Below are 576,716 nucleotides of genomic sequence, written 5' to 3' on the forward strand. Positions count from 1 at the left end.
TTTCCCACCAATGCATGCAGAATTACACAAAGCAAAAGTCATTAATTTTTATCTCTGACTATCTGTAGGGTTTTTAATGTGGCCTGGCTTGCTTATGCACCACCAATTACATGTCATAAGTGCTTGTAGATGCTGGAGCAGTATCATGGGCTGATGAATCACTGCCTCCTCTCCTGATTAGTATGCAAGGGGCCGTGTTCCTTTTTGAGCAGCTGGCATGCCAATGAGGATCTGGCTCTGCCGGTCAAGGCATCTGGACATGAATTCAATATGGATTGCTTTAATTAAATGGCTAAGCGCACAAGACGCTAAGAAACAACTCCATCATTGAGCGAGACTCGAAAATATAGTCAACACAACCAAGAGGGTGGAAAGGGTAGGAAGGTACTTCATCAACACCACCCACTCCACCTAAAATCCTTGAAATCCCCCTGCCTGAAGCACAACCACTTGCTAAAAGCGTGATGAATTGTGGAATCCACAGTGACACAGCAGAGGTGACTCTAGTTCATCACCCTTAAATTTAGAAACCAAAACAGCGGAGCAGAACCTCATCTCCTGCCCTTTGGAAAGGTTTTGTTTTCATAATGTGCTTGCTTGCAAACTCACGATGTGGTGGATTTCAAGAAGGAAGGGTGCCATGAGAGGTGGGGAGCAAAGTCTGAACGTACCTGTTACCAGCAGACCTGGAGGAAAGGAAGAAGCTCATAGAGCTCTGCAAGTGTCAGGAGGCCGGAGTGGCCTGTCGGTGTGCTGATTTACTGAGGAAGGAGAAGGGGAAAGGCAGCACGGATTCTCACTGTCCACCTGGTATGGGCTTTGCATAGATCAAAAAGATGAAGTATCTGCCAGTTCATGTTAGCTTTCAGCCTACCCTTTATTAGTACATTTCAATAAGGAAACAAATGGAAAATTTTCATAAGGAATAGCTGTTGCAGCAGTAACCCCAGGCTTATTCTTCTGAGCACTTAACTTTAATTCTGTTGCAAGCTTCCTCTTATTCCCACCCTCACTGTGGTTGACTTGCTTGTATATTTCACTGGGAGGCAGAACACAATTGAGGCTGCAAGAGGAGTCAGGATTCAGAGGCATCTGGACTCTTATCCCAGCTTCGTTCATGTCTAGCCATGTGGTCTTAGGCAAATGATGGGATTTCTCTGAATTTCCTTGTCCCCATCTCTGAAACAGGTATAAGAATGATACCTACTTCATCAGGACTTTGTGAAGATTGACTTAATCCACACCAGATCCGTAACACACACTGTAGACTCTCAAAAATGATGACTGCTATTAATGCTTTGTGGAATGGAAACATGTCATATTAATGTTTTACCAAACACAGAGAGGATTGGTTTCCTGTGACTGACTAGATATAGCTATGTATATTAATACCAGTAAGGATTTAAGGAAGACCTTTAAAACATGACTGTACAACCACCACCGTTCCAATTTCTACTCCTCTGCTCCCCATCAAAGATCTGGTACCTTCAGTTGATAATAATATGCACCACAGATGGACCTGGGGCTCTATTTTCTTTTTTAAATAATTTATTAAGACACCATTGTTAAAAAGACCCTGAGGCACTCTGCCCTAAAAGAAGGGGATGTGAAAACGGTAAAATAGGCTCAGCATTCTGGCTTGTATTCCTCCTTCATTCTGAGCTGAAAGCTTGATGACCAGGAAAGGAAGTTACATGCTGGTGTCTGTGTTCACTCTGTGCTTGCGTGGTACATTCTCTGAGATTTTATAAATCCACAGAGGATTGGACATTCCATGCCGGCAATATCATCAGGGCCCCAAGAGTTCCCCAGGGGCAAATGACAGAAAGAAGACTATGCGTGGTACACAAAATTCAGTTCGACCATATAGATAGAATGTGAGATTCCCATAGTAATCAATCACAAAGGTTGTGTTTCAGGGCAATTCAACCTTTGACACACTAGCCTGCTAGGTCTAAGCTTGACGCAAAGGTAGTATTCTTGAGTAGTTAAGCAAGACACTTGCTGAGTCTTGTTACTCTCTTTGGGATCTTCAGAATGGGTAAGTCCCATGTAGGTTCTTCTCAGAACATCTGTAATTCCTCTGCCAGGTGTATTAGTAAAGATGGTTGCCATGGGAAGAAGGGCCAGTGGCTGGGTCCAACCATGGACTATCAATGTTTTCAAAACTGTGGGCCTAAGTCTCCTACTGGGGAACTTGAAGAGGAGATAGAAAAGGGTTTGTGGGTGAGCACTGGCTCTGGGAGGGGTGGGAATGGGTTAGGAAATGAGTCACCATGCATGGTTTCACAGATTAATTAATTGAGACATTGGGCAGCAGTCATGCAATGGCAGGTGGGACAGAGCAGTGGAAAACAGTCTGCTGCTGCTGCTGCTGCTAAGTCGCTTCAGTCGTGTCCAACTCTGTGCGACCCCATAGACGGCAGCCCACCAGGCCTCCCCGTCCCTGGGACTCTCTAGGCAAGAACACTGGAGTCTACTTGAGTCTTAAAATCAGCTCATCCGCCATGGATTGCTTCTCCTGGATATGAGGAATGTAGGGCATACACAGAACTGAAGAACAAGTAGGCTGAAAGGCTTATTAGAAAACTGCTATGCCAACAAATGAAAACCAAAAATAGTTTGAGCGTTAAAATCATGATTGTTGGCCCAGGCTTCTTTTTTAGCTAAATGTTCTGTTTTGTGTTATTTATACAAAGCTGTTCAAAGAGGCTTTGTGAGATATGGCTTTCTCAGGAGTGAGACTTCTTTCCCAATGAATGTTTAAGTCCCATTGAATTTCTTTAGAACCACAAATATATGTTGAGAACAGTTTAAGATGTCAAGATACAGAGCTTGATGAGTTAGAAAAAGGAATCAAAGCTTTATCTCCAAGGTATCTTGGTGTTAGGTGTTTTAAATTAACCAATGTGCTAAAGACTCAAATGAGAACTAGAACTTCTTCAGTTTGTTTTTTTTAAAATAACTTTGTTGAGATAGAATTCATGTGCCATAAAATTCACCCATGTACCATATATAATTCAGGAGTGATTAGGATGTTTACAGAGTTGCACGGTCAGTATTGCAGTCTAAGTGGAGAACGTTTCCATCGCCCTAAAAGAAATCCCACAACCATTTGTGTAGTCACCCCTATCCTTCCCTCACCCCCAGTCCCTTGACAACCACGAATCTACTTTCTGCCTCTATAATTTACCTCTTCTGGATATTTCTTATAAACGGAATCATACAATATGCAGTCTTTCTTGACTGACTTCTTTCACTTAGGATAATGCTTTCAAGGTTCATCCACATTTGACATGTGGATTCAGAATTTCACTCTTTTATAGCTTCGGTTTCAAAACTCAGATGCACACACCATCCACTGTGCCCAAAGCTGGAATGTCAGCTCAGAATGAGCTTAATTTGCTGACTGTAGAACATTAGCCTGTTATTGAACTTTAGGCTTTATGTAGACACATCATTTCTTTTGGTTCTGCCATTTACATTCCTTCCAGATTCCCCAATTCTTGAAAGGTTCTTACATAGGATATGAAATATTATTCTTTATGATTTTTCCCATGTTGAGAAATACAAAGTGTCCATGTTGGCTAGTCCCAATATCCTGGATTTGTGAAATTTTATTCACATGAATTCACTTGGAGAAGAAATGGCCCCTTACTGTAAAAATGCAATGAGGTTTTTAAGGAGCTGAATGTGAAAAAAAGAAGGGCTCTGAGCCAGGAGGGAGGTGATCTGTACCTTCCTGCCACTCCCTGCACTGCAGACCTGGAGATCATGAGTGTGTCACTCAGCCTCAGCTTCTGTCTCCGCGTTGGTAAAATGTCCATGTCTCTCCCAAACTTTGAACCTCCACCAGCACCCCCGCTGCTGGAGAAGCAAATGCCAACTTCTTAACATAACCACATGAAGCTTTCCCAAGAGAGGCTCTGCTCCCCTCCTCATACCCTCACCCCTGTGCCTTTGTAGTATTAGACTGAGCTCCCTGATTTTTCCACACAGGCACCTCTCTGTGTCCCCTCCCTCCCCCTGGTGTGCCCTCCTGCCTTTCTCTTGCAGGAAAATCTTGTCTCATTCTCCCAGGCCTTACACATATGTCCCACTCCCCCATGGAAGGCTTCTCTAATTTTCCCAGGCAGAATTATCAGATTCAACCCCAGATCTTAGGGCACTTAATTCATGCTTCAATTAAAGTCATTGTATCGTGTCATAATTGTTTGTTTCCACATCTGTCTCAGCCACCTCCCACACCAAGTCTTAGCACTTCTAAGCTCCCTAATCTCACCACCACATCTGGGCCATAACAGATCCCCATAAAATGTTTGTTAAACTTACAGATTAATTTGAGGGAACTGACCTGTGTTCTCATGTCATCATCCTAGACCACACTACCATATTGCCTCTTGCCTAGATTCCTCTGAAGTCCCCTCTTTTCCTGTTTCCTTTCTCAAATCCATTTTCCACCCAGAAGTCAGAGAGGTTGTGAAAGAGTCAAATGAGACCTAATACACATGAAAGAGATTTGCAAATTCTAAAGGCGCTATACACATGTAAGGGTTTTTAATTGTTTAATTTTATGCTTGTCCGATTTTGACTTTTAGAATAAAGGTGATCAAGAGAAGGGTAAATGTCACATCCCTTGAGATAATTGGAAGCACGCTGGGCTATTGCGCAACTGGGGCTGAGAACTGAGGACGCGTGATGGCTTCCTCAAGCCTGTGCTCTACATCCAGAGCCTGGAAACTCTCCCTTCGCCCTGCCAGTCTTCATAGGTTTCTGCTCCTGATTCTCGAATCCCCATCCAAGGCTCAGAGTTCAACTGAATCCTCCTTCATTTCCACACCTCCTACCTTTCCTATTGTGTGTAAAGCTGAGCCTAAGAGTGATGTCACACTCACCCTAACATCAGTAGGCCAGTTTCCTTCCACTCACATTCCTCATTACAGTCTCCTCTTCCCCTCTCCGCATGCTTTGAGAAAGTTCCTAGGACCCCCTGACCCATTCTGTTTCCTTTGTGGAAAACTTCGCATAACTTCTTCCATCCATGGTCTTCTCACAAAACTGACCTTATTGTTTCTTCTGCCTCAAATTTGGCCATCTTCTCATGATAAACATTGTAAATCAAAGTATGGAATTGCCAATACACCATGATACCAGTGTCCACAGCTACCCAAGGAAGAAGCTGATGGAATGAAACTGCCCAAATCCATCTGCTTCTCTCCATCCTAGAATAAGGTACCATCATATCTCATACCTCAACTAGTCTAAAATTCCTCCCTTCTACCGCCTATTCTCCACACAGAATTCTGAATGATTTTCTTAAAACAAAACTTAATTAGAGCCTATCACTTAGTTGCTTAAAATCAGTTTCCCCGTAACATGTATAATTGAATGCAGGTTCCCTAACCTAGCCTGTGACCTCTGTGTGGTCTGGCTTTGGCCCCCAACTTATCTTTTACCTCTCTTCTCTGCCACAAGGAAACCAAGGACTTGGTACTATTTTCCTTCTGCCTGGAATATTCTTCTAGATTCTCTCACAGCCAGTTCCTGTTTGCCATTCAGTTCTAAAATTAAATACCTCAGAGAGCCTGTTTCTGCCAATCGGCCTGAAGTATCCTGCTATATTAGTCAGGCCGAGTGAGGCTGTGCTGTGGTGACAAGCAGTCCCAACATCTCAGATGGTTCTCCTTCTGTCCCTCCAAAAACAATGCTGCCTTTTCCCTCCACATCTTTACCCTTACTCTTCCCACCACCAAGAATGCCTCTTCCACTTTTTCTCAGGCTATCCAGGTCATTCTTTCTGAAAATTCATCCTTTCATGGTTCATCCCAACCACCATGATCACACTCTTGAACCTGGACCATCTAGACCAGGGGTTGGCAAACTGTTTTGGCAAAGGACCAGATGGTGAATATTTTAAGCAGGTCATAGAGTCTCTCTTGCAACTACTCACCTCTGCCATCATAGGTAAGAAGCATCTGTACACAAGATATAAATGAAAGGACATGGTTGTGTTTCAATAAAACTTTATTTACACATACAGGTGACAGTCCATCTTGGCCCTGTAGGTTGTAGTTTACCAACTCCCTGAACTAGGCAGTTTCTCTTTTTACTGAAGTATAGTTGGTTTACAATGTTATATTAATTTCTGCTGTACAGAAAAGGACTCAGTTTTATGTGTGTGTGTGTGTGTATATATACACATACACACAAACTAGGCCATTCTAACCTTATTATTTTAAGTAACCTGTTACTTTTCACATCTTATTTTCCAACTAAATTATTTACTCCTTAAAGGTAGAAACTTTTTCATATTCCTTAGTATGTACTTTCTTTGAAATGCACTGCATGAGATTCTATAAGTATCTGCAGGTGTTCAGTAGAGAATGAATAAGTGTGGAGCCAGGCCTTATAAGGGTCTCTGTCCCTAGATACTACATAGTTGGAATGCCCAACACAGCCCACAAAGCACGTGAGGAGTCCAGCATTTTCTGTTGTAGTTCTTCCTCCAAAACAGTTTCCAAATCAAGAGCTGTTGGAGAAGTCCGGGAGCCCGGAGCTCCCAGTGACATGACAGTAAGCCCCACACCCCTGGGCTTGCTCTGTGGGGGCCACAGGACAGCCCTCCCCAGATCTCCTGTTCAGATTCCAGTATCACAGCATCTTCCTGTCACCATCCTACCTGGCAGGTCCATGCATCAGGACATGCTACGTAACCTTATTATTCTGCTAAGGCACATTTAAATGGGAAAGTTTCTTTAAACCTAGCTGCCTCACCATTAAATGTGTGAAAAGAATATCATAAGCTGCAAAAAACTGTCCTGAGGATTCAGATGTCTTCTGTCTTTCCAGTGCCTCCTGACGTATCTCCTCTGTCTGGGCCCCCCTCCTCCTTCACATCCTTCCTGTGCATCCCAAGTTGGTCCACCTACAGGTCAGCAGCCTCTCTCCCTCTCTGAGCTGTGTGCCCATGGCCAGTGCTGCCTGCAACCTGAGCAAAGTCAGGTCTGCCTGCACGGAGCAGGGGAAAGTAAATGAACTGTGAGAGCTGGACTTTGATGCCTTTTGGTGGGAAAATCACGAGTTTTATTCCCAGCCTCTACCTCCGGGATTTGTATGTGCTTAACGATTTCATACACTTTGTAGTTATTTTGGTTCTCAGGAGGGAACAGGAGTGCAGCTGTCATGAAAAGTTGACGGACACCAGAAGTTTTCCCCCTCTCTTTCTCTCTTGTTTTTCTGCATATGGTTTGCCATGCTTATCAGGAAATGCTTGCCCACCATTTGAGGAAGAGGGATAAGGCTTGTGTTCTGCATTAGACTCTTGTAGAAAAAAGTAGAAAGCCATTGGACTATTATTCAAGAGCTTATCATGTGAAAATTATGCTTTTCTCTGTTGCTAAAGTAGCAATGGAAAGAATACTAGGTCAACAGAGAAAAAAATAATAAAATGTCAACTCCCTGGATGGAACATATCTATCTACAACCATTACCTCATTTAATCCTCCCAGCAATCTAACAGGATCAGGTATTGTTGTGTTTCCACTGTTCAGATCAGAAAACTGAGTCCAGACAGGTCACCCAGCTTGCCAGTGACAAAGCAAGTCTCTGCTGCAGAGTCTGGGGTCCTAACCCATGAGCTGTCCCCACTCCACACTGGGCTTAAACAGATTTACGAGGAAGCCAAAGCTTCCTGTTATCAAACCCTGGGAAGTAGTAGAGAGCGATATCCTGCAGCCTGAGACTCGGCAGAAGTGTGGCGTCTGAAGTGGAAAGAAGGAAACTCATGAGCAGAGTTTGCCTCTGCTCTCTGTCCTGTTCCTCGGCCCTGCTGGCTGGTGTCAGAGCTCCGTAGCCCCTCTCTTCTGCCAGGATGAAGGCTCCTGGGAACCAGATCCCCTCTGCTGGCACACAAGCATCGAGAGCATTGGCATAAAGTAGGGACCAAGTCAGTATCTGACATGCAGCACCAAATCCTCTGACTGTAAGACAGTTGTCATCAGGAAATGTGACAATGCCAAGCTCATCTTTGGCTGTTTTGGATCTCCAACCTTCACTTCACATTATGGTAATAAGATTTTCAAATAAAGCACAGCCAGCACAAGGAGGTGGGAAGAAGGGCAAAATGAGTGAGGGGCATAGGACTTTGGGGGGCTTGGGTGCCCCACAGATGGTTTACAACACACTAGGAGGACACAGTGGGATTATACTGCTCCGTAATTCCTGGCTGTCTTTTGTGTGCCACAGTGGTGCTTGCTAAACAGCAGAGAGAAATCAAGTGTGGGTAGATAGGAAGGGTTGTTGGGAAAATATCCACAGAATTATCACCACCCTTTTGACGTCAGCAGGAGGGAAACCTGTCACAACGCTAAGAGAAACGTGAAACCAGATTTCCAAAGGGAATGCTCCCTGCCAGCTCTTGTGTGATGCAATGCAGATCTGTGGCTGTCAGTGGACATGTTATATTCAATAAATAAATGCTGTGTAATGCGCCACCCTTGCCATTATTAGAATATTTCATTTAAGTGGCAATAGCTGGGCTCTGCATTATTGCAGCGGTTTGGTTTGGTTTAGCTCACCGTTGATGTTTTCTGGAGCCAAGGCACAGCTAGGTTCATATGGGATGTGTTTTTTAAATAAGGGGTGATTAGCCTGATGGGCCAGTTTGGACGATGGATTCCATATCAAACAAAACTCATTGTCCATCTTCTGAATCTCAGGTCCTCAATTTAGACACAGCGCTGAGGATCTTTCTTCTCATCGTTATTGTGTCCCTGAGTTTTTTTTTTTTTCTTCTTCTTCTTCTTCCAGACCTCCAACCTTTAACTCCTCCTCCTTTTCTCCCTCACTTGTGCTGGTTGCTAGTCTCTGTCCAGCTCTCTCTGGAGATAAAGACTTGCTTTAGCATACAGCGCGCTCTCCTTAATGCAACTGAGTTCACTCTCATCATTCTAATAGTGGACCTAAGGTATGTTGCCATGTGAACAAGCCATCACGTCACCATAGCAACCAGCCAGATTGCAGCACACCAGTCTGAGGACTGGACCTTTTTTTTCTCCCCACCCCCCCACTCCCACCCCCCCTTGCTCTCTCTCTCTCTCTTCCTCGCCTGGGCTCTTTCTTTTGTTAAATTTGCTGAAGTGCTCACAATAGGAAGATTCAGTCTGCTTTTTCAAGCGGGGTTTCGTTTAAACCTGTAAATTGTTGTATAAACAGAAAGGCCAGCGTGGCACTAGACTGACTTTCAAAGACGAGTTGATGAGGACTTTGAATGTGGACCCCACCCCCATTCTCTGCCATGCCTTACAATTTGATCAAAAAAGGGACGATCACACATATTGGTGGCATTTGGACTTAACCAACCCCCCGCCCCTGAGTTTCTTCTTCGCTTCCCCCAGCGGGGAATCCGTGACTCTCCCGAACAGGCCTGGTGACCACAGCTAAGCCCTCAACTATGCTTGGAAGCCCTTTACAGTTCCTGAGCTCAGTGGGACCCGAATTAGACCCAATTAAAGACGTGGATTCTCCTTTCCCTTTCCCTATTGCCAAGTAACCTATGCCGGTTCCAATTCCAACCACGTGGGGACAGCGGGGATGTTGAAAGGACAAATGATAAAGGGACGTGTGTCGTGTCCGCCTGCCCATATTCATCAACGTTGTTTGGCCTTTGATGCTCCTAACCTTCTCATCTTTGTTCGAGGAAGCATAAGAATCATTCTTCCAGGGCCTCACATCTTTTCCCATTTTATCCCCCGCTCTCTTGAGCATGATACATCTATTAGCTGCTCCAATCTTCCTGCATCCCCTGTGCGGAGGGTGGGCGGGAGAGGGGGCCCACCGCGCTGGCCGCAATATGCACCTCCCTCTCCTTCCATGCCTCGCCCCTTCCGCCGCATTTACTGCTACGCACGTCCTGACCAAAGCACGGCAGGCCGGCTGCGTGTGGGCCGGCCCGCAGGCTCAGCTGCAGGCAGGCCTGGGGTGGGGTGAACTGCCCTCCGTGGGCAGGAAGGACCAGTTCAGCTTTGTGCATAAAATTACAGCAAACAAGCTTCAAATAATGCAGGACACTTTCATAATTGATTTATGCAGGGGCGCTGAAAGTTCTATTACCTTTTGTTTAGCTCAGGGGGCCTGACTCTATGCAATCCATTGCTGAAACTAATTACAAGATATAATTAAACTGTGACACAAAGATATTATACCGTTAGTTTACTAATGACACCGCGAAGCTGTACCACCAGCACAGGACACTGATTACGCTTCATTTATTATTTATCCTTTTTGCTAAATGAGACGCTGACATTTTCAAAAATTACTTTGAGGTTTCTTAATTGTCGGCAGCAGGATGGACTAGAAGGAGATCTCCTTCCTCTTCGTTACTTATCCAAACCTCAGAAGCATTATTATCTGAAGGGAAAAAAAGAATAAGGGAAGAAAAAAAGCAAAAACAGTCACCCAATAGTAATAAGTAAAGCCGAATTGCATCTTTGGACATTTTTAAATTTTTACAAACAGCATTCGACAATGGGTAGGACTGCTGACCCAGGATTTAGGTCCAGGGGAGAGAAAGCCCCGTCATGAGATGAAAGGTGACTCTTATTATTCTGTAACTTGGACAAGCACGGGTGGCCCTGGATTTGTGTGGGAAGAGGCCGAGCATGCATGGCTGGAAGGAAGCTGACCCCAAGGCTCTGGCCTTTGCGGCAGGCAGAAAGCAGGTAGGGCTCTGATGCCGTATTACTGTTGGGTTCTGTTGTTTTGTTTTGTTTTAACAACTTTCCCCTTTATCCATTTCCCGGAACAAACATCTCCTTAGCAATACAGATATGGAAACTTTTGCATGTGGAAAAGTCAAGTCTGCTTATGTTTGGGATCAGGGCTAATGTAGTTCCTGGTTTAGCCTTTTCTTTGATATCTTCCATGGATGCATGGATTTCCTGTAAAGATTCACATGCCCCAAATGAATGCTTGTGCTTCTCTGTAAAGGTTTCTTTCCTCCGTTTCTGTCTCTGTCACTATCACTCTGGCTGTTGGCGGAATGTCCCCTGGAGAAGGTTGTAAAGAGGAACTCCCTCTATCAGCTTTAGGACTGGAATTCTCTGGGCCCATTTATTTACTGTCCCTACGTCTCCATGCATGAACCTTTCTTTATTACCCTCTCATTCATCACATTCTCAGAACAATAAAAGATTAATTTACTGGCTGCCGTTTGATGAGTTTTTGATGCCGCGAATGTGTGTGCTCACGGGTGTGTCTCCTTACGGCTCATCTGGGTCAGGCATCCTGCGAGGTACCACTGGCCCCAAATGGCCACTAACCTCTCTGTAACCCCAATGGTGATGCAATCACGGCAACCACTGGTCGGCTTGAGACAAGGTTTAATTTCTTCTGAGTGTAATGGCATCCGGCATCTATAATTATGCTATTTTCTCTCCTGTGCTGATTAAATACGATTTACCCAGAGAGCTAAATGATGAATATTTGAGTGGAGTGTGTTGAGCCAATAGCTGGTAAAATAGCCACAATAAATAAACTTGGTCAGGGGGAGCGGACTCTGCAGCAGCTATTTCTCTGCCAGGTAGCATGGGCAGGTGCAAGGAGAAAGAAGGCAAGATTAATACTGAAGCCAGAACAATACCTGCCCCTTCCCCCCTCAGCTTCTCTTTAAGGAAAAGAAACCCTGAAACCTGGAAATCTCACCCTGGGGTCTTCCTGAACCCCAGCAGTAGTTAAACAATCAGACTCTTCCATCAATGTTGTGGTTGACTGTTGCTTCCAGCTGCTCCCACTCCTCCCTCCCTCCAAGAATACTCTTCATTCCCTAGCATAGAGCTGAGAAATGAAATTCAATATCACCTCTCCCATCACCCTGGACCTGCTCGTCTCACCACTCCTGTGATTATTAAAAAGAGGCCTGGCTAGTCTCAGGATTCCTTTTTCTGTGTCAAAGATTCTCACAGATGGAGCAAAATGTCCCTGCTCTTCTGATGAAAGGGCCAAGCGCCCAGTATCAAAATCAGCCAGGGAGTTCCCTGTGAGCTCTTTCCTCCTCTTAGCCCAAAAAAACAAAACAAAGAACCTTTAGCAATGACCACTCCTTTTCTGCACCCCTGTTATGACTGTCATACAAGATTGCACCTTGGGTGTTTGTGTTTACTGGTTGGAAATAAGAGCCTGAATGAGGAAGCCAGCCCCCAGTGCTGTTAGGAAGTGCAGACCTGTAGGTGTCATAAATTAAGCACTTTATCAGCAAGAAGTTATCAAGGTCATCCGAGTACTAGATCTAATGGGGGAGGGGGCTCTGAAGCAGATACATGACAAGGTCCTCTCCTTCAAGACATTTGAAGCATTATTTGGTAGAATAGGCTTTATGTGTATGGAACCATTGAGAAGAACACCAAACAACATCTGAGTATTGGGTTGAATGGTAGAGATTACATAAGCCATCTGAAGCCAGAGAAAGAGCAGGTCATGCTGGGTTGGAGGCAGCAGGTGGTGACACTCAGGGTAGGTGGACAGTAAGGGTATTGGGATGCAGTGTGGGGAGCAGATAGGGAGGAGGGCTGGAAGGGCTGGGACTGCAAGAGAGGCAGCATGTGCCTGTATGAAAAGCCCAGTGTCCCATCACCTCTAGGTTTCTTGCTTAAGACCTTGCTTTTGCTGCGTATCTGATTTGGCTTCCCTTGATGACGCTTAGTGATGCTCAGAGTTATGACAGGTGATGGCAGAGAGGTTTCATGTTAGAAAACTTGCCCCAGGGGTGAGACTTTCCCCTGCTTTCTCAGATAGAACATCTTGGGTTTAGACTAGATTAGAAGCTCTTGAATTTGCTTTCCTTTCGGCATCTATCTTCATCAAGGAACAGGCAAGAAAAGAAGAGATTGTCCTCTGAGACTCTCTCCCAGTGGACTGGCCAGTGTGAGGGGCTGTGCATGGCCTCACTGAGGCAGACCAAGCAGGGACAGTCTAGGCAGGGGCCGAGGACGGTGGACAACGTTGTGTCTTCTGTATTTTGACTTTCAGGCTTAGCATCTCCTACTTCAGAGGCAACACCTTCCTCTTGGCAACTCCCAGAGGGGCTGCAAATGGCTTTAAAAGCTTCTCCTACATATTACTGTAAACAGGAAGTGAGCGGGCAATGACATCCTCATAGGGAAATGTCCTTTGAGCATATGTTGATGCAGACAAAGAGAACACCATTTCCTTAGGCACTTTGCATTTTGTTACTCATTTTGCTCCCCTTCCCTCTTTTGCTAACCTTGCTTTTCTCTTTCTTTTTTACTGCTGAAGGCTCATATAATAAATCTATTGTATTTCTATTTAGGTCTGTTTCAATGCCCTTTTTTTCAATACCTGGTCCCATGGCATGTTTTTGTGCTGCTTTTGTCTGTACTGTCTTTTTGTTTGGAAATTATGCGAAAGATGAGCCACCTAAAGAGAATACACTCTGGATGGTCCAAAGAGATGCTAGTAGTAAGAGAAATCTGGCAAAAGTGAAATTTAAACTGAGACTACCAGGAGGAATTTTCTTTTAGGAAAGGCTGTAGTAAATCAAAAAGTAGGAACCTTATCACAGGAATTACTGAAATCAGAGAAGACTTAAAAACCTTCAGAAAAATAACAACACATGTGCTTCTGCTTTTTCACCAGTTAGGAGAAGCCAAGAAGAAATTCTATGTGGTTGAATTATTTTAAACACTCTGTATTTGAAACACAAATTATCCAGTGAATATGGAGGGTGGGGGTAGAAATTCAGTTTCCTCTCAATTGAAAAGTGAAAAATGTTCGATAAATTCTTTTTCCATTGAATTGAACGATAATAGGAGGAAGAAAAAGCATTGAGTCTTATCGCTTCGGATCTGTCAAACATTGAGAAAAGTCCTAATGAGATAGGGACTGCCTGGTTTAGGAATAAACCAGCTATTTGGTAGGGGGAGGGGTCCAGAAGTGGCATCTTATCTCTCTAGCCAGCTCCTTTTCCTGCTTTCAGACGTTTCCCTCTTGATTTCACAGCATCTAGTCAGTAAAACATCGGAGAAGGCAATGGCAACCCACTCCAGTCTTCTTGCCTGGAGAATCCCAGGGACGGGGGAGCCTGGTGGGCTGCCATCTCTGGGGTTGTACAGAGTCAGACACGACTGAAGCGACTTAGCAGCAGCAGCAGCAGTCAGTAAAACATAGAGCAGATGAAAGAGGAAAGAGCTCCAAAGAACTTCGTGTATAGTCTCAAACTCTATAGCAAGACAGTCAGAGTTTCCATGCTGGCTTGGCCACTTATCAGTTGTGTGGCTTTGAGAAAAACATCTCAAAACCGGACATTTCTGAGTCTCAGTTTCCTAATGTTTAAAATAAGGACAATAAGTATACAAACCTGTGATATTCAGGGTTCTACAGAGAAACAGAAGCAATAAGGTGTGTGTGTGTGTGTGTGTGTGTGTGTGTGTGTGTGGCACACCTTAGAGCCAAAGAAGGTTCAGTTCCAGACCACTGCAGTAAAGCATGTATTCAATAGAGTGCATCACACAACTGTTCTGGTTTTGCAGTGCATACAAAAATTATGCTTACACTGTACTGCAGCTGATATGTAAAAACATTATATCTAAAAAGAATAATATGCATGCCTTAATTTAAAAATACTTTATTGCTAAAAGGGGCTTCCCTGGTGGCTCAGATGGTAAAGTACCTACCTGCAATGCAGGAGACCCAGGTTCAACCCCTCGATCAGAAAGATCTCCTAGAGAAGGAAATGGCAACCCACTTCAGTATTCTTGCCTGGAGAATCCAATGGACAGAGGAAACTAATGGGCTACAGTCCATGGGGTCACAAAGAGTCAGACATGACTGAGTGACTAACACACACACATATTGCTAAAAAGTGCTAACCATTGCCTGACTGTCAGTGAGTCATAATCTTTTTGCTTGTGGAGAGTCTTACCTGTTGATGGCTGTTGACTGATTAAGACGGCAGTTGCTGAAGGTCAGGTTGGTTGTGGCAATTTCTTAAAATAAGACAACAGTGGAGTTTGCCACTTAGATTGACTTTTTTTCTTCAACACTTAGAGTCTATTGTAGGGTTATTAATTGGCCTAATTTCAATATGTTGTGTGTCAAGGAATAGAGAGACCTGAGATGAGAGAGAGAGATAGGGGAATAGTCAGTCAGTGGCGCGTTCAAAACACTCAGAACATTTATGGATTAAGTTCACCATCTTATATGGACACAGTTCTTGGAGCCCCAAAGCAATTGCAATAGTTACATCCAAGATCATTTATCACAGGTCATCATAAGAAATATAATAATGAAAGAGTTGAAAATATTGTGAGAATGACCAACTTGTGACAGAGACATGAGGTGAATAATTTCCATTGGAAATATAGGTGCCAGTAGACTTGCTTGACACAAGGTTGCCACACATTTGCCTCCAATTTGTCAAACAAACAAATAAAGTCCACAGTATCTGCAAAGCACAATAAAGTGAAGTGTGAAAAAACAAGGTATGCCATATATGGAGAGAAAAAGGTGGAAGGCAGTGGGGAGAGGGTTGTTTGTTTTTTTTTTTTTAATAAGGAATTGTTTCATATAACTGTGGAAGTTGATGAGTCCAAAGTCTACAGTGTGGGCTAGCAGGCTAGAGAGACAGGAGAGCCAAGAGTGCAGATCCAATCCAAAGGCCAGTGGGTGGATACCCAGAAGAGCCAGTGGTGCAGATAAAGTCCAAGGCAGACTGCTGGAAAATGCCCTCTTGCATGGGGAGGCCAGTCTTTTTGTTCCAGTTTTAAGCCTTCACCTGATTGGGTGAGGCCCACCCACACATGGAGTTCAATCTGCTTCTTCATAGTCCACCAATATAAATGTTAATGTTTTCCAAAATCACCCTCCAAGTTGACATATAAAATTAACTAACCCATAAGGCTGTTGTGTTTTGACTGACACGTAGTAAGTGTTACATAATAAACTATGACAGTGAAGACAACAATGACAGGAAGAATCACTACCACTGTTACTGATACCCTTATGGAGTCTGATATACCAGGTTTCAAAATCCAGTCTATCACATATTAGCTGTGTAACCTTCAGCAAGGTTGTCAACTTCCCCAAGCCAACATTTCTTCATCTGTAAAATGAGGATAAAAGGAGATACCTCCTAGGGTTGTGGCCTTAAATGACTTTATATAGGTACAGCATTTGGAACTGTTTGGCCTGTAGTAAGCACTATACAAGTGTTTGCAGCTGCAGTTATTATGGTGACAATGATGAATATTATCATGGTTAGCATTGCTACAGTATCTGAAACATTTTTGGTCTTGGACAAGATCCTCAACCTCCCCAAGGCTCATCTATTAACTGGGGGTGTAGGTATAGCATTCTCAATTATGTTTGATGCATAGTAAGCATTATACAAATGTTTTCCACTACAGTTATTTTGCTGGTGATGAGTGTTTTTATTATTAGCATTACTATAGAATCTGACACTTTGATTAGCTGTTGACTTGAGCAAGATCCGCAATTTTCCTCAGTCTGCATTTTCTCATCTGGGAAGTGAGGTTGATACATAATAGTATCTTCATTACTAAGTGACTATAAGGAGCAAGTTAGAGCATGTGAAGCCCTTGGTACCATTTTTTGGTGCCTGACTCACAGAAAGTGCTCAGTGATTGTTGGCTGGTAGACATCTGTTCATGCATCAAGCACTAGGCATCAGGGATACATTACTAGCCATCCTCCTCTCATTTTCTCAGCTCCCCATCCATTCTATAGCAACCCTGACACACTGCTGGAAAGTCAGTGATGGGGACCATATGACATCCAAAGTTAGCCACCCCATTTTTGAACATCTCCTAGGTTTAGAAGAGTTTTCTCTTTTTTGTTTGGAAATTATGTGAAAGAAGATAAGTTATCAGTTCATATCAGCAATTAGTACCATCTCTGTGATCCAGGCTCAGGCAGAGCGTGTTTGTCCCTTTACCATATGACAGCCCACCAAATATTTGAAGACAGCACTCACTTCTCTCCTAAGCATTTTTGCCATCAGACTAAACATCTCTAGCTCTTTCACCCTTTTGTCATGTAACACAATTCCCCAACCCCTCAGTCTATTGCTTGCTCTTAGCTGGGCCTACTCCAGGTTTCCAGCAGTCACCCTTAAGCGTGTCACATGGCCTGCATTCAGCACTCCAGATGGGAGATAGGTGCACTTGCCCCGCAGCGGACGGCTACCTACCTCATTCTGGTGCAGTCTTCACTTATTAAGTCATCCTAGACTTGCAGTAGCTCTTTTAGCAGCCCCATCTGGCCTATTCATGTTATTTTGAACTTGGATTGACTCATACCCTTCATGCTAGTCATCTTTCTCCAGTCTTTGATAGTTGGAGCTCCAAACATATGTATAAATATCTCACAGTCTGCTGACATTTCATCTTATTAAGCTTGGCCTGTTTTAAACTATTGAGATAGTTTGACAGAACAGTTTTTTTTTTTTTTTTTGAAGGTAAGAAATATCACTTATTTCTTACCATTCAGAGATAACTATTATGGGCATTTTAGTAACTTCTTCCCGGTCCTGTTTCTTATATCGTTTGTGTGTATGGGGTGTGCAAGGGTACATTTGTTGTTACAGTGTTCAGATGGCATTGTGAATAAGGTTTGGATTCCTGATTTTCTATTTAATAGTATAGTTTTTTTTTTTTTCATCTTTCTCTCTCTCTCTCTCTCTTTTTTTTTTTTTTTTTTTTTCGGCTACACTGCTCGGCATGCAGGGTCTTAGTTCCCCAGCCAGGGATTGAACTCCTGCGTTAGGAGCACAGAGTCTTAACCACTGGACCACTGTGGAAGTCCTTATTTAATAGTATACTCTGAAAAATTTCCTACATCATCAGGTTGTATATGAAAGCTTGACTGCAAAGTACAAGCTTCAGATATATGGATAGTCCATAATTCACTTAACCATTCCTTTATTGTTGGAGATGAAGATTATTTCCAAGATTTTGTTGTTATAATTAATGCTTCTGTGGGCACCTTTTTCTATATCAACCTCAGCACTATTGAAATTTGGGATTGGATCATTCTTTGTTATGGGCAGCGGTCCTGGGCACTGCAGGATCTTTAGCAACATCCCTGGCCCCTACCTACAAGATGTCGGTAGTACATCACCCCCATACCCTGTTGTAACAACCACAAATATCCTCAGATGTTGCTAAGTATCTCTAGAGTAGGGGGCTAAAGTTGCCCCTGTAGAGAAATGCTGATCTATCTCTCCGGGGAGAGGGGCACAGTGGGAACAGTCTACCCTAAATTCAAAGAATAAGGGAATGTGTGGTCAGTAGAGCACTTAAAAACAATACTAAAACCAACTAGAAATTGGTCTGCTTTTTATTACCATCATGTGCTAATAATGTCAATAATAAATTTCTACTTACTACCTGGGTAGAATGTTTCCGTTCCATAACCACCCCACAATGGTTTTGCCTTTGTCTCTTTTTTTAAAAAGTCCCAAATACACTATTTATGCTCACTGAAGTATTATAGAATTTTAGCAAAACAGATCTCTAGGTGAGTTTGTCTGTTTCTCTCACTTACAGCTTTCCTGGTCCTAAGGTCACAGACCCAGCTGGGGACAGGGTCAGGAGACAGTTGCTATACTCACAATCGTCTTGTCCCTCCATACTGTTTTCTTACTGGGTCAAGTTCAAGGAGCCCAGGTTCCTGTGACCATATGTTGGAGGGTCTGAGGTACCTTCTCTAATTTTTCCAAACTATGTTCCCATTATAATATGCTTCTGTTTAAAAATAACTTTCAGTGTCTTCATTTCCATTATCAAGCATCCCTTCCCAGACGGTCAGCCCTGACTCCCCACGGTCCCCTGACTGTCCACTTCTGCTCCACAGGACCAGTCTCCTTACCACCTGCTGAGTACACGCTGGATTTCATGGCTTCCTAGATATTGTTCCAGTTCCTTGGAAGGCCCATCCTATTTGCTACACAAACCCCACCCACAGGAAGCCTTTCTTGGGTTCTAAAACTCTCATTGATATCTTACTTCTCTAAATTCTTATCTTTACCATGTGATCATATCATATAATATCATGTCATATCCTTTAGCACTTACATATTTACATGTACATTTAATTGTTCTAGTCACATAGTACCATCCCAACAATTAGAATGTAAATTTCCTGAAGGTAAAGATGTCTTATACCGGCATATTTTCTCAGAAACAAGTCTGTAAATATTCAATAAATAGCTGATAATGTATCTATAATTTATTCTCTTCCAACATTAGCTTCCTCATTTCGTAGTTTGGCTCTACAAAATTCAATGCAAGAATTTAAAATATATGTGTGTGTCATTCAGATATGTTAATTTAAACTTAAAGTTAGCCAGCTGGACATCCAAACATAAATTGCAAAAAAAGGTACCAGATTTTTCCATCACTCATCTCTCTGACCAGTATTTTCTGCAGGAGTCAAATGGTCAGTAACTTTCTGTGACTGGTTCTAGGCACTCCCTCCTGCTTTAGCTGTTTATATCTTTTAGCATTCAAAATCAAACCACCATCTAGCATGGGTTGCAGAAAGCAGAGCTGGAAAATGTGAGGGTGAGTGCTGGTTCTCCAGAACCATGCAGCTTCCTGAACTTGCTGTTCAGTGTTGCAACTTTCTAGATACCTAGTACCCATGTCCAAATGTGGTCACACTGCTCATTTGAACTAAAAATAGTGTGTGATACCTTTTGTTGTTTCCCCCAGATTTTCAATCTCTGGACTTTCAAGAAATTTACCATCATCACATTATGAGTAAAAACATTTAAGGAAAAAATTAAACTATGAATTTTGACATTCCTGAACAGTAAGAAACCAAAAAGACACCATGAGAGGAGGAGAGATGGCCAAGGCGAATAGGGAAGAAAAGAAGGCTCTTGTAGCTTGGTTTCTCTTGAGAATGATCATATTCCTCTGGTCTGTCCATCTGTGCTACTCAATGCAGTAGAGGTCAGAGGGGAACCCAGAGAGGACCCCAAGACAAAATGACACTGGTTACCGGCTTGAGAGACTCAAAGAACTGTCCTAGAGGAGAGCAAATTCTATTCTGAGAGTAGGTTTTTCAAGAAGAAGCAGATTTTCCTGTTTCGGAGAAAGAAGAGAGTTCTTTTAAGTCCAGCCTCCAAAAGCTCCTTGACCAACAACCCTTGGTGCTCACTGTCCTCTGGGGTCAGCCCAGATTGATTTAATGATTAACTCCAGTGTTTTTCTGGCTTCTCCACTATACCAGCACATTTCAGGCTTCTAAATATAGGTCAACCCAGGCAATTAGGAGAGAGCTTCTGTTTTTGAAAGGTATTCAGCAGAAAGAAAGCTCAGTTTACAAATGAGTGATCATCTCCGGCCTCGGACTGACGTGACTGACAGGGACTGCTATGTTCTTAGCTGTTTATCTGAACATGCTGGGACAGAAGAGAAGTTTCCACATTTGTCACTTCAAAGGTTATATTAACCCCAAGAAACTTTAACTTCCCATCAAAAGACAAATTTGGCAATGACCTTGTCGGCTACCTCTGTGTTAGGTTGACAATTCTGTAATCTTGGTCTTCTTACTGTATTTGACATGAACCCATGGCCCCACTTACCAGGTGGCCCTTGATAACTTGATCAGTAAAGATTTCTATTTAGTCCCCACCTGACTCTACCCCCTCCACTCACCAGGCCAGACCCCAACCACAGTGCTGTGGGAAGCTGAAGATGAGACTGTGGCCCTGTCTCAGAGTATGCCATTATTTAGGGGGCCACAACTCAAAGCCAATATCGTGCATGAACAATGAGATTCCCTTTGGGTGGGGCCTGGTAGCTATCAGTGCTGGGCCCAGGAGGTTGATTGGCCCAGATCTTATGCTCACAGAGAGTCTCAAATATGGTTTCTCATCACTGTCTCCATATGAGATGATATGTTCTGTTTTGGTGAATCAGATGTATTATTGTGTTAATACTTCCACAATTTTTGAAACTCTATTTTGACATTTTAAAAAATTTATTTATATATATATATATATATAGAGAGAGAGAGAGAGAGAGACCCAAGAGTGAAATATACAGGAACAAAGGAACAGAGCAATCTCTCCTGGGTCTGGGGCCCACATGGACAGTTGGGGACATAGGAACTTGCTATAACATAAAACCTTGTGCTCTGGCATATCATGCAGCAGCTGGACACTCATTAGAAGTGCAGACTTTCAGGCCCCAACCCACCCTTGCCAAACCCAAACCTGTATTTTAAGATCCCAGTGCCGACTCACTTCACATTTGGCAAAACTCTGATCTGGAAGTTGGCTGATGTCGTGGGTTCTGTCATCAGACTGGGGTTGCACAGACCTCCGTGCACACAGAAGCTAGGTCTGTGTGTTATTCCTGCCAGAATGCCAGCTGAATTTTACTCGCTCTGCAAAGGAAGCAGGCATAAAGCGAAATAATCTGCCGCTGTGAGACGTTAACATATCAAAGCCATATTTTCTTTCTTCCTTTCCTGTGTTCTCCCCCACCGTAATGGATATGGCTGGCATGCTAGTAGTGCTGACGATTCCTGGGACTTGGAACATTTCAAAGAAAGGGAAATTCTCGGGCATCACGGTGCTGAGTTTTGACTTCAATGCAGCCGGGAGGTCTCAAGTTGTGGAGATGATAACTAGTAAAACATAGCCAGCCAGGGGATGCTCCTGTCTAGATCAGCAAGGACATGCAAGCCAGTGAAATTTGGGAACCAACGTATTGTTGTTCCAAAGCTACAGTAGTGTCTTTCTCCCTCATCTTTAGCTTTCAAACCACTGCAACTCATCTTGGATGTCATCACCACACTTTTTCAAATCCATTGCCCTCTTTTCAGGGATCAATTGCCTAGAATCTGACCAGTGCAATGACTCTCTAACTGAGGTTTGGAAACAGATTTCTGTTGCTTTCTCTTAGAATGGTTTATTGCCTCAAAATGGGCTTTCCTCTCATCCAACAGCTTTGCCTGGTAGAAACCCCCTTTCTCCAGCCACCCTAGGGGAATTGCATCCCTTCTGAGGTCTCCGAATTGCCGCTTTTCCCTCCTTCCTCCCACGGAGTTGCTGCCATCACATTGGTGACTGTCCCCGTTGTACTGCAGTGAGCGTGGCTCTTTCCCTCTGGTCTTGGGCCATTTTTCCTAGGCTGTTTTTTTTTTTTTAATTTATTTTATTTTATTTTATTTGTGGTCTCTGTCATTCTGCTGGGGCAAGGGGGTAAAGAGATCTGACACTAAGTGCGGGGAAATGCTGAATCTGGAATCTATCTTCCAGACGGCGCAAGAATAAAAATTCATGGCAGGACAGCAGCTGCTGACACACTCCCAAAGACATATTGCAGGTAGCATTATTTATTGTGGCAAGGAGTTCATAGAAGTGCTACCTCAAAGCACCCTGAGAGATCCTGAAAAGCCCATCTCCCATCACGTGAGGCAGATTTATGGGGGCTACTCTTAGAGAGGTCAGGCAGTGCGGCTCAGGACGCAGGCTCCTTCCAGAAAGCCTGGATTCCCTTAACATATTCAGTGCCGTTTGATTGGTTCAAAGGAGGGCTTGAGTCTGTAATGTTGACCATAAAATTGCAGTGACACGCTGCTTTAGATAAGAGGGCTGGAGGAAGGGGGCAGGGACGCTGTGGGCGCGGGGGCAGCCAGCACAAGCAAGACCGGAGCATGCGCTCATATTTTAGGTTAATGTGCTGGCAGAGGAGGGGGGGATGGGACCAGGCAGATTAATGTTCACACAAAGGAAAGCTGAACCCACCAGCCTGGACATGCAGACACCCTGCGTCTGTACACATAAAGCCACGTGCACATGAACACACAGAGACTCGTGGGGACATGGAGGTGCCACCCAGACAGGCCCCCAGCCAGCATGACCTGTTCATTGTCCCCAAGTCATCGCAGGGAGAGACTGAGTTCCCCTTGACCCCTGCCGACTTCATCAGGTATCTCACAGGCTCCCCGCCAGCCCCATGTCATCGTAAATGCTGTCATTCCCTGTGCCGCTGTCTAACCAGACTCGGATGCACAAATGCCTGGTCCCCATCCTTGACTCAGACACAACCCTGAAACGAGGCTCTTCTACAAACTCAATGGGGCGGAGACTGATGGGAGGGAGCATGGGGGAACAGGGGGAGAGGGTGGGGAAGGCACTGCCAGAGAAAGGTGCTGAGTCCTGTCCCAAATTGGTGACATCCTCCCAGGGCCAAGAGAATGCTGGCCTTGGGGAGATGACCTCCAAGCCTCATGCCTTGAGTCTACAATGGTGCAGCCCTAATCAGATGGGTGAGCACTACTTACTGATTCAGAACACGTGTTTTTGACACAAATTTGCTTATCTGGGTCCATTTCTATTCATCGTGTTTCAAGGGTACCATATTTGTAGTCCAAATCTGTGTCCTCCTGTGGGCAGCTTGGTTGAGAGGTTTAATTGCTGTCAACTTTCCACATCTGAGTTAAAGAGATGGACTATATAAGGGGATGAGATGGTCATCTAAATAATTGAGGTGATTATCTTTTTCTGAATTATTCAGCTAGGACCTAAATTGTCCTATAAATTCACAGAAAGGTAGGTTTGGGTTTGAATTATACAGATAATAGCCTTAATTCTTCACTTCGCTCAAGCCTGTAGGTCCAGTTGAAAAGTGACTCTCTATTAAAACAGACACCATTTAGATCTTTGAATCCACCTGTTTAAAAACAGCCTTCCCAACATGAATATGAGGCTTTCAGGGTGTCCATTTGGTTCATAAGTCTGGTCACTTGTAGGAGGCGGAGGAATGAAAATTTAAACTTACTGAGATGACCTCCTTCTGGTTATACTCTTATCAAAGTGGAGAAACTACTTACTAAAATTTATCCATTGCTTTTTACTCCTTCAGAATCCTGTCCATTTTGAAGCAATCATGATTCATGGGCTTCCCTTGTGGCTCAGCTGGTAAAGAATCTGCCTGCAATGCAGGAGACCTGGGTTCAATCCCTGTGTTGGGAAGATCCTCTGGAAAAGGGAAAGGCTACCCACTCCAGAATTCTGGCCTGGAGAATTCCATGGACTGTATAGTCCATGGAGTCACAAAGAGTCGGACACCACTGAGTGACTTTTGCTTTCATAATTCATTTGCATACTCTGTTGATCTCCCATACCCCATCCATGATTTAAAACTATAAGCTCCTCCACTGTTTATAATGCTGACTGCTCATAACATGTAATGCAAGGCACTGTTATTTTTCTACTTGGCTTCCATACCCAGCCTCCTTGCAAACTCTGTCCTAAGGGATGTGACCATTGAATTTGCCAAATCTAGGAGGATGCCTGAGCCTCTGAGTTGCCACTGCTCAGACAGTCATCCTTGCCCATTGGCCTAAACAGTCGTTCCTCTGAGTACCACTGTTGACCCCCTGAGGTCCAACGCTTGACCTCATTAATACAAAAGGGGAGAAAGCTAAATGAATGTTTTCACAGTCTCCTTTTTCTCCAGGCCAACTGGAGGTTATCAAGGCCAGAGGCTGCTTTCTAGTTCATAAACCTGTTAGGGTATTCGGAGTCATGATTCTCTTATTCAACTGTCTGTGCTTTTCCTTGGGACAACTAATCCCTCAGCGTGACTGGTGGAAGCCGCAGTATTGATTTCTGTGTCTCTCTAAACCTCAGTTGTGTTCAACGCTTGTTAGACATCTGAAGGAATATCCAGTGGGCTCTGGGGGCAATTTGAGAGCGAGGCTCAATAGGCCTGCTCTTGAGAGAAGTTTCTGTAAGGTTGCCCGGCAAACCAATCGAATAAAATGAGAGAGAGGGTGGAGGGGCTGAGAGGGAAAGAGATGGAGAGAGGAGAGAACAAAAAGCAAGAGGAAAGAGAAAGAGGGAGATGAGAGAAATAGGATGGAGTGGGGAGAAAGGAAAGAAAGGGGAAGAAGAAAGAAAAAGGGAACTTTCTCTTGCAAATATGAATCTTGATTTTCGTCTTTCTGCTCCTTTAATCTCAACTCTCCCTCTGTTCGGAAAAGAACACTTATTTTCTGGTCAGTGCCATCTGTGATGGGAAAGGGGTACCCACCTATGTGACTGGTGCCCATGTTGTCTCTGTGGGGGTTTGTGAAGGGTGCGGACTCCGTCCATCCTTGTGGTATCGGTTTGCTTTTGGCTTCCATGGATGCTTCTATGCAAATTGCGGGTGTGGCTGGGGATGCTCCTGCCGGGGTAACAGAAGCTCTGAGAAAGAATGTTGCAAATTGCCAGATGCTCTTCAGAGTGGACACTCCTCTGAAAAGACTGCTTCTTGCAACAACAACAAAAAGCTACAATAAAATTTCTTTCCAAGGATGATAATCACAGAGTAAAAGACTGGCTCATTGCAGTAAACCACCAGGGACTTGGCAATGGCTTGTCTCCCATCTCTTAGTACTTAGTCCCTTAAAATGCCCAGGCTTCAAGGCCACTGGGTCATCTAAGCCAGTGGTGCTCGACCGAGGGTAGTCTTGCGCTCCCTACTCCCATCCAGAGGGCTGGAGACTCTTTTGATTGTCATAACTAGGCCAGCTACTGGCATTCAGTGGGTAGAATCCAAGGATGCTGCTGCTGCTGCTGCTGCTGCTGCTGCTAAGTCGCTTCAGTCGTGTCCAACTCTGTGCAACCCCATAGACGGCAGCCCACCAGGCTAAACACCTCATAATACACAGGACAACCCACTGCAACAAAGGATGATCCAATCTGAAATGTCAATACAGCCAAAGTTGAGACATCCTAGTGAAAAAGATATAGAAAATGTATGATTTCCTATTTTTTCTGTTTTATTTTCTTCCCACTTTTACATAAGACATATCCTCAGCCAGTAGTAGATGACAGTCACTTCTAGGAGATTTAAAAGGAAGAGGGAAAGAAAACAAGACAAAGATGCTTTTCTGTCCAGAGTACACTCATCCGAGTCCCTCCTAAAGAAGCTTTTGAAGATGGGGCCCAGAACCTATATTCTGAAAATCATCCAGGTGACTTATGCACAACAGACTTGAGACTCCTGGATAAAGATAAGGGGCCCCTTCGTGATACTGTCAAGTATTAAGGCTCATGTATAGATTTTTTTTTTTCAATCAGAAGTCTATTTCCTGGGTTCTAGACTTGGAGGAAGGCCCACCAGTCTGACACCGCCCAGAACAGTGCAGCTCCATTGTATCAGATGCTCTAGCACTGCGACTCATTTCTCCACCTAAGAATCATATTCTGCTCCAGAGTGAATGTGCTGGACTCTCCTCAATATCTCTTATTCCTGACCTGGGAAAGCAGCCTGGACCATTGGTCTGTAGCTGTTAGAGCTATTAGAGCCCCCATCACCTGGGCCCAGAGCTGTATGGAGAACACACCAGGGTTACCTCTGTTCCCTGGAGCTCTCCAGGTAAAATCCCCAGGGGGCCTGCCCAAATGCTCACATGCTGCCTGAAACATCAGATCCCACCTGCATAATGGCCTCTGGAGTCTTTGATTTCTACATGAAAGCTTTTCAAGGAGTCCTTTGTCTTACCAAGTGGCCCTTGGAACCTATTTCTGAAGGGACGAGAGCAAAGGAATCACACCAAGCTCGTTAACTGAAAAAGGCAAGTGGTAGTATGGCAGTATGGATTCGTGGTAGTCTGAGACCCAGTCAGCATAAAGCAGGGACTTCAGGTGATGACACGGATCATTAAGGTCTGGAAAATCTGTTTTCCTCCTGCCACCGAGAGGAGAGACAGAGATTATGGGGTTCCCCAGTCGGTGGTGGTAACTGTCCTATTTCTGTTCTTGACTGGGCCTGTGGGGAACTGACTTAGAAGCCCACGCTGCCTCCTTCCACCTTCCCTTGTCTTCCATCAGCTCCTGCGAACCCAGGAGGCCCTAGAATGTGCCTGGTGGAATACAGGACCACCTGCATAAACATGGCCAAATGGTTGACCCTCGCCAGGCCCAGCCTCAGCCTGCTCCTCCTGGGCCGGGCACTTTATTGGTTTTCTTCGTCATCTGCAGCATGGGCTCCTGCCCCTGCTCATTATCATCACCTTCCCCGAGACTCCAGCCTGCCCCTCATCAAGATTTATATCGCCGCATTCATTAGGTGATACAGTACTGTCAACAGAATCAGCGGTGGCAGCAGCGGCCTCATTATCTCCATGGTTAACCCCTGCTTCCCCAGTGTCGGTCCCTGTCAGGGATTTTAAATTCAAATTAAATTTTAATGCAGCAGCTTTGATGTTTGAGGTAGAACTGCCTCGTCAGGAGGTGGCTAGGGATGGAGACTCTATTGTTACTGTACTTCTCCCTCTTAGGAACTCCAAGCCCAGTGTTTCTGGAAAATACTTTTTCTCTTCAAGGGATTAAACAGCAACATTCTGATGCTGTAACTTACTTCATTTTCTGGTTGGAGGGATATATTAAGGGACACATATTTCAAATGGACATAGCTCATACCATATTGTCACAGGACTAGAGTATTTAAGTCCAGATGCCACATATAACCCTAGGGGCCAGCTAAGGGATCCCAGCCTGTAAAATAACCATAATGTATATTTAGAGAGGAAATGAGTCGCTTTTGAGATTTTTCTTGCCTTAAAAAGAAAGAGCCCCCTTTTCTGGATCTTTATCTTCTTATATTTCTCTGTACACAGATATTGACATTGTTCAAGATATTAAAAAATATACATGGCTTTATTTTTGTGCATGTGTGGACTGAGGTTGTCCCAACCAGACTCGAAACTCTGCAGCATAGAAACCTTGTCTTATTTCAGCTGTCATTATAAAGTAATAAAACAAATTTTCTGTGTGAAACTGGTGTATGGTAGGCACTTCCCTGATGTGAGCTTCTCCTCCACTTCCTGCATCTCCCCTGTCCACACCCCCATGCCTATCAGAGTGCCGATTCTCAACAGAAACTCATCGGCTGATTTTGCTTAGCCTGGCTTGAACCGTCTGACCTTGGCAGTGGACAGCATCATAGTTGGGCATTTGAATCACATGGTTAAGGCCCAGAAGTCTAAAATATACCCTGTGAGCTTTCTACCTAATTGCCCTCTATAACAGTCAACAATAGTGTGTCTTAAAATTGTTGATCGAAGGAGTAGAAAGCAACATGAAGTCTAAGATTAAGTTCTCACTATGTGCAAGGTATTTTGCTAAGTGCTATCTCATTTATTCTGCCAGACAGCCCTATGAGGTAAGGATGTTAGCACACAGACACTTTTCTGAGGAAAGAGCGGAGGCTCAGAGAGGTTATATAACTCGTTCAAAGTCACATGATGAAAGAACAGGCTTTGAATCCTACCTGCCTGTCTCCATAGCCCGTGCATTTCTCCTCTACTGCCTCTTGTTCCTCTCTTAAAATGAGAAGTCCACACGGTGCCAGAGCCTCTGCTGCACTATCTGGCTTCCGCATGCTGAAGAAGTCAGGTTGCAGGTAGAAGGGTTAACTTGCTTTCTGCCTGTAATATGGTTTCTTTTTCATTCACCTGCTCCATACACTGAAGCCACATTATAAATAAGGACGAAAATAAGAATTGTGTACTTGTTGTAGGGGTATGTATTTGTAGTGAGCATACTGTGTCCGAGTAAGAGCCCAAAGTGACAGTTGTCTGGGGAATGACAGTGCCTGTCAACACTCATGCAGGTTTGCTCTCAAATCTGTACCTGTATCACTAACACTTGGGCTTTGAGACTTGAGTTTGCATCCTGACTCCATTCCTTGCTTAACTTAGTGACCTTAGGCAATTACTTAACCTTTTTTAACCTCAGTTTCCATACCTATAAATCACCCTTTCTGTTTCACATGGCTGTTCTAAAAGTAAACAAGTCGATGCATGTAAAACATTTTGAATTGTGCATGGACGATAGTAGGTGCTCAGTAGATATCTATCATCATTGCCAGAGTCAATATCATTATTAGCAACATTTGGTTCTAGGCATGGAGAAGGCAATGGCACCCCATTCCAGTACTTTTGCCTGGAAAATCCCATAGACGGAGGAGCCTGGTAGGCTGCAGTCTGTGGGGTCGCTAGAGTCAGACACGACTGAGTGACTTCACTTTCACTTTTCACTTTCATGCATTGGAGAAGGAAAGGGCAACCCACTCCAGTGTTCTTGCCTGGAGAATCCCAGAGACGGGAAAGCCTGGTGGGCTGCCATCTATGGGGTCGCACAGAGTCAGACATGACTGAAGCAACTTAGCAGCAGCAGCAGTTCTAGGCAAATCAAGGCGAAGAATCTACCCATAACCAAGCCTCAGTACACAGCAGTTTATCTTGGATGACCAAGCCAGGACATGGATGTTACTTATACATCTTTCTGAATAAGAGACTAAGAAATAAAGGCAGCAAGAAGGAAACCATCAGCAGAATTGTTGTCTGGTAAATTTGTTAGACCTTCTCATAGACAAGTCAATCCTGAACATGATAAAAGAGTAATTTTCTAATTGTGCTGATATATATTATCTTCACACTAGAACAGTACTGTCTGTCCTCCGATATATTTGCAGAGCCTGGAAATATGCTGTTTCGTGTTAATTTCCCATGCTGAAGGTGTGGAAGGCACATTAAATTTCCCTTCTTCTTCCTCCCTGGACTTTATTTCCCTAATCTCCATAATTTAGTTGTAACATTGCACTTATACATTATCATACAAGGTCTTGGCTTGCAGTGATGTTTTTAAATGAGAGAATTTGGACATTTTTATGCTTTTTCAGTTATGTCTTTTAAAATGAAATTTCATAAGCATTTAGCTGGTAATATGAACCAATTGCCTGAGTTATTTCCAAACAGATTGCACAGAGGTCAGGATACTATGGTTTGAAACCCGCAGACAGAGGGGATTGTAAAATGAAAGGGCTAGAACTGTGAGCCTCTCTGAGGATGCCACATGAACTGTGGCTGAACCGCAGGACCCCAGCAGGGAGTCAGAGGGTGGCTTGGGGCATCCTTCCTGTTGTGGGTGCAGTAGACAGGAGGAGTTGCTGAGGGGAGCATGTGTGGAAAAAACTGCCTCCTGCAGAGGGGGATCCTAGCGGGCGAAGTCCCAGCACGGCTCTTGCCTCCCTCCACCCCTTCTTGTCTGTGCATCCCGGTCCTTCCACAATCCCTTGCTGTCCTAGTCCCTTGGCCAGGTGCAAAAGGATAGCCACTGCCTTGTCACCCAGCTCCTTCCACAGCCAGGGCCCAGCCTCCTCCCTGGCTCTCAGTGAAGCCCCCTTGGCCACTTCCCAGCAGCCTCTCGTCCATGTCATTAACTGAAAAGCAAATGGACTTGCTGACCTCCTAAATGCAGTTACCCAGTTCTGGAAATGGAAGACAAACAGCCCTGAAGAATGCCACACATTGCTCTGTGAGGATTTCAGACACTATACGAAACGATGCGGGCAACTCAGGAAATGTGCCGAAAGCCAGTTGTGTTGTCAGAGCTTAATTCTCAGGAGCCAATGAGAAAGGTTTAATACATGCACAAATTAATTTTCGAAAGGAAAATTCATGCCTTTCTTTACATGCTTTCTCCAAACTCCTCCCTCCGGTTGACAGCAACTGCACAGACATGGGTAACTTTTGTTTTCTGTCAGCCCCTCAGTCCTTCTTTAGCGTAAATGCTATACAGTGAGCGAAGTGGACACCAGAAGGGCGAGAAGCAGAGATTTTAAGTTGTCCCTCCCCTGACTCAATCCCTGGAGAAAGCTAGGCTAGCTGGAGAGATGGCTCATCCACAGTTAGCCATTCTGGAAGAGCATGCCACGAAGGAAAACCGAAGGGACCCACACTGGTGCCTCTTCCATGGCTAGCAGAGCTCTCCCACTGGGCTCCTTGCTCCCAGGCCTGCCACGTGTCAGTGTCCTACTTAAGGACGTCTCCCTGTATTTTACTGTCTTCACAATAAACGCAGGACCACAGGACCCAACCCCTACTTTCCTTCTTTCTTTTTTGCATATATGTATATCCACTCTTTTGTAGATTTCCTTCACATTTAGGTCCCACAGAGCATTGAGTCGAGTTCCCCGTGCTACACAGTAGGTTCTCATTAGTAATCTATTTCATACATGGTAATGGATATATGCCAATCCCACCTACTTTCTAGTTTTTAGAATTCTCACTGGTGTTTGTAGAAGATACAAGGCTCGTCAGTGTGTCAACAATGTGGACAAGGGACTGCTTCTCTAGGGAGGGGCTTTGAGGCAGGTGGCATGGCATCCACCACCTGGGTGATGTTCTTATCTTCCAGAATGTGGTTCTCAACCTTAGAGGCTAGGGAATTGATGCTCTCTACAGTCTATGAATGAACCATCTTCCTCTCAGGGACAAGAATCTGTTCAATGAATTTGTAAAATAAAACAAAGGCAGTTTACAAGTTTACAAAAACATAACCCATTGTGATAAATATCCCAACACGACCAGCTCTTTCTGTCATGAAAACATAAGTGTACATGGGAACCCAAAGCATAATCAAAATGTAAATGTATTAATTTGCAGTGATAAATGACTGTCTCGGGCACCAGAATTTGCAGTTATAGCTCTGAGCCTTCTCCTTTTTCAGAAAGCCAAGGAATAATCCAGAGGTTTTCTAATGAGCATTGACTCCAATGAAAGGCTAAACAAATGTATAAGGATGGTCTTGCCAATGACAGTGCACCCAAAAACTCAAAGGCTGTTGGCTAGTAGTCACTGAATCTATATCCACACTGGCTTTGCCAACAGGACTCCCAGGCTGTTCCAGCTCCCATGAATGGTGCTTCCTAGGCATCACCAGTGTTGTCTCCACAAATTACCTTGCTCTGTGCAGCTGTAGCTGACCAGCCCAGCCTCTGATGAACATTCTCTTCCATTACCTATATTGGCACATCCAGTGGGCACAGTCATGCTGGCCTGTGTGCCAGTCTGTCTCTTTAAGATGACTGCTTGCAGTGAAATTGTAACTTTCCCTCATTCCCAAATCCTAAAGGATCTTCTCACTATTGTCTTCATGCACCAAGAGCAGAAAATAGAATAGAATAAAGTTAATTAAACTATAGGGACATTACATATAGCAACATCTTATAAGTACTATGTATAGTTATTCCTGGATTTAATTTAAATTCATAATCCCCTTTCTAGGAGTTTGAGTGGTTTCCTCCTAAACACAATCCGTCTTTGCCCTGTTGGTGCTGGATGTTTATGTAAGGTGGCAGTGGCTGGTTCCAGATCTAGTGGGAATTGAGGTCTCTTTCACAACCTGTTTCCCAAACCCCCTGCCCTTCTGATATTGCCCGTGAGTTCTTCCCCCAGGATTCTAACCTTGGATGATGGTTTATCACACCTACCTAGGATTGCTGTCTATGCCTCAAATGTGTATTCTTCATTTCTGTAGGTGTGCCTATCACACACACACACACACACACACACACACACACACACACACACACACACACACACCAGCCAGTTTCTAGGGCTGATTCTATCCTAAGGCAAAGATAGGAGTCCCTCCCCTTTTGTTCCAGGGTAGTTAAGATGACCTTTCTCTGGAGGCCACATGATTCAGTGGAGAACACCATCCCTGTATCCCATCTGTTAGCTTCTAAAATTCTCAGCAGATTATTACGTCTACCTTGTTCAAAATTCAGGTCCCCTGTTGAGCATACCAAAATATCCCTGCTTGCAGCCTGAGGAATGCCTTCTGTTCAAAGCATGCACAGATGAAGATGGCTGATATATCTTGGAATCAGACCTATCTGGGCTCATGTGCCAGCCCCCCACCCCACAGCCTCAGGCTCTCCCTTGTGACCCACAGGCACCCAGACTCTTATTTGTACTCCACACAGACACACAATGGAAGGTATCGAGAACCAGGCAGTCCCTCTTAGATGCTTCAGAAAGACTTTGAAGAAGCTGATGGTCACAAAAGACAATCTCTTTTAAAATTATTGCCCTGTTGCCTCCAGAATTTAAATATTTGAGTTTTTATTTTAGCCTCCTGGAAGTGTCCTGTTAGAGTGAAGCCTGGCATATCTGTAATTCACAAATGCCAAAGCATTCCAGATGTGAGAAGGAAATTACAGCTTCAGATGCTGCAATGTCCCATCATCCTGGAGTAGGGAAGGCTGGAACTCCAGTGGAGGCTCTGAATCCCATTACTACAGACCCAAGACATCCTAGCATCTCCTTGAAAAACGTCTGTACCCAAAGGTTAGTAGCCTGCCCTGATTTCACTTCTCTCTGCTGTTGATTATAAAGTTCTTTCTCCTTCTAGACTTACAAACGGCAGTGGGCGATGTTTACATTTCTTTTATTTCCCATCTGTTAGATAAGAAACATGTTCGAATTTAAGCATGAGTCTTAAACAGCATCTCAGGACCTCTCTCGCATCAGTGCTTAGCAACTGCAGTTTTGGGCATGCCCTCTGCTCCTCAGAGGGGAGGTTCATGGGCCACTAGCAAGACCTTTTTTGCAAATGTACACAAGACGTCAAACCAAGCTAAAAGCAGGGAGCTTGACAAATGACTGGCACCAGAAGTTCTTCCCAGAGTATGTGGGATGCTCAGAGTCAGCTCCAAGCCAGTTAACCTTGCCAGGGTCAGAGAGAGCTCTCGTCTGGAAGGATGAAAAACCCTTTACAAAAGCATGTCAAGCAGTCTTGGAATGGCCATCATGGCTCCTCTTGATGGATTCTGGTTCCAGGACACAAATAGTTAAAGGCACCTGCCTGTTCCTTCATGGTCAGCACACCTGCTCACCAGGTGCTCATTGCTCCTAGGGAAGCTGTCCATTCCAAAGAAAGGGCGAGGGGAGAGGAGCAGATGCCGTCCACAGTGCAGGCTTTCTAATCAGGCGCAAGCAGATGCTCTGTTGAACAACTCCATGTTGAGATGTCACTAATGTAAAAATTAGTGTTTTTCTCTTTCTGCCAGAATGCAGGATTTACTTGATCCCTCACACATATCCCCGGAGGACTGGGGTATAATCTCATAACCAGCAAGGAGCCAATAAACCCTCATTCAGGAGAAAATGTGACTCCCAGAAAACTCAGAAAGCTTGCTTTCACTGGCAGCTGCCCAAACTTCTCTGCCCCATGTCAGGGAGCCCATCCCCATTTTGAGGTGCATGTTTCTCTCGCTCCCACGTGCGGTCCCTTAGCTGCCCTTTTATGGTGGTCCTGAGCCATGCTTGTGCTGGGCAGCCTGTGAAATCAGTGGGGAATGGGAGGGGAGATCCCAGGGCAGGCAGACATATACAACGGGCGTGGGGACTGAACGCAGGGAGCACAGAGCCTGGCCACCGCCAGAAGGAGGAGGGTGGGACAGCCCTGGTTTATTTAATAAGCCACATCGGTTTCATAAACTGCACATTTGTACTATGGGCTTTGGTTGGGTGTGGTGAGTGGTGGCAGCAGAGAACATCCTGATTGCCCGGAGCATCTTTCTTGTGGTTTTATAATACATCTTCCAAATTCCCCCAATCAGCTGGCAAGTCATTCACCCTACATCACATTAGTTCTCATTAGTCATCCCCAAGTGCCATGTTTTCTCTTCTTGCTTTTCACATTTTGGGTTCCCCTTTGCTCCAGCATGAGGCTCCTGGGTTTCTTTGACTAGGGTTTTATTCCACTAACTAAGGCTTCTTAACTCCCCTCCCAAGCACACAGCCAAGCCACAAGCCATGAACTTGGGAGAGCGGAGTCCAGGAGACAGGTGGCTCCGGGGAGCCCTTTTGTTGCTCCTTCCTCCTCTACCCACCCTGAAACTGCAGAGCAGAGGAGGGGGTGCCCAGGAGCTCTGGGACAGGTGCCCCGCCAAAGCAGAAGCACCACTGTGCCACGTGTATCAGGACAGAAGAAATCCGGCCTCACCATCAGTCCTGTTCCCTGGGCCAGGCCCAGCTAGGGCTTCTTTCTGCCCTTCCTCTCTGTCATCTTCCGATCCTTCTGCAAACCTTCCTGGACACCTGGGTTTTACCTAGCACTGCAGAAGGCTTTCCTCTAGGCACCGATTCTCAGCTTCCATTTCAGGTAGGAGACATTTCTAGCTGAAGGGGAGCCCGGGGCATCTTCACCGCCTTGTGTTCCTGCCCATCATGGGGCCTTTGCCCAGACCCCTTCCTCAGCCTGAATGCATTGTTACTGCTTCATGCTGACTCACTTGTCGTATCTCAGCTTCACCACAGTTCTTTAGAGAAAGAAGCTTTTCCTGGCCACACAGATGAGGTTCAGCCTCCCTATCATGTGCTAAACACTGCAACTTGATGCTCACTTCATCACTTTCAGTTAGAAGCTGTCATCTCCATGAGGATGGGCACAGAGTCTCTTTGTGCTCAGTGCTCTTCCTTGAGAACCCCTCAGGCCTAGCACAGCACCTGCCATACAGTAGACAGTTAATAGTACTCATTGAACCCTGGTGATTTACAGAAATGAGCTTATATTCTTCATTCATATATAAATATATCTATGTGCATGTGAGTGTGTGTGATTTATACTCTAGTTAATACCTATAGCTTCTCCCTTGTAATCTTCATGCTGTAACCAATGCTCAGAAGCAGCTGGTCCTCAGCTGTCCCTGCTCCACAGCCAGGGCAGGCCCAAGACATCCTCAGTAACTTTGCACAGGAGGCCTGGTGTGGGTGTCCTGCCTGGCAAGCCTGTCTACAGTGTGCCTCTGTGTCCCATAAACCCCAATTCCTGGTTCATGTCCATCATTTGATTCACCTGCTGAGTCCTTTTCTTCCCCACCTTCCCCACCTTCCCTACCCCCCACCCCAGGCTTCCCCAGAATGAAGAGTGAGCCCCTATCACTCCCTGGGACTGGACACCAGCCACCCTGGCTTTGCAGGGCCCCTCTAGAGCACTTGGGAAAGGACTGGGGTGGCTCCTCCAGTGTGTGTGGCTGACATGTATGGGGATGACTCTTTCCGTGTCTGGCTTGAGCAGCCAGCTGGGACCCTGGCTGTGGAATAGAGAGCATCACCTCTGAGTCATGAGAACCATGTCACTGGCCGTCCCCACTCCTAATCAGAGACAAGCATCTCAGGCACATCCCAGGGAGTGTGAAGATGGATGGTTCGTTCCTCTACCTTGAAAACCGCTGGATTCCCTGAAGTTGTTTTGCTTTTCTTTCTCTTTTTAATTCTGTTTTTAATTTTCTCTCTCTTGGTTGGTCAAGGAAAAAAAAACTTAGCTTATGCAGGAATATCTTTTTTGTTTTTCTTTTTTTTTATTTTAATGTTATTGGAATATAGTTGATTTACAATGTTGTATTAGTTTCAGGAGTACAGCAAAGTGATTCAGTTATTCATATACATATATTCATTCTTTTTTAGATTCTTTTCTCATCTAGGTTATCACAGAATATTGAGTAGAGTTCCTTGTGCTATACAGTGGGTTCTCATTGGTTATCCATCTTATATATAGTTATTTGAATGTGTTCACCCTAAGCTGCTGATTCATCCCTCCTCCCCCAACATTTACCCTGAAGATGTTGGTTGGAATCATCCCCTTACATTCCTACTGAAAGGGTGGCTGTCATAGCTGATGAGGGGGCCACAGGCCTCCTCCTGCCCTCTGCTATGTATAGCCGGAGCAGGAACCCTGGCATGATAGGGTTAGAGGAGCCTTAAATCACCACATGCAGTCCCACAGCTGGTTTGTTCTGTTTGGAGGGGCCCCCGTGGCCAGACGTGACATCTTCCTCCTCCTCAGCCACACGGCCCTCTAAATACCCCCATTGCAAACAGGCAGGGCCAGTGCTCAGGTGAAGGAGCCACTGGGAAGCACGGCCTTCACCTCATCTGCTGTCCACCTGCTTTTTGAAAGAGCAGGGTTGATTCAGTACTTTCGGGGCTTGGTGACGTTAATGGATCTGTTTTGTGTAACACAAAGTCGTTATTAGTGGCATTCCAGATCGTAAAAATGGTGTAACAAGAGACAAGGAGGGCTCTTCCCCCTGGAAGATAATAGCAGTCGGACTGATGTAGAGAGGGGTTGCAGAGCCGCGCTCCGATTGGTGGCTGACATGCCGCACTGACATTTCTACAGTTTCATCAGAAATTCTAAACAATCTGTGTGAAAACGGACAATTATTTACCAAAGATGTATGCACCGCATGTGCCCATAAGGCTCTGAAGACACAATCTCGGCTCCAGGAACCTCCTCTCGTAGGAGGCCTGCAGCTGCTCGCCAGCCTCAGATGAAGTGGACCCAGCCGACCGTGGGGAAACCAAGTCAGCAGGGGACTGAATACGGGGGCTTGATAACACAGAGGCTGACGGAGCCTGTCTCTGCTGTGGACAGCAGGCCCAGTAGCTAAGTAGGCACATCTGGCCAGCAGCTTTAAACAAGACCGAGGCACAGAGCCTCCCAGACCCAGAGCCTGTGTGTTTTTTCAAGCTGGTTCCCATTTTCTGTAGGTGAAGAAAGGCACCTTCAGCTCTCTGAAGGAGCAGACCTCGGAGATTCCATCCCTTCTGTTTGGTCATCAAGGAACCATCTGTGGGCACCGGCAAGGGGGTCTCAGCACCCAGGCTCATCTTTCCCTTCTCTGCTCACAGGACAGGATGGAGACACAGAACCGCACTGAAGGATGCTAGGTCCAGCTTCTGCCTGGGGCTGGGAGCGCTGACTCCCCGCTCCTGGATTTGCATTTGGGAAATGACTGTGAATGCTCTCAGGCCCCCTTTCTGTCTCCTAGCCTCACCACCCCCAGACCCATGCTTGCGCTTCTCCCCCGCCTCCCTTCAAGGGGTGGCAGGCAGGAGAGGCCGGCAGCCAGGCTGATAAAGAGCCACAGCCCCATCTTCTCACGGCTTCCTGCTGAGATTGAACGGCTAAGAGCAAACGTGCAGGGTCAGAGCGTTAATGGGGGCACAGACAGTCCATCTCTGCCTGGCCCAGATGCTCAATGGAACGTTCTCAGGCCTGGGTGTGAGAGGGCGGAACCTGGGGGAACAGCAAGACTCCTTGGAGTGAGGCTCACTGTCAGTGTAGGGGGTTGTTTTCCTGGGGTTTGGATGAGCTTGGTACTCATCAGTGTACACACACAGATACACACAGACACACACTCCTACACCCACACCCTCACATACACACATCTACCAACATTCTCTCACACACACTCATACACATACCCACACACTCTCACACACACCTATACCCCCCTACTCACTATCGCACGCGCACACACACACATGCACACACACACACACTGACTTCTCAGGGTGATCAAGATTTGGACCCTCACAGCCCACACATCCGGAGAAGGCGATGGCACCCCACTCCAGTACTCTTGCCTGGAAAATCCCATGGATGGAGGAGCCTGGTGGGCTGCAGTCCATGGGGTCGCAAAGAATCGGACACAACTGAGCGACTTCACTTTTCACTTTCATGCGCTGGAGAAAGAAATAGCAACCTACTCCAGTGTTCTTGCCTGGAGAATCCCAGGGATGGGGGAGCCTGGTGGGCTGCCGTCTATGGGGTCGCACAGAGTTGGACACGACTGAAGCGACTGAGCAGCAGCAGCAGCAGCCCACACATCAGCCGCGGGCTTTAACTTCAGATTCGGCTTTTGTCTGCCACGTCACAGCTTCATGCATCTGAGGAATGCCCTTCCTGGGTTCCAGTCACTTCCCTGGTTGGCAGTGGCTCAGTGTGTAGAGTTCTGAATTGATGCTTTTCACAGTGTTGCTTCGCCTGGTAATTTTAGCGCTACTTTTAAAACTGGGCACTCCTCTGGCACTATCATTCCACTGTTGTTTGTATCATTTATTTGTACAGGTGTTACATACAGGGGGAGGAGGAGAAAGTGGGGTGGGTGTGTGTACATGAGACGCAGAGACAGACAGATAGACTGACCACTGGGAACTACAAAGGGGAGGATGGGTTGGCTCAGCTGAAGCATTTGTATGGCAGTCCCTTCCAGAAAGGCGTGTGCGTGACAGGCTGCCTGAGATCCAGCCAGGCAGAGGCAGCTCTTCCAACACATATCATAAATTCCAAAATGTATAATAAATACACATTTTACAAAAGCAGTGTGTTTTAAAATATAATGTATGCAAACAATCTGCTAAATCACTAGGCATGACACTAGTCAGCCAAAGAGGTTTCTGGGGAAATGGTGTTGTGAGTGTGCGTGTGTTTTTAATAATGTGAAAATATGTGTAATATGTCTGAAAAACAACAGCCCAAAACCCCTTCTACCTGCCAACTTTACTATACTTATTTCCCAGGAGCCTGCTGTATCTTAGACTCTCAGGAAAATAGCAGGGGGCTTAAATAAAAAATGTAAATATGAATAAGATGGGACAGCTCCACCCATTTCAATATATATTTCCCTGATGGTCTTGACCAGCTCAGGCTTCATATGTCAAAAAATAAGCATTTTATGGTTTTCATGCAGAGGTTTCTCTAATATTATTACATGAAGTAGTCACACACATCATGAGAGAGGAGAGTTTCATCAGCTCCCCTGTTCTGACACACTTCTGGAACCTTATGCTGTCATGGTGTGTTAAGGGCTAAATGTCAGCCCAGACCATGCGTTTTGTGCCGTTTGTCAGCTAGAGACGCCCTTTGGATTTTTCTCAGGGCCGTTTTTAGTCCTGAATGGTTTAATTAGACCTCTCCTGGTGTTCAGTAGAAATGGGCACGCTGGGATCCTTGGTTCTCACAATTAACTCTCTCCCGGATCCCTTCATCCCTGCAAGTAGCTCGTTGGGTCTCATCTCCTCGGGGCTACTGCTCACAGGGCAGCAGTATCCTAGTGCGGGGCTGATGGGTAAACAATGAACGTCACGTGCTTTTCCACTCTGCTTCCCTTCTTCTCCCACCCAAGCAACCCAACTAGCAAAAGGGACGAAGATCTGTCAGGTATTGCAGCCAAATCTACAACACAGAAATGAGACAAGCACCCAAAGTGTTTTTATAAAGAAGAATTTTACGGCAAAGTGCACACTGGAGAAAAGAGTACATGCATATATTTAAATAAAAAGCTATTCATTTTAGTGTTGCTTATAATCCTGGAAAATATAGAAGCAAAGTAAATTTCCAACTATGAGAGATTCTATAAATAAATGATGGTATATACATCTGTACAATGGAATACTATGCAACCATTACGGAAAGAACATTTAGGAATCTTGGGAAAGTTTCATGAGAGATTTAGTTAATGCAAAAAAGCAGGTTACAAAACAGACTAATTTAAGGGCATTCCGTATTCTGTTACATATGTTATTGCCATCATGTGTTACTTCGTGAAGGCCGCAGAGTGTCGGAGCTGAAATGTATAATTATATATGATTATAAATGTATACTTAATGTTTTCATATATGTATATGTATATATAGCATTTTAATATACATATATACATATGTGTGTGTTTATATATATATAGTGTGTGTTTATATATATATATAGTGTGTGTATATACACAGTCCCTGGTGGCTCAGACAGTAAACAGTCTGCCTGCAATGCAGGAGACCCAGGTCTGATCCCTGAGTCAGGAGGCTGCCCTGGAGAAGGAAATCCATCCACTCCAGTCTTGTTGCCTGGAGAATTTCACGGACAGAGAAGCCTGGCAGGCTGCAGTCAATGGAGTCACAAAGAGTCAGACACGACTGAGCAACTAACACTTTCACTTTCACATATATTATACTGAATATTTTCAGGTACATGTATAGTCATATATAATTATACATTTAATATGTATTTTTAATATATATTTATATTGATAGAAAATGTTTGGAAAATTTTGACATTGGTTATCTCCAGAGGGGGGAGTTTGGCTTTGAGCGGTTTTATGGATTTTGAATTTTTATATAAGATTAGAGGGATAGCTATTATAAAACATTGACTGTGTTTCCTGGGTGTACAACACACCCCTGAACCTGTCTCACACCCAGTAGTTTGTGCCTCCCACTCATCCTGATGCCTGTGTTGCCCACCCCTGCACTGATCCACGAGTCTGTCCTCTGTATCCGTGAGTCTGCTTCTTTTATGCTATATTTATTAGTTTGTTTCATTTTTTATTCTACATATAAGTAATATCATGCAGTATATTTCTCTATATGACTTATTTCACTTAACATAATGTCCTCCAAGTCTATCCATGCTGCAAATGGAAAATTTTTGTTTTTATAGCTGAGTAGTACTTCACTGGGCTTCCCTGGTGGCTCAGTGGTCAAGAATCCACCTGCTAATGCAGGAGATGTGGGCTCGATCCCTGGGTTTGGAAGATCTCCTGGAGAAAGAAATGGCAAACCACTCTCGTATGCTTGCCTGGAGGAACCTGGAAGGCTACAGTCCATGGAGTCTCAAAAAGTCAGACACATCTTAGCAAATGAGTGAAAGTACTCCTTTGTGTATGTATACCAATTTTCTTTATCCATTCATCTGATGAGGAACACTTACATCATTCCATTTATTGGTTATTGTAAATAACACTGCTATGAACATCAGGGTGCATGTATCTTTCCAAATTAGTGGTTTTGTTTTGTTTTTCAGATATATACCCAGGAGTAGAATTGCTGGCTCATATGGTAGTTCTATTTTTAGTTTTTAGACAAACCTCCGTATTATTTTCCACAGTGGCTGCACCAGTTTACATTCCCACCATAGTATTCAAGGTTTCCCTTTTCGCCACATCCTCATCAAGATTTGTTACTTGTAGACTCTTTGATGATAGACATTCTGACAGGCGTGAGGTGCTATTTCATTGTGGTTTGATTGGCATTTCCCTAATGGTTGGCATTGTGGAGCATCTTCTCATGTGCCTACTGGCCATCTGCATTTCCTCTTTAGAAAAATGTCTGTTTAGTTCTACTGGCCATTTATTAATCAGGTTGTTTTGTTGTTGTTGAGTTGTATGAGCTATTTATATATGTTGGATGCTAATCTCTTTATTATTCAAATAATTTGCAATTTTTTTTCTTCCATTCAGTAGACTGTTCTTTCATATGGATGTCTTCTTTGGAGAAATGTCTATTTAGATCTTTGGACAGAGGAGCCTGGAAGGCTGCAGACCACGGGGTTGCTGAGGGTTGGACACGACTAAGCGACTTCACTTTCACTTTCATGCATTGGAGAAGGAAATGGCAACCCACTCCAGTGTTCTTGCCTGGATAATCCAGGGACAGGGGAGCCTAGTGGGCTGCCGTCTCTGGGGTCGCACAGAGTCAGACACGACTGAAGCGACTTAGTAGTAGCAGCAGCAGCAGCAGCCCATTTTTTATTGGATTGTTGTTTTTTTATATGGAGCTGTATGAGCTGTTTGAATATTTTGGAAATTAATCCTTTGTCAGTTGCATCATTTGCAGATTTTTTTTCTATTCTATAGCTTGTCTTCTTGTTCTGTTTATGGTTTCCTTGGCTGTGTAAAAACTTTTAAGTTTAATTTAAGTGAAGTGAAAGTCTCCCAGTTGTGTCCGACTCTTTGCCACCCCATGGACTATACAGTCCATGAAATTCTCCAGGCCAGAATACTGGAGCGGGTAACCGTTCCCTTCTCCAGGGGATCTTCCCAACCCAGGAATTGAACCCAGGTTTCCTGCATTGCAGGTGGATTCTTTACCAGCTGAGCCACAAGAGAAGCCTTAAAGTTTAATTAGATCCTGTTTGATTTTATTTTTTGTTTTTATTTCTTTAATAATAGGAGACAAATCCAAAAAAAAATATTGCTATGGTTTATGTCAAAAAGTATTTTCCTGTATTTTCCTCTAGGAGTTTATAGTATTTGGTATTACATTTAGGTCTTTATTTTGAGTTTATGTTTATATATAGTGTTTAAGAATGTTTTGATTTCATTCTTTTGCAAGTAGCTGTCCAGTTTTTCCAGCACCACTTATTGAAGAGACTGTCTTTTCTCCATTGTATATTCTTGCTTCCTTTTTCATCTATTAATTGGCCACAAGTACATGAGTTTATTTCTGGGATTTCTATCTGTTCTATTGATCTGTGTGTTTGTAGCTTTGTAGTATAGTCTTAGCATGATTTGGAGGGCAAATTTGATATCATTTTTCTTTTCTTTGCCTATTTTCATGTTTCTGCAATAAATAGAAACTGTTTCTTAGTAAGAATTTTTAAATGTATTTTTAAAGTATTTTAGTGGCCTAGGAGAATAAGCCAACAGTTATATACTTAAAATCTGCTCCATAAGATAGAAATCAGGCAGCCAAAGAAATACTAAGTCGGCAGATGTCATTATATGTCATTATAATCTGCTCCTCTGCCCTCTTCCTCCTTTAGAGAACTTTCACTGGTGGATGCTTATGTTCTCTTATTCCCTGGGCACCCCATTCACTGGTAGTCACCCCAGGACCAGGCCTAGAGAGCTACAGGGAGAAGCCAGTCTCAGGTTCCAAACTTTAAGTCTTTTCACATCGGCAACAGGAAATGGGCTATCATCTAAAGTGACCCAAATGACCCTTTCCCTTTGGTCTTGAAATGTTTGTGATTGAAGAAGGTAGGTCTCAGCACAAATAGAATCACTCAGAACTTTGATCAGTTCCTCTTTGCTGACTGGTCATCAGCCTTTTGCCTCTTTACTGATCCCACACCAGGACCTTATACCTCATTGTCATAAAATAAGTAGAATACCCTAAAGGAAGCAATACCCAAGGAAGGATGAGAATAACATTGGTAAAGAATTTCCCTGAACTCATGGATATCACGTGAGGGCAGGGAACTTAGTTTCTTCAATGGTTGTCTCCCTAGTATCAAGAAGACTGCCTGGCACATAGCAGATATTCAAGAAATCAATATTGAATGAATGAAACTAAACATTGAAAAGACAAATAAAGGACTTCATCTGGAGGGAAGCACATAAGCCAAGTAAAGGCAGACAATTCTTTGTAACTGTATCATATTTTTTAAAGAATGTGATACAGACATCTTTTTTAAAGGAGATAAAAGATCATAAAACAAGGAGGGAAGGGAGACTGCGAAGTTTAAAAGCTTGAGGACAGAAACACTATTATGGAACTCACAGGTAAATTAGAATAGCCAGGACTAAAATATGGCTAGCTAAAATAAAATTCTGATTTAAAGAAAGTGCTTAAACTGATCATGGAGAGTGCAGAGAAAGACAAAAGAGAAAATGTAATCACTGTGAGGGCAGTCTAAAAGTTATCCCACATAATGATAGCTAATGTTCCTGAAGTAGAGAATGCACAAATGAAAATTACGTCAAAGATAGAATAGCTGAAAGAATTCCCTAAAATGAGGAAATTATAATATTGAGAATAAGAAGTAAATTAATTATAGACTGGTAGAGAATTACTAGCTCCGAGCCCTATTCTGGCTAAAAAACAAAGTAAAATGGTCTAGTTTTTTCTAAAATCTAAAATAAAGTCACCAGCAAGGGGATGGAGTGTGAGTCCAACAGCCTTTGGCTTGGCTAAAGCAGCAGTCATAGGCAGAGATGCAGGTTACTCATTACAGGGAAAAGAAATGTGACTCCGGCATGGGGAAAACATAGAAAGGATAAGTCCATCTAGTTCATACATGTAGGAAAATAAGAGACACTATTTATGAACTTCCAATTTTTTCTTTAGAATTGCAATTAGGCTTTTTTCATGCTTCGTTTTGCATATCTGCTGAATTTCTTCGAGGCACTGTTGGGGGTTCCACGGATTCTCATTTGGTTGTCTCCAGGCCTGGCCCCAAATCAAGCCAGTTAATCAGGTAGGGGGCCTCTCCAGCTCCCCAGTGCCTTCCTATTTATTTTGTCTAATGAGTGTATTCCACCATACTTCCTAGCATGCATAGTTGTTAAGGGCAGATTATAGGAACATCTTAGATACTCTTAAATTCATTGTAGTATCTTATTTGTGGAGCTGGTAATTGCTTCTTTGAATCAACCACAGGACTCTGTTCTAAGAGTGGGGTTAATATTTCATGCAACCTCCTTTGAGCTATAACTATATGTCCTCATGCCTTGAGTTCTGCTTGAGAAATGGCTTCTATCACTTGCCAAGTTTCTAAGTACAAGGAATAGTGCTGTTGTTGAGAAGATCCAAACACCACATGAATGAGGAGGTGCCTTGAGTATGTCATGTGAGACCATGAGAAGTGCAGCAATAAAGAAATAATTCAGTACGATACCTTGGAATTTAGCAGCAAAAATTTCCATTGTGCTCCTCATCATCTTTGTCTTAAAATTATTTTCTCAGTGTAAAAGACGCAATGTTCTATTGAATATGAGCTCTTCCTTTTCTACGTTTAAACTATAGTGTATCGCTTTCAGATTATTAATATGTGATAAACTATAAATGCATTGTATACTGTTAACTCCAAGTAGGATAAAATACCCATTGGGCTTATTTATGACCGGTTCGTGCATCTTTTTGATATCTGGCAAAGAGAACATGATTGCTATCTGGGTCTCAGTTCTCTGAAAATGCCCTGAAGGGTTTTCAATATCTTTGACAGGTTCACTGAGGCTACAACTTCTTTCCTACTTTAACATCTATGCAGAGTGAATTAACTCTAAATCTGTAAATGAAGATGACTAGCATCTTTAATGTGTAAAGATTACAAATGGGATGTATAAACAGGGAGGTTAAAACTGCAAAGGAAACTGTATTATAATTAACTGAGAGGTATGAGATTGTCTCCCACTTAGTGGTAGGAAAAAATAGAAGAGAAGTAAAAATTCTTGGAAGCTGTCCCCTGAGAACACAATCACAACTTTCTTCCTCCATCAACATGAAGATTTTACTGCCCAAAAAAGAATGCTGGGATTTACTAACCCATTTGATTGAGACTATGATTACAACACGACAGGTGGCTCAGTAGTAAAGAATCTGCCTGCCAATGCGGGAGATGCTGGTTCCATCCCTGAGTCAGGAAGATCCCCTGGAGAAGGAAGTAGCTAACCACTCTAGCATTCATGCCCGTGAATTCCCATGGTCAGAGGAGCCTGACAGGCTAAAGTCCATTGGGTCGCAAAGAGTCGGACACAATTTAGCGACTGGCTGAGCATGACGAATGACAAAGTTGCTTAGCAGGGAATTTCCAGCAATAAAAACAACTAACACCTTATTCTAACTGAGCAGAATATCAGGACATATTATTTTTATTATGATTCTATCTGAGGAACTTCTTCCTTGGATATAAATGATCATTTATCTAATAGGAGACAAAACAGCACCCAAGAATGTTTTCTTCTGGACAGAAAAATAGCAAGACACATCTCTCTTTTCAATGTAAGCATGGAAGATGAATTTAAAGTAGAGAGCATCAGAAAAGCATCAGTGATTGCTCTCCCTGCTTTTATGAAGCATGCTGGTGGCCTTCAGACAGAAATGCTTTCATTGGGTGACAACTACAAAGTGAATAAAGTCATGAAAATTTAATTCATCCTACAATTTTGAGAGTTATTCTCCTTTATAAATGGTGGACCCTAAGGAAAACACTATTATAGTTTCGGATTTTAATAACGATTTCATATACCAACTAAGAAAAACAAATAGGATACCACCTAGAGCTAAAAGCCAGACAGTGGCCTTGCTCTGGGACTCTGGAGCCACAGTGCTGCCCTTGAGAATGATTCATCATCTTAGGCAAGGTTGGTATTAAGTAAATCTGGGGTGACTTTCAGTTTATTATGAAAATTAAATATTTTCATTAGACAGAAAACAAGGACATCAACATGCAGTCTGTTGGCCCTGAGATTTATCATGATTAAAATGCTGAGTTTGTATCAACAGTGTTTCTCAAGTCAACAAGTATTTGTCAAGCCCTCAGCAAATCTTTTTTGCTCAACACCAATAAAGTATGAGGTATAATCACTCAAGGATCATACCAGTATGTTTAATGAAAACAATTCAGGATATCCAAAAATATATTGTGCAGTTTCACCAATTTCTCCGTTTCTTTAGGATCTTTGCCTTATAAAACTTGGTATTTTGTACATATCTCACCTGTTCTAATCATCAGAAACTCCTCCTAAACTTTGAGAGATATAAAGGAGAATGATAGAGTATAGTCCTAAAGACTGACTTTTCTGTTTCTGAAAATTGCCTAGATTTAGCCCATATGATGGCATGTTTGTGCCATCCCTAAAACCTGCTTTCCTCTCATGTAAACAAAATTTTCCCGTGTTCTGGGAAAATTTGACATTTGTCTTTAGTAGTTGCCCTGTGAGAGACTAAAAATATCTACTTTTGAAAAAGTAACTAACATGCAGCAGAAGTATGGCAAGGTGATTCCACATTTAAGAACCAAAGGTATAAAGAAGGGGTATAATTCCCTTACAATTTATTGATTTCAATATTATGCAAACCTGCACCATGTAAGTAATAATACTAAAAGAAATACAGCCATTGAAAAACAATTATCATGCCAATGCCCAGTTTCTTAAATCAAACAGCACAACCAGCTAGATGAGAGAATACATATTACTCAGTGTGCTGTGTTAGAGGGAAAAGAGCTTAAAAACAGGGCATGGAAGCTTCATTACCTAATAAATCTCCAATACTATCCTTTGCTGTTCCCACCTGTCATTCTTTATTGCAACTGACTTTCGAGTTAGGTATAGAATAAAAGATGTTACCTGTAGATTAAGTCCTCCAAAGGTCTTACTACTTTATTGAGCAAAAGCATACAGTGAAAGCCTGGATTATGCACGGGGAGCTTAACAAACTGGACTTTCTAGATGTAGAACAAACCTCCACAGATCTCCCAGTAAGAGATGACATGTGAACTTGTTCCTGAGTACCCATCAACCATAACCACCTGAGACATCATCAAATAATAATTATGCCTGTAGATTCTAAGACTTTCTCTTAATAACCTAAGGTGGTGGGAGAATATGTATATACATACACACGTGCATATATACATGTGGAAGTTTTCCTATTAAGATAACATCGTGAATTCACATATTGACTCACCTCCTTGCTCTAACATATAAGATATAGAAAGAGAAAATTTAATATATGGCTGGACTTAAAAGCACAATAGATCTCCCCACAGACCAAAAACAGAACAGAAATATAAAATGATGAATGGTACTGAAGCCATGGATTCACCAGCCTCTCCAACTGGAAACAGGCAGTGGCAATTTGTGGGGTAATAGAGACTAAATCTTCTTCTTGAAATATGAGAAATTAACAGGCTCTGTGATTGAATCCAGAGTCTATGGGAGGGTTCAAGAGAGGACAATTTAAAAATAGAAGTCCTACCTACCTACTGCCTGAAGATCCAACTTTATGGGGAACTATAGACATGGCGGGGAGAGGGCAATGGCACCCCACTCCAGTACTCTTGCCTGGAAAATCCCATGGACGGAGGAGCCTGGTGGGCTGCCGTCCATGGGGTTGCTAAGTGTTGGACACAACTGAGCGGCTTCACTTTCACTTTTCACTTTCATGCATTGGAGAAGGAAATGGGAGCCCACTCCAGTGTTCTTGCCTGGAGAATCCCAGGGATGGGGGAGCCTGGTGGGCTGCCGTCTATGGGGTTGCACAGAGTTGGACACGACTGACGTGACTTAGCAGTAGCAGTAGCATAGACATGGGGAAGTAAAAGGACAAAGGTATAGCTTCTGGAGAAATGCAACAAAACTCTGCAGTTTCACTGACTGGACCTATGCTATTTCCAATATTGCAATGAGGGAGAAGTCTAAAAATGCTATTATAGTAATGTCTTGGTGCTGGCCTGATGATCCAAGGGCTGAGCAGAAAGTCATATATAAAACTAAACAGGGAGGTTGAACTTAGAGAAAGAAACAACAAAAAGCCTCTTCCTATAGAGCAAAATATCAAACAACTTGAAGATATCTAATGTCAGTGCTGCTGCTGCTAAGTCGCATCAGTCGTGTCCGACTCTGTGCGACCCCCATAGACGGCAGCCCATCAGGCTCCTCTGTCCCTGGGATTCTCCAGGCAAGAACACTGGAGTGGGCTGCCATTTCCTTCTCCAATGCATGAAAGTGGAAAGTGAAAGTGAAGTCGCTCAGTAGTGTCCGACTCTTAGCGACCCCATGGACTGTAGCCTACCAGGCTCCTTTGTCCATGGGATTCTCCAGACAAGAGTACTGGAGTGGGGTGCCATTGCCTTCTCCATATCTAATGTCAGTAAGCAAGCAAAATACACAATTAGAATATGAATTTTCTATAAATTAATATACTGAAACAGTCTGGCAAAAAAGTTAAAATTAGTATGTTTAAGGTATTCAATGATTAACAAGAATTACATCTATTAAAGATGAACATGGAAGAATATTTTTTTCAGTGAATGAGAAGCTATGAGCTGGAAAAAGATAGACATAAAGCAAATAAAATGGTTTAATATGAAAAAGAACCAATTAGAAATCCTGGCAATCAAAATTTTTAAATCATTATGAAAATGATCTCTATACTTGATACACACAAATACACACATACACAATTAATAATTCCCAAGATAGCAGATGGTGGAGTAAAACGATGTGTACTCATCTTCTCCTGCAAGAACTCCAAAATTACAACTCACTGCTGAACAACTGTCAACAGGGGAATGTTGGATCCCATCAAAAAAAGATGCCCCACAGCCAAGGGCAAAGGAGAAGCCCCGGCAAGACAGTAGGAGAGGTGAAATCTCCTTTAGAATCAAACCCCATATCCGCCAGAGACGCTCAGAGGGATCAAACAAACCTTGTGTGCACCAGGACCCAGAGGCCCCACAGAGACTGAGCCAGAAGTGTATCTGAGTGTCTCCTGCAGAGGTCCGGGTCAGCAGTGGCCTGCCGCAGGGGCAAGGGCTCTGGGTGCAGCAGAGGTGGGTACGGCATAAGCCCGCCTGGAGGTGGTCACCATTAACCCCACCATGGAGCCACCAGAGCTTACACAGGACTGGGAAACAGACTCTTGGAGGGCACAGACAAAATCTTGTGTGTACCAGGACCCAGGAGAAAGGAGCAGTGACCCCACAAGAGACTGGCCCAGACTTGCATGTGAGCGTCCAGGAGTCTCTGGCAGAGGCGTGGGTTGGTGGTGCCCTGCTGCAGGGTCAGGGGCACTGAGGGCAGCTGCGTGCATGGGACCTTTTAAAGGAGGTAGCCATATCTTCATTACCTCCACCACAGATTGGACTCAGGTCAAATAACAGGGAGGGAGCACAGCCCCACCCATCAACAGAAAATTGGATTAAAGATTTACTGAGCATGGACCCACTTACTCCTTGGAAGAAAAGTTATGACCAACCTAGACAGCATATTCAAAAGCAGAGACATTACTTTGCTGACTAAGGTCCGTCTAGTCAAGGCTATGGTTTTTCCAGGGGTCATGTATGGATGTGAGAGTTGGACTGTGAAGAAGGCTGAGCGCCGAAGAATTGATGCTTTTGAACTATGGTGTTGGAGAAGACTCTTGAGAGTCCCTTGGCCTGCAAGGAGATCCAACCAGTCCATTCTGAAGGAGATCAACCCTGGGATTTCTTTGGAAGGAATGATGCTAAAGCTGAAGCTCCAGTACTTTGGCCACCTCATGGGAAGAGTTGACTCATTGGAAAAGACTCTGATGCTGAGAGGGATTGGGGGCAGGAGAAGAAGGGGACGACCGAGGATGAGATGGCTGGATGGCATCACCGACTTGATGGACGTGAGTCTGAGTGGACTCGGGGAGTTGGTGATGGACAGGGAGGCCTGGCATGCTGCTATTCATGGGGTCGCAAAGAGTTGGACACGACTGAGCGACTGAACTGAACTGAACTGAGCATGGACCCACCCATCAGAACAAGACCCAGTTTCCCCCTCAGTCAGTTTCTCCCATCAGGAAGCTTCCATGAGTCTTATCCTTGTCTGTCAGAGGGCAGACAGAATGAAAACCACAATCACAGAAAACAAACCAAACTGATCACATGGACCACAGCCTTGTCTAACTCAATGAAACTGTGAGCCATGCCCTGTAGGGCCACCCAAGATGGACAGATCATGGTGGAGAGTTCTGACAAAACATGGTCCACTGGAAAAGGGAATGGCAAACCACTTCAGTATTCTTGCCTTGAGAACCCCATGAACAGCATGAAAATGCAAAAGATAGGACACTGGAAGATGAACTCCCCAGGTCAGTAGGTGCCCAATATGCTACTGGAGATCAGTGGAGAAATAACTCCAGAAAGAATGAAGAGACAGAGGCAAAGCAAACAAACACCCAGTTGTGGATGTGACCTGTGATGGAAGTCTGATGCTTTAAAGAGCAATATTGCATAGGAATCTGGAATATTAGGTCCATGAATCAAGGTAAATTGGAAGTGGTCAGACAGGGGATGGCAAGAGTAAACATCGACATTTTAGGAATCAGTGAACTAAAATGGACTGGAATGGGTGAATTTAACTCAGATGACCATTATATCTATTATAGTGGGCCCTTAGAAGAAATGGAGTAGCCATCATAGTCAACAAAAAAGTCCGAAATGCAGTACTTGAATGCAGTCTCAAAAATGACAGAGTGATCTCTGTTCGTTTCCAAGGCAAACCATTCAGTATCACAGTAATTCTAGTCTATGCCCCAACTAGTAATGCTGAAGAAGCTGAAGTTGAATAGTTCTAAAGATCTTCATAGAACTAACACCCAAAAAAGATGTCCTTTTCATTATAGGGGACTGGAATGCAAAAGTAGGAAGTCAAGAGATACCTGGAGTACCAGGCAGATTTGGCCTTGGAATACCAAATGAAGCAGGGCAAAGGCTAACAGAGTTTTGCCAAGAGAATGCACTGGTCATAGCAAGCACCCTCTTCCAACAACACAAGAGAAGACTCTACACATGGACATCACCAGATGGATTGATTATATTCTTTGCAGCCAAAGATGGAGAAGCTCTCTACAGTAAGCAAAAACAAGACCGGGAGCTGACTGTGGCTCAGATCATGAACTCCTTATTGCCAAATTCAGACTTAAATTGAATAAAGTAGGGAAAACCACCAGACCATTCAGGTATGACCTAAATCGAATCCCTTACAATTATAAGTAGAAGTGACAAATAGATTCAAGAGGTTAGATCTGATAGACATGAAGAACATGAAGACATGAAGACATGCCTGAAGAACTATGAGCGGAGGTTTGTGACATTGCACAGGAGGCAGGGATCAAGACCATCACCAAGAAAAAGAAATGCAAAAAGGCAAAATGGTTGTCTTAGGAGCCTTACAAATAGCTGAGAAAAGAAGAGAAGGTAAAAGCAAAGGAGAAAAGGAAAGATATTCCCATTTGAAGGCAGAGTTCCAAAGAATAGCAAGGAGAGATAAGAAAGCCTTCCTCAGTGATCAGTACAAAGAAATACAGGAAAACAATAGAATGGGAAAGACTAGACATCTCTTCAAGAAAATTAGAGATACCAAGGGAACATTTCATGCAAAGATGGACACAATAAAGGACAGAAATGGTATGGACCTAACAGAAGCAGAAGATATTAAGAAGAGGTGGCAAGAATACACAAAATAACTATATGAAAAAGATCTTCATAACCCAGATAACCACAATGATGTGATCACTCACCTACAGCCAGACATCCTGGAATGCAAAGTCAAGTGGAATGCAAAGTCAAGCATCATTATGAACAAAGTTAGTGGAGGTGATAGAATTCCAGCTGAGTTATTTCAAATTCTAAAAGATGATGCTGTGAAAATGCTGCACTCAATATGCCAAGAAATTTGGAAAACTCAAAAGTGGCCACAGGACAGGAAAAGGTCAGTTTTCATTCCAATCCCTAAGAAAGGCAATGCCAAAGAATGCTCAAACTACCACACAATTGTACTCATCTCACACGCTAGCAAAGTAATGCCCAAAATTCTCCAAGCCAGGCTTTAACAGTATGTGAACCATGAATGTCCAGATATTCAAGCTGGATTTAGAAAAGGCAGAGGAACCAGAGATCAAATTGCCAACATCCGTTGGATCATTGAAAAAGCTAGAGAGTTCCAGAAAAACATCTACTTCTGCTTTATTGACTATGCCAATGCCTTTGACTGTGTGGATCACAACTGTGGAAAATTCTTTAGGAGATGGGAATACCAGATCAGCTTACCTGCCTCCTCAGAAATCTGTATGCAGGTCAAGAAGCAACAGTTAGAACTAGACATAGAACAACAGACTGCTTCCAAATCAAGAAAGGAGTATGTCAAGGCTGCATATTGTCACCCTGCTTTAACACATATGCAGAGTACATCATGCGAAATGCCAGGGTGGATGAAGCACAAGCTGGAATCAAGATTGCAGGGAGAAATATCAAAAACCTCAGATATGCAGATGATACCACCCTTATAGCAGAAAGAAAAGAAGAACTAAAGAGCCTCTTGGTGAAAGTGAAAGAGGAGAGTGAAAAAGCTGGCTTAAAACTCAGCATTCAGAAAACTAAGATCATGGCATCTGGTCCAATCACTTCATGGCAAATAGATGGGGAAACAATGGAAACAGTGACAGACTTTATTTTGGGGAGCTCCAAAATCACTACAAATGGTGACCATGAAATTAAAAGATGCTTGCTCCTTGGAAGAAAAGCTATGACCAACCCAGACAGCATATTAAAAAGCAGAGACATTACTTTGCCAACAAATGTCCATCTAGTCAAAGCTATGGTTTTTCCAGTGGTCATGTATGGATTGAGAGTTGGAGCATAAAGAAAGCTGAGTGCCAAGGAACTGATGCTTTTGAACTGTGGTGTTGAAGACTCTTGAGAGTCCCTTGGACAGCAAGGAGATCCAAGCAGTCTATCCTAAAGGAAATCAGTCGTGAATATTCATTGGAAGGACTGATGCTGAAGCTGAAACTCCAATACTCTGGCCACCTGATGCGAAGAACTTACTTATTGGAAAAGACCCTGATGCTGGGAAAGATTGAAGGCAGGAGGTGAAGGGGATGACAGAGGATGAGATGGCTGGATGGCATCACTGACTCAATGCACGTGAGTTTGAGTAAACTTCAGGAGTTGGTGATGGATAGGGAAGCCTGGTGTGCTGCAGTCTATGGGGTCACAAAGAGTCAGACACGACTGAGCAACTGAACTGAACTGAAGATAGTTTGTGAGGTACTCATATATGTCTAATATGAATTTCAGAAAAAGAAAATAGAAGTATTTCTATTTAGAATTCTATTTAGAATATACCACTGAGTGACTAAACTGAACTGAACTGAAACTTCTATTTAGAATATTCTAAAATTTAAAATGTAATTTCTAATGTCAATGCATTGTAGATTTAAAGGAAGCTAAATAATGCCACATCAGACACATTGTAATAAAACAACAGAAAAAAATTAAACATTGAAAGGCAAATTATTTGAAAAGAAATGAAAATTAGATTGAGCACAGACTTCTCAGCTACAGCAAGAGATACCAAAAACAATCAAAATCCTAAAAAAAACCATCAGCATATGTTTTTCTACTAGTTAAACTATTGAGACTAAGCAAAATAAAGTTCTTTTTAATTATATATAAATTAGGAGTTAAACACTTTCAGAGCTTCACTAACAGAACTATTAATAGAACGTAGGGCTCAAAAAACATCAATAGGAAAAAAAGAAGTAAAATATGCCAATAAATGTAATTGTTTATATTTTTTAAATTTTTGTGTTTAAATTAAAATACTAGACAATAATGACAAGTTGGAATAGGGAAGATTTTAAAGAATGAAGTGTGTAAAGTATTGTGCCATACTCAGGAACATGATAGAAAAGTATTTTATTATAAAAATCTACAGTTAAGTTTATGTTTAAAAAATAAGTATAATTTTTAAAACAAGGGACATACAATCCATGGTTCAAAACCAGTCCAGAGCAACATGGCCAAAAAATGGCTCTTCGAAAAGCTGAGAAAATAGAAAAATCGTTATATGGCAAAACTGATGAATAAAATAAATAAAAATTTTAAAAACAAATGCAATGAATGGAAAGGGACTTAACTATAGACAGATTAAAGATTTTAATATTCATAATTTTGTGCCAATTTATGAGGGAGATTCAAGAGGGAGGGGACATATGTATACCTATGGCTGATTCATGTTGTTGTTTGACAGAAAATAACAAATTCTGTGAAACAATTATCCTTCAATTTAAAAAATAAATTAATTAAAATATATGTAAACTTTTCAAAGTATACCAAAATGCATATATAGAGACACTCATTGAAGCTTCACTTTTAAATAGAAAAAGAAAAAAATACTGTATCTAGCAAATGGGAGACTAGATAAGAGAGGTATGATATAACCCATGATAGAATATAATACAGCCTTTAAAAAGGAAGTGAATCTGAGCGTCCCTAAGATACACTGTCAAGTGAAAAATACAGAGATCAGAGGAAGTAGTTTAGTATAGGTCCTCTGAGTAAAGAAAAGAAAAGCTGGATGGATTATATATATTGTATCATGTATATTTTATACATACATTTTGATCATATAGGTAGGGAGAATGTTTCTGAACAGATACATGGAAATGACCAGCTGAGAGAAGCAAAAGCCTATTTTTTATTTTATGCCTTCCTATTTTTATTTTGGATTTTGTAACCATGTGATAAAATACTTTTTATTTTCATATCCGACAGAGGGCTTTTAGATAGTATGTTTATAGACCATTTATTATCTTCGTATTTTAATAAATGTATTTCAAGTGGTCCACAGTCGCTACATCTGCTGCTGTCTACACTGCCCCCTCCGTAGTTAGTATGTGACCCTGAAGACCATGTTGAGTATGAGGATATTCTTATTATTGTAGCTTCATTAGGGACTGATGGACTGTATAGAACAGGAATAGTGTGTCCTATCTAGAGGGATCTTTTCAAATGAGTAACAGATATTGTTTGAATTTTTTGAAGTATATTGATAATATTGATTTTCTAGCAGACATGTTTGTTTTTGTATTTATTTATTTGGCTGCACGGTGTCTTAATTGCAGCTTGCGGGATCTTGGATCTTCTATCTTCCTTGCAGCATGTGAATTGTTAGTTGTGGGATCTAGTTCCGTGACCAGGGATCAAAGCCAGGCTCCCTACATTAGGAGCACAGGGTCTTTTAGCCACTGGACCATCAGGGAAGTCCCTAGACATGCTTCTTTTTACTTATACTAAACTGTTGAAAATGGTGTTAAGCTCAGTGAGGGCAGCAATTATTTTTTATTTGTTTTGTGTCCTTTGTGGGTGCCTCTAGCACAGTGTTTAACACAAAGGAGAGCTCAGTAACTGTTGGTGAAAGAAATTAAATTAGAAGCTGAAGGACTTTCTCTTCCTTCCTTCTATTGGCAACATGTTTGCATTGGAAGATTAAGTGTCAGATTCATTGATTTAGCAAGTGTATATGGCATATCTTTTACTTTTTAATATAAATTTATTTATTTTAATTGGAGGCTAATTACAATATTGTATTGGTTTTGCCGGTGGCATATCTTTTAATACACAGTATTGTTTAGACTAAGGGTTCTCAGACTTTTTCACTTGAAAGACCGAAATCCTCCCACCCAAACAATTGGGAGCAACAAATAAAGGATGCCCAATATTTTATTTTGCCATGTAAAGTAATTTTAAAACATCTATTGCAATCTACCATCATAGTGTGCCATTGCTAAGAAAAAGGCATTTAGCAACAACAATAACAACAACAAAAGGGAAGCTATAATCTCAGAATAAAAGCCAGTTCTTTAAGTACTTATAGTTAGCACTCCTTTTTTATTTTCTTTTTTCAGCTTCAGCTGGTGAAAACTCCAATCAGAGATGAATGTTATTCCATGAGCTGTGTGTAACCTTGGCCGATGGGCTGTGACCTCAGCCTTCCTGAGGTTCAAGTTGCTTATCTATAAAACAGAGCAGTAATAATGCCCAGATCAGGGATAATTATGAGGATTAAATTAGGTGCTGTATGTAAGTAACCTACCAGTTCTGGGCACAAAGCATTCTGTTAATGTTAGCTATTAGTATAGTTGCGGGTAATGATATTATTATCTTGAAATCACCACTACAGAGGCTAAGAGGAAGCATAAGACTTCCTTTCTGCACTTTAAGAACTCAGCATCTAACTGGAAAGAGAAGCAAATGATGAAAAAATGCCCTGCAAGTGATACGAATGATGAGGGACATAAAGGTGTGGTCAGAGCCTGGAGGCAGTGCAGCGGAGTCAGGTCAGACTGGGATGAGTGGACCCAAAGATACCTGCGTCTGAGTCAGCCAGGATGGAACGACACCCCTTTTCAGGTTTGGAGAGAAATGAAAAGGGCCTGTTTGGTTGAAGCGCTTCTGCTTAGAATGATGAAAGCACTTCAGTGCCCAGGATCTATCCTTGTGGCTTATAGCCTAGACTTGGTCATTAGTGGACACCATGTAGCCACATAGCTCAACCCTCAGACACGTTCAATTCAATGCCACACTCTTTCAAACACTGATGCCTGGGCCACACCCTAGACAAATTAAATCACAGCCTCTTGAGTGAAGCACAGTAGGACAGATCAGATTTCATGGGAACGTCTTGGAAAAACAGAACATAAAATCACCATCAGCAACAAAATTCCATGCTTAGTAGTTCTTTAAAATGAGGACAGAAATCATACAAATTACCCAGATTCAGGTCCCTTGTTTCTAAGATGTCGTCAAGGGTCCTGATTGTGACCTGACTTCTTCCCTCCCCACAGAATATTCTATATCTCCCAGCACCTGCCAGGACTCATAGGGCGCCAGGCGCACGTGGGGCTCTGGAGCTTTGGCCTCACTATCTTAAAGACAATCTGTGTCTGGTCCTAGGCATCCTTTTCTAAACTCCCACCTGTTTCTAAAGATTAGCCTCAGAAAGGACCTCTGATCTCTATCCAGCATGAACACACTCCACAGGACAGAACCTCTTAGTAGTGGCTGATCAGCCTTACGTGATTTTAACATCCCCCACCATATATATGCACACCCTAGTCATGTCCACTTGGAACATGAGCCACCATCCTGCATCTGTCAATCATCAAATATTTATTGAAGGACCTGTGTGTGCTTGGTTCTGAACTGGGTACAGTGGGGAACGGAAAAACTCAATTTCTGCCCCAAGATGAGCTCAACATGTTGGAAACATTAGCAAAGAACAATTGAGAGAGTCTCAAGGCACATCCCTCATCTTTGCTATGTGTTTGCTTTTCCTGGGTTGTACATTTTTTTTAGGTACCTGGGAAGGATTTGACAAATTTCTACTAAAATGAGGTGTACGAGGACTTGCTTCCACAAGAATTGGGGCAGAGTGGATTCAAATTGATTTTTTTAAATAAATTATGATGTGGAAAGAATCTCTGCATCATTAGTCATTAGGAAGATGTAATTTAAAAATCACAATGAGTTACTTGTAGATACCTAGTCAAATGACTAATCCCTAGTGTTGGCAAGGAAGTGGCATCCATCACTGATGGGAATGCAAAATAGTGTGCAAAACCACTCTGGAAAATATTTGGGCAGTCTTATAAAATTAAATATATAACCAAGGACCAAGCAATTTTACCCCCAAGTATATACCCATGAGAAATAAAAGCATATACCCACACAAAGATTTGTACCTGAATGTTCATAGCAGCATTTTCACAGTAGCTAAAATGTTATTGTTGCTCTTCATTTGCTAAGTCATGTCTGATTCTTTGCAACCCCATGGCCTGCAGCATGCCAGACTCCTCTGTCTTCTACTATCTCCCGGAGTTTGCTCAAATTCATGTCCATTGAATTGGTGATGTCATCCAACCATCTCATCTTCTGCTGCCCCCTTCTCCTTTTGCCTTCAGGCTTTCAGCATCACAAAGTGTACACAACTAAGTCATGCTGGAGAAGCAACTGTGGTGCGTCTGTAGAATGCCATTTACCAATCAGAAAGAACCAACTATTGATACACAGGCTGACACGGATAAATCTCAAAAGCATATGCTAAGTGAAAGAAGCCGTTAACAACAACAACAAAAGAAACCTGTTTTTTGCATTACCCAATTTACATTATTAATACTCTCTGTGGGGGGCGGGTAACAGAAATAATAGGAACCAAAAGAGATCAGTGGCTGTCTGGTCTGGAACCCCGAAAAGGGCAAGAAGGAGTTTTTAAGGGTGACAGAAGTAGTTCTATATCCTGATTTGTGATCATTCTGTGATTGTTCACATTTGTTAAACTCATTGAGCTGTGTAGATTAAAAGGGTAAATTCTCCTGAATGTAAATTATACCTCTTAGAAGACTAACTTGTAAAATAGATAATTTTTTAAAATAGCCAAATTAGGATAAAGGATGCATTCTTAGAATAAGGACAGGTGCCAGGTTAGAAGGGGCTTCCCTGGTGGCTCAGAGAGTAAAGCATCTGCCTGCAATGTGGGAGACCTGGGTTCGATCCCTGACCAGGTTAGAAGAGACTAAAAGGAAACAATAACTAAAGAGTTTTCACCCCCAAAGCGCAGTCAGCCCAGGCCTTTGTCCCCCTGGATTATGTCTGTGGTGGTTCCTGAGCAATCTCCAGCACTGGATACTGTCCAGAGCCATGCTTCAGCACGCCCGTGGAGCATTCCTGGACCCACCCCGTGGCAGCTGCCACTCTGTTAGTCGTTTCCTGCCGCTCTCCATCCTCCGCTGTAGGAAGCTTGTCTTCAGGGCCGGCAACCAACCACACTCCAGGCTTCCCACTCTGGGTCCCTGTGGTTATCCCTAACCAGGGGGAGAACACAGTGTTTCAAGTTGCACCAACCCTTTATTTTAAAACAAAAGCCTAATGAAAGGGCAGGTGTGCCCTGAGCCCTCTGTGCTTAGCTGTAATTCTTGGCAGAGTGTGACCTGCTTATTCTCCTGAATGAGCACAGGGCACAAGGCATTTACCATGGTACTAATTGCTATTGGATGAGAACAAGCAGCCCCAGTATGTGGGCATGAGGCAAGACAAAACAGGTGCCAAAGTCGTTCAGAGCCATACCCTGCACTGGGCGCTGTGCCGCTGGCTGAGAACACGTTTGTCTAAATGTCAGTCTCTGTGTTTAGGGTGTGGGAAGTGAGCCTAGAATCCCACATGATTCTGGTTGAGTAAGTGGGCAGCTGCACACACTTCTTCCTCCCCTGCGATACAGTCAGCACTTGTATCAGTGCAGTTCTTTATACTTACATCAAGTTAGATGGGGAAATAATGTACACATTAAAGTATCTCCCCCCAGACTTTGCAGTACATGAAATTTCCTCTGTTAAGAGAATGATTGCTCAAGCAAAGCCACTTGTAGGCCAAGTCTAACTCATACATTGGACTTCAAAAATGCAAGTCAATCAACTCTACTTCAGTTACAAATAATAAATAAATAATATGCAAATCTAAATCTGTCTAACGCAACAGATTTCAGTGTCATTTATTGTGGGAGACAAACATGTGTACATCCTACTTCTTCATTCTTCTTCTTGTCTTCCCAACAGTCACCATAGACAGAGGGAAATGGAATTACCTAATAAACCAAGTCTTCTGAAATCTCCCAAGTATAGTAATGGAAGTCAATCATAGAGCTAATATCACATCCAATTTTATCAACAGATACACCAGACATGGTGATAAGTGACTTTATGAATTGAAAAAAATAAATAGCCTTCCTGTGGTTCTTAATTACTTTTCCTATAGTTAAAAGGAAGGCTCTGCAAGAAAGAAAATGAGGAAAAAGTTCACTTAATGAATGTTTGCTTTTCACCTTAAAGATGAATGGAAACAACATTGCTAGGTCTTTCAGCATCTACTCGGGGAGACTGGGTCTGCCCTTAAGAGGCTAGCCCAGTTTTCTCTCAAGGAACCCCAGGCTGGACCAAGCCTGTGATGGAGATCTTTGGCAGGCAGAAGGGGTGCCAAGTACAAAGGTGTCTGGGCAGGTAGTCAGGGCTCGGGGGTGGAGGGGTAGAGTGGGGTATACCATGATATCTCCACGTGATGTCATATAGGTTTATCTGCTTGTATGAAAATGACCCATGTTTCAGTGAATGTCCTATTTCAAAACTGGGATGCTAGCTACGTATGAGTCTCTGAGCCCGATTAGTCATCACTAGGGACTTCTCCATGTGCTCAAATTCCACTTCTCCCAAACCTAGCCAGAATTATCCTCCCCACTGAAACCTAGCTGCCACATTGCCAGGTTTATTAGGTGGGTGTGGGCATATGGAAGCCATGTACTTCCTGATTAAGGAAGATGACCCCCCAAGACTCTGTGCCAAGCATCATAAGAGTTGTTATTACCTAGATTTTGTGCCCCTGGGCCCAAGATGGTATTCCCCTCCTAGAAGCAGAGGGGCATAATATCACGAGAGGAATGGATAATCCCTTAAGTGCTTGGAGTCTGTCTTTGCATCTGTAAAACGGGGACATGTGGATGCATAGTTCTCCTTCTTGAAAGGCCTGTGGAAATTCTAGGTAACAGCAACACTCATGACGCTTGACACTTCATATCTGTTCATGGGTTTCTTGAATTTCAAAGAGGGAAAGAATAGGTATTATCTTGTATATAGGTTCACTTTAAAAAAGAAATGTAGTCAGTTTTTATGTGTAGTAATTACACCCCCAAAAAAACCCCCCAAAATTGCAGAATTTGTGATGATAAGGCTATTAAAAAAAAGCCTGGAATTCAGAAAAGAACCCAGTCTGAATTGCCTACTGGGTGCAACCTAGCGATAGTCAAAAAGCTCAGTGCTGTGAGTATTGTCTTTGCTTACAGGACCTAAAGGTGGCATTTGCATTTGTAATCACTGCCCTGTCACATTTTGATAAATTGGAGAGCAGCAGATCTTCTCTTTAAGAACTATATTCCCTTCACTGTGAAGAGTAAGTGGGTTATTTTCAAAATTGACTACTCAATTGCCATATTTTCTCCCTTCTTTTTTGGGAATTGAGAAAGTAGTCAGAGTTGGGAAATTCCTGCTGAAAAATGAAGTAGCTCATATGACACCCACACCCAGAAGCTGTTTACATTTTCATCATTGTCCTTGGAAACTCTTGCTCTTCCCTTCCGCAATTTGTGCTTTGGCCAGCAAATGTCAACTTCTATGAGGACTAGAACCTGAACTACCTTCTTTGGTTGCCAGTCAAAATGCTAGAAATCACTTGCACGCATTTTTATATAAATGCCCAGAAACTTCCATTAAAAGTGGCTGGTCTCCATTTGGGACAGAAGACTGACCAGGGAAATTCCAGAAGGGCTGATGAGGTCATGGACCAGTTTCCAGGGTGATGACACAGAGATTTCCTCACCTCTCTTCTAAAGCAACTCTTAAAAGTACCTAATACCCCACAGGCTGATGGGCGTGGTCAAAACCACTGTCCTCCAACCCGCATAATCAAAGCACCTCAGCTGTTTTCATTTTTAATACTTCATATATTCCCAAATTTAAATGGTAAAAGAAAGTTTTTGGTAAAAGCCTCTTTCCTCAAAATGCCCTCTTCCCCTCCCTATCAACAATCACATGGTTTTTGTTTCTTAAACAGTTCTTCAGAGCTGTTTTATGCCTTTATCAATAAGCACATGTATACATACAGATATGTATAGTCACGTATATTTTCCCCTTTTAGTCATGAATGGGAGCACACCATACAGACAGTTTGGGAGGGTTCTTTTTTCATCAGTTGGAGTATATTGATTTATAGTATTATATTATTATCAGGATACAGCCAAGTGATTCAGGTATTTCTTCAGATTAGTTCCCATTATAGGCTATTTCAAGATAGTGAACATAGTTCCCTGTGTTATATAGTAAATCCTTGTTGCCCATCTATTTTATATATAATGTATCTTTTAATCCAATACTTGTGATTTATCCCTATCCCCTTCTCCTTTCGGTTCAGTTCAGTTGCTCAGTCGTGTCCGACTCTTTGCGACCCTATGAATTGCAGCACGCCAGGCCTCCCTGTCCATCACCTACTCCCGGAGTTCACTCAGACCCCTTTGGTAACCATAAATTCATTTTTCATGTCTGGATCTGTTTCTGTTTTGTATATAGGTTCATTTGCATTACATTCTTAGATTCCACAGGTGATAATATAATATTTATAATATTTATATTATAAATGTATAATATTATATAATAACGTAATATTTATCATCTCTGCCTGATTCACTTCACTTAGTATGACATTCTCTAGGTCCATCCATGTTGCTGCAAGTGGCAAATTTCATTCTTCTTTATGACTGAGTAATATTCCATTGTGTGTACATGTTTGTATACATATAAACATACATACATACATATATGCTACAGCTTCTTAAACCAATCATCTGTTGGTGGGCACTTGACTGTTTCCACATCTTGGATATTGTAAATAGTGTTGCTGTGACAATTAGGGTACACGTATCTTTTCAAATTAGAGTTTTTATCTTTTCCGGTGAAAAATTTCTGAATCATATGGTACCTCTACTTTTAGTTTGTTAAGGAAATTTCATATTGTTGTCCACAGTTACTACCAACAGTGTAAGAGAGTTCCCTTTTTTCCACACCCTCTCCAGCCCGTGTTTTTTGTAGACTTTTTGCTGATAGCCATTCTGACCAGTGTGAAGTGATACCTCAGTGTGATCTTTATTTGCATTTCCCTAATAATTAGCAATGTTGAGCATCTTTTCATGTTCCTGCTGGCCATATGATGTCTTCTTTGAAGAAGTATCTATTTAGGTCTTCTGCCCATTTTTGATTGGGTGGGTTTTTTGTTGATATTGAGTTGTCTGCAGAGATATGAAGAAATGAAAATTCTTATAATCTCTTAGAGATAATGTAATTTACTGCAGTCACTTTGGAGAGCAGTTTAGTAATATTAAACAAAGTTGAAGATGTACACATTCTATGGCCCAACAATCCCACTGACAGCTGTGTGTCCTAGAGAAGGGCTCACACACGTGTGTATACAGACACAAACACATACGCACAGCTGTGTTCCCAGTAGTGGGGCTTGTGGGAGTGAAAAAACGGCATGCAAACTAAACATCCACCCTAAGCAGAATGCTTGGATCCATTGTGGTCTACTTATTATAATAAAATAATTAAAATCAAAGAATTAGACCTATAATTTCAACATAGAAAAAGCTCAGAAACAAATGGTTGAGTAAAGAAAGCAAATTGCAAAAGAATATGTAACCTTTAAATGCATTTTTAAAGCATTATATGTTATTAGCGGAGAAGACAATGGCACCCCACTCCAGTACTCTTGCCTTGAAAATCCCACGGACAGAGGAGCCTGGTAGGCTGCGGTCCATGGAGTCACAAAGAGTCGGAGACAACTAAGCAACTTCCCTTTCACTTTTCATTTTCATGCATTGGAGAAGGAAATGGCAACCCACTCCAGTGTTCTTGCCTGGAGAATCCCAGGGACGGGGGAGCCTGGTGGGCTGCCGTCTATGGGGTCACACAGAGTCGGACACGACTGAAGTGACTTAGCAGTAGCATATTATTAGTAAACATACTCACCTACATGTAAGAAAGTATAATATCTTTCCCAGGAAGGATATGGTTCTGGCTTCAAATTTCCTCCTCCAGGGGATCTTCTTTACCCAGGAATCAAACTCACGTCTCTTGCATCTCCTGCGTCGGCAGGCAGATTCTTTACCACTAGCACCACCTGGGAAGCACAGCTTATGGAAATCACTTGTTTTTCTTTTGATGCAGCATCAGAACTGTGTAGAGTTTCTTGTAACTCTTTACTTTTTGCTTTTTCATAGCCACTGATTTGGAAACCAAAACATCGTGGATACTCAAAGGACAACTTTAATCCTTGCTGTCATTTTCTTCATCGTTGATTTTAGAGAGGGTGAGTACCACTTCTTTCTAAACTCGTTTTTTCTAATGTTTGTTTTGGCATCACTGACACTCTTCACCAGTTGTTTTAAAAGGTTTAAAAATTGCCTCAATAATCCAGGCATGTTCTAGTTTCTGCTTATATGCGTATATGTCCAACAGGACTTGAAGGAGAAGAAAGCAACCAAACCACACAGAATAGTGAATACAAAAGGCACTGTGCTGACTTTGCTTCTGGTTCTAACTTCCCATGTATAACTGGTTGTGTGACCTTAAGAAAGTTACTTAATCCCTCAATCTCTTCCTCTGCAAGATGAGAAATTTGGGCTGGATTATTCTGAGGGTATTTCCCTAAGCTCTTTAATACTCTAGGCACGTGGAGATTGAAAAGCACTGATTTAAAGCAGTCCTTCCAGAGTATGATGAGCCATCCTTCTGCTTCTGTCATTGGGGTGCTTACTGAAAATGTACCTTCCAAAGCCCTTCCCAGATCTACGAAGTGAGAATCTTGAGACTGAAGAGCAAAAACTTGCCTTTTCAGCAAACTCCTCAGGTAAATTGGGTGTACAGTAATGTTTGACAATCATTTCTGGTCGCATGTACACTCAGTTCTGTGAGATGTAATGAGCTAGTTCTGAGCCAGGCGGAAACCAGCTGGAATCATTTTGTATTTGCAGTTGAATTGACAAGGTCGGTATCCAATGGCTATTTTATTCTTGGTTTCTTGGCTCTGTACCTTCCCTCTGGCAGAGTCCTCGACTCAGCGGTTCACTGGCCAGATCTAGGTGTCGTGTGTAGGCTCCTTGGCTCTCCTCCCCTTGGCTGCAACTGAATGAGAGTCAAGTCCTTTAGGAAATGATGGTTAAAGGATAGAATGTGCCCCCAGACTCTACTCAAAACAGGATCTTGTCAGTCTTCTCGCTCTCAGAGACGTCACAGTCATCACCACCTCATTTGCCGTTCTTCATTTGCTCTGGAGGGTTGGGCTTCGCTCCCAAGGGTGTCATCACTGTGAAATGACTAAGGGTATGTGGGTTTGAAATAAATCATATTTGTATGTGAAACCAAGATGGAGGATTCCTAGAGAGGAGGCACTGGCCCAAACATCCCACCAGACTGTGCGCAGAGATCTGGATCTCGAATCAGGAAAGCGTCCAGACTGAACTATAGTTTGACTCTGTTGCCAATACAAGATATGTGCCATCCCTGGCTTTCTGTGTTGTGTGCCTAAATCCTCAAGGAATCGCAGCCACCCCTAAAGAGACTTATGTCTTAAAGGAAAACTAAATCCTGGCTTTGAAATACAAACAGGGTCTCTCAATACTGCCTGCAGAGACTCCCCACCAGGATCAGTCTAATTGCTCAGTGGGGTGACTGTTGCTCTTCTCTGGAGCTTCTGCAGATGCTATTTTTTGGCATCAAATAAAGGGAATTGGAGCTTTAAGAACATAGTGTCGCTGTTGTCTGCTGTGAGTCAGATATGAAACTCTCCTCCCAAATCACAGGCAAGACATTGTGTGTGATGTGTTAAGTAAAGTACTAACAAGCACCCCTTCATGAGAGGACCACTCGCCCATAAAGAGCGTTCCAGACAACACCCACTGCTGGCTGGGGATGGATGTGGGCTTTATTTGATTTGGGGTTGATTTATTTGTTTGCCTTGCTTCTAGAGCAGCATAAGTTGGGTTTAATGTCTCGAATACTGAATCCAATACTTCTAGGTTCACTGACTTGTTATTATTTAGCATTTATGAAGTATATGTCAATGCACTTGGCGCTTTACAATGACTCGTAAAAAGGCATGATCCTGGCCATTGAGCATAAGGTTGCTGCTAGTTGAATTACTGCCTGTGTGGAAATGATCACAGGACAAATCTGGATCTCCTTTGTCCCCTAAACAATTATATATTCCGGTTCCTCACTGTACCTGTGCCAAAAATGAGGTATGATGGTTGCTGCTGCCATGTTGATGTCAGTGTCCTAACGAAATAGAATAAGTGTCTCATTCCTGATGCTTAGGGAAAGCTTAGCAAACACTGATGAAGGGATAAATGGATGAGTCAATGGATGGGTGCATGGATGAATGGATGGAGAGCTCTCTCTTCAGTGGACATCTGTAGTTTTCTCTTTGTCCTTCCACCCATGGCTTTGTTTATGCATTGTATAAACTAGCAGTTATAGAGCTGGCTGACTTAGAAATAAGGGAACTGTTTCTTCTTAAGTGGCTTTTTGCAATGAAGATGAGATCAATATATCTATGAGGTGGACAGAAACATAATGACAAACTGATTACCCCAAATCAAATAAACTTGTTAATGATATTATATCAATGTCAATTTCTTCATTTTAATTATATAAGATGTTACCATTGGAGGAAGTGGGGTGACGGGTATAGGTGAGTCTCTGTACTATTTTTGCAACTTCCCGTGAGTCTAGTTATTTCAAAAGAGAATCCATGAACTTCATCCTTCAAATCTTTGTCATCACATCTCACTGCCTACATTTTCCAGGCACAGCCTCCCACCCTCCACTGATAACAGCAAATCTAAGTGTTTCCATTGAGGACTCCCCAAAAAGCAGAGGCCAATACAAAATCAGACATTCTGGATATAGTGAAGCATAAAGTGAGAAGGAGAGTCTTCAACTTGCAAGGCAGTTCCAATATCTGTGAAAGGAGAGAGGGAGGAAAGAGCCTCAGACTGTGCATAGGACAGAGGACAATCTCAGCCAAGCCAGTGAGGAGTTCCTGAGCACACTGCCTGTTAGAGGAGTCCCCCGTGGGTAGGGTGGCCCGTTCTAGTCCCCCCACCATCCTTGGTCATCACCGGAGCAGCCTGACTGGGAACAAACAGCAGGTGTGTCCAAAGGTGCACAGGCGAGTGGAGGCCATCAGTGAGCTGTGCTCCCAGAACAGGTTTTCCTCAAGGGAGGGTTGAGCAGGATGCCTCCAAGGCCACATACTGGGAAAAAGGTTCTCTCCCAGTGCCCTTGCCTTCCCATCCAGCCCTCTTGTGACATTGACCCTGTGCCCCTGTCAGACTCATATTTTTCCTGCTAAACCAGAGTAAATTTCACCCTCCGCTTCCTCTGTCTGCTCCCTGCCTACCCAGCATAGTTTACGGGGAGTCGTAGAACTGAGCCACTCGACCCACCAGGTGCGTGTGCCGTGCAGCATCAGGAGGTCCTTGCTGCCCCTCGGGGTCTCTCATTTTCCTTCCCCCACAGATTCTCTGTCACATTTCTTATTGTCTTTACTGAACCCTCTTCTGCTTCCATCACTGACTTCTTCCCTTGGGTCTACAAACGTTGGCTCTCTCCTCCTGAACTCAACTGTCCCCTGATCCTTCTAACCCTCTGAACTGTCTTCACGCAGCCCTCCTTTCCTGGTCACCAAACCTCTTGCGAGATGTTTCTATACCTGCGGCTTCCTCCCCTAATCCCCTGACCCTCTCTTCCCCCCCGGTCAGCTGAAGCTGCTTCCTCACGCGTCTGTGTTGTTGAACCCAAAGCCTCACCTTGGGCCTCCCCTCCCGTGCCCTCTCGTATGTCCGTCAGCCCTCATTCTCCACATCGTCTCTTCCCTTGGCTTCTAGGCCGTGCTGCCCTCAGTCCTCAGCCTCACCGTTCATGACTCCTCTTCTCATTACCTCTTAACGTTGCCCCCAGATTCTCTCTTCATCACTCCTGAGGTGACTCCACCTTCTCTCCCTTCACGTTCTTCACCATTTTCAGGATTAGCTCTCATCGCTCTGCGGTCTTTCTAACTCCAGCTTTAATTCCCTCTCAAACGCAAATTCCCAAACATAGTCCCTGTACGTCTTAACCAGAGCTTACAATTCTATGCTTCCCATATTCTCTTCTCCTTGGGTCTTTGCCCTTTCTCTTAATGAAACTCCATTCTATCTGTCATTTGGGTTGGAATTTTGCCTCAACTTGGCCCTTCATGTCTGTTCCTCTGTCCATTCTTCCTCCACAGAGTCTCTGCTGGCCTCTCTGTGCCCACAGTCCTTGCCCATCTCCAGCCTCTGCTGCCTGCCCATGGGGTCCTATTCACACCTCTGAACTGGCCTTTCCACCTTGAGTCTTTTCTCCTTCCAGGCCCCTATAGTCACCAATGGCAGTTTTATTTTCCTAAAAGCATAGCTTTTATTATGTCCCTTTGGTGCTAAAAAACCTTCGATGGCTGTCCTTTGGGTATTCAGCTGCCCAGGAGCTAAAAGTAATCTCCTCCCAACTAAACTGCCTTTTTTTCTCTCTCTCTCTACATATCTTTCTTATAGTACTTATTACTAACTAATTACTAATCAGTTAGTTCTCCAAGCTCACTTCCCCACACCTCACTGACCCCTAAAGAAATAAATGTGTGTATGTATGTTTTACTCTTGTTTCTAACCTATTGCTGTGCATTTTCACCTGGAGTAGCCAGTCTCCCAGAAAGGAAGTGAAAGTAGAGTGTTCTGTTGGGTTCCACCCCTAAATAGAGGTCACGGTGTGTGACACAGAGCGGGGCTCTGGGATCATGCTGCCTGGGTTCAAATCTTGTCATTTTGAACATGTAAGCTACTTCCCTGAGCCTTGGCTTCCTTACCTATAAAATAGGCTAATAGTTATGCCATTGGATTATTGTGGTGACTGCATAAGATAATGCAGGGAGCAGGGCTAGAGCCACGCTTGGCACTGAGCAGGGCTCAGTGTTAGCTGTTGTCATCATCATCATTGTTACTGTTTTATCACGCTTGCAGCATGACATTAGCTACAGCTTAATTATTCACTGTTTGGCACGGGAGACTAGCTTGGGAATTATGCACAACTGGTGAATTAATATCCTGAATACTTCCACTAGGACATCAGGCTAATAATTTTTGGTACTTTAGATAACCCGTGATGGGTCCCAGAGGGTCCTGAAACCAAGCTTCTACATTTTCCCTCGTAAGAATGAACTTTTTTTTTTTTTTTTTTAGTTTTAGAAGTCTGTAGTTTAACATAGCAGCTTCCATGATTAGAGACCTGGAAGCTGAACTGAAGGAAGAGAGGAAGAGTCCTGCTGACACAGAAAATATCTGGCTCCCCACACATGAGATAACACAGATGACTCAGTTGGTCAGTGAAACCAAGGACCTGGCAAAGATGGCAAAAGACCAACAGTAGGAAGACAGGCTATCTTGGAGGAAGTTTTAAAAAATCAATGTAAAATATAGAAGTTGCTTCTGAAAAATAAAGATATTAAGTGAAAGTCGCTCAGTCATATCTGACTCTTTGCGACCCCGTGGACTTATACAGTCCATGGAGTTCTCCAGGCCAGAATACTGGAGTGGGTAGCCTTTCTCTCTTCCAGGGGATCTTCCCAACCCAGGACCGATCCCAGATCTCCCACATTGCAGATGGATTCTTTATCAGCTGAGCCACAAGGGAAGCCCAAAGATATTAAAATGAGAGTTAAAACTATTTACCTATATGGTTGTATAACATTGTGAATGTAATTAAAGCCTCTGAATTATACACTCAAAAGGATTAAAATGGCAATTTTATAATACATATATTTTTATATAATAAAAAAGCTAATAAATATACACACCAAAAAAGTTAGACAGCTAAAATGTATAGCAATTTATAAGAATATTTTTGTTTCAGAGATATATTTCCATATGATAGAGCTGCTTATGTCAGCTTAGTGTTCATTAAGTACCTACTGCATACAAGCACCATGCTTGGTACATCATATTATGATAAGCGGCTGTCTTTTATGCATCAGTACTGAACTCTCTATTACCATTAATGAAAGAATGATACCCTACACGAATGAGTCAGTGGTCATCAGTGCACTCACCACAGACTTGTGGACAAAGTACTTTTATCTTGGTTAAAAGAAAAGAAAATGAGCTTCAAAATTGTTTGAAAACTATATTCTGCTGTAAACACTGAATTATAAGCCAGCTAGCTCCTGTATTCTCATTAAGATGTTTGAAAGAACTGATGTGTTGTTTTTTCTCACCTAACCCTGCGTTAATGCGGTCTAACGACAGTCACTAAAGAGGCAGGCGCGTAAACAACAAAGTCCCTCATCAGTGACAGCAAATCCTTGGGCCTCGTGGAGGCTCCAGTTCCACTCATTGAGTACTTGCTCAGTTTTCTAGTGGCTTTTGAACTCTTCCACATATTTAGGGAAAGGAAAGGTTAGTGACTCCAGCTGATGAAAATGATCATCTTAGCATCTGTCCCTCATGACATTTCCCCATTTGGAAGACAGGAAAAAATAAGTAAATAAGAACAAAAGTAGTGATAGGGAATTCCCTAGCAGTCCAGTGGTTAGGACTCTGAGCTTCCACTGCTAGGGGCAACGTGCAACAAGAAAAAGTAGTGATAGAACAGATAGCGTTTTATAGTGGGAAGGAGATGTAAGCAGACTTATGAGGTAGAGAGACTATTAATTTGATTCAACTTGATTTGATGTAGCAGCACTGAAAAGCTTTGATAGCTGTAATAACTTGTTTTTATTGTAAAATGTAATGCATATTTGGAACAGTACATATATACAATTTAAAGTAGAATCATAAAGTATGTAAATAATCTCCCATGTCAAAACATGGGACATTGCCAGCCCCTCAGAAGCACCAGACCCCATTGTGAATTCCTTCTTAATCATAACGTCCTTCTTCGATAGAGGTCAACATTTTCTGGGATTTTATGGTGATCATTTCCTTGCTTTTCTTCAGGGTTTGTTTGTTGGCATCTTCATTTTATTTTCATTACATTGTAATATTTCACTGCCCAAAGAGAATGCAAAAAAAGCCTTGTTGATAGATACATAGTTGCTGCTATGAACATCATTCTTTTGTGTCTTGTACCCAGGGCTCACGTATTCTCTCAGGTGGCATTTCTACTTGAAAGCTCATCACCAGCACCTGGGGGGTTCACAAATGGCAGGACCTCACCCTGAGAATGTCTGATTCAGCTGCAGTGAGGTGGGATTTGAGAGTTTACACTCCTAACAAATTCCCAAATGATGCTGATACCACCAGCCAGGTACCACACTTTGAGCATCACTGCTTTAAGCTACAGAAAGAGATTTGCTGGATCAGGGGTGTGCATCTTTTCAGCTTTACTAATTAATGCAAAACCATTTTCCGAGGTAGTTCTTAACACGCCCACAGAGGTGTGTGTGTGTTTCATCGTTCTGTTATACCCATGCTAACACTTATTGTTGTCAGACTTCAAAATTTGCCAAGTCAGTGGCTATGGAAGTTTCTCTCCTTGTGGTTTTAATTTGCATTTCCTTAATTCTAGTGAATTTGAACGTTGATGTATCATTTCAGTTTTTTTGTGGAGTACCTAGTCAAGTCTCTTGCCCATTTTTCTGTGGATTATCTATCTTTTTCTTATTGATATGTCAGGACTATTAATTTAAAAGACCACAATAAAGTTTTCCTTAATTTTTGAAACTTAAACTTAGTATATAGGTGGATATTAGTAAGAGGTAAACTTAGTATAGATGGATAGTAGTAAGAGGAGCAAGTACAGAAAACTATTCTTTACGTAGCTTCTCTTTAGCAAATGGCTTGAAAGAAATAAGAACTTTTTCTCCAAACAAACTACCAACTGTAGAGGCAAAACCATATAGAATAAGTCTCAGCATTCTTCATATGTTCACTGAAAATGCGTCTGTAAGCGCAAGGCCGCCTTTGAACAGTCATAATGCAACCGAAATAGATCATTCAAAGAAAGGAGACCTATTATTGAGGCCAGCGTGGCCATCGACACTTGTTAGCTTGTCTCTGAAGAACAGGATTCTGAGCAGCAGAAGCTTAAAGTGAATGAAATTGTATCCAATTCTCAATCTAATGAAAAAGCTTTGGGCTCTGGGCCAGAGAAGAGATTTGGACCATGGAGGCGACTTTCTCCAGGGTCTTAAATTTAAATGGCTGAATTGTTTTTAAAGTATCATCCTACACAGTCTTTTGGAATGGAAATGTGTTTTTTTTTTTCCAATTAAAAAAATATATAATTTCAACATAAGGATGGAATGCAACATCTTTGTCTAGAAAAGCAGATGCTTCATTCTAATGCCTGCTCAGCGTGGAGCAATGACACCCATTACCGCCTCCCTCGACCCATGAAACACACACACGCACACACCATGCATACAGGTATACACACAGACACATCAAATGCATAGTATGCATACGTGCACAAACACACATACATGCACACGTCTATTAAATATACACTCACACACGCTCATTCACACTTCGTGCCTAGAATAATTGAGGAAAATATGCATATATTTAGTATAAAGGATGTATCTTCTACTCTGAAAACACTGACTATTGTATCATGAAGACATCTGTAACTCTCAGTATCTCAAACCAGTCAAGAACAAAGGAGCTGTCTTAGAATTACTAGTTTGGATACAACTTAATTATCTTTGGAAGGAATGATGCTAAAGCTGAAACTCCAGTACTTTGGCCACCTCATGCAAAGTGTTGACTCATTGGAAAAGACTCTGATGCTGGGAGGGATTGGGTGCAGGAGGAGAAGAGGACGACAGAGGATGAGATGGCTGGATGGCATCACTGACTTGATGGACGTGAGTTTGGGTAAACTCCGGGAGATGGTGATGGACAGGGAGGCCTGGCGTGCTGCAATTCATGGGGTCACAGAGTCGGACACGACTGAGCAACTGAACTGAACTAATTATCTAGGAACTGAAGTTAGTCGCAAATTTTAAGAGAGGAAAACTTTCCCTCAAATTGCTGCTTAACTCTAGAATGTCATGCCTGAAGAATATTTAGAGTTGTTTTAAGATACAAGCAGTTAAAAGGAAAGATGTTGTTATGGCCCAGATGCTCATTCATTCTCTCTGTCTCTTTCTTTCTCACTTAGTCTCACCCTCCCTCTCTTACGTAAATAAGGTAGTATTAATAGTAAGTATAATTAATATAACATTGTAAATCAACTATACTTCAATAACATAAATTTAATTAAGAAAACAGTAAGTAAGGATTAATTAAGAAATCCACTTGGGTGGGAAAGACCACCCACCTTCCAAAAAGTCATCATCAAGCTGCTTCCTAAAGCCTGCTCACCACCCCCCTCACCCTATGCATGTCAGAACTCAGTGGGTGGCAGGACCCAGCTTGTTCCATATGGACCAAGGCAGCCCTGATTCTGTATTCCCAATGCATCACTCCCAGACTTCTAGTCCTCAGCCCTGTGCTCACAGCTCTAACCTAATGGGGAGATCCTGCTTAAGAATACAGACTCATCTCTGACTTAGGAGCCCGACATTTGTTTCAATACCAAGCCCCAGAGTTGTGAGATTCAAAGAGAGAGCTGGTCTTTGGTGGTCCATGGAGTCCCCAGAAGGAAGGCGACCTGAATATGGGGCCCTGCTGGCAGCATCCAGTCCTCACCTGCCACTCAAAAATATTTCCAGCACATCTTTTCAACAGCTCTCCATCACAGAAGTGAGGAATCCCATGGATTCTACTCTTTAATTGTAAAGCTCTGGTTGTATGACAGGCAACATTTCCTGTGTTCTTTGAGCTCCTTCACTTTTTAGTCAATTCAGATATTCTCACATATCCTCTAAGGAAGAGGCGGCTGAATAGGGGGAAGTCCCCAGAAACCAAGAAGAATCGCAGATCTAGAAGCACCAACTTTTATTAGGAACAATGAATGGCACCACTTCCCAATCCCCATAGCGGCCAACACACCTAATGTAGCCCTCTTGAGTGACCCACACTGAAAATGGTCTTAAGAACTCCCAGCCTTTCCCATAACCCTTTCTTTCAAGGGAGGGAAGCCTTGCCTGATGCAGTTAACCTCTAAGGACTCCTGGCTATCAGCATAGCATTCCGACCTGCTACTTGAGTCAGGGGCTTCGCATCCAACTGAGACTGAGCGCTTAAGGGACTCTGATGGCTGGAACTGCCATTCCTGTCACTTAAGCAGCAACTTTTCTGGCTTTTAAAGGGTTTTTCTTTTTAACTAATTCTAGATAAGTAAGGTCGTTGCTAAACAGTTGCATTCTGAATGACCGAGATATTGCAAAAATCCAAATTAAGCCACAGAACAGACTGTACCCAAAAAGCACATTGTGTTAGATGCCTCTGTGTATCCATTGTGATCTTCCTCTGTGCCTGTAAAGTGATGGAATTGCTGAAGCAGAACCCTGATGAAAGCTATTCACAATTTAGCATTTACCATCATATGGAAATGTCAGTTCCATCCACCAAAGAGAATATTACAGGCATGTTCAATATAAAATGCAAATATAATAGCTTAGTGGGCTGGATATGTCAGCTGTGTTTCACTTAAACCTATTACCTTGGCAGATTAAATACAGTCCCAGATCTTTCGCAAGGAGGATCTTCTGATGAAGTTACCTCTTATATCAGCTTTTGTGGCTCATCAGTTCAATTGGATATGACTAGAATGGGAACAAAAATGGGTGAGGAATAAGACTGAATGGGACACAGCCGTGGAGAAATAGGAGGATCTGCCCCATGAACCTTCCTGTACCCACTGAGAAATGTTATTATTGGCTCAAGGATAGGTATCAGCAAATTTTAGCAACGATTTTTCTCTTAGGTGATGAAATAGGTGAGGATCCATCAATTCTCACCAGGCCTGCTTCACCACTTCCAAATCTTGTTACCTGCTTCTGTAATCCAACTCAACTGAGCAGAGGTGGGAGCAGCCTGAGCTATGATTGCTGGCTCCAGCATGGTGTTTCTGTAGCTATTTGGGGCACCCAGCTCCCTGAGCTGAACTCAACAGTAGTGAACCCCTGTCTCATTTGACCACAATTTGACCACACACTCCACACTCTTACCCCAGCTTCCCCTTTACACTCACACCCATGTCATACCTTGTCTTACTGTTGCCACTGTCCTACTGGATACGATTTCTTGCTTGAATGCCACAAAATCCCCATCCTTCACAGTACCACCCATTCTGCAAGGACTTCCCCAGGACTGCCCTGTCTCACTTCCCACCCCACACCAGTGGAAAGGTTGGTGGCTCCTGGAACAGACCACTTTGACCCCCACTCAGTAAGACAGACTTGGTGGAAATTAGCCAATCCATACAGTTTATCCAACACAGTTCTCTTGTCCCCTCATTGCATGATCAGTTATAATCTTTGGGGGTTATATATCCAGCAACATATCCCTATGGGCTTTTCCAAGGGAGTGCCTTGCAAATGTGTAGTTTCTCTGATTCTTTTTGCTTTGTCTTACACTAACATGTAGCAAGTATTATTCCTTGATAGCTATTTATATTTGTAACAACAAAAAAAAAGAAGAAGGAGAAATCATGCTCAATAATTCCTGCTCTAAAATAGCCTACTTGACTAATTCTCAGCAAGCACTGAGTCTTTCTGCCAAAAAAGATAGTAACCCACAGAACGCTGGTTTCTGGACTGTTGGGGTGACGAAAGTAGGGATGGGAGACAGTTGATCGCTGTAGAAGGAGGTTCTAGAAGAGATATCTTGTGTGTAGTAAGACATAGAAGACGTTCCAGAGCCTTCTTCTATCACTACCACTATCTGAAGTTGTGCCATGTGTCTCTTCTGTTTATACTCTGAATTCCTGACTTACCCCCTTTCCTGACCTCTTCAATGCATGTGTCTGTGTCTTTGGCATGTGTGAAAGAATGGCATAGTTTTAGCCCAGAGTTCTGCATCCATTCTGTGCACCAAGATGGGGATCAATAAGAAATCAGCAAAAACTAATTTCAAAGAAGCTACTTACAGTATGAAACGTTAAGTGAAGATATGACCCAAAGAAGCCAAGATTTAGCTTGAAAGGATGGTTTTATAAGACCATCATGTAAAGTCTTCTTCATAAAGGCAAAGATGCCTAACATGAGTTCATTGGAATTTTGCTGAGGCCACTTTTGAATCATAAACTTTGGGGAGGCAGTGGGAGACTTCTCCTAGCTGGCAACAGAGTCTAAGCGACCTCCCAGCCTTTGCATCTTGTCACAGCAAACCAGTTTTATTCCTCTGAGAAAAATTCACCACCCCAATCCCAACAAGCAGACAACTTGTAGCAAGAAGCATTTACTTATGCGAAGGGTTCCAAGAAAGTGAAAGTGATCTTTTGCCAGAAAGAAGTTTTGTACAAAGTAAAGAATGGACTCTAAAGTCAGACTTGTGCTGTGAACAAGGTCATCCTAATCTGTTGGAAATCCTAATCTGTTAGGAAGCAAAAGCTCTACTGTTTCATCAATATGTTCTAGTAGTACAGTCAATCCTCTTTATTTGCAGACCCTGTATTTGCAAATCGCCGACTCACTTAAATTTTTTGTAAATCCTAAATCAATACTTGCAGTGTTTTCATAGTCATTGGTGGAAGCAAACCGTTTTGAGTCATCTAAAATGCACATCCCAGCTAAGGCTGAATGAGGCAACCTTCTGTCTTGTTTCAACTCTCATACTATAACCTGGTTTTCTCTTCACTGTTTAATATCCTGTTTTTCACTTATCATGCTTTTGGTTCACTATTAAAGGTGGTTCCCAAGCAGAATGCTGAAATGCTGTCTTGTGTTCTTAAACTCAAAAAGGCTGTGATGTACAGAGAAACCATATGTACTAGATAAGCTTCCATCAGGTGTGAGTTACAGGGCTACAGGCCATGAGTCCAATGCTAATAATTTAACAATATATATTAAATAATGTATCTTTAAACAATAACACACATAAAACAAAGGTATATATTGATCAGTTGACAAAAATTCCGTGATCAGAGGCTCAAAGGAACCTAACCCATGGTTAGGAGCCATGGTTCAGTTTTTGCTAATACAAAATCTCTGGTGACTTTATAGAACATAAACACCAAGAATAATAAGAACCAACTGTCTTTTCAAATTTAAGAATTCCTAATGATGTCTTATGGAGAAGGAAATGGCAACCCACTCCAGTGTTCTCGCCTGGAGAAGCCCAGGGACGGGGGAGCCTGATGGGCTGCCGTCTATGGGGTCGCACAGAGTCGGACACGACTGAAGCAACTTAGCAGTAGTAGCAGCAGCAATGATGTCTTAAGATCCTTCTTGGGACTCCCAGGAGGCTATGATACTAGTGATTTCCTGCTATTTTCTGCCTCATGGGAGATGGGGACTTACAAAACCATCCTCATTCCTTCTTTTATGGTGTGGAATTTTTTTCCCTCACTATTCAATTCAGTATTAATTGAGTGCTCCAGAACCTGCTGCAGCAGGAAGATATGCAAAAGGAGCATTTAGCAGTCTCTGACCTGGGGGCTACTTGGGATTACCTTGGATGGAAAGACCGGTGTTAAGAGGGCAGATGCAGCCAACTCTAGAAGATCGTGGAAACATCTCAGAAATGGCAGGGAAGAGAACAAGCTCTTGGAGGTGTAGCCTAAGGGAAACGGGCTATTTTTCTAATAGTAACCTTGAACTGTTAATTTAGTGTTTCCTCCCAGGAACTCCGCAAAGGAAGTTCAGCTTTGGCCAGAGCTTCTAATTAACTCCAAAGTTTCTACCACATCCGCAAACACCTAAAGACCACCCCAGTGTTCATTTCTCACCTGACAAAAGTCAAAAAGCTGATGTAAGTGAGAACTGCACCGTAGGAAATCCTTTTTTCACTATGGGAAATGGTTGCTGTAGTTCCCTCAGTTTGATTATTTTGGGGACCTATAATCTTTTAGCTAAAATTATTTATGATACTGAGAACAAAAATAGTAATATTTATTTATTAAGTACACAGTGTATGCCAGGACCTGTGTTGGGAACACAGGAATAAAGGGCAGAGTTTCTGCCTTTAAGCATCTCACAGTCAAATAGGAGAAACTGACCACTGTAAAACTGGGGTAAATGCCCTGAGAGATGGGGGCAGGTGGGGGACTTGTGGCAGCACAGACCCGAAGTGGGAGACTTGCGAGGGGGTGGGTGGGGTTGGTAATGCCTCTTCCCGGAATAGAATCTTAGATGTGAAGAAGAAAAAGTGTAAGAAGTAGAGCTGAACATTCTAGGAGGCAGGAACATTCTGTAACACCCTAGAGGTGTGAAAGAGCTGAGACTGTTGATTGACCTAATAGCGGTCCCCAACGTTTTTGACACCAGGGACTGGTTTCGTGGAAGACAATTTTTCCACAGACCAGAGAGGGCAGAGATGTTTCTGGAATGATTCAAGCACATTCCATTTATTGTGTACTTCACTTCAATTATTATTACATCTGTGCCACCGCAGATCATCAGACATTAGACCCTGGAGGTTGGAGACCCATGCCGTAGAGCACAGAGCAGGAGATGGAAGAGGTTCAAGAGAGAAGGCTGGGGAGATGCAGGACCCAGATCATCAGGAGGCTTGACGGCTAAGCTAGGAAAGTGGAATCCACTGTTGGATTTCACAGAGGCAAGCAAAATAATCCCATCTGCACCTTCTCTATGTCACTTAGAAGTAGTACAGAGAATGCACTGTATGTTAGAAAAGCCACTGCGGAAATAAGCCAGGAGAGGAACAGTAGGAAGGTAGTAAAGGAGCAGGTTTAGATAGCAATTAGGAAAGTAGAACTGAGAGAACCACCTAAACAGCAGTTGGCAATGGGAGGAAACAGGGGAAAGGGATGCGGAGGTAGTATAGATTCAGAAACTACGGTGAGTGCAATTTCAGGGTGTACTCAGCTGGAGGTGCTGAGGGCCAGTCCAAGCAGAGGTCAATAGACAGCTCAATATCTGCAGGGTGTACTCAGCTGGAGGCGCCGAGGGCCAGTCCAAGCAGAGGCCAATAGACAGCTCAATATCTGGGGCTGACTTCAGGAGACTGGTTTGGGCTGGAAGTGATAATTTGATGATCAGTTCATAGATAACTATTGGGTTTACATTTGCACAAAGCTGAGTGTGTACAGAAGAGAGCCACAGAAGCACTCTTTGGGAGCACTAATATTTAAGGGATTAAAAAGAAAGTCAAGTCTGAGGTAACGCAGCCATAAATAAAGGAGGAAATCTAACATAGAATAGAGTCAGAAATGACAAAGAAGAAGAGTGCCACTCTTCTGAATGGTCTGAATGGTCTGTGGAATCCAACTATGCCAGGAAGAAAAGCACAGTTTAATTGGGCATGAACGACCTGAGCTTCCCTAGTGGCTCTGTGGTGAAGAATCTGACTGCAGGGCAGAAGACGTGGGTTCGATCCCTGATCCAGGAAGATTCCTTGGAGAGGGAAATGGCAACCCACTCCAGTATTCTTGCCTGGGAAATCCCATGGACAGAGGAGCCTGGTCGGCTACAGCCCATGGGGTCACAAGAGTTGGACACAACTTAGCAACTGAACAACAATAGCAAGCAATGACCTGAGCAGTTAAATGGGGAAGTAGAAATGAAAAGAGTGTTCTGTGTAGAGATGCAAAAGGGGGTAAAGACACAGCATGTGTAGACCAACCTTTGGCTAAACTGGATTTTCAAGAAAGAAGGAGAGAGGAACAAATAGCAGGGAGTGGAAAGTTTAGGAGGGTTCCTGCCACTGCCAGTTGGAACTTAGCAGTGGCTCTTAATTGCTGGCAGGACACAGGGAACATTTTCAAACTGCACATGACTACAGATTACACAGACTATAAGATGTAAATCTCAAAATCTCATAGTGAAGAAGTGAGGTGGGGGAACGATAGAGGATCAAGAATACAGGATGCATCAGGGCAGGGCTTCTGAAGAGGGTTTTTTATGAGAACCTATGACAAACAATAAAATGGAATCAGATTAAGACTCAGAGGACCCGTGAATGCCTCTTGCTAGCTTTCAACCTTAGGCAATTTCTTCACCTCTCTGAGCCTAGGATCCTCATCTATAAAATAAGCTAAATACTAACTATCTTGCCTGGTTGTGGTGAGAATTAAACAAGATAATACGTGGGAAGAGCACCCTGGAAATTGGAAAGCCCTGTGCAATTGTGTGAGAAGATGGGCCCTCTTGCTGCCCTTCATCGTTTGCTGAGGTGCCTTTTCCGGTTGAAGTTATTTCAGATGCCGTGGAAAAGCTTTCTTCCAAACTAAAGGCAGGATCTCTCTTTTCTGGGGATTTCTATCTTTATTTTTTTTTTCCTACTTACTTGCAATGAAGAGTTCTGTAGATAAATAAGAAGAGAAATGTTTTTTTAATTTTTGTTAATGTTAAAATAGGACTAATCACTATCTTCAAAATTGGTGGGGATACACATTAAAATATTCAAACATATTTCTTTCTAGATATTTAATCCTCCCAGTTATAACCTTTGTGAAAAATCTCTGTTGTGTGATCACTACCTTAGATAATGAAGACATTAGACCCTGCCTGCTAAGGTACAAGTGACCAGCAGACCAACAGGCCCTCCAAATATCCATTCCCTTCCCTGCTTGATTGTTTTAAATTAGCACTTCTCAGTCCAACAAAACACACTCCCATTATATTTGCCATGCAGTTGCTAATATCTATATTTTTTAATTAAAACATTTCTCAGAAAGACTTGGCATTTAAAAAACTACAAAGTTAACAAAAAACACCTGTGGTAGCTATTTTAGACTAAAATGAAGATTGCAAACCAGCACACTGTAGGCCCAGGCTGTCCCCACAGACAGATGTGCTTTATTTGATCTGTAGACTGTTTAGAAAATAACACTAATAACAGCCAATATTTAAAATTTGATGCTTTTTCTACTGCCTCTTGGAACATTGGAAGATCAGGCAACACAAGGCAGGGGAACACATGTAAGAATTAAAGATTTTAAAATTAGAAAAATAAAATAAAATAAAAAAAAAAAAAAAAAACAAATGGCTCTGTCTCCATGTCATCCCAAGCCCTGTGTGTGTGTGTGTGTGTGTGTGTGTGTGTGTGTGTGTGTGTGTGTGTGTGTGCGTGCGTGTGACTCAGTTGTGTTTGACTCTTTGTGAGCCCACGCCTCCTCTGGCTGATACCCACAGATCCCTGGAGATTTCAAAGTGTGTGACCCCTGGGTTAAAATCAAACTAAGTATAACACAACGGAAGGGTAGAAGTTTGTTTCTAATGATAGTGACTAAAATAAAGAAAAAGGAAGTCCAAATACCTGGGCTGGAGTACCTGATTGGTAGCTCTTAACATTCTGTCTGCCTTAGTATAGGGCTCCACAGCACTGGAAGTTAAAACTTTTCCTTTGTGTACTTAGTTGTATGATAGAGATTAAAATAAAAGCAACAACTTCCTTTGGGAAAGGCCAAAAGCATACCCCCAAAGAAAAATTTGTATTACTTCAAAAGCCAAGGCAAGCAGCCAAAAGATTCCAGAAGGCTCTTCCTAGCCTCACAAGGTCAAGAAAGTTTGATGACCTGTGACGGCATGCAAAGACATCTGGTAGACCACACTTTACAGTTCAGAAGATAAAGCTCATTCTCAGTTTTATTAACACAGACTTACTGGCCATGGCCGGTCTTTGCGACACAGAAGAAATTCCCAAGCAGTGCATTCTTGGGCTCTTGTCAAGTGGTCTGTTGTCTGTGGAATTTCCTATTCTCCAGCCCCAGAACAGAAAGCAACACCACACCCCCCCCCCCCAACCTCGGCTTTGGCCAACATGAGATTTAAATAGGATCATTTGTTTTCATTAGAGCCCCTTGAAGCCCTTCCTTCCCTCCTCATTAATGAATTTCCAGTCTTTCATCAAAAAACAAAAACAAAAAAACAAACACAAAAAGGGACCTGACGGAGGACATGGTTAAGTGGCTGGCACGCATAGCAGTGCCGGCTTTAAAGAGAGGAGACGGCCATTTACTGATTGCAGGGAGGGGTTGACATTCTTGGTTAGTATGCTAATGTCATCTCCTGCATTTAACATTCAGATCAGGTCCGTACAGGCCCTCCAGAGTAGCAGAGTCCAGGAATGGGTGGCTGTCTGCCTTGCAGCGTTGAATAGTCTCTGCATGAATTACCTAAATGCCCCAACATTCCGTCTGCTCTGACTTCACTCTCTTCCTTCCTCTCTAAAGACACACAGACCACAGAGCCATACACATGTGAGCACACACTCCACATGATGCTGTCACACGCACACACGCACACACACACACACACACACACACACACAGACCCTACAGACATAGGTCTCTATGAATGCTGAAGACATGCAGTGTAAGATTTCAGAGTTATCCACACCTGGCTTAATTTCTCCTCCTTTGAGTCTCCAAGGCACACTTCTTCAGGATGTATGTCTCCTGCTCAGGAAACTTGCAATGTACTGAGGTATCTGAAATAAGGAAGCAATATGAAGAGTAAATCCCCAGTGAAAAGGAACACATCTTTCTATTGACCTTCCAGTCCCAGAAATCCTTACTGAAAAAAGAAAAAAAAACTCTACTCATCTGTAGGGGCACCAGATAGCTCAGTTAACTGAACACCCAGAAAGAAGAAAGAGCCAGGTCATTTTATTCCTTGGGGTACCCACTTTGTCATGGTGTGTTTGGAATCCTGTGTTAAACGAGTATTTCATCCTGGCTGGTTTTGGACTCACCAAGCCACAGCTGGGTGACGAGGGAAAAGGAATCCCAAACTCGCTCCCACATGGCGGTCCAAATGGCAAAGATAGTCACCTGGCACAGTTTGCCTAGCGCCCAGACATCAGAAAACTGAATTTCCTCAGCCTCCTTTTCCTAGCATTTTTCTGTAGCATTGCAGCAGTTTCCTGGAGACAAACAAAATCAGCAGCTCCTGTTATCAGAAGACACATTTAGGGGTTGCTTTGAATAGACAGAAGCTGTTTTGAGCAAGCAGGAGCTCCAGTTAAAAGGAAAGGAAAGGTTGGTTTTTAATGTTTTGTTTTGTTTTCTCAAAGTGTGACATAACCGTGTCATCTGGCATGCCATGGTTCCTTCCTCTGGCTACTCTGGTGGACCCTGGTCCTGACCCCTGGTGCCCACACAATATTCCACTTTTGGCTGAGGAACACCAGGCAGTTCCTGTGGGAGCTTCCGACAGGAGCGATGGGTGTTTTCTCCAAGCTGCGGACTTGATTTGCCTCGATTTTTTTTTTTTTTTTGGCTCTGGTCCAAGATGTTTTCCTGTCATCATTTCACTGTCTTTTCCAGTAATCCCTTTTTTAAACATGGCCAACAATTAGTCGATTTATCTCCACCACCAAACCACCCCCCACCCCCATCTCCACGCAAACACGCACTCCACTGAGCCCCATCACTGTCTTGTTTTGCCTTGAAGTCTAAGAAATTACAGCTTCTCATTAGCTGGAGAGCACGTTTGGAACGGCTTTGGATTTACTCACTTAGTAAGTGATGCTGGCCTTTTTAATTACTCTCCCTCCGCGTGCCATCACAGAGCTGCAAGCTGTTCCAGGCAAGCCAAGCGACTGCGTGTCCTCCGCCAGGCAGTTGGAAGTAATCGTGTTTTACCTCAGTGCTGCTGCTTTCTTCCTCTCCTGTCAGCAAGCCAAGGAATCCCCCCAAAGCTCTTACGTAGGAGATACCAAAACTGTGAGTCACTTCTGGCTCCCCAAGCAGAGGGAGCCCAGGGCACCGTGAACGGAACAGCAGACACAAGATGGGGGCTTCCTCCCAGCCAAGCCCTGGGACCAGGTGTGCAGCCATGGCTTCGTCTTTCTTGCTGTTGCTCCCTCTTTCTCCTCCACCCTCATCCGCTCCTTCGTTTGCCAGCGCCTTCCTCTTTCTTCCTTTCTGTGTTGCCGACAGCCGCAGACCCAGCAAGAGCTGGGTCCCTCTCGCCTTCTGTTGTTTTTTCTCCCCTGCAGCAGGCTTTGGCTGCTACCTCTGCAAGCTGGATCACCAAAGACACACGACTCCCTCACAATGAATAATCAATACAGATATTGATCTGTGGAAAATGTTTGTAAATTCCTGAAAGGGAATCAGGAGCAGGGGGCAGGGAGGCTCGTGGGGGACGACGACTGGAGTGCCGGTGGCGGAAGGCAGCCGAACTGGATTTGGATCCCAAGGCTGGCTGGCTCCGAGGTGACGGTACCGGAATGCGTGCGAACGAGGGTGCGCGCGTGTGAGTGCGCGGGTGACGCCGGTGTTGTGTATGCCCCTTTCTCTACAGCTGCTTTCCCTGAAGAATCAAGAGCCAAATGGTCGGGAGCCCCTGTCAGTGCCATGCCTTGGCTGCGGGCCAGCACTGTTTTGTTTTCATTATCACACGCTACTTTGCAATTTGCATAAATACAGGGTTATTTTTTATCGTGTCGCCCAAAAGATAAAAAAAAAAAATAGAAGTCTTTGTTGTGTGCAAGAGGGGCTTGCTGCCTACTCATCATGGCTAAGGATTTAGCGTATGTAGAGGGCTCCAGAAGAAATACCGGCAAAGAAGTGGTAATCACAGAGGCGAAAGAATACAGGAGAGCCGAAGAGAGGAATTTAAAGATAACTGCAGGGGATTCAACTTGATGGAACCAAATATTAGGAATACGTTTTCCTCTGTGGAGGAGTGGTAGCGCCTTAGAAAGGCGATGAAGAAATAAAGACCACCAAGGTCTAACCAGTGGCCTATAGTATACACATGTCACTCTTAACGACTGGAATGAGCGATTTATCTTTGGCGGACACTGAACACAAATTTGCTTTCTCTGCCCTCATCCAAAGCCTAGAAAGAATGGGAACAGATGGAGCGTTTCCAGCAGACAGGACGTTTCAGAGCTTGGTCTGTTTTCCGCTCTTCCCTACAGCTTGAGCAGCTCAACCAGATCTCCAGAGCTGCATTTGCCCTAGTATTGAATGGAATTTGCATCCTCCCTTTGGCTTTTTCACCTTCAGGAAAGTGGGTACAACAGAGTCTTAAGCTAAATAGCAAGCTTTGGGTGGCTTTCTTCCTGCATGCTCAGAGTCCTGGCTGCAGACAGAGATGGGGCCTCCTGAAGTTATGCCCCCAAGTGGATGGCAGGTGTGCTCTCGGGTCCCAGGAAGTAGCAACTTATTTCAGAAAAGCGTCTAGCTCTCTCAGGCCTTTGGATGGCCCCCCTTCCCTTTGGTTTCCTGTCCTTTCACCTCTCGCCCACTCACTCTGTTTCTGTGATTAGGTAGTAAAACCTCTCTCGGATCAGCCTACTCTTTTCTCTCTCCGTTCTGTCTTCTCCTGCCCTGGAGACAGAAGGGAGGCGCCTCCTTTGAGATAGCTATCTAGAGTGAGACCTCTGCATGAGGACTCAATTCCAGCACCCCGGTCCTGGAAGGAGCCATTCGCTTTATCAGCCAGCAGCAGCCTCAGGAGGAACACGGGTTTTTGTTTTTTTTTTTTAATTCCTTTTCTGGCTTCTGATTAGCTCCAGCAATCCAATTAGCAGAGGAATTTATATCACACAGGCCGAGGTGCCCCTACTCATCACAGCGGCTCCAGCCCACTCTTAAATTCTGTCGATAGTACATCTTCCCGTGACGTGGATTAATTACAGCGCCAAGCCTTCCTGAGTAGGTCTACCCGTGAAAGTGCATGTGAATATCAGAATTAAAGAAGAGGCAAAAAGGATGACTTTTGTGTATCACTACATGATGCAAGAAGGCTGCGTTATGCATCCTCCTTCCTGTGGGTCTCAGGTTGGTCTAGGGTATATCAAAAAGGCCAAGGGAGTATTATGGAGGATTCAAAGGTGGCCTAATCAGGGCCCACCCATGTACTTTCTTCCTATCGTTGATTGACACGCGTATCATGAAACTTCAGAGCTCTTAGAGACTGACTAATTTCCTGCCTCCAGTGTATACTTCCCCCAAAAGAGTTAAACTGTTTAAAATAGCTCCATGGAGAGAAATGACATTATCTTCATTGGTATTCCATTCCAGTTGGGTACAATTGTGATATCATTGTACCCTTGCATCTATCTACAATTTCCTTCCAAATTTATCCTTACATTCATCAATCTCTAGCATCTATCTCTCCATTCATCTCTCTATATTCATTTATATACCAACTATTTATTCTGCTTCCCAGTCATCTATTCATCCATGTGCATCTAGCTATCCATTTTCTAACCATGTATTGATCTATGAATACCTTTCTATTACCTGTCATCTACTTGCCTATCCATTTGTGTCTCTATTAATTCATTTGTCTATATTATCCATCTATCTGTTTTTCTATCTATTCATTAATCTATTCATGTATCTAGCCCTTCAATCATCTCTCATTGGCTTATCAGTTACCTTTTTACTTTGTGCCTTTTGTTAGCTATGATCTTAACAGAATCCCAGATTCACATTCTCAATCATTTTTAAGGTAAATAACACTCAATTTCCAAATGAAGTCTATACCCACTGTGTTCTTGGTTATCTGTTCTCTAGTTTAAGAGTATTGTCAGCTATAGAAGTAAGTCAGTAAAATCGTATGGCTTTAAATGTGTTAAAAACTACAGGGAAGATATTTTATCCTGGATTTGTGGTACATTTTTCTTACTATAAGTATTCATTTCTACTCCATGGTTTAACATGGCTTTAAAAGAGGGGAATTTCACATAAAGTCTGCAGGTAAATCTCATGCAGGTTGTTAAATCTACCACTGAGCAACCTCATACAAGTGATCCAGTTCAACTGGTAGTAACTTGAGATTACTTTTATCAGAAAGAAAAACAGATACTAAACCCTTGCATGGTAATGTGGTAGTGCATGTTTGAATTTTTCTTGTATACAGACTGGGAGTTGAGTAGCATTTTAGAAACTAAAAATAGGTTCCACACCCCGCCCCCCCACCCCCCGCCGTTAGTTTTGTTCAGCGTATATTCAACATTGGACCAATACTTAAGAGTCAACACCTTCTCAGAATGACCCCTACAATTAGCTCTGAAGAAAATGGGTCCAGTGAAGCCTTATTGGGTTGGGGGAAATTGTCAGTGGATAAATTTCATTTGTGTTTGGGACAGAAACTACAGTTTGTGGCTGGGAGGGCTGCAGTGGTTGGCTGGTTTTTCTCTGTGTTTCTGGGGAATCACTTCCCAAATAGGAGCCCAAGTCAGAATTCTGATTGAACAGCTGATCATGTCTGTGACCACATACTGCGGCCATCTCTCACATACTGTTCTTGTATAGGTAGTATTATCCATTAAAGATCCAACTTTGTTTTTCTCTGAATTCTTTAACTAAACCATAGTATACTGATGAAGATAAAGCCTGTAAAGACCTCATCAGTTCTCAAATTGCCATCCTCAAAGAACAGGCAGGGACCTAAGCCATGTGTCTTCCAAGAAATCACAGATGTGAAAGCCTCCTCATTCCTCTTCTCAGATCCTTTCCACTTGTTTCATCCCTGTAGCTTCCAGGCGTGACTGTAATCAGAAATGGTACCTAGTGAGTTCCTGCACTTGTCATGGGTTTTTCGTCAGGCTAACCAAGGCTGCTTCTCTGCATGACCCAGTAGACGCAGCACCTAGGGCCCAGCACACTTTGAGGAGGCCATGGAAGTCTTTTAATCTCTTTTAAAATCATCAAAAAGGTCAACTTTTTGGTCAAAAAATTTAACATATAATATTAATATACTCAATTTTATGCCAATGCAATTGGAAAGTAGCTGTTATTGTTCAGTCGTTAAGTCATGTCCAGCCCCATGGACTGCAGCACGCCAGTCCTTCCCTGTCCTTCACTATCTCCTGGAGTTTGCTGAAACTCATGTCCATTGAGTTGATAATGCCATCCAATCATCTCATCCTTTGTCACTCGCTTCTTCTCCTGCCCTCAATCTTGCCCAGCATAAGGGTCTTTTCCAGTGAGTCAGTCCTTCGCATCGGGTGGCCAAAGTATTGGAACTTCAGATTCAGCATCAGTCCTTCCAATGAATATTCAGGGTAGAAAGTGGAAGTTTGAATACTTTTTCAGGGGGAAGAAGCCCATGATGGCAAATCACCCAGAGTCAATGAATGTGGCTTTGACATTAACCAACTGCTTATAACTTAGTCATGCTCAAAAGAGTGCAGTGGTTAAGGACCTGCTCAGGAGCCTTCCTGGGTTCATATCCTGGCATCACCACTTGTTAAAGTCATTTAAGTTCTCTCAGTCTCACTTTCCTTAGCTGTAAAGTGGAGGTAATGGTGCCTAATGCATAGGAATGCTGTCAAGATTAAATGATATTATATATTTAAATTGCTTAGCATAGAACTTACATATAACGAGGGCTCAGTGAAATTTATTATAATAATAATTATTGTTGTTTTGGCTTCAAATGTCTTATTTTAAATGTCTACCTCTCCTCATTTCAGCAGCTATACTAAATTGAATCTTTTATTTTAAAATTTTAGATTGTCTTCTAGTTACCATAGACAAAAGAAAAAGTAGTTAACTGAAATTCCCTCCCAATTCTGGGAAATTTCCAATTCCCAGAAAATTTTGTCTCCCAGAAGTAGCAAATTCTGTACTATCTATCTACCCAGAACCAGGTCTTTATTCTATAATATAAAGCTTCTCTAATAAATCAGCATCATCTCTCTTGGTTGGAGATTTGATTCTTTCCTAACCTAAAACAATCCTGCAAAAATCTTATTAAGAACCACAGGTTAAAAAGAATATTGTCAAAACTTTCTCTCTCCTTTTCTCTCTTTACTTTATTATCCCCTCATTTTTTTTGTCATTTAACTCCAATTATGAGATGCTAAGTGCTTTTGGAAATTTCATTGTTAATATCTTCTCACAGTGCTATTAACGTAAATCAAGTTTAATAGTGTCCCAGCAAGTGTAAAAGCAATCAAAAATTCAGTACTCACGAATCATTCTGTAATTTCAGCATAAAATGTTAATAGAAATAATATCCAATACCATAAAATATCAGTAAATTCAACTTTAAATATATGTGATGAATTACTTCACCATCCTATAGCATTCGTGGAATATTCTAGTATGTAGAACTTAATTGGCCAAGCCATACCTCAGTCTTGCTCAGTCTGCTAGAAGTCCCCTCCTCTGCTCTCCCGCTACTAGCCAATCCTGGAAGATTGGACAGCTCAATGACAGGCATTTTTTCATCCCAGACACGCTGAGTTATTTGGCCATAAGGAAAAATGACTCAGGATCAAGGTGGGAAGTACAGTCAACTTGAAAGAATTCAAATTAATGAGAACAAAGACACTGTAATTCAGTTCTAAGAATATTGATCAGTAGCTGCAAGGCCTTAGCTCCATATAATCAGCAAAGATGGCTAAGATAGAGGCCCTGTCCTTGGAGAGTTCACATCTCATGAGACAGGCCCAAGGCCAAGACACATACAACTTACAGTATTTCCGGCCCAGCATTGAAGATAGCTGTCAAGTATGTCCTTAAGAAGGATCCGGTGGAACAGAAGTTGGTCAGTTAATTTTAAATTTTGCTAAAGCAGGAAAACATAAATGTGTGTGTGTGTGTGTGTGTATTGACTGGTATTTTAAGTGTTTTAAACTTAAAAGCAACATACGTCTTTTGCATGAACCACCACCACAGTGCTTGTCTATGGCTTCCAGTCTTTGAAGGGAGAATTTAAGACACCCAAGAGGCCCTCAGAGTGCAGAATCCTTAAGTTAATACTTGTCCTATCCATACAGCAATTTTCAGTAACTCACCTGAATATTTTCACAGAGTTAATTTAGCTGTCATAGAAACAGCTCTCTTTGCATGCATATATCTCTGTTTTATACTTTATTCAGCTACAAATTTCATAAACAAAAATAACTCACATAAAGAGGTTTGGGGACAAACACTACTAACTCTTAGGAAGAATATGACTCAGTGGGTGGGGCCAGGACTGCTCATGTACTCTAGGGTGTGGGTTATTACCTGGAGCCACATGAGGGAATGGGCATCAGTCAGCAGGGCATCTGAAGGGCATGGAGAGTGACTGTCGGTTCAGCTAGTTAGTGAAGTGAACGTTGCTTAAAGAGGTCTAGAAGTGGAAAGGCGAGCCCAGAGACAAAGAATTTGTTGTTGGGTCAGATTCTCATGGGCTGATATTAACTTTGTTTGTTCTAGGATTATATGACGTAGGACACAGTGTTAATGGGTCTGACATCAGAGTGTCAAGTTAGTATCTTTAATACTTCTTATTGAACAGCTTGTTGTGGCTCTGACCTCTAGAAATTTATTTAAATCTTTCTAAACCTGGCTTCATTTATAACCTATAAGGGTTTCAGAAAAACAAGTCTCAAATACTTGCGCTCTGTTACAGACAATTGCACTTCCTACATTTGTCCTAAAAGAGGTTTCCTTAAACCTGTATGTCCTTAAGTGTAGGATACATAGACACAGTGATGTAAAAGATCATGTTTGGAGGTATACTAGTTAACATTTATGTCCTTATAAAATATAACAAGCATGTAATCTCATGATTCATGCATATTATCTCTTCAGTTCAGTTCAGTCACTCAGTCGCATCTGACTCTTTGCAACCCCATGAATCACAGCATGCCGGGCCTCCCTGTCCATCACCAACTCCTGGAGTTCACCCAAATTCATGTCCATCAAGTTGGTGATGCCATCCAGCCATCTCATCCTCTGTCATCCCCTTCTCCTCCTGCCCCCAATCCCTCCCAGCATCAGAGTCTTTTCCAATGAGTCAGCTCTTCGCATGAGATGGCCAAAGTATTGGAGTTTCAGCTTTAGCATCATTCCTTCCAAAGAACACCCAGGACTGATCTCCTTTAGAAGTCTGGTTGGATCTCCTTGCAGTCCAAGGGACTCTCAAGAGTCTTCTCCAACACCACAGTTCAAAAGCATCAATTCTTCAGCGCTCAGCTTTCTTTACAGTCCAACTCTCATGTCCATACATGACCACTGGAAAAACCATAGACTTGACTAGATGGACCTTTGTTGGCAAAGTAATGTCTCTGCTTTTTCATATGCTGTCTAGGTTGGTCATAATTTTCCTTCCAAGGAGTAAGCATCTTTTAATTTCATGGCTGCAATCACCATCTGCAGTGATTTTGGAGCCCCAAAAATAAAGTCTGACACTGTTTCCACTGTTTCCCCATCTGTTTCCCATGAAGTGATGGGACCAGATGCCATGATCTTCGTTTTCTGAATGTTGAGCTTTAAGCCAACTTTTTCACTCACCTCTTTCACTTTCATCAAGAGGCTTTTTAGTTCCTCTTCACTTTCTGCTATAAGGATGGTGTCATCTGCATCTCTGAGGTTATTGATATTTCTCCCAGCAATCTTGATTCCAGCTTGTGCTTCTTCCAGCCCAGAGTTTCTTATGATGTACTCTGCATATAAGTTAAATAAGCAGGGTGACAACATACACCCTTGACGTACTCCTTTTCCCATTCGGAACCACTCGGTATATTATCTCTTAGTATGAGTCTAAATTTCTTTCAGTAGAACTGTAAGTCCATTGAGAGAGAAAAATACTGTTGCAATGGAGGTGGTATAGGAATAGGACAGAATCATGAAGATAGTAGTCAAATGACTGAAGTTTAGGAAAGCCAGCTTAAGCTTTTAAGAGATATCGCTACCTTTAAGAGATGTCTCTACTTTTAAGAGCTATTTATTGTTTGAGAATTCTGCAGTGCAGCCACTCTGCTATTCACTTTTCAAGTAGAAGATTCTGAAAGTAGTAGGTGTCCATGCTCATGTGAAGCAACTTGCCGTCCTGATCTTTTGATAGTTTTCTGTGCCTTGCTGGTTTTGTCCGTTTGATTGAAACATTTCAGCTTCCGCAAAACACCTGAGAGACCTCGTAAAAGGCAAACAATTCTAGGTGGTTGGTGTAGCCTTTCGTCAGTCTGCCAACATGGAGTCCAGTTTTTCCTGTGGATAAGACTCTGTTGGCCACGGTTCTGCACACAAGCTCTTGTTTCTGCACAGGCCACACCTAGAGATACAGCTCAGGGTACTTAGAAACAGCACTTTAGGAATAGTGCTTATTTGACTTGGCTTGTCTTGCTAAGGTGAGGTCAGCCTGCTCTTCTTGACTCTGTCCTGGGAAAGTTCCATATCAAGAAACCTGATAGAACCACAGAGAAGCAACCTATCAATAGAAGCTCAGTATGCGATTGACTTGAACAAGAAATTTTTCTTTGTATTTTATATACATATTGTGCTGCTAAATCCACTTTCTATTTTGCATTTTCTTACGTTGTAATGAAAAGTCATACTTTAAATCCAAGTATTTTCAGCATGCCATTCTGTATTATTGATCTTAGTATATGACACTCACATGAGGAGAGATTATTCACACCTGGTAAGTATCTTGTTCATCTTTGGAAAATAATTATGACCAGTAGTGATGACTGCAGGGCTTATAGAAATAGAAGTGTTATAGAAATAGAAGAAAACAATGTGAGAAGCTTCTGGGAAACAGTCAGAGATGTGAAAATAAAAGGGTTCATCACTGAGTTATGCATAAGAGAATTTAAAACAACCTAAATATCCAACAAGGGGGTTGTATTAAAATAAGACATAGCTTGTCCATATAATGGTGTACTGTGAAGCCATGTTGTGAAATGATAAAGAAATGAAAAGTATATACAATGTATTAATAAGTGACCTTTTAAAGTTTAAAAACAGTATAGATAGGAGATCTCGATTTTATTTCAAAATCTATTTAAAAATACAACTTCAAAAATAAAACATATAGTCATATATAAACCATCTATCTTTATACACTAAAATTGTAACTGTGAACAGAGGTATTGCAGTTTTTTTCATATTTTCTTCTTTGTGTTCTTTGTATTTTCCAAATGTTCCGTGATGGTCACGTATCTTTTATAAGCAGAAAAAATATAACACATGGTATACATACATATGTATATATATATTTATTTATTACAAGGCAAGAAACAGGCAGCAATCTGATGTACAGAATTACTTCTATTTATGAACCATTTGGCTTTAATGCCACCAATTTTGTAATCCTAGAAGCATGTTTATCTAGTAAACCCTGTTTTCCATTATGATCATGACCATGGGTTGGGATGTTGTGATTAGTGAAATCTTCTTAGAACTATCCCACGTGGAGTACCAGTTTTCAGAGAATTCAAATATAAATACATGAAACTAGGCAATATAAAAAATAATTTAATCTTCCTGAGTTGATTCAAAAGGAATCTCATAATCCCTTAGTGCTCCAATATTCTTTTCATTTTGAATGTCAATGACCTCTGAGGGGAGGAAGCATAGAGGTGAGAGTTAATAGCTATGTCCGGTTCAATGCCCAGCTCAACTTCTCCCTGAAGACTTTCTGGCCCATGTATCCCACTGATGGCTCCCCCTCTGAGTTCTAGGGCTTTTAGAGGATATACCTCCTTCTTGGGCTTTCTGTCAGCTTCTTCCCTGCCTCTGGGTCTCCTAGGTCCTCATCCTGGACTCCCTAAGACCTTCATTCTGACCAAAGGAGAAAGCACAGCCTCAAGCTCAATCTGCCAGGGAGATCAGAATTAAGTGAAGTTCAGGACCCCAGATATAGTGGCTCAGTTACAACAACACTGTTCTGAAATGATTCCTTGTCCAAGATTCCTTGTCCCTAATGAATTCCAAGGTGCATTGTTGCTAGGGGTCAGCCCTTGGGTTCTGCTCAGGCTGCTGTTAATAAAACACAAATACCATAGACAGAGTGGCTTATAAACAACAGGAATTTATTTGTCTCAGATCTGGAGGCTGGAAAGTCTCAGATCAAGGTGCTAGCAGGTTCAGGGTCCAGTTAGGGCCCGCTTTCCCATTCATAGCTGACCCTCTTCTCACTGTGTTCTCACATGGCAGAAGGGGGAAGTGAGGTCTTCAACACCTATTTCATGAGGGCTCTAATCCCATTCATGAGGACTATACTCTTATGATCTGCCACCTCCCAAAGGCCCCATCTTCTAACATCGCCACATTGGGGATTAGGTTTTAACATATGGACCTGGTGGTGAGTAGGGGTGGGGGATACACACAAACCTTCAGTCTACAGTAATTACTTTGTTCTTAGTGACTGATCCTTCCCAGGGCTACAGCTTTCCCTAAATATGCCCAACAGTTTCCCTAGAAACTGTATTTCCCTGTATATGCCCAACAGTTCCCTAGAACTGCTTACTCCCTACATAAATCTCCCTCACACATATACATCCCCATCCCCAGTGTGCCATCAAATAGGGTTCGGAGACTCTTCTAACTATAGAGCACCTACAGGAAAGTTAGAAAATGGAGATCATTCTTGGAAGACAAACAAACACAAGAATGCAAGTCCTCTGGATAAACACAGCCCCGCAAACCCTTGGCAGGCAGAGCACAGCACACATCCTTTTCAGCATACAGCAGCTCCCTTGAGTAGGTATCTTTGTATAGTGAACACAGCAGCATTGAAGGATTCCATAGTCCACGAATTTTAGAGAATACTGCATACCGTGTCTGTCCTTTTGGGGCTTCAGAATGCACATGGGTGTGTTAAAGGGCCCTGCCAAGACCTGTACACCAAGATCTATTTGACTTCCTTTAACCTAACCTCTGACCACATTTCTGACTTATTTGTCAGTGGAGCCCATTCCTTTTTTCATGGTTTACAGTTCACCTGGCTTTTCCCCAAATATATTTTGCAGAGGAACTCTTACCCAGCTTTCTGGGACCCTGCTGCCCAGAGAAGGCAGCCTTCAAGCTCTCACCCCCCTGAGCTCTGGATAGGGCCAGTCCAGAAGCAGCCGTCACAGCTTCTCCACTGTCAGCCTTACAGGCCATTCGTTCCTTTTTGTTCAGGATCTCTTACCACCAACCATTTGTCCAAACAGTGATAGGAAATCGCAATATCCTTCAGACAAATAGGCTCACAGTCCATCAGGACCTTGGCTGTCAACTGGGCTTATTTGGGTACCTGTTCTGCTCCAAGCATCAGATCTCACCTGGTCTCCTCCTGTTGCATCGTCTGACACATCCAAAGACCATGTGCACTAGTTATTTTGCATAATTCTTTCATGAACATGAACCCATCAGGCAGTCTTGACTTAGTGCCTCTAGTGCCAGGACATGCTGACAGATGACTGAGAGTAAAATACATTAACAGTGTGACTTGTTGAAAGCAACTGCAACAACAATAGATCTGTATGTTGTTTCTACGAATTCCTGTTACCATGAAGAGAAGCAAAAATCAGATCTAAGAAGCCAAATGTCCATCAGCAGATGAATGTATAAATAGAACATGGTGTATCTGTACAGTGGACTATTACTCAACCATAAAAGGGAATGAACTGCTGATACATGCTACAATACAAAGGAATCTTGAAGACATAAAGTAGGAGCCAGACACAAAAGGCCATCTATCGTGTGGTTCCATTTATTTGAAATATCCAGAACAGGCAAATCCACAGATAGATAGGAAGCATATTTTTGGTTACCAGACCAGCTGGGGTGAAGAGGGGGTGGGGAGTGGCTACAAATAGGCACAGGGTTTCCATTTGTGATGTGGAAAAGTGCTGGGGTTAGTAGTGATGGTTGCACAACATTGTAAATAACTTGAAGCCACTGAATTTTACACTATAAAATGGTTAAAATGATCAATTTTATGTGTTCTTAGCACAATTTAAAAAACAAATCAAACTAACTCTAAGAAAGTTCTGGGTACTGTAGAGAAATTTCCTGGATATAGCCCAGCATTATTTTCCATAATCCTCATCCAAAAAGTTTCTTTAGACAGGTTAATCATTGCCTGTCTGTTGTGAGGTTTTAAGACTGAAATTCCTTTTAACTTTGTGGGCCAAAGTATACTGAGCAGCTTCCTTTTTCTTATTTGATGCATAATAGAATTTTCTAGTGAGCTATCTCTGGCCTTGTAATATGTATAAATCTCAGTAGGGCCACACCTTGTACCACTCTGGGTACCCCTTTTTGCAGGATGAGTGATTCCTAAGTTCGGGGAAATTAAAAAGACATGAGAATTGGTGGAGAGGATGGAGTGACATAAAAGCTTTCACTCCCAGAATAAAACTGGAGGAAACCGTCACTTCTGTACTCTAGAAATGACTCATGAACAATATAAATCAGCAATCAATCTTTTTCTGAAAAAGTCCTGGGATGTATAGGTTAAAAGAAATTGGATTTTTTTTTTTAGGTTAACTACAAAGCCACCAGCAGGGGGAAGTATACAAAGAGATGTCAGGACGGCCTTGGGGCCCCAAAATGTCCTGGGCTCCTCTGTAAACAGGGAGGCTTCTTTTGCGCCTTCAGTCAGAAAAATAGCCCTATTGTGAGCCTGTGAGAGAAACAACCTTTAATCCTTGCAAAGCCCAATAATATTATGTATATTGACTAAAACCCTGTAGAGTGGGCCTGACGGGGTTTTTTTCATTACCACGGTACATTGTAACCTAGCTACCTTTGAAAAGTAACCAACATTGAGAGGCACTTGACATTTGCAAAGTATTATGGGTGTCCTCTCTATGTCCTCTCAAGTTCCCAAATTTACAATGGTCTTAATTTAAAAGTTAAGCCAGGGGATCAATTGCTTAGTGTAGGGCCAGGCTGCCCTTTTTAAAACAAAACAAAAAATATCAAACCCCTGTGGGCCAGTGTGACCTGACTTCCTCATACGGCTCAGGTTTTGGTGGGTTGCATGTTGTCTCGTGTTTAATTTTAAAGGAAGGTGTCTGAAACCCCCAGTTGGACGGTCATGTTCCACTCTTCCAGGTGTTGCTGAGATGTATGAAGGCAGCAGCAGCTGGTAATGAGTTGGCGAAAATGAAAAAGGAACATAAGTAGCTTCTTTAGCAAATCCCCTGGAAATGACATGGATCCTTGAGGATCGATAACATCGATCTATTCCAGGGCTACAGCCCTGCTCCATCTGACTCATCTGCAGTGTCAGCCCGGGGAGAACAGCAACATTATTACCATCAAAACCGCGACCAAATCAACTGGGAAAATCAAACTCCAGCCTGCTTTCAGCCCCCTCTGTTTGGGCAATGGCCATGGGTCAACATTAGAGCAAGGATCAGGCTGAAATCCCAGGGCAGAACTTAAGTGGGCCATGGCCTTGCTTTCAGAACATATCTTTATGACCTTCAGTGATATTTGCACCACCGTCTACCTCCTACTGAAACTCCAGTCATTGTGTAAACCTAGACTCCTGACCTGGGAAACTGGGGAATCGAAGTTACTTTTTAGAAAATGTTCAGATGACATTTGAGTCTGTTGTAAGCAAATGGTCTGTCAATGTTTCCTATCAAAATCAGGCAGGCTGATTACTAAGCAAAAGTAAAAATTCAATTTGGTTACCATAGGCTAGTGCTTAGATTACAGAAATGAATGGGCTGACTCTTGACTCTGAAGTTCACAGTCTTTCAAGGGAGATAGATGTAATACTAGTGATATCCAGTATGGAGGCTACAGTGGTAGCAGATCGTGAGACCACTCTGGAAACCCAAAGGAAAGGAACCAATTCAGTTTGAGGTTTTACAGAAAGGCTGACATCCAGGCTGGCTTGGAATGGACTCTGAGTGCCATGGTAAAGAGTTTGGACTTGCCCTATACATGGCAGGGAGGCCATGAAGCAAGAGACTAACATAATAACATGGCAGTTTAAGATAACTGGGTTGCAAGTATATCAGTCAGCTATTGCCACAGTAGTGCTGCGTAACAAACCTTCCCAAAATCATAGTGTCTGAAAACAGCAAATGTTCGTTTTCCCCTTGTATGTCTATAGTTCAGCTTTGGCTCTGCTCTGCTTGTCTGGGATCAGCTGGGCTTAGCTCCAGGCTGTAAGATGCGTTCAAGTCAGCTTCAAGTATTTTGTCATTCTGAGACCAGTCACTATCTAGGGCATTTTGTTCCTCTAGCATGTTAACAGAGCATAAGGGTGGGAACAGGAAAATGCAGTGCCTCTTGGGCCTCTAGAGCTAGCACCCCTGGGCATGCATGCGCACACACACTCACATTTCATTAGTCAAAGTCACACATTAATTCAATGAGGAAATGCACTCCACTTCTAGTGGGAGGAACCTCAGTCACAAGGCAAAGAGTGTAGATGTATAAGCCAAATACAAAGAGGGCATGAAGAGTGGTGAACAGTGATTCACTCCACCATACCAGGAAGAGAACAAGTTGGAGTGAAGAAACCATAGGCAGTTTATGTGGAATATGCTTTGTGTAAAACAGAAGGACACAATCCATTGAGCGACACAGAGGACTTTTCTGAAGCTGCACAGTCCAACCAAGTTGGCCTCACCCATCTAATCAGAACAGGGAGAAAACTCTAGCTAGAACATTATTAAATGGTTGGTTGAAACATTTAGGAATTCCTGGTTGAATTATGGTCTTGGAAGCAGCTGCCTTCCAGACCCATCTGGTTTGAATTGGCAAAACTGCAGCTGTGCTTGTTGGTATGGGTGAGCCTTTCTTTTGAGTAATGGACCTGCATGGAAGGGGTGGAGACAGGGAAGAGAGGATGAAACTGTTGTCATGAAAAATGGGTAGAGGGAACAAGAGACCTACTACTGTTTTGCTTTGCAACATGGAATTGGGCCTGTGGTTCTGGACTGGAGGACAGATTCTTGTAGGATTACTGGGTCCCCTCTGCTTCTCTGGAGCTATTGTACCCAGTAGATGCTGTCACATCACATACTTGGGTTATGAATTGATTGTTTTGCTTTTATGAGGCTGGTATAATTAGTTTCACATTTTTAATTTATAGCATCAGCTAAGCTTTTTAATCCGTTATTTATGGCAAAGACCTAAGAACTAAATTGCCTCCTGCCCTACTCCCAGAAAGCATTTCAGTCCCACAGTTTGTAATCAGTTGTTTGGCTAAGACATGTGGCCCTCTTAAAGGAAAACTTTTCTCACAGACGAGTTGCTGCAACTTCTTTGGATTTCTTCCGACGTGAGCCCTGGAAACCTTGAAAAAAATAAAGCCTCAAATGTTTAAATGGAGTCATGTTTGTCTAAAGTCCTGCTTTAGGAGAAAGTGGAACTGGCAGGGATGAGGAAATCATGCCAGAAAAGTTCCATTTCAAGAGTCTTGTGTTGGGTCACCTTTTCTATCTTTGGCCGCCCCCTATGCAGTACTCAGGTGTACTCAGGTTGTGGTTTTTATTTGTTTTCCCCCTGAAACAACTAAGGAATGTTGAGTGTGTAAGAAGTGAACTCAGGAAGCCGGGATATGTGAGGAGAGATCTGTGCTGGGAATCAGGGGTCTTGGACATTGGGCAAGTGAAGGATGAAGCCCCCAGCAGACTCAGAAAGCATCCAGTATACTTCTAGCTGATTTCCTAGGACTCCTGAAGCATCTACGTCTAGTCTGGTTTGAGAGAGCAGCCACGAGTTTTCTGAAAACTCCTGTTGAGTAGTATTGATGGCCACACCGTAAGTCACTTAAAAAAAAAATCCCAGTCACACTTGTAGATCTGGAAAGACAGGATATGCCATAGCGCACATTCAGCTCTGTTGCTGAGGTGGCATGGGGCGGGGGACATGCATGGCTTCCAGACTGGTAGCCCCCTTGGTAGCTTGAGCTGTAAGCTGCAGTCTCAGCTTCATTCCCGACTCTGATTCTTTGCCCAGGTCCATTTGAGCTGGAGTGTTGAAGGGTTAAAGATGAAGAACCAGACTGTGGCAGGAGCAGCTTCTGCAGGACAAAGGAGGGCATTGATGCCGAGCTGGGGGTCCTCCCCCTCCCCCCTCCCCCCTCCCCCCTCCCCCATTGAGGCTGAGGGGTCTCAGTGTTTACTGAATGTTAAATAAATACCAATTGAATCGTATGTTTAATGAGGTGTATCAAACATGTAATAAGATACATATCTATTAAACAGTTGTGAAATCTCAGTAAATATGTTCTTAATAATAAAGGATGCAGATGGCTTACAGATTGGACCAGAGAACAAAGACTAAAGAAGCTTATGGAAGGAATAGGAGAGCCATCTTCTGAAAACTGAGAAGACAGCTGACTTTCAGCCAGAATTTGATACATGTATCTGCACTCAACAAGAGCAGAAATGGGACCTGGGCCCAGAGAGGAGAGGACTATAAACTTTGAAACCTAAAGACCAGGAGAAAAAGTGACCAAAATTAAAGACAGAAAAATGGTTGCTCACAAAAATGTCAGCAGGATTTTACATATACCTTCAGGTTTTAGCAGGGTACAGTTCTTAGTATCCCATATTTACCCCTTGGATGTCCCATACTGTAGGGACTAGCCAAGTATTAGAAAACAAAAGAGTCACATGATATGTAGGTAAAGGATTATTAACTTGTTTTTCTTTCTCTAAAACGTGGTAATTATCATATTATATTGCAATATGCTATTGAAGTTACATCAGAAAACTACTATTGAAAACCGATCTCTTTCTCCTTACACACATAGGTCAGGCTGAGAGTCTGGTTAAGCATGATTGTTTGCCAGACAGTTGGTGCTTAGAGTTGAGAGAAAAGAGGGAGAAAGCAGAATATGCAGGGAAGAGATAGGGTGGCTTCCAGTGAATTCTGAAATAAACATGAAGCTTATGACCACATTTCCCAACCATTCTCGAGTCTTTGCCCAGAACAAAAATTACCCCCTTTTGTTCAGCACCCTGGAATAATCAAAGCCTAGGTGCTATTGGCATGAGGCCTCTGACCAGGCATTGCCTGACCATCTTGAGGGCAAAAACAGTACTATCTCATCACACTGTATGGGAAGCTATGTCCTAGACCTTACAGAGAACTAGAGCTCCCAGACCCCCAACCTAATATTCTGTCTTTCTGATCAGAAACCATTCTAGCTTTGAAGTAGTCAAAAAGTGTGCAGATGTATATACAAGCATAATAATTGACATTTGGTTTGCTTTCTATCTGTTTGACATTGTTCTAAGTGTCTACATGTATTAACTTATTTTAATAACACAGTAACTATGAGCTCAATGTTATCATTATCTCCACTGAAGAAATGAGGGAGTTGGGGGATACAGAAAGGGACTTCCTCAATACCCCCTAGTTGGTCAATGGCAGCACTGAGGTTCAGGCCAGCTAATTCGACTGGAGAGGACATATTTGTAACCCCAGCTCTCTATTGATCCTTTCTAAGAATTTTAGGGTTGTGGGTCACAAAGAAAAGCCCAATTGTGCCATATATTGAGGTTAAACCCTGTAGGGCAGCTCATAGCCCCAGACATATGGGTGGGGACAGAGTAGCAGGTGGGCTGAGTGGCTCCACATCTCCCACTCTGGAGCACATTCACACTATACCCATGTGCTGTGGCACTGCAGACGGGAGGCCCTCTCTCTATAGCTCTCGGGATGTTCACAGCAGAGTTGTTTACAACATCAGACCAAATGCTATAGGCAGACTAGGTGCATAATAGAAGTGGATAAAGTCCGTATGCTAACATCTAGGAAACCTTTACAAAGTTTGATATAAAGGCATTTGTTGGCAAGGAGAGATGTTCGTGATATAGAACGCTGAAAAAAAAAGGACATGGTAAAACAGGATGTAGTGTTTGATCTTATTTTCATTTTTTTTAAAAAGAAGATGGATAGATAGATCCATCTAGAGAGAGAAAGAGAGAGAGGGAAACAGGCTTATAGAGTAGTCACCAAATGTTTACAGCTGTGATCTCAGGAAAATGGGCTTAAAGGTGTTTTTTTGTTGTTGTTCCTTTGTTTCCTCCATCCTTTTTCTATAATAAACATGGATGACTGGAAAGTTTTTTATAAAAAGTCACCTGTTGAATTCCTACAGAATTATTAATGCTCAGGTTCCATTTCAGTCTAAACATAGTTTCCCCAGACCAACGACTTTCAACCTTTCACTGTCCTTGTTTTAGCAGCAGAATTCTTTTTCTAATAAAATCTCACTCATAGCTTCAATATATAAAAACAGATCAAATAGGACTTCTTTGATTGAAGCCAGATGTGGGGCCCAAAGCCCACCACCCACTTAACTGCCCCCTTCCCACCACCCCAATTCCTAAATGGGCATTGTTCACAAAATGCTGCCCTGGACCACTATGTGAGAATCGTGCTAGCCTGAAAAACATGCTTGGAAGGAATAAATATATTTAAATAGTCAAATAATAATTGAGAAAATAATAGAAAACTTAATTATTTAAAAAGATAGATTCTTTGTAATTTAAATTTAAATGCATAGATTTTGCCAGATCCTACTCTGTGGACACTTTGTAGGGGTCACCAAGTGGTTTATTCATGTGGCAGCCTCCTTGCTCCAACATGACGCCTTTATCACAGATACAGCTAAGGTTCCCCTGTTTTGTAGTTTTACTTTTTCTATTTGATTTCTGCTCATTCCTATACTGTCCTTAAGTGTCACTGAACTTCAAGAAGAATTCAGAATGAAGTCCAACACGCACTTTCTGGCACCTTGTTTAAGCTTGCTTTCATGGTATTTACCTGCCTCTTAAAGAGGCAAGCAAATTGTAGTTGGTAGAAAAAGATTTTAAAGAAAACTGAATCATTGATCCAAAGAACACAGAAACACTAATTTGAAAACATACATACATCTTTGTGTTCACTGCATTTTTTATAATAGCCAAAATAGGGAAATAACAACCTCTGGGTTCATTAGTGGCTAAGTGGATAAAGAAGATCACACACACACACACACACACACACACACACACACACAATGGAATACTACTCAGCCCTGGAAAACAAAATGAGGTCTTGCATTTTGCAACAGTACGGGTGGACCTTGAAGGTATCATGTTAAGTGAAATAAGTCAAATGGAGAAAGACAAATGCCATATGATTTCTTTCAAATATGGAATCTTAAACAAAAGAATGAAGAAAGAAAGTTAAAACAAACTTAAAGATACAGAGATCAGATGAGTGGTTATCAGAGGGGAAGGGGAATGGGGCACTGGGCAACATGGGGGAAGGAGGGCAATGTGTGGTGATGGGTGGTAACTCGATTTGTGTACTCGCTTTGTCATGCATACAGATGCCAAATGATAACGTTATGCACCTGAAACTTACATAACAAAAAAGTAAGAAACGTCACCAACAATCAACATTTGTGTCTGATAAAAATGGCAGTATAAGACAGAGTAGAATCGAGCCTCAAGACTGCCCTAATGTGAACTTTGAGTCTAAGCCTCATCCTCAATTTCTCTAGAATGAACCCAACTGTGAACCAAAGAGGTATCTTTCTGCTTTTCTTTATCATTCATTCTCCAGAGGAAAGCTGAGTAGATCCCTAAGAATTAGGTGAGTGATCATTCACCCATGATCAGAGGGCTATTGTTTCAGTATCTTTGTTTCCTAACTGTTCTGGAAACCAAAATAATATTTGAAAATATACCTTTCTGAAAAAAGATGCCAAGATATCCCCACCTCTCTCTTTTCATCACTTTCTCATCTGCCATTTCTGCTGTTCTCCTGCATCCCATGTAATAGCCTCGTGACTCTTAAAAAGGATTAATTGTGACACTGTGAGCTCAACTCCACTGAGCTGAGTTGAAATCTCGTTCTGGATGCTACAGGTTATTAGGGTTAGCCGAAAGAATGCACATTTATTTACTCAAGGTACTTTATAAATCAATACCTTGTTTTTGAATTCAGGTCAATAGGAATAACTCTGAAACACAACCAACAACTACAGCAACCCTAAAACAGCACTTTCAACTTATTGATTTTCAGAAAAGTATCTTTTCCTGGCATTCTTCACACACCCTTGATAAGCAGCTCAATGCAATCAAAAATTTAATGGATTTCCAACCCCCCCTTCCCAAATATATATTTTTATATATTTTCAACATGCCTTTGAATTGCAGCCAGTTAAATTCTTAAAAAAGATAATTTGGGCGGGGAATGAAAGATGGGAGTTTGCATTTATTTCTTCCCAGTTTTATGGGGAGATATTTTGCTGATTCATTGCTGGAACACAGCTAACCAGACCCACCAGCTGTTTACCATTTAATTTCTTCAGTCTTTGGGTGCCTGTAGATATTTCTCTAACTTCACTGAAAAAATTTTATTTCTTCTTGTGCAACAGTATTTATTAAGTACTTAATTGGGGATAGTCTTGACCTGGGGCACTTCAAAAAGCAAAAGTAACCGGAATAATTCTTACCTTCCTTTGAGGCCAAGTATTTTTAAGCTGGGGTACCAAAAGTTGTTTACAGACTACCATGTGTGTGTGCATGTGTGTATACATGTGTGTGCATGCTCCTTTCTTGAAGAAAGGAGAACATGCGTGGTTCTTGGAAGAACCGTGACCCTGAAAAAGACATGAAGTGCTCTAAAGCAGCACTTCTCAAAGTGTGGTCTGGGAACCCCCGGGGTTTCCTGTGGTCTCTGAGGTCAAATGATTTACATATTAATACAAAAACATTATTTTTCACTCTTAATCTCTCACAAATGTACAGTGGAATTTTTGATATATTATACTGCAACAAATTAAATGTAGAGGCATCATCTGAAAATCCAGCTGTCTTCTCTTAAACTAGATGTTAGAGATTTATAAAAACATGGCACAGTGGCTCTCTTCTCACTAAATTATTTTCGTTTGGGAAGTATAATTATTTTTCTAAAAGTATGTTACTTACATTAATGTACAAGGGGATTATTTTTTAATGAATTAATATGTACTTTTTTCCAAACTCTAATATATCCATAAATATAATCTAGACAAACAAAACTCTTTAGCATCCTTAGTAATATATAGGATTGTAATTAAGCCCTGAGACCAAAAAAGTTTGAGAATCACTCCTTCAGAAGATGTGGGGATTTTTCTAAGCAATACTATTATAAGTAAAAATAAAAACAGTCTGATAGTTTTACACGTAGGTAGTTGGCTATACCTAATGTATTGGGTTGACTCATATGAAATTGTCAACGTGGAACCGTTATTTGCCTACAAGAATGGTCATTTCATGTGGTAAACCTAGTAAAAAGTTATCAGTCTAACAGTTGGGCTATATTTACCTTGGTCCCTCATTTCTCAAAAATTGAATCATCTCATTTCAACTCAGAGGCTCTTCACACAAGTATACTGGCTTGTGCTTCACACGAGTGTACCGCTGACAGTGTATACAGAGGGTAGTAGTGAGAATGTCTAGGAAAAGGGCAGCTTCCCTAATTCCGTAGGATAGATTCCTCGCAGTAGAACTACTGGGCCAAGAAGCTTGAACATAGATTTGACTCTTTATTGCCAAACTGTTTTCCAGAAAGTTGTGCTAATTTATATTCCCATCTGCCATGTTGTAGAGGCTGCTTTCCTTCTCTGCACCACAACTGGGCTTTCTTTCTTTATCTCTTACTCAGCCTCCTCTCTCCCTTCCTCACACCCCTTACCCTCTGCTCTCCTCTGTTTTCCAAATGAACGTAACAGGAAAAATATTATCTTATTTTAATTTGCATGAATCTGATCTTTAATGACTGGCAGCTATTGTTTTCCCAAATGTTCATTGCTGGCCACCAACTGTGCCTCTCCAGTGAGTCACTTTTATTTTCAAACCTTAATATCCCTCAGTTCAGTTCAGTCGCTCAGTCGTGTCTGACTCTTTGCGACCCCATGGACTGCAGCTCGCCAGCCCTCCCTATCCATCACCAACTCCCGAAGTTTACTCAGATTCATGTCCATTGAGTCAGTGATGCCATCCATCTCATCCTCTGTCATCCCCTTCTCCTCCCACCTTCAATCTTTCCCAGCATCAGAGTCTTTTCAAATGAGTCAGTTCTTCACATCAGGTGGCCAAAGTATTGTAGTCTGTAGTTAGAAAATGAGCTCACTGGTCTGCAGAATACGGAACACATTCTTTTGGTTTCGTTATTACCTATTTGCAAAACAAATGAGCTGATGCCAATCAAATGCCACTGTTCAAAGTATCTCTGGCCAGAAACATGAAATGTTGAAACCACAAGTAACCTTCTCATTAGACCCTGCACTGGTCAATACCCCACTTTAGTCTAATTTGGGGCCCTATAATTTAAGAGGAAAGTGAAAATTTTAACTTCAAAAAACAGGCAGTAACAGAAGAGTAAATTTGAAACAGTTCTTATTTAATTGGGAGACTAGTGCACATCATCTAGTTCCTTGCTGGCACTTTCCTCTGGCTTGCAGTCTGTAGACAGTCTCTAGAAGTCTCTGGACAGCCTTTCTCTGTGTACGTGTATCAACACATCTGAGATAGTACCTCTTAGAAGACAGAGGTTGTGTTTAGCTCTCTTCTTATAATTCTGCACCAATAGATCCTTTCTAAGCCTTCTGTTTAGTTGTATATTGAGATTGTGGCCACATGTAAGAAGAAAAACAATAGAATGGGGAGAAAAATTATTGTAAATATATTTAATAGAAAAATACTGAATACATGATAGTGAAGGAGAGGACTCCAGATGCCAGTAAGAATCTTTGAATGAAAAATCTTGAGAAATCCTTCTTATGATGTAACCATGGTATGGCCTAGACAGGAAAGGGAACAGTGAACTGTAAGCTTCCCTGGGGATATAAAGAGATCAAAATTGAAAGGGAAACACCCTGACATAAATGTCTAAAAACAGCAGACTCCCTGTTTTCCTGTGTTCTGTTGACCAGATCTCTTTATTAACTATCTCCCAGGCCTCACTAGTATCAATAGTGGTTCATAATGATGGCCTGAGGGCAGAGCAAGATCTTGAAGTGCCCTCTGACTCATCAAAGAAAGATTAAATTAAATGTATTTTGTTGAGGTCTAATTCTTTTAAAATTGGTAATCCATGTGTGGTATAGATGATAATTCCCTATTAATCCAATATTTTATTTGACCAGAGCAATCTTTGAGTCATCTATTTCCCACCCACAAGAAGGAGTTGATGCTAGTCTTTCAATGTCATCGAGCGTTCATCAGTTGCGTCTCTATTGTATGTCGCTCAAGGAATTTACATAAGCACAGCTGAGTATCTGTTGTTTTCTTGCTCTGTGATAAAAGTTCATTTTTAAAGCCTCAAATTGCGATTTGTCAAAGTCCATTTGCCAGTTCTCTAACAATTTCAGCCAAATTGTAAATTGTATAACTGTCTGCGTCATTTGCATACATAATCATGTTAGAGTGATGGTATAATCTAGGCACATCATTTATTAGAAGAGGGAACAATAGCAGCCAGCTTCCAATTCTTGGGATACTCAGAGTAATTTATTACATGGCTGATGTTTTCTTTCTAATTTCCACCAAATGATCTCTTTTAGAATGATGAGCACTAAGGACGGCTGTCCCTTGTGGATTATCTTTACTGCTTTCCTAATCTTGAATTGAGAGCCAAGATGAACACCACATTACACGTCTGCTTCATTCATACACACACACACACACACACACACACACACACACAGAGAGTAATTTCAGCCCAAACAATATCACAAGAGTTCAATGAAACATCCTCCTGAAATGGTGCCCTGTGTTAAATTAATTTGATCTCTGAGTCTAGTTATTGAGTATTCTTTTCTGTGCATTGACAATTTGCCAATTGCTTGCTTCCTATTTTTAATCAATCTTGCAGATAATTTACCAGCCAACTAAATCGTTTTACTGGCCTATCACACTTCTCTACCCGGCAGAGAGCAAAAGTAAATACAATCAGTCGTGTGTTGCGCCATAGGAAATTTATGATGACCCCAGGCAAGTAGCTTTCTGCAAGACTAATTTATGTATAGTCACATCTGTCACTGTGGCACTTGGACACATCTTAGGCTTTTTTATGAGTTATTCCTGGTAACAACCCTGTGAGATCACAAGGTGGGTCAGATATTCCCTTCCTCAAGAGGCCTCTGAAATTCCGTTCGATGCTACATTTCAGGACTCAGTCCTCATGTCAGGAATTCGGTCCAGACCACTAATCAGGGTCATCTTAAGTCCTAGGACTCAGAAGCTCTATCAGGCCCAAATTCATTACTCCATTTATTAATTTTTCCCTACAATAAATGTGGAGAGGAAATCACTTTCCTGGGGTCATAAAGTAATTTAGTTGTAGTAAGGATTAAACTTCCTTGTAAGTTAATGATTAACAAAGACTCAGACCTGGATTCTTATTCTGACTCAGCCATTTATTAATGGTGTGACTTTGGGCAAGTTGCCTCCCTTCTCTTGCAACACTGTCATCTTTTGAGAGCAAGGGAAACATTGCTTATCCTTTGGGCATTATTGTGAGTGTTGAAGTAGTAACAGGTCACTGTCTGAGTGTTTTCTGGGCTAGGCTATTTATGCTCCTTCCTGTGTTTAATCCACAACACAGCCTTGCAAGAGGTGGAGGGTGCCTCTGTACAGAACTCCTGGTACAGAATCTACACTCAGTATTATTAGGATGCTATGTGGTAACTCATTCTTAGAGTTTGTAGAGAACATCACCATGGTTGCCTTTCTTTCCTGCTGTTTATATACTAGAAACATCTTGGAATTCAGAGAGGAATCTCTTCAAGTTGCAAAATTACAGGTTAACAGAATTTGAAGTAATTTTGGCTTAAGAAACTCAAGTGTGGGCAGAGACCAACTGATGAGGCTCTCTGCTGACTCTCAGAACCAATGCGTATCATCTCAGCTTTCATATACCAGCCTGAAAACTCACCAGATCCAACAGTCTCCCGAGTTACAGAGGCACAGTTGTAACTGCCTCCAGCCAGACTCATGCTCAGGTACCACAGAGCATTATTGCTTGATGGCTGTATACACATACGCCCTTAGAATAACACATGTCCTCCACTAAGTGCTGAGTAAGCGTCAGTTAGTATTGTTATCATAAGCATTACCCTACTCTCATCACACCCACTAGTTATGTTTGCTAGATCAGCTTTCTTAATATACAAAGCTAGAAAGATTCTCCTGTCCAGAATGAGACTTGTTTGAATGGCTTTCATATTTTTATGACCAAGTGATACTACCTAACTTTCCATAAATATTTGTGGAACAGAAACAGGTGTGCATGCCCTACAGATAAGGCATCTCTAGAGAGATAAAGATGAAGATGCCTTGAATCCTAACCTCAGAGAGCTTATAGTCTGCTGAGAAAGAGGGTGGGGCCTGGTCATAATGCAAGTCAAACTGTGGGAATATTTTAAATATCGTGTGTGTGTGTGTGTGTGTGTGTGTGTGTGTGGAGTGCAACAGGATGGGAGGGGTTATAGAACTTCCAGAGGAGCTGACCATAGCGCATGGCCTTGAAGGATTAAGGTGTCCTTCTCTCCTTCCAGCCATCTACCTGCCCTGCCCCCTAAGCCCCAGGCGCCAAGCAAGAGGACTGCAGAGTCAGCGCGTGCATGATCTTGGCTGTCAAGGCCATCCTTGGATAGAGAAGAGATACAGATGTGGCTCAATGGTCACAGGAGAGCGGAGCGAGTGCCCCTAAAGAGACTCCAGCAGGGGTTAGAGGAGCCCGGAGGAGAGTCTTCTAAACTGGAACGGGAGATCAAGAAAAGCTTTCAGCAAGGAGGTGATGCTTGAGGCAGATTTTGAATAATAGTGTGAGGAGATCATGAAGAGGATAGAAAAGAAAAAGAAAGACAAGCTAGGTCAAGACGTGGAGGCAAGAAAAGGGTTGGAGCTTTATGGCACCCCAGGTAGCTCGGAGCACGCGAGAGAACTAGGAGTGGAAGCAGAGTAAGGTGGGCAGGATGTCAGGACTGCGATGGGAGGCGGGAGAAGAGCAAAGGAGGCAGCCAGACAGAGGGACCAGCAGGATCACAAGCACAGAGATTAAAAAGTGAAAGACGCAGAAAGCCAACAAGCGGTGTAGCTGGAAGAGAGGTGCGTCTGAAGGTGAAATGGGGCAAAGTCCATCTTCCTCCTGTGGAATTTCTGTCTGGCTCCCTCAGCACCATCTGGCTGGCCCAGTTCTCAGTGGTACAGTATAGTCATTCTGACTCCAGCAGCCCCAACCTCCTCCCCTGCCGTACCAATGGTTTTATGACTTTGATTTTGATTCTGGGCCAACTTGGCCATATGGCTGGGCTTCCTTAGCACAGAAACCCTTTGAGCCATTTGCCCTGAGTAAATTCATGTTTTCTTCTTAGGCTTCAGATCTCTCTCCCATGTGGCTTTTGATTGGCCTCCCATTTCGACCAGCAGTTAGCATCAGAAAAAGATGGTTAGGAAATAAATACCTAAGAGATACTTGGTTCAGAATGAAGGCATTCTTTCCACAGTACTCATTCGAGAGAATTTCAAGAGCTCAGAAATAATTAGTCTCGTTCTGATCTGGGCCACATCCATGAATTCTAACAAGGTTGTATTCTTACTTACCATCATGCTCAGGTAAGGAGTGATTGTTGGACTCCAGCAGTCATAGAATGAATAGTAATGAGCTTAAATCTCTGCATTTAAATGTCTTTTTTCAAACGATGGTCATGTGAACCACAGAAGAAGAAGTTTCTTCCCAGAGATTTATGTTCTTGGTGTTTTCTGGAAATTTTGTCAATCTTTAGAGAATAGTCTAATTGTCCATAGATTGCATTAAAGTCCTCAGAAGTACTAGCATGCCATAAATAACTTTATTTTTTTAATGTATAGTAAGCATTAATAGGGCTTCCCAGGTGGCTCTAGAGGGAAAGAACCCGCCCGCCAATGCATTAGACATAAGAGATGCAGGTTCGATCCCTGGGTCGAGAAGATCCCCTGAAGGGGGTATGGCAACCTACGCCGGTAATCTTGCCTAGAGAACTGCATGGACAGAGGAACCTGGGGGGCTACAGTCCATGGGGTCACAAAGAGTCAGTCACGACTGAACCGACTTAGCATGCACGCACGGAAGCATTGATAACTGTCAGGACTTTTTTCTAATAATTTAACCCCCAAAATGCCTAGTTTGCACCTAGCTCTTTGTCTGCTAACTTAGATGTTAGTGAAACACAGTGCCTTTCTTTAAGGAGATTGTATAATTTGTATAATTTGTATTACCTAAAATAATGCAAAACAAAAATAGCAAAGCTTCCTCACTGCTATTATTTTTAAGGATTTTTTTACACTCTTTTATTATACTAGAAGAGTCTTTCTCAGACCAAGGCAGTTTGCAAGGTCAAGTCTAAGATGTTTTAGCAACATTTTCTTCTCAAATGGGCAACAAAAGCACTAAATCCCTTTGTTTTTTTTTTGTTTGTTTGTTTGTTTTTCTATTCACCGATTTTATTTATTTATTTATTAGTTTTTTATTTTTTTAATTTTAAAATCTTTAATTCTTACATGTGTTCCCAAACATGAACCCCCCTCCCACCTCCCTCCCCATAACATCTCTGTGGGTCATCCCCATGCACCAGCCCCAAGCATGCTGTATCCTGCATCAGACATAGACTGGCGATTCAATTCTTACATGATAGTATACATGATAGAATGCCATTAATTTAGTGAACCAGGCTGAATATTCCAGATTTTTTTTTAGAACAAAAAGAAATTCATTTGAAAGATGCAGATTGTTCATAGACATAAGTAATCAGGCTCTTTAGGTTGAAACGAACTGGAACCAAACTCACATTAGTAAAACTAGTAATTTTACTAGTAATTTTAAAACATTAGTAAAACATATTAATTCATATACCAAATGCCTGAGCTAGGTGGCCATAGGCTCAGCTGGATTCACCAGTTCAAATATAACATCTATCTTACTTCCTCTCTCTCCTCATACCCTCCTAGGTTCTGTTTGCCTCATTTCCAGGTGGACTATTTGCATGTAATAGTCCTTGGCAGCTCCAGGCTCACATCTACCAACATAACTACCCCAAGGGGAGCCTCCCACTGCCAACAGCTCCAGCAAAGTCTTGGATTGGGCTCTCATTGTCTCAGCCTGGGTCCATCATTCTAGGAAGGGTAGTGTGATGTCTGACTGTCAGAGTAAGACACCCCCCACCCCGAGGAAGTTTAGAGTGCCTATTCCAAAAGGGAAGACAGCAAGTAATGCCCATTGTCCATTATGATAGCCTCAATAAATTCTAGTGTGTTCAAGTGGTACAGTCGGGTGAAGGACACAAAACCACAAACTAACGATAATAATATACGTGCCAATAAACAACTAAAAAATAAAACACGTCATCAAAATTTGAGTTTTTCTAAATTTTTAAATGCCAAGTAGTTCCTTTGATTGTATTTTCACCAACTTCAAGAAATTAAACTATGATTGGCCCAGATGACTCCTAAACACCTTTTAAGATTTTTTTTTTAATCAATAGTTCTATATATTGATTAGATTGATTAGTTCATTGTTCCAGAACCATCTAAAAATGGCTTCCAGGTCATAGAGCTAGGTAAACTACATTAATACTATATTATGTAGTATAATGTATAAACTACATTAATACTACATTAATGTAGTATAAATTATAAACTACATTATACTACATTAATGTATACTACGTTAATCGTGTAAACGATCTGATACTTCCAAGATTTTTTCTGACTATGACTTCTCTACAAAGCCAATCTAAGATATACTCCTTCAGGGGATTTTTTTTTTTTTTTTACTTAATATTATTTTATAGAAGAAGCCAAGACAGATTTCAACTCTATATTTGAGTGAAAATATATCACATCATTTTCATATGATTACTTAATAATATTGAATTCTTCCTTCAAATTTACAATCACATTCCCACCATAACTCTAAATATATGAAATAGAAATTCATGAAGGAATTTTATGAGTAAAATAAAAAGTATTCCCTAGAAATATTTAATAGCTGATTAAAATATTTAATTATAAACTTTTAAAAGCCAAATAATAAAGTCCAAATGTGAGAATAGAAATTTTACCAACTTGATTTGATTTTATTACTATGAGCCTAAGTTCCGCTTGCCTGGAAAAAAATAACATTTTTTTAAAGTTTTTTTCTCTCTTTTTAACACTGATGTGTAATACTCAAACAAAACCTCTCACAAAGGCACTTATCATTTTATTCTATTTTTCCATCATGTGCACATTTCTTTTCATTTCCATTTCTTCCATGTGGAACATTGATCACAACAAAAGGCAAGCATCTATTTCACAAATTGACAAGAGTGGCGATTTTCTTTTTAAAAAGATCGTAATAGATTCAGATTTATCAGCTTTAGGGTTATTTCATAGACTCTTTTTTTTAACTAAGTACTGCCAATCTGCAAAACACTCTTTATCTTATTTCTGAAATAAAAGTTACATGGAATTCCGCAGTGCATCAAGAATGTAACAACATTCACTTTGGAGTTAGCATCCTTCATGCTCTCATTGTGCATCTGAACTCTTGTGAGGCTCCCTTTCATCCAACCAGGCCTCCCAGAGGTACCTGTTACAGTGATAAGATTCACCAATTTTTCATCATTCCAGAAAAGATAGTAGCCGACTGTCTCTCTAGTGGACTCAGTGATCTTACCTTGAGGTGTTAAAAATCGCTAAGGGCTATAAGGACTTGTGTAAATTACAGCCATGCAGAGAGGCATTGAAAAATCAATAAGTAATGAAATAGTACTGGAGTGAAGTAGCCAAGAGAGCAATGGGTGGGAAACTCCCAAGGACACAGTTTCATTTTGTCAAAAGGTAAAAGAAGATGTTCTGATGTGTTTCTATAAAACGGGCTTCCTCGGAAACAAGAGGCTGTTGGCGTAGATGGCAGGAGGATCACTCCAACAAGCCACTAGATGCAGTGGGCTGCGAACTTCTTGGTACAACGGCTTTGTTTTAGACAAGCATCCATTTCATTCCAGTTAAGCAATAAATATGGCGTTTTCTTCATTACTTTGGCTGTCTGCCCCAGCACAGTTTTTCTATCCCCTGGATACCCAAGCATAGCCCATTTCCTCCATTCTATAAGGGACCATGCGTATTGCTTCCACACACTTTCCTCATCCTTTCTGATTGTACATTAGCAGTGTTTCCCCAAGAAAGTGACACTGCGGTTGAATCTGGACATCACTTCCCAAGGGCTTCTGCCCATTCACAGATGACTGTGGATATATTCAGCCTGGAGGCTACAGCTCTGCAGTCTAGGAACATTCATATAGTTGAGTCCCTGAGCTGATAATTAAATCTGCTTCTGCTTTTTCTTTCTTTCTTTCTAACTTTTGAAATTTGAAATGACATCATATTGATATTTTTGATGTTGATAATTTGTTTTGCGATGGTCAAACTGATTTTTATAAAATCATATTTGAGTATCACAAAGAAATAGATGCAGGGAAGGATCCAGTGCAGTCGACTTTGCTTGGGAGAACCTACTTCCTTCCTGCTGACTGGTGAAGGTCCCCTTTTATCTCTGTCCTTTCCAGTGGTGATAATGCCCCTTGCTCCTTACACAGCCATCTGGTATGTGAATTAAGCTATCTATAGAGAAGGTTGAGCCAGGCACCAACAAATCCCCCCAAGGTCTCAATCAAGAAAAAGGAAACCATAAAGATGTTACCTAAGAACTGATTGAAATGATAGGATTACAATTGCTGTGTGTGTGTGTGTGTGTGTGTGTGTGTGTGTGTGTGTGTAACTTCTGTCCTTTGTTTACAATAGAACAATGAAAATTGATCATTAGCCTCTATTTTGGGTCAGTTGGTGTCACTCAAGCTACAGGAGATGAAACCTTAAAAAAAAAAAAAGACTACCCGCCTGGAAGAGAAAAATGTAGCCGTGAGTGTTTGTACAATTAAAAGACTTGTAGTCTTGGTGAATTGAAATTTGGGTCTTAAAACACCAAATAAAATATCCTACTTATCTCCTTTCCCTTTACCAACACCCAAGTACACTTGGCACACTGACAAGCAGAATCTTTCATATCTAATGAAACCTAGGCAGCAACTAGCAAGTGAAAAGCACTGAGACGTGAACCAACTTCCAGCCTGTTCCCAGCCCATTTACGATATGTTGGGTATGTTCCCTGATAACCAGTGAACTAATCTTTTAATGTGTGTCAGATACACAACATCTGTACACACTCCATTATAATTCAGAATCTGTATATATACTCCAAAGTACTGATCACCTTAAGTCTAGCTACCATTCATCACAATTGATCCCTTCCACCCTTCATCCACCTGAACTAGTTTTAATTGTTTTTTTTTTTTTAATCTGAGGCTGTGTCTCCCTGGACCATGTAGCATGGGGAATGAAGACATATATCACACTTAGGAGAAACCTGTCCACTTCAGGTCCCAGAAAAACACTTCCTGATAAGTAGTGAGGAGGTAGTTTAGGTAGCTTGTGGTTATCTGGGAGTTTGACTTTCCTCTTCTCCGTAATTACACGAGCACATGGAATCATATCACTTTCTTCGTTCCTATATATTCTGCCGTGTTTGAATGAGGGTTCTTGTTCTTGTTGTTCAGTCCCTAAGTCATGTCCCACCCTTTGCAACACCATGGACTGCAGCACGCCAGATCGCCCTGTCCCCCACTATCTCCCAGAGTTTGCCCAAGCTCATGTCCATTGAATCGGCAAGGTGAAAAATCCAACAGACAACAGATAAGTACTTATGCTACACCCAGCTCGCTTGTCTGTCTGCTACATGAGGTACTCCCTGAGTAAATCCCTGCTGATCAGGCCCACACCATGAACAGAGCAATACCCACCTCCTCTAACAATTCATCCATTGATGCCATTATCCATTGTTTATGACATTGCAACCGCAGTAATGAATTGATATGTCTTGATCTTTGAAATGCTTAGACAGGAGGCCACACATTATAAGAAAAAACAATGTCAAGAAAACTCTGTTCCGCAGGGGTTGGAAACTGATATTGTGCAGGAAAATGCATTAAAGTTGAAGAGGGTTTTGTTTAGCATGATGGTTTTAAAGATGTAAACAATTATAATGGGCAATAACTCCTTCAATCAGAAGATTATGGAGAAGCCCTACATAGGCCAGGGTGCTGGTGTGATTCCAAGTGGTGCTACCACCATGAAACACTAGGGGTCACCATATTAATACCGGAGTCTGGGCTCCATTGCTCTCCCGAGAGCCTACCATCCAGGAGCTCTTGGCTCCCTGTTTATTCAAGGAATGTTGCTCACTGCCTATCATTCATGATGTGTGACCCTTTGCAGTTATTTCAAGCACCACTGAAACAATGGGGTAGAGTCCTCTCTAAGCCTCTTTCTGGTGAATGACATTTTTTAAGGGCCACCTAAAGAGTATCAATCCATTATTTGGGGCTAGAGGTAATTATAAGGGGTGTGTAGGCCAATTAACCAAATATAGAACATTTTCATTCAATAGCTGCACAAAATGCCAACTCAAATGCTCTGCTAAATCCTGAGTCTCTCAAACCATGTCAACACTCTTTTACTTGCCAGGATTGATATTCTGTTGAGTGTTGACTAAAACATTAATCTTTCTCTTCCTTTGTTTCTCATAATCCCCAATTCAGAAACTAGTTTCCAAAGAAGTGTAAGCAATTGTCTGTAATCTACATGTATGTAATCACCAGGCTCTATCTTGGCCTGTAGCACTTTCACTTTCACTTTCCACTTTCGTGCATTGGAGAAGGAAATGGCAACCCACTCCAGTGCTCTTGCCTGGAGAATCCCGGGGACAGGGGAGCCTGGTGGGCTTCCGTCTATGGGGTCGCACAGAGTCGGACACAACTGAAGCGACGCAGCAGCAGCAGAATCAGAATGGGAATCTGCTGGCCCAGGTACAGAGGCGGTCATAACCTCATAATGATCTTATTCTGCTCACTTCTCATTAGTCCTAAGAATCATGCTACCCACCCCACCATCATAAGTAGGAAAGCTCTAGTTATTTCCTTTGGGGTAGACTTTCTGAAGGGTAGGATTAAAGCAGTTGAAGATCTGTGAACAGCATTTAAACAACACACACACACACACAATCAATCAATATCCCAAGGGAAACAGATGGCAGTTAATACTAATGATAAGATCATAGCCTAGATAACATGCACATCTAAGTCAAAATTAATTTCAAAGCTTCTGGATTTTTAAAAACTGTTTATTTTTTATTTATTTATTTTTATATTTGGGTGCGCCAGTCTTCGTTGAGGCACACAGGATCTTTGGTTTTGACACGTGAGCTCTTATTTAGTTACAGCATGTGGGATCTAGCTCCTGGACTAGGGATCAAACCTGGGCAAAGATCGAGTCTCTTTGATTCTCTTTCTTGCTTGAGTACCTAAGCATCTTACCTTGCCATCTCTCTGGCAGTGGGGGGGAATAGAAAGATATACATGTGCACAGAAGGTAACTAGTGGCTGTGGTTTTCTCTTCCCTGTTTTCACCATTTGTTCTGTCTTACCCAAATATACCCCCTCTCCATCCACCGTTTCCCTCTCACCTTGTTCAGTCATGGTCGCATCCTTTTTTCTGCATTTCCTATTATTCTGGACTCCACTCACTCACCTTCACCCATCCTTTCTCTCTCTGTAGCCTATTTAACTATATATAATAGTGGAGAAACTGAAATATATTTTATAACCTGCATTTCTCTTCCCCACTAGGCCTTTCTTTCTCTGAGGAAAAAAAAATATTGGTATTACTTTTATTTCTGTGTGTAGCTTTCAGTCCATTTTTTCTGTGGATTATCATTTCTTGATAGCGAAAACAGAGGGTTCCCCCTTTTCTTCCTCTGGAACAATCATGGTTTAGTGGGAAAGTGATTTAAGATATTTCTATCCAGCAAATTAATTTTGCAAAGCCAATGGTACAGAAGTAGAGAAATAAATCAAAACCATACCAAAGGTGGTATTTGTTAAGAAGGTATTTGGGGAGACTTGAAATATGCTTCTGTCGAACCTGAAAATTAAACTCTTTGGGTCCAACCCTTAATTCCTACCAAATTACAATAAGCCGTACAGGATATATTCATATCAGAGGGCATATTTGCTATTATTTGTTTTTTAAGTTCTTTCAAACTCTAGCCTATAAACACCGTACGTAAGAAAGTTTTTTATCTCACTCGAAATAAGGAAACTTTCATTGTTAACTAAGGGGCTCACAACTTTGACATTCCACTTCTCCAGAGCTGGGAATTCTTAACACAGTGACCCTTGGCTATTTGCAGCTGCCAAAGGGTGGGAAAGAAGGAGAGAGAGAATTTCTCCAAGGCTCTCTCAGGGCAGCACGGGCTTCAACAAAAGTTGCAATGGCATCGTCAGAAGCATACTGCTTGAGAAAGACCGTATAAAGTCTAGCTCCAGTTCAGTTACATCATACACTTTATTTTCTTTTTGGCTCACCAGTTGATGTTACCCATAATATAATTTTCAAGTCAGATTAGCATCCTTAATATATCCAAAGCTGTGTTTGGATAATCCTGATGGCCTCATAAATAAGAAGGCAATAAAACAGACATTTCTAACCAAGGTCTATGGATCCCAGCAATTCCAAGGTTGTGTTGAAATCCCCAGAAAAACATACGTGGAATTTGGGGTTCATATTAACTTTTCTGCAGAGGGAGTCCAGAACCTTTACTATTTCCTTAAATGAGTCATGCGCCCTCCACCCCAGGAGCTTAAGAACCCACTGGACTCGAGTGTCTTCTCTAAGTGAAGTTTTCTGTAACTCTCCTAGTCAGGCTTCACCACTGCCTGAACTAGAAAATGTCATTTAACGATATAATACCCATAATATTTGCTGAGTGTTTACTACGTGCCAGAGCAGAGTTGTAAGCACACTTTTTACAGTCATTTCATCTTTATCAGGTGGAAACTACTCTTATCCACAATTTATAGCTGAGGATGCTGGAACACAGACAGGTGGGCAACTCGCCCATGGACACAAGTTGGGGAAGTGGCAGTGTTGGGACACCAGCAGGGTCTGGCCCTGTCAGTTCAGTTCAGTCGCTCAGTCGTGTCCGACTCTGTGACCGCATGAATCGCAGCACGTCAGGCTTCTCTGTCCATCACCATCTCCCAGAGTTCACTCAGACTCACATCCATTGAGTCAGTGATGCCATCCAGCCATCTCATCCTCTGTTGTCCCCTTCTCCTCCTGCCCCCAGTCCCTCCCAGCATCAGAGTCTTTTCTAATGAGTCAACTCTTTGCATGAGGTGGCCAAAGTACTGGAGCTTCAGCTTTAGCATCACTCCTTCCAAAGAAATCCCAGGGTTGATCTCCTTCAGAATGGACTGGTTGGATCTCCTTGCAGTCCAAGGGACTCTCAGGAGTCTTCTCCAACACCACAGTTCAAAAGCATCAATTCTTTGGCGCTTAGCCTTCTTCACAGTCCAACTCTCACATCCATACATGACCACAGGAGAAACCATAGCCTTGACTAGACGGACCTTAGTTGGCAAAATAATGTCTCTGCTTTTGAATATACTATCTAGGTTGGTCATAACTTTGTAACCCTGGGCTTAACCAGTGCTTACCCTCTCTGCCTGCTGCTCTTGAGTGAGAAGCCCTCCTGGGCAGGGGTTGTCCCTTTCAAAACAAAATAGAACTGAGGGTCGAAGAAAATGTGAGCACTGAGAGGTAAGGAAATAAATTTCCTCTTGCGTCTTCCTAATCCACATTCCCAGGATGCTGGCAATGCAGGGCAAGGCCGGCAAAAGGTCAGGGCACTGCTTGGTGCTGGAGAGGGCTCCAGGGCAGCAGGCAGGTCTGTGGGCCTGAGGGGTTGGTTGGTCATCTACCATCAGGGCCGTCAGTGCCTCACGTTTGAAGATCACTTCCAGTTGGCAGTCCACAGTCCCATCTCTCCTCCCATCCTGCCTTCCAGGAAGACCGGTGGAGATCATTTCAGAGACTAGAAAACTAGGGCCAGAGCGATTACAGCCTAGGCTATAGCAGGGCTGTGTCTAGGGCCCCGGTCTCCGGACCCTCTGTCTAAGTTCTCTTTCCATTTCTCTTTGCTGCCTGGCCCGTCAGTATCACTTGGCAAGACTCTGTGTGCACTCACCTCCGCTCCAGTGAGCACCTTTTTACTTGTGGCCTTTCTACTTGAGTACACATTACTTTGAACCAATACAACCACATTACTTCCACTATCTCATTTAATCCTCAAAACAACCCGGTGAGGTGGCTGTTATTTCCTCAGTTTCACAGACAGGGAAACTGAGACCCAGGAGCACAGCTTGTCAATTACAAAACTCAGACTTCATACCCAGGCGTGTCTGATTCCCCAGCATTTGCTCTTCACCACTGGGCCATGCCACCATCCAGGGAGACAGGAAAAAGCGGAGGCACAGGAAATGAACAGCCCCGCTTGTACGATGAGCAATGCTTTTTACCTTTTCCGAGGACGGTACAAACGGAAATCTGTTTCAAACACTAGCACATGAGGTTAAAATTAAAGAGGACAATTACGAACGATTAGTCACTGGAGTAGGGCTCCATGGGCGTCTTCAGAAACAGGATCAGCTCTCACTCACTTGGACCTGGCCCAGAGGAGCCGTCAGAGAAGTCTTTTCTAGGCCTGTGATTCTGTGATTAACTCTTTTAAAGGAGCCAGACTGCCAAAGCTCATTAGAAACAATGGCCCCATTTCTCAGGGGCTGTCGAGTCAAACGGGTCCTGAAGGAATTTCTTTGGTACCCAGGGATCATGAAATTAACACCAGAGCAGCTGGCACCAGATCACTCTCCTCTGCTGAGACCTCAGGAAGGGAACAGTCACTCAACCTTTCTGTCCTGAAAACCCAGGAAGCAAGGACAGTGGGTGGTTTGAATTTCAACACTCCTGAATGCATCATTTCAAACAGCCACTCTTCTTAAATTTTAATTCATTCCAAAGTCCCAGGAGAAGAATCCTCAATGAACACAGAGGGGCCAGGAAGGCTTTGAAAAGCTGGTGGGAGAAAGTGATCAGGAAGAACTCTGAGGCTCACGCGCCAGGGCTAGGGGAAGGGGTCTGTCTGTCTCTGATCCCTGAAGCAGGCCACCTGAATGGGGGCCTTCAGAGCTTCTGCATAGACCCCTGGCATGGACGGCCAGCCAGCACCACTGAGCTGCCACCAACAATGGTTCCGAAGGGGAAGGCTAGAAGGCCAATGCACTCAGTGGGTAAAACTTCTTTGTGGAACCTTCCCTAAGCTTCCAACCTTATGTCTACTGAAGAGTGTTATCTCAGCCCAGAGGAGGCCTGGCCCCCTGCAAGCCAGAGAGGCCATAAGGCTCCCCTCCAAGGGTGGCAGGGATCCCCGGGGCAGCCTCGTCCCAGACCCCAGAGTATTGGGGTTTCTCCTCCTGCAGCAAGAGAAAGCTGTATCTCGAGGTTCTCACTGAAAAAAATGGATCAGAGTGAGCCAGAGAAAGGTCTGACTTATGGCCACTGTAAAAGAAGAAAATGAGAAACTGAAAAAAAGAGAGAGAGAAAGAAGAAACAAGTGGGTGGAAGAATGTAGGGGAGGGTCAGAGTTATTTTTTTCTTCCTGCCACAGTTTCTCTTTTGGAGATCTGAAATCTGCAAGTGTTACGTCAAAGCTTTCTCCAAGTGTCTTGATGCAGGTTTTTTGTTGTGGAGTTGCTGCACTCCCGGGACTCATTGGGATGGCAGGATAAAAATTAATTAGAGGCTGTTTGGAGGGGGCTTTGCAAGACAGCCTGAGGCTACACTTCAGTCTGGTTGTTAGAAGCAATATCATCACCGCCTCCTCGCCCAGCAAACAGACCTGCGCTGGGGGCAGCCAGGGGGAGCCTCGGAACGTTCAACACAGACATCAGAGCCAAGACTTCCTCCCAGAGAGATTACTTACCACAAGCCAGTGGATCTACCTGCTGACAACCTCAGAAATATGTCTTGTTTCATTTTCAGATTTTTAAGAGGGGTTACATAGGAAGCTTACAGAATCCTGATGAAATGGTTGGTGGAGGAAGAGATACTTGCCTTCTCCACGCCTCTGACTATGACGTCCAGGCAGGGAAGAGCCACCAGGCTGGCACAAGGCAGACACGAGGCCCTTTCCAGGATCTGCCTCCTCCTTCTAGAGGATGGCAAACTAAAAAGGAGGACCCCAGGAGCTGGCACACTTCTACATGACCAAGGCTGACCCATGTTTATTTCAAATTCAGACAGTTCATAGGAATAATAATGCAGGCCCTCTTGACACCTCTTTCTCTTTCTCCATTCCCTTCCTCTGCCCTGTGGTCCTCAGCCTCCTCTCCTTTCTCACCCACATGTCACCTTTCTCTACCTGAAATACTGGTTCAGCCAGTGACCTTGGGGTTGAAATAATCAGAGCCGGCTCCTTAATTCCAGATAAAATAGTTCAAAGCCTCATATTAGTCCCAGCATTTCATTAGTCACAAGTAGCTTTCCCAGCTGTATATTTTACCCAGAAATGGAAAACGCAAAGGAAGTAGATGCCAGGGTTTCCTTCGTAAGAGCACTCTCAGCCATTATGAGAGATCCTATGCACTTTATATGTGTTTATCTCCAGATCACAGTAAACATGTTAGCTAGTTAGTCCCTATAACATTTCCTGTGATGCAAGCAATCACAGGATCATAAGATCCCTGTCTTATGGATGGAAAAACTGAGATTGTTCCTAATTCCCATGTCCAGAAAAAGGCAATCTATGTGTGAGCTCAAAGAAAATTTGGAGCATCCGAGGGCCCTCCCTGCTCCCCAGACTTAGCTGTGTCTGTTTTATTGCCTATAATTGCTTCCTTGCATCATGGTGAAGATGGGGGTGGGGTAAACCAATGGGAACAATTATCAAAAGAAAAATAGCAAGCCTCCCACTCCCCACCCCTGCCCCCTGCAAACAGCCACATCCAAAATGAATTCACCAGCTGCGTCATAATATGAAATCACACCACTGCACAATAGTTTAGCAACTTCCCTATTCGAAAAGTGCATTCTTTAAGGTGAGTCTTGTTCCCTTGAGCTCAGACAAGAAGTAATCTTGGCAGTCATCAGATCTTCAGGAGAGGACAAGAAGACTTCTTCGTGGGCAGGCTTACCATCGAACCTAAACACAGCTTATTTCAGAGGGATGTGAGCACTGGTGAGCCAAGCTGGCATCACCACTGTGTTCTGATTTGCTTACACATAACCAAAGGGACAAGACTTAGTCCCCAGTGCATGGAGACCATAGCGGCTGGTCAGTGAGCTCAGAGGGGAGCCTAGGACCACCCCTTGCCCACTTACTCTCTGCCAAAGGGAGGTGAAAGGAGCTATGTGAAGGCTGCTCTTAGAAACCAGGTCCCCGCTTAAGTCAGGGCCAAGGGGTATGGCTACATAAAGCCAAATCCGCTCCACTAAGTGCTCTCAAAACTAACCAGTCTGCCTGAAAATCAATCTGCCGCTTTATAAGCAGCCAGCATATTTAGAACCATGGAAATTAAAGATGGAAAAGACCTATTAAGTCTTCTAGATCATTCCCTAGGGCCCAGTGCAGGCTCACTCCCCGAAGTACATTTGTTAGCGCTAAGTCAGGCCTAATTTCAAGTGTCTCAAGCAATGAACATGACGGAGGCAGAGACAGTGGTGCCAGCCCACGCCAGGGAGCAATGATCGTACGATTAGAATCCTCCACTTTGCTCGCTGGCCTTTGGCATGCCCAGAGAGGGTTTGGATTCCCCAGGGCTTGGCTCAGAAGACACCAGCAGCCTCTAGAGAGTGCAAACATTTAGAGAACTTCTTACTTCTTTGTGTATAAGCAGAGTAACACCCTGCCTTTCAGGCGCATCAAGGTATCAGCCTCTCTGTAAATAAACTGCCATAAGAGGAGAAGAGAGAATCTAGGTGTGCCAGGACTCATGTTCAAATGAACTAAATCCTACCCCCCACCCCCAGAAATCCAGTCTTCTCTCTTATAAATTTTATTTTGGGTTGGTCATGGGTTCGCCAAACAGCATTTCCAACTGGTGGAACATTTTGCAAGATGCCAGGGTTATATTCTGGAACATCCAGGAGCTAGAGATAGGAAAATAAGAACAGATGGTTCACAATAGCCAGGTTTTTCTGAGAAATCATTTCTCTTTTTATCTCTGTCCCCAGCTAGAGAGGAAGCAGGTCACATTCACAATTTCAGGTGGAAGACTCTTTAAATGAGGGTAAACAGAAGCCAAAGCTGATAGAATCCAGAGAACAAAGGGATCAGAACTGAATGCAAGCTGTGTCCTTTCTAGTTCTCCATCCTGAGCCAATGGAGAAAGTCCCTTTAGAGATTTTCATTAAAAATTTCAAATCCCAGCATTGCGCAGTCCAGCTCTGTTGTAGGACACGAGCCAAGGGGGAAGGGAGGCTTTCACAGGTCCAGTGCAGAAATGACAAGTGACAACTCATCGACCCCAAAGACCTCCAAAACGAGACCATGTCCCATTTCCTGGGATAGGAATTCCCTCCAAAGAGACTCTTGTTCCCCTCACCTGGTCTCGATGACGAAGCCCATTTTCTTTCCTGCAGAGTTGAAGCAAAACCGGACTTTCCAAAGCCTGAAGTTTGACTCACAGGCCAGCAGCACATTAGTCTGTGAAGCCCCCCACCTCCCACCCCCTCACCTTCCTCTCTATAACTCTGTTCTTTTCCACTTTAAAGCATTATCTCATCTTACCATTGCCGCTTTTTTTTAAGTTCAATGTCAATAGCTAGTTAGGAGAGGGCAGAAGGGTCAGGGTTTAGGGCTCCAAACCGTCCTTGACGTTTTTCTGTAGACGGATCTGCTGTTTGCATCAGCCCCATAAAAAATAAAAAAAAAGAAATAAAAATCCCTCTTTACTATCTGAGAAAAGATCAGAACAGGAAAATGTCAGTTTGAGAGCTGACAGAATTCTGATAAGAAAGAACTGGAAATAAGAGAAAGGAAGGAAGAAACGCTGTCACTTGGAGTTTTTAATTTAATGTTTTTAGACAAATACGTTTCCCACTGAGCGCGTTTGTGTTTTTCATACACGACTCTTCCATCCCTCCACCTCTTTTCCAAATGCCCTTCTTGAGAGAAAGCCTGTCTATTTTGACTTGATTTGATTTGATTTTTACGGTCTTTCCACAACCTTTCAAAGATCTGGAAGGGTCAGCCCTCCTGGCCTGAGAGCTGTGAGCACATTCACTCCGTGGCATTTCTTCTTCTGAGCCCTGGAATCATTTCTACTTTCAGAAGTATCTCTACATATTTTTAGAGTTAGGGAGATAATTTAAATTCTCAGGCTTAATTGAACCGACAGAATAGAGAATGGACCGCTCCAGATGGAAACACTTTCTGAGTGTGACGACCTCCGAGTTCAAATTTAATACCTACATAATAAAGGCTTGAAGATAATATAATGGGCATTGTTTCTGTTGCCTCTTTTTTTTTTTTCACTTGTGTAGCAACTTTACTGTTAGAGGAAATGGCCGGTGTTTTTAAATACAGGCTACACGAAACATCAAGAAGTGACCCCCATTAAAAGGTATACTTTTCATGAAGAAAAGTCCAGGTCTTTGATGAATAAAACACTCGGTAAGAGTTAAGTGTTTTTCTGAACGGAGGAAAAAAAATCTACAACTTTTCCTGAAAACTAGGCAGTTTCCCAGTTCACATCCAAAAGCTTCACTGAGCACCTATTCTATGCCTGGTATTCTACCAGGTGCTTAATGTCATCTCACTTAGATATGACTATCCACCTTATACAGCTGAGAAGAATGAGGTGAAGAGGGGTGGCTTTGCCCAAGATGATGGGGAAGTGGCCCGAGAGACACAAGGTGCACGCCTGGCGGGATTGCTGAGCCTCCCCTGTGTGCCGGCCATGTTTGACATTTAGTGATTTTTGTTCTCCATCTTGATGCAGGGCACCTTAAATGTCCTATATTTGGCTGTTTTTAGTAACTCACAAAAGCTTGTGAGAGCTACTTTTTAAGTTGTTTACTTATTTACTTATGTATCTGGCTTCGTCAGGTTTTAGGTGCAGCACACGGGATCCTCAGTCTTCGTTGCGGCACTCAGAATCTTTAGTTGAGGCATGAAAACTCTTAGCTGGGGTATGTGGAACCTAGTTCCCTGACCAGGGATCAAACCCAAGCTCCCTGCGCTGGGAGTGCAGAGTCTTAGCCTCTGGGCCACCAGGGAGATCCCTAGAGCTACTTTTCAAATTTAACTATGTGTTCTTTTTTTTGTTTGCTGTGTCTGGCACCCCTGACATCCAGGTTGTAAGACCCCAAATCCAGAGGTTCGCCCTTTCTTCTACATGAAGAAATGGATTTTTCTGGACACTTGATGAAACAAACAATGCACACACTAGGCCTGATCTGTAGTAGTTAGGAGTGTGGGCTCTGCAGTTGTTGGGACTGCAGCCTCATCCTTGTTCCACCACTTGCAAGCTGTGTGACCTCAGGCAAGATTCTTAACCTCCCTGAACCTTGGGCTCCCTGGCTGTAAAGTGAGGATGTGGTAAAGTAAGAGTGGGGCCTACTTCATAGCGTCGTATGGAGATTTAAGAAGAGAATGCATGTAATAAAATAACCCAGTTTCTGCTACATAGTAGGGTTTCAAGAAATATTAGCTATTATCTTCAAAATCATTCTATGATAGCTCTTCAAAAGCATAACTCTGCTCAAGCATCCTTTTGCTTTAAAACATCAACTACCTGTAAGAGACGGTGCAAATCCCTTAACTCTGTCTGTAACATCTTAGGCATACTGGCCCCACCAAACTTGGCAAGCTATTCCCTACTACCACACATAGGAGACAGCCAATTAATGACTGTCAGCATAGCCTGTTGAATACAGCTCTGAATTTGACTAAGGAAAACAATTATGTTTTCAGACTAAAGTGTGAAGTCTTTTTCTGCCAAATAGGATGAACTGATAGTGGGTCCTTGGGCCTCCTTGTCCTTAAAGGTGGACTTTTGAACTGAAGATGCCAGATATCTTAGTATGTGCTGGGATCCTCTGAGCAAGACCACCACAGTGGAGTAGTCAAAATGCTAGAGAAAGTGTCAGTAGGAAGGCTTCTGTGAGGAAAAGAGTTAACGTTTTGACTGTCCACCACCCTCCAGTCTTACCACCCCTCCCTCTGACCAAGCCCATCTGAGATTACGCCTCCTGGCTTGGAAGCAGGCAGGCTATAAACACGAAGGAGGAATTTTACTGGCCCTTCCTCAACTCACTATTTTATTGTCTGGCATTTCCGCTACCTTCTCTGGAAATTGACAAAAACGTCTTCTATGAAACTGCATTCGGCTTTGCAGGCTAGCATTCGCGTCGTCAGCAAGGGCCTCCTCTGTAGCTGCATTGTCGTCTCTCGCACTTGTCACGCTGTCTTCTGGTCCCCCTGTGTTCTTGGGAGGCGCCAGCCACTGGATGCTTCCATCGCTGGCCTGGGAGACACGGAGAAGCACCAGGCCCTGGCAGTACCCCCATGCATGGGGCAAACCCTTGAACCCCGGGATGTGGGACTAGGCGGGAGGTTAATTCAGAAGGGGGGGGTGGGAAACCAGCCAAAGAGCCGGCATTCCCCCTGCAAGAGAGAAGAAGCGGCAGGCCAAAGGCGCACCCCAGTGAAAACCAAGGACACAAAACAGGCCTCTTTATAGACACATGACCTGCATCCCTGAGGCCCTGCTCTTTACGGATTCATGCACTGGCATAAGTTCTAAATTGCTGCCAGTTTCACAACTGTTTTTAATTTAAAGGCCTCCAGGCCATGATATTCCAGGGCAAAGAAAGATTTTTCGTCAAGCAGAGCAGAAGAACAAGATCAGAGCGCCCCCACGGCTTGCGACAGCCGATTTCACCCTCTCCGCTTAGGAAATCGTAATTAATTTCTCCCCATCTCCAAATGTACTTCCATTCGGAGATAAGCGAGCATGCTGGAAACCACTCAGAGAAGGCTCCGAAGGGCAGAGCAGTCAAGCGCAGCAGCTATAAACATAACTTCTTTTTCAAAAAAAAAAATAAAACAGAAGGACATCTCAGAGTTTTCCAGAAGTTAAGACAGTTGCAGTCTGAGCTATAACATCCACGATCTCCGGAGGCCAAAGGAAAGAAACTGGTGCTGTAACACCCCAGGACTGGAGTTCAAACAGACAGGGAAGGCCTGACAAATCCCTCTGCGGTGGTGGGCGGGGGGGAACACAAGCAAGGCGGCTCACCTCACTTTACAGTAACCAAGTTGCGAAAGAATAGGAGAGCGAGCCAGGGCAATTATACAGACATTTTATTATCCACCGCTGCCTTTTGAAAGGCCAAGTATGAACTTCTAAAAGTTCTAGTTGGGAATTTCTTTACTTCCTCTTCCTCCCAGCTCCAAAGAAAAGGCCAGAAGAACCAGGGCCTTGCCCAGTGTGTTCTGTACCTGCCTGACGTTTAGAAAAGGCACTCTCCCTGGAGGGACGTTGAGGAGAAGATGCCCCTACTAGGTAGGCTGCATGCCTGAAGGACTGATACATCCCATGAATGAAGAAGTTACCTGTCCCTCCAAGTGGCCACTGCCCTGTGTCAGGACACGCCACAAGGCAGCCTGATAAGTAGAACATCAGCTGGTTTCAGCCTCCATTTGTCCCGTCAGCCAGGCACACTTACCAAACCAACAAAACACCAAGCATGCACGGAAGTCCTAACAGGAACGACGCCTCCAACACACTTGTGTGACGCATTGACCTTGTACAGCTGATTGCCTCCTTCCTCCCAACCATCAGAGCCTATTTTTCCCAGGACATTTTTGCCCAATTCCCTTTGAGTGATGATTGGATATTCACAGCCAAGGGTACCAAAGGAAAGGAATGGAACTGGGGTTAAAAGGGCAAAATTTCACCCCAGCCCATTCGTCGTAGATAATGGAGCTGGTAGTGATGTGTGATGTTCAGCAGCCTCATGCAGGCCTCCCCATCCATCAGGAAGAAACCTGTGCTGCCCACATCAGAACAGAGGGGTTTGGAGTGTCAGTCTCATTCACACAGACAAAGCTGATATAAAGAGATGTACAGCTCTGAAAACAAAGCCACAACCTCGCTTTAAGCCTTCCTTGCACAAACTGCTCCTGACATTCCCAAAGAAGATCATCATATAAAGAAACAGTGGCACTGACCATGTGAAGCACCTGGAAAGACCAGGGTGGCAGAGCAGAGCTCGGGTTGCCCTGGCAACACCAATGTGATCACGCCCTAAAGGGTGGACAAGATGGGCTGGCAGAGGAAGCTTAGTGGCAACAGTCACCACCTCTCAACCTCTTTGCAGGAGTTGGCTTCACACCCACTCAGGTCTTCTATGTCCTCCCTTCTGCATCTGTGGCCTCAGGACCTCCACTGGCAGGCGGGGCCCAGAGACCAGGTGTTCTGGATCCTTTTAGTGAGTCTAGACCAGACTGGAGAGTAAAAGCAAAAAAAAAAAAAAAAAAAGAAGAAGAAATGAAATAAGAGGATCCCTGGTGAATGGATCTGAGTCCTGAATTTCTTCCCAACGTGGCTTTACATTTTCCCCACAAATATTTGGATCTGTGCATAGAAAGTCAGATTTCGTGGAGAAACTTGCTCTCTCGATGACCCCTGGGTCCAAGAGTTGGCTGGAGACAGAAACGACTGGCCAAATCCTGGATGGATTCAGCTGGGCTCAGTCCCCAAAGGCTTTGTTCTTCAATCTGTTTATACAGTTTCCCGTAGGAGTCTGTAATTTTAATCAGTAAATATCTCCCTTGATTTATCACCTTCTATTGACATAGTGGTAATTCAAGCAGTGGAACTAAAGCTGGGCCTGCTGTGTGTTTTTTCCCCTCCTTGTGCCCGGCCCTTGTTTGATTTTTCTCCATCCTCTTAGGTAATTGGTCCGCCTCTGATACTCTCTGTATGACCGGCTGTGGTCAGGGGTCAGTGGGCTCCCCCTTCCAAAGAGCAGAATATTGTAACCAATCACAATGCAACTCCATCTCAAGTTGGCAAAAACCAGAGCAGACAAACCACAGACTGATGGGACCCAGTGGATTTCGTTTTTAAAGTAGAAATCCAAGATGCTTATAAAGAACACTGTTATCCTCTCTAGCCCCAGAGACAGTGTGGAGACTTAAGCTGCTGATTTAGTATCTCTGAGTTGAACAGGGAGATCCTCCGTCCCAAACCTTCTGGACCTGCCAATTTCCACATTAACGATTGATCCTCTGTAAACACCAGGTTGGAAAAGGCCTGGAACTCAGTTCTACTTTATATTAAGGCATTTATTTATTTAGTATTTATACTAGTAAATTGGTTTTAAAAATATGCCTTAGGCCCACTGTATCTTGATTTTAGCATCATTTGACCTAAAATGATCTTGTTGGCCAAGATAAAAAAACGAGGCTTTGCTAGTCATAGAGCTGGGTGAGGGTTCAAAGCTGACTTGATATGCATTAGGGTTCTGGGCTAAGGCGGTCATACTCATGTCCACAGGTGGACTAGAACTAAAAGGAACGGACTGATATTGGAGGACAGGGTCTAGATTCCCAAAGGATCTCAGTGAACTGAAATGATGGGCTGAAACTTCAAAGGCCAAAATAAATAGGAAGTCCTGAACTTTGGTTTCCAAAATCAAATGACAAAGCACTGAACACGGGCAATCTGTTTAAGCATAAGTTTTTTGTGAAGCTGTGTGTTAAAAGTTTAGGGGTGGACAAATTCAGTAGATGCTAACTGCATTAACGGTGGCTGCCAGATTACTAATAAAATCTTAGGTTGTGTTGGTAGAAATATGGTTCTCTCCAATCATCATCTCTCCAAACTTGACTTTCATTGAAAATTTTCACCTTTTTATCCCCTATTAATAACTAGAACCATGCCTACTACTACAGAAGCTTATTTAAGTGTCATTTAGGTGGAGGGATGGATGAATAAACAGAGGCAAGGATGGATTACAAGGGAAGAAAGTGACCCACTGGTCAACACATGTCTAAGGTCCTATATCGTGTTCCGTTTTGAATGCTGATTTTAAGGATGGACATGAATAAACTAGAATGGGTCAAGAGAAGAATGTCCAGATAGTGAAGGGTTTGAGAATCATCCCTAGGGGAACAAGTTGAAGGAATTGGTACATTTAATCAGAAACAGGAGAAGGCCAAGAAATCTCGGGCTTTTCTGGTAGCTTGGTGGTAAAGAACCCACCTGCTAGTGCAGGAGATGCCAGGTTCGATCCCTGGGTTGGGAAGATCCCCTGGAGAAGAAAATGGCTACACACTCCAATATTCTTGACTGGGACAGAGGAGTCTGGTGGGCCACAGTCCGTGGGGTCGCAAAAGAGTCAGACATGACTTAGTGACTAAACAACAGCAACAAAGTGGTCTTGGCACTGGGAGAGAAGAGAGAAATGTCATCTAGATTTAGAATTGTGAAGGCAGGTGCACACGAGAGGGATCAAAGCAATTTACATTTCTTTGGCGGCTACAGCTAGAAGCACATGGTGGATTTTTGCAGATACCTACCTGTATGTCAGCTCAGAACAAAGAGGAAATCTCCACCAGTCAGAAGGGTCCCCTGGTGCCAGTAGAGAAGTAGCCTGATGCTACCAGTGGATCTTTCTCTTTCTGGTTGTCATAAGCAGCTCCCATCCAGAGCAGCTCCACCCCTCGGATGCCTCCACAACTAGCCGTCAGTTCTTCTTTCTCACTGCTTTACTTCAATAGTGCTTTACATTAGATTTAGTTTGCATGTCTGTCTCCTTCACCAAGTTACAAGTTCCTTGAGAACAAGGCCTGTGCCTTTCATATTCTTTATACATAGTAGACACTCGATCAACATTTACTTTATTTGCTGAGTTAAATACAACCTGGCTGCCCCTTTGATTCAAGTCTAATACCAAAAAAATTGTTTGGTCTAGTCTGAGATCTGTGGAAACACAGAGGCTCTGGAATGGCAATATAGCTATGTTGGCATGCCTCCAGAGTTCTGTATTTGGGGGAAGACTCATCTGTGAAGCCATTCTTCCCATCTCTAAAGTAAGGATACTTGTATTTTTGAGGTTTACAATGCTGTGTACATAATGTTTCATATTCTTTCAAGTAGAGGTAACCTCTGAATTTAAGGTACCATTATAATGATATATGTCACATTAAAGAACATTTTCTCCTTCCTGTTTACCACCAGCATTCTTTTTTTGCTCCCAAAGTTCCCACTGTGAAATCCTGGAAAATTCATTTTGGGACTTCCCTGGTGGTCCAGTGGTTAAGACTCTACAGTTCCACTGCAAGAGGCCCAGTTTCAATCCATGGCTGAGGAACTAAGATCCTGCATGCCACATCACACGGCCATAAAAAGAAAAGAAATTTCATTTCAGTAAAATCATTATCTGCTACTCATCCAAATATATATAAACTAGTGGAATCTCTTTTGCATATGAATGGGAGAGACCTTTATTTTCCCCCTTAAGGGAATTAATAACTATTTGGGCTTTTCTTAATAACTCAAATCATGAAGTAGTTTAGTCTGGGGGATATACAGATTTCACCTTCAGATCATATTAATGGAACAGACTGTCTCAAATGTGCAGATAGACATGTTTCCATGATTTAGTCACGCCAGTGGTGCAAATCCAGGTGGGGCCAAGAATGAAATGATGAAGATAGTTATACTTAGGCTTATTCTGTTGGATGAGAAGAATCACTATGATGCAAGCTTTGTGCTATTTCTCATGATTACATCATTGCCTTCACAGTGCATTATATTGCAGGGTGGGGCTGGACCAGCACTTCAGTAAGAGTTTTCTGGAAGCTCAGTTTTTATGAAGCTTATACTTCTATCATGTTGCCACCTTCTTTCCCAAAGGTGGCAGCATTCTGGTGAATGGCAAAGTAAAAGGATTTTCAGAGAAGTAATTAGTAAAGTACACAGAGGCTAAAAGGAAAAAAAAAAAAAGACAGGCTATTAATCAATAAATAATAATAATAAAATTCAGTTGAGGACATTTTCCTTCCCTGTGTTCTTGGCTATGAGAGAAAGCAAGATTCATGAAGACAGGTCAGGTGACCACATCTTAGCTCTTATTTCTACATAATTCAACATATGATCATGATGAGTGGTAAGAAAGATCAGTCATCCAGTCCCATCACTTCATGGCAAATAGATGGGGAAACAATGGAAACAGTGAAAGACTTTGTTTTGGGGGCTCCAAATCACGGCAGATGGTGACTGCAGGCATGAAATAAAAGACGCTTGCTCCTTGGAAGAAAAGTTATGACCAACCTAGACAACATGTTAAAAAGCAGAGACATTACTTTACCAACAACAGTCCATCTAGTCAAAGCTATGGTTTTTCCAGTAGTCATGTATGGATGTGAGAGTTGGACTGTGAGGAAAGCTGAGTGCTGAAGAATTGGTGTTTTTGAACTGTGGTGTTGGAGAAGACTCTTGAGAGTCCCTTGGACTGCAAGGAGATCAAACCAGTCGATCCTAAAGGAAACCAGTCCTGAATATTCCTTCGAAGGGCTGATGCTGAAGTTGAAATTCCAACACTTTGGCCACCTGATGAAAAGAACTGACTCATTGGAAAAGAAACTCTGATGCTGGGAAAGATTGAAGGCAGGAGGAGAAGGGGATGACAACAGAGGATGAGATGGTTGGTTGGCATCATTGACTTGATGGACATGAGTTTGAATAAACTCCAGGAGTTGGCAATGGACAGGAAAGCCTGGCATGCTGCAGTCCATGGGGTCACCAAGAGTCAGACATGACTGAGCGACTGAACTGAACTGAGCTGAAGAAGGATAAAAATGAGGACTATGGTTTCCTCCTATCTCTTCAGGCTTTCAGGTAGGGCTCTCAGATACCTGATCTTGGGTGTTCATGGAATAATTGCATAGACATTGATCTCTTAATGGTAGATGATGAGTTAATTCATCCCCAAACCCTTCTAACTAGACAGGTGAAGAGTTAGGAGTCACTGAAATCACTCTGCATACTCTACTATTATCATTTACATATAAATGAAAATGTGAGCCTCTCACTGGGAAAACTGGCCCACAAGCAAGAGGAAAGAATGGAGTGATGGTGGAGGGATGTGGCAGCCCCTGGAAAATTCAGAGAATTTCCATCACCAAGAGCCCAGGGTCAATACTGGTAAAAGGATGAGAGAATAGATAAATAGTTGTAGGAACTGGAGAAGAAAGTGTAGCCCAGGAGACACAGTGGCTGGAAGGTGGCTGTGGTATTAGAAGAAGACAGGTTCAGAGTTTGGATCATTCCTTTATATGAGACTGATTCAGCAAATGCTTCTTGTGCTAGATCAGGATATACACAACTACCCGTGCCCACAGGTAAGCAAATAAGAAGTGATGACAAGTTGGAAAAAGTAATATGAGGGAAATAAATAGGCTATTACAGGAGAATACTGAGATTGGGAATGAAAAGGATGGGAACCTATTTCAACAGACTAGTTAGAAAAGATTTCTAAGGAATTACTGTTTAAACTCAAACTTGAAAGCTAAGAAAGAACCTACCTGACAAAGAGAAAAAAGATGAATGGCAGGTGTCTGTGAAGGCCTTGAAGTAGGGAAGCCCTTGGCAAATTCAAAGAATTAAATGGAATGGTACTTCCATTCATTGAGCCCCAATCATGGTCAGAACCTCGTTCAGGTGCTTTATGTGTTTAAAAAGCATTTACTCCTCCCAACCCGTTGAGTAAGCATTGTGTTATTCCTAACAACAATGGGGCTAGTGTGTCTGGAATATGAAGGGCCAAAGAAAGATGGCTCAGTATCAAGCTGGAGAAGTAGGCAGGGCCCAGCAGGGTTGTCAGCAGGAAAACAGAATTAATCTGATTTGGGTTTTCTGATGCTACCTCTGGCTGCTCATTGATGAACAGACCAAAGCAGGGTGAAAGAGGAAGTGGAGGGGCCATTTGGAAGGCTTTTGGATTCTAGACGAGCATAGATGTGGTTGGGCAGGGAGATGGTAGAGGAGGTGGCGGGAAGTGGAGATTTGAGGCGAGTTTTGGCTGTGTTGAGATTTGAGAGGCAGCCCAACAGTAAGGACACAGAAAGAAAACACATGGACTCAAACCTCATACCAGCTGCCCCCCACCATGACAGCGAGGGAAGGGAGAGAGGGTTGAGAAACAGATGCTTGGAAACTGGACGATGTTCAGGCACCTAACCAGGATCCTACCTCACTGTCAATCTAAGCCTTAAAATATCCATTGCCTGCATGTTGTGGTTTGGCTGCCCTAGTTCCTCTCTTGTTTTTTTTTTTTTGTTTGTTTGTTTTTGTCAAATGGACACACACTCTGGCATGCACCCTTCCTGATCCACTGAGCTCTGAGCAACAGTCAACAATAAGGCTTGTCTCCATGCAGGGGAGAGAGATAGCTACCCAGAAAAAGAGGGGGGGAAAATGAAGACTGAACTGTGAAGACAGCTCACCTGGGGAAACAGGTCCGACTAACCTCCAGCCAATCATTAACTCTGCCCGAGGCCTTCAGGACACTCACACACTCGGGAATTTTAGGAGCCCGGAAACTCAGAGCAAAGTTTATTTTCAGAACATGGCCTGAAGAAGGAAGCAAAGGATAAACAGGGACCAAATGTTTTAATTATTTGAAATGGTTTCCACCCCAACACCATTCCCCAAGTGTTAGAAAGGCTGGCCAGGAGAATTTACGGAAGGGCCTTTCCCCCCAGCTTGCTGCCATCCAGGCTTGCACAGCCCCACAAACCCATTGGCATGACAGCCCCTCAGCAGGATGGGCCGGGTGTGCCCCTGGCTGCCTTGTGACCGTAGCCAACACCAGGCCTCGGAGCCCAGTGAGTTTCCCGGGCAGCCATCTGGAACCATCCTTGCCTTCAGAACAGTAGCCACAGTTGTTTCTCTAGGGACTGCCTCTGAGTTTCCTGCGATACAGTTCTTCATCTGGGTTTTATAGAGAACAGGGTCTTGACCCTGGGATGGAAGAGAGCACAGCCTTGTTAGCAAACTGTCCGGGGAAAACTTTACGGAAAACGAATGTGGTGGAGGCAAGGGAAGTCGGGAAGGGCTGGAAGAGGACAGGCCCGTCACCCGGCACTGGGCCCCAACAGACTCCCCGGGCGTGGCCTTCAGACCAGCGAATCAAGTTCAGATACCTCACAGAGAGCCAGAGGAGAGGACAGACGTGTTGGGGAAAAAATAACTGCTAATATGATAAAATGCCAAGTGGATACGACAGGCCGCAGACCATCGGAGATCAGAGCAAACACAGCTCGGAAAAAGTACAAAAGTCCTTCAGCGTGAGGTAATGAGGCGCGTCTAATTATATTTAAGAAAGAAACAGCAAGAAATGCTTTCAAAGCCTTCCCCTCTTTCTTCCCTTCACGAACCAAGTCCAAATCCCAAACGGAGAGACACCGTAATTTCAGAGAAAGTGAGGAATTTCCGAGAGCATCTCGGGAAACAAGGTTGTGATTTTCCCAGAACTGAGAAAAACTATCACACCAGCCCTTCCCCGCCGGCTCCCTCTTCCCCTCCCCAAAAAAACTCCCATCAGGAAACGACAGGGGGAGGAAGAAAAAAAAAAAACAAAAAACAAAACAAAACACAGGCAGGCAACCCCACCATGAGAAATCAAGGCAGTCGAAATGACATTTGACACCGCCAGGCCACAGCTGCAGAACAAGGGAAGAGTTTTAGGGTGACTGTCACTGACCCATAGTCTCTCACTCCTAACCTTGCTCTCCAACATATGTTTCTCATTTCCTTGCTTATAGCTGGTCCAAGCTAATGATATGTGTTTTGGCCGGGATCCCGTGCTTGGCATACAGCCGGGCTTGTTCTCATTGTCCGGGCTACTTACAGAAACCTCTTTCTCTGTCTCTTTCTCTCTCTCAAAAAACCGGCTTGAAAGAACAGTAAATATGCAAAACAGCCCCCGGACTCTATACAGCTACCATCTTGAACATGGCCCCCTCTACCCTAACACACCCCATCAATAAAGGCCTAAAGAGAACGTCCACGGGTGAGGGGTATGCTCAACACAAAAGCAGTGGAAATTCAAACAAATTGGCCCATTAGAGTCTCACACGGCTATAAATACAGCTCAGCTCCGGCTATTTTGAGGGACGATGGCATGGGAAAGTTCGGCCTGGAATCTTGAGTTTGTCAGAGGAGACGGGTCTCTCCCAAGACATGGGAAGAGGACGGAGCGCTCAGCCGGCCCCGAGGAAGAGGGGCATCGATTCTGGTCAGTTCCAGGGCAAGACTAAAAGTGGACGAGGAGGCGCACCCAGGCCTCGCCCCTGTTCTCCAGGGCCGCTGGCCTTGCCGTTGGAGGCGTGGGCTCTGGTGTCACTCAGAGTGTCCATAACTTTTAAAAAGGCTGAACGTGCCCTTTTGCTCCCTGGAGGTCAATGGACCATTGCACTCTTCCTGAAGGACTGGGCAGGCTGGTGGAGGAGGGGTGGGAACAAGAGTGACCCAGCGAGTCTGGGCAGGCCCCAGCCTACAACCAGCATCTCTGGCTAACCCAGAAGGAAATCCCGAGAAGCCCACTTTTTGCCAGAGACCCCAATGTATGATGCCTGTTATGTGCCTATTTGAAAACCAGGGCACAGTAGTGTGAATTGTGGGAGATAAGGACCCAGCAAAATAAGTAGGCAGACGATGCATATGCAAATGTCAAGAACTGCTTCACATTTCCCCTCAGGGTGTGTCAACAGAAGGCAATTAGCTGCTAACAGTTAGGGATGTGCTAACAGGGCACACACATCTCCTCCTGTACTGAGCTCCTGCAGGCTTGACTTTCGGAGGAACACAGACCACCCCTTGCAGTGTCACTGCTGGGTCTGACCTAGGTCCACGGGCCCCATATCAATTCCTCTTCAGAAAGCGTGCCTGGGACCTCTCTGGATTTACTCATTCAACTAATAAGTTTGAGCACCTGCTGTATACCTAGCACCTGTCATGGCCTGGAGTCACACAGACACAGACCTGCCTGCCTGGATTTTCGATTCCAGGGTACATTTAATCTGCTTTTGACCCCAGAATTTTCTGGAGCCCACATCCCATTTTGCCCAGGACAGCCCAGTTGATAGCTGTTGTCCTGGTATAGATATTAATAGCACTTCTTTTAGCGCTCCAAAGTGTCCCGGTTTGGATGATGAATTCCACAGTTACTCCGTCTAGAGTTCCTCTCTCTGAAGTGCCTTTTGGGGTCTGAAACCTAATCCACAGAGAGAAACGTGCAAAAATACAGCGCCCTCTATTTTAAAGGCTCTTTGGAACTTGCAAAAGTTAAGAGAGGGTTTCCAAATTATCAAGAAAATGGCTTTAGCTGATTAAATTTTAATTAGTTCAAGAGCAGGCTCTGCGGCATCCTGGGCTTGAGTCCTTGCCACATGCTGTAGTCGGTTCTTCCGTGGCAGACCTTGTCTGCTCTGCATTTTCCATGATGCTTCTGAAGCCTCAGAGTGACTGCCCTCTTCCCCCCTGCAGCACAGGCACAGCCAGAGCACACGAGGGCACTTGTCCCCATACAGCCAGGAGGGGAAGAGCCAATTCAGTTGCCATGACAACACCCTTTCCTGAAAACCTCTGAGTGACACTTCCTGGGGAGACAGGAAGTAAGGACAGGAAGACACCAAGGTCACTCTCTTCCCATGTCCAGCTTTCCCCACCTCCCGGACTTGTCTGATAGTTGACCTTTTCTAGCTCAGTCTTTCTTCTTCAATTGCCATCAGCTTTTGTCATGGGGGTAAAAGCAACCAACTGCTTCTGTCCCCTTCTTCACAGCCAGCCAGTGAAACCCCCAAATAGTTCAGTAATATGCCACATGGAAGTCACGAGGGAGGGAAAGATGCTTCAAAAATTAGGTGGCTGATTCCAAAGTGGGGGGAAATAAAACAAAACACTGAATTGAGTGCTTGCACTTTTGTAATCAATGTTATAAATTATGACAATAATAATTCAACAAATGTTATTGAACACTTACTGTGGGCCAAGCACGGTGGTAGAGCTTGAGTGTAGAGTATTGAATGGAATGGATAAGGTCTCTACTTTCTCGGAGCTTACTTACAGTCCCAAGGGAGATGGACACCAAAGGGATAATCCCACAATAAATCCACACCTGCAGATTGTGGTGAGTACCACAAAGGGAAAGTGCAGAGTGTGAGAGAAAGTATAAGGAGAACTAATTTCTATTTGGGTGAGCCAGGGAAAGTCCCTCTAATAAAGTAACTTTAATCTAAGACCCAAAATATGAATAAGAAGTAAACAAAGTCCATTTATGTATAGTCCATGAGTCTCTACCATACTGGGCATCACCTTAATGCTTTACTAAAATATTTCGCTTTGAGACTAGAAGAGTTTTGCAGTTATGATCTTCAAACCTGAATGTTGATAACCTGCATCAAAAATAATGCAAGGGGTAAAATCCCTCCCTTCTGGGTCGCTAGCTGTGTGTGACGTTCCTAGTGCAGAACTGTATACAGGAATGTATAAAGGACTCAGAGCGTGGCATTCACATGTCTAGAACTATTTTAGCAAATATAGGGTCTCTCATATCTGAATCCCCAGCAACTAGCATGATTCAAAGTATTATCACCAGATAGTAGTTTTGTGCATTAAGTGCTCAATATACTTTGAATGAATAAAGGAATCAGTGAATCAGTGACTTTTATAGAAAGTCTTCTATGGATCAGGCCCTGTGACAGGTAATTTCACAAATACCCTCAAATTTCAACACCATAACATTATTGTACCCATCTCAAGGCTGAGATTCTATGTGCTTAGACTAAACTAGAGTTCTAAAAATAAGTATAAAATATAACCCTAAGGATATCCGGAGAAGCAGGTAGAAGAGAAAATGCACTTCCAAGAGTATTTTGAAATAGCAATCGAAGGTGGAAGCCAATGAACTGAAAAGGTACAGAGAGTCACAGAAGTGGGATGAGAAAGCCTTTAGAGGGAGAAGAAGTGTGAGGCAAAATGGATGGGCAACATTGCTAAAACCTGAAGCTCCTGAACATTTTGTAGATGAGCATGATGTAATTGGAGTCGTCCTTGGGACATGTGTTGAATATACCCCTAAAAGTCTAGGGGTGGGAGAGTTGGGTTTGGAGAGAATGGAGATAGAATTTGGGCTCGGTGGAACGTTTAAGTACAGAGGAGCTTCAGAAACTATCATGTTAAAAGACTGGCATTTATGGGGCAGGTGGTAGGTAATATGGCCATGTTGTTAAACAAAGGTAATGAGAGGAAGTATGAAGTCAGAAGTAGCTCCAAATCTCACTGGCTTAAGAAAGAACATTGGAGAAAGAAGGAAACCAAGCAGATGATTTTATATTTTAAGAGGCTCCTCTAGTCTGAAAGAGGCAAGTCTTACTGCGAATGATTTAGACAAAAGAAAGTTTCAACAGAGGTAGTTTATTTCATCAATGATGACAGTGGGAAACAGTCATTTTAGGGTTGGAAATCTCTACATTTTAAAACCACTCATGTTAAACTGGGAATGAATGTGAAAGAGAAATGTCTGAAAAGGTTCAAGGGGGTCAGAAAACACCCGAAGGCAAAAATAATTGCCCCTTGTAGGGAACTGTGATGTTCCAGAGGATTTTCTGCAGAAACGGGCATGGGTTTAAACCTGCTGCTCTTCTGTTGAATTCCTGCAGTTCCCTGAGATGAGGACAAGTTCCATAATTGTTGTAGCTTTATTGTTTTTCTTCTACAAACCTATTTGTGAAAGTGCCATAAAATTGTCTTACCCAACGCTCTCAGTTTCAGGAAATATAATACACAGCAGATCAGGAGAAATTATTCTTTTTTCCCCCCTATTCCACAGCCTCTTGGCACAAGTTCAGCATTGAAATGGTTAAAATATCAGCACATTTCACTGGTCTTGGGTTACTCATAAACATTCAGCAAAGCAATTTCACTCAATCGCACATATTAACTGCTTAAGTTCTTCTCTCTGAGGATGTGGACTGTTATTTTATGCCAAAAGTCCTGTAATTAAGTTTGACATAAGCGCATGGATTAAATATGTGGTTGTGGGGGGGTGGTGCGGGTGGAGACGCGGAATGGAAGGTTTTCTGTCCTCGCCTTTCTACCATATGGAGACTGTAACCAAATAATGTGCAAAAATTTTTAAGAGAATTTCCGATCTTATTACTCAGAGTTGTTTATCAGGTAATTCATAAGGCCAGTACAGTTACAAAACCAGTTTTTCTTTCCCCCCATTTAGCAATAAGAACAACAACAAAACACTCCCCTCACAGCAGCCACGGACCCTCATAGTAGAGTCTTTATGAGGCAAAGAACAGAAGCTCTACTAGAAATTCTTCCAATGGGCAGGCGACTTTGGCTATAGTTTGGAGCTAATTTATCAAACTGATCTAATTCAGGGTTATATTTTAAATGCTAGAACCATGATGAGAGTGCTGCGCACTGCAGTCACATTGCACAGTGATGCTGTGCATCAGCTACATCAAGGCAGGCAACACTGGAGGTACTTTGTTCGGAAGGGACTTTGATCGTGTCCAGAATTTCCTTGTCTGAAGGGTCCTCAGGTGACTCTGAAAAGGCCTGAATCGCGTAAGTAGCATAATAACAAATTTACTTTCAACTTCTGGCCGCATACATGAAGGTTTCTTGTGGTTTCAGAGAGGAGTGCTCTTGTTCCTCCCTTCCTAAAAACAGCTGAAAATAGCTTTTTCAAATGTTTGAGAGAGAAAACATCCTCCTTGCGTTTCCCCCAAATCGGAGGGCACACGCAGGAGATTAACCCTAAAAGGGAGGTTGGGCATCAGGCCACCTGCCAGCTTCCCTCCTGGTGAATCTGCTCCAGAGCCCTTCCCCAGTTCCAGATCTTTCTCTTCACTGGTTTAACCGAGTTGGTTGCATTCTTGGTGGCTTCATCTGCTATAAACTTCTTTAAAATATCAAGAAATGTTCTTTCAAATCATCACCTGTCTCGAGTTCTTTATCCTATTGCTCTGAAAAATGTCACTGCAGCCATCCCAGCTGCCTTCTGATTTGTCTCCGTTTCTCTGAACTCAGCTCAGAATCTTTTCCTTTTGGAGGCCTACAGTCAAGGCTGCTCATAACATTGGGAACCCTGTAAATCTCCATGTTGCACTGATTTCTGGAGTGGGTTTCTGACCATTTTAGCATGTCCATTTTTATTTTATAATAAGTAGCTCACACTGAGTGCAGTGTTGAGATAAAGCCTTGATATTTGCTGCACAAGAGTGAGAATAATTTACTTAGACTCAATACAACCCTCTGTATTCCCCATAATTTGGGGCAATATCTACCTCATCATTCAAAAGCCCATCCCAAGCCCTTCAGGAATACTCCTGTTTCTTAGTTTATCTTTCTTGTTTTATAACTTTTATTTCTGCTCATTAAATTACATAAGCCTGTTACTAGGCCCACAGCCTTAATGTCTTCCAGGCATTCTGCATCGTACTCTACTTTATTATCCCCAACCTGGTACAAAATATAATTACCTTCAACTCTACTATCTGTGTTGTTGTTGGGAATTGTCTTGTTCTCTTAAATGGCTTTCACTTTTTCTTTGATATCTTATGTAGTCCTTTCTATTCCAAACCTTACTCTCTAGAGGATTCAGTTCATAAGATTTTCCCAAGAGAGGTAATGAAAGGCAAAGCCCCACCCCAGAGGTGGGCTCTTACTTTGATCATGAGGAGCAGGGAGAAAAAAACTCTCATGGTTGGCAACTCATTGAGTCCAGTCCAGTGACTTGAAATTAAGGGGACCGATCCAGGTCACTCAGAGGGTTGGGCACTTTCAGCTTTCTAACCATGTCTGGTTGCTTTTGTCATGGACCCACGTCCGTCATTTTATCCTGTCAGTGTCCAAGTCCTCCATAACAGCTCCAGAAAGAAACAAAAGCCAGTCACTTTAGGCACCAGGCTGGGTTGCACGTAGCTGATTTCAGTGGGGCCAAGTGTGGTATATTAAGAATCCAGTGGTTCCAGCGTAGTTGTGTAATCCCTCTTGGAGGCCTGTTGAAACCTTTTCTGCACTTGAGCCTTTTCTCAGCTTGGTTCCTGAATAAGAGCTTATCCCCTTGTTCCCTCTGAGATGCTGTCACATTTTGTCTCCAGGCTGAGGTCATTCCAGAAATGCATGGTCCATGCATTTCTCCCAAGCTTCTGTCTTCCCTCCGACATACTTGCATGCCTGAGAATTTGTTAGGAACTTTCGAGGCCTGTGCTCACAGGTTTCTAAATCTGACCATGACCACATTGAAACGAATGGTCATTTTCCCTGCAGTCTGTACAGAGCAGTTTTTGGTTTGTCTTCTGGACTATGATTCAAAATTACACACCCCTGGTCTTGTTGGTGGGCTTCCCAGGTGGTGCTAGTAGTAAAGAACCCATTTCCCAAGGCAGGAGACTCAAGAGACATGGGTTTCCTCCCTGGGTTGGAAAGATCTCCTGGAGGAGGGCATGGCAACCCACTCCAGTATTCTTGCCTGAAGTATCTCATGGACAGAGGAGCCTGGTGGGCTACAGTCCATAGGGTCGCAAAGACTCAGACATGACTGAAGCGACTTAGCACACACATGGATGTTGGTGAATGGGGGTGTGTAATAGTGCAGTGAATAAGAATGTAAGCTCTGAAGCCTGACACTTGGGTTCAAATCTCAGCTCTGACATTTATTAGCTGTCTGACCTCAAGCATGTTAACTTAACCCTCATGACTCATTTGCCTTATCTGTATAATAGAGAATAATAGTACCTCCATCTTGGGGTCATTGTGAGGATTAAACACATCAAGAGTTAATGAGAGTGCTTGGTGCATGGCAAACCTTCAATAAGTGTTGGCCATAGTCCAGATATTCTGAGGAATCTCAACTACCCCTTAGCTGTTTTTGGTTTGAGATGAACAGGTCCTTCAAAGATCTAAGATGCTCAAGCTCTTGAAGGGATGAGGGTTGAGCACATCCCTGTTGCACTTTACTTGGCAACATTCAAGCACAACCTTACATCAAAACTGATAGTCAGCACGTGACTCAACCTCTCACAGCCTAGTGTTATTTAAGGACATGGAGACTAAGGAAATGGAAAAGTTGGTGTGAAAATAATCATAGGACTTCATTTCAAAATTATTGTTTCCTCTGCTGCCCATGGATAGCAACTGCAGAGTTCTTAGGTGGACTCTCTGTAAAAGCCCAGAAACTCACTATGGTCTCAGGGTGGGCTACCAGGGTCTGCAACCCCCAGCAAGACTTTCAGCCAACCTCTTAACCTTCACTGCCAAACTGGGATGATTCACCACCATGCCTACCTCACAAGACTATTACAAGCAAGCAAGAGAGTATAAACATATGGAAATATAATCATTGTTATTATGAAATACATAACTTCTACTAAATTATCTTGAAATCAATAATAATACTTTTAAGATTAATTTATTTCTTCATATTTATACAGGATATTGCTAAGTACCCTTGGAGTACTCCGTCTCTCCCATCTCACTGTCCAAATTCTACCCTTTCTTAATGTCCAAATTAAGCCTCACTTCCTCTGAAAAACCATCCCTGCACATACACACAAACACAACACTAAACTTTCACCCCTTTGAACTATTAGCTCACTTACTACTGTTGTTTTCAAAGCAACTACTGTTGCTTTGACATTCAATCATCAATTCAAGAAGCTAGCAAACCTTTTTTGTATTGGTTCAGATAGTAAATATCTTAGGTTTTGTGGGCCATACTGTCTGCTATTGTAGCCCAGCAGCACCTGAAACAATTTGTAAATGAATGGGAATAGTGTTGCATACTGATAAAACTTTATTTATAGAACAAGTAAGGCCCAGAGACTATAATTTGATATTTCTAATCAATAGCCTGGCTTTATTGTCAAAAGTCTTTATTTGTGCTCTTTTTATCTATTACTCAATTAGATTGTCAGGACCTCAAAGACAAGAATCTTTGTTAGATGTTTGTAATGCCGTATTCCCTACTTTTCTGAGCCTTGCACCTGGTTCAGTACATATATGTTAGACTAGACTGTCACGTGGGATATTTTTATGAACAGATGAACTTAGGAAACCAAACCAGGCCGAATGCCCTGAAGAGTTAAGTCAGGAAAAAGAGATGTGTAGTCCTAACAGAATGAGAGATGGCCATCTGCACGTCAAACACATAAATGTGGGAGAACGTTGCCCACTGATCACTGTCAAATCCTGAGGGAAAACCTATGGAAAACACCTGAGGACCACATGTTCCTGAAATCTGAGTTCTGTGCATGAGTAATGCCATAGAAGGCCAGGAACATGGGGAGTCTGAGTCTTTGCTAAGGACACAATTATACCTCAACTCACAGATGTTCTCTAGAAGCAATTCTTCTTCTTCTTGAATTTAGAATAACTTCACTATCGTTTCCCATTTAGATTCATCTGAAAATAATTTTTTTTTTAAAAATTTGGCTGCTCTGGGTCTTAGTTGTAGCATGTGGGATCTAGCTCCCTGACCAGGGATCGAACCTGGGCCCTCTGCACTGGGAGCTCAGAGTCTTAGCCACTGGGCCACCAGGGAAGTCCCTGAAAATAAATATTTTTATTTGTAGAAATATGACACTCCAGGAGCTAGTACCATAGTAGCTTAGAGCATCAGGGCTTGGAGTGATACCTAATGCAAATCGAGGAGCCTTTGAGTATGTCACTTAACCTCTTTAAGCTTCAGTGTTTCTGTCTATGAAATGGGAATTTTGTGAGGATTAAATGAGTCCAGGTATATGAAGAACTTAGTATAGGGCTCAGGACAGAGTAAATGTCCAGTAATTATTGGCATCTATGATAGCAGCAGTAGCAGCAAAGTCACAGAGTAAAAAGTAGTTCTTTAAACATATGACCCAGGAATTCCACTCCAAAGCATATACTCAAGAGAAATGAAAACTTATGTCCACATAGAAGCTTGCACACAAATGTTCATAGCAGCATTGTTGACAGTAGCCAAAGAGTTGAAACAACCCCACTACCAATCCACTGTTGAATGGAGATGGTCTATCCACTCAATGGAATATTATTCAGCCACAAAAAGCAACAAAATACTGAAACATGTTCCAACAGATGAAAAACATTATGCTAAATGAAAGAAGTGAGTCACAAAGGCCACATATTGTATGGGATGAAGTGTCTAAAACCATCAAATTTGTAGAGACAGAGAGTAGATCAGTGGTTGCCAGGAGCTGGGGTGGAGGAGGAGGGCCCATGCACAGGGTAGGGGAGGATGAGGGGTGACTGCTAATGGCAATGAAACTTTTGGGGGGATGATGAAAATGTCCTAAAAATAGACAATTGTTGTCATTGTACAACTCTGTGAAATACTAAGACCACTTTAAAAGAGTCAGTTTTATGGTAAAAATTATATCTCAGTAAAACTGTATATTTTTTAAAGGCATTTCCTTTAAAAAAGTGAATTAACTTATCTGCTCTAATTAAAAAATAATCTGTAGTATATACCTTCTTTGCCCTTGATATGAGTTAGAAGTTTATAGTTTAAGCATGCCATTTTAAAAAATGTGTTATGGATACGTATATTTTAATAGCAGATTAGTTATCAAAGTTCATATATCCATAGTGTTTAAGTAAACTTACCAAGGAGGTATATACATAAGGTTCATTTATAAACTCTAGTTAGTTTTAAGAATTACTCACAGTCAGGAGCTGTGTGTTGAGGGTCTGCTGTATGCTGGCACATTACGTAGGACATAGGGACGTGGGAGAAGTAAAGTCCTAGAGTCATGAAGCTCAGCATTCATATATATGCAGTTTTTTTGCACAGCACACCAACCATGATGATTTGGTCATGTTCCAGTTTATGTCATAAGAACAATGGGATTTTTCCCCAGTGTAAATCATATTATCATCTTATCATCATGCCTTTTCAAACTCTTCTCTCCAGGGCACACCACCCCCATCCCCAGCTGAAAATATCAGTTCTGGATTCTAGAAACTTCCATACGTTCAGGATCTCTACGTTTTACAGAAAGAAAATGTGCACATATGTACAGCCACCAGGCGATGTATATATATAGAGAGATTGCATTTTCTCCCTAGAGAACTTGCGGTAAAAAGAGTCTCAAATTTTTATAAACATAAAAATCCCCTGGGGAGGCTTGTTCACCATGCAGATTCCCGGGCCTCAGTCCAAAGAGGCAAATTCAGTAGGTCTGAGAAGGAGCCCAGGAGACAGAGTGTTTAACAAGCACCTGAAGTCACTCTGTGCAAGAATACGGGAGCCACACTTGGAGAAATACTGCTCTCAAAGATGAGAACCCCGTGCATTGCCGGCTATATATTGAGCTCCAGCTTTCAAAGTGGCACTGTCTAGGCACTTCAGAGACACGTAGACATAGAGTGTCTCCCGCAAGGAGCTCATAATCAAGTCTGGAAAACTTGGAAGACGCAGCATGATAACTCCCTGTATACTCTGGATCATCAATAACCAGTGAGTGACTGAGACCCAAAGGGCAGGAAGGACTCAGAAGAGCCAAACCACTCTGTGAGCCCAGGTGGTAAAGAACTCCAAGAAGGAGACAGATTCCTCAGCCTAACCTTAAAAGGTAACAGTGACTATAAAGAAGAAAATGTTAAGGATCTGGAACAGATAGTGGGGGAGATTTGTCTCAGAGCAGACAGCTGTAGTGTGTTTTCATGTGGAACAAAAAGATGCCCTCGCTTGGTATAATTTTCTACTTAATTCTGCTGAAAGGATCGGAAGGATAAAGGTCAATGCTGGGCTTACCCTCTACTTGTCTGAAAGTGAGTGTTTGAAGCACTATGAAAGAAATTCATGAATAGAGATTGCTGATGAAAAAGTCTTAAGGAGATAGAGAGAAGAAAAGAAGGAAGAAAAGGAAGAAGAAAGGAAGGGAAGAAGGGAGGAAATAGGAAAGGAGAAAGGAAAGAGAAAGCTGCCTTTGTTGGCACATCCCATTTCACTGCTGTGCATTGGCAGAGCACTGCCAGTCATATAAAGACCCTAAACTATTTGGTTGTCATCACTTGTCTTCTAAACTAGCCTCCTCTCTGCTGAACTTCTGCGTGAGTCAGATTTCTGCTTCTGCGGAGGTGCTCAGCACGGTATGTCCAGGATACCGCCGGAGAGCAGACGCCTGAGTTCCCATCTCAGTGGTAAGTGCTTGGACTGCAGGCCCAGCTTTGGAAAGGCCGAAGATGCTGACCAGACACGCCCCGTTCTTAGGACATAATTAATGTGCTATTTTTTTTTCATCAACAAAGATTACTAAAATACTGCATGATTTCCTTCAAAAAATGTGACCCTCCCTTTCCTGTCTCATTTTTCTTTTCCTGGATCTGAACGTGGTTTCCATTGGCCTCACGAAAACAGTTATTTCTGTTCATTTTCCTCAACTGATCTCTCAGTCCCTTGATCTCAAGGAGTTCAGAAATGCTGAAGAAAAATATTAGCAGAGATTTAGGGGCTGCTTCTCTCCTCTCTAAAACACTTCTCCTCCTCGTGAGGCCGGTGGCTTCTTCTTTATCCGACAACAAACCTCATGGCGTTATGAAGAGCCAACTCACTAAATAACGCCATAGGAATCTTAATGACTAGGGTCATTTGGCCAACAGCATTACACAGTTTTTTCCTCTCAGAATTCAAGCATTTAAAATTATAAATATCCCATCCAATTCAAATTTAATTACCACTGCTCAAACTTTAAGAACTTTCTCCTTTTCAATTATGTAAAATTGGAAATAATGAACTGCTGCTGCTGAAAAAAATGGTAAATTGACTCCTTTTTTAAGGGAGAGCAGGAAAGTGGTATAATTGTTATCTCTTCCTGATACGATTTCTATTGTCAACTGGCCATTTCTTTACTGAACTTCCCTAAATCACGTAAGTCAATTTCTCCATATTTATCATCAAGCAAGAATGAAGTTAACCTGTGATGAGCCCTGATATCTAATTTGGCCATAGAGGCCATCCTTCGCAGAACAAAAATCTGTGTCTGAGAGCTCAAGTGATGTAAGCTTTGATGGCAGAGGACATTTTAAATAGGATTTGGCATGGGAAATACAGGACTTAACTGCTGCCATTAACCCAAACTTCTGCACCCTCTGTTGGGCAAGGAAAGAGAACGGGGTTGCAGCACCTTAAGGGGCTTCTAAAGGGTCTCTTTTATAACTTGCTCTCCTTCCTGTGAAAAGTTAGGCTTCAGAGTCAGGTACATCTAGCTATGCTTCAGAACAGGGCTGCTGGGAAGGCAGAGCCACCAGCAAAGGCTTCCTTCAAGACAGTCCTACCTGCTGGGGTGATACTGGCTTGAAATAATGATGGATTCATTATTGAATGGTGGCAGTTCTCTGAAAATCTGTTTCAGTATGCTTTGCAATATAGTCCATTGTCTCTAATGATCATCTTTGAAAAAGAAAAAACAGTCTTCTTTTAGCACCCCAAATCACTTCTTTTTTTGTATTATTTTTATTGAAGTATAGTTGATTTACAACACTTTAGTTTCAGGTGTACAGAAAAGTGATTTAGATATCCATATATGTACATATATTCCTTCCCATTATAGTTTATTACAAGATATTGAATATAGTTCCCTGTGTTCTCAGTAGGTCCTTGTTGTTTATCTGTTTTACATACAGTGGTTTGCATGTGATAATCCCAACTCCTAATTTATCTCTCCCAGTTCTTTCCCGTTTGATAACCATGTTTGGTTTCCATGTCTGTGAGTCTGTTTATATTTTGTAAATAAGTTCATTTGTGTCATCTTTTTTAGATTCCACATGTAAGTGATAAGATATTTATCTTTCGCTGCTTGACTTAATGTAATAATCTCTGTGTCCGTCCATATTGCTGTAAATGGCATTATATCATTCCTTTTTATGGCTGAGTAATAGTCTCTTGTATATATGTTCCACATTTTCTTTACCCATTTGTTGGGAGACATTTAGGTTGTTTCTGTCTTGGCTGTTGTAAATAGTGCTGCTATGAACACTGGGGTGCATGTATCTTTTTGAATTCAAATTTTTGTCTATTCCGGATATATTCTCAGGAGTGAGATTGCTGGAGCCTATAGTAACTTGATTTTTAGTTTTTTTAAGGGACTCCTATACTATTCTCAATGGTGACTATACCAATTTATGCAATGTAAATCGGTGCAGCCAAATTACTTCTTTAAATGGGACCTACTCACCTACCTATCAGTTCAGTTCAGTTCAGTTCAGTTCAGTCACTCAGTTGTGTCCAACTCTTTGCAACCCCATGAACCGCAGCACGCCAGGCCTCCCTGTCCATCACCAACTCCTGGAGTCCACCCAAATCCATGTCCATTGAGTCGGTGATGCCATCCAACTATCTCATCCTCTGTCATCCCCTTCTCCTGCCCTCAATCTTTCCCAGCATCAAGGTCTTTTCCAATGAGTCAGCTCTTCGCATCAGGTGGCCAAAGTATTAGAGTTTCAGCTTCAACATCAGTCCTTCCAATGAACACCCAGGACTGATCTCCTTTAGAATGGACTGGTTGAATCTCCTTGCAGTCCAAGGGACTCTCAACAGTCTTATCCAACACCACAGTTCAAAAGCATCACTTCTTCAGCACTCAGCTTTCTTCACAGTCCAGCTATCACATCCATACATGACTACTGGAAAAACCATAGCCGTGACTAGATGGACCTTTGTTGGCAAAATAATGTCTGCTTTTTAATGTGCTCTCTAGGTTGGTCCTAACTTTCCTTCCAAGAAATAAGCATCTTTAATTTCATGGCTGCAATCACATCTGCAGTGATTTTGGAGCCCAGAAAATAAAGTCAGCCACTGTTTCCACTGTTTCCCCATCTGTTTGCCATGAAGTGATGGGACCGGATGCCATGATCTTAGTTTTCTGAATGTTGAGCTTTAAGCCAACTTTTTCACTCTCCTTTCACTTTCATCAAGAGGCTCTTTAGTTCTTCTTCACTTCCTGCCATGAGGGTGGTGTCATCTGCATATCTGAGGTTATTGATATTTCTCCCAGCAATCTTGATTCCAGCTTGTGCCTCTTCCAGCCCAGCGTTTCTCATGATGTACTCTGCATATAAGTTAAATAAGCAGGGTGACAATATACAGCCTTGACGGACTCCTTTTCCTATTTGGAACCAGTCTGTTGTTCCATGTCCAGTTCTAACTGTTGCTTCCTGACCTGCATATGGGTTTCTCAAGAGGACCTACCTATCAAGTAGTTCTTAAAATGACCCTAACTTTTGCATTACCAGTAAATAAAATTAAAAATAAATGTTTGAACATGTGTTTGGGGCTTCCCAGGTGGCTCAGTAGTAAAGAACCCACCTGCTAGTGCAGGAAACACCAGAGACGTGGATTTGATCCCTGGGTCAGGAAGCTCCCCTAGAGGAGGGCAGGGCAAACCCACTCCAGTATTCTTACTTGGAGAATCCCATGGACAGAGGAGCCTGGCGGGCTACAGTCCATAGCGTCACAAAGAGTGACCTGAATGGACATGACTGAAGTGACTTAGCATGCACACATGCGTGTGTATGTGTATATACTCTGTATGATGGTGTAATGACATGTATCTGGAATATGTGTGTATATTATTATATCACTGCATCCATTTGAAATGGGCTGCATCTTGTCACCACTGGCAGTTCTGCTTACATGGAAGATCTAGAGATTGGGGTGGGAACTTTGTTTCCACTCAGCTTCCTCTTTGGAAACCAGAGTTTTTGTGTTTAGGAGACGCTCCCATTTTCATGTAAGAATAACATTTTTTGTACTGACCATTAAAACCTAGAGCCCCATGGATTATTTACCCTTAAGTGTGTGCTGTTTCAGCTTTGGAGCACATGGAGCTGTTTTATGGGCTACCTGGAAAAAAAAAATCTTTATACTAGAATTCTATTCATCCTTCTTCACTTCCACAAGCTTACCTTTTAGTTTTGTTTTCTTTAATGACCTTCACTACACATATCTCCCCCATTCTTCACCTCTCTTTAGTCTTACAAGGTTTTTTTGAGGGTTGAACATTTTGTATCTGACCTACAGCTTTTCCCCAGAACATATTTCTGTTGACCAAAATCTCAAATTACTATGGTAACTAACAAGAGACCCGAAAAAATGTATTTGCTTTTTCTGTACTCAACCTACGGCAGAGTCACCACAAATGGCCCCAGAAATTACATAAGAATTACATCCAGGACTTTGAAAGGAGCCACCAACCCCCATGTTATTCATTTCTTTCCATTTTAGTGTGTGTTGGGGGAGATCGAATGGCAGTCCTTGGAGGAGAATAAAATCATCTGTGCAGATTCTTCTTGTTATCTCACAGACAGGGAGAGACTGTCCAGTTGCTGTGTGTGCCTGGTCAGTGGTGCAGGAGCGAGAAGAGGAAGTGCTGAAAAACGGAACAGGAAACAGATGGGAGATGTGATCTCTTAAAACTCCCCAAATTCTGAAAAACCTCAGACAAGCCTGGTTGCTCGAAGATTAGGACAGAAGTGAGGTCTGCACATTTACCAAAGAGAGGCCAGCAAAGCCGGCACAGCAGGGAGCCATGTCACGTGGATGCCGCATCCAAGTTTCCGCAGTGCGGCCAGCGGCACCAGAAGGAAGTGAGAAAGTTGGACCATTTCTGAGTTAATTTGGCCCAGAAAGGTGGGGAGCAGACTCATGCTCTTGCAATGACCTCTTCAACTCTAACTGCACATCGAGGTCTGAAATCTCTGCAATCATGTGATTGGGTATTAAGCATACTTCTTTCTTTGCTAATAATTGGGAGGTGATTTCCTAGGAATGAAATCTGTAAGGATGGCCAGAGGGAAGGGACTCAGTCTTCTACATCTGCAGCCTTTAGGGCTCGCGTAAGGGGGCTCACGTATGGGAAAGGAAGGACAGGGTATGGAATCAGTGGGTGGGGGTCATTTTCAGTGACCCCCCCCAAAAGACAGAACTATCAAAGAATCTAAGTGGTTTCATTAACATTCATCCCAAGGGTCAGTGACTTGTCTAAAAATGATTCCTATGCCCAAGCTCAGAGCTCTGGGAGAAATGGGTGCTGATTGTTTTCCCAGGTAGGAATCCAGACTTCATTTGTTCTTTTTTTTTTTTTTTTTTGATGGTTTGGTAAGTGGGGTGCAGGAGGAGGGGAGCGAATGCTCCCTAACCACCAGAAAGCGGAACCTGCTTCTTGAAGAGATGCTAAAATCTGACAATCCAGCTGACATCTCCTCACAAAGCCCGATAGCAATGCCATCCCAAAACCCCAGACACCCCTCCCCTTGCAGGCAACTGCATTTTGCTTGTGGCCTTGCACAGTCTGCGGTCAGGAAAGAGCCTTTGAACACATCTCCAGAACAGCGGCGATTAGAGGGTCTTTGATTACTCAGCTCAGCTGGTTCTCCCTTCTCTGTGTTTCCTTGTTCCCCTCTCTCAGCCCCCTTTACCGTACCCAGTAGCTCAGGCAGGTTTGGTTTGGTTTTGTTTTTTTAATGCAACCAATTTTTCCCCCCTCTCTTTTCATTTTCCTATAGCATCCTAAACCTCAAGATGCGGTTAACACTAATCCTGATTTATTTAGGGTTTATCTGCATTATTAATTCTAATCATGAAAAAAGTACTCCAGGCCTTGGTTTGTATACAAAGTTTGGGTGTTTATTAAAAAAGACCAGTGATTCTTAGGAAACGTATTTTTCTTTAGCTATCTTTTAAATCCAAACAGCTTTCTTTTCTAGACTGAAAATATTCCTTGAGATGGGTCCCCTCCTTCACAGTTTCATTTATTATTATTTTTCCCCCAGTCAGTATCCTTTGAAGCTGCTTCCTGGTTTAATCTGGACTTAATATGGATTTAAACATTTACAATGGAAAATAATTTGGGTTAAAAAAATAATCTCCCTTGATAAAGCTCGAAAACACCACAACTGTCACCATCTCTGACAGCCAGGAATGGAATGAGATTCTTAAATATGCATATTGAAGAAAAGGAGAAGCAAGACCAACAGTGTGTGTTATATTTTATATTTGTCAGCTGTTATGACTGACTGCAGTTGAGTGATATTCAGGGTCTTGACTTGTTGTTTGAATGAATTCATCATCACTCACAACATATGAACAGTTATATGGTGCCCAGGATGTACTAAAAATATCTCCACTTGGCGTAAGAGAGGGTTGTCTTCTCAGAGGCAGCAACCTGTATCCATCACTCATGGAAAGGCTGCTCACTAATTAACTCCAGCCCCTTCCTGCCCATCCTTCCCATTGCATTCTTCGGCCTATTAACTGGTATAACACTAGATATAGAAAGTTCATGTCGCTTTGGGTAGCCACCACCACCACCCCCGAGCCCTAGCAAGACCAGTGTTATCACGGGAGTTCTTCCTGGATTTGACTCAAGGTGCGCATGAAGATTAGAGTATTTTCATGGGAATTTAAAGGAATTAAGATTAGACCTCCAAGTCTACTTTGTGAGACCTCAGCACTTAAGGCATGTTTTGATTTCTTACGAAATGAAGCTCAGCTGAATCCAAGAAGCACTCCTCTTCCAGGGATGGAAAATAGCACAGCATGGTTACCATTACTTTCCATTCCTATACCCATGGCAGACATCACTAATCAATCACAGCACCCTTTCCCACTGAGCCAGGGGGGAGCCTCTGTATCTTTCACAACACACAGCCACCTGCAGTGGATTCAATTTAGGACACATATTGAAAGCCAACTGTCATTCCTGCTGGGCCCTGAAACTCTTGGCTGATCTCCTGGCTTGTAGCATTCCCCTTCAGCCTACCTTGTACATTGCTGCCTTCTCCTATTTCTGTTCTTGATTATTTGGGGGCATGGTGTGGGGAACAATTCCAGAAAGAGGGAATTTAACCTCTGTGGCTTCCAAAATCACTAGTACTAATGAGGCATACTGGAAACCTTTGCTCAGAAGGAGCCACCCCACTCTTGTTCCTGAACCCCAGAAAGTCTGTCTCTTATGAACGTCCTTCAGCATCCCTCAGTCACTTGGGCCGGGACAGAAGGTGGCTGGGGTCATCTTCTAGGATTCAACTACTCAGAGCCAATTATACCAGAGTCAGGGCCTTCATCCAGTTCTTCAAGACCTTCTTCCAACATGCCTCTGAACACTTCACCAGCTTCGTTCCTCTTAAGGCCACCTGTGGTGTTTCTTTCTCATTCAGAAAGCTTTCCAGCCTTCACACACCCTCTGTTCCCTGCTAAGATATCTGCTCCAGTTAACTGACTCTATGTCCTTCACCATTTTTTGCTGTATACTTCATTCAAATAACATTTACCTCTTTCCAAAGTACTATAAATTAGTTAGAGAAATTTTAGAAAATATAGATATATCAAAAAGTAGAAAATTAAGTTGACTTATAATCTCATTAGGATATACAGATACCATATTGATGTATATACTTCTCTTTTTATGAAATACTTCTTTTTATTGTAAAAAGATTTATATACTTAAAGTGAGTGAATTTTATAATATCTTATATAGAAATTATACCTTAATAAGCTGATCATATATCTATATATCATACACAGAAAAAAGCATATATACTGTGCATCTGAACTTTACATGCATTTAAAAAATATTTTTAAATGTATTAAATATTTCAAATATAGATTTCACATTTAATGTACTCTCTTGAAAAATCTGTAAAATTAGTTATCTGTAAATGTTCAGAGCCTAAAACCTTCAACTGAATAACCTTAGGTGATATACCTACATTTCCAGGACTCCAAAGATATCTCAACATGTTTGCCCATTCTTTTTAAAATTTTGTAACAGCTTTATTAAGATGTAATTTACATACCGAGCAATTCACTCAAAGTATACATTTTAATTGGTCAGAGTGTATTCACAGGTTGTACAACCATCATCACATTCAATTTTAAAATGCCTTCATCACCCCAAGGAGAGCCCCCACAGCCACCAGGAGTCATTAGCACTCCCATTTTTCTCCAAACCCCCTCAGCCCTTGTCGATCACTAATATACTTCCTATCACTATGAATTTTCATATGGTGGACATTTCATAAAAATGAAATAATTCAATATGTGATTTTATGACCGGCTTCTTTCACTTAGCATGTTTGCATGTTTTCAAGATTCATCTAGGCTTGGTAGCATTCCCTCACTCCTTTTTTTTTTTTTAACATTTAAAAAAAAATTATTTGACTGTGCCTGGGTGTTGGTTGCAGCACACGGGATCTCAGTCTTCGTTGCAGCATGAGGGATCTGTAGTTACGGGCAGTGAACTCTCAGCTGTGGCATGTGGAATCTAGTTCGCTGACCAGTACCAAACCTGGGCCACCTGCATTAGGAGCATCGAGTCGTAGCCGCTGGACCCCCAGGGAAGATACTCTATTATTCCTTTTTATTGCTAAATAATATTCTATACTATTTACCCATTTTTTTAATTAAAAAAAAATAGTTCTGTTTTTGTTTTAGTGATGTTAATTTTAGTACCCTACTGAATTGAATGGCCCTGCATCTCCCATCTATGCACCCTTTATTCATTCCAGTGATGATTTTTGGTAGGATTCTACTGAACTTACCAAAAAATCCAGTTCAGTTCAGTTCTGCAGATATAAAATGCTGGGGATACAGAGATAACTAAACACAACCCTTGTCTTTCAGGAGTTTGCAATCTATTTACATCAAATCATGTGAGCAAACCATGTCCATTAGTCTTTCTGATACCTTTAGCTTTTAATAATATTTTGATTTACATTAATTGGCTGTAAGCATGTTAATGTTTTTTTCAAGTTGTGTTCTTACGTTTATACCCCTGCTATTCTGTAAGCTATCCAACACGGAATCTATGCTCCTTTATTTTCTATGATAATATTAACGACTCTATTATATTAATTAACATTAGCAGCTGCCATTTACTGTATATTTAATATGATCTACAAAACAGTTCTGTGAAGCAGTCGTTGTTACTTCCATTTGCTAATGGAGAAATTGAGGTTCAGAGTGATCAGGCAACTTGCAGAAGGTCATTCGCGTGTAAGGGTGGTCTCTGGACCATGCTACCCCCAGTTGCATGGAGGACACTCTAAGCAGCCAGTAGGTGATCTACTGGTAGCGCCTACCTACCACTCTGGCAGGCAGCTCTGCACCTTGGTCTGGGCATCCTGAACTAGTTTCTGGGCATAAAAGCTAAAGTCAGAGTCTCAAATCTTCATCCTATGGTATCTGTTAGTTGCGTTCATTCCATCATTCCCTTCAGAGTGATAGGAAGCCTACCTGCCACCCCACCCCGCCAAAGAGCTCCCTCTGCTTCGTACTGAAATCAATGGATGTCGTCTCTGGAATTCATCATTTTTGAATCAAAAATTTGATACACCTAACGATAACAAATTGGGAAGCTCTCAATACCCAAGATGTGCCCTTTCACAAAGTAGCATGGCAAAGGGCAGGATTTGAGAACTCAGGCCTTCCATTTTGGGTCTCCAGAACTGTCTGACTGCCTTCCTAAGACACATTTGGCTGTACGGTGCTGTCATCTTCAACAAGAAGGCAAGTTACCTCCGTGAATCTACATATCACAATGAAAATGCTTGATAAATATTAAATAATAATTATTGTTTCCTTTACATTCGCTGACAGGATAAAATCCCCATAAAGAGCCTTTAAGGTCTAATTACTTGGTAGGCATTGAAACCAAACTGATAGTTGAAAAATTAATTGTGGCACCTTCAGAGATGGAGGAGTAGGAAGTTGTTTTGAGAGGTGGTGTCACTTTGAAACTCCATTTAAAATGTAGAGCAATAAACACCAACGCGAGCTGCCAGGAGAGACAGGGCAAGAGGAGACTAGGTGTGCAGCTGGCATTTACTGGCTTCAGCACACAAAATATGTGTTGAGTGAGTGACCAACTGAATTAACTAATTAACAGGATATGTTGCTAGGCATATTTAGAGCAATACATAGATGGACTCTATGGTGCACATGAAGGCCCCCAACAGTTGCAATAATATATAACATTAATATGTAATAATCAACATAGCTACAAGCCAGGCCCTATTTCAAGTGCTTTATATTATATCTGGAGAAGGAAATGGCCACCCACTCCAATATTCTTGCCTGGAAAATCCCATGGACAGAGGAGCCTGGCAGGCTACAGTCCATGAGGTCATAAAGAGTTGGACATGACTGACTTCACTTTTATATTACATCATTTAATCCTGACAACAAATTGTGAGGCCAATATTCTCATTTTTAAAATGAGAAAGTAGAGGCTCAGAGAAGTTAACTGACTTGCCCAACATCACATGGTTAGTTTATTTTTTTTACTATGCCATTCTCTAATCTCTCAAGAGATCACTGAATTTCCAGGAACTTCCAAAAGATATCCAGGGATTTTTCCAGTCTGTAGTCTGCAAAGTGGTTCTTGGAACCATGAAAGTTGCTTCAGAAGTTCCATCAACAGTATTGTGTTTGTTAAATAGGGTTGAGTTTAACTCCCTGAAGAAATATTTGCTGCTTGAACCTGCTTTCCACGTGGCATTTTGTTTTCAAACAAAAGAAAGAAAGAGTGTTCCTTTGTCACAGGTTTTGGGCTGGTCAATGTTTTCTGTAATGGGTCAAATGGAAAATACTTTAGGCTTTGCAGGCCATACCATCTCTATTACAACAGCTCCATTCTACTACTGTGCAGAAACAGCCATGGACAATATGTAAACGAATGAGCATGGCCATGTTCCAATAAAGCTTTATTTATAAAAGTAGGGAGTGGGCCATAGTTTGCTAACTTCTGGTCTAGGTCATCCTCCTGTGGTCAAGTGGACCTAAACTTTCCAAATACCGGTTGTCTTGCTTACTCACAAAGAGAAGGTATGTAGTTCTAGACCCCCATATATATTAATGCCTGTAATCAGAAAGCCCAGGCCACAGTTTAAGGGAAAGGAATCTAACGTGTACTGAATGCAGACTTTGTGTCAGGTCCCCTGCTAATGGGTGAACAGCTGAATTAATCCTCATAACTGTGAAGGGTGAAGAGTAGGATTCCCCTCAACAAAAAGAGAAAACTGGGGCTTGCAGAGGTGAAAATAGTAACGAGAGGCAAGCCAGAGCCTCACTGTGTGCAATTATACCATGCTGACCTGGCTGAAAGCCACATGGCTTGTCCTGTCATGTAATAGACTGGAAGGTTATCAGTAAGTCACCCTCAGTTGATTCTTTTCTAGGAAAAACCCTTCAAGTTCACTTTATAAGCTTACTTTTCTCTCCACAAAATGTGTCACCATCTCTATTAAATGAGAGATTTAAAGACGAGTGCTACCATATCTGTATGAGTTTCCTCAAGGCATTACGCAAGAGGAGAGTAACCTTGCAACTTCAATAAGTGGTTCTCCTATTTATGCTTTCTAGTTTTTTATTGTCTATCTTAGCAGGCTGCAGAGAGGGTTGTATTACCTGGTAATCCTCCATGATCCATATGTATTTTATAAAGATCATTTTTTAATCTCTAAACTTTGTTCTCTGCCTCCTGTACTTGTCTCTCTTGAGTTCATACTATTCTGGAAAATGTTGGAACTCTAAGTCTCAGTAACTCCCTTTCATCACATATTTAATGGGACTACTAACTTGGTTATCTGGAACCACTAGATAAATCTAATGTCTTCCTCCTGCATAGATAGGATAGGTTGAAAATTTGAGGCTGAAATGTTGATGCTTGCAACACTGAATCTCTTTAGAACATGCGTTTGTTGTCTTCTTTCACATTCACCAAAGTGCCTTGGAAGAGAAGGACCTCCTACATCTACTGTCAATTCATTCTGCGTTGGTTTCCTCTCAAGAACCAGTCAGTAGGTGGTTGGTGCTTTCCCAGAAGTCAGTGACAGCATCACCTTTCATGGCTCTTGATTCCGAAAAATCCCATGTCCCCGAGCCACCACAGCCCACCTTCACAACTGAAAGGTAACCTAACTTCTTGTGAAACAGAAGAGAAGTCCCTCACATGTAGAAAACTCAGCCATCAATAAGCAGCGCTGTAAGCCTTTCAGTTGGGGACCAACCACAGAACAGGCTGTCCTTCAACAATCAAACAGTCTTTAGCTGTGATCAGCTGCTTCCATCACCTCTGAAACTGGCAGATTTCCAATAAAGCCAATAGCACCCCCCTCCCCCAGAGTAAGGTCATCAGCAGGAGGCAGGCATTGTCGTTCAGCCCAGCAATTTGACAACAGTGTTAGCTTACACTCTATTAGCCAGCAGCAATACACCCTGACCCCTGACCCTGACATTGGCCTCAGACGACCCTCTCCTGAGGTAGACTCTGATCATTTGAGGTGGCCCGCCCTGCTGGTTAGTATGAGAGGAGGCCTATCAGGACCAAGCCGGGCTCCTTGCTCAGCCCTGCTCCCCACAGGAGGCTGAAGGCTTGCAGTACAGAAACAAGCCAGAGTTGAACCCAAGATGGCAAAGGTGAAAGTTCAGAAACATATCCATCAGCAGCCTGTCACCAAAGGACGCTGTGAGAACCATGGGAGCTTTCAGCATAGGGCTAGCCGTTGTCTCCAGACAGTCCCGCTCCTTAATGGAAAAGACATATCAAAATATGGCTTACAAAATACAAAATAATGGACTGAGATGTACATTATATGAGGGTGTTAGATTGCAATGTACTTTACAGTGGGGGAATTAGATTGAAGTGTTATGCCGGAGTAGTTAGGTTGAAATATGGATTATCCTAGGAATGTTAGCCTGAGATGTGCTTTATAACACAGTTGTTAAATGAAGACATGCTCTTCAACGCAGGCATTAGTCTGAGATGTGCATTATAGCAGAATTGTTGGGGGGAGATGTGGATTCCACTTGGGGAGGGGAATAAGAGCAAGAAAAAAACACCTTGTATTGAATAGTACTCAAGGTTACAGAGAGTCTTACGCATTACATGGCTTTCAGAGGTTTGAAAGCAGGGGGAATGAGAGCATGGCAAATATGTATGCCATGTATATATAAACTATGCATATAGAATGTTCTTCCCTTCTCCTTTCTGCCCAGCCAAACAATCTGCCACTTTCCCCACTTTTCCTGTTAGGGACTTAAAGGCCTTCCCCCGCCGCCCCCCCCCCCCCCCCACACCATCAATAAAAACATTAGCTCACTAAACAGCCTGATGGCTTTTCCTTCCCTGGCTTAACCCTTCGGGAGCTGGGGTTTCCTTTGGATTTGTAAAGATATTGATCCCAGAAAATGTTTGCCTCTCTAACTCTCTCTTCCCTCGATTTGATGGATAGGTTCAGGGCGGCATCTCGGCAGCCAGCTCACCGCAGCTACCCAGGGAAAGGGGAGTGGAAAGCGAGGCGAGCGTCCTGTAGTTTAACACCCTCGGAAGGCCTTCCCGGGATAGGCAGGCAGTTACGTGGTGGCTGGGGAGAGATGCAGGCGCCGCAGTCACTTTCAAGCAGCGCGGGATTTCACTTTCGATTTTCCTCATTCTTGTCCTGACTCTTCTACCAAAATTTCTTTGGTTCAACTTTTAGACTGTTGTATAATTTCTGATTAATATCAGATGCTCTCTTGAGGCTAGCAGCCCTGAGTTGCCTTTGTAAAGTCTCCTTTTCCAGTGAAAGAAGGTGATTTTCTCCAGCTTGGTCAGCGTGGAATAAACACAGGTAGCTGGGTCGTTTGCTGGTGGCCCAGGTGGGAACAACATTGATAAACCCTGCCCTTAAATGCAAATTGTACCCAAGAAAAATAAGTGGGAAAGGATGGGCTCATCCTTTCTCTCGTTTCCCACTTGGCCTATGAAGGTCCACCGAGTGTCTCCCCAACTGTGTTTTTGTTCTTTCTTCTCTCCCTCAGCTCCGAAGATATAATTTACAGCCTCCAGAAGTCTAGCCAAGCGTGATTGGATGGTGTCCAGCCTTGCCAGAATCAGAGAGGTGAGTTCCAGCCTTCTTGTTTCTCAATGAAAGAAAATATTATACCAGGTGAGTTAACGCAATCAAAAGGCGAACCCGCCAGACAAGGACACCAAACAAAACCAAACAGTTCAAAGGAAATAAAAGTGTTACTAGACACCTCTGCATTGCTCCCTGAGGTTCCGGGAAAGAGGCAAGCGGGCAATTCTGCGTGTGTTTTGTCAGGCCCTGTTTGTCTAGCTAGAAAAATGGGTCTGAGCTTACTATGGGCGGGACACAGGAATGTGACAGAAACATGCTGCCCAGGTAGGAAGGCAGTTCCATCTCCCCAGCGTGTCTTTGCCAATTTTCCTCTCTTTGTCAGCCTTCCTCCTCCTGGTCTCTCTGAGCATTTCCTGGCTAAGCACTCCTTGACTCCTTTCTGGCGTGTTCTTTTTTGTGGTGTCCATCGCTGCCTCATTTTCTGACATCACATTTCCCTTAAAAATAGGCTTTGAGAGCTATTTCTAGCCCCTGTCAAGGGATCTGTCCAGCCAGACTCCCACGGGAGGTAGCAATGAGTTTAAAACCAATCCTTCGGGAAGAAAGAAAAAGAGAGAGAGAGTCTTGGCTTAGTCTCAGACTCTGTTTTAAAACAAATCTTCTGTTGGGCCAAGTGAGATATTTGGGGCCCCTCCCTAATTGCATTAGGGTTCTCTGGAACACCACCTAAAATCCCACCCTGAAGAAGAGGCCACGGAGTATCACAGCAGGATCGTGGTGGTCTGGTGGTTGGAAGCAGCTTTGGAATCTGCACTCCTCTACCACTGAGTTGCTTTGTGAATTTGGGCAAAGCACTGGGCTTTTCTAAGCCTCAGTTTCTCCATTCATAAAATGGGCTTAATGGTAGCATTGACCTCCAGGTTATTATGCGGCTCAAATGGCCTAATGTATATGATGCTTAGTCTGATGCCTGCCACAGGGTAGTCACTCAACAGATGGAGGCTGTCAATTTTACAATTTTAGCACCATGCCAACAGCTCACCCATTTACCATCGGGCTTCCACGGTATTGGCTTATCACATAACCACGCCCACCCTCATGCTCATTAACACATCTGGTTTTAGACACACGCTGCATCTCTTAGCCTCGGTCCTTCTCAACCAACACTGCTGTTTAGGAGGATATTTTCTGTACAGGAAGAGGGACATCCCGGCCAATGAGGGCAGAGACAGATTAGAAGGGCCTTCGTGATGGAATATAATCCCTTTCTTACTCACTGGGAACCAGCCATGATTGTATGTCAAAGGTAACAGTTCATCTCCACCATGGGGATTGGCATTTGGTTCCCAAATAGGGCCTAATGTGATCTGACAGGCCTGATTTCTCTAGATATATATTAAAACAACATGCCCAGTGCTGATGGCTCCAAGGTCCTGACCCTTAACAAGGGCTTATGACGTAAGGCAACCTGCCCAGGAGAGCCAGCGGGGCAGGAGGCCAGAGGGACAAGGTCGTCAGCTAATGAAGTGGTCAGCATTGAGTTTCTGTCACTCAGCTGGTTAACAGGAAACTGAGAGGGAAGTAGAAGAAAATGGGAACATTTAAGAAACAAAGGAAAAGACCACATTTCAGCTAAGGCTCCAAAGGTGAACTGTTGCTGTCAGAAGGCAGGGGGGATAAAAAACCCAGTCCATCAGAGCCTTCCTTGTGGACTTGTTTAGTTTAACCTGACAAACACATACTGGTTGAAAGAGGATTTGGAACAGGCTAACTCTATAGATTTTCCCTTGTAGTTCAGTCAATAAAGAATCTGCCTGCAATGCAGGAGACCCAAGTTCAATTCCTGGCTGGGAAAGTCCCCTGGAGAAGGAAATGGCAACCCACTCCAGTATTCTTGCCTGGAGAATCCCATGGACAGAGTAGCCTGGCAGGTTATAGTCCATGGGGTCCCAAGAGTTGGACACGACTTAGTGACTAAACCACCACCACCAACTCTGTAGAAATCCCAAGTCAGAATGAGAATGCTGCTGCTGCTGCTGCTGCTAAGTCGCTTCAGTCATGTCCGACTCTGTGCGACCCCATAGACGGCAGCCCACCAGGCTCCCCCGTCCCGGGGATTCTCCAGGCAAGAGCACTGGAGTGGATTGCCATTTCCTTCTCCAGTGCATGAGAGTGAGGAGGTACTAAATCAGACTGTTCTTTGGCTCAAGTTGGCTTCAGGCATGGCAAGGAAAAGTGGTCAAGAGCACCAGCCTGAGAATGGATTCCAGACTTGTTGTCTCTGGACTCCAAGAAGACTGCCCCCTGAGGTTCAGCTTCAGTATCTGGTACCCACCTCAAAGGGAGGTTGATGGAATTAGATGAGGAAGGTCATGTAGTGGGCTTGATGTGCAAATCATCCCTGTTCATTCATTCAGTTCAGTTCAGTCGCTCAGTCGTGTCCGACTCTTTGCGACCCCATGAATCGCAGCACGCCAGGCCTCCCTGTCCATCACCATCTCCCGGAGTTCACTCAGACTCACATCCATTGAGTCAGTGGTGCCATCCAGCCATCTCATCCTCTGTCGTCCCCTTCTCCTCCTGCCCCCAATCCCTCCCAGCATCAGAGTCTTTTCCAACCAGTCACCTCTTCGCATGAGGTGGCCAAAGTACTGGAGCTTCAGCTTTAGCATCATTCCTTCCAAAGAAATCCCAGGGCTGATCTCCTTCAGAATGGACTGGTTGGCTCTCCTTGCAGTCCAAGGGACTCTCAGGAGCCTTCTCCAACACCACAGTTCAAAAGCATCAAGTCTTCGGCGCTCAGCTTTCTTCACAGTCCAACTCTCACATCCATACATGACCACAGGAAAAACCATAGCCTTGACTAGACGGACATTAGTCAGCAAAGTAATGTCTCTGCTTTTGAATATGCTATCTAAGTTGGTCATAACTTTTCTTCCAAGGAGTAAGCGTCTTTTAATTTCATGGCTGCAGTCACCATCTGCAGTGATTTTGGAGCCCCAAAAAATAAAGTCTGACACTGTTTTCACTGTTCAGTTGGGCACAAATTGTCACGCAGATGTCAGCAGTTGTTACTGTTATTCCACATGCTCTTATAGCCTTGGAGAGAAAGTGTGGAGTTTTTAAAAAATGGATAGTAAGTCGTCTGTTGTACAGAAAGAGGACAGTCCTGTCAGTTTCACAGTGACAACCCCCGATGCATCCAATTGGGGGAGCACTTTCGAACCCCTCATCTGGTCAACAAGCTTTAATTGAAAATACTGCCTGCTGTGTGTTGTGCTAGGTCTTGGGATGGAGCTGTACTGAGTCAGAATCATTCTTTTTAAAATACGTATCTACTCATTCATTCATTCGTTCGGCTGCGCTGGGTCTTCGCTGTAGCGCTCGGAGTCTTTGATCTTCACTGTGGCGGGCAGGATCTTCACTTGCGGCATGTGGGATCTAGTTCCCTGACCAGGGGTTGAACCTGAGCCTTCTGTACTGTGAGTATGGAGTCTTAACTACTGGACCACCAGGAAGTCCCCAGGATTATTCTTTTCTTTTAAAGTTAATTATTTAATTAAGTGATTGATTGATTTTTGGCCATGCTGGGTTTTTGCTGCTTTTGTGTGAGCTTTCTCTAGTGGTGGCGAGTGAGGGCTACCCTTCACTGCGGTGCACAGGCTTCTCTTGTTGTGGAGCCCAGGCTCTAGGCACACAGGCTGCAGTAGGTACAGCATGTGGGCTCAGCAGTCGCAGCTCGTGGGCTCTGCGGCTCAGGCCCAGTAGCTGTGGTGCACAGGCTTAGTTGCTCTGCAGCACGTTCTCAGACCAGGGAACGAACCCTTGTCCCCTGCATTGGCAAGTGGGTTCTTACCCACTGCACCACCAAAGAAGTCCTCCCAGAATCATTCTTGACTTTGTTCTTCAGAGTCTTGCTGGGGAGGCAGAAATATCAAGACCTATAGCATAAGTGGTAGTCTATTATAAGAGTATGGCAAGGAGTGGGGACAGCCAGCTCTTCTAGAGAAGGTCAGAGAGAAGTCAAGAGTTGAGGACGTTCATATCTGTTATATCACTTGATCTTCCAAAGGATGACTTGAGACAGGTAAGACATGTAGCTTCCCCCCTTCGTCGTATGTATAAAAACGTTGAGAAGGAGATGTTAACCCTTGCCTCCTTTAGAGCAGCTCATGGCAGGACGAGACTGTTGTCCCAGCCTCCAGACTTTCAGAAGGAAGCCTTCTCGGCAGCATCAGAATGAATTGGGATCGCTGATAGCCTTACAAGGTCCAAAAACATTTCTCCTAACTGGCAGTCTCATCAGAGATAATCCAGTTCTTGGACATTTCAATGCACATAAAGGGCAGAAGTTTTCCATTCCATTTCCTGAGTTGTAAAAAGGATTCTTTCAAAGCTTTTCCCTGTCATTTCTGAAAGTGAAGGTCTATGGGTTAGGCAAAGAAGCGCTGAATGGAGAGATGGAGAACAAGGATGCTGGTCCCAGCAGTGCTGCGGTTTCCCTCCAGTCCCGGAGCCACAGGTTCATCAGGTCCGCTGATTAAGAGTTCTGTTCCCTGCCCTCTGCTGCCTCGCAAATGTCATCTGAGGATAAACTGAAAGCACTGAATCGGAGGAAACACCTTGAATGTTTAGTAGGGAGCATAAAGTTCCAATGAAAATGATCAGATTAGATCGTAGTAGCCTGGGAATAAGGAATTGGAGCATCACTGGGGCAATCAGCTCCCTGTTCCCATCATGACCCAGCAAAGCCCCTTTATCCAGATTCAGTTCCTTGGGACTTTTTTGGGTTTGACAACACTAGCAGAGCAGCAGAGATGCTCCTATGCCATTAACCAAGGCTGATCTCTCAAATGTACACCTAACATTAAGCTTTTCTCTGATTACAAAGAAAATATATAATCTCTTTTCAAAGCGATTGGTCAAAGCAGACAGAAAATTAGCATTGCCCCAAATTCTACCACCCAGAATAAACGCTGTTAACCTGAATGGCGTCTTATCAAATGCTTAGTCTGTAGACGTATACTTGTATGTATCTTTTATTTTATATCAGTGGTATCATAGTTACTTGTTGTCCAGAGCCATGTATCACACCAGTGAATTACAGATTTGCATGTTTCTTTTCAATGACTATGTTGCGTTCCAGGGTTGGATGTACTGTCAGTTATTTAACAAATCTTCTATGGATGGGTAGTTATGGTATTTTCAGCAATACTCTAAATGAACATCCTTGTGCTTGGTGAATCTTCCCAGTTACCTGTTTGGCATAAATTCCCACAAGGTGGAATTTCTGGGAATGCTGTCAACCCAACGTTAAGAAAGAATTCACATGGAGCGTTGGGGTAATAAAAGGGCAATGGCCAGCCAAGCTGAAGAGTCCCATCAATCCTAGTGGCCTGTGACACTTGCAGGAACCCTTCTCCATTCATCTCTGGGGACATGGGTGTGAGGGAAGGTGAATTCTCACATCCCTGAGGTTAAGCATCTTGCCAGGAGGGTCTAGAGCTAGATGCTTGTTTTCTGGTACGTCACACCTCCCAGGCCTTTCACCCTGGCCTTTGGATCCTCTCTGTCGCACTTTCATGCCCTGACACTCTGTCAGCCAGTGGGTCCCATTTTCCCTTGACTGGGTTTCCTTCCTGCTTTTCCCCATATGGGGCCCTGATGAACTCCTTTGAGTAAGAGTGGGCACGGAGACCAGCCAAGCAGTCAGTTGAATTGAGTGATTACATTGCAACGTTTTAATTTGCCTTTGGACAAATTCTCATAAGCTTTCCCGAGAAAATCTCCCATTAGACATAGTCATTTAATTTAAGAACAGTTGGGAGAAGAAGATGAGCTAAGATGACAGATGGAGGAATGCAGATGTGCGTGTCTTAGAAGGACTCGGAAGCACTCTGAGGATTTGGCATTCAGTCCAGCACAGTGTCAGCCTCCACTGCTTGTGTCCACGGACTTGAGAAATTTTCAAGAAATCATTAAAATACAGTGATTTTTCTCAGACGACAAGCAGATTTTTTTCTTGTCTACAAAATCATAGCAAGGTCAGTTAAAACACTGGATAGCCCCTGCACATACCCGAAGTCCACCAAATGCAAAAAATAAAAATTTGAGTAGCCTTGGAGGAAAGCAAAAAAAGGCTACTGTTAGGGAGAAATTTCCTTTGGTCACATTGCCACAGAGATCTTTTTTTTTTTTTTTTTTAATTCCATGCTTACCCTGGTTTCCTTCGAACAGATTTTCTGAACATCCTAATTTGGTGTTCACATAATTCAATGTCTATTATTGTTTTAGGTCCACAGTTATTATTTTAATTATAATTTAAAGCTGCCTAATATACCCTGAGGTTACTGGGCACCTAAAAGAAATAAATAAAAACAACGTGCCATTTTTAAAATCAGCATGTTTATTTGGAAGTCCCACGAGCCGCTCAACTAAAATATCATAAAACCTTCAAATAAACTAAATCAGAAACAAAATAAAATATCCAGTCTTAATCTCCTTAGAAGGCATGCCAGAGAAGGTTGCAGCTAGCTGAGTGCTGGCGTGAGAACTCTCAGAATGACTTTATTACTGAGTTTGGGAACCCTAGTGTATGTCTTTTTTTAAGTTATATAAGTGCTTTTTCAATTTTTTATTATTTGCTTATTTGACTGCACTGGGTCTTGGTTGCAGTACATGGGATCTTCCATTTTCATTGTGGCAAGCTGTATCTTTAGTTGCAGCATGTAGGATCTAGTTCCCTGGCCAGGGATCAAACTTGGGCCCCCTTCATTGGAAGCGTGGAGTCTTAGCCACTGGACCACCAGGGAGGTCCCTTCAGTGTATGTCTTGATGCCCGCAGTCCATATTGCAGTCTGCACAGTCCTAGTCCTTGGTGTATAATCCTTAGGCAATGAGGAGTTAGTTGGTCTAGCAATGAATCTGGTGAGGGGAAGAACAGGGCATGCCAGCGGGGTAGAAACACCCATCCACCGTGTGGAGGGCTACTCCATCCACATGGTCCATCCACATGGTGTCAGATGGCTTCCTCCAGTGGGGGTGTCAATAAAGCAGATGCAGATCTTATTAACTCTGATATTTTAAATGTGGAATTGCTGAAATATCTAAGTCTAGTGATTTTACATCTGGAAGGCTAAAGACATTTCAAAACAGTTCCATAATGTTCCTACATGTGAGTTTCCATAACAGAAAACAGTAAAATCATTTTCAAGCCATTTACTGCTCGTATTCTGCATGTAATCAGGGCTGTTATGGTTTGTTAAGCAACAGAATTATCTAGTGGGCAGGAGGTTTATGCTGTTCTAAGACCTTCAAGCTACACAAGTATGCAAATCAGTAAATATTGTAGAATCCATTGAATAAGCATAGTCAGGATTTCCAGAGGGAAGCATCCATTCCCTCCATCCCCAGAATGGTCTTAGATAGTGTTAGGTGACTCTCTCTGGGACCCAAAGAGCTGGACTATCAAAGCTGGGTCACTTCAGTTTCTAAGAACAAGGCAGAGAGTAAGTGCCCTCAGGGTAGCAAAGAGAGGTCTCCTTCCTTACTGTGGACAAAGTAAGAGAAAAAAAGAAAGAAAAAGAAATGAAGATAAGGCTAGAAGAGAATTTAAAAAGAAGGAAGTTGATCTGCAGATTGGCAAACTCTAATGACTGCAGGGATTAAGCAAAGAATACAAGTAAATGAAGTGGGAATAGTATAAGGCAGTAGGGAGGGGTGGGGACTGTGGAGGGCATGCTCAGCCTTAGAGGGCAGCAGATGCTCAATTCTAGCCAATAGTTTCTAGGCCCAGTGAAACCAGAATTTTTTATTTTTTCAAAAGAAGCTAGAAATATACTTTTTTTTTTTACTTGAAATATCTCAAATTTTGAATGTTGGTAATCAATTTGATGCAAACACCAACACGACATATGAACCAAATCGAAGATTCAACATGCCACATTCAGCTCATGGGCTGTAACTTTGTAAACTATATAGAGACAGAAGCAAGTAGTTGGGAATTAAAAGGAGCAAGAGATTCTGTAGCATGGAACAGAGAATTTATATTAAGGATCCTTTCTTTCTCTGTCTCAGATAAGAGAGAGGCTTATCAAGTCTTGCTGCTAATTCCCATCTATAAAGGAAAATATATACTTTCTCTCTCCCATGCTATCCAGTGCCCTCGAACCTAAAATAACTTTTAATTTACTTCATCCTTTGTTTCTGATTCTCTTTGTAAATATTAGACTGATGAATGAATTCTGGATGTACTGAGCCAGGCAAATGCTTCCCATCTCTTAATGTTCTGAGATAGAGATGGGTTGATGCAAGAAGTATCTGTAGAAGGTGGAAAGCTGTTTTGAACCTCTTTGCAATATTTCTTTTACAGATTATAATGTATTTAATTGGTTATTTAAGAGTATTATCCTTAGAGCATTTCTATCATTTGAGCTTAAAATTTTTTATATTTAGCACAGGTATCCATCAGTTTTTGCTAAATAATGCTGCATTTGCAAACAACCCCCAGGCCTTAGTGACTTAAAGATATTTTTTTTTTCATGTACAAAATTGCATGAAAGTGATCCTTCCATTTCATCTTTCTCCATTTCATTCGAATTAGATGGTTGTATCTTTGCTCAATTTCATCTTTATTCTGAGTCCTAGGCTGAATGAAGGAGCAGCTCTTCCCTGGCTTCAAAACCATATCCTGCTAGAAGGGAGAAAAGGAACAACCAGATGGCTTTTAAGGCTTCTGCTCACAAGTAGCATATGTCACTTCCTCTCACATCTTACTGGTGACCAAGTCATATAGCCAAGCCTGATGTTGATGAAGCAAGAGAAGTGTTACCCTCTGGCAGGGAAGGGCAACATTTAGGAACAATGAAACCATCTCCCATAGAGGGTGCTGCCTCAGGGACTTTGAAAGGGAAAAATTAGAGCCAGTTCCCCAACATCTCCTTTTGGAGAAACAAAACCAGCCCTCAGGCTCCATTCTGCCCTTGGTAGGGACCATCAAGGCCATTTGATCAGTGAATGGTTAAAAGATGGTACCTGGAGTCAGACTTCCTGAGTTCAGACCTTGGCTCTACCATTTCTTGGCCCTAAGACCTTAGATATATTATTCAACCCTCTTGTGTCTCATTTTTCCAGTGTAAGCATACATGCCTATAAGGCCGTTTGGAGGATTCAATGAGTAAAGATAAGTATTCATACGTGGAATACTTAGATCAGTGGTTTGCTCATAATAAGTACTGACTATTACTACAGTGATGATGACTAGAAAGCTGTTGGCTCAAATGCGTCTCAGCCACTTTGTCACCCTTCTCTTATAGCTAGATTACTCCGGGCCATTTTGACTTTAAGAATCCCCTGTGAAAATGCATGCACTTCCAGAAGATCTAAATCCTTAAGTTTTTATCAACTGATTCCCTGTTGGGGAACACTTTGAAAGCAGGTTTGAGCATAATAAGATATAGAAGAGGGTCCTGGAGACAGTGAGAGAGAGAAAGCAGAAATTGGGAAACAAGGACGCCCCATAATAAATTTGCCATACTGCATGGTTTTATCAAGAGCTACTCCAGAACCAGACCAGTGGTTCTTATCCTTGGCTACCCATTGGAATCACGAGGATGCTCAGACCATACCCTAGACCCAAACATCAGAATCTCTACGGGTGGGATGCAGGACTCTGAGCCTCTTAAAGCTTCCCAGGCTCTTTTTATGTAAAACCAAGGCTGATTAGCCCAGGAGCAGTGTGTCTTCCACTCAGAGCACCTGACTGCCTCCTCCTCAGTTCAGAGTTTGCTCTCCCGTGGAGCTGCCTTAACCCCAGTTTCTCCAGCATGGTCCAGATGAACTGACGAGGAGAGGAACATTTGCTGACCAAGAAGAGGGAGAGATATGGCCCAAGTTGAGCATTTGTCTTTCCTTTCCTCCTGATTGATCACTTTATACAATAATAAAACTTTTAAAAGGTTGAACCTGAACTGAGGCTGTGACTGTGACACAATTAATCAAAGTCTTGAAGAATCATGTTACATTATGTGCTTCACGCATTGATCCAGTTCACTAAAAGTTGGCCTGAAATACAACCTAGACACAAGATATTGGATCCATAAGAAATGGCCAGGATGCTGTCAATTCCTTTGTGCCTGCATGTGATATGTGGCCATGCAGCTGGCCAGACATTAAAGTGAGACAAATTCTAACACATCAGAGAGGATGTCACCAACCCCCACCTTGCCCCAGATTGCTGGGAGAAGAAGTACAGAGAAGAAAGGGCTGACTGGGGTATGATCCCCGAACCTGCTATCACTGCAACTAGATAACGATGCTACTGTCCACCCACAAGGCTCCAAGGCTCCCTACCTGGTCTTGAATTGATTACAGACAGTACGAGCATCCTCAGTACTATAAACTCTTTTTCGTGGAGGAACATTCTGTGTTTCTCTCTAAAGCTAAGTTTTATAGAATCAAATGCATCGCTCGCTTTAACTCACCAGTAATCATCAAGTCTGGAGAAGGCAATGGCACCCCACTCCAGTACTCTTGCCTGGAAAATCCCGTGGACGGAGGAGCCTGGTGGGCCGCAGTCCATGGGGTCGCGAAGAGTCGGACACGACTGAGTGACTTCACTTTCACTCTTCACTTTCATGCATTGGAGAAGGAAATGGCAACCCACTCCAGTGTTCTTGCCTGGAGAATCCCAGGGATGGCGGAGCCTGGTGGGCTGCCCTCTATGGGGTCACACAGAGTCGGACACGACTGAAGTGAGTTAGCAGTAGCAGTAGCAATCATCAAGTCAGTAAAAGTAACTAGCATCTCTGAGCAGTGCTTTCCAGTTAGCCAAACACTTAAATATCCCTAGACTCACTTGCGGAGAAGGCTATGGCATCCCACTCCAGTACTCTTGCCTGGAAAATCCCATGGTCAGAAAACCCTGGTAGGCTACAGTCCATGAGGTCGCGAAGAGTCAGACACGACTGAGCGACCTCACTTTCACTTTTCATTTTCATGCACTGGAGAAGGAAATGGCAACCCACTCCAGTGTTCTTGCCTGGAGAATCCCAGGGACGGCGGAGCCTGGTGGGCTGTCATCTATAGGGTCGCACAGAGTCAGACACAACTGAAGCGACTTAGCAGCAGCAGCAGCAGACTCACTTGAGCCTCATAACAGCCCCATGAGGTAAGTAGGTAAGCCAGGATTCCTGACCCCCATTTTATAAAAAAGGAAACTTTCTGGGGATGTGAAGTGAGTGGCCACAGTCATGGAACTCCTGGTGGAATAGGAACACCCAGGTTTAGGACTTGAATGCTATTGTTGCTGTTTGTTTAGTCTCGAAGTCATGTCCAACTCTTTGCAATCGTATGGACTGCAGCACACCAGGCTTCCTTATCCTTCACTGTCTCCCAGAGTTTGCTCAAACTCATGTCCATTGAGTCAGTGATGCCATCCAACCATCTCATCCTCTGTCCCCCCGTCTCCTCCTGCCCTCAATTTTTCCAAGCATCAGGGTCTTTTCCAGTGAGTCGGCTCTTCAAATCAGGTGGTCCAAGTTTTGGAGCTTCAGCTTCAGCATCTGTCCTTCCAGTGAATATGCAGGGTTGATTTCTTTTAGAATTGATTGGTTTGATCTCCTTGCAGTCCACAAGGCTGTCAAGAGTCTTCTCCAGCACCACAATTTGAAAGCATCAGTCCTTCAGTGCTCAGCCTTCTTTATGGTCCAGCTCTCTTACATCCGTACATGACTACTGGAAAAATCATAGCTTTGACTAAACAGACCTTTGTCAGCAAAGTGATGTTTCTGGTTTTTATTACTCTGTCTAGGTTTGTCATAGCTTTTCTTCCATGGAGCAGGTGTCTTTTAATTTCATGGCTGCAGTCATTATCTGCAGTGATTTTGGAGTCCAAGAAAATAAAATCCATATTTGCTGTGAAGTGATGGGACTGGATGCCAAGATCTTAGTTTCTTGAATGTTGAGTTTTAAGCCAGCTTTTTCACCCTCCTTTCTCATCTTCGTCAAGAAACTCTTTAGTTCTTCTACTCTTTTTGCCATTGGGTGGTGTCATCTGCATATCTGAGGTTGTTAATATTTCTCCCGGTGATCTTGATTCCAGTTTGTACTTCATCCAGCCTGGCATTTGGCATGATGTACTCTGCATAGAAGTTAAATAAGCTGGGTGACAATATACAGCCTTGATGTACTCCTTTTCCAGTTTTGAACCAGTCTGTTGTTCCATGTCCAGTTCTGTTCCTGTGGCCTCTAGCAACTTTCAGGCAACGTGGGAGAACACAGAGGAAATCAGATCTCACACTGTCCCCAGGCAAAATCTCATGACAGGCGCAGCTCCTTGAATGTCTTCTTCATCCACACACCAGCCTTTCCCTCTCTCCTCCAGTCATCCCTCCCCTTCTGTGCTGCTCCATTGCACACCCACACTTTCACTAACATCTCCAGAAGTCTCTCTGTGCTCCGCTCTTCAGTGTGTCCTATGGTCTTAGCTGTAAAAAGATGGATGTGCCCTCAAAGCCCAGCTCACCCTTGAGCCCTAACTGTGTGACCTTGGGCAGGTTACATTATGCTTTTGAGTCTCCTTCTCCAGAATGGATGATTTCTAGTACCTACTTCTTAGGGCTACATGGAGGATTATATGTGTTATATACATGAGGCACTCCAAACTGTGTCTAACATGTATTAGGCACTCACAAAGGACACCTGCTTTGGAACTATTTATATTTAGTTATTAATTTTATATAATAGATATAGCAGCTAGTGTCTTTCAAGACCTACTGTGTGATGGAATGTATTGCATTGTTCCTAGTACTTTTCTTTCATTGATTTCTTTAATTGATTTCTCATGACAGCCCTAGGAAACATGTACTATTACTGCCCCACCTTACAGACAAAGAAACTGAGACACAGGTTGAATTCAGCCAACAAGGGCTAGACCCTGGATTTGATCTAAGAGGTATAACTCCAGACCCAGAATTCTTTATTCAGACATAATCTCCAATTGGAGGGAGGGTGGGTAACAAATCTTTAATATTGCTTTTTGCCACTTGCATTTTTAAATAGCAGTATCTTTGAATTAAAAGAAATAGCTAAAAGATTTCAAAAGGAAGGAATCTGTAAGGGTGAAATATCAGCCATGATCACAAAGAGGGCAGACAATAAGTAGGAACAAGGGCTTTCTGGGTCCTGCTAAAGTTATACCACGAAGATACTTTTTAATTGAAGGAAGGAATTGCAAGAAAACATTAACAGTGTTAGTCTTTCTAGAGAGGACCAAGCTTGGGTGAGGAGAGCAGGGTTTTTCATGTTCATTTTGTATTTTGCTGTATGATTTGAGTTTTCAAACCCAGCTCTGCACATTGATTTTGTTTTATACCAACAGAATTTATCAGAACAATAAGAGTATTGCTTTATTTTGTTATTTGTTCTTTTCTTCCATGTATTCTCACAGTAAAAATTAATGAATGTCATGTTTAAAAATTATACTGTAAAACCAACCACCTGTCCCACTCCAACACCACGCCCTCAAACTGCTGATCATCTCAACGCAGAGACAACGTGCAGCAGAGTGAAGAACTCAAGCGCCCAGCGAGACGGGTTATAATTAAGTGCCAGAGAAGGCAGAGCCATCTCTTGAGACCATAGGAGTCCTGCTCTCTTCCCAAACATGGTATTTTCCCTGATGTTTTTTTTTTCTTTCTCCACCAGAAACTTTCCACTTTAATTATGTGGGTTAGGTTAGAGGAGTTCACCTTCAGAACTTTAAATGCGCAAACAGCTAATCCCTTCCATAAGACACATTTCTGGGAAAGCCCAAAGATAAATGTTTACAGCGTGTGCTGGGAGAACAGAACCCAGTGAAATTCGAAGTGAGTTAAGCATGATGTGCCCACGCCTGAAGAAACAATTTAGAGACTCTAGCCTCTATGTTCTGAAATTCTGGCCTTCATTCTCACAGAGTGGAATCGCTGGCAGTGCTCATAGGTTAGATTTTTTTTTCCCCTCCTTTTCCGGTTTTGCCTTCAACATGAGAAGGATGGTAATTAAAACCATACTTAAAATATTAAGTCTACTACCTAAAGGAATGAAGTTTGTTAAAATTGCTAGGTGTTAAGTACAGAAACTCAAAATAGCTTGGGCACGCTCCCCTCAGCATATACCCAAATTATTGTTTGCAAGGAGTGAAAGCATGAAGATGGTGTGCACACATACACACACACATCAATACATTGATATATCAATAAATGGAAGTCATTTCTCAAGTAATCTTTGAAAAGCAGAGAGCAAAGATGATCCCCCCAATTAAGGTACTTAGAACGGCCAGTTACTCAGAAAAGTTATAAAACAGCCTCAAAAGGGCACAGAGAAAATAACCAATCCTAGATACCATTTAACTTCTTTGAAACATCTTCTCTTCAATCCCAGGGGGTCAGTGATGTGTGGACAGATGCGGGGTAGATAGAAGGAGATACCGGGCGTGATCCCTAGAACAAAGGCAGGAGGTACGTCATGTCAGGCTCCTTATTCCTGGGGATCTCATGGTGGTTCAGTTGACATAAGATGAGCACTCTTCCTCCCCATGGGGCTGGCTGGAAGCTACAGGTCAATCCAGGTAAATTCCAACTATGATCGAAGAGTATTCCATCATCATCTTTTTCTTGTCACCCAAGGTCATAAGGAAAGGGCGGTGTGGTGTAGTGGGTAAAGCTTGATCCTGAGTTCAACTCACGCGGCCTTCCCGAGGGTTGTGAAGAGGCGTGCCTGCATTGCTGAATGGCAAGCGCTCATTGGGCAGCAGCGTCTTAACTGCTCTGGGTGGCTCCGGTCTCGAGGGCCTCACTCACGCCTGCACACCCATCCAGTGGCCTGCAGGCTGGCTGTGGACCAGACCACTGGGAAGGCTCACCAGTAGGAAGGGGGCTGCTGCCCCTCCCCATCTCCCATCGCTCACTTGGCCTGGGATCCCCTCTGTTCGGTGCTTTCTAAGGATTTGACACTGCAGGAAGCGCAGGAGTATCTGGAAAGGCAGTATGGACAAGAAATGGTTTCCTTATAAGTTTGTTCTCAAATTCCTTGAAGAGTTGCTTCAAGAATTTCTTGGCGCACACTAGCTAGTACAGAGAAGCTGCTCTAGAAGTGTTTATGGGGCGTTCCCTGGTGGCCCAGTGGTTAGGCCCCACCACTTTCACTGCTGTGGCCCAGGTTCAATCCCTGGTGAACTAGAGCCCCACAAGTTACGCAGCAAATAATAATAAGTAAGTTAAATAGATGTATGTTTATGAATGAACCATAATTAGTGCTACCATGTGCCAGGCCCTGTACTCCAAGAGATTCTTAACTGTCTTGTTCTAGTTCAACTCCACAAGTAACAGAAAAGCACTAGAGTGTACCAGAAAAAAGACCAAACTTTGGAATGATCATGGCATTTTCCGGGCAAGAACACTGGAGTGTGTTGCCATTTCCTTCTGCAGGGAATCTTCCCAGTCCAGGTATTGAACCCACTTCTCTTGCATTACAGGCTGATTCTTTCCCACTGAGCCACCAGGGAAGCCCTTTGGAATTGAAATTTGAACTAACTCCCCACCCTTCATTCCAGTCGGGTGACCTCTGAGAAAGTATTTAAATTCTCTGAGCCTCAGTTTTCTCATCTGTAAGGTAGACATAATATCTACCTCCAAGGATTGCTGTGAAAATTAAAAGATAAGTAGGTAAATAGATCTATCTTTTATGTATGTGTGTACAAATACCCACACACATAAAACCACATAACTCAGTGTCTAGAACCTAGAATACAACATTAAAAAAACAGATGAAAAATGGTATAACAACCCAGTGAGATGGGTTATTACCCCCATTTTTACAGATGGGAAATCCCTCAGAATAGCATCCTTTGACAGAAGTCCATTCAGTCTCTTCCACTGATAAGGAGTTTCCTTGCTGATATCATGAGTGAGTAGGGATTTGATCTGGAGCTTCAGAAATACCCAAGATTGAGGTAACAAATGGAGACAGTTATTCCAGACAGACTCAAACCTTACAGAAGATTATGGGAAGGGGTGGGGCAGACAGAATAGTGAGAGAGCAAAGGACACACGAGCTACATTTTTCTCTTCCCCTCCCACACAGAGTGCTTGAGTGCAAACCTCCTTGTAAATTTAATCCCGAGCTATACTGGCAGTCCTGCTATGTATTGACCACCTAAGCTGAGAACCAGGATAGAAAAGTGGTTAAGAAAAACTGCTCTAACGTGATCCGGCTAGGCTTGAATTCCTACCTGTCATTTACAAGCTGTGTGACCATGGAAAATTCTTTAAACCTCTCTGAACTTTGAGTTCCACATTTCTGAAATGAGAACAATAATATTAATATATCCTTTGCAGAATTGCTTTGAGAATTACACGTTAATATATGCAGAGCTTATGCCATGCTTATATGTGGTAAGCTTTCAATGCATAATAATTTTTATTGTGGTTGTTACTGTTTCTATATGCTTTATACGAACAGTCCAACTAGATTAGGATGGATTAGGTAATGAACCAAATAATGGTTCAACTACTATGCAACTACTAGACACAAGATTCTAAAACCCAATCCCCCTGTCCCAGTCAGAAGTAGTTCCGTTATGCTGGGTAACAAACAGGCCCAAAAGTTCAGCACTGTGACACAGTCAAAGATTATTCCTCATTCACACAAATGCAGTTCTGGACACATATTAGCTTAACATTCCAGGGGCGTTTGCTCTTATCCGTATGAATGCAAGCACCTATGATCATAGTGGCAAGCAAAGAGCAGGAAAGTTGTGTGCTAGTAATTAAATGTCCACCCATAAGGGACACATGTCTTTCCTACTAACATTTCACTGACCAAAACAAGTTATACAGTCACTCTTAGTTCAAGAAAGAAGCCCAATCCTGAGCACATCTTGTGTTCAGAACACAAGTTATTAGTGAACACCAACCCCCCAACGCCAGTCTCTAAGCAATGCCAAATTGATTGCACTGTTCTGCCCATGAATGGACCAGCCATTGGTCAATTTTCTCTTACTGTAGCAGTTAATTTTAATACCCCTTAAGTGCAGAGAAAACCATAGAAGTTTTAAATGAAGTAAGTAATCAGAGACTGTTTTATAAACCCAGCCTGCCTCTTGTCCCTTTCCTGCCCTTCAACATCATCCCATGGTCCATGGCTGTCCTGTGTGCCTAGTCAGCTCGCTCAAGACCAAGGCTGCCCATCCCTCCATCTGGGGGCTCCTTTTCTTCCCCCATCAATCGCCAGGGCCCTGCAATCTCACCTGTCTATGCCTAGCTCTTGCTTGATATCTCAGTTCTGGAACAGATGTGCCAGCCACTACCTGGGAAGGCTCTAGCCCCCAAAATATTTAGTTAGCAGCCATTCAGTTAAGTGGAATTGACTTTTTATCGGCTTTCCTCTGTACGGCTGCCACCAGCGAAGGCTGTTTCCTCCTTTCCTCTTCTCTGCCTGTCAGTTCACTCCACATTCCTATCGGCAGCCTTTAGCTCTGATCAATACTAACCGCTGTGTAACAGCTCACGCACGGCTGCTCTGGTTTGCATCGATCAGACCCTTCTTCCAACAGGTAGTCAGCTATTTGAGGCAATGACTTGAGATAAACACCTACTTTTACTTCAGGCTAATTCATTTCAGGTGGATTTCAAGGAGGCTCCACACCCCATCTCTGTTAGATAAGCTGAAATCATAGAGTCAAGATCAACTCCTCATGTGCTCAAGTTCCTAGGAGACCTTTCTTCCTCTCCCCCTTTTCCCCCTTCCCTTGTATGTTGTAAGTGCTACTTATAAACAAGATACCAAGACTTGGGACACTGAAAATGCTACTTCAGGAAATGTGTCAGCCAGCCATCCCTCTTTCCTCTGAGATGCGTCCGGACCACCGAAAACGTAGGGCTACCATGGAGGCAGCATTGTCACCAGGCAACCAAGCATCCTTCCGTCTTCCCCAGAACTAATCTCACTGTATCCTGCAACCCTGGTCTCTGACCACCTTAGAAGGCAGTGAGTTCACCCCCGTCCTTGTTCCAGGCTCACCAGTGAATCTGCCAGGAGCTGATATTGCAAAAACAGTTGTTATTTTGCAATTAATTAGGGATTGGTACAACTTCCTGGCATTTTGCACTATAACTCAAAAACAGGCAAGACTGGATTTTAACATGTACACCAAGTGTGGTTGAGTTGATCCATCTGATACCATCATGACCCTGTCACCCGGGTCCCAAACCTCCTGTCCTGTTTCTCTCTCTCCAGCTCACCGGTTCCCTTGTTTTGTTGAGCCTTCCCTTGCATGCAGTTGGGCAGTTCCAGTGTCCTGCATTTCATCTCAGTTGCTATCATCTTATCGAAGCCCTCCTCTCCTGATGCTTGAACCACTGCAGTACCTTATAGCCTGGCTTCCCATTGTTCCCTGATTTGCTAGTTTCACCTCGCACCTAGATTTATCTTCCTTGCAATCTGCTACAATTGCCTTTCTCTTGCTGAAAATCCTCAGTGGCTTCCCATTGCCTACCAGAATGCAGGTAAATTCCTCAGCTTCTCATTTTAGTCTTCAGCGGTCTGATCCTTACCTCTCATCTAGACTGTTTCTTGCTGTCCTCCAGAAGAAACCCCACACCCTATTCCCTCTGGACAATTCCCTACTTCCTCTACAAGAGTTTTCTAGCTCTGTGCCTAAAAAGCAAATGTCACATCCCACACTGCCTTTGAAATGAGTTCAAATCCTGGCTCTACTACTTATTAGCTGTGTGACCACAACTGAGTTATCTAACCTCTCTCTGCCTCAATTTCTAACCTATGAAATAGGGATAATGACAGTACTTACCCCCATAAGTTGGTTATGAAGATTAAATAATGTATGTAAGGCATAAATAATGGTACCTGTACATAGTAAATTCCAAGTAAACATTTTCTATCATTTTGTTATTTTTCCCAACCCCTCCAAAGCATATATTGTCCATGAACATTTGCTAGGCCATCCTAGTAAATAATTCTCCTTTCCTTTTCTGCCTCTTATAGCCCTTGGTTATACTTGAATGATAACTCATCATAATTACTGGGTGCTGGGTACATGCTCAGTTCTTTTATAGGCATTATTGCTTTTAAATCCTTAGACTGGATACCTACCATGTGCCCCAAATCCACTCTCCCTCTTATGTCACCTTGCTTTTTGCTGTAGGAAGCTGATCTGTATGTCCAGCAGCTCCCAGTTGTATTTGGCCAACAAGGAACACTGAAAAGAAGCAAGCAGGGAAATGTGTGGGTCAGAGTTTCTATTCCTCCAGCTCCTCTCAGACATGTCACTGCAGAACAGCTTCCCCCCTCAACTCAAGGTCATGGATCCTGCCAGGTGGCCCTCTTGACTCTGCTCTGTCCCTTGCTCTCAATGATCTCCTTGTCTCTTCACACCTGGGATGATAACATGGCCCTAGGGCACTGCACTCTCCCTTTTGGGTCCCTGAACCTTGACTGCTGCTGCTGCTAAGTCACTTCAGTCGTCTCCAACTCCATGCGACCCCATAGACGGCAGCCCACCAGGCTCCCCCATCCCTGGGATTCTCCAGGCAAGAACATGACTACACCTTTGTAGATACAGTTGTCCCTCTATAAACTATCCTCTAATTACCCCATGTGTCACACTAGTTAACACAGTTCTCATTACAACCCTACAAGGTAGGAACTGTCATTTTTACCAAATTTCCCCGAGATTATAGTCCATACTCTGAATCACTCTATTATAATAAAGAGCAAGTAAGGTAGCTATTTCCACACCTCTTCATCAGAATACATTAGTTTGCTTTTCACCACATGAAAAAACACCCCAAAACTTGGAGACTTCAACAACATTTATTAGCTCACCATTCTGGGGGTCGGCAATTTGGGCTGGGCTCAGCTGGGAAGTTCTTCTGCTGGATTTGCCCAGATTTGCTTGCATGGTGCAGTCAGCTGGAGGATTTTCTGAGGCCTGGTGGTCCCTGGCAATGTCACATGCATATCTGGCATAGGAGGAGTTCCACAGGGGTGACCAGCCACATGTCCCCAGTATCTAGCAAGTTAGCCTCGGCTGCTTCACATGGTGACTGTTCCAAAATAAGCAGAAGAGAGCAAGCCTCAATGTGCAGGCACTTTCCAAGCCTCTGCTTACATCAGGCTGTATAACGTCTCATGGGTATAACCCAGATTCAAGGCCTGGCAAAATCCACTCCACTTCTTTGGTGAAAACAGCTGCAAAATACTTCAGCCATTCTTTTTTTCACTCTACCACAGGGGCACTCCTTTCTGGAAAGATCTATGCCTTGACAACTTCATATCCTGTATCCTCATAACCCAAGTCAGAAAAGCAGTATGGTCAGGTTCTGTGTTTAGGGGGTGGGGAGTATCCGCTTTACAGCTTGGTGAACATCTGACACTCTTCCTGCCTGTTACCACCAGACTGAAAATAATTCTGAAAGGGAAGTCTCTTAAAACTTAGCATGAGGGAGTGGAATTTTTTTCTAATTAGGCTTCAGCAGAATTTTTAAAAGAATCTTTCTTTTCTTCAGTGGCCTCTCCCTTGTTATAAATTTTAACTCCACCCAGTGGCATACCACAGCCAGCCCTGCTTCTCCTCCCCAGGCTTCCACACCACTGTTTGCTTGGCAGCAATGCTCAACTCACTTTGCCGCAGACAGCAGTGGGAGAAGTCTTGCTTCCTGCTTGCCTCACTTCCTCTTTTTTCCCCTCCATTCCTCCTGGAGCTCAGCCTCTTCTGCTCATTCCTGCTCTGCACTCAGCCTCTCAGGATCAGGATTCTAGGAAAGGAGGAAAGGTTAGCCTATAGAACTGCTCTATAAATACATCCCCCCAGGTTGGTCACTGCACACAGTAGCCAAGAGACTCAGCCAGAAGACTGGCCTTCCAGGAAGCCCTAAGACAGATTATTAATCTAGAAAGTAGCTGTACATGAAATTTTCACTTTGAAATACCTGTGATATCATGAAATTGATGAGGTCAGCCCTTCATTAATTTATTTCACAAGTACTTATTGAATACCTACTATGTGCCAGGCACTAGAAATATAAAACATGGCCCCTGCCCTTGAGAAACTTGTAGTCTGCGGATGGCTGGGAGGAAGATAGAGACGAAGAGATCATATCAGTTAACAAGGTAAGGACTGAGTTGGCCAGAAAGCTCCTTCATGTTTTTCTGTTGTATCTAATGGAAAAGTCAGAATGAACTTATTAGCCAACCCAACTTGTACTATGTATGATGGTGTCATGAGAAGCCGGAAAGCCATTGCACCTGGCCTGGGTGACCAGGGAAGGCTTTCTCAAGGAGATAATGCCTGATTAGGCCTAGTTCAGCACTGTCCAGTAGAAGTATATTATTGGCCATGTACGTAATTTTAAACTTTCCAGTAGCCACATCAAAAAAGTGAAAACAGACAGGAGAAAATAACCTTGATAACATATTTCATTCAAGCCAATATATCTAAGTTATTGCTATTTCATTACCCAATCATTATAAAAATCATTAATGAAATATTTTACATTCTTTTTATTGTACTAAGTCTTTGAAATCTAGTGTGTATTTTATAATGACAGAACATCTCAATTTGGACACTAACTTTTCAACAGTTAAAGTAAAATGTAATCCTACCAAAGCAATAAAGTTGTGTTTAATAGAGACATATTTTGTCTTGTTCCAATTAAAAATTTTTAATCTAAATTAATTTAAATGAAATAAAATTTAAAATTCAGTTTTTCACTTCCACTAGCCAGGTTTCAAGAACTCAATAGCCATGTGTGACTTGTGGCTACCATATTGGAGAACTCAGGTTTTAAAGGATAAATAAATGTGAAGCAAACAAAGAGAGGATTAAGCATTCTTGACAGAAAAAAAAACAAAGCCCAATATCAGCAAAGGCACTAAAATCATATGGGCTTTGGACTGTGCAGTTTAGTAGTTTAGTATTACAGTGACAGAATGGGCAAGTCTAGTGATGGGGAAAGAAAGAACCAAATGTGGAGGGGTAGGCAAGACTATCAAAGTGAGCCTTGAGTGCCCCTGAAAAATCAAGGATCATATCTTTCATGAGAATGTACTTCTCATATGAGGGAAATTGCGCACAGAGAGAAGTCTCAGGTATAGGCCCTGCCTAAGGCTTCCCTGGTGGCTCAGAGGTTAAAGCATCTGCCTGCAATGCAGGAAACCTGAGTTCGATTCCTGGGTCGGGAAGATCCCTTGGAGAAGGAAATGGCAACCCACTCCAGTATTCCTGCCTGGAGAATCCCATGGACGGAGGAGACTGGTGGGCTACCAGTCCATTGGGTCTCAAAGAGTCGGACATGACTGAGCGACTTCACTCACTCAAGGGCACTAAACCCTATGTGAAGGCATCTACCCTCTTGGCAGCCTTGGAAGCTCAACAAGTCCACACCTGATATGACGGAGCTTGGCAAAACAAAGTGGAGTGGACGAAGTATGTATTTGCTACAAGCAGCAGAAATCAGCTAAAACATATTTCAGTGACCAGTGGTTAAATGATAAATTATTTACCCCAGGTACACCCAATACAGTGAATAAAGAGCAGGATGTAGACAATAAATCCTTGGTTTGGAAGAAACAGGGGGAAGAGCATAGCATATAGTGTAGAACAGAAATAATTAAGAATCCTGGCAGTAGAAGGAATTATTTGTATCCAGTATGGACCAAGGAGGATCATCCATTCCCATTTGCCCTCCATGAGCATATCTGAGAAAGGAATTGGAAGGACGTAGTCTCTGGGAATTATCTGCTTTGGCAGTTCACAACCATTTGGTGCTAGTTTGTAGGCTAGGGATTATCCTAAAGTTTGTCCTAAGATTTGAGCAATTTCAGACTGCTGTCCTCCTTTTATGGAGTGTCTGTGGCAATGCACACCTCAAGAAAAGCTAATGGGCTTTCCATCTATTGCACTGGGTAACAACCTCAGCCAGAGGTTTTGCTTGGTCATGCTTTTCAAACCTAGAAATTTCTGTTTTCTAGCCAAAAACCTCTGTGCTTTACTGATACACCTAGACTACTAGCTTTCAAACTTTTAGTTTATAACTCATAAGAAATGAATTTTACTCTACAAGCCCATGTATAATTATGCATGTATGTTATTAATATGTATGCATGTATAACCAAATCTCAAGTTTCATGCAGAAGTATGTACCCTCACTGCATGTGGCGTTTATTTTCTATTCCATTAGGAACAAAGAAGAAAGGAAAGGAGAGAAGAAAAGTTGGTCACAATCCACTAAATTGATTTTGCAACCTGCTAATGGGTCACACCCAGAGTTTTAAAGCGCTACCTTAGTTGAGGCCTAGTTTAATGGCCTCTCCTTTCATTTTAGCCTCTGCTTTGAAGGAAATAAAAACCAAAGCCTTGGATAGAGATATTCTCATAATTTCTTATCCTTCAGATTGCTACCAAATACCACTATACAAAGCGTGTGAGTCTCCCCTGTCGTAGAGACTGTTTAATATAGGATGTGCTAGGGGAGCCTAGGAGGGGTGAGTCAAAATTTTTGTCATGTTCCAAGCTCATTTCCTGGGAACCCTCTGCCCTCCCTGTTTCTGTGTATGGAAATTGAACCCATCTGTCGTAATTAAGACCTCCCTTCCATATTTGATTCCACTTCCTGTTATCTTTTCTAGAACTTTCCTTCCTGTACATTTGGGGCACTCACCTCCTTGCCCCACCCCAGTAGTTCACATAGTGGATGTATGTGATTATAGCCCATGGGAGTTCTTGCTTAATTGTAATTACTCCCATTAAAGCAACGCCTTGGATGATGCCTCATTCTCTAGGCTGTAATGTGGATGTGGGTGTGGATAGATGTGGGCCATGCACACGGTAACCCTGTGTTTTTAATTTCTAGGAGGCCACTTTGTGTAAGCTGGTAGAAGTTCTTGTACTTCCTCAGGGCTTTTGCTAACCCCCAACTAGAACTTGTTCTTTATTTCCCAACCAGGTTTATTGACCTTCAGGATATGAGGAACAGTCTTATATTATTCCTATATTCTTGTATGTTATTCTTATATATTATTATATGTCCCTTCCTACAAATATAAAACACCTTCCTTCCTCCCTCCCCCTCCCCTTCCCTGCTTTTTACCAGCTTCTTGCCCTCTCTCCTTGTTTCTTTTTTCCCTCTTTCTTTTTCCCTTTAATCCTCTCTTTTTCCTGTCATCTTTCCTCTTCCTTCCTGTTATCCTCCTTCTTCCAGCTTGTTGCTTGTCCTAACTGCTTTTTTCCTCTCTGTCTCTGTTTCTCTCCTTCCCTTATTCTTTATCCCATGGCTAATGTAGCTAGTTTGCTGCTGCCCTGTTTAATTTGTTTTGTCTTTTTGCATGGATGCCCCAAGACTTTCAGGCCAAGGGCAAACTTTGAAATCCCCTACCACAGTAGCACCCAAGGTGCAGGGCATCTGTGGGTGGCTGGGCCTGGAAGCATGTTCCCCGGGCATGGAGGAGTCCTGCCACATGTGAAGCTGGAGGGGCTGCAGACGTCCCTCACGGTCAGCCAGGCCCCAGGGAAGTGGCTGGGGACCCTGCACCAGCTGCCCTCAATGCAGAAGGAAAGTGGGTGATGTCTGGGGTTCTTCTCTCCTCTTTACCCTTCGTTAACCTCCCCCTTCCCATCTTATTAGGAAAAGTGTTCATTAAAAAAAATCCTTCCAGTGTGGCTTTGTTGTCATTCATGAAACCAAGATTCCCATAGTTGGTTGTATCACAGGTCCATCCCTACCCTCCACTTCGCTTCCACTCATTTTCTCCGTCTCCTGCTTTATCAGCTGCTCTGTGGTCTCCTGCCTCTTTTTCTCTGACTATCTCACCCTCTCTTCTTAGTGGACATTGTTCCTTATTTTTCTCTCTTATCTCTCTTGAGATGAGCTACAATGGGCAGATGAGAGCAGAGAAAAATGAAGCACTCTGGAGAGAAGTGTGTCAAATATGCCCAGGGCATTACCCAAAGCTTGTTCTAGAACATCTCTGAAAACAGAGGAGAAGGACATGGAGATACCCAGACTCACAAATCTGGGATCCTGTGGCTACAAACCTGCTCTCCAGCCATCCTCAAGGGTTTCTTGAAAGGCAGAGTCAGTGAGCTTTGGGAGTCGGGAAGGACAGGAAATCATCCTATCCTTGGGAAATCATCACCTGCTAGTTGGTATATCTGAGACTTTGCACAAGCATGTTAAACCTTCTGAGCCTTGGCTTTTCTATCTGTAAAATGGAAAGATAGTCATAATTTCTGAAGTTCCAGGCACAGGGTGAAATAGTAAACAGGACAAGTGTTTGGAAGGTGATAAGTATGCAGTGAATATTAATTTCCTACTTTCCTCCCAGAGAATATGGAAACTGCTAAGACTTAGGAAAAATTATAAAGCTTGGCGATTAACGCTGGTGAGAGCACAACACTTCGTGTAATGTTTGGTGGTTTCCTGTGGATAGCAGGAGCCTACAGGTCAATTTTTATTCTGGCTTTGCTGTAGTAACTGCATTCGTTTCTTTAATGTTTAAATAGTGCCTGCTTTTGCTTAGCTGGCATGATGGTAGACCTCCCATTAGTGTCCTTATTTATTTATTTTTAATTTCACTAGCAATGCGTGAAAGCATTCTCACGGGGAAAAAGCAAAATCAAACAAGATAGGATAAAACAGAAATGCCCCTTGGCCATCCCCAGAAGTCCTAATTCGGTCCCAGAGGTAATAACAGCTTGGCGTGTGTCCGTTCAGACCAAAAGGAAAAACTTTCATTCACATGCATATGTGTACCTACAGAACTGTCTAGATTTATTTTATAGTTTTAAATACAAAATGTATCCTTGCTGTTATTATTTTACAACTTGGCTGTTTGTTTCTTTACTGGTTTAAAGTACTCTGGAGATCTTTTCTTGTCATTATGGAGAGCCCCATCTCATTTTTTCTACCTACTGCCATATACCCCATAATCCTTCCAGAATTATGCTGTGCATCTCATAATCCTTCTAGAATTATATTCTAGCTAGAATATAATAGGCTCAATAAGAGGTGTTGTCTTTTTCATCTCTTAATCCCTTAAACCTCTAACATTACCTGTCACATAATAGGTGTTTTATTACTATGTTAAGTTATAACTATTTCTGAAAAGATTTTAAATGAATTAATATGCATATAACCACATGCATTTTTAACCATTCCTCTACTGATCGACTTTTACGTTATTTCTATTTTTCCTATTACAAACAGCAGTGAACATTCTTACATTTGCGTTGTTGTGCACTTATGCATGGATTTCTCTGGTGTAGGTCCTAAGAAGTAGAATTGGTAGGCCAAGGAAGACATCTTTTTCTAAATATTGATTGCTACAGTATCTTCTAAAAAGGCGGCACCAGTCTACAGCCCCACATTAGTATCTTTCTTTAGGTGTCTTTTTGACAGTATGTTTCCAAAATAATACTATGTTGCCCTCCTCTGTTTTGATTTCAGGAAAGGAGGAGGCATGATGATTAGAATTAGAGTAAAATGAGAGGTGGTACAGAAATTCATTCATTTGTTCATTCATTTCTCCAACTATTGATTCCATTGTAGGCCCTGCTGTAAATGCTGGGCATAGAAAGATAAACAAGACCTTCTACACACCCCAGAGGGTTTCACAGTCTGGACTGAATACTTACATTCTTAATTCTTAAAATGCAACAGCATAAAGAAACATGACAACTAAATGTAAGGTCTGATCCGGATTTGATCCTAGACCAGTAAAAACAATGTCCCAGAAAAATACTGGGACATTTGATGAAATTCAAATGAGGTCGGTGGATTAAATAATGTATTGATATTAAATTTCCTGATTTAGATCATTGTGCTATGGTTGTATAAGAGAATGTTTTTGTTGTTAGGAAGCACACATTGAAGGGTTTAGGGGAAATATACATGATTTCTCCGACTGATTCTTCAGTGGCTCAAAAATATGCTTTCATGTAACTCAGAGCTTTCCAGTGGAGCATGATGATGAAAATGTTCTGTGCCTGCTCTGACAACATGGAAGCCAAGAGTGTCATGTGACCACCAAGCATTTGAAATATAGCTAATGCAACTGAAGACTTGAATCATTGATTTTATCCAATTGAAATATAAATAGCTACATAAGGCTAGTGGCTACCATGCTGGACAGCAAGGATACAAACAGAGAGAGAAAAAAATAATAAAATAAATAAGATGAAATGTAAAGAATTGGTGAACTTGTATAAACAGAATGAGGAAATTCTTTGGATTATTCTTGTAATTTTTCTTTAGGCTTGAATTACATATTTTAAATTAAATAATAAATGCAGTGTCATCTCAGGGAAGTTCAAATTAAAATCTTACTGAAGTATATTTTATTACAATTAAAGTGTCACAAATAAAGTTATACTAACCAGGAGCCACAGAAAGGACACACTTAGACATTACTGTTAGGTGTGTGAATAGGCACAACCTTCTATCATATATACTTGCACAAGTACATGAGAAAATGTGTAAGGATTTCATAATTATTGTTCATAATATCAAAAAATTGGATGGAGTGGAAATATTCAACAATAAGAGAATGGCTAAATGTATTTTCTTTGTTCTTATTCTGGATTACTATAAAGCTCTTTTCCACACTGAGAAAAAACAATTTAAAAATTTATTTTTATTGAATTATAGTTGATTTACAGTGTTACATTAAATTCTACTGTATAGCAAAGTGATTCCGATTTTTTTTATATTCTTTCCACTATGGTTTATCATAGGATATTCAGTCTAGTTCCCTGTGGTGTACACTGTTTATCCATTGTTTCCATCCATTCTGTATAAGATAGTTTGCACCTACTAATCCCAAACTCCCAATCTGTCCCTCCCCATCCCTTCTCCCCTTAGCAGCTGCAAGCCTATTCTCTATGTCCGTGAGTCTTTCGGTTTCACAGATGAGTAAGTGATCTCTTACGATATTTACCTGACTTCATTTAGTATGCTAATCTCTAGGCCCATCTATGTTGCTGCAGATGGCATTATTTCATTCTTGTTTGTGGCTGAGTAGTATTCCATTGGGAGAAGGCAGTGGCACCCCACTCCAGTACTCTTGCCTGGAAAATCCCATGGACAGAGGAGCCTGGTAGGCTGCAGTCCATGGGGTCACTAAGAGTTGGACACGACTGAGCGACTTCCCTTTCACTTTTCACTTTCATGCATTGGAGAAGGAAATGGCAACCCACTCCAGTGTTCTTGCCTGGAGAATCCCAGGGATGGGGGAGCCTGGTGGGCTGCCGTCCATGGGGTCGCACAGAGTCAGACATGACTGACGTGACTTAGTAGCAGCAGCAGCAGCAGCAGCAGCAGCAGTATTCCATTGTGTGTATGTGCTGTGTCTTCTTTATCCAGTCATTTATTGATGGACTATTTAGCTGTTGTAAATAGTGCCGCAATGAAAATCAAGATATGTCTATCTTTTCAAATTACAGTTTTCTCCAACTATATGCCCAGTTGTGGGACTGCAGGATCATGTGACAGCTCTATGTTTCATTTTTTGGAAAGGGACCTCCATCGTGTTTTCTACAGTGGCTGTACCAATTGACATTCCCGCCAACAGCATAGGAGGGTTCCCTTTTATCCACACCCTCTCCAGCATTTGTTAATTATAGACTTTTTAGTGATGGCCATTCTGACTGATGTGAGGTGGTACCTCACTGCAGTTTCGATTTGTATTTCTCCAACAATTAGCAATGTGCAGCATCATTTCATGCGTCTGTTAGCATCTGTATGTATGCTTTGGAGAAGTATCTATTGAGGTCTTCTGCCTATTTTTTAATTGAGTTGGGGTTTTGTTGCTGTTGTTATTGAGTTGTATGAACTGTTTATTAAAAAAAAGCAATTTGCTTTTTTTTAATTAAAAAAAGATGTTTGGTATGATTGTATTTTTGTAATAAAAACACTGAAATTACACACACACACACACACACACTCACTCACTCACTCAATCACTTATTCACCTTTATATGCACATAGGAAGATTTGGAGAAATACACATGAAACAGTTACCACATCATTCTCCAGAAATTTCCTCAAGTCCTGTGGAAAGACCACCCAGCTCCATGTCTCGAGTCCTTGGGCTGGGCTGTGGAGGGTCCTCTGAGTGCCTTGTGCTATAACAACAGAGGTGCCTCCAGCCAGCCAAAAATCTCAAGCTGGTGCCCATCAGCTTGTTAGCTGCACCTCTGCGCCTGCCCCACGGAATCTCCAGGAAACGCCCCTTAGCTCGACCTGCCATTTCCAGGCACACACAGTGCCCCTCCCCATAGCCACCAGGCCTGTGGGGCAGGCAGGGTCATTACTGAGTTCCAAGAAGGGAGTGTTTATTATTGTTGTCGGTTTGATGCTGATCCCAAAAGGACCTAATCAACAGGTAATAAGACCTCATGGGAGTGATTAGAAACCTCAACTTTAACCCTGTTATACCCACAGCAGAGACGACCAGAGTCCTGGTAGGACTCTGCCCCTCACTGAACAGGGTCTGATGGAGAGGAGATGGATGGGGAAGCCAGAGAGGTACCGGTGGGTGTGCTCGGCAGTGGGCTGAAAAGGGGATCTGGGAGACGGGGGCACATGTAAAACCAAGTCTACCCAACAGCATGCGTCATCATGCTTGACGGAAGAGCGGTGCTGGGTGCACGGGGCACAAAAACAAAGAAGCCAGGGCCTGCCCCCGAGATGCTCACGGGCACAGGAAGAAAGACTTGCAATATGATAGGAGCTATGCTACAGGGTAGGTTTATTCAGGGCCCAGGCTGGTGCAGAGGCAGGAACTATCAGCCTTGTTGGGTGAGTCAGGGAGGGCAAATGCACCAGTCTAGATATGACAGCATCTGTTGGTTGCCCGGAGGACTTCCATTTAGACACTCCCTTGTGACACACACATCCCTGTGTCTTTCAAGCTGCCTTAAATCCTTTTTCTTTCTTTATAAGGTTGATTTAAATAAATAAAACTTAGTAGTAATTAATTTAAAAACAGGTGCTTAAACACTTGTTTTTGGTGTTACAAGTGGCTCTACCTGCCAACCAATGAGATAGAAAGTTAGTCTCGTCCATTAGCAAAACTTAACAATGCCTGATAAGATAACAGTGCCATGAACCATTTCTCATTACCCACATAGTGACCAAGGGTGTTGTTACATAATCATCACATGAGAACACCCTTGGAATGGAACCGACTGACTACACATAGGCACATCACCATCATTATCGATGGATAGCTGATAGATGTTTTAATTGCTTCAAGTTCCCAAAGCAGGGCCTCTGTGATAAATGATGGAGACGAGGAAATGAAGTCACGTCTTCAAAGGCCAAATCAGCCTCCGGTTTTTTCCAACTTGCACAGAATTGCAACAGCTTCTCTCATTAACTGTTGCACAAGATTTTGCATGTTGCATAAAACTAGCTGCAAATATCACATCGGCCATCTTGGTTAGGCCCAAGATCACAATCAAGAGGGTGAAACTGGACAGCAGCGTGGCCGCCATCTCACTGCTCAACCTCTTCTGGCCCTTAGAGAAGAACAGTTTGCACATTTGCAACTTGCTTAGTCCTGGGTTCCCATTTTGCTAGAACAAAAGTCCTGGACGCCAAAACCTGACACCATACAAAAACCAGGGTATGTTTAAAGTCTCAGAGCTGATAAAGAACTTCAACTTCATTAAATGAAAAAGAAACACAAAATTATACAGATTCTTCTTTCACAAACATGCACCCAGTTACCTAGCACCAGGTACTGGATGTGGGGGGAAAAGAAACAAGATCTTTGCCCTTAAAGAGCTTGCACTCTAATTAAAGGAAACAGAAATAACCAGAGCATGATGAGCTAAGTCAGGCAGTAGCAGAAGCCCAGGGGACTAGGGAAAAAGTCCTCACATGACTTGGGGCCAAGAGTCCCAGAAGTCTGCAGAGGGACATTTGAACTGGGTTTTGGATGATGGAGAGGATTCTCCTGGTTCTGGGGCCAGTGTTCTAGGCAGAGGGGCCTGTGTGTGCAGAAGCACAGAGGTTGGAGATGGTAGGTCAGAGTGTACATGGTGAAGTAAGAGAGATGAGGAAGCAGAGGGAAGACTGAATCCAAAGAAATCTCAATCGTAAAAGTCTTGAAGGCCACGAGAACAAATTTTGACCTAGAAGGCCATAGGGTTGTTCAGAACAAATTTTGACTTAAAAGACCATAGGGTTGTTCAGGTATTTTTAGAATTAGCAAACAGGAAGTGTTTTACAAAAAAAAAACACACACCGGCCAAGGATATATTTAGGTAAGAATTTGTGTCATCAAGCAGAGTGAATGGCTGAGCATTAGAAGTCGATACTTGGTAATCACGGCTGCTATGCAGGACACTCCGATCATCTCATGTGCTCACACAATGGCCCAGTGACATACTGGACAGGCCGCTGCCTTCAGGGAGCACACCATCACACAAGGGACAGACTCACGTTCACCCCTCAACAGTGTAATGATGGAAATGAACATGGAGCACGGTGGGAGCACTTTGGGGGACAGAGGGCAGGGTCTCGGGGGTGGCCAAGGAAGACTTTCTAAAGTCTGTGAGACTTGTTCTGATTTTGGAAGCTGACTAGGACTTAGCTAGATGGAGAAGTATTCACAGGACTAGTTCCCAGTTCTTAATCTGAAGGTGTGGGAGGGAGGCAGAGACGGGGGAGGAAGTGGTACTGAGGAGGTGGCGCTGGATTAGGAAGGGATGTGTTGGGAGGGATGGTCACCTGGGTGGGGGTGACTGGAGGGTTGAGGTCTGAGCTGTGGCCTGCAGAGCAGTGGTGTCATGAACAAAAGTAATGTAGTCAAAAGAAGCCAATCTCAACACAGGCTTGAATACAGAAGGAATGATAAACTTCTGTGTGGTGCCAAGTTGGATTTCTGTTAGAGCAGCAGTTCTCCACCAGGGGCAGTTTTCCCCCGGGGCAATTTCACTCTGCCTAGAGACTTGTTCAGAGGTCAGAGCTCTGGGAGGGTGTGTGCCCCTGGCATCCAGTGCGGTAGGATTGTGTGTGCTGCACCAATGCACAGGAGAGGCCCCTAAACAAAGAGGTATCTGGCCCAAAACAGTGCTGAGGTTGAGGAACCTGTCCTAGAGCTTCCCCTCAAGAGTGACCTGAGTACCCTATGAGCAAATGGAGAAACAAGGGTAATTCAAGGGCCATTAACAAACATTGCTTTCCAATGTACTGGTTTGTAGTTGTAAAAATCTTAGGAAGGGCAACAGAAAGCTTTGGTCAGGGTTCTGGGATGCCCACTTATGCTAACTACATTCTATCTCCAAAGAGATAATGTCGCTTTGCCTGGACTCCTCCTTTCTCCTGTCAACACGTTTGGTGGGATGTCACTTTCAGACCACCCCCGTGCCCTGTTCCTGGGTCCTCCTTCTATACACATGCACAGAAAGAGTAACCTGACAGAATTTCACCCATCCTCGCTATACAATAGAACAGTATCTTGTTGTTCATGGCATTTGTGTGACTCATGCCAGAAGACAGTCTTCCCAACTTTATGAGCAATTCTGGGGGGTCCAAAGTCCACCTAGAAACCCTGGGTAGTTCTTGGATGGAGCTCAGAAACGTACATATTTGGGCTTAACATTTCCAGGAACCCTGATAAGGGGGGATCAGGGGCCATAGTTGAGAAAGTCTTGCTATAAGAGTACAAAGGGGTGGGTGAAGAAGGCAGTGAAGTAGAGGGGTTTATATCAGATCATGCAGGGCAGAGGCAGGCATGACTCTGAGCTGACGGAGGTAGATCAGAAGAGTAGGGAGGTGCTGGGGACCAGTGACTTTCTGAGGTTTTATCCACAGACTCCTTTCTTTAGAGAATCCAGGGAAGTCTAACCTATAAACCACAAAAACTGGGGGATGTTCTGATTTAAGTGGGGTGAAAGGGCTCTCTTAAGCTTTGCCACTTCCTGATACTTCTGATAGCCAAATTCTACCAAAGATTTGTGAAGTTCATCAAACCCAACAGACTCCCACAGACTTTATATTAGGAAATAAATCCATAACATCAAGTTTCATGACAACAAAGAGGAAAAAAGGCACACCCAGTTAGTCAGTTCAGTTGACTCTTGAGTATCTGATGATATGAGTGACCAATATTTCTTCATTCATTTAGTAATATTTTTTTGAAGACTGGCTGTGGGCCAGGGGCTGTTCTAGAATATGAGTAGTATGGTTGGGCCACCTATATGCTGTCTGTCTTCTAATTTTTTCTCTGCTCATTAGTCCAACTCTAAGAAGTTAGGGAAAGAAACGAAATTTAACTCACAATTTGGTTGCTTACTCAGGCTTTTAGTGAGCTACTTGATGGTGGAATCCTGGAAATTACTAACAGTGAAACCAAAGGCTTCTCTCCAGGTTCCTTGTTTGAATTCTCCTTGCCCTCATCCTCAGTATAATGGGCTGAGTAGTATAGTAAGATGGCGAACACGTGGGCTTCCCTAGTGGCTCAGTGGTAAAGAATCCGCCTGCAATGCAGGAGGCAGCTGCTGATGCCAGAGACCTAGGTTTGATCTCTGAGTCAGGAAGATCCCCTGGAGGAGGAAATGGCAACCTGCTCCAGTATTCTTGCCTGGGAAATCCCATGGACTGAGGAGCCTGGGGGGCTAACATCTTAAGTCCTCAAGACAATATTCCCAGGGAAAGGAATTCCACTGAGGGACCCCAGATAGCAGAAGCAAAAAGTCCATTGCAATAATACCGAGGCATGGCAGATGATAATGGCAGACTGAGGGATCCAGATCAAGATGAACATGTGACCCATCCCTGCTCCCTCCCTCTCCTGCCCCCCGCCACTTCTGTTTCTGCTAAGAACAGGACACACAAAGCGCACCTCTTAATATTTCCAAATAATGCCATTTTAAGAATCTGGCTGGCTAGTGTGTGACAAAAATTTTAAAAAGACCTGACAACAAAAATTACTATTCAAAGTAAAGTATTATTTTAGGGTGACATTATTTTTTAAATTCACATTTTTCGTTTGTTATACCATGTAGCAGTTCTGTGAACACATAGATAAGAGGATACAATAGATATTTGACAGTGTAGTTCTCAGAGTATTTGCATATCCAAGAGATTATTTCAGCGAGTATACTTAGACTGACCCTATTAACCATTCACAATATTTTGTCTTGAATTCAATTCACACTCTGTGGACATGTCCAATTCACATTTCAGCTCTTAACGCTGTTTTCCCTCTTAGACTTTATATTAGGAAATAAATCCATAACATCAAATTTCATGACAACATCTGCTCTGGCTGACATGATTGAAAGAGAATTTCACTCATGCCAGGTTATTCTGTTTCTTAATTTGTTCTTTATCATACCTGGAGAAGCAGCATCTTTTATCAAGTCCAATATAGAGAATGGAAGCTACCGGCGCAGAATTCACAACTGGCAGCAGCCTCAGCAATGCTGGAAGGTGACTACAGGAAGTACTCTGAGGCAGCAGAGTTGACAGGGTGGCTGGAGGCTGATTTCCAGGCATGAATGGCTTTGCCACATGTGCCCAGGCCAGTTCTGCCAAGCTAACAACTGGTGCATTCAAGATAGAGGTAGATCATTGCCTAAAATGGGCAATGAAGTTTAATGAGAAAAAAATATGAGTCCCTATGTACTAGGGACTCAGTGTCTTGTACCCCAGTGTTCATAGCAGCGTCATCCCCAGTCACATAATGCAGAACAACCCACATGCCCATGAACAGATGAATGGGTAGACAGGATGCGGTATATCCATACAGGGGAACATTATTCAGGCATAAAAAGGAAGAACGCTCCCATACATGCCGCAGCATAGATGAACCTTGGAAACATGCTCAGTGAAATAAACCAGACACAAAAGTACAAATACTGTATGATCCCACATACATGAAGTATCCCAAATAGGCAAATCCACAGAGGCAGACTGTAGATTAGAGGTTTCCAGGGCTAGGAGAAGAAGAGTGTGGGGAGTTGATGATTAATGGGTTCGGAGTCTCTTTCGGGGATGACGAAAAATTTTGGAAATAGTGATGAGACATATGCAAATATAATCCCATGATTGACATCACTGGATTGTGCAACCCCCCAAAATAATTACCACAGCATGTTTTATGCTATATATGTTTCACCACTATGAAAAATTAAAGTTATATATTATATAGATAATGATTTAATTAAAAAATATATATATATATTTTAAAGCTGATATCCTAATGTTAGGAGGTTGAGGACTGTGTTCTCAACTTCTAGGTACAGGGAGAGGGAGACCATGAGCCCAACTTCACATGGTCCTGGGCCCCATATGGTTCTCATGCTTACAACCTCCTGACATTAGGATAGCAGCTCTTTTTAAAATCTAAAACCAGACAGTCAGATTTTTAAAGAAACCTATGAAAACTGTACCTGCGAAATTAAACAAACGGAAGGTAGAAAATACAGTAAGCAGCCATCTCAGAGCTCCACGATTCAAACTGTCTCAGAAAGAAATCTATCTCTTGTCTCGTCCTTGCCCAGACTTATAGCATGTGCTGGTGGCCACCTTTCCAGACCTCCTCTCCCATATGTGGGGCGACAGCGCCTGTCTCCTCTGGCCAAGCACATCTCCGTGCTAACACGCCTGAAATGAGATGAGGCTCCAGAATGTTCTGGAGGCGGAGCTGTAACACAGTGTCACCTTCTCGGCCAGCTCCTGGCACCACCTCCTTCCCATCAGCTTCAGCTCCTACCTATTGGTGGTTCCATGTTTTCAGTGGCAGGAGAGGGCCTATGGAAGCGGGGGATGTCTCCTGAGCTCTGCGGCCATGAGAAGCCTGCTCACCTCTCAGCCTCCAGCTCCTCCTTGTTGCCAGGAGGAGAAAAGGTGACTTTCTGGAACGGTGACAGGAGCCCAAAGGCAGCACAGGCAGCAGGAGCGGGCGGGCAGGCAGTAAAGTTTCCAGATCCCCAGGGGACGTAATCCCATTCTCCAGCCAGGTGCTACAAGTGAGGCTGGTGGCTTCCAACCTTCTTGGCCCGAGTCCAGAGTTTCCAGGCTTCCCTCCACCCTGAACTCCTTCCCATCATCTTTCCAACCAGAAGCTTGTTAACTGTTTTCCTGTGCTTTTATCCAGATTTCAAGGCACCCTCTGTGTGTTAAACTTCAAAGAAAGTTTGCTACAGTAAGTGCCATGCTGTAGCAAGGGGAAAGCTGCAAACAGCTCTGTTGAAAATGGTTTTGTTCAAATGAATGGGGCTGGGACTCTTTCCTCTTGCACCCACCGCCGCCCCACCCCAACACACACACCCTATTTCTTTCAGATGAAATTGCATTTGTGTCTGGATTAAGTTGCCTGGTATCAATCCTGAAATTTTTAAAGATGAAAAGCAGAACAGCCGCACAATATTTAAAATGTGAAATGATTACAGAATGGCACCGGGCCAATGTTTATGAATCACTGAATATGATCATAAAATCATAAAAAATAATCACCAAAAGGTAAATAAATTACCCAGCTTACTGCTTATTTTCACGTAGGGTCTGACACAAAAGCAGCAGCCATGAATGATTTATACCTGTTTTAACAATAATACTCATTTTACTGAAAGATGGTCAGCACTTGGACTGCTGTGGGCAGCATGCCAGTTGTCGAAAGGTTAATGTTTCAGCAGCAATACATTAAATTATGAATAATACCAGTCCCAAAATGGAAGGTTATTAGCTCAGTATGCTTAATTAGACCAGCTAGAACTTTGCCATCAAGTAGCAGTGCCCATTACTGCAGCACTTGCCTTGATGGGGGATGGCAGCTTTGGGATTCTAATGGCAGGAGCCACGGCAGGTAGAGGCAGGAGGGGTGTGGGCATGTCCTTTCTTTTCAACTCAGGGCACAATTATTAGAAGCATCTCAAAGCTGGTTTTCGGGATTTTGAGCTTTCCCATGGTTTACCCAGGAAGTCTTCCCAGCAAGAAAGGGCAGAAATGACCTGGGAGGGGCATGGTACTTAGTATTGTGGATACAGGGAATGGTTCACAGGCTGGGCGAAGCCATCAGCATTCATCCAACATGGGCATTTATTGAAAAACTACTGCCTACCAGGCACGTGCAAAGCAGTTAATGAGACCAACAGGTTCTCAGATCTAAGACAGGGGAGAGCCCTTAAACAACCAACTATGCAATTAGTGCCTTAATTACAGCCTCGTGACTGCTAGGAGGGGTGGGTTCAGAATGCTGCTGGCACCTGGACTGCAGTCAGGGTAGGGGGTTTTGGAGAAGGCTTCCCGTAGGAAGTACCATTCGCTCTGATCTCTAAAGGGTGAGTAGCAGTGAGCTAGGTGAATCTTCAGGAGAAGCTCTTTCAGGCAGGGACTAGCTATATCATGCCAGAGCCTCCGGAAAGGACGGTGCTAGAGAGAGATGCAGGCTTTGGGTAAAAGGAGTACTGACAGTGTGCTTGCCTGCAGGCCATGAAGATGCTGCTGAGCACCTCGCTTGTGTGGGTGCATGTGTCTATGTGTGCATGTGTGCCTACACCTGGCCCCACAGCCACCCATCCCCCTCTCCTCCTGCTGTCTTTGCCCTACGAGGTGCTCCCGTTTAAAACTCCAGGCTCACAGGCAGGGGTAGGGCCGGACCCACCCCTGGCCTGTCCGCTTCATCCCGCTGTCTGCACCACCGCCCAGCTCTACTTAGTACTATTAGTAGCTTGTTTTTCTAAGCCCTAAAATTCATTTTCTTTTCCCGCCTCGCTTCCAGAAAAATAAATAAAAGTGAACACATCACTCATTTAAGAAGAGGAATGGAATTTAGGTTGCGTTTTTCTTTCTATTTTTATGATTAGTTAGAATTTTCCTGGGAACTCAGCCAGGAGGGCATTATGGTGAGATAATGTCCTGTATTTAATCACGGCTGCAATGGCGAGCCGTGTTCTGTGGGGAGAAGCCGAGTTAACGCATCTTCCCTGTCGTGTGTTTTCAGGGTACTGCGGGTGGCCCAAGATGAAGACTGGGCCAAGAGGCAGCTGGGCACCAGGCCTGTGTGAAAACCCACAGGTGGACAAGATGCAGCCAGGACTGTCTTCATGCGGGACCCATCAGCCCTGAGAACCCTGAAACCCCCAAAGGAGCCAAGTGCAGGAGGCCCCAAACTGACCAAAGTCAGTCGCATCCTTGGTCCTGCATGCTGTGGACATTTCTGGCACCATCCATGTCTGCCTCTGCACAGCCCCTTGGCCTGGATGCATTTCTTGTTTTCAAGTGGGCATCCCACCCCTTTGTGACCCCAATACCATGTACGCGGGGGGAGCTCAAGGCTTCTGAGTGAAACTGGAAGTCAGCAACAGGTAGGACCCATCTGTTCCTTAATTCCCCACATGCGTGGCTGTCCAGAGACCTACAGTCCCCTGTGGGGGGGTGTCCGTGGCAGTTGACAGTTTTCTGAGTCACTCTTGTTTTCCAAGATGGTTGATCCATCACTGAAGAATGAAAGAATTGCTGGCAGTGGTAACATAGAAACAGATATCTTAGCGAGATGTCTTAGGGAGATGTCTGGAAAGCAGGAAAGGCAGATCAGATTTAACCTGGAAGAAGGGAGCCCAGAGGATATGTGGATGGATGCGGATCCACCTTTCTCGGCCAGGAAAACCAGAGAGGGTGGGGACGGGCACATGGAACCCTTCACATTCACTGTTGTCCTATTAAATGTGGCATTAGAAGGAGTAAGGTAAGGGCAGTGGAGAGAACAGGATGCCCCAAGCAACCCATAAATAGCAGGGCGAAGACAAAGTGTTTATTGCTTAGCTTCATGAAGCCCATATAAGCACTCTCCCGGGGTGCGAGAGCGCGGGAGCGTGTGTGTCCGGGGATGGGGAGTCCCAGACCCACTGTTCGCGCTTGGCTTGATTCTATGAAGGCGTCTATTTGATGGAACGTACTGGAACAGTTCATAGCCAGCACAGCAAACCTTGTGCGGAGACAGAGCTTCCTTTTTCTCTTTCCTTTTCCTGTTTGCAGTGAAAATGAGGCCTTTCTCTTCTCGGTCCTTTGCTCTCCCCAAAGTTGTCTCACGAGGTCACTGCCAGCTGACAGGCTTGCCTTTCAGTGCGAGGTTGGAATGGAAACAATGCCCTGTGTTCTGGGGGGCTGGTGAGGCTCTGGGCCTGTTCCTGACCAGGCTGCCCTAAACTGTAAATGGGTTATTGTTTTCGCAGGACTGTCAGTTTCTATAGACAATTTGGTGTATGTGATGCAAGACTTGCTCCTTCTAGTTTGTATGTATATATATATTTCCATAGACGGGAAAGAGTCCCCGGTTTGATCCCTGGATCAGAAAGATTCCCTGGAGAAGGGAATGGCTACCAACTCCAGTCTTCGTGCCTGGAGAATCCCATGGACAGAGGAGCCTGGCGGGCTTACTGTCCATGGAGTGGCAGAGTCAGACAGGACTGAGCGATTAACACTTTCACTTTTATATATGTATGTAGATGTACATACACGTATACACACCACCAGTATTGAGTGGCAGAAAGGTGATTTAAGATCATCATGCTTACTTTCTAACCAGGTTTAGCCCCTCACTCGCTATGTTTCTTTGAGCAACTGTCTTACCCTCTCAGTATGGGTATTAGCAAGGCGTTAGCATCTCAGTTCAAACAAGTCTGCCTACAAGATCCCTCCTAGTTCAAACATACTTTGACCCTGTGATTGCAAGATATTACATTACCATGTTCAACAACAAGCTTAAAAGAACTTTCTTTGAATAGCTTATCCATTGACGGACCTGATTTCTAAGAGCACTCAAGGATGTGTGCTGAATGTTCTATTGAATCCCCTGAATGCTGAAGTTAGTGGTTTGCAGATATGAATGGCAAGAAGCGGAAAGTAGAAGAGATCTGTGTTGTCAAGTTCTGAGATCTTCGTACTCAGGATTGTCAGTTACAATACACTTTGTCACCAATGGATAGTATTTGGAGAAGTAAGAAGCATTTTCAAAAGCTATATATTGGAGGTTTCTGAATGAGGACCCAGTTCTGAAAGCTCTTTTCATTGGATGAGGAACAGCAAATAGATAAGAAACAATTCACCAAAACTAAGGTTGACTATTTTTCATTGCTAATAATGGTCAAGTAACAATAATATTGCCTACCAGAGGCCTCAGAGGAAACCAGTAGGGCAGTGACAGAACCCAGCCAGGGCCAGCCTCTGGGATGCTTGGAGCCCTCTGGCACAGCCAGCCTCAGGCTGGCACTGGCTGGCTGGCTCTGTGAAAGTGTCACCGGCACAGAACTGTGTGCTGGCCTTCCAGGAAGGTAAGTGACTAGCTGGGCCAAGAAGGAGGGATTCCCCAGTGTTCTACCAGAAGCTTCACTGAGAATCACAGCCCTGCAGCCACTGACCGCCATGGCCCACCCCTTAGTAGATCGTGACGGGGGTCTCTCCCAGGCTGGCTGGTCAAAATCCCTTTTGGAGGAGGCTGACACTACCATCTGCCTGGCTAGAGGTCTTCAGTGCTTCTTTAACCTACATTTTTCCTTGCTTCCCTCCCTCCACGAGCACTGACTGGATATATACTGTTTGGCAGGCACTAGGGGAGGCCCACAGTCCTCGTGTACCAACAAATGAGTCTGAGCTGGAAGTACTTTCTGCCTCACAAGACAGATAATCACAAGTATAGTTTAGAATTCCATACACTGAGCTGAAGAGCACAGAGAAGGAAGAAAGCAGCTCAGGCTATAGAGGGTCTCAGAAGAAACCTTTATGGTAGATATCGGCAGAGGGAAACAAGGCGTTCCCAGCAAAGCAAACACAGCCTATTTAGAAAGCAGGGGTGGGTATTTTTTGGCTCACGTCCAAGACTTAAAGAAGAATCAACACTGGGGATGAGTTTGAGATACACAGCCTCAAAGCAACCATAGCCTGGGTTCAGGAATATCTCTTCAACTTATACCCTGCAGACAATTGCCTAGGCCTGGACGTTGGTGAGGAGAGGAGTAGGGAATATCCAGACCCTGACCTGTCATTTGTAAAAAGCTTGATGATCATTTTCAAAGGCTGCAGGCCATTCTCTCAGAGTGACATCCCACCTCAGACGCTACATCTGTAAGAATGAGAGCTCTGCCTGGGGCATGCATCCTGCGCAGGAATGAGTCTTAAGACCTGTATGCTGATTGCTAACAGTACCATCAGTGCAGGGTCCATGGATAGTGTGGGCGCCATATGCATGATTTCATCACAGTGGAGCCCTTGGTGTTTCTTGCATTAGCGCCCCTGCTTTGCTTTCTTTTTAAACTTTAATTTTATTGGATTGTGATCAATGTACAACGTTGTGTTAGTACTAGGTATATACAAAGTGATCTTTTTCAGGTTCTTTTCTCATGTATGTAGGTTGTCACAGAATATTGAGTTTCCTGTGCTATACAGTAGGTCCTTGTTGGTTATCTATCTTATATGCAGTCGTGTGTATGCGTATGTTCATCCTAAGCGCCTGATTTTTCCTCCCCACCACGTTTCCCCTTTGGTAACCATACGTTTGTTTTTTATATCTGTAAGTCTGTCCCTGCTTTGTAAATAAGTTCATTTGTAACTTTTATTTTAAATTAGATTTTACATATGAGTGATCACATGGTATTTGTCTTTCTCTGTCTGACTTCCTTCACTTGTTATGATAGTCTCTAGGTCCATCCATGTTGCTGAAAGTGGCATTATTTCATTTTCATGACTGAGTAATATTCTATTGTTGGGCTTCCTTGGTTGCTCAATGGTAAAGAATCCACCTGCCAATGCAGGAGATGTGGGTTGGGTCCCTGGGTTGGCAAGATCCCCTGAAGGAGGAAATGGCAACCTGCTCCAATGTTCTTGCCTGGACATTGACAGAGGAGCCTGGTGAGCTACAGTCCATGGGGTTACAAAAGAATCAGATATGACTTAGTGACTAACAACAACAAAATACCAACAACATTCCACTGTATATATGCACCACACCTTCTTTATCAACACTTCTTGGTCAATGGACAATTAGGTTGCTTCCATGTTTTGGTTATTGTAAATAGCGTTGCAGTGAACACTGGGGTTCATATATCTTCTTGGACTATGGTTTTCTCCAGATAGACCCTTTGTACAATGATATAGTTGATTTCCTATTGGCCCGTCTCTCTCCTTTTTGATCTCTCCTTGCTAAAAGATAGACATTGATTGAAGAGATCCAAGTGCATATGAAGAAGGAGAAATACCACCTTTGCCTTTGAAAGCAGGTGTATGGCTAGGCGGGCTACCAAGATCCAGGTATGTATTTTATCCACAGGCAGAGGCCCTACCCAACCCTAAGCCTTCCCATGAACCACAATCTGCCTCTGGCCCTCTCTGCCTACACCCCACCCTCACGGTCCTACCTAGGAGATTAAGTAGAATTACCTCCCTTTTAGGGCTGAGGTATGGCCAAGACTCTCCAATGACTAGCCCACATGGCCAGCACTCTAGGGATTAGAAGCCCAGCCTTCTTGTGACAAGCAAGCTCCTATTAGCAGTTCTATCTTCTGAAATAGGTGTCTCAATATCCCTGACCCCCTGAGCTTATAGATTGGATAGCCCTGAACTTCAGGACCCTCTTACTCATGTATTAAATCTCATGTGATTACCCGGATTTGTGGCCCCCACAACCTACTCTGAGGCCTAATATTCATTTGCCCCATTCATTTCTCCTTTGTGCTTCTCGACACAAAGGAGAAATGAATGGACTAGACTTGACGCTGACTTCATAGGCTATATGTAACCATGTAGATGGTAAGTACAGGTATGTGAAGTGAAAGAAATTAAAGTCTGGCTTGGCCAATAAAACTTTCTTATCCCTTACAATTTAAAACATTTCCTGATCTTTGAACCGCATTAAATCTCATAGTGTATTAGAATTTGGTGACACTATCCTTTACCACTGGAAAGAGCTCAGACTGCTTTGACATGAACAAAGTAATCTTGCCCATGAAAGAAGATGTATGAATGCCGCTTGCTTGTAGAGCCCCATGTGGTTCTTGTCGGTCATCCTCCATTTAATTAGAACTGCAATCATCTCTCAAGGGGCACCTGGAGGCTTCATTAAATCTATCAGCTTCCCTATGATATATAAAACTGGTGATGTTGAAAATCTTGGCCATATAAAAAATACTAGGAAGTTGGGGGAAATGTATATATCATCTGGGTTGTTGTCGTTCAGTTGCTAAGTCATATCCAACTCTTTGCGACCCTATGGACTGCAGCTTGCCAGGCTTCTCTGTCCTTCACTATCTTCTGAAGTTCACTCAGATGCATGTCCATTGAGTTGGTGATGCCATCAACCATCTCATCCTTTGTCGCCCCCTTTTCCTCCTGCCTTCAATCTCTCCCAACATCAGGGTCTTTTTCAGTGCTCAGCCTTCTTTATGGTCCAACTCTCACATCCATACATAACTACTGAAAAAACCATAGCTTTGAGTATGCGGACTTTTGTTGGCCAAGTGATGTCTCTGCTTTTTAATACGTTGTCTAGGTTTGGGGGCTTCAGGTAAAATGCATTCCCGTTTCATTCGTGTAGGACCAGGGCTTTCCTGCAGTCAGCATAAGAACAGCATTCTTTCCAATTGGTACATTTGCTTCATGTCTACCTCACATTCCTGGAGCCTTCCCATGTCCAGTCACATCTTTTAAAGCTGTCATTCTGGGCCCTTTATGACCGTGAGCATGGCTCACTGATGCTTCTTGTGTGCTCCTACTGAGCCTGCCTTCCTCCATCTGGGGAAGAGGAAGTTGCCCTCTGAGTGGAGTTCACCAAGGGCCTTTCCAGTAAGCTCCTTTGAGGTTAAACTTATAGCTATCAGAAATTATCTAGAACCTCTCTACTTCCATTCAGGCTGCTGTCCAAACCAGTGTGCTAAGAAGGCCTTCCAGCCTTGGTCCCCTCACCTTACCCTGGAGCCGCAGAGTATCTTTCATAGCGTTGTCACCTGTGACTTACAATGCTGTTAGTTTCAGGTGTACAACAAAGTGACTCAGTTATACACGCATGAGTATCTTTTTCAAATTCTTTCCCCATTTAGGTTATTACAGAATATCGAGCAGAGTTCTCTGTCCTATATAACAGATAGGCCATTGTTGGTTATCTGTTGATATTTTAAATACAATAATGTGTACATGTTAATCCTGAAACTTCTTAACTGAGATCATTGTTCTTGGCATTTTGAACCAGATAATTCTTTGTTGGCAGGGAGAGGCTGTCGTGTGCATTGTAGGATATTTAGCCACATCACTGGCCTCTGCCCACTAGATGCCAGTGGCACCTACCCCTCAGTTGTGACAAGTAGAAATGTCTCCAGACATTGCCAGATATCCCTGGGATGAGGAAAAAAAATTCACCCCCTTAGTTGGGAATGACTGCTCTAGAATTCATGCTGTGTAGGGCTTTGTGGCTTTTCCAGTGGAGGGAATGTTCTAGAGTGTTTGTGGCATCTTCTTTGGCTTATAAGAAACAGGAAAGACAAGACATGACCACAGGGAAAGTCACTCGACCCAAGGAAACCACAAGACTTTGCACCATCCATTTACAGTTCTTTACCGTCACTATCTTATATCTTCTATATGAGAGTTACTCAGCTGTGTTAGCAGTTCTGATGTGGAACAGGAAACGGGGGCAGTGGCTAGATCTTCTCGTCCAGCCATCTCCTGTCCTGTGGAAACACTTGTCTCTGGCATCGCAAGAGGTCTCATTAGAAAGCCCATAAGAAGCTTTATCTGCTTGTTATGCTGCAGTAAGCCAAGAGTTTTCTGAAACGCCCTTTCCTGTCTGTCTCATTTGGCCATTGCCACAGATTCTAGTAAATCTGCGATGCTTCAGAAACTGTGTCATCATTTCTCAGTGTTTTCAACACACTGCATTTCAAAGAAGGCCTTTATTCTAACAAGCTCATTTGAATGACCAGTAACTAAGAGAAAGAACTGGACCTGTGGAGATCTGTCCAGGCCCCACTGCTTCCTTCATGTCTAGGAAGCATAGTCTCCCAATATTCACTGCAGGGTCTGCTTCCATCTTGTACAAAAAGTGAAAGTAAATTAGTGGGAATAAAATGCAAAATCCATTCATTCATTCAAAGTTACCAAGTCATTCAAAGAAAAGTCACCATTCATTCATTCAAAGAAAAAGTTACCATCGTGCTAGTTACTGTAAGTTACTCTAGTTATTGTAGTTACTCTAAATACTGTGTATTTAGAGACACATAAGACACAAAGTTTAAGAACTGTTTGTCCAGTGATAGAGTCCAATGTGAACAAGAACATTCACAATACAAATTAGGGGTCCTAGAACATAAGTGCCATAGGTGTTCTGGAAAATATCATGGGAAGAGAAGATGTATTATGCATACTACAGTCCTTTGCCTGGCCACAGTTTCCAGAATACTTGTGTAAATGGCCTGTGAGAATGCATCTTTGCCATCTTGGAGAGAGTTGGTACCGACCAGTGGATCAGGGAAATATGGAAACTATTTCATGGAATATGGAAAATGCAAAAAAATATCTGGGCTTTGCTGAGGCATTTGGAAAATGACAAGTTGCCCATTTATCTCACGGGAAAGAAGACGCAAGTATGAGTGTGTTAGTAATTAGTTACCTATCGTCATTGGTGTCAGTGTGGAAAGAGACACCACCTGATGTGGAGAGAGTCACTTCTGGTGCTGCGACTCTAAGGCTTTTCATCTTGATCAGGTGTGGTTGTCATGAAGTCATACGTTGAGGATAAAGAACTCAACAAATTTCGATCGGCTGGGGCAATGCACCACAGCTAATGGGATGAAATCTAAAAACAAGAAAATACAAGGGTTTGTCTTGGATCCAAAAACCTACCTGCACAAAGGCAGGGGCAGGGGGCCAGGCTTGGCAACAGATGTTGAGAAAGCATTTTTTTCACCAGATTTTGTGCATATTAGGAATCATCTCATACCTTTGTAAAATGTGGGTTCCCAGCGGCCACCCTCAGATTGTCAGAGTCAATGAGTTTGAGGTGGAGCCCAAGAATCTGCAATTTATTAAGGCTCCTTGGCCATTCTGTGGCAGAAGGTCTGGAAGCCACAGTTTGCAAACTACTATCTTAGAGGTCTGAGTTGATAGGAAGAGAATTCAACAATAGTATTGAGTAAAGTGTAATGAGGAGGACAAAGGAGGCAAGAACCTTGCTCTACTGGGCTTGGCAGAGCAGACGTGAACAATTTACATTTAATCTTGGGCCATGACCCTGGAAGGAGAGAACCAAACTCGAAACAGGGAGGCAGGGGACTCAGAACCAGGGCATGCAAAGAATAGGTGAGGGAACTGACAGTGCCGAGAAGGATCAGAGGGAAGAGGACAGAAGCAGGGAAGGGTGATCTGCATAAACTTGCTCTGTGTGGCCTCACAGAATAACACTCGCAGCGGAGTCAGGGCCATCAGTTTCAGCTCAATAATGACCAGCTTCTCCAATAGGCAGAGGTGCACAGGGCTGGAGGTGTTCAGTAATGGACTGGAGAACACATTCTAATAATTCTTTTAGGAAGTTCGTGATAAAAAGAAGAGTGGGACATTGAACAGGTGGTAGAATCAAGGAAAGTGTTGTTCATTGCATTTTTCATAGAAGAGAATAGGGCATGTGTAGATTTCCGAATAAAAATGGATTTCTTCCAGAAAGATAAGAGTGTGATGAGGGCAGGATTCAGTGGGGACAGGAGCAGAGAGAGATGAATGAATGAAGAAGCAGGGGATCAGATGGACCTGGAAGGGTGGTCTCTAAGACCCAGGAAAGATTTGCAGTGGAAACAAGCAGAATAGAAGAAAGGAGGTGAGGATGCAAAGGCATTTTATGGAGGGAAAGAGGGTGCCCTGCAAGGCACCTTACGGTCACGCAGCAGGCAAGTTGAGGTTCTTTCAAATTATGGTTTCAAGAAACAAGCGGTTGAAATATGTTATCCAGAGTTAAGAAAGAGTAGGGTTGGTGAAGGCTTGAGGAATGTGGGAGAAGTGTGGAGTGGCAGATTTGTGGAATTCAGTGAGGAGTCAACAACCATCCCTGATTGGCTGTTGCACTGTAGAACTTTCAACTGGGTACATTCAGCTCAAGTTCCTTGCATTCCCAGCAGTGTGGATCAATCCGGAGGCTTAAGTGAGTCAGCAGGCAGCTGGGGGGGACCTGGACTGCAAATCGGCATGGTGGACCTGGGTAGGGTAAAAAACTTGAATTTCAGGCTCACAGAGATTGGTAAATGCCAAGCTTTGAGGTTCAGTGCAATGGGGTTTTCTTCTTCAGAGCCTCTGACCAAGTACCTGTCTTCACGAAATGTAGAAATTCAACACTCTAGGGATACTTACTCATAAGTACTCAAGATATCTGATTTTTATTTCAAGGGTGTTATCTCTGTGCCTCCATCTTCATCTTTATAGAACTGGGGCTGTTCTGACTTGGAGATGGCATTGTGTGCCATGTGTCCTAGAAATGTTGGGCTTTTATAAGCCCTGAGATTTTAGGAAGTGTACAGACTCTATGTCCACTGTAATTCATGTTAAGAGATATAAGCTACGAGACTTCTTACATGTTTTCTTCCAGTTTTCTCATTTATTTCCTAGTGGACTTACAATATATTTATGGAAAATAATGGCTCTGACTTGCCTGAAACTTGCAAGATTGACACAGTCTGAAAAGTCACCATAGCTGTCTTTGGCCTCAAACCCATTCAATATAGAAATCTCTTCAGATAATACCTAAATTGGTGCCGGCGGGGTGGCGGGGGGGGGGGGGGGGGGGCGCGGGGGAGGGACTGGAAACAGGCCTGTCAAAGTGGAGTCTTAAGCCTTGACCATTTGCTTCCTCATTGTTTTTGCATGATCAACTTTTAAATAGTCCTTAAACACTGGTAGAAATACCTTCTCTTTTTAAAAAGTAGATTCTTTGCAGGGCAAAAGTTTTTTCTAAAGGAATTTCATTATTGGCTAAAATCATGGGAGAGTAACTTTGTTTTTGAAAACTTGGCAGGACTGAAAAGAAGCAGGATTAATGACTCTATTTTTAAAAAGCAAAAAGGAAGTTCGTAATGTCCCAATCTGGAACTTTACCTGAAAAAAAAAACCACCAAATCATTTCTAGAATAATCTGTAGTGAATACAGTGTTGGGAACTTATATCACTTGACAGAATAAGTCCTGTCAAACCGATTCATTTCCTTCCATGAAAGAGTAACAAGATTTTAGTAGATTGAGGGGAAATGATAAATGTAATCTATATTTTATTTAGCAAGATGCTTGAACCTGTTCCATCCAACATCTTGGTCGATAAATTCAGAAAATTTGGAGACTGGCATTAGATGTCTGGGGGCAGCTGAGCTCCCATCCTGGGGTCTGGATCTAATAGCACATCCTTTTTGAGAGGCTCTGCAGCAGGGGAGAAGTTACCTGATCTGCTTTAAGAGGAAGAAATGATGGCAGCTTACTCCAAAAAGATCCTTTGAGCCCTAAAAAATGTATCTGATGTGTTTGTCATTCATGGTTTTGATTATTTAGATGTGCTGGGAAGATCGGTTCTGAATATATATTTTTATCAAGTGAAATGGATGCTGGCTGCTCACAGTCATTCATACACCCTGCTTTGTACATCCTTCTGAAAATTTCCCAAGAACTTCCTGACAGAATTGGTTCTCAGGCTTCTCTGTCACCAAAGAGGAGGGGGGAAAAATAAGAGGAAACAATAACTCTGAAAGCAAGTAAGATGTGTGGAAATAAATCTGTCAGATTCCGTAATTCCGAAAAGGGAAAGATACTTCTGGAAATTCTATCCCAGGCTAGGAAAGCGTCTGTTGCTAGAAATGGTGATGATGTTATGCCAGTGATTAGTCCTCAGACTTACATATCTCATCTGCTGCAGGACGCCCAGGTACCTCCATAACTTGCGTCACTTTTAACTATTAATCTTCATAAGAAGGAAGTCTGGCAGGCGCTTGTGTTCCTCACATTTCAGTAACTTTATGGACGGGATTAGGTATATCAGATACCTGTATACAGAGAAAGTGTGTCCTTGATGATTTCTTAATCTCTGCCTCATTTCCCAATACCAACAGATTTAACTCAGAGCCGAATCTTAAAAAGAGCAGCCCTCTCTTTTAGGGCTACTCAAACCCCCTTTGTTGAGGGCCCTCTATTTCATGCAGCACTTTCACCATCATTTGATCTTCACATTCCAAGCCAGTAGTGCAGACAGGTAAATAGTATTGGGATGACGTTCGCCATTTCTGCCATGCGTTGAACGCCTGCCACGTGTCAGGCATTGCACTAGACGTGTGCCATCTCATTTAATCCTTCAACAACCCCGTGCGGGTGTGCACTGTCATCTCCATTTTATAAGGAGAAAACACACTCTGAGGGTTGACTCTCCAAGGCCATCCAACCTTTAGTGGGCAGAAGCGGGCGTAAGACCCAAGTCTTATGTGATCTACATTATAAGAAAAGATCTTGGTTCCTCAAGGTGGTTACAGAGTTCTTTCTTATATTTGTTTCCTTTTCTGTATGCTTTAAAATCTGTGCACTGATTTATGTGTCACACATCACTGAAAGGTGTAACTGTCTCTAGCTCACCATCTTTCTTCACGTCTTGACCATAAGGCACATCTGTCTCTGCTGACCTGCCCCAAGCAGATCAGGAGAGAGGGTCTCTGATTTAGGTACCAGCAAAACACTTTCTGCTCTGTGGTCATTTGCCTTAAGAAAGAGAAATGTTAGGTAACTAAATCATGTTTTTAAAAATAGACGGATGAAAAATAAATAAATAAAAATAAAAATAGACGGATGGTAAAAGAAAAAAAGCAAGCAACTGCCAATCCACTTTGTACTATTGTTATGCCATTTTAGTCCAGCCCATAGGCTCAGGTGTTGAAGTCGGTTCTTTTAGTAAGTATTGATAATCATAGGGTAAAAAATAAAGGACCAGATCTCAGAAAAACACAGTAAAGTCATAGTATAAGTCGTAAACATTATGCATTCATTCTGTCTTTGTTAAGCATATCTCTGTGCCCAGAACTGTTTTCCTCCTGGAATCATTAGCAATTCAGTGTCGTCACTGGCGTCATCATCACCATCAACATTATCATTATCCTCCTCTTCATCATGGGCACATCACTGAGCACCAATTAGCACTGTGGGCATTTATGGAGATGTGTTCAATGGAAGCGCCATATGCTACCCTTGCAGGGGGGCGACCCATAACAAAGAATACAGATCTCTCCATAAAGCCATGCGCATTTGCACATCACTACAGGTCCTGAGTAGTGAGACAAATGGACCTTAAGGATGCTGTTTTGGCTCCTGTATAAACTAATCCAGGAAGTCTACCCAGAGAGGGGATCTGAGAAACTGGATGAGGTCAGCTTTAACACTGGGCCAGGGGGCAGGAGTCACATGAGGAGGTGAGCCTGAGCTAGGCTCAAGGATGGGGAAATCCTTTCCAGATCCCTTCAAAGTTGAAAGGTGCCGAATTGAAAGATCAAGAACCCATATATATATATATATATATATATTGCATAATTTCCCATCACGCTTGTCACTTCTTTCTACCACTGTGGGCTTCAATGGGGTAGTATAGCAACCTGCCACAGGCATCTCAAACCCACAGCTGGGAACCTGTGCTCCATCTTACTCTTTTGTACTTTAATTCAGGAAGGGCTCCATAAGTATTCATGGAGATGATAAGAATGACATTGAGACTCTCAACACCACTTTATGTGGGTTCTAAAACCACAGAAGTCATTTAATTGACCAACAGAGCCATCTGCCTCATTGACAACTCAAAACAGCAGGTCCTTGGCCTATAACATTTGGAAGTTTAAAATTAGAACTTTTACAACGTATTGAAAGCTTGTCAAAAGTCCTGGATTTCCAGCATGTCTGAAGAGGATTTAGATTCCAAAGAGACAAAATCTATCAGTGGATCTATTAGACCAGACCCTTCCGCGAGCATTGCACCTTGATTGGTGACAAGGTCTCCAGAAGGTCATGATATGACTTCCACAGTACTGGAAAGAAAATTCCTATTTCTCAAGATCTAGGAATGCATCTGAACATTGAAGACCAGTACAATCTTAATATTGTTTTAGTATCTTACTTGGTTTAGTACTGTCTTAATATTGTTTTAGTATCTTAGTATTGATTTTACTAGGGTCTTCCAACAGGACGTTGCATTTCTGATTTTCCATATAACCTAATGGTAAACTTGCCCACGAAAGCATGTTCTTCCAGTAGATTTCCACGTTTATGCCTACTGGGGATTGTATGCCCTCACCTTAAGTAATGATTACTTAATGGCCTCACCTTTGTATGACTGTCCCATTCCTCCTCTACCTCACTGCCCCATCCCAACCTACAAGGTGTGGGAACCCAGGAGGGCACAGCCTGGGGTGGCAGGTGGGAGTAAAAGGGGAGATGGCTTTGGCTAGGCCAGCCCTTCCCTGTGATTCCCCCTGGTTGTTTCACCCTCCAGTCTCCCCACCTCATGGTCTATTTTGGAGGCAGTTTCCAGAGACATCACATCTCCACCTGTCTGTAAGGATGAACAGTTTGAGGCTCTCGTGTCTTTATTAAACATTTCCTCTAAGCAGCATGCTTTGGCTCTGTGCCCATGTGCACCAAGAAAGGTTTCTGGGAGCAGCTGAACCCCAGAGCCTTGCCACAGACAGGGTTGCTTGTAAAAACAACCCTTTGAAGAGGTAGAAGGCACCTTGCTGATCGCTGGCCTTCCTCCCCGCCCCCTGGGTCTTCCCAGCTCCCCCGATCCCGGCTGGCCAGAAGAATGCGAGAAGCCTCCTGGGCCCTGGGGCAGAATGAAGGGCAGCAGCCTGGAGAAGACAAGGTGCCTCTGCACAAGGCCAAGGGCTGCTGGGACCTGTGGTCTGGCTGTGGGGCAGGAAGGGCGCCCCTGCCTGCAGCAGCGGTCGAAACACCAGAGGGGAAAGATGGAAAAGAAATAAATAAATAAGTCCTGTCTGACCAAACTCCCTGCACCTAAATCTCCAAGCCCACTGGAGCAGGAAATTGAGCGGCTGGATGGAGCTGCCTTGCTCTGCCCTCCCCCACCTTTGGTCTGGAAGCTTTTCTGGGCCTTTCTGACTCTTTTTTTTCTTTTTTTTTTTTAAGAAATGTCCAACCTATAGAGAAAGAGGAAGTGTATTTTTAAACCAGAGTGAAGACTCAGTAGCCACAGATCTGTGAGAGAATGAAAGGGGGATAAAGGCTTGTTGAAGAAGGGAAAGGAAAAGGGCACCCAGAAGTGTGTGTGTGTGTGTGTATGTGTGTGTGTGTGTAAGACAGTCTAGGAGACAGCCTACAAGGAAAAAGAAAACAAAGGAAAGTGTGACACAAGGAAGACAGAGAAATAAGTGGGAGCAGGCTTGAGTGGTGGGGGAGGAGGCTGGGTGGTGGAGAGAGGCCGGAGGATGGATGTCGGAATGCGGGCGAGCTGGGAGGGAGGGAGGGAGGGAGGCCGCACATGTGTGAGAGAGACAATGATGTCAGCATTTCCTTCTGGACTGGTCACGTGATCCTTGCCAGGTAAACAGACTGGAAATAGACTCCATAAAGGCAGAGCCTGCTGGGGGAGGCGGGGGCAGGGCGCTGCCACTTCACCCTTTCCTCTCTGAGGAGTCCTGAATGAGCCGGGTTTTTTCATGTTTGTGACAAGGTGGTCTCTGAGTGGAACTGCCTTTTTACAAGCCAAGGAATATGACTCAGGGAGGGAAAGCTATTTGCTTTTATAATTAGCTCGAGGAGTTAAAGAGACATTTTGATTTTAAAAAAGAATGGAGGTGGGGATGAATGTAAACTTCAGCTCTGATGCTGTGTCTTGTGGGGGGCTGGATTGCTTATCTTCACTTGTCTCCTTTGGAAGAGGTCAGATGGGTCTAGATTAAGGATGGATTGGAAGGCTGCAGTTTAGAATGAAAGGATCAGATGCTGTGATTATCAAGATTAAGAAAAAGAAAATGCTAACAGACTCAAGGTGAATATATTAAAGGAGTTTGATACAGCTCAGTATGTGACCGTGGTGCCACCAGAGTAATAGAGACCCCATGAAAGAGATTAGGTGAAAAAAAAGACAAGTTACTGTGACTTTCAAACAGAATTCTTTCCCCCTCAAAATACTGCTTCCTGACCAAAGCAGGGCAGAGCATCTTAAGAGTGGCAAAGGCATATCTGGAAACTTTATCTGAAAAGCGAAGTGGGTGAAACAGGTAATTTTCCCACCTGGAAATCTCTAGAATCCACAGTGGGGCTGGGTTGGGGAGAATTACTTGGCTTTCTTCAAATTCCTGGAAATAGGGCCTTTGCATCTATGTTGGAATAGCTTATTTGGGTCATTCTTTGAATAATTTTGAAGTGAAAGGAACTACCTTATTTTGGTCATAATTTTCTATGTCCTTATGGAAATTTAGCCAAAGCCTGTGAGAGGGAGGGTGGCCAACTATCTGAGTTCTCCAGGGTTGAGGGTGTTCCTAGGATGCAGTTTTAAATCTAGGACAGTCTTGGGCAAAGTGGGACTATCAGTTGGTCACAGGAGTAGGAGGCCTAGCCTAGTGGACATAGAAATAGTAACATAATTCATCCTCACCCTGTTCCATCAACAAACAAAGCAATACTCTTTTACTTTTTTTCTACTCATTTCTTCCTCTCTCCCCCATCATTCCTTCCCCCTCAGTCCTCCTTGATCCTTTCAGAGCAGGGACCACTGTGAGACAAATCTGAGGCTATGTGACTGATGCCTTGACTTGGATAGAATGGAGCCTAGGTGAGCAGTTGGGTTTAGTTGCACCTGGAAAAAGGAAGGAAGAAAAAAACATACCTCCTTGCTGCTTCTGCCTCCTCCTTGCCTTCCACTTCCCCCCATTCGTTGTGTGTCTAGGGGAGGGGTCCATCAGTGCCACAAGTCTACTTTTGGCCCTTGGGTTGAAAGATAGATATTTGATACCCCTGTCCATTAGCAAAATACGTCACTCTGACAAGACTCCCAGCCCAGAGTTATTTTTGCAGCATTATGTAATTGGATTGCTTGGTCAAGAGGACTTCTTAACAAGGCTTTCAGCAACCCCTCCATGGGGCCTGGCCAGTTTGCTGCCCAGTTACACACACTCACTCTTGTGCAGTTTCAGCCCAGATCAACCCAGAGAAAGACAGCGAGGAGATGTCAGCTGTCGCTATTGACCTTGCTGCAGAGCCCTTGCTGCAGAGCCCCTAGAAGGAATGTTTTAGTGCCTGGTGGCCAGAGTTAGGGAAGACTCACTCCCACGGCAAACCTCAGTGTCCACAAAGCAGGCACTCCTCTTCTGAGGGGGCTGCAGGCCGGCTGAGGCACAGACCCTCCCCTGTGCTCCCCCACCCCCACCCCACCTGTAGCACTGAGCTCCAGGGCCAGCCCTGGAGGGACCGGGAGACCCTCCAAAGCTGCCATTTGGATGTCACTGCCCAGTCTTCTTCCTGGTCTTGGGATTTCCTCATATTCGCTCATGAGTAACTGGTCATCTGATCATTCCTTCCTGTTAACCTACTGACTCACAGAAGTCACAAATTTGTCTGAGCTTCAGACACAGTAAGAAAATTTACAAAGGGAAAAAAAAGGGCTGGTGGGAGCTTCTCCTGGCGTGGCCAGTGCAGGCCAGCAGATCCGGCAGCACACTGGGCAGCTGTCCCGAGGCCCCAGTATGTGGCCTTCATCTGGGGGCGGGGGCAGGGGGCTTGTTCATGCTGTCCGGTTTCATTAGACTCCTGCCTTTGGGCCCTGAGACAGTGTCTTCCGTGGCCTTCAGTACCTGTCTCTCAGCCTTGGATCCAGTTGGGAATCCATAGCAAAACCAGAGAACCCATCCCAGAGTGTCTTCCTTTCCCTTCCCTCAGCCCACAGCACAGCATCCCATTTTTATTTTCCCTTGGGTCCCTGATCCTTCTGTCTTAAAAAGAGGCTGACGGTATAGTAGAAATAGCTTTAAAGCCAGACGGAGCTGGGTTCACATTCAGGCTGAGCCTTGAATAGCTATGTGATCTTAATCTCTGAGTCTGATTTCTCATTCATTAAATGGGACTAATAATACCCATTTCCTAAGGCTACTGGGAAAGTGGAATCCAAAAATCCACAAAGTATCTGCCAGGGGACTCACACACAGTAGGTGCTCAATAAGTGCAGGCCTTCAGGGAGGGAGTGGAAGGGAGCGATGGGAAGAGAAGAGGGCCAGCTTACCGGGTTCCTAAGGAGTTCCTAAGAGCTCCAACCTCTTCACTCTGCCATCCCTCTGTTCCTCTCCCAGGGAAGGCCCTGTTTCAGGCTCCCGTGGGGTGGGGGGGAGGTGGGATCAGGGGAAAAGCTGAGAAATGCTCTGCTCTTGGTCCCAGCCTCTCAGCACACCAGCATAGGGTCCCTGGATACACCAGCATAGGGTCCCTGTGCCCCTGTGGATGTTGCTTTTGGGAAATCTTCGAAGCCTGAAAGATCAACCCCCTCCCCCCCCACCGCCCATTATAACCAAGGTCTCCCTGCAGCCCCCGCCCATTCTGGGCACGGCATTCAGTGTGTTAGCTCCGGCTTTGCTGTAGGGGCCACTAAGTACCCCCAGCAAAGGGAAGAGGGACGAGTACCCACCTGTGTGAACTAGCTGGAACCAGCAAGTCCCGCCTGCTGAGGGCAACCTGAGGTATGAACAACCATGACAAGATGACCAGGAGACTAGGAACGAGGCCCCCCAGACGTGGGGGAGGGATGGGAAGAGTTACACCCAGGGCTGCCTCTCCTGAGGTGCAAGAAGGCCCTGAAAGCGTTAGTGACTCTGGCTGTACCTGGAGTAGGGGGCAGGGTGGGTGGAGGAGAGCCTGTGGTGGCCACACCACTGTTCCAGCTGGCAGGAAGCCCTTCCCTGAAGACTGTAAGTTTAACCTTTAGCATTCAAGTGTCGAGACTTAAGTGTCGTTATGAGCAATTCTTCCTGCCGCAGCATTCCCAGACTAGGGGAAGAGGGGTCGGCGCAAATCCACCCGCTTTGCTTTTTCTTCCCAGACAAAAACGAAAGGGAGGGGGACCCGCAGGACCCAAAATGCAGACAGGGCACTCTTCGAGGTGACCCCCGGCAAACCCTAAGCATCCAGTTCCACCCCCTCGGCCAGCCAAGTTTCTGCAGGCCTGAGTGTCTCCCAAGAGGTCCCTGGCTCCCAGACCCCTGGGACTGTGGCGTGTAGAACCACCGTCTGATCCCCCAAGCCTCCACTGGGAGTGTTGTTTGGGAACTCCACCCCTTGCCCTCCTGGATGCAGAGCCCCTCAACTGCCCCCAGCTTGGTGCCCCCACAGGATGGGCTTGGGGCACCTGTGTCCTGAAGGAGCTGGGCAGCCTGGCCAGGGCGGTGAAGAGGGGATGCCACCATGAGCGCTGGCATGGGGAATGGGAGGTCAAGGGAACCGACGCTGGGCCTGGGCATCTCAGGTCGTGCGTGCGCAAGAGGTGCGCCGGCTGCTGTCCTCTTTCCTTCCGAGGTGGCTGCAGGGGCCAGCACCCGGCCTGCTGGTTGTATGGAGGCGTCCCACAGGGTCGCAATGGGGTGCTCCAGTTGTTCCGTGAGGATTCATTTCCCCGCAGAGCCAGCCGCAGTGTGTTGCGCACACCTGTGAGGGTTGCCCAGCCCGGGACAGCGGTTCTGCGCCGCTGTAAGTTGCCCAGCTGGCCTCTCCAGGGGCCTGAGCGCCCCGCGCTTCCTGTCGGGAGCTCAGAGCCGTCAGGAGAATAAAGCTTCCCCGAAATGGGGCCGGGTGTGCCAGGCTGAGGGTCGCGAGCCCTGGCTCAGTAACTGTATGGTCAGTGTCTCGGGAAACTGTCGGGATCCGCGAGGTTTGTGGTTCATGGGGAGGAGGGAAAAGCGCTCAGTCTATACTGAGCCCGGAGCAGAGGAGAGCAGCCTCGAAAAGCATGCATCCCATGCCGGAGCGAGAGGAAGGTGGCGTCGAATGTCCCTGCTGCCCCGCTGGGCCCTGGAATTAAACAGGGAGGTGGCTGCTTCCACAGGGAACCACTGCCTTGCCCGCTGCCGCGGCAAGAGGCGGGGGGGGGGGGGGGGGGTGCACAGAACGTGCGCGCGAAGTCTAGCTAGCAGAGCCCCCCGCCCCCCGGCCCGGCGTACACTGGACTCTTCCAAACCCGTGGGGCCGCGCTGGGTTCTCCGCCCGCCAGCCTTAACCGAGCGAGCGCTGGCTCCAAATTTCGTGCCATTCTCCTCGTGCAGGAAGATTAGGTTTGCCTTTTTTTTCTATTTCTAAGAATAGGAAACAAACGAATTGGAAAATTTTTGCTTTGGAAAAATATCTGTTCGATGTCGTTTGGTGCTTAAATTGTCTTTTGAATTTTTTTCCTGCTTCATTAGAAAAAGAAATGGAAAGTTGATGCGCGCCCCAAACCTTGTTTCTCTTTAAACCGTCCCCTTAGACGTGCAGTTGGTTGCCACAGATGTTTTCTGGGGCAAAGAGAGTGAAATGGAACGGGAGGGAGGATGAGAACTAGGAATCTCTCATTTTAAATCTCATTAGTGGCTTTGAGTAGAGGCACAAAAAAATCAGGAAAAGATGGTTCGTCCCCCACTGATTTCCTTCACTTCAAAGATTCCCCTCGCCCCTTAAATCAGAAAAATTATGGCGCTAGGTATTTGTCAAAAAAAATTGCACATGTTTCTTCAGAATACGTACACAATATAGGTCCCTTTTACATTTCTCAGCAAAAAAAAAAAAAAAAGGGGGGGGTGTTGGATATCAGGCACTCAATTCCCAGGCTATTAAACAAGCCATGCCTGCAAGAAATGCAGGCATCGGGGATTGCTCAGCCGCGCATCCCTCCATTAGCGCACGCCTGCGTGTCTGCGTGTCAACAATGCACGTGCTACCATGGGCACCGACTCCCCACACCGGTCCTAGCGGGCTCTGGGGGGAAAGGCGCCAGGTCTGTTACCCACTCGCCGCCTTGCTCCCCAGCCCGCCTCACGTTCCTCTCAATGATTCCTTTTTCCTGCCTCCAGCTGGCAATCAGAAGCCTTGGTCATCATCCCCCCGCCCAAATTATGCTCTTGGAATTCCCCAAAGCGAATATAGCCTGACTGAGGGTCTCTTGTCCTCAAGTTGTTCACTTTGTTGCGTTAAGAGGTTAGTTCTCTCTCTCTGCTTCACCCGCCCCAGGCTTTAGATGTACTGCAAACTTCTGGCACCAGGTCACTAAAAGGGGAGTCAGCGCTTGCCGGTGGTGTGGGCGGTGCAAAACCTAGGAGAGCCACCAGCTCCCAGGCGCCTCCTGCCCCAAGGTTGGATTTCAGATTTCCATTGCAACGGTGCGGGGGAAACTAGGAATCCGACTCAAACCCTGGAACTGTCTGGTTGCCCTGCATTTTTACAATGTGCCATGTATTGGAAATGAAGGGCAGGCTTTATCATTTGCAACTCTTTCAAGGACCCGGGTGCTCCAAGTTTGGGGCTAATTCTTTAAAGGTTTTTACTTCTGAGAAATAGGGAAAAAAGAATGAAAGAATGCAATATACCCACAATCCATGTACTAGGGATGGCACTCCAGAGTAGGTTGTGGTCTCTTTTGAATCGGGAGTTCAAAAGGAAAAAAAAAAAGTCGGTTCCCTCCCCCTTGCCCCAGGGATGAAACCTCTCGAGATTCTAGCGGCCAATTTGGTTTGATTTCTGCGGTTTGGAGGCTCTGGCGGGGTAAGGGGCGGTGGGGCTCTGAAGACATCCCTCAGCTGCCTTCTGGATCAGCTGGTCCGCGCTCTTGGCCCTGGAAGCAGAAGCTGAAATCGGGGTGATTCGCCCTCGCTCTGCTCTGGCAGCTGGAGAGAGTGTCTGGGGAACGAGTCTCGGAGCCTCCCCGGCCGCGCCCTTGTATGTGGACCTCCTAGCTTCCTTCTCTCCCTAGCTACTCTTCACACCTCTCCCCCGCCCCACACCTGCCTTCTGTCCCCCAGGGATCTAGTTCCCCTGCCTGTCATTTCAAGCCAGTTCTTTTCCCACCAGAAACTCCTTTTCTTGGAGTAACTTTCCAAAAGAGCGGTCGTTGTCCTGAAGTCCAGCGTGGCCAGGGTGGATTTGGGAAACTCTTTCTCAGTCAGAGATCCTTCTCTGGGCTCCATACGTGTCCCCCTAAAGTCCCCAGACACCACCTGGGTGCTGAGACCCACCCCTTGGCGCACCTGCAGGGTGCCAAAACAAAAGGGGACTCCAGTCGCTTTGCTCTTTTCCAGTGAAATGCCTCAGAAACAAATCTGAATTGGGTTTTGGTTATCTTTCAGGCATGACAAATATTTTCACAAAAGTATTCTCCAGGCTGCCTGAGTTTGGGTGGGGGGAAGCTTTGACCAAGAATGTGAGCACAAAGCAAGAAGCTGCAAGTAATGGGCATCACTGTGTACATCTGTCCTCTACTGTGAGGAGCGCAACCCGAGTCTGAGGAGCTGGTGCCAACATCCAAAGTCCCCCATTCTGCCAAGGGCACCCCTACCCCTGATTTTTTATAAATGGGGAGCACTTTCTACCCATATCTAGCTGCTCACTGTCTGGTGCATTAAGGGCAAACTTTCTCATCGGTGGTTGAGGTTCAGGGCACAGTGGTTTTAACCGCAGGACAGACTTGCGGGTGGAGCCGTTCTAGATGCTCAGAGGCATCTCGCCCTGCACCCTTAGGAGAAAGGGGGAACCGTTCGATTTGTCTAGGGGTCAGGAGGTAGGCTGCAGGGTGGGGGGGAGGGAACGGATGGCTGGAGCGCCAAGTGCCGCTCCAGGCTGTCTCTCTCTCCTGTCTCTCCCTCCCTACCTCATCTTCTGCCATTTCCAGAGGCAGGAGAAAGGTGATCTCGGACTTGACCCCTAAATCACAGCTGCTGGTGGCTGCACCTCGCTCCGGAATGAGCGCAGCCCCTTCCCGAGGCTTGGGCAGCTTAACCCTTTCCTCCCCACGCGCTCAGGGGCCGGCGGCAGCGGCGCCTCTGACCCCGGCACTGCCGAGCAGCCCGCCTCCTCCGCGCGGCACCTTGGATCCCACCAGGAGACCACAAAAGGGCAAGACTGCGGGGCGTTGTAATGCTGGGGCACGGGCCGGTCGGCCCGGAGCGCTGCCTGAGAGCTGGAGGAAGAGCCGGAGTTAGCGGAACGAAGAGGGATGTTTGGACCGTGTTAACTACCCAGACAGATGCACTTCGGCGTGTCTGCATTTATGGAACCCATATGTTGTCGTGGCAAATGAAAGGACAGTAACACGTACGTACAACAGACTTAGAATAACAACACACATTCAAAAAGGGACCGCACATTCTTCACCCTGCAACCCTTCTCTCAGATCTAGCTCTGGAGTTGTACGGAGAAGCGTCCTCTCAACCTCCCATGCCTCCACATGAGGTTTTCTTTTTTTCTTCCTCCTCCGTTTTTTGTTTTCGTGTCCCTAGTTCCCCAGCAGCAGAGAACCCAGGGCCCAGAGCTAGGCTCTTTGGGAGTGAAATCTCCTAAGATCCCCTTCCGCTCCCTTCCCCCTTAAAAAAGACTGGCCCATCGCATCTTTGGCCCATTGCATCTTTGAGCCCAATGTGACCAAGTAACAGCTGCTCACATTGCAACCCCAGACTGAAAATTGCAGGGGAGCAGATTCTTAATCAAATTTATCATCCACATCTTCAGCATTAAACCGACATTTCTATATTATAGTTGCAAGAAAAGGAGCTTCAGACAGATCTGGAAATGGAACACCCCCAGCCCGAAAGCACACCCCTGTCCACTACCTGCATTTGTGTACACCTTGTATATCTGTGTGCACATGTACTTATGCACACACAGAGATGCACAGACATCTGAAGTCATTCAAATGTATATTTATGTACTCATTTATGCAGATATCTTTGTGTTTATATATACAACCATGCACTTGAGCGAGAGGCAGGAAAACATACACATCAATGCAGTATTTAGCCTACTTTCCACTTTCCCTTCCTACTGTAAATTGTTTAAAAACAGATTGATCTAAAATTTTCTGTCCCCTTGCCAGCTAAATGAAGGATTTAGATTCTGAATTTCTTGGTTCCTTATTTCATTCTGTACATAAAGTAATCCATATAGATGCTGGATTATCGCCTAAGCATTATTCAGTGATACGAGCTTGGTACCTCTCCTCCTTATAACGAATTCACTCAGTGAAATTAGCATAAGTATTTACCAGATTAAGCTGACATTTTCCTATACTGCAACACAAAATACATTTATATCCAGAATTTCCCTCAAATCGTTTGTACCACTGGAGAGACTGATTTCCTCCATGCAGTTTTGTATAAGAAACAAGCTACAAGTTCGCTTCTAGTACACTTACATTAAAAAAAAAATACATAGCATTTAAGTGAGATTTCAACATTTACAAGGAGAAACTGAATTCTAATACACCCTAAAAAAAATAAACAGATTTATGAAGATTTGTGAAGACAGATAAAGAAGAAGCAAATATACTCCTGAGGGTCTGAACAATTTTCCTTACCTGATGTATAATGGAAAAATTCAGAATTTACCAGTCTTCCTTCAGTCAGCTACATTTTACACTGACCTGCACTTTGGACTGAAAGGAAAAAAAAAAAAGATTAACTGTTGCCAATGAAAAATTTAAAATAATAATCAGAAACTGGACAAACTGAAGGTAAAAATATACAATGGCTACAATAAAGATAAATATTTATTTAATCAAAGTAGAAGTTGTGTTTGGACTGTAGGAATGTTTCATCCTTCCCTTTAGAAAAAAAATCAAGCAAGAAGAAAGCCAGAGTCTTTGCAGACTCCTGGAGAGTTCCCATTGTCCAGGGCTATCGAGAGCCCAGAATGGCATTAACCTCACAAAAGACACATTGTGCAGAGGACAAAAAAAAGCCCCTTCTTCTACAATAACTTTTAGCTTTTTTATTTTTAGAAAATGACAAAGGTTTTGCAAGCACTGACTGGTGAAACCTGTAGCAAGCCAGGCTGGACTTGGCTTTATTGATCTACTGTCCCGCATGGAAAGCAGCCAGGAAAAGTTTGAATGGCAATCCAGATTTGGCTCATAGAGAGGAAACCCCCGATTTCTCTAAATGTATTTTTTTTTTCTAAATAAAACAGCATTATTCCCAGAGTGAATTCAGAAGGATTAGATGAGGTAACCCTGCAAAATCCTAAACCGGTTTTCTCCTCCTAGTCTTGACTAAGAAGCTGTACGCTCTTAAGAGCATTGGGAAATCTCTCAAAATGAAGAATTCCCTTCTAATCAAACAGATTTCCCGATTAATCCCCCAATTCCTTCTAAAATAAATAATGCAGCAAGGCTGGGACAAAAAATTTTTTTCTACAAAAAAATAAGTTTTAGTGTGCGTTCTCTCCCTGATGTTACAGGGTTCATGAATAATGCCTTCAAAAACATACATGTTTTTACATTTGTTTGCAGATCATTTAAAGTGCAAATTGCATTTTATTTTATTCCAGACATTTTAATTTCAATGGTACTAGTTTATATTTAGAACTTGCATGAATGCATACTTGTCATTTAAAAAAATCTATTGCAGTAGCAGTGGGGGGAGAGAAAAAAGGGAAAGAAAGAGAGAGGGGGAGAGAGAGAGAGAGACTCCTGTTCTTCCTGCGTTTGTTTGCTTGCTTTTTGGAGGTATCATGCACCCGCCTAAGTGATGGCTTTGATGTACTAGGAATCGGTACAGTAGCAGGGTCCCTGGATGCTGTCTTTGATTCTAGGGATCTCCTTCGGGCTCTGGTGGGATGTACCGCGCCTAATCTTTATCTGAAACCCATCCTCTCATTTCAAGCCCTTTGGCTTCTGAGACTCTGCTCCAAACTCTTGGAGGTAGCTGTAAGACTTTTTTTTTTTTGCATTTAGGGAAAGAGTATGTAATTCCCACCCCCCACACCACCACCACACACACACACACACACACACTCTAGACCTTTCCTTGCTATATAAATATATTGGCTTTCTTTCTTACGAATTTAGTCTGAAATTATTTTTCACTGCCTTTATTACATCCCTGCTTTTGATGGCAAAATAGCTTCCTGTGTTTTGAAAACATCTGCTTTCCAGGTTTTACACGAGAAAATTGATTTTACTTTTCTCTTAAGTCCAGAAAGGTAGAAAGTTGGACTTGTTTCCAAGTCTTTCCTTAAGTTGCCCCCTTTCAGTTCTGATTCACTTTCCCCCTTTTATTTCTTCTAATCATCACTCCTCCTTCCCCTCCTTCTAAAGAACCAGAGAAGATTGATTGCGTCTTATTTCAGAAGACAAAATTAACATATTATATCTTTTTGTCTAGTCTATGGTACGTGTTAAAGTTTTCTCCATATTTTCTCCATTTGTCCTCTGATGGGGGGGGGAGGTAATTTTCCTCCTTTAAAAAAAATATCTCCGATTTGCAGTTTACAGTGGTTTCTATTCTAAGTCTCTGCTCCTTCCCTGTTCTTTCACTTAAGTCTTTGCTTTAAGCTGTCCCACTCCATTAATGCCCCCCCCTTTCTCTTTGAGGATGCTCTCTTCCTATTTAATTTAAATATTTCTGCGTTTGCCAAAAAATGAAAGAAAGAAAAGGAAAGGGGGAAAGAAAAAACAAGAGCGAAAGAAAAGAGAGAAAAAAAGAAAGGAAAGAAAAAAAAAATCTTAGCCAGGTTCCTATTGTTGGTTCTCTGCATTTCACTTCTCGGTGTGTGTGTGTATGTGTGTGTGTGCGCGCGCGCGCGCGCGTGTGTGTCGTGTGTGTGTGTGTGTGTGTATGTGTTTTTAATACATGCATAAACTTTTGGTGCCTCTCTCCCTCTTCCTGGGCTCTTCTCCCATCCTCTCTTCCTGCTCTCCTCGCCCTGCTCATCACTTTCCCCTGTTTTTTTTTTTTTTCCCCTCCCTTCCTCCCCTCTGCCTCCCTCCACCTCCCCCTTTTCTTTTTTGCTGAATCTTATTGATCCAGAAGGTGGCTAATTAGCCCTTCCCGTCGTGCCTGGGTAATGAAGCACATGCGCACTGAATTAATCACAGCCATTTTTTGCAGGAAACTAATTAGCAGAATAAAGATCCAAAGACTTTTTTTTCTTTTCACTCATCAGCTCCCACTTCCAGCGCGTCCCCTCCGACCGCTGCAGCCGCCGCCGCCGCCGCCGCCGCCTCCTCCTCCTCCTCCCGGCCGCAGCCGCCGCCGCCACCGCCTGCTTTGCATCCCAATTACAGCCTAGAGCCGCTGCCGCCGCCGCCGCCGCTTCTCCTCCGTGGCCCCTGCCCGCTCCGGGGGCTGTAAACTCCCCGCCAACCATGCTGCTCGGCGGCAGCGGCGGCGGCGGCTCCGGCTCCCCGGCTGCGGCCGCCTCCCGCCCCGGGCTCCGCCGAGCGCGCTCCAGCTCCGCCGCCGCCGCCGCCGCCGCCGCCAGCAGCGCGTCCTCCGCCGCAGCCGACCCCCGCCAGCCGCCGCTGCTGCCTTGATGGGCTCCGCGGCCCGAGCGCCTCTTTTCGGGATTAAAAGCGCCGCCAGCTCCCGCCGCCGCCGCCGCCGCCGCCAGCAGCGCCGCTGCAGCCGCCGCCGCCGGAGAAGCAACCGCGTAAGTGGCAACTTTTCCCTCTTTTTTTTTTTTTTTTTTTTTCCCGCCGCCGCCGCCGCCGCCGCCGCCGCCGCCGCCGCCGCCTGCTCCTCCTCCTCCTCCCGCCGCCACCGCCCGGACGCGGGGCTCCTCGGGGCGCCGGGGCTGCTTTGCATGGGGCTCGTCCTGCCCCCTCCCGGCTCCCGCGCCGGGCCGCCGCCGCCCGCGCTCCCCGCGCCCGCGCCCTGCTCGCTCTCTGCGTCCCGCTCGCCTTCCCCCTGCGCCAAACTTTCTCTTTCTCTTCTTCTTCCTCCTCCTCCCGCCGCCGCCGCCGCCGCGGGGCCCCGGGCCGCCCCCTCCTCCCCGGCCCCGCGCCGTCGCCGCCGGCTGCCGGCGACCCCCCGAGAGGGCGGAGGCGCCCGGGGCGAGGCCCGCGCGGCGACTTTGGAGGCGCCTCCGGGCAGGGCCGGCCGGGGCGCGAGCTGAGGGCGGCAGGGCGGCCGGGGTCCGGGCCCCGAGACAAAGGCGGCGGTCGGCGGGGGGTGGGGGTTCGCGGTGCCGAGCGCCCCCGCCCCCGCCGCCCCCGGCCCCCAACTGTGCCCCACCCCAGGAGGCGCCGGAGCCCCGGGCTGAGCCGCCGCGCGGGGCGCGCACCCGGCCGCGAGCCGCCGCCGCCGCCGCTGGCCGGCCGGGCGCCTTCCGCGCCAGTGCGCCACTGGCCGGGGACGCGGCCGCCAGACCGGAGCCCTGGGGCCCGAGAGAGGGCGAGGGGGCGACGTGGCCGCCCGACCTTCTACCTGCGCGCTCTCCGCCCTGCGCCGCCAGCAGCGCCGCGAGCGCCCTGAGGGGGCTCTGCCCTGGACACTAGGGGCTCCCGGGGGCTCGGGGCTGCGCGGCTGGCCGGGACCAGACGTCGCCTGGCCGGCCTCTCCTTGCCGAGCTGAGTTGAGACACCTCAGAGGATCCCTTCTTGTTTTTCTTTTTTTTTTTACTCCCTCTTTTCTCTTTCTTTTCTTTTTTTGCTCACGGGAATCTGGGATTGTTTACGTTCCGTTCCCCACTTTTACCCCTCGTCCTGTTTCATTCCTCTTTTCCATGTATTTCCCCCATTAGATGCAAAAAACCCGTTCCTGATTTTTACATTACGCATCTTCATGTCCATCTTTTTGCGTGTCTGTTGGAGAGTAGAGCTAATTTTATGCCGGGTATTTAAATTGTGTATGGGATCTGTAGGCTTTTTGTGGAGCTATTAAAAAATACATTTTACTTTGCAAATTAATCTGTTGCTCAGACTCTGACTTTGGCAATATGTTGTGCAGTTCCTTCGAATGTGGCAAATTCTTTGATTACAAGTGCTTGCAAAAAATCGCCCACTCAACTTTTCCCCCCTTGTTGCTTTGAAGCAGGGTAAATATGACAGTTTTTATTGGTCTCAATTATTGAAACTTGATCTAAGGACTATATGGAAGAAGCGGGCTGATTGCCTTTTTCTGGCCTCCAGTTCTCCTGACTTTTAAAAGGGGGGTTGTTAAGTACCTTTGAAGAATATGACATACGGTGATCGCTTGGCTGTAATGCAAATTACAGAACATAAATTCACTTTGAAATTAAAAAAAAGAGACTGGAGCCCTTTCAGTGGGGACACGTGAGGATTTATTATGTTTTTTAAAAAATTACTTTTTTTCTCCCTACTTTGGGAGAATGGCTAGTTCCAGACCAACTTATTTGGAGGTCTGTGGAAAGAGGCTTGGGAAATGGGAGAGGGGGAGAAGATTGATCACAATCTGCATAATCGATAGGGCAGCGTGCTGCAATCTTGTACCTACATTTACTGTAAATTTCTACAATATCTGCAGCGTGGGTGCTCTAGTGCCTTGCTTGGCTTCTTAGAGCAGATTTAGAAGCAGTGCAAGCAGAATTTACTGTCAGCTCTCTGGAATAATATAGAGGAAGTCCACTGGATTGTGGCTCATTCTAGAACTCCTTCATTTTTATTTTTTGATGAATCTGTTTACATGTGGGGGTTTCTGGTACTGAACCCCCAAAGTGTTGATATCCTATAGGTTGGGAGTGGAAAGTACTGGGGGGGGAAGAGGGGATAGGAATTCACTTATTGAATTACCACTTCAGCGGCTCTCTGCTTATCTTATAATGTGAGAGATCTTTAACTAGTGCAAGGAATTTAGAGAGAAGAATCCAAGAGAGAGTATTCCACCAGAGACTGAAGCAGTGTCAAAAGTAAGGATTGCTGTGTGTGTGCATATGAGAGAGAGAGAGAGAACACAGACACTTATCTTACAGTCAGGCTTGAAAGCTTGGTGGTAGGTGAATCCATATTTGGAGATGATTTTGAAATAGTCTAGCAAATGGTGCACGAGCAGGATTTCATGAAAAGTGTACACCGAGTCAGTTTTGAAAGGATTGTGGTTTGGGGAGATGAGGTGTGGGCAGGAAAACCCACTGTAGGCCGGCCGCCTTCCTCTGTCTCTGGGTCTCCTCCCTTCCCCCCTGCCTGAGTTCCAGTTTTTAATTACTTAATGCTGAAACGCACAGGGCTTATATAAATATTTGCAAATGCTCTTTCCTATTGATTTCTCTGAATAAACTGCCCTACTCAGGTCCAGAGACGAGGCAATTCAGATCTGCGGACTTTTTAAACATAGAGAGTCTCTGGAGGAGGGTTGGTCTGTGCACGCGTGTGTTTATGGGTGGAATTGTAGACATGAAGATTTTGGGGTGCTGCAAGAAGAGTCCAGGGCCTCTGTGTGGGAACTGGCCCCAAGACCTGGCCGTTCTGACACATGGGTGCACGCGCGCGTGTGCGTACATATGTGTGTGTACGTCTATGTACTGTGTGGGTGTCAACACTGTGGGAGTCTAAATGCATTGCAGTTACACTGCTTCCCCCCCACCCCGCCCCCCATTAAATATGGAGCAGTTTTCCAGGGCTTGGTGACTGCCTTCTCCTCAGGGTCACATTGAGTTTGAATCTGACCCAAGGTGCAGGAATCCTGCAACAGGGAAATAAAAGAATATACAGAATGGGGTCAGGTCAGCTGCTCAGAGGCCAAAACCCCTACAGCTGCTTTGATTTTATTTTGTGTGTGTGTATATTTTAGGCTCCTCCTGCCATGTTACAAATTGGGCCTTCCCCCTCTCAGGTGTTTGCTCTGTAGCTTAAAGGCACCATAGTCTCTGCCTGCATGGATGTCTGCTCCCAGCAAGAACAGAAAACCTACAATACCAAATCCAAAACAAAACAAGGGAGGAGGGGGAGGGAAAAAAAAAAAAAAACACCCTATTGAGTTCAGGCAAATAAGGTTGGGTCTCCAGATCCGATTACAAAGCAGCTTTGAATATGCAAGACAGCACACAGGACCAGTTATTCCAGTTACAACAAACTATTAAAAAAAGAGAGAGAGAGAGAAAAGAAAAGGCATGTTTAGGTCGTAATTTGTTAGTACAAGGAAAAGAATCCCACATAAAGCTGCCTTTTTTTTCCCCTGCCTCCCTTTGCTGGCTTCACAGAATTCACTCACCCTTTCCCGATTTGTCTATTGTATAGTTTCCTTTATTAAAATCTTTGGATTTAGGAAGATCGCTGCAAGCAACACATTTTCTGTATTTTTTTCCTTTATCTTAGAGGAGAGTTGGCAGGGGTTCTGTGGTTTGCAGTTACACAATATGTTATCATGTTTTTAATCACTAAATCATTGCAGTGGTTATAGATTTACAGTCTTGGGGTATTACAGAAAGAAGCAACGGCGGCTGTATATATATGCTTTTAAATTACACCCATGTAAACTGAGTACAGCGGCTGTGAATATGGTCGGCAGACTTCGTCTCTCCCCCGCCCCCCAGCATCTTATTTCTTTTTCCCTCTGTGATTTTTTTTCAAATCGTTCAGTTTGCTTAAAATAAACTATACCCCCCCTCCTATGTTCCTTTTCTCTTCACACCTTCCCCCCCCCAACACAATTTTTTTTTAAATGTTTTTATTTTAGACCTCTAACCCCAGATAAGGTAGAATTCAAACTCCTAAAATAAGACTTTGGATCAGGGAGGAGAGTAATAATAATTTAAAAAGTAGATTTCCTAAGAAATCCTCTTGGTTTTCATACCCACCTCCAGTATAGGGATGGAGGGCCAGTATGCAAATCTGGAGGTGGGGGTGGGCAGAGGGGAGAGAAGGCAGGCCCATGGCGCTTGCCTGCCTGGGACCTCCAGTGTCCTGTCACCATGAACCCACTTTCAGCTTCTGTTTTTCATATTATTATGTAACAGAATCCTTGGCAGCATTAAAAATTCAGTATTACAAGCTGATTGTAATGCTGCCTCATTAGACAGCACTGTCTGGCCTTGTATTAAGTGAAACACAGAGCATGGCTTTTAGATTATAAACACCAATAAATATTAAGGATCAGCAGAGGGGGGAAATAGTCAGCTGGGTTTTTGGCCCCTTCTGGTTTTATATCCCCTCCCATCGTCTTCCCTTTATCATCCCTGCCTCCTCCCATGGTACCCCACCCCCCCCCCCCCCCCCCACGGTAACTGTCATCTATTTTCTTGGCATGCTGATATGTCGACCCTGGTGACATTTTAGGAGGGCTTTTTATAGAGTTATCTTGTGTACACAAAAGGTTTGGAAGTTTGTTTTGTTTTGATCTGCAATAAACAGGCCCTTCACTTTGCTGATGTCATTTCCGTTCATATTTGAGTTGTTTATTGTGCTTCTTCGCAGGGCCCTCACATCCCTACCCCCACCTCACATTTCAGCCAGAGTCTGTGGCTGCCTGGGGAAGAGGGGACACATTTCTAAGCTGCCAGGTCTGGGTTCAAAGGCTGAGGGTTTCATGTCACTGCTTCGTCCTAGGGTTCGCCCGCTGGGGAAGATGTTTCCAGCTTCCAGTCTGGTTAAACACTCCGACATCCACTTGCCCTGGTATTTGCATGGCACGTAGTCATTCACCTCAGCTTTCTTTCTTTGAAGGATCCCCCGTACACACACACCTTGGCTATGTCTTTACTACATCCTTACTGTCCACATCTCCATGCAGCAACTCCCCCCTCCAAAAAAACCCCCCTAATCTCATAATGATGACTTTGATTCAGTTGCAAATCTGAAGCTGACTTTAGGGACTTCATGCTGTGAAAAAAAGAAAACGTTTCCAGGCGTTGCCCCACAGTCTCTCCCTCACCACCTTCTATCCTTGTTCAGTTTTTTTTTTCTCCTTTTGCGTTTATTTTTCTGTTCCCTGCCTTTTTGTAGACATAAAGGCCATTCTGGTGTTACTGAAAATGACCGCAGTGTCCAGTGTCTCTTATTTCCATGTGATCTACAATCGGAATGGAACCCCTCCTCCAAAAGAAAAAAAAAATAGAGTGAGGAGAGGAAGGAGGAAAAACTGAGTGTGTAGGCCCCCAAGGCTTTCCTCTAATAGGATGATGGGTTTTAGGTTAAAAAAAAATATTATTGTTTTGTTCTTTTAGCTTTAGAAATAATAGGGAGAGAGGGAAAAGCAGTCATTAGGAAGTTCACTGAGCTGCTTTCCAACTAAGACGGGTGAAAAATGAAGCTGCATTGACACTTGGCTTCATGTGAAAGCCCCAGTAACCTCTCCCCCCTTCCATGGCCCTGGCCTTTTGTTCCTGGAGAACGGAGCTAAGGTGCTTTTTCTCCCAGACCAAAGGCAGCAGGCAAGGAGTCCCCTTGTGTGCGCATCGCCTTTAGATGGCCTTCTCATGGTTATTGTCAATGCAGACTCCCCCAAACAATTGCTCCAGGGAGACACAAAAGCGAAAACATTTGTCCTATTTTTTTAACCTCTTTGTTTTAGATTTTTTTTTCCCACCCATTCTTTAAATTTCACAGTTTCTATTTGTCTGCAGAGAGACAAACGGAACAGCATGAAGCAAGCGCATTTTACCGTAGGCCTTACTGCCGATTGGAATGGCCTCAATAGAAATCCAGATTCTCAAAAACACCGGCTGACTTGGAGGAGATGGGAAATTTCAGCTTGGGGCTCTTAAGTGAGCTTACCACAAATTTTAGACAAAAAATGCACTAAAAGGAAAAGATAAGACAATGGGATTCTGGGATCATCCGGGGGAAGTGTGAAAAGGGTCATCTTTTGTTTCTGTCTTAGGATCCTGCCCCGAAGAAGTCGTCACTTGATAGGAAGGAATCACAAATCCAAATGCAATTTGGATTCATTAAAAAAAAATTCTGGTTCTGTTTTACTGTGCTCCTGGTGCTTCAGGGACTGCTTTTAATGCACGTATGGCAGGGGCTGTTGGTACGCACCGTGAAACTGAGGCTGTGTTGAGAATTTTTTTAAAACTATGATTTTATATGTAGAAAGGCCACATCCCCCTCCCCCTTTTCTTTCCTCCCTCGTTTCCTTTTTTCTTTCTTCTCCTTTCAACCTGCTTCCCCTCCAAGAATTCAGCGGTTTGTATCAGGCTGCGGGCAGAGGGATGGGTCAGACAGTGGGGATGGCCCATAAGCAGAATAGCCCACCTCTTTTTCCTGGGTGCAGACAAAGCACCTCTCTCCTGTAATGTATATGGACCCTGATTTTGATGCTGTCCTTAAGAATCTGGCTGCCTTTTCATTAAAATTCTCAATCTCAAGGTTTAGAAACACAAATGTAAGAATCCCCCTGGGTATAAAAGTCTTGCATGGCAAATTCTCTTGGCCCTTTCAGAAATTATATATATATATATATATATATATATATATATATATTTCTTTCTTTTTTTTTTTAAAGAGCAAGCTCCTCACCTAATGTTTTAAAGGTGTTTTAAGGCAAGGTCTTTATTTTTGCTTTCTAAAAACTTGGGCTTTGTAACTGAAATTTGAGGAAAGCTCTCCATTACAGTTTTTTTTCTTTTTTCCTTCTTCAAATGGTTCCTCATTTATATCTTTTAAAAATTGTCATTGATAGACTTAGGTTCTTAGCTGGGGAGGTTGGGGAAGTAAACCAGATAGCATTCCACCTAAGATTTGAGGGGTAAAAATTAATCTATGGCATTAGCATTGCAGTAAGAGATGGAGGCCTTGAGGTTTGTGACAGAGAAATGTGAATCAGAACATCTGTTAGGCCTTGGCACACCAGCCTCTAATCGTTCTAGAGGTGAATGTGGGCTGTTCTGAGGAAAGCGTGCATTCTGTACCATACCCAGGAGGACCTGGCCACCCAGTGGGTACCAGGCCCCTAAATACAACTGCCTAGAAAGAATGGGGTGAATTCAGGGCACACAGTGCAGTTCAGCTCCACATGTTTCCTTGCTTATTTCAGGGACTTTTGTTTTTGTTTTGTGCCCTCTTCTGGCTTTTTCTTTGTTAAAGCCTCAAGGTTATTTAAGCACTAGTTTTAAAAATCAATGTGTATGTATAATTTAATAAAAATAGAAGGCTCTGGAAGAATACCCAAATCTGCCTCGACCCAGTTGCGCTGTGAAGACAAGAGCCCAGGTTTAGCTACAAGTTAGAATGCTGACAGTCACTGTCTCTTAGCTCAGAGATCATATTTACCTTTGCTGAAGTAAGAGGAGCAGCCCTGGAGGGAGGGAGAGAGAGAGAGAGAGAGAGAGAGAGAGAGAGAGAGAGAGAGAGAGAGAGAGAGAGTGTGTGTGTGTGTGTGTGTGTGTGAGAGTGTGTGTGTGTGTGTGTGTGTGTAGGGGGGAGAGAGAGAGACTACCAGTTTGGCTGGATGGGGTCTTTGTAATTTACCAGCGCCAGGGGACTGGCCTCTGACTTGGAAAGTGGCTAAGGGGAGGAGTAGGAAAGAGGTTAGCATTCCCTGATTTATTTTTAAATGTTTATCCTTTTGGCTGTTGCCAGTTACGCTTTCCAGATGAGACAAGACTAGTTACGGAGAACTGGAAGGGAAGAATTGCCTTTTCTGAGAGTGGGTTTATTTGCCAACAGTGTCCAGGAGGCAGTGAGGAGGGTGCCCACCTGTCACTGCTGGGTAGGCTGTAGGTGTCACATCAGACTGCTGCCCTGGGAAGAGCTGGGGCCTTTTAGAGCCGGGGGACAAAATTTGCAACACGTATGTCAGAAAAACTGTTGATTCCATATGGAAGTGCGAAACTCGCAAAACTCACTGAAGAGGTATTGTTTTGGTTAGTGATGAAAATAAGTTTTGGTTGCAGTAACATGCCAACTTGTGTGTAATCCTTTATATTTCTGATGATGCAGAGGCCATAGACCACCTGCCTGTGGATTACCTGTTAAATCTGTGCCTGTAGCAAAGGCAGGCCTGACCAGGCCTTTACCTTGTCTGCAGCGTGGTGTCGAATTAAAGGGAAGGAACTCAGGGTCCTTATTGGTTCTACCTGTCAGGCCTCTGAGGTGTCTGGGAGGCAGATGCAAGTGTCTGCCACTTGGGATGGCAGTTTCAGACTGCCCAGACCTCCACAATCCTTCCAGGTGTCTAGATGGCTGGATCTTTGGGCTTTCCAGCTTGTATTTTTGTCGAAGATACCTATCTGTTGGCCCACCTGGTTTATGATATCACCAGATTAGGAGGTTTTTGCCTGTTAGTAAAAGTTAAGACAAAGAAGCAGAATTAGATTTTCTGGGAGTAGAAACATTTTTGTATTGTCTTTATCTGCTGGGCTGTGGGTTGCTTCCATGGAGGCCTGAAGTCTCCACTTGCCTGAAGACATTTCCAGAGACATCTCTGAGTTGTCTGTGCCATGTTACTTGCATTATTGCTAGCATCATCATTTTCATGTATTATTCATAGTCACTTTTTCAATTAAATTATTAATTGGTTTTCTTTAAGGTGTTCTCAACTTATGTGGCTAAAATAAATAATCGTGTTTTGAAAATACCACCTGTTCTTGGACCTGAAGTCAGGCGGTCTGTAAACAGCTCTGCAGTGGCCATGCTCTGGTTTAGAAAAACACCCTCTGCTTGTCCCTTTTCCATCTCCAGTCCCCCTGCCCCCCTCACTCTCTCATGTGTGACAGAATTTGGCTTGTGCTGTCCTTTGTCCCTAACCGGACATGATTCCCTAGAGGCAGTCTTTTCTCCCTGGACTTTAGCTGGAAAAAAATTTTTTGAGGGGGGGAGGCTCTTTTTTTGAATTAAAATGTAGAGAGGGGCTGTCCTTCCCCAACAGGTTAAGGTAGTTATATTAATTTGAGCCCAAATTATATTGTGCAGAAATGCCTTCTAGTTTTCATTGCCTCTTTCCCTCCTGCATCAGTGTGTGCTTAACGCTAATACGATTCCATACATACAGCTCCTTCGCCTCGTGAGCTTATTATATTTCTAACACTTGCACGGTTCATTATTGTGCAGTCAGAAAGGACTCTCAGGGCTGTGGAGCCAGCCGGGGTGGGTGGCTTTCAGAAAGGACGAAAGCAGGTGCCTTTCTGTGCTGAGAATCCGGAGTGAATTCAGACTGAGCCTGGGACTCCAGCAGGGAGGACAGGGGACTTCCGGTGAGATTTCTGTGGTGCTGCCTTTTGCGTATCTGAATGGAGAAGACGAACCTGGGGAGATAGAAAAGTGTCCAGCGACTGCTTTGACCAACTGGAGTGGCCACATTAAATCTGCCCCAGGTGGTAGAATCTCCCTAGGAAGGGACATGACCTGTGGCTTTTTAAGGCATGTTGTTAAAGACACTAAGGTTAATTGCAGGCTGGACTTTTTCTCTCTTTCTGTCTCCTTTTTCTTTCTTTCTCTCCCATGAAAAACTCTATCCTTAAACTCTCAATGGAGAGCAGGAGATTTTTTCTTTTAAATAAGTTTCTGCAGCTGAAAAACAGAAGTGCTCTGTAAAGCAGTTAATAGGTTGGGTGTGTGTTTCAAATAAATTCCTGTCCACATTGGCTAATGTCCGTACGCTGGAGTGGCCTGGCTGTGACGTGGCTGGGGCCCGGAGACCCAGGGCTCCGGTTCGGAGGCCCCAGGCTTCTTGTTTTGGCCGAGGGCGCGTCCCTTTCTTCTCGCCCGACTCTAGGCCGGCCCCTGACTTTTGATGAGTGAGGGGTCAGCGCCTGGGGAGGACCAGGCTTTGTTCCCGCCGGGCTGGTTCTTCGCGCGGTGCAGGCCGAGCCGCCCGGAGCTCTGTCTCTGGGCGCGAGGCCCGGCCTGCCCGGAGGCCCGTCGCCGAAGCGCAGCCGAGCGCTGGGGCCTCGCGCGCCCGTGTGTGTCCCCGTGTCTCCGCGGGCGCGGCCGCCGCGGAGCACCCGGCCTGCGCCCGGCACGACTGTAGATGTCAGGCTTTGCCCGGGGAGCCGAGCGGCGGCGGGGCTGTGAGTTTCAAATTAACCTTCCGCTTTGTTGCTGTGTAATGTGGATCCCCGAAGGCCCCCCGCCCCGCCCGCCCCCCTTCCCCGGGCGGTGCGAGCTGCAAACTGCGAGTTGAGCTTCATTTACATAAAGCGATTCCGGGCGGGAGGGCGGGCGAGCCGGCAGCGGGCAGGCCGGGGACGGGGACGCGAGCGCCGCGCCCCGTGGGTGAATCCCCGCCGCGCGCCCGGGGACCCTCCCTCCCGGGGAGGAGCGACCACCGGCCCCGGCCGCCACCATGAGCCCCCCTCCCCTGCCCCAGGCCTCCCCGCACCTAGCCAGAGCCACCTTAGAGCCCCGGGGGCAGCGGGAGGTGGGGAGAAGGCCGCCTGGAGTGGTGGGTGAGTTCGGGGCTTCGGTGCCGCTGGAATTTCCCATTGTCGCGCCCGCCGAGGCCCCCGGACCTGCGAGTGCCTCCTCCCTCCGGAGGTGTGCGGAGCCTTTGTGTGCCAGGTGAGTGCAGCCTCCCGCCCCCGGCCGGTCCGCGCAGCCGGCCTGGAGCTGCGGGCAGGTGCTGCGAGTCTGGCTGAACTTCTCATTCTCTTGGGGCATGTGGGGGAGGGGCAGGCTGGATACACCTGAACTGCTAGACTCTACTTGGAACCTACCTGGGGTGAGAGCCTCTGAATTCTGCTGGGCATAGAGTAAAGCCCTTCCTCCTTCCCTCCCTTCCATCTTTTCCTCCCCTCCCTCCTGCCTTCCTAATTTTGCTTTTGGAGTAGTTCCTGCCTTTGAATATTTGCGGTGCTGGTGTCATTTAGAAGTTTGAGTTCCGCCGCCGAAAAATACACGCTCTTCATTGCAAGAGAAGTCACTGGCCAGTTGGGAACAGTGTGAACAGTGCGCTTATTGGAGAGTAGTTAAAGGGAGAATCAGAGCTTTGGAGCCGGAAGGCCCCTTTGTAGACCGACTAAGCCCACCCTCTACTTTGAGTTGGTTGGTCCTCTGGAAAAACCAGAGCAGCCTTCATTTCTGTAGGGAGGGGGGTGGTCGAGAGAGGGAGAGAGAGAGACAGAGAGAGAGAGAGAGAACTTAGATGTTTGTCCTGTTGGAAAAAGAGGAGGAAGGCCCAAGTTAGGTCAGTAAAAGAAAAAAAAAACCCTAAAGCAATCATGGTGAGCTGGAAGGGAAAGAACTTTCTGGAAGATGGTGCTTTCTGCTTTGGACATACCTGTGTTACAATGATGAGAAAATGCCTGGAGGGCAAAGATTACAGTTCATTGCCTGGTGTGGTCTTAAGAGTGCTTTGCCTGGCACAGTGGTGCATGGTATATAAACTGGTTTAAATGAAAAGAGCTAGCAGGTGAATCCAAGAGGGTCTTCTCTCCCACCTTCTATTTGTGCCATTTAACTGGCCTTGAGGACTCTGAAAGCCACTGACGGATAATCTCAGAGAGGACACATGGCCCCACTTGGGCACGGAGAGAAGGCCTCTCCCTCAGGCCAGGGCCTGCCATGGTGGAATCCATGAAGGCAACACAAGGAAAACAACCATCAGCCTTGAAGGTAGATAGTGAGAAAGTTACATGTCATCTTATTTCATCCCATGCTTTGCGATCCTTGGGGAAAGGTCACTAAATAAATAAGAGTATAATTTCGAGCTCGCACTAGCTGGGGAACTTCATTTCTCTGCCATCAAACAGCAGGTGTGAGTTCGCAGAGTTGGCCCCCGGAGTCCCCTCATTCCTAAATTCAGGAGGTGTCAAACCCTCATGTTCTTTTAATGCCTGTGGTTTCTGGATAGGTTTCAAGGGGAAACCCTAAAAATCACGAGCTCCAGTAGACTGGGCTGGAGAGGGAAGCGTGAGTGAGAGGGCAGAGGCTGCATCTGAGAGGAAAGCATACACCTTGCAGGGTAACCTGATCAAGAAAGGCCGAGACCAGCCTATTCCTTGTTATCAGAACAGCCACTGGCAGCCTGAGGTTCTGAATTTTTGTTACCCAACCCAAAAAGCAATTAGGGAACAGAGATGGTGGAATGTAAGAGAAGTCAGGAGACAGGGTTCTAAATAATCTAAGGGTTTCAAGAATAGGGTCATTGGAGAGAGGGCCATACCTGGATGTTTGCACACCTGTATTTGTATGCACTCTCCTTTGCCGAGACCCCGAAGGCCCCCTCTCAGAGGCATGTGGCTGTGAAGGCCAAGAGAAACTTTCTCTCTCTTCCTTAAATTACAGGACTAAGGAGGTTGTCTGCATTTAGTTTACAGCATGTTTTCAGAGAGCATGTAAGTGCCTCTCAGAATGGGCTAGGGTCACATTTTGCTCTTTATTTAATTACACAAGTGTTATTTAACAACGTGGGGCAGTGGCAGAAGCAAGCACTTTTACACTTTAAAAACAGTCCTTTTGGAATCACAAGGAATTAAGTGACTTAGAGACCTCCTGTCTTGATGACATGGGTCACCTCCCTTTCCCAACTCTCTTTTGAAATGGCTGCATTTTCTATGGGATAGAGCTGCTATTTTCCAGTTCTCCTGAGAACAGTTTTGATTGACAGGAAACTATTGAGAAACACTTGCTAACTCTTCCAAAATAGGAAAAAAAAAAAAAAAATCTGAGCTGCTTCCCCAGCCACCTGAAACTTTAATTTTGGTTTCTTCCCTTCTGTCTTTTATTTGCACAAACGAATACTCAGGGAGGGTGGAAGGGACCCAAATAAAACAGAATTCTCAGCAGGCCTCTATTTGACTCTTCCCAACAGGACGCTGCCGCGCCTGCCTTCTTGCTGCTTTAGGGTTGCATTTAACTGCCATATCAGTTCAGTGCCAATTGGGCTGCCCAGTGGCCAGGAGCTAAACTAAGCGAGATTTCAGTTTTCATCATTTTAACTTTAAATGATGATTAGTAAGACACTCCCTGGCTCAAGACACTCCCTGGACAAGCCTGGCTCACCTTGGGTGACCCAGAGGTTGTTAGTTCCTTAGAATAAATCTGTGACTGCAGACTGCTAGTAAAGTCTTATCTGGGACTACATATGGTTTAGCTTGGCTCCTTCAGTTCTAGCCACTAGTGGTGTTCAGGGAGTGTATCCTTACTGTCACGGTGGGCTAGTGTTCCTTTCGGACCTTGGGGCTTTTTTTTTTTTTCCCCTTGCTTCTGAAGTGTTAGTGTGAGAGCCTAGAAATACCCCAGGCCCCAGAGCAGATCTTCACCCAAGAAATAATTTTTATTACAGGGTTGCAAACATCTCATGTTAAAAAGTAAATATTCAGGTGGCTAAGTAACATTTTATAAAAGGGTAGGGAATTGTTCTAAGGGAAAAGTCAATTGTCTTGACACCCACTTTTTAGAGGAGCTCATCTTACCTCTTAACTGGAAGGGTTTGCCTCCTGGTCTTATAGAGGAGGCAGTGGTGACTCTGGCCTGAAGAAACTTGCAAGCTCCATCTCACCCTGGCTGGTATTCTAGAGATAATGTACCTGACGCTGAACATTAGTAACCTCAAGAAGTACAGTATGTGCTGTGGTTTATACTTGCGTTTGTTATTAAAGTCATTGCTTGCTCTTAGCCTGGCCTATTTCTGTAGTGCTTGAGCCTGCTGGCCTTCTCTGGTTCCCAAGGCTGGTGTAATTAACCAGGATGGGGCATTAGCTTAAAAACACAGCAAGGAGGCAACTTCCATTACAGTGGGCTTCATAGGGGTATTGAAGGGTTCTGGTATGAGATTTTGGTTGTTAAAGGTGATTGTTTTAGAAATCACAGCACAGCTCAGAACCACCATCCTCTGCTTGGGTTAGAAACTGTGGTCAGGGAAATGGGGACTTAGTTTTAATAGAATCCAGGCAAGGGAATCCCTCTGCAGGAGCTAGTCTCAATCAAATATTAAAAGGTGCCTTTTCTGTCCAAAGCAGTGTGCTGAGTCCTCAGACTGCTCACATTGAGGAACAAACACACAGAAGCTGAGATTGAGTCAGACTGCCCCAAGGGAGAGACCCAGGCAAAAATCTTGGCTCATTGGCAGGCCACTCTCAAAGTCCAGATTAAGGAGGAAAACTGCAAAATCAACAACTGTCAGATTTCTCTTCTATATGATTTAAAGTTGGCTGCCAGATTGTTCTCTTTGAACATGTGCGAGCTGACAGTCAGATGTTAGAGGGCTTTTTTTTTTTTTTCTTTAGCTAATAAAGTAAATGACTTTTATATAGATAGGAACTGCAGAATTGACAGCAGTATTGTGCCAAAGCTTCAGAGGCAGTGAGACAGTGTGAATGCTTTTTTTCTGGTTTTCATTCTTTGGGGCCAGGGGACAAGATGGTGAGGACAGGGCTGTGAGTGGTCAGTCATAGCAGTGATGGGTATGTTTTCAGGGAATTCTTTGCCCAAGGAAGGTGGCTTGGTTTATTTATCACTTTTAAAAGGTGATTTTTTGTTTCCTTAGATGTTGCTGCCCTTCTTTCACCCTTAATTCCTGGAGTTTCTTGCTTTTGCAAGAATAAGGGTCTGAATAAAAAAAGGGAAAGAAACAGAGTTTGCTAGGTGGCAAATTTGACTTCATTTCAGAAGACTGCTGCGTTGTTGGTTTTAACCCCAGACAGGGGCCTCTTAACAAAACGCTGGGGCTTAATCTGCCTTTGGGTGAGCCCTTCTCCCTTCGCATGGGAGGGTCGCCATGCAGTCTTGTCAACACCGGAATTCATGCACGTGGGTTTTGATGTGTGCCCCTCCAGAGGGGCCTTAGCCAGCCTTCTGTGTCCTGGGGGTAGGGTCTTAGGAGGTTTAGCTCCTCTCTCTTTGAATTTCGGTGTTAACTCATGTGTCGCCTCCAAGACTTTGCCATCCTCTGCCCTCCCTGAAGTTGGGCTAAGGCTTCCAAGGAAGGGAGGAATGGGGTGTGCAAACCATATACTCCCCTCCTGCCCGTTGCCCCTTCTGGCTGCTACAGGTTTGGAACGGAAGTCATCAGTTCCCCTTGTAGGCTGTGCCTTGGGAAGATGGAGAAACCCCAGATGCTTCTCTCCTCCTGTGCTACTAATCGCATAATGGCCTTAAAGGCTTTCTTCAATGATTATCTTGTCTTTAATTTTAAGTGGGTCTTTTGGGGCAACAGTTGGGAGTTTATGGAGTATCTTCTGTCATCTTTGGGCAGACTCTGAACTGGGGAAGCTGGCTCCATTGGACGCTGTGAAAAGACGGCGGAATTTTCATCTGCTGCTGATTTCACGCGCTGTCCTGAAAGTGATTTCGGCCACAAACCTTTGATCTGGGAGTGAAACTTGGGCCCCCCCCCGCCCCCCACTTCTGTGCTTCTGGAGGCAGGAGTTGGTGACTACTTAGACCTCCTACTCTGTGTGTGTGTGTGTTGGGAGGGGTGTTAGCTAAAGAGAAGGGCTGAACCAATTACTTGTGGGTCTTTGGGAGTGGGCAAAAAAAAAAAAAAAAAAAGGCAACTTTGCTACATTCTTAGTTGTGCCGACTTTATCCAGGAATGTGACTGGAGAAAACTTCTGAGCCTATTGGTTGAGCTAGATTTTGAATGAGAACAGTTGCCCATGCACACCTCTGCTGTAGGCTCTGAGTTTCTGTGTTACAGTTCCAGGAGGCTCTCTGTCTTCTTTGAGTCTCCCTAGTGGAAAGGCCAGAGTCAGATGAGCTGAGTGAAGAAAAGACTGGGGTTGCTTAATTTGATCCTTGATTTCAGGCCTCAGCCTATCCCCCCACCCCCACCCAACCCCAGTCATATAGATCCCTGTTCAAGTATGGGGGCCTTGATTCAGTACATAAAAAGCTCTTTACAAAAGAGTTTAAACTCCTGTAAGCCTATAAAAAGTACAGATGTGTAGTCCTCAACTTACTTGCTTTCCACACTTAACGGTTTCTCACCAGCCTGTTTTGGACAACTTTTCCTGAGGAACACATGTATGCCCTCTTTTTCCCTTCTCCTCATCAACTTTTCCTGTCATTTTTTTCTTTTTTTAAACAGTTTTTCTTAACTGCTCAAGAAACAATGCAAGCTTCTGCCACCATTTCAGGCCCTCTTCCTAAAAGGCTCTTTGGCTCAGGGCCTTGGTTCTTAATGTGCATTTGGCTGGTAGGGGGAATGTTTTTTGCTTTCCCTGCAACATCGCCATGTCTCCCTGTGAAACATCTGCCCGGTTGCTAAAGTGTCAACTTGTGGACATAAAGAGGAGGCCCGTGGATCCTGTGTGTTAGAAGGTTGATGTCGCTGCGAAAGCAACTGGTTTCAGTTGCCACCCCTGCTCTGCCAGGTTCCCGGATGGTGTCACTTTCACACCAGATACGAAATGATTGTCCAGGGAAGGCTGTCAGTCTGTGTACCTGACTCCACGAGTACATGTTACCTAGGCCCACCTGCCTTACTTTTAAAAGGTAGTTGCAGGTGAAGAGTGCAGGCTTGAAGATAATAAGGCTTCCCCTCCCCCTCGCCTTTTCAGAGAGGAGGTCGGAGCTGAGTTTTCTTGCAACAGGTACGAAACCAAAGGTAGAAATGTCTTTGGGAGAAAGCAGAGAACTTTTATATCTTCCGGGAAAGAACCTTCGATTTATTTCTCACTTGCTGGTGAATCTAACATTTGTCCAGACATTGAAGATGCTGGCTGCTAAAGGAAATCTAAGTTTCTAACGGGGGGGAGATGCGGTCTTGCTTGTTGGTGGAAGGAGAGAGATAATCACGAGTATGACAGGTAGGGGCCAGGTCAGGATCAGCGTGCTGCTTAAGCCAGCCCTTGAAATGGGCATGCTGGTGTCCACACTCCATTGTCCTGGGAGAAGCGGATCAAATGAGCCTGCTCTTTGGGAAGCTAGCTTCTGTTCTCCACTCTGCTCTAGCCCAGACCCCTCTGTGGGGGTCGCAGGCATGGAGGCCCGGCTCTGTTCCAGCCTGGCAGCGTGACTGTGCACCCACCATGCAACCTCTCTGAGCCTTACTGCTTCCTTCCTTTGTGAAACGGGCATAATGCTCACCTCACTCAAGTGGGAATGAAACGAAGTAGAAAACCAGTCTTCCCGGTGCATTTTCAGCAGCCTCTCCATGAATGTCCATTCCCATCTGCATATCCTTCCCTTTGTGTTTCTTTTGTCCCCATGGATGGCCCTGGCTCCCTTCTGCTTCCCAACACCCTGGAAGAAAGAAACTCAAAGGTCCAGCATTTCTTCTGCTCTGCCCTTAGGGGCTGGGAATAAAGCCAACTCCTTTTGACATCCTGCAACTGCGTTCAGGAGTGAAAGGGTCTGAAATAGACGCAGTGTCCCCGTCCTCCCCTCACGTGCCCCCCACCCCAAGCTGACAGGCGGCCTTCGAAGTGAGCAGCCCACTCAATGACCCACCTAGAGAGGCCTTCCCGGGCTTGCTTGTATATGCTAATAGGCCTGACTTGTCCTGGCTTGTTTGTAGTGATTTGTGGAGGCATTTATATGCAAATACTATCAACTTGCTGAGTTAATTATCATGTGCCCTTCCCCCCCTTCCTGCCAAGCCTCCCAGCCTGGCTCCGCGAAAAGGGGCTGTTCACATTCATCCCTGGGTTCTTCCTGTCTTGGCCTTCTCCGCGCAGCCCTGTCCTCTTCCTGTGCCTGCAGGGTTGGTCTCAGCTCCTCCACGCCTCTGTTGCCCGGCCCAGGAACCTGTGCGGTCAGGGCTGGAGAGCTGAGCACATCAGGGGCTCGCCTCATTCAGAGCCTCCATGGGAGGTGTCTGGCTCGTGTTGCACTGAGCTTTTTTAAAAATTTTTATTGGAGTATAGTTACTTTACTGCACTGAGCTTTTAAACCCCATTTTCTATCAAATAACTTGAAAAACAGCTGCCCACACCTTTCAGCCATTGAAACTCAGTTCTCAGTCTGGTGAGAAAGTGAATATTGTTTTAACATCATTATGACTTTCATATTCCCACGTTGTGGGTACCACTAAAACCTGGGCCCACTTCCGAGCCCTGCAGAGAAGCCATTCTGCAGAGAGATGCCACTTCTAGGCCTCTGACCCTGGAAATCTGAGTTTTAAGAGTATAACTGTGCGGACCTCACATCAACCTTGCCCGATTGTGTGTGGGGGCATGGTTGACATTGGAGGCTAGATAATTTTTGTTGTCAGGGGTGTCCCTCATTTCTCCAGGTCAGATACCAGGAGTCCCTGCTCCCACACCCCGACTCCCCATCAAATATGTCTCCAGGAATCACCCAATGTCTCCTTAGGAGGCATGGAGAACCACTGGGCTAGAGACTGCATTTGTTTTCTCTTGGATGAAAACTCTTGGCAGATTCCTGCTGCCTCTGAGTTACACATATTTGTTGAGTGTTCTCTTAAGCTTGTGATTTGACCTAGCTGATATCAGTTGTTGTCATTTGCTTAATTTCATGGTCACTTTAGCATTTAAACATTAAGACTCTTTCCTTTTAAGGGCACGGCCATGGGCTGGTGTTTGAGGCTGTGACATTTTCGTCCCCAGGAGGGCCGTCCTGTAGAAATAGAACTCAGGCCCCATATGTAATGGTACACTTGCTAGGAGTCACGTTAATAGAAAAGTAAAAAAGAAACAGGTGGAGTGAAGTTTAAAATGTCTTTTTCCGCACAACATCGGGATGACTTTCTCACCTCAGCAGCTGGGGCTTGCCTTGTTGCCAGTGCTCGGGAGCGGTAGATGAGCAGTGGCCGCCATATTCGATGGCTTGGCCCCATCGGGGATGGTTTTGTGGTGGCGTCCTTGTTGGACAGCTCAGCAATATCTAGAATGACTGTGGCCCTTTCCAGCTGTGGAATCACACCATGCGAGCACGTTTTTTTTCCTGCTTTTCTTAAAAAAGAAAAAAAGAAGGCTTTGTGTTTATTCTCTACAAAGTGGGGCCTTGGCTGCACAGATGCAGCTGTGTGGAGCTGTGGCCCAGGGAGCGGGGCCTCTAATCTCCAGGGAAGCTCCCCCGGCCTCTGTGGGGGAGCACCCTGTGCTGGCCTGGGAGGAGGGTAAATAATTCCAAGGGCTCAGTGTACTCTCTCACACTGCACAGACTAATGGTTCGGGTTAATTTTGTGTACAAGGTCTCTTTTGTTGGAGAAGGGGGTGAAAGTCCGCAGCTGTGACCGGAAACAGGGGACGGGCCTACTGGGATGACCTTGTTTTGGAAAGTCTAAATGGAACACTAATGGCAAAGATCTAAGACGGGTGATGTATGTGTGTGTTTGACTGGGCCTGAAGATAAGGTGAAGAGTATTTTAAAAGTTACTTTGGTGCAGCCTCCCAGATAACCATAGGCCGAGGGCCAGTTACAATTTATGGCAAGCTGGTAGTCAGGCCTGTGTGTTGGCCTCATTTTATCTTTTGAGTCCAGGCTCTGTAGCTTAACTGGTGGTGCTCTCTTTCTTTATCCTAGTTTTTGGAGGGGGTGGGCCTTGGGGGGGCCAGCTGGTCAGGTTCTGCAGTGAAGCTTCGCGGCATTTTATCGTGCAGAGAGCCACTGGCCTTCCTGCTCCTGGGCGCGGTGTGTGTCGCTCCTCGCCATCCCTAATTATAATGCCGCTGGGCGTTGTACTGTGAAGCTTCCAGGAGCCCGGGTGTGCGGGCCCACACTTTGCACTGTGACACAGCCTGCCAAAGATGTGACCGGGGAGGAGGTGTGGAGTCTTTAATATAGCCCTGAGCCCCAGGTTTCTTTCATCTCTGAGGGCAGTCAGCCTTTTCCTGTTGCCTCTGGAGTTCTTGAACCGGTGTGGCTGGGCTGGGCCGGGCCAGCACCCCTGGCGGCACACTTTGCTAGTAAACAAGGCAGCTTTGGGCAGCGAGTTCCCGGCTGTTTCTGGACCACAGATGCGCCAGCGGTATCTTCTGACACCCTGCAAGGTCCTTTCATCCCCGAACCGAGCCATTCCCTCACACCCCCTTTCTTCGACCTTAAAGAGACCCCCGAGCTTACCAAGTCCCCATGACTGGATGCTGTCTCCTTCCTACCCCAGAATTCCAAGGAAGGACCTTGCAGACTGCTCCCAAAGTTTGTTCGTGAAAAATGTGTGTTCTTCAGTTCGAGGAGACTGTACTTCGCATGATACATTTTATAATCAGGTTTGCAGTCCCACTGGCAGCCAAGTCTTGCTTAGTCCTTATTTGCCCTTTGACTAGATACAGGTTTGTGGAGGGGTTCTTTCTTGAGGGGTGATAAGGAAACAGGAAGTTCTTTTGAGTTTGGAACCTATCTATAAAAATAACCTCTCGATTGATAGATTGGAGTAGGTTTGTAGATAGCTTTCTCTTTTTTAGAGTGGGGGGATGTGGTCAAAGGTTCCTTCAGAATATTTTCACATTACCTATCCTGTAAGCCACTGCCATCTGCTTTAAAATTTTTTTTATTTTTTCATTTTAAATCCTCAAAGACAAAGGGACCTGGAAGCTCAGACCTGTCCTGCCACATTCCTGAGTAATTTGGTTTTGATTAACCCTAGGAGAAAAGTTGGTTTCTCCTAGCGACCGAGGGGATCAAAGCACCAGGAGGGGCAGTTCTCATACACGCAGTGCCCCCCCTCACTCCCCCTCCCAGGCCTTTTCACCCTCCCCCATCTTTAGAAAGCCTGAGTAGGAGTTATTTCCACTTTCTGACTCTCAGAGAACTGGAAGTGTATCATCGAGCTTTGGATGGACAGACTGGGGAGAAATAGCCCCCCCCCCCCATTTCTTTCTTCCTAAACTCCTTTTCCCCCCACAAAGCTGCAAAGCACATTCCTGTGCTAATCCTGCCTCTGGAGGAATGCAAATGGCTGTAATTGTGTGCCCCAGGATGGGCCTTCCGCATCTGTGCAGCTTTTCTTCTCTGAGGAGGTGGCCAAAAAGTTCATTTACATGGAGAAATGAGACTGGCCCGAGATCCCTCCTGGTAGGACGGGTACTGTCTGAGAGGAAAGCGGCCGTATCTGTGTGTTCTCTGCCCCTTGCTCCCCCTTCCCTTCTTTACATACTTTACAGTGTGTGTGTATGTGTGGGGGTGGGTACCAGCGTCCTGCTGGGCATATTTTATAGGAAGAGCAGTTAAAAGGGAGAAGTCTGCTCTCCATAGTGAGAAATTCAGCCGGAGGAGGAGGCCAGCCAGCCTTGTAATGGGCAATCCTTGAACCAGACCACAATAAACAACTTTTTATTATTTTTTTTTCAAAGCAAAAAGATCGGCCTCAGACGTAATTGATAACATTTTGAAAGAGGGCGTGTCACTACACTGGCCTTGTCCAGCTTCTAATGCACAGCTGACTTTCTTCCTTCTCCTCCCCTACCCTGCCACCCCTTAATCCATTGCCAAATTGCAAGTATAAACGATTTGATTTGGATACTAAGATTTTTCAGCACAATTAGAAGTATCACTTGGGAGTCAGAACATTGTAGCTTTAGGGATGATGTTCAGAATAGAGGAGAAAATTCTTAGTCCTATTCAGGAACATCGAACTGCTGGCTGAGTCTGAAGTTGAAAGCCAGACTGAAGCTTTAGAACAGTGCTGTCCAATAGAAATACAGTACAGGAGTCACGTACATATTTAAGAGTTTCTAGTAGCCACTTTAAAACACTGGTGAAATGAATTTTAATTGTGTTTTCTGTAGCCCAGTATATCTGGAATGTTATTATTTTAACATGTAATCAATATAAAGAAAACTATCAATGAGACATTTTGCATCCTCAAAAAAAAAGAAAATCCCACGTGTATTTTATATTTGTAGCCTTCTCTCATTTTGGACGGGCCCCCTTTCATCAGCTCAGTAGCCCTGAGGGCCTAGTGGCTGACTATCAGACAGGGCAGAGCTGGCGTTGCAGGATGCCACCCTGGGCTCTTCTGAGACGTTACGCTGATGGAGCTGAGTCATCGCCCGTCTCTTGTGACTGGCTGCCTCCGTTTACTGGGGTTCAGGGGGTGCAGGCTGCATCTGCACATGGTTTCCTCTATGAAAGTCACCCGAGTCTGCTGACATCCTCATGCGATTGTTAGGAGGCAAAATGTGCAGTGCTGCCATGCACAGCTTTCATAAACTGTTTCTCGGTTCGAAGGTGGCTGGTGGAGGTCTCCACTTGGCTCTGAAGGCCATTCCAAAGAAAGAATGGCAGCAGTGGCGGCGAGGTGGTCCTGGCCCAGACAGAGGGCAGGACAGCTTGCAGCTGTGTGAGCGCTGGTGTGTTCACCGTGGCAGCCTTGTTTCCGGCATCACCCCTTCTTTGTCTGTGCCCTCAGCATGGCAGGGCTGCAGGGAGCTTCTGGAAGCCATTCAGTTCACGCTGTCCGTGGCGGCTTACTAGTCAGTGGCAGGACAGGGGAGCTTGGACTTGTGGGTAGCCGTTGCGTTCTCCTCTCGGACATCAATCACACAGGCTTCCTGGGTTAGTTGGCCTGGGCCCACATGGCGTGTGGCTTAGAGGGGGCTTTTTTTTTGGCTCCTCTGCTGCCCATGTACTGCTATTGACCTGGTCCCCAGTCCCAACAAGAGACCCCCCTCCTCTTCATCCCCTGGATTTATTCAGATTTCGGATTTCTCACATTACCTTTTTCTTTTCTTCCTTTTGGCCATACTACAGCATGTTGGTCTTAATTTCCCAACCAGGGATCAAACCCACGCCCCCTGCATTATTGGAAACACAGAGCCGTAACCACTGGACTGCCAGGGAAGTCCCTCTTACGTTATCTTAAGGCCACACAGTGGAGAGTCCTCTTCACCATCTAGGGCCAGTGGGCTTCTCTGGTTGGAGGCAGAGAAAGGGAGACGCAGAGGGTGATAAGGAAAAATCAGAAACAGCCTTGCACGTGAGGATAAGGGAAGGGATATGATACAGGCAAGGAGTCCCAGCCTAGGCTCATTTTTAAAAAAAAATTTTTTAAAGGCTGGTCATATTTTTCTTTTGCTTGCTCCTGAAGGGACTTCTGCGCGAAGTTAGATAAGTCTGACTAACAGTACAACCCCGATGTGTAGAATAGCAAGGATGGCTGTCATCTGGCTTCTGCCAGAGGAGAGCAGCTGGGAACCCTGTCCCACAGAGGGGAGGAAGCGTCTCCTTGCTGAGCAGTGACGGAGCGCTGGGGCTTCCTCACTATTGATCTCAGCATTCCTTAGTCGATGCGTGTGATAAGGACCCTCTCCCTTCGCCGTCGCTGTGTCCAGGGCACCTAGCCTGCCCTGGCCCATCCCCGGGCCTCCAGTGGGATTTGTGCCCCTGGTAAGCTGAGAGGCGAGTGTGGGTTTGGGGTTTTAGGGAAGGGGGGTATCTAATTCCTTCAATGGGCCGACCTCCTGTGCAGGCAGGGGAAAAAAAAAACAAAACTGTGAAAGTGTGAGGTTGAGTGGCCGCGGCGCCGGCCTCTGCTGGGGCTGGAGGAGCGCAGCTGTCTGACCCCGGGTGAAAAGTTCAAATCTGCATTTAAAAGGAGTGCCAGGACGCCCGCGCCGCCCCCCCCCAACCCCGCCTCTTCCCCCCAGTCAAGTTGAAACTGTTGGAGTTTAGAGGATTTGGTCAGGCCCTGCCCTGGGACGTTAAACAGCTCCTGGTTCCCTTTGGCCACAGCCCGATGATGTGGGGACTCGGGGTGGGGGTCTCTCCTAAGGTGTCGTTCTTGGATACCAGTGATGTTGAGGGACCCCCACCCGCCCACCCCAGGCACCTGGAGGAGAGGAAAGTTTCTGTCTGGTGCTGGGTGTTTAAGCCCTTTCCCCAGGCACTCTTGGCCAGGCCTTTCCTTTCTCGACCTCCTTCCTCCAAGGCCACTGTGGGGGGTGTGGGGCTTCTCCAGTGAGGGGCTCTGCTCCCCGTCTTGGTCTTGTGGCTTAAAATGCGCTGCTGGGCCCCGTCGGGGGCAGGTCTGCAGCCCGCTCCTGCTCTATGCCTGCTGGCAGTCCTGAACCAAGGGCGCCCTGTGCTTTTCTGGAAGCTTCTGTGGCCTCTGTGGGTGCAACCCTGATGGGCTGAGTGGGATCAAGGAAGGTGCCGGCTTGCCGGTGGGGAGAAGCAGGGGTGGGAAGGGGAGCCTGGCCCCCGATGGCAGAAGTGCCAGCAGCAGCCGCATTCCCTCCCCGCCCCCTGCCCTGCTACCCCGCTCAGAAGGGGGTCTGGCCACAGCCCTGCCCGGAAACCCGTCCGCTCGGGCCCTGATTTGTTTACTCGAGCATTAGGTGAATGTAAACAGTTCATCCTCTCCGATTTTATATCCCTAAAGGCTCTGAGTGTGAATACAAATGGGTATTAGGCCCCTGCGGTTTCAATGGCTGTCCCCACCCCCTCTCTTGCTAACTAGCAGGTCTTTAACCTGCCTGGGGGAAGATAAGGTCCTCTGCAAGCCCCAAGGCTTCGGTGACTCCTTTCTCTTTTTTTCTTTGGTTTTGAATGCTGAGACTTACAGAGTGGTGTTGGGAGGCCTCCATCCCTAGGACTGAACGTGGACGAGAGCAGAGAGCATGGCTTCTGTTAAGGGGAAGCCTGGTTATTTTGATCTCTCATTTGGGGGAGGAAGAGATGTTTTCTGTGTCCCTGTTGCTTTATCAAATGCACTGTGAATCTTGACTGTTTGGTCAAGTTAATACTTTCTCACAGATCAGGTGGCACCATATACCTTTGCATCATTCTTTCTGAATCTTTTTTTTTTTTTTCTTTTCCCCACAGTGTAGTTGGACATTCCTGCCGGTAAGAAGGGTGGTCTCTGGGGAAGGGTCTCTCAGGTCAGTTTCACACATCTTGTTTTCTCCCGTAATAAGGTCAGACACTTTTTTTTTTTTCCTTCAAGGGATCATGTGAACTCCTGAGGGTCATGCCAGGTTACTTCACCCACAGGTTTCTAGAACGCAGCTTCTGTTAGGGAGCACCCTCACACCCCCACTCCCAACTCCTCCCCTCCCCTCCACCCCGTCTCCTTCCAGTAAGGAGCTTCCTTCTTTGCAACCAGAGGGCATTGTGACCTGAAGGAGCAGTCACCTGTCACCTCCACCCCTGCCCCACACGTTTGCGTTCTGGTTCATGCGTTCAAGGCCAGGGCAGTTCTGTTCCTGTGGTGGCTCGGAGTCCAGTCACGCCATCACAGGGGCATTTTAATTAGCAGGGCCTTAGTCATTAGTGAGTTATTGTTTTTGTCTGGAAACACTTAAGTACTGTTTACTCGATGTCTCAACGAAATGCAAAACAGCAATTAAGCAGAAATTTGTTGTATGAGGCAGGAACCAAAATGGATTGTGAAAAGCAGGTCGTGGGTCCTCCAAGTCAAGTTGCTCTTCCCTTCGGCCTCCTGATAACTGGAACGCAGCAAGTCCTCTCTCTCTCCAGTACTTGCCCCCCCACCCCCACCCAGGGTTATCTGATAGAAACACTTACAAACTTCCTTTGCGTCTTCCTGCATCCTGCCTTCACTGATGTGGATGGTTAGGTTTGGTAAAGTGTTAATGTTTACTTTCTTCTTCCTTGGTCTTTCCACTACCTGGATATTTCAAAACCCTTTCCAATGAAGATTAGTTATTCATGAGAACTTGCATATCCTTGTTGGTGATTGCTGGAACTCGAGTCTCTTTTCTTTATGCTTCTGAGACCAAGTGCCATGGTTAGTTTGATTGGTACTTCATGAGCCCTGGAGAGGATTGGGATGCTAGGATAGATGTCCCCTTTACTTAAAATCTTTTCTATGGATTGGTGGGAAAGAAGCTAAAATGAAGAATTCTGGCTAAGGCAGACCTGGAGAAGGACCAGAATTTGAAGAAAACAGAGTTGCATGTAAATTGCCTGCAACTTGGATGGGAAACATTGACCCCAAAGAAGGAGTGGCTTCTTGCCGAGACTAATAAATAAATGGCATCTGCTTTGGTAGGGTTCTAGCCCCTCAGAACCCAAGGTTCATGGAAAATGGAATCATGTGAAAAGGCTGAGGGGGCTGTTAGGGGGTCAGGTTTACTCTGAGTCGCATTATACAGGCTTCCATTCCAGGAGACAGGTTGATGCAAAAACTCTTGGTACCAAGTTCATGATCGGGGACCCCATTTTCTAACTGCTCGGGTGCTTGTCTTGTTGCTCCCTGTCTCTTTTTTTCTTCTTTTCCCTTCAAACAATATCTTCTGACTTCCAGATTTCTGATAAATTGATAAGAGGCATTGCGTGAGTCAATAGAGCTGTAGACACTTTGCCAATATAACCCCGGCTCTATTGATCTGCCAGTAAATTAAAGTCTTACTTAGAGGCTGCCGATATTTCTAATCTCCTGCCTCACCAATTACATCTTCCCAGCTACCTGGAAAGGGGACTTGAGCCTTTGAACCTTTATTTGTTGTTGTTGTGAGCAGGCTGCTATCCTTCCATGAGCCTGAGGGCCTTTGCCCGCCTAGCCAGGTAGGAGAAGGGGGAGCACGGAGGAAAATGAGCCAGCTTGACTCCTTGCCTGGGATTGGTTTTTGTGCTCCAAGGTTCATTAGTAAAAATTTCTGGAAAACAAATTGGATCATGGTGGTCACGAACATTTTATCCACAAGCCTGCAGGTCACCCTTACTCTTGACTTTGCCTGGATTGAAGGTAGAAAAAGTGGAAAGCAGCTGCCATTGGAGGTCTCCCTGGCATGTTTCCTGGCTCTCTCTCACTTGGGGGAAAAAAAGTGTTGACAGCTTTTCTCTTGCACGGAGAGAAGGAGAGTTAGGATCAAAAGCTGGATTATTAGTGTTTATCACTTTTAAAAAAAATGCCCAAGAGTTTGGAAAAGAACAGAGGACGGGTGCCCAAAATAGGAATGGCTGGAGGCCTGCGTATGTGCTTGCTGCTTTTTTTCGGGTTTTGTTCCGGAGCTGTTTTGTGTTCTCATTGGAGCAGAGGCCTGGGGAGAGAGAATTTCCTTCTTTGTCCTTTGTCAATCTTGCCCACGGTGTCCCCTCTGCCACTCCCCTCTCTGCCTTCTCGCTCACTCATTTGAAGTCAAGTAACAATAACAAGGGCTTCAAGATGTCACCATGGAACCGTGGGGCTCATCGAGTTCCCTACCGGGGTGCCCACTTTTCGCAGTGATGGTGGTTGCAGATAAGCTCTTTCAAGTCCCATTGATGTGGTTGGCTTTGGGAAGAAATCTCCAGATAAATGCTGTGTTCTCTCTAATACTCCAGAGTGGAAAATCAATGGGAGGGATAATTCCTCCTTGTCCAACACACACCCCTCCTATGTTTCTACCTGGAGCGGCCCTCAAAAAAATTTTAATGATAAATCTAGTCCCAGAGTCTCATCTCTTCCCCAGCATTCAGCAGGAGGATGTGTTAGGACTTGCCCAGGCCCCCTTTAGGAGAAAGAATGGCTTAGACCCTGGGACCTGGGGGTCTCTTCCTCTGCTTACCTCTTGCATGGAAGAGCCGAGCGCTGAGCTAGGGACCAGGAGTGTAGGAAGCTCGCCAGAACAGTCTACCAGCTGGCCGAGTTAGGGGTGGATGGAAGGTACGTGTGGGGGCCCAGGATTGTATGTGCGGCGTTCATGGTCTCGCCTTCTGCTAGAGGGTGACCAGGCTGCTGGCTGGTCTGGAGTGGCAGAGAGACCTGCTTCAGGGCTGGTTAGGTCTCCTTGCCCGGCCTGGAGACAATCTCTCCACGTGTTCACTTGGCTCCCTTGGGCTGAATGAGTGAAGAAGATGTTAGACAAGGTTCACCCCAGGAGGTTGGGATTGACTTTCCCCTTTGTTTGGATTGCATTGTATTGTAGGAGGTGTTTAAATCTTGTTCACACCTGTCGAGACTGAGGCCTGGCTTTAGAGAGCGGTTTGTAACAAGACTTCTGTTGTTGTTGCCGAAAAGGTTCCTAGCTCACAACAGAGGAACTTTATTGTAGCAACTTGTTAATGTTCAATTAGGCAAATTCTGGGTGCCCCAGGGCAGTGGAAGGGTGTGCTGGTTCTCCCCGGCTGCCCACGGCCCCTTGTCGGCCGGGCTGGACGGGGTGGGGGAGGCACAGTCTTGTCCACCGGCTCCTCCAGGGGCAACAGGTGGGGTCCCGCGAGTCGAGTGGTTCCGAGGCATCTGAGGTTGACAGCAGGGAACAGAGGAGGTTGATGCCCGCTCTTCAGTGAAACAGTCTCCTCCTGAATCTTGGCACTTGCTGGCTCACCCACCCTTGGGTGCGGCACGGGCTGTGCACCGTGCCCAGTTCGCCTGTGGGTTGGGAGGACCCCAGACCCGGTGTGTGGCTGCTCCAGCATTAGGCCTGCCCCGGGCAGTGGAACCCTGCTATCTCTCAGAATCAGAGCCTGCCTGGCTACACCTGGGTATGTCTTCTGGCTCTGGTCCTGGCGTGATTCCTGTCGAATGACTGTCCCACGCTTCGATGGGTAGTGTTTTCCAGCTCCTGATTAGGCTGAGGTCTTGACTGCAAGAGGAGAAACAGGAAGCTCATTTCTCCAATGGGAGGCTTCACTTGGCGGCGCTTCTGTTCTCATGAACCTGGTGAGCTGGCAGTTGTCTTTTCAGGATGGAGGTGAAGAAGCCGGAGCTTGAAGGGACTGGAGGTGTGCTTTTTAAAAGGGCGAGCAGGAGATGCTCAGAGGGGCCCTGGCCCCCACCAACACCCTGGTCCACAGTCATGGTGCACCTGGGGCCCGGCAGCCTGGTGGGAGTGGGGGTGCCCTCCCCACCGCGTCAGGGAATGTCTGTGCGGCGAGGCCTGGCTGTAAAATATTGGCCCCTGTGGCAGCCTCGCGCTGCGGTGTTGAGCGATGAGGAGTGCGGGGCAGCCGGCAGTGTATTAAACACTAGTTGAGCACAGGAGGGGCAGTATATCACAGGAGAGAGATAAGCAAAGTTCTCTGATAGTGGATCAATAAAGGTTAGTGACATCATATCTCAAAGTGAGGGAACCTGCTTTCTGCACAGCCATTTATCAGATCACAGCCTGGAAGGGCCTTAACCCCTCTCTGGCTGGGCTTCTTCTTCCTGAACACAGAGAGACCAAAACTCCTCCTTGGGGGAGGGGATTGGGGTGGGGTGGGGGGGAGTGGGGGGGCGGTAGCGCAGGGCAGGTCACTCATCCCAACACTGGATTTAAGGACACTGTTAAATATATGTGTGCTGGTTTTGAAAATAAATGACTTCTGCTGTTAGTGTCGGAGAAGGCAATGGCACCCCACTCCAGTACTCTTGCCTGGAAAATCCCATGGACGGAGGAGCCTGGTAGGCTGCAGTCTTTGGGGTCGCTAAGAGTCGGACACGACTGAGCGACTTCACTTTCACTCTTCATTTTCATGCGCTGGAGAAGGAAATGGCAACCCACTCCAGTGTTCTTGCCTGGAGAATCCCAGGGACGGGGGAGCCTGATGGGCTGCCATCTTTGGGGTCGCACAGAGTCGGACACGACTGAAGCGACTTAGCAGCAGCAGCAGCAGCAGCCGTTAGTGTATTACCCCAGCAGTGGCCTGGGCGTGCGTCTGTGGAAAGTTTCTTAACTTTGAAATCTGTGCAGAAATTCCCAACAAAAGGCAGTGCGTCTATAGAAGCGTGAAGACTTGGCCAGTGTGTTATGGGTGCGCAGCTGTGTCGCTGTTGGACACCTGGGGGCTGGGCGTTGTGTTTGGTGCTGGAGGGTCAAGCAGTTTCACTGGACGGGATTATTACAGTTGTAATGAGCCTGGGAATGGTGGTGCCCATTCTGTTTGACTGTGTGGTGTTCTAGATACTTCACATCCCCCAGTGGGCTGGGATCAGCAGACTGCAAACATGCCTGCAGGCCCCATCTGGCTCAATGCCTGTTTTTGTATGGTCCATGAGCTAGGCATGGTTTTCACCTTTTAGAATGGTTGGGGGAGTCCAAAGAAGAATGTTGTTTCGTGACATATGAAAACATGCAAAAAATCTTACTTGTGTCCATGAGTAAGATTTTATTGGAAAACAGCTGGGCTTGTTCTTTTACATGGCTGTGGCAGCTCCCATGCCACAGTGACAAGAGCTGAGCAGTTGCAAACAGACACTGAAAGGCCCCAAAGCCGAAAATATTTACCTGACTTTCCACGGAAAAAAGTTTGCCAACCTCTAGTCGAGTCTCTAAGATCAAACCTACTGGTAACTAGCTGTGTGACCTTAGGTAAGTCACTTACCTTCTCTGTTTCATTTGTCTCTGTAATATAATCTTGTCCCTTACCTACTCCAGGGTGTTCTGAAAGTCAAGATTGATGAGAGATGGATTTGAAAAATAACCTGTGTTTGCATGGTGTTTATTTTTGAATTAGCAGGCCCTTCAGTATGTAAATCTATCTAAGACTGGCTAGGCCGTGGGGACTTATCTTGTGGAAACCTAGCGTCTGGCATGATTGTTAGAGCTCGTCTCATCCCTGTGTCATGCTGGGTGAAGTCTGAGTTTCCTTGTCTCCGAAAACTTGAAGACATGCATCTTTCCAGAGTGAACATCTCTGGCTTTGCAAGGGAACATCAATTTTCCTCAGCGACTGCTGAGATTTTTATCCTTAAAGAGTTGGATCACTTTTCTTTCCTGCCCACCGGTGATTTATAGATGGAGAGAGCAGGCCTTTTCCTGTAGGTCTCCGGCTGTTTATCTTTCAGGCTGGGCCCTGGCAATACGTGGGCTGGGATGGTCGCGTTGGCCAGGGCATTTGGGGGCGATCCCAACCGGGAGATGCCAGTTCCAGGGCACAGAGGTGGTTGGGGGGAGCGGAGGAGGCCGGAGGTTCCAGCCCAAAGCTAATGGGCTGGTGTCCAAGTGGAGAGTGTGTTTTCATTGAGGAAGTGTAGGTATTAGTGGAGCCTGGATTACTGTGTGATGGTGCTGTCAATACTGCCGTATTGAGTCCGCGAGAGCCCGCACAATATGGGGAAACACTTAGCTCACTACTGCTGCTTATCGAGAAGCCAATAGCAATTTACTTGCTGACACTTGACATCAAATCCATTCCCAGAGGTGGAGCTCCCGCAAACTCCCACGGCGCTCCCTCCCTTTGCTGGGGCCCTCCCGCCTTGGGGGTCTGCCAGTGTGCTGCCTCCTGGGCTGGGAGGGACCCGAAGACAGGCAAGGCCGGGAGCAAGCTGGGTCAGGGAGCGATGGGCGATTGCTCCTGTTTAACTTTCAGAGCTGACAAGAGGTTTTCTTCTGTTCCTCATCGCTCTTGTCCACATCTTCTTTCAACAAGTGCTCAGTGACCACCCCCCACCCCTTCATTCCTCCCCAGGGTGTGAGCCTTCTACATGTGGGAACTTTCTCCTCCCCTTCTTCACAAAAACATTGATTCCTAAAAATGGATACATGAGGAAATCATATGTGGGAGAAGGCCAAGCAAGGTCTCCAGAAGATGGGTGGGCATCTGGGGGAAGGCTAGGAGGATGCCATGCTGGGGGGGCAGAGACACCCCGTGGTACCCGCGGTGGGGGGCAGGGCCTCCCTGTGCCCGCAGTCTTGCCAGGGGCGGGAGGTGGTGACATGTGATTCCAGAGCTGCTGGGATGGGGCACAGCGGAACACGCTGTTCTTTCTGCAGCTGGTCGTCTGTGAGTCTGGAGTCTGTCTGCGGAACATGCGGCTGCTTGATTTACAGAGTCTTCACTTGGCCAAGCCACTTAGATGCCTTCTGACTCTGGACTCTTCTCCCAGGAATCAGCTCACAGATGTGGCTAACTGGATTCTGGGAGACAGAACCTGCCACACGAGGACTTGGGGGTGACCTGTCCATGGCTCCCACTGGCCGCTCTGGCCTCGCTGAATCCTGGTGCCGCTGAGTTTTGTCTGTGCGTCCCCATGCCTGAGGCCCCAGCCCAGAGATTTTTTTCCTTGGGTGTCTTACATGGGCTTCTCTGCAGCCCCTTCTTGCCGGTTGGGTAAGAGGATAAGATGGTTGGAGACGCTCTAACCCCGTCAGCATTGCTGTGGATGGTGCAGTGGCCATGGGCAGTGGGAGGGAAGGCAACGCGGGGAGGTCTGCACCTGTGGGGTGTCACGAGGCTCATGGAGACCAGCCGGCGGTTCCCCGGAGTCTGCTGCCGTCACGGTGCTGCCCATGGGAGAGAGTCCTGCCTCCCTCCTTCCTTGTCCCTCCCTTCCCCTCCCTTCCCCTGCTTACCCAGCCTCCTCCTTCCTCGGCCAAAGACTCGGGTGTTCCATTCACCGCAAGCAAGGCAGAGCAGCGTGGAGGTGAGATTAGGGGCCTCTGACCGTTTTACCTTCTCTCCAGTGACCTTGATCAGACCGAGCATCTGATGCTGATCAAGGCCGCCTTTGCCTCTGTGCTTGATGGTGCACCATGCTGGGAACGGTGTTCTTTAATTATGATCATGCTTTGTGGTAGGGTAACTCTCTCTGAGAAGATGACAGCAATTCAAGGAGGTCATTCTACCTGGTTTACAGATTGGGCAGCGAAAGCCTGTGTCATAACCCACCGCCACCCCCACCCTGAGCGTGTCCAGAAATGGACGAGTCACTCAAAGCTCTTCTGCTTTCTGTCACAGTCTAACGTAGATGAGACCACACTGCCTTCGAACCAACACCATGGTATGTGTTGTCAGAACGACCTTCTCATTGGTCCGAGTTCCGGGACCGGTGTAGGTGGGGGCCAAACAAATCAAAATGCGCTGGTGGTGGTATGAGGTTGTGGACCTGAGCTGTGATTCCACCAGGCTTCCCGACGCTCACTTGCCTAAGCCCCATTTTCTTTAACACAGAGGGATTGTCTTGAAGGATGCCTTGGGGTCCTTCTCAGGCCAGATTATCATGGGAGGGAGTCCAGAAGGTGCCTAGACCTGGTTGGGGAGGCAGGAAGAGTTCTCATTAGCACAGTGACATTGCCCCAGTCCTTGGGAGAGGTTGGTCTGAATCTGGCTGCTCCTTGGCTGGTGGTCTGGGTGTACTGAACATCGGGGAAGGTTCATGCGGGTGGTCAGGCTAGTTCCTGAGCACTGTGAAGATGGGGAGGCCTTGGCTTTGTCCAGGATGGGTTTAAGGCTTATAGGATCATGTGGGCACAAGCTCACACGCCTTTTCAAATTAAGGGTGGGACCTCCCTGCATTCACTTTCCTCTTCAAGGAACTCTCCAAAGCCAGCAACTGTTAGGCTGACACTTGCACTGAAGACCTGTGTTTCAGGAACATGTGGGCAGTTGTCCCGGTGTGCTTATCGTATTTCAACTGAAGTTTCTGGGACTTGGCCCTTTTCTTCAGCTCATTCTCACAGGCCTCGTCCAGGGCCCCATTTCCTTGTGGCTAAATTCCTACAGGTTCTAAGGAATCTCCAGGCTGCCCCCGCTTCTGCCTCTAGGCAGCCTCTGTGCCGGAGATTTCAAAGTCGTGGCCTGTAGGCAAAACCTGGGCTAGAGTTGAGTTGGTTCAGCAATATGGTATTTTAAAAGCAGATATATTTCAACAAAAGACTCTAGACTGGAACCTCCTCCTGGAAACAGAGGGGATTTGGCACTTCTTAGGCCTTGAGGACAAAAGCCAGCTAGTGTGGTGACCTCTGTTTTTAGAAGGAATATGTGCTGTTTAGGTCACCAGGGGTGGGCCCTGTCGCAAGTACACCTGGTGTCTGGCCAACTCGCCCCCCTGTGCTTCCGGCTGGTCCTTTGAGGTCCATGCTTTCAGGGGTCGCTCTGTGCACAGACCACTACCACATTCTGTTGGTTCTCATAGGGGCTGACTTTGCCTCCCCCTCATCCCACAGGGACATGTGACAGTCTGGAGACATTTGGGGTTGTTGCAGCCTGGTGGGAGATGCTCCCAGCAGCTGGTTGAGGGAGGTCAGGAATGCAGCTAAGCCTCCTCCAGTGTACAGGACAGCCCTCCACCCCTGTAAAGAATATGCGGCGTGTCAGTAGCGCCAAGGTCAAGAGACCCTGCTCTCTTTCCTTCCTCTTATTCTCCTGATCAGGGCCTGCAGGCGCTTCATGATGCCTAGCACTTTCCATCTGCCTGCAAGGACTTGGGAGCCTCTGGTGCTCAGCCTGCAGACTCCATTGGAGCTCTCAGAGTCCTGGCTGCCCTCCACACTGCTGCTGCCCCTGACCTCAGGCTCCTTCCTGCCCCTTAACCTTGCGTCCACTTTTTCATCAAATGTTGACATCTCGGGTGCCAGGCACTGCTAGGTGCTAGCACTCCTGCAGTGGGGGAAGGGGTAAAGGAAGCCATCCTTGTCCTCATGCAGTTTGTACTCCCTCCACTCCCTTAGTATGTGTAATTGGTAAGAAAAACGCAGTGTTTGGAAAGAAGTGAAATGCTACAGAGAAAGAGCCCAGCAGGGGAAGAGGGCATGCCGTGGAGGACAGTGCTTTGCAGGTTTGGAGGGCGGCTGGAGTGCAGAGGCTGGAGGGAGTAAGCTATGGAGAGAGCTCTGGGCAGAGGGGAGACTCTGTCAAAAATGTCCAAGGAGCAGCAGGAGGCCCGTGCGGCTGGAGCAGGCCTGGGAGGGGACAGGGCACGTCCTATAGGCCTGGGAGGTCATGGCGAGGCTCTCCCTTCTGTTCTGAGCCAGGTGGAGGGTGGGAGCACGGAGACCCCAGGGAGACGATTGTGGCCGGCCCAATGAGAGGTGGCTCTTGCCAGAGCCCTCGCGGGGCAGGGGTGAGAGGTGGCACTTCCGTATGCTGTGACTGCCAGAGTGAAGGGAAGCATCGCAAGCTGAGTGGCTTACAGAATGCGTCTTTTCACAGTCCCACTGAAGTCTTAGCCACGGCTCCTCCTAGCTTCCACCAGGCGCTGGCAGTCCTCCGCCTTCCTTGGCTTACAGATGGACCCCTCCAGTTCCTGGGTCTCTGCATGGCCTTCTTCCCTGCAGGTCCTCTCCCACTGTCAGCGCTCCGGTCCCTGGATCTGGGATCCACCCTCATCCACTATGACCTCTACTTAGTGAAGCCCGCAGAGACTCGGTTTCCAAATAAGGTCACATCCTGGGGTTCCGGGTGGACAGGAAGTGCTGAGAGGCGCTGTGAGCACTCGCCCTCTGAGTGTGGTTTGAAGGTGGGTGTGGGAACAAGGTGGCTGAAGGGGATGAGGAGACAGTGATGCTTTGGGTGGCGGGAAGGATGGCTATGAGCTGGCGCAGGGCCCCTCCTCAGCAGCGCCCCCCCACCCTTGCCCCAGCCTTCCAGCCCCACCCACTGGGCTGTGTCTTTCCTCAGCTCTAAGCCCCGCCGCTGTTTTCCTGAGCCACTACATGTGTACTGGGAATCACTGTTGAGGCCCTGAGTTAGCCACCCAAATATTTAATGGTTTAATTCTAAATAAATTCTGAATAGAAGGGAGAGGTGCTACATCTGTCTGAGGGAGACTGGAAAGGAATGTAAGTGGCTTCATTTTTCAAAGCCCCGGAGCCTGTGTCCATTCCACTAATCCCCACAGTTGTTCTGTAAGGTATGTAGGGTGGGGACGCGTCATCTTTTTTGGAAAAACTGAGAGGCTAAGTGCCTTAAGAGGCTCGCCTAGCGGTTGGTTGAGATCTGGCTTTGAACTCCAATGGGCAGGCAGGGCGTCAAGTGGAAGAGTGTTGGGAGGATGGAGTAGGGGTGGATTGTAAGGAGATGTTCTCTGCTCTCCGACCCCAGGATGGCTCAGAATCCAGACAGAGGGAGGCCTCAGAAGCAACCACCTGAGTGCACGGTGGGAACTCAGCCCCATGGCTCAGCAGGTGAAGAATCCGCCTGCAGTGCAAAAGGCACAGCAGACACGGGTTTGACACCTGAGTTGGGATGATCCTCCTGGAGGAAGAAATGGCAACCCATTCCAGAACTCTTGCTTGGAGAAATCTATGGAGCGGAATCCAGCGGGCTGCAGTCTGTGCAGAGAATCTTACACGACCAAGCGGGAGCACGAGGGAGGGACAGCTTTTCCAGAGCGAGCACAGTGTGTGGGGAAGAGGGACAGATGGAGGCGCTCCTGGCCGGGGGCTGTTCCATGTGCGAACCAGACGTTCTGCAGGCAGTGCTCACGGCGGGCACGCAGGCGACCCTGGTAGGACAGTGTATGCGTAAAAGCTCTGGTGTTTTGAGGAACCAGGGACTGGATTCTCATTCTGCTGTTACCTAGCTGTGTGACCTCGGGAAGTAAGTGACCTGGGACTCCCTGGACCTTGATTTCCTTGTGGGCAAAATAGAAGCCATGGTAGCGCCTGCCTCACAGGTCGTCCAGAGAATGAAACCAAGTATGCAGGAAGAAGATTTACCATAGTTCCTGACACCCAGCGTTAACAAGCATCAATCGGTGTAGTTGTACTTAATGAGTTCTAATGTTGTCCCCGCTTTTAACGAGATAGGGTAAGAAAGAAAAGAACCATGACCGTGCCTGTAACTCCCTAAGCCTGCTCTTAAACCAGTCAATATTTGAGTGGAGAAATGCCTGACACTCAGAGGACATTGATGAACCATCGTGTGGAACCCAGCACTGGGGGTCTGCACTGATCAGTTCCACTTGATTGCAGTTCCAATAACCGACAGGCACAGCCAGTCAGCACGGTGGGGTCCAGCTGGGGCAGCTGGTTCCGCTGTGGTTCTTCCCACGTGTCCTGCACCTCCCGCTTGCTGTGTGTTGCTGTACCACCCCGTGAGGCCACTCCCGGCCCTTCCAGGCTGGGGAGGCAGGGGGATGGATGTTTTTCTTTCAGAGTGTTAAGATAGAGACCTCTTGTTATAAAACTCCTTGTAAGAAATCAGAACTGTATCATTTCAATAGAAGGATAGCAATGGTAGGCCTCTTGATGATTTCCCCGGGCAATCTCCACTTTCATCTGATCTGAAGTTTGGTCTTGATCACCAAAGAAATGTCCTTCCAATGTAAAGTCTTTGTCTGTGGGTCATTACATGTATTTAACCAAATTTTACAATAAAGTATCCTGACATCTCTGAAGAGTAATCGGGGCGCTTGTGCCTCTTGTACTGGCGACAGTGGCCTTTCCCACGTTTCTGGGGTTTCCCCTCTCTCTCTCTCTCACATGCTCAGCTCCCAGACCAAGAATGTGAGGGGTCCATGTGAGATGGGGCAGGGCAAAGTGGATTTTGTCTTTCAGCGATGATAAGGAGCAGCGATAGTCAGTTCCCATGGAATGTCCTCTGCTCTTTCCAAAGGTTAAAGGGCTCAGTTTTGGACCCAAGCAGAGCTAGAACATACATTTCTTGAAAAAGTGTTTATGCCCTGCCAGGAATGGCAGACAGCTCTCTCATTTTTCTAACCAGTGGACTGAACAAACAAACAGTCCTGGTTGTGGCTCTGTGGAAGGAGAGATCTTAAAAAGCCTGCAGAGAGAGGGGACAGGGTGGCTGAGCCCAAGCATGTTATGAGAACCGGGGCGCAGGGCAGAGGGCTGGAGGCAGAGAAGTCTCTCCAGGAACTGGGTCAGGCCTTAGACTGAGCGTTGCTTCCTGCTAGCACTGATGACTCACACTCTTCAGGTCCATGCCCTTTAGAACAGGAAGGTCTACACAAGGAAAATGCTACTCTGAGGCTGAAGATGCGGGTGGTGTGGAGCCCAGGGTCAGTTCAGGTTTGGATGGGGAAGTGCCACTCGCTCCATGCTGCAGTGAGGCTGGGAGGGGTCTGGGGTGGGGCTGGGGGTCCAGGTAGAGACCCCCGGTGAGCACATCAGTGGGGAAGGGGCATGTGTGTTCAGATGAGGTGGGAAGATGGCAGTGGCCTCTCAAAACACACACACACACCCACACACACTGTTACTGATGGGAGAAGACTCCAGGTCCTGCACACACACACACACACACACACACACACACACACACAGTGCACACACACAGACACACTACACACATGCACACACACACACTGTGCATGTGCACACACATATTGTGCATGCGCGTGTGTGCACACACACACACATTGTGCATGTGCATGCGTGCACACACACACAGAGTTGCTGATGGGAGAAGACTCCAGGCCCTGCACACACATACACACATGCGTGTGCATGCATACACGCACACACACACACATGCACACTGTTGCTGATGGGAGAAGACTCTAGGCTCTGCTGGGATTTAGAGCCGTGCCTGAGACCACTTCCCTGGGTGTATAAAGACCAAGTTGAGAGTGAGACAGTTGTTTTCTGGCTCACTGGGCCACTTCCCAGGATGAACTGGCCACGGGATCCCTGCCTCATAGGGCTAGCTTTGTAAGGTCCCGAGTGAGTGAATCGCAGCTCTGACTGGAGGCAGGATGAGAAAGTGCCATAGGAGTTACTGCTTTGCTCTGACATCCAGTGATGCTTATGGGGAGTCTTGGGTGACGCGTGTAAAGAAATACAGTTACGAGAGTGTGATCAAGTGGCCCTCTAGATCTTCCAGGTGCCTGTTGGTGGAAATCACGGTGAGAGTCTTTGGGGGGCTGGAAACTTGGGCATGAGCAGTCTGGCCAAGTTAGCTTGGGGTTGGCTTGAGGAGGATAGCCTTTGAATGAGAATTGTAGCTCTGGGGGTAAAAGCATGGCAGACGAGGATTGGGGAGTTCAGCGCTTAGAATGTATGGAGACGGGCTTCTGTCTTCAAGGGAAAGAGCAACTTCAGATTTCCAAGGTGAGGAGAATGTGACCACACGATTAAGTGTGGGTTGATTTGTTCAGGAACCCCTGAAAATTTCAATGAAAGAAAATTCTTGTCATTTATTGTCTAAATTAATTTTTTAAAAATAAGATTTAAATTCATGAAAACATAGGTCTTTCCCTCCCAACCCTCGTAAAACAGAAAAGAAAAGAAAATTTTCAGCTAAAATGGGGAAATCCTTCCCAGAACAGAAGGGAGTAAAAGTAGGGACAGAAAGAGGGTCTGAGGAGCTGAACAGGAGCTCTGTGTAGGCAGCAGTCATCTTCTGTTGGCCTCACCCCATCCTTAGCCCACAGGGCAGTCTCTGGCACACCTGAGCCACTTGGACGTTGGAGTGCATGGACTGACCGTTCTCTAGACGGGCACTGACTATGGGATGCTAAGCTGGGAAGACTCCGTGTGGGCCCAGGTTTTCTAGCACCCTGGCATCAGAGAAGCCAGCTACAGATCAGAGAGGCTCAGGGCAGCCTTCCTGAACAGAAGAGAAGGCATTTTTGAGACGAGAGGACAGCCAAGTCATGGATGGGGGGCCCAGGGAAGTGCAGTGGGGAACAGTGTGGCTTGGCGAGGGGGTCCTTTGGGGTGGGGCCTGGAAACACCTTGGAGCACTGTCAGAAATTCCTTCTAAGTATTCCTCCTCCTGCGGCCTGTGGAGGATATTTTCTGGGACATCTTCCCATACCCCCGCCTCCCTCAATAAAAACAAAATCAAGACCTTCCCCCCACTCCCTTTAATCCAAGTGGAAAAAAAAAAAACACAAAAAACCCACAGTGTCTTGAGCTTACACACCAGTTGCCCACCCAGTCTTTTTAGTCTTGCTTTGTCATTTTTAAAGGCGCTCTACTCTAAAGCAAAAGAATACTCATCCAACTCTCTGGGGAGCGGGACTTGGGTAGGGTGCCGAGTGAGCTCACACTGTAGAGGAGAGGTGCCGCCCCTGAGCCACCCTGCTCTCACCCGGGCAGGATCCCACATCCGTGGGAGGCCCGGAGAACATGCTCGGTTCACGTAGAGGTTACAGAATGGCTGTAAATGGACATGCGTATAGAAGAAGAGGAAATTACTGGAGTCAGAGCTCTGGTGCAAGGGCTTTCAAAGAAGGCCATAAATTAGTCATAAGAACTAAGGAAGATGGGATTCTATTCCTAGGGCTGCTTTATTCTGTGAGGGGGGTGGGGGCATCAGAAGAAACAGTAGGTAGAGAGAATCTGGCCAAGTAGCCTCAAGATTTTGAATCTTGGGCACGTTAGGTATCAGTTTTGCCACAAGTCACCTTCTCCTGGACTTTGAATATTCAGAGTTGCATCTTTATTATGCAAAGGCTGAATGACAGCCCTGTGTGGAAGGTTGGTAAAACTTTTTTTTTTTTAGTTGTTTTGAATAGCACCTTGTACACATGTGCACTGAAATCGCGTGTTTAAGTCCCACTGAGGAAGCCTAGTTACCCTGGCCCTCAACGTCATGACACAGTCCTACACGTTACCTTGTGAAGCATAGACAAAGTGAGCTAGGCTGGGAGAGTATAAGCAGTTTGGAGGATGGGGAGAATTAAATAGTGTATGGGATGGAGGGTTCAGGGGATGGAAGATCTGACTTGTGATTGAAGCAAGCCCGGGTAGACCAGGGTAGGAAGAAGACCCAGGTGGGACCCTGCTTGGTCTAAGCAGTGAGAAGAATGTCCTTGGCATGATGGCCCACTTGGAGTGCACATGTGTTTCCTGACGCTGCAGTGGGACAGTCGGTTCATGTGTGGCCGGTCCCTGTGTGGGAAGCTCAAGGTGCTTGTGCCTCGATTCGGTCAGCAGTGGCCTGTACCTGTGTAGTGTGTAGAGCCCAATCCTGGAAAGCTGGCTGTTGCAGAGGTGTTGGGCAACGGGGGCCGGCTGGCAGCCAGCTTCTGATGTGGTTGGCTGCCTGGCTCACACCTCTCAGGTGCTGGCGAGATGGTGAGATCCAAAGGCCCCAGGCTACCACTGAGGTGGGCAGGATGCCACCACCTTCCAGAGCCTTCCTCTCTTTGTCTCCAGGAGTCACATGGACCAGGTCCCTGACTTTCCAGGGCTTTGGACTGGCCCACCTGTGGGATCTGTCGGGCAAGGTTGGCTTGGCCTGCCTTCAGTCCAATAAAAGAACTTTGGATCTGACCCTAATTCTTCCCTGTAGATTTTTTTTTTAGCCCGGTGTCAAATCAGAATGCCCTACACATGTACTCTTGAGTCAGCTGCTGTTTTTCTGTTGTTCTCATGGTTCATTGTGGTTATTTGCAAATCTCAAACGCAGTAGGCTGGGATGGGAGTTCTGTCTAATGCTGAGAAGCTCCGCTGAGCACCACCCACAAGTCATAACCCTTACTTGTTGCATCAGGTACCTTTGGCTTTTGCTTTTTGGTGATGGAGAAAGAGAGGATTCAGCTGGCTCTTTGAGCCCAGAGAGGAAGGTTGTGTGGATCCCAACAAGGATGACTCATTCTTGAAATTCCAGGGCATTTCTGGTTCTGTGTGTGTGTTGTCCCAGTCCCCTTTCTCCAGAGGGGTCACATTAGCTTCCAATAGATGGCGTTATAAATGACTGCAAACTTTGTGATTTAAAACAACTTTAATTGACGTCTGAACTGTTCTGGAGTCCAGGAGTCCGAAGTCACCTTCAGTGAGCTAGAGTCAAGGTGTTGGCATGGCTGGTTCCCTCTGGAACTTCTGAGTGGAGGGAGAAGCGGTTCCTTTGCCTTTTCTAGATTCTGGAGGCTGCCCTGTCCCTGGGTCATGACCCTTTCCTCACCTCACACCGCCTGTTGCTTCCACCATCACATCTCCTGTCTGACTCTGAACTTCTCCTGCAGTCTTGTTATAGGGACCCTGATACTACGTCAGATGTCCCCTCCCAGGTCATCCAGGATAATCTTGATCCCTTCTGCAAAGTCTCATTTGCTGAAAGGGTAACACTTTCTAAGGCTCCAGCTATGAGGACATGGACATTTGGGGGCCTCTGAGGCAGCCCACCACTGGAATCAGTACAGTCTGCAAAGAGGGAAAGCCTCACAGGGACCCGGATGGTGTTAGATGGCAAAGCTCAACCAGTGTCCCTGTGAAAACTGAAGCAAAGGATGCCTGTTCTGGCAAAGGAGGTTTCCTGGGGTAGAAAGGGAAGGCTTTGTGGTGAAATTCGGTAGCCTCCCTCCTCTGCCAGGGCAAATCTGCCTGCCAGTGCAGGAGACATGGCTTCAATCCTTGGATCAGGAAAATTCCCTGGAAAAGGAAATGCATCCCACTCCAGTGGACAGAGGACAGAGGAGCCTGGCAGACGCCAGTCCATGGGGTCATGGAGAGTTGGGAGACTGAGTGACTAACCAGTAACTCCTCCCCAAATATTGTGATACTGTTTTTGTTGTATTGTGTTGAGGCACCAAAGAGTAGAACTTGAGGGTTCTTGCAGACGAATCCTGACGTTGTGATTGAGAGCAGAGGTCCGGGGGAGCCCGACAGCCCCGAGAGGTCAGTCGTGGGGTGCAGTGGCCCGCAGGTGTGGGGGGTGGGGTCTCCTGTCTGTGTCTCTTGCACAGCTCCTCGGGCTGGGCGCCTCCCCTGCACGGGAGCCAGGTCTGCTGCATGTTACTCCTGGCTGCCCGGTCACGGGACCGTGGCTGTTTTGGCAGCCTCAGAGGGACGCACGTTCATAGAATGGGGACATGGTTTTCAAGCCACCATGGATGCGTTTTCCTCTAGAGCTGATAGTGCAGAGGGCACGTCGTTCCTTGGCTAGTCCCTGGTAGTGGCAGTTTGAACGACGTGCAATTGCTCATTTTTGGATTGTGTGGACTCAGCACTCAGTCTCTAAGTCATGTTTGACTCTTTGCGATCCAGTGGACTGTGGCTCGCCAGGCTCCTCTGTCCATGGGATGCTCCAGGCAGAATACTGGAGTGGACTGCCATTTCCTTCGCCAAGGGATCTTCCCGACCCAGGGATCGAACCCGGGTCTTCTGCCTTGGTAGGCCAACTAACTTTACCCATGAGCCACCTGAGAAGCCCCTTTTTTGGATTACGTGAGAGTAATTAAATATCGTCGTGGAGGAATGTGTTAAGTTCTAGGTAAGGCTCTTGAAGGTGAAGTTTTTGGAGCAACTATGGGTGATTAGGTGCCCAGATAATTATCACACCATCTGTGCCAGAATCTCAAACACTTGAGGTCAAAATGATTTCTGTCACACTCCTCTTTTTTATGTCCAGCTGCCAAGTTTAAGAAACAAGTGGCTGCACCAAGTTCCAAGGAGGTCTTACAGGATGCAGGGAGTTGCTGCCGTAGCACAGGGCCACTATCTGATGGCTGTCACGAGCTCAGGGCCACGGCGGAGCGTGGAGACGGGTGGAGCTGAGATGGTGATGTCCATGCGTAGAGCAGTTGAAACGGAGTTCAGGGCTCTCCTCCTACTGTTGGCTGTACCTGTTCCACCAGATGGGCAGTGTTGGAGACCTGAGATCAAGTTCTTAGTTGGCGGTGGCTTCAAAGCGTAGTTGAGAGGACCGCTCCTCCAGGCGCCTCTAGCTTTAGGCGGCGGTGACGTCTGTAGCTTGAATGTGCTTGATGAGCTAATAGCATGCCTCTCTCTAAAGATAGTATTTTAGTCACAATGGAAGAGGCATCCTCCCCGGGGCTGGACGGCACAGCCGGCTTCTGCTGCTTGATACAATCTCTCCTGGTGCCCCCATAGTTTGTAGGAAAATCTCAAAAAGGGCTTCCCACCAAACTGAGTTGAAGGGCATCTTAATTCCCCTTGTATCATCCCAGCATTGTTTTGGGGAGTCCTCTGAAAGCTTAAAATTCCGTCAGGGACCTCATGACACTGAAGTGTTGTGTGTTAGCCAGAGACTCTATGACTTGATTTAAACGACTCCTCATTCTGCGTGGAGCCCCGGTGCAGGATGGCCTGTGTGCGGAGAGAGTGGTTTCCAGAGACAGAGCGCTGGGCTGAGGGGCGACTTGTGGCTGCCAGCTCTGTCCTTTTAAGAGGTGTCTAGAGTCAGCTCCCCGGAGAGGAGGAGGCCGAGATGAGGTAACCTGGTTCCACAGGTCAGCAGGGGAGGCTCTGCCTTGGGGCAATGCGCCGGCTCTCTGATAATGCAGCATTTTCACTTTAATGCATCTTAAATGTGGATTATACTATTAATTACTGCTGGACAAAAAGGGATTAGTGCAGCTGGCCTGCTCTCCCCCTCTGCACTTTTACACTTCCCCTGTGCTCCGAACGGCCAAAGGGCAGTAGGTTTTCCTGTCATCTGTCTTTTGTTTTAGCACAGCCACTGCTGCTGAACCGCCTGTGCTCACCACGTCAAAGGGGAGTGGTTGGGGCCGCGTGAAGAGCCCTGAACTCCATCTGGTTCTTGGTCGGCCAATGGAGGTGGGACGCTTTCCTTCCTCGGAGCTGGGCCTTCTTCCTCGGGCTCTGAGGGTGTCTGTCTGCATGGCGTGTCCCCAGCAAGGAGAGCCTTGCAGCTGTCAGAGGGTCTTGCTAAGCCCTCCTTTCACAGCGCTGTGCCTCCAAGGGTGCTGTCTGTGGTGGTCGCTGGGTGCTGTGCCCCACCTGAAGGGGCCCTCCAGTGGTCCAGGGAAGTAGAGGATGGCTGTGACTCCCCCTGTGGGCCTCCTCTGGCCCCACTGCCAGGGTGGGGCTCTCAGGAACTAGCGGTGCACTCGTATCTTGTAATTTGAGACATTCTGAATTCCTACGTTTTGGTTGTACCATCTTGTGCTTGTATAAAACGGTATGAATTTTAAGAGGTCTATGATTACATTTTTTCCCCCCATACTCAGGCTAGTATACTCATTTTTCATCCATATGGAATGAATTTTTTTTAAATAGATGAAGCATTAAATAACACATCTCAGTAATAATACTCCCAGGAGTACATAACGTGGTAGTGTTTGCAATTACACACAGTGTAATCTGTTGTGTGTACAGGCGTGTGGGCTTTCTGTTTACTGGCATCCTTCATTATATGGTAACATAATATACAGAATTTCCCAGTTGCAGAAATTAGAAAGTGGAAAACAGATTTCTTCCACATAAATTGGAAAACCGATTTACAGAGTTCATTTTTTTCTTTCCTTTTTCCTTTCATTCTTTTTTTTTTAACTTGATATTTCAAAGTTTGTGGCAAATGAGTTGACAGTGGCATAATGCTTAAAAATCTTCACTTAATTGAAATAATTTGGGATTTGAATTCATTTTAAGTAATAATGGAGAAGACGCAACACCCGAGATGCATAATATGGAGCATTCCTAAAATGAGAATGCCGTGGTGAGGAGGTGGCGGAAACTGGGAAGTCTGCTATCCTCTCAGCCGTACATTCAGGAATTTCAGGTTTCAAAATTGTAGCCTGATAGAAACCTGACTAAGCTTTTTTGTTCCCCTTTATACTTTCTTTGCCCTGAAACTCTTAATTCTTCTGAACTTGGAGACTGCAGAATTAGGGATCATTTTTTTTTTTCCTCTTCCCTTTTCTAGGTCCAGATGTTTTATCATCTTGGATCCAAGTCTTGCTTAATAAAACCAAACTCTAAATTTCATCAAAGAAAGTATGGAAATTTACTTGGTTATATACTTAGTATATCTGGGATGGTTTCATTCCATTTATTGAGAGATGGCTTTGCTTTTTAAATTAATTTTTAAAGAGGCAATATACCCATAATAAAATTTTCAGAAGGTATAGAAGAGTATTCCTTTCCCCTCTCCTCCTCTGCTGCCTCCCCTCAGTCACTCAGTTCCCCCAGAAACACCTGCCATTAAATCCCTTGGGTAAGGCATATACTTGGATACAACCATCACAGCATTATATAAATAGTTTTTCTTTCTTTTTTTTTTTTTTAAAAACTAAGCATTAAGTACTGTTTTCTGCTTAAAAGATTTCCTCCCCTTATCAGAGTTTCTCCATCTTATTTCAGAGATGTATTTATCCTCTGTAGAATACTTAATATTAAAAATATTAATGAAATCCAGTTACTTGAAAATAAAAAATACTCTCCTAAATCACTTGGGTCAAAGAGGACGTGAAATGACTGTTACAGAATCATTAGGAAATACTGAGAACTCTGTGCATCTGAATGTTTTGGTTATTACCAAAGTTTTATTCAGGGACGCATTCATGGCTTTAAATCCTTTCATTATTAAATAAGAGAAAATGAAGATAATGAATTAAGTGTTCAACTTAAAGTTGAAAAGAATAAAGCAAGCCTAATAAGATGCAATTGATAATAATGAATTAGAAAACAGAACATTAAAGTGATCAACCTAAGAGCTATTTGTTTGGGGAAAAAGTCATGTGAATAGACTAAGCAAGTACCATATCTAAAAAGAAATAAAACCAAATAAAACTAAAAGTAAGTGGATACGTTAGAAAAAAGAGTTAACAAATTAAAAGTTATACTTGAAATAATTATTTTATGTTATAAAAATAAAATTTAGTAACTTAAAATACAGCATTTTTGAAAAATCTCAGTTGACATGTCTGTTCTAGATGACTCAGAAGTCTTGAGTCTTTAAACTAGGAACTAGGGAAGAAACTAAGCACTAAAAAAATTAATACTTTCAAAGTGGGCTCTGGATGCAAGCAGTTTCATGGATGAATTCTTTTAAACTTTGGGGGACAAAATAATTAGTTGCTCAGTAAACTGTTTCAGAGTATAGAAAACTGCTGATTTTACAAAGTTAGCACAACTCTGGGAACCAACATTATTACAAAGATTACCCAAAAAGAAGGCTGAAGATTTAGCTCAGGCATGAGGATGGATGCAAAAATGCCAAATAAAACAGTCACAGATTGAATTCAGCAGTATTTTAAAAGAATTGTGACCACATAGGGTTTATCCCAGAAATGTAAGAGGGACTTAAGTTTAGAATGTCTAGTCTCCAAATACATCGTGTAAGTAGAACAAAGAAGAAAAACATATATCCAAAAATGGCATTTGGTAGATCTCTATTCTTATTTCTAGTTTGCTTAGAATTTTAAACAGCAAAACAACTTTGCTACAAAGAGATTGCATTAATTTGATCAAGAAACCAGCAGCTACAACACTTGGAGATTTAATGGAATCAAAAGAGGCAGCGTAATGAAACTGGGAATAAAGCAAAGATTGCCCATTGTACTCATTTCTTTTTCCTGCCTTATTGAATTGGCCAGGATATACAAACCAAAGTCAAATAATGGTTAAAAAGAAACATTGAAAATTATCTGCAGATGTTATTGTCTTCCTAAAATACCCAGGACACATTTACACGGAATTAAGTATGGAGTTCAGTTACAAAGTAAAATTTCAAAAATCATTAGTTTTCTCGTATACCAGGAAAACTTGGTTGGAAAATATTACAGAGGTCACACAGTGGAATGGAATCAAATAGAAATGCGTCTGGGAAAGGTAGCATTTCAAGTAAATGAGAGGAATTAAAATAGTAGCAGCTCACATTTTCCCATACTTGTATGTGCCAGAAATTATGTTAAACACTTTTACATGAGCTCATCTCATTTAATCTTCACAAGAATTGTATGAGGTCAGCACTACATATAGTTCCATTTTATAGATGAGGAAACTGAGGTTCAGAGAGTTGCAGTAACTTACCCAAATCCCTGAAGGATTGAACACTGATCTGATTGGCAGTAAAACCAGTGACCTCCCCCCCTGTGCTTTACTGTCTCTAGTAAATAATTATAGGGTAAATAGGAAAAAATTAATTTAGATAAATAGAGAAAACTGAGTTAGAGCTATTCTTCCTAGTGTATATTATCATATATCTACATGAGTTAGAGAGCTATTAGTAAACCTGAAGTCACAGACGAGCTCAAAGAAAGGCTACTGCTGCTGCTGTTTAGCCGCTATGTTGTGTCCAACTCTCTGTGACCCTATGCACTGTAGTCCACCAAGCTCCTCTGTCTGTGGGATTTCCAGGCAAGAATGCTGGAGGGGGTTGCCATTTCCTTCTTCAGGGGATCTTCCTGACCCAGGGATCAATCCCGTGTCTCCTGCTTGGCAGGCACAGTTTTTACCACTGAACCACCTGGGAAGCCAGAAGAAAGTGTGAAAAGTGAGAGTGAAAATTTCTCAGTCCTATCCAGCTCTTTGTGATACCATGGACTGTAGCCCACCAGGCTCTCTTTCCATGGAATTTTCCAGGCAAGAATACTGGATTGCCTGGTTGCCATTCCCTTCTCCAAGGGATCGTCCCAACCCAGGAATTGAACCTGGGTCCCCTGCAATGCAGGCAGATTCTACTTTCAGCCCATAGTAGAAAGTGTAGGTGAATGTTAATCAGTATATGGAACAGGGAGGGCCATCAGGCCCGGCTCTTCTGGTAAAGAAATGATAACAAAAAAGACTGACGTACTGCATTTTAAAAAGTTCTTTATCCTGGGCTCTGGTAATCGGTTTTTAAAGGCATATGACAAACTGAGAAAAGATATTGAAAATATACATAATTGTCAAAGTTTGTCTTCAATATCCTTAATATATAAAGAGCTCTTAAAATCAACAATAGAAAAAGATAAAGAGAAAAAATGAGCAAAGAATACTAAATAAGCAAACTTAGATAAAGAATAAATTCAGATTGCCCATTTGAAGAGCCAGATAATAGCGCATTATTTTCACTTATTTGTTTACTAGGAAGATTGTGCTTTCTTTCTTTCTTTTTTTTTAATAGAGCGAAAAAGGAGTGGTTCTGATGAAGGAGTAGAAAAATTGGTAAACTCTTTCTGGAGAGTACTTTGACAATGCATGTCAGGAAGCTTTAAAATAAGATTTATTTAAATTTGTAACTTGTCTCACCATGAATTTCCTGATTCTCCTTACTCTGTCCCACTTCTCCTACCATAGCCTATTTTTGCCTAATAAAATACTAAACAATATTAAAGAATTTTTGAATTTATTACCCTTGATTTTTCTTTCCCGCTAAGAATGAAAACTTCACAAGGAGGAGAGATCTTTGCATTTTCACAAATTTATCCTTAATGTCTAGAATAGGACTGGTAACCCAGTACCTTCATGTATAATATAATATAGAGATCTCCTGTTGTATAGAAGATATTTATAAGTAAAGATTGTCATTACAGATGTCTATAATAGTGAATAATAGTAACCATCTAATTCTCTCACAGGGGACTGATTTAAACTGTGGTGCATCCATATGGTTGATTCTTAATGTGGTTATTTAAAACTCTTGTCTCATGGTTAGGAATGTGGGAAAACAGTGGTGTTAAATGAAAGGAGGCTGTGTGTACTATAGGACTTCAGTTTAATTTTTAAAAATATGCATAAGGGCAAGATTGAAGGATACCTGTAACAGAATATTAACTTGAGTGGTTACATCCAGGTGGTAGAAGTACAGGCTGCTTTTAATACTGTTTTCAGAACCCAGAGTAGTGAGTATCTGTTACTTTCATAATTAGAAAAATATATATGTCTCAATGTTAGTGAGAATGTAGGATCACTTGAGTTTTGCTGATCTGTGGCTATGTCTAGAAATATTTTAGGGATTTAAAATTTTTTGAATTAGCAAGATCCTAATTAAAAAAAAAAATCAGCAAGAATGCTTCCCACAATGTCCTCAGGCTACTTTGTCTTAATTATTTATGATCTTTACTGTAAGTGTCTAGGGTATGTGTGTGTAAAAATAGTGGAAGTCTTAGTCAGTGATGTGCATGCTTGTGGAGTCCTGCTGGAGATTCGAGAATACCTCTGCCTGTTTAACTTTCTTGGTGGAAATGGTGCATTGTCTTCCTGGTGTGTCATAGAATCTCAAAGTACACTTGGATTGCACTTGGGCGCTGAGAATTTTCAACTCCCACATTAACCAAGGGGCAAACAGTCTACCTGCTGCGACCCATCCGTGTGGAAGGACTTGGGAGGACAGATACAGAGGAAGCTGCCAGGTTAGAGGGGAAACGTCAAGGTGGGGGCAAGATCCACAGAGTGTTAACTGTGGCGCCAAAAAGAGAAGACCAGGGTTCCTGATGGAATTTTCCTAGCCAGCAGATCAAAGGTGTGTCCAGAATGTTTGGGCTGAAGTTTCCCAGATCCTTAAAGAGTCCCATGTCATCTTGGCCAGCATTTGAGTTCCATCTCTGCTGCTTTATGACTGTCAGTGTTCATTTCTTTATTGGTAGAAGGAGATTAGACCAGCTCCTTTCTTCGCTCTACTCTCATATCTGCATCCTGCAGGAATTTTGTGTGTTTTGACATTAAAGCATGTATTTTAGGTATGTATGTGTCATTTGTGGTGACGGTGAGGCCCAGGGAGTATTGTCACTTCCTAGCTGTGTGGGCCCAAATGTGAGCATGGGAGTTGAAACTGCATCGTGAAAGGGACGTTGGGCGTAAAGGATCAGTCTGGCCCAAGTGAGAATCTCAGCCCTGCCACATTCTGGCTAAAATTTTCTCCTTTTCATTTTAACATGGAGAGTGTATTTGTTATCTACTGCTGTGTAACAAACTACCCCTGAACTCAGTGGCTTAAAACAACAGTTATTATTACCCTCTCAGAGTTTCCATGGGGCACAAATCTAGGCCCTCTGCCTCCAGATCTCTCGGGAGGTTGCCATGAAGGTGCTGAACAGGGCTACGCTCTCATCTGAATGCTTCGCTGGGGAAGGACCCGTGTCTGAACTGCTCCATGCGCTTGTTGACAGGGTGCAGTTCTGTGTGGGCTGTTGGGCAGGGTGCCTCTGTTCCTTGTTGGCTGGGGACTGCCCTCAGTTTCTGGCTGTATGGGCTCCTCCGCAGAGCAGAACACAGCTTGGCAGTGGGCTTCCACTAGGGAGAGCAAGGAGTGTGCAGGAGACAGACACTACAGGGTCTTTGTAACCCCATCTCAGAAGTGATCTGTCTGCAGTTAGGGGTGAGTCACTGTGCACAGCCTGTGCCAGAGGGGAGGGTACTCCTCAAGGATGTGGATTCTAAGAGTTGGGATCAGAGGGGCTTGACCACCAGAAGCTGTAAAGATTGAGAGTGGAGGTGGTTTTCTAAGGTGTCAAGAATGTCTTAGATGCTCCTATCTGTCTCTCTGGTTTAAAAGCTGCTTTTCTTAAGGGTAGTCTGTGGGGTTGAGCAGAGTAGGCTAAAACCAGGAGGGCGTCTCATCACACCGTCTACTGTCCACTCATTGTCTTATTACACTGAAGTCTTGAAATGTCTGGCAGACCCATGACTCCTCACCCGAGCCTGCTGGGTGTGGCGCGTCTAGCATAATTTGAGAGGGAAATGGGTATTTGGCTGATGAAAACGTCCAGTGTGTGTTTCCGCAGGTTAGGCAGCCATTCAGGGGAACGCCCGGGAGCAATCTGGGAGCCTGCGGGTCAAAACATAAAAGCCCTCCTGGGCTGCCCCTCTTTGTGTCTGAATGCCACCACCTCTGGAGTCAAGAAGGTCTGCCTGGCACAGCCTCTGGGTGAGGGACACTCCAGCGGGTTGCGCTGGGTGCCAGACATTGCCACAGCCCTCGGAAATGAGTAAGAAAAAAATCTGAAGCAGAGACCTCCCCCTAGAACAAGCCGAGCTTTGTGCAGAACAGGCTCCAAATATGAAAAGACCATTGTTCCTGGATGGCTTTTTAATTAATGCTCACCACTCACACCCATCAGCTCGCCAAGAAGAGCCGCCTCCTTCCTTCCTTTCCTCTCATGCTCGTCCCCTACTCCTCTCCCCAGCGCATTGGGGACAGGTTGAGGGCCACTCGGGATGGGAGGATGCCAGGAGCAGCATTGGCTCCCTCCTACCCCTGCCTGGCGTGCTTGGATGGGGGACCCTCCACCTGTTGGAGAGCAGCCCTCTGCATTTCCAGGTTCAGGAGCCAGGCCTGTCCCCTGGGGGCTCCTGGAACGAGTCCCGGCCTCAGCCCGTTCCAGCCCTTCCTCCCAAGCTCCGCGTGCACCTTCTCTTGCCTAAAGCCAGAGCAATGAGCCAGAAGCGGACTGTTTTCTGTATGTTTCAGGTTTCCCCTGGTTATCCTGCTCTTTGAGCTGAATCTGGATGGAAGAGCTTTCTAGTAGTTCTTTCTAGATCAACCCTCTATTCCTCTGGGTAGGGCTGATGCAAATGCAGGGGGCAGGGCTGAATGGGGAGGCGAGGATTCTACCATTGACCCAGCAATGGCTTAAGGGGGCTGACTGAGGAGTTGCTGCGGGGTCAGTGTGGCTGGTGGGTCAGTGGGACCCTGCCCCGGCCTGCCCTGGCACTGGGAAGCATGCTGTCACAGACCCACTTACACTGTGCTAAGTGTCTCTGCAGGCTAGGGGTTCAGATCTCTGAGCTATTTGTTGTATTTTAAGTAGCTCTGTGACCCTCCTGCATAGATCTGGACTGAACTTAGCAAGTTTTCTGGTAACTAGTTGTAGAGAACACAGCCTCAACATCTTATCTTCTGTGAAAAATTTTCCTTCTGTTTACAGGCAGTTCCCAAACCTGTGGATTTGTCCTGCGCCTCCTTGTGCCTTAGGATTCTGCAGACATGACCTCAGTCCTTTATTCTGCATAATTTTGTTAAATATCGTGTAGATTCATCATCTGCGACTAGGGCAGAAACCATTGAGCGTGATCTTGAATTAGAGATGGGGGTCTGTCCTAGCGGAGAACACATTAACAAGGAGCTATGGACGTGGGCACCAAGGAGTTAAATATACATCACCCGGAAGATGGTGGATTTTCAAGTTACAGGGTTACAAGGATTTAAAATTAAGAAACCCTGGGGGTTTACTTGAATGGTGGAGAAGCCCTGGAGAGAAGATCTGATTGACCAGATAAGTTGTATGCGATTCCTTGAAAATCTGTTCACTCCAACCCCAGCAGCTTAACTTCTTGACATGTCACCCAAATGTAATTGTAAATGCCGTGGGAAAGAATCTTGAGTAGGGGTAAGTTCTGTGAAGTCTGTGAGTGGGAAAAACAAGCATGAATTATTACAGCACAGCCAGATTAGAGTTCTGCTTTAGGTTCTCATCGGCAGAGGAAGGCAGTGCTCTTGAGATCCCTCAGTATGGTAGCCACCAGCCACGTGTGGCTACTGAGCCCTTGAGACGTGGCCACTCGGCGTTGATCTGTGCTGTGAGTAAACAGGTACAGGTTCTCAAGGCTTAGTCTGAGAAGGGAGGGGTGGTGAAGGGGGAGATAGGTTAGTAACATTTAGTAACATTTCAATGGATTGCACTGGAAGTGATATTCTGGTGCTTCCCTGATAGCTTAGTAAAGAATCCCCCTGCAATTCAGGAGACCCTGAGGTCAGGAAGATCCACTGGAGAGGGGATCGGCCACCCACTCCAGTATTCTTGGGCTTCCCTTGTGACTCAGCTGGTAAAGACTCCACCTGCAATGCGGGAGACTTGGGTTTGATCCCTGGGTTGGGATGATCCCCTGGTGAAGGGAAAGGCTACCTACTCCAGTATTCTGGCCTGGAGAATTCCATGGACTATATAGACCCCACGACTAAGTGATCACACCCAGCCACCCACGCGGCATGTGGGAGCTTAGTTTATTGACCAGGGAGTGAACCCATGCCCCCTGTAGGGGAAGCATGGAGTCCTAACTACTAGACTGCCACGGAATTCCCTGGAAGTGATATTTTGGATATACTGGTATTGAATGAGATATATTTCAATTTTTACCTATTTATCCCTCCTCTATTCTTTCTTTCTTTCTTTTTTTTACCATGGCTATTAGGAAATTTAAAATTACCTTTGTGGCTCCCATTTTCAATGCAGGTTTTAGAGGAAGGATGGCTAAACAAGGGAGACCCAGAGATGTGCTGGTTTGGGTTCTCTGACAGTAGGCTCTGAGGAAAGTCACGGCTGGCTCCACTTGGGAGCACCGTGAGTAATGCTGTGGGAGATGATCTGTGTTTGCATTTGGGGGTTAACCCGTGCTAGTCAGAAATTCTTTTAGATTCTGTCCTCCTGGCTGTGGTCGGACTGTGAAGGAGTGCAGCAGAGTCTGTGGCTGGGAGGATGAGTCTCCCCAAGTACCTGGGGAGGCCTGGGTGCCCTGAGATGAGCAGAGGCGGTGGGTCTTAACCATGGCAAGCCCTCAGAGGGGTGGGGGCATGATTACTCAAGAGCTGGAGCAGCCCTCCAGGGCACAGAGCTCTTGCTCAATGGCGAGACCTTTAAGAGAAGACAGCTATTGCTCAAACGGACCTCTGGACCTCTGAATCCAATCATTCCAGTTGCACAGGCCCACAGGCAAGGCAGCACTGGGTAATTCTTCTGTGGTGGTAGACCTTACCCCACTTTGAGACGGAGCCTGCTGATGAAGTTGTGCCTTTATGTAAAGCAAAACTGGATTCCCATGGGTGATTCCCTTTCTCAGCATGTTTGCGGAGGGTCCCTTTGGGAGCAGAATACACCAGCTCTCTTTGTGGAGTGCCTGGGCTTGTCCTCCTGGATGGAGGGAGCCTGACAGGCTTTCTCACTGGCACAGAATGTCCAGCCTTCCTATGGGCTTCTACCAGTCAAGGGGTCAAGGGTTCACGGTACCAGTTGTCAGTAGTAATATCTAGAGGGCTAGTAAAACGAGGTTGACCTTAAGCTGCTTTTAAGTTTGTCTCTCTTGTGATCCTGCATCCAGAGTACTGGTCAAACCAGTCCGTATCTGGCTGATTATTATCAATAAAGTAAACTTAACTCTGTGGCCAGAAAGTTTCTGGCATCCGGCAGCTTAGATTTACCTGGTGAAACTGCTGTAGTGACAGGTTTGCATTTCATGTAGTGACAGGTTTGCTTCTCTTAAATGTGAGAAGCTGGGTCCACTGTTTCCCCACAGAGAAGGGGGGACCCAAACCCCTGTCCCTCTTGTCGACTCACTGCCAGTGCCAAGTCATGAGGTTGGTCTCTTTCCATAGAGGGTTGACGGATAGTTGTTAGCTATTGGTGTTTGAGAATGAATGGGTAACCGTGTGGGCTGTCGATTCCAGCCATGTATGGAGAACCTCCGTGGTACTGACTGGTGGTCTGCACACACTGGTTTGCAGAAGGTATAAAGCTGCAGTCCCTGCCTGGCAGGAAACCATGTCTAGTTGGATTGATAATTATCCATACAAATAATTACGCATGTTTAGGGGCACAGGAAGAGCAGAAGAACCTATGAATAAATATGCATAGTGAAGAGGAAGGCAAGGCTAGCACAGTGCCTCTTGAACAGAAAACTGAGAAATTCCAGAGCCTAAGGGCTTTGGCGGCCAGAATAGTATCAATGTTTATTTGCGTTTTCAGTTTGCACTGTTCTCCAGTGTGCCCATTGACCCTCTTAATAATCTCGGAGGTCGTTTGGTCAGACCAAGACATTCCCGGTATTGGCTGGTGAGCGGCTGGGACCCCTGTCAAGCTCATATGATTTCACCCAGGATCCCACAGCTCAGGAGTGTCAGGACTCCATGTGGGGCTGGGGGTGCTGATGCATGTGTTTTCACTACGCGCCAAGCTACGACCCTCACCTACAGTTTCTGCAGAAGCTTGGCATGCTCGGAAGGCTGACCGGTAGCCTCTGTGTGTTTCATGTGAGAGGAATTGGGGGCGCTGACCTCGGGGAGAAGACTGTGACAGCTGTAGTTGTGAATGCGACTGGAGGGACAAAAAAGGTGTCCATTAGAGAGGTTTGTGCCAGCGGTTTAATTTCCTTTATTTCAGAACTGGAAGTTATTTAAATTACTTTATAGACTTCCTGTTTCCTTGCAAGAGCTCATTAAGTCCAGGCGGAGCTGGGGCCTCCCCGTCACAGAGCAACCAGACCCGCAATTCCCATTCTGTCCGCCAGGGCCCCCACGGTGGCAAGGACACGCCGAGGATGGAGGAGAGTCCTGGCAGCCTGCCCCTTTTACTAGACGTCCAGTTATGACTCAGTGTCGATGGTGTCCCTCAAGGATACAGAATTACCCGGTACTCGGGACCCTGGAGACTACTTTCTGAATTTGTCCATCCCACCGGTATGTTATGGAGGAGAGGCAGGCCGGTCTCATCTGGCTAGAGGACAGGGGCCCTTGCCTACCTCTTTGGTGATCAGATGTGATGTTAGGAGCTGATGTGTGTGCAGTGAAGGCTGCAGCTCTCCCTGGTGATCAGGAACACGAGTCAGGCTTGAGTGTGGATTCCCTTAGCCCTCTCTGTTATCCGTGGAAGAGGGCTTCCAACAGGGCTTTCAGAACTGCACTCAGACTTTTGAACCCTGCTCCCAGGCAACTCTTGAAAAGATGTGTATTTGACTAAATGATTTACCTGTAAACTTGCCAAGAAAATAATTTGAGGTGACTAGGAAACACCCCTCCCGTTCCGCATCTGTGACTATTCCATCATGGGGACACCTGCCCCTCCATTCAGGGCTGGGTTTGTGGGCAGAGTACTAATGAGGAATGGTAGGAACCAAACAGGGATTAGGAGGGATTATACATAGTGTCAGCATCCAGAAACTGTCATTGGTGCCCCGTGTGGACCAGTGGTGATGCTGAGAGCTCACGGCTTACCTCCATCTGCCTGGGGGAAGGTAGGGAAGGTGGAGGTGGGATAGACTGCCACATCCCGGCCTTCCTTGACTCCATGCATGTTGTTCCCTGGTTTGAAGTTGTGTTCCATACCATGTATCTCTCTTGGTACTCAGTGGGTACTCTGTTTTGGCTGGTCCAGAAAGTCTTGGGGGAATCCCACACCTGGGAGTTGGGGAGGGGCCTCATTCCTTACTATCAGCCGGACAAGAATCTTTCTATAAAGAGAGGTAATAACGGCAACTTAAGTGTAACCTGAGTCAGACTTGCATGCCTAAGTGAGCGCTGAGTCTTCCGTATTCATTTACAACATTAAGGTCTGTAATTTCTTCATAAAAAATTCTAACATAATGAAGATGACCTGGTAGGCAAAATTCACTGGTATTTTCTAAAAGCTTTTGATAAGGTCCCTCATAAAAGATTAAGAGAGAACAAAACCACAGTGTGGCGCAAAGTCCTTGTTGTGGATTAAAAAATGATTAAGTGATAGGGAACAGAAGAATTCCGGTGGAGACCCACTGCTTGGAGTGGGGAGAGGTTAATAGAGGGGTGCCTGAGGAGTCTGTTGTTGGGGCTGGAGTTATTAAGTGCATTAATTGTTTGGAGAAGGAAACGGAGGGTGAATTAGTGCAGTCAGCTGCTGCTACCCTGGTTTTTGTCACTGGTTTCAACCCAGAGAGTCTGTACTGCCTGGAACCTACTGGGGGAAGAGGCGGTGCAGGAAAATGAAGTTTGTGGAAGTCTGTGGCCTGAGTCTATGGCTTCCCTGTGGCTCAGTGGTAAAAAGACTCCGCCGGCCAATGCAGGAGACATGGGTTCAGTCCCGGAGTCAGGAAGATCCCCAGAGGAGAGGAGAAATGGCAACCCACTCCAGTATTCTTGCCTGGGAAATCCCGTGGACAGAGGAGCCTGGCGAGCTACAGTCCACGGGTTTGTAAGGAGCTGGACATGACCTAGCAGCTAAGCAACAACAACAAATGGTGGTAACTCAGATTGGCAGAAAGTCCAGTCCACACAGACGAGGTGCAGGGCCCCCTGAACTCGCCGCCTCTCCTGAGGAAGGAGGTTCAGAAGCTATCAAGGGCAACGGCAGTTCAGCAAAGTGGCTTTTTTGGATCCGACAGAGGAAATGGGGATGGGGTGGGGCTGGAAAATAAAGGGTTTCCTTAGGAAGGATGAAGCAGGCTATTGTGCTGTGCGGTGTCTCACTGGCTTGCTGCATTAGCAAGGAGGGACACCTTTTCAGTCTTTCTGACCATGTTATCTTTTGTGCTGTTAGGTTTATTTTTAGAGTCACAATGAGGGCACCCTGCCAGTCACGGACACACTGCCTCTTGAAAGTTCTCAGTAGGGCCTTTGCACACCACTCTGACACACGTTACATACGTGTGTGGGCTGCTAGTGGGGATGAACTGTTGGATGGGTCTGGTTGAATTAAAAGCAGATGATCATGCAGAAGCAGGCTAGCAGCCTGGCATCTCGAATATTCTGAGTTTGAGGTGGGGCACCCAAGCTGTCTGGGGAGGGCAATGGTTCTGAGCTGAGTGAAGGGGGGTAGGGTGGGGTGCTTGTAGGAGCTGCAGAGCCACCCTGTGCCTCCTGCGCATGTGCGTTTCTTGTTGCTGCCTCTTTAAGGTAACTTGCTGTGTTCCTCCTGAGGCTGAAATGAAAGTTTCTTGCTCGGGGCCATTCGCCTCCAGAGCTGGTGCCTTCCTGAAAGGGCTCTTCTTCCAGGCAGGCCCTGGATTTCTTTTTTTCTCCCCTCTTCTTTACTTTCTGATTTCCTTGTGTAGCTGTCTCGTTCCCTGTCCCACTTTTCATTAAAACCTGAAAGAGTGTTGGCCTCCCTCAGAAATGTCGCCGAGTCCCTCCTTTTGGCGGTGAGCAGATGTTCTGTGTGGGTTGGGGTCCTCAGCAGCTCCACCCCCGCCCCCACACCATTCCCCCCGCACAGGGTTGGGTGGGGGTAGTTTTCGCAATCTTGGTCCAGCCTAGTTAGAAGCTGCAATTACTACTTGGTCGCTAATTACCGGGCCTCACATTAGATCAGTTTACAGAGGGAGCTTGGAGCCTGTCAGCAAAGGTCAGCCTGAGGTCCTCTCACTAAACAGCCCTCTTGGTGATAGCTGTACAAGGAAAAAGGCATTAAGAGGGAAGACTGGGTACCAGATCCGGGCTGCAGGGTCTTCGCTGGGTGGCGTGGGGGGGATGGGAGCGGGAAAAGAGCCACGGCTGACTAAAGGGGTCACGGAGGCTGATAACCCTTCTCACAGCCTTTCTCAGAGAGCCTGGAGGAAGGTGCAGCCCTTTCATTGAAAGGCTGTGCTTTAGAGAGGGCCAGGCAGACACACAGGGAACCAGCACGTGCCCGCCGCTGGCTTCTCACGCTTGACTCTGTTAGAAAGATCCATTCAGCCCCAGTTTCTGAGAGGGAAAGCAGGGCCTCAGAGAGAGCACCCCAAACATGGGTATCCTTTTTCTGTCTTTTTACCACCCAAATTACATTATTTACTTAAATTTTTTTTTTCATGAATTCCTGTATTAAAACCATAAATACCTGCTTTAGCATCATCCCAAGCAGTGATAGCAGGGGAATCACAGGTTTGGGCTAGTCATATTGGCTCAAATAAATGTTAAGTAGGTAACGATTTGAATTTAAAATGTCCACCCCACTCATCAACTTGCCTGTGGCCAGTGGTGTTGGTTGGACACATTGGGAAATAATGGTGTGAAAGACACCAGTCCGGAAGTGTGAGCACTTGTTTTCCAGGCAAGCCTTACTTTCTCGTGAGGTGTGAGACTATGGGTGAGTCTCCCCTGCTTCTCTGAGCCTTAGAAATGAGGATTTGGCCTCTGTTAGATTTTATGCAAGTGAAACGATTTTATGCAGATTCTCTGTGTATATGTATATGTGTGTATGAAGATTAATAACTGACACTAAGCATTTACTGTGCTAAATAAATACTTCAGTTATTAATCCCTACAATCATATGGGGCAAACATGATCTGTGCAACCATTATAGGTATGGTAAACCTAAAGTGGGTTAACAGTTTAAAGCTTTTCAGTGGCCTCTGTGCTGAAATGCCAGCCCAGGGCATATGCTTGTAGCCTGTTCTATACTATGCTATACGGTACTGTGCTATATATATGGGTTTTTTTTATTTTATTTTTTTGTCATTGACCCACTTCAAGCTGTTAGTCTAGAGCCTCTCTGATAGCCACTTGTGGGGCGCAGTATTAGAGAAGAATCGTTTGAAGTGATGAGTGGAAAGAAGAGAGCGTTCCGCTCCTCCTCATGGGCGGATCTCTGTATACTCCCTGCTCAGGTGTGGCACAGTCCTGAGCGTTCAGTCCCAGTCACCTGTTCCCTTCGCTGGTGGGGACAGGCCTGGGCTTCACTGCAGTTCCCTCGCTTCAAATCAGGGCCAGATCAGTATGCGGTCGGCGGGGGCCTGGCAGGCAGAGCGGGATGATATGTTACATTGATAAAGGGCTTTGCAGCCCGAGCCCTGGGATTCGAAGCCGTTTCAGAACTCCGTGTTCAGCCTCACTGCAGATACAAAGCGTCTCCCCAGCACCAGGGACTCTGGCACTGCCAGGAACCAGGAGGACATTGTGCTGTCCTGACCCTCCACAATAGTCAAGGGGCGGTGGGTGCTGGGGGTCACTGGGGGCCCTCCCATCACCTTGAGTGGCACCACTACCCCTCTCACAATTGTGGTCAGGGCTCAGGGCCTCGCTCTGGATTGGCTGAATCTGAAAGGAGCCCCACCACGTTTTGATTTATAGAACAAACGTGCAGAAAGGGAAAGGTTCCTGGGTATTTTGTATGTTAGGGAGGTTTGGCTGGGTGGGGAGGTGGGGTTGTCTACTGAGAGGGCTCTAGAAGGTCTATCCACAGACGGTTTGGAGGTAGAGCCCAGACCTCGGCTTCATGATTCCTCTTCTCATCCTGAGCCCGGGGAGTCCCGGGCCTGCGTGTGAGACATGCCTTAGAAAACCATTTTACTTAACTGCCACCCCCTGGGTGCTGACTAACACCACTTCCCCTCATGTAACTTCACATTCGTGTAATTAACATATAATTTGATACCTGGAAATTCATGCTGGGTGGAGCTGGAAAGGATTACTCAGCTTTTAGCAATTCAGACTCTTGGCTTATAGAACGCCATGTGCTGTGTCCTGGGTCTCCTGTTACTAACTTGCTTTGCCAGTATTCTTGCCACTTAATTTTTCCTTCTGCTTCTTGAAGATGAGTGCAAATGATGACACAGTATTTTTTTTTTTAATCATTTTAACAACTGAAGGGCTATAGACTGCCTGCTTCTCTAGTCAATGTGTTCTTAACTATCTTCTCTCGTCGACTGGTGAAATTCAGGGGTACCATAGTTTATTTCACTTCCTGTTTCTTAGTCAGGGCAGCACCGTCAGTGTTAAAAAACGTGCTAAGTAATTATCAGGGAAGAACAAAGATGAAAACTTAGGATTTTGCAATTTAAATTTAGAGTGTATGCTGGTGGTTCTAAGTTTTGTTAGAGAAATTACTTACTATGTTGACACATATTAATGGGACGGGGTGGGGGGAATCACAGTTTCTTAATATACATGAACCCTGCCTATTGAAAGATAAAAAAGGCTGGGTGAACTCTGACCCAGAGTAGAGAACCAGCATAGTTGAAAGCCAATCAGGATATCTTGAAAATATATCTAAATGTTCACATACTTTGAAAGAGGACGTTTAGCACAGTACAGATGGAAAATTGTATCTGATGGGAACTCGGAGAGAGGAGAAGAGTGAATCCCTTAAACCTTGATAGTCACGGCTTCCTGATCCAGTGGGTCAAGAAGGATCCAGAACCCCCCAGAACCCCGGTCCCAGGTGAGCGTGCTCTGTGAGCTACAGGGAAGGCAGGAGTGGGGAGAGTAGTCCAGAGGCTGGCCGTTTGGTCCCTGCCATGTATTGAGCTTGTGAGCCTTTCAAGGATTGAGAACTTGACTTTGGAAAGCTTCTAAATTTGTTCCTAGTGGGTTTGATTTATTTTGTTGAGGTCAAATTAGTGCTAATGGCTCTAATGGTTTACAATGCTCCTAAATGGGTCTTAGCACTTAGGCGGGCTTGGCTGGCCATTGTGGGCGGGTTTCCAAGTGTGGACCATATCATTCCGAGGGTATATTTTTTGTTGTTGTTGAAGTTACTGTTGAGAGTATAACTCTGTGTGTGTGAGTGAGATTAAAAGGTAACAGCAGAATTAGTCACACTTAATATTCTACTTTCTCTTGGTATCGGATCCAGGGATGTGTTTGTGAACACGGGCCCCCATGGGCATATGGTGCGTGACCAGGGCGTCCAGCTGGGCATTTAGTAGTTGATCATTGTCCTCTGCCACTTTCCCTGGGAATGTATTGTTCATGAAATGCAGTAATAGGGACGCCTCAGATTTCCTCCTGCCGTTCCTGGTTGCCAAGTAGTTCCTGTAAGAGCGGGTAACCAGGTTAAACTGATCTCGGTGCATCCCTTCCAGCCATGCTGTGGTATCTGTGAGTTCATGGCAAGGTCTTTGGCAAGGGGATTATACTCCCCATAAAACTGGCTCCAGTCTCCTGGTTTCTGTGTGATTGTGAGTAGGCGGAGCAGACAGGTGTCTGCAGAGGAGCTGCGTGTCTCTACTCGTCCACAGATCTGAACCGTGCGTGTGCACACACGGGCAGGCTACGCGGGCGGTGAGCCCCCAAGGCTGCCGGTGCAGCTGACTCGGGAGACTGTCAGGGCTTCAGTGCTGGAGCTGAGGTCTTTGTGCATGTTCAAGACAGGGGCATTGGTTAACCATTTCTCCAAGCTTTGATGGGAAAGAAAAAAGCTACCCCCACCTCATAGTTCTCTGGCCTATCAACTCTCAGAGTTGTGCTCCTGAAAGTAGCAAATGTGGTTTTGAAGGCCTGTCAAATTCTGTCCTGGGGAAAATCCTGCTGGTTATTGTGGGCCGAGCCAACGCTGTTGAGGGTCGAGTGAAGGATGGGGCCTTTACCTTCTCCTTCTAAAGGAATGGCTACTGGCTTCTTCTCAGAACTTGGGTTCCTTTTTTCCTTCTTGCACATTCTGCAAACACACTTTTAGTCTGCTGGCAGAGCTTGTCATCCTGTAGCTACCATACTTATCCTCAGGACCCAGTAAAATTTCCCCTGGAACGATTTGAAGAGCATTCACACTACCTGTGAGATGCTTGCTTCTATTGAGAAACATTTCCTCATTGATCTAGTTCATCTTGAAAAATAATATCATAGCATGTGAAAATATTATTACAGTCATCATTAACAGTGCTGTTAATCTAAAGACTTGGGTCTCAAGGCAGATGGCTGTATTTATAGCCAAGGAGTTAATTCCACTGTCGACAAACATGAAGCTGTTGCGTTGGGTGTGACAGAACTGGAGACATGAGCCCTGTGTAGCAGCGAAAGTCACCACTGAGCTGTGTCTATAGGAATGCATTCTAGAATCAGCGTTTGAACATCTTCAGTTAGTTCCATGGCCACCAAGTCCTCCAGAGAAATTTTAATTACAAACCAAGGTGATGTGGTTTCTTAAATGTGCTATAACAAATGGATGTTAGCTCAAGTAGCCCTGAGCAGCCCCCTCCATCAATAAAACCCCATAATTATCACATGGCGGGCTCTGAGGAGGAAATCTTCACGCCCTGAGTGTCTAGTCGGCTGGGCTTCCGGCCTCCCTTTCCTGAAGTTGGGGGCAGGGTGATGGTGTGGAAGGTCAGCCCTTTCCTCAGAGGCCCCCGAGGGTCATGACACACCCAGGACAGGCTCTGGTGCTGCCCCAGGAAAGAACATGTTCATAGCCCAGGGGTGTGGCCTGCTTTTTGGTGGTGGACCAGGAGTTTGGGGAAGGAAGGGTGGTTTAAATGGAAGACCTTGAAATGGCAAATCTTTATTAGTTTTGTAAACAGCTTTAGGAAGCACTGGGAGCATCTTGCAGGGACCCTGCAATTATCATAATAAACAGTTTTATCATCTGCTTGGCAATCAATATTGTGGCTTATGCTGCTTTAGTATCTCAGTGGTATTGATTACCTTAACAACTGTGCTGCGGTCAGCTTCCATTAACCCCTGCTCTGCCGGCAGGGCCTGTGCTTTCCTTGGTTGGATGGAAAACTGCTCTGGTCCCAGACCAGGCAAGTGCCAGAATTCAAAGGCTGGCCAGAGTCAAACATAGCCTTTATCTCAAGGCACCCAACAGAAGGAAGGTTTTTAAACAGGAAAGTTAATGCAGGTTTCTAAAGGCATCTTGTGTGTGTGTGTATGTGTGTGTAGACAGTGAATAAAATAATTATAGCAGTGGGATTTCAATGGATACTCAGGAATTTGAATGTTAAGATAAAAAATCCTGATTTTTCCCTGCCTTGGCCATGTCCAATGGTCATGTCCATTCCACCCCTCTTGACCCCATGATGGAATTGAGCACTGCAGTGTGGAGACCCTTATGTAATAGGCATTCCTGGGACATTTGGAGCATTCTGCTTTGAGATCCACAGTTTGCTTTTAGAGAGTAACCGCTTACTTGGGGACATCTCATTTTAGGATTCAGGTTCCTCCGGATCAGTGAGTGTCTGAAGTGAAATGGTCGATCATAAGATGACAGAATGCTGAAGGTAGATTTTGGTGCCACTTTAGATTACATCACTGTCACTGGCTGTCCCCAGTCTCTGGTCTGATTCATGTTTACACCCCCTTTTTCTCCTGATGAAACAAAAGCAACATGGATACTTAGCTCTAGGGAGCAAGGGATGGAGTCCCCAGACCCAGCCAGTAGTTAAGAATTAGGCAGTGGTAAGTGATAGTCATCCAGAAATTTTAAGGACAAGGTCTTTCTAGCAGCAGTGGGGACGATGGTGTGTGTGTGTGTGTTGACTGTCTATGTCATTTTTCTCTTAGTAACTACTCTACTTTGTTTTAAATGAGAAATGTGTGTATATGCATATGTGTCTGTATATATGTGTGTGTGTGTGTATATGTATTCACATATAAAATGAGTATAAATGATGCTAGGGGTGAGCTTGCACAGCATATCTGGCAACATAACCCCTTTAAACCAATTTCAGTGCAAACTGCCATGGGGTCTTTACCTTTCTAGACCAAACAACACAGGTGTGCTGTTCAACCGGAGTGACGACCTCTAGTGAGAAGCCAGCAGCTACATTTAGGAGTCAGTTTTTAAAGCTGGTGAGTTTCTCGGAGTCGCTGGGGAGCGGAGGAGGAGGAGGAGAAGGAGGCGGCAGTAGTTGGACTGGGGGAGGGTGAATCGCTTTGGCAGCTGACACTTTCCTGCCCTCCCTGCCAGGCTGCAGCCTCTGGCTTCCTAATCCCTCAAGAGGATCCAGAAATGAAAGTTTATCAGATGGGGAGGAGGCCAGTAGGTGTGTGATGAAGGCAAGGGGCTTGGCTTCTGACTGAGCTTGGAGAAGTGTAAGTAGGTAACAGGCAAGAGGGGGTGCCAGGTGTATGGGATTCCAGATCACGGAATTCAAGTCCCAGCAAATAAGGGTACATATAAGAGAGGGTCAGAAAGCCAGGTCATAGAGTCTGGGCAGCAAGATGTAAGGCTGTAGACTCTTATCTGGCGGGGTCTAGGGGAGTAATAGCGAGACATGACCGCAGAATCCAGCCGCAGGCTTGACAAAGCAGGGCTGAGCCCACAGATGGTCTTGAGTAGACACAGCCCTGTGCAGGCGAGGGAATGGCCCCAGGGAGTAACAGTGGGAAGTTGGTGAGAGTGGTTCTCTAGGTGTGGTCTGGGGATCTAACCAAGGCCAAGCTTACCCTCCTGACCCCACCCTACGAGGCCACCATCTCTTGCACTGGGGTGTCAAGGGATCCCCATCACTGTCTTGTTTTCTGTACCCACCTGCTTTAGTCTTTAGTCTCCCTGTACCCAGACTACCTTGGTTCCACAAGTTGGTAAGTTTTATTTTAAGCATAATGTTCTTCCTAAATGGGCTTCCCCGGTGGCTCAGTGGTAAAGAATCTGCCTGCCAAAGCAGGGGACGTGAGTTCCACCTGTAGGTTGGGAAGGTCCCCTGGAGAAGAAAATGGCAACCCACTCCAGTATTCTTGCCGGGTAAATCCCATGGACAGAGAAGCCTGGTGGACTGCACTCCATGGGGTTGCAAAAGAGTTGGACACGACTTAGCAACTAAACAAGAACAACATTCTTCCTTAAATAGTAGCTACATCAGTCAGACTCAGAGGGTGGGCAGTGGTTAAGTTGACTCAACTTTCATTACTTTCCATTATGATAGGGACAGTAGCTCCAAGGACTCTACTGTGACAGCAGAGGGTAGACCAGATGGCCCTTACTTTGCCACTACAGGCTAAGCAACATTCATGATGGGGATGATACCTCCATTTTTTAGTTTTATGTAGATGTGTGCATTTTGATTGGGTAATAATGCAGTAGAACTGTGGCCCAAATCACCCTTTGTGTTGCCTCACTGGTCTTAAATTGAGCTCTGCATTGATACTAGCTCTTCGAAGTTTGACCTCATTCATGAAGAGCTCCTAGATGTTGACAGCTTTTTACTTTGTTCATTTCACCAATAGCTTTTTGAGCCACATGGTCAGACTTCTGGGCAGTAGTATTGTCTATGTGGTAGAGGATGTTTTAGAGGGAATCACGTTCTATGTAAAATGTTAAGATTTACTGTCTCATATCAAGGTTCTTGGCTGTGTGGAGCAACCCGGTATTTGGTGTTATTTATAGTTTTGCTTTTTAGGTGTGAGCAGAGAAGTGAAATATCTTTTTTTGGGTCTTTGGTATACTCAGGTTTTTTTTTTTTTTTTTTCTATCTTATTTAGAAGATGAAATGTTATCTTTCAAGGGTTTGGAAAGATGATTCTTTTTCAGAAAGTGGTGTCTTCATAGAGAAAAGAACCCTGGACTAGAAACCGGAGAATGGATCCTGGTTCCTGATTTGCTGCTCACCAGCTGGTGACCTTGGGAAAGAATGACTCATAGTAGTCACTCTCCTGTTTTAGAAATTTTTTTTGAACCTGTAAAATCTGAGTTATGGTTCCTATTCTGTCTACTTAACAAAACACCATTGTTGGTGGTCAAGTGAGAAATGAATATGAGTGTTTCAAAATGTATAAACCACCGTATAAATTGAGGGAGCATTGTTATTTGTTCCTAGGGAAGTTGGTGCCGGGTGTGACTGTTTTCTTGGTCAAACACCAATGCTGCTGTGAAAAAGTGCTTTGCAAAGAGTATTTCCCAGGAAGCTGCAGCGTGACGATGGGCGTGTAAAGGCCTCCATGTGGCTCAGCCTACTTGAAGATGAGCACAAAGAGCCAGCCCCAGTGGGAACCAGCTCCATTCAGACTTTACAAAGCAATTAAGGTGACTTATAAAACATTCATACTGAGATGAAAGACAATGAGCTCAAAAACAATGGTTGGTAAATATTGCCTTATTTCGTAAATTCACTGGAAGTGTTTAAAGTTATTTTTTAACCCACTAAATCAACCAGTGGAGGCTTTTCACTTATCAGTGGGTGTGTTTTTTCTTAATCATGAGTTTGACTCCAAACTCTCAATCAAGCTCTTATGTAATCTTAGGCTGTTACATTGGGCTCATTTTTTTTCTCAGCAGTGGTATTGATAGTGGCCACGTATAAATGTGTCAGGGACTGTGCCCAACGCGTGATGCCTGTTACCCCTTCCTGTATTAGTGGTAGGATGGTGCCTCGCACCTTCCAAGGGTAGGAGTAAGGGTGGGGTCAGCAAATGTTGAGTTTTGAACAAGATTTAGAGGTAGCTGGGGCCTAAAATACTTCTTTGGAAGTCTTTTAGCTCTTCTAAATAAAGAAGAATCCATATTTCCTTGAAAAAAGGCTTAGCTTGCCATGAATATGTCAACTCAAGGCTGAGAAGCTTGGCTTTGGCCGGGGCCATTCTTTTTTCAGAAGGTGCTCCTGAACTGGATAAAGACAGTGCTTTCTTTTTTAAAGGAAAAAAAAAAAGTGTATTATGTAAAAAAAAAATAATAATAACATGATGAACTCCCTCACCTACACTTGACAATAATTCACTTTTTGTTGGGTTTCTTTACTCTTTTTGTTCATTGGCTTTGATTTTAGAGCTAATCAAAGATATCATGAGGCTTGATCATTTTCTTAGGTGGTAGTAACATTATGTCGACACAACAAAAGTAACGCATTCTTGCATGCAATCAAATATCAAATTGCTCTTCACACTTACCTGATTGTCCCCAGAATGGCTTCTTACAGTTGATTTGTTTGAAGGGGTTTCCGAATGAGGTCTACCTACTGCATTTAGGTGTTCGATTCTTAGCTCTCAAATCTAGATCAGTCCCCTTACCGTGGCCTCCACATGTGCCTCTCCCCCTGACCATCCCGTGGATTTAGAACAATGATGGGGAGTAGGTCCATGTCGTAGAAGAGGCACTGTCGTGGTGTGAAGATACTCACATCCCCTTTCTAGCTCTGTCACTGACCTTGGACAAGCCACCAACACCCTCTGGGGTCATTATTCTTATCCATAAAAGGAGACAGTGAGTCTTAATGACCTTAAACTCAAGCCTTCTTATTATGACCTCCTCAAAGGGAACACTTGCTACCTGTTCCTTATCCCAGTTGTTGTGATTGAGAAATTGTTGGTGCTAAATAATCCCGAGTGATTAACTTGTTCTTTTTCTCTTGAACATTGTGAATAGTATACCTTAAACAAGGTTATTATGTTTTCCTTCTGAACTTTCAGAAAGCTTAGAGCCAAGTTTATGGCTCAACGTGTTGGTTATTATTGTATGCATTTTTTTCTGAAATTTTAAAATTTAAGCATTTTTAATATGGACCGTTTTTTAAAGTCTTTATTGAATCTGTTACACCATTGCTTCTGCCGTATCCTTTTTATTTTGGCCATGAAGCATGTGGGACATGAGTTCCCCAATAATGGATCAAACTTGCCCCCCTGCATTGAAAGGCAAAGTCGTAAACCACTGGACCACCAGGGAGTTCCCTATTACATGCATTTTAAGCTTCGTTTTTGGCTCAGATTTTCTCCACTGTTATTTATTCTTTCTTCTTTTGCCCTGGCCTCAATTTATGCTATCATGTTGTGTTGTGTATTCTTGTAAGCAGCGTGAATAAATGACTCCATGCTGGGTATTCTCATGTGACTCTGATCTGGTCTGCAAGCTCATTCACCTAGGGTCCCTGTCTTAACTATTTTCTGCTTTGTTGAGCTGCACATTAGGTGCTCAGTAAAAACTTAGCCAATAGAGTTTAAATTTGACATATTGTCATCACTTGCGCATTTACATTTTTCCCATTTTAGTGGTGAAGAGTTGTTGGGAGCAGTATTGACTTTTTTAAGTGTGGCCCCAGTCCTTCTCAGATTCATCTTTTTATGGCAAAACTGCCAGAGGAAGTCTGGCAGTTTTTAAATGCAGTGGACTTGGCTGACAATGTTTATTTTTCGGTAGAACTTATCTTTGTCAATAGCTCCTTGCTACCTTTTCCCCCTAGGCTTTTGGTGAGTGAAGCAGTATTTGCTGGGCAAACACTGGGGACAAGGGGTTTTAAATCCTGAAACAGTAGCCATTCTACATATTCTGAAGAGTCCACCTCTGGCTCCAGCCTTGGACGCCAGGAGCGCCATTGTGGAGACGCACAGGGTGATGGAGGCGGATGTACCCCTGGGAGAAGGCAGGCTAGGTGGTCATTGAGCAAATTCTCTGCTTGGCTCTCCAGCAGCCTGCCTTGGCCTTGGGGAGGCTGTGCCTGCTCTCCTCAGTAAGGCCATGGTTCTGATGGACTCTCTCCCGTACCCGCCCCCACCCCCCCAACCTCTGCTTCCTTGATTGTCCAGGAGAGGACATCCCTCCTGCAGCTTTAGGGGAGGGTCTGAGTCTGTGCTTGTTGAGCCCCCAGCACACAGTAGGTGCTCAGTAAACACACGGGGCGTGCCTTCAGGAGCAGCTCTACAAGTGACCAGAGGACATACTTACAACTTTTGCTAGTTGCCTCCCTTTTTGTTGTTTCTGCCACTTGGGAAGGCAGTCCTCTAAGCGCTGGTTTTGAGGGGCTGTGGTTTTGAAGGCTTCTGTTCTGGGTCCCTGGATGACTTCTGTCTCAACCACAGAGAACCGAGGTGCCCTTGTTGGTTGATGGAGTCCTCCCCATGTTCTTCTCCCAGCCAGGCACCCTCCCAGGCCAGTGGCTTGGCCTTGATTCTCTCCTCCCCACACTGAGCAGACACTTCCAAGCCTCTGCTCCATGCAGACCTAGTCCAGAGGGAAGGCGAGACCCTTGGGTGAGGGGTCCTGGCTGTGGCGAGGAAGTTGAGGCTCATGGCTTGCAAGTTTTCTTCTAATGGAATTTCCCATCACTTACTGCCCTGCTGATTTCTGATCAATGAAAATGAAATTGCATCACCTCCTCAGAGGCTCCACGTATGCCTGCTGCTTCCAGCTGTGTCAGTTCCGGTAAAATAATCTCATCAGGCGTGCAAGAGGGTAATAGGAAATAAAAATAAAAACCCACAATTAGCAAGAGGCCTTGCAGCTGAGTAACACTTTCCATCCCGGAGGCAGAAGGCCAGGGAGTGAATGCTTAGGAAAGATTCCCTCAAATAAAAGAAAAGAACGAAGATTCCTGGTCTTTTTCTTCTCCCTTCTTCCCCTGAACTCTGGCCCCCACCCTTCATGTGTAGATGGTTCAAAATCGTGCACAGGTTTGTCCTGCCCTCCAGGTGAGGTCAGGAGAACAGCTGTGAGGGGGACACACGAGGGAGGGGGCTTTCACTTTTCTTTCTCCCCAGTCCACCTCCCACCCCAGACAAACACCAAATGAATTTCAGAAATTTCAGTTTTTCCCACTGACCTGTGACAGGAAACCAGATGGTTGCCGGCGGCGGGGTGGGGAGGCTGGGGGGGGCGGGCGACAACTGGAAGCTGAGTTAAGGTTGCTGAATAGGCTTCTCAGAGCTGGTTTATTTTAATTCCTAGACCTTATGCTTCAATTATCAGTCCATTAAGAACCAGACTCCCCACCTCTGCGTTTTTCTCCAAAACTCCCAGGACTGTGTCATGAACAAGAAGAAGGAGGGTCTATTGAGGGGCATGGCTTGGTCACATGGAAGCAGGCCAGCCCTAACACGTCCGGGTAAGGCTTGGGGATGGTGAACCCAAGTGTCCGAGGAGAGGCAGCGCTCGTGTGAAGGCCGGTTCGGTGGTTCTGGCAGTTTTTCTTAAGTTGTTTGGGGGACAGCACGCTTTCCTCCTGGGTCATCAGGAAATCTCAGACATCCGTAAGTTTCCTTTAGGAATCTAACTCCCTTTAGGTTCCTGACTCCCATGTAGCTTGAGGGTGAGACCCTTGAGAGAGATGAGCATGCCTGGGGGGCACGGCAGGGGTGGGCCGAGTGGCAGGGGTGTGGGCAGGGGTTATGGTATCCCCAGCACCAGAGGGGCTCAGGCCAGTTGCACAACTTGCCAAGCCACGTGTTGCAGTAGTTGAACCGCGTTTTTAAATGCAGTGGACGTCAGAGGTTGTCACAGGCCACCTCTGGTTCATAGAAGGACAGATTCTGGCCTTAGAGCAGGAAGGCTCAGGAATGCAGGGAGCGGTGGGAACCCGGATAACTGTGTTGATACCGTGAATCCGGCAGCACGTGAAGTTCTGTGCCTCCTTGAGCTGGTGCCCTGCCTGGACGGTCACCACTGTCCAGGTTCTTGTTTTGGCCTCTAATGAGAGCAAGCTAGTTGGGAGTCTGTGTCGATAACAGGGCTGCTGTGCATATTGTAGGCACTTGGTGAACATCTGTTGTGTGAACGGATAAAAATCGTTAGAGCAGCCAGCGAGTTTTTGGCCAAGCATGATTCACAGGGGTTTAAAGCTAAGAGCACCAGGGCCAGAACCCCAGTAGCCTCTTCCTTATCGTGGCCTAAGAGATGGGCCCCATTAACCAGCCAGGTTGGGTACCCCCATCTCAGCATGGCTTAATGCTGGAACAGTTTTTGTCAACTTGTTCTGGCACTGCCTGGGATTAGAGCTGCTGGCTGGAAGTTTTGAGGGGACGACCTGAGCTCTAGGTGGGAGAGGACAGAGGGTGTCACTTCAGAAGGGTGCTGAAGTTCTTGACGTCAACATGCATTTTTCATGTGTCTGTGTGTTTGTATAGATATATTTCTTTTCTTTTTTTTAAGATTTTTTGAAAAATTATTTTTTAATTGAAGGATAAGTGCTTCATAGAATTTTGTTGTACAGATATATTTCTATCCTCTCATCTCAGACACTTAGCACAAGGTCTTGATCTACATTGATCACTTTTTATGACTTGAACTGGCAATTCCCCGCCCGGGATCAGACCTAACCAGGGTGTTCAGGAAACCATTAAGGAAAAATACATAACCACACTCATTCCCAGACTCAATTGTTTGGTCATAGTAGTGCCTGGATAAAAGACTTTCCAGCATGATTAAGCCACATCCTATTTAATGTGGCCTTGGTGATTCTTCACAGCAGCCATTGACCCAAGGGCAGCATGTGGAGCAATGAGAAGAGAAAGTCCATCTGGGCCACTTGTGCTGAGTTTGTGAGGGCGTCATCATTACCCACTGTCACTTGGTTCTTCAGGTGGCTTCTGGAAGGCTAAGGCAGTGCAGACTCTTGGATCCTTACTTTTGAAGAAGGAATTTTGCTTTGTCGATTTGCCTAATTCCCAGGGCCACTCTTTGAAGTGGCTAGTGGTAAATACGTCTCAATCCATTTTTCTTGATTAAAAGTAATGGTGCAAATAATTGGTTTTCTGATTACCACTTGGGATGGAGAAGGGGCTCTGAAGAGTAGGGCACACAAGTCACTGCTCCTGTCCTGCCACCCACACACACCGCCACCCAACACCTGGTTGGGTTTTAAGCTTCAGAGTTTGGAAGTTCTTCACATACACTCAGAGGGCAGACAGAACCTGTACCCTCTTCAGTCTGTCTTGAAGTCCACTGAGGTCACCATGGCTGCTGGTCCACTTGGCCGTAAGGGAAGGAATTGCCAGGGGCCCGGCCGGACAGCCTCCGTCCCTGCTCAGCGCCTCTTGCTCCCTGCTGCTTGAAAAGCTGTTTATGCTAACGAGCCAGGGAAGATCTGAAGACCGCCCTGTGCCTGCGCTGGTGAGAGGCCCTGTGTGTGTGTTGCCCCATTAATGAGCCTTCGAAGGGCAACCCTTGTTTGTTTTGTCCTGGTGCCAACTCTGGAGCCTTGTGCCCAAGCGCGCTGCCGATGGGGAGCCCGCCATGTGGCTTTCTTCCTGCTGAGTGGAAAACACTCCTTTTTCAAAGAGTCATTTTGGAGATGCGCGTTGAGGGGGACATTCCTTCCCCAAGGCCACCTCTCACCTCGCCCTTGCCTGGCTTCCTGACCATCCCAGCATGACCATGTCCGATGGTGGAGCTTGTGGAGAGCAGAAGTTCCTCTACTGGGAAGGCTGGATGGGGTTTCCCAGGTGCTACTGCAGGACCAGAGAAAGGCAGCTTACAGGTTATTCCTTTGTTCTCACAGATCAGATCTGTGTAGAAGAAAGCTTGAGGCCCATGGCTGCTTCTACCCTGTCCCAGAAACAGCACGTGCAAAGAGAGAATCTGCCCAAGCCAGTTTCTCTTGCATCTGTACAGCCTTGAACCCCTGCAGTTTCTCCTGTGACTCAAATTAAAAGTTCCGCTGACCAATAACTAGTTCATAAGAATTCAGGAACCAGTGGACTCATGGTCCTCTTTCACTCAAGAGCATAGATGGCTTTATAGCTCTCTCCACAAGGAAAAAACTTTGTCCATACCTGATTCTCCTCATTCTGCCCCCCGAGCCCAGATATTTAGGGATTTGCTTGGCTTTCTGGATTTCCATCTCTTTGACCAGTCTGTATAGGATGACTGGAATGAGGGGTGCCCCTGTAGACTTGGAATAGGAAATAATAAACCACAAAATATTGAAATACTCAGGTGTCGTACCTGAGCCTCCAAATTAGGAGGAATGGGTCTTTGGTGGTCAATTATTTGTAATGTTGAGATCAGCGCTCTCCCACTAATATTATTTAAGATGTCTCAGAGAGAGTGCTCTTAATCAAGTTTTTACTACCTGCTTAGCACTGTGCTGGGAGATGAACAGAATTATAAGCTGATTTTCGCCTTCAAGCAGCTTATAGTCCATTGGTAGAGATAAAAGTAACCCAGGTGGTACAAGGAGGAACTGTTTTAGTGTCAGTGTGGTGGTGATTCCTGCTGGAGTTCCGCGAGGAGAAATACTTTGGTGGGTTCGAGTGATTTGCCATGTTGCTCATTCACTAAGTCATGCCTGACTCTGCGACCCCATGGACTTCAGCACACCAGGCTTCCCTATTCTTCACTATCTCCCCAAGTTTGCTCAAACTCATGTCCATTGAGCTGATGATGCCATCCACCCATCATGTCCTCTGTCGCCCCCTTCCCCTTCTGCTCTCAATTTTTCCCAGCATCAGAATCTTTCTCAGTGAGTCCATTCTTCACAGTAAGTGGCCATAGTACTGGAGCTTCAGCATCAGCATCAGTCCTTCCAGTGGATATTCTGGGTTGATTTCCTTTAAGATTGATTGGTTTGATCTCCTTACTGTCCAAGGGACTCTCCAGAGTCTGTCTTTAGCACCGCAGTTTGAAAGCATCAATTCTTTGGTGCTCAGCCATCTTTATGGTCTGACTCTCACATCCATTGATGACTATCAGGAAAAACCATAGCTTTGACTATGTGAACCTTTGTCGGCAAAGCTATGTCTCTGCTTTTTATTACGCCGTCCAAGTTTGTCATAGCTTTTCTGCCAAGGAGCATGCATCTTTTAATTTTGTGACTGCAGTTTGAATGATAGGAGGGGAGTTTTATTGCCTCTGTGAAACTGGAGCTTGTGCTTTTTAAGGGACATCCAAAGTTTGGATGAATGTTGAGGAAGAGAGAGGCCATCCACAGGTTGTGGGGCTGCAGAAACGGAGGCAAGAATGTGTTGATGGGGTTGAGACTCTGCTGTCGGAGAAGTGAGAGCTGACTGATTCGTAGTGTGGGGTCGATTTTAGAGTGTGTTAAAACCAGTCTGGGGAGCATCTGTTTGTTTGAATATTTTGGCAACTGTTTTTTGCATGAGAAAGGCACTGGGTGAAGATGACAGCAAGAAGACTAGGATGATCTTTCCTTTCTGTTTTCTAGAATCAAAGATGGTACCAAGAGCCCAGGGCAGTCGGTGAGGGGCAGTGCCGCTTGGACATGTTGAGCCACGCCAAGTGTGGCGTGATGGGAGGCCAGCTGCCTACAGACATCTTGTGGTCTACTGAAAGTATGAGATGCACATTCAGGTGATAAGTCAGGAATGGAGATTTTTGCTTTGGGAGTCAACTCATAATTTCAGTAATTGAAACCACAGAAGTAGTTAAGGTACTTGATATACACAGATAGGAGCAGAGAACCAAGGGAGGTGGTGAAGTACAATGCTGGTTAATTCTGTAGAACAGAGAGGAGAGATTGCTGGGGGTTAACATAGTAGGGCATTTTATTAAGTAACTGGAAAAGTGCACACACGTATGGTTAGAGCGGTAGGAGGAAAGCCGGAAAGCCATGTCAGAGAAGCAAGGCGGAGAAAAGATTGCAAGGGGACAGTCAGCAGTTCTGAATGCAGGGGAGATGGAAGAAGATGAGAGGAGCCATTGGCTACCCTGAGAAGGCACTGGTGACCTTGGAGAGGGAGCTGCATCTTGGAGACGTGGGGCCTTCTAACACTCCTTCCCGCAGAAACAGCGTCTAGCACCCCCTCCAGAGAGCCTGAACCTGTGTTCTGGGGTGGGGAGTGGGCGGGCCTCCGTGTGTATCTTCACTTGGGTCTACGGTTGGCCTGCTGCACAGCAAAGCTTGAGAACTGTTAATGCGATGCACTCTAGCTCTGTAAGCACGTAGAGCTGGTGGAGTCACCTGGCTTTAGAAGATCGGTGATGGGAAAGTGAGGCCGTGGACGCAGTCAACTTGTTGAAAGGAGTTGAGCCCCGAGGGAAGGACAGAGCAGCGTCATGTGCCTGAGGATGTGAATAGTCAGGTTCCTGTTCAGAAGCTTACGTGGGAGTGGAATGTGGTAGGCTGGCAAGTGGGAGGGGGACTGGCCAGCAAAACCCTATGAAGCCCTCTTAGTAATCATCGTGGAAAGGACAATACACCCCTGCCGTAGGAATAACAGGCAATTTACAAAAGAAATATCCAGTAAGTATCTGCAGATGGGTTCTCTCTTACTGGCAAAAAATGGAAGTGAGAATGAAATGCCATTTCTTGCCTGCCAAGTTGATGACTTTTTTTTTTTTTAAAAAAAAAGCAAAATAATACCCACTATTGATGAAGGTGCAGGAAAATTGAGGCTCTTGTGCCAGTGAGCATGTGTTGGAAAGGCTTTCCTAGAGGGCCGCTTGGCCTATGCCAGGCAGCCTGAAATATTCCTAGCTTTTGAGCCAGCAGTTACACTTCCAGAAATATGTCCCACGGAAATAGAGATGGAACGTTATGGGTGAAAGCCTAGGTTTTAAAGTAGGAAGGAAGGCTTATGGTTTCAAAGGTTGACTTTGGTAGTATGTGACTTGTATTAACATTAAACTCTCTAGGCCTCAATTTCCTCATCTGTAAAATGGGCTGTTGAAAGAATCGAAGGAAATAATGTCTCCTTAAAAAGTTCTTAGAGCCGTGCCTGGCCCTACTAAGTGGGTAGTAATTGAACTACTGCTTATTTTTATTATTTTGTTACTATATGTGCAGAAAAATATGTGAAGAGCTTATTGCTGTGCAGCGTAAACAGCAAAATATTAAGGATTGCTTAAATGTCCAGTAATTATGAATTATGCTGTGTCTGTAAGATGCAATGTAGCCATTAATTCTAACCTATGAAGAATATTTCATGTCCTGGGAACACTTCAATGCCTAAATTAAGTTAAAGGGGCAGTCCACTTAAGGAGCAGTGTGATCAGAGGTTGGTAAAGATCTGTAACTATAAACGTGAAGAAGGAAAAAACCTAAAAACTTCGTACCTCCCAGTGGCTCTCTGGCCAGTAATAACCTCGGTGGTTTTTATTTCAGATATTGAGTTTTTCTACAGATACCCCGAGTTTTTAAAAATAGTGTGTTCATACTGCTTTAGTCAGAAGACATTATTTAAAATAAGTCTTAACATCATGAAATGCCAGATTGAAACTCTCAACGGTCCAGATGGTACATTTTGCATCATTTCCTAACTTTTGCTCCACAGCCCAATAGGAGAAACGGAGAGATCAGAAATGGGATCTTTCAAGATGGATTTTTAGGAAATTGGAGTTGAAAAGTTTTGGGTGCTGGCACAGAAGACATTGAAGTAGTTGTTCACACTTAGGGGGAAGGTATCCAGTTTGCAGAGAAAGCACTGGAGGTTGGGCAAGGATGGAGGGGAAGAGGTACTTACCTGCCGGTAGGAGGGGCAGATGATCCAAGTGGAAAGTTCAAGGGACTGCATTTGCTGGAAGGAGGGGCTCCTTCACATCTGGGAGGGAGATCCATGCATTATGGTGAATAAATTCAGGTCAGGAGAGAACCATTCAGGCCAGTGATGGACAAAGGATACTGGCCTGTTGTTCTCAGGATATAGGGGAGAGGTCTCAGGGTAGACACTGAAGGAAGTACCTAAGTGTTGGATACAAATATTCATACAGCTGGTTAAAATGCCCCAAATTCTGGCCACCGCACCCCCCCCCCCTTTTTTTTTTAAAAGAAAAACACAGAATCAGTCAAAACTGAGTGGTTTCACTTTTCATTACAGTATTACGGGTTTGGTCGTTTTTGAACTTTGGGTGTGTCTGCATGCATAGTAACGAATCTGTTCCAGTAAATACCAGCTCCTCTCTCCTGACACCGACAGCCTGGCCTGTTAGATCTGGCTCTGCTGCGGATCTCCGGACTCTCTCCTCCTCCCCTGTGTGGCTCTGTCAGAGCCAGAATATCGCAGTAGTTGTGGATTCCCTGCAGAATGGACTGAGCTAGCAGTTTTCACTTCTAGGCTGATTTATGTTCACGCTGGAAAGAGCACAGATGCAGTTATTAGCAAACATGAAGCCCAGGGCCTGGACGATTCTCTGGGCCTTCCGGGCAGTGGTCCTCCCTGCAACACAGGAGACCTGTTCCAGCACGTGTGTGTTCCCTGATCTCGCCATAGTTACAGAATGATTCTCAAGGCTACAGGGAAATCGCTACCAAGAAGTTGGAATCACGCCTATTTACGGTTTAACACTTACTGACTTACACGCAGCAGCAATATACAAATACCGTTGTTGTGTAAAGCACAGAATGGAATTGGATATGATTCTTCAGTGGATTCCAGGCTAAACAGTTGAGGGTATTATTTCTTTGCCCCTTGAATGAGGTTTCTACTTATCTCCAAATCTAGGTTACCCTTGGCTCTCTCTCTTTTTTTTTTTCTTAGACCGTGGGGATAGTTTATTCATCATTGTGTATTTTGCTGATTTGCTTTAATCTACGTTAAGCAATGCCCACTCTCTGTAGGTTGCTGGATTTCTTGCTTTCCGTGGTGGCTATCCTTGTCATTATATTTAGAATTGCTCTTCACCAGGTTAGGGAAATCTGTCTTGATCAGGATGCCACAGTAAATAGGTTTCAGCATGTGTTACTTGAAATCCTGCCTGAATTAGAATGGCCATTTGTCGTCTCCAACCAGGGAGTTCTATCTGGAACCTTTTGGCTGAAGAAAGGGAAGACCAGTATTCTCTATCTGTCTGCACCTCCCCGTCGAAGCCTCCCTCCTGTCATGAAGCTGTGCCAGGAATGGATTTCAAATGAAGATAAGGGTGGATGATCAGGCTGGGTTGGCTGTTCATAGGTATTTTGGGAGATTCAACACATAGAGTTCCCACACTGGACAATATTTTTTCTTTTTCATTTAACATAATTTCAGATGTACAAGAAAGTTATAGAATAGAGAATTCTCACATATATTTCATCCTGTCCTCTCCCATATTATTAATAGCATTTCTCCCTTCTATCTGTGTGTTTGTTGTCATGCATGTTTGCACAGAGACATGCTCTCACACATGTATTTTCTAAGCAGTTTGAAAATGGAGACAGCATGCCCCTTTACCTCTAAATGGACCTGTGCCTATTTCTTAAAAACAAAGATACTCTCTTAATATAACCACACTGCAGTTATCAAAATTAGTAACTAACATTCATCCACCACTATTTCCCAATCTACAGACCTTAATCAGATTTTGCAAGTTGTCCCAACTGTGCCCTTTATTTGGGAAAAGTCCAGATTCTGTGTTTTGTTCATTGGTCACGTCTCTTTGGTCTGACTCTTTAATCTGAAACAGTGTGTCTTTCTGCCTCCTGACACTGAAATTTCTGAAGAGCCTCGGCCATTAGACTGTCCCCAGTTTGGATCTGTCTGCTGTTCTCTCGTGATTAGACTTGGGTTTTGCATTTTTGGCAGGCATGTCACGGAAGAGATGGCATGTTCTTAGTGCATCCTCTCAGGAGGCACAGGATAGCTACTCGTCTCATTCCTGGTGATCCTCACTTCGACCATGTGATGAAGGGAGGTGGTGCTGCCAGGCTTCTCCAGTGTAAAGTCACTGGTTTTTCCTTCTGTGATTAATAAGTGTCTTGTGGGGAGATTCTTCGAGACTGTAAATATTCTGTAACTACTCAAACTTTCGCCCACTGCTTTTAGTATTCATTGATTCTTTGCTGAATGGGTTACTACTATGATGATGGTTACCAGATGGTATTGTTCTAACTTTATCATTCCCTCTGTATTTGTTAGTGGGATTTCCACCCTAAGCAAGAACTCTGCTTTCTGCCACATTAAAAAAAAAATAAAGTATGGAATCATGGATTCTAATTTTATATATTGGGTTGTAATCCTTTACTCTCATGTAACTTTCTGGCTGAAATTGTCCCAGGCTCGGGCAGTGAGAGCCCCTGCAGATGCTCCTGGGCCTTTGGGCACACTCTTCGTTCACTCCTAGAGCACTTCCTTATGTCCTGGCTCAGAAAGGTGCTCCACACTCATCTTGCGCTCTCCCTGCCCCAGCCCCAAAATTGGCCGGCTCTCCAAAGAGACCTGCTTCCATTCAGAGGAGAAGGGTCGCACCAGACATTTCTTCAGTTTAGAGGAAAAGAAGGAATGTGTCCAGGGATCATTTATTTTTTTCCTCTCTCAAAGTGTTATCATTTCTCCAAACATGTAACTTTCCCCGTGGTCTTATTAAGCACCTGTTACATTGTGGATGTGAAAGAGGCAGAGATGAAGGAGGCATGGATCTTGCTCTCCAACTGCTCATGGCCTCGTGGCAGAAATAGACAAGTCAACACATCATCACAGCAGTGTGGTAACTCTACAACTGCAGTGTGTCACCGTATGCAAGACTGTGGGATCACAGAGGAGGAGGTTAAAGCTGATAAAGCTGACTGAATAACCCAGTGGGTCACCAGGAATGAATAGAATCTTCACCTTTCAAACGACCCAAGAGGCGGCCTGATGCGGAACCTCCTGGCCATAGCAAAATGCCCTTCTCCACGCATGAAACCAGGGTCAGCATTCGACTTGGGAACTCTAATTAATCCAGAGAAAGATTTTTGTTTATATTGAATTGAACTCTATTTTTTAAATAAATTGCCCCTCATTTACTCCTAGTTAAACCCTAAAGCTCAGTAGGAGACGTGGAACTAATCCTCATCGTATGTGGCAGGCAGGGCTTCGCGTGGTTGAAGGTGGTTGTCTTGCCCTGCAATGGGAACCTTGATTTTTTTTTTTTTTTTTTGCTCTTGAGCTGATCATGGTCAGCCATTCATTAGTCAGTACACCTCTTACCAGATTCCTCCACATGGCTTAAAACACTCTTCATGCAGTTAGAGAAAACGAGAGGGCTGTGATTCTGCTCAGTTGGAACAGATAGAGGCACCCCTGTAGCCCAGCGGCCACATCTCCGTCTTTGGCCATTGTGTCAGCTTCAGGCTGCCTCTGAATTTCTAGTGAAGGAACACCTCCAGGTATGTTTGTTTTTTGCATGAGCTCCTGTTAATCCAAGTCTCTTTAATTCGCTCTCTGTTTTACTGCTTGCTTGAACTTAAATACAAGGCTTCCTGTTTCTTTCAAAATTTCATCTTGTTTGTTTCAGCCCGTTGTTCCAACTTACCGAGATTTTTTTTAAAAAGTCTTGATTCCACCATTTAGCATGTTAGACCCCCTCAACTGATGTATGTGCTTGGTCTCATCCACCCCTAAGTGAAGGGAACCAGGGATAAGGCAGGACTTTAAGGCATGTCCCCAGACACATTGACCTTTGAGTGGGTACTTTAGGTAATAACATCTTCCAGCTATAAGAGCGGGCAGACTTTATTATCTGAAAGACATTTGGTCCCCTAGATACACAGAAATGATAAACTTTGGGATACGTTATTGAAATCAAAAAGGACCCTGTACTGCGTTTCTCAGATCGTTGAGTCTAAGTGAAGCTATTTTCCACTTTATTTTATGTGAATTTTCTTACTGAACCTACAGCTAATTGCTGAGTCCTCAGGACCTTTCCTCCCCGAGATGCTATTCAACAACTGTCGACTCTCTTCTAAAACTGTGAGGAACTTGCAGAATATAGTCTATAACACATCCTTTTAAATCTAATATATATATATACTTTATCCGAAATGACGATACACATCTTCCCTCCGCTTTCTCTTGTTTTATATTACTTTTGAGTGCTTTTTCGCCATTTAACATTATATTTATTTGTTTGCAGTCTTTCCCTACAAGAATGTAAGCTGATTCCTATTGTTGATTCTCTGAGCATCTGACACGTAATAGGTGGACAGTAAATGCTGAGTTAATGGATGAATACATTTTTTGATCTATAGTTTCTGGAACTGCCTTTTTTTTTTTTTTTCCTTCAAAGAAGTCAAGATAATGGGCCTCTTATTCCTTCTTTCCTGTGTGAAGATATCCAAGTAAGAGAGTGCATTTTGAACTCTCATCTCCTCTATCACTCCCAAGTTTAAAAAAAAAAAAAAAGAGCGAGAAATGTGTCTGTGAACTGGTAGTGTTCCTTTACACAGTCATCCTGATAACCCATGATCTTGGAACAGACCCTGGTACCTAAAGATTGAATGCAACTGTCAGATGTGCTGAAGTTCTCTTTGAGAAACAGACATTAACATAAAACAGAGAAGATGGGACTTCACCGGTGGTCCAATGGTTAAGCTTTGCACTCCCGATGCAAGGGGGTACAGGTTAGATCCCTGGATGGGGAACTAAGATTCCAAATGCCACATGGTGGGGCAAAAAAACAGAGAAATAACTAAAAAAAAAAGAGACAAGAAAACATAGTAGAATGGCTAAGAACACAGGCTCTACAGCCAGATTATGGTTTTGTCATTTAGGCTTTCATTTGTTATTTAACAAACATTATGTCATTTGTCATTTAGATCAAGCAACCTCAGTTTTCCCAGCCTCAAAATGGGGCAAAAAATAGCCCCCATCTTATGGAATGTTATAAGCATCCAGGTGGAGTTAGACCCACAGGCCTCACCATGATGCCACACTCAAGAAGTGATGGCTTCCCTTCAGATGGTTTTCATTTTGAAAAAGCTTTGGGGAAAAAAGGCGCAGAGTGGGACATGAAGTTGCCTATAACCTCATCCCCTAGCAGTTACCTCTGTAAAATTGTTTGACAGAAATCTCATGGATTTCCACATGCAGAACCTATATAGGCTTTGTTCACTCAGCATCCTGTGTGATCATTTCCCACCCACTCCTGTACATAGTTTCTTTTAAAAGTGATATTTTAAAACATCCTATGGAATGCTATGCGCTGTAATTTAGAAAATACCTCGCTTCTCCAGATTATTGCCATTTTTTTTTTTTTTTTTTCTGTTACACACATTGTGATGAATAATCTTCTATCTCTGTGAGTATCTTGGATTGTTTCCTGGAACGGGGTAATTGCTGAGTCAAAGGGCACGTGCGTTTTTGAGGTTTTTGACACCCACTGCCAAATCGCCTTCAGGAGGGTGGTGCTCACTGAAGTTCCCCTCCAGCAGAGCAGGGCACCCCCAGGAGCCCACCCATTCACTTCTCTCTGGTGAGGCTGCATGGGTTACTCACCGAGGCAACAGTTTCTCCCATCTCTGCTCTCTCTCTCTGTTTTTCTTTTCTTCCCCCCTTTGTTTCTTTTCTTGGTTTTCTGCCAGACAGCCTCTTGTGAAAGGACCGCCTAATTAACCCTGTGCTAATTAACAATTTAAAATTACACAGTGCGACTGTTGGTGTTTAATTCTCCAGGAGCTGGAGCAACAGCAGAGCCCCCTCCCCTCCCTCATAGCTGCAGCCCCTGTAACTTCACCAGCTTCCCTGTAACTGTGGCATGGAGTCCTGGCCTGTCTCCTTAAGGGAGAGTGATAAAGCTGTCACATCACGTCTTCTCAGTCGAAAGAGGGAGATGGATGACTTTGTTAATGGGGGGCCCCCCGGGATAACAGGGTGGAGTCTTACCATTTTTTAACCGTCTTTGAAAAATAAAAGACTGAGACTGGGGAAAATGCAGGGGTTTTACAGGTAGGTTCGAGGAAACTGTAACCTGTGAGAGGAGCAAGAATGGGGGAGGGGTTCCTGATGAAAATGTTAGAACTTTTCTCCACAGGAGGACTTCTCGAATGGCAGAGGAAGGCGCTCAGCAGAGAGAGTGCTAGGCCACTCCCGTTAACTCTCTTACTGAAGAGATGTGCTCTGTTGAAATCTAACTGAATTCTTAAAACCACCACCACCAAGAAAAAAAAACAACCCATGCTGAGTCCAACACTGGTGGTCTTGTGTTTAAAGGGGATTCGAGGGTACAAATGGCTGGAGAGAGAGGAGCAGGCGGCCAGAAGGGGTGAGGGTTTATGGTGTGTGAGCCAGCCCCAGCCATACTGAAGGATGAGGAAGGGGTGCAGAGCCGGGGTAGGGGGCTGCCTGTAAGAGCATGGGGACCTGCTGGGTTCCCAGGCTGCCCTCTATAACTGAAGATCATTGATTTTACGGGAAACCATGTTTACAGACAGAGTGCTGATCGACCTCGAGTTGACTTCTGCCTCCTTAAGTAAGAACTACCTTTTTCTTATTGACTGGCTGATAAACAGAGCGAAAGGAACTGCTGGCTGGGTGGGAGAGGGCCTGAGATCCTTGGGGCTCAAAGGTGGGGCAGCGTTAAGAGATTCCTGCATCTCTGTACTCTGGTCCCCTTCTGGCCCCTCCATCCCTGCACCTCCCAGGGACTGGTAGGTGCCCAAGACTGACCCTGCCTGGTTACCTGGCAGCATAGTAGGCTCCAAGCGCAGAGGAGCAGCGATCTGTCATAAAGCAGAGTGTCTCACTCAAGCTTCAGTAATGCACAGCCCATGGGGATGGTATTAAAAATGCAGATTCTCATCTGGGGTAGGGCTGACAGCCTGCATTTTTCACAGGCTCCCTGGCGAAGACAGGCTCTTTGGCCTCGAACCACACTTGGCTTAGCAAGGTGGCAAGAGCCGCCTGCTTACCCTGGCCAGCAGGCACTGACAGGAAGCCCAGAACAGGTGCTTGGGATCCCGAGCAGGCTCCGTCTTTCCCACCAGCATCTCAGTGGGCTGTTGCCCCCTTGCGAATGATGGGTCCCCTATGTGTGCCCCCTCATGGGGCAAGTGTCACCTGCTGCCACAGATATCTGTCTTTGCCCACAAGGTCATCTTTTCTTGACATCTTTTGCTGAGGAATAGAAAATAAAGTTGGGTGACTTTTTAAAAGTCCCAGTCCCTTAACCAGATGATTTGTGGAGGAGGAGGAGGAGGAGGAAGAAGAGAGCAGAGCAAGAAAAGCCCACCAATTAATTGGTAAACGCTTTGTAGGTTTCTCAGCCCAGTCCAGGCTGGAGAAGAGATTGGCTTTGCTGTCAATACACAAGTCCCTGGTGAAGCATCAAAGCTGTTCTCCTTTATCAATCGTGGCCTCCCTTTCCCGCATGTTCCTGTAACTTACCAAGCATTTATTACATTGATTTTACAATCGGGCTGTTAACCCTCCCGCCTCTTCAGGCCTGCCAACCTTTTTGGCCCAAGCTGTCAATCATATATCATCCAGCCAATCACACGCGTCCTTAGGGAAGAGCCACCCTGGATTCTCACCTGTATCCCAACTGAGCCTTGTGAGGATGTCTCATCGCATTTGCTGTTTGGTTTGGTTTAGTGTAGTTGTGTTTGTTTAAAATCAATATTTCTTTTCTAAGGCACATGAAACTTTGTTGTAATGGAATTTGAGGTTATAAGCTAAGAGCTGGTGTGTGTGCACATGCGTGCTTGTGTGTTAACAAAATATGACATGTTCTTCCAAAAAGTTGTTTCTCCTGAAACTTCCGGTAAACCTGCTTTCCCCATCTTTTCCCGAGAGGGAGCTATTGGTTCACTGTGCAGTTGAGAATCAAGCAATGAAAAAAAGAATGGGAAGATGGAGGCGGGGGTTGGGGGGAACAAACCCAGCCAAAACCTTCATCCACTGTGTGTGAATGAGATGGTGGGTGGAGAAGCAGCCAAGTGTTCTCCAGGAAGGAGGCGTGGCAGGGAGGGTGGCCTGGGATTCACAGTGAGCACTTTGAAAACCTTGCGAGGCGCTGAGTTGCCTGTAGGAGCGGGGCCAGACAGAAGAAACGCTCCTGTGATGATGTTGCCACAGGAGCAGAGCAGAGGCAAGCGATCTAATGTCTCCCTCCCCAGGGACATGAGGTCTCAGAGGGCAGATTGAGCTCAGTGGCACTTTGGAGTCGGAAACGGAAAAGCCCCAGGGCTGAAGGACAGCTGCTTGGGTAACGACTAATAAGTAAGAGGCAGGTGTGGAACTGGGGCTGGCGGAGCCCAGCTGCCATCTCGGCTCGCTGTGAGATCCTTGACAGCAGAACCCACCCAGTCAGTGGTGAACATGCTCCATCCAGGCAGGGCGAGATCCTCCCTGCTGGCGGCAGACTCAGCCCACCGAGAGTCTGGGTGGATCTTCCTAGAAACATCACGCTCATGTTTTGCACCTCTGTATTTTGAGTCTGAAGCCAGCTGAGTCACAAGCGTGTTCTGTGGGTTGCGGGGAGGAGATGGGAATTGAGAATGCTACCTTTCTTAGTGTCCCGGTGGCACTGGAGTTATTTTTTAGATCTAGGGCCTCAGTTTTACTACTTGTAAAATGAGACAGTGTTTTCAAGACTGGGACAGGGTGACTGCAGCCACGGGGCCTTTGAGGGGCTTCACAGAGCTTGCCCAGGCCCGCACACTTGCCCTTGACCCCTGCAGCCCTCAAACACTTCTCTGTGAATTTCTCAAACTAAAAATGTGGTCAGTAAGAGCAAGGGCACAACTTCGCTTCTAAATCAAATGGCATGTCCCCGCCCAGGTTCATCATCCTTTCTCTAGGGCTGCAAAGTTGTCTTTCTCCTGTCTTTCTGTCTGTCCCAGGTGTTCCCCTGGCCCACAGACAGTGTGGGCAACGGGGGTGGCTTTGTGTTGCCATCTGTGTGTGGTGGGGCCACCGTTCTGTGTCCCGGCAAGTGGAAAACAAGCCTCGTCCTGACCCCTGCCTGATCGCCGGGCCCTGACTCTTTAACGCTGTGCTTGCAAAGATCTCAAATTCACACTGGTCTCCAGGGGTGCAGCAGCTGACAGTCTGAAGACAGAAAGGGCTTCTCCTGACGCCCCTTTCCCCGACCCCCCCTCCTCCTGTGACACCCAGGGGCACCGCCCGCCCGCTATGCCTGGACGGGGTGGGGCGACGGCCTGGGGTCCCTGCTGCCCCGCCGTCTCTGCTGTGGGTGTGGAAGACAGAAGCCTGCCAGGGCAGAGTGCTCTGTGCAGGACCTTAGCCTCGGCCCTCCTAACCTCTTTCCTTTTCTCTCTCTCTTCCCCCTTCTCTCCCTCCTCTCCCCCTTGCCTCCGCCCTTCAGGTCCGATCCGTACTGGGTGCAATGAAAGCTCCACGCAGGCCTTACCATGGAAGGCTGTGACTCGCCCGTCGTCTCGGGGAAGGACAATGGGTGCGGTATCCCTCAGCACCAGCAATGGACTGAACTCAGCAGCACCCACCTCCCCGACAAACCCAGTAGCATGGAGCAGCCCGCAAGCGAGAGCCACGGGCCCCTGGACGGCCTGAGGGCCCCCTTCAATGAGCGCCTCGCGGAGAGCACCGCCCCGGCCGGGCCCGCCGCCGAGCCCGCCGCCGCCGCCGCCAAGGAGGTCAGCTGCAACGAGTGCTCGGCCTCCTTCGCCAGCCTGCAGAGCTACATGGAGCACCACTGCCCCTGCGCCCGCCCGCCGCCGCCGCGGGAGGAGAGCGGCAGCGACAGCAGCGAGGAGGGGGACGAGGAGAGCGACGTGGAGAACCTGGCCGGGGAGATCGTGTTCCAGCCCGACGGCTCGGCGTACATCGTGGAGAGTCTGAGCCAGCTGACCCAGGCCGGGGGCGGCGGGCCCGGCCCGTCGCTCTTCCTGAGCTCCCTCCCCTCGGCCGCCCCCGCGGGGGGCAAGCAAGGGGACCCTTCCTGTGCGGCACCCGGCTACCCCCAGATCATCAACACTTTCCACATAGCCTCATCCTTCGGGAAGTGGTTTGAGGGCCCAGACCAGGCTTTCCCGAATACCTCAGCCCTGGCGGGGCTCAGCCCCGTCCTGCACAGCTTCCGCGTATTCGACGTGCGACACAAAAGCAACAAGGATTACCTAAACAGCGACGGCTCTGCCAAAAGCTCCTGCGTATCCAAAGATGCCCCCAACAACGTGGACCTGTCCAAGTTCGACGGCTTCGTGCTCTACGGCAAGAGGAAGCCCATCCTGATGTGTTTCCTGTGCAAGCTCTCCTTCGGGTACGTCCGTTCCTTTGTGACCCACGCGGTGCACGACCACCGAATGACCCTGAGTGAAGAGGAGCGGAAGATTCTTAGCAATAAGAACATCTCCGCCATCATCCAAGGGATCGGCAAAGACAAGGAACCCCTTGTAAGTTTTCTGGAACCAAAAAACAAAAACTTTCAACTCCCTTTAGTTTCCACCGCTAACCTCATAGGCCCTGGACACAGTTTTTATGGGAAATTCAGTGGCATTCGAATGGAAGGGGAGGAGGCTCTCCCCGCTGGCCCCACCGCTGGCCCCGAGCAGCCCCAGGCGGGTCTCCTGACCCCCAGCACCCTCCTGAACCTTGGCGGGCTCACCAGCTCCGTCCTGAAGACCCCCATTACCTCAGTCCCCCTGGGGCCTCTGGCCTCCAGTCCTACCAAATCCTCAGAGGGCAAGGACTCCGGGGCAGCAGAAGGAGAGAAGCAAGAAGTGGGTGATCCAGACTGTTTCTCGGAGAAGGCAGAGCCCGCGGAGGAGGAGGCAGAGGAGGAGGAAGAGGAAGAGGAGGCGGAGGAAGAGGAGGAGGAGGAGGAAGAAGAGGAGGAAGAAGAGGAGGAGGAGGGCTGCAAAGGACTCTTTCCAAGCGAGCTGGATGACGAGCTGGAGGACAGGCCCCCCGAGGAGTCTGGGGCCTCGGCAGGTAGTAGCAGCAGAAAGGACCTTGCTCTCTCAAACCAAAGCATTTCTAACTCCCCCTTAATGCCTAATGTGCTCCAGACCCTGTCGAGGGGCGCAGCTTCTACTAGTTCTAATTCCGCTTCTTCCTTTGTTGTCTTTGATGGTGCGAACAGGAGGAATCGTTTAAGCTTTAACAGTGAGGGCGTCAGGGCCAACGTGGCAGAGGGCGGCAGGAGGCTGGACTTTGCTGATGAAAGTGCCAATAAAGACAATGCCACAGCACCAGAACCAAATGAAAGCACAGAGGGGGACGAGGGGGGCTTCGTCCCCCATCACCAGCACGCTGGCTCCCTCTGCGAGCTCGGGGTGGGGGAGTGCCCCTCGGGGAGCGGCGTGGAGTGCCCCAAATGCGACACGGTCCTGGGCTCCTCCCGCTCGCTGGGCGGCCACATGACCATGATGCATTCTCGCAACTCGTGCAAGACACTCAAGTGCCCCAAGTGCAACTGGCACTACAAGTACCAGCAGACGCTGGAGGCGCACATGAAGGAGAAGCACCCGGAGCCGGGGGGCTCCTGCGTCTACTGCAAGAGCGGGCAGCCCCACCCCCGGCTGGCACGAGGCGAGAGCTACACGTGCGGTTACAAGCCTTTCCGCTGCGAGGTGTGTAACTACTCCACAACGACCAAAGGCAACCTCAGTATCCATATGCAGTCCGACAAGCATCTCAACAACATGCAGAACCTACAGAATGGCGGGGGGGAGCAGGTGTTCAGCCACACGGCTGGGGCGGCGGCGGCCGCAGCTGCAGCGGCCGCTGCCGCGGCCAACATGGGCAGCTCCTGTGGGGCCCCCTCACCCACCAAACCAAAAACCAAGCCCACCTGGCGGTGCGAGGTGTGCGACTACGAGACCAACGTGGCCCGGAACCTGCGCATCCACATGACGAGCGAGAAGCACATGCATAATATGGTGCTGCTGCAGCAGGGCATGACGCAGGTCCGGCACGGCCGCCACCTGGGCCTGGGCGGCCTGCCCGCCCCCGCCGAGGCCGAGCTCTACCAGTACTACCTGGCCCAGAGCGCCAGCCTGCCCGGCCTGAAGGTGGACGGCGCGGCCCCGGACGCCCCGTTCGTGATGAGCGGCTTCCAGCTGGACCCCGCCGGGCCCGTGGCCGCCATGACGCCTGCTCTAGGTGAGGCTGCCCCGTGTGTGTCTGTCCTGAGCGATGGGAGTGAGACCGGGGAGGACGTGTGCGCGGGCCAAGGTCCCCGCCGACTCTCTCGAGTCCCATGGATTTCGTGAACCTTTGCTGTCTTGAGAGTCGTTCTGCGCTCTGCTGGAGCATCCAGTCATCACATCTCTTTTTGGTTCTCTAGAATCCCCTGAACTCTTGTGTGGAGCCCGTGGACAGTGGTTTGGGTTCAACATGAGACACAGGTGCCCTCCGGCTCCACCGAAGTGTCGTGAAGTTTTGAGTGTTTCCTCTAGTATTTGCCTCTGGGTCAGCTTTCCTTCCTGTTCTCGTCTCCCCCCTTTATCTGTCCCTTTCTTGACTTGAAAAATCACCACAATTCCCCTCTACTTGCGGGTTTTGTCAAACAGTTATTGAGATGTACAGGAACGTGTTGCTGTAGTTTTCAGTAGGGACAGCCACGTCTGAAAGAGGATCCGAGAACTGTGGTGTAACCTATTTACATAAGCCGGGTCTGGTTGTGAGCAGACCAGGAGCCACCCAGATAAGTCTCCCAAAGTTCTCCAGTGTTGTTACTGGGATCTTGATGCTTTAAAGAGGTGGGTTCTTTTTATTACCTTGTGTGAGTTGCCAGTGATTAGTATAGTTGGGAATCGGGTGACCAGGGGGACACCGTGAGGAGAGATGTGATAGATGAGTAACATGTAAGTTCTAAAACTGCACATTAAAGAAAGCCTGATTCTAGTGTCAGATCCTTGTTAACGGAGCCTTTGTTGCCATGGAGTACATGGCTTCATGTTGGAAAACTGTCTTACCCGTTGGCTTCATTGAGCCAGAATGGGACCAAGAGGACAGGATTTGGATGCCAAAAGCCCCAACTCTTCATGTAAAAAGAACCGTGACCACTTCTAGGGAAGAGCTTCTATAGCAAGCAAATGTACAAACCAGTTTCTCGAGCGCCAGCGTGGTGGTCGGGCCCCGCCTGCCCCAACTACACACGCCTGGGTTCCCTGACCCAGCTAACCTCTTGAGACCAGCAGTGATGTCCTGAATGACACACGACCCCCTTACTGACGTGGGAGTAAGTCGTGCTTGGCAACAGAGCATGAGCAAGCACCTTTATCTTACAATGGCTCAGGTTCACACAGAGGGCTAAACCTCCCCAGTGGGCACATCTTTATTTGTGCGGTCTTTCAGTGTTGATTGCTACGGATGAGTTGTATTTCACGGCATCTAATTTGTTTTTCCTGCCGTGCATTTAAATTTGAATCCTGGCAATTTTAATCTTGTTCTCCATTTTGGAGCACTGAGTGGTTGGTCCTTTCTTACCACGCAGTTTGAGGATGTTTTACCCACTGGTCAATCACGGATGCACAGGGATCAGTCATTCTGTTTGTCTGAAGAGTGACCGTGGGGGTTGCGCACCTATGAGTGGCATCGGTACTCACGAAGACTGTCCTGCTTCTAAAGCCTGTGGGGGGTGGGGTTTTCTTCCTCTGGAGATTTAGAATCTTGGGGAAGCAGGTGTTGGAGTAAATCAAATATAATGTAAGTGAAACGAAGACACAGGAAATGTATGGGTTCATACTGGGTCAAAGTGAAGACTTTTTAATTACCTTGAAAACCAGTAATCCTGACTGCGGCTTGAATTGAGTGGTAGATAAATGGCTTGCTTTTAGCACCCACTGTCTGTGAGTCTGCGGGACACTGTGCATCATGAGCAGAGGGCAGATGTGAAAGATATGAAATGGGTCCTTGAGTTCTGCACATACATAGAAGATCCGGACTTTATTTCTTAAAAGAATAGTGTTCTTCCTGCTAAAGACTTATCCAGGTAGTCAACGGAGGGCCCTTGAATTTCCAGCATCACTGCTTGTGCCGGCCTGAAGCCACGAGCGCTGTTGAGATGAGGGTGAGAGTGACAAAAATACTTGACGCCAGAAGCCTGCGTGCCTGTGGGAGTGATAGAATGTGTCCACCCGGACCCGTTATTTCAGTCGTGGGACCTCAGCGGAAGGCAGCGTAGGCCAATAGAAAGAGCGTAGCTTTCAGTCCCGCGTGCAGCCCGGCTGACGGGTCCCTAGGCGCGCTGGGAGAAGGCTGTGGGCGTTGTGAGGCATTACTGGGCTCTGCAGGGGGACGTGGCGGTTGTGAACGACACCCCTGCTCGCATAAGTCAGTGCTCTCTTCCTCCCTTTGATGGAACCTCCACTGATCCTGGGGACGTGTGCGTTCTAGACTCTGTCAAGGGAAAGCTCGGCGTCATTGGTCTGGTCTGCTTGAATTCGCGCCACCCTGTAGGTGAGATGTTAGGCTTGCGTCCAGATGACCATCCTTCCAGACATCTGTCTGCATTATAGTCTAGCACAGCGTGGAGAAATGGGTGGCTCGCCAGGCACCTACGTGTTTCCTAAGTAGCCAGCTGGCCATGGGACATTTGCACCAGGTTTAAGAACTCCTCTGATTCTGCTTTTGATTGTAGGAGGTGTCTTTTAGTCCCTGTGTCTCTCTGAGAATGTGCTCAGGGCGGAACTCTGTGCCAGGGTGTCAGTCTCCAGCCTTAAAATTAAATGTGGCGGGCTATGGGGTCCTCTCCAAGACCATCCATCCGGCGTGACTCAAGAGTAGGCACTGGCTAAGTTCTCAGTGTGCGCTCTCTCCCCCCACCTGACCTGCCTGTGAATTGGGTGAGGTTCCTCCACTTCTTGGGGACTGAATTTGTTCCTTCCAGCCCAGTGGATGTGTGGGAGCCCAAGCCCTGTGTGTGGTTCTCCAGGGTATAGTTCTCAGAGCGAGTTTTGGCTTGCCCATCACCCCCATTTCACTGCTTCTCTGCTTCTGTCTTGGATTTCCATTTCATTTTTACAGCTTGGGATGGAAACAGGGACTTAATTCGTTTGTGTGTTCTGAGGACTTCTCACTCTCACTCAGGCACCCAGCAAGTGACAGCTGAATTTCTCTTTGGTGCGGTATTGATGTGTTGAGGTTAAATTTTAAAACTGAAGAAGATTTGATGCTTCAGGTGGTCGGCATCAGAAACAAATATATGTTTGCTCCTTGTCTTACCCTCCGGGCAGTTTCTGCTTTCACTGAACATCGAATGTGTTTTGTGGTTGCTGCCTGGCCTGCATCCCTATTAAGGGATGGAGCTTTTAGGCTTTTTTTCCCCCATCTCTTTTTCTCTCTTGTCCTAAGAAGAATGTCATAGCTATGGCTCTCTCACCAGGGGAGATGGCAGGAGAGAAGACAGGCAGAAAGCTTCCCAAGTCTTCCTGCACGTGTATGCAAAAGATTTCTGTGGCTTGCTAGACTGTCCGCAGGCTTCAAATCCTGCCACTCTGCTCAGTCGAGTCTGGACTGAGCTCCTCACTGAGAGTACCTCATACAGCAGAAATAAGAAAAAAACAATTTTTAAATAGTAACATCTTTTCTTTGATTAGCTACTAAGTTGGATTCTAATCAGTCATCAAAACAAAAACAAAAAACCTTCAGCCCAGCCACATGTGAAAGGTCAGGTTTAAATATCAGTTGGGGAGTGGCACGGGGAGACATAGCTCGAGTGTGTGTGTGTTTAGGGGAGAAGCAAAAAATAGAAGCCGACACTCGGCATTCTGCTTGACTGTAGGCTTCTAGGTAATGGAGGGAAGGCTGCTCTTTCCAAGGCTTTCTCGTGACAGAAATAAGAGCTCACAGTATTAGCGCTAGTGAGTGAGAGCCGGCCCTCGGTTTATGCAGGGCCATGATGGACTGAGAAAGAGCTGGGGTGGAGAGGGAGGAGCAGAGCCGTCTCAGACCCCGTTTTTTCCAGGGCTGTGAGCTGACCTTTGCGTTTCACTGCTCATCTCCACCCAACTTGCCAAACCTGTAACATTTTGGCTGCTCTGTACCCTGGCTGGCATGGCAGATTTTTGGGCCCCTGTGTGGAGGGCTGGGTACTCTCTAGAGGTTCAGCAAGGAGAAGATTGGATCCTTGTCCTAAAGAGGCTGCACCTGTATTGAATGGCTGAGATAAGGCCAGAGGGGAACGTGACAGGTCCCAGAGTAGACTTACGTTCCACGCCGTGTGGGGGCTCATGGACAGGAAATGATTGTACTCTTGGGGAGATGTGGGAAGAGCCAGCGCCTCTGACAGGCAGCTGTGCTCAGGAATAAGATCATTCTGGAAATCTCAGATTTAGAGCTGCGCTGTCCACTACAGTAGCCACTGACCTAACTGTAAATGAAGTAAAAATGAAAAAATGCAGCTCCCCAGCTCTATCCTAGCCACGTGTCAGGTGTCCCATAGCCACGTGACTAGTGACTTTCACATTGGACGGTCCAGATACCCAGAGTTTCCTTCTTCACAAAAAGTTCTGCTAGGCAGTGCTGCTGCTCAGCCCAATTCTGATTCACCGTGAAGGCTTGGGGGTCTTAGAATGCAGCTATGACTCAGTTTGGGGTCTGAAGCCTCAGATTCTCCTACGTCCAGTGAGTGATGGCTTTTATGTCTGTCTTGGATCTGAGTGAGGAGCTGAATTCAAACATTCAAGAGATTATATGGTTCCTGCCTTCTTCTAGGCATTCTTTTACAAAAGAATAAAACAAACATAACAACACAACCTTCCGCACATTTCAGAATGTCCATGAGAGAGATCTGACCACATCAAGCTGATTTTCGTTGTAAATTTCCGCAGTGGATAGCACCTTGTGATGCTTGAAATGTGATCTTTTTGTCTGCTGGAACCTGGGTCAGGGATGGTGGAGGGTGGGCAGGGGCTCAGGTAGGAACACTGCGAGCCCGGCCTCTGATTCTCTCCCTTCTCTTTCCCCACAGTGGGCGGTGAAATCCCCCTAGACATGCGGCTTGGGGGCGGGCAGCTGGTGTCGGAGGAGCTGATGAACCTGGGCGAGAGCTTCATCCAGACCAACGACCCGTCGCTCAAGCTCTTCCAGTGCGCCGTCTGCAACAAGTTCACCACGGACACCCTGGACCTGCTGGGGCTGCACATGAACGTGGAGCGCAGCCTCCCGGAGGAGGAGTGGAAGGCAGTGATGGGGGACTCGTACCAGTGCAAGCTCTGCCGCTACAACACCCAGCTCAAGGCAAACTTCCAGCTGCACTGCAAGACGGACAAGCACGTCCAGAAGTACCAGCTGGTGGCCCACATCAAGGAGGGCGGCAAGGCCAACGAGTGGCGGCTCAAGTGCGTGGCCATCGGCAACCCCGTGCACCTCAAGTGCAACGCCTGTGACTACTACACCAACAGCTTGGAGAAGCTGCGGCTGCACACGGTCAACTCCAGGCATGAGGCCAGCCTGAAGCTGTACAAGGTAAGCCCCGGACTGTCTCTGGAAGGAGCGGAGCAGATCCCCTGGGTGACCTGAAGGCTGGGGGCAGACGGACACTTCGTGCCATTAACTGGAGGGACTGGCTGGTACCCTGGCATTGAGAGGGGAGCTGGTGACATGGTGGAGGGCTTCAGCTGGGAACTGAAGGATCTCTCTGCAGGGTGCCTCATTTGGGGGCCAGGTTGTAGTTACAGCAGCCCAATACTATGCATTGTTCCACCTACCTTCCTTAGAACTGACTTCTTTCCTAACTCACCATTGCCATTTCCCTAGTTCCCCCTTTCCCTTTGTGCTCCTGTGTTTCCCTGCAGGCTTTCTGTTCTCCTTTTCCATCTGGTTATTCCCCCGTTTTTAGCCTCTGTGCCCTGAATGCCCCCTGGGGTGCTTTGTTTATTTGTTCATTCATTCATTCATTCAAGAGATACATGTTGAACCCCTCCCATAACCCAGGCCCTGTTCTGAGCCTGCATCCATGCACAAGGCAGACAAAAAGTCCCTGCCCTCCCAGAGTGTCCATTCTTTTGGGGGATGGGTGATAGACACAGTAAATAAATTATATGGTAGGCTAGAAGGTGGTGAGTGCTATGGGGAAAAACACGGTCAAATGAGGGGCCCCTTTTTTCTTTTTTCCCGTTTGCTGTGTTCTATGCCTCTGTTCTCTTCCTCGTATTTTCATTTATTTTTTTTTTTTTTTTGCTGGGCTTCTGCCTTCCTCCTCCTCCTAAGTCCTCTCCACCTCTCATTCCTTCAAATCCCTCCTTCCTCACCCCAGCCCTCCTTTCTCACCCCTCCCTGCCCTCTTCCTTCTTCCCCTCAGTCCATAGACGGTAACGAGGAGGAGGTGCTCGGATACTGTAATAGTCCTTCCACTTGCACGGCAGAATTGCTCCAGACGTTTCTATTGATTTTCACTGGACTTAAAGCCTCACCTTTTTCTCTAATCATCCCATAATGGCTTTAGTATGAACAATCAGGTACAAATCGCCATAAATCTGCCCAGCCTCCCTCCACGTCCCTTCCACGCCCTCTCCCTATCTCTCCGTTTCCCTCCCTCTTGTTATCAGCCTCCCCACTTTCATTCACACGGATTCCCACATCTGTGGGCCAGGTTGCCCCTTACCCTGAGCTCCCTGAATCCCCTCTCTGCTTATAGTGATTTTAAACGGAGACTCCAAATAAGGAAGACGCTGACCCTGTCCCCACATCAGCCTCTGCTGAGACTGAAAAGTGCGGTTCATTTCACAGTTGCTCATTCTCAGCTTGTCTAGAGGCCTGGCTGGATGGGTGAGGAACCATTTTCGGGAAAGGAGGAGAAAGCAGGCACAAGGTGGTGGGGATAGAATGTTCTGGAATTGACTGCTGACTCAGGCATGAATGGGCTCAAGCGGTGCAGAGGGGAGGGTCTAGACACCAGACAGCCAAGCCCGCCCTGTTCTCCGTGAGCTGGACCCTCACTGGTTGGCTTCCCTGGGTGCCACCCTTGGAAAGAGAGGCTCCTGGCCATCAGTTTAGATCGGAGGTTCTTACTGGCCACAGGGTGGTGCTGGTGTGGTCGTGAAAACCTGATGGAGATACCCATGGGAAAAGAAAAAAAGAGTTTCTAAACGACCCAACTGAGCGAAAATTAGTACGAAGGACTCGGTGCGGCCCTGGAAGGTCGTATGCAGCTTTGAATGCGGTCCTTTAGAGGGGGCATGAAGCTGGCCTCTTCCATCCAAGGAGAAACATTGCCTTTTAGGTTATAGCGTGTGTGGGGTGGTCATTAACTGTCCACACTGGGGCCTCCAGTAAGAGCAGCCTTGGGTTTGCTTCCTTCCAAAGGGCCTGGCACTTGGGGGATTCGCTGACTGCATCCCTTGCTGGTCCCCACTCCTTGTCCTCTGGGCACACCTTGAGAATCGGGTAGAGGTGGTGTTCAGGGCAGGTGTGAGGGAAGCGACTGGAGCGTCACCCTTTGTGCTTTGCTTAGCTAGCCCCGAACGCTCATCCTCCCCTGCCGTAGTTCTCTCATCTTTTTCCCTTAGTAAAGATGGAGGAGTCTCCTGCTCAGAAAAGGCAGCGTTGCAGAAGTGAAGATGTGGGAATGCAGGGTGGGATGCGGGGACCAGTGCTCGGAGGAGAGGTGCCCAGGCAGTGTGGATGGCTGGCACCCGCCAGGGGTGATCTCCACCCACATTCAGGACAGAATTCCCTGGGTCAGGAGCCGAAGGTTGTTAGTCTGGTCTCATTAGCTTGGGTAACAAATGTCCCCGTGACTCTGCCATGGGGGGCGGGGAGCTCTCCCACCCACTCCCAGATGTGACCCAGAATCTTACCATTTCAGTGCCTGCCTCAAGGCCTTTCTGCCCCGCGATGTGACTGAGATAAACTTCTCTCGCCACCGAGGGGGTCCCTAGCACAGGGTCTTGTCAGACCTGGGATTTCGGGTGGGGATCGGAGGTGGTTCGAGAGTCAGCTTTTCTGTAGGCCCTGGTGTGGCCTGTGGTAAATGGAGATTGATTGCATGTTATTTTTCCTCTTGCTAATGTAATCCATTAGCCCAGCACATGCATAATCAGTTTAGAGCACAGTTAACTGGGTATAATCGAGTTCTTTACTGTCTGCTAGAGAAACAGCTCCAGATGCTGCTGACCCGGGGAGGGCCCCCAGCTTCTCACACACGGCCCTCCTCACTGCCCCCTTCCCCATGGCCCGCCCTCGCCCCTGCCCCGCCCCCCTGCCGCACCCCATCTTGGTTCCCTGGCAGATTGCTCGTGGATCCGTCAAGGAGATGCCCACACTTGCCTTCTGCTGCATCTGCTCCAGTGGCCGTGATGGCTTCGACTTCCTCGCGGGTCTCCCACCCTCTCCTCTTCCTTTTCCCTGCTTGAGGAGGCAGACCAGCAGTCTCAGGGGCACCAGCAGAAGTGTGGCTTTCCGGTCTGTCACTAGGTCTCAGACAGGTCCAGAGTCTCTCCCTCTTGGTGTCATAAATCCCGGCGCGTATGTTGCTGGATTAGGAGTGAGCCGTCTGAAAGCATGAGATAATTTCTTATCCGGACACAGGAGAGGGTTGGGCTGATCAGCAGAATGGGGAAACTGGTGATTCTATCTCTCTTGCCTGGGACTGTCTGGTTAGTTTGGATTATTGTGTGAGAGTGGTTTTTAAATCAAGATTAATGTTCATCGACTTCTTTATGCCTCCTGGAAGTGAAAGAAAGTAGAGTTCAGGTGGAGCGCCCCTGGCATCAGATGGAAGCTGTTTCCATTTCTGCTTGGATCCCAGGTTAATTTTCTGAGATGCTTGTGATTGAATTCCTCAAGTCTTTAAATACATTAAGTCCTCCTACATATAAACAAGTTCCACTCTGAGAGGGTGTGTGTAAGTCCAACCAGGTTAGCCTAGGTACCCAGCTAACACAACTGGTGATATAGTACTGTACTGTAATAGGTTTATAATACTTTTCACGCAAACATTAATAATACGTTTTTTAAAAAACACAAGAATAAAACAGTTTTAATCCTACAGTACAGTATTCTATACTATAAGCTGTAACAGTTTACTATTACAGTGCACCATCTGGCACACAGGGCCGGGCGTCGAGTGAACAGGCAGGAAGAGTTACTGATGGAGGGGGGAGAGGAGGCGGGAGGTGGTAGAGCTGAAGGATTGTCAGCAATAGGCGACGGAGGGCCGGCTGCAGTTTCCCTCACGCCTGGCCTTGGTGGAATGCACGTTCATGTCTTTGAAAGTTCACGACTTGAAGGTTCGTGCGTAGTGGACTTACTGTCGTGGTGGCCCTGGTCCAGCCCCTAGTGGTCGTATATCCATACCCTCACGGCTGCCATCACGAGCACTGTGATTGAGCGACGCTGTGATGCAGCGGGAAGACCAGGGACCCCAGTCAGGCTTAGAAGCCGAACTCTTTGTTGTTTTTTTCTTTCTTTTTTTTTTTTTGTCTATAGCGATTCATCAGAGCCAGAATGGAAGCGTGTTGTGGGTAAGATGCTTGTCTCTCATGAGGGCTTGAGGTCTGGAAGGGGAATTCTGTACCTGACTGCTGTCCCACATAAATGTTTTCACTTTTCTCCTGGAGGACCTGCTCCTGGGCCCCAATCTCCAATTCCTTCCCCCTACAGCAATGCAGGGTGCCCTTGCTTGTCTTAAATAGTGGTGGTGGTGGGGGGGGTGCAGCAGGTACTGATAACGCCTGCCCTCCAGTCTCCTCTGTGCTAAGCAGATCATGAGCCAGGGAGTGGGTTCAGGGCTCACATGAGCCCTTCTGTATTTATCTGGACTTCCCTGCTGTCCCTGGCAAGCTCTCTGAACATTGAAGTGTTTTCTGCTTGGGGGAGGAAGGTGCCGAAAGGGCAGCTGGAGATCAGTGCACACCTGCCAACTATCAGAGTCTGGCTTTCACTTTGATGTTTTTCTTCACCTGAGAGTCATTGGGATGGAAATCCATCAACTTGAGCAGATAGATTAAGACCCCCACCAGAATCTGTTACTCCAACAGTTCCCAGCTGACTTTCCTTTGATTGGGCCCAGCCCCAAGTTTTCATATTAATCTTAAGTTGTACACAAAGAAGCTTGTCTTCGCTCAGAGTTGAGTCTGGACCCCATGTGGGTTGTGTAGGGTCCCCCAGGCAAACCGAGGGGGAGACACCAAGTCTCTTTGGCCTAAACAAAGAAGTAGAGTGTGGAACCAATTGACTGAAAGATAGGTACCTAGATTCTCTACATAGTGGACTTCGATGCTGTTCAGATTATTTGAGGTAGAAGGAAGGAAGAAACCCTCTGCCAGACTCTGCATTACTTTGGGATCTGTCTTCCCAGTTATTTCCCTGACGTGTAAGAAACTCAGGGTTCACTCTCCCAGCAGGGCAGTAAGTTCACCAAAGGATGGATGGACAGATCAGATGTACAAGTTAGACAAAGAGATTTGGGCTGAAGGTTGCATTCTTCATGCCCTTTTATGGGTGCACAGCATAGGGGGTCTTAGGCACGCAGCTGCACACTTTGTGCCCACACATGGTGACTGGCAGCCTTTGTCCTGCTTGGGAAGCAAAAAGCTGCCCCTCCCGCCTCACTCCTCCTCCTCGCCGCCCTGATGTGGCTTCGCATCTGAAGCCCTGCTACAGGTGTCATCTGGTTTACATCGTCACTCTGGAACCAGTTTCCTTAAACCTTGTTTTCTCATTAGGGCGACTGTTTATTTATTTATTTATTTTAAGTGCATACCTCTGCCTTCTTCTCTCTATACTTTGGTGCCTTCAACCAAAAATGAAAGGCGGGGAGTGTTTTCCTGTGGCTGATTTAGAAGGTGTGAAAGGCCAGATGTTTTGGTAAATCTTAGCACATTTCGCCTTCATGCCTTCCATCTCCCAGCACACCCGGGGGTCTGAAGTTCATTTCCCTCACTTGATGGCTGGGCTTGCGGAGTTGAGGCTCCTGGGGCTGGACTGGGAGACTGTGCACGTGGGTCCCCTGGTCACCCCTGGAGAGCTGGGTGAACCCTGGCAGTGGTTCTGGTCACCAGCTAACTTCCGGGGGGCTCTGGGAAGGTGGAAAGATGGAATCTTTTTCTTAGAGGCAGGGCTCATACTGGGACAGATTGAACCCTTCAGCGCGGTAGGAACTGTGGCCAATACGTGATATAGGAGTGCTTGGCCAGCAGATGGCTGGTGGGTGCTGTGTGGAAGGTCGACACCGCACTGCAGCCTTGCCCTCCCTCCATAACCATCCTGCATCTGCAAATCCCTCCAGTGTACCATGTGATTCAACACATTCCCTCAGCTGATTGGCTCTAAGCCAGGCTTTGCCCTCTGGTTACTGGGCTGCACAGACTTTCACGCCAGGAAGGTTGGATCCCTGTTCACCTTTTGGCTCCACACTTTAGATACCGAATAATGGAATCGAAGTCTTACTAGCTGTGCCTGTTTTTAATCTGTCCAGTAGTAAATATGCCACCTTGAGAGTCCCTGGCAGTCCAGTGGTTAAGACTCAGTGCTCCCAATGCCAGGGGGAATGGGTGTGATCCTTGGTGAGGGAACTTAGGTTCCACATGCTGCACGGCATGGTCAAAATAAACAACTAAATATTCCACCTATTGAAAGACCAGTTTTCCATAACAGTTCCTCCTTTTTCCCCCCAAGTACTTTTAATATTTTTATTAATATTTTCTCTCACCCTTCCTGAATCCTTTTTGTGGATGGTAAAGAACTGAGGAGACTCCTTCAGAATATTATTATTATTATTTGTTACAAGACTAGCATTCTGAGTTTACCTCAAGTGTAAATGAATAATAAAATGTGGATTCCTTATTTTTTTATAGTAAAAATTATTAGTATGAGTAATGTGTGTTCATTGTAGAAATTTTGAGAAATCCAGCTATGTATAAGAGAATATAAGTGAAGTGAAGTCACTCAGTCGTGTCCGACTCTTTGCGACCCCGTGGACTGTAGCCTACAAGGCTCCTCTGTCCATGGAATTTTCCAGGCAAGAGTACATGAGTGGGTTGCCATTTCCTTCTCCAGGGGATCTTCCCGACCCAGGGATCAAACCCAGGTCACCCGCATTGCAGGCAGACACTTTATCGTCTGAGCCACCAGGGAAGCTCCAAATCATTTGCCTAACTCCATCAAAGAGGATAACATATTTTTCTTTCTTTCTTTTTGATTTAACAAGATGGGTGAGGCATCTTAGAAAATTGGAATTATGTGGCATGTATACCGTATCACACCTTAGCCCTTCCTCACACCTTCAAGTACTTTTCAGCAGTCTTTGAAGTGGAAGTCCTTTTTCTACTCTCCAGCTCTTCTGTTGAGATACAGATTAGGTTATCTAATTATCTCTTTTGGGGTTGTTGGGTTTTTTTCCCCCTATGCTTATAGTGATAGAAAGTGTGCCTGAGTGTATACATACATTTTATTCCCTTATGAAATCTCCTGGACACACACTATGCTTTTGGTTTGCTTTTTTCATGTAACCTATATCCTGAAAATCATTTCCGGTTGTAGCATATCGATCTCGTTCACTCTTTTTAGTGGCTGGGTAGTTTTCCACTCACTGACCAGGCCCTTGCTGATATGCGTTCATGATACCTGCAGTTTTGAGCTTATGGTAGGGAAGTCTCTCCACACTTGAGCTGTTCCAAGAAGAAGGCCCGCAGGTTTTAGGGTGCTGTGCCCATAGATAGAGTCCTCCCTAATGGCCCTTCAGAAAGAAGACCCTTTCAGAATATTATTAACATTATTAAGAATATTTTAAACATTAAGTTTTAAGTATTTTAACTATTAAACATTTCAAGTTTTATTAAGAACATTTTATCCCCTCCCTATAATAGATGATATTCAAACTCCCACATGGTGACCAACACAGTCTTATTTTTCTGTTTTCATGCCGTTTGTGAATTTGTCCCAGTGTGTGTCTCTTTAATTGTTAGGGTGAAGATGTTTTCATGCATTTATTGTCCGCCTGAATTTCCTTAGTGACTTTTCTGTTCACAGTCTTTCCCCCGTTTTCATTCATTCTTTCATCTATTTTGGTGGGTTGGTCTTGTTTTTTGGTTGATTTGCAAAAGCTGTTGGTTTATCGGGGCCAGCAGTTCCTTCTGTGCCGTGGATATTGCGGTAGTTTCTGCGGGTCTGTTATTCATCTTTCACTTAGCTTATAATATGCTTCAACCTACAGGAACTTTTCATCTATGTGCTGTCCAATCTGCACATCTGTTTCTTTATGGTTCTGACTCTTTTCCCAGGGGGGCTCTGTCTTGCTGCTAATATTATAATAAAAGTAATCGCTAGCTCTTACATGACACTTACCACTAGCAGGTATACAGGTATTCATTGATTTATTCTTCTGTTGACCCACCTGTTTTCAAATGGGGGAACCAAGGCAGAGGGCACTGTAAGTCACCAGCAAATGAGCGTTGTTGGAGTCGGTCTTCAAACCCAGGCAGACTGGCACCGCTTGATTGATAGTTTCTTTAGTACTTTCTCCCCACATTGAAGACTTTCCTCTGAGAGGTACATATGGTATATTGGAGGCCTCTGGATTGTGTGATTTAGAACTACATTTTCTTTCAGATTGGATGGTCGGTTGTTCAGCAGTTTCTCAGATAGCTCTTCTTCCCTTGCTGATGTGAGAAGCCCTGTCCATTGTCCCCTGTTTGTAGAGCTTATGGAGCACCCCCGAGTACTGTGCAGATTTGGGTCAGTCTGGGCATGTTTACCAGGTACTGCTGTCAGAAGCACTGAAGTGCAGGAAGAGGGAACAGAGACAGATGCTCTCTTTTCCAGGCCTGTGAAGGCCCATGGATGACGTTTGTTCCTCTCTCCTTTTCCTCGTCCTCTCCCACATATTCTCTGGGGTGGAATTTCTTGGATTAATTACCTTCATCAAATTCACCAGGATGAAGGAGTCTCTAGGAGAGAAGGGGGCTTGAGAGAGGGGCCAGTTTTTTTTTTTTAATTGTTTCTTAGTGAAGACTATGGGTCTCACCATTTATTTAATAGTGAAAGAACAAACACTGAATGTCCGAGAAGTTTGCTTTTCCGAAGTTCTCATTCGGGTAGTGTGGAGATGGCATGGCTGTGTCTTCTGGTTTCCAGGAGGGGCTGTCTTCAGCTACTGGTGACAGGTCTCCTGGGTTCCAGAGAAGACGGACCACGGCCCTTCACCCCAGCTTGAGGAGTTGGGTAGTCTAGGAACTATACCACTTTGTCGAAACATTTAACCCTCCCATCTCCCCTCTCCCTCACCCCAACAAATCCTTGAGTGAGCCCTAGACCTTCTTGGGAAAGAAGAATCTCAAACTCTCCATCCCCCACCCCGACCCCAGCCCCATACTCCTAGTGGAATTCTTTTCATGGATGCCATCTGCTGTCTTAGGGGTGGTCTGTGACCCTTAGGAGAATTTTGCTGCAAATATTCCATTGCCTCTACATTCCAGAGTAATTCCATGTGCTGAAGTTGCTCCAGGTAAACCCCGTCTGGAGGAAAGCTGTGCCAGCTCATAGCGGGCAAAGGCATAAACCCAACTTTGAGTCCTTTGAACTTGCCCACGACTTGGACTAAAAGGGCAAATTTGAATACATTTAGTCCCAACAGGTGTTTCTGGTTTTTTATTTTGAAAGGGAAATTATAAGGGAACAATCAAGCATTGTCAGGAGCATTGTTGGAAGGCAAGAGTTTTTAAATAATTACATAATACACCTGAACCGAAGCCTTGAGTCTTTTTTTTTTTTTCCAACATAACATGAAACTATAAATACTATTTAAGTGTAGGGTGGGAAAGGCTGTTGCTATGAAAACCATTTTGGTAGCACGGAGTCATTTCATACTTTAATATTTAATAAACAGGTTTCCAGAGCTTTTTTTTTTTTTTTAAAGCAACCAGGTTTTAGGGTGAAAGTTAAAAATGTTACAGCCCCCCCCAAAAAAATTCTATTGCTCACAGAGATATTGGAGGTTATTGAAACCAGCAGCATCAGACTGGTGACCCTGTGGAGCACTGGAAATGGCTCAGGGATTTCCCTGGTGGTCCAGTGGTTAAGAATCCACCTTCCAATGCAGGGGATGTTGGGTCCATCCCTGGCCGGGGGACTTGGATTCCACATGCCTTGGAGCAAGTAGGCCCATGTGCCCTGGAGCCCAAGAGGCTGGGAAAAAAAAAAAAAAAATATATATATATATATATATATATATATGTGTGTGTGTGTGTGTGTGTGTGTGTGTACACATATGTATATATGACTTACCTTTAAAAATACCACTGCAAAGACCTCAAGGCCAAGGTGCCAAATTTAGCAAATAAAAGTATGAAATACCCAGCTAAGTGTACATTTCAGACAAAGACACATAATTTTTATTATAAGTATGTTCCATAAAATAATAATCCTATTTCTTATCTGAAATTCACGTCTTCCTGGGCACCCTATATTTTTGCTGGCAACCCTTCCTCCAGATGATGAAGAAATTCTCTCACAGTCCTATCAACTGGCCTGACGGGAGCATGAAGAGAGATAAGTGGCTTCCGTGTTGGTAAAGCCTTTTTTTTTTTTAAATGGGTCCCAACAAAAGAGGAAAATTATAGAAGCCTCTAATGATGATTTCCAATTTTTGTTATTTATAGAAAACTGTCATATCAGATTTTCGCATTTTCTACATTAAATAAAGTGCTTTTCCTATAATGAAATCTGAAATTTTCTCCAGAGCTATTTGTTAAAATTTGCTTCTCAATAATTTTTTCATTATTCCCGTGTATCTGAAGTGCTCTCACATCACACGGTGGGATGGATGACAGCATGCCCAGCTCGGTGCCTTGCGGCTGTGTCCAGCGCTTGCACTCTCCTTGCTCTCGCTTGGCTCCTCGGGCCTCTTCCTGCAGGTGTATCTTGTATGTAGGTGGCAGAAATTCACAGCCCTTGGGCACTGGCAGTTTTGCTTGTGCCTTCCACATGTGGGATGCTCATAGGAGAGCCTAAAGTGGCTTTGAATCGGGACTAATCATCAAGTGTGAGTAGTAAACCTCCTCTAGGGTCTGTGTCCTCATTCTGTAAAAGCCAAACTAGTTGGAAGGTTAGAACTGTTTATCTACTGATAATATTTGATTTGTAACCTGTTAATTAGCAGAGCAGGTTCCCAGGCCCAGGACGGGGGCCTCTAAAGCATACCTGGTCTCTTAGGTCAACACTTTTAACCAGTGTTTTCATTTGCCTGTCGACCTGTGCATTGGAACTGTGGGAAGAATTTCTCATCTCCTTGCAGTCCCTGCTGAGTTTCTCTCTCTCTCTGACCACAGGCTCCTTCCTGAAGCTTTCTGGGCCCCTGTAGTCACTTTTGCGCCGACCCCTGGACTTGTCTGGGTGCCCTGCCACACCGCGTTGTCCTTGTCTGTCTGCAGGAGAGGAGGCCCCAGGGCCCCTGGTTCCAGGCTGGTCCCTGCACCCGTCACCTTGCTGCCCTCTCCTGCTGCGGGCTTGGACCAAATAGGGCACTATCCCCTGGCTTCATCTCTAGGACACCCATAAATGAGAAGGGTTTTCCTTCCTGTGGGTCAGCAGCTTGTATTGAGTCTGATTTTGTGCTGAATCCTGAAGTAGGATTTTTGGCTCAAGCTGATAAATCTTGTGAAATGTTACTTAAACACCTTTTCTGGGTGGGGAGCTTGTAGTGAGCGGCAGGCACTGGGAGCATGTTTCACCTCCGGTGTCTGTCCTCTGTGACGAGGATCCTAGTTCCTGTCTGCCTTTCATGTTGCTCTTTTTTTCCGAGTCTTCTTCCCTTTGGAAGAGTGCCCAGAGAATATGAACAGACACCAGGTGTACTTCTGAATTAGGAGAAGGTCATCATTCCAAAAACTTGGGGCACACAAGTTGTCACATGTTCCTCCTGCACCCTGGGCTTGTAGGGTTCGGGAAGATAAAAGGTCATCCCAATTGCTCACCTCCAAACCAGGATGGTTTTCAGGGTAATTGTCCCACTCTTGCTGGGCCTTCATGTTTCTGTATTTCCTTTCTCCTACCAGCTCTCTCATTTTCTAGAATCATCAAAGATGGAGCCTGGGGAGCATTCCTTGGTTCCTCCAGTCAGCTGAGCCAGCAGGCGTGGGTCCCGGCACTGCCATTTCCTCAGTGTCCTAGACGTGAGTCAGCCAGTGTGACTCCGCAGCCAGCTGTGGTTTAGGAACCCCTGTGGGGAAGGATTTGGCTGGAGGCATCTGCTTGCGTGTGTTCTTCCACTTCTGGTTCTCGGAGTAGAATCCAACCATTTGTATTTATTTATTTTATTTTTTTTGCCCAGTCTGAGTTCCTGTTAGTGATGGCCACAGCTGCCAGTGTGGAAAGATGCAACTGTCTCTCCAGGGACTGGAGTTCTGTAAGCTTGTAAGCTTGGTCCAGGCTCGTCGTGTCCAACTTTGAATCCACACCCACCCACCCTTCTCATCCCCGTCCTCTTGCTGTGATCATATTTGCATTTCTGGGCCTTTGGTCCTTTGAGTTTATCCAGCGTCCAGGCTCGCAGCATCTGTGGGTTTGTTACAAGGTAGAGAGTCCTCAAGTCATTCTTCCTTCTTGACTTTTCCTCTCTGATGTTCTAGGACCCAGAGGACCTCTAAAGTCCTTGAGACACTCCTCCATTCTCACCACCTCCCACAAACACTGTCGCGTGCGTTTCCCCCTTTGCCTGGCCTGCTCTTTCTTCCTCTTGGTACATGGCAACTGGAATCCAATCTCACCTGGGGAAGTCTCAGACAGCAATGACAAAGCCCAGCTCCACTGAGGGAGACTAATTACACAGCTAATTAATCCAGCAGATGTCACCGTAAATGCTCGTTTCTTTATAATTTGGATCCACATCTCCGAGATAGGCTTTGGGCCCTGATGAAAGTCTTTTTTTTCTTTTTTTTTAATTCAGACTTTAAGGGGTAGCAGGTTTCCTGGCCCGCCTTTACGTTCTGGTGACAGATCCCTGGTTTTCCAGAGAGCTCTCTCCTGCTACCGCAGCCACAGACGGTTCTCCTCCCCGAGTGCGTGTCACACCATTTGGCACCAGGCTCAGGCTCTGTGTTACGTGTCAAGTTGTTTCTCCAGGAAACCTCTTCAGAATACAGGCTGCCTTAACCAGCAAGTATCTCTGGAGAATGCCCCGCGACACAAGGAGACACCTGCAGATGCTTACTGATTTCTTCCCCACCGCTCTCCTGTCTTTCCCAAAAGCAAGTTGGCTTGCCACAAAGGTAGCCGAAGAGTATTTGAAAGATGCCGTTTTGATATCGAATGGTGAAAAAGTACAGAACACCCGTAATTTGGCGAGTGAAATGGAACAACTCACAGATAGGACCGAAAAAGGGTTCTTGAGGTCGGAGAGGGATGTTGGGAAGCAGGAGCGAGGTCGTGTTCGTGCTTCCTCCGCCGCTCAGCGATAGGAGTGGATCAGGCAGACCGCAAGGCTTGGTTTGCTGCAGGTGACCTGGGGGCGCTGTGGACCTCACAGGTGGTCCTTGACCTCAGGCTGGCAGCCTGTGCCTGCCGAAGCTGGTTCCTAGTGGGGACGGGTTTCCCCCCCCCGCCCACGCCAAGGCCGGGATGACAGTTCTCCCTGCTCACACCCCCTTGCCCTCCCTTGGTCATGCCCACCTGTGAGTGAAATCACTGTGTCCCCTCCTGGCTTCTGCGACACCAGCCTTCTGGTTTCTCTGGTCCCTTCCTGTCCTGTCTCCTTGGTCTCCTTGCTGGCCTCACTTCTGTTATTTACGGTAAATGCTTAAGACTTCAGAACTTGGCTCAGGCCCGCTCCTTTTTTCCTCTGATAGTTCTCCCCCAACAACATCTCGCTTCTGGTGACACTGGAGTCTGCCCTTGAGCCCTGCACTCCCCTTCCGTCTGCTTCTGCACTGGGTGTTTCTGGTCGAATGTTTGGTAGCTGACCCCCAGACTTAGCATGGCCTGAAGAGCCTTCTTGCTGACCATATCACTGCCAAGCCCCCTCTCCCTCGGGCTCCCCCACCCCAGTCAGGGCTGTCGCCAATCTACCGTTCACTCAAGCCTGAAAGCTGGGAATTATTGTGGCCCCCTCCTTCTTTCACTCCCCTCTAGCCAAATCATCACTAAGCCCTGTCAGCTCCACCTTCAAAACATGTTTCCACCACCTTCCCTGCCGTCTCTCCCCATGTCAGCTCCCTCCTTGCTGCGCCTCTTGCCCTTGACTGTCCACTCTCCACGCAGTAATTTCATGAAGAGGAAAATCAGGTCATATCACTCCCTTGCAAAGACCCAACAATGGCTTTCCGTCCCTCAAAAGACATGCCAGCCTTTCAGCACTGGCTTATAAACCTCTCCGTGATCTAGACTCCACCCACCATGCCAGCCTCATGTTGTAATCCCGCTTCCCTTCCCGTGACACTTCAGCTGCACCAGCCTTCTTGCTGTTCCTTCAACGGGCCAAGCTTGCACCTCCTGCTGCACCTTTGCACTTGAGGTCCCACTGCCTGGCGTGAGCATCCTTGACCTTCACATGCAGCTCTGGTCCTCAGAGAGGCAGCCCCTTGACCACCCACTCCCAAGTAGTTACTGAGAGGAGCTCCATCTGAGCCTGCTTCCCTGCATTGACAGTTATTATCTATTTTTCTTGTTCGCTCATTTATTTATTTGTCTACCAGAAGATCGGCGACCTCGGTTGTCTTATTAATGGCTGTATCCTTGGCATTTAGAACAATGTCTGACACCAGCTCAATAAATACTTACTGAGCGACAAAAGCGCTTGCAGAATGTGCCCATGGTTTCCTTCAGTTATAAGACCTAGCGTAGCAGCCCGGTCTGAACCCCTGACTTTACATAGTTGTCAGTCCAAAAGTGTATGTCAGAATAAACTGGATGTCCTGTGTGGACCAGAGCTTTCCAGAGCTGTTTATAACCATGCTATTTGCTGTCAGTTTTGTGCAGCTTTTTTTCTGTACTGACCCACTGAGTAACAGTCCTGGGACAATTAGCTTGTGTCCAAGTATTTTGAAAATTCTCACTTGCAGCTGGCCTTGGCTCTGTGTCCCCATGTTTTATCAGCCAAAATCACAACTGTTTCTATCAGCAGTCACAGAGATTGATGTTGAGGTAGAAAAAGTGGTGGTACTTTGCTCCTGCTTCATAGTATAGCCAATTTTTATAGTGGTCTGTCTCCTCTACTCAATTGCAAGATCCTTGACAGCAGGATCTGTTTATTTCTCGGTGGCTCAGATGGTAAAGCATCTGCCTGCAATGCGGGGGACCCGGGTCCGATCCCTGGGTCGGGAAGATCCCCTGGAGAAGGCAGTGACAATCCACTCCAGCACTCTTGCCTGGAAAATCCCATGGACGGAGGAGCCTGATAGGCTACAGTCCATGGGGTTACAAAGAGTCGGACACGACTGAGCGATTTTACTCACTCACTTACAGCAGGATCTGTTTATTCTTACCCAACTTGGTATCCTTCCCAGTCCTGCAGGTATTAGATGGACAGTTAGTATCAACTGAAGATTTGATACCCAAGGACAAAAATCTTAAATATAGAAACTTAGACTGGGTTCTTCTGTTCCCTTCAAATCTGCGCTGTTCACTCTCCCCTCTTTGCTTCTGAATAATGCTAGTTAGCCCCAGGAGAACCATGTGGCAAAATGTATTCTCAGTAAGAGAGAAACTCCAGTTCCCTCTCCTCTTGCCCCATGTTCAAGCCATACATCTTGGAGTACCTTTAAGGAGCAGGATAAGGGTACTAACTTCTTTATGGTGGTGTTTCTAAACTTTGTAAATTTTGTTGACTAGTGTCCAAAAAGAGATACATTTTAATAGGTGACTAAGCACGTGTAGGAGTGATATTTTGTATATATAATTGAAACAAAAGTTTTACAAAATAATTTTATGCTTATTATATGAGCTACATTGTGATACTTTTTGCCCTATTCCCTTGGTTTTTACAGAAATGCTGGTTGCATTTAGGATACTGATTTTTATGACCCCCTGAAGGCAATGGCACCCCACTCCAGTACTCCTGCCTGGAAAATCCCATGGATGGAGGAGCCTGGTGGGCTGCAGTCCATGGGGTCTCGAAGAGTCGGACATTACTGAGCGACTTCACTTTCACTTTTATGCATTGGAGAAGGAAATGGCAACCCACTCCAGCGTTCTTGCCTGGAGAATCCCAGGGATGGGGGAGCCTGGTGGGCTGCCATCTATGGGGTTGCACAGAGTCGGACACGACTGAAGCGACTTAGCAGCAGCAGCAGCAAGGGCTCTTCTGGTGGCTCAGACATTAAAGAATCTGCCTGCAATGCAGGAGGCCTGGGTTCCATCCCTGGGTGGGGAAGATCCCCTGGAGGAGGGCCTGGCAACCCACTCCAGTATTCTTGCCTGGAGATTCCCCAATGGACAGAGCAGCCTGGTGGGCTGCAGTCCATGGGGTCACAAAGAGTCGGACATGACTGAGTGACTAAGCATAGCAGAGCAAGGGATCTTAGGAAAGGGGTGAGGGGGACTGCCTGGCCCAACCCTCAGAGACTGATTCATTGACTGTGGGTTTCTAATGTTTAGTTCCGGATTCAGAGCCACACCCTGAAGGATCAGGACCTGTAGTTTGAAAAACACTGTCATGCAGGATATATAGAAGAGTTGGTTGGCACTGGCAGATGTGTACATGAAAGTTACCCAAGTCTGGGAGGAGGTAGAGGGAGGGAGGAATCACCTCCGGTGGTCAGATCAGAACAGACCTCCTGGAAGGAGGAGGGCTGGAGTGTGCTTGGACCAGCTTTGGAGAGGGAGTGATCACGTAGATGGGCAAGCCAGACAGAGGACAAAGGCAGATTCATTTCTTCTACATACTAAACCCGAGGCCGTAATTCTAAACTGATTTTAGTGACTAGCACTTCCTTTCATGCACTTGTGGTTACTGTAACTTCTCAAAAAGAAAAAGAAAAAGAAAAAAAAATTTGTTGTGAGCCAAACATTTCATACTGGTAACACAGTGGAATTGGGGCCTTTTAAGTATTTTACTAGTAAGAAAGTCCACTCAAATAATCTGTTCAGATAATAAAAAAGTATTTTTTAAAAAGTACCCCATAAATAGGCTTCCCCAATAGTTCAATTGGTAAAGAATCTGCCTGCAATGCAGGAGACCCCAGTTCAATTCCTGGGTTAGGAATATCCGCTGGAGAAGGGATCGGCTACCCACTCCAGTAGTCTTGAGCTTCCCTTGTGGCTCAGCTGGTAAAAAATCTACCTGCGATGTGGGAGACCTGGGTTCGATCCTTGGGTTGGGAAGATCCCCTGGAGAAGGGAAAGGCTACTCACTCTGGTATTCTGGCCTGGAGAATTCCATGGACTGTGTAGCCCATGGGGTTACAAAGAGTTGGATATGACTGAGCCACTTTCACTTTTCACCCCATGAATGAATCTTGAACTGTAGTTAATACTGTGTGTAAAGTATTGGGGAGGGGTGGTAAAGTTTATTCATGTCTGCAGTTGACTTTGGAGTGCATCAAAATGGAATCATCATTGATAGATGGATAAAAGGATGGATACATAATATATATAACAAAGTGTTTTATTTTTTAAGTTATTTTAAACGTATTATTTATGGCTGTGCTAGGTCTTAACTGTGCCTTGCGGGGTCTTCAGTTGTAGCACTCAAGCTCTTGGTTGTGGCGTTTGGAGTCTAGTTCCCTCACCAGGAATCGAACCCAGGCCTCCTGCACTGGGAGCGTGGAATCTTAGCCACTGGACCACCAGGGAAGTCCTGTGTTATATTAGTTTTAGCATCAGGGTGAGAGGCATCTACTCTATTCTTTTTTTTTTTTTTGAGTAAAACTCTTCTCTGTTATTGAAATTTTCATGATATAACTTTGCAGAATACTGAAACCTGATGGCCAGGTGGTATTTCCACTGTGAGTCCACACATGGAAGCTGCAGGTTTGCTGTGAGTTCTCTTCTTCACCCACACTGCCTTCCCCTCCAGCTTCCTACGAGAATATTCTGTTGTGTCTCTGAAGATTGGGCTCAGGGATTTCTGCTCTTTTGCAGAAGAGCAGAAGCACGAGGCAGAAACAGACCCAACTGAGCAGTCTCAAACCACACAGGAGAGGCGATGGGAGTCGAACAGGCTCTTGGTCATTCCAGAAGTGTCAGATGCTCACTAGGTGCCAGGCGCTAGGAAACTTCAAGATGGGATACCCATGTGCCTCCAGGGAAAATCAGGTAGCTCTCGGGGTTTTGAAGAGAGATATAGGCTCCTTGGTGTCTGTTCCAGAAGTTTCAGATGCTCATTAGATACCAGGTGCTAGAAAACTTCAAGGTACGATGCCCACGTGTCTTAGGGGGAACCCAGGTAGCTCTTGGGGTTTTAAAGAGGGAAAGAGGCTCCCTGGTAGGCTGCCAGCATTTGAATCCCAACTCCTGCCCTTCACAGATGTGCGGCTTTGGACATGGAACGTAATCCTTCTGTCGTCGTCTGCTGTGCAACAGGCTACTGAAATGGCCTGCCTGGCAGGACTGTTGAGCAAGTTCCGTGTGGTCCTGCCTGGGATGTACCTGCGTGCAGTGCAGTTAGCGCCCGGCTCAGTACAGTGTGCTCTCCTCTAGGAATGTCACTTTCCTGCCTTAGGTTTCCCACTGGCATATGCAGGCCAAATAGGGAAGTCATTTTATAGTTGGTTTTCATTAGCTTTGAACTTGGCACACCTTGGGTTTGGGGAATAGAAAGGCTGGTGGGTTGTTTCAGTTTTCTAGAAGGGAAAAAGCATTTGTCTTAACAGATGTGACCAATGTGTAGTGAAGACTTTGGGCAAGTTACTTAACTTCGGGTAATCCGCCGTGGTCCCACTGGAAGAAAGAGGGGCTGCGAGAGACCACTGGGTTCCCCTTCAGCCCTGAGAGAGTGTGTTCGCAGGAATTGTTTTTTTTAAAGAATACATCCATCTCTTCTGTAATGGAGCAAGAAGTTATCTAGTGAAGTACTTAGCAAAGTTAGAAAGTGGTCCAAGTACAGCTTTATTTTTGCTACTTCTTCTTTGACCCCTTCTCTGAGCTGTGAGAGGAATGATCAGTAAAGTTACTTTTACTGACATAATTTTATAATAATATTCTGCCTAACCTGGGGACTTTAGAATTTGATTTAAAGCAAGGCTACCCCACAAGCCCCAATAGACCCACATTTCCCTTATGTGACCAGAATTAGGTTCAAGTAAGAATTGAAGCTTTCCCCATTCCCATTTGTGTATGTATATGTATGTGCGTGCTTAAGTCGCTTCAGTTGTTGTCAGCTCTTTCCAACCCCATGGACTGTAGCCCTCATCTGTCCATGGGGATTCTCCAGGCAAGAATACTGTAGTAGATTGTCATGCCCTTTTCCAGGGAATCTTCCCAACCCAGGGATCGAACCCTTGTCTCCCACGTCTCCTGCGTCGGCAAGCTGGTTCTTCATCATAAGCACCACCTGGGAAGCCCGTTATGTATGCATATCCATCCATACATTATGTAAATATATAGTTTTCAGATTAAAAAGCTAATGCAAGTTCCCACTAAAGAAATTATAATACAGAAATGCGCGGCACAGAGCGTGAAGATTGAAAAGTGAAAGTTACGTTCTAGTTAAACGGGAATGGATCTGGTTTTGGCATCCCTCTAATGTCTTGTATTTGTGTCTGTTTATGTTTTGTAACCTTGGCGATACCACAGATTGTCGTAAAGGGGGAGCAGCATCTGAGCACAAATGAAGTATTAGCCAGAGCTGCAGAGCTGCTTTACCCACCTTGCCTAAGTGGGTTCGTTTCTATTGAGAACCACCGTGTTGGGGGCATGGGTGGCTTAACGTTGCCTTAGGAGTCTTCTTTCAGTGTTTACATTCGTGGCCATGCTTATGGCTGTACCATCCTGTCTCCATTCACTGTAGCAAACACCTGCAGTCAAATGCGCAAACTGTTTCCATGGCAGCCATTTGTTACCCATTAATTTACAATATTCCAAAATTTTTCTTCAGCTGAAACTTTTTTTTTCTTTAAACTGTGCATTCCTCCTCTCCCCTTATTTGTATGTTGGAAGTTAATCTCCTTGGCTACTCAAGTTATGGATGTTTTCTCCCTTCCTCTATTCTTTTGAAAGCTGATTTTTTTTTTTTTTTTTTTTGGTTTAATGAACGAAATGACTAAACCTGGGACAGCTCTGATTACAGCTCTGAGTCAGTAAGCAGGAGGAGAGGCCTCTTTCCTTGGTTTTAAAGAGGCAAGACCTAATATGAAATAGTCTTTAACAGCTGGAAACGATGTGCAAAAAAGTATGTGCAACAGAAAAATCTCACCAAGCTCATTGCCTGCCTGATGGTTAGGTCAGCATGAGCGGACCTGGCAAGTACAGTTGAGAAACAGAGCCGCTGTTTGTCATTTGAATGGTGACTTGAATGACTACTCCGAGGACTGAACTTGTGAAATGTTGAGTTTCATGCTGGTGTCCACAGGCGCATGAGGAAGGTGTCCATGGCTGATGTTAGGAAAGACCAATGGAACGGAATGCAAATCAACGGCAGTAACATTCCAAGTTTGCAAATTTGGACACAAATGAGGAAATGCAGAAGGAAGTTTTGCATAACAACACTCACTTCACATGTGGTGATTATTGCCACCAAATGCAATATTCTAATACGAAGGACGTGGGGCATTATCATGCGCCACAATTATTACTCCTTGGGTGAAATTTTACATTTTATAACTATTGTATGTGGATCTTTTGCATTTCTTACACACTCAGATGTTGGGGATGTTTCCGTCACTTATCTTCAATGTAATCATAACCTTCCTTATTTTGGAAACTTACAGACATTATCTTGACTTTCTTCTCTCGCAGGATTTATGGGTATTTCTAAATGTTATTGATTCTGAGCTGTTTCTCACAGTTGGCAGTGGCAGGTGAAGGCAGACACCAGTTTGGTTTTGTTGCTGGAGAGCTGGAATTGCTGTCGTCTTCCTAGCTATTTCCGTTTTGAAGCGTTCTCACTGTTTGTTACATAGTTGGTGTCCTGGTCATTTTGGGTATTAGGACTTGTTGGCTTCCACACGCTGTCGACTTCGGAAGCCACTTTCTAAGAGTAGATCACACGGAATTCACTGCCCCCCACCCCACCATCTAAAAAATAAACTTACCTTTGTTTTTCTTTGTTTTCCTCCAATTTTTAATAGTTTGAGTTTTTGGAAAGAATCTTAAAGGAGTACTTTATCAGATAGCACTGCTGTCTCATATGGAACGACAGCAAGGGAGAGCTGGTGAGGGGAGCAGGTGTGAAGTGTGTCATATATACATACATAAGCGTGCTGGGGAGCAGGTGTGAAGCGTGTCATATATACATACATAAGTGTGCTGGGGAGCAGGTGTGAAGCGTGTCATAGATACATACAGAAGTGTGCTGGGGAGCAGGTGTGAAGCGTGTCATAGATACATACAGAAGTGTGCTGGGGAGCAGGTGTGAAGCGTGTCATATATGCATACATAAGCGTGCTGGGGAGCAGGTGTGAAGCGTGTCATAGATACATACATAAGCGTGCTGGGGAGCAGGTGTGAAGCGTGTCATAGATACATACATAAGTGTGCTGGGGAGCAGGTGTGAAGCGTGTCATAGATACATACATAAGTGTGCTGGGGAGCAGGTGTGAAGCGTGTCGTAGATACATACATAAGTGTGCTGGGGAGCAGGTGTGAAGCGTGTCGTAGATACATACATAAGTGTGCTGGGGAGCAGGTGTGAAGCGTGTCATAGATACATACATAAGTGTGCTGGGGAGCAGGTGTGAAGCGTGTCATAGATACATACAGAAGTGTGCTGGGGAGCAGGTGTGAAGCGTGTTATATATACATACATAAGTGTGCTGGGGAGCAGGTGTGAAGTGTGTCATAGATACATAAGTGTGCTGGGGAGCAGGTGTGAAGCGTGTCATAGATACATACATAAGTGTGCTGGGGAGCAGGTGTGAAGGGTTATATATACATACATAAGTGTGCTGGGGAGCAGGTGTGAAGTGGGTTATAGATACATACATAAGTGTGCTGGGGAGCAGGTGTGAGGTGTGTTATATATACATACATAAGTGTGCTGGGGAGCAGGTGTGAAGCGTGTCATACATACATACATAAGTGTGCTGGGGAGCAGGTGTGAAGTGTGTCATATATACATACATAAGTGTGCTGGGGAGCAGGTGTGAAGTGTGTTATATATACATACATAAGTGTGCTGGGGAGCAGGTGTGAAGTGTGTCGTAGATACATACATAAGTGTGCTGGGGAGCAGGTGTGAAGTGTGTTATATATACATACATAAGTGTGCTGTGCTGCGCTTAGTTGCTCAGTCATGTCCTACTCTTTGCGCCCCGTGGACTGTAGCCCACCAGGCGCTTCTGTCCATGGGGATTCTCCAGAAGAGTATACTGGAGAGGGTTGCCATGCCCTCCTCCAGGGGAACTTCCCAACCCAGGGATTGAACCCAGGTCTCCCACATTGCAGGCAGATTCTTGACTGTCAGAGCCACCAGGGAAGCCCCCGCCCCCCCCCCCCCCCGGCACGTATATGTACATATATACACATTTAATAGATGTTTATATATATATAAGTGAAGGTTTACTTTCCTCTTGTCCCCCTTTTCGTGTTGGGGGTCCCAGAGCCCAGCACGTTCCTGTGACTGTACTTGATTCAGCATAATTGATGCGGTCTCATTTCCCACAGCTGATGAGGATTATATCAGCTTGGTTTAACAGTCTCATTTTCTGCTCCCAGTGCACACTTGTTTTAATGTGTTTCAGTTAATGAGGTAGAAGAGAGAACGAGGTGTTACTGTTTATACACAGACAGTGAGTTTGAACGGGGATCCCTGCCACAGCCCATGTGGCCCCAGACATCCTCGGGGGCAGGTCCCACAGAACGAAGCCTCCTTTTTGGAGCATGTTTTCTTTTTGTGGCTAATGTTGATAATGATCATTAGCTATAAGCTTTCCCTGATATTAATAGTGCTTCTTGGTGTGTCTCTGAGACAGGTATAACTTGTCTCAGAGCTTGGGGTGCATTCAAGGGCATTGATACTCCCCCCCCCCCCAGCCCCCAAAGAGAGACAGGTATGAGTTCCTGGGTCGGGATGATTCCCTGGAGGAAGGTACAGCACCCCACTCCAGTACTCTTGCCTGGAGAATCCCATGGACGGAGGAGCCTGGCAGGCTGCAGGCCATGGAGCCACCCAGAAGTGGACACGACTGGAGTGATGTAGCACACACATGCCCACCACAAACCTTTGTTAACCTCCAAGTTTCATCCGCCAACCCCACAACCCTAGGTGGATCCTTCCCCAGGTAGCTATCAGTTCATTAGAAATAATGCAAGTGAAACTATTTTCAGAAGTCCAAGAGCATCCATGCCTGTGGGCAGGGAATACTGAGTCTGAAACGGCCACTAAGAATTTGTGTATTATGAGCCATAGGTCAGAACAGTGCTATTGGTCGGGACGGTAGGAGACGTGGAAGAAACTTCTCGGGTGATTTTCTGTGAGTCGGGAGTCTGGTTTGGGTCATGACTTTGCATTTACTCCTTCGGGAGGTGGGGTCCCGAAGGGGCTGGCATATTTGAGGTGCAGAATCAACCAACCTGCCTTCTGCTTGGTGAGCAGACTGCTGCCGCAGAGCAGTCAGGAAACCATGGCTGGGGCCCCTTTTGTATGTATTCAAATCTCCAGCTTCTGGGCACGTGGGAAATACAGGGAGTGCGAGGGTGGGGGCAGCAGCAAGGACCTTTCCCTCGGGGACTCCCACTGAGCCGTTTTGAGGAAGGACACAGCTCGGCCGCCCACGCCCGCTCCTGCCGCGTTTCACTGAAGCCCGTTCTTTCCCCCTCTCCCTCTCTCACAGTCAAGTGCCCTAAATGGTTAAAGCTGTCCCCCGGCCTTGGCCTGGTGCCAGCCCCCGTGGGGCACTGTACCAGCTGGAGGCCCCCAGCACACCCCGGCTTCGCAAATGCTCAGCGGCCCTGGGCTTCAGCAGGAATTAAACAATTACTAAGTCTTAGTCCTCCCCACCTTCCGTGGATTGACTCTATAAATTGTCAGCCTGTTGACATTTTAATGCGAATTATGTCATGTGGTATCCCCTTTGATTTCGACATGCCTCAGTTTGTAAATACATGAGCCACTGAAAGGCTTGTGGTTAGTGTACACTCCGGAGGCCTCAGGCTTTTTGGTGGGGGAGAGAGCGCTGCAGCGCGCACAGCGCTGGGAGCCTGCCCGGCGTGGAAAGCCTTTCAAGCTACCCTGGGCGGCTCGGAGGTGGGTGGGCGGGTGGGCGTGCACGGGCCCTGCTAGGAACCCCAGCGCCCTGCTAGGAACCCCAGTGCCCTGCTGCTGCCCACCCCCCTGCCCCACTTCCAGGCTGCCAGGAAGGCCACAACTGCCTTTGGGACCAAGTCACAGGGTATCTTTTATGGATGGCCAAGCGCTCCCCCAATGTCCCTGTGCAGCTCTGCTCCTCCTGCGCGGCGTGTCTCCTCCCCTGCTCCCCAGGTCCCCAGGACCTGGAGAAGGGCCGCCTTGTTCCAGGTAACTGCAAATCAGGAGGGCAGGGGAGCATTCCCCTGGAGAGAACTCCACTGCCCCAGTGGGGAAAGTGGTTCCAGAAGGCTTTTTAAAGAAATGATTGACAGAGATTGTGAAGCTGCGGAAGGAGAGAATGTGTAGAGTGAGGATTATTAAGGTATAGAGAGGAAAGGGGCAGACTGGCCATTTGTGTGGGAAGGGAACGGGAGATACCAAATGTTCAGAAAAATCCCAAAAGTGAAACCAATGAACGAAATGTTGAAATGGCTTTTAAGAGGCCATTCTGCTGCAGGAACAGTCCAGAAACCCTGTGCTAGAACTCTGCTCCAGCCCACTGTGCTTGACACCAGCTTCTGAGCTCTCCTTACTCGAGACTTTCCTTTAAAACTAGTAACCCCAGAGGAGCTGACTTCTTGGCAATGCTTTGCATGTAGTATGTCAGTGCTCACAAAAGCCAGAATTAGCCATTTTGAGGTTGGATGTGTTGTGCCTGGACGAGATTGGCCACGATGACGTCACTGATAGACCCTGAGGATGGACCAGAAGGAGGAACGGTGGTTTCTACTTTGAATGCAGTCATTCCTCCTCCAAATCCAGCAACTGCTGGGCCTGCTGTCTGTGTTGCTGTTTGGCTGACTTACAAAAATGTCATGGGATCCTTAATGGCCATGGGTGGTCGGGACCTATTTCCCACGTGCTGAGTAATTCCAGTTTCATGTGTGAATAATGCCCATATTAAAGCAATTTGAGCTACACACAGTCTGAAAAGGAGAAAGGGACCCAAATTCCTGTTGATCACATACACTTGCAGCTCGTTGATTTCTCTGGTAACTTCCCTGAGTGCTGGGGGAAGTTTTATTTTTTTTTTCCCCTTTGGATTCTAGATCTTAATTCATTTTTGGAAAGTTGTAACACAAACAAGTGATTGGAAAGTGGAGTTGCTGCCGAGATCCCTTCTTTTGCCTCCTCTGTGGATTTATCTGGCTTATATTACTTGGTGAAGGATGTGAGTAAGAGGGTGGGATGGAATGAGGGAGACAGGGAAGAGAGAGTGTGTGTGAGTGAGAGAGAAAGAGAGACGTACACTCCTTAGGAGCACTGTTTAGTTGGTTATCATGAGAAATCATACTTGGTCCCCTTCCAACATCTAGCTAGAGTTTAGCAGTAAGACTATATGTGAAATAAAATGACAAGAGATTATAATTATATGGCCTATAAGAACATTACTCTTGCCTAATTTAAAAAAAAGTCCCAATTGGTGTTCTTTTCCAAATTAAAAAAATAAAAACACAGTGGCTTCCAGTCTTTAAAATGAGCCCTGTGCTTTGTAAAAAGATCATAAAATGTTGTTTGCAACAGGTACATCTGTCTTGGTTACCTACTTCCTGTATATTGCAGTTAACTGTTTATATGGGAAATGTTGGAAACATGCTTTGAGACATAAATTTAGGGCCCTTTCCAACAACCTGACATGTATTCTATAGCTTGTCTTAAAGAGGGAGGTTGGAACTTGTGCTTCTTGTCCTGTCTTTCCTGCCTTTCAGAGAATGTAAAACTTATGATCTCTGCCTGCCCTTGGCAGAGATTCCATCCCCCTAGAAAATCGATCTGGAAAGGATTAGGCGACATGGAGACAGTTGGTTTCTCAGCCTGTAAATGAGAATTCTGGGTGATCATAGCGTTGCAATTGAGGGCATCAGTGAATTTACTTTTGTTCATTTCTTCCTTTTTCCTCAGTCTTAGCTCTTCAAAAATCAAGGCAACCCACAGTGTAATGGAAGGACCCAAGAATGGGTTAAGAGTTGGGGGCCGTACTTTGGCATAGCCGGGAACCGTCATCTTCAGAGCTTCCAGTTCTTCACCAGTGCCTGGTGTGTCCTTGACATTGCCACTGTGGTTGGGGGCAATTCAGGTTGACCTGCAACATGCTCATGCCCCATGAAGTTTTCTGACTGTAGACTGTAGAACTCTCATGCCCATAATAGAGTTAGGAGCCCTGAGATTCTTTTTATTGGACCTTTTTTTTTTTTTTTTTTTGAAGTCTAGCTAGCTAGCTACCTAGCTGATGGAATAATGACGAATGAAAATGCAGTGGGCTCTTGATGACCGAGCTGAACTCAGGTTCACGCGCAGTGGCCGAGGCTTGCTCAGAAGGAAGAAGCTGGCCAGCCCCCGGGCAGCCAGGGAAAATGGGCAGTGACTGACCCATTCCTATGGCACAGCAATGGCTTTGTGTTCACTCCACATTCCAGCTTGTTCCAGCCCCACAGGTTATTTGCATAGCACACAAACAGCGGATTGTACAATGCATTACAGGTATCGCCGGCCTTGGCAATGGACCACGGACATGAATGGGATCTGTGTGTTCCTGTTGTGAGACCATCCCAAACCACCCCCACAACTGCCTGGACAGAGTCCAGACTTGCTGGGGGATGGGGTGATGCCCAACCCATTGGCATTCTCACTTCTGAAAATGCATTTATAGAAAGGGTGGGAGGAGATGGGATGAACATCCTGCGGGGAAAGAAGCGCCCTGAGGAAGAAAACCCAGGAGGTTAGTTTAATGAGAAGAGAGAGAGAGAGAGAGAGAAAAAAAAGAGGGATGTTTGAGGGAGGCGGGGGATGCATGAGAGAGTGAATGAGAAGAGTTTCTGACAATTAACTAATTCTCCTTGCTCTAACCCATGACAGAATTAATCACACATTAACACACTGACAGCAAAATTAATGTCATATGCAAATTAATAGTGCAGGCTTGGCATTCAACAGCCTGTTGGCTTTTTAAGGCTGGCGTTGTCGTCACACCCTTCAGCCCCAGCCCGTAGGCTGCTGCTTCGGTGCCCCAACCACCACCTCCCATTCTGCCTGAAGATCCCTGGCACAGCTCTGGTAGCACTGAAGCAGCATCCCTTCCGCTGACTTGAAACACCTTGCGGTGAAACCCAGCAGCCAGTGGCGACTGTTTGCTTCTCGAGGAGGGAACGGAGTCAGGGAGGCAGCAAGTGATTGGTTAGGAACCGTTTGGGGCTTGCCTCCGCCATGGTTTTCCCAGCAGTGACTGCCACTGTGAGAAAGCAGTGGTAGTTTTCCTGAAACGCTCCGAGGAAGCTCCTGCCATGTGGCTTTAGAGGTGCCTCCACAAAAAGACGCCTTGGGTTGAAGTGTTGTGTAGAGTACAGTCACATCTGAAGTCATTCTAGTTTTGGTTGTGCGCTACTAAGTTGAAAATCGTCGTCTGTGGTTCCAAGAGGTTTAACCTATCGAAACCAATTCTAAAGGAGAAAAAAGAATCACCACCAGAAGAATGAACAGTCTGTTTCAGAACACTCTGGTGGCTGAACTTGAGAGCCCAGGGCAAGTGCGAGCCAGCCCTGTCAGCGCCGATGACTAACCCACTTGTGAATTTGCCATCGGGGTAATTATTATTATGACGCCTCCTGAGTAATAGCACCGTGAGGCGGGCGTTACAGGGAACATACCGACAGGAACCTGCCTGGGAGGCACTCCAGGAAGGACGAGGCTGCTCAGAGGAGGATAAAAATGGTCAACTGTTGATGTTGATGTGGAATGAGTATTGGCATTTTCTTAGTGGTGCTTTTTCATTAGCTCCCACTTCATCTACCACCAGGGGGAAGGGACTTGAGATTGATGAGGTCGGGACAGACATCTGGGGCACAGCACTGCTGGCAGTGGGATAATGTTCATTCCTGGGGGTGTCAGTGCTTCTTTTCATTGCGCATTTAAAACGACCCTGGAGACTGCCTGGCCTGAATCAGGGCCCTAGACATGGAGACCCTGGAAAATCATGAATGCAATACCTGATTTCATAAATGGAACAAGGAGTTTGCCTGTATCAGGGTTACGAGTATATCCCTTATGTCCCTGATACCCGGTTGAATGGATAGATGATGGGTGCGGTTTATGTATATGTATTTAATGTGTAAATAGATACACATGTAAATACACACATACGTGTATATATTTGCTGTAATTTTCATGTACAATATGGTACCTTAGATACTTCTAAATTAACCAGTCCTTACAGTGTCTTCACCATATATGAGCTTAATACTCATATCTGAGTGACTTGGTATGGACAGAGCAGGGAACTAGATTGGGAAGTGGGAGTCTATTTTGTTCTTAGTTCTGACATGTACTGGGCTTCCCAGGTAGTGCAGTGGTAAAGAATCCACCTTCTACTGCAGGAGATGCAAGAGATTGCAGGTTTGATCCCTGGGTTGAGATGATCCCCTGAAGAAGGCAATGGCAGCCCACTCCAGTATTCTTGCTTGGGACATCCCATGGGCAGAGGAGCCTGGCGGGCCACAGTGCATGGGGTTGCAAAGAGTCGGACACAGCTGAGCGATTAAACAATAACGAAAATGACATGGTCCAGCCTCAGACCCTGCACAGGTGCCTTAATAGCATCTGTAAAATGGACCTGTGTACCTCCCAGTTATTAGGATTGGATAAATGTGATAAATTTGATAAATGTGAAGGAGTTCCAAAAATGGTACAGCACATAGCAATTGAAAGCAAATTTCTTATGATTTGTATCTAATCACACAGAGCAGTTCCACAGTTTCATTTTGGTTGTCATGCCTCCTGCTTGGCTTTCACTGGCATGCTGGGTTAAGCAGAATGTGGTGAACTTAGGCTGACAGAAGGAACAGTTGACAATGGCCAGAGGGAAGGTCCTCCAGCACGGATGGTCCTGAGCTGGTGCCGTGGTTGGGAGATAATGGGAGCTCAGCCTATTTAGCAGAGGGGTCGCCGAGTGGAGCGGGCTTGTCGAAACAACTGCAGAGGGAAGAACCAGCGTGCAAAGAGAAGAGTCAAGATGTGGGAGTCTTGGGCATCACTGCCTGGGATTAAAGTTCTCAGGACAACGGGGTGTGCACTTCCGGTTATCACACCCCTGACTTGTGGAGAGAGAATCCGACCTTTCTATTCCATGGTGGCAGGGCAAGAGGCAGCAGGTGTGGTGGAGTTCTGCAGATGCCGCAGGGCCGAGGAGGAGAAATGAGACCACCTCGGTCGCTGGGGCCCCAAAATGCCTTTCGGCAGAGCTTGGTTTGGGGACCAAGGGCCCTGGGTCTCCCCGTGCCTAGCTGGGAGCTAGGCCTACTTCAGTTTCGCATCTGTGCCTGTGGCCATTTTACTTTTTTCCTGGACACTGCCTGCTGCTGGCAAGTGTTGCTAGGAGACCAGTGGAGACCCATCTTCTTCCTTAGGACAAGGCCTTAGCCAGCTTCCCAGGGCCTGGAATCAGCACACATCACAGCACATGAGAGCCAGTCTGGATACATGGCCCCTCTCTGCCCTCGTCCTTTCTTTCCCGACGCCTCACCTCCTTTCTGCACGTGGTGGCCTTTGTAGCATAGAAGCATCCAGCAGAGGCCAGGCCACGTCCCCCATCTCTGTCATGCCTGACTCCTTGGTATTCAGATGCTTTATCAGGGAGCAAGGGTGGCCCTAAATCCAAATGACAGTGAGATTTCCTCTAAAGATTTTTCTAAGGTCTTTCTCAGGTCACACTTGAGCAGCCCAGCCCCCCTCAGCCCTGTCTGCCCCTCTACTGCCTCATGGTCTCCTGCAAGAGCCCCCTGTATTTCCGGCTCCTCGTGCCTTCCAAAGGAAAGAGAAGCTGGAGGAGTTTGGGCCATGGAGTCATGGAGAGAAGTCACTGGTCACATTTCTGTGAAGGGCTCCTGCAAGTCCTGGTGGCCACATCTTCCAGATGTTCTGCTGATTGTCACCCTGTTGCCTCCCTGTGTCTGAGCCTGGTGCTGGGCTCAGGGGCAGAAGGAGAGGACCGGCGCTGCAACTGAGACCTCGGCCCTGGAGTCAGAGGCAGAGAGTGTCCATGCATTCTTCAGGAAGGTTTTCTTCTGATCTTTGATAGATTTGCTTTAAAATTTTAGAAAGTTGTCTTTTTCCACTTGGGGAAGCTGGTCTGCAGGTTGCACACAGACTGGCCGTTTTCCCTCTAAATGTTTATCATCTTCCTACTTGTTAGGGGACCCAGGGGCCTGTGTGTCCTGACGGTAAGCGTGCAGAAGAGTGTGATTTTCTGCCGATGTGTAGTGGCCTTAGGTCTCTGGTGAGGCACTCTGACTTCTGGTTGTTGATATGCTTTTGAAATGCTCCTCATTACACCATTGCTTATCTCAGGTTTTCTTTTTGTTTTAAGTTGGCAAACTGGTCATTGGGACTGCATGAAATCATTACTGTAAATCCTTGCTGTGGATTACTATGCAGGTGTTAAAAATGATGGTGTGTATGTATCTTTAGTTGAAAAGATGATCTCAACATAGTGTAAAAATGCTACATATATAGCTTATTTCATTTATGTGAAATTGTGAGTATTCTGCGTGTAGATTAGAGATGTTTAGATGGATATTGGCTAAAAGTGAAAGTGAAAGTTCCTCAATTGTGCCTGACTCTCTGTGACCCCATGAACTATAGCCAGCCAGGCTCCTCCATCCATGAGATTCTCCAGGTCAGAATACTGGAGTGGGTTGCCGTTTTCTTCTCCAGGGGCTCTTCTCAACCCAGAGATTGAACCCAGATCTCCCGCATTGCAGGCAGATGCTTTACCGTTTGAACCACCAGGGAAAGATTCATCTTAATGACAGAATTTGGTGATTTTTTTTGTTTCTTTCAATATATTGCCTTCAAAAAACCCCAGATATTTCTTAAAACGTATTAAAGATTTCACCTTACCAAGGGTTTCTGAACCTCATTGCGTGTCAGAATCAGCTGGTGAATCCTTTCAAGTATAGTTTCAGGAGTTTTGCCCATGAGTTTGATTCTTTGCATCTGAGTTGGAGAAATATTAATACAAGGGATCTGTGTTTCTAACAAGCTCCTGGGTCTTTGAAGGGCCTTTAGGAAGTACTGACCCTGTTGAAGGAATGTCCTGTAGAAATACCTCTAACCAGTGATCGTGGAAGTCTCTGAATATCTCCACTCTCTACGTGCAGGACTCGAGGGGCCATCTTTAATGGTCAGACTCCTTTCTGTTGAGACACTGTCCACTCTGTTACCTGCAAGGGGAGAGGCAGTTGTTTCCTGTTCCTCTCTCCCAAAAGAGGAACATCTTCCTGCTGATGCTGTTTATCACATTCAGTTCAGTTCACTTCAGTTGCTCACTCACGTCCGACTCTTTGCGACCCCGTGAATCACAGCACACCAGGCCTCCCTGTCCATCACCAACCCCTGGAGTTCACTCAGACTCACGTCCATCGAGTCCGTGATGCCGTCTAGCCATCTCATCCTCTGTCGTCCCCTTCTCCTCTTGCCCCCAATCCCTCCCCACATCAGAGTCTTTTCCAATGAGTCAACTCTTCGCATGAGGTGGCCAAAGTATTGGAGTTTCAGCTTCAACATCAGTCCTTCCAGTGAACACCCAGGATTGATCTCCTTCAGAATGGACTGGTTGGATCTCCTTGTAATCCAAGGGACTCTCAAGAGTCTTCTCCAACACCACAGTTCAAAAGCATCAATTCTTCGATGCTCAGCTTTCTTCACAGTCCAACTCTCACATCCATACATGACCACTGGGAAAACCATAGCCTTGACTAGACGGACCTTAGTCGGCCAAGTAATGTCTCTGCTTTTGAATATGCTGTCTAGGTTGGTCATAACTTTCCTTCCAAGGAGTAAGCGTCTTTTAATTTCATGGCTGCAGTCACCATCTGCAGTGATTTTGGAGCCCCCAAAAATAAAGTCTGACACTGTTTCCCCATCTATTTCCCATGAAGTGATGGGACCACATGCCATGATCTTCGTTTTCTGAATGTTGAGCTTTAAGCCAACTTTTTCACTGTCCTCTTTCACTTTCATCAAGAGGCTTTTTAGTTCCTCTTCACTTTCTGCCATAAGGGTGGTGTCATCTGCATATCTGAGCTTATTGATATTTCTCCCAGCAATTTTGATTCCAGCTTGTGTTTCTTTCAGCCCAGCATTTCTCATGATGTACTCTACACAGAAATTAAGTAAGCAGGGTGACAATATACAGCCTTGATGTACTCCTTTTCCTATTCGGAACCAGTCTGTGGTTCCATGTCCAGTTCTAACTGTTGCATCCTGACCTGCATATAGGTTTCTCAAGAGGCAGGTAAGGTAGTCTGGTATTCCCATCTCTTTCAGAATTTTCCATAGTTTATTGTGACCCACACAGTCAAAGGCTTTGGCATAGTCAATAAAGCAGAAATAGATGTTTTTCTGGAACTCTCTTGCTTTTGGGGTGATCCAGCAGATGTTGGCAATTTGATCTCCGGTTCCTCTGCCTTTTCTAAAACCAGCTTGAACATCAGGAAGTTCACGGTTCACGTATTGCTGAAGTCTGGCTTGGAGAATTTTGAGCATGACTTTACTAGCATGTAAGATGAGTGCAATTGTGTGGTAGTTTGAGCATTCTTTTCATTGCCTTTCTTTGGGATTGGAATGAAACAGACCTTTTCCAGTCCTGTGGCCACTGCTGAGTTTTCCAAATTTGCTGGTGTATTGAGTGCAGCACTTTCACAGCATCATCTTTCAGGATTTGAAACAGCTCAACTGGAATCCCATCACCTCCACTAGCTTTGTTCGTAGTGATGCTTTCTAAGGCCCACTTGACTTCACATTCCAGGATGTCTGGCTCTAGATTAGTGATCACACCATCGTGATCATCTGGGTCATGAAGATCTTTTTTGTACAGTTCTTCTGTGTATTCTTGCCACCTCTTCTTAATATCTTCTGCTTCTGTTAGGTCCATACTATTTCTGTCCTTTATCGAGCCCATCTTTGCATGAAATGTTCCCTTGGTATCTCTAATTTTCTTGAAGAGATCTCTAGTCTTTCCCATTTCTGTTGTTTTCCTCTATTTCTTTGCATTGATCGCTGAGGAAGGCTTTCTTATCTCTTCTTGCTATTCTTTGGAACTCTGCATTCAGATGCTTATATCTTTCCTTTTCTCCTTTGCTTTTCACTTCTCTTCTTTTCACAGCTATTTGTAAGGCCTCCCCAGACAGCCATTTTGCTTTTTTGCATTTCTTTTCCATGGGGATGGTCTTGATCCCTGTCTCCTGTCCAGTGTCACGAACCTCCATCCATAGTTCATCAGGCACTCTATCTATCAGATCTAGTCCCTTAAATCTATTTCTCACTTCCACTGTATAATCATAAGGGATTTAATTTAGGTCATACCTGAATGGCCTAGTGGTTTTCCCTACTTTCTTCAATGTATGTCTGAGTTTGGCAATAAGAAGTTCATGATCTGAGCCACAGTCAGCTCCTGGTCTTGCTTTTGCTGACTGTATGGAGCTTCTCCGTCTTTGGCTGCAAAGAATATCATCAATCTGCTTTCGGTGTTGACCATCTGGTGATGTCCATGTGTACAGTCTTCTCTTGTGTTGTTGGAAGAGGGTGTTTGCTATGACCAGTGCATTTTCTTGGCAAAACTCTATTAGCCTTTGCCCTGTTTCACTCTGCATTCCAAGGCCGAATTTGCCTGTTACTCCAGGTGTTTCTTGACTTCCTACTTTTGCATTCCAGTCCCCTATAATGAAAAGGACATCTTTTTTGGGTGTTAATTCTAAAAGGTCTTGTAGGTCTTCATAGAACGTTCAACTTCAGCCCCTTCTGCATTACTGGTTGGGGCATAGGCTTGGATTACTCTGATATTGAATGGTTTGCCTTGGAAACGAACAGAAATCATTCTGTTGTTTTTGAGATTGCATCCAAGTACTGCATTTCAGACTCTTTTGTTGACCATGATGGCTACTCCATTTTTTCTAAGGGATTCCTGCCCACAGTAGTAGATATAATGGTCACCTGAGTTAAATTCACCTACTCCAGTCCCTTTTAGTTCGCTGATTCCTAGAATGTTTATCATATGATGAGTGTGTGCATCTCCTAACAGGCTGCTGTGAGACTTAGCCACATCTGCTGTGTCTTACACCACTACGTATTTTTCTACTGCTTGTATTTGAGCAGGTGCACAGGGCACCCCAGCAGGAAGGTGCCACAGTTTTAATTGAGCTTTGTGCTCCCACCTCATTTTGTCGTTTGGCCCCATGTGTGTTCCTTCTCCTTTCAACTGAGTACCCATCTCTGATGTTTCTAATTTTTCCCATGAAGTGGTTTCCAAGCTCTTTATCATCCCGGTCCCCTGCCTCTGACGTGTTTGCTTGTGGACGCTTCTTCAGGGTGACGAGGTTTATTGTGGGATGTCTTCTTGGTGAAACCTCACTGGTTGGTTACAGAGTCTCTCTCCTTCCTTGATGTAGATACCAAGTCATTAACTTTCTATCCTTTTCTTAAGGAGCCACATCAAACCCTTGGCTTCTATGGAATGTGGGGTCTCCTGCAAGGAGCAGGTTTTACTGCTGTTTTTATTTTCATGGAGCTGACAGTTACCAGGCCTCCCTGTCCTCCAAACCTGAGGACAAGACTTGACAAAAGGCTGTTTTCCTTCATCCTCTTGATTCTGTTTTTCAGCCCTGCTGGTCACCATCCCACATGTATAATATCTGGAAATGTGAACGTAAAGTCATCCTCTTCTATAGAAATTTTTCCACTTTCATTTTTCAGTTCAAAAGTATTTCTTGTCTATTTTTTTTAAACTTCTAGAAATGCAGAGAAGCACAAAAGGGAAAAACCTCTAATTTCACCCCCCAAAGACAGTTTTAATTTTAACCACTTTGGCATACATAATTTTAGCTTTTTCTGTACAGGTGGGATGTTATTATTTTGTAGAATTTGAATGATGTTCTATCTTGTAACTTGCTTTTAACTTTGCCATGTTTGCTTTTTGTGATGTCACTGAGTATGCTTAAACCACATGATTTTTAACAACTGGACAAGACACTGCCATAGGAAGATGCCACAATTTATTCAGCTGCTCCTCCACTCAACATTCATATTGTTTCTAGCATCTCACTATTGTAAATAGTATTTTGGCAAGGGTATAATGTAAATAAACAAATTAGAAGAACTCCTTTCGTATAAAAAATGCTAAACACGTGTTTGTTCTGTTACAGTTTCATTCCACGCCCCCCCAACCTTATTCATCATTATCTTTTAGTGTTTATATGTTTGAGATTCCCAGGTTACAGATTTTTATATAGCAGAGTCTTTTCATTTCTGCTTCCTTTGCCTTTGTGACGTTTAGGAATCCCTTTCCCCTGCCCACACCATGTTCACATCAACGTTCTGTGTTTGCTGTTAGTTCTTCCGTGGTGTTTTGACACTAAACACGGTCATCCATCTGGAGTTTATTTTGGTATATGTCATGAGGCAAGGATTCCTCCATGTTTATTTTTTTCTCAGTTATCTTCCCAGCCCCATGTACGAAGCAACCCACCCATTCTTTCCTTCTGCACTTACACGCGCCGCCATATCACACACTAAATTCTTATTTGGATCTGTTTCTACACTTTTCTTGTTTCATTAATTTGCCTTGACTTGAGCCCATAATGAACTATTTTAGTTACTTACTTTCGTTGTGTAACTAAATGCTGCCTGATATTAAAGTGTTGTAATTGTCATCAGTCATCTTTTCAAAGTGTCTAAATTTCACCTGTTTATTGTTCTCCATGACTTTTAGACCATGTTTGGGGGGTGGGGTGTTGATGGGCAGAACCTCCATCTCTACTCACCTCCTATTGGAAATGTGAGATGAGAGAGATCCAATGAGGTCACTGTGATTTCCTGTAGACATTTTTTTTCCAGGTGGGCTTTCATTTATGATCAGTGTCCTTTCTGCCACATTCCTAAGCACAGAGACACCTTACCATATTAGAATCAGATCATGCTGTTTCCAGATTTTTCACAAGGATATCATGAGAGACAGATCAGATGTCATTAATTTCTGATGACCCACCAGTTCAGTATTAGTAATAAGAGCAGTAGTGACTTTCGTTTCTTGAGGGGAAGATGAAGCTGAAAGTCACGGAAAGAAAGATGTTAGCTTCTTGTTCTGTACTTGATGAATGTATGTTTGCTTCTCGTGATTCATTACTTTTCTAAGTGCTTACAAACATCTGCTTAAGTGACTTTAGATGTTTGCCAACATCATGCTCCAGTCCATAAGTTTTAGATTTGGGGGCCATTAAAAATCAGGAAATGTGCCCCTCTTGGATAGGATTCTATTTTATCCAACCAAAATAAAGCATTGAAATGTATGAGAAAGAATACACTGAAATGTTGTACAGTTCCATCTAGGGTGGTTGGTGATATATCTGTTTTATTTTAGAACAGGCCTGAGAACCATGGCCTGCACATAGTAAGCACCCAGATATCTGCTGTTAACACTCTTCTGCATTTAATAAAATGTGTAGACGTGCTTTTAAAATGCACACTGAGACTCCATCTTGAGAGGAAGGGTTCTGTTTTCCCCTTAAGATCTAGCTTGATGGATGTGTTTAAACTGAAGCCAACCATGCTGACCTGGAAAATCTACACTTAGACAGCTATCAGGGGTGGCACCTTCTCTTCCCTGTTCTGTGCTTCTAGGTGTCGATGAAAGATCTGCTCTCTGTCCATGTGTGAGATGGGGTCAGGGTGTGGTTAGAATTGATGTGGTTCTATGTTAGTGTCCATCTTAAAGGCAAATTTTTGCAGGTGAATCAGTTGGAGAACAGTACAAGCGAGAGTTAGATGGAGAGGAAATGAAGGGGCTATTTAGAGAAGGCAGTGGTGTGGGGTGGGCACCCAGCAAGGGGGGAAAGGAATTGCTCCCTGCTCACTTCGTTTTTCTCTGTGATGAAGGGTACTGATATAGATCTGTGTGGGAACCTGAGTAACGTGGGCGATCAGGGGAGAGGTAGCTGTCCACACATTTCTGATTCCTTTCTTGTTTTTCTAGAAGCAGTGCATTTCCCTGTTTCTTTCTGGTGTCAGGATATCACATGATTAACGGCTGGGATTAAATAAGCCCATGTTGTAGATCAGGCAGGTCATGGGCCCAAGTGTCTCCCTCCCCACGCACCCACTGCACATCTGGGTGGCTGGCTCTTTGTGAGCTGGCATCCTCTCTCCCCCCAGACAGACAGACTCGCTCCAGCCCTGACCTTTGTGCTCTGTTGCTGACTCCAGAAGTGTCTTCTGAGGGTGTCACAGTGAACCCTCAGAAGAGGAGGGAAAGTGAATGTGGTTGGGAAGAGGCAATTCCAAGCTGGTCTCTGTGACAGACGGGCTGGGGTGTCAGTAAGCACTGTGGTCCGTGGATTTTGAGCATCTTCTGTACTTGGGGACCAAGAGAATTCCTTTGACCTGCTCGGGTGTCTGGCATTTCCTGCCTCACTCTAAGGGTAGAGGAGGACTGTCTGCTGTTGAAACCCTGACCTCTTCCCACCCAGAGCACCTCGGTTTTGTTGGGCCACTTAGCCCTGGAGTGCAGATCCTCGGAAGCCACTGTGACTGTTCTTCTGTCTCTCCTTTGGTCTAGACATCCTGGCCCAGGTCGCTTTTCTTTGTGAATTACACTTTGCTGTGCATTTGACTGTCCTGAACTTGTGAAATTGTATGTTGAGAAGCAGGATTACAGAGAGCTCTCTAGACTGCCTGACCTCTAGAGCCAGGAGGCGTGAGTTCAAATCCTGCCCCACCATTTAATAACTGTGTTCACATGAGCAAGTGATTGTGCCACCTTTGTGCCACCTTTCTCCACTTGTAACTTGGGGTCGATTAATATAATGTCACAGTGCCACTTTCATCAGGCTGTTTTAAGGATTAAATGAGTTAATATGTCTTAAGTGGGCAGAACACTGCCTGGCACAGGATGAGGACTCTGCAGCTGTGGGCATACATTTGTCTGTGTCATTAAAATCTAAGTATTCAAAAGGAAGACAACAGTTCTGACTTTCTAGATAGACATCATCCTTAGATACTTCTTTTTAAATGAAGAGAAGGTTGTCTCTTTTAGAAAAATTTTTAAATTTTATTTAACAACATAGTAACCAGAAGGTGGAGCTTCATTCCCTTCCTCTTGACCATGGGCTGGATTTAGTGACTCACTTCTGATGAATCAAGCATGGAAAGGAAAAGAGAATAATTTGCCAGTGGGGCAGCCTGGCAGGACCACCCTCTCTTGAGTGATGAAAGTTAACGTGACCGGTGAATAGTCAGTCATGTTGACATCATGTTCCCCGGAAGTGATCAGTAACCTCAGTCAAACTGTAAGAAAACATCTGACCAATCAGAATCGAGGGAAGCTCTGCAGACACCTGCCCAGTTCTCTCCAAAAATGATGAAATCACCAGAGACATAGGCAGGAAGTGGCAGGGATTGGAGACGTAACATCTAAACGCCGGGTGGCATCCTGCTTTGGATCCTGGCACAGAAAAAGGGCATGAGTGGAAAATACCATAAATGTGCAAAGTCTGTTCTTTAGTAACAGCTTTGAGCCCACGTCTGTTTCTTGGTTTTGACAAATGTCCCAGATGTTAAGACACAAGACCTAAACAGCAGGAGAGGCTGGGTGAGAACACGTGGGAACTCTGTACTCTGTACCACATCTCTGCTGTTCTTCTGTACATCTAAAATTATTTCAAACTAAGAAGCTTAAAAACAACAACAACAACAAAAACTAGTTAAAAAAAACACAACTCATCCTACCTGCTTGTTTGAAAAATGTCTTGAGTTTTAAAGAATATGAAGAGTGGAAGGCCCTGCACTGCCTCTTGTTCTGTCTCCACGCCTCTCAAGGGCAGCGGCAGTGAACAGGGGTGCTCCTCCTATAGACCTCCTCCTAAAGGCACGTCAAGTCAAGTCATGTCCCACTCAGTCGTGTGACCCCATGTACTGTTACAGTCCATGGAATTCTTCAGGCCAGAATGGAGTGGATAGCTGTTCCCTTGTCCGGGGCATCTTCCCAACCCAGGGATCGAACCCACGTCTCCCTCATTGCAAGCAGATTCTTTACCAGCTGGGCCATGAGGGAAGCCCGAGGGCATGTAAACATTTGCATTAAAAATTGTAAAAAAGTCTTTTTTAAAAAAAAAGCTCCCATTCTGCTTATATGCCTTAGACTGTTGGAAACCTTTTCATTTTAGTACAACTATTTTCCAGATTCCTTTTTGGGCACATTTTGGCTCTTCCGAAAGATTTATTTAAAGCGGCGTTTGTTTAGCCAGTGCTTAATTTTATTTTCCACTCCGACTTCTAACCCATCCAGGTCCCATTTATATTGCCTCTGCCCTTGCCAGTCTTGAGAAAGCCTCCCGAATTAGCATCATCTGAGAATTTAATTAACTTGCTGTTTACTAACCCTCTCCTTTCAAGATAATTAATGAGGATGTGAAGTGACACCAGGCTCGACATGGCTCCCAAGCGGCACCTGAGCAGCCACCTCCCTGGGCAGGCCTCTCGGGGGTGCCGGCTCCCCCTTGTTTACCCTTCAGCCCTGTGGCCACACTGGGTGCAGGTACAGATGTCCAAAGTTTGCTCAAAACCGGCCTCTTGTGCCTCACCTTTTATCCACCTGTTTTTCTGCTGTGTTAATTAAAGAGCCCCATTTTGCTTAGAATGGAATGCTTATTTTTGTGTGTGCTTTTCCCTCGGCAGAGCCTGCATTACCGGGCCTGAAATTAAACTGGCTGAGAGAGTCAAGAGTTACAGTTCCCTTTTGCTTTCTGTAAAAGTGGCAGCAGAGCATCTCCCTGCCCCCAACTTTATACTTGATCCAGAAAGTAAAGAGGTTGTCCTCAGCTTAGAATTCAGAGCTGTCTCTGAACCTTTCCCCGATGATGGACGTGTTCCGTGTCTGCTACCGCTTGGTAGCCACTGGCCACAGGTGGCTATGAGCACTTGACGCACAGCCTGCGTGGCTGAGGAGTGGAACTGCAAATTGTATTTAAGTTAATTCAGACACACATCATCACAAGTGGCCAATGGTTGCCATATTGGACCACCACTGGGTACTTCTTTTTTAATCTGCCTTGGGCTATCTGTGGCAGCTCTGAAATTCCCGGCAGTTTCTATACCCTCCCCAACAACTTTCTTCTCTGGCAGAGAAGGTAAACTGATTTCTCCATCACATTCGGTAAGCTGTAATTAGGAAGGTAAGTTTTCCAAGGGAAAAAGATGTTACTTTCTAAATCCAAATGTAAATGACTTGGATTATCCGTGTCACTGAGCGCTTCATTCATGCAGATAATTGAGAATTGACAGTGTCCTTTTCCCTCAATTACTTCCTGATAGTTCCATGTGTAGCAGTGGGAGGAACATGGAGCTGTTTCTAAATAGCTATGTTAATGTCCTCATTAATTTTACCTTTTCCTACCAATTAACAAATATTAACACCAGTGGCAGAATTAAGCTGGCTTCCCTCATGAAGCCACATTCATCCTGCACACCCTTCTCGCCTGAGCGTGGTGCAGCTTAGGTTTCCGCCTTTGGTTTTTTCAGTCCAGTGCTCCCAGTAGAGGCACTGGTTTTCAGGGGATCTTTGCACTGGGTTATCCGCAGTGTAGTGCAGTGAGGCACCAGATCCAGGATGAGAAGACCAGGGGTCAGCTTGTGTGGCCCCCAACATACAAGCCCCATTCTCATTTACAAGTGGCAGAAACAAACCCGAGAGCCTACAGGAGCCGTGCAGGCATCTGCTGTGGGTGCTATTGCTGGCTGGAGAAAGCCTGCCCAGTCTTACCCAGATAACTGAGGAACACCGTCTGTAAGTCTCGGTTGCACGGATCAGAATGTGTTAGTCCTGAAGTTAAGTTTTTAAAACTCAGTTTCAAAAACAAAAACTCAGAGTTTCGAAGCTCATACCCAGCCTCCTCAGTTATGGCCAGTTTCTCATCTTTGACCTAACGTTCTTCTCTGTCCATGAGACAGTGAAGAAAGGCATCTGTATATCCCTACCTTATTTCACAAGGTAGTTGTGAGAACCAGTTGAGCTAATGAAGGACCAAGCCCTTTGAAGTCTGTGCAAGGCTAGATAAACATGGATGGTGTTATTGAGAGAATGTTTAAATATTTTATTTCTCTAAATCCAGACTTCCTGATTACTCATTGTTGGATGTCAAGATCATTGCTGGCATTCTCCTTTTAAGAGATGCTTAGGGAACAGAAGCGTGGTGTGCAGGAAGATACACAGGGACGATTGTGACCTTTCACCTTTTCGTTTTGCTCCCTGGGCTCTTTAAACACAGGTTATTTTCAGCTGCTAAAGGGCACAGAGGATGCCTACTTTTTTTTTTAATTGTCATTAGTAATTCCATCATTAGATTGGTTAAAATTTGAATCGGTTACAGGTATTGTTTAGTTCTGAATAAATGTATAACCTTAACTGTTACGTGGTGTTGTTCACAGTGGTTATAGACTGAGGTGTGGAACTTGAGAACAGGTGCTGCCAACTGCGGAGCACGTTTACCCACATGGTCTTACGTTCAAATGTCTGAAAACAAGGACGAATTGTTCTGGAGTGACTTCATAATTCCAAGTTAAATGGTACTTGAATTACTGTTGACCTTCACTTTGAAACAGCTTACTTTTATAACAGGTTTGCATGTCTGGCTCTTACTGGGGTTTGACGAGTTGGAAGGAACTTATTTTGCTTAAAAAAGTGTGTGTGTGTACACATGACTATGTATTCACCTCTCTTCATTAATATTCTGAATGATTGGGTAAAGCTTTCACAAAGTTTTACATCAGAGGTTAGCACATGGCTACTAGATGGACAAATCCAGCCGGTTACTTGTTTTTATAAATAAAGTTTTATTGGAACACAGTCCATCACTGCTTTTGTGCTTTGGTGGCCGAGTTAGGCAGTGACAACAGAGACCAGCTGGCCCTCAGCCTAAAAGGTTTACTGTCCAGATATTTACAGAAAAAAAAATGGCCGACAGCTGATCTAGATGATAAAAATATGTCTTTTAAGAAGTTGTATTTTTTAATAAATTCTGGGGAAATTGTGGATTAAGAAATTCTTTTATCCTGGTCCATCCTTAAAAATGCAGTTGTCAGCTCGATCTGCTCTGGTTTATTTCTGTGATCTCAAGAAGTTGCGTATCAGATGTTGGATGCAGTGACCCTGGTTTCATGGTAACTAAACCTGCATCAGCTTCTTGCTAATGTACTGCTAGTCATTTTATTCAGTAGACTGAGTAGCTTTCAGTGTTTCTATGGGAAGGACACTGCTCATTAGTGAATATGTTCAGCCTTCAGTTCAGCTAAAATCTGAGTCCCTTCTCAACCTGAAACAGGCAGTATTATTCTAAACATTAAGTAATCTAGCTGTCCACAAAGACAGAGTGCTTCCCAGTCATTACAAGCTATGCACCACCATCATTCCTCACCGTAATGTCGTGAAGTAGGTTCTTCATGTCGCCATCCAGATTTTATCACCGGAGCGGGAAAGGGTGGCTTTCTGAAGGTCACATAATGAGAAAGCCCACTGGCAATTTGTGTCATCTCGTGAGTCATGTTGGTGCTGGGAAATGAAGCTGGCACCAGTGGGACTCACACCCAGGGGCTAGCCGGTCCTCCTCACCCGTTCCTGCCCAGCAAGGCCGACGGTTTCATTAGTGAGGTGAGTGAGCGGGTGATCCAGTAATTAATTCATCTCTGTCTAGACTTAGGACCCCAATGAAATCAGATGGTGGGGAAGGCTTCCCAAGTCTGCAATGCCCTCCTCCAACTGATTCTCATCACCCAGCAATGCTTTTTCTTTTAACTTTGCCTGACCGTTTATGTAGTATATTCCTATTGATTTACTTTCTGGATCCTCATGGCCCTGCATCAAATGATGGCCTTATTCCATTTGACAACCTGAGGAGAGAGCTCAGTGTCTGAGCCCCCCCTCCCCCGCATGGCCCCCAGCTCCCAAGCCTGTGTTCTTGCTGCAGAATGACCTGAATGATGTGCATTCGTAGGAAGGCACATGGTCCCTGCCTTCAGGAGCCTTCCAGTCTCGTGGGAAATATGCCACATACGTAAAGCTGGTAACTGGCCTTCAGGGTCTCAGTGGGAAAAGATGTGCTATGAGGTGGAGGCTTTGAGGTCTGAGGAGAAAGAATCACGGTGGACTGTGAAATAGGGGTGGAGGTGTGATGCTCAGAGAGGGGAGCAGGATTTGGCCGAGCTGGGAGGGAAGTATGCACGGGAGGGAGTGGCATGAGCAGTATCTCTCTCTCTCACACACACACAACACATGCGCGCGCGCACACACACACACACACACGAGCTGGAGCTGGGAGGGAAGTATGCACGGAAGGGAGTGGTGTGAGCCAGTATCTCTCTCTGTCTCTCTCTCTTTCTCACACACACACACACTCGCCTGCACGCACATGAGGCCACTGAGGGATTGAGTTCAGGAGACAGCAGAGCTGGCTGGAGAAGGGGGTGGTGCAGCAGAGGTGAGAAGCTGCTCTAATGGAGGACCTTTCTCATGTACAGAGAATGATGGAGACAGTGATTAGAGAAGATGAATAGTACCTCTGATTGTTGTGTGAGGAAACAGGAAGCAGGAATGTAGATAGACAGATGGGGAATGAATGGGTCCAAAGCTGGCAGAAAGACCCCCACTGTAACCATATGTGTCACCAGAAACCAGGCTGGCTGTTGGTTCCTCTGGCCTCATGTTATTATAGAGTCATCTGGAAGGGTCATTGAAAAACATTCATTTCAATACTTTCAGCCTTTAAAGGACTTCCCTGGTGGCTCAGACGGTAAAGCATCTGCCTATAGTATGGGAGACCCGGGTTCAATCCCTGGGTTGGGAAGATCTCCTGGAGAAGGAAATGGCAGCCCACTCCAGTATTCTTGCCGGGAAAATCCCATGGATGGAGGAGCCTGGTAGGCTACAGTCTATGGGGTTGCAAAGAGTCGGACATGACTGAGCGACTTCACTTTTCACTTTCAGCCTTTAAAAGGATGATCTATAGTCTATATTAATACAGAGCAGACTCCTGGATCTGAGATTCCACACAGCTGCCACCCAGCATGTTGAGGTGTGGGGAGTGACCAGCCACGTCCTTATACTGGGGCCCCAGGAAGCAACCGCACACTGGTCTGTATCCATGTGTCACCATGCCCCAGTCACACAGCCCCTACTAATGTGTAGTGTGCATCAGAGCACCCTGGTGCCCCAGGGCTGGCAGGATCTCAGCCATCCTCTCCCTAGTCCTGCCTTCTCCAACATCCCCCTAACCCCTCCCTCCCCGCCCCTTACGCCCCATCATTTTGCTTAAGGAAATTTCCCCAGTTGCCAGCTTTATAGATGCAGTTTTCTGAAACTTGGATTTTACTGCAGAAAATCCCTTGCAGTTCTCCAGCAGGTTTTGTGAACCATTCATCTGTCCAGAATGAAACTGCCCATGCCCCCAGCAGACCTCCTGTGGGTCCCACCCACCTCACACTGGCTCTTGGACCTGCTGGGCCAGAGTGAACTTGCTGAAGATGAGGAAGGGATGTTTTGGTCAATGTGGGCTGGTTGGTGAAAACCCTCCCTGTATTTCACCATTTAGAAATACGTTTTGAAACTGGCCTCACAGCTACATTCTGTTGGGAGGTTGAGAGCGGAATCAGGAGGTGTGGTATCTCTGGACCAAGTCATCCTGGGAAGGGTCTACTGTGAGCGGGGCCAGCCAGTCAGAAGGCTGAGAAGCCTGGAGCTTGGGCATAAACTGGAAGGGTAGGGGGACTCACCCAGGTATTCAGCGTCTGAGCCCAGGTGGAGAACGGTTCCTTCCTCAAAGGTCTCAGAACGTGAAAACTGATGGAAGTGTAACATATAACCGGTTCCCTGGGGTCCGGATAGCAGCGGGTCTCGGCATATAGGAGGACAGGAAATTTGGGAAGAAAGTAAAGACGTATGTGTGTATTTGTGAAAAAATGAACACATCCTCATCCTGGTGCTTCAGATCTGGAGATAGTCAAGTTGCTCTGTCAGGCGTGGGGTAGGGGTGCCCACGCGGCCACCTCCTTCCAGATACCCGAGCATTGTCCTGTCACTCCGTGGGCTTGTGGGCGTTTCCTGTTAGAACTAACCTGTGTCCTAAGCTGTTTTCACCTACAGAGATGCCATCGACGCCTGTACTCATCCTTGGAGCCGTCTCGGCCAGGTTACTTGGCCTGCAGAGGCGTCTGTACTGGGTGCTCTCTGCCCCCGTCTCTATGATCGGCCGGATGTTCTGGCTGCTTTTAGTCTCCCCAAGTCTCACAGCCCCTTGTCAGTCTAGTAGTAAAAGAAGATGGCCATGCTAAAGCCAGGTGAACACAGCAGAGGGCGTAGGTGAAACAGAGGGTGGGATGGCAGTGACTGAGCTGACCTCTGGCTGGAGAGTGTTTGGCTAGTTTGGTGGGAGAAGGACAGCACTTCTGCGATCCATAGGCTGAAATAATGAAGTCACTAAACACAGCCATTTATAATAATGATCTCCTGCCCCCCAAATCTTATTTAAACAAACGGTGTATATTAGCGAACACATTTATTCCTCAGCCCCAGCATCCCACCTGGACTGCAGACTCCCACATGGGAGTCCAGTGGAGCATTTGCTGAAAAGAATGGCACGTGGTGGGCGTGGGCAGGACCACCTGTGCTCTGACATCCCAGAGGCGGGGAGATGGGGTTCTGGCCCAGGTGTGAAGGGTGCCCCTCGCCTGCTCTAGCTGCTGTGCAGCTTGTCAGCAGGTAGAGGGGTGGTTTGGGGAGGGTCTCCAAGCAGGAGAGGCACCAAGACCAGAAAGGCCAGGGCTGGTGGGTAAGGTGGGAACAGTCAGGCGTCTCATGTGTGTGGGTGTGGCATGGGGTGGAGGCTGGACATCTGAGGTGGAGGAGGGAATCAGATGTGACCAGCTTTGTCTGGAGTGACAGCCGAGGACCAAGAGCAGCAGGAGAGCATTAGAGGAGTGTCTCAGTTTATTCAGACTTTCAGCCAGCCATCTTTCAGTCCCTGCCGTGGGCCAGGAACTGTGCCCTGAACCAGGATTGAAAGTTCTCCCCGCCTGTGAGGTGCTGTCCATGGTGTGGCAGAGGAGTTGGAGGTGGTTTGAAGCACAGACGAGTCTGGAGTGGAAGCTGCTACAGTGGGCTTTGTGGGCCCAGAGGAAGGAGGGGTGGAGCTGGGAGCTGGGAAGGGCTTCGGAGAAGGTGTGGCCTTTGCGCAGATATTATTTTCTTTTTTCTTGCTCATCCCTGCTTCAGTCGTGTCTGACTTTTTGTGACCCCACGGACCATAGCCCACTAGGCTCCTCTGTCCTTGGGATTGTCCAGGCAAGAATACTGGGATGCGTTGCCGTACCCTCCTTCAGGGATCTTCCCGACCCAGGGATTGAGCCCATGTCTCTCACATCACCTGCACTGGCGGGGGTTCGGATTCGTTACTGCCAGCGCCACCTGGGAACATGGTCCTTTCTGGAGGACTTCCCCAGCAGTCTGTCTTCCTAGCCAGTCACAGCAAGAACAAGTGTGCACACCCATGCACGTGGCCTCCAAGGGAGGTAAGATGGCTCTCCAGACTCCCCAAGAGCCCTCCAGGTTATCTCATGGGAATTCAGACTCCTGTGATGCCTGTGCAAATGGCATAGATGCTGGGATGGGTGAAGTGGGATTCTAGACTCTTGACTTCCTCCCCGTCTATGAGGGCTCACTCATTCCCAGGACCAAGACTTGATCTCAAAAACTGGCAGCAGCCATGAAGAGTACCAGACTTGTTCTCGTCTGGTTTGGGCCCGCGGCCTCCCAGTGTGGTCTCCCTTGTCTCCTTCTGGGAGAGGCCCCTCTTGTACCTGGGAGACGTCATGCTGGGGATGCGGGCACTAAGAGCGACAGCCCCCAGGGAGGCCAGCAGACACCCAGAGATCTTCCAGCTCTCAACGGATGCTCCCAGTCCTTGAGCTCATGCCCATTGGAATGATTAATTGGCGTCCTCCACTCTGCTGGACAATTACGGAGCGCAGGAGAAGGAGGGAAAGGTCTTCAGTTGGACCCAATTTGGCACCATATTGTTTTCTGTTAATCTATTTTGTTTTCTGTCCGTCTGTCCCCAGGGACGGGGGCCTTGCTGCTTGCTGAAGCATGCATAACTAATGTCCTCATTAAGGGCTGATCTGTTTACCAAGGCCAGGCGAGGAAGCCAGCCTGCCAAACCTAGGCGCAAGCTGGGGGCCGTTGCCTCCCTCTGGGCCTTAGCCCCACCTCATTAAGCTGGTCCAGGCTATTGATTGGGAGCCTGTGTTTGGAAGAGTCTTACTTACTCCATGCATTATCTTGACAGATTGATCAGACCTGATTGAGAACCTCTTAAAGAAACGAACAGCTGTAATGGGAAAGTTGGACTCTGTCATCCGTTAGGATGATTCTGGGAGCAAGAAGAACAAGTCTGACATCTTGGAGCAATTGTATTTACAATTAACATGGCTGAAAACGATTGCCTCTATTGATCCCCCTTCCTGCAATTACAGCTCCATTGTTTACATTCCAGCACTTCAGTTATAAAAAGGAAATTCAATAATTATTGCATTATTTAAAGTTAAAGTGCCACAGAGTTTGCTGGCTACGCTTGCTGGTTGATTTAACGTTCAGTAAAATCCATGCTGAGCTCTCCATCTTGAGGCCGAACAATATCGGCTTTTAATGAGACTTAAAAAGCTGGGAAAGGAGAGCAAAACCTAGTGTGCAGGGTGTTTGTCTGGGTTATTTATGGGGGGGGACCCAAAGGCAGGGCAGAGAAACACGCCATGTCATCTTTCACAAAAGTATGTCCCCCCTCTTGGCAGCCGTCTCCTGGTCTCTCGACTCCGCTTCCTCAAAGAAGCACTTCTCTCTCAGTCCCTTGTTCCCTTCCCACAAGGGTAACTTCTCAGCCATAAACAAAATCCACAGAATTTAGGGAGAAAGGGTGAAACGTCTTAGCACCGAAAAGGAGCGACACGGAAGGCTTTTGTTTCAAGGGAATTTTTCTCTTCCATGCAGTCATTTTCCCATTTTCTGATTCGAGGGGAAAAAAATGAAATAAAAAGGAAGCACCCCCCCCCTCGCCCCACTTATGAGGAAGAAAGCCCTGCGCGTGCTCACTGCCCCCCTGCCTGTCTCACGCTGGCGGCCCCGACCCCTCTCATAAGGCGGGTGATGAGAGTGTTGGTCAACAGATGCTGGGGGCTCGAGAGGTGCCTCCAGGTTGGAGCACCACACTCAGACTCCCAGCAGCAGCAGCAGCAGCTGCAAAGTTCAAGAGCATGGGAGGAATTTTAAAGACCATTTTATTTTTCTCATATTTGGTGGAAACTCTCCGGTGGGCTGGGTTCCAACAAGACATCTGGACAGGTGTGCTCAGCGGGGTGCCAAGCTCGCGAGGAAAAAGTGATGCCTCATGCCTCGCCATCAGGAGTCACGCTTTTAGCCCCAGCCCCAGGAAATTTGAGACTGCAGGTGTGAAAGAGGAGAGGAAGATGAATGGAGCCAATTCCGACTTTTATAAAGTATCTGGAGCGGGCCGGTAGCAGGCAGCTGCTTCCGTGGGCCTTTTTCATTAAAGAGGTGAATTCTTGAGTGCTGGCACTGCGTGATTTATCGAGGGCAGTTTGCTAGCATCTGAAATGCTCTTTGGGAAAGGGTGGGTGATGCGGAGATTTTAGGCCTGGGCAGTTTTCCTTCTTACGAGGAAATACCTTCAGGGGCTCCAACTTGGGTCTCTCCTCCATGGTGGTTGCTGTCCCAAGCAGCTGTTCTCAGGAGTGTGACCCCAGGCCACCAGCACCAGGGAGGCGGTCAGGAATTCCCCCTCCCTACCCCGAACCCAGACCTGGTGAATTAGAAACCCTCAGGGTGGGTCCTGACGCTCTGCGGTGGGACACCCCCACCTCCCACCCCAGGTGCTTCTGAGGTATGCTCAAGCCAGAGGACCGCAGAGCTGGAACGTGTCTGTATCTTTAACTGCTGAGCCTGTGGTGTGTGCCTGCCAGCCAGGTGAGGAAGCAATATCCAGGCTCGGGGTAGAAAGATGACGCCCGTGCCAGACGTTTGGGCAGTCCTTCCCGTCTTCTGAATCTTTTTCACATTTGTTTGCTCACGTGGTTTCCAAATTGCCTCCGAGGAAGACAGGGCAAGTATAAACGTCTGTGTTTCACAGATGAAGTAACGCACCTGTTTTGACCACCAGACAAGTATTTCTTCCTTTTTTTTTTTCTTTCTGCTGTGTTGACTGTCATGGGATTGGAGATACAAATAAGCAAATCCTTCAGCGTGGATTTGGGAAACCAGGGATGTGTCTGTTTCAGCTCAGTTCTCCTTCCCTGGTCCTTACCTGGGGTGTTGGCAGATGTGCTAAAGAACAAGGTTTCTGATTTTTCACTATTTGGGTGCCGACAGACAGAGAGATCCAGTAAACAGATGTGGTTCTGGAGCAAGGGCCTGGGCCTGGGGTGAGGGTCCTGACTCTGCTGCACCAGCTGTGTGACTTTGGGCAAATGACCTAAAATAAGAATTAGGGGCCTGTTGTAAGGAAGAAGTCAGTCCCATGCAAGTACAGTTTCCCCTCTGTTTCATCATTTCTGCACATCGAAATTTCTTTACTGTCAACGAGCAATTCTGCTTTGGGACTGGGGGTGTGGGGTGGCGGTTCCCAGGGAGGGGGCAGGACAGACTGGCGTGAGGAGGGAAATGTCAAATAGGTAAATTCAGTAACATTCATTCCTATCCCTTATCCCAAAAGCCTAACCAGCTTGGAAAGTAATGATAGTAATAATAATAACCTTATTAATTATGAAGGCAAACGTACAGCAGGTGCCGTGTTAAGCACCTTTGTATGAATTATCCCACTGACCTCTCCCACTGGTACTGTGAGGGGGTCCCTATATTGCAGATGAGGAAACTGAGGCCCAACCCGTGTGTATGTCTTGCCCAGAGTAGCACAGAGGGAGGGTTTTCCCCGGCCTGCCTTAATCCAGAGTGCTTCGTAAACCACTGTTACGGCAGGAGCGTGACCTGGAGTTGAACGGGGACCAGCTTGAGTAGCACAAATACGGCGGCCTTTGTTTCATGTGGGGACTTAAACCCGTGGGAGCTGAAGAGTGGCTCCAGGGAGGAAGCGTATCTTCACGAGTGAAGAAAGTCACCATTCCCCATGCCCTGTCTTAACGGAGGGGTGACCTTTGGACTCGAGGAGCCTGGGCTCATTCCTGGAGAATGGTCAGGTTGATGTTAGCCTGGGGACCTACTCTTTTCCTCACCATGTATTTCCCTTGGCTTCCCAGCTTATGTACATGCTCCTTTGACCATCTGGAAACGAGCCCTTATCTTGCTTGATACCCTGTGCTCTGATGGGCCCCCTCCTTTAGGAAAGATGCCTGCATACCCTGAGAAGGTTCGTCTCTGTGTGGTTATGCCACGCCCCTTTCTGGAGTTTTCCCAACAGAGGGAAATGAAATCTGTTAGTACCAACATTCCACAAGAGCCCACATTTGGATTTCTTCTAGAAAAGACTCAAAGCCGAGTCTGATGCACCCTCTCAGTGGCTGCAGATTCATGCTTATTTTACTTCTAAAATGTATTGTGCTTCTCTCTAAGGACCATTCATCTTGAGACTTTTGAATGAGGAGATGTCATTCTTGCGAGCCAAGAGATCCAGGGTTGGAAAGCCTGAACTCCGGCCTTGGAACTCGGATGCCGAGAGCGAACAGTCAGGGCTTGTTCCAAGGCGTGAGGAGTCTGGCCTAGAAACCAGAAAATAGGTCAGAGATTGATCTAAGGGAACGTTTTTTACTTCCTTTCACTTTCTCTTGTAAATTGTGGTCGGAGCTTATATTTTAACGCTGTCTGCTGGGCTCCTGCAGTGAAATAGGACTAAATTAACATGTGCCAAGGTTGAGGGCTTGAGTGGGTGAAAAGCCAACAGGAAACCGAAAATACGTATATATTTAGGTTGACCTTCCGGAAGCCTTCCTAAGAATCTGACATTAAATCTGGAACGGTAACACCACCCCTGATTAAAAAATTGGCCACCTCTCTTCCAGGTTGAGTTACACCTGAAACAGTTTCCTCTTTAGATGTCCCAGGTGAATATCTGGGTCTGGGGCGTCTCGGGCCCCATGACAGCCCCCTGCAGTCAGTACAGCATTGCTGGACGACCATGGACCTGGCCTCCAACCCCGGGTTCCAGTCCTGTTTTGTACATTCTGTGGGAACTCATGGGTCAGGGGAGGAGTCACGTGACCTCTCAGAGCTTTGGGTTTCTCTAAGGACAGGAGCCAAACACCGCCCACCTCAGGCTGTAATGAGAAAATGAAGTGTGCGGAGGTGCCTCCTCAGCAGTACCTGCCGTGCAGGGTTACGATGGTGAATTAACCCCCCGCACGTCTTCCTTATTCCATCTTAGTGGGTAATTAGCGGGCTCACTCCGGACCTTCATCTTCCTGTCCCGTCTCACCGGAGGTGTTGTTGAGACTTCTGCAGCGCTCTCTCTGAGCCCCTGGCTTGCTCTGGTTAACAGTTTTCTCCTCCAGAGGTCTGATGGAACAGCAGCCTCTTCCATCAAGGCCTTCCATGTGTGGGTTGTGGGGCCCTCCCTGCTAGATGTAGGTCACCCCCAGGGTTGCCCACGTGCCCCAGGAGGGGTGGATCCCTGGGAGCCGCTTTACCTCACCCTTCACGGAGCTTCACCGTTTGATCTGCCCTCCGGGTGCGGTTGCGACGTATCCGTGGGAGAATGTGGTGAGCCGGGGTGGCCGTTTGTGTGTTCCTCATGACAGGTATTATATTCCCCGCGGAAGCCTCCTACGTGAATCCTGTGTGTTTTCGTTTGTAAGAGTGTGTGTGCGAGTGTCAGAGTGTACTTTGTCCATTTCTACTTTAAAGGGGAGGCTTTGACAAAACCTGATCAATATTTTGCATTCCATGCATGAAGAACCAGATGTTAGAAGTTTCCTCTTGTTGGGGAGGAGGAGGGAGCCGGGGCCCCTCCAGATTTATATAAATCGATGTTCTCTGACAGAAGTTGGTTAGTTTTCCTGGGAAACAAGTAACAGGAACACATTTTTTTGATTTTCACGATGAATTATTTTCTAACAAGAGCCCTCTTCTCATCTCTTTGACTTTCAGTTGCTGGCCAGGGTGAACGAGCCCAACATACTAATGGGGTGAAATCCCACAAATAATGCCAGCCGGCTCCTTTCCTTTCTTTTTAAATTATTCATTTCCTCTTCATACCCGCCCTCACGTGCCAGGCTCATTATCCGAGATGCGTTTTACTGTATTGAGGTCTTATCTTTTCCAAGTTCTTCCCCCGGAACCAGACCCAGAAGCAAGTCAAGGAAGGGCATCTCCACGATGAGGGGAATAGGCACGCCTCTCCCTACATCTCCAGGTCAGGGGCACAGGAGTGTCACCTGCCAGCTAAACCCAGCCCAGCATTTTGTTGATAAAATATAAATGCTCCAACAGGATTGGACTGGTGGACAGGACAGGGTCCCTGGTCAGCATGAGGGAGCCCCCTCGCTCATTTCCAGCGCAGGTGCTGCTTACCCAGCATGTGCCAGTCCAGCTCCTGCGCGCTGAGGGCCATCTGTTATCTGCTGCACCGTGGTCGTTTGGAGAAGTTGGAGTTTGCAGAGTTCTTTTCCTGCTTCCATTTATGAGTCACACCGGGTACTTATTTCCTTTTTGTGGGTCCTTGTACTTCTTTGTGCTTGCAGGAAGTAAATCCTGTTGCCACGTGTAGAACTTCCTTTCAGTGGGAACAACTGCACACTTGCAGTTCCTATAAGCCAGTGTTTTGCAGGCACTGTTTTTAAAAAGTATTTTTTTTTTTTGATGCGTTCCATTTTTCAAAGTCTGTGCTGAATTTGCTACAGTATTGCTTCCGTTGTTTATGTTCTGGATTTTTGGCCATGAGGCATGTGAGGTCCTAGCTCCCTGACCAAGGATGGAACCGGCACCCCCTGCATTAAAAGTCCCAACCACTGGATTGCCAGCGAAACCCTTGCAGGCACTTTTTAAAACCAGACAGTAAGACCGGGGAAATCAGAGAAGCCCTTGGCAGTTCAGTATTCAAGGTTGTAGGAGAGGCTGGCTGGACAGAGTGCTGGACTGGACCTTGGTTTCTGCTCTTCCTTTAGCTGAGTCGGTCGCCCTTCCTTGACTGATCTGTTGGTCCTGCTTCTTCATTACTCACTGGTTGGTTTTTCTTGAGTGATCTGGTGATTTTCCCGTGCCACTGGAGGAAGTGTTCTCACGATGGCAATTCACACCAGAAGGTTGCCCTCCGCATATCTCTTGGCCTGTCTGCCAGGTTACCACCATCACTGCCTCGTTACTTGCTGGGTCAGGCCCTCGGGTAGGGCATAGTCTGTGTGTCTTTGTGTGTGGGTGTGTTTACACAGTATGTGTTTCCATGTGTTGTTGACATCTAGAATGGAACCAAACCCTGCCCAGTGGGCTCAGTGACCGTTTTCCTTTGGGTCCGCATGTAGCACACACGTCTTACAGCACACTGACCACAGTTGAAGTTATTCTTCTGTGTTCTTATTCTTTATTTTGTATTTTTAAAAAGCGTTAGTTATTTATGGCTGCATCAGGTCTTAGTGGCAGCGCACGGGATCTTCATTTTGGTGTGTGGGCCTCTTGCTGCGGGGTGTGGGTTTCTTCCCTAGGTGGGGCATGCAGGCTCTCTCATTGAGGCACAGACTCAGCAGTTGTGGTGCACGCGCTTAGTTGTCCTGGGGCATGTAGGATCTTCGTTCCCAACCAGGGATGGAACCCGCATGTCCCCTGCCTTGGAATGCAGATTCTTAACTGGTGGACCACCAGGAAGGTCCCCTGTTTTCTTTTTTAGACTGCACAACTGACCCGCTAGAGGTGAGCATAAAGAAATCTTGAGCATAGAGTTCAGAATCTTGAGCACAGAGTAAAGAAATAAATGGAAACAACCAAACCAAGACTTGGGTCCTCCTACCTGAGGATGGGCGAGCTCTGTGATGGAGGGGGAGAGGCTTGGGGGAGTCCAGTATCTGTGTGGGAGAAGAATTTCCTTCTTGCCGAGAAGAGCAGGAACTCTGAGAGGAGGCAGCCCCTTCACTGAGTATTCCACTGGGCTTTGTGCCTCGGTGGATTCTTCATATATTACAGTGAATTTAATTAAATACATTGTGATCCCAACTGAGGGTATCCTAATTAGCTGGGTCAGGAACAAATCATTCTCCCTCCTTCTCTAGATGAAAACATCTACTCTCTCCTGCAGGGAAAGCATTTCTGGGGTGACGGGCTGGCCCTGTGAAGTCAGTCTCTCCAGTCCTGCCCCCTCCTGCTGCTTCTTACTAGGCAAGTTCCCAGGGTGGAATTCTGGGGATGGGCCAGCGCATCTTGGGAGGGAGAGGGAGCCCGGCCACCAAGGTCAGGGCCTGGACCCACTGAAGACCTGGGAAGGGACCAGATGGTGCGGATAAGTCAGGACCCTGTTGCTGGCTTTGGACCCCCGTTTGCTCCATGTTGGACAGCCTGAAAACTGCCCAAGCGGGAGCTTATAAGATGTGGTGAGAACAGGGGCACTCACGTGCAGGTGGACCCCCAGAGACTCCAGTTGTGAGTGGAAGTTCGGGTTGGGGTATAACCTTTATGAGCAGGTGTTTCCTAGGAATGGAGAAATAGTTTATTCTGGATTTCCATGTGTATGTCTTGGAGAGTGAACTTGGAGTGCACAAGCAAGCTTGGAATTTTGAATTAAGCTTTTGTGCAAGTCCCTGAGAGGGGACCCTAAATGTCTGCTACACCGGGCTCAGAGGGAGAGGCCTTGGCTCTGTTTTCCGCATTTTTTGCTTTTATTCTTGTCTCTACCATTTGTATTGGGCACCCATTCATTTTCTTTCTGAAATGGTTCTCGCATAGCAGACCAACAGGATTCCTGGTGGCAGCAGAGATTACCAGTGACTACCAGGAGTCAAGTGTGGTGGTTTAGGGGCATCATCATTGTATCAGTTATTTTTCCAGCAGGAGTCCCCAGTGTGATGTTTATTTCAGTTGAGGATATATACAGCCCTGTCACCCAAGAGCCCCTGAGTCTGAGGATGAAAGACATCTGACATCTCAGCTCCCATCCAGCTCTTTCTGGCCGTGTTATCCTCTCTTCTGGCTCAGAGACTAGAAACCCCAGACTTTTGGAAAAGAACCCTCACATCCATATTAAAATCTCATGTTTAAGATTCAGAGCCTTACTGCCAGGAAATCCTGTTTCATGAGAAGGTAATGGGAATTCGGGGTTAAGGCTTCAGTGATCTTTTCTGTAATTTCGTAGTTTACGATACCACCAGAATCCCTTGCTAGGACTTATCGCTTTGGATTCCATGGTTATTTTCCCTGTTACCTTTCATTCAGTCAGTTTTTGTTGAAACTTTAATAAATGTAATGTGTTGGGACTTGGTGATCCAAGGTGGCCTTTCCTGGCTCCTGTATAAGTTCCCTGTTCCTCAGTCCCAACCCTAATGCTTGCTCCTGAGAATATCCGGGTTCCATTTTTGGCTTTCAGGGGTCCCTATGGAGAATTTGGGTAGAATCGGCGTGGGCAAGCTCATTTTGTTTTCCTTTCCATCCAGCCCAGCAGTCTCTCTCCCCGGAGTCCCACCCTCCAAAAAATGTAGCTTTGGAGCTTTCAATCCTTGACAAGGAGACATAAGTCAGAGGGGGCAAACTGAAGAGAAACCATTAAAAACAAACAAACAAAAAAAACAGCTCAAATTTATTTCAGGAAAAGTAGCTTTGTGTTTTTGGTGGTTATACTCTGACAGCTAGCATTGAGCTTGCTTGTTACTTGGTCTCTTTCTGGCTGTGATTGCTGTAGGCCAGCTCTTACTGGAGGCAGGGCCAGGGAAAGGCTTATTGTTTTGCTCCAAGGCTCTGCACTTGAGTGTGTTAAGTCACCCATTTCTGGGAAAGAAGGGATTGTTCTCTGCTGTTACCTGTGAAGCCCTTCACTGTGTTACCTGCAAGCTGGCCTCAGAGCAAAAGTTAACGTTGTGTAGCCAGCTTACATGGTCGAGGGCCTGCGCCCCGCTCCCCTTCTTCAGCCCTCTGTTGATGCATTCATATTTCCTCTTCCAATGAGGTCCAGACCTGCTTCTGGGATGTTCACACTTTTTCCATGAACATAGGATGTGTACATGTGAACACATGAGCCTCAGAGCTGTGTCATCCAGTAGGGACAGTTGGGCCACTCTTGTTAGCATTGAGCAGAGTGCAGGGCATTGACCTCTGTGCTTCCTGAGTGTCCCACAGTATCATCGGGACAGGACAGAGTTCCATGCAGGACCAGAGATGGTTACCAGGCACGGGTGTCAAATAGAACAAGTGTGGTCAGAAAGGAGACGAGCAGCACAGAGCAGCCCCAAGGCTTTATTGTGGTTCCTTGGGCCAGGCTCGGGGGACTGGAGGTGGGCGTAGGGGCGAGGAGAAAGAAGGAAGGACGGGTGGTAACACGAGCCCATAGAATCCATGATCTCAATTTCCTCCTGCAGAAGGATACTGGAGCGGATGCTGCCAGATTCTAGTTCTCTTTCTCCCATTAACTAGCTGTGTTAACTTGAGTCAACCACTTAAAACTTCTTGGGATTTTTTTTTCCCCCTGTTTTATGTGTACCCAATAGAAAAATTCCCTCTTCCCCTAAAATGAGTCATTTGAAATGAAGGAGGTGGCCTTTCTATTCCAGGAGCATGTCAGTTCTCTAATTCTTAATAAAAGGGTCCATAGCTTTCCACGTGTTCTCACAGGGACCCCAAAGGATGTGAACGTTATGCTTGGATACAAGTCTTCTTCAAAATGCAGAAGCCTGGGTTCTGCCAACTCCATGGCCTCCACTGGTTTGTGTACCATACTTTTATCCTGTTGCATCTGCTTCATGGGCTTCCATGTTCTGGGATCAAAGTTCTGTATCCACACAAACACAACCCAGAGTGTAATTTTGACCATCTGAGCTCTAAGCCAAATGACCTTGAGATGTTGAGAGAGATCTGGTTTGGACAAATTTATTTTTCTTTTCTTCCTAATCTAGGGGAAGACCTAATTTCAGGTTCTCCTAATAGACTAGTTCTAAATACAAAAGCTTGAGTTATATTTCTTGTGAAATAGCCACACAGCAGCTTTGGCGCTTCGTTACTGACCTAAGATTCTGTGCAGGTAAGGTGACCACCCTGTAGGCCACCCCCTAAAGCAGGCGCTTGTCACTTTTTCCATGAAGGTCCAGATAATAAGATTTTAGGCTTTGCAGGCCACGTAATCTCTGTTGGAACTGTTGAACTCCGTCCGGTGTTGAGAAAGTATCCATCGACGATGCACGAACCAACACATTTTGTGGCTGTGTTCCACCGAGACCCTATTTGCAGAACCAGGCAGCAGGGTGCACTTGGCCTGTGGCCATAGCTTGCCGACCCCTGTTCCACATAGAGCAGACACTTTGGAGATAAGCGGAAAGAGGAACCTTGGATTATTGTGCCAGGAAGCCCAGTTTTATGCTGGGAGGGTCGGATCCGTCAGCATTTTCAGCACTCTGACACACCTGGGGGAGGCAGGGAGAGTCACCTTACTCCCTGTCCTCATCAAGCTGCTGGAGGAAGGGCCCCCTGGGAAAACCAAGTCACCCCGGAAAGGGGTTGTCGGGCGGCCAGCAGGGCGGGCGGGCTCGTGGCGGGGCCGGGCTTGGTGCAGCTGACCAGGGCGCATCCCTCTCTCTTACCCTCGCAGCACCTGCAGCAGCGCGAGAGCGGCGTGGAGGGCGAGAGCTGTTACTACCACTGCGTCCTGTGCAGCTACTCCACCAAGGCCAAGCTCAACCTTATCCAGCACGTGCGCTCCATGAAGCACCAGCGCAGCGAGAGCCTGCGCAAGCTGCAGCGGCTGCAGAAGGGCCTCCCCGAGGAGGATGAGGACCTGGGGCAGATCTTCACCATCCGCAGGTGCCCCTCCACTGACCCCGGTGAGTGGTCTCGTGGGCCGCGAGTGGCCGCTGTGCTCTGGGCGTGGGGGACACGCAGGGACTGTCACTTTCCTCTTAACTATTAAAGTTTTTTAGAGGAACCTAGCACGACTTTTCTTTGCACGTCACAAGCCACTGCCCAGTGAGCCAGCCAACAGACCTTGTGTTGTTGTCCCCTCTCCCCAGGTGCGTCCGGCGTGCATTCTAGATTCAGTCTTTGGGTTCAGATCGACGTAAAGAAAATGCTACAGTATGTCTTGCTCAGAATTGAGATTGGGCAGTTTGTGGCCTCAAGTCTGGTCTGTAAGAATGAATTGCAGAGGTGATCGAAGAGTGAGTGCTTATTAAAAACATCATGACTGTTCCGAGCGCCCCGGCTATTCCTGGCTCAGAGCTGCCCCTTCCCTCACAGAGAGCATGGGGATCTTGCCGCAGCCCTTGCCCCGTGTCTGCTTCCTGCCTGTCCTCTAGGCTGCAGTCCCTTCTCCTGTCTTTCCCATGTGACTTAACTCCCGTGGGAACCTCGTACATTAGACTGTCCCCTCTCTCTTACTTTTTTCAGCCTCCCAATCCGTTTCTCTCCACTTGGGAGCATAGGACAGTCAGCTGACTCTTTAAAAACCATACAGCAAAAGCTCTCCCTTAATCCTGAGTTCCACTGTCTGTCTACAACAGAATCTTCAGATTCTTGAAAGAACAATCTGTGTTGGTCCATCTCCAGTTCACATGTCAGCCTATCAGAGCCTGTTTCCTCTCATCATCAAACCGTGCTTGAGAAGGAACCCTTGACCTTGGATGTACCCAGTCCAGTGGCTATGTGCTGGGCTTCTTTCTTGGTCTCTGAGGTCGCTGCCCAGTGCCTTCTGGAAGCACCCTTGCCTGGCCCTGTTTCTGTCTTGTTCTTTGACTGCTCCGGACCATCCTGCATGCCCCTCCCTGGCTCGTGGTCCTTGGTCTGCCCCCCAGGCCGGCATCACAAGGCACTAGGCCTGGCCCTTGGCTCCCAGCCTCTTGAAACTTTGCTCTCCTGCCTTTGGCACATGCCCTTCGGGCGGCTCCCTGGGTTTCTCACTGGGGCCACCTCACAGGCCTGGGTTCACGACTTCTCCTGCAGACAAACCCCTTTGCTCATTCCAATGGCATGTTGCCACACGACCTGGCCAGGCTGCAGACTCAGGCGGGCCCTTTGGTCTCTCTGTTGCCTGCAGCACCCTGTCAGCCATTGAGCTGTCATGGCCGTGTGGGGTTTTAATCCTAATGTTATCAGATTGCACATTTTTACAGTTTTTAAAGGCAAAGAGTTATATAAACCTTACTGTGAAAAATGGCATGGCCCTCCCCAGTGCCATTCCCCAGAGCCCTGGCTTTCAAGTTTAATTGTTCCTTTTGTTACTCATGGCCGTATTTCTTAACATGCCTCTACTATTGTTGCTTGAAATTGTTTTTTTTTTTTTTTTTTTTGGCCAAGTGTTAGGATTAACCTATTGGCTTTCTACATTGGAAGATAAGGATTTTACTCATATGCCATTCTGCAAGCCCACACACTCATACCTACTTACACACACCACATCCACAAACTCACGCTCCCACCCCACCCTCACTCTGTACACACCCTCTTGCACACAGACTCGGTACCCACAAATCCCAGCCCCTCAATACATTGTCTCCCCCTCCAATCCGTCTTCCATTATGATTAAATAATAATTTGGGGATATATTAATATTCAGTATTTTCATTATTCTAACTCTATAAATATTAATCACAGCTGAGCCATGTAGAGTTTTATAATTTCATTTACCTTCTTGTACAACTTTTGTTTTCTCTGGTTTTCTAGGTACCTATGATTAATTCATGGCTGGGTAGACGTTTTCTCCACTCTGAAGGCTCTGCTATATCGCTCTGTCAGCTTCGTTTCCTACTGGAGGCATTGCTCCAGAGCCCCCATGGACCTCTCTGCCCACAGCTTCTGTGTCCATCACCCAGCTGCTTCTCTTCCCCCTTTTTCTGTATAGGTGGAGCTAGATTCCCCAATGATGGGATACACCAGAATTTGAGAATGTTTCCTCTCTGCTTGAGTAGGATTATCACAGAGGAGGGGCCAGTCCTCCTAGCAGTCAGTCTGAATTGTCACTTTGTGAAAGTCCTGGGTGGGAATCAGGGTGATTTTTGTCACCCCCAGGTCACTGCAAGATGGACTGTGCCTTCCTGCGTGTATCATGGATGCCTCTTTTGTTTAAAGTTCATTCTCCACCTCTGGGGCTTGTGTTTCATGTCTGACCCATGGTTCTGCCCTGGGATGGGACCCAGCACCCACAGACAGGCCAGGGCTCCAAGACTGGGACCGTTGCACCATCCGGCTGTGGGGTCCCCGCTCCCCACGAGGGCATTTTGGCCTGTTTGTTCTGCCACTCTCTTTATTCTGCTGTTGAGTCATTTGACGGGGTTCTTCTTCCTCTACCAGCATACTCAGACCTATTTATTTCAGGGTTTAATTTTTTTTTTTTTTAACCAGCTTTGCATATGTCATTGTTTTAATCTTCCACTAAAAGCTGGTCCCTTTTGCCCCCTCAATTCTTTCTTTCACTCTGCTCAGAATTCCCTTTTTATTAATGAGGTGCCCCAAACTAAATAGTGTACAGCTGCCATTTCACCCAGGGTCTATGAGCTGGAACAAACAGTCCCCTGTTTTATAATGTAATACTTCTATTTATGCAGTCGCTGTGGAATTGCGTTCTTACACCACTGCCTTCTGGGTTTCTCTCATTTAATGCGTATTAGTGTTTTTTTTCTCCCTCTCCGAAGTGTATGAGCAACTTTCATCTAGATGATAGACTCCCTTTCTGTATTTCAGAATCCTTTTGTGTTGTCTTCGGCCTGGAGTCATGCTTTCACTCTCCACCCACCTCCCTCCCCACCCTGTCCCGCCCTTCCACCCATACGCTCTAGCTAAGTGTGTACTCTTTACTAATGACAAAGGCATAAATTACTAGGTAATGTTCGTATTGACGTGAAGAGTAACTCGGTTCTGTTTTAGAAACTCCTTCAAGAAAACTCACCTTAAAACGTATCCTCCTCCCTTGTACCAGGAATGGGCTCTTACAAACTTCTTGGAAGAATGTCTTCAAGAGAAGGGCAACACGGGCCTGGTAGAATTAAGACACTGAAAGTCATCATCTTCTGGTTTTGTAAACACAGACTTCATAAAACAGGTGTCCCTTGTTCTGCCATGCTCAGAGACCCTGCATCATCCTTTTACAGATGGAAGGTTCCTGGCTGCCCCGCTTGGAGCAAGTCTGTGGGTATCATTTTTCCATCAGCATTTGCTCACTTTGCATTTCTGTGTCACGTTTTGGTAATTCTCACGGTATTTCAAGCCCTCCACCAGCAGAAAATATTTCGACCCCCTGAAGGCTCAGATGATGATCAACATTTTTAAGTACTGAAGTGTTTTTTAATTAAGATATTTATTTTTAATTTATTTTTATTAAGATAGTTAATATACTTTTTTTTTCCCGACCTTAATAGACTACCATATAATGTAAATGTAACTTTTATACGCACTGGGAAACCACAAAAATCACGTTAGCTCACTTTGTTGTCATACTTGATTTATCACAGCATCTGTGAGGTGTGCCTGTAATTCCCACTTCTCTCCTCTGGAACATAAAGGTTGGGGCTCTGATCCTCAACTGGCAAGGTCGTCCATGTGGTGTGAGGAGGCCTCAGGGCACCTTTGGGCACCTGTCGGGAGCCCTGCGTTCTGACTCTAAGCCGCGTGTAAACAGTGGTGGTGTCTAGGGTTTTCCTTCCTGGCATTCTGTCATCACCTGGTTAAAAGACAGCGTTCTCTCTCCTTTCCTTTCCTCCTGTCTTGTCCGCACACCAGAGAGATTTATACAAAAGCTACCGGAAATGACATCCTCCCCTTCCCTGAGCCCAGGGCCTCAGAGCTCAGCCTCCTGTCAGCTTCTGCAGCGGCGGGGCGCCTCTTGCCGAGGCTGATGGAGTGGACTGTCCCGTGGTTTCTCGCCTGGGGGGTGACAGAAATGCCACTTCTTCAAACCTTACTTGTTAGCTCAGTCCCACATGGAAGTGCAGAGAAGGAGAAGTGGTGGAAGTCTCCTCTGCCTTCAGAATTTCATAGCAGTGGCCGAGATTCACACCCACCACTGGCTCCCTAAGCCCCTCGAGAGCCCTCATGACCAGTCTTAAAGCATCGAGGTCCTGCCCTGCTCCACCAAAGGGCTGAGTCTTGGTTGCTGACCACATGCTAATCCCTAGCCCACCCTCCCCGACACAGTCCTGCTTGTGGTTGAGCGCCACCCTTACTTGCATCAGTGAGTCCTATGGTGTATTGTTTTTTTTTTTTTTTTTCCACCAAGTGCAGTGGTCTTTGTGGTTATGCTTGCCACCCTCACCTCTGCTAGAAACACAGACACACACACGCGGCCTTCCCATTTGAAAGAGAACGTCTTGGAAATGTACATCTCACAGAAAAGAAGGTAACCACACTACTGAGATTCTTGCCTTCCCATCATTTTTTGTGTGTGACCTGGTCTTTTGATTTTGGCTTGAATGTATTTTCTGCAGGACCAAGTATTCTCTCGACAGTGTTGGGATTTGGCCTTCCTGTTTCACTCCCACTCCTTCCCACATGCACACGGATAAAGGCAGACAAAGCTCGCTGCTGCGGCGGCACCTGGGTCATATCTCCCAGCGGCTGGCTTCGGCTCCTTGCCTCCCCTTAGTTGACCAGAAGCCCCTGGAAGATGAAACGCAGCCGTAGGTGGATCATGTGTAGGATCAGCTTCCCTGTTTGCTTATTAAAAAGGCATTTCTGGCTCCCGGCTGAAACTGTAGTTAATTTCGCTCCATCAGTGCCCTGAACCTCCAGAAGACAAGAGGCACTTTGTGTTTCTGCCCTCGGCCTTCCTCTCTTTTCCTCCTCCTGTTTCTCTTACCCTCCCCTTAACTACTTCTCACACGGGGACGTGGCCCTCCAAACATTGCACAGAAGTAATGACATGACTCTTCATCGAGCACCTACTTTGGGTCGGGGGCACAGCTGATGCCGTCTCTCAGCTCTTGGTGTGGATACGTTGTTCTAGACGCCAGCACAGGCGTTCAGGGCAACCGATGATGGCTCAGCTTACAGATGGTGTGCTCATTCAGAATTTAGGGGAGTATTTTGCTTGGAGCAGAAGACAACAGCCTCCTACACTGACACATCTTTGGCGCTCAAGGTAGTGAATTCCTGGGGTCAGGGAGCCGGCCAAGTGACGATGTGGTTTAGACGACAGCCTTTACTGAAACACTCACCGGCCTCACCTGATGGATGATTTTTTTGAAGCAAGTTCTGGGGAGTTCTACTTAACTTGTACAATTTAAGAGACTAAGAAAATGCACTGTTTCCTAGTTCATCATTTGTTTTTGTTTTGATTTTTCAAAACTGGCATAAAGCTGCCCTCTGAGTATTAAGTGCAGTTTTTTTTGTAAATAGCTAAATTATACGCTATTTCAGTATAATTTTTCTTTTAACACTAAAATATGTTGCGACCAGTTCTGCAGTTCTAAGGTATTATTTTCGTAGAACCAGCAGTTTTTTTCCTCTGTCCTTTTCCCTTTTGATTGTATGTCTTGTCCATGAGGCTTGGGGAAGCATAGGGATAAAGTAATTCTGACCAGAAAAGTTAAATGTGTAAAGGGCATCCAAACAAATTGGGGTGACTGAGAATTTGAGCACTCATGAAGGAATAAAGAAAACATGACTTTATCTGTTTTAAATCCATTTCCTGATGAGGGACTACTGGGATGAAAATTAGGAATTTCAGGGTGCTTTTTCAGAAAGCTTCTTTTCAGTGCAAGGCTAAAGAGACTTCATTATATATTGACATGAAGAGAGAATATAATATTGTTGAATGAAAAATGGAGTTTGCTCAATGATGTATACTTTGATTTTGTTCTTTTTTTCTAAAGCTTTAAAAATAGCCATTCAAAGCAAAGTTTGTAATTGGCGTTTCTGACTGCTTCATGGGTGGGATCTGTTTATATGGAATCTAATAGAGTGCCAGCCACATGGCAAGAGCTCAAATAATGGCCAAGCTCATTGACAGAGATACTAGCAAAGTTACTCACAGGAGACCAAGGGGTGAACCTTGCTGGTCTTTTGTTCGTGGAGACCGTTTTCCTTCTGTCAGTGTAAAGCACATGTAGTTTGATTACCACCTGATTCGCTTGCATTTTGCACCCACATGAAGAGGACAGGAGTGCTTCTTAGGGTGTCTACAGTCTTGTTTTTTTGTTGGAACAGAGTTCCTGATTTGCCTTAATTAGTCCTCTAACAATCTACAAAGGTCAGTGCCAATTGCCTGTTCATTTGCATTTGTAATTGTGATGGCTTCTGATTACATATTCCTTGTCTTAGTCCTTCCTCTGCTGCTGCTGCTGCTGCTAAGTTGCTTCAGTCGTGTCCGACTCTGTGCGACCCCATAGATAGCCCACCAGGCTCCCCCGTCCCTGGGATTCTCCAGGCAAGATCACTGGAGTGGGTTGCCATTTCCTTCTCCAGTGCATGAAAGTGAAAAGTGAAAGGGAAGTCGCTCAGTCGTGTCCAACTCTTAGCGACCCCCTGGACTGCAGCCCACCAGGCTCCCCCGCCCCTGGGATTTTCCAGGCAAGAGTACTGGACTGGGGTGCCATTGCCTTCCCAAGTCCTTCCTCTAAGTATATGCTAGTATGTCTGCTCCTCCTCTCACATGTGTGTGTGCACACACACACGCACACACACTCCTCCCCCCTACCAGTGTGGAAGCTATGGCTCCATGTCTTCATACAAGACAGCTTTGTAGTGATAGCACCGCCTTCCCTGCAATGTCAGAGTCTGTTATAAGAAGCATCTTGGAGAGGCTGTTGCTTCTAAGTTAGGAATGTCCTGAAGCCAGAGTCAGGGCAATTACATGGATACCAGGCAAGACCTCTGAGAGCCATTATCCAAGAGCTGTTTTGACTGGAGTCATTGTTATTGTTCAGTCGCTAAGTTGTGTCTGACTCTTTGCAACCGCATGGACTGCAGCATGCCAGGCTTCCCCGTCCTTCACCATCTCCCTAAGTTTGCACAAACTCATGTCCATCACGTCGGTGATGCCATCCAACCATCTCATCCTCTGTCGCCTCCTTCTGCTCTTGCCCTCAATCTTTCCCAGCATCAGGGTCTTTTCCAGTGAGTCAGCCCTTCGCATCAAGTGGCCAAAGTATTGGAGCTTCAGCTTTAGCATCAATCCTTCCAGTGAAAATTCCCACCAAGCTTGTTTCCTCTCTGTCTTCTCCAGAAGAGATAAGCACATGTGCCAAGACATTCCACCTTTTAGAAATGATCTGAGATCTGGCTGCAGTAGCCTGAGTTACAGTGATTATCATTCATTTACCCATTCGTTTTTCTGGATCCACCATTTAGTAGTTGCTTTATTTTTATGGGAGGTTCAAAGCTGCCAGGGTTTTGGGTTTAATTTCAGTGTATGACACTGGAGCATATGTTCCCCTATATAATACACTGGGCTGTATGTATGACTATACATTGCCTGTCCTCCTCGTTGGGGCACTCGAGCTGTCTTACGTGCTGTCCCCTCGGTAGGTAGTGGTGGGTTCCCTCATGGCCACCCCACACTGCCCTCTCTGAGAGGTGCCAACACTGTGGCTGCTGCCTTCTAGGAGGGCTGATACCGAGTGGCCCAGCAAAATGTAGATGAACGTAAAAAGGAGAGACCATGAGTCCTTTTGGAGGGGGGTGGTGGGTATTGAGGGTGAGCATTAGGGGTCTCCTGTTCAGGGTTGTAAGCATGCCAGAGAGCTCAGAAACATAGGGATCCCCACGGCAGACAGAGAATGTCATGTCCCACCTGGTGTTATGTCAGGGAAACATTTATGGGGGGTCCTTTTGAAAGGGGGGATCCAAGAAGCTTGAACGAGGGAAACTTGTCCCTCAGGTGAACATGGGAGCTAGCCAGCAAGTTGGGGTTGGGGCTCTGTGCCTCGGTGGGTTGGGGATGGTGGTCATCACCCACTGCCCCCTGTCTCATGGGCATGTCTTCATTCCAGCCTCTTCACACCATCCTGTGCTGCTCAAATGTAATTTTTCAAGAGAAACAATGATTTGAACTTGTTATGCCTTCAGACATGCCTGAAGAATCCGTTTCTTGGGCCACTTACGCTCTATATTAATAAACTTGCTCCTGACCTTGGTAGGGGGCCCAGGAGGAAAGTGGAGCATGCATTGGTCTCTCTGTTCACAGAAATAGCTCAAAGCCTTCTCAGAGTCACGGATGTTAAGGAACCCCCTTCAAACTGTGACCCAATTAGGCGAATTATAGTCCTGCATGACTTTTTTTTTTCCCAAACACTGACTAGCAGTGGGAAGTTTTCTGACCGCCCACATCAGAGTAGGCGCAGTCCAGAGCCTCCTGCTTCTGGGGTTTCTCGACCCTCTGAGAGCAACAAGGGAGCATCTCCAGGTTCTCATCCTGTTTGGCGCGACAGCCATGAGCCCCCTGCGGCTGTTTAAGTTTAAATTAATTAAAGTTAAATAAAGATTTACAATCCAGTCTCTCTGTCATACCAGCCAGATTTCAAGGGCTTCTTAGTTACACGTGGTTCATGGCTGGCTTAGGGAAGGGGACCGATTCATCGACCAGTTCGGGAGTTTCTAGTGGACCACGCTGGCTGGCCACGGGGCACGCGATACGCTTGCCCTGGCGCTGGTTGCCTCACTGGGATCCCGCTGGCCCAGCCTGGATTTGGGCTGCCCTTTCCGTAAAGAAACAGACGTGGTGCCCACGTGCCTCCTGCTTCCTGTCAGGCTGAGTAAGGTGTGTTCTGTAGCGCCTTCCTGTCTCTGTTTCTGCTGTTTACCACTCCCCCCTCCTCGATTTTTCTCCATATGAGAGAAGCACGTTTTCAAATAGGCATTTACTTTTGGTTTTGCCACTTAAGCCTAATCCATTAGCAGTTTTGAGGGAGTTGGAAAGGACTTTGTCAAGATGTAGCCTTCAGAGTGGATGTTAAAGGGCTTTTTATAGTTTTACACTTCCAAACTATCTTGAGACCTTTTGTGTGTCTGTTAATAAAAAAGAGCTGTTTATCACTTTTAACAGATACTTGACTTCTGCTCTAATCAGAATATTAGAGGTTGGATAGTATGTGATTACTCTGGGAACAAGCCTGTCTGTTGTCTTCACTCAGCTTTATCCAGATCTGTCGTCATCTCATGAAGACAGAAAAAGAATCTATGTGCTTCCCTCTCACCATTTTGCTCAGTTTAAAACCCTCTGCTTGGGACAGGCTTTTTCCTTTCAGACTGCCTTAGTTTGCTTAGAGCTGCCGAAATGAAAAGCCATAAGCCGAGTGCCTTAAACAATCCAAGTTCACTTTTGTGCAGTTCTAGAGGCTGGAAGTCCCAGATCAAGGCGTTGGGAGGTTTCATTTTTCCTGAGGCCGCTCTCCTTGGAGCACAGAGGGCTGTCTTCTCCTCTTCTCACAGCCTTCGCCCTGCTCTCAGGCCTGTCTGTCTGTCTGTCTCTCTCTCTCTGTGTCGTAATCTCCTCTGCTTATACGGACGCCAGCCAGGGTACCCTAATCCAGTCTATCACTCATCTTTAACTTAATCACCGTCTTAAAGGCCCTTTCTCCAGATACAGCCACATCTGAGGTTCTGGGGGGTTACAGCTTCAACGTATGAATCTGGGGAACACATTTTAGGCTGTAACCACCCACTTCCTGACATCTGAGTTCAGTGTCTTGTTCCTTTTTGGATGTGGAAGGAGGACAGGAGGCAGGGGCGGAGGGTGACGGGGAGACCCCGGACCTTCCTGCCACGGGGTCGGTGCCTGCTGGCCCCTCCGCAGCTTCCTGCTCCCAGATCTTGGTCCTAGGGGCGGGCCCTGGTCTGTGAAGAAGCAGAGCAAGCTCCCTGGCAGGGGGCTCTGGAGGAAGTGCCCCCTGCTTAGGTCAGAAAAGAGGTCAGAGCACTGTGCCCGCTGAGCTCATCTGATGGGGAGCAGCGCTCTGCCTGGCTTGTCCTAACACCGCCTCCATCCAGACCTGCCACTGATGAGTCCCAAGGGCACAGCCAGCCCGTGGAGGGACATTCTCGCGCCTGTGAAACTTGGCGACCTACGCCCCAGGACAGCTTGCCCCTCTGTACACCAAGGAGAGCGGCCTCAGGAGAAACGAAACCTGCCAATGCCTTGATCTTGGACTTCAGCCTCTAGAACTGTGGGAAAGTGAACTTGGGTTGTTTAAGGCACTCGGCCTATGGCTTTTCGTTACGGCAGCTCTCCAGTACACTGTCGCCTATGAGGCTCAAGTGCAAGGATTTACATAAGGAGCCTGTCCTGTCTGTTACCCACTGGCACTTTTAAGAATAAGCACAACCCCCTTATGGATTTGTGGATGGTGTTCAGTGGTCTCGTTTTTTGTTTATTTGGGGGGTGATTTTTTTGCTCTGGTTAGAGTAAACGCCACCCCCCTTGTCACCTTCTGTGACCTGCTTTGGAGAATTCCATACCATGTCTATTGGTTGGGCTTCCATCCAGAGGATCCCAGTTGCCACAAGTACGGAAGGCTTCTGACTCCCTGGTTTTCCTATGTTGGTGTTGAGTCCTCCAGACCTGGCACTCTAGAAGGGCCCTGGTATGTAAGCCTTCACACTTCCCATTTAGGGCCCACCCCTCATGTGTAGCCCTAGGGCAGGTCCGTCTTCACCCCCCAACCCTCATCTTTCCCAAATGCAAGCCCAGGACCCAGGCTTCACAGCTGACCTCCCAAAGGGCCTTCCTCTATGAGAGTGTAAAGCAAGGGCGTGTTCATGGCTTCTCAGCCATCATAGGTCTCAAGTCTCCAGGTTCCCAGATTGAGTGCTTGTTGTAACACGTGGCTGCCATACGAGACGGTACAGACAGAGGGCATCTCTCTCGCTGCAGGAGTCCTCGTGCGCTCTGCTGCTGTCCATCAAGACTCTTCCCTCAGTGTCTTGCCTTCTCGCTGGGGGCTGACAAACTCACCCAAGGGACCAGCAGCACTTTGCCCCAGGGACAGGGTTCTTCGTGTCCAGAAAGGACTATGATCCACTGCCGGATCCTTTCTGGGTAGAAACCAGGAAACCTGTAAGGCAGGGCAAGAAGGGGCAGCAGTCATTTGTGACTCTCCAGCCCATCAAGTGCAAACCTCAGTCTTCTCTGAGAACTGGCAGTGATTTAAGTGGTTTTCCTAATATTCAGAAAACACTTTGATGATTTTCCTGTTCAGGTCAGTCCCAGTGGCACTGGAAACCCCACAGTGTGGAAGGGCAGCCCTGCTCTGGGGGCCGGGGCTTGGGGGTCTGTGCTGGCATGACTCCTGGCCTTGTGAGACACTCGGGATGAGGGTGTAGCCTGGTCATAGGCCATGTGTGTGTGTCCACCCCAACGTTTTCATGCTAATTTTGTAGTAGGCGTGAGTCTTAAATTGTTAACAAAACTGTCAAAAAATTCAAAACTGTATAGGCACTTAAATTCAGAGCAAATAAAAATTGGGGCTGATTTTGGAGTTCAGGAGGGAGAGCAGGGCTCAGGAGGGGCCACTTGCTGAAGAGTTTGCAGATAAAGAGGCAGAGATGGGGCACTAGTCGGGGAAAGATGTGCTTGACTTTCCTGCCTCTTTTAGACGAGAACCACGGCTGGGGAAAGAGTGACTGGTTCGAGTCCAGGCGTGGAGTTCATTAGCCCTGTAGACACGGAGTGTCCTGAGTGTGGCCCATGACGCTCTGGGCTCTGGGAAAGCTGCCAGCAGGGAGTGAACACAAAGTCTGGACTTTTCCCTCCAGTGAGGGGGAGACAGACGCCAGATAAACAAATAGAGGATGTCAGGTGTGCAAGGTGCTATAAATACAGAGCCCGGCAGGGAGGGCGAGATGGGTCAGTCGTCTTACATAAGGTGCTCTGAGAAGTCTCCCTGGGGAGGTGACATTGGAGCTGAGTGGAGTGGCCCTGGCAGAGGGCCCAGCGGGTGCACAGCCCCTCAGCCATTTGGAGGGGCAGCGGGAAGGTGGGCAGGGGAGCTGTGGGCGCTGGCAGGCTGCAGGGAAAGGGGGATCAGACTTTGCTCCCATCAGGATGGGAAGGTTGGAGCAGGGCAGTGACAGCGTGACTTCTTCCACTGTTGAAGCTTCCATGGGAACTTGACCTGCACGACCCCTGGTCTCCCTCCCCATCGCCCCCAGGGAAAGGAGACCCCTCAGGCAGGGAGGGGAGGGCCACCGCAGGGTGCAGTGTGTGCAGGGTCCTTGCAAGCAGGGATGACTGCAAGGAGAACGGGCTGTGTTGACCTTGCACTGCTTAGAAGCCACTTTCTGGGATCAGTGGCATTCTTTGGAGCTCTCTGGTTTAGCCCAGGGGTCAGTGGTTTTCTCATAAAACAAAATCTGTTTCTGGTGACTCATGACACAAGTGCGAAGCGCAGGACAGACTTGTGTCCTTTGGACTTGAGGATGCATTGTCTCTGCTACCGAATAAACAGCTGAGATGAAGAAGGGGAAGCTGGCTCTGCTTTGGGTGTGTGTCAGGCTGACTATAGTGAAGTAAGAACCTTTCTCCTCCTCCTTCCCTCCACCTGCCGACGGGCAATTCCACATTCCCTGCAGAGCCTTGGTATGTCAGAGGGCGATGCGTTTTTCCTGGACTGGAATTCCGTTCCACTACATAGTATCATAATCCAGAAAGTGCTCGGTTCCCAGGAACCTGTGTTCTCTTCGCGTCCCAGATGCTGCGTGTCAGAGGTCATTATCCCGTTCTGGGAGGGCCGAAGACCTTGTTCTGACTTGTGTGTCTGGCCAGCCTGTGACAGACAGGCCTGGTCTATTTCTGCACCCGTCTTCCCCTCCATAGGGATGTGCCCATACCCCAGGCAGATCTGAAGACGTCCTTGGAACACATAAGACCAGGGAGATTTGTGCCCCACTGGTCTGTTTTCTCTGGGCTTTGCTGTCATCAGGAATGCAGACTGGGGTGTGTGTGTATTTCCAGTAGATGGTGTGCAGGCACACAGCCTTCCTTCCCTCCCATGAGTCAGAATTACACGGCTAATTGGGAAATGGTGCTTCTTTTTCAATAAAAAGGGGCCACGCCTCCCCCCTCCGGGTCCTGGTCTTTCTGGGATTGTCAGGCTTGCATGGAAAGGCCCCTGGAGGGAAGGACGTGGGTTATACATATCACGGGATATTTGGAAAGAATGTTTCAGCCACACCTGGCTGCCGTGTGTGAGGACAAATGTAATTTATTTTAAAAATTTGGCCACAGGCAGCCTTTTCTGTCTGTTTCTTTGGGGCGGGGGGAATGAGCAGGGGATTGAAGAGAGGCAATGAAGTGATGGTTTGCATTTGTTTTCTTCCAGATTTGACTAGCCAGCAGAAGAGAGATTATCTCTAACGGATATGAAAGGTTTAATCATTTTAATTTTGTTTTTATTAAAGTTTATCATAACTTTTCCCCCCAACGTGCCCTGGTAGAACAGAGCGAGAGAAGAGGAGGTAATATAAATATACACAAACCCCCAAGCACTTGGTTAATAAACTCTCTCAGGGGCGGGCCCGTGTGGGGAGGAAGCGGCTGGCTGGCTGGGGACAAGTGCTGACCCGGGCATGCCGTGACAACCCTGAAAACGTGGTCGGCATCTCCTAAGCATCCCAGCCCCTCTCCAACAGATACTTGCCACGGGGAGCGCAAGGCTTTCATTAAGCGGAGAGAGGAAGCTTAACTCTTGTCTTATTCTATCATGATCCTCAAGTGGGCTGGATCCCCAAGCCATTTCTAGCTATAAAGAAGCCTGAATTTGTAGAGAATAATAGAATTCATTTCCATTAGATTCTTCTGCCCCTTATCATAACAATGAAAATATGTGAACCTGGATATCCTGAAGACTTACTTTTGGTCAGAATCCCTCAGATCTTGTCTGTGTGTGTTGTATGGAACAGCAAGGTTGGGATAAAAATAGTCTTTCGTTTTGGGGTAGGAAAACTGTCCTATGCATGATGGTGAAACGGAGCAGCTAGGATCCTAGATGAACAGGGCTGTTGGCTCGTTTTCCGTTCAGGGCAGTAAAAATAAGCTTATGTCAGAGTCAGTTGTCCCAAATCACCTGTGTGTGACTGGAGTCCCTTGGGCCCTCGTCTCCTCCATGGCTGGAAGACCCCATGGAGGCAGGGGTTTTTGGAATCCCAGCACCTAGACCAGGCAGGATGGTGCACGGCCTGAGAATGAGGAAATGGTGTTCGTGCCTGTGTTCATGAGGCTGGAAATCTTTCCTGCACACCTGAACCACTCTTTAAAGCAGTAGAATGAAAGCATTGTCATCTTGTTAAACCTGACTTAAGCAGATAGCTCACTTAACCTGGGATATGTACCAGTCCTGAAGTTCTGGGCTACGTCTTTACAGCACTTTCTCTGCCATTGTTGCGGAAGGTGGTCAGTTCATCAGTAGAGAAGCAGCTTTCCTAGTGGCGGCTGCACCTCTCCTTCCTTGAATCAAGTAGAAACTGCAGAGAGGCGGCTTTGCCTCAGCCGCTGTGTGAGAGTGAATGACTGGGCCCCACACAGGCTGTGTGGGCAGGCACGTGCTCCATACAGGTTCCCTTAGCAGCTGCTGTGAGGAGCACGGTGGGTGGAAGGCTTCCAGAAACAAGCCTCCCTTCTGAGAAAGAAACCCAGAGCTCAAAGGCTGTCCCAGGTTTGCAGGCCTCTGCCGTGCCCTTGCCAGTGTGCTCCATGTGGGAGAGAATGCCAGCAGCCCAGCGGCCTGGCATTTTGGAATTCTTTTATGGGAGTTCTTGAACTGGTGAGGGGCAGCTTTCCTGGTCACACAAATGCAGGCCTATGTCATTCCCTGCAGGCTCTTACCCCGCCCCTCCCGCCGCTAAGCTGCCCTCCAGGAGAGGAGAGACTCAGATACTCCCTCATCTGGACTTTTGTCTCAGATTGGACTGGATGGCCGCAGAACTTCTGGTTTGTGTATGCGGCCTTAATCTCACATATTCAAAGCTTTGTATAGACTATGAAGATAGTAGAAGGTGGGGAAACAAAACATATGTATATTCTTTTATCTCATAACTTGAACCTGTGAGCCGCAGAGCCACCCCAGAAGTGTCTTAAACAAATTAGGGGTTCCATTTTCCCTCACATAAGCCGACTTGGGAGGAGGGCAGTCTAGTGCAGGAGTGAAGGTGCCGCAGGTCAGCGGGGACCCAGCTTCCTTCCATCTTTCCTCTCAGCCATCCCCATGGTCTCAAGGATGGCCACGCTCCATCTGTGCCCTGGGCAAGGGGAAACAGGGAGGGGAGGAGTGCACTTGCCACCCGAGTTTGCCCCTTCCAAGAGCTTTCCCCGAGCACCCAGTTACTTCCACTTGCATCTCATTGGCTGGAATTTGGTCACGTGACTCTCTCTGGACTCACAAGAGACTGGGAGATACTGATTTTAACTAGAGGGCATTGCCACCCCAAATAAAGTGAGTGCTCAATTCACAAGAAAGAGCAGTTGTCAGGAAGGCAGTTAGGAGCCTCTGCCACCCATCATTTAAAAGATGAGGAAGGATTAAGTAAACTGTGTTATGAAAATGTAGTGGAAATCTGGGTGGCCATTAGGAATAATGTTCTTGATTAATATTTAAGGACATGGAAGAAAGCTCAATAGACAGGGAAGCAAGACCCCAAATCATATAATTGTCCTAGTTTCCTTTAACGTATATATAAATATACTGAGATGTTATCACTGATTATGGGCAATTTTTACTTCCTTCGCACTTTTTTGTATTTTCAAGATTTTCAACAATAGGCACTTATTGCTTTTATGATCGGGGGGAAAAGGCAAACTCTAAGTGTAAGGAATAGAGAACTTGGTAATTACTATCTCGTGTATGAAATATACTTGATGGAAAAAATAAAATGAGTAATAAAGGGGAAAATCTATAAACCTGTAGTGATAATGGAATGATGATGAGTAACTGTAGTGCTATGGATTCATCAAGAACAAATCCCATCATACTAATAAGATAAAAGGAAATAATGTACATCAATTCTCATTGTAAAGGGAAGTTGTGTTGTGCAAATGCAAACTTATATTCTGGAGGCTGTAAATGTACTTCAGAGGCATCCTCCATCTCCAAGCATGCTTTCAAGGTGACTCAGGCAGGGGCTATTCTTTGCCCTATTTTAACTCTGGAAATTTGGGGTGGGGTTGTTGAGGTTTGCAGCTGTTCAAGCTCCAGTTCATTGTAAACACTAGTTACTGTGGAAAAATATAACAGAATAAGAGAAACGACCCCTGCCTATCATAGTTTGGGAAGATATCACCCACCCACACACATGCATGCATGCATGCAGGCATACACACACACACACATATGCACATGATTAACACAGTTCACGGTGGTCCGTGGTAATCACGATAGTGGGGCAGGACAATAAAGACCCTGGGCCTTCTGAAGTGTGAGGAATTCTTGGCTGAAATCATTGGGGCAGCTCCAAGGAGCAGGTGAACCCAATCCTGGTAGCTGCAGGTAGAGTAAGATGCTTGGGGTTCTGGGCAAGTTCAGGAATTTGGTTGGGGCCGGGGAGCAGGCCATTCAGCTGAAGAAGGAACCCTGGGCAAGCACCACAGGCTGCAGACCCATCTCCTTCTGTTGATCATATCTAGTTTCTTCCACTTTCCCCTGCCCCACACCAGTATGCCCCTGTGAGAGGCAGACAGAATTGCGAGTATGAATATCATAGGTGTATTACAAACAAATACATCAAGGACTTCCTGACAGTCCGGTGGTTAAGACTCTGTGTTCCCAATACAGGAGACACAGGTTCCTTCCCGGGTCAGAGAACCGAGATCCCGCATGCCACCTGGTACTACCAAAAAACCCCAAAAAAACAAAACCATACCTAAAAACTACTGTTTCTCCCAAAACCTCCTAATCAAATTCTCAGCCTAAAGAGAAATGTTTATATGTGTTGAATTCTGACTACAAGAAAGACTGATAAGCAGGGATAATACATTGATTTCTAGGCTGTTCGTGTTGAGGGGAACTGCACGTGCTGGTGCTGGCAAGAGTTCTGTTTTTATCCAACATTTTCAGTGCTAACTTGAAAACAAATAGTGAATGAAATTTACATACAATCTAAAATATTTATGCAATAAAGTGTGTAATTGCGAATACTAAAGAATACAGAAAATATATAATGGGACTAGAGAGGTTAGGAATCTTACTGCATTTTCTTTTCAATTTGTACTTTTTTTTTTTGGTCCATGGTTTTCCAGCAGTTAGTTGTGATTTTGGTGTTTTCATGAAAGGGGGTGAGCTTACTTCCTTCTACTTGTCTCTGCCTCTCAATTTGTACTTAATTTTTTAAAAATATAATGTCAGACTTACAGAAATGTTAAGATTAGGAAGAATTCCTGTGTATCTTTACCCAGATTTCCCAAATGCTAACATTTAGGCACATTTGGTTGACCCATCTCTCTCCTCCTCACACACTCTCACTGTCTATATGCTTACTTAGGACACACACACACACACAGATACTCATTGCTATCTCTTCTGCCCATTTCAGAGTCAGTTTCAGACATGGTGCCACTCGATTGCTAAATATATTAGTGTATTTTCCAAGTGTATATTTGGAAATGTATATGGGAGAGGGTGATGAACAGGGAGGCCTGGCGTGCTGGGATTCATGGGGTCGCAAAGAGTCGGACACGACTGAGCGACTGAACTGAACTGAACTGATATTAGTGTATATTTCCAAAGAACAAGGGCATTATCTTACATAACTGCAGAAAAGTTATCAAAATAAAAAAATTAACATTAATACAGAAGCACCAGGTCGTCTGCAGGTTGTCTTCAAATTTTCCCAATTTTCTCAGTTGTATTATTTATATGAAAAAAAAAAAACCACACAGGCCACAAGCTGTATTTGGATGTCCAACTCTTTTTAAAAGAGTCCTATAATCTAGGACAGTTTCTCATTCTTTCCTTTGTCTTTTACAGACTCAACATATCTGGTGAGGACAGGTTAGTTAATTTGTAGAGTGCCCTTCAACTTGAGTGTGTCTAACGTTTCCTCATGATTCGAATTGGGGTTTGCATGTTGATAGAAGTTCCCCAGAAGCGATGTTGCTTTTCTTCTAGTACACTGTATCAAGAGAGACGTGGTATTGATTTGTCTCTTTATTGGTGATGTCAACTTTGATCAGTTAGATGCGGTGACAAATACTGATTAGTTATGTTAGTGAAGAATTAGTAGTTAACAGTGATTATTTATCCATTGTAAAATTACTATTTCCCCCTTTGTAACTTATGAGGATCTAGTAAAAGGATACACTGAGTATATTTAATAAGGAATTGAATTTTTTAATGGAATTATTTGGAAAAATATATAGCGAATAAAAATCAATAGGAAGAAATCTTTGGCAAAAAAGTAGTATAGTCATTAAAGTTGACTTTTCAAGCTTATAATTTATCAATTTCGATAATCCAAAATATGGAAGGAGTGAAAAGAATTCTCAGAAGTGTCACTTGATGGTAGAAGTGAATGAGAAGCATTGAAAGTAACTAAAGGAGAGATCCTAGTGAAAGAAGGAAGCGTAGCATTAGGGAGCCAGATCCTGAAGAGCAGGGTCTTAGAAATGTGCAAGTTGGGGCTATGATAAATCTAATTCAATTCTAATCCCATTGTTTAAGGCAAGCGAGCACCTCTTGATCTCATGAGTGTACTCAGGAGTAAGCGGGCCCCTGGTCCGGGGGTCCCTGTCAGGACAGGGTCAGTAGACGCGTGCAGGGTGCAGAAGGGAAGGGGGGCTTCTGTGTCCACCGGCTGCTCGGTGTTTCTGCTTCCCTCCGCTCCACAGTGCTCTAATGTAAGCCTAGGAAGGGCATTGATGAGCTTTCACTTCCTCTCAGCCAAGCCTAATAAAGTTCTCGGTCCTGGTTCCCTGCTGTTCATCTCCTCTCTCTGAGGCACGCAGGGGAAAAGGCCCCTCTCTGCCCTGGGATGGCTTGAAAGTACAGCCTCGTCTTCACCTTCCACTCTTTCCTCTGACGGGCTCTGGTGGAACCACAGCCTCCTCATTTTTCTTCTTCATGTATCAAACTGCAGGTAGCTTTCCCCCCTGTCCATTGTTAGAATCCCTGACCCACTCTTACCTGTCTTCCTTTCCAGAGGTGATTATTCCTTCTCTCATCTTCAAGGCTGTACAAACCGTAGGGCCCTGCCTCCCAACCCCTTAAGTGAACAGAGGTCTAGTGAGCCTTTAGCGGAACAAGCGAGATGGAGAAGCCGGATGGGACGTGCTCTATGCCCAAGGTGGCTCACTGTCTAACAGAAAAAGATCCTTACAAAGACCACTGGCATGGGCCCGGAACTCTGCTGATAATGTAAAGGGCTTGGGGATGTTCTCGTGGCCGTATCCTGAGTGTGAACAGATGGAGAAGGTGGAAGTAATCCCCCAGTGGGATCAGCATGAGCCGTGTTCTCCACGACAAAGGGAGCTCAGACTTCCCTCTAGGGGAGCTGGGAGCCATGAGATGCTTAGCAGAGTCACATGACCTCACCCTCTTTTAGGCAAGCAACACTGGCTCCTGGGTGGAAGATGGAAGGGTTTGAGCTGTGACAGATGAGGATCTGAGCCAGTGGAAGCAGGGAGTGGGGGTGGTGGCACGAGTGAATGCTCAGTGCTGTCGAGGTGGTTCCATCTGGGACACGTGGAGGGCAAGCAGCTAAGGATAGTTGTACGGTATCTGGTGGGCACTGGTACTCCAAGTAGGAGAGAGCAAGTCGAGATGGAGGTGTGGGTGAAGAAAGAAGTTGTCGTTGAGCCCTCTTCATCTGCCTCATCTCCCAGTTTTCGTAATGAACATAATGAATATAATTCTTAATCTCTACTTCAGAACCTTTCACATAATTATAATTATGTACTGTTTATTTATCTCATACTGTTATGAAAAGATTTGACAGCCTTGTCTGGCTGATTATTTAATACCTGCTTACTGTTCATCCCCAGAATCATAGACGTCTGTGTAACACGGGCCCTCGTCTTAGGCTGCTTGTGCGGCGCCTGGGCTGGGGCTTGTCCGGGTGAGAGGCAGCTCAGCCAGTTAGTGTCCTCCTTGCTCGAGTGCTTCGGGTCCTGTGGCTGGCTGCGAGCCTGCCCCGCCCCACACACGTGCTACGCCGTGTCCTCACTGCTGCTGCCTCTTCCCTGCATCTCTAAGTGGCAGCCCCCTTTCTACAATTAGTGAGAACTCGCCAGGCCTGTGCCCTGACTGGGGGCACCTTCTGAAGAGGAAGGCTGCCACCTTGAGAAAGAAGTACCTCCCAATCACGTCCGGCGTCTTCTTGTTTCTGGGAACGATCATCCTCTTGCAGGGTCCACTGCTCTTCACCTTGGCCAGAAATTGGGCAGGACGTGACTCCACGAGCCAAAACAGATGATCCATCCAGAACAAACGTGGATTACAAGTTTAAACCGCCGTCAGCAGCAAACCGAAGGAGAGTTGAGCTGATCGTTGGCTCCAGGGGGCCCTAGCGCTTAGCAGCATTGCAGCGTTGCTCCTTACGGTCTTTGGAGTTGGACGTGGCTTATCTTCCGAAGGTTGCGTCTTCCCACCCTCTGCTAGAAGGGGGCGCCCTTGAGAGACCGTGCTTGTCTTCCTTCTCAGGGTGACCCGGAATGCGCCGCTCTGCTTTGATGAGGTGCTCATTTCCGTTTTCCTCTCATCTGGGCAATGCCATTCTCGGACTTCCCCCAGCCCCGCTTGAGGAGGGCTGCTGTTTCTAAATTTAGTGAAGCTACTCAGGGGTCTGTCACATAACGTGCTACCCTGCCGTCACTCACTGTGTGGAGTAGAACCAACCAAAGGTGTGCTTTTGTCAGCAGAGTCGCGGGTGACAGGGCTCCGGAGCGTTTAGGGCTGGGGCAAAGAATCCCGACCTGACCGGCTTATGCTGTGTTCCCGAGACTTAACACTGAACCCACCAAGCCATTTTGGCTCAGCCTGTAGCTGGGAAACATGAATTCGTGTCATGAGATGCAGTCTCAGAGTGCAAGCAGCCTCCCTCCAAACTAAGGATGCGAGACATGCTTATCATTTTTAAAATTGCAGTGCTTATATAAGGGGTTGAGAAACCCCACACCTTTAAGGATGAGGCCCCCTCCCCCCAAAGACAACAGCTATTCATATTTTTCAGGGTTTCCTTCTAGAAAGACTGTAATTTAGGGAATCTGAATATCGAATGCTTATTCTGTCATTTCCAGGTCGTTTTTCTGACTTCAGGTAGAGCTGGGCTACAGTTGGTGGGTTTGTACCTGTGTCCATGATGGAGGGGGGGAATGGAGGTGGGTTCCATGAAAAAAAAAGTCTCTCGTACACTGAATGTTTTCAAAGAGATGAGATCGCTTTGAAGCAAAGCGTGGGATGGGGTGAAAAGGCCCCGTGAATAGCGTAACCGTGACCTTGGCCCACAGCATTTGGCTCCACCGAGCGGTGGAGATGCGGGCTCGCTGGTGGAACTGGGGAGAGCCCGTCCCAGCAACGAGAACACTCATTCGTTCTGGGTTGAAGGTGACCCTGACCTTCCTACTCTGACCCAGCGCCCACCTCCTCTCCTTCTGCGTCTCCTCAACTCCAAGGAAACACCCAGGTTCTCGTCCTCTCTCTCACAGCAAACACAGGGGGACTTTCAGATCCGACCTGGTTTCAAGACCTTTTAGGAGTCGCACGGTGGTTTAGATCCCAGCTTTTCTGAGCTGGCTGACTTTGGTTAAGTTACATAATCCAGGCATTCTTCGCCCTTCTGGGTAATCTGATACACGAAGTGGTCCCTCAGCTCAGGAAAATGCCCGGATACGAAAGATTCTATGTGTCTGCTTCCGGGACTCCCAACAGCACGCCTCTGAAGCATCAGTTCTTCTGTCTGCAAGCGAGGGGCACTCATTCACAGTTTGGGGTCTGTCTCTAATTCTCTCATGACGGTTAAGTGAGAGAAGACATATAAAAGGGTCATCCTTCACGTGAAGTCCAGCACACAGCTCAGCCACGTCCGCTCCTTTGTCCCTCATTCGCTGTCACTCTCCGCCTCTGTCCCCCACCTGGCTGTGCCTTGGCCTCCAGTACACTGGCCAGGGGAGGGTTAGTCTCACTTCAGTTTTGGGTCATCTGTTGGGATAGAACCCTGCCAGGTTTTTTTTTTTTTTGGTCTGTCCACAATGATTTCTTTGTCCTGTCTTCCCCGCCTCCTCTTAGGGCATCTCACGGCCGGAAGCATCGCGTTATCTCTTTCGTCTGCAGCTCTCTGATACCCGTTTCTTTCCTGCAGGAGGGACTGAGCTCAGAGAAGCTCCCTGTCCTCCTCTTCCACTCCCACTGTCCTGGAGTCACGGAGTCCCCACGGTGGCGTGGCCTCTACCCTTGAGGGCAGTGGAAGCCCTGCTCCAGATTTCATGCCTCAAACAAGCATGAATAGTGTAACCGTGACCTTGGCTCACAGAGCACTGGGCTCCAGTGAGCAGTGGAGATGCGGGCTCACTGGTGGGACTGGGACTGGGAAGAGCCTGTCCCAGCAATGGGAACACTTGTTTGTTCTGGGTTGAAAGTGACCCTGACCTCAACTGTAGCATCTGACATTTCCAAAAAAGCTTGCCCTGTGGTTGATGTTTTTTTAAACATTTTTATTTAATTTACGTAGGCTGCACTGGGTCCTTACTGCAGCATGCAGGCTCCTCTGGTTGCGGTGCATGGCCTCTCTAGGTATGCCATGCATGCTTAGTTGTGGCATATGGGATCTAGTTCCCTGACCAGGGATGGAACCCGGACCCCCCTGCATTGGGAGCACAGAGTCTTAACTGCTGGACCACCAGGGAAGTCCCAGTGTGGATGACTGACAGCTTTCATTCCTGGCTCAGAATCTGGCTTAAGCCATGGTGGTTGGAGCTAGTAGTCCTGGTGCGCACCTGCCAGCGTGACTTGGTGACATTGAAGCCATTTGCAAGGTCGGCTGCCTGTCTGCCAGCACACTATGGTGCTTCCTTTGCAAGATTATAGGAAGGTTTCAATACTTTGTGTCTTTTGATATATGGGAATCTATTGCCAAGATAGTGTTCAAACTTTCGAAATGGCAGGGGGATACTTTTGTGTCCTACCAAGGTGTGGGGTGAATGCCCCCTCAAAACTGTACAGATACACGGGAGCGTAGCACTGTGAAATGATGTCCAGTGATTTTTATGGTCATGCTTGTACCCGTGCCTGTCTGTTTTTTGTTGTTTATTTCATGCACCTTCCTCTGTGCCAGGCACCTTCAGAGCCCTGGGACATGGTGGTGAGCATGGGATGGCAGGCTAAGGACCCGGGCAGCTGCTGTGTCCTGGGGAGGGGAGAGGCAGAGGGCATAAGGGCATTGGACCTGCCTTTTATAAGCAGGTCCTGAGTTTGGGGCTGAGGGGCTATGGAAGGAGATATTGAAAAGTGGCCTGATGTGATTGGACTTCCTCAAAGCTTACCTAGTATACAATTTGTCACGCATTCCTGTCCTCATAGAGCTTACCGCTCCAGAGAAGACCAGAAATGAGACAGAAACTGGTGACATCTGTTCTTGTGGCAAAGTTTTAAAACACATGGACTTCCGTGTTCTTTTGCCTCTTGCTGACTTTGCTTTTTCAGATCGGGCTTTTCTTTGATGTGATCTTTTGGTCCCAGTCGCTGCTTTGCAGGGAAGCATATGGGGATTCCTTGTGGGTATCAGGTTGTTCTCTTGCTTTTGTGAGACTGAAATACCTCACTGGTGTAAGGAAACGTGTATATGAGTGGGGAGTGGTCTCGTTTTTCAAACTTGGAAGAGTATTCCGAGATCCCACTTGGGACCCGTTCTCGTGTCTGGGGCTGCACGGCCGTGGACAGCCCCGTTGGGGATGCCTGCGTGGCCGTGCTTGTGCCAGCCATAACACATGAGCCTGTCTGCGTCTCAGTTGCTATTTGCCCTCGTCCTGGGCATGAAATTAAAAGATGCTTGCTCCTTGGAAGGAAAGTTATGACCAACCTAGACAGCATATTAAAAAGCAGAGACATTACTTTGCCAACAAAGGTCTGTCAAGTCAAGGCTATGGTTTTTCCAGTGGTCATGTATGGACATGAGAGTTGGACTGTAAAGAAAGCCGAGCGCCGAAGAATTGATGCTTTTAAACTGTGGTGTTGGAGAAGACTCTTGAGAGTCCCTTGGACTGCAAGGAGATCCAGCCAGTCCATCCTAAAGGAGATCAGTCCTAGGTGTTCATTGGAAGGACTGATGCTGAAGCTGAAACTCCAGTACTTTGGCCACCTTATGCGAAGAACTGACTCATTTGAAAAGACCCCAATGCTGGAAAAGATTGAAGGCGGGAGGAGAAGTGGATGACAGAGGATGAGATGGATGGCATCACCAACTCAATGGACGTGAGTCTGAGTAAGCTCCAGGAGTTGGTGATGAACAGGGAAGTCTGGCATGCTGCAGTCCATGGGGTTGCAAAGAGGTGGACACGACTGAGCAACTGAACTGAACTGAATTCGTCCTGGGGGTGACATTCACTTCACTCACTAATGTGAGTGGTTCCACCACATTCTTGGAGGAGAGATCTTAATGTCCCTTTATCTTTGCTGATATTACTCTTGGTAGAGAGATTTGGATCTGCAGAAGGGGGGGAATAGTGTATGACAGTCTGTGACAAGACGGCCCTGTGACTGTAGGGACCTGTAGCTACCAAGACGCTTCCAGAAGAGCGGTGTAGATGTTCACAGCGCAGGGGACTTACATGTCAACACTGCCGGCTGGACGTGGATTAGAATTGTTTGAATGGGAAAGGGATGGTGGTGGGGAGCAGAGAAAGCCAGCTGGCTAGTTGCTGTCAGCGAGGTAAGAGAAGGTGAGGAAAAGAAGTGCAGGTGGTATGTGTAGCTTGGGAAACCCTGCGCGGCCATAAAGGCAACTTGAGAGACGTCAGAGGAATAGCCAGGCTTGGGTAAAGGTCTGGAAAGGAAGGGCGACCAAGCCTGTCCTGTGCAGGAGGGAGATCCACAGGCTCCAAAGGTGACCTAAAAAGTTTGCAAATTATGACGGATGGAGAGAGGGACAAGTTTTTATTGTTGATTAAGTGATGGGAAGGGAAAGCAAGAGTGAACTTAGCAAGTCTTCTAGAGTTGTTAAATATGTGGATGTGCAGCTTCCCAGAGGAAAACGGAGACATTCGAACTAATCCACGATGAATCTAGAGGAGGTCTCTGAGCACCACCCCAACCCACTCTCTCAGGGTGCCCTGCTCAGATGGGCTCCACATCTCCCCAGTTTTCGACAGAAGGTAGATTTTCTAGATGGGAATCTGCATCTGTTAAAAATAATGGACAGAGAGCCTAGTATGATTTATCTAAGTAGGGAAGGCTGAGAGGGAGGGACTTGGTTTGGAAAGAAGAGGAAAAATTTCTGCTGGTGGAGAACCGACTTCTTCCCGCCCTGTGAGGGGTTGCAAACGTCTGTCACATGGGAGAGGCAGGCAAGTAAGAACTCTCAGCCCCCATGCGGGCCCCCAGGTAGGGCCTTTAAAGTAAGTTTCTTTCTTCCTGGTGTGTGTTGTTATTCATCACCTGTTTCTGTACACTAGGCTTTGAGCCTCTTGCCTGCAGGTCAGTACCACCATTGGGGCTGGGGCCTCCCTAAATAAACCCTCCTGACTTCAGGCATATGAACAAGCAGCAGCTGGACAGATGTGTTCTTACATCCCTGAGCAGAAGTGGCTGAAATCAGAGTGCCTTGTTCCATCTGACCGGTGTCCTGTGTGTTCTCGTGTGACTGGCCAGCCCTTTGTAGACTGCAGAATGGTGCCCTGGACTCTGCCTGGGTTTTCATGAAGATGGCGAGCTTCAGCCCATGGTCTCTTGTGCTGAAATTCATGTGAAGTTAAAGCTATATTTTAAATTCTCATAGTGTCTACATTTCCCTCCATGGGAGACAGAAAAAAAAGAGGGGCCTTGTTGATGGACCAGCAGATTTCCAGAGATTTTCACCACAGCTGTAGAAGGGAAGTTGCAGGAAGGAAGCTGAGGTGGTGATGGGCGGTGGGCTTTCGTCTCGTGGCCCCATGTGGCCTCGCTGAGAGGATGATGGTTGTCATGGAAACCTACACCCACAGACAGGCCTTTGCCCCGTTTCCACCCACAGGGACTGGAATGGAGAGAATGGCTGAGTTGGTGAGAGGGAGAAATAAGGAGGATTGGTCCAGCCATTTATTCATCTGAGTTGGATATTTCTGGAGAGAGTTAAGTCAGCATCTTTTTGGTAGAAATGCTGCCTTAAAAAAAAAAAAAAAGACAGGCAACTTCAAGGTGAAAGTTCCCTTTTTGGAAACATGAAGTTACATTGTCTGGTTGGAGTCCTCCAGTCAGCGTGGGGGTGGGGGGTGCTTACAGGGAGAAGGCAGCAGGGGAGAGCGTGGGGGCCGGCTTGGGAATGGCCCCGCGTGGCAGCCCCGCCCATCTGCCAGAGAGGTGGCCTTGGGAACCTGCTGTGAGAAGCAGACAGAGGCTGAAGCTGAGCTGGGCATAGCTTTCTAGATTAGCTCCCCCAAATGGCCCTGTGTGGACTGGCTTGGGGCTGAGGAGGAGGCCAGCCGGCTTTCTGGAAGGGGAAGCCTGCCCTGCTGGCCGGGCAGGGACTGCACTGCGCACACCTCTGCCCTCCACCTCGCCTGGGTTGGGGCAGCTGGTGCATAAAGGGGGCAGCCTGTCCACGTCTCTCCTTGCCTCTGCACAAATTGGAAACGACTAACCTTGCCATATTTAGTGCAGTGCTAACGGCCACTCGCCTCTAAGGGGTAATCATGCAGGCATAAATTCGGAAAGTTGCTAAGCTATGAGCGGTCTTATGAGCATTAAAAGTGTCCTCTTTGCCAGAAAGGTCATTCATAACTTGGCTACCCTGCTGATGTACAGTCAGTGATATTGATTGATTAATGTATAAAAGCACCAGATCCATTTGCTTCTATGAAAGAGAATAAAGTGCAGTCGACTTTCTCTGTATTTTCACCTCATCCTTTTGTTTGAAGGACATTTTTCCCCCTTCTTTTTGTTTTGCCGGCTAGGTTTAAGGGGGTTACAGAAAGCCAGTTTCTGCCAAGTAATGTGTTCACAAAGGGAACATTGATTCACATCAGTGTCGCTTGAATTACCCTTAAAGGTTTGCCAAGGAGTTGCTCTTACATTAACCTTCTGTTCATGAAGGAAGAAGTAAATATATAAGTCATAAAGTCAAGTTCATCGCTTTGGATTTAGTTTTGGACCCGATCTAAACTAATGTCTTCCGTGGCTGATTGGGTTGAAGGGCATTGCCCAGAAAGTCCCCTGTTCATTTTGGGGAGGGGTACGGGCTGGGAGGGGGTAAAGGGAAGCAAGTCCAGCCCCACTGCCTGAGCCCTCCTGGGAACCAGATGAGGGAACCACTGCTGAGAATGTACTTCCAGAGCAAAGGTTAGTTCTGTTTGGCTGCTCACGTTTAGGCTGAGACGCTGTGCTCCCTTCCTCACTCTCAAAGCAGTTCATACAATCAGATGGTGGAAATAGCAAGAAAGACCTTTCTTTGTCTGGAAGGTGAAGGATTCTGGAAGGTGGCTGGGCTTCTCGAGTTCAGTGGGATGAGTTAGCTAACCGGTCTTGAGAGCCATCCTCGCCTTTGCCAGTTGTTCACAAACCTAGCAGGGCAGTAGGCTGCAGTTGGGAAAAAGAACTCTGCTTTTTATTTTAACCTCACATTAAGTGTATTTAGTTATACTTGTTGTTGTTTTAATTTTTCCATTATCCAGGCAGTCTGGAAAGTTTCCTGTTCTTAAAAAACCAAAATGGTGTTGGTGGGCTCTGGGACCTAGAGCATATTGATCGCCATGTAATTTGGGGAGCCGTGGGTATTCTGTAGGGTAGAGCATTTTGCCAGCTAATGGGCTCCTCCTGAGGTTTCTTGCAGTGACTTATGAGAACTGTCTGGAAGATAGCCCTGTGCTGGGCACGTCTGAGGGCGTCTGTCCGTTCAGCTGACCGGCCATCTTGGATTCTTCAGCATCTGCTGTGACCATTTGCAGAGTTGGAGGCATTTCCAAAGAGTGTCTGAAGGAGGCTAGGAAGCCAAGGGAAGGTGGAACTCTGGAACGTAGGCTGCACTGAGCTTGAGGGAAGTGCTGTCTGAAGCATGGCCTGCAGGTGCTAGTGTGGAGCTCCTGGATCGGCTGCCCTGGTCGGGAATGAACGCTGGTCAGTCGGCCTGTCTGTCCTTCTAAGACTTGGCGAAATCTCCTTTACTAAGGAGCTGTTACCAGATACCAGAGCTGTTACCTGATAACAGCTTTTACTTTGAGCTGTTCATTCATGGGGCCCAGCAGAGGCTGGCCGCCTTCTTTCTCTCCAGGCTCCTGCATATGCTGGAAGAACCAGTTTTAGGTCAGTTTGCAGCTCTTGGGCTCAGAGCGTTGGTGACTGGGAGCCACCGAGGAGTTTTCTCTGGGCTTAGGGAGCATCATCAACACCTCAGTCTTCCCTGGGAATCCGGGCCCTGGGACCCAGATGCACCTTCCCTCTGCTGTGGGCCGCCACCACCCAAGGGTGCAAAAGCAGCAAACGAGCAAGCAGTTGGCTTCTGTTTCCCTCCCAGAGGGGGTTTGGGAGTCTGAAGGTTTCTAAGCACCTGAGAATTCCTCCTAGTTCAAAGAAGCCTCCTGGTGAGCTCGCTGCAGCTGGCCTGTGCTTTGGTAGAGGGCCTTCACCATTTGGGGGCACCGGAAGCCCCCCATGCCACCCCCAGACACTCTTGAGTGATCAGGCTGCCGATGGCGGTGGTCTGCCCAGGGCAGCCACTCTGCCAGTCTCAGCGCTTCCTGGTTCCAGAGTGAGGCAGGGAGCCGCAGGCAGACAGGCCCAGGGTAGCTCTGTAGTTACACGTAGGCCGTCCTGGGTTTCTTCCCCTTCACAACAACCAGAGCTCTAAATGCTCGTTGCCAAGCTCACCCCAAGACATCGGGGAAGTGTTGGCCCATATGGGGAGCCACACGAACTTTATGTAATTGTTTAATTAAAACCTTGGTTCTCTAATTGCAGTCTAAATGTACACGCCTTTTGTTCGTGAACGGCAGCGCTCTGTGCTTGGTGATCTTGTGCACAGCGCTTCTTTCCTGGTTCTATTTTTTCCAAGTTGAAAATCGCCATTTAAGTTCCCGCCATGGGGAGCTGGCAGGTGGTGCTTCTCACCACTGGGGGAGATGTGCCAGAATTCCTATTGTCAGTCTTGGTCAGCATCTTCTCTTGGCCGCGGTTGCCTTTCTGATTTCATGTTGCAACGATTCAAATCGGTAAGCCCCTTCCAGGTATACCTGCTGGAATAATCAGAGAGAGCAAACCCCCCAGGTTTCTCTGGCATAAGCATCATTTTCCGTATTCCTGGTGTAGGTATTGAAACAGATATGTTTTCATGTTTGCTCTTTAAAGGAGAAAGCCTCCCCTCCTCGATTTCCAGATGAATCCTGGCACCTTTTCTGCTCCCTCCTCTCTCTGCTGAGGTGATAGGAGCTGGCTCAGAGGATATACTGAGAATGAATCCATTTTCTTTCCTCTGTCTCTGCAGAATAAATTAGAATTTGCCTGATTTAATAAAATGGCCCCATCTCCCTGCCGTCTCCCCCATCTCCAGAGTATTCCTTCGTAGCGGCCTGCTCCTCTGTAACGATCTCAGCGCCGTGTCTCCTCATTGCAGGAGAGTGGTTTCACATGTTGTGTGTTCCCGTGCACTCTCAGGTGGGCACGGTGTCACACGTGTGTGCACACGCCAGCTTTGGGGGATCCTGGTGGCTGAAGGCATGGAAATGTGGCACCAGCCCTCCTCCTTTCCATGGTCAGGCGTGATGGTTGTAATTGGTGTAGAGGTCGGTGCGATTTGTCGTCCGTCTGTCATTAACCCAGCCTCCTGGAGTTGATGTGACCACAATGTAGAATGTATTTTGGAGGGAAGAGAGAGGTCGAAGATGGAGGTTTGCAGCATAAATCTTCTCACCCTGCCCCAGCCCGTCCTCTGTTTAATTGGAACATGTTTATCTGTGTGGATGGTGGAGGGCTTTGCCATCTCCCTGTTACTCTCAGATGAACAGATGGCAGTTTGTTGTTGAACCTGGGGATGATTTTTCCATTTGGAACTCCCCCTACCCCTCAAATTTGTGTTTTAATATCTAATTCCTAGGTTGATTTTTCCCCCCTTTTCCTTTCCATTCTGACACTAATTATGCCAGCCGCATTGGGAGCCCTCACTGCTGGGAGGTACCCAGCTAAGTGTTAAGAAGGTTTTAAAAACAGGCTGAACTCTTTCTTAATGAGGCTCAATCGGGCTCTCCTCCGGGTGGTTTTGTTTTGCTGATCTGTCAGTTTTTCAAGGATTTAATTGCACTTTTTTTCGTATTAGTCTTTGAAATTGGCCTATACAATCTTGCTATAAAATAACATTTTTTTTTTAAAGCAGAAAGTTAGTAGCTTTTCTCTTCCCTTCTTTTATTGTTGCTGGGAGTTTTATTTTCCCCGTTTATCTCTCTGGACCATCTTCTACCCATCACCTTTGGGAGCCAGCAGTAAGTGAAGAGCCCAGAATAGAGTGTCAGGAGCGGGGCCACAGAGAGCCTGACGTCCAGGCCCCACGGGCAGTTTTCCCCGTTTCTTCAGCCTCCCGTCTTTGGGACTTTGATAAGGCAACTCAGCTTATGTCTCCGCTCCAGGGTCTGCTCTGGGTCAGGGAGGCAGGAGGGCTGTCTCTTTAGGCCGGAAGTGACAGATTCCACCCAGTGGTGCCAGGTCAGCTAACCAGCATCTGGAGTCCTCAGCCACGGGAATCGGAGGAAAGGAAGAGTGCAGAACACAGAAGTTGCCAGGCAGGGGAGGGGCAGGGGAAGCAAGGCCATATCCTCTATGCTATTATCTTTATGGCGTCGAGAAACATGCTTGAAGCAATCAGCGTGAAACTCTTAATTGCTTCGCTTACTTCTGCTCTTCTCTTGGGACAGATTGTGCAGATGCCGGAGCTGCCAGGACCCTCATGTTAGCGCACTGTCCCTACTGCACACACTGTTTTTAACTAGTGCTTTGTTTTGCAAAGATGCACAAAGCTTTTTCTTTCCTTTTTTTTTTCTTCCCTAGGATGCTAATAAACAGCAGAGGCAATAAAGGGCTGCTCTAGCCACCCTGACAGCAGCTCCACTTACTAGGCTGTGTGTCTCGCTCTCTCCTCCTGCCACCCTGCCTTCTGCTTCCTCTCTCTGGGTTTCTTCATTCCCTCCTATGCAGTATGCTTCGAGCTTTAAAAAAAAAAGACTTTTTTTTCATTTAAAAAAATTTTTGCTTCTGAATTTATCCTGTGAACCAACCAACTTCCCTTTTCCCCTTACCACCCTCCTGAATCTTATTTGCATCCCTCTCCTTCTCTCTCTTCTGATGTGTATCTTCCTCTTTGAGATTTCCAGTCCCCTCTCATGAGGATGTAAAAATCCAAGAACCAGATCTCGGAGATTTCAAAATAAAATAAAAGTAAACTCTGCTTAAAAAACACTTTAGCAGGAAAGCCAGGCTAATTGTAAATCAATGGGTCTTAAAATGCAGCATCGATCTCCAGTTAGAAGTTTGAAGGGGAAAGCAGTAATTACTGCAGCAGAAGGTAGTTTTTCCTCTTAGTAAGTTCTGGGCAGAAAGAAGGCTCATTAGGGCAGCACTTCGGAATCAGAGTAATTAGTTTAAAAAGTACTTTTGTGGTGTTATTCCCTCGGCTAGAAATTATTGGAGTCTTCACAGATTTATAGCTCAATTCTGATAAAATTTGATTTATTATCATGTTTGGTGTGAAAGAATCTTGATACAAAATCACTCAGGTGAAGACTCAGGAAAGTGTGGATTAGAGCCTTGGGAATGAAGAGCCTTTTTAGAGTAAGTGGCATTTGATTCTTTCAAGATTCCTACTGTTCCCTGAGAGTATTGAATGTGGCCACCCTGGGACCCTAACATGGGAGCCTGCTTAGACCAGTCTTGGCCAAGCTCGTCAGCAAGCAAGCAGAAATCTTAGGAAAGGAGATGATTTTCCTGTGTGAGTTTACGTTGACTTGCAGCTTCAGTGACCAGGTTGGGTGTGACACAGCCATCCTGTCGCCCAGCATGGGTATGCTGGGGCATAGTTTCCGTGAGGACAGGAATATCTCCTTGTCCAGTTGGATCCACAACACCTGGAATGTAGTAGGTACAAACTAATGGATATGTTTCATGACTTGATGAGTCAGTAAATGAACAGACACATTTTCTTTTCTGTCTTAGAGAGCTTCTAAGCTCTTGTCTTTGGGGGGAGAAAACCACCACGGAAGCTTTCTCTCTGGGTAGATTATCAACCACCTCTCTGAGCGCACGTTCTCACAGAAGAAGCAGACAGCCCTTTCTTAAAGGGACTCGGTTTTTGCTTCCATGGAAGGTCATCCAAAGGACATTCTGCTCCTTGATTTTTTATTTTTTTTTCTTAAAAAGAAAATGCACATTGAAGAGTACTTTTACGTCAACTGTGATCTTACACCAAGGCATAGCACCCTCCATCTTCCTGCAGTGTCTTTCTCATGCTAGGCTGGTGTGACTGGCAGGTAACACGTACATCAGAGTGCTTTGTCAACGCAGAGCTGTGGGTTTTTTTAAATCTTCCCAGAAACTTCAAGTTTTTCCACATTGTTTCCCAGAGAGGTTGTCTGAGGAGTACCCTCCGCTGTTGATCTAGAATTAAATAGCAAATGAAGCACTGGTTTGTACACTTTTATTAGTGGAGCCCCCTTTCTTAAAAAATGAAAACTTAATTTGAACTAGGTAATTTTTTAAAAAAGCTTTGTAACTATAGTTATTTTAGGAGTTTTAGTTCAGTTCAGTCAGTCGTGTCCGACTCTTTGCAACTCCATGGACTGCAGCATGCCAGGCTTCCCTGTCCATCACCAACTCCCAGAGCTTGCTCAAACTCATGTCTGTTGAGTTGGTGATGCCATCCAACCATCTCATCCTCTGTCGTCCCCTTCTCCCGCCTTCAATCCTTCCTAGCATCAGGGGCTTTTCAAATGAGTCAGTTCTTCACATCAGGTGCCAAAGTATTGGTGTTTCAGCTTCAGCATCAGTCCTTCCAATGAATATTCAGGACTGATTTCTTTTAGGATGTACTGGTTTGACCTCCTTGCAGTCCAAGAGACTCTCAAGAGTCTTCTCCAACACCACAGTGCAAAAGCATCAATTCTTCAGTGCTCAGCTTTCTTTGTAGTCCAACTCTCACATCCATACATGGCTACTGGAAAAACCATAGCCTTGACTAGACGAACCTTTGTTGACAAAGTAATGTCTCTGCTTTTTAATATGCTGTCTAGGTTGGTCATAGCTTTTCTTCCAAGGAGTAAGCGTCTTTTAATTTCATGGCTGCAGTCACCATCTGCAGTGATTTTGGAACCCAAGAAAATAAAGTCTGTCACTGTTTCCATTGTTTTCCCATCTATTTGACATGAAGTGATGGGACCAGATGCCATGATCTTAGTTTTCTGAATGTTGAATTTTAAGCCAGCTTTTTCACTCTCCTCTTCCACTTTCATCAAGAGGCTTTTTAGTTCCTCTTTGCTTTCTGCCATAAGGGTGGTGTCATCTGCATATCTGAGGTTATTGATATTTCTCCCAGCAGTCTTGATTCCAGCTTGTGCTTCTTCCAGCCCAGCGTTTCTCATGATGTACTCTGCATATAAGTTAAATAAGCAGGGTGACAATACACAGCCTTGATGTACTCCTTTCCCAATGTGGAACCCGTCTGTTCTTCCAAGTCTGCTTCTAACTGTTGCTTCTTGATCTGCATACAGATTTCTCAGGAGGCAGGTAAGGTCGTCTGGTATTCCCATCTCTTCAAGAATTTTCCACAGTTTATTGTGATCCACACAGTGAAAGGCTTTACTATAGTCAATGAAGCAGATGTAGATGTTTTTCTTTAATTCTCTTGCTCTTTCTATGATCCAAAAGATGTTGGCAATTTGATCTCTGGTTCCTCTGCCTCTTCTAAATCCAGCTTGAACATCTGGAAGTTCTCGATTCACATACTACTGAAGCCTGGCTTGGAGAATTTTGAGCATTGCTTTGCTAGCGTGTGAGATGAGTGCAATTGTGCGGTAGTTTGAGCATTCTTTGGCATTGCCTTTCTTTGGGATTGGAATGAAAAGTGACCTTTTCCAGGCCTGTGGCCACTGCTGAGTTTTCCAAATTTGCTGGCATATTGAGTGCAGCACTTTCACAGCCTCATCTTTTAGGATTTGAGTTTAGATGTGTAATATTTGTGTATCAAAAGAATAATAAAGCAGAGCTGATCAACCCTTTGGTCAAAATTAAGAGTTAGATAGTCTGGACAAAGCTTCCATTTTGTGTATTTTGTTTGGCTCCATTAATTTTCAAATCTTCATATGGAGGAGTAGTTCCAAATGGTAACAGTTTTCAGCAGGCTTTTAGCCTTGTAGTCTAAATGCAGATGTTGTTTGACTCGGAGGCCTACACAAAAACTAGTTAACTTAGCTGTGCAAGTTAATGCCCTGGCCTCCAGTGTGTTAGATTTTGGCATATGTCACCATTGAGTATGTTTTATTATTGCATTTAATAATAACCATTAGCATTTAATAATAACCAGTAATTTAATAACCAACTTAAAATGAAACTAGAATCAGAATTTGCAGAACCCCTGCAGCATCCCGGGGTTTCCCGGAGACAGTTCAGGCACTGTTGCACCACAGAAGTCTACCTCAGACACATCCTGGGTCTGTATCGTTGTAGCAGCCTAAGGCTGTCCTTGCTGGAAAAAACCACTGCGGGTGTTGAATGACTAACGGAGGGCCTCCGGTCTGGGTATCTCCGCATCACTTGGATTGGATGACAGCTGCCATGTAGAACGCAGCCTTCTGTGCCACGTGAGGAGTGGCTTCGCGGGTGAAAGGGACCTCAGCCTTGGCTCTGCAGCCTCTGCTCCCCTTGCTGTGCTGTCTGCGCCTCTCCACCCTCAGAGAGGCTCGCCCGCCGGGGCCTTCTCTCTCTGGCCTCTGTGTTGGTCTGTTCAGTGCTTGCCTCCGTCCTGTGAATATGGAAGTACTAGCAGTCCACGTGGAAAAATGTCACTTTCTATTTATAAATGAGAGGAAATATTTCTACTGTTTATGCTAGAAGCCCCGAGCCGTGCTTTCAGACTCTGAGAATTATGTCTCTCAGCCGTGGCCTTGCTGGCCTCCTGCGCTCTGTCACCGCTCCACCCCAAGCTGCTTTCTTCCCCACCTCCCCACCCCCTCCTGCTTTTCACCACTTCTGGTTGCCGGTACCCTCTCTCCTCGAGTTAAATGTTTGTGCTTGCAAAGTTTATTAATAGCACCAGCACCACTGAGTGGAATAGTGATTTGCTTCCCCTTTTTAATTTAATTTATTTTTGGCTTTTAGTAACAAATCTGCAAGAATATTTCAAGCTGCTCCCTTTTGAGGTAAACTCCAGTTAATCCCTTTAAGCACATCTTGGGGGTCAGGCATTCCTGGAGTACCCTCTCACAGTCGTAGGCATCGCAGCTCATCCCCTCTGTGGTGGATGCCCCGGTGATCACTGTTCCTCAGAGGGGTTCCAGTTCTGGATCCATGATCTGTTCTACCACACACTCCCCGCCCCTGAGCCTTTTCTAATATAACCTACCTAAAGACATGTCACTGCCCAGGGAAATTTTTTTTTCCCAGCTGTGACTTGACAGTGATCTTAGTGCCGTCTAAACAATTCATTGTGCGCCTTTCAGCAAACATCAGAATGCCAGGCGTGGACGTCAGTTTACTGGTGATGGTGGGGTGGAGTGGGGTGATGGTAGAGTGATGGTTCCTAGGCGGCAAGTCCTTCTCATACCTGGAGCTTGGGTTCTGAGATCAGGGGAAGATTTCCTAGCGAGCCCGTCTGTTGTAGGCGTTGAGTGATGGGGATGCCTTTAGGTACGGTCGGCAGGTGGGATTGTGGATCGGGGGTCTTGGCTGGCTTCCCCAGGTGAGCAGAGGGTCTGTCACGGTGGTTTGTGTCTTTCGGCTGGTCCCGTCATCATCTGGCCTATTGTCTAATGTGCAGTCTGGAGACCTAATCACCTCTACCGGAGCCTCATCTAGAAGCTTCTCACGGCCCCTGCGGCCCTCTCGTCTGCTCTCACAGTCCCCAGCCCCTCACAGCGGTCCTTCTATCTCATGTGTCCTAAGAGAGCAGTACTTCTGTCACCTTAGAACATGGAGAGGTGATTTTCAAATGGAAGTGGGGGCGGGGGTAGATGTGATCTTGTTTGTTTTTATTTTTTTGCCTTGATAGTTGAGCCCCAAGTGGCAGAGAGACCACCTGGAGGTCAGTTGGGAACCGGAGACTCTTGAGTGAGGGGGTGCTCTTGACATGGCTCTGTCTCCTACCTCTGAACAGCCCGGGGAGCGGACGACAGCCGCTGGCAAGGAATTGATTGCATTAATTGATATGCCAATAAGAGAGCTTGTTACATCCGCCATTGGTTAGGAGGCCAGCTAACAAGTCCTCTGATCAATGGCACCAATAAAGGTTTCATCCATTAATGAGCAACATGGTAATTAATGTTACCCATAAACCAGTTAGCCTGGCTAGCCAGCGCTCTGGTTTGCGCCACGGGTGGCAGTACCAAGAGTGTCTGGGCAAACACCCTGTTCCATGTGGGGTCCGTGTGGGCTCCAGGCAGGGTCACGGGCTGTGGTGAAGGAGCCTGAGACCCTGGAAGGTTTGCTCCCGGTGGAGCAAGATAGGAAGGCCTGGAGTGCTGAGAGCCTTGGCTGAGCAGAGAAGGCAGATGGGGCCCAGCAAGGGGCAGCTGTGCCCGCCTCGTCCCCATACCTACTGGGCGGAGAGTGGGCCACACTCATCTCTTCCGACTCCTTTGGCTGTAGAGCTTTCCCACGCGAGCCTCTCAGGGGCTGTTAGGGGCGTAATGGAATGACTGCACTCCCGGGTCACTCCAGTCCCAGCTGGGCACACGCTCCCCAGGGACACCCCTTGTCAGTGGCTCACACGCACGGCCCTGTGCTCCTGGAGCGCGGGCCGTGGCCTCTTCTGGGAACCATGGACGAGTGGTGAAGCAATTAACATCCCCCCCAACCCCAGCCCCTGCCTCCGTGTTTCACTAGGAAGAAACATTTTGCTAGAAGAAAGAAAGAAGGAAAAACAGATGATTTGAAGCTGTGCCTCTTCCCCTCTACCCCCACCTTGGTTTTTTGAAATGACATCAGTGGCTTGTTTGCCAAGCATAACCTGGCAGCCTGGCGGCTCTGCCTGACTGCCTGAGATTTCTGGGGACCGTGCAGCTCGCCAGCTCCAGCCGTGGCAGCGTGCCAAGGTGACGTTCCGTGACTAAGCAGAAACGAGGGAGAGGGAGAGAGGGAGGAAGAAGGTATGTGTGGCTGGGGAGCCGGGGGAGAGAGTGGTCCCGGGGCTGGGTTGGCGTGGGGAGATGTGGAGGCACGTGCGGGGGCATCCGATCAGGAGGGCGGGTGTCGGGGGAGCGCACTGGTAGGGACTGTCCCTGTGGCCCTGGGTGGAGGCAGGGGGGAGGGGAGGGCAACAGCCACACATGCAGCCTGGGTGGTGGCCAGAGGGGTCTGACTTCAGAGGGAAGCGAGTGAGCCAACGCGAAGGTGACAGCCCCGAGGGCCTGGAACTGCTGAGGAGGAGGCTTAGGGAAGGTCTTCTCGGCATCAGGCCGATACTCCTCCGCGGAGTTTCCTCTGCATTGTTAGGTATTGACCCTCCAAGACCCCTTGTGGATTCCCTAATTGAAAATTAATACTAGATCAATGCCATGGGCAATTTGCATATTGATCATAAACAACTTTGAAGGCAGCGAGTGTGCTGCAGATCAATAGGGCCCCTGAACAGGCTGCAGAGGGAGCGCCTCCCAGTACAATGCACTCCGAGAGGTTAATGATTCAGGAAGTTCCTCAGCGCTCAGCGCGGAGCGGCCCCCACACCACACAGCGTCGTTGGCCAGAGCAATTAGTCGGGACCTGGGCCGCCCCCCCAGCCCCAAGCCACCCGGTCCCCAGCAGACGGGAAGATGGCTGAGCTGGTGCGAGACAAGGGCTGGCCACAAGTGTTTTTATGGTTGCCTTTTTTGGTGATGGATGAAGTCTTGGGGCAGTTTATTCTGGGAAGCGTACTGTAAAAGGCAGCAGCCAAGTGAAGGCTCCAGTCATTCTTCCGGCCCCTTCCCCAAAACACAGTTCTCCCCAAGACTTGAACAGAACGACCTGAGGAGGGGGCTCTCTTCGCCCAGCGTCCTCCTCTGTCTTCCCATTCCTGGAAGCCTGAGTTAGTGCTCGCTTGCGGCAGTGATGCACTCGGCCCCATTTTGCATAAGTCCTGTTCACCTCCCAGTTTCTGGCTTTGGGCTCCTCGCCCATTACTTACCTCTGTCCCCTGCCTCGTGTCTCCTTATCCTGCTCTGGCATCAGGTCTTGCCTTTCTGGTCCGTCCCGGGGTGCCCCGTGGGTCCCCAGCAGGCCTGGAGGGTGCTCCTCCAGGTGGGCCCCCATCACCTGTCCCCTGTTCACTTCTTTTGTTTTCCTCTCTTCTCCCTCTGGCCTATGTCCGGCTCCTCTTGTCTCCTGGCCGTGGAAGCAAAGTGTGGATGGCTATCCTGTGGGTGCTGGGGACCCCCTATTAGCATTCACAGCAAAGCTCAGAACGCTTGAGAGCCTGACTACTGATTCTCTCTTCGCGCTCCCAGGGTACTTTGAGAAGGCTGGTCTGAGGATCGGGGCCAAAGGCAACCTGCAAAGACGGCTGATGGCTGTTTGCCTGTACCTGGCTACCTGGCTCCAGCCCCTAGACAGTGGAGGGTGGTGGTGCGGGTGGTGGTCACCAGGGGGAGACACCTCCTATAGAGAGTGAGTGGAGCAGACTTTCTTCCACAACAGCCCTGCTCCCACCCCTCACCCCAGCCCCCCAAATTCATCTGGTACTGAGAAGAGCTAGCAATATAATAGCCCTGTCAAGGTGACAGAGCTTTCAATGGCTATTAAGCTTGCAAAATGCATCGAAATTCATGGAGGTGAAGGGGCAACATGGTTTCAGAGAAGGGGCATGCCGAATGGCGGGTGTCAAATTTCCAGGCTGGCACTGCAGCCCTTCTGAGCCTTGAGCCCTTCACCCAGTGCTGTTCTTCAGCTTCGCAGGGAGGTGCTTTGGCCCACGCTGGTGTGGTGGGTACCCTGGTGTACGGCTGTTGGGCCCGTCCTCGTGCTGCCACATCAAGGGATGGTGGGTGTTCCCTTTCTCTTTGTGGCACTGCCTCACCGCAAGGCCAGCTCCTCTCCACTCCCCAGGAAAGGAAAGGCTCAAGGAGAGTTTATCTCTGCCTTCATTTATGTATTATACATAGACATCTGCTGGGAGCCCCTCTCAGGGCAGCCGTCAAGCTGTATAGATGGCCCACACGTGCACAGCCCTCTGCTCTGCTGAAGGGGGTGAGCGGGGGCCCAGGCCGCCCTAGATTCGACCCAACTAGCAAGACAGCGAGTCCAGGGTCTCATCTGCCCAGAGGGAGGGGTGCCAAGGGGGGCGCGGCTGTGCTCTGATTTTCACACGAGTACCTCGTGTGTTCGCGGTGCCTCTAGTCTTGTTCACAGCTGTGTTCAGTGCCCAGAACAGGTGCTCTGTGGATGTGTGGTGGGTCGGGGGGTGGGCAGATGGCGCAAGTACAAGGTAGCTTCTTCAGGGAAGCCCAGTTAGTCTCAGCTCTGTGACCTTTGCCAGGTCTCCCGCCTCGCTGAGCCTCAGTTCCCTCATCTGGGAAATGGGGGTAGTGATCATACCTGCTTTGGTTGAGAAATGACTGTCCCACGACCATTATGATTATTGTTAGATAATAATGACGAGCACGTGGGAGCTTTCAGAGGTGGCTGCTGTTGGTTTCCACGCTCAGGCTCTTTGCAGTGAAGGGTTTTATCCAGGCAGCAGAATAGGAAAGCAGCAGGCATGCTGTGCTGATCAGTCCCACTGGGCTAGCCCCTTCCTCCTCCTCCTTGCAGTCAGGGCCCTTGTGATTAGGTCACAGATGTCATCCTGGCCAAGGGCTCCTGGGGCAGGATGGGGTGACCTGACATGGAGCCTGGGAGCCCACGGGGTGGGATGGGTGGAGGGTCAGGGGAGACTGGAGGGCCCACATCAACTAGACTTGGGGCCAGGTGTGGCTGCAGCCCCACAGCCTGGTGGCAGGTGCCGGGCCGTCCCCGTGCATGTGATTCCTTCATTACGGGGCCTTTCATTGACTCGGCCGCACCGTGCTGATGAACTGAGTCTGGGGACAAGAGCACATAATTGACAGAAATAAATTCCCATCACAGGCCTGGCTGCAGCCAGAAGTGAGCGTCCACCTGTGTGTGTATGTATGTATGTGTGTATGTGTGTGCGCGTGCGTGAATTGGAGTGGGCGGGCAGGTGTTCACTTTCTTCTCTGGATGCACCTCCCCTGCCCTCCTTCCCTTCCAGAACCTTCCCGGCACTGCCTGTGGGCCCAGCGAGCGGCCCTGCCTCTGTGTCCCCTGCTTGGAGCCTCTTGCGTCCTGTGCCGCAGCCATTGCATCACCCTGAGGGACGCGAGCCTGCAGGCGGGCTGAGGGGGTGCGCCTGTTCACACACCTATCCTTTCGTTCAATCCATCTCCCTTCGTCCGTTTGTTTGTTCACCTTCAGCGCTGTCTGCGCTCTCTGCTTAGATCTCCGTGAAGACAGCGAGCAGGGAGCTATGGGGCTGCCCTTCTTAATTGAAATCGCATTTCATTCATCTGGGAAATGAGGCAGAGGCGGGGGCGGGGCGCTTTTCCACTGGCAGCCGATTCGACAGGAGGCCAGGCTTGAAGATAAGCAGCCCACGAACACACAGCACATCTCGGGAAAGAATTTAGGAACTAGAGCCATTTGCCTAAAACTAAACGAAAAACCACATAACCAGCCACATGGTTTTAACCACCACCACAAAAAGAAAAAGTCCTACTGTAATGCATTTTCTCAAAACCAGGAAATTAGTGGTTCAGGTCACCAGGGCATCTGAAGCTGGTCATTACTAATCAGTTGTTTACAGCAAAGAGATTTTTCTTCGTCTCCCCCAGTGTTTTCTGGGCCTTCAAAAGCGTTTCCTGGAATCCTGAGTGAAGTCGGTGTGTGTGCCGGAGACTGGTGATGCGCTGGGGTGGCTGGTTGCCTCAGTGACGAAGAAGCTCGGGTGGCGTGAAGGCGGAGCAGAGAGAAATGGAGGGCCCTCACTTGACACCCTCTGACCTCAGCCAGTGGAGCTGAATACTGGAGAGCCAGGACTGAAATTGCAGTCACTTTAGATTATTTGGAGTGAGGAGAGGCAGGGAAAAAGGGTCTGTTGACTACAGGAAGCTGAATTCTTCCTCTGCTGAAAAGCTTATTAGTGGAAGGGGAAAAAGCAATTACTTGGCTTTTGCTAGTTCTCTCTGGCAGGGATCTGGGGCCGCGGTGGCCCCTTGGCCCTCCCCCTGGAGCCAGAGACTCTCAGCCGGGCGCCCACCCTGAGCCATTTTGGGACAGTGCTTCTGGGATCCCCCTCTTCCAGAAAGAGCATGGCGGGGGGACAGATAGAGAAGGAGAGGGAAGATGAATGAATGGGAGGAGACAGAGAGAGGCAGGCTCGTCTGGTCTTTAACATGATGTTTTTCTTTAGGTACCATGTTGCCACTGACAAGAAGTTAACAGGACAATGTGCTTAGAAACATGGATACTTGTGTTCTTAGGGGCTGGTCTGTGGTTCATTTTGGTTAGGGTGAGACCATTTTATCCATGCTGTGTCTTTTGTCTCATCATTTAAAGGACAACTGGAAGTCACTTGAACCACTGTGATACCATATTAGAATCCATTTTCCTCAGTGTCGCAGCTTTAATTGAGGAAGGTTCCCAAGGAGCAGACTGCCCACGCCTCTTCATGCTTGGCTTTGAAAGTGGCATCATGACCGCTTGTCCCCTCTGTGGCTGGTGCCCCTAGGCCTCACTTGGAGACCCTCGTTGGGCTGCCTCACTCAGTGGTCTCGGAGCCCTTCCCTTCTCCAGGTCCTGGTCTCCTAGTTTGTACAACTGAGGTGCTGCAGCTCCTCCAGATCCCTTCAAGCAAAGGCAGGTCCTTCTGATGACCGGGTTGCTGCAAACGCCATTATTTTTCTTTCCTGAACCTGTTTTTACCGTGTTCGTGCCTTTATGCCTTCTCTTGTTTGGACTCCCTACCTATCTTATATTTTACACATTTACATTTATATCCTTTTAGAATTTCTAAAGCACAGATATTTTTTATTTAACCACCTTAATGGTATTGAAATAAATTTTGCATACCTCGATTTTTTTAGTCCATTGACCTATTTGTCTTTCTTGCTTTTGTCTCCGTTCTTCCACTTATTTCTCTTTAAGGCCCAGTTTTCAGTCATTTCCCTTCTCCTAGAACAGCTCCTGTGCTTTCCAGCCTGCCACCAAAGGATTTTAGTAGTTGAGTCAGTTCACAGACTCTATTCAGAAATTGATTTTTTTTCCTTCCGTAATATGTATTTAATTTTAAGATATACTTCCACCTAGGTAATTTTTAAAATTCATTCATTTTTAGTTGGAGGATAACTGGTTTATAATGTTGTGATGATTTCTGCTATGCATCAACATGGATCACCACAGGTGTGCACAGGTCCCTTCCCTCCTGAACCTCCCTCTCACCTCCCTTCCCATCCCACCCCTCTGCTTGCCACAGAGCACCAGTTTGTGCTCCCTGAATCATACAGCAAATTCCCACGGGCTGTCTGTTTTACATATGGTGTACATGTATTTGTTTCCATAGTACTCTCTCCGTTCATCCCACCCCGTGTCCAAAAGTCTGTTCTCTATGTCTGCGTCTCCATTCCTACCCTGCAAATAGGGTTATCAGTACCAGCTTTATAGATTCCATATATATGTGTTAATATATGATATTTGTTTCTCTGACATTACTTTACTCTGTACAATAGGCTCTAGGTTCATCCATCTCATTAGAACTGACACAAAATGTGTTCCTTTTAATGGCTGAGTAATATTCCATTGTATATATGCACCACAGTTTCTTTATCTGTTTATCTGTTGATGGACATCTAGGTTGCTTCCACGTCCTAGCTGTCATAGTGCTGCAGTGAACATTGGTTACCTAGGTTATTTACTTTTTACCTTTCTCATTGTGTACTGAGTCCTCCTCTTAACTCTTCCTCCTTTCTGTGTTTAAAGATGTTGCTCCCTAAGTGAGGAGTCATTCAATTTTTCTTCCTAATCATCAGACCATCTAATCTTTAATATTGTACTGCTTTTTGACTACTTTTCATTTACACCTTTGACTGGTTTTTACTACTTTATACTTACAGAATGAAGCAAACATTTTTTTCTTGGTGAGGGTTCCTTTCCTTATTGGCTCTGCATAGGATCCATAATTCACTTAAAAAAATTATCCACTTCTAAAAGTTTGGGTAGGAGTCTAACTTAAACATTTCCCCTTCTGGTACTTTCTCCAGTTGCAGTGTGCACACAGAGGAACTTAAACCTCCAGAATCGTTTCTTTAAAGTGTGACTGTGGGCTGCAGACTCTATCCCGACTGTCCAGAGACTGTCTCTCACAGAGTCGTGCTTTCTGTCCGGTCCTTGCTGATGTTCTCATGGCATGGCAGCGTTTGAACTCTCTTTGAATTCGTGTTTTAGTTGCTTACAAATGTCCCCACCATTAAAGGGAATGGTATGAGTCTAGAATTTAAGTTCTTTGTTTGCCTTAATGACCATAACTGTGTGTCTTTGTGCCTTGAGATATATTGCTGTATAAACTTGGGGGTGTGCTTGGGTGCCTTGCTTTTTAAAGGATACCAGCCTGTTCTTAGGTCTAAGAAACATCTAACAGGAAGTAAAGCTGAATAGATGCTCACAGGGTCCTAAGGCTGAGACTAAAATACAATTAGTACCTCTGGCAGATTCCTGGTTGGGTTGCTGTAGGTAAAATCACTGTGAGAAGGCAGGGGTGTGTGTGTGGGCGGGGCGGTGGGTGGTTGTCAAACCCTAGAAAAGGACCATTTCATTGTATAGGATCCAGATTTTTAAAATATGGAGTCTTTGTATTCAGCCATTGGCATACCTTTGGAAGTTTCTCAAAAGGAGGAAGAAGATCAAGAATTTTCTTTTTCCCTTTGGACACAAAAGAACTGTACAAGGTGCATGTCAAAAATGCATGATGATGCATCAATCCTAGTGTGGCTGGCTAATACAGTGTTTACGAATTTTGCTTGTATGTTCATGAGTTAGATTTGTCTGCAATTTTCCCCCATAATGCCTTTGTCAAGTTTCGTCGTAAACGTTATGCTGGCATAATAAAATAGCAAGCTTTAAAAAAAATGACCACAATTTAGCAGTTCCATCTGCTTTTTCTCCCGTTAATGCAGGAAAGCTCTTGAACATAAATCTCTGGGTTTTCCCTTCACCTCGCTTCCCACTTCACTTTGCAGTTTCCTAGGAGATGTTAACTCAAACACGTTGCTTCTGTCACCCAGTTGTCTCAGACTGAAGCGCGTTTGGGGGCTTGATGGTTTTGGGGGGCTGGCCCAGGTTTGGACTCTCCACGTGGAGGCGCACCACTTGATATCTCGAGCGTGACTGTAAGTGCTCACAGCAGAGACAGGCTCTTCACCGCTTGCACCAGGCCATGAGCCTGCGGTAGGCACCCGAGGATCCCCAGCGTGAAAGGAGGGCTGAAGCTGTCCTGAGCCACCACTGGCTTCATGTGCGTTTCTAAGGTTGCATTCTGGGACATGCCAGGCCATTACACACACAGTGACCTTTGCACAGCTTGGGTCTGGCCAAAAGAGGGCAGGGCGAGCCAGTGCTTTTCTGGACACAGCATTGTCTGAAGTTGGCCTGATGTCTGTTTCCCAGATTTGGTTTGGAAAGTGTAAGCCTTTGTTTGTGCTTTGTTTTTATGAATCAGCTGGTTTTCCCAGCTGTGCATATAAGTGGCTTATGATCATGCAAAATGAAGCTCATTGACAGTCAGCCCCTCACACCGCCCTCCACAGACAAGCATAGACTAATATTTCTGTGTACACCCTGTGCTTCACAGGGCAGAACTCTTTCCTTACTAGGCTGAGCCCCTTCGGACGGCATGGACATCAGAGTGAAGCCACAAAGGGGCTGGAGACTCAGGTCCTTCATTTGTGTGTCCTGTGGCTCCAGCCCCTGGCGTCACGGTTTCTTCTTTTTCGGTTGACTGCAGTTTGTTTTGGGGCCAGAAACAAACGTTGCCCTGTGCTGCGTTTGGTTTGCTTTGTCACGTGCCCAGGCCCCCGTATTCCCTCTTTTCCTTCAGCGTTGTCCAGTTCTGTCTTCCCCCACCGGAAGGCCTCTGGTCTGCATGGTCACCCCCCACCCGCTTCCTTCATTCCCGTACAGATTGCGTCCATCAGCGATGGCATTCCCGTCATGAGAGCCCTCCCACAAGGTTCACTCATACCCATTAGGTTCTAATCACCATCATCTAATATCACTTCTGGTACATCCTGTTCATTTCCCATACACCTTCATTTGTATATGGATACTTAAGTACATTTATAGGCCTGCCTTGATTTTTTTTAATCTATATAGTTCCAACATTTTTTTCGTGTAAAAATAAATAAAGTAGGAACCACATCATATATATGTATATACATCTTTTTTTACGTTAAACATAAGATCTCTCTCTGACAAGCCTAGTCAGTTTTGACTCAGAAGGTGATACCAGCCTTCTTTAATGGAAACTGTTAATCTTTTCTTTTTTTTATTTACATGCTTTCTATCACTCATGTGTGTTTATCCATCTTGTCTTCACCCTCCAACCATGGGAGCCTGGCAGTGTTTACTTCAAACAGGGTGTTACTGAAAGACAGATGCTTGAAGGGACTGCTCAGGCCTCACACCTGGAATGCTAAAAAGCTTTCAGGCAGATCAGTTGGGTTGAAAAACGTCCCTTTCCATGGGGGAGGGGAATGGGGGAGGGGGATACCCCACCTGAGAGCTTCCCTTCCGCAGCCTCGTGGTCGTGACCCACCCCACCCCGCCCTGCTTCTGACTTACATCCGCACCCTCAGAGGATGCTTTCAAATCCACAAAATGGTTTATTCCGAAGAGTGAGCTTGAGGGGCCCTTTTTCCTCCATCAAGACCCTCCTCCCCTCCTGCTCACCCTGGCTTTTCTCACCTTTGCCTATCAAATATTCTGCCCGTAAGATGGGGCCGTTTACTCTCCATCCTCTTTCTCAGTAGTAGTCCACTGAGTTAGAATCATTCTTCTTCTCCATGACTTTGTTTTTAATGGAAGGAGGGGAAAACCACCCTTCTTGGTTTCAAGGACCTTTCTATTTTGCTTGCCCCCTTCTTTCCAGAACATTCCAGTTTGGTGCGAGGTTAAACTGTGCAAAATACTGTTTGAAAGAAGGGAGAGAAAGAGAAAAAGCCTTGTCAAAATGCATTTGTTAGATCACGTTTTAAACGAAGTACAATTGAAGGTAGTTTTTGTCCAACGAAAGGAAAAACCCCTGCAAATGCGCTGAGCTCCCAGAGAGCGCGCCTCCTTTGTCGTCGCCCTGACATTGAAGTGTAATTTTTCATGGTTATTTGGACTGGAAAATGGTGGGGGGGGAGGGAAGGGGAGAGATGGGCTTGCGATTATTTCCCATAAATGACAACACAATCACATCACGCTCCGCTACAAACATGCTCGGGGAGTTTGCCTCTTTTACATTTCGTGTGTGGAAGTAGCAGCAGCAACCAGGGCTCTGTAGAAACCCAAGGGGATTAATCCCCCTGAACCTGGTGTTCCTCACAGTTCTGGCATGGAGCTGGGTTTCTGGTTTAGTGCGGGTTCCCCAACCAAGTCAGGGCCAGGTTTGGTATTTTAAAACCCGGAATGCACATCTTTCAGTATTTAAAAAGGAAAAAAAAAAAATCTTCCCGGGAACAGCCACCAGGCGAGTCAGCGACACGTTCGTTCCGGCGCGCTTTGTCACCGCACGCCGCTTTCATCCTTTCTGCGTTTCCGCAGGGGGCAGCCCAGGTGCTTTGGCTGAGAACACAGATAAATAGAGCTGGTTGCAATCCTGGCTCTAGGCGTTTCCTCCCTTTTTCTCCTCTCGTGACCCCCACCCACCCCCTTAATTCCAGTGAGGTTTTGACAAACTGTTCAAATGACCGAATGGCCTGGCCCGGAAGTGGGGAACTGGCAGGAGGACCCTGGCGGGTGACGGTGCTGCGTGCGCAGCCCAGGGCGGGCGGTGTGCTCCAGGCCCAGAGATGCCCCTCGTGTACACGCTCATGATGGATGCAAAGCACGCTGGCGCAGGGCTCCCCCAGGCGAGCCTTCGGGGCCTCACCCTCTCCAGCAGGGGCTGTGGCCCCTTCGTGTCCACACTCACATTGGAGGTGAAGCACGTGGGCGCAGGGCTCCCCCAGGCGAGCCTTTGGGGCCTCACCTTCTCCGGCAGAGGCTGTGCACACAGGCTGCAGCTTCCCAGGCTCCCTCAGGCTGCCCAAGCCCCATTTTTCTTGTTTCTATAAACAGTGGCAAGATCTTCAAATATACAAAAGCATAAATGGTCTCTATTCTCCAATTAGTCATTTTAATAATACCCGGCATTGCCTTCAGTGTTGACTCTTGCAGCCCGGTGCCAAGCCAGGGGTGGTGGGGCAGGGGCGGGAGAGAGGGGCCTGGCCAAGGGGGCCACTTGCTTCCTCACCACTGGTGTGCCTGGGTTTAGTGGATTTTCCGGCAGAGCGTCTCCCGGGCCCGTGTTGAGGTTGCTGGGCCTCCACCGCCTCACAGGCTCGGTCCAGAGACTGGGCCCAGCGGTCCCCAGTATACTTGGTGAATGAACCCAGCAATGAAAAAAATTCTTGTGGGAAAATGATCATTGAAAGGAAAAGAATATGTCAGTGGAGGGCAGGAGTGGGTCTGATCTTCTCCATGTCCTCTGTTCCTCTCCTTCTCACATCCTCTTATCTCTCAGAGGACCGGAACTTGTTTTTATAAATGTCATCTTCCAGAGGGCAGTTGCATTTGAAACAGCTAGTTAGCACTTTGGTCAGTTTTTTTTTTTTTTTCCTTAAGCTCCTTGGAGTGGGAAGAAACTGTGGCTTACTGGCGACCCTTCACTCCAGCAGGTGGAGAAGGGTCTTCAGCAAGATGGCCTGGCCGGCAGAGAGCTTAGATAGGGGGGAGATGGGAAATGCTAAGGACAAGGGTGACCTGGAGGGGGCTACACACACCCCCTCCACCTGTCCCGTGCTGTGTGCTCCAGACTTGGGCAGGCTGGGATGCAGGAGGTCCGCGTGCGAGAACGTACTTTTCACCAAACACCTTAGTCTCTGTTAGCGCCCTGGAGTTCTCCTGTCTCTGGAAAAGAAATGGCAACTTACGCTTTATGCATCCAGATCCTGGATGCATAAAGTAGCACGCCAGTCTTGGGGCCCCTGCCTGCTCCCCTTTCCTACCTTCATCCTTCACCCCTATAAGGATTCCCACCTGAACTGTCACAGTTGCTCAGAATGTTTCACTCACCAGCTTTGATTTAGACCGTGGACCCTTCGTCTTGTGATTTGACTTCTTCAAGTAATCTCTACCCTGTTAAGATGTAGGAAACAGAATGGCCAAAGTTTACCAACATTAAAAATAATATTCGGATGGATTACCCACAGAGGACCTCCAGGGAGGTGTGGAAGTTCCCTCTTTTGTGGGCAGAGTGAGAATGTGCAGTCACCTCCACCACAATGCTAGGTCTAAGGACTAGGGTGTTAGAAGAACAGTTTGCATTGTGGTAGGCAGAAAGCAACCTGATTTAAGGGAAATTTTCTGGGGCTGTGGTATTGTTACTTAGAAGACCTAATTGCTTGAACTACCTCTCAGGCCGTTTGCAACCATGTCATCAGGACTAGAAAGATCCCATGGACTAAAACCACAGCATCAGCATTTGAAAAAGTGTGTTTGGGGACGTTGTGGAGTAGAATATCGCATCCTGAGTCTGGGAGTCACTGTGCGTTTGAGGTGTAGCCCAGGGCACACGGAGTGTCACCTACTGTAGGACCTGAGGTCACTGTTCAATGGGATCGCACTTGCCAAAGTGTCAAGAGGGAGAATGGCTCAGTTAGCCACCCACCTCTTCCTCCGCGGCCTAGAGAGGGTGACGAGCGGGGGGCAGCAGAGGCGTCCGTCCATCAGCATTGCAGGTCACATCCTGCTACAAGTTATTCTTGCAGCAGAATTTTAATGCACTGGATATTATTCAAAATAAGTGGTCTAGACCTTAGCCATCATCTTTCATATTGTAGGATCTGATTTGACCTCTGTCTGCAAAATAAAGCGTGCATACTTTTGTAGAATATGACCAGCCGTTAGAGGTTTCCTGTGGAAGCACAAGGGGCCAAGAGGGTTGGGCAAGCTGGACTGTTTGGCCCTCACTCTCCAGTTGTGCCATTTGGTCCTGCAAGAGGACAGGGCTCGGCCCAGGTGTCCTGTGGGGTGAGTCTGTAGTTACAGGTGCAAGGGGACAAGACACGGTGATGGATTCCCCTAGCCACCTACCGTGGAGGCTCCAGCACAAGTGGCTGCCACCCTCTGCGTCCATCCCACTGGTCAGAGCGTGCTGGGCCTTTCCCGTCCGCTTCAGCGCTTGTCCTTGGTTAATTAGGTTGAAAATGGGGAAAGGAAAAGCTTGAACCCTATCTTCAAAGTAAGCAGATTGGTTATTTTGTTTTTCAAAGAACAGGTCCAATATACAATTAAAACTTGTTTCTGGTAACCCTCATTCCAGGAAAGACGAGCTTTTAACAAAAGGCTTTTGACAGCTGCAGGCTATTTCATTTTTTTTAATGCCGAATGAAAAATCAATACATTTTTCTGGGTTATACATATTCAGAACAGGCCTGATATTTCCATTATAATGGAAAGTGGGTGTCTGCGCATCTCGCCTGTCAGAGCTGCACAGCCGCGTTTTCCAAGCCACTGCTAAATATTTCAAACCCGATTTGATTGTGGTTCATGACAGCTAATGTTTCTCAGCTCTTGAGCCTGCCGACAGGCAAACGCACTTTAGTTCACCCCCCACCCTCAAATGTAGCTCCCCCCAAAGAAAAAGGAAAGAGTAATTTCATTCTTCAGTGTATCAGTGTATTCTTTAAGTAATGTGATCGCCGGAGTTCTGGGAACAGCACCCTGGTTCTTAGGAGAATTTCCAAATTCCTATCATCAAGGCCCCATGGCAGGGCTTTGTCAGGTTTGGAGGAAGGTTTGACTTAGTCTTCTCTGATAGCTCAGTTGGTAATGAGTCCATCTGCAATGCAGGAGACCCCGGTTTGATTCCTGGGGTGGGAAGATCCACTGGTGAAGGGATAGGCTACCCACTCCAGTATTCCCGGGCTTCCCTTGTGGCTTAGCTGGTAAAGAATTCGACTGTAATGCGGGAGACCTGGGTTAGATCCCTGGGTTGGGAAGATCCCCTGGAGAAAGGAAAGGGTACCCACTCAATTATTCTGGCCTGGAGAATTCCATGGACTGTATAGTCCATAGGGTCACAAAGAGTCAGACACGACTGAGCGACTTTCACTTTGACTTAGCCCACATTATCCTGTTAAAGAATCAGGAACAGCTAAGACTAGTCTCAGGTGTTGATGGACTCCCCTTTCTGCAAGCCTGTGATTTGTACAGCACTCCCCTGGGCCCTAGTTATTTGGTGAACGGTGCCCTTCTAAAGGGTGTGTCTTGGGTGGCACACTCAGTGCATGGTGGCAGGTGCTGACTTCGTGCTGATGCCGCCTCTGTTTTTGCTTCAGCCTCGTGCTCCTTCCACAAACCAGTTTCCAAGTGGTTCATAAAATCGTTGTGAATCCACATGGGGTTGCTAGTTGGCACACGCACCTCCTTCAGAAGCAGATGTTTCCACAAATCAGGAAATCGTACAGTCATGCTCACCAACATGATGAGTGTAAGGTGTGTTGAGAGAACAGTGTGCATTTGTGGCAAGAAAGCCACCTTAATTGAGGGAGCATTTTTTGGAGCTGTGGTATCATCACCTCCCCCCACCCCCCCCAACTATGCTGCCCTTGGAACCATTCCCTTTTAGAATGTATTATCTGCTGAAACGGGGCTTCCCTGGTGGCTCAGTGGTCAAGAATCTGCCTGTAATGCAGGCGACCAGGGTTCAGTCCCTGTGTTGGAAAGATCTCTTGGAGAAGGAAATGGCAACTCACTTCAGTGTTCTTGCCTGAAGAATCCCGTGGACAGAGAAGCCTGGCAGGCTGCAGTCCATGGGGTGGCAAAGAGTCACGACTCAGCGAGTAAACAACCTTTGCTGAAACCCTCATACCCGAGGGCTCAGCCCTTAACCAGCAGACATGAGCGAGTGCTGTCTGGGAGAAGCAGTTGTACAAAGAGGTAGTGATGGAAATAGGTTTTTGAAAGGCCTTCAGCCAGTGTTTTATGTGGAAACTGAAGACGGAAGGGATGCCAGAGGACCTCACAATTATTTGAGATTTGCTTCTGTTTCCCTGAACCCTTTAACATGAAAATACACCCAGACAGGAGGGGTGCTCTGGTCTGAGGGCTGCTGTGGACTGTATCCATGAGGGTGGGCGTCTGCAAGGGGTTTGGAGGCCTGGCCTCTGGAGTCTTGTGAGCAATAGACCATCTCATCTGTCTGAGACATGCAGGGCCTGCTGCTCTGGCTGGAACAGGCCAGGCATGAGGGGCAGAGATGACCTCCTCACCCAGGCGCTGGCTGTGCCCCTGAGAAAGCATTCCTGGTGTGTTCTGGTTAGGTTCTGAAATAGCGTTCAACTCTTTGGGGAGAAGATGGTTTTGATTTGTCTTTTTTTATTTGGCCTTAAAAATGGCACAGTGGCTGTTGTGTTTCTTGGGGAAGAAAAGTAACTTTGTCTTCTGAGGAAAAGACAGGATTTCCCAGATAAAACCGATCATCGTCCATCAGGTCTTCACTTCCCACCATCTGTCAGTAGCTGACACTATAGGGGTTGGGGGTGGGGAACCACTTCTGTAATGACCTCAGCCAGTTGCCACTGACTTAACTGTGGGGGAGAAATGCGTTCCATGAACACCTCCCCTCTGCTCTGTGCTCTGTGCGCATATGGGTATCAAATACACATCCCTAAAGGAAGCGTGGCCCACCTGGCCAGGCCCAGGGACTCAGAGCTGGACACCCTCCTGCCCCTGGCCCCCACGCGCTCCCAGTGCACGGAGCCCCAGGCCCTGCCCGTGGGTGCCCAAGGCCCGGTCTCAGTGACGAAGCTGGAGACTTTGGGGACCAACAAAACAGACCCTGTCTGCACAGCACTGTGGGCCCGAGCTGTCCAGATGAATTCGTAGTTTACATCTCTGTTTTTTAATCATATCTCTACCTTTATTGGTATTCAGAGCTCACAGTTTTCTGGTTACTGTCAGCCTGGGCTTTCATCCATTTTAAAAAGCTATTTTTCCTCTTGCTGTTGATGATGATGGTATAAAGACAGATGGTGTAACTGCTTATGAATGTCCTATTTTATTTCCCCAGGACCAGACAGTTCACTTGAAGACATATATTATTTCCACATGCTCAGGTTAGGCGGCCCAGACAGTGTCTGCCTCCTGCAGCTAGCTGCCCTTCCAGGGCTCGCCTTGCAGAGGGCGACACCTGTAGGTCACATGCGGAACTACAGGGAAGCGCCTACAGATTTGGGGTGTTTTAACATATCAGAAATGATATTAACTCTAAAAACTCAGAGAGAAGAGGAAAGTGAAAGTGAAGTCACTCAGTCGTGTCTGATTCTTTGCGACCCCATGGACTGCCACGCTCCTCTGTCTGTGGGATTTTCCAGGCAGGAATACTGGAGTGGGTTACCATTTCCTTTTCCAGGGGATCTTCCTGACCCAGGGATCGAACCCGAGTCTCCTGCATTGCAGGCAGGCTCTTTACCATCTGAGCCACTAGGGAATCCCTTTCAAGAGAAGAGGACTTGATTTTTAAATCTTTAAGAAGAAAAAGAGATGCAAAAGAAATTCCTGAGCCAACCTTGGTCGTTCACCCTCTCACTGGAGCTTGGTCATAGTCATTTTCCCACCCTTAGCAGGGCAGGGAGGGAAGAAAGCAGAAGCCCAAGCGGGCTCATAGACCGAGGGCCTGGGACAGCCGCAAAGCGCCATGTGGGTTCCTTGCTTGTTGCGAGAATGCTGTGCTCATTCTTCAGTCTGTCTCTGGATAGATTTGTCTGAAAAGGTTCAAAGAGCTGGGGTCAGTGCCAGAGTGACCGTAAGTTCTTAACTCTCTGCTTGGATGGCTCAGCCCACATAGCACATGGAGAGAGGCGCTGGCCTTGGAGCTGGCCTCCCAGTGGCTAAATTCCTTCCCACCTCTGCAGAGCAGCACCTCCCGACACTGCTCATCACATCGGGATGTCCCCTGTGTGTAGGTGTCAGACTCGCTCCACCTGGGGTGGTGTGTGTGTCCTAGAGAGGAGGGGTCATCTCTTTGCATAATCGCATTTGATGAATGTATGGGTACTTGCAGGTATTTTGTATCACAGGATATATTTGGGCAAATGAGTATATTTTAAGAGACTTTGCTACTTTGGGTAGTCCCAACTTAATTCTGATCGACTGAATGCTGGTATCACCTTTCAGAAGTGGATTTTATAATTATAGTGCTGAAAAATTTAATCAAAAGCCAAAAATATGCATTGACTATTTGGCCTGAATTAAGATGGCACCTATAGCATGCTGTGTAACTTGTTTATTATTGCTCAGCTAACACTTTGTATGTATTTTTTTCCTCCACTAAAGGCTGTAGCGTGTTAATATGGTGCTGTATATCTGACTGACTTCAAACTATGGTTGCATGCTTTATCTTTGTTTGAACTAGGAGTGGGCGTGGGAAGACTTGATGTTGACTTGACTGTGCAGTGAGACAGAAAGGCGACATAGAAATTATTTGCAGAAGCCTCTTAGTTGAAGAGGAAAACAAGCAGTATCTCCTCTCATGCGTGTTCCCCATGACTGACTCTTACATGCCCTCTTGGTGGTAATGAAGAAATGTTCCCCGACCTAAAGTTCCATCTTACAGCTCTTGGTCTTTCATTGTCTTTTTGGGAAGAGTTAGGAGAATCTGGCTCTAAACAGATACTTTCTTCCTCAAGTGCTTCATAAATCCTCTGAGGTCAGCTTACTTTGAACTCTTTTTACTCCCTTTTATGAGATGAAATTCAGACACTGTTTTCTGGAGGGTCGTTAGTGTCACACCTTGAAATGTTGAAAAGTGGAGTTGGGGCTAGAGAGACCCAGGGTGATGTCAGAATAACCCCAGGTCCGTGGGCCACCAGCCTTAGTCCCATGGATCTTGTCTGGCAATGGTCTTGGGTGACAGATGTGGGCTTCAGTGTCTCCACACCCAGGAAGCCGTGCTCTTCAAAGTCTAACGATTTCATCATCAACCTACTTTGGTTTGCTCGCCTTATTCATTCATTTAGCCTGTTCTTATTGAATGTTTTAAATAATGGTCCATAGGGCCAGGAGAACAAGCGAAAGATGCCCCACTTCCTTTCCCTCAGCATCCCGAGTGTTTTACCCTCTTCTTCCCCACTTCGGCAAGCGAGTGGCATTTTACTTTGTGATTAACCTCATGTTGGAAACAACCATTCTTTTTCCTTCACTAAAGTAGTGTGTGTTGAGCTGGAGAGAATTTCCTTGGTTTGTTTTAAGCCAGTGGCGGGTAAAGAATGGAATGACTTCAAACAGGAGTGTATGATTTGGATAAGGAATTGTTTCCCTTTCTCTACAGATCTAGCTTCTCGCCACTGATGCCTGGTGAACCCATAGATGTTTGTTTCCTGGACCTCTGCACACTGATGAAATCATATCACTGATATCCTGTGACTCTTCAGAATATGAATGACTGTAAAAAAAAAAAAAAAAAAAAACCACCACAATGTGGCAGGTGCTCAGGCACCACAAAGCCTTATGCAAGGTCCAGTTCAGTGCCAGCTCTCAGTGTGGTCAGAGCTAGGCAAGAAGCAAGCCTGTGGCGCTTTTTGCATCCGCAAGTGTTGAAGACTTGCATGTGATTTCAGAACTCAGTTGGAGTCATTTCCTCAGCAGGATTGGCTTTTCAATAAGAAAAGCTCAAACGAGGTATTTGGAATCCATCTCAGAATACCGAGCATCTGCACGTCTAGGCCAAGCTGCAGTCTCCTGCCAGTGAGCGGGCAGGAAGGTTCCCACCACCGCCCCCAGACCGCGCACCCCTAGTGTGGCCGGCCTCTCGGGGCTCACTGTGTGGCTGGGGGACAGTCGTTGGCTGCCTGCGTTTTGTGACGGGTACTTCTTTGGAGTAGCAGCCAAGAGTCCTCCATCTTCTGTCTACGTTTAGTCCTTGACGTTTTCATTTTCTTCCCTTGCAGAGGAAGCCATTGAAGATGTTGAAGGGCCCAGTGAAGCAGCTGCTGATCCCGAGGAGCTCGCTAAAGACCAGGAGAGTGGAGGCGAGAAGGACCAGAGCAAGTGGACAGGTAGCGTGTGTGGCTGCCCTCCAGCCCCCATGTTCCTCTCCTGCAGGAGGGCGGCAAACAGGCCAGGGGCAGGCGCAGCCTCGGCTCACTCGCAACGGCTCGGCTGGTTCTCTGCGGGTGGGAAAAGGATTGTATTCTTGCTCTGTTGCAGTGTTCACCTTCTTTCTCCTATTACTTTATATTACGGAATTTTAAAAGTTGCTTGAAATGGCCACAGAGCCAGCTTACTGATTGAGCAGGCATCCGGTGGCTGGCGCTGTCCTGGGGCTGCTGTGTTTTGGGGTCACGTTTCCTTCACACCTCCTCCCTGTTGTTGTCTTTGCCCTTGGTGTGATTCTTCCTCCATGGAAGATCTGGGGTCCTGTCCCACACTGCTCACAATCCGAGTGGAGGGACTTGCCACGTGGAACTTAATCAGGGTCACCCCCAAGTCTCTAAGGAGTCAGCAGTGTGGAGGGTGGGCTTCATCCTGCATTTGGGGTCCCAGGCAGCCTCTTTGTATCCCTGGTGTCCTGCTTTGGCCCAAAGGGGAGGCAGGGGGACGTCTAAGCAAAAGCAGAGGAAATGGAAGAAGTTAGGAAAGGAAGTGCTGTTTCTGGAAAAGGTGCTGTTGGAGAAGTGGGGAGTGGCCTTCTCTCAGGATGACAGGGTTTCTGTATCGAGGGAGAGACTTGCTGAGACTTAGAGGAAAATCTTGGTTCTTTTTTGAGGAGGAGCAGATGGTTTCTGAGAAGACTTATCAGGCCAGAGATGTCTCCCAGAAACACCACCGTAATTAGAGGATGTGATGTGACAAGCCACAGAAATCATTGTATTTGGTCAACCTAGTTCTTACTGCCTTCCATTATTAATATTGTAATACTTCGATTTTTTTTTTCGTTTGAGAAAATATTTGCCTTCTGGAGTCTGTATTGGTTGGGCCTTTGTTACTTTTCCAGGCATGACTGTTCTTAAATCACGTTCAGTGTTGGCCTTTACTATTTAAACAAGATACAGAATCTTGGAGGGAGGCCAGGGGAGAGCAATGAAAATGACTGAAAGCTGAGCAATACCACCTGAGAAGAGGCTGAAGGAATCGGGGCTTTCAGCCTAGAAGAGAGAAGTTCGAGTGTGACAGCGTCTGGGCATCAAGGGATGTCACTGTCCTGTTCCTGGGCGGGTTTTCCCTTCCCTGCTGCACATCCTCCCCCTTTGCACTGGGCACTGTGGTGTCCAGAGGCCTGTGCTCATGCTAAAGCCGAGGGCCAGGGTGAGCCCCCTAGGACGGTCTGGAAGGTAGGACCAGGGACTAGGGGATGGGCATCCACACTCGGAGGCCCTGAGCATGCGGGGAGGGTTGTCCTGTGTGCCTCCCAGGGGTCAGGATCCCAGACTCTGCTGTAATGTTCAGATGAGGTCTACACAGACTTCGCTGACACACATCTGCCCGGAGGAAGTGAGCTGGGTTAGGGAGATTTTGCAGACACAGTCTGAAGTCTTGAGTTGCCGTCCAGGCCAGTCCATCCTTTGTTTTCACAATTTGGGTGCCTGGTTTCTAATCCTGCCCCTGGGATGTTCTGGCTCAGTGACCTTGCTCCAGGCACCTTTCTGCACCTCAGTTTTCTTCTATGAGATGGGCATTAAGAAAACCCCCTATTTCCATAGCATTGCTCTGAGGGTTACTTGAACCTGGGAAGCTTGGAACAGTGCCTGGCATAAAGTAACTCAGTATCAGGAGGGTTTTTTTTGTTTCATTTGTAGTTTAGTTAAATAAGATGAGGAAACCTAGCGGCATTTTCTCTTTGGATCCTCCCATTTGAATGTAGAACTGTTGCCAGGCAGTTGTTTTGAGAAGCTGGGGGAAGTAGCATAGGATTTAGTGTGCTTGTGCAAACGGCAGGTGGTACATGCTTCCTGCATTCTGTGAGCAAAGGACCCTGAGAGAACAATGGAACCATTTGCAAAGCTCCTACTGTGTGCCAGGCGAGCACTTGGTATGAGCTTCTCTGATCCTTAGAGCAGGTTAGGGTAACCTTTGTTGAGGGCAGTTCCATTAAATCTCATTCAGAGTAACTGATGGCAGGAGGAGACAGAGGATGAGATGGCTGGATGGCATCAGCGACTCAATGGACATGCGTTTGTGCAGACTCCAGGAAATGGTGAAGGATGGGGAAGCTGGGCATGCTGCAGTTTGTGGGGACGCAGAGAGTCCCCACCTAGCAACTGAACAGCAACAAACAGCAGAGTATTTGTAATTCAATAGGAGTATGCCTTCACTGGACTGGTGGACAATGCCGGGTGGTCATGAGACTATATGAAGACTGGAAATAAGCACTGAAAAGTGCCACTGTCCTTAATAAGACTCTGCTTTCTCATTCAGTCATTCAAGCAACAGGCCATACTTAATCTTTATCTCTAAGACAGAGGCAGAATGAATAACTCAGAGATGCATGTTGCCAGTAGCATAGAAGTAAAGAAAGAAGGGAAAATTCTTCCATGACTCCTGCCAACGATCCTCTCTTGACCTGAAGCTTAAAACTGTCTTTGTTGTTTGCGTGTGTAATGACAGGCTTTATTAAGGTGCGTTGGGCCAATTTGATCTTGGAATCAATACAGGTGCCAGCAGCCTCTCCTGAGTTTTCTTTGGGATTCTTAGTATTTTATAAAAAATGTCTGTTTGTTCCATTTACTCCCTAAATTGAGCTGTTCCTCTCTGATTAAATATGATGGGGAGTGCTTCCTCCCAGCAAATAAATAAGTAGCGATTTCACAATTTGTCCTGTTGATTAGTGGCTGCTCAGGATGCAGATTAGTCATATTTGAAATGGGCCTGGATAATTGGCATTTTCTCAGCTATTGATTATGTAATTCAAGGGTTTGCACAGGAACAGATAATCTTTACTAAAATTTGTTATTTTACTTTGGGATGGGACTCCTGATTTCCTTTTGATGTTTGGTGAGCTTCTTTCCTTGAGGAATCAGGTCTTTCACCTTGAGCGGCAGCAAGACAAACAGAAGAGAGACTTGAATCATGGGGGCATCAATCCCACAGTCAGTGGTTGGGTCCCTACCGCGTGCCGGGCACTGAGCAGAGTCCCACTGATCCCAGTTTCCTTGAGATTATGAGCCTTGCCTTCAGGGAGTGTAACACTCCACAGGAACGCCCAGTCATCAAACAGTGTTACTCCAGATCAGCGCGGTCGCGGGGAACTTCCTGCGTCCATAAAGATGCTCTGCGTCTGCACTGTACAATACAGCAGCCACTGGCCACCTATGGCTGTTGAGTACTTGACACGTAGCTAGTACCACAGAGGAGCAAGCTCAGCTTTACATTTTATTTCATTTCAACGAACTTAAATTTCAACAGCCTGTGGCTAGCAGCTAGCATATCAGCCGTACAGATACTCAGGAGGAGCAAAACTGACCCTGAAAGACTGTGCCCCAGTTCTCCCAGTACTTTCTAGTTACTCCTCAGGCTACGTTAAGCTGTTAACTGTGAGGCAGGCACTGGTCTCCAGCGTCACGCCGAGCCGGTAAAAGGCTCACAGGTACCCATCTCCACCGCCCTTGGGTGTTCCGTGGAGGCAGGGGACCATGCTCAGGCCAGGGGCACGTGTGCCTTCATCTGCTGATACTGACTTGCCGTTGTTTTCTGTGTGTCCTGCCTTGTGAGGAAGTTAGGCAGCACTGCCTTATATACGTTATTTCATTTGATTCTCACCCCCTACTCTGTGACATACAATAGATACTGGAAGGACCCACTCCCTTGTGCCCCCTTCCACCATTTTCCAGATAAGTAAGTGGAGTCCCATGGAGCTTAGCAAGTTGCCAGAAGGCATACGGATGGTTTGGGTTTGCATATGGGCTCTTCCATATATTCTGATATAGGGTGCTAAGTTTCCTATTCTCCTCTCCAGGAATGCTTTTTCAGTCTACCCATCTGATCCAGTTTTTACCCCCCTTCTGAGTGTAGAGAGTAACACTCACTCTTCTAAAGTGGTGCAGTGGGAAACAGCAACATGACCGCCACCTGTGTGTTCAGCTTGAGTGGGGCTGCTGGCCATGAATGTGCCTCATAGTAAGAGCGTGATGCTCCGTCTGAGAGCAGGTTGGTAGAATGGAAAGACCTCTGTAGGTTTGGAGTCAGGAAGCCCACCAGTTAGTGAATGATCTTGGCCTTTGGGAGGCTTGAATGCCTCCCCTTGAAAACACAGACAAGTGACACCCACCAGCCGGAACCTGGGTTTCATGATGGGATGTGGTGGCACATGGACAAGCCCTTGGTAAACACTTGAGAGTCACATCTACTCAAGGCAAGTGTGAAGCGCTCCTCTGGGTCCCTGGAGCATGCAGGAAGGGTCTTTGAAGCAGAGCCTAATGCACAGCCATTTCCACCATCCAACTCTGTGGTTTTCTCTTTTACAATGTGAAAGTGATCGCTTGTTCTCTTTCAGCAGTGTGGATTTGAAAGTGCGTGCTGTAGACTGAAGAGCCCCCAGTGTCAGCAACTGAACAATAATTAATGCAGTGATTATCCAATCAATCATTAATTGCTATAAATTAAGTGATATACAATTAATGTGATGCTTTATCACCAATAATTAGGAGAAAAAATTGAACTCTTGGCAAAGAATCATGGCAGGATGGTTATTTAAATCTTGTAGCCGCCATGGTTTCCAGGCTTGGAGCACTAGGCTGGGTCTAGTTAAGCTAATTTGAGACAGGATGATTGGGGATATTAGCGCTTTAAACAAACAAACAAACAAAAGACGGGGCAACAATCCAACTTAAAATGACAACATGGTAACACTTCAGAAATCCCTTACTGAAGTTCATGTTTGCATTTTTGTAACATTTGGAGTTAGAATTGTAGCTAGAGCTTTGCTCTTCAAGGGGAATGGCCTGAAGGGATTTTATTTTATTAATTTTTTTCAATCCATGATGCTCACCTAACACACAGCAATTAGTGCAGCGGAGCATCCCTGATTTGAATCTATGGAAGATTGCTATTAAAGGGGGGTATTAATGGGCTGGCAAGGTCTGGACGGCTGTTGGGGAAAAGTGTGTTTATGGAATATGGTGCTGGCAGGCATGATTTCAATCGGATTTGACATGTTTAACATAAATGTATAGTGTACGGCTCTTGCTGCATATGAATAATTCCTGCAGACCCACTGCCTTTCTAATTACTGAAGTTGAAAAAAAGCAGGTCAGGCACATCCTGGTGGAAATCTATTACCAGCCCTCCCCCTCTTCTCGCTGTTGTTTACAGCTTTGTATAAATAGGAATGCCATTGTATGGGGAACTGAGTGGCTGAAATGTAATCTGTGGCAGAGAAAGGAAAGAGGCTGAAACAATACTAAAAAAAAAAAAAAAAAATTGAGTTCATAAAGACAAAAGGAGGTATGTGCTGAGAGGAATCGCTCTGTGCTACCAGGAGGCAGAAGCCTGGGGCTCACTGCCTTGGTTCCGCCAGTCTTTAGTTATGTGACCTCTCGTCTCTGGACCTCCGTTTCACGGTTTGTAAAGCAGCCGGTTTGGACTCAGTGGGTTCTTGTGTTTCTGGGACTTCTTAAAACTGTGAATGGAGGAGGGACAGTTGTACAGTGGTGTAGAATCTTGGAGAATCTTCATTTCTAGGGTCAGAATGCTCATAATTTGCGAGGATGTTCCTGGTTTCCAGATAGTGGAGAAAGCATGGCTCAGGAGTGGATTAAGAGTCCACACGGCCCCTCAGTCTTTTTCTGTGGTAGGCCTTTCTTGGGGTTGCAGAGAGTCGGACGTGACTTTGTGACTGAGTGACAAAAACAACACTGTCACTTTCACCTGGCCCCTGTCACTGGGCACGTCACACAAACTGTCAGAGCCGGTGATGACAATATCCCTGGGGGAATCTTTGGAGACTCTTGTGTCACCTCTGAGTGGATCCCCGTGTCCCAGACCTGTTGCGGACTGGAAACCAGGCCCTTTACCACCTCTACGAAAATCATTTTGGTCTAATTCTGTGTCCTTTCAGAATCTGGTTCCATCTCTTCACCTGACCCTAAAATAAATTTGTCTTTGCAGTAGGGTACATGAGAGGGAGTGCTGGGAGCCTGGCTTGCATGGCCCTGGTGTGGTTCCCATCCTTGCCGACGGAATCCATTTTTGGTTTTACATTTCCACACGCAGATGGGAATTGTGTGACTAAGTCAGCTTTTCCCTTCCTCCACCCTCTTTTTTTTTTTTTATTCCAGGCCACTTTCAGTATAACTTGAAGGCTTAAGTCACTGCGGGCAGATTTCTGTCTCACAGTTGAAAACAAACCATTTGAACTATTTTTATGTTGAGAAGCAAAAATAGATACAGGGTATGGCGTATATCTGGACTTGCCTGAATTCCAGTAATTCAAAGGTCTCAGCTTTGAGAATTTATATAAAGTCATAAGAGAGAGAGACACCACATCAACTGAGCAAATACTGTTTGTGCAGATGTGGGATATGAAAAAAAAAAGTAGTTGGAACTCACTTTCTAGAAAGGATGTCATGTGCAAGCATATAACTATGGTAATGGTGTGATGAGAATTATCAAGGCATAGTTAGAAGGCAGTGAACCTGGAGTTGAAGGAGTAGATTGTTTTCATGGCTGTAGAAAATAACTTATAGGTTTGCCTATTATTCCTGCAACTTGGCCATGTTAATCTTCCTGCTTTATTTCAGTGTTAGGTGTTGTCCTGATAGGGGAAGCACCTCAGTTACTAGAATCATGACCATGATCTAAAAATACAAAACACACTGCAGTGCCTTTCTCAGGGGATGTCAGAGCACTTTCGTTAGGGTCTCACATTCTTCCCCAGGTGCAACATTATCTTTATTTATCAGGCTAGAGAACCAAAACTCATCAGTGGGGAAGTCCTGGCTGTCAGATTTGTGATCAAACGGTGATTTGCCTTCTGGGTCAGAGTATATTCCCTGGATTATAAAGCTGAAGAACCATATGACATAGGAGCGTTCTCTTAACTGTATGAAGATTGGAGAAGACTTGAAGATCCTGTTTCTCTAGTTGTCAAGCAGAATTGTCAGCTCTTTATGGTTAGGGGCAATGGCATTCATTCATATTTTTGTGTGTGTTTTAAAGACATTTCTTAGTGCTGCTTTAGGTTTACAACAAAATTGAGAGGTACAGAGATTTCTGATATACCCTCTGCCCGATCTCCAATCATAGCTTCCCCCATTATCAACGTCACTCACCAGGATGCACTTTTTTTTTTAACCAATGAAGAACCTACTACACTGATCTATCCTAATAATCCAGAATTCACAGTTCACCTTATGATTTACTCTTGACATACATTCTGTGGGTTTGGACATACGGCTGTCACTATAATATCCTACAGGGTGTTTTTGTTGCCCTAAAAATCTTCTGTGCTCTACCTGTTCACTTGTCCCCAACCCGACATATGCATTTTTATAATTTCCTCGCAAGTGCTTAATACGTCTGAATATTTCATTAACAATCAGCTGGTGAAATAGCATAACCATAAACATTTTCAAGTGCAGGTTATTTGGTTTTATGTCTTTTAGATATTAAGCCCACAGTGGGAGTAGGATTCTCCTGCATCGATTCGCAGAAAAGGTGGATGTAGGATGCCTGTGCTTGTCCTCAAAGCCAGGCCTCTGTCCTCACCCTGTGGTTCCATGGCTGTCCGTGCACCTGTATTATTCCCTAGAGATGCTTCTAAAGATGAAACCCATCGTAACAAATGTTTGTATTCTCACCATGTGCTTGGCTCTGGTGGGCTTCATGTGCCTCATCTCTCCTCCTGGCCTCCCGGAAGCCCTGTGATTGGACACTGTCCTCCCACCATCAGACGTGGAGCTGGAAGTCCACTGTAGTCAGTTGAAATGCCCAAGTTCACACAGCAGGACTCCAGCCAGGTCGTAGCAGCCCTGCAGACCGTGAGCTCTGTTCCTTAGCAGGGGGGCTGGTACCTTTGTGTAAAGAAAACTTGGCCGGGGAAGACAAGAGTTCTCAAGGAGTCCCCCCAGGTGCCCTCGAGCCATCTGCCCCACCCCTTCACACACCTTGTCCCTTCTGGGCCCTTGAAGGCTGTGCATAAACTGAGCTGGGGGACAGTGGGGAGTGAGAAGCAGTGTTCAGTGTGGGCTCCCCCGCCCCTGCTGTACAAACTCCAGGGGGCGACATCTCCAGGCTGCCAGTGTTTGAAAGCCACAGGGTAAAGTGGACTGCTATTCCCATTTTTCAGTCCTTCCAGGGATCCGAGTCAATGTCTTTCTCCTCCAGCGCAGATTGTCAAACTCCTGCCAAACCTGGACGAACCAAGAGCAATCCTTGGTGGGTCCCAGGCACGTTGATTCGTCGGCGATGGGGGGCGGGGGGTGTGTGTGGCAGAGAACTGAAGTGCGGGGCTCTTTGTATCTGTCACTATGCTGGACACAGATTGTGTGTGTTACACGAGTGCCGCCTCTTAAAATTTAGTGAAGTATCTTATGAAGATGAAGATAGGTTTGAAATGGAGAAGGAACCTGGAAGAGTATCCTTTTAGCTTGGTCTCTGGGAGCCTGTGCTGTGTTGGGGCTCAGAGGCCCTAACTAACCTCATTAAGGTTGGATCTGATACGGGTGGGATGAGCTTGTTAATTAACTGTGGTCTGGTCCCAGCATGACCCACATTGCCTCCTGTTTTGACCTACATCTCACACCTCTGGATTTTTTGCTGTCAGTTCAAGTGTCTCTAAGGTTCTCCCTGTTCTAGTTTTTTCCCAAGTCCATGGTTGTCACAATCTGTAGTGAAGCCAGAGGGCAGAGTGGTGATGCAGAGCCCAGGGTGCCCCCAACTGGGCACCGTGACCACAGCTGCAGGGGGCATCTGTGCACAGCCCAGCGGGCTCTGCCGGGAGAAGATGGGCAGAGCTGACCAGAGCCCAGAGGCAGGCAGACAGATTTGATACCGCTAAGTGAGGAATTCGGTCTTGGCCTCTTTCGTCCCTGCCTGCTGGCCCAAGCCAGGCTCCAGGTGGCAGCCCCAGGCTCAGAAGTTATTATCAAGTATCCTGACAGCTGCTGTTGGTCTAAACGAAGTGGTGGCTGGTGGCTCTGTTTTGACTGGTGGTTCATTTAGAAACTTGACACAGAGGGTGCAAGGTATCTTGAAACTGAATTGTGGGACGGCCTTTTGGGAGCGTGAATCAGTGTAGTTAAGCAGCCTTAAGCATATTTCAACATGGAATTAGTACAGCAGATTGATGCCTCTGATGTGGGACTTAGCACAGTTTTTTCCCTGAAGATGGAGACAAGCCACAGCAGCCGGCACTCAGCATGGACTCGCCATCGCACCCTGGCTGCCTGCTGGGAGAGCGTGGCGTGACACCTGTTCCCAGAGTGCTGACTTGATGACACGGGGGCTGGGGGGGGCCTCTGCACCCTTCCCAGGGTCCAAGCCAAGGGAGCCTTGGCTGGTGTGGCCCACACGTGCCAAGACCAAAAAGATGCTGCCTCCTTCTGCAGAGTGGAGAGATCCTAGAGGTGTTTGTCCTGTTCACGAAGGTTCTCCAGGACATGTGGAATGACCGAGACTCTGATAGCAAGGCAGCCTATCGTCATTCTGGGTTACACAGCTGACAGAACATGTGGAGGTTACTCCTTCTGATTTTCTGGCTTTGAAAGTGTGTTTGTGTTGGCTTAGAGCAGGCACATTCCCTGAGGGACAGCCATATTTAATCTTTCACCTTTGGCCTGAGGGGGAAAACATCGAGCTTTGAGACCAGGCCCAGCTCTCATCCCCACATGTGGATGATGAGAGTATCATTTGCAGCAAGAATCATTTGAAAGTGGACTCCCTGATCACCTGCACCTGCCAGGCCCCCGTATTTCATTCTAGTCCAGCCGAGAAGTGGTATGGTCCCTGCCGATTACAGAGAGCTTCAGCTCTGATGGTGGTTCTCAAGAATGTGGTGGGACCATCGGCATCACCTGGGAACCCACTGGAAATGCAGGTTCTCTGAATCAGACCTGTTCCAGGGGGTGGGGGCTGCCTTTTAGCAAGTTTTCCAGGGGATTTCTGGGGCTCATTTGAAGTTGAGAATGTTGGGGCTCTGGTCTCCGTGACAGGTGTGAAGTTTGAGACCTATTTCTCCTTTAGCTGGATGGCAGACCTCTGAGTCCTCAGCATATGAGGGAGGAACTAAGCTTTCCTATAAGACAGAAGTGTGCAGAGGTGACACGAGTTCTGGTCTGGCCAATGGAATCTAGATTGTAGGAATGGGAGGGGGGAGACATGTGGTCATGATGAGGAGTGATCAGAGACCTGGCACTCTTTATCTCAACCCTGGTTAAAAAGTAACACTTGGTGAAGGGGGAACAGACCTCCCTGTACTATTCTTGAAACTTCCTATGAATCTATATTTCCAAATAAAAATCAAAATAACAATAGCAAAGAGTTTCTGGGTTTTCAAAGTGCTGAGCTATCTGGTTCACCTTCGAGGTGGTGGAGAAAACTAACGAGCCATTCCCCAGCAGCAGTCACACCCATCTGTAGTAGAACTCAAGCTTTCTTTGAAATGCTCCATGGAAACAGGAAGCTATACGTGATGAGTCCATGAGGCCTGTGTCTTGCTACCTAGGTGTGCTCGTCTCCCTTTTTGAGTAGGTGTCTGAACTTCTCTATCTAGAGATGTACAGAAGCAGCGTAGCCTGCAGTTACTCACACTGGGACTGTGTTTTGAATAGAAGGCTCTTCACCTCACCGGGCTGGACTCTAGGACAGAGTTCTCGGGGAAGGGCACCGGCCAGGGCCTGAGGACCCCCACCGGCTGTGCCAGTGCTCACCTTCGCCTCACACAGTCTGCTGATTCCTCTTTGAAATGACTTTAAGTGCTTGGCTGGAGGCAGAATGAGAACTGTGCATGTTCAACAACCAAGTTGGCAGCAGAGCAGACCCTTTGGAGGAACCGTCGTTCGCTATAGTAGGGAGGCGAGAGAGTTTAGCCAGATCTCTGGCCACTTATCAAGTGTAGTAGCTCCGCAGGATATGCAGCACAAAACCCTAGCCTCTGCTCTGGGGAGGGAATTGCAAGCAGATGGCAAGAGCGGCCCCGAGCCAACGACAGTGAGGAGCACAGAGCGTCCTCTGGAAGCCGTGCACTTCTGCTTTCTAGAGGGGAGTGCGGGGCCTCTGAAAAGCTGGGTGGTTGGCTGTGGAGAGAGCTCACTGCCCCTTGCATTGCATTTTTGTTATGAGCCGAATGACCATTTTCAGGTCTGGTGAAGCTTCTGTGACTAGTGTGCTGGGGTCATTATCTCAAACTCAAGCATCAAGTCTGGAGTTGTACGAATGTGGTTTTTTTTCTCCTTAGTCAATGGAGATAGATAGAAAAGATTGCTGTAAATTTCTGGGGCAGGTGGCAAGCTGGTTTACGGAACACAAGGCAATGAGAACCTCTGGCTTACGGAAAGTAGCATGAATTAATAATCATTTAATTGGCTCCTCCATTATGTTGCTGGTTTGGGAGATGGAAGTTTAGATGGAGGGGCTGTCAGTGGTGCTTTAGCTTAGAGTCTGATGGCTGAGAAGTGGGGGTGGTGGCTGCCTTTGGTCTTTCACAAGGATGACACTTCAGGCAGCCTCCCAGGCCTTCACTGGAAGGAAAAGGGTTGGCACTTTGGTGGAACACCACTTCCACCATGCCAAGAAGGGAGGAAATGAGCGTGAAGACCCCCACTGGCTGTGCCAGTGCTCACCTTCACCTCATAGACTCCCAATTCCTCTTTGAAATGACTTTAAGCGCTTGGCTGGAGGCAGAAGGGAGCTGTGCATGTTCAACGACTAAGTTGGCAGCAGAGCAGACCCTTTAGAGGAACCATCGTTCTCTACAGTAGGAAAGGGAGAGAGTTTAACCAGATCTCTGGCCACTTATCAAGTGTAGTACCGCCGTGGAAGACGCGACACAAAACCCTAGCCTCTGCTCTGGGGAGGCAATTGCAAGCAGATGGATGTCCAGCAGTGTGGACGCTCAGCACAGGCCCTGGCTTCCTCAAGGGAGGACTCTGGCCAAGTGCAGGCCTGTGACAAAGAATGTCCACCAGGCAAACACCACCACTGATGTGGTGAGTGACGAGCAGGTGAATTTTGCTCATGAAACGAAAATTTCTGGTACTTTTGATTATCTTGGAGGACGAGTCAATGTCTTGGGTAATGACTAGAGAAAACCCAACACTGCGTACCATAAGGTTCCATTTCTGTTCCATTGCCAGTTTTTCTTCAGGTTTCTTTTTCAGGAGGCAGCAAATCTCTGCCCTCCTTGGCTTGAGTTGCACAGCCACCTCACTAGGTGAGAAAGTCTGCAGGCTGTCCACGGTCTCGTGAGTACAACTCTGAAGTTTTCTGCCACCAAAATTTCAGTGACTTGGATTTTAGTTTACTAGTGAGGATTGGAATTGGGTTAGAATTTGTTCTGTAAAAGTGGTTTTATCAAGTCAAGTTAAAGGGGCTGTGTATTTCTATCGTACCTGACCACCTGATAAGCTCCCTACATGATATTATTCTTGCCTATTCTTCACAGTTAGTCACCTCCTGCCTGAAGCCCTTTACTAGGCTTGTTTTAATTATTCTGTGTGCTTAGAACAGAGTAAGACCATGTCTTCAAAACTGCAAATAAAACTTGCTTGAATTCAGATCACCTCTCTTCTGTTCCTTGCTCCCTCTAATTAATATGACAGGAGAAGTAAATTTTTAAGTCATTACTTTTAGGTTAAACACTCCCTAAGCAGATGGGGAAACAGTGGAAACTGTCAGACTTTATTTTTGGGGGGTTCCAAAAACACTGCAGATGGTGACTGCAGCCATGAAATTAAAAGATGCTTACTCCTTGGAAGAAAAGTTATGACCAACCTAGATAGCATACTGAAAAGCAGAGACATTACTTTGCCAACAAAGGTCCATCTAGTCAAGGCTATGGTTTTTCCAGTAGTCATGTACGGATGTGAGAGTTGGACTGTGAAGAAAGCTGAGGGCTGAAGAATGGATGCTTTTGAACTGTGGTGTTGGAGAAGACTCTTGAGAGTCCCTTGGACTGCAAGGAGATCCAACCAGTCCATTCTGAAGATCAGTCCTGTGTGTTCTTTGGAAGGAATGATGCCAAAGCTGAAACTCCAATACTTGGCCACCTCATGCGAAGAGTTGACTCACTGGAAAAGACTCTGATGCTGGGAGGGATTGGGGGCAGGAGAAGGGGACGACAGAGGATGAGATGGCTGGATGGTATCACTGATTCAATGAACATGAGTTTAAGTGAACTCTGGGAGATGGTGATGGACAGGGAGGGCTGGCGTGCTGCTATTCATGGGGTTGCAAAGAGTCAGACATGACTGAGCGACTGAACTGAACTGAACTGAAGCAGATATGTTACAAACAAAGAATACCTGTTTGTTGATGTCACAGAAGTGGTTTTAGTTTTTCCTCAGGAAGCCATGCAGTGACTACTGTCTTTCCTTTTGAAATGAAATTCTTCTGCCTGGAATGTAGAGGAACCTCAGAGAATAAAACAGAGAGTCATCAATCAGGTCTGCCTCCCTCAGCACCCATCTGTCTCTTACAGTGGCCAGCGCATCCCAGTTTAAGGGGGAATGGGGGCTTTCGGCCCAGAATTCATTTTGAATTTTGTGTCCTCCATAACCACCACGTGCAGGTCCTTTTTGTGCCTCACCAGTCAGTTGGGTGGGGCAACCTCAACCCCTGACAAGTTGACCAAGTGTTTTATTCATGCCTGTGAAAGTCTGCATGGTAAGGAAGCCACAGCTCACACTGTCAGGCTGTGGTTGGGGTTTGACCCAGCATTTCACTGTCCCAGCATCCCTCTTGCCTGGCTTTACAGAGTATGTCATCCACGGCGCGTGCACTTGTGTGATTCCTGGCCATGTTTTTAAACCTTTTGAAGTGCCAGGAGCCCAGCATGTTGCCTATGGAAGATTCATTGAGATTTAACACATATTTTCATATGACACAGCTGCCAAAATGAGGAAAAATTGCTTTAACCAGCAAAGTAAAAAATACCACCCAAGGTTTTGCACAGTATGGATCCAAATATCCACATTTTCATGGACAGTTGAATTTAAATTCTGAACACTTTAATTATAATATTAAAAATAATATAACTGCATGACGAAATGGGGAAATGGTCTATGACCTAAATTTAGGTCCATCACCTAAATACAGCAATCATTTTCATTCGGTCTTTTTCCTAATCCCTGTTTTTTTACAGAGCTGTATCATGGCATAATACACATTTTGTTTTTTTTGTTCCTTCAGATTAACATTCTCAAGGACTTTTCCACATTGCTGCATAGCTATCATATGTAACCTCATCTAATACGGAAGAAGCTGTCCCTTGGTTTACTTAACCATGCCTTTTTGTAAAAGATCTAGCCTGTTCAGTTCTGCTAACTGAACAGGTGGCCAACATCCACTCCTGTTCAGTTTGTCTTTGTTGAAGAAGCCACTACAGGTTGTAACCCTTCCAGTTGTGACCAGTATAAACCAGTGGTTCCAGGCACTGCTTGTCTCTGGATGCATGTTTGTATTTTACTGCTGTGATGTCATAATGGCCTTCAAGTGACCACTAATTAATTTTTTTTAACAAATAAAATGTTTTCTCTAGACTTGTGACATCTCTTAGAATTTAAGTTAGACTTTTGGAAAGCCTTCAAACCACATTGCTTTTCCTTTTGGTATTTGTACTACCTCATCTACTGATGGCCCACAATGGATGCTAGTGACAGAATGGAAGTAGGAGCTGACTTTAGGACTCTGACCCTTGAGTTGTTGTTCAGAGAGAAGAAGCTTGAGAAAAGGTTAGACTGTCATGGCCAGGAGTAAATCCTGTTTCAGCCTGCTGACAGAGAAGTTGCACAGCTGTTTGCCCATCTACAGAAATTTCATGAAGGCTTTGGCACCATGGTTTGATAGGGACTGGCATTTTAATGTCTGGGGTCAGGCTGGGAGGAGGCCTGTCAGCCTCGTTAAACTAACTCTTTGGAGCAGTCCCCACATCACCCAGGGATGCACAGTGGAATTGTAACTGGGTGTTAACAGACTCTGATATGAGAAATGCACGGCTTTATCTTTAGAGAAGAAGCCTAGGTGGCTAACGTCCACTTCTAGACAAATCTGATCTAATAAAAATGCAGATTGCCCCAGACAGAAGTGGGATGAGCCCTGGAAGTTTTTACACCAGTGGATGCAGGGTTTTGTATTAGAGCTGGGCTGCTGTGTTGCTCCAGAGAAAGAGGAATGAGTGAGTGAGTGCTGATTTTATTTTTTAAAAACACTTTAGAAGGACTCCTTAGCTTGAGCATACAAAGGAAGCCTTTAGAATCCCAGAGCAATATGAGAGAATGGCGGTGGCGGGGTGGGGGTGGGTAGTGGAGATAATAAAAGTCCCCCTCTTCATCCAAAGGGAAAAGAAGAGTGGCTTCTGAAACCAGAATCCTCACCTCTGCAACCTCTTCACAATTCATCACACGTTCAGCACTGAAGGAAGAGGATGGACCCTTTGGTCATATGAGGAAACTAATGCTGCACTGGGTTACCCTGGGTTTGCTTTTTTCAGTGAGTGAGACGAGTCTGGTGGTCTCAGCCTCCTAGTTGTTCATCACACTGCCCGTCAACTGCAGGGCTGACAGTCATTCTGGGCAGGGCAGGGGGTGGGTGGCATAGATGGAGGGCACTGACAAGGTGGCATCACAGTCCTTTAAAAGCAAGTGTTGTTTCAGGTCAGGCAGACTAACTAAAAAGACGGAGATGGGTGTTCAGAGGAGAATTCTGTATCCTGGCTCGCCCCTAGAGGAAGGGAGAGCCATACGGCAGCTCCTTCCTAACTGTAAGCCCTGAATCCTACAGACTGGAGGTGGAAGTGAGGAAGGTGGACAGTGGCTCTAACAAACAGGCATCTGAAGTATCACCTAATGCCTCCAACACATGGAAGACAACCAGTAAGCAAAAATGAAAAATGATGGAGAATAAGGAATCTTCTGGGGAAAGGAAGATCTCAAGTCCCTGAAACATTAATTAAAGACTCTTATTGTGGGAGTGTGTAGGCAGCAGCCCATCACACTCAGAGGTCTAAAACCCATGACACAGGGTTTCGAGGGATCAGGGCTGAGGGGGTCTGGGAGATGGGAAGTGGGCCATGGGGGAACCAGACTAGAATGTTACAGCACCTAGTTAATCGGCAGCCCGTCCATCACATTAAATATCCAGCCGTCATGTATTACCTTTCAAGTGAAAATGAATAACTCCCATTAAGAGCAAAATGGGTTTGAAGTCGATTCGAGACAGATTAAAGTACTGTTATGAATGTGTGTGTTGGGAGGAGGAGGGGTCTGTATGTAATATGCTTGTCCTTGTACTTTTTAAATAATAGATGTTCTACGAACTTATGTAGACCAGGTTACCAAGATACTGGGGTTAAAGGTCACAAGATATGCATTCTGGGAAGAGCATCCACTTCCTGGAATATTTCCTGCATTTCACTTTTTTTTCCCCTCAAAATTATTGTGTGGCCTTATGGTTTTAATGAACAAAATTGATTTTTTACAACTGTTTATTAAAGCACACATCTGTAATGACAGCATCTTGTGTATCCACGTCAGAACAAATCTCAAAGCTGGAAACACATGCTGGGTAACTAGACTGGATGAGACAGAAAGCAGTCTGACCGAAGAGTAGAAATGAGGCTTTCCATACCAATGGCCTCTACGTGGAGTCAAATGATTTTTCAGTGAGGGCAGCGGGCAGTGGGTATGTCTTGTCTCACTACCATTTTTAGGATTCTTCTTCTTGCCTCTTGTAATGAGATTCTGAAAAATGGAGTTCCCCATCCAAAACAAGTGAGAGGGCCAGCCTTAAGCTACTGACCAGGTTTCAGAATAACCAGATCTGATCACTTGAGGATTTGTGTTTATGCGAGAGGAGCTCTGCTTATTTATCCTGGTTAAACCTTGTTGCCCCAGCTGTTTTCTCATCCAGATCTTGCAGGTCTCTTTCTGTGATTCACAGAACTCCTTCCGCCACTGCTCTGTGCCCACTGTTTGCTGCTTAAGCCTCAGGTGGCCCTCCTCCCTCGTCAGTGTTTTGTCTTTTTTGGTGACATAGGGGTGAGAGGGCATGGTCTGGGCCAGCAGATAGGAAACTCTCTCTCTGAACCACCCACTCTGAGTAAACTCTTGTGTCTGGAGCGTTGGCTCGTTTATAAGTTGGATTCATGCCCTGCCTAGTTCCGCTCTTAAGTTACGTCTCCCCGCCGAAAGCAAGTTGCTGAACCAAAGCTTGACTTTTTGCATGTGAACAGATACATGCAAAAAATCAAGCTTTGGTTCACATTGATCAGGTCTCCTTTGATTTCAAGAGCTGTGACAATAAAGTTGGGAGCATACCGTTGATTACATCTATGAGAGTCTATCTGGTTCCTGGGTTGACTCGTGGTTGGCAGAGCAGTTGGTGAGACTTCCCCAGCCACCCTCATGAGCCAGCAGGTTGTGTCTTGATCAGCGGGGAGGGGGATCAGAACAGACTGAATGTAGGTTTATCCAACTCAAAGCTTTTTAGTTCATTTCTTCACCTTTTTTCCTTGGTGTTCAGTTGTTAAAGTGGTGTAGTGACAGAAATTCATAGGCAACGGAAAGCAATGCCTGCTTCTTTCCCACCGTGCCCGATAAACCCATCCAGATGCTCATCCTCCTTTAACCTGGGTGTTTCACAAACACCCTGAGCTATGAATGAATGTTGACTCTCACCCAGCATGCACCCTCTGGGAGCTGGCCTGGCCTGGCTGCTGGATTACATCTTCTGCTTTTCCTTCCAGCATCATCAAGCCAAGCAGAGAAGGAGCTGACAGATTCTCCCGCAACCTCCAAACGCATCTCCTTCCCAGGTAGCTCAGAGTCCCCTCTTTCTTCAAAGCGACCAAAAACATCAGAGGAAACCAAGCCGGAGCAGGTGAGGCTTGGAGGGGCTGTGCTGTGGGAGAGTATTTCAGATACCTGGGGGGAGTGGGGTGGGGAGTGAAGTCTCAGGTGGGCGGGCATGGGACAGACACTATTGCCGCGGGAACTGAGAAGTCAACCGACGGGTGGCTGTGTCCCCCACAGATGTACCAGTGTCCCTACTGCAAGTACAGCAATGCTGACGTCAACCGGCTGCGCGTGCACGCCATGACGCAGCACTCGGTGCAGCCCATGCTCCGCTGCCCTCTCTGTCAGGACATGCTCAACAACAAGATCCACCTCCAGCTGCACCTCACCCACCTACACAGCGTGGCGCCCGACTGTGTGGAGAAGCTCATCATGACGGTAAGGCAGCCGGGAGCAGCACCTCTTCTCTCCCCAGGGGTCAAGGGTGGCACTGTGACGTGGACAGGATGCTGTGCAGCTGGACGCCAGAGCCAGGACAGAGCTGGAAATGTCAAAGATGGTCCTGTGACCACTGTCAACCTTAGTCTTAGCATGATGGTGACCCAAAGGGCTCTGTGTTTCTCAGCATCCCTCATCATCCTCTCCCCTCCAAATGCAGAGGCCTGGGGGGAGTTAACTGCAAGATGTTATTCAGGTTCTCTAGGCCTTTACTGAGCAAGTCATATTCTAGGTTGTTCTTAGATTCATTATGTTTCATTTCATCCTCACAGCCACTCTGTTTAAAAAAAGGCTTGACACGTTTACATTATGGCTGAAGAAACTGAGGCTCAGAGAAGTTAACTGCTGTGAAAAAGTGGCAAAGTTGAGATCTGATCCCAGATTCTCCCACTCTAGGAATGCAGCCCCATGACAGGGGAGTCCCTCGGGTGGATGCTTTCGTTCTCAAGGCAGGAAGATGCTCATTTGGGTAGCATGTGTTGATTCGTGAACAAGGGCTTTGCATTTTGAACGTGAAGTTGCTATACTTGGCGGGGCATGGCTCTAAGTGGCCACTGTAGACATGGCCCAGAAGATTAGTACACAGATTTAAATATAACATAATGTGAAAACTTTTCAAAATTCTGCAGGTGATACTAATGTATGTCCTAAGTGATGTTTCGTCATGAGGAATATACACTTGTTGCTGCGTCAGGGGAACTTTAGCAGCCAGTGTGAAACTGTGGTGACCTATGTGCTGCAAGTGTGACTTTCCATGGGTCTTTTCAAACAGATTGGTGAACATGTTGAAAGATTCTCTGTAAGTGGAAACTTACTTTTGTGGATGGTGGGTTTCTGTTACAAGTTTCCTGGGAATTCTCTCCAGCCGTGGGATTTTCCTCAGGCTGTCATACTGGGTTGGCCAAAAAGTTCATTTGGGTCTAAGTAAAAATAAAAGACACATTTTCTCATTTTCACCAAAAACTAATGAACAACCTAGTTCCTAGATGAATGGACTTTTTGGCCAACCCAGGACTTTCCACAGCTGACCTGGAACCGTGGGAGCCTAAAGAAGCAGGAAGAGATGTGAGGAGGGAGGCATTTTCAATACATTATTCTTTTGCTCTGGTGATTATTTTTCCTGTTTAATATCACACTGGTTTAGGAAATACTTGCCTGTAGTAATCTGTATGATTGGTTTACATTAGACAGTGTTTCATTTATATATTCTTAAGGACCAGTATATAAATTTTATCTCAAATAGCCATTGTTTGTCATATTAATTATTTTATAACAGCAACAGTGTGGTACAAGGTAGCAAGTTTGGTGGTCATTTGAGTCTTCTTCATTTAACAACAGGATGTTACTGCTGTGTTTGTTTGGGTACTAAATTCCTAAGGTACTTGGGGGTGTTACTCAAGCAGTGATTCTCAAATCCTTTTTGGGGGAGACTGGTGAATATGATTCAGTAGCCTACTGGGTATTCTATGAATGCTAGTTTGACATCCGTTTTTAAGAACTCTTTCAAGTATTCTGCATGTACAAAATTAAAAAAAAAATTACTTGGCTACACCAGGTCTTAGCTGCAGTAGGATCTGCAGTCTTCAGAGTAGCATGTGGGATCTTTAGTCATGACATGTGAACTCTTTATTTGTGGCTCGTGGGATCTAGTTCCCTGACCAGGGATCAAACCTGGGCCCCTTGCATTGGGAGCGATAAGACTTAAGCCATGGGACCAACAGGTACATCCCTACATGTACAAAATTGTGTGTATAATACCAGGGAGCATAAGGGTACCCACAGTTCACCCAGGGAGCCAGGTTAATAATCCCTGTTTGAGAAGACTCCCCAAGAACATAATTGTGTAGGAGAAATGTGCTCCCTAAAGGGGCTGTGCTTGGCACCTGTTCAGAAACCCCTGTATACATACCTCATTTTCCCACAGCACACAGTGGAGGTGTTTTCTAGACATTTCTGAAAAAGTGTGCAAATTGTGGGAAATGTGCTGACTATAGGAGGTTCATTTGCTAGCAACAGGAGACAGTTAATGGATTCAGAAATAAAGTTGAAAGTTGTGGGAACTGTAATCATGTAAGGGTTTTACATTTGACTAAAGGTGTCTGTAAGGTCAGTCTGGTACCCTCTCTTTGCTTGAAGATGGAGTTACTGCATGGCTGTCGGAATTGAACTGGTTTCTTAAGTCATGAGGATGTTTTGTGTCAAGTTAAAGGAAGCAGTTCCATCTCCATCCTTTAGCAGGATCAGCAGGAAAAAGACAAGTAGCCAAGGTTGGAGGGGAGTTTGTGGCCATACTTTGGGGTGAACCCAGGCACCCTATTTGAGGGCTGGACTGCTCATCTTGGTCTTTACCCTAACAATTAAGTAGCTGCCACTGTCCTCCCTCTGAAAAGTATGGTGTTAAAATGAAATTTTGAAATTGTTTTACAACTGTTTATAATGAACCTGTGGTTAGAATCATGCCCCCGGAGGCTATTTTTATGGCAACTTTATTAGAAAACTGTCCAAGGGGAAGTATTGGTTAGACTTTATGATGGTGTATCTGTTTGTTCCTGGCCATCTAGAGCAGGAAACTCTGAAAACAGCATGATGAGATATGCCCCTCAAAATCAGAGCTCCGTTTTCTAAACTGTATCATTAAGCAATGGTCAATGTCCAGTCACTCATCCTCCCAGAGGAGAAAGTTATGTCTGAGTGGCTCGGATGAATGGCAGTGAGAGGAGTGAATCTTCTTCCTTGCCAGATGATTTGACTGAATGCACTGCCTTTGGAGCAGATGAGGAAAACCTGGCAAAATCTACCAAACAGACACCTCCTGGCAGATGTGGGGTGTGTCCATGGTATCTGAAGCTGTAAATTCTGGTAAATATTTTTTGCTATCTGGGCCCAAGGTCTCAGGATCTGGCTTGAATTGGGTTTCAGTCTCTCTAAAAGTAAATTCCACCTTGATAAATGGAAATAGATTACTTTCTATACAACGTCTTTCCGTTCAGTTGTAAATGGAGAGTGTTTTGAGGAGGCTTCATTTAATAATACCTTATCAGACAGCTTTCAGGAACCTGCAGTGTCTAATATGTCTGTTGCTATGGTAACAGCTGCTTGCTTATGCTCTGCATCTCATATCTGTGTCCTCCATGGGCCCCCTTCTTTTTACTGATGAAGGGGCTTGAAAAATATTCTCCACTGGGAACAATTGCAGCTCTGGCCCTCTGCTATGGAAACTGCACCCACAGCAGTTCATTCTGCTGGGCCTGTGGGAAACAGAGCCCCAAGGTTGTCTTTACACACATGGTAAGAAAGAAGGAAATCTATAAAGCTTAAGACAGTGAGACAAGTGCCCCTCCAGGCCCCACTGAGCGGCTGGTCCCCAACGCCAGTAATATAGCGCTCTCACCTAGTGACAGAGAAGTTCGAGAGTCTGAGTCAGTGATGGGGGTATAGGAGCCACTGCTTGTGCCACCTCTTTTTGCTCACTTTTCCAGGGGAGGAGGGTTGAGGGCAAGGGGGCCAGGTTTCTAGCCCCTAAATGAGAATAGGAAAGACCACCTACAGTAATTTCCAGTGGTCCTGAATTATTCTAATTGATCACTGTCCTAAGTGGCAGGACACACCACTGGGATTGCAGAGCATTAACACAGGGAAACTGTCTTTGTTCCTCCATCACTTAGCAAAGTGTGACCTCATTGCAGAGAACGGGGCTAAGTCTGGAGCAGCCAGGAACACCTTTTTCTCTAGCTCTTCATCTTTGTTCCCTTTAGTAGTTCTTAATTATCCTGTATGTTTTTTGTACATGCACTGATTCCCTTTCACAGCTCCTGGACCCATGCTGCCTGCAATTCCACAGCTCCCAATCCCCCACACCTCACCCCACCCTACAGCTGTCTGACTCCTGTGATGTTTTTGGTCAGCATCTCTCTCTGTGCTCACCGTGTGCCCGTACATCTGAGTCTCCAGACCAGGCTGGCCGCTTAGCCCCCCTGCACCGGGGCTCTCAGGTGGCCACTGGCCCTGAGGCTGTGGCACCCACTTGGGTACCAGCTCTCACTTTGTCTCCATCTCAGAGGAAGGTAATGAAAATAATCGGGCTTCATTAATTCCAAGTCCTGTGAGATGATAGCCATTTGGAGCCTGTTTGCCAATTAGATGGTCTAAATTAGAAGTGACCTTGGTATACTGCCACTGCTTGCCTCTCTGAGTCTAATGAAGCTTTTCTCTCCAATTCAGTCTCCTTCTCAGCTCTCTTCTCTCTCTCTTCTGCTGTGTGTGTGTGTGTGTGTGTGTGTGTGTGTGTGTGTCTGTGTGTGAGAGAGACAACTGTTCATGTGTTTCCAGTTCTCCCACCTATCTCCTTTTTTCAGTCTTTCTGATTCTTAGATTTTAAAAATCTGGTTCAGGGCTACATTTGTTTCTGGCCATATGAATGTTAATATTGCTCTACAATTTTTCTCATGGGTTTTAGGTTAAAAAAAAAAAGCCACATAGATGACATTTTAGAAGGGAAATGAGACAGAGAAATGGCCCTCTGGACACCAGGGTCCAGCGCCCAACCTAGCACAACTGGAAGGTAGTAGTAAAAAAAAAAACAAAACTCTGAGGCTTTGCTGCCAAGCAGTGCCTGGCTTGCTGGCTGCAGGCGTGCAGACAGCTCCTACATCCTGGCAGCCATTGAGGTCAGAGGAGGAAGTGAGCAGCTGGACCCTCACTGGCACCATCAACTCTAGATCCCCCACTAGCTAGAATGCTAAGGTCTGGAAGCATTGGCTTTCAAAAGAATAGGACGAATACCTCATTCACCAGGTGTACAGACTAGGCAGGTCTCTGCTGGGAAGGCCTGTGTCTGAGGTTCTGTCTTTCCCTCTGTTATCATTCCCTCTTTCTTTCCCTTCATCTGAGGCTCTTCAGTCTGTTGATTTTTTACTGAAATGTGAAGGATTTCAGTCTCTTTGGGAGTCTAGGTTTTGGCAAACCTGTCCTTTCACTTGGAATAGTGAGCCTTTCACAAAGCAACTCTACTCAGGTGAGCACTGCCAAGGCTGTGGGGATGAAAGTCTGAGAGAAGTGAGGTGCAGTACTTGAGTCTGAGAAGATACCTTTGCTTGCCAGCATGTGGAACTTGTTGGTTGCATTGATCTAACCTCAGGGTGGCCTTGAGGAATGAATTTGCATGAACAGTCCCGTTAAGAATTTAGCAAAACTTATATACCCCTTGGTTGCTCAAGGTGTTGTATTTGGCCATTTCACATCCATGACCCAAAGAAAGCAAGGAGTGTGGCAGCTCCTTATAATCCAGCTTCTTCCATTGAGAAAGTAAGTATCAGCGGCCCCTCTTGAATGTCACAGTGGGGACCAGACCCACATCTAAGACTCTGGCTTTTATAAGATGCGTCCTTGAGGCTTTCAGGCCCACTCATGTCACAGAAACTTGAAAGGCACTAAATCATAATCCTAAATAATGGTGAACTGAACAGGAGGTATTTACAAAGCCATGTCACCTTTCCTAGTAGTTCAAGGGCAATTAACTTGAGTCCAGGAATTTCTCTCTAGGGAGCCTGTGATTTCCTGAAATAATCTGCAATAGTCTGTTTGAAAGTATTTTTTCTAGGAGCCTGCCACTTTCATCAGATTTCCTAATGAGTTTATGATATCGAAAAGGTTAATTATTCTGGATGTGAGCTTCTTGGGCCCAAGGACCTGGTCTTGCTCTGTCTCACAAGCAAGTGGCACAGGGACCTTATTCAAAGTTTAGTGAATGATGGTCAAATGAATGGACAAGCAGAATCACTTGAGGCCCTTCCGTCTCATCAACTGAGTTGTTTTGGAATTGCTTAAGTGTGAAGATTTTTATTCACGTGAAGAAGTAGAACGCTTCTACTTCTATTGCCATATATGAAAATTGCTGAAACTTGAAGATTTCCAGCATCAGTGCAGAACTCCCCATTTCTCACTCTGTGTGAGACCTGTTTACCTGTTTGGAAGGTTCTATCCCTGCTCAGATGATGCTTTGTTCCTGAGTTCCCATCAACTCTGCATACCTGACTTGGCTCAGAGAGGCAGGAGGAAGGCGTGTGCTATCCAGACCACCACCAATCAAGAGAGACTCAAATTCTGAGGAAGTCATGGCTCTAAGAGATTGAACTTTCTTACCTGAAAAACTTGGACTTTTAGTTAAAAGTCTGTTTTCATAGTCTTAAGTCCTGTTTATACATTAGTGTCAAGTATGGGAGAATGTAATTTAACATACTCATTGTGTATGGGTGTAAGATTACTGGAAGAATCAATCTACATGGATGTCGATGTAGGATGAGTAGGCGTTTGGACTGATAGTGTGGTCTGGCCAAACCTTAATCTCTTTGTTTGGCATTTGAGTCTGTGGTTGGGGGTGCTGGGACAGAGTGTGTAATGGAGGCATCCAGTGCTTGGGGGGTCTGCAGCTTGGACACGTTTGGTGGGGGCGGGTGGGGGCTGGTTATGCTGTGGGCAGGTTTTTTCCCTTCACCTGCCAGTGTGCTCTGATGCTCCTCGTGAGAGGAAGGCCTTTACAGAACTGTGCTTGACACTGGTCAGTGACCGCCTTTCCCAGGGACCTCCAGCCTGGCTGGGGTGGTTTGAGCCTTCCATGCTGCACGGCAGCCATATCTGATTGGGAGACAAGGGGTGCTGAAGGAACTCTGCCCTTGGCCGACTTACGTCATCTTCTGTGAGCACAGCTCCTCAGTGAGGCATTGGCAGGACTGTACTTTTGGCTGTTGACCAAAAAAGTGTGGAAACTTTGAGTGACAGGGTTGAGAAGCTGGTAGGAGAAAGAGGAGTGGACACAGACACAGGAATATTTAACGTCCAAGAGCTGACGTGGGGCCTGTCACTGTCCTGCATAGCAAAGAGGCTTCCATTGCCATCTCTCTGTTCAGACACATGGGCAGATAGACCCCGTCACAATTTCTAGATCCTTAGGATTCCCTTCAGGAGTCTTTCTCTCAGTCTCCTGGGAACTTCTTGTCCATTAAGATTTTATATGCTGAATCTTTTTTGTTTGCTTGCTTTCAGGGAGAGGTTGGGTACACTATAGATGAGAAGATGCAGGTAGATAAAAGTAATTACTTAAATACATACGGGGCAAGACTTGCAGGTTTGGAGGCCCAGATTAAGATGCAGAGGAGCATGTGAGGTTGATGATTATATTTCGGGGAGAGTTAATTGATGGAAGGTGAAGGCAGACAAAGAACCGCTGCTTACTGCCTTCTTGAATCCCAATCAGGAATTATGATTAAAGTCGCGGCGAGACAACAGAGGGCTGATGAATTGGTGTCTTTTTTTTTTTTTTCCTTTTTTGCCGTCATTCACACTTGATTGACTTCAACCTTTCAAGTGCAAAAGTCTCTCTTTTCCATTATTATTCATAGCCATCTGAGTTTTTCTAATTAAAGTGTATGAAAACAATTACTGATCCGTCGTACTGAGTCTGTTAGAGGGGATGTCTGCCTTACTGTAATGCGTATAAAGAGCCCACAGTTTTCTATAATGATGTGCAGCTGAGGTGTTAGATAATTTTATTCTTTTTTACTCTGTAGGGCTTTTTTTTTTATTTCTCATGATTCATTTTTCATAATTCCTAAAGATCCCAGGAAAGGACTGATCCTGCAGCTACAACTGAGAAAGGTGGTGGTGGGGAGTCCTTTTTTCCTTTCCCTTTCTCCCCATCTTGCCCCCAACCTCGTGGTCCCCCTTGGTTGAGGACTATAAATTAATCGGTGACCTTTCACTTCTTGGATTCCCGCTGGACTCCCCAACCACACTGGTCAGAAATGCTTTCTATTAAAAAGAAAATAGATGGAAGGAGTTTGGCAATCTCTGCTCCATTCCTAATGATTCATCAACAGCTAGCCTTAACCAGCTGCCGGCAAGCTTTGTGTGAGGATGCAATGTCTGTGCAAGAGGGGTTCTGTGTCACTCATGTGCACCTACCATGCACCTGCTGTTCATAAACACAGGGCCCCTCAGGGTCCTTCTCCACAGTGCCTGTTGCTTAACTTCTGCACCTTTGGGCATCTGGGTTGCTGAGGTTATCCTAACACCCTGAAATGTAAGGGGGAGTTACCTTTTTGGTATTTATGGTGACAGCTGTCCGAGTTTCTCCTTGAGGTGGAATCTACCACTGATGACTCTAGTGAATGCATCAGCAGCGATTTTGAACAAGGCCAGAACCCTCAAGCCATTAAAAATTAAGAGTAAGATTTATTTTAAATATTTAATTTTGCACAGTCATCTAGATGTTCCGGTCTTTGCAACAGCAAGAGAAGATACTATTTCAGTGGTCATGTTTGATGAGGAAACAGTGTCTCCAGGTGGGCTGGGCACCATGTAGAAAGACTAGTGGTGACTGTATGTTTCTGTTCCTGTTAGTTCAGGGTCAGTTCATGTCTCAGGCTGCATTCAAACGGGACGATTTCTGATTCATCTGGGAATATCCTCAACTACCTTGCTGTCCTGTAGCAGGCCAAGGGGCACTGCTTTTTAAACGAAGAGGCTTTTAGCCTTATGTTGCATACTGAGGGCTTCTTATCACATTAATGGAAGGCAAATGGTAATGTGTTTGGACAAGTTTCTGGCCAGATGGCAGGACAGCCTGGAGAAATAAATCCCTAAAATCTGACCTTAAATTGTAGCTCTTCTGACCCAGGTTGCTATATTGGGCAGCAATAGCCGTGGCCAAGATGGGGCTGCCCTGTTGTAGGATGCAGGACACCCTCCAGGCTACCACACAGGTGGAAGTTCCCTCTGATGCTGTGTACCTCAGGCAGAGACCCTGGGAGAAATCCTGACTGAAGTGAGTCTTAAGAAATGCTCATTTGCACTTGATCTCAGTTTATAAAGGGTTACAAAATGTTGTTTCCTAGAAAATCTGCCAGTGTGTCTGCATGTCCTTAGCCTTCCCTTTGTTCTCCTCTCTTCTTACCCTTTCTCTCGCTCATTCCCCTCCTCTTCTTGCCTGAATACATTTTGAAAATAGTACTACAATGCTCCCTGCTTCAAGATTACAGTGTACTTTACTAGGTATGATTTAATTAGGGCCCTTATTATGTTTTCAGCAGCTTAAGGTGGGCCTTTCAACTTATCTACCTAATTGGTTGCACAAGAAGTTTCACAGCCCATGACAAAACATTGTCAGTGATCAAAGTCAAAATTCTGCATAAAGGAAAAATATTAATAATAAGATTATTCTTCAAGTGTGCGCTGCTAATTATGTCCAGAATGCAACCGTAGAAACACTTTTGACTGATGTGAGCTTTGTCTAATAAACATGAATCTTCAGTGAGCTATGGAAAGTGACACCTCCAGCCTTAACACTGGTGAAGGCTAATATTGCTTATTAAATAATTTCTACACCTTTTCCTATTTGGGTCTCTTTCCTCTCCTTTTGACTTGCCTCGTGTCTCTGCCGCTTTCTCTTTAGGTGACCACCCCTGAGATGGTGATGCCCAGCAGCATGTTCCTCCCAGCGGCTGTTCCAGATCGAGACGGGAGCTCCAGTGTGGAGGAGGCAGGAAAGCAACCTGGTTAGTGTCATGACTCTTGACCTTGAGGAGAGAAACAGAATGTCCATAGGGCAAGAGTGCCGGAGATCCCTTACTGTACTCCTAAGCTGAATGGAACTTTTCAGGGGACGAGGGGCGCTGCTGTCAGCACTGGGTACTCGGGCTCTGAGTGGGTATCTGTTGCTCTTCATGTGGTTTGAAGTAAGAACAGCTCAGGTGAGAACCAGTGAGGTTCTGGTGGACACAGGTCCCCTTAGACTGTACAGTGAGGAAGTTAATGGCCAGAGACTCAGTCAGTACACTCATAACTTACCATCCATCCTAAGCCATTACACATTCCCTCTCTGAGGACTTAAACATGAGGGACTTGTGGAGCACATGGGTGATCTCAGGGCACTGGATTAGGTATCTTTCTAGGCACTGTATCTGCACAGAACTCTTCTCTGAGACTTCTAGGACTGTCTCATAGGAGGCAGCAGAAAGGAGCATTTGGAAGGGACGCTGTTGTAGATATAGATGCTGGTGGTGCCCTGTGGTGAGTCCTCGCTGGGTGGGACCTCGGTTTATGAGTCTCTCCTCCATCACTGACATCCTGTCGGCAGCTAAGATTTAAGTTGGGAAGAGCTCTGCCCCACACGACTGCCCCACCTCCTCCCTTATGATGTCTCCATACTAGGCAGTGTACCACTGACCTGAAAAAAGGTCAGAATATTTATGGATATGATGATCTCATTGTAGAAAAAAATTTTAATGTATTATTTTCATAATTGGCCACTTGAACATTCATTGCTTATTGAATAGAGAGGACAGTCAGAAGTCACACTGTAACAGGAAATTTAATGCCTAAGAAATATACCCAAAATTTGTTACAATGGACAGCAGTCCTTACAAATGCCCCACATCTTAGCAGGGCACTAAAATCACATATTCTACAGTTTAGATCCATGTAAAAAGGGTATCCTTTAATTTCTTGAGAAACTGAAATGAATATTGTTTAAAAGACAGATCTGTGTGATGGTATAGGCCTACTAAGAGTTGAGACTTTCTGTATTTCCTTTTCTTCCTCTCTTCTTCCTGTGTGTCTGCAGGTTGGGTATTTCCCTCATCATCAGATTCTGTGTTCATGAGGCCCTGCTAGGTAGGCAGCTCGAAGCCCTCTTTATCACTGGGCTTGATTTCTATTTTCTTTACAGAAACCTCAGAGGATCTGGGAAAGAACATCTTACCCTCTGCGAGCACAGAACACAGTGGAGATTTGAAACCTTCTCCTGTGGACTCGGGCTCTGTGAGAGAAGACTCAGGCTTCCTGTGCTGGAAGAAGGGATGCAACCAGGTTTTCAAAACTTCTGCCACCCTCCAGACACACTTCAACGAGGTTCACGCCAAGAGGCCTCAGCTGCCAGTGTCGGATCGCCATGTATACAAGTACCGCTGCAACCAGTGCAGCCTGGCTTTCAAGACAGTGGAGAAGCTGCAGCTCCACTCTCAGTACCATGTGATCAGAGCTGCCACCATGTGCTGTCTTTGCCAGCGCAGCTTCCGAACTTTCCAGGCTCTGAAAAAACACCTCGAGACAAGCCACCTGGAGTTGAGTGAGGCCGACATCCAGCAGCTTTATGGTGGCCTTCTGGCCAATGGGGACCTCCTGGCAATGGGGGACCCCACCCTGGCTGAGGACCACACCATAATCGTGGAGGAAGACAAGGAGGAAGAGAGTGACTTGGAGGATAAACAGAGCCCGACGGGCAGCGACTCTGGGTCAGTACAAGAGGACTCGGGCTCAGAGCCAAAGAGAGCTCTACCTTTCCGCAAAGGCCCCAACTTCACCATGGAAAAATTCCTGGACCCTTCTCGCCCTTACAAGTGTACCGTCTGCAAGGAATCTTTCACTCAAAAGAACATCCTGCTCGTGCACTACAATTCTGTCTCCCACCTACACAAGTTAAAGAGAGCCCTTCAAGAATCGGCCACCGGTCAGCCAGAACCCACCAGCAGCCCTGACAACAAACCTTTTAAGTGCAACACTTGCAACGTGGCCTACAGCCAGAGTTCCACCCTGGAGATCCATATGCGCTCTGTGCTGCATCAGACCAAGGCCCGGGCAGCCAAGCTGGAGGCGGCGAGCGGCAGCAGCAACGGCACTGGGGGCAGCAGCACAGCGCCCTTGAGCTCCTCTACCCCGAGTCCCGTGAGCACCAGTGGCAGTAACACCTTTACCACCACCAACCCAAGCAGTGCTGGCATCGCTGCGAGCTCCAGCTTATTGAGTCAAGTGCCCGCTGAAAGTGTAGGAATGCCACCCCTGGGGAACCCCATCAGTGCCAACATTGCATCCCCTGCAGAGCCCAAGGAAGCCAACCGGAAGAAGCTGGCAGACATGATTGCATCCAGGCAGCAGCAGCAACAACAACAACAAGCACAGACACTGGCCCAGGCCCAGGCCCAAGTTCAAGCTCACCTGCAGCAGGAGCTGCAGCAGCAGGCGGCTCTGATCCAGTCCCAGCTGTTCAACCCCACCCTTCTGCCTCACTTCCCCATGACCACCGAGACCCTGCTCCAGCTGCAGCAACAGCAGCATCTCCTCTTCCCCTTCTACATCCCCAGTGCTGAATTCCAGCTCAACCCGGAGGTGAGCTTGCCGGTGACCAGTGGGGCTCTAACGCTGACTGGGACGGGCCCAGGCCTGCTGGAAGACCTGAAGGCCCAGGTTCAGATCCCGCAGCAGGGCCACCAGCAGATGCTGCAGCAGCAGCAGCAGCAGCAGCAGCAGAGCCAGCTCCCTCTGCCCCAGAGTCACCCTGCCCTCCTACAGCCCGGCCAGCACACTGAAAAGAAAAACAAACTGGTCATCAAAGAGAAGGAGAAAGAAAGCCAGAGAGAGAGGGATGGTGCCGAGGGGGGAGAGATCAACTCGGGACCAAAGGAATCACTGCCCGATGCCTTGAAGGCCAAAGAGAAGAAAGAACTGGCCCCGGGGGTTAGTTCTGAGCCGTCCATGCTCCCTCCACGCATTGCCTCGGATGCCAGAGGGAATGCTACCAAGGCCTTGCTGGAGAACTTTGGCTTTGAGCTGGTCATCCAGTACAATGAGAACAAGCAGAAGGTGCAGAAGAAGAATGGGAAGACGGAGCAGGGCGAGAACCCAGAGAAGCTCGAGTGTGACTCCTGTGGCAAGCTGTTTTCTAACATCTTGATTTTAAAGAGTCATCAAGAGCACGTTCATCAAAATTACTTTCCATTTAAACAGCTAGAGAAATTTGCCAAACAGTACCGTGAGCACTACGACAAGCTGTACCCCCTGAGGCCTCAGACCCCCGAGCCGCCACCCCCGCCTCCACCCCCGCCTCCACCCCCGCTGCCGGCAGCACCACCCCAGCCAGCATCCACCCCAGCCATCCCCACATCGGCCCCACCCATCACTTCACCCACAATTGCCCCGGCCCAGCCGTCCGTGCCACTCACCCAGCTCTCCATGCCCATGGAGCTGCCCATCTTCTCGCCACTCATGATGCAGACGATGCCACTGCAGACACTGCCGGCTCAACTGCCCCCTCAGCTTGGACCCGTGGAGCCTCTGCCCGCGGACCTGGCCCAGCTGTACCAGCATCAGCTCAATCCAAGTCTGCTCCAGCAGCAGAATAAGCGCCCTCGCACCAGGATCACAGATGACCAGCTCCGAGTCCTGCGGCAGTATTTTGACATTAACAACTCCCCCAGTGAAGAGCAGATCAAAGAGATGGCAGACAAGTCCGGGTTGCCCCAGAAAGTGATCAAGCACTGGTTCAGAAACACGCTCTTCAAAGAGCGGCAGCGGAACAAGGACTCCCCTTACAACTTCAGCAATCCTCCCATCACCAGCCTGGAGGAGCTCAAGATCGACTCGCGGCCCCCTTCACCAGAACCTCAGAAGCAGGAGTACTGGGGGAGCAAGAGGTCTTCGAGAACAAGGTTTACCGACTATCAGCTGAGGGTCCTGCAGGACTTCTTTGATGCCAATGCTTACCCAAAGGACGATGAATTTGAGCAACTCTCTAATTTACTGAACCTTCCAACCCGAGTCATAGTGGTCTGGTTTCAAAACGCCCGACAGAAGGCCAGGAAAAATTATGAGAATCAGGGAGAGGGCAAAGATGGAGAGCGGCGTGAGCTTACAAACGATAGGTATATTCGAACGAGCAACTTGAACTACCAGTGCAAGAAGTGCAGCCTGGTGTTCCAGCGCATCTTCGATCTCATCAAGCACCAGAAGAAGCTGTGTTACAAGGATGAGGATGAGGAAGGGCAGGATGACAGCCAGAATGAGGACTCCATGGATGCCATGGAAATCCTGACACCCACCAGTTCCTCTTGCAGCACCCCGATGCCCTCCCAGGCTTACAGCACCCCAGCACCCGCGGCCAATACAGCATCCTCTGCTTTCTTGCAGCTTCCATCAGAGGCTGATGAGCTGGCCACCTTCAGTGCAAAACCAGAGGTGAGTGATGAAAAACCAAAGCAGGCTGAACCTCCCAGTGCACAGCCGAACCAAACCCAAGAGAAGCAAGGACAACCAAAGGCAGAGCTGCAGCAGCAAGACCAGCCCGAACAGAAGATGAGCACTGCCCAGCAGAAGCTCCCACAGCTGACGTCCCCCATGCCGGTACCTACGCAGCCTCCTCCACAGGCACCCCCCCCTCAGTGCCCCTTGCCCCAGTCGAGCCCCAGCCCCTCCCAGCTCTCCCACCTGCCCCTTAAGCCCCTCCATACGTCAACTCCTCAGCCGCTGGCCAACCTACCTCCTCAGTTAATCCCCTACCAGTGTGACCAGTGCAAGCTGGCCTTCCCATCATTTGAGCACTGGCAGGAGCATCAGCAGCTTCATTTCCTGAGTGCACAGAACCAGTTCATCCACCCCCAGTTCTTGGACAGGTCACTGGATATGCCTTTCATGCTGTTTGACCCTAGTAACCCACTGCTGGCAAGCCAGCTGCTCTCTGGGGCCATACCTCAGATTCCTGCAAGCTCAGCCACTTCCCCTTCAACTCCCACCTCCACGATGAACACTCTGAAGAGGAAGCTGGAGGAAAAGGCCAGTGCAAGCCCTGGAGAAAATGACAGTGGGACAGGGGGAGAAGAACCTCAGAGAGACAAGCGTCTGAGGACAACTATCACGCCAGAACAGCTAGAAATTCTCTACCAAAAGTATCTCTTGGACTCCAATCCAACTCGAAAGATGTTGGATCACATCGCACATGAGGTGGGCTTGAAGAAGCGTGTAGTCCAAGTCTGGTTTCAGAACACCCGGGCCCGGGAAAGGAAAGGACAGTTCCGGGCGGTGGGCCCAGCGCAGGCCCACAGGAGGTGCCCTTTCTGCAGAGCACTCTTCAAAGCCAAGACGGCCTTGGAGGCTCATATCCGGTCCCGTCATTGGCATGAAGCCAAGAGAGCTGGCTACAACCTAACTCTGTCTGCAATGCTCTTAGACTGTGATGGGGGACTGCAAATGAAGGGAGATATTTTTGATGGAACTAGCTTTTCCCACCTACCCCCAAGTAGTAGTGATGGCCAAGGTGTTCCCCTCTCACCTGTGAGCAAAACCATGGAGTTGTCTCCCAGGACTCTTCTGAGCCCTTCTTCCATCAAGGTGGAAGGCATAGAAGATTTTGAAAGCCCCTCCATGTCCTCAGTTAATCTAAACTTTGACCAGACTAAGCTGGACAACGATGACTGTTCCTCAGTCAATACAGCGATCACAGATACCACTACTGGAGACGAGGGCAATGCGGATAACGATAGTGCGACGGGAATAGCAACTGAAACCAAATCCTCTTCTGCGCCCAGTGAAGGGCTGACCAAAGCGGCCATGATGGCAATGTCTGAGTATGAAGATCGGTTGTCATCTGGCCTGGTCAGCCCAGCTCCCAGCTTTTACAGCAAGGAATATGACAATGAAGGTACCGTGGACTACAGTGAAACCTCAAGCCTTGCAGACCCCTGCTCTCCAAGCCCTGGTGTGAGTGGGTCTGCAGGCAAATCTGGAGACAGTGGGGATCGGCCCGGGCAGAAACGTTTTCGCACTCAAATGACCAATCTGCAGCTGAAGGTCCTCAAGTCATGCTTCAATGACTACCGGACACCCACCATGCTGGAGTGTGAAGTCCTGGGCAATGACATTGGACTGCCAAAGAGAGTTGTTCAGGTCTGGTTCCAGAATGCCCGGGCAAAAGAAAAGAAGTCCAAGTTAAGCATGGCCAAGCATTTTGGTATAAACCAAACGAGTTACGAGGGACCCAAAACAGAGTGCACTTTGTGTGGCATCAAGTACAGCGCTCGGCTGTCTGTACGTGACCATATCTTTTCCCAACAGCATATCTCCAAAGTTAAAGACACCATTGGAAGCCAGCTGGACAAGGAGAAAGAGTACTTTGACCCAGCCACTGTACGTCAGCTGATGGCTCAACAAGAGCTGGACCGGATTAAAAAGGCCAATGAGGTCCTTGGACTGGCAGCTCAGCAGCAAGGGATGTTCGACAACGCCCCTCTGCAGGCTCTCAACCTTCCTACGGCATACCCGGCGCTCCAGGGCATTCCGCCTGTGTTGCTCCCCGGCCTCAACAGCCCTTCCCTGCCAGGCTTCACTCCATCCAACACAGGTGGGTTCTGCTCTCAGTGATTCTCCCAGTAGTAAAGAGCCACCACACAAAACCTGAGTGCTGGGCAGGTGGGAGGCTCCACATTCCTAGTTCTCTAACTGCAACAGAATTTCAGGTCCCTTCCATTGAGTCTCCCGAGAGCTGTGATGTACATGACCCTCCACTTCCCAGTCCAAGAATGGGGACCCTGGAGTTGGAACGATCTCCTGAAACCATAGTTCTGCCTGGTGTTCAGCACAGACCAGGGTGTATGCTGTGGGCATGAACTGGAGGGTTCTGGTGTACTAGATCCTGGGGTGTTTTTGAGACAGCAGTTTCCATTATGGACCTTCCATTCAGTCTTTGTGGAAATGCAGATCCCATCTAGAAATCTATTGAAATTATAAAACATTTGAACATCCTAGCTAATTCTGGGTTGTGCCCTCTGGAAACAGGTTCAAAAGAATTTAAATAAACTTTTTGCTGTCCCCTGAGGTCCCGCCTCCTGTTTCAGAGACCTGTTCTGGCAGGAGAGATGCTACCAGGAAGTAGCTCTCACAAGCTGGAGCCTTACTCCTGGGGTTCCCTTTGATTCAGAAACACAGTGGTGTGTTAGTCTGGGGTTTTGGCTGTACCATGTGGCATGTGGGATCTTAGTTCCCTGTCTAGGGATTGAACCCACACACCCTGCAGTGGAAGCATGGAGTCTTAACCACTGGACCGCCCTCTAGTTTCTAATTAGACTACCTCTATACTGGAATGCACTGACCAGGAACTTGTATTGTGCAATGTGGTTCTGAATTATGACGTGTTTTATAGTCGTCTAAACCGAAAATATTTATTTTTAGGGGTGTTCAATCACCTCTTCATTTCCTTCTGCCCATTTCCCTTTCTAATGCAGAGTCACACACTTGGTACTCATTTTTCTACCTCATAGGGAGTTCCACAGTTCTTCCTGTGTGCCTCTCTTGTTCCTCCTCCTCCTCCTCGTTCTTCACCCGTCTTCTCTGGATCCAGCTGTCTTTCCTAAATTGGACCCTCACCTCTAGGAAGGACCCTGTGAGGCTTAGCATGAGTTAGTAAGTCCCCCACAGCCTGTACTGACCAGTGCACATTCACTAAAGCAGAGCCCTTCAGTGTGCCTCCTTATCTTCGAAACGTCCCAGTTCCCAGGGGCTCTAGCGATTCAGCTGCTTCCCAGAGCGGCTCTGCTTTCTGGCTGAATTAAATCCAAGTTTTATAACTTTGGCAGTGGTTTTACAGGACACGAAGCTACCTCATTCCTAATCCCACTTTCTTATCCTAAGAGAAGAAAGCATTCAGATACAGAAGTCGCTGCTTACCTGTGTTGACAAGCAGTATCACAGAATGATGATAAGAGTCAGCTAGATAGAGTCGCCAGGAAACAGGCGACGGGAAGTGGCTGAGTACTGAACTACTCCCGCAGCCTGGGACCTCGGCAGAGGGGCTTGGGAAGGCCCAACATTTCATAGTAATGAGAAAGAATTAGAATGTCTGATCTGTTCCCCTTGTTTTACAGATGAGAAAACTGAGGCCCAGAGAGGTCAAGACCATTCAGCAAGCTAGGGCAGGAGCCAGAGCTCCCGCCCAGGCCTCCAGGCTCCCAGTGCTATGCACTGTACTCCTTCCACAGCACCCAGTATGAGCCAGTCAGTCAACGGGTATATGCTTAGTGCTCCTCAGGTTCTGATCACTTACACTGGACTCCAGGTAGGAAGATATGCTCTTAATCATTCAAGGCAGCCAGGCATGCCCCAGTTACCACCACCGACTGAACCACAGCTCCCAGGAGTACTGCATCTGGAATTAGGAAAGAAAGGAGTATGTCAGGGCCAATGGTAAGCTCTTCCCACACCCATCTACTGTGGAAAGCCAAGCTTCCAAGCACCACATGGCAGACGTGTCAGCCACAGTCCACACCGCATCAGGAGATGCCTCAGCCACTCCAGGAGTGTACGACTCGTGTGGTTCTGACCTTACAGATGAGAAAACCAAAGCCACAGGGTTACTGTGAGAATGTATTAAGCTGCTTTACTGAGTGAACACACCTAGTGCAGAGCCTGGTAAATAGCAGAGGTTCAGTACATGTTCCTTAAAATTGAATCTCTTTTGTCCTATCAGTTCTTCTCTGGGAGCCTGATGCCATAGGGATGGGGCAATCAGGAGGCATTTCTTCTCTGCCCTGCTGAGCCCGTGGCTCTGGCTGCAGCTCCAACCTAAAACCTAGAGCAAGCCTGTTGCCTCGAAGTAGACAGAGCCATGTCCAGAGTTTGGAATTCATTATCTGGTCTGTCCCTGCCTTGTTTGTGCTACCTTAACTAACAAACCTTTACTGGGTTTTTCTAGTGAGACACATCTTCTCCTCTGATTTTGATCCCTTAACTGCATTCAGGAAACTAGATGACATAATCTCAGCTGTCCCTTTCTGTCATTTTAGAAGTGCCAGTTAATGATGTCATGTGATGCTGAGGGAAGCATCCTTCTCGCTATCCCGAAGTTAATGCATGTTTTTTTCTGGGATTGGCAACTGGAGGCAACCTTGTTCTCCACCCCTGAAATTTGAGGGTTTTTAATGCAGTGTGATAGCCCAGGGCACCATATACCACTGGAGCCAGAAATCAACATTGTGTTCACCTGGGTCTGGCCTTCGGGAATGTTTACTCTCATGAAGACAGTGCCTTATTTGGAACCCCCCACCCCAGCTTTCTTGCTGAAGGTGGTCCAGATGAAGAGGAGGGATGCCTCCTGTCTAGTGTTTGGGATGTGGTCAGTGCTGTCCTCCAGCACTTCGCTAGCCTACATGAACCAGCAGCAGCCTTCCATCACCCTGGAACAGAAGGGTCAAACCAGGAGATGGCGAAAGGTCAGGGAGGATGGCAATCTCTAGGCTCGATGGAGGCTTTACAGGAGTGGTGGGTTAGGCCTGAGTGGGACTGAGAATGCAGCTCTGCCCTATGTGGGCCTAGTGCCGTGGCCTGCCACCCGTAAGCAGTGGGGCCTAGGTTGTGATGTGTCAGGAACTGCTGGGGCCAGCACTTGGGCTCTTCTGTTTCTGACATTGCTTTTCCCTCTTTCTGTGTCTGGTTTCCAAACCTTCCAGTCAACCAAATAGGGGCAAAAGAAAATGCTCATTTTTCCACTGGACTCCAGAGTCCTACTCCTAGATGTTCAACAGATTTGTTAAAGGAGGTCAGCTGAGTCAAAGCAGTGGCTCTGTTTACCTTGAGTGGATTGTTTTCATTTCTTCCCCTTCCTCCTGCCTCCTAACACATCCATTCAGCGGCAGCAGTGGAGGTCACAGAGGCACATGTGTAGAGCCTGTTGTGTTTATTCATGTGGTCTTGGTGCCTGACTGGGTTTCTTGCTTTTGTTCTCTTCTCCATTCTGTACATACTGTATTACTTCTACAGGGGTTTTGATAAATGCCATTGGTTCAGATGGGTCCCAGCTGGCAACAGCTAGTCTGAGGGCCTCCAGACTAATTGCCTTGGGCAGAGTGAATGGAAAGGCTTCCCTGGTGGCTCAGTCATAAAGAATCTGCCTGCAATGCAGGAGACGCGGGTTTGATCCCTGGGTCGGGAAGATCCCCTGGAAAAGGAAATGGGAACCCACTCCAGTATTCTGGCCTGGGAAATCACATGAACAAAGGAACTTGGTGGGCTACAGTCCATGGGGTTCCAAAGAATTGGACACAACTTAGCGACTAAGCAACAGAGCGAATGGTAGCTGGGAGCATGGCAAAGAAAATATGACCCAGTGGGATGGGTGTGGCACGTTGGGCAGGAAGGTGTTAGGAGTTGTTTAGCTGATAGGGACAGTATGGGAGCTGACCCAGGGTGGGGTCCGGATTAAAATACAGGTTGGCCAACCCTGGGCCTGGTGAGAAAGCTCTACTGAAAACGTTAAATCAACAGAGAGGATCCTTTAAGTTCAAGCTCTGAGCTCTTAGACCCTGTGCCAGTGACACAGATGAAACCTCCCGAGCAAAACCTCCCAAGCTTCAGCCTCGCCACCCAGACTGACATATGACTTCTGTCTCCATTCCTTTCAGCTTTAACGTCTCCTAAACCGAACTTGATGGGTCTGCCCAGCACAACAGTTCCTTCCCCTGGCCTCCCCACATCTGGATTACCAAATAAACCGTCCTCAGCATCGCTGAGCTCCCCGACCCCAGCACAAGCCACCATGGCAATGGCCCCTCAGCCAGCCCCTCAACCCCAGCAGCCACAGGTGCAGCCGCCACCGCCAGCAGCCCAGCCACCACCTGCACCACAGCTCCCGCCACAGCAGCAGCCGCAACGCAAGGACAAAGATGGTGAGAAGGTCAAGGAGAAGGAGAAGGCACACAAAGGGAAAGGGGAACCCCTGCCTGTCCCCAAGAAGGAGAAAGGAGAGGCCCCCACGGCGGCCGCAGCCACGCTCTCAGCGCCACTACCCGCCATGGAGTATGCGGTGGACCCGGCGCAGCTGCAGGCCCTGCAGGCGGCCTTGACTTCAGACCCCACAGCATTGCTCACGAGCCAGTTCCTCCCTTACTTTGTACCAGGCTTCTCTCCTTACTACGCCCCCCAGATCCCTGGCGCCCTGCAGAGCGGGTACCTGCAGCCGATGTATGGCATGGAAGGCCTGTTCCCCTACAGCCCTGCGCTGTCGCAGGCCCTGATGGGGCTGTCCCCGGGCTCCCTGCTGCAGCAGTACCAGCAATACCAGCAGAGTCTGCAGGAGGCCCTCCAGCAGCAGCAGCAACGGCAACTACAGCAGCAGCAGCAAAAAGTGCAGCAGCAGCAGCCCAAAGCAAGCCAAACCCCAGTCCCCCCGGGGGCTGCTTCCCCAGACAAAGACCCTGCCAAAGAATCCCCCAAACCAGAAGAGCAGAAAAACGCACCCCGTGAGGTGTCCCCCCTCCTGCCGAAACCCCCCGAAGAGCCAGAAGCAGAAAGCAAAAGTGCGGACTCCCTCTACGACCCCTTCATTGTTCCAAAGGTGCAGTACAAGTTGGTCTGCCGCAAGTGCCAGGCGGGCTTCGGTGACGAGGAGGCGGCGAGGAGCCACCTGAAGTCCCTCTGCTTCTTCGGCCAGTCTGTGGTGAACCTGCAAGAGATGGTGCTTCACGTCCCCACGGGCGGCGGCGGCGGTGGCGGCGGCGGCGGCGGCGGTGGCGGCTCGTACCACTGCCTGGCGTGCGAGAGCGCGCTGTGTGGGGAGGAAGCTCTGAGTCAGCATCTCGAGTCGGCCTTGCACAAACACAGAACAATCACGAGAGCAGCAAGAAACGCCAAAGAGCACCCTAGTTTATTACCTCACTCTGCCTGCTTCCCCGATCCTAGCACCGCATCTACCTCGCAGTCTGCCGCTCACTCAAACGACAGCCCCCCTCCCCCGTCGGCCGCCGCCCCCTCCTCGTCCTCGTCCTCGTCCTCCGCTTCCCCCCACGCCTCCAGGAAGTCTTGGCCGCAAGTGGTCTCCCGGGCTTCGGCTGCGAAGCCCCCTTCTTTTCCTCCTCTCTCCTCATCTTCAACGGTTACCTCAAGTTCATGCAGCACCTCAGGGGTTCAGCCCTCGATGCCAACAGACGACTATTCGGAGGAGTCTGACACGGATCTCAGCCAAAAGTCCGACGGACCGGCGAGCCCGGTGGAGGGTCCCAAAGACCCCAGCTGCCCCAAGGACAGTGGTCTGACCAGTGTAGGAACGGACACCTTCAGATTGTAAGCTTTGAAGATGAACAATACACACAAATGAATTTAAATAAAAAATTAATAACAAACCAATTTCAAAAATAGACTAACTGCAATTCCAAAGCTTCTAACCAAAAAAGAAAAAAAAAAAAAGAAAAAAAAGAAAAAGCGTGGGTTGTTTTCCCATATACCTATCTATGCCGGTGATTTTACATTGTTGTCTTTTCTTTTCTCTTTTAATATTAAAAAGAAAAAAAACCCTTAACCCTGTTATATTGTGTCCTTTTGAAGGTACTATTGGTCTGGGAAACAAGTCCACAGGGCCTCCCTATGTCTTTGGAGCTTAAACCCCTTGTATATTTGCCCCTTTCCAATAAACACCCCACGTCGATAGCACAGAGGAGCCCGGCATGCACTGTATGGGAAAGCAGTCCACCTTGTTAACAGTTTTAAAAAATTTCTTGCTATCTTAGCATTCAGATACCAATGGCTTGCTAAAAGAAAAAAAGAAATGTAATGTCTTTTTATTCTCAGGTCAATCGCTCACACTTTGTTCTGTTTTCAGAATCATTGTTTTATATATATTATTTTTTGGTTTTTTTTTTTTTTTTTTGGTTTGTTTTTATTTTCGTTCCAGAAAAGATTTTTTGTTTTGTTAATTTAAAAACGGGCAGAAAGTATTTGAGAAAAACAATGTGAACTGCTTTAGCTTTCTGGGGATTTTAAGGATAGCTTTTCTGCTGAAGCCAATTTCAAGGGGAAAAGTTAAGCACTCCCACTTTCAGAGGAAAAAAAAAAAACCCACACAGAGTGTTGAGGACTTGTAGCTTAAAAAAAAAATAAGTTTTAAAAACTGACTTTCTGTATTTATGATAGATATGACCATTTTTGGTGTTGAGTAGATTGTTGCATTGGAAATGAACTGAAGCAGTATGGTAGATTTAAAAGGAAAAAAAAAAACCTTTTGTGTACATTTAGCTTTTTGTATGGTCCAGCTGACAGCTCCTCATTTGATGTTGTCTTGTTCATTCCTAGCAGATAGATTGCAATCCGTTGATTCGCCTAAGCTTTTCTCCCCTTTGTCCCTTAATTCCACTTTCTCTTTCCTCCTCCCACCCTATAATCTCCCATTTAAGGTAGCTGCCTTCATTTCTTAGAAGGTAGCTGCAGAATTATTTTATAAAACTAAAGAAAGAATTTCAAAGGGTTCTAGGGGTCATTAGGATCCTTACAGATTATTTTTGGTTGGGGAGTTGAAACTTTTTAAAGGCATATAATTCTAGTTATCTATGTCTGTTAGCCTTGTACATTTAGTTTTTATTTATCCTTCTTTTGGTTCTTCTTTTCACCCGATTTTCCCCCTCCTTGTTTGGTAGATGCTTCAAATATTCTTTTCTTAAACTAAAGCATTCGTTTCGGTTTGTGTAATTGGGCTGTGTGCTTTTCTTTTCTAAAAAAGTTTTTGGTTAGGGGTTTGGTTTCTGTGTTTTTGTTTTGTTTTCTTTCCTCTCTCAGAAAAAGAAATTTCATGCTTTAAATAAAATCCAAAGACACACCCTTTCACTGCTGAGGCAGAAAAAAGGGAAAGGGTTCTTGTTACTTGAGAATTTGTTTCTGATTTAAACAAACAAGACTTAGTTTAATAAAAGAAAGAGTAAAACAAAAGATTCCCAGGTTGTTATGTGCTTCTTCTGCAAGCAGAGAGGCAACTGTTAATGAAATTCCATATACCAAAAGACACATTTTTCACTTCAAAGTTTTGTCCTTGTGTTAGGCAGTCTGAGCGGTGAGTGATCCAGAGCGCAGCCAACAAAGAAGCAGATAGCACTTGTACGTACAGAGAGCAAAAAAGGAACCGTGTGTGAGGCACTTGTGTTTATGTTAATATCCATATTCCTGTACCACACAACACAACGCAACATACACCCTTTCTCATCTTCAAAAAAAATGCGGTCTGAACTTTGAAAGGAAAACTTTGTGCTGCTATAACGTAGATTTTGGAGACAAATAGATGCTTTGCTGTTTCACTTTCATAGCCAAACATCAACCGAAAGAATCTCCCCTTACCCTGAAAGTTGAAGTCCTTCTCCCTTTCATTCTCTTCCTTCTGTTTCAAAAGGGAACTTTGAAGACTGTGAATGCAGGTTCCATCTGGTCACCTTTTGGGCTTCTTTCCCCAGTGCAGAAGCCACTCATCGACTTTGCAAAAAGACTGGAGCATTCCAAGATCTGAAAATGGATTTCTTTTTTTCTCTTTTTCTTTTTTAGCCGGGACTATTTTATTTTTATGAATTTGTTTTTAGTTTAATGAAAGAGTAGATCCTGAACTGTTGTATATATTTCTAACTAGGCTGATTGATGCACAGTGCAAATTCCTTTTTTAATTTTTTAAGTAGAAATACTAAAGAATACCATCTAACTATTCATACCAGTATACAGCTGTAGCATAAGGTGTCAAAAACAAGTACGCAAAATATTTGCTGTTTTAGCAAGCTGTTTCTTTTGACAAGAATTCTTGTATTTCTCCCTGTGTTTGAGATGAACATTTTTAAATTTTGAAGTTGTACAGTTTTGTTTTCCATTATTTTATCTTGTTTGTAACTCTATGAAATATATATATATTTTTTGCCATTTAACTGTTGTATGTTACTCTGTGTCTGTATCATATAGAAAAAAAAATTGTTTGTTTTTGTTTTTGGTTCTCTATGTGATACCAATTAACAATTTAATACTAGCTTTACCTATCAAATTCTGCTAGGTCTTTTCTGAAAACTTTGTTTTTAAAAAATGATAACTGCTTGGTAATAGTGCAATTTCTACCCCTTTTCCTCCCCCCTCAACTTTAAGTTCATTTCCTTGTAATTTTGCCACCTTCTCCCCAATGGCTTTTTTTTTTTTTTGGAGCTACTATGCCATCCTCCCTCTGTGAGGCAGAGTGACTGTCAGTGTTTTGGTATGCCATGCCTCGACTTGTGGGTGTGTTTGGCAACAGCAAGGTGGTTGGGTAGAGTGGCTAAGCCTGCTTTCGCCCACCAATGTTCCCCAGAGGGGTTATGTGAGTGTTTCAACCTGGAGTGGGTTGCATGCTTAATGCTTTCCTCTACAACTGTACCACCCACGTGTATGTTCATTCAAAAAGAAAAAATAATTCTTCTCAGCATTAACCCAGAAGTAGCAAAGCAGTCAGTGATGGTTGAAGCTTAGAGGTCAGACATGAGCTAGTTGATGTTTGTGGGCTGACATCCACCGTGGCTGTGACCAGAATCATTACAAAGCATGAATTCACTACAATGCTCAACTGTTTAGACTGGTCTCACTCAGAGAATTTATTCCTGTAGGTAGCTGAATAGGATATCTCAACTCACTTTTAAAATTAGTTCTTCACCTCCATTAACACTTCATATTTTGGTTGGTTGGTTTTTTTCTGACTTTCCACAGTGTGGGTTGGTGCTGGGCACCGTTCAGTCACAGCACCAAATGCACCCACAGAATGGGAGTTATTTCTTCCATCCTCCAAAAAGAAACTTAAGAAGGAAACACACACACACGGAAAAGTTTAATAAATCTAGGAAGTTTTTTTTTTTAATTAAAAGCTATTTAAAGATATGAATGTGGCCAAAGTTTTACACAATTGAAAACAAAGTAAAACAGACGGCATGTGTTTAAACCTGAGTTTATCAGGCATGGCAGGAAGTTGCAAGAGAGAGAGGCAGTGACCCAAGCCAGTGCACTTGATGTTCATGGACATATATTTTTTTTAAATAATAAATTAAATTAAAACATTTTAAATAGGAGCATAAATTGAGTTGGTTGGTTGTTGGCGCTGAGATACTGCCCACTGTGAAACAAAGCTTTGACTAGTTCTTTTGTTTATTTACTTCCTTCGGGGGGTGGGAGGGGGGCAAGTTTGGGTAGGAAAGAGCATACATGAACGTGACCCTGAGGTGAAGAGGTATATGAACAGCCTTTGCAATGTACAAAAAAACAAAAAACAAAAAAAAACAAAAAAAATAGAGCAAGTGAAACCAAAAATGATGTTCTTGGTGTTTTTCTATAATGTAGTCTTGTTAGCTTTTTTGTTACTGTAACAATGCTGATCTCGAACTGTACCAAAATACATGGAGACTAACAGAACCACATGGAACTTTCAAACTGAAAAAAAATTTGTCACAAAAACTTTGTTGTCATAGTTAAGTTGATTGTAGATGGTAATTGAATATACTCCTTTGAAAATATTTCATCAAGTATGTTTCCTGCTCATTGTGATACATTAAAAAAATATGAGCAAAAGTTCTTGTCTCTGTCACCAGATTTTGTGTGTGTGAGAGAGAGGCTGATGGTTGATCCTGAGGTTGTGTAAACAAGGACACTAACTCCAGGGCACACAAGCTCTTTGATATTTCTGAGTGTCCTTGTCTCTCCTGACACTTAAGAAGGTGCAGGAAGTGTTGGTGATGGAGCTGACTAGCTTATTTCCTTGAGAAGGGTAAGCCTGACAGCTTGGATGATATTTGGCCCCAACGAGTTCTAATAGCATTGATACTTTTAATTCACGTTTATACGCAAATTTTAGGTACCTGGGACAACAAGAAGCAAGGAAATTTTGCTGACGGCGAGGAAAGAGGTAAGATTAACTTCTCTGAAATGGGAATCAGATCCACTGTTGACAACGCAAGGATACAAAAAGTGAGTTGAATTAAATGAATGATTGACTACATTTACCGTTCCTAGCAAAGGGCTTTTAAACTCTGTTAGAGTAGAATTTGAGATAAGAAGAGTCTTCAAAACAGTAATAGCACTAGTAATTCGTATATATAAGAGGAAATTTGGTACGCTTATCAGAAACCCTCCCTTCCAGCAGAAAAGGTGTGAAATTCATTAATAAGGAGTACATCCAAGATCAGACCCAAAGGCCCTTCCACTCATCTCTAATTTACAGCCAAAGCCCGTAAATAATTTACGGAACTCGAGCAGTGGGCCTGGATGGCGCTGCAAGAGAGCTGTCTTCTTGCAAGGTCTGCAGCATCTTTCCTCAGCCAACAAGGGTTTTTTTGCTACACCAGGAGTTGAACTATGAAACCTGCTTCTATTGGCTCAGACAGCCATTGTCTACCAAGTCTTTTTCCTTAGTTCCTACCGCAGGCATTCAAGCAGCAGCAGTGACCCTATTAACTCAACATCTCAAAGAATCCTACAGTGGGTACAGGCATCACTAGAAGCTGGTTCCCTCACTGGTAGCTGGAACCTCTGTGCCGAGCAGGTTATGCCACTGTCCCTAAGGAAACCCTGCTCTTTCTCCAGGCACTGTACTTCTCCTGGGTGTTCCTGCAGAGGCACATGGCTTCCATCTTAGTACGTGTTCCTGGCACACAGTTAGGTCACTGATCTTTCTTCTGACCCCACAGAAAGGTACACACAGCATGATAAAAACTGTTCAAACCCAAAGCCACGTCTGCCTTCCTAGGCTATAATTATTTTAAGATATGGCAGGATCACACTGAAATGTTTTAAACGGAACTAGTTTCGCAGTGAGGTTTTTGCTGCTTCAGCTCTTTGCAGGAAGGTGACTACAATTCAAATTCTTAAGATAAATTTTTAATAAGAAAATAAGACAAAACCTTGGTGATGGTTAGGGCCTTTGTATCAGAAAAACCTCTAAGCACCTAAATTACATTGAGAGAGGACTGGGTAAGGAGGGACTCCGCCTGTTACTAGAAAAGTTTTACACAAAAGGGAAAAGAGGTCTTCTAATCCGGCTGCAATATCATGCTCATGTGGATATTAATCTACTTGGAATTAACATTTTTCCCCTGGAAAATGTGAAATGGCAACATCTTAGAATGGCTGATATGTGTTAGTCAGGTAGCTGTTTCTAATTTTGCTTTAAAGAAATGTCTGTAGTGCCTAGCTCCTGTTATAGACTAAGGACCTTACAAGTCTCACTTTTAACAAGTTTAGGCTTTAAGTTACAAGAGCACAAGCAGTTTAAGAGTCGAGCTGAAGGATGAGAAGTTTGCACCTGCTGCTCTGCTCTGTAGCCTTAATTACAGGACAGACATGCCCGCTCAGTCTCTGTATATTACTGCTGGGTGCAGACCAGCAAGGCTTTGGCAAAACTTGCAAAATTAGTCATCTCAGGGCCATTAAAGTAGCCAAAGCTTTCCATTACCTTTATTTCATAGCAAAGATGGTAGGTATCTTCCTTACTTCTTTGTTCTCTTTTTTTTTTTTTTTCAGAGAGGCATGTTTTTTAAATGTCTTACCCAATTACCCTAGATTCCTCTCAAGCTATCTTCTGGAGTTTTTAAATTCCAGATACAAAAAAATTGTTCTTTATCCTTTACGACTGCTTCATTTCTTATCTATATGGAACAAAGAGGCTGTTTAATCCAATTTAGGGATCTCTTATTTATGTAAGAATGAAAGAAAGAATGATAAACTGTTTCACTCTTGGAGCAAGATCCTCTGGCCTGAGAAGTGAGTGCTAAGAAACAACAAAGCCCAGCATATGAGAACGGCAGACACTCTGTCTCTGTAACACTGAAAGCTGCTTAGGACACTCACACTGCCTTGCCCTCCAGCACAGCCCCCTTGGCACATCACTACTGTCTCTTAGACCCCCTCTGTAACCCCTTCTGTTAGCATGGCACTTAAAATACACTGTGAAGGTCTGCAAAATTACTTCCTGCTTATTCCTCAAAATCATCTATAAAGAAGGCAAAGCGGGTGACATCGATGCCAGGTGTTCAGGATGGTGAAGTAATGAGTGAGGGGAGAAGGCACTGACCATGTGTTCAGTCTCTGTCCGGTGTTCCTCCTCCCTCCATAGTTCGGAGACGGTGGTTGAGAGAACAGGAGTCAGTCTGACAGGCTTCACCACTGTGACCTGGATGGCATCACTTACTCCCAGTAATATGAGGATAAGGGTACCCACTTCATAGGCTTCTTGTAAAGATTAAATAAGTTAATATCCATAAAATGCTTCAAACCCTGCCTGGTGCATACTCAGTGCTGAGTATCTGTTGCTCCTATCATTGTAGTATTAACTCTCCAATTGTTTGCTGTAGATCCCTTGGAATCACAGCTCTCTAACTCTTGCTTTACTTCAAGACTGTGGGGACTGCAATCCCATCAAGTCTTTGCTTGATGCATGTTTGCAGCTGATATGTCCCTGTCTGTACATATCTCAGAGGGCATAGAGACTCGTCAGGGTGTTTCTGCCCATGCGTTGTACAGGAGGACTGTACTGAGTCTGCACTTCATTCTCTCCATGCCCAGCTTCTAATGATTAATGTGGTCACAGAAAAGGATGGCTTGTAGTTTGCTTCTGTTTGCCAGAATAGGCATTCCTGACTCACCATGCTGGTGGGTCAACAGCTTAAATGTCTGGGGTTACAGAGACAGACTAGAAGCAATGGAATAGGATGTCACAACTTGCCCACTGCCATTGCCTTTTTTGAGGTGGTTTGAATACACAGGTTGGGAGCAGTAGTATCTAAAATGAGACTGTGAGAGTAAATGAATCATATGTGAAACAAAACTGAAAAAGGAAAGCACCAAAGGAATGCAGCAAGATCTTTCCAGCCCAAAACACAGGAAGAGCTTTAAAAAAAAATACTATTATTCTAGTAACCAGCAAAATAAACATCAGGAAGAGGCATGGGAACAACTGAGTAAAAACTACACTAGCAGAGAAAAGGCTTGAGTAGACGATTTCTATGATAGCCTCTGCATATATGAACTCCTCGGGGACACAGGTTTTAGAAGGCTATGGCTCTGTGAACTTTCTCCATTTTTAGTCAGAAACAGCAATGGTACTGGATATAAGATTGCTGATATTGGTATGAGAGGGCTGGTAAAGGCTATGGTGGATGGCTGGTGAGCCATTTTTCTTTCTCTCTGAGGATAACAACATATAAATGAAGCTTTGGTATACTGCCTGTAGTTAGGACATTATCATATAGTATCTGCTTTGATTTCTTTGTTATATGGTTCTAAGTTTGATTTTTGAATAGTTTTCAAAGTCTGACTTGTAATCAGTTGAACTTATTTGTTTCTTTCAAATAGTGTAAAGATGGTGTTCCACTGTTACCTCATTTGAATTGTTGCCAGTAGGGAATCTGCTGCCATCCTTATTTTTAATGTATTTGGCAGGAATAGAGACACAGATGTTGAGAATGGACTTGTGGGCACAGGAGGGGAAGAAGAGGGTGAGACGAAGTGAGAGACAGTAGCACTGACATATACACACTACTGTGTGTGAAAGAGACAGCTAGTCGGAAGATTTTTCTCTGTACCACTGGTTTCATCACGTCATATCCTGATGTGCTTTGGTGTAGTTGTAGTTATGTCTCTGTGCTTGGGATCTGTGGGAGCTTCATGCATCTGTGAAGTACTACTTTTTGTCAAAATTGGAAATTCTTCAAACATTTTTCAAATCTTTTTTCCATCTCTTTCCCTCCTTCTCTCCTTCACCTTCAGGGGTTTCCATTATATATGTATCAGGTCACTTGAAGGTACCTCATAGCTTACTGAGGCTCTGGTCTGGCGAGGTCACTTTTTCACTGGCAAGGTGTGGGGGCAGGATACACCGCGCTATGGTGGCTCCTACAGGGAACAGATGCGCTTCATTTTTGATCTTTCATATCTAAACTTCAACTTCTGAACATATCAGTAACAATAATTGCTTTACTGTCATCCTCAGCTAATCCTAAGATGTGTGTAAGTTCTAAGTTGGTTTGATTATTTTCCTCATTATGAATTGTGTTTTCTTGCCTCTTTACAAGACTAGTAATCTTTGATTGGATACCAGTGATTGTAAATTTTATCTTGTTGGGTGCTGGACATTTTTGTATTCCTATAAACTTCCAATTTGTTCTGGGATGCACTTATGGTATACAAAACAAGTTTGAGGGACTTTCCGGTGGTCCAGTGTCTAAGACTCTAAACTCTCATTGCAGGGGGCCCAGGGTGGATCCCCAGTCAGAGAGCTAGATCCCACATGCTGCTACACCACAACCAAAGATCCCACATGCTGTGACAAAGATCTATGATCCTCATGCTGCAGCTAAGACCTGGCACAGCCAAATAATTATACAGAAAAAAAAAAACCAGTTCGATCCCTTCCAATCTTATGTGTAAATTTTTTTGGGCAGGACCAGAACACTAATCAAGGGCTAATTATTCCCCATTACTGAAGAAGGACGCTTCTGAGATCTCTGCTCAAATGTTCCATGAACTTTTCCCAAACCCTGTATGCGCATCAGGTGCTGTTCCCTCTTTCGAGCTGGTTCTTTGCCAGCCTGAAGTAGTTTGCTAACATCATGCGTAATGAGGACCCTGTGAAGATCTCCAGAGGTCGCTTCTCTGGTACTCTGTCCTGCAAATTCTAGCTGCCTTGGTTTCTCCAGACTTACCTTTCTCTCAGCTCAGGCTATCTGCTGGGTTCCACCTATGTTCCTCACCCTGTGTCGCAGGCTGGAAACTCTCTTAAGGTGGTAAGGTGAGATAATCAAAGGGCTTACCTTATTTCTCCTCTCCCAGGGATCGCTGTTCTTCACTGTGTGGTGTCCGGTGTCTCAAGAACCATTCTTTCATCTTTTTTTTCTTTGTCTTTTTAGTTGTTTCAGCTGGGAAAGGTACGTCTGGTTGCTACTGCTCCATCTCAGCTGAAAGCAGAAGTCAGGTTTAGTTTTTAGATAGTGTGTAAGAGTTCTGTGTAACTTTCTAAGTTGTTACCTGTGTTTATGAAATTTCCCAAAAGGTCTGAATTAACTTAGGAGTCTGATCTCCCCAACAGATTTCCCTGGACATGATAGATGCTGACTCACTCTTAGAATCCAAGGTTGCAACTACTTCATCCTTCTGCTTAATTATGTGATGAGAGTTAGAAGAAAGGTACGTAAATGCATAACTGTAGCCACTTTTTACCTTGCCATAATGCCACATAGAGTGGAGAAACCACTTCCTAGGTTTTGAAGTGTAAGTCAGCCCATGGAGCAGAGGTATGACTGACAGTAGAAACACTATTTCTGCTCTTCCCCCTTGATATAAGGGTTATCACTATTCATAAAGTTATTTCCAGTCTTGGAAAAAAAAATCACTTTCATTTCAATGACATCCCTTACACAGATAATTTTTCAGGCTAACCAAATGTGGCTCAAGGAAATCCATTAATGTGGAAATATGATTCTCACTCAGATGAATTCATTGCACTAAGTAATACAGAAGAATGATAAAAATCAGGCTTCAGCAGACACTAGTCATTCTTGCTAAAGTCAAATCATGTTTTTGTTTGCTATTTTGACAGAAATTTGATCCTACTTAAATTGGGAATACAGTAATACATCCATAATAAATGAAAAGCTTCAAGTGTTAACTCATTACCCGCTTTTAAAAATTCAAGATTTGTTTCAGGGTACTTTTCCCACTACACTTATCTGCAGATAATCTGCTCCACTCACCAGTCCACCTTCAAAGCACACCCTGTACTCATCACTCTATATTTAAAGGCTTAGCTAGTGTCATTCACTCCATGACATCTATGTCATCACATCTGTCCAGTCCCTTTTCTGACCCCTCACAGCAGCACATGCCTTGTGTGGCACTGATTTGTGTAGGTATAAATGTAGATGGCCTGCTATCCTACATTTACAATTTGAATGACCAACTAAACGAATTAAAGAATGAAGCAAAGGGTATTCATCCTCATCTTCATCCTCATCCTTCACCTTCATGGGAGGCAAGGTCTCAAATGAGTGAGTACACACATTAATAGAATTATATAAAATGAGGATGGAAAAACTCAGAGTTTTTTTCTGTCCCCAAACTTTCTGCAAAGTAAAGGGAGAGGGACGTCTTTCAGCACAGAGAAATGGAAAATAGAAATCAATTTAAAAAATTAGGTTGGACAGGATAAAAACTATACCAGACAAATGGTTTTTCTAGGAGAGAAAATAATTGCAGTTAAAAAAACAGTCCAGGAATTTGGAAGTACTAGTTGAAACCCTTTGTATCTTTGTCTCCAAACTGAAGGGCAGTATTAAACGGTGGTTTGAAAAATAAAAAACAAACAGTTGTTTGAAAGGAGTTACAAGGTTTTGTTTTGTTTTAAAGTAAATGCAAATGTTTATAGAATATTTGAAAACTAGGCCTCACCCCAAACCTGGGGGAAAAAAAATCAGAATATAATCCTAATAGAGTTAGATATTTATGAAATTTCAGATTTGTTTTCAGTTTTTGCTACCTGGTTTCTTTGGTTGATGCATTAGAAAAAAGATGCATAGAATATTTTTTATGATTCTCTATCTGTAAAAATCGCATACTAGCACAGATATTCCCATGTGTCATTCATGTATAAGTGCAGCAGAAAGAAGCCGAGTACAGAGAAAAGAGATGTAGACTTCCAGAACTCCATTTAATGAGCTGAGCTATATAAGGCACCCTTCTAACTCTGAAGACTATTTTGTTATCAAAGAGCTAATCATGAGTGCTTGCTCAGTTGCCTCAGTTGTGTCCGACTCTCTGTGACCCCATGGACTATAGCCCACCAGGCTCCTCTGTCCATGGAATTCTCCAGGCAAGAATACTGGAGTGGGCCGCCGTTGCCTTCTCCAGGGGGTCTTCTATCAAAGAGCTATACAAATAAATATTCCCCCTTTTCCCAGGAAAAGGAGCAGGTCCAGAACGTTTCATGGATAACTTTTACCAAGTCGTTAAGGCCAGTGCAGAGGCAACTTCAAAGCCACTAGAGAAGAATAATGGACTATAAAGAGAGATTTGGGTGGGTCTGGGAGTGGAAACTTTTCACATAAGCTCCAAAATTAAAATTCCCAATCACATGAAAAAGAAAATTTACAAAGATAATTAACAATAATCAGATGGATTTACTTAAAATCTAATGGCCTATGATATTAATGACTACTCTTTATGAAACAAGAGCAGATTAAGTATGACTGAAGAAAATAATCTAATTAAAAATCTTATATATGGGACTTGCCCGGTGGTCCAGTGGTTAAGACTCTGAACCCTTAATGCAGAGGGGGAGGGTTTGATCCCTGGTCAGGGAACTAAGATGCCACATGGTATGGGCAGGAAAAAAACAAAATCCTATATGAGAAAAATAGAGTAACAATTTAATTCAATAATAAGTGATATCAGTAGCACAATGATATGGTTGTTTTCCAGAATGGAAAAATATTGTCAGACTGAAAGTACACATGACATACCAAGAAAGATAAATGAACTAACCTGACACTGAGACATACCCCAGTGAAATTACAGGTAATCTGTAAGCTACTTTTCTCCCTGATGGCTTTTAAGATTTTCTCTTTACATTTGGCAAAGATAAACAATTTGACTATGAGAAGTTGTTTTTTTTTTTTAATCATTAAGAACAGGCACAGGAGACAATGGAGTAATAGCCACAAGGTACTGCGAGAAAAGAACTAATAATGTAGGCTTCTATATCCTGCTAAACTATCATTCACGAGTAAGGATAAAGAAATTCTAGAAAAATTGTAATGGAAGATAACTTAAAATCTCTCAAAATCACCCCATGAAAACAGAATTACTACAGTAACAAAACCAAAATCCACACAGTATCTTCACAAACCCCAGATATGAGTAGAAAGGGACAAACCATCAAAGCTACATGCCCTGCATAGCATCAAGTATCTGAGAAGAGGAATCAGATTAGCTTGAGAAAAGGGAAACACTAAAATAGCGAACCAGTACTCATGAGAATGGCTAAAACAAGGAGAGGTTTTGCAGGTTCTCCTTATGGGGTCAGGGAGCTGGGGAGCAACGCAAGGTAAGACCTGAAAGGGCTGGAATTAAAATGCCATATTTAGGAGAAACTAATCAAAAGGATTAAAACTAAGCAAGACATGGATGGGCTTCCCTGGTGGCTCAGATGGTGAAGAATCTGCCTATGATGCGCAAAACCTGGGTTCGATCCCTGGGTTGGGAAGATGCCCTGGAGGAGGGCATGGTAACCCACTCTAGTATTCTTGCCTAAGAATACTAGAATCACCATGGACAGGGAAGCCTGGCGGGCTATGGTCCATGGGGTCGCAAAGAGTCAGACACAACTGAACAACTAAACAAAGCACACAAAGCAAGACATGGTGAATAGGGAGTGTAAGGAGAAAGGAAGAAAGGGACAGAGAAAGCATATGGGAGAGAGCTAGCATGAGAGCAACTGATAGCACCCACTGAATACCTACTGATGTACTCGATTCAGCAGCACATATACTGACATTAGAATGATACACAGGATGCCCACACTCACCACTTCTCATCAGCATAGTGTTGGAAGATAGAGCCATAATAATCAAATGAGGAAAAGAAAACGTATCCAAATCGGAAAGGAAGGCATAAAATTGTCATTATATGTAGATGACATGATAATCTAATAGAAAACCCTAAACACTACACAAAAAATACTAGAACTGATAAACGAATTTAGCAAGGTAGTAGGACGTAAGATTAAGTACAAAAATCTGTTGGGTTACTTTATATTGATTATGAAATACCAAAAAGAGCAAGTAAAAAAATGATCCCAATTAAAAATCACATCAAACCACCCCCCCAAAAAAAAGATCCTAGGATTAAACCTAGCTAAGGAGGTGAAAGATCTATATACTGAGAAATAGAAAACAATGATAAAGGAAACTGAATATGATTCAAAGAAATGAAAGGATATCCTATGTTCTTGGAGTGGAGGAATTAATATTGTTAAATTGGCCATACTACCCAAAGCAATACACAAATTTAATGCAATCCCTATCAAATTACCCATAACATTTTCCACAGAAGTTTAGAAAAAATTCCACAGAATTTTAGAACAAATAATCCTAAAACTTATATGGAAGTACAAAAAGGTCCAGAATTATATACAGATGGCAAATAAAACAAATGAAAATGTGCCTAACATCACTAAAGTTCAAAGTGAAGTCATTCAGTCGTGTCCGACTCTTTGCGACCCATGGACTATACAGCCGGCCAGGCTCCGCTATCCATGGGGTTTTCCAAGCTTGAATACCGGAGTGGGTTGCCATTTCCCTCTCCAAGGGATCTCCCTGACCCAGGGATCAAACCCAGGTCTTCCACACTGCAGGCAGACTCTTTTACCATCTGAGCTGCCAGGGATGCCCTAACTAATTATTAGAGAAATGCAAATCTAAACTACAATCACCTCACATTGGTCAGAATGGCCATCATCAGAAACTACAAATAAATGCTGGAGAGGAACCCTCCTACACTGTTGCTGGGGGTGTAAATTGGTACAGCCACCATGGAATACAGTATGGAGACTCCTCAAAGAACCAAAGATAGAGTTGTCATATGATCCAGCAATCCCACTCCTGGGCATATATCCAACAAAAACTGTAATTCGAAAAGATACATGCACCCCAATGTTCACTGCAGCACTATTTACAATAGCCAAGACGTGGAAGCAATCTAAATGTCCATCAACAGATGACTGGATGAAAGATGTGGTGTGTGTACACATACATTCAGTGGAATGTTAGACATAAAAAAGAATGAAATAATGTCATTTGTAGCAACATGGATGGACCTGGAGATTATCATACTAAGTGCAGTGAGAGAAAGACAAATATCATATGCTATCACTTATATGTGAAATCTTAAAAAGAATGATACAAATGAACTTATATACAAAACAGAAATAGACTCACGGACACAGAAAACAAACTTATGATTACCAAAGGGGAAGGTGGGGGGAATAGATTAGGAGTTTGGGATTAACATATACATACTACTATATATATTGGACTGCAAGGAGATCCAACCAGTCCATTCTAAAGGAGATCAGTCCTGGGTATTCACTGGAAGGACTGATGCTAAAGCTGAAACTCCAATACTTTGGCCACCTCATGCAAAGAGTTGACTCACTGGAAAAGACTGATGCTGGGAGGGATTGGGGGCAGGAGGAGAAGGAGACGACAGAGGATGAGATGGCTGGATGGCGTCACCGACTTGATGGACATGAGTTTGAGTAAACTCCGGGAGTTGGTGATGGACAGGGAGGCCTGGAGTGCTGCAATTCATGGCGTTGCAAAGAGTTGGACACAACTGAGCGACTGATATATAAAATAACCAACAAGGAACAACCATATAGTACAGAAAACTATACTCAATATTGTGTAATAACCTATAAGGAAAAATAATCTGAAAAAGAATTTATACGATATATACATATTTACATATATCACATATGCATGTATAACTGAATTATTATGCTCTATCCCTGAGTAACACAACATTGTAAATCAACCATACTTTAATTTTTTAAAAAATGTAGAGGAAAAAAAGAATTGAGAATTGCCAAAGCAATCTTGAGGTAAAAGAACAAAGCTAGAGGCATAAGCTTTCCAGATTTCAGATAATATTACAAAGCTATAGTAATCAAACCAACATGAAACTGGCACAACATTACCAACTGAACAGAATAGAGAGTCCAGAAATAAACCCATACACCTATAGTCAATTAATCTTTTGACAAAGGAAGCAAAAATATACAATGGAAAAAAAAGTCTCTTCGATAAGTGGTTCTGGGAAAACTAAACAACTACATATAAAAGAACAACATTAGAATATTCTCTAACACCATTCACAAAAATAAACTCAAAGTGGATTAAAGACCTAGATGTAAATTGAGATACTATAAAATTCTTAGAGGAAAACAGGCAGAACACTCTCTGACACAAACTGCAGCAATATCCTTTTGGATTCACTTCCTAAAGTAACTAAAATAAAAACAAAAATAAATGGGACCTAATTAAATGTAAAAGCTGCACAATGAAGGAAACCATAAGCAAACAAAAAGACAAGTCACAGAAAGGGAGAAAATATTTGCAAACGAAGTGACTGACAAGGGATTTCTTTCTAATATACAAACAGCTCGTGCAGCTCTATGTAAAAAAAAAAAACAACAAAAAAAAAACAGCAACCCAATCAGAAAATGGGCAGAAGATTTAAATAGACATTTCTCCAAAGAGGACACAGATGGCTGAAAAACATCTGAAAAGATGCTCATCACCACTATCTATCTAGCAGAGAAATGAAAATCAAAACTTCAATGAGGTATCACCTCTTTTTGGTCAGAATGGCCATCATTAAAAAGTCTACAAACAATAAAAGCTTGAGAGGGTGTGGAGAAAATGGAACCCTCTTATACTGTTGGTAGAAATGTAAATTAGTACAACCATTATGGAAAACAGTATGGATGTTCCTTAAAAAAACAAAAATAGAATTACCATATGATCCAGCAATCTTACTCCTGGGCATATATCCAGAGAAAATTATCATTAGAGATGAGGGACTTCCCTGACAGTACACTGGTTAAGACTTCACATTTCAATGCAGGGGGTGCGGGTTCAATCCCTGGTCTGAGACCTAAGATTCCACATGTCTCAGGGCCAAGAATCAAAACATAACAGAATCAATACTATAAAAAATTCAATAAAGACTTTAAAAATAATCCACATTAAAAAAAATCTTTTAAAAAAGAAATGATACACGCACCCCAATGCCCAATGCATCACTGTGTACAGCCAAGACATGGAAGCAACCTAAATGTCCATCAACAGAGAAGTAGATAAAGAAGACTGTAATACAAGTATACAAAGGAATATTACTCAGCCATTAAAAATTACAAAATAATGCCATTTGCAGCAACATGAATGGACCTAGAGATTATCATGCTAGGTTAATAAGTCAAACAGGGAAAGAGAAATATCATATGGTATCATTCATAGGTAGAATCTGGTTTCTAAAAATGTTACAAATTTACTTATTTACAAAAGAGAAACAGATTTACAGATATGGAAAACAAACTTATGGTTACCAAAAGGAAAATGCAGTGTGAGGGGGAGGCGGTGGCGGGTGGGGGAGGTTAAAATCAGGAATTTGGGATTGACATATGCACACAACTATATATGTGCTTGTCTGTGTAGTCACGTCTGAGACTCTGTGACCCCCTGGATGGTAACCCACCAGGTTCTTCTGTCCATGGAATTGTTCCAGGCAAGAATACTGGAGTGGGTTGCCAATTTCTTTTCCAGGGGATCTTCCTGACCCAGGGATTGAACCCGTGTCCCTTGTGTCTCCTTGGCCCATGGAGAGTAACCAACAAGGATGTACTGTATATCACAGGGAACTCTACTCATTATTCTATGATAATCTATATGAGAAAAGAATCTAAAAAAGAATGTATATATGTATAACTGAATCACTTTGCTTTGTATCTGAAACGAACACAATATTGTTAATCAACTATATTCTAATGATTTTTTTTAAATTGGTACAGCTACTATGGAACACAGTAGAGAAGTTCCTCAAAATATTAAAAACAGAACTACCATATGAGTCAGCAGTTCCACTTCTGGCTATTTATCCAAAGGAAATGAAATCACTATCTCAAAAAGATATCTGCAACCCATATTTGCTGCAGCATTGCATTAGACATGAAAACAATCTAAATGTTCCTTAGTGGGTGAATGAAAAACAAAAATGTGATGCATATATACAATGGAATATTACTCAGTTTTAAGAAAGGAAATCTATTTGCAACATGTTCAGTAACCTTGAGGGTATTATACTAAGTAAGTCGAAGAAGGACAAATAAAATTAAGCTCCAACTTATAGGTGGAATAAAAAAACAAAAAACGAACTTAGAGATACAGAGAACAGATTAGTGACTGCTAGAGACTGGGGAAGTGGGTGGAATAAGTGAACTAAGTGAAGAGGGTAAAAAGGAACAATCTTCCAGCTAGAAGATAATTACATCCTGGGGATGTAATGTATAGCATAGTGACTATAGTCACTGTATTGTAAATTTTAAAGTTGCTAAGATAGTATATCTTAAAAGTTCTTATCACAAGACAAAATCTGTAACTATGTGAGGTGGTGGGAGTTTAGTCATTAACTCATATCCAACTCTTGCGACCCCATGGACTATATAGCCTACCAGACTCCTCTGTCCATGGGATTTCCCAGGCAAGAATCCTGGAGCTGATTGCCATTTCCTTCTCCACTCTACAAAAGAAGAAATTCAAAAGGCTGATTAACATGTGAAAACATAATCTCAGGGGAATAGAGATTAAAGGCAAAAAATGATTCTGATGTCACATATCCACAAGATTAGCTACAAATCTGACAATACCAAGTATTGCTATAGATTTTGAATTCTCTTAAAAATTAATGTGGGCATGTGAACTGGACAACACTCTGGCATTATACAGTAAAGATGGAGATATGCATGACATATAACTCAGCAATTCCACTCATATTTGTATACCCTAAAGAAACTCATCCGTAGGCATTCACTTGCAACAGAAAAGCATTCTTCTAGCAGCTCTTTTTGTGAAGACCCCAAACTGGAAATTCTTTCATTTATATATCTATACTTACAAAGAAAAACTTTAGAGAAGACAAAGAATGGAATTTCCATGAAAGCCAGGACAGTGATTATGTTAAGGGTGTGATGACAAAGGGGCATGTGGAAAAAAGAAGGTGCTTCTGGATTTCTGGGGTTCTATTTCTTAACCTGGGTGATAAGTTTTCCTTTATATGATTCAGTTAAACTCGACTTTTAAGTTCTTTAAGTCCTTTTCTGCCTGTGTGTTTTCCACAGTAAATATACAAGATGGATTTTTAAATATTCAAGATGCAGCACAGATTGTGTAATAAGCTAGTTTATATATATATAAAATACACAAATAAATAACACATATATTTACTTTATACATATATAAATCTATATGTACAAGAATGTGAGTATGTGCACAATGAATATCTGATGGATTCAAAAGATACGAATAACAGCGGTTGCTTTTGAGGAAAGTGGGAGTCAGGGTGGGAGAGAGAAAATTTTCACTGTATTCCATTTTAACTGTTTGAATTTTTTCCCAAATATATTACTTTTACAAAATGTGTTTTAAATGTTATTTAAAACATAACAAACAACAAAAGAAAAATCACACCTTATACCAAATGAGCTTAGTATTACAGTGGACCAAGAAAAGTGGGTCCATGTCAGGTGCACCCCAGTGGAGAAGAGGCTCAGATGCAAATACTGCCTCACGCAGGCACACTGTGCCTCTGTCGGCCTAGAGCCAGCTCACAACCCTGGTTTTGCATGTTCTGGCACAGTGACACTGTGATGAGCTTCATTACACATCACGCTAGTGATGAAAAAGTCACTGTGGTTCTGGAAACAATGGAACCTGAACCTGTATCAATGTTAAGAACTTTGAGGCTTAAAATTGTGACACTGACCTATTTTGGGTTTGATCTTGATATTTTGGGGGATGAAGGTATCTCTTTCCCATAAACCTGGCGATGTACTCCCACCCTTATCACTTGGACATCACAGCAAAGCAAATCCACTGAGGCAAGTACCCAGAATCAGGAGGTGCCTGGCACACTTACAGAACTTAAACAGTTCTAAATTTTTCTTAGAATGTTCTGTTCTTTCAGACTAAGGTAAGTGATTTATGATGCGCTTTTTAAACACTCAGAAAAACTTCTCTGGATGACAACTGGCACAGGAGGAAAAACTGAAAAAATCAGACTATTTTGTTTAGTAATTGAGTAAAAATTTAATAATTTCAGTAAGGTGTTAATGCAAAGAATATGATAGAAAATTTTAAACAATAGTTAAAGCTAGATAGCTGAGAATACTTCACTTAATCCTCTTTCTAAAGGCCCATTATATCTTATGTTTCCATCCAGCTCCATTCTCTTGCCTATTCCTTAACTTGCTGTCTGAAATCCCTTTTTCATAAGGACTATGGGAAAAAAAGAGAATCAAAAAGCAAAGGAGAAGAGGAAAGATATACATATTTGAATGCAGAGTTACAAAGAATAGCAAGGAGAGATAAGAAAGCTTTCCTCAGTGATCAATGCAAACAAATAGAGGAAAACAACAGAATGGGAAAGACTAGAGATCTCTTCAAGAAAATTAGAGATATCAAGGGAACACTTCATGCAAAGATGGGCTCAATAAAGGACAGAAACGGTATGGACCTAACAGAAGCAGAAGATATTAAGAAGAGGTGGCAAGAATACACACAAGAACTGTACAAAAAAGATCTACGCGACCCAGATAATCACGATGGTGTGATCACTCACCTAGAGCCAGACATCCTGGAATGTGAAGTCAAGTGGGCCTTAGAAAGTATCACTACAAACAAAGCTAGTGGAGGTGATGGAATTCCATTTGAGCCGTTTCAAATCCTGAAAGATGATGCTGTGAAAGTGCTGCACTCAATATGCCAGCAAATTTGGAAAACTCAGTGGCCACAGGACTAGAAAAAGTCAGTTTTGATTCCAATCCCAAAGGAAGGCAATGCAAAAGAATGCTCAAACTACTGCACAATTGCACTCATCTCACACGCTAGTAAAGTAATGCTCAAAATTCTCCAAACCAGGCTTCAGTAATATGTGAACTGTGAACATCCAGATGTTCAAGCTGGTTTTCGAAAAGGCAGAGGAACCAGAGATCAAACTGCCAACATCCTCTGGATCATTGAAAAAGCAAGAAAGTTCCAGAAAAACAACTATTTCTGCTTTATTGACTATGCCAAAGCCTTTGACTGTGTGGATCACAATAAACTGTGGAAAATTCTGAAAGAGATGGGAATACCAGACCACCTGACCTGCCTCTTGAGAAACCTGTATGCAGGTCAGTTAGAACTGGACATGGAACAAATAGACTGGTTCCGAATAGGAAAAGGAGTACATCAAGGCTGTATATTGTCACCCTGCTTATTTAACTTCTATGCAGAATACATCATGATAAATGCTAGGCTGGAAGAAGCACAAGCTGGAATCAAGATTTCCGGGAGAAATATCAATAACCTCAGATATGCAGATGACACCACCCTTATGGCAGAAAGTGAAGAAATAAAGAGCCTCTTGACAAAAGTCAAAGAGGAGAGTGAAAAAGTTTGCTTAAAGCTCAACATTCAGAAAACTAAGATCACGGCATCCAGTCCCATCACTTCATGGCAAATAGATGGGGCAACAGTGGAAAGAGTGGCTGACTTTATTTTTTTGGGCTCCAAAATCACTGCAGATGGTGACTTCAGCCAGGAAATTAAAAGACACTTACTCCTTGGAAGGAAAGTTATGACCAACCTAAACAGCATATTAAAAAGCAGAGACGTTACTTTGCCAACAAAGGTCTGTCTAGTCAAGGCTATGGTTTTTCCAGTAGTTATGTATGGATATGAAAGTTGGACTGTGAAGAAAGCTGAGTCCCGAAGAATTGATGCTTTTGAACTGTGGTGTTGGAGAAGACTCTTGAGAGTCCCTTGGACTGCGAGGAGATCCAACCAGTCAATCCTAAAGGAGATCAGTCCTGGGTACTCAATGAAAGGACTGATGTTGAGCTTAAACTCCAATATTTTGGCCACTTGATGTGAAGACCTGACTCATTTGAAAAGACCCTGATGCTGGGAAAGATTGAGGGCAGGAGGAGAAGGGGACGACAGAGGATGAGATAGTTGGATGGCATCACTGACTCAATGGACACGAGTTTGGGTAAATTCTGGGAGTTGGAGCATGCCAGGCTGCAGTTTATGGGGTCGCAAAGAGTCAGACACGACTGAGCGACTGCACTGAACTGATGTGTACACACTCCTCAGCTTGCACGCTTTCTTTTGACTTTTCCTTCTTTTCCTCTCCTCTCCCTCTCTACCCCCTTCTTCTCACCCTCTTCTCTTTCTCTCTCTCCTTCCTTTCCTTCCATGTATGTGCTTTGGGATCCCATTTACAGTGACTGGTTATAATGCCTTTCCTTACAATACACCAATGGATATTCATTTCTTTTTCTATATTTTAAAAATTCAAGTAAAGTAGTCATGCCACTCAAGCCTTTTAGTAAATGTTCTTTTGGTAAATATACCATATCATAGTGTGATAAAAATAAGTGAAAGAAATCTACAAAAGGAAATGAAATATTTTCTGAAACTTCACCTACTTTCAAAAGAGTAATTTACATCGTAGTTTTTTTTTTAATTTGAAGGTCCACTAGATATAAAGACTTCCTATAATAACATACTCTTGCGTGTGAATCTCTAACAAGAATTTACAAATGATTTCCTACATTTTGGTACCTAATTACAACCACTGCAGCTACAATTTATAAAGATAAGCACTCAAGATCAAAGCACCCCAGTTTAGTCGGTTTTAGGTTTGGACTCAGCACTTTAAAACCATGTTCTTCTTTACTGAGTGCCAAGAAGTGAATCACTACAGATTCTTGGCTCATGTGGTTGGGAATTTCATCAGTGGTCATTCCTTGTTTAGAGACAAGTGAGATCCAAAGGCCAACTGTATTTTTTTAAGTAACCACCTTGTTCTTGTCTTCTCTACCATAACTATAAGAAATTATGAACTGTGTTAATCTAGAATATGGCCTCCTCTGATTGCCCAAGAAAAAGAGAAAATAAATCCCATGCTAATAAGATATTCTAATCTATAAAGCAACAGATCTTTCAGGACTCCAGGCAACAGCTGGAGGGCTGTTAAGAGGAGCACCAAACCCAGGCAAGACACCCAAGAACATCCACTCTGGGCTAATCCTTGAGCTTTCACAATAGGAAAACATATTAAAAGAAGAAAAAGAAGCCAGCAGACATACCAGGGACAATGGAACATCATGTCTATTTACACTTATCCAGGGGTCCATTCAGATAAAACCTCAAGTTTTTAATATGTTTTGACAGGACATTTGCCTGAAGTTATAGGACATCACTGAAAAGGACCTTGGTCCTTATTAGCAAATAATTTTCTAGTTGCCGAACACAAACAGAAAAAGACTAGCTTAGACCACTTCTGCCCTTTCTTTACTTCTTGTTTGTCTAGGGTGTTGCTGGACTCTCTTGAGGATACAGCAACTGCTCCACACCTTAGAGTCTGTGCAAACATAAGGACAGAGCCGTAAAAGAAATCCTTCTTATAAAACATATTTCTTCCCAGAGAAGTCTGTGCTTCTTTATGTTTATAATTGTAGGCAAAGGAGCTTGGGATTTGAGAGACTGTAAAACCTGACAAAGAGTCTGCAATTCTAGTGCTTGAGGCTCCCAAAGCAGCCATGTAGCTCATTTGCCTATCTTCCAGCAAGAACTGTCCTCTGATATGTTGGAAAGAAAGGTGGCCATCGTGTGCAGACCCTTTGTGGACTGGCCCTCTACTTGGACAGCTGCACAATATTGCAATCTTTGATACTGTGTCTAGGGAAAAAATTTTCTCAGCTGTGCAGGTACCAGGTTATCTTGTAATACAGTGAAATAAACCATGAAGTATTTCTATTTGGTTATTGGACAGAAAAAAATGACTCTGCTTCCTTAAAATATGGTTTGTTTCCCATTTCTGTTACCTAACCAGTTCTTCAACATGGGGCTGGAACTGATTGAGACTTCAAAATGCTTTGTTAGTCCTTGTTTTCCTAAGCAGCACAATGGTTCACTCCCTTTGGAGGCAGGGGCCCCATGTAATGAGCTGATGCTTCTGTTAACTCTAAGAACCCTTAATTATTTCCACCATTTTCTCCATGTGATTCCTTCGCTGTGTGAAATCAGAGGCAGGCTGCTGGTTGTCAGAGACTGAAAAAGTCACTGGCCTTCCTTGTTGGCAAGGAACTGAATTCTGCAGCGTCTGAATTCATGGCCAGAGCATCCTGTCTCAGAGTTAGTGCAGCACCTTCTGTTTTCAGTTTACTGGTGATCAGCGCACATCACAAGAACTTGGAGTATAGCTAAAGCCAAATCAGACTTGACAGAAAATTATTAGCAGGGTACAGAAGGAAAAAAGATCCCCCTTCCTTTCTGTAATCAGGTTAATATGTGCATGGAATGTTTCACTTTAAAAGGTAGTGTGTTTTGGCAAAGCTGGTTTCTTAAGTAGAATTTCAGTTCCCATTATGCGAGGCTATCCATTGCTACTCTGGCAGGGCCTTTGATCAGTGAACTCGGTGGGGGAGAAGGGCATAGGCATATTAATAACTTCAACATGTGGCCCTTCAGCCCAGCTGTACCCTTGTCTTGGAAAAAGGCCAACTGGAAAGGGTTTTCTTAACACAACCTATGTATGCATATTTTGGAAAGGGGTAAAGGGAAGATAGGGGTTTAAAGAAATAAAATCTGGTTTTATGGTGGTTTGTTCTTTTGTCCCAGTTCCCTTGTTGGGACATTTTGCTACTACATATTTGAATCCTATGGATTCTGGCTCCATCCTTGACTTTTACTATCTTCATTTTTTCTGCTATAATGTTATAAAGATTAAAGCTGTTGGTTTAATTTACATACCAGCTCAGGCAAAGTTAGGGACAGGCAGAAGGCTCTGTAAGTCTATAGGGATGAGAGATTAATGGGAACCAGGTGCCTGAAATGGGAGCCCAGGGTCCTTTTGCCAGGACTGTATCTTTTGCCCTTTCCCTATTGCATTGGTACTTTTGACTTTCATTTTAACAATCATAGGCTTTAGGCCTCATTAATTTATGGCCACAGACTAGAGCCTAGCCTACTCTTTTAGTGTGTTTCCTTGTATTATTTCATACCATCTTCCTTTCATCTTCTTCTTCTGGGATGCCCATTTGTCTGGTCCTGAAAAGGTTCATGAGTGACTCTACACCACAGCCGTGGAGAGCAGGCTTACCTCCTCACAAGCGGCTTTTCAACAATGACCTCTGCTGACAATCATCTCTTGTTCCCTCTCTCCTCCTCTTCCTCTTTCAATTTATAATACTGTTACCATTTCCTTGATCCAAATCGTCCACATTGCTAATTCCCTAACTGCCTGACACCAGTTTGTCACACAGGATTAGCAAGGAGTAATCCCAGGGATGGGACGTGATACCCAAGGGTATCACTGTATTACCCTAGGATACAAATATTACTTCTGTAACAAAGGACGAAATAACAATGATTTAAACAAGGTAGCAGTTACTTTTTGTGTCATGTTCACAGTCCAAGCACAAGCAGCATGGGGCTGAAAAGGTGGCACCATCATCTCAGACACCCTGACCTCCTCTCTCCTACTGCTTTCTTACTCTCAACACACAGTTTCCATCATTTAGTCTAGGATCGCTTCTCCAGTTCCTGTCCTCACATTTCCATTCCTGCAGGCAGGAAAGGAAAAAAGTGAGGGGAGGGCATGCACCTCCCTTTTTAAAAGTATTATGTTGTACTTAGTACTTCTCCTATTTTACTGGCCAGAACCTAATCACCTGGCCACAGTTAGCTGTCATGGAGACTGGGACACAAATTCTTCAGCCGCTGGTGTTCTTTGCCACAGAAACCTGCTTAGCCTTGTGTTTCAGATAACTATGGGCATTGAGAAACTGTGAGAGTTATACACTGTACTAGCACAACTATGCTGTTTTCTTGGAAACGTGAAAATTAGAAGAACAAGTAATAGAATATTTGTTTTTGAACTACTGTTCTCTGATCACCTCAATCACTTATTTAATCAACAAAGCAAGCATGCCAGATACTGTACAAGACTCTGAACTTACAAAATCACCTTTAACAGAGGACTTGTCTTTGTGTATCTTCCTACGTGAAGCAGTCAGACAAAAACGCCAATATGCATGAACATGGAACTTCAGGGGGACTTTCAAAAGGAGTTTGTTTGGCAGACAAAAGGAAAAAAGTGAAGTAGAAAAGGGATAATTAAAAAAAAATCTTTTATGTCAGAATAAGAAGATTCAAACTTAACCAATAAAAGGCAACAGTGAAATACCAAAGATAAATTAACAAGAAATAACATAAATAGATTTCATTTTTAAGGCTATGATCCTTCTTTAAAAGAGATGCTTCATCAATTTGACCATATGAAAATATTTTTGAAAATCTACTTGTGGAATAGATTGCATCAAGATGGTGGAGGAATAAGACATGGAGCTTACCTTCTCCCACAAAATACATGAAAAATACATTGACATGTGGACTGATTCTCACAGAACATCTACTAAATGGTAGCAGAAAATCTCAGACTTCCAGAAGAGTGAGAAAAATCTCCACATAACTGGGTAGGACAGATTAAAAAAAAGAAAAGGAAGAGGGGAATTGGGAGGGTTCCTTGGTGGCTCAGTGGTAAAGAATCCGCCTACCAATGCAGGAGAAGTGGGTTTCATCCCTGACCCGGGAAGATCCCACGTACCACAGAGCAACTAAGCCCATGCATCACAACTGCTGAGCCTGTGCTCTAGAGCCTGGAAGCCGTGACTGCTGAAGCTCTCGTGCCCTAGAGCCTGTGCTCTGCCCGCCAACAAGAGAAACCACCACAATGAGAAGCTTGCACACTGCAATTAGAGAAAAAGTTCATGCAGCAACAAAGACCCAACACAGACATTAAATAAGTAAATGAAAATTAATAAAATGGGTGATTTAAAAAAAAAAAAAGAAGGGAATTTGGATGGGTGCTGTGCCCCTGTGAGGGAACTGTCAAAGAGGAAAGCTTTCCACATGCTGGGAAGTTCCCTCACTGGCAGGGAGATCAACCAGAACAGAGGAAGAACTTCAGAGAAGAGTGCAACAACCAGTTTGCAGGTAGCAAAGTGAAGAGAGACCTGCATAGTTGGTCTGTTCATGCTGCCACCCGACACTCCCCAGCCTGAGACACTCCCCAGCCTGAGACACTCCCCAGCCTGAGACACTCCCCAGCCTGAGACACTCCCCAGCCTGAGACACTCCCTGGCTGGGGTGGGCAGGAGCTGGTGCTGAGGCTTGAGCTTTGGAGGTCAGACACAGGGTAAGGACTGGGGTTGGTTGCCTGGAGACAGCCTGGGGAGCTAGGGTATGGTGCGCCACAACCAACGGAATAAGGAAAGAAGCTTGGGTCCACCAGAGAGGCACGGTGCCATTGTTGTGGGGCACACGAGGAGAGGAACAGGACTGCTATAGGAGTTCTTTTCTCTTCATGTGCTCTCAGGAGGCAGGGTACTACCTACATAGGCTCCAGTGGCAGGCATGAGATGCCAATGCCATCTCAATCTCCAAAGGCAGGCATAGACCATTGCCACCACTGAGGATCCCATAACTCAGTGGCAACCACAGGCCCTGCCTCCCTGGGAACGTGCAAAGGCTGGGCACCTGCATGCCACCTATCAAGGGGATAAAGCCCAGCACAAGCTGAGGAAAGAGATGGCAAGCATCCAAACCAAAAACAGCCTCAAACCAAAAAAAATTATTAAACCCACATAAGCTATGCAGGAATACTAACACACATAGCTCTCTAAGCCTATGGTAGATAATTCTTTCTCCTAGACTTACAGAGTGGACTTCCCTGGTGGCTCAGAGGTTAAAGCGTCTGCCTCCAATGAGGGAGACCCGGGTTCGATCCCTGGGTCAGGAAGATCCCCTGGAGAAGGAAACAGCAATCCACTCCAGTATTCTTGCCTGGAGTATCCCATGGACGGAGAAGCCTAGTAGGTTACAGTCCACGGGGTTGCAAAGAGTCGGACACGACTGAGTGACTTCACCTCACCTTACAGAGTAAGAGAAATAAAAACGAAATGAAGCAGCAGAGGGGGCACTCCCAGTTAAGACAGAGAGAATTCTGTTGAAGGAACAAACAATGAAACAGACCTCTTCAGAATAACAGACACCAAGTTCAAAAAGTAGGCAATGAAAACACTGAAGGCATTAAGAAGGGATATCAACAGAAATGCAGATTAGTGTAAAAAGGAACTAGAAACTAGAAACTATAAGGAGCCAAGAAAAATCAGAAAACTCATTTGCCAAGATGAAAGCTGAGCTAAAGGCTCAGAATGAATAAGCAGAAGAAAGGATAAGATACCTGGAAGACAGAATAATGGAAATTACCCAATCAAAACAGCAGACAGAAAACCAGATGAAGAAAAAGGAAAGCAATATAAGAGACTTATGGGATAATATAAAGCATGCCAACCTATGCTTAATAAAGATTCTAGATGAAGAAGAAAAGAGAATTGAAAATGTATTTCAAGAAATTCTGGCTGAAAACTTCCCAAACCTATATAAGGAAACAGATATCCAGATGCAAGAAACACAGGCTGTCCCAAACAAGTGAACCCAAACAGACCTACACCAAGACTTATTATAATAAAAATGCCAAAAGTTAAAGGGAGAATTCTAGAAGCAGCATGAGAAAGACGAAGTTAATTACAAGGGAATTCCCATAAGGCTGTCATATGATTTCTCTATAGAAATGCTACAGGCCAGATGAAGTGGCAAAATATATTCAAAGTCTTGAAATGGTAAAGTCTGAAAACTAGAATACTCCACCCAGAAAGATTATAATTTAGAACAGGAGAGGAAATAAAGAGTTTCTCAAATAAACAAAACTAAAAGAATACAGCAATATTAAAACTACCCTAAGGGAAATAGTGAAAGGTTTTCTCTAAATAGAAAAGAAGCAGGAACATAAAGGAATGGAAAAATCAAAATTGGAAACTAAATCACTTAAATTAGCCAGTATACAGATCAAAAAGGGGAAAAAAATCATATTTGTGAAAGTGATGATAAAGACAAGAACAGCAAAAGGATAAGCACGAAGATGTGAAAAAGGCAATCAACATCATAAACTGTGGGGAAGGACAGTAAGAAAATGTAAGAGAATTCTTCCTTTTTTAGGACACATTTGAGCCTATATGACTATCAGTCTAAATAAAACAAGCAGATATATTTAATACGAACGAGTTAACATACTTGAAAAGCACAAACTAAGACATACAACAGATCTACAAAAACAAACATCCAACTCAAGCATAAAAGGAAATCATCAAACCACACACAAAAAAAGTAGAAAAAACACAGAATCAACTAGAAAACATTTAAAATGGCAATATATAGCACTACCCGAGAGCCGGCGTGGTGCATTAAGCGCAGGCGGCTGTGAGAGGAGCTACCCCACGTCTGAGGTCAGGGGCAGCAGCCTGAGTGCCAGGCTGCAATGGCGCAGGAACAGCCGAGAGCAGCTACCCTGTGTCCGAGGTCAGGGGCGGCAGCCAAGAGGAGCTACCCCACATCCGAGGTCAGGGGCGGCAGCCGGGAGGAGACACCCCGGGTCCGAGGTCAGGGCGGTGGCCAAGAGGAGCTACCCAGTGTCTGAGGTCAGGGGTGGCCGGAAGGAGACACCCCACTTCCGAGTTCAGGGGCGGCCGGGAAAAGCCACCTCGCGCCTGAGGGCAGGGGCGGTGACCCTGAGGAGCCACCCCAAGCCGGAGGCCAGGGGGGGCAGGTGGGAGGAGCCACCCACGCCCGAGGAGAATCCCGAGGAGCGGTGGCTGCACAGGCGCAGGAGGGCCTAGAGGAGCTATCCCACATTGAAGGTCAGGAATGGCAGCAGTAAGGAGATACCCCTCGTCCAAGGTAAGGAGCAGCAGCTGTGCTTTGCTGGAGCAGCCATGAAGAGATACCTCACGCCCAAGGTAAGAGAAACCCAAGTAAGATGGTAGGTGTTGCAAGAGGGCATCAGAGGGCAGACACACCGAAACCATACCCACAGAAAACTAGTCAATCTAATCACACTAGGACCACAGCCTTGTCTAACTCAATGAAACCAAGCCATGCCTGCGGGGCAACCCAAGACGGGAGGGTCATGGTGGAGAGGTCTGACAGAGTGTGGTCCACTGGAGAAGGGAATGGCAAGCCACTTCAATATTCTTGCCTTGAGAACCCCATGAACAGTATGAAAAGGCAAAATGATAGGATACCAAAAGAGGAACTCCCCAGGTCATTAGGTGCCCAATATGCTACTGGAGATCAGTGGAGAAATAACTCCAGAAAGAATGAAGGGATGGTGCCAAAGCAAAAACAATACCCAGTGTGGATGTGACTGGTGATAGAAGCAAGATCCGATGCTATAAAGAGCAATATTGGAATGTCAGGTTCATGAATCAAGGCAAATCGGAAGTGGTCAAACAAGAGATGGCAAGGGTGAACGTTGACATTCTAGGAATCAGTGAACTAAAATGGACTGGAATGGGTGAATTTAACTCAGATGACGATTATATCTACTACTGCGGGCAGGATTCCCTCAGAAGAAATGGAGTAGCCATCATGGTCAACAAAAGAGTCCGAAATGCAGTACTTGGATGCAATCTCAAAAATGACAGAATGATCTCTGTTCGTCTCCAAGGCAAACCATTCAATATCACAGTTATCCAAGTCTATGCCCCACCCAGTAACTCTGAAGAAACTGAAGTTGAACAGTTCTATGAAGACCTACAAGACCTTTCAGAACTAACAACCAAAAAAGATGTCCTTTTCATTATAGGGGACTGGAATGCTAAAGTAGGAAGTCAAGAAACACTTGGAGTAACAGGCAAATTTGGCCTTGGAATGTGGAATGAAGCAGGGCAAAGACTAATAGAGTTTTGCCAAGAAAATGCACTAGTCATAGCAAACACCCTCTTCCAACAACACAAGAGAAGACTCTACACATGGACATCACCAGATGGTCAACACTGAAATCAGATTGATTATATTCTTTGCAGCCAAAGACGGAGAAGCTCTATATAGTCAGCAAAAGCAAGATCAAGAGCTGACTGTGGCTCAGATCATGAACTCCTTACTATCAAATTCAGACTTAAATTGAAGAAAGTAGGGAATACCACTAGACCATTCAGGTATGACCTAAAACAAATCCCTTATTTGTTTTGAGAAATAGATTTAAGGGACTAGATCTGATAGATAGAATGCCTGATGAACTATGGACGGAGGTTCGTGACATTGTACAGGAGACAGGGATCAAGACCATCCCCATGGAAAAGAAATGCAAAAAAGCAAAATGGCTGTCTGGGGAGGCCTTCCAAATAGCTGTGAAAAGAAGAGAAGCGAAAAGCAAAGGAGAAAAGGAAAGATAAAAGCACCTGAATGCAGAGTTCCAAAGAATAGCAAGAAGAGATAAGAAAGCCTCCTTCAGCGATCAATGCAAAGAAATAGAGGAAAACAACAGAATGAGAAAGACTAGAGATCTCTTCAAGAAAATTAGAGATAGCAAGGGAACATTTCATGCAAAGATGGGCTCGATAAAGGACAGAAATGGTCTGGACCTGACAGAAGCAGAAGATATTAAGAAGAGGTGGCAAGAATATACACAAGAACTGTACAAAAAAGATCTTCACGACCCAGATAATCATGATGATGTGATCACTCACCTAGAGCCAGACATCTTGGAATGTGAAGTCAAGTGGGCCTTAGAAAGCATCACTATGAACAAAGCTAGTGGAGGTGATGGAATTCCAGTTGAGCTATTTCAAATCCTACAAGATGATGCTGTGAAAGTGCTGCACTCAATATGCCAGCAAATTTGGAAAACTCAGCAGTGGCCACAGGACTGGAAAAGGCCAGTTTTCATTCCAATTCCAAAGAAAGGCAATGCAAAAGAATGCTCAAACTACCGCACAATTGCACTCATCTCACATGCTAGTAAAGTAATGCTCAAAATTCTCCAAGCCACGCTTCAGCAATACGTGAACCATGAACTCCCTGATGTTCAAGCTGGTTTTCGAAAAGGCAGAGGAACCAGAGATCAAATTGCCAACATCCACTGGATCATGGAAAAAGCGAGAGAGTTCCAGAAAAACATCTATTTCTGCTTTATTGACTATGCCAAAGCCTTTGACTGTGTGGATCACGATAAACTGTGGAAAATTCTGAAAGAGATGGGAATACCAGACTACCCAACCTGCTTCTTGAGAAACCTGTATACAGGTGAGGAAGCAACAGTTAGAACTGGACATGGAACAACAGACTGGTTCCAAATAGGAAAAGGAGTTCGTCAAGGCTGTATACTGTCACCCTGCTTATTTATTTAACTTCTATGCAGAGTACATCATGAGAAATGCTGGGCTGGATGAAGCACAAGTTGGAATCAAGATTGCTGATATCAGTAACCTCGGATATGCAGATGACACCACCCTTATGGCAGGAAGTGAAGAAGAATTAAAGAGCCTCTTGATGAAAGTGAAAGAGGAGAGTGAAAAAGTTGGCTTAAAGTTCAACATTCAGAAAACGAAGATCATGGCATCTGGTCCCAACACTTTATCGCAAATAGATGGGGCAACAGTGGAAAGAGTGGCTGACTTTATTTTGGGGGGCTCCAAAATCAATGTAGACGGTGATTGCAGCCAGGAAATTAAAAGACACTTATTCCTTGGAAGGAAAGTTATGACCAACCTAGACAGCATATTAAAAAGCAGAGACATTACTTTGCCAACAAAGGTCCGTCAAGTCAAGGCTATAGTTTTTCCAGTAGTCATGTATGGATGTGAGAGTTGGACTATAAAGAAAGCTGAGTGCCGAAGAATGGATGCTTTTGAACTGTGGTGTTGGAGAAGACTCTTGAGAGTCCCTTGGACTTTAACGAAATCCAACCAGTCCATTCTAAAGGAGATCAGTCCTAGGTGTTTATTTGAAGGAGTGATGTTGAAGTTGAAACTCCAATATTTTGGCCACCTGATGCGAAGAGCTGACTCATTTGACCCTGATGTTGGGAAAGGTTGAGGGCAGGAGGAGAAGGGGACGACAGAGGATGAGATGGTTAGATGGCATCACCGACTCAATGGTCATGAGTTTGGGTAAACTCCGGGTGTTGGTGATGGACAGGAAGTCCTGGCATGCTGCAGTTCATGGGCTGGCAAAGAGTGAGACACGTCTGAGAGACTGAACTGAACTGAATGGAATTTATTCATCAGTAGTATGTTATAGGAAATATACATAACCTCTCTTAAAAGAAAATAAAAACTTGACATATTATGTTCAAATTTGCTAATGCACCATATGTATGGTGTATTATGTGAAGACTGTGGGACAGAGGCACTCAGAGGAAAAAGTATAGAAGTGAAAGGAGCACTTTATAATAAAGACAGGTAAATAAACTCTAAAATAGCTCCCAATGATCCCTACTTCCTGGTATTGATGCCCTTTTGTAATCCTCCCCATTTAAATGTGGGCGGGACCTAATCACTCTCTTTTAACCAAAAGAATATGGGAAAAGTGATGAGATATTATTTCTAAGATTTTATTACAAATAACTGTAAATTCCATCTTGTTCACTCTTTTGATTTTTCCCTCAGTCACTCTGAGAAACTCAGAGTTGCTCTTGGGAGAGGCCCACAAGGCAAGGAGCTGGAATTGCTAGCCCAATGACCTGCCAACATCATGTGAGTGAGCCTGGAAGTAGATCTTTCCACAGTTGAGCCTTAAGATAAGCACAGCACGAGCCAACAATTTCATTGCAACCTTGACAGATTCTGAGCCTGAGGACTTAGCTTGGCCACATCTGATTCCCAACCTACAAAACCTGGAAGACGACAAATGTTTGTTAAAAAGACACTGAGCTTTGAGCCACTCTGTTACATGGCAATAGATGACTAACATGCATTTCCATAACGGAAGTGGGGTGCTGTTTTACGTTTAGAAGTTGGCGTGAGTAGAAGTTGGAAGGATTTTGAGAAGCATGTTAGAGAAGACTTAATTTGCCTTGAGTAGACTATCAGTAGAAATATTGACTTTAAGGATACTGCCATTAAGGACACAAAAAGAAGTGAAGAACATGTTCGTGATTATGTAGAAAAAGAGGGATCATTGTTATGTAGTGGTGGAAAGCTTAGCAACACTACTGCCTTCATTAACATGGAAAGCAGGATATGTGTTGAATGAACTGGGTGATCTACCTAAGATTTTCAAACAATCTGCTGAGATTACTAATTTCTTCTTGCTTATTTACAACAAAATGAGAGAGCAGATAGATATGTGAAAAGTACAATGGTTAAACAAAGACAAATGAGAACTGGATGTGAGAGTTGGACTTTAAAGAACTGAGTGCCAAAGAATTGATGCTTTTGAGCTGTGTTGTTGGAGAAGACTCTTGAAAGTCCCTTGGACTGCAAGGAGATCCAACCAGTCCATTCTAAAGGAGATCAGTCCTGGGTGTTCACTGGAAGGACTGATGTTGAAGCTGAAACTCCAGTACTTTGGCCACTTGATGCAGAGAACTGACTCATTGGAAAAGACTCTGATGCTGGGAAAGACTAAAGGTGGGAGGAAAAGCAGGTAAGATGATAGAGTAGGAAGCACCAGGAATTCATCTCCATACCTAGACAACATCTTTCCTGGAACAATCTGCTTGGTATAACTGTTTTGGAACTCTGGAGTCTATTCAAAGGCTTACAACTTCCACAGGAAGACTGGCCAGTATATTAATTTAGGCCAACTTCAGCTCTTAGCTCACAAGCAAACCTAGTGGCAGGCAGCCATGAACATGTTCCAGGAACAGCTTGCAGAAGCTTGCAAGAGTCAATGTACGCAATAAGAACCAAGTCCTCCAACTATCAGGGATCTATGCTCTGATCACTGATTTCCGTTTTTATATGCAAGGGTATAGACAAAGAAATGTGTACTCATGGTTGCAACCGTCACTATCACTGCTGCAAGCCCATCCTCTCCAGCTGAAGCGGCTTCTAGGAGATTTAAATGGTGGGCCCATTTCCCCACTTTCATTTTTCTTTCCCTGCTTATGAAGCCAGACGAGACTATTCATAAGGCTCAGCTACCTCCAAGTCAGATAAACTCAAAGAGGATCATACACTAATCAAATAGTTAAAATCAAAAGACAAAATCTTGAAAGCAGCAAGAGTGAAGCAACTCATCACACATAAAGGATCCTCAGTAAGATTATAAGCAGATTCAGCATCAGAAATTTTGGAGGCCAGAGGACTGATATATTCAAAGGTCTGAAAGAAGAAAACTGTTGACCAAGAATCCTATGTCCAGTAACTCTGTCCTTCAAAACTGAGAGAAAAATAAGACATTCCCAAATAAACAGCAGCTTGCTACCACTATATCTGCCCTAAGAAATATTAAAAGCATTCTTTCAGTATGGAATGAACTGACACTAGACAAAAATATGAAATGTTATGAAGAATAATAAATGTCTCTACAATACTGAATACATAAGTAATTATAAAATCTAGCATTATTTTAACTATGGTTTGAAATTCCACTTATTTTTGATGTAATTTAAGAGACTAACACTTTTTATATTAACTTAAAATTTTTTAATTCTATTAATTTAAACTAAAACAAAAGACAAAAATAATTAACCTATTTTAAGAAAACAATTACTAGTCTAAAAGTTAGCATTATTATAATTTTGGTTTATAAATCCACCTTTTTTTCCCTGGTTTAATAAACTAAGGCATAAAATCATTAGTCAATGTTTTCAACAGAATGTATTAAGATATAATATTGTAATATCAGTAAGTAAAAGAGGATGGGAATAAAGTTGTACAGGAGCAGTTTTTATATGTTATTGAAATTCAGTTCAGTTCTGTTACTGAATTGTGTCCAACTCTGCAACTCCATGGACTGCAGCATGCCAGGCTTCCCTGTCCATCACCAACTCCCATCGCTTACTCAAATTCATGTCCATTGAGTTGGTGATGCCATCCCAACAATCTCATCCTCTGTCGTCCCCATCTCCCCTCACCTTCAATCTTTCCCAGCATCACGGTCTTTTCCAATGAGTTAGTTCTCTGCATCAGGTGACCAAAATATGGGAGTTTCAGCTTTAGCATGAGTCCTTCCAATGATTATTCAGGACTGATTTCCTTTAGGATGGACTGGTTTGGATCTCCTTGCAGTTCAAGGGACTCTCAAGAGTCTTTTCCAACATCACAATTCAAAAGCATCAATTCTTCGGCACTCAGCTCTTTACAGTCCAACTCTCACATCCATACATGACTACTGGAAAAACCATAGCCTTGACTAGATGGACCTTTGTTGGCAAAGTAATGTCTCTTTAACTTTTTAATGTCTCTTTAGCTTTTTAACGTGCTGTCTAGGTTGGTCATAACTTCCCTTCCAAGGAGTAAGCATCTTTTAATTTCATGGCTGCAGTCATCATCTGCAGTGATTCTGGAGCCCCTAAAAGTAACATCTCTCGCTGTTTCCATTGTTTCCCCATCTATTTGCCATGCAGTGATGGGAGCAGATACCATGATCTTAGTTTTCTGAATGCTGAGTTTTAAGCCAACTTTTTGTCTCACCTCTTTCACTTTCATAGAAAGACTCTTTAGTTCTTCGCTTTCTTCCATAATGGTGGTGTCATCTGCATATCTGAGGTTATTGATATTACTCCTGGCAATACTGACTCCACCTTGTGCTTCAAACAACCTGGCATTTCAAACATGATGTACTCCACATATAAGTTAAATAAGCAGGGTGACAATACACATTCTTGATGTACTCCTTTTCCTATTTGGAACTAGTGTGTTGTTCCATGTCCAGTTCTAACTGTTGCTTCCTGACCTGCATACAGATTTCTCAAGAGGCAGGTCAGGTGGTCTGGTATTCCCATCTCTTTCAGAATTTTCCAGTTTATTGTGATCCACACAGTCAAAGGCGTTGATGTAGCCAATAAAGCAGAAATAGATATTCTAGAACTCCCATGCTTTCTTGATGATCCAACGGATGTTGGCAATGTGATCTCTGGTTCCTCTGCCTTTTCTAAAACCAGCTTGAACATATGGAAGTTCACGGTTCATGTACTGTTGAAGCCTGGCTTGGAGAATTTTGAGCATTACTTTGCTAGCGTGTGAGATGAATGCAATTGTGCAGTAGCTTGAACATTCTTTAGCATTACCTTTCTTTGGGACTGGAATAAACACTGACCTTTTCCAGTCCTGTGGCCACTGCTGAGATTTCCAAATTTGCTGGCATACTGAGTGCAGCCCTTTCACAGCATCATCTTGTAGGATTTGAAATATCTCAACTGGAATTCCATCACCTCCACTAGCTTTGTTCATAGTGATGCTTCCTAAGGTCCACTTAACTTCACATTCTGGGATGTCTGGCTCTAGGTGAGTGATCACACTATCGTGGTTATCTGGGTCATAAAGACCTTTTTTGTATAGTTCTTCTATGTATTCCTGCTACTTCTTAATATCTTCTGCTTCTGTTAGGCCCATACCATTTCTGTCCTTTATTGAGCCCATCTTTGCATGAAATGTTCCCTTGGTATCTGTGATTTTCTTGAAGAGATCTCTAGTCTTTCCCATTCTATTGTTTTCCTCTATTTCTTTGCATTGATCGCTGAGGATGGCTTTCTTATCTCTCCTTGCTTTTCTTTGGAACTCTCCATTCAAATGGGTATATCTTTCCTTTTCTCCTTTGCCTTTTGCTTCTCTTCTTTTCTCAGCTATTTTAAGGCCTCCTCAGACAATCATTTTGCCTTTTTGCATTTCTTTTTCTTGGAGATGGTCGTGATCACTGCCTGCTGTACAGTGTCATGAGCCATCATTCATAGTTCTTCAGGAACTCTCTCAGATCTGTACCTTGAATCTATTTGTCACTTCCACTGTATAATCATAAGGGATTTGATTCAGGTCATACCTGAATGGTCTAGTGGTTTTCCCTACTTTCTTCAGTTTAAGTCTGAATTTGATAATGAGTTCATGATCTGATCCACAGTCAGCTCCTTGTCTTGTTTTTGCTGACTGTATAGAGCTTCTCCATTTTTGGCTGCAAAGAATATAATCAATCTGATTTCAGTTTGAACATCTGGTGATATCCATGTGTAGAGTCTTCTCTTGTGTTGTTGGAAGAGGATGTTTGCTTTGACCAGTGAGTTCTCTTGGCAAAACTCTATTAGCCTTCGACCTACTTTGTTTTGTACTCCAAGGCCAAATTTGCCTGTTACTCCAGGTATCTCTTGACTTCATACTTGTGACTTCCTACTCTTGACTTTCCTTCTAACTTAAGCTAGTGTAAATTCAAATTAGAGTGTTATAATTTAAGAATGTTAAATTTAACCCCATGGTAACCATAAAGAAAACAGCTATAAACTATACACAAAAAAAATGAGAAGGAAATTTTACTTAAAATAATATAGAGAAGAAGACAGAGAAACAAGGGATACAAAGCTATAAGGCACATGATAACAAAGAAAGTGACAGGAGATGGATATCAAATACAGTATCTTCTCCAAACACAACAGGAAGATTTAGAAATCAGGGGAAAACTAGGAATATTCACTAATTTGTGGAAGTTAAACAACACATTCTTAACCAATGGGTCAGAAATTACAAATAAAATCAGAAAATACTTAGAATTGAATGAAAACCCAAACATATCACACCAAAATTTATGTCACAAAGTGAAAGCAGTGCTAGAGGGACACTGGTAGCTACAAATGTGTCTATTAAAAAATATCTCAGATCAATAACTTTACAGTTTAAACAAAAACAAACTAAACCCAAAGCTACCAGAAGGAGGGACATAATAAAGACTAGTACAGAGATAAACAAATTAGAATAGAAAAATAGAGAAAAATGAAGGAAAAGCTGGTCCTTTGAAGAGGTTACAAAACAGACAAACCTTAGCTAAAGAGAAAAAAAGAGAGAAGACTGAGATGAGTAAAATCAGACGTATAAGTGGGGACATTACTACCAATCCTACAGAAATAAAAACAGTTATATGAGAATACTATGAGCTATTAGATGTCAACATATGGGATATCCTAGATAAAAAGGACAAATTCCTAAAAACACAAAACCTATCAAGAACAAGTCATGAATAAATAGAATATCTGAATAGACCTATAACTAGTAAGGAGAGTCAATCAGTAATGAAAACTTCCAGATTAAGAAAAGCCCTGCATCTGATTATATCACCAGTGAATTCATCCAAACATTATTAAAAGATTTAATACAATTCTTCTCAAACATTTACAAAAATTAAAGAGGAAGGAACATGTTCTAACACATTCTATGAGGCCAACATTGTCCTGATACCAAAGGCAAAAAAGGCACTACAAAAAAGCTAAAAATTAAAAGTCTGTATGAACATTGATGCAAATATCTTCAACAAAATACCAGCAAATCTAACTCAGTTTGTTAAAAGGCTTATACCTCAAGACAAAGTGGAAATTATCCCTGGAATCTAACTTAATATGAAATTGATTAATATTCCACACTAACAGAATAAAGGGAAAAACCCACATGATAATCTCAATTGATACAGAAAAAATATCTGACAAAATTCAACATCCTGTAATGTTAAGAAACATTTATCAAACCTGGAATAGAAAGAAACTATCACAATAAATGTCATACATGAACAACCCACAGTAACATCATCATACTCAATCATGAAAGATAGAAAGATTTTCCTATAAAATCAGCAACAAAGCAAAAAGTGCCATATTTGGGCACTTCTATTAAACACAGTACTGAAAGTTCCAGCCAGAGCAATTAAACAAGAAAAAGAAATCCAGATTAAAAGGGCAGAAGTCAAAGTATCTCTGTTCCCACGAGATGAAATCACTTATGTGGAAAGCCAAAAATATTCCACCAAAAAATTGTCAGAATAAACAAATTCAGCAAAATAGCAGGATACAAAATCAAATTAAAAAATCAGTTGTGTTTTCACAGTATAACAATGTAGAATTTGTAAAGGCAATTAACAATTCCATTTACAATAGCATCAAAAAGAATAAAACACCATGGAATTAACTAAGAAGGTTAAGTGTGTACATTGAAAACTATAAAACACTGCTGAAAATAAAGAATTTATTTTTATTTTGCTGTGCAAAGCTTTTTTAGTTTCATATATTAATAGTGTTTGATATAGCAATCCTAAATAGCTGAAATAATCTTAAGAAGAACAAAGCTGAAAGCATCACATTCTTGATTACAAAATTACAGCAATCAAAACAGTATGGTACTGGTATAAAGACAGACACACAGACCAATGAGACAGAATTGAGAGTCCAGAAATAAACTGAGGTATACATGGTCAACTAATATTTGACAAGGGAACCGAGAATATTCAGTAGGGAAAGGATAATCTCTTCAAAAATTTATTGGGAAAACTGAATATTCACACATAAAAGAAACTTGACCCATATGTTATACAGCTCACAAAAACTACCACACAGTGGATTAAAGGCATTAATGTAATAAGGCCTGAAACCATAACACTCCCAGAAGAAAACTGCTTGGAGAAAGTTCCTTAGCATTGATCTTGGAAATCATTTTTGGGGCATAAAATCAAAAGAACAAGAAACAAAAGCAAAAATAAATAAGTGACACTATTAATACATCAAACTAAAAACGGTTTGGACAGCAAAAGAAACGAAAAGGAAACCTACAGAACAGGAGGAGATATTTACAAACCATATATATCTGATAAGAAGATAATATCCAAAGTATACAAAGAACTGCTACAACTCAACAGCAAAGAAACAATCTGATTTTAAAAATGGGTGAAGGACCTGAATAGACATTTTTCAAAAGAAGATATACAGAGGAACAATAGGTACATCAAAAGATGCTCAGCATCACTCATCATGAGGGAGATGCAAATCAAAACCACAATGAGTTATCACCTCATACCTTTAGAATGGCCACTATAAAAAAGACAAGAAATAACAAGTATTGGCAAGGATATGGAAAAAAGGTAATCCTTGTACACTGTTCTTAGGAATGTAAATTGATTTGGAGAGTATGGGAAAACAGTGTACACGTTGCTCAAAAAACTGAAAATAGGACTACCATACAACCCAGCAATTCTACTTCTGGGTATTCATCTGAAGGAAATACAATCACACTCTCAAAGGGATATTTTGCACATCTATGTTAACTGCAACACTGTTTACAATAGGCAAGATATGGTAATAACCTGTGTCCATCAACAGATGAATACATAACGAAAATGTAATACACACAATGAATTATTATTCAAATCATAAAAAGAAAGAAATCTTACCATGCAAGAGCCTTATACTTGGTGAAATGTCAGACTGAGAAAGACACTGTATGATCTCACTAATATATGGAATTTACAAGAACTGAACCTGTAGAAATAGAATAGGCTGGTGGTTGCCAGGAGCAGGAAAATGAGTGAAGCGTGTAAAGTGTACAAGCTTCCATTTATAAGTTCTGGGGATCCAGTACAGCATAGTGACTCCAGTTCACAATACTCTATACTTGAAAACTGCTAAGGAAGTAAATCTTAAAAGTTCCCACTATACACGCACACAAACAATGATAACTATGTGGAATGATGGGTGTGTTAACTACCTCACTGTGGTGATCATTTTGCAATTATACATATATCAAATCATTGCATGTATATCTTAAATCTACACAATACTATATTTGTATCTAGAAAAAATAGAAACTGAAGAAGACATAAACAAACAGAAACACAACCCAAGTTCATGGACTGGAAGACAATGTTAAGATGTCCATACTATCCAAAGTGATCAACAGATTTGATCAAAATCTCAATGACTTTGCAGGAAAAAAACTCTAAAATTCATATGGAATCTCATGGGACTCAGATTAGCTACCAAAAAAAAAAATAAAAACCTTGAAACAGTACAATAAAGTTGTAAGACTCACGCTTATGATCTCAAATTTTACCACAAAGCTACAGTAATCAAAACAGTGTGGTGGAGACATAAATATAGACCAAAGGAGTAGAATAGAGTGCCCAGAAACAAACCCTCATATGTATGGCTGTAACAAACTGGACTGTGTCCCCTTTCCAAATTCATATGTTGAAGCCCTACCCTTTCATATGACCAAATCAGAAATACGGCCTCTAAATAACGATTAAGGTTAAATGAGGTCATAAATGTAGAGCCCTGATCCGACAGAACTGGTACCCTTAAAAGAAGAGGAAGTGACATCACAGCACTCTCTCTTCCACATGTGGACACAGCAAGAAGGCTGAGATCTGAAAGCCAGGAATAGAGCTCTCATGAGAACCTGACAGATATCATATGGTACTGTTTATATACGGAATCTAAAAACAAGGTACAAATGAACTAATTTTCGAAACACAGAAGGATAAATTGGGAGACTGGGACTGACATATACACACTACTACTGACAACTAATACGAACTTACTATATAGCACAGAGAACTCTACTCAATACGTTATAATGGAAAAACAATCTAAAACAGAATGGATATACATGTATGTATAAATGGTTCACTTTACTGTGCACCTGAAAGAAAAACAACATTGTAAATCAACTATACTCCAATAAAAATCTTTTAAAGAACAGAAAATCAACAAGGACTTGCCGTATAGCACAGGGAACTCTACTCAATATTCTTTAATAACCTAAGTGAGAAAAGAACTTGAAAAAAAAAGTATACATATAACTGAATCACTTTGCTATACATCTGAAAGTAACGCAACATTGTAAGTCAACTATAATCCAATATAAAATGAAAATGAAAAAATTCATTTCTGTTGCTTATCAGGATCCGATAAATCTACATCACTGTAATCCCCAAACTTGTAATCCTTGTGCTGAAAACTTTTTAAAACTTTCCAAATCTTTTGTCTTTTAGCAAATGTTAAATTTATGCTTTTCTTTCTAGTGATGGATGTCCAATCATACAGAAGCACCAAACCTGGGCATGTAAACATTCTTGTGATAATTAATATTACCCCATTGATTTGTTCAGTTAACATATCTTATTAATATTATATTGGAGCCTAAAAGTCATACATGGAATGTTCCATTAAAAAGCAAGTTTAGAAACAATAAAAGCTTAATTTGTGTTATATAATAATAGTAATATTCACCCTAGAGGTCCAATCAACTAATTAAGTATCCTTTTTAAAACATTTCAGGAATCCTTTTTAAAACATTTCAGGAATCCTTTTTAAAACATTGAAAATTTTAGACAGTTCCTAAGAGAGAAAGAAGGTCAGTCAGTTCAGTTGCTCAGTCGTGTCCAACTCTTTGCAATCCCCATGGACCACAGCATGCCAGGCCTCACTGTCCAAAACCAACTCCCAGGATTTACTCAAACTCATGTCCATTGAGTTGGTGATGCCATCCAACCATCTCATCCTCTGTTGTCCCCTTCTCCTGCATTCAACCTTTCCCAGCATCAAGGTCTTTTCAAATGAGTCATCTCTTCGCATGAGGTGGCCAAAATACTGGAATTTCAGCTTCGTCAGTCCTTCCAATGAACACCCAGGACTGATCTCTTCTAGGATGGACTGGTTGGATCTCCTTGAAGTCCAAGGGACTCTCAAGAGTCCTCTCCAACACCACAGTTCAAAAGCACCAATTCTTCGGCGCTCAGCTTTGTTTATAGTCCAACTCTCACATTCATACATGACTACTGGAAAAACCATAGCCTTGACTAGACGGGCCTTTGTTGGCAAAGTAATGTCTCTGCTTTTTAATATGCTGTCTACGTTGGTTACAACCTTCCTTCCAAGGAGTAAGCGTCTTTTAATTTCATGACTGCAGTCACCACCTGCAGTGATCTTGGAGCCCAAAAAATAAAGTCTCTCACTGCTTCCCCATCTATTTGCCATGAAGTGATGGGACTGGATGCCATGATCTTCATTTTCAGAATGTTGAGCTTTAAGCCAACTTTTTTACTCTCCTCTTTGAAAGAAGGTCGTCAGTGGTAAAGAATCCACCTGCAAATGCAGGGTACGCAAGAGACATGGGTTTGATCCCTGGGATGGGAAGATCCCTTGGAGAAGGAAATGGCAACGCACTGCAGTATTCTTGCCTGGAGAATTCCATGGACAGAGGAGCCTGGCGGGCTACAGTCCATGGGGTCACAAAGTGTCAGACATGACGGGGCACTGATGATAAAGAGAGAAAGAAGATTCAAATTTCAATAAAAGTACTGAATATTTCAGTTTTCTGGAACAAAGTGAAACAAAGAAATGTTCCCAGACATCAGCTTTTCCCCTGGAGATCAAGAGGCTTGGATATGGATAGGAGCAAGGAGACATTTTCCTCTAAGTTCTGACTCTGTGAGAGAGCTATTTCTTGATTGATTAAAGAAGCAAATAAGGCTAAGAATTAAAGCAATCTGGACAAATGATAAAACAGGTTCATAATGACTTTTTCCTTTTCCTTAAGACATTTCATGACAGTTTTGCACATGTGGGAATATACTGGCTTCTTTAGCACAACTTTCATTTCAGACTTTGAAATTAAAGAGCTCATCTATATGAACATGTGATAAAACAGAAGTTAATGATGCATTACAGTAAGTCACAAATAATTTCAAAGATTCAATAATATACATTTTACATACATGCATATTATGACAGATTGCTTTTTCTCAAAGTTTGGTTCACACTGTGCCATATATCCTAGTGCTCACGTTTATTTTTAAAACCTATGGCCCAATTTCCTTTGTTCCTCTTTGTTGTCTTAGTTTGCTCAGTCTGCTATAACAACATGCCACAGACTAGGTGGCTTACAAACAACAGAAATTTATTCCTCACAGTTCTGAAGGCTGAAAAGTCCAAGATCAAGGCACCAGCAGATTTAGGGTCTGTTGAGAATTCACTTCCTGATTCACAGACAGCTGTCTATTCACTGCATCCTCACATGGCAGAAGGGATGAGGGACCTCTCTGGGGTCTCATTTATAAGAGCACTAATCCCATTCATGAGGACTCTGCCTTCACTACCTAATCATCTCCCAAAGGTCTCATCGCCAAATACCATCACCCTGAGGATTAAGTTCCAGCACATAAACTTTGGGGGAACATAAGTTTTCAGTCTACAGCAATTAAAAAAAATTGTCCTGAGGCTCAAGTTTCTTACATTTTCCTATGTTTCTGATACTACTCTATCTCATCTGAAGGTTCTTCTTTTTGTCTCTGACCCTAAGGGCTTGGACTGTAAAGAATCTCAGGCGGCGGGGGTGAGGGGGCAGGAGGGGGTTCTCCCTGGAGATTTACAGTCTGAGCCACCAGGATTTCAGGTGACTCAGACTGTAAAGAATCTCCGTGCAACGCAGGAAACCCAGGTTCAATCCCTGGGTCGGGAAGACCACCCCCCCCCCCGACCCCGCCCGCCGGAGAAGGAAATAGTAACCCACTCCAGTATTCTTGCCTGGAGAATTCCATGGACAGAGGAGTCCGGCAGGCTACAGTCCATGGGGTCTCAAACAGTAGGACACGACTGAGTGCCTGACACCTTCACTGGTGTTAACGGGTAGGATGCAACCAGCAGGAGGGTCTGACTGATGACAGTGGATCTAAGGTTCTGAGGTAGGACCGCACTATCCAGTGATAGCCTTCCTGGAATACACATTCCTCTACTCTGGGCCTGTTTAGAGATCAAACTTCCAGATGAACTGTTCCTAGTTTTGCCCTCACTCCTTCTTACAGAACAGTGGATGCTACATCGCTCTCTTCTAAAAAGAAAAGGAAGAGAAGAGTATTTCTTGGAAGCATCACATGTACTGTATGTTATTCCCATTGTTCTCCTGATCCTCATCATAGAATTCATTTCCAGCCTTCCATGACTGGCAAATTTCCTGCAGAGCCTTCTCATATCTCCCTGGAATTTAATTTGTCCCAAAAGGTAATTAAATCATCTTTTTTTTAAATAAAAAGGAGGACAGTGGGACTTCCCTGGTGGTACAGTGGATAAGAATCTGCCTGCCAATGCAGCGGACAGGGGCTCAATCTCTGATCCAGCAAGATTCCACATGTCATGGAGCTTAGTAGTTGAGCCCATGCACTGAGCCCAAGAGCCACAACTACTGAGGCTGCATGCCACAACTACTAAAGCCTGCATGCTCTAGGGCCAAGAGCCACAACTACTTACCCCACATGCCTAGAGCCTGTGTGCCATAGCAACAATAGAAGCCACTGCTATGAGAAGCCCATGCATGGCACCAGAGTAGCTCCCATCAAGCTGCAACTAGAGAAAGTCCCTGACCAGCAACTAAGACCCAGTGCAACAAAAGTATTTTTTTTTAAAGTAGAACAGTGAATGCCAAAAATTTATAAAAATCACTAGATAATTATTAGAAACATAGTTTCTACCTCTGACCTATTAGAATCCATGAGAAGGACTCTGAAAATCTTTACTTTTAATAGGAACCCCAAGTGATATTTTCACTAGGTGACTTTAGGACAAACTGAAGAAAGTCGTCATAATTCTGACTTAAATATGTGGTGACCATATAGTTTACCATCTAAACAGGACATTCTTGAAAGGAAAAGCAGGGCTATTAATTCACTGACCCAACTGGCAAAAACTGGGTCATTTCTGGACCAATCAGGACATATGGTCATTCAGGATACAGATCACGATGTTCATCTCCACCTCGGTCCTTTATTTTTTTGTAACAGTTTTATGGAGATATATTTCATGTATCACACAATTTATCCATTTAAAATGTCCAACATACTTTTTTATTTGAATATAATCTAAGTTTTCCGATCATCACCACAATTAATTTTAGAACACTTTCATCAACCCTGAAAGAAACCCTGTGTCCTTTAGCAGTCACCCTTATCCCCCATACTCCTTTCCAAGCTCTAAGCAGCTATTCATTTCTGTCTCTGTAACTGCCTATTCTTGAAATTTCCTAGAAATGGTGTCATACATTATATGGTCTTTTATGACTTGCTTATTTCACTTAGTATAATGTTTTCAAGGTTCCATGTTGTAGCATGTATCAGTACTTGGTTCCTTTTCTGTGTTTAATAATATTCCATGGCATGGATATACCACATTATATTTATTTATTCATCAGTTGATGGACATTTGGGCTGTTTCCACTTTTTGGCTATTATAAATAATATTGCTACCAACATTTGTGTTGAAGTTTTCTGTGGACATATATTTTGATTCCTCTCAGGTATATACCAATGCCACCTCCCCTTTTTGTCACCCCTACCTTAGCAGGCCTTAATAAAGAGTTTTTATAAGCCTTTGTAGAAGAGCAAGCAATAAGTAAGAAGGATTTAAAGTAGAAAACTGTTACTTAGAGTAAATGAAATAGTTATTATGTTTCAAAAATACATTTATTCCCTTTCTAGCAATGACCCAAGTAACTGTTCAGAAATTAAAGTGTTTGAGGAGACACCAGGTAGGGAAGAACCAACATTAAGGATCAGTAAAAATCCCTGCTGGGCTACCAAGGATCCTTTCAGAGTTTAAAGTCATTCATTTAAAAGCAGATGGACTAATATATCAAAGCTAGTATAATAGCTGCAGAAAGCTCCTGGGTCTTTGTCCTCTGACCAAATATTTGCATTCTGTGTCTTGAATCAAAACTTTTAATTTCTAGTGTTAACAGTTTACTCACTGATGACTTCTTTAATTTGATCTTTTTCTTTAAAATGCATGACACAGCCAGAGTTTTCAGGAGATGTGTTTAACCTTATAAAGATCTACACATAGGTGTAATGGTCTAATGTGAGGCGAGACACAGTAAAGTTAGTTGTGTTAAAGTAAAATCAATACCTACAGAAAAGAAAATTAGAAAGGAAACTGCTGGTTTTCCTTTCCTTTTTCTTCTTTCCTGACAGTCACTAGTCTGTACAAGTCTGGAACTCTAAGAATCATTATATTATAAAAGTCTCCAGGTTTCCATTCTAATGGGTTCCAGGTTTTCCTGCTAAGGGGATGAAACTAGCAGACTTAGTAAATCCTTATTTATTTGTCCCAAAAGGCCAGGCGGTGCTCTTTCTTCTCAGTGCTGGTTTCTATTCACTCACTGCCTCTTCTCAGGTTCTTTTGCTGCTCATCATTAATCTTTCAAGCTACAGATGGTAGATTCAGAACAAAACCATCAGAGGAACTGAAAAATGAAATATTTACCTGCAGAAGTGGGGAAAAAGGGCTATCAAACTTGTCCTTTCAAGCAATCACATTTTTATTTTATTCACTTTCTAGATAGAAGACAATACACACATACACATGCATGTATATATATAGCCCCTCTTTGTGTTAATATTTTTATTATTTATATACATATATTTTTTATTATCTAGCCGCATTTGTAATGGGGTGTAATATACAGTGCTCAGTTAGTTACCATGGAGACACTGGTCCTCTGTTTCTTATCACAGAGTCACACCATCATCTGGTGTCAGCAAAGGAGGGATGACAAAGGCCTTCCCAAGAGCCTAGCTCTGCAATTACTGAGCAATCAAGCACCTCTTTTAATAGAGCACATCCAGGTATACATGGCACCTCAGCACTGTCTTCTCTTCTTCCTTTTTAAACTTACATAGCAGGATCCAGTTACCAAGTAGAGATAGCTTCCTCTGTTAGATGGTCTGTTTATTCAGGATTTCAATGACATTCTTTGGTTTACTAAATAAAGCTGACTACCTACCATTCTCTTTATTTTGAAATCTCCATTTTTTAAAATAAACTTCAACAAGTATTTCCTTCTGAAGAAATACACTGATCTTCGTTTTAAGTGTTAATCTGTTCTTATGGTTTGCCATTAACTGGTGAAATGAAGGAGAGGATAAATGAAAATCATAGCCTCTAAATCTCTTCTTACTCCAGAGTTTTCCCTAACTTCTTTAACCAAATTGCTAAGGCTATTAACAAAATATTTTAAAATGGGAATGACTGGTGTTCATTTTTTTTATCTTCTAGAGGTGCCATAAATGAGAAGCTAGAAGAATCAAAGACATGTAACTGGAGAAACAAAAAACCTAGTTTTGCTTCAAGGATTTTTAACTTATTGGGGGTCTGGTATGAGTTCTCCAGAGGTGACTCTGATGCTCCAACACAGATATTCTAAACTCACTTAGAAATTTGGGAGGAGGCAGAAGAAGATGGTGAAGAAGTAAGATGGGGAGATTGCCAGCTGCTCCACAAACACATCCAAAACTCATGAAGATATGGAACAACTCCTACAAAGCAACCTTTAGGCAACTTCAGAAGACCCCAGGCTCCCCGGAGGCAGGCTAAGCTCCCTGGAATGACATAGGAGAGAGGATGGAGACATAAAAAGGGAAAAGATGGAGAACTTCTGCGTGGGAGCTTGTGCCCTGAGGGAGGGAGGGAGGGAGTCGTGAAGCTGGAAGAGTTCCCATGCACTGGGAAGCTCCCTCACAGGAAGCTTTTTATTTTGGGGGTCCCAAGGGGGAGTTGCGGAATCTCAGAAAGCTGGACAAAGCTAGGACTTAAAGGGCAGAAAACAAAGAAAGCTGTACTTCTCAACAAAATTCTAGCAAATAGAATTCAACAACACATTAAAAAGCTTATACACCATGATCAAGTTGGGTTTATTCCATGTTTGCAAGGGTTCTTCAATATATGCAAATCAATCAATGTGATACACATTAACAAACTAAAAGATAAAAAGCATATGATCATCTCAATAGATGCAGAAAAAGCCTTTGACAAAATTCAGCACCCATTTATGATTAAAAAAAAACTCAAAAATGGGCCCAGAAGGAACATACCTCAACATAGTAAAGGCAATATATGATAATATATGATAAGCCCACAGCAAACATTATTCTCAATGGTGAAAAACTGAAAGCATTCCTTCTAAGATCACAAACAAGACAAGGGTGTCCACTCTCACCAATATTATTCAACCTAGTTTTAGAAGTCCAAACTACAGCAATTAGAGAAGAAAAAGAAATAAAAGGAATCCAGATCGGAAAAGAAGTGAAACTCTATTCATAGATGACATGATACAATACATAGAAAACCCAAAAGAAACTGTCAGAGAATTACTAGAGCTAATCAGTGAATTTAGCAAAGTTGCAGGATACAAGGTCAATACACAGAAATCACTTGCATTCCTATATACTAATAATGAAAAATCAGAGAAATTAAGGAATCAATTCCATTCACCATTGCAACAAAAAGAATAAAATATCTAGGAATAAACCTACTTAAGGAGACAAAAGAACTGTATATGGAAAATTATAAGACGATGAAAGAAATTAAAGACAACATAAACAGACCGAGAGATATTCCATATTTCTGGGAAGGAAGAATCAATATTGTGAAAATAACTATACTACCAAATGCAATCTAAAGATTCAACGTGATCCCTATCAATTTACCAATGGCATTTTTCACAGAACTAGAACAAAAAACTTTCATAATTCATATGGAAACACAAAAGACCTCGAATAGTCAAAGCAATCTTGAGAAAGAAGAATGGAGCTGGAGGAATCAACCTTCCTGACCTCAGACTATACTATAAAGATACAGTCATCAAGACAGTATGACAGTGGCACAAAAACAGAAATATAGTCCAATGGAACAAGATAGAAAGCCCAGAAATAAACCCATGCACCTATGGGTACCTTATTTTTGACAAAGGAGGCAAGAATATACAATGGGGCAAAGACAACCTCTTCAGTAAGTGGTGTTGGGAAAACTGGACAGCTACATGTAAAAGAATGAAATTAGAACACTTCCTAATGAAACACACAAAGATCAACTCAAAATGAATTAAAGACCTAAACGTAAGATGAGAAATTATAAAACTCTTAGACGAAAACATAGGCAGAACACTCGATGACATAAATCAAAGCAAGATTCTCTATGATGCACCACCTACAGTAATGGAAATAAAAACAAAAATAAACAAGTGGGACCTAATTAAACTTAAAAACTTTTGCACAGCAGGAAACTACAAACAAGGTGAAAAGACAACCCTCAGAATGAGAGAAAATAATAGCAAGGGAAACAACTGACAAAGGATTAATTTCCAAAATATATAAACAGCTCATATAACTCAATACCAGAAAAATAAACAACCCAATCAAAGAATGGAAAAAAGACCTAAACAGACATTTCTCCAAAGAAGACATACAGATGGCTAGCAAACACTTGAAAAGATGCTCAACATCACTCATTATTAGAGAAATGCAAATCAAAACTACAATGAAATACCACCTCACACCAGTCAGAATGGCCATCATCAAAAAGTCTACAAACAACAAATGCTGGAGAGGGTGTAGAGAAAAGGAAACCCTCTTGCATTGCTGGTGGGAATGTAAATTGGTACAGCCACTATGGAAGATGGTATGGAGATTTCTTAAAAAACTAGGCATAAAAACCACCATATGACCAGCAATACCCTAACTAGGCATATACCCTGAGGAAACCAAAATTGAAAAAGACACAAGTACTCCAATGTTCACTGCAGCACTATGGAAGCAACCTAGATGTTCATCAACAGATCAATGGATAAAGAGGCTGCGGAACATATATACAATGGAATATTAGTCGACCATAAAAAGGAATGCATTTGAGTCAGTCATAATGAGGTGGACGAACCTAGAGCCTATCATACAGAGTGAAGTAAGTCAGAAAGAGAAAGTTAAATATTGTATACTAATGTATATATATGGAATCTAGAAAGATGGTACTGATGAACTTATTTGCAGGGTAGCAATGGAGAAACACACATAGAAAACAGACTTTTGGACACACAGGGAGGGAAGGAGGGAGAGGGTGAGATGTATGGAAAGAGTAACATGGAAACTTACAATACCATATGTATAATAGATAGCCAATGGGAATTTGTTGTATGGCTCCAGGAACTCAAACAGGGCTCTGTATCAACCTAGAGGGGTGGGATGGGGAGGGGGATGGGGAGGGAGACGGGAGGGAGGTTTGGGAGGGAGGAGACATGGGTGCACCTATGGCTGATTCTTGTTGATGTTTAACAGAAAAAAACAAAATTCTGTAAAGCAATTATCCTTCATTAAAAAATGAAAAAAAAAAAGAAGAAATCTGGGGTGAAACAGGATGTAAATGAATGCCCTGAAGCATTGTAATTGGCCTCTGTCTGTTACTGTAGATAGGCTTCTTACAAGAACACCTAGGTTTTGCCTTGTGTAGTATCTATAATGTTATAAAATAGTTGTCTCTGATTCTATTCAGAAGGTCTAAAAGTTTCCTAACATGGCCTTTTCCTTGGAAGGAGGGATGTTTAGGTATTTTAAAAAGCATAATTATTGCTGGGTGGAGGAAAATGGAAACAATGAAAAACAAAAAATGACTATGACATGATCACTGCTCTAAAAAAAATCTTAAAATCTAACTGGGAAAGCAAGCCTTTAAACTTACATGCAAGGTCCAATCATTTGAATTAAATAGCGAAAAGTATCTACCAGCCTAGTGGTGGGGGAAGAACAAAGATCAATCAAGTCCAGAGATAGTAAGATTTACTGGAAGGCATGAGATTTAAGACTGGTCTTGAAGGATGGAAGAAGAGAAAAAAGCATCTAGGCAAGGAAAATACCAGATGCTAAAATGGGGCAGTGGGAATGGTCACAGTCTTCTCAAGTTCAGTTCAGTTCAGTCACTCAGTCGTGTCCGACTCTTTGCGACCCCATGAATCGCAGCACGCCAGGCCTCCCTGTCCATCACCATCTCCCGGAGTTCACTCAGACTCAGGTCCATTGAGTCCGTGATGCCATCCAGCCATCTCATCCTTGGTCGTCCCCTTCTCCTCCTGCCCCCAATCCCTCCCAGCATCAGAGTCTTTTCCAATGAGTCAACTCTTCACATGAGGTGGCCAAAGTACTGGAGCTTCATTCAGCGTTTGCATCATTCCTTCCAAAGAAATCCCAGGGCTGATCTCCTTCACAATGGACTGGTTGGATCTCCTTGCAGTCCAAGGGACTCTCAAGAGTCTTCTCCAACACCACAGTTCAAAAGCATCAATTCTTCGGTACTCAGCCTTCTTCACAGTCCAACTCTCACATCCATACATGACCACAGGAAAAACCATAGCCTTGACTAGACGGACCTTAGTCGGCAAAGTAATGTCTCTGCTTTTGAATATACTATCTAGCCTTCTCAAAGGACCATGATAATGTTAACTTCACTGAAGCAAACCATTCTTGAGTTTCAAGAAAACTTTGAATCAATTCAGATGATGATGTTAGTCTCTTCCTATTATACCATCACCTTCAACTCAACAAAGGCTCTGCTATTCTCCTTTTACTAGAAAAGAAAGAGAAAGAGGGAAGGAAGATGTGGGAAGATAGGAGGGGTCAGGGGAGGATGGGAGAGGAGGAAGGGGAAAAAACAAAAAAAGAGGAAGAGGGAGACAGGCAGGGAAATGAGAGAAAGAAAAGGAGAACAATTGTATTCATTGTATTCAAAATGTCATAATAAAGAAGCAAAAGAAAATTGCCTTTTTTTTTTTTTTTTTTTTTTTTGCAGGTAGAGAACAAAGTCGACTTTCCCAGGCAGAGTATGAACACATTCTGTGTTATATGATCCCTGTATGCCAGGAATGTCATTAATTAGATAGAAACGAATGACTGGAGATTTGCCAAATGCAGCTCAGGAGATCAAGGGCTACGTACTCACACGTTTTCACCTATTCTCTGGAATCCTTGGCATAGCTACACAGTATGTGTAGCTTTGTCAGGAGCTTGACAGGAGCCTGAATTAATACTAGGTTTCTAACAGAGCACTGGCTCCTGGCATAGGTAGTCTCATAAATATACAATTTCTTTCAGCTGGACACCAAATAGAAAGACATGTGATCAGTGGCATGAGTTAGGGGAAAAGCCAACATAAAAGTTTACTGGTGCTCCCTGAAAAATTTGCAGCAAACGTTTACTGGGAGGTGGCTGGAAGCAATGACGGTGTTCACAAATACGTGATAACAGTAAACACGAGCTATTCTATGTGCCCAGTACTATCATAAACACACTGTGTGCATGACCTCATGTAATCCTCACAACCCAAGATGAAGAGCAGTTACCTCTACACATCATGCATGAGGAAATCAGAGTTCAAGTTATGTTACATAACCTGTCCAAATTCACATAGTAAGTGACATTGACCTGATGGAACACAAGTGGCCTGAATCAATTAAAACAAAGGCAGAATTTACTTCAAACACATAATTACTACAGTATGGATTTCTTCAGCATTTTCTTCTCCTCCATTTCCTCTGATCAGATTATAATGAAAAGGCATATAAGAAATAATCTTCAGTTCCTGTGTAAATTTTATCAAAAAGTAATCGCTGGGGAGAATATTTCTGCATAGTCAAAGGAAGCAGAATGGAGGCATGGTATTCAAAGGTAAAGATTTCTTAGGACACTAAGGCAAAGTTGTAAAACCGTGAAGATAATTCTGTTCTTTAAAATGGTTCATCTTGTCTCTTCAGCTATGAAGGGACACATAAAAATAAAAATTCATAAAAGATTTTAGCATTTCTTATCTTCTCTCAGTCATTTATCATTCTGTGACTGTAAGATTACAAGTTCTAAGGAGCTTTACTTACTTTATGACCTGGCCTTCCTGTCATTTCTTGACTAAGTCAGGCTTGTTCCTATCACCTGGAATTTTCACAAAACTTGTTCCCTCCACTTGGAATTTACAGCAAACTTCTCAACACCCACGGCTCTGTTCAGCTATCAGATCCTCAGGTTGACCTTTCCTGAGTAACTAACCTATTTTAAGATGTTTCTCCTTTTTCCCTATCCACAATTCAATCTTCCTCACACTCTATTTCAAGAGCCTGCTTTCTTCTCCTCAGAATACCACTTTCAAAAGGTCTTTATTAATTAATCCACTTTTAAGTTATGCTTTATTTACATGGTTATGTATAAAATTGTATGTTTTAGTCATTAGTGCTTTTTCAGTACTTATAAAATTATTTGGTATATACTATGTAGTTGGTAAACATTTGCTGAATGAAGAAATACCACTATGTAGTTGGTAAACATTTGCTGAACGAAGGAATACCACTATATCAGTCAGTGGGAATGGGATAATCCTAAATGAGACACGTTTGGTCATGCTTCACGATTTAGAAAGTGCACACATATTCATCAATAATCAATATCCTACAGGAAGTTATTCTGCATGCCAACTAGTTATATTAAAACACCTATAAAAAAATAAATAAAACACCTATAATGCAGGGAATTCTGTTTTCTATCAGGAGTCTTATTTGCTTGAAGGCCCTCAGCTCAACTTAAATGCTTGGCATAACCGTGTGATCAGTTACTGCTGAAATTCCTTTCAAAGCAATGGCTTAAGAAGGACAGTCAGTAGAATGTACAGAGTAACAAAATGTGTTATTTCAATGAGTTTTGAAGTTTTTATTGCCATTTCCAACAGACAGTAAAGTTTCTGCTTTCATTTGCCAAAAACGTCCCTGAAAAAAGTGAGGTTTTTATTTCTGCTTTTTGGACTAGTACAAGTTATACTGCCCAGAGTAGCTACAAGGTAACATCATGTACTACAGAATGAGTATTTGTGTTCCCCCAAATTTAAATGTTGAAACCTATTCCCCAAATGTGAAGCTGGGGCCTTTGAGAGATGACTAGGTCATGAGGGCAGAGCTTTCATGAATGGGATTAGTACCCTTATAAAAGAGACCCCCAAAAACCCTCACTCCTCCTGACCATGTGAAGACAGAGAAAAGGCAGCCAGTGATGAGCCAAGGAGCAGGTTCTCATCAGACACAAAATCTGCCGATAACCTGATCCTGGACTTCTCAGTCTTGAGAAGTGTGAGAAATAAACTTCTGTTGTTTGTAAGCCACCTAGTCTATGGTATTTTTTTTATCAGCCCAAACAGACTAAGATGTCACAGCTAAGAAATGAAAGCTAGCCAGTCAGATCAGGTAATTTTTTGTTTATAACCCAAAGTTACCTTGGAATTTTCTGAGTATTCAAGGAGAGAATGGTAACCAGGGCTGAGAATTCAGTCTTACACTTTGGATGTTCATATGTTTCCTTTGATGATTTATACAGGAAGTTGCAATGTGCCCATCATGGGTTCCATCCAATTCCATTTTCACTGGCCTGACGTTATACTGAATGATTAACAGCTTGGATCTGTCTATTGCTTCTCAATTTCCCACTTCTGGGCTTGGAAAAACCCATATTTGGATTTGGGAGAAGATACAGGTAGCAAATGATTAACCTTAAACTGAGAAGCAATTATGTTTCAGAAGCAATTATGTTTCAAAAACAATTACTGGCTTTTGCTGCTAAATGATTTTTTCTATGTTTTCATTTGCAAATAAGGCTTAGGTAACAAGTATCAAGAAGAAAATTGTATGTTAGAATTGACAAAGAGAACTCAGTTCCTTCCATTATCTCCAATGGAAGTCTTGATGCTTTTGGTTAAACTGATACTGAAAGTTTTTCCTACTGTCTTCTCTTTTCAACCAAAGGAAGAAACCACGGTTCACAAAGACTTCCATCAAGATTTCTGCTCTTTATTCATCAAGGACTTCTGTTTCATTTTTAGGATATCACACATTGTTTCCAACCTTTTTTCACTATGGAAGTGAAAACAGATGTTGAGATCCTTGTACATATCTGGTGGAAAGAAACTCCACTCGTACTGTAGTCCAGTATGGTCTCCAGTCACAAGAGCCCTTCCTAACTGAAAGCACATTACTAATCACCATTTTGTGGGTTACTGTGAAAATGTATATCCCATTATGTATTCGTTAACTGATAATTTTTTAAAGATTTATAAGTTGTATGCTTATCTTGGAAACATTTCTAGCAATTTCACTTTAAAAATTTGCATTGTGGTTCATATATCTGAAAAGGATGTCTTTAGTAAAACATAACGTTCAATGCTTCATGTGAAATTCTCCTAGAAAAGCTTTTGGCCCTTTATTATCATTCCAGGGCAGGTGTAAAGTGAGAAAGCTGATAGAATCAGCACATGGGGCAATATTTAGTGAACTGCACAAAGGCAAACAATATGGTAAGGAGACCCATAATAAATCCATTGTTATCAGGATTGCAATAGAATATAGAAAAATAGCAGTGTAAGAATGCTCTTTTGAATAGCTGTGCAAAACCTTTCAGATTACCCAAGTATAATAAAACCCCAGCTCTAGTAGTCACTAAAGTTGACAAATCCTGGCTTGAACACTCTCCCTCTCTTTTTTCCATTTTAAGTAGCTGGTATATTTTAAAAAGAATATAATAACAAATATTAACAGAAAGAAAATCAACAAATTGTGGCAACATCCAAGAGGAACATATATTACCAAGAGGAACATATATTACCAGGAAATAAATAAAAGTCCAAATTTTAGTCCTTATCCTTTGAGTACTTTTACCTTAATTCTGTAAGAATGTCTGCAAAAAATTATCATTATAAATTATGACTTATTTTTAAACTTTATTTTTTATTGAAGGATAATTGCTTTACAGAATTTTGTTGTTTTCTGTCAAACCTCAATATGAATCAGCCATAGGTATACATATATCCCCTTGCTTTTGAAGCTCCCTCCCATCTCCCTCCCCATCCCACTCCTCTAGGGTGATACAGAGCCCCTGTTTGAGTTTCCTGAGTCATACAGCAAATTCCATTGGCTACCTATTTTACATATGGTAATATAAGTTTCCATGTTACTTTTTCCTTACATCTCACCCTCTCCTCCCCTCTCCCCAAGTCCGTAAGTCTATTCTCTATGTCTGTTTCTCCACTGTTGCCCTGTAAGTAAATTCTTCAGCACCATTTTTCTAGATTTCATATATGTGTATTAGAATATAGTATTCATCTTTCTCTTTCTGACTCACTTCACTCTCTATAATAGGTTCCAGGTTCATCCACCTCATGAGAACAGACTCAATGCAATCTTTTTTATGGCTGAGTAATATTCCATTGTGTATACATACCACAACTTCTTCATCCATTCATCTGTCGATGGACATCTAAGTTGCTTCCACGTTCTAGCTATTGTAAATAGTGCTACAGTGAACAATGGGATACATGTGTCTCTTTCAATTTTGGTTTCCTTAGGGTATATGCCTAGTTGGGTGATTGCTGGGTCACATGGTGGTTTTATTCCTAGTTTTTTAAATCTCCATACCATCTTCCATAGTGGCTGTATCAATTTACATTCCCACCAACAGTGCAAGAGGGTTCCCTTTTCTCCACACCCTCTCCAGCATTCACTGTTTGTAAACCTTTCAATGATGGCCATTCTGACTGGTGTGAGGTGATATTTCACCGTAGTTTTGATTTGCATTTCTCTAACAATGAGCGATGTTGAGCATCTTTTCATGTGTTCATTAGCCATCTGTATGTCTTTGGATAAATGTCTGTTTAGGTCTTTTTCCCACTTTTTGATTGGGTTTTTTTCTGGTATTGAGTTATATGAGCTGTTTGTATATTTTGGAAATTAATCCTTTGTCAGTTGTTTCCCTGGCTATTATTTTCTCCCCTTCTGAGGGTTGTCTTTTTACCTTGCTTATAGTTTCCTTTGCTGCACAAAAGCTTTTCAATTTAATCAGGTCCCCCTTGTTTACTTTTGTTTTTACTTCCATTACTCCAGGGACGGGGGAGCCTGGTGGGCTTCCGTCTCTAGGGTCGCACAGAGTTGGACACGACTGAAGTGACTTAGCAGCAGCAGCAACAGGAGGTAGGTCATAGAGGATCTTGCTTTGATTTATGTCATCAAGTGTTCTGCCCATTAGTATTCCTCTAAGAGTTTTATAGTTTCTGGTCTTACATTTAGGTCTTTAATTCATTTTGAGTTGATCTTTGTGTGTGGCATTAGGAAGTGTTCTAATTTCATTCTTTTACATGTAGCTGTCCAGTTTTCCCAGCACCATTTATTAAAGAGGCTTTCTTTGCCCCATTGTATATTCTTGCCTCCTTTGTCAAAAATAAGGTATCCATAGGTACATGGGTTTATTTCTGGGCTTTCTATCTTGTTCCATTGGTCTATATTTCTGTTTTTGTGCCAGTACCATACTGTCTTGATAACTGTAGCTTTGTAGTATAATCTGAAGTCAGGAAGGTTGATTCCTCCATCTCTATTCTTCTTTCTCAAGACTGCCTTGACTATTCGAGGTCTTTTGTGTTTCCATATGAATTGTGAAATTTTTTGTTCTAGTTCTGTGAAAAACATCATTGGTAAATTGATAAGGATCACACTGAATCTGTAGATTGCATTTGGTAGTATAGTCATTTTCACAACATTGATTCTTCTTACCCAGGAACATGGAATATCTCTCCATCTATTTATGTCATCTTTGACTGCTTTCACTAGTGACTTACAATTTTCTGTGTACAGTTCTTTTGTCTTCTTAGGTAAGTTTATTCCTAAATATCTAATTATTTTTGTTGCAATGGTGAATGGGATTGATTCCTTAATTGCTCTTTCTGATTTTTCATTGTTAGTATATAGAAATGCAAGTGATTTCTGTGTATTGATTTCGTATCCTACAACTTTGCTAAATTCACTGATTAGCTCTAGTAATTCTCTGATACTATCTTTTGGGTTTTCTATGTACAGTATCATGTCATCTGCAAACAGTGACAGATTTATTTCTTTTCCGATCTGGATTATTTTTATTCCTTTTCTTCTCGAATGCTGCAGGACTTCCAGAACTATGCTGAATAATATTGGTGAGAGTGAACAGCCTTGTCTTGTTCCTGATCTTAGAGGAAATGCTTTCGGTTTTTCACCATTGAGAATGTTTTCTTTAGGCTTAGCATATATGGCCCTTACTATGTTGAGGAAGGTTCCTTCTATGCCCATTTTTTGAAGAGTTTTAATCATAAATAGGTGCTGAATTTTGTCAAAGGCTTTTTCTGCATTTACTGAGATGATCATATGGTTTTTATCTTTCAATTTGTTAATATGGTGTATCACATTGATTGATTTGCGTATACTGAAGAATCCTTGCACCCCTGGAATGAACCCAACTTGATCATGGTGTATGAGCTTTTTGATGTGTTGCTGAATTCTGTTTGCTAACATTTTGTTGAGGAATTTTGCATTTATGTTCATCAGTGATATTGGCCTGTAGTTTTCTTTTTTGTGCATTGTCTTTGTCTGGTTTTGGTATCAGTGTGATAGTGGCCTCATAGAACTTAAACTTTATTAAATGTTTTCACTAAAAAGTTAGTATATGCAATATTACTGATTAAGGACACTAACATTCATACAACCAAGTGAGGATTTTCCCTTACTGTTGGGAAAATTATATGCCTATTACACTGATAAATGTACTATATGGTTTTTGTTTTCTAGCAAATTTCTTTTGAAATGGGCTTTGGTATCATTTTAGGAAGTCAGACGAAATCCATCTAATTACTTTTAAAATTCATCTTCTTCTTTATAGAACCAAAAACCTCCCACCTTGGTTACTAGACCTATTTCCAAATGACTCCTGTTTCAAAAACAAAGATACTATCAATTCAAGAGCTGTAAAAGTTAGTACACATGTGTCATGGGGACCTTATATCATCTCTTGCATCCATCTTTTCTTTTTCATTCCTGCAGTCAATGCCCCAGTCCAAGTCCTCATTTCTCCTTCCCAGACCTCTGTCTTTTAAGTAATGTCTTTCTGATGATCAATTATGCACACTACCACCAAGATCATCTTCTCAAAGCATAACTCCTCTGTCTTTTACCCTCTTGGCCACAAATGCTCAGTGGCTTCCAGGGAAGATTCTCCACTTTCTCGCCTTCACACTTACATAGTACGCACTATGTGCCCAGCACTATTCTAGGAGTTACATTTATTCTTCATATCAGCTCTGTAAGGAAGGTAAAAATATTATCCCCATTTTACAGATAAAGTATTATCCCCATTTTACAGAGTTCAAGTCACTTGTCAAAGAACACATAATAGGTTTCAGTACTGAGATTTTTACCCAGGGCTTCTGGCTCCAGAATTCTATCTGCCTGTTTCTTTTCCTAACTTAACTATGATTCATCCTTCTCTGACTAAACCAAATGCTTTTCTGCTTTGGGGTATTGGTTACAATTCTCTCTGTGCTGGCTATCCACATCCATCAAGTTCCATCTGAAATACCATCCCTTCCATGAAGCTCACTCAGATACTTCTACAAATAGTCCAACACTGTATTTTGTACTATTTGTACATACATTGCTAAAGTATAACTTGCAGGAGCAGAACCATTTCTCATTTTCACTGGCCCCCTTCAGGGTCAGTTACTAACAGGGAAGACAGGCAGGCAATTGCTACAACTGAAATAAATGAACTACTGATGGGTGAAATCATGAAAATAAATACATTTACCATAGGCAAAAGACAAGTCTAAGTTTCTGAAAATTTTTCTTTTTTAAATTTCTACAGATGCCTGCATCCTGCATCTATTTTGAGCTATTCTTCCTCTTATTCCTATGAAATAAAAATAAAAATGTTTCTTTTCTTTCAGTTTTTGTTTAATTAAGATGATTTTCTATATGATTGATTATAAAGGCCATAATTATACTGTCAAATTTTCTCAAAACAACAATTTAATGCAAAATCTTAACACTTGGCAATGTTTAACTCTAAAACGTAATAATTTTTAAAAACCTGTGTGGGAATAAGGTGAATTTATTCAGGCTATTTATTTCTGCTGGAATGCATAGAAAGCAAGCTGCAGGTGTTGGTGATGGACAGGGAATCCTGGAGTGCTGCAATCCATGGGGGCTGCAAAGAGTTGGACACGACTGAGTAACTCAGCTGACTGAACTGATACACTTTTGTAAAGAGAAAAGGTTTATAACTTATTAGAAATAGTAGATGGCCATGACAAACCAAGATTCCTTTCTGATGTGTTTATAAGGGGCATCTGTTACTATAAAACCAGGAAAGACAACGTGACAACAGAAGAATATAGCTCGAGCAAGGTACACACTTTGATCTTTTTTTTATATTAATTTATTTACTTTAATTGGAGGCTAATTACTTTACAATATTGTAGTGGTTTTTGCCATACATTCACACGAATCAGCCATGGGTGTACATGTGTCCCCCATCCTGAACCCCCCTCTTACCTCCCTCCCCATCCTGTAGTTAAAATATTTAGGGAAAAAAGAACCACAGGATTGTGAGGTTAGAAGAGGACTCATTAGAATCTTCTTGAGGGACTAGAGATATGATGGCAGAATAGAAGGACCTGAGCTCACCTTCTCTCATGAAAACACCAAAATCACAACTGATAAACAATCATCAACAAAAAAACCTAGAACCTACCAAAAAAGATACTCTACATCTAAAGACAAAGAAGGAGCCACAGCAAGATGGTAGGAGGGGAGCTTTTGCAATATAATCAAATCCTGTCAGTTGGGTGACCCACAAATTGGAAAATAATTATGCCAAGAGGTTCTCCCATAAGAGTGAGAGCTCTTAAACTCATGTCAGACTACCCAGCCTGGGGGTCTGGGATCAAGAGGAGGAGCCTCTAGAGCATTTGGCTTTGAAGGCCAGTGGGGCTCGAGTGTAAGAACTCTACAGGTCTGGAAAAAACACAGACTCTTCTCTGACCCAGGGCAAAGCAGTAACTCCATAGGAGCCTGAGCCAGACCTATCTACAGGATTTGGACGGCATCCTGGGGTTGGTGGAGGTTAGCTATGGCGCAGTGCAGGGTCAAGGACACTGGTAGTAGAGGCCCCTTGGGAATATTCACTGGTGTGAGCTCTCTTGAAGGCTGTCATTTTGGCACTAAGATCTGGCCCCATCCAACAGCCTACAGGCTGTAGTGCTGGAAAGCCTCAGGCCAAACAACCAGAAGGGCAGGAACACAGCCCCACCTGTCAACAGACAGGCTGCCTAAAGTCCTTCTAAGCCTACAGTCACCTGTAGATGCACCATTTGACATGACCCAGCCACTAGAGGGACAAGATCCAGCTCCACCCATCAGTGGACAGAGATCAGTCCCTCATACCAGGAAGCCTGAACAAGCCTCAAACCAACCTCACTCACTAGGGGGCGGACACCATAAGTAAGAACTACAATCCTGCAGTCTATGGAAAAGAGCCCACGGACATAGAAAGCTAGACAAAATGAGATGGGAGACGAAAATGGTTGAAAAAAAGAAAGCTAAAACCCCAGAACAACTAAGTGAAGTATAGATGGGCAATATGCCTGAAAAAGAATTCAGAATAAGTATAATAAAGATGATGCAAGATCTCAGAAAAAGAATGGAGGCACAGAATGAGAAGATAGAAGAAATGTCTAACAAACAGGTAGAAAATTTAAACAAACAGATAAACAATACAATGACTCAAATGAAAAATATACCAGAAGCAATCAACAGCAGAATAACTGAGGCAGAGGAAGGGATAAGTGAACTAGAAGACAGACTAGTGGAAATCACTGCCACAGAACAAAAAAAGAAAGAATGCAAAGAAATGAGAACAGTCTAAGAGATCTCTGGGACATTAAACACATCAACATTTCCATTATAGAGGTCCCAGAAGGAGAAGAGAAAGAGAGGAAGTATGAAGAGATAATAACTGAAATATTATCTCTATGAAGAGATAATAACTGAAAACATCTTTAACATGGGAAAGGAAACACTCACTCAAGTTCAGAAAGTACAGATAGTCCCATAAAAGATAAACCCAAGGAGGATTATGCCAAGACAGACATTAATAAAATTAACAAAAATTGAAGACAGAAAGAAAATGTTAAAATCAACAAGTCAAAGCAACAAATAACATCTAAGGGAATCCCCTAAAGTTATCAACTGATTATTCAGTAGAAACTGTGCAAGCCAGAAAGGAATGGCATGAAATATTTAAAGTGATGAAAGAGAAAAGCATGCAACCAAGAATACATAGCAAGGCTCTCATTCACAGAAAAATCAAAAGCTTTACAGACAAACAAAAGCTAAGAGAATTCTGCAAAACCAACCCAGCTTTACAACAAATGCTAAAGGAACTTCTCTAGGTGGAAAAGATAAGGCCACAACTAGAAACAAGAAAATTACAAATGGGGAAGCTCACTGGTAAAGGTAAACATACAGGAAAGGTTGGAAATCATCCACACACATATTTTGAGAATATAAATGCAGGTTATTGGAAATACATTTGAAAGTAAGAGACCAGGAACCTAACACAATCTTGTATGATTATAGACTACTATATCAAAACCTCATGGTAACTGCAAACCAAAAACCCAATAGATACACACACACACACAAATCTAAATCCAACACTAAAGACAGTCCTCAAGTCACAAGAGAACAAAAGACCAATGCAAGAAAAAAGACCTGCAAAAACAAATCCAAAAATAACAAAACGGCAATAAGAACACACATCTCAATAACTAGCTTTGATGAAAATGAATTAAATACTCCAACCAAAAGACACAGAATGGCTAAGTGGATACAAAAACAAAACCAGTATATATGCTGTTAATAAGAGACCCACTTCAAATCTAGGAACACATACAGACTGAAAGTGAGGGGAAAAGGTAGTTCATGAAAATGGAAATCAAAGGAAAGCTGGGTAGCAATACTCATATAAGGAAACATTCTCATTCACCACTACATCAAAATAAAACAAAATACCTAGGAACAAATCTAGCTAAAGAGATAGAAGACCTATACTGAGAAGCATAAGGCACTGATGAAAGAAATCAAAGATGATATAGACAAATAGAAAAATACAACATGTTATTAAATTGGAAGAATCAATACTGTCAAAATCACTACCCAAAGCAATCTACAGATTGACTGTAATCCCTATCAAATTACCAATGGCATTTTTCACAGAATTAGACAAAAAAATTTTATAATTCATATGCAAACACAAAAGACTCCAAATAGCCAAAGCAATCCTGAGAAAGAAAAACAAAGTTAGAAGAATCAGGCTGCCTGATATGAGACTATACTACAAAGCTACAGTCATTTAAAAAAGTATGGTACTGGCACAATAACAAATACCGATCAACAGAACAGGATAGAAAGCCCAAAACCCCACACACCTATGGCCAATTTACCTACAACAAAGGAGGCAAGCGTATACAATGGAAGAAAAGACAGTCTTTTCAGCAAGCAGTACTGGAAAAACTGGAGAACTACACGTTAATGAATGAAATTAGAATATTCTCTAACACTATACACAAAGATCAACTCAAAATGGATTAAAGAGGGGGGTTCAGGATGGGAAACACGTGTATACCTGCAGATACATGTTGATGTATGGCAAAACCAATACAATACTGTAAAGTAATTAGCCTTCAATTAAAATAAACAAATTTATATTAAAAAAAGAAAGGAAAAATGGATTAAAGACCTAAACAGAAGACTAGATACTATAAAACTCTTTGAGGAAAACATAGGCAAAACATTCTCTGACATAAATCACAGTGGTATCTTTTTTATCCACCTCCTAGAGAATGAAAATAAACAAATGGGACCTAATTAAACTTAAAAGCTTCTGCACAACAAAGGAAACCATAAAGAAAATGAAAAGACAACAGAAAAAATGGGAGAAAATATTTGCAAATGATAATCTCCAAAATTACCAAATAGCTCATATAGCTCAATATTTAAAAAAACAAAGAACCCAGTCAAAAAATGGGCAGAAGAGCTAAACAGATATTTCTCTAAAGAAGACACACTGATGGCCAAGAGGCACATGAAAAGATGCTCAACATCATTAATTGTTAGAGAAACACAAATCAAAACAATGATGTATCATCTCACACCAGTCAGAATGGTTATCATCAAGATTACAAATTATTACATTATCATTATCATTATTACAAATAATAAATGCTGGAGAGGGTATGGAGGAAAAAGAACCTTCCTATACTGTCAGTGGGAATGTAAACTGGAACAGCCACTGTGGACAACAGTAAGGAGGTTCCCTAAAAAAGCTAAAAATAGAGCAACTATATGACCCAGCAATCCCACTCCTGGGCATGTATCTGGGAAAAAACATGGTTCAAAAGCATATATGCACCCCAATGTTCCTTGAAGCACTGTTTACAATAGCCAAGACAACAAAGCAATCTAAATGTCCATCCACAGAGGAATGAATAAAGAAGATATGGTAAAGAAATACATAAAAAAGAATGAAAAATTGCCATTTGCAGCAAAATGGGTGGACCTAGAAATATCATACTAAGTGAAGTCAGGCAGAGAAAGAGAAATACCATGATACCACTTCTATGTGGAATCTTAAAAAATGATACAAATGAATTTATTTTAAAAATAGACTCAAAGACAAACAACTTAAGGTTACCAGAGGGGAAGGGTTGAAGGGGGAAGGATAAATTAGGAGTTTTGGATTAACACACTACTATATATAAAATAATCAATATGGACCTACTGTTTTTGCACATGGAACTCTACTCAATAGTCTATAAAAACCTATTTTGGAAAAAATCTAAAACTATATATACATATGTGCAACTGAATCATTTTGCTGTACCCCTGAAACTAACACAACATTGTAAAACAACTATACTACAATATAAAATAAAAATTAAAAATGTTAAAAATAAATAACATTTTCATTATGCATAGGAAAAATTTAATCTTTGGCTGGGAACACATATACACAGCTGTTGTGGGTAAATTAAGAACATTTTTCATGTTTAGTCTCTCTTAGGGTTGGAGGTTCTATCATCCTTTTTTGCCATCCATACAGCACTTATGCTACATTTAAGTCTATTTCTCTTCTGTCCTGAAGATGGACAAGAACTGGCAACCATCGTTTCCATGACAAGAGCCTTCCTGTACCTGAAGATAATGTTTAATCCCTGATCAGTTTTTTTATCTCAAGAACAAAAAAAGTAACTTTTTTTAAGTGTTACAAAAATGTGATTTAATGTTGATCTACATGTAACATCCAAGAACTCTAAGGAAGTGAGGGAAGAGGAAAGGAATAATCAAAAAGAAAGGAACAGCAGGCCAGATAAAATAGGAAATAAAGGCTACATGGAAAGAATAAATTAAAAATCCTTGACAGACTCCAAAAATAGTATCTGAGTGTTCATCATTTGCAAGGCACTATGTAGAGGGCTTTATGCAGTTGTCGTATAGCTAACACTTAACCGAACGTGTACCTCATGTCAAGCATCACTTAACCGAACGTGTACCTCATGTCAAGCATCATTCTACGCGCTTTTTGTATACGAACTTACATAATGTACAGTCTTCACAACGCTGCAAGGATAAGATATTCCCGTATTTCAGATAAGGAACTGAAACAGAGGCTTGTAACACCTTTATATTCTTAGTGCATTCTTTTAAGGACATCATTATTCCTATTTTACAGACGTAAAAACTGAGCATCACATTAAATAACACGCCCACGATCAAAAGAGTTGCTAAGTGAGAGAGCTGGGTTTTAAACTAAGAATTCTCTGATTCCAAAATATTTTCTGACTACATGTTTAACTTGAGAAAAAAGAAAATACTAATAAATAAGCACAGCAGTGTATATCACATGCTAGGCACTATTAAAAGACTTGGGGAAATGAAACTCAAACACAGGAGGTCCTGTTTGAGAGCTATGCTCTTACCACAACACTATATTGCCTCTTGTAATCAAAATATATAATGGGAGCAACTGATTGGGGTCATGAAAAATGAGAATGGTCTCACCGGTAAATATATGCTGGTACTGCCATATAACTAATACTTGTTTAACACTTGCTAAATACTTCTGGAAGACACTGTAACATGCAACCTAGATCCCCCTCAGGAATGAAGGATTTATTGGACCAGTTGATGGGAGTTCCAAAAGAAGACAGCCCTCAACTACCAGGTTTCATTGAAAAACTTACTTGTGGGGCTGGCTGAGGTCTTCGCTGGGATGCAGTGCAGCTCATTTCCTATAGGTGTTGATCCAAAGAGTAACCCCTAATAAATAAGAAACATCCTGAATGTTAACTTTGAACTGAGAGTTTGTTTCCCTAGGAACCCAATCTGAAACAACATTTCATAGAATCTCATTTAACTCTCACCATCCTATGAATCAGATGCTATTATTCTCATATACTCATTTTACAAACAAAAATACTAAGGTTTAACTTTCCCAAGGTCATAGAGCTGGTCAAGGATGGAAACAGAATTTGAACAGAGAAGTAGAATTCTAGAACCCTAAACTTTTACAAAACTGTATATATAGAGACAGACTGTATATATACAGACTGTTTATGCTGAGACTTGTCATTAGTTCAACATGTATTTAATATGGAGGGGAAAGAGGCACTGTGAGGACTCTAAGATCTCAAAGGGAAAAGATATCTAACATTTATGTTTAAAGCATAGGCAAGAATAATGTTAGCAGCTGGAATGACCTGAAATGTAAACCAGGTGGCCTGAAAAGGGAGACTGGTCAAGAAAATAGTCAAACAATTTTTACCTCTATGGCTTCCACAATTTATTTAAGAAGAACAAACGAAGGACCAAAAGTTAAAAAGTTCCCATATGAAAGAGGAGAGGAAAATGTTCAATTAAAGATAAATCTTACACATTAAATAATCTTAAATTCAAAGAGAAAAGGCTTCACTCTCCAATATGCAGTGTTTATCATTTGATACATCTGTCTAGCATCTTTCCTCATATGAGAGAAGTTGAAAACACAAAATGCCAGCATATGGACCGGACTTTAATGAGAAGTTACAGGGGATCAGTTCAGTTCAGTCGCTCAGTCGTGTCTGACTCTTTGTGACCCCATGAACCACAGCACGCCAGGCCTCTCTGTGCATCACTAACTCCCGGAGTCCACCCAAACCCATGTCCATTTAGTCAGTGATGCCATCCAGCCATCTCATCCTCTGTTGTCCCCTTCTTCTCTTGCCCTCAATCTTTCCCAACATCAGGGTCTTTTCAAATGAGTCAGCTCTTTGCATCAGGTGACCAAAGTATTGGAGTTTTAGCTTCAACATCAGTCCTTCCAATGAACACCCAGGACTGATTTCCTTTAAGATGGACTGGTTGGATCTCCTTGCCGTCCAAGGGACTCAAGAGTCTTCTCCAACACCACAGTTCAAAAGCATCAATTCTTCTGCACTCAGCTTTCTTTATAGTCCAACTCTCACATCCATACACGACCACTGGAAAAACCATAGCCTTGACTAGACAGACCTTTGTTGACAAAGTGATATCTCTGCTTTTTAATATGTTGTCTAGGTTGGTCATAACTTTCCTTCCGGTATATCTGTTCACAATATTCTAAGAGATATGCAGCAGTGTTAAAAGATGGGGTGAGGAGAGAGGAGTTAAGGCCATAGTTACGGCCATAGCCATAGCTTTTGCCCGAGTTATACTGTTCAATCACAGATTTCCTCCAATGTTAAAAATTTCCAAGTACTATTAACCATCTTAATTTTCTCACTTTTTCCAGGAAAGATAAGATTCAAGACATAAATCCCTTGACTCATATATAAGCTTCAATTGTGTAGAATCTACTTTTTTTTTTTAGTTTTTTATTTTTTTAATTTTAAAATCTTTAATTCTTACATGTGTTCCCAAACATGAACCCCCCTCCCACCTCCCTCCCCATAACATCTCTCTGGGTCATCCCCATGCACCAGCCCCAAGCATGCTGTATCCTGCGTCAGACATAGACTGGCGATTCAATTCTTACATGATAGTATACATGTTTCAATGCCATTCTCCCAAATCATCCCACCCTCTCCCTCTCCCTCTGAGTCCAAAAGTCCGTTATACACAGCTGTGTCTTTTTTCCTGTCTTGCATACAGGGTCGTCATTGCCATCTTTCTAAATTCCATATATATGTGTTAGCATACTGTATTGGTGTTTTTCTTTCTGGCTTACTTCACTCTGTATAATAGGCTCCAGTTTCATCCATCTCATCAGAACTGAATCAAATGAATTCTTTTTAACGGCTGAGTAATACTCCATTGTGTATATATACCACAGCTTTCTTATCCATTCATCTGCTGATGGACATCTAGGTTGTTTCCATGTCCTGGCTATTATAAACAGTGCTGCGATGAACATTGGGGTACATGTGTCTCTTTCAATTCTGGTTTCCTCGGTGTGTATGCCAAGCAGTGGGATTGCTGGCTCATAAGGGAGTTCTATTTGCAATTTTTAAAGGAATCTCCACACTGTTCTCCATAGTGGCTGTACTAGTTTGCATTCCCACCAACAGTGTAGGAGGGTTCCCTTTTCTCCACACCCTCTCCAGCATTTGTTGCTTGCAGACTTTTGGATCGTAGCCATTCTGACTGGTGTGAAGTGGTACCTCATTGTGGTTTTGATTTGCATTTCTCTGATAATGAGTGATGTTGAGCATCTTTTCATGTGTTTGTTAGCCATCCGTATGTCTTCTTTGGAGAAATGTCTATTTAGTTCTTTGGCCCATTTTTTGATTGGGTCGTTTATTTGTCTGGAATTGAGCTGCATAAGTTGCTTGTATATTTTTGAGATTAGTTGTTCTCACTTTTTCCAGGAAAGATAAGATTCAAGACATAAATCCCTTGACTCATATATAAGCTTCAATTGTGTAGAATCTACTTTTTAAAACTACACTTTTTTTATGGGCATGAAAAATTTCCTGTATTTCCAACAGAAGGAACGGAAAAGTTACAACTAAAAAAAACACAAATATTAAATTGATTCTCGGTGCTCATATGTCCTGGGCACATTTTTTATTTTACTCAAAACCTAAAGCAAATTTAAAACACATTCAGAACATGAGAGGGCCTGAAAAACCAAGTTCAGAGAAAATGGGATGCAGTTAGCAAAGATTACATGCATCAGTGAACTGTACTAAATTGAACACTTTTAAATGCCAGAGATTTTCTCTGTGAAACTGGGGGGTTTGAAAGGAAAATCAATAATGTGGGGAAAGAGAAACCTTCTTCACACATCTCTAATTAGTCATGGCAGAATCTGGTGGATTTCCATATTACAACTGGATCAAACTTGTGAAATTGGTTTTGATCCCAGACTCATTCAGTACATCTTCTAGAAGCTCCACTCAAGACAATCAAAGGCTTTTCAACCTTGAATGATCACCAAGATCACTCTTTCAGTGTGCATCCATCCTATATTATGTTCAATGTCTGTCTAATGTTGCCTCCAGCAAATCTCCCTGGAATTACCCTGAAAGGGCTCCATTTATAAGAATAGGCAAAGACTCTTCAAAACTGGTCAGCTTCAACTTTAGCTTGAGCCTTCAAAATCTATATTAGTAAGTGAAACCAGGCATAAAGAGGCATAGTTCTTCATATCTTTTATTTTTTTAATAAGTAAAATAAATATTGGCCATATTGTTTACATTAGGGCACAAAGTCTTCTGTAAAGTCACCGCTTAAGTCTAATAATGAAATAGGTGAAGGGTTTCTGTATTTTTCTAAGTAATCAATATCAAAGCTGCTGATGCAAATTTATTTGAACCCCAGGGAAAATATCCTTTGAAATTCTGGGAAATTTTTAAAAACAGTGTGCAAATCAATAAGTGGACAAAAACATCTCTGTCAATGTGTTCATTTTTATTTGGAGAGGAAATATATCTTTAAATGTAAACTCTTACTCCCTCTATGAACCCTTTCCCCAAATCATTTCTTTTACAAAAGAAATTCATGACAGTCAGCTGAACATAAAACAGTATTTTTGGCTATAATTAAAAGTGGTGTAGATGTCACCTCCCTGAACAGGATGACTTCTCAAGCCCGAAAGCCAGCCTTCTCAGTCTTACTGTTTCTAATCTTTTGTAATACTCTCATGCTTTTCTCTTTTCCTATCATTTCACATCCAGTTTTGGAGCTTTAACCAACTGGTATGGTTTGAGGGCATTTTCAGAAGGGATTCTACTGGCCTGGTTTGGTTGGTATATGCTGTTTTGAATGGGATGTATCTATGAGATTAAAATATATTTTTTCATTACTGCCTATTTTCACAGTCCACTGAGCAAAAACACAAAGCAATTTTTTTGCTTCCCTCATTCTCCCTTTCTCCCTTCCTTCTTTCTTCCCCTGTGGAGTTCAAATTAAAGAAAGGTGAAAATTGAAGCTGTTGTAGGCAAGGCGATTGCAACATGCATATTTGATTTTTATGATGGATCTAAATTGCTGAATAAGGCCATGGAACAAAGGGAGACTGCGGCTTCCTGCCCATCACATGCAGCCACTGAATGCAGAACAAAAGCTTCGGCCATTAGGGGCTCAGCAGGGAGACACATTATATAAATGACTTTGTCTTTTCTGTCCCCTCCCCCGCTACTGGGTGCACAGGACAGGGATGGGGGTGTGGGGTGGGGTGGGGTGTGTGTGTGTGTGTGTGTGTGTGTGTGTGCGCGCGCGCACGCGTGTGCACGCTATGATTTCCCAGGGCAGGAGATAATAAATCCTGGAAGCAGCAGTGGGAATAGAAAGCATACAGCATGTTATGATTCAAAAAGGCCATGCTTTACTCACTGGACCAGTGCAGCTCTCAACACTGTGGCCAGAGCATCACTGGAAACAACCACTTCCCTGAGGAAGTTGGTGTCTTTTCTGAACAACCTGTAGCTTTTCTCTTAACTACTTTGTTTCTTTCATCAGGAATGATGAAGCATATAGAAAAACACTTAGAAAAAATATAAAGGCCTACTATTCCAAGGTAATTGCCAGACCTGCTTAAAGAACAAACTGATATACAGTTCGTTGTGACACTAATTTCCTAGAAAGCTCCTATTTTTAATTTTTTCCTTCCAGACTCAAGGTTTTTCTTTGGCAGAAAAGGAGAACCATATATCAATAAAAAATCATAAGCTATCACATAGCTGAGTCAACCTATTTTTAAGAGGTCTCCGGTGGTGGTGACTTGAATAGATGCTACTGTTTTTCTGGGCTTGAAACAGCAGTAATATTATACATATACACTCAACAATCTTTGTATAGACTTTGTTCTGAAGGATTTTAGTAAGCTTCAGAGAGGTGAATCATTTTATTATTTCTAATACTACTGTAAGAGGTAGGGATTAAAAGAGATTCTCTTGGCAAGTTCTAGGTCGAAGCACAGAGTGATTAAGTACATTGAGGGTGATACAGTAAGCTGGAGGCAGGCTAAGAGTGAAACCCAGGTTACTGGATGCTCACTTCAGGCCTAACTATCACATATATTTCATGAGAGGAAATGACTCAATGATATGTTTCTATTTTTTAGTACAAGTCAGAAATTATACTAAGATGTTCTGACAGTCCTCCTACTCTCAAATGTAGTAGAGAAAGCAGCCCCACTGCTAACCAAAGTAACTGAAAGTCAGTGTCAAGTGCTACAGAACCAGAACTGAGGGTTCTTGGTGAGACTGAATTCCAAAGACAAACTCAACAATAAGGGCATATATATTCTTAAGCAGCCTAACAATGATGGAGTTGTATAAAGCTAGCTAAACAAAATGCCATAACTGCCATTTGTCATACACCTTACTTCTCTGTCTCAAAGTGGGCAATTCATTTGAAATAAAGTAGAATCATACCAGTTACATGAAAGCTGAGGGACAGACCGTGGGTTGTTACTGTAGAGTAATTCAGTTCTGAGCCACACAGGTCACCAAGCAACCTTTTACAAGTTCTTTTGGATCTTACTTTAAGATGATTAAATTCCTTCTAACTGGGTAGGGAAAAAATCTCTCAATAAAGACTGCTTAATGAATTAGGATGATATTGACACTTATGCTTATCAAAGGTTTAAGCAAATGGGATGAATAAATGGTTAAAGGGAGTCCCCTAATGCTACATGTTCAGAGGTGGGGGTTAGTAGTATGGATAAACAGATGGATCAGTATATTGGAGAAAGTGAAAGAAAGAACGTTAAGTCACTCAGTTGTTTCTGACTCTTTGCAACCCCATGGACTGTGGCCTACCAGGCTCCTCTGTCCATGGGATTTTCCAGGCAAGAGTACTGGAGTGGGTTGCCATTTCCTTCTCCAACATTAGAGAAAAGAATGCTAAATAGTTATTCATTTCTTTATTCATCTACTGTGCTATCAAATATTCAATAAGGGCCTACTAAGATTCTGCCCTAGATAATAATTCTACATGTGGTTAGGGGTGGTGGTAAAGATATTAAATAGTTATACAAATATCTACATAAATAAACATCTGGCAAGAGATATGAAGAGAAAGAGCAGTGCTCTATGAGAATATTAACTGGTAGGACCTATCTCCTCAGCAGGGGGTCAGGGATGGCTTTAATGAAGACAAGACAGTTAAGCTAAGCCCAGAAAGAAAAAGTGAGATACGCTCTAATTACATTTTCATCTTCTGAGGTACATCTCAAGATATCAATTAAAAACGAGTGTCAAGGAAATGATGTATTTATTTAGGTTTTCTTATACACTACTGGTAAAGCACTCACCTGCCAATGCAGGCGACCTAAGATAAGGGTTGGGAAGATCCCCTGGAGGAGGAAATTGCAACCCACTCCAGTATGCTTGTCTGGAGAATCCCATGGACAGAGGAGCCTGGCAGGCTACAGTCCATAGGGTTGCAGAGTCAGGCGCAACTGAGCATGCATGCATGCATACCTTCACATCTCATTTATCTATCAAAGAAGAAAACTTTGTTACTTTGCTTAAAAGTAAAACAAAATACAAATTTGGCAATTTAAATTAATTTTAGAGTAAAAGTCAAAGGCCAGAAGGCTACAGCTGTACTGTACAACATGGCAGCACTAGCCTATTTAACTTAATTTTAATTCAAATTTAAAATTAAGTTCTCCAGCTACATTAGCAACACTTTCAGTGTTCAACAGCCACTATATCGGACATCATTGCAGCTAGAGGTTATTAAAATTAAAATTAAATTAAACTAAGCATTGAGTTCAACTGTACTGGCTATAGTTTTGAGTGCTCAATTTCAAGTGAACAGTGGCTATCAGTGGACAGCACATACAGAACATTCCCATCACTGCACAAACTGCTATTGGGCAGCATTACAAGATTATCTAGCACCTTATTGATGCTCTAATTTCACTTTCTACCATCTTTGTTTATACTACCCTAGCCACGTTGGGATCTTTGTTGCTCCCCGAGTATACCAGGTATGATCCTGCCTCAGGACTTTTGCAGAGTTTAGTCCACACCTTCCTCCCCAGTCACATAGAACAGTCTCCAGCTGCTGTCTGTATTCTTAGCCATGACAGTTTTCTTTCTATATTCCTCATTTTCCAGGTTTCCTTTTTCTCAGGGCTTTGCAAATATTACCTTTCCTTGGAAGGCTCCTGCTTCCTTACTTTACCTTTCCTTCAAATATCAGCTTATTTATTATCTTATCATCAAGAAAGCCTTTTCTGACTAGGTCACATTCTCCTCTTACAAACTCACATCCTTTTCTTGCATAGTGTTTATTATAGTGACAGGTTTACATTTATTTATGTCATTTTTTATTCATATCACACTCTTCATATCCACTGAGAGTTCCATGAGAGCAGGCACCATGTCTGTTTTTGATCGCTGATGAATTCTTAAAACGTAGCAAAATGCATGGAACAAAACAGGAGTTTAATAAAAATCTATGATTGAATTATCAATGGATGAATGCTTGGGGAAAAATAGCCAATGGTCAGTCAAAATACACATGCTGTTGTGCTGCTTCTGTACATGTCAAGTACCCAAATTTTAAGATTATAGATAGTAAGTAAAAATGAATGATGGGAAATGTGATGTCAGAGTGTGAAACACTTCCTTTAGATTGAAAAAAAGTAATGCTCTCCCAAGTATTAGGCTTCCCTGATAGCTCAGTTGGAAAAGAATTGGAAAAGACTCTGATGCTGGGAGGGATTGGGGGCAGGAGGAGAAGGGGATGACTGAGGATGAGATGGCTGGATGGCATCATGGACTCGATGGATGTGAGTCTGAGTGAACTCCGGGAGATGGTGATGAACAGGGAGGCCTGGCGTGCTGCGATTCATGGGGTCGCAAAGAGTTGGACACGACTGAGCGACTGAACTGAACTGACAGCTCAGTTGGTAAAGCAACCCCCTGCAATGCAGGACGCCCCGGTTCAATTCCTGGGTTGGGACAATTCCCTGGAGAAGGGACAAGCTATACCCACTCCAGTATTCCTGGGCTTCTGTTGAGGCTCAGCTGGTACAGAATCCACCTGCAATGTGGGAGACCTGGGTTTGATCCCTGAGTTGGGAAGATCCCTGAAGAAGGGAAAGGCTACCCACTCCAGTATTCTTGCCTGGAGAATTCACTTCACTTAACTGCTCTCCCAAAAGATACTATAATTAGTTTAGGCATAACTTGTATTCTTTTTACTTATCTGAATTTTGAAGTATTTCTCCATCATCATGCATTGGTACTGTAAGGATGTTATTTTTTAATTGCAACATCAAAATTATACTTCAATGCATCACAAAGCAAAACTACCTAGGAGGTACAGTGGTTAAAGTGCTTCCCTTGTGGCTCAGCTGGCAAAGAATCTGCCTGCAACGTGGGAGACCTGGGTTCAATCCCTGGGTTGGGAAGATCCCCTGGAGAAGGGAACAGCTTCAGTATTTGGTATTCTGGCCTGGAGTATTCTGTATTCAGTATTCCAGCCTGGAGGCTTCAGTATCCTGGCCTGGAGAATTCTATGGATTGTATAGTCCATGGGGATGCAAAGAGTCGGACATGGCTGAGCGACTTTTCTCTTTACACAGTGGTTAAAAATAAGAGTGTTTTTTTTTCCCCTGCCTGACAAACCAGAGATGAATTCCTCATTCTGAAGTTTGCTGGTTCTGTGACCTTAAGCATGCCACCTCACCTTGCCTCTCTGAACTGCACCTTTCCAGTGAGGATACCAATAGTATTCATTATATAGGATGGTTGGGAAGATAAAATAAGATAATGGATATAAAACATTCAACTAATGGTAGCTTAAAACATATATGCTGAAATGGCCATATTTAAAGTGGCATGGCTAGGTGAGCAAAGATCTCAATAACTAGTTCATTTCTTAATTTGAAAGTAAAAAATTTTGGGTTACACATTCCAAGTTTGGCTTCTCATACCGGATATGCTCCCAAGGTACCTTTCTTTTGAATGTGACTGGTCCACATACTCTAGGAATTCAAGTTAGCACCAAGAATTAAATTTATTCATTTATTCAACAAGTACTATATGTCTTCTGTACATCAGGCACTGGGTTAGGGATGATAAAGTTAGTAAGATAAAATACATTACTGTATTTCTTTCAACTTAAATAACCTACATGATGCCTAGGTAAGCACCTAAGATGAAAATTTAGTTACCAACTGTCACAAACTATTTGCATTATACTGGTACAAAAGTTTTTGAATAAATGATTTTTGGGAGAAATATCAATAACCTCAGATATGCAGATGATACCACCCTATGGCAGAAAGTGAAGAGGAACTAAAAAGCCTCTTGATGAAAGTGAAAGAGGACAGTGAAAAAGTTGGCTTAAAGCTCAACATTCAGAAAATGAAGATCACGGCATCCGGTCCCATCACTCCATGGGAAATAGATGGGGAAACAGGGAAACAGTGTCAGACTTTATTTTTGGGGGCTCCAAAATCACTGCAGATGGTGACTGCAGCCATGAAATTAAAAGATGCTTACTCCTTAGAAGAAAAGTTATGACCAACCTAGATAGCATATTCAAAAGCAGAGACATTACTTTGCCGACTAAGGTCCATCTAGTCAAGGCTATGGTTTTTCCTGTGGTCATGTATGGATGTGAGAATTGGACTGTGAAGAAGGCTGAGCGCCAAAGAATTGATGCTTTTGAACTGTGGTGTTGGAGAAGACTCTTAAGAGTCCCTTGGACTGCAAGGAGATCCAACCAGTCCATTCTGAAGGAGATCAGCCCTGGGATTTCTTTGGAAGGAATGATGCTAACGCTGAAGCTCCAGTACTTTGGCCACCTCATGCAAAGAGTTGACTCATTGGAAAAGACTCTGATGCTGGGAGGGATTGGGGGCAGGAGGAGAAAGGGACGACAGAGATGAGATGGTTGGATGGCATCACTGACTTGATGGACGCGAATCTGAGAGAACTCCGGGAGATGGTGATGGACAGGGAGGCCTGGCGTGCTGTGATTCATGGGATCGCAAAGAGTTGGACACGACTGAGCGACTGAACTGAACTGAAATGTACTTTCATAAGGATATTTCTTAGCACTGGGTTTATACTATCGAATATTTAAGTGCCCAATAATTGTGGATTAGTTACATGAATGATAATAAATCCATATAATGAAATACTACATAACTATTAAAAATGCAGCAGCAGAAGTATATTCACTGGTATGGAAAGATGTTTATGACACATTGGTAAATCTCTGTTTAGATTTTAAGCTTGAAAAGGTTTCAAAGTTGCATGTTTAATAAGAATCTACTTATTAAAAAAACTCCATAGTGTATGTCTATATAAGCAAAATGACCGGAAGGACAACATCAAAATGTCATCGTTTCCTATATCAAGTTGTTCACAAATATGACTAAATATTAAAACCAAGAGAGGAATTGAAAAAATAACTTATATAGGGTCACAATTAGAAATTCTGATTTAACTGATACTCTAAGGGACCTAGGTGTCAATATTTAAATAATGCATTCTAGGTGTTTCCAACATGCATCTAGGATTGAAAATACTTTTTCCTAAGTGGTGGGACTATATTTTATTTTATCTATTTTTCTAACTTACATACATGAGTATTATAGATTATTCATGCAATGTAAAGTTATGTCACAAGCAGAATACTGTTAAAATTACTACAGGTTGCCAAATACTGAATTAGGATGTAGAGTAAGGTTCCTCATTTTGTAATTCTTGAGTTTAGCTAGTTATCTCTTTCCTTTTTTAAAAAAATGATGAGTTTATGACGAAACTTGCCTGGTAATAAGCATCAATTTTATTATATAAAGGAACAACTTCTGGGTTTATTGATTTGTTGAATGTCCGTTCATTATTTTTTTTCTTCTGATTTCTTTTGGTTTTGTTCTTTTTTCTACCCTCTTCAGATGGATGCTTAGATCATTGAGTTTTCAGCTTTTCTTATTTTCTAATATACACTTCTATAGCCAAAATTTTCCTTCTAAAAATGCTCTTTCTTCTAAGCATGATACTTCCTAGTCTAAGTCCATAGTGATCTGAGAATACACTGTTCTTTTTCAATATTTTGACTTTTTCTGTAATTTCTAGTGATAGAACTACAGTCCAGTTTTCAAACTATTCTGTGTGCATTTTTTTTAAATGGGTATTAAAAGTCAAACAGAGAAAGACAAATGTCATATGATATCACTTACGTATGAGTCTACAAGAAAAAAGATACAAATGAATTTACTTACAAAACAGAACAGACACAGAAAACAAACTTGTGGTTACCAAAGGGGATAAATTACAAGTTTGAGATTAACAGATACTACTATACATAAAATAAACAAAAAGGACCTAGTGTATAACATAGGAAGCTAATATTCAGTATCTTTTAATAACCTATAATAGAAAAGAATCTGAAAAAGAGTATGTATCTAAATATATCTAGTCACTTTGCTGTACACCTGAAACTAATACATTGTAAATCAACTATACTTCAGTTTTTTAAAAAATGGGTATTATGTAGTTGTAACATGAATTCTGAAGTTTTACAAGTCACAACTGTTGAGTTGTTCAAATTTTCCTTCTATTAATTTTTGTCTGTTTATTCTAAAAGTCATTGAGAATGGTGTGATAAAATCACTCACTGTGATCATGAGTTTCCATATTTCTCCTTTTCGTCTCATAAATTTTTGTTTTCTATAGTTTGAGGCTATGTTATTAGGGACATACTTATTTAGAATTATTTTAGCTTCCAGGTAAATTAAGTACTTTGTCAAGAAATGTCACTGTTTACAACTAATGATACTTTAAATGACTTCATATGATCTTAATACAGCATTCACATATTTCTTTTGGTTACTGTTTAAATTTTTGGGGACACTGTATTATTGACCCTAGCTCTTCACTCCTTCCAGTGTCTACATCCTTTGCCATGGGACTGCTCTTCATTCCACTAGAGGCAGAGTACCTCCCTGAGCTTCACCTTTGGGTTCAGTCATAACATTTATTTTGGCCTTGAGATGTTCCTAGCTATACTGCATAGAGAGACTTGAAATGTGCTTGTTCAGTAGAACTTGCTCATGCTTCTACCACTGTCATTTCCAGTGGCTACCACTCCATGCTCCCAATGCAGGGGACCTGGTTTCAATCCTTGGTCAGGAAACTAGATCCCACATGCCACAACTAAGAGTTCTTATGCCGCAACTCTCAGATGACCTGGGTTCGATCCCTGGGTCAGAAAGATCCCCTGGAGAAAGGAATGGCAACCTACCCCAGTATTATTACCTGCAGAATTCCATGGACAGAGGAGCCTGGCAGGCTACAGTCCATGGAATCGCAAAGAGTTATACACAGCTGAGCGACTAACACTGTCACTTTCATGTCACAACTAAAGACTCTGTGGGAAGAACGAAGATCCTGACTGCCACTAAGACCTGGCACGGCCAAATACATACATGTTTTTAAAAATAAAAAGAAGAAAAGAAAAATATGCCCTGATTGTACTGCTGGTCCAAGGAAGAGGACCTAATCTGGACTCAAATTCCAGTTTGCAGCCAAGCTACTCCTATCAACGCATCCAAAGATGTATGAGAAGAAATACTTTTGTTTCAAGCCACTGAATCAAGGGCATTATTGTGGCAAAAGTGAACAGCTATAGATGATAAGATGTAAGTGGGGTGCTCCAGAAATAAAAATCTATTAATAAAATATAAAATAGTAGATTTGGAACCAGAAAGCAGGTAGTGAGGAAACTATAAGAAGAAGCTGTAAAATTAGCATGGAAATCTTTAGTGAAGACTGGGAAAATTATGACTCATGTAATGGCAAAATATTTTGTAAAAATGTTGCATAAGATTACCTGACAGAAAATTATGTAATAAACATAGGGTAGCTAATAAAAGACTGGGGTAGTAGAATTTGAGGGAAAATATTAAGTGCACAAAATGTCTTGTTTCTAGTTGTATCTGGTCAGATGAGAAAGTGGTAATTTGATGAAAAAAAAAAAGCGGTCACTTTAGAGGTAGAATTAAACAGACTACAAATTGAGAAGACATTTCAAGGTTAGAAAATAAAACTTTCTTATCAAATAAAAGCTGAAGCCATTAAGAAACAGCTTCAGGGAAAAAAAACAAATCCAGGGTACCAAGTAAAGAATAAATCAAGGGTATGGCTATTAGATCTTATGGTAAGACCCCTGGAAGAACTGAGGTGGTCATCTTGCAGGTCATCTCTACTGGGGGAGAAAAAGGTGACTTTTAGAAATATAAAAGGCACAGTCCCACAAAAGTGTGATGCACACCGAGTACCTGTAATTCAAATATGGAGAGAAGAACATGTCTCAAAAAGAATTTTGGGGGTGGGAGAGGATCAAGATGGGGGAAGGAGTAGGACATGGTGCTCATCTTTTCCCACAAAAATATTAAAAATACATCTACAAGTGGAACTATTCACACAGAACATCTACTGAACACTGAAGGAAGACCTCAGACTTCCAAAAGGGCAAGAAAACCTCCAAATAACCAGATACAACAAAAGGAAAAAGAAAAAAAGAAGGAATTGGGACAGAGCCTGCCTGCCAGGGAGGAAGCTGTGAAGGGGGATAGTTCCAGCACCCAGGGAAGTCTCCTCATATGCAGGGAGATCAGCCTGGATGAAGGGGGAACTTTGGAGCCTAGGAGGAGAGCACAACAACTGTCTGCAGAAAGCAAAATGGGGAGTAACCTGCACAGAAGGTCAGCACCACTGACCTGGACTCCCCAGCCTGACAGACTCATCTGTTAGTGGGGATGGGGGTTGGAGGCTGGGTCCTCTCCCAGTGCATGGAGAGAACCAGAGTTGACTGCACTGAGGAAACCCGAAGACACTGGAATGTGGCAACTGAGGGTGTACTCAGGAACCTGGGCTACCAGAGAGGCAAGGCACTATTATTGTGGGGTGCATGAGGAGAGGGGCAACTACCATAAGAGGTTCTTTCCCTGTGAGCACTCCCAGTCAACAGGACACTACCTACAGGAGCATTGGGAGCAGGTGCCTGTCACTGCCACCACTGTGGGCCCCAGGAGCAGACACAGGCAGCCACCATGAGACGCATGAGCAGGCACCAAGCACTGCCCCTGCGGTCCTGGACACACAAGGACCACCATGCTGGCAGACCCCTTTTCAAGAGCTTCACAGCCAGCAGACACTGAGGAAAGAGGCTGCAAACAACCAAACTAAAAACAGCCTCTCGATTCTAGAAAAGTTGGCAGAATAGAAGGACTCCAGCTCACCTCCTCTCACAAAAACACCAAAATCACAACTAACTACTGAAAAACCATCAGCAAAACAGACTGGAACCCACCAAAAAACATATTTTACATTCAAAGACAAAAAAGAAGCCACAACAAGAGGGTTCTTTCACGACATAACCAAATCCTACAAACACCTGGTAGGCAACACAGACTAGAAAATGATTCTATCACAGAGGTATTCCCACCTAAAAGACAGTCCTGAGCCCTACATCAGGCTCCCCAGCACGAGGATCTGATACTGAGAGGAGGAACCCATGAGCAGCTCGATGTGAAGGCTAGTGGGGCTTGAGTGCAGAAGCTCCACAGGGCTGGGGAAAACAGGGACTCCACTCTCGGAGGGCACACACAAGGTTACACATATACTGGGACGCAGCACAATACAGAGCAATAACTCCATGGAAGCCAAGGCTAGATCTACTTACTAATCTCGAAGAGGCTCCTGGGGAGGTGATGGTCAGCTGTGGCTCACTGTGCAGGCAAGAACACTGGAGGCAGAGGCCCCAGAGAATACTGTTCTGCGTGAGCTCTCCTAGAGGACACCATTTTGGCATCAAGGGATGCAAGACCTTGCCCCAACTAAAAAACTAAAGACTCCAGTGCTAAAACGCCTCAGGCCAAACAACCAGCAGGTCAAGAACACAGACCTCTCACCAGCAGGCAGGGGGCTAAAGCCATACGGAGTTCACAGACACCTCTAAACACACCCACTGACTCAGGCCTGCCCCCTAGAGGGACACCACCAGTTCCATCTACAAGTGGACAGGCATCAGTCCATACCACCAGTAAGCATTCACAAGCCTCAGGACTAACCTCATCCACCAGAGGGCAGACAATAGAAGCAACAGGAGTGACAATCCTAAAGATGCAAAAACAGTCAAATATATAAGTGTATATATATATATATATATATATATATAGTTAGCAAACCAAATTCAACATGGCTGCAGTCACCATCTACAGTGATTTTGGAGCCGAAAAAAAAATAAAGTCTGTCACTGTTTCCATTGTTTTCCCATCTATTTGACATGAAGTGTTGGGACTTCATCGCGGGCGGCTGCGACTGCGCATGAGTATGGCCGAGAGGGGCTACCCCATGTCCGAGGTCAGGGGCGGCGGCCAGGAGGAGCTACCCCACGTCCAAGGAGCAGTGGCTGCATGGGCGCAGTAGGGCCTAGACGAGATACTCCATGTTCAAGGTCAGGAGGAACAGCAGTGAGGAGATACCCCTCCTCCAAGGTAAGGAGCAGCAGCTGAGCTTTGCTGGAGCAGCCATGAAGAGATACCCCACGTCCAAGGTAAGAGAAAATCAAGTAAGTCGGTAGGTGTTGCAAGAGGGCATCAGAGGGCAGACACACTGAAAACATAATCACAGAAAACTAGTCAATTGAATCACACTAGGACCACAACCTTGTCTAACTCAATGAAACTAAGCCAGGCCCTGTGGGGCCACCCAAGATGGGCGGGTCACGGTGGAAAGGTCTGACAGAACGTGGTCCACTGGAGAAGGGAATGGCAAACCACTTCAGTATTCTTGCCGTGAGAACCCCATGAACAGTATGAAAAGGCAAAATGATAGGATACTGAAAGATGAACTCCCCAGGTTGGTAGGTGCCCAATATGCTACTGGAGATCAGCGGAGAAATAACTCCAGAAAGAATGAAGGGATGGAGCCAAAGGAAAAACATCACCCAGTTGTGGATGTAACTGGTGATAGAAGCAAGGTCCATGTACTTGATGTACTCTGCATAGAAGTTAAATAAGCAGGGTGACAATATACAGTCTTGATGTACTCCTTTCCCGATTTGGAACTAGTCTGTTGTTTAATGTCCGGTTCTAAATGTTGCTTCCTGACCTGCATACAGATTTCTCAGGAGGCATGTCACGTGGTCTGGTATTCCCATCTCTTTCAGAATTTTCCACAGTTTGTTATGGTCCACACAGTCAAAGGCTTTGGCATAGTCAATAAAGCAGAAGTAGATGTTTTTTTGGAACTCTCTGCTTTTTCAATGATCCAACAGATGTTGGCCATTTGATCTCTGGTTCCTCTGCCTTTTCTAAAACCAGCTTGAACATCTGGAAGTTCACAGTTCACATATTGCTGAAGCCTGGCTTGGAAAATTTTGAGCATTAGTTTACTAGCATGTGAGATGAGTACAAAATATCCAGATTCAAAAAGATACATGCATCTTAATGTTCATTGTAGCACTATTAAGAAATGGAAACAACCTAAATGTCCCTCTACAGAGCAATGGATAAAGAAGATCCATATAAAGTGGTACTTATATACAATGGAATATTATTCCACCATTAAAAGGATGAAATAATGTCATTTGCAGCAACATGGATGAACCTAGAGATAATCACTCTATGTTAAGTCAGTCAGAAGTTAAGTCACAGAAAGCCAAATATCATATGATATCACTCATATGTGGAATCTAAGTTAAAATACAATACAAATGAACTTATCTACAAAAAAGAAACAGACTTATGGATATGAAAAACTTTTTTTTGGTTACCAAGAGGAAATGTGGAGAGAGGAGGTATAAATCACGAGGTGGGATTAACATACACATGCTACTATATATGGTGGCTCACTGGTATAAAAAATCTGCCTGCCAATGCAGGAGACGCAGATTCAATCCCTGGGTTGGGAAGATCCTCTGGAGAAGGAAATGACAACCCACTTCATTCTTCTTGCCTGGGAAACCCCATTTCCCAGGAGGAGTCTGGTGGGCGACAGTCCATGGGATCTTCAAACAGTCAGACATGACTTAGAGACTAGACAACAACAACTACCGTATATAATACAGGTAATCAACAACGACCTACTGTATAGCACAGGGAACTCTACTCAATATTCTGTTATAACCTATATGAAAATAGTCTGAAAAAGAATGAATATTATGTATGGGGTTGGTCAAAAAGTTCGAGTTTTTTGTAAGATGTTATCAAAAAATCCGAATGGACTTTTTGGCCATCCCAGTACTACCGAATCACTTTGTTGTATACTTGAAACTAACACAAAATTGTAAATCAACTATAATCCAGTAAAAATCTTTTTAAAAAATTGTGGGTGTTGTTTTTGGAATATAGTTGATCAGAATAGAATCTAATATGAAACTCCAGGCAGTTTCTGAGAGAGATAAATCAGTAGAAGCACTGCCATCTTGAAATAAAACAAATTATTATATAGTGAGGTGTAAAATGGAGAAGGAAATGGTAACCCATTCCAGTATTCTTGCCTGGAGAATCTGATCGACTGAGGAATCTGGTGGGCTAAAGTCCATGGGGTCTCAAAGAGTTGGACAGGACTGAGCAACTGCACGTACAAGGTGTAAAAAGACTTTTGGACACCACTACACACCTATCAGAATGACAACAATCCAGAACAGTGACAATACCAAATGCTGGCAAGAAAGTGGAGCAACAGGAATTGTCACTGATTGCTGGTGGGAATGCAAAATGGTACAGCCACTTTGGAAGGCAGTTTGACAGACTGTTACAGAACTAAACATATGCTTATCATATGACTCAATTGTATTCACTGGTATTTACATCAAAGAGTTGAAAACCCATGTCTACAGAAAAATGTGTGATACAGATATTTATAGCAGCTTTATACATAATTACCAAAACCTGGAGTAACCAAGAATCATTCATTAGGTGAATGGATAAATAAATTGTGGTATATCCACACAATGGAATATTATTCAGTGCTTAAAAAGAAATCAGTTATTAAGCCATGAAAAGATATGGAGAATCTCAAATGGATAATAATTAAATGAAAGAAGTCAATCTTAAAGGCTTTCTACACACTATATGATTCCAACTGTATGCTGTTCTAGAACAGGCGAAAATGATGGAACCAGCAAAAAGATCAGAGGTTGCCAGGAGAAGGGGAAGAGGAATGAACAGGTGGAACAGAGAGACTTTTTAAGGCAGTGAAAATACTCTGTACATATAATGGTTAGATACCTATTATTATACTTTTGACCAAACCTATGAAATGGGCAACACCAAGAATGAACCCTAGTGTACACTGTGGGCTTTGTGCTAATGGTGTGTCAGTGTAGGATCATCAGATGTAACAAATGTACCACCCTGGTGGAGAACAGTGATACTGAGGTAGAACTATGCATGTGGGGAAGGATTATATGAGAAATCTATGTACCTTCCTCTCAATTTTACAATGAACCTAAAACTGTTCTAAAAAATAAAAGGTCTCAAAAAAAAAAAAAAAAAAAAAGACTTCTGTGGCAAAAGGATTCTGGCAAGATAATGAGTTGAAAATACTACACCAGGAATCTCTCTCCCCACCCAGGTGACAACTGCAGTGACAGAATATGTCTAACGTAACTATTCTGGAACTACGGAGTCTATTTGAAGGCTAGTAACTTTCAGATGAAGGCTTGGACAATAAACAGCAGTTAATTTTGTTATAGTAGCAGTAGCCATCCCACACTACCTAGCCCCATGGCAAGCAGCCTTGCTTATTTTCCACATAGCAACTTGTGTGTAGCCTGTGAGAGTCACGGTGGGTAATAGGGAACCTGTCTCCAAATACTGGGGACATGTGCTCCAATTGCTGCCTGGTGCTCCTCATAGAGGAAGGATAGATGAAGATTTAGGCAGCCACTACCGTAAGCCCCTTTTCCTCCACCTGAAGTGACTGCCAGCGGATTTTCTCCCCCCTTATTTTATCCCCTTTCAGTTCAGTTCAGTTCAGTTCAGTTGCTCAGTCGTGTACGACTCTCATATTTAGGAAATTCAAAACTGACTGTATATACAGAATTTAGAAAGTTATGGCATAGGCCCAGCAAAAGATGAAGGCATAGAAAAGACCCAACACAGAATCATGTTTTGTCACGGCATCCCAAGCTCACTAATACAATGGTCAAATGATCTCAACAAGGATGCCAAGACTGTTCAGTAGGGGAAAGGACAATCTTTTCAACAAACAATGCTGGGAAAACCAGATATCCACATGCAAAAGAATGAAGTTAGACCTTATTTAATATTATATCCAAAAATTTTGAGTTCAAAACGGATCAAAAACTGAAACATAACATTTAAAACTACAAAAGTAAGAAGAAAATATATGACAAAAGAGTCACGATCCTGGATTTGGCCATGATTTCTTAGATCTAACACTAAAGGTACAGAAAATAAAAGTATAAACAAACTGGACTTTGTGAAAATTAAAAACTTCTGTGCATCAATGGATACTATCAATAGAGCAAAAATTCAGCCTTCAGAAAAGGATATTCATTATGAAATCTCTTTCTAAAAACTATTATCTGACTCATCTGTGCAAGTCTCTTTCTATCGGGTGTTGTTTCTCTTGATTTTCTATCATCTTTTCCTGTCCCTGTTTTTTATTCTGAATGAGCAACAGTCAGTATTTATAAACAACTGCAGAGAGACAGTTAGCAAACTAGGATTATTTTATTTTCCATTAAGAGACACTTAACTTTATTTTATGGAGTGGGTAAAGACACTAGCAATTTTGTGTCATCTAAATCAGAACAAAATTTGAAATAATGTGAAGCTGGTTTACAATCCCTGGATAGGCTGGCCTATTTCAGGTTCATCCTTCCTCTTAGACTTAATCAAGTATTACTCCCCCTCTTTTGTAGGCTTGAACTCCAGGTTTTCCCACAGGTTTCATGATTCTGAGTATCTCTATTTAGCTTCTCAGTCTTCTAGCCATCTTTATTAGGAATGACAGATAACTTGGATCTGCAGGAAATGGCAGACATGCCTGGGGAAAAGCACTTCTAAATGCCAGATTCATGTCTCTTGCATGAACTCTGAGGTGGTCTCATAGGTTTCCACTATACCGTTAGCATTAGAAGGCCTTAAACAGATTTTTTTTTTTTCTATTTCATCCAGCTTTTCTAATTATTCTTAGAAGGGGGGATGGTCCAAACTACTTTGTCTGCCATCATTACAAGAAGCCAAACTCCATACCTTGTTTTTTAAAAGCACATTTAACTGTCAAAGTAAACTTTCACAAACTGGTCTGCAGATCATTTATATAAGTATCTTCTATGATGCTGGTTTAAAATGCAAATTCCTGAGGAAATCAGCCTAAGATGGCAGAGGAATAGGACGGGGAGACCACTTTCTCTCCCACAAATTCATCAAAAGAACATTTGAATGCTGAGTAAATTCCACAAAACAACTTCTGAATGCCAGCAGAGGACATCAGGCACCCAGAAAAGCAGTCCATTGTCTTCGAAAGGAGGTAGGAAAAAATATAAAAGATAAAAAGTGAGACAAAAGAGTTAGGGATGGAGATCCCTCCAGGGAAGGGAGTCTTAAAACAGAGAGAAGTTTCCAAACACGAGGAAACACTCTCACTGGCGAGTCTGTGGCAAGCCCTGGAACCTCAGAGGGCACCATAACCAGGAGGAAAAATACATAAACGATTAAAACCACAGATTACGTGCCCAACAGTAACTCCCAGCGGAGAAGCAGTGCAGATGCCCACATCCACCACTAGCAAGTGGGGGCTGGGGACGGAGGCACCGGCTGCATTGCTTAGAGTAAGGATGGGCCTGAATGCCCCGAGGGCAATCTGAGGGAACTAACTTGAGATAGCAAACCAGATTGTGGGATAGCTACCCCACGAAAAGCCCTTAACTAAGACACCGCCAGGTCCACTAACAGAACAAAGGACTGACTAGAGCTAGCCAGCTGTGGACCAGCCATGCCCCGCTGAAGACAGGCAGGCGAGGCCAGCCAGAGTCCGAAGGGGGCAATGGCAGCCCCAGAGAGGCATCATCTACCAAACTGCAAAAGACGTCTTGGGATTCTGGATGGTCGACATCCACCTGAGAAGGTGCGCCAGTTGTACACCCAGAAAACCAAGCGGCAGGGACGGGGGAGGCGATAAGCTGCAGTGACCGCACTCACCAAACACCTGGTCAACCTGAGCTGCTTGGACCTGGGAACGTCACGAAACGCAAACCCAACCGAGTCTGCGCCTCTGAAGACTACCCGAGTGCCTGAACCTGAGCGGCTTAGACCTAGAAAGTGTATACAACCCAGGGCCAGCCTCAGACAGTTCCCGGCAGAGCAGCTTAGAGCCTAAGCAGTGTATACAGGGAAAGTACACACGCAGTGAGCGGGGGCAAACCCAGTATGGCTGAGACACTGTGAGCACACACCAGTGTTATTTGTTTGCAGCATTCCTCCCTCCCCACAGCACAACTGAACAAGTGAGCCTAAAAAAGTGTCCACCACCGCCCCCTTGGGTCAGGGTGGAAACTAGACACTGACGAGACCAGCAAACAGAAGAAGCTAAAAGAGAGGGAATCGCCTGGGAAGTGACAGGTGCAATAGATCAAAACCCTGCAGTTAGCACCGACTACATAGGAAGGGGCCTATAGACCTTGAGAAGTGTAAGCTGGATCAAGGAACTATCTGAAAATGAACTGACTCCACACTGTCCACAACAACACCAGAGAAAGTCCTAGATATATTTTTACTGTTATCATTCTTTAAATTTGAAAAAAATTTATTTTTAAGTCCTCTATATTCCTTTAATTTTCATTTTTATAACCTACTATTACTTTGAAAAAAAAAAGACCTTATTTTTTAAAGCAAACTTCATATATATATTATATAATTTTTCTGACTTTTTTCTTTAAAATTGTATTTTTGAGAATCCAACCTCTACTCTAGATTTTTATTCTTTGCTTTTTGCTCTTTGTTATCAATTTTGTACCTTTAAGAACCCAATCTTCAGTATCCATTTTTACTTGGGAACGAGATTACTGGCTTGACTTTTCTCTCCCCCTTTGGACTCTCCTTTTTCTCCACCAGGTCACCTCTATCTCCTCCCTCCCACTTCTCTTCTCTACCCAACTCTGTAAATCTCTTTGTGTGTTCTGGACTGTGGAGAACACTTAGGGAACTGATTATTGGCTGGATCTGTCTCTCTCCTTTTGATTCCCCCCTTTATCCTCCTGGCCACCTCTGTCTCCTTCCTGCATCTTCTCTTCACTGTATAACTCCATGAACATCTCAGAGCGGTCCAGACTGTGGAGAGCACACAGGGAAGTGATTACTGGCTAGCTTGCTCTCTCCCCTTTCGATTCCCCCTCTTATCCTCCTGGTCACTTCTAGCTCCCTCCTCCCTCTTCTCTTCTCCATGTAACTTTGTGAACCTCTCTGGGTGCCCATCACTGTGGAGAAACTTTTCATCTTTAACCTAGATGTGTTATCATTGGTGCTATATAGATGGAGAAGTCTTGAAGCTACTCTAAGAATAAGACTGAAAACCAGAGGCAGGAGGCTTAAGTCCAAATCCTGAGAAAACCAGAGAACTCCTAACTCCAGGGAACATTAATCGAAAAGAGCACATCAAACGACTCCATACCTACACTGAAACCAAGCACCACCCAAGGGCCAACAAGTTCCAGAGCAAGACATACCATGCAAATTCTCCAGCAACACAGGAACATAGCCCTGAGCTTCAATATATAGGCTGCCCAAAGTTACTTCAAACCCACTGACATCTCATAACTCATTACTGGACACTTCATTGCACTCCAGAGAGAATAAATCCAGCTCCACCCACCAGAACACCGACACAACTTCCCTAACCAGGAAACCTTGACAAGATACCTGTCCAACCCCACCCACAGCGAGGAAACTCCACAATAAAGAGAACTCCACAAACTGCCAGAATACGGAAAGGCCACCCCAAACACAGCAATATAAACAAGATGAAGAGGCAGAGAAATACACAGCAGGTAAAGGAATAGGATGAATGCCCATCAAACCAAAGAGGAAGAGATGGGGAATCTACCTGATAAAGAATTCCAAATAATGATAGTGAAAATGATCCAAAATCTTGAAAACAAAATGGAATCACAGATAAATAGCCTGGAGACAAGGATTGAGAAGATGCAAGAAAGGTTTAACAAGGACCTAGAAGAAATAAAAAAGACTCAATATATAATGAATAATGCAATAAATGAGATCAGAAACACTCTGGAGGGAACCAACAGTAGAATAATGGAGGCAGAAGATAGGATAAGTGATGTAGAAGATAAGATGGTAGAAATAAATCAGAGAGGAAAAAAGAAAAATTAATTAAAAGAAATGAGGACAATCTCAGAGACCTCCGTGACAATGTTAAACACCCCAACATTCGAATCATAGGAGTCCCAGAAGAAGACAAAAAGAAAGACCATGAGAAAATACTTGAGGAGATAATAGTTGAAAACATCCCTAAAATGGGGAAGGAAATAATCACCCAAGTCAAAGAAACCCAGAGAGTCCCAAACAGGATAAACCCAAGGCGAAATACCCCAAGACACATATTAATCAAATTAACAAAGATCAAACACAAAGAACAAATATTAAAAGCAGCAAGGGTAAAACAAGAAACAACACACAAGGCCATTCCCACAAGGATAACGGCTGATCTTTCAATAGAAACTCTTCAGGCCAGGAGGGAATGGCAAGACATACTTAAAGCGATGAAAGAAAATAACCTACAGCCCAGATTACTGTACCCAGCAAGGATCTCATTCAAATATGAAGGAGAAATCAAAAGCTTTACAGACAAGCAAAAGCTGAGAGAATTCAGCACCACCAAACCAGCTCTCCAACAAATGCTAAGGATCTTCTCTAGACAAGAAACACAGAACGGGTATATAAACTCAAACCCAAAACAATAAAGTAAATGGCAATGGGATCATACTTATCAATAATTACCTTAAATGTAAATGGGTTGAATGCCCCAACCAAAAGACAAAGACTGGCTGAATGGATACAAAAACAAGACCCTTATATATGTTGTCTACAAGAGACCCACCTCGTAACAAGGGACACATACAGACTGAAAGTGAAGGGCTGGAAAAAGATATTCCATGCAAATAGAGACCAAAAGAAAGCAGGAGTAGCAATACTCATATCAGATAAAATTGGCTTTAAGACAAAGGCTGTGAAAAGAGACAAAGAAGGACACTACATAATGATCAAAGGATTAATCCAAGAAGAAGATGTAACATAAATATATTTGCATCCAATAAAGGAACACTGCAATATGTAAGACAAACGCTAACAAGTATGAAAGGGGAAATTAACAATAACACAATAATAGTGGGAGACTTTAATACTCCACTCACACCTATGGATAGATCAACTAAACAGAAAATTAACAAGGAAACACAAACTTTAAATGATACAAGAGACGAGTTAGACCTAATTGATATCTATAGGATATTTCACCCCAAAACAATGAATTTCACCTTTTTCTCAGGTGCACACGGAACCTTCTCCAGGACAGATCACATCCTGGGCCATAAATCAAGCCTTGGTAAATTCAAAAAAACTGAAATCATTCCAAGAATCTTTTCTGACCACAATGCAGTAAAATTAGATCTCAATTACAGGAGAAAAACAATTAAAAATTCCAACATACGGAGGCTGAACAACACACTGCTGAGTAACCAACAAATCACAGAAGAAATCCAAATATGCATAGAAATGAATGAAAATGAAAACACAACAACCCAAAACCTGTGGGACCCTGTAAAAGCAGTGCTAAGGGGAAGGTTCATAGCAATACAGGCTTACCTCAAGAAACAAGAAAAAAAAGTCAAATAAATAACCTAACTCTACATCTAAAGCAACTAGAAAAGGAAGAAATGAAGAACCCCAGGGTTAGTAGAAGGAAAGAAATCTTAAAGATTAGGGCAGAAATAAATGCAAAAGAAACGAAAGAGACCATAGCAAAAATCAACAAAGCCAAAAGCTGGTTCTTTGAAAGGATAAATAAAATTGACAAACCATTAGCCAGACTCATCAAGAAACAAAGGGAGAAAAATCATATCAACAAAATTAGAAATGAAAATGGAGAGATCACAACAGACAACACAGAAATACAAAGGATCATAAGAGACTACTATCGGCAATTACATGCCAATAAAACGGACAACTTGGATGAAATGGACAAATTCTTAGAAAAGTACAACTTTCCAAAACTGAACCAGGAAGAAATAGAAAACCTTAACAGACCCATCACAAGCACGGAAATTGAAACTGTAATCAGAAATCTTCCAGCAAACAAAAGCCCAGGATCAAACAGCGTCACAGCTGAATTCTACCAAAAATTTAGAGAAGAGCTAACACCTATCCTACTCAAACTCTTCCAGAAAATTGCAGAGGAACATAAACTTCCAAACTCATTCTATGAGGTCACCATCACCCTAATACCAAAACTTGACAAAGATGCCACAAAAAAAGAAAACTACAGGCCAATATCACTGATGAACACAGGTGCAAAAATCCTTAACAAAATTCTAGCAAACAGAATCCAACAACACATTAAAAAGATCATACATCATGACCAAGTGGGCTTTATCCCAGGGATGCAAGGATTCTTCAATATTTGCAAATCAATCAATGTAATACACCACATTAACAAATTGAAACATAAAAGCCATATGATTATCTCAACAGATGCAGAGAAAGCCTTTGACAAAATTCAACATCCATTTATGATAAAAAAAAAAAAAACCCTCCAGAAAGCAGGAATAGAAGGAACATACCTCAACATAATAAAACCTATAATGACAAACCCACAGCAAACATTATCCTCAATGGTGACAAATTGAAATCATTTCCCCTAAAGTCAGGAAGAAGACAAAGGTGCCCACTCTCACCACTACTATTCAACATCATTTTGGAAGTTTTGGCCACAGCAATCAGAGCAGAAAAAGAAATAAAAGGAATCCAAATTGGAAAAGAAGTAAAACTCTCACTGTTTGTAGATGACATGATCCTCTACATAGAAAACCCTAAAGACTCCACCAGAAAAATACTAGAGCTAATCAATGAATATAGTAAAGTCACAGGATATAAAATCACACAGAAATCCCTTGTATTCCTATACACTAATAATGAGAAAATACAGAAATTAAGGAAACAATTTCATTCATCATTGCAAAGAAAGGAATAAAATATTTAGGAATATACCTAAAGAAACAAAAGACCTATGTATAGAAAACTATAAAACACTGGTGAAAGAAATCAAAGAGGACACTAATAGATGGAGAAATATACCATGTTCGTGGATCGGAAGAATAAATATAGTGAAAATGCGTATATTACCCAAAGCAATCTATATATTCAATGCAATCCCTATCAAGCTACCAATGGTACTTTTCACAGAGCTAGAACAAATAATTTCACATTTTGTATGGAAATACAAAAAATCTCGAATGGCCAAAGCAATCTTGAGAAGGAAGAATGGAACTGGAGGAATCAACCTGCCTGACTTCAGGCTCTACTACAAAGCCACAGTCATCAAGACAGTATGGTACTGGCACAAAGACAGAAATATAGATCAATGGAACAAAATAGAAAGCCCAGAGATAAATCCACACACCTATGGACACCTTATCTTTGATAAAGGAGGCAACAATATACAATGGAGAAGAGACAATCTCTTTAACAAGTGGTGCTGGGAAAACTGGTCAACCACTTGTAAAAGAATGAAACTAGAACACTTTCTAACACCATACACAAAAATAAACTCAAGATGGATTAAAGATCTAAACGTAAGACCAGAAACTATAAAACTCCTAGAGGAGAACATAGGCAAAACACTCTCTGACATAAATCACAGCAGGATCCTCTATGACCCACCTCCCAGAATATTGGAAATGAAAGCAAAAATAAACAAATGGGACCTAATTAAACTTAAAAGCTTCTGCACAACAAAGGAAACTATAAGCAAGGTGAAAAGACAGCCTTCGGAATGGGAGAAAATAATAGCAAATGAAGCAACTGACAAAGAATTAATCTCAAAAATATACAAGCAACTCCTGCAGCTCAATTCCAGAAAAATAAGTGACTCAATCAAAAAATGGGCCAAAGAACTAGACAGACATTTCTTCAAAGACATACAGATGGCTAACAAACACATGAAAAGATGCTCAACATCACTCATTATCAGAGAAATGCAAATCAAAATCACAATGAGGTACCATTTCACACCAGTCAGAATGGCTGCTATAGAAGCAATAGATGCTGTACAAAAGTCTACAAGCAATAAATGCTGGAGAGGGTGTGGAGAAAAGGGAACCCTCCTACACTGTTGGTGGGAATGCAAACTAGTATAGCCACTATGGAGAACAGTGTGGAGATTCCTTAAAAAACTGGAAAAAGAACTGCCATATGACCCAGCAATCCTACTGCTGGGCATTCACACCAAGGAAACCAGAATTGAAAGAGACACGTGTACCCCAATGTTCACTGCAGCACTGTTTATAATAGCCAGGACATGGAAGCAACCTAGATGTCCATCAGCAGACGAATGGATCAGAAAGCTGTGGTTCATATACAATGGAGTATTATTCAGCCATTAAAAAGAATACATTTGGACCAGTTCTAATGAGGTAGATGAAACTGGAGCCTATTATACAGAGTGAAGTAAGCCAGAAAGAAAAACACCAATACAGTACAATAACTCATATATATGGAATTTAGAAAGATGGTAACGATAACCCAGTATGCAAGACAGCAAAAGAGACACAGATGTATGGAACAGTCTTTTGGACTCTGTGGGAGAGGGTGAGGGTGGGATGATTTGGGAGAATGGCATTGAAACATGTATATTAGCATATGTGAAACGAATTGCCAGTCCAGGTTCGATGCATGATACTGGGTGCTCAAAGCTGGTGCACTGGGATGACCCAGAGGGATGGGATGGGGAGGGAGGTGGGAGAGGGGTTCGGGATGGGGAACATGTGTACAACCAAGGCAGAATCATGTCAATGTATGGCAAAACCAATATAATATTGTAAGCTAACTAGCCTTCAATTAAAATAAACATATATTAAAAAAATAAAATGCAAATTCCTAAATCTGAGTCAGAAATACATTTTTAGCCCACATCCCGGTTCACTGAGTATATTTATGTGTATTAAAAATGACTAACTGGAGAGACTTTCATTTATATAATGATAATTGATCATCCAGTCATAAAGTAACTACTTACCGAAGAGCTAAGGGAAGTATTTGTCTCCTAAACAAAAGTTCTTAGTATAGTTTACTTCTTTAAAATGTTACTAGAAGAAAAGAAGAAGAAATATTAAGCAAACATCCATAGTTTCAAAACAATCTTTCTTAAAAGGGTAAGCAAAAATATACTGGCAAATTCGCACATTAAAAAAAAATGTTATCTTTCTGATCTTTTACTTAAATGTAAACTTTTATTTTAAAACATGATTAGGATATCTGTAACTGTGTGTAAAATATGAAATGAAAAGATACAAATCAAGACAAGCTCATCTCATTAATAAGATCAAGGTGTGTTATAATAAGAAACTATCCAATAACTGAAACCATTTTATCTTTTCTATACTAATTCAGACTTTTTATTTAATGAATCGTTAGATCAAAGAATTATAAGATGAAGATAAATGGTAAGGGTAAACGTTACAGAACATATTTAAAACTTAGCCTAATAAATCTTGATTAAAATTTAATGTTTAGGAAAAAATGATAAACAATTTTATTGTCTTACATATGTAACCCCCAGTGGCATGTTAGACACCTTATATTTCTCCTTGAAATTTTAAATGTTTATAGCCCGTTCTCATTTAGCTTTTGCTTAGCCAAGCCTTATACATTAACTTCTATTAAACCTGACTGAGATATGAATTTCTTTTAACTCCTCAATGTCTGAAAATATGGTGTCATTAATTTAACATCTTCAAAATGCAACACATTTTTTCTTATAAAGTTCTGCTGAAAGAAACAGAAGCACATAACTATATTCTTTCCAGTTATAGGCCACATGATTTTTCATATCCTTACTATTTTGCCAGGTAGGAACATTTTAATCAATTTCTACTTCCCTAATATCTGTTTCTACCTATTAGTCATTTTCATAAAGTTTCTGCACAGTCTTTGATCTTTTAACCCAGTCTAGCCATAACACTTCCCAGCACTCTATTCATCCTCTATAGAATCTTCATTTCTAGCAAAAAAAAAAAAACAAGAGAGATGACCTTCAATTGTGCTGCCAATTCTCATGAGACTTTGAGTCACTGACAGTCTGCCTCTTAAAACCAATGTATTTTCCCCCTCTGCTCTATAACTGATCTCTTCAATAAAACTTTCTATGAAAATTTTTACAAAATCCAAATCCAAACTATATGTTACTAGGGAAAAAGAGAAAGCCAATAAAGCAAATCAACAAGGTTAAAAGAGAACAACTCAACTACTAAGGGAATTTGGGACCATACTGATGGTCAATCCAACTTACTCAGGCCGAGCGTATTTTCCTTTGGGATGAATAGGATGAATTGGCTGTTTATTTGATTCTGAATTCTACGTATAATTTGTATCATGCTTTGCTCTCTATCCTGTAAATACTACTCCTGAATCCATAAATCAATCCTCAGTAAGAAGCATCTGGGCATCTACAACACTGAGTTTGATGATGACAGTGTGGGTTTAAAAAAAAACTTCATGTTGCTTAACTTAACACACGTTTTAGTTTATGTACTCAAGTTTCTTGTACTTCTGGGACTGCCATTCTCATTCCAGCCCAATTTATGCTTCTGAATATTAAAGTCAGGGAATCTATCAGGTCCTTTCATGCAAAAACTGGATCACTCAACCATACCTGAAGGCCTGTATTTACTAAGGTTTCCAGTAACAGTCTTTAGTTGTCCTCATGAAAATTGGACTGCGAGGAGATCCAACCAGTCCATTCTAAAGGAGATCAGCCCTGGGTGTTTTTCGGAAGGAATGGTGCTAAAGCTGAAACTCCAGTACTTTGGCCACCTCATGCTAAGAGCTGACTCATTGGAAAAGACTGATGCTGGGAGGGACTGGGGGCAAGAGGAAAGGGGACAACAAAGGATGCGATGGCTGGATGGCATCACCGACTCGATGGACAAGAGTCTGGGTGAACTCCGGGAGTTGGTGATGGACAGGGAGGCCTAACGTGCTGCCATTCATGGGGTCGCAAAGAGTTGGACCCGACTGAGTGACTGAACTGAACTGAAAATAACCTACACTGGGAGAACACTACAGTGTAGAGAACATTAGCAGAGTAATCCTTCCTAGTTATGATGTGAAGTGGGTGAGAAGACCTTATGCTGGAGTGAAGGCCAAGAGTCAATAAATGAAATCATTAAGTAAAAAATAGCTGATATCTAATTTGTTAAAAATTTCATGCCTGAGGGGAAGTTAAGTTTAATGTATTTGGTTCATACTTTTTAGAGAAATAGTATTAAGAGAAAAATCTCAAGGGGATACTGTTAAAAATCAATGAAATTAAAATGTTGAGAAAAACTTGCTAGGTGAGAAATCCATTGGCATGGCCATGAAATTTCATATGTCTCACATTTTCTTTCTTATGCTCAAAAAAGAGCCTAAGACTTAAGGGCTTAGAAGGTTTTTTCTCCATTCTGAAAATGAGGAGATAAAAGAGGTAGAGAGAAACAGGACTGTGTCCTCCCTTCTCTCTATGATGCCACCTTCAACATAAAAAAACTAGATGGTGGCTCACCAAGGAATGTCTGAGTAAAGAAAATCAAAACAAGTCTGTAAGACACTTGAGGCATTTTAATTACACTTTTTGTTTGCTGCATATTTTTTCCTTTGTTCAGAGACTTGCAGTGGGAAAGGAAGCTGTGCCCCCTGAGAAACAGTTCTCAGTATGCACCATGATTTATGCTGCATTTGAGGCTTCTGCTCATTAAGAACACCTATGAGTTTCTTCTTTGTTTTTTAAGAGGGCAGACTCCAGTAATAACTCAAACGCCCAGACCTCTCCCCAGACATCATTTTTAACAGAGGAGCTGATTCAAGGTCAGAGGTCATAGACTGTGCTCCATTTGCCAGCTGGCAGTAAGCTCCAAGGACAGAGGGTGCAAGAAGCGTGACGATTCCTCAAGACGCTCATTCACAGAGCATAGAGAGTATCCCCACGGATACCTCAGAAATACTCATTTTATCTAAGTTTGGTGAGTTGGGAGAAAAGGGAGTCAATTTTCTGGAGTAGCTTTGCAGAGCTTCACATGCTATGATCCCATCTCACTGCAAGTGACTTTATTTTACACTAGCACAATAAAGCTTAAGAGGATAAAAAAGTTTCTGTTACAGATAAACATTATCTGCCCTTCGATTCAGAACAGAGCAACACTGACTAAAAGGCAAACATCTGGAACCTCAGTTAAAGCAGAAACAGTGGCTAGTATAAATACTCTATCTAGAATGATAAGGAAACTTTCAAACAGAAGGAAATGGTGATATTAAAATGTTGGTCTACAATTATTTTGGGTGAATTCTTTTCTCTCTCAAACTTATTCCTCAGTTTTTGTGCATCAGCCCTGTACCACAATTCAGAATTTGACTGTTTTTCCTTCTGCAAATGGCTAAACTGAGATGCTGTGTGTAAGAAATGGAAAGTGACAAGATATGACCGAAGCATTGGAAATCAATCCAAACTAAATGTGCTTCTTAACTATAAGTGAACAGTTGAAAACAATCCTCTTTTATAGCCATGGAGATAAATACTCTGTTTTTATTAGGAAAAAATTGCTTTGGACTGAATAAAGTCATTTGATTAACAAGTCAAAGCAGATGGTTTATTGATATTTCAGAAAGGAGTTTACAAGGTCTAGGGAAAAAAGAGACCCAGCTCTGAATTAACAAATTACCCTGGTATATAGGACATTGACAGTTCACTGCTAATAGATTTATGAGCTACTGCTGGGTGTTTCAGCCCTATTTGGTTTATTATGGTAAAATATTGGGTCATGGGTAACCTATAGCCTTATTGCAATATACTATATTGACCTTTGACCTTTAGGACCTGACAGCAAAACTATGTATTAGATTTTTAATTTGTCTTAATCTAACAGGATCAACATCACTACTGTGTGGTTTATTTTGAAGAGGCTATTCAGTGTAACTAACACATAGCATGCTGGCTTAGGATTTGCTAGAACTCAGTAAGCTAGCTCTGAGAGGTTATAAGAGTCACATAGTAAGATCCAGAAGTCACTGGCAAAATGGCATGCTGTATGAGTTAAAAAAAAAAAAAAGTGTCTATAAGGAATCTCATTGTTCAACTCAGAAGTAATTTTTTTCCCCCCTGGGAAAAAATCTTTGTATCTGAACATAAATCCTCTAATTTCAATAAACATATATTTTTTTAAATATACAAATTCAATTTTTTTAACTCAAGAATTTTTTTTAATCTGCCTGGATATTTGATACTGTCTGTTCTTATCTCATGTTTTCTATTCTTTGTCTGTAAGTATTTAAAAGTTATTTTATATTCTCTGATAATGCTATTATTGGAAATTCTTGGGAAACTACTATTGCTATGTTGTGTCTGCTGATTCTGAAGATGGACTACTTTCTATATTTTTTCATTTGGGGTTATGCACTTATTTTTGGTGGGGTTCTCTCTGTGGGAATCCTTGGATGAGAGTGTATCTCTTCAAAACTTTTACTTTTGATTTTTATAGGTGCTTACATGGATCTTTCCAGCTTAGGTTGACTTTATGTCAGTTTGTTAGCCTGGAAACCCCTGAACAATACAAATAAGGTAAATCTGATCCCAAATCAGAATGAGGGCAGGCCCATGGCAGTGGATACTAAGGAGAAACTTAAATAATTCGTTTTCACTTTGTTTCTTTCTCTCCCTCTCCCCATCCTCTTAATCTAGAGCCCAGGGCTAGTTAGACAATTTTCCTGAGCTCTTATTGTCCCCAAAAGACGACTTTTTAATGTCCTCCCTTTCACCTGAGATGTAGTCTTTGGAGGATTTCGGTTTTATAAATGGCAATCTTACCTACAATTCTGTGCTTTCCGAATTGTAGCTCTAAGTCCTGGACTTGAAACCTGAGCGTCTTGGGTATAGAGACTGGCAAACTCCTCCAGGCAGCTAGATGTTACCTCTCATTGACTCAATTTCTTTATCTTTGTTTTGGGCTCCTGGGAAATGATTTTTCTTATTTTCTTATTAACCCATTTATGCATTCAAAAGGATTTTTAAAATAGTTTACCTAGAAATACTCAATAACAGTTTTCAGGTACCATATCTACCAAATATTTAGAATCTTGCTTCAGAAATATATCTTTTCATATAAATTAATAAAGTAGAAGCAGGTAGGGAACTTGAGGCTCAGAAAATTTGTCCTACCAACTTTACTCACTTTATACTTGTGAAAAATCTGATTTATTGCATTAGCCTACATATCTCACAATTGCATGTTTCTGCTATTAAGTCTTTTTAAAATAACCTGGGTATTGTGTTCGATATTTTGGAACTAAAAGACAATATTTGAAATTAAAAGACCCTGTTCCTAGGAAAAAAAGTTATGACAAATCTAGACAGTGTATTAAAAACACAGATATCACTTTGCTGACATAGGTCCATATAGTCAAAGCTATGGTTTTTCCAATAGTCATGTATGGATGTGAAAGTTGGACCATAAAGAAAGCTGAGCACCAAAGCATTGATGTTTTTGAAATGTGGTGTTGGAGAAGACTCTTGAGAATCCCTTGGACTGTAAGGAGATCAAAGCAGTCAATCCTAAAGGAAAAGTCCTGAATATTCTTTGGAAGGGCTGATGATGAAGCTGAAGCTCCAATACTTTGGCCACCTGATTGAAGAATTGAGTCATTAGAAAAGACCCTGATGCTGGGAAAGATTGAAAGCAGGAGGAGACGGGGACGACAGAGGATAAGATGGTTGGATGGCATCACCAACTCAATGGACATGAGTTTGAACAAACCTCAGGAGATGCTGATGGACAGGGAAGCCTAGCGTGCTACAGTCCGTGGGGTTGGACATGATTTAGCAACTGAACAACAACATAAAAAAATTCTATCCATAAACCACAGAACCATTTAAGTGACTTGGTTTATGAAAATAATCAAATCAAATCTTATAATAAACATTCAGCTTGATAAGGTATTTTAAAGGAATTTTACAT

At 44.7% G+C, this 576,716-nt stretch overlaps 1 protein-coding gene and 1 long non-coding RNA gene across 2 annotated transcripts; one reads left to right on the forward strand and one right to left on the reverse strand.

Annotated features, from left to right (window-relative positions):
- Nucleotides 1–181,851: 181,851 nt before the first annotated feature.
- Nucleotides 181,852–215,982, reverse strand: LOC128063812 (uncharacterized). Its single transcript, XR_008200912.1, has 3 exons — nucleotides 215,893–215,982; nucleotides 182,681–182,814; nucleotides 181,852–182,103 (listed from the first exon to the last, which is right to left on the reverse strand). It is a non-coding gene; the product is annotated as an uncharacterized LOC128063812 (long non-coding RNA).
- Nucleotides 215,983–237,263: 21,281 nt separating this feature from the next.
- ZFHX3 (zinc finger homeobox 3) lies at nucleotides 237,264–474,923 on the forward strand. Its single transcript, XM_052655677.1, has 10 exons — nucleotides 237,264–237,399; nucleotides 312,906–315,664; nucleotides 320,478–320,974; nucleotides 378,704–378,935; nucleotides 434,549–434,656; nucleotides 452,494–452,627; nucleotides 452,780–452,980; nucleotides 462,489–462,591; nucleotides 463,764–469,202; nucleotides 473,254–474,923. Exons 2-10 carry the CDS (start codon nucleotides 312,952–312,954, stop codon nucleotides 474,912–474,914), a joined length of 11,088 nt encoding a protein of 3,695 aa, XP_052511637.1. The 5' UTR covers nucleotides 237,264–237,399; nucleotides 312,906–312,951; the 3' UTR covers nucleotides 474,915–474,923.
- Nucleotides 474,924–576,716: the final 101,793 nt, after the last annotated feature.

This window comes from Budorcas taxicolor, chromosome 18 (assembly GCF_023091745.1).
Source record: "Budorcas taxicolor isolate Tak-1 chromosome 18, Takin1.1, whole genome shotgun sequence".
Classification (NCBI taxonomy): domain Eukaryota; kingdom Metazoa; phylum Chordata; class Mammalia; order Artiodactyla; family Bovidae; genus Budorcas; species Budorcas taxicolor.

Coding starts and splice junctions, on each gene's coding strand:
- ZFHX3 (XM_052655677.1), top strand. CDS start 312,952: ATGGAAGGCTGTGACTCGCCCGTCGTCTCGGGGAAGGACAATGGGTGC. Junction 434,657..452,493: donor GGACCAGAGCAAGTGGACAG/GTAGCGTGTGTG, acceptor TTTTCCTTCCAG/CATCATCAAGCCAAGCAGAG. Junction 469,203..473,253: donor CTTCACTCCATCCAACACAG/GTGGGTTCTGCT, acceptor CATTCCTTTCAG/CTTTAACGTCTCCTAAACCG.